This window comes from Ochlerotatus camptorhynchus, unplaced genomic scaffold (genome assembly GCF_037179485.1).
Source record: "Ochlerotatus camptorhynchus isolate MF236.1 unplaced genomic scaffold, CSIRO-AGI_Acam_v1.1 ptg000209l, whole genome shotgun sequence".
Classification (NCBI taxonomy): Eukaryota; Metazoa; Arthropoda; class Insecta; order Diptera; family Culicidae; genus Ochlerotatus; species Ochlerotatus camptorhynchus.
The window spans coordinates 96,832-673,547 of record NW_027040699.1 but is presented as its reverse complement, the minus strand read 5'-3'; the positions used below and the strand labels follow the sequence as shown (position 1 = coordinate 673,547).

The 576,716-nt window shown below is 41.6% G+C and overlaps 21 protein-coding genes and 2 pseudogenes across 31 annotated transcripts; 11 read left to right on the top strand and 12 right to left on the bottom strand.

The window, feature by feature from the left end:
* The first annotated feature begins 98,406 nt into the window (after window positions 1-98,406).
* On the top strand, window positions 98,407-404,446 carry LOC135703178 (G1/S-specific cyclin-D2-like). Of its 2 annotated transcripts, XR_010517732.1 has the most exons (5): window positions 98,407-99,031; window positions 99,099-99,314; window positions 101,901-102,057; window positions 133,769-135,602; window positions 404,435-404,446. XR_010517732.1 is itself a non-coding variant. In XM_065224300.1 (4 exons), the coding sequence occupies exons 1-4, from the start codon at window positions 98,813-98,815 to the stop codon at window positions 134,125-134,127; spliced, it is 951 nt and encodes a 316-aa protein (XP_065080372.1). In that variant the 5' UTR covers window positions 98,407-98,812; the 3' UTR covers window positions 134,128-135,684. The 2 variants fall into 2 exon arrangements, 1 of the variants encoding a protein (XP_065080372.1); XM_065224300.1 differs by lacking the exon at window positions 404,435-404,446 and having other exon boundaries at window positions 133,769-135,684.
* On the top strand, window positions 155,120-181,687 carry mus301 (mutagen-sensitive 301). Of its 2 annotated transcripts, XM_065224172.1 has the most exons (8): window positions 155,120-155,179; window positions 155,246-155,616; window positions 155,680-156,720; window positions 156,781-158,555; window positions 158,625-158,720; window positions 158,785-159,072; window positions 159,149-159,283; window positions 181,493-181,687. In XM_065224172.1, exons 2-8 carry the CDS (start codon window positions 155,274-155,276, stop codon window positions 181,577-181,579), a joined length of 3,765 nt encoding a protein of 1,254 aa, XP_065080244.1. In that variant the 5' UTR covers window positions 155,120-155,179; window positions 155,246-155,273; the 3' UTR covers window positions 181,580-181,687. The 2 variants fall into 2 exon arrangements, with proteins under 2 accessions (XP_065080244.1, XP_065080243.1); XM_065224171.1 differs by lacking the exon at window positions 155,120-155,179 and having other exon boundaries at window positions 155,198-155,616.
* On the top strand, window positions 190,275-417,034 carry bdg (bedraggled). The gene is made up of 9 exons (XM_065224250.1): window positions 190,275-191,692; window positions 250,951-252,141; window positions 291,819-291,860; window positions 387,861-388,719; window positions 399,152-400,356; window positions 414,782-415,285; window positions 415,346-415,629; window positions 415,690-415,946; window positions 416,008-417,034. The coding sequence occupies exons 2-9, from the start codon at window positions 251,091-251,093 to the stop codon at window positions 416,603-416,605; spliced, it is 4,800 nt and encodes a 1,599-aa protein (XP_065080322.1). The 5' UTR covers window positions 190,275-191,692; window positions 250,951-251,090; the 3' UTR covers window positions 416,606-417,034.
* LOC135703165 (cytochrome P450 9e2-like) lies at window positions 225,736-280,077 on the top strand. 2 transcript variants are annotated; one of them, XM_065224276.1, is made up of 2 exons: window positions 225,736-225,741; window positions 278,663-280,077. In XM_065224276.1, the coding sequence occupies exon 2, from the start codon at window positions 278,683-278,685 to the stop codon at window positions 280,060-280,062; it is 1,380 nt and encodes a 459-aa protein (XP_065080348.1). In that variant the 5' UTR covers window positions 225,736-225,741; window positions 278,663-278,682; the 3' UTR covers window positions 280,063-280,077. The 2 variants fall into 2 exon arrangements, with proteins under 2 accessions (XP_065080348.1, XP_065080347.1); XM_065224275.1 differs by lacking the exon at window positions 225,736-225,741 and adding an exon at window positions 278,353-278,606 and having other exon boundaries at window positions 278,661-280,077.
* LOC135703133 (probable cytochrome P450 9f2) lies at window positions 273,262-274,989 on the top strand. Its single transcript, XM_065224236.1, has 2 exons — window positions 273,262-273,488; window positions 273,549-274,989. Exons 1-2 carry the CDS (start codon window positions 273,277-273,279, stop codon window positions 274,945-274,947), a joined length of 1,611 nt encoding a protein of 536 aa, XP_065080308.1. The 5' UTR covers window positions 273,262-273,276; the 3' UTR covers window positions 274,948-274,989.
* On the top strand, window positions 280,857-282,634 carry LOC135703155 (probable cytochrome P450 9f2). Its single transcript, XM_065224262.1, has 2 exons — window positions 280,857-281,123; window positions 281,184-282,634. The coding sequence occupies exons 1-2, from the start codon at window positions 280,912-280,914 to the stop codon at window positions 282,583-282,585; spliced, it is 1,614 nt and encodes a 537-aa protein (XP_065080334.1). The 5' UTR covers window positions 280,857-280,911; the 3' UTR covers window positions 282,586-282,634.
* Window positions 285,719-287,459, bottom strand: LOC135703163 (cytochrome P450 9e2-like). The gene is made up of 2 exons (XM_065224272.1): window positions 287,205-287,459; window positions 285,719-287,138 (listed from the first exon to the last, which is right to left on the bottom strand). Exons 1-2 carry the CDS (start codon window positions 287,414-287,416, stop codon window positions 285,731-285,733), a joined length of 1,620 nt encoding a protein of 539 aa, XP_065080344.1. The 5' UTR covers window positions 287,417-287,459; the 3' UTR covers window positions 285,719-285,730.
* Window positions 291,771-293,965, bottom strand: LOC135703167 (cytochrome P450 9e2-like). Its single transcript, XM_065224277.1, has 2 exons — window positions 293,316-293,965; window positions 291,771-293,251 (listed from the first exon to the last, which is right to left on the bottom strand). Exons 1-2 carry the CDS (start codon window positions 293,525-293,527, stop codon window positions 291,895-291,897), a joined length of 1,569 nt encoding a protein of 522 aa, XP_065080349.1. The 5' UTR covers window positions 293,528-293,965; the 3' UTR covers window positions 291,771-291,894.
* On the top strand, window positions 299,401-303,557 carry LOC135703132 (probable cytochrome P450 9f2). Of its 3 annotated transcripts, none has more exons than XM_065224232.1 (2): window positions 299,401-299,670; window positions 302,118-303,557. In XM_065224232.1, the coding sequence occupies exons 1-2, from the start codon at window positions 299,459-299,461 to the stop codon at window positions 303,511-303,513; spliced, it is 1,608 nt and encodes a 535-aa protein (XP_065080304.1). In that variant the 5' UTR covers window positions 299,401-299,458; the 3' UTR covers window positions 303,514-303,557. The 3 variants fall into 3 exon arrangements, with proteins under 3 accessions (XP_065080304.1, XP_065080307.1, XP_065080305.1); XM_065224235.1 differs by lacking the exon at window positions 302,118-303,557 and adding an exon at window positions 299,734-301,147 and having other exon boundaries at window positions 299,405-299,670; XM_065224233.1 differs by lacking the exon at window positions 299,401-299,670 and adding an exon at window positions 301,925-302,063.
* On the bottom strand, window positions 305,950-320,512 carry LOC135703091 (uncharacterized). Its single transcript, XM_065224201.1, has 4 exons — window positions 320,286-320,512; window positions 318,842-320,228; window positions 307,415-307,698; window positions 305,950-307,350 (listed from the first exon to the last, which is right to left on the bottom strand). Exons 1-4 carry the CDS (start codon window positions 320,495-320,497, stop codon window positions 305,952-305,954), a joined length of 3,282 nt encoding a protein of 1,093 aa, XP_065080273.1. The 5' UTR covers window positions 320,498-320,512; the 3' UTR covers window positions 305,950-305,951.
* LOC135703195 (uncharacterized) lies at window positions 321,018-324,931 on the bottom strand. Its single transcript, XM_065224320.1, has 4 exons — window positions 324,699-324,931; window positions 323,248-324,633; window positions 322,587-322,859; window positions 321,018-322,522 (listed from the first exon to the last, which is right to left on the bottom strand). Exons 1-4 carry the CDS (start codon window positions 324,917-324,919, stop codon window positions 321,124-321,126), a joined length of 3,279 nt encoding a protein of 1,092 aa, XP_065080392.1. The 5' UTR covers window positions 324,920-324,931; the 3' UTR covers window positions 321,018-321,123.
* On the top strand, window positions 341,243-342,955 carry LOC135703062 (probable cytochrome P450 9f2). Its single transcript, XM_065224170.1, has 2 exons — window positions 341,243-341,459; window positions 341,524-342,955. The coding sequence occupies exons 1-2, from the start codon at window positions 341,260-341,262 to the stop codon at window positions 342,926-342,928; spliced, it is 1,605 nt and encodes a 534-aa protein (XP_065080242.1). The 5' UTR covers window positions 341,243-341,259; the 3' UTR covers window positions 342,929-342,955.
* LOC135703162 (probable cytochrome P450 9f2) lies at window positions 343,364-360,605 on the bottom strand. 3 transcript variants are annotated; one of them, XM_065224270.1, is made up of 2 exons: window positions 360,210-360,444; window positions 343,364-344,773 (listed from the first exon to the last, which is right to left on the bottom strand). In XM_065224270.1, the coding sequence occupies exons 1-2, from the start codon at window positions 360,416-360,418 to the stop codon at window positions 343,369-343,371; spliced, it is 1,614 nt and encodes a 537-aa protein (XP_065080342.1). In that variant the 5' UTR covers window positions 360,419-360,444; the 3' UTR covers window positions 343,364-343,368. The 3 variants fall into 3 exon arrangements, with proteins under 3 accessions (XP_065080342.1, XP_065080341.1, XP_065080340.1); XM_065224269.1 differs by lacking the exon at window positions 360,210-360,444 and adding an exon at window positions 344,837-345,120; XM_065224268.1 differs by lacking the exon at window positions 343,364-344,773 and adding an exon at window positions 358,462-360,144 and having other exon boundaries at window positions 360,210-360,605.
* LOC135703161 (probable cytochrome P450 9f2) lies at window positions 345,430-347,355 on the bottom strand. The gene is made up of 2 exons (XM_065224267.1): window positions 347,058-347,355; window positions 345,430-347,002 (listed from the first exon to the last, which is right to left on the bottom strand). Exons 1-2 carry the CDS (start codon window positions 347,267-347,269, stop codon window positions 345,592-345,594), a joined length of 1,623 nt encoding a protein of 540 aa, XP_065080339.1. The 5' UTR covers window positions 347,270-347,355; the 3' UTR covers window positions 345,430-345,591.
* Window positions 347,478-349,353, bottom strand: LOC135703159 (probable cytochrome P450 9f2; annotated as a pseudogene).
* On the bottom strand, window positions 349,509-351,283 carry LOC135703160 (probable cytochrome P450 9f2). Its single transcript, XM_065224265.1, has 2 exons — window positions 351,015-351,283; window positions 349,509-350,943 (listed from the first exon to the last, which is right to left on the bottom strand). Exons 1-2 carry the CDS (start codon window positions 351,227-351,229, stop codon window positions 349,533-349,535), a joined length of 1,626 nt encoding a protein of 541 aa, XP_065080337.1. The 5' UTR covers window positions 351,230-351,283; the 3' UTR covers window positions 349,509-349,532.
* LOC135703131 (probable cytochrome P450 9f2) lies at window positions 370,027-372,076 on the bottom strand. Its single transcript, XM_065224231.1, has 2 exons — window positions 371,739-372,076; window positions 370,027-371,670 (listed from the first exon to the last, which is right to left on the bottom strand). Exons 1-2 carry the CDS (start codon window positions 371,951-371,953, stop codon window positions 370,266-370,268), a joined length of 1,620 nt encoding a protein of 539 aa, XP_065080303.1. The 5' UTR covers window positions 371,954-372,076; the 3' UTR covers window positions 370,027-370,265.
* LOC135703130 (cytochrome P450 9e2-like) lies at window positions 376,521-387,502 on the bottom strand (annotated as a pseudogene).
* Window positions 417,035-421,084: 4,050 nt separating the features above from the next.
* On the bottom strand, window positions 421,085-449,535 carry Dcr-2 (Endoribonuclease Dcr-2). 4 transcript variants are annotated; one of them, XM_065224246.1, is made up of 11 exons: window positions 449,035-449,409; window positions 448,828-448,869; window positions 448,002-448,053; window positions 447,774-447,928; window positions 439,379-439,556; window positions 438,665-439,316; window positions 438,274-438,596; window positions 437,944-438,198; window positions 437,431-437,878; window positions 436,701-437,373; window positions 421,085-424,426 (listed from the first exon to the last, which is right to left on the bottom strand). In XM_065224246.1, exons 3-11 carry the CDS (start codon window positions 448,014-448,016, stop codon window positions 422,137-422,139), a joined length of 4,989 nt encoding a protein of 1,662 aa, XP_065080318.1. In that variant the 5' UTR covers window positions 448,017-448,053; window positions 448,828-448,869; window positions 449,035-449,409; the 3' UTR covers window positions 421,085-422,136. The 4 variants fall into 4 exon arrangements, with proteins under 4 accessions (XP_065080318.1, XP_065080321.1, XP_065080320.1 ...); XM_065224249.1 differs by lacking the exons at window positions 448,828-448,869; window positions 449,035-449,409 and adding an exon at window positions 449,519-449,535; XM_065224248.1 differs by lacking the exon at window positions 448,828-448,869.
* Window positions 449,536-484,694: 35,159 nt separating this feature from the next.
* Vang (Strabismus domain-containing protein Vang) lies at window positions 484,695-487,894 on the top strand. Its single transcript, XM_065224230.1, has one exon. It carries the CDS (start codon window positions 485,537-485,539, stop codon window positions 487,220-487,222), a length of 1,686 nt encoding a protein of 561 aa, XP_065080302.1. The 5' UTR covers window positions 484,695-485,536; the 3' UTR covers window positions 487,223-487,894.
* Window positions 487,895-533,238: 45,344 nt separating this feature from the next.
* On the top strand, window positions 533,239-536,796 carry Adck1 (aarF domain containing kinase 1). Its single transcript, XM_065224169.1, has 3 exons — window positions 533,239-533,404; window positions 535,091-536,354; window positions 536,424-536,796. The coding sequence occupies exons 2-3, from the start codon at window positions 535,140-535,142 to the stop codon at window positions 536,763-536,765; spliced, it is 1,557 nt and encodes a 518-aa protein (XP_065080241.1). The 5' UTR covers window positions 533,239-533,404; window positions 535,091-535,139; the 3' UTR covers window positions 536,766-536,796.
* Window positions 536,797-548,515: 11,719 nt separating this feature from the next.
* Window positions 548,516-569,435, bottom strand: LOC135703146 (titin). Its single transcript, XM_065224252.1, has 6 exons — window positions 568,840-569,435; window positions 566,336-568,728; window positions 550,566-551,203; window positions 550,225-550,503; window positions 549,681-550,160; window positions 548,516-549,548 (listed from the first exon to the last, which is right to left on the bottom strand). The coding sequence occupies exons 1-6, from the start codon at window positions 569,186-569,188 to the stop codon at window positions 549,458-549,460; spliced, it is 4,230 nt and encodes a 1,409-aa protein (XP_065080324.1). The 5' UTR covers window positions 569,189-569,435; the 3' UTR covers window positions 548,516-549,457.
* Window positions 569,436-574,416: 4,981 nt separating this feature from the next.
* LOC135703127 (large ribosomal subunit protein eL20-like) lies at window positions 574,417-575,633 on the top strand. The gene is made up of 3 exons (XM_065224229.1): window positions 574,417-574,516; window positions 574,971-575,327; window positions 575,391-575,633. The coding sequence occupies exons 1-3, from the start codon at window positions 574,499-574,501 to the stop codon at window positions 575,547-575,549; spliced, it is 534 nt and encodes a 177-aa protein (XP_065080301.1). The 5' UTR covers window positions 574,417-574,498; the 3' UTR covers window positions 575,550-575,633.
* The last annotated feature ends 1,083 nt before the right edge of the window (window positions 575,634-576,716 follow it).

Here is a 576,716-nt window from a genome sequence, read left to right as displayed (position 1 = left end):
TATAAGACTCACAAGATTTCCAAGGTTCGAAGTGTACATTTTTAAAACTCAAAGTTTTAAATGCAAATTTCAATCACAGTATCTCAAATAACTCTCAATATTAAACTTTCTAAGAAGGGTATTTTGAATAGATAGTAAATTTTCTTACATCATTCAACATTACAGTAAAATCAATGAAAACCAAATTACAAAGAACGAGCAGCGTTCGAAGAAGGAAAAATAGTATAAAACCATGTTTTACTTTTGAGAATTTGTTTGAAGTCATAACAAATCAGTTTCAGAATGTTTACATCAGCTTTTGGCCTTTCAACGTTTTGTCCTTTCGACCTTTTGTCATTTCGGCCTTTTGCTTCTTTCGACCTTCTGTCCCTTTCGAACTTTTATCTTTCGACATTTTGTCTTCCAACCTTTTGTGCTTTCGACCTTCTGTCTTTCGACTTATTGTCTCTAAACCGTTGAATGGATAAAAGGTGCAATGGACCAATGGTCGAATGAAACTAAAAGGGCAAAAGGTTGAATGAACAAACGGTCTATGGAACAAAAAAGGACGAAATAACTGCTCATGGTTTATAGAATGAAATTTAGAAATTCTTTCCAGTTGACTTTTATCCTCGTTACTTTCATATGATCTTTTGTGCATTCAACCTTTGCTTCTTTTTGACTTTTTGTCGCTCTAATTTTCATTCGATCTTTTGTACTTTTAACCTTTTATCTATTCGACCTTTATTCTTTTGACCTTTAATCTTTCGACCTTCTGTTTTTCGACAATTTGTCTTTTGACCTTTGTCTTTCGACCTCTTTTCTTTCGGCCTCTTCTCTTTCGACCTTTTGTCTTTCGATATTTTGTCTTTCAACCTTTTATCTTTTGACCTTTTGTCTTTCGATATTTTGTGTTCCGACCTTTTGTCTTTCGACCTTTTGTCTTTCGACCTTTTGTCTTTCGACATTTTGTCTTTTGACCTTTTATCTTTCGACCTTCTGTTTTTCGACAATTTGTCTTTTGATCTTTTGTCTTTCGACCTCTTTTTTTTCGACCTCTTCTCTTTCAACCTTTTTTCTTTCCATATTTTGTCTTTCGATATTTTGTCTTTCGACCTTTTGTTTTTCGATCTTTTGTCATTCGGCCCGTTGTCTTTCGTCTTTTGGTTTTTCGACCTTTTGTCTTTCCACTTTTTGTCTTTCGACCTTTTGTCTTTCAACCTTTTGTCTTCGATCTTTTGTCTTTCAACCTTTTGTCTCTCGACCTTTTGTCTTTCGACATTTTTTCTTTTGCATTTTATCTTTCGACCTTCTGTTTTTCGACAATTTGTCTTTTGATCTTTTGTCTTTCAACCTCTTTTCTTTCGACCTCTTCTCTTTCAACCTTTTGTCTTTCAATATTTTGTCTTTCGACCTTTTTTCTTTTGACATTTTATCTTTCGACCTTTTTTTTCGATCTTTTGTCATTCGACCTGTTGTCTTTCGTCTTTTGGTTTTTCAACCTTTTGTCTTTCCACTTTTTGTCTTTCGACCTTTTGTCCTTCGACCTTTTGTCTTTCAACCTTATATATTCGACCTTTTGTCTTCGACCTTTTGTCTTCGACCTTTTGTCTTCGACCTTTTGTCTTCGACCTTTTGTCTTCGACCTTTTGTCTTCGACCTTTTGTCTTTCAACCTTAGGTCTTTCGACCTTTTGTCTTTCGACCTTTTGTCTTTCGACCTTTTGTCTTTTGACCTTTTGTCTTTCGACTTTTTATTTCTGAATTGTTGAATAATCAAAAGGGACAAATGGTCGAATGAATAAAATTTTCATGGGACAAAAGGTCGAAATGGACAAAAAAATCGAAAGAACTGCTCTTGATTTAAATAATGGCCTTTTGTCTTTCGACCTTTTGTATTTCGACCTTTTGTCTTTTGACCTTTTGTCTCTCGACCTTTTGTCTTTCGACATTTTGTCTTTTGACCTTTTATCTTTCGACCTTCTGTTTTTCAACAATTTGTCTTTTGATCTTTTGTCTTTCAACCTCTTTTCTTTCGACCTCTTCTCTTTCGATCTTTTGTCTTTCTATATTTTGTCTTTCGACCTTTTGTCTTCGACCTTTTGTCTTTCAACCTTTTGTCTTCGACCTTCTGTCTTTCGACTCTTTGTCCCTAAATCGTTGAATAGTCAAAAGGGACAAATGGTCGAATGAATAAAAGTTCTATGGAACAAAAGGTCGAAATGGACAAAAAAAGTCGAAAGAACTGCTCATGATTTAAATAATGGCCTTTTGTCTGTCGACCTTTTGTCTTTCAATCTTTTATCTTTCGACATTTTGTCTTTCGACCTTTTGTCTTTCGACCTTTTGTCTTTCGACCTTTTGTCTTTCGACCTTTTGTCTTCCGACCTTTTGTCTTTCGACCTTTTGTCTTTCGACCTTTTGTCTTTCGACCTTTTGTCTTTCAACCTTTTGTCTTTCGACCTTTTGTCTTTCGACCTTTTGTCTTCGACATTTTGTCTTTCGACCTTTTGTCTTTCGACCTTTTGTCTTTCGACCTTTTGTCTTTCAATCTTTTGTCCCTAAATCGTTGAATAGTCAAAAGGGACAAATGGTCGAATGAATAAAAGTTCTATGGGACAAAAGGTCGAAATGGACAAAAAAAGTCGAAAGAACTGCTCATGATTTAAATAATGGTCTTTTGTCTGTCAACCTTTTGCCTTTCGACATTTTGTCTTCCGACCTTTGGTCTTTCGACCTTTTGTCTTTCGACCTTTTGTATTTCGACGTTTTGTATTTCGACCTTTTGTATTTCGACCTTTTGTCTTTCGACCTTTTGTCTTTCGACCTTTTGTCTTTCGACCTTTTGTCTTTCGACCTTTTGTCTTTCGACCTGTTGTCTTTCGACCTTTTGTCTTTCGACCTTTTGTCTTTCGACCTTTTGTCTTTCGACCTTTTGTCTTCCGACCTTTTGTCTTTCGACCTTTTGTCTTTCGACATTTTGTCTTCCGACCGCTTGTCTTTTGACCTCTTGTCTTTGGTCCTTTTTCCTTTTGACCCTTTGTCTTTCGACATTTAGTCTGTCGACCTTTTGTTTTTCGACCTTTTGTCTGTCGATCTTTTGTCTTTCAACCTTTTGTCTTCGAGCTTTTGTCTTTCAACCTTTTGTTTTCGACCTTTTGTCCTACAACCCCTTTATGGACCATGCATACAACTAGATTTGTTTCACTTCATCTCGCAATTCCCGCGAAGCATTCTACTGCAATCCTATGGAATTTACCTGCATACCTGATATTATCATCAGAATTCTCTTTGAATTATCTTCAAAATTCTCATCAGAATTGCCTTTGAATTATTCTTTAAAATTCATCAGGAATTCTCTTCACAATCCTTACAGAACTCTTTTGAGAATCATCATGGCATTTTACTAAGAACTCGTTTGGAATTTTCCTTGAAGTCACCATTACAACTTGCTTAAAAATCTTCTCTGAATCACTGCTGAATTTCTTTTGAATTACCTTAGAGTTCTCCTCAGAACTACCTTGCTGAGAATACTTTCTAAGCTAATTTCTTGAAAGTGGTTCTCAAAACTTCCTTCAAATTTATCTTTTTTTATATCAGCAGAACTCGATTCTCTTGCAATTTTTCTCAAACCTCTTTTCATGGTTCCCTTGGAGTGTTTCTCAGTATTCCACACATATTATCCATAAAATTCTTTTGGCCTGGAAATAATTTGAAAGCACATCAATAGTCTCTTGGAATTTTCTCTAAAACTACTCACCATGGATTTTCACTTCAAACCTTATTAGAATTAAAATTCTTGAAGTTCTATTCGCAATTCCTTGATTTCTCTGAATCTCCTTGAAATGCAAGTTAGAACCTCCTTTGGTTTATTTCCCAGAGCTCCATTGGAATCCACCAGTGTTTCATGGGAAAAGTCTTCAGAATTACCTTTGATTCGCTAAGATTGCTGAGTTTCTCGATTGTTCTTTAATGGCGGTAAGCTACAACTCGGATTAACTTTCAATACTGGCCATTATTCTCAGTTCTATTCAGAGTTATTATCAGATCTATATCCCTCTCACCCCGTAAGTATTCCCTAGGACTTATGCTCCGAATTCATTTTCTTCCACAATTTTCATGACATTACTTTTTCATGAACTTCACAGAAATACTGTCCCTCAGAAATTTCTATGAGTTTTCATGAAAATTTCTTGACATCCAATTCAAGGTTTTCTTTAAATTCTACTCAAATCTATCTCTAGCTCCACATGGCATCTAAACTTCCTCAGAACTACCTTGAAAGCAGATTGCACTTGATGTTCTTCCAAGGGGTGGTCACCAGTGTTGGCAAAATCAGAAATCAATTGATATTTTTCCGCTCTCATGCGCTCGAAATATCACGTGTGATATTGGAACAAAATATCATGCTTTATATTGATTTTACAAGCTCCTTTGATATTGCGAGACTATTCACAACGTGCAAAAATCAAGCTGAGAGTTGACTCGACACAACAATGATTCCATTGCACATCGTTTCCTTAGAAAGATAAAGCATAGTTTGCTATCTCTTTTTAATCTTCACCGATGGCAGACGCGAAGGGACTGCTGCAAGCCGTTATGGAAGTTTCGGCTGCATTCGGGTGTAAAGCAAAAATCATTAAACTCAATCTTACCACAGTTTGGTGAGATTTGAAGTTGGTGAGTATTGTTAGTTTGATATTCCGAGCTGCGATATCACAGTTTACAAAATCAACCGCAGTTGTTTGCTTGTTGATTTTTGTCTACGAAAATCAAGCGTGATCTTGGGCGTTGGTGAGATTTGATTTTTTGATATTTTCCCAACACTGGTGGTCACTCTACACACGCGTTTTGCGCCAAATTTTTTCTCAGTGTAGCTCAACTGTGCCGCAGCAGTGCCATGACATCGTGATGACTTTGTTTGTTTGTGAATAATGGTATGTTTGGCAAACCAGAATTTTGACAGCTCGATTGTTTTCATTTGTTTCAAATAAAATTCCCAGCCAGAATCGAAAATGGTTTTTAAGTTTTTACGCAGGCTGTGTTCCATTTGATGAATTTTCACTTAAATTTGACAGATGTAAAATTTTCAAATAAACCTGCTATTGTACCAGATTTATTTCTGCAGATGAGGAATCAATTTTGACAAACAACTTCTTGAAAATCGGTTGATCAACTATAGAGGGATTTTCGAACACTATAATTTATTTTCGAAATGTCAAACTTAAGTGAAAATTCAACGGGGGCAACAATCACGAATTTCGGCGGAGCTCACATCTCGCTTACATCAATGTTATGAATATACACGAAACGAAAATCAATTATTACATTTATGTGTTTCACTTATACATTTTTGCCGAAACATCAGCCTTATACATTCCATAAGACAAACACATAGGTCCTATAAGAATGCATAAAAGGTATGTGTAACCGCTTATACATTTCATTTGATACATGATTATCATTAACTTTTTGCAAGGCGTCTGCTTATTAGTTGACTTATACATTTTATGAATAATCAGCAATAGAAATTTGCCAAAAGGTATAAGGAGATTTCTATCCGTGTAGTGGGTGAGGATGACTGCAACGGACTAGTCTTTCTAGGATTCTGCACTGCGATGCAAGTGTTAAAGAGTAAGCTGGTTTTTGCTGTCATACCTCCGTCAGTTTTACCGCTGTCATTTTGCCCAAAAGTGTCAGATTGCTCAAAAATGTCAAAATCATGTGGGCTATGGTACATCTATATATGGTTGACAGGGATATAGTCCCCCTGGAAAATTCACCAAATGGAACACAGTCTTAGTATTCCTCCTCAAATTGCATAGTGCAAAGTCGCAACACGTGCAGTTTTGACGATTCTCACACCCATGCTGCCCTACACGGCGAATGAGAACGACCCAAATTTGAGTTTAGTTCACTCATAATCGCCAAAAGTGCAGGAACTCAGCGATGAGTAAATTTGCCTCATGTTTTCCCAGGTTTTTCCAGGATTTTCCAGGGAAAAATTCCCGAATTTGAGAAAAGTAAAGATTGGATTCACTCAGTCTATTGGTACAACTCCGAGACTGAATAAAATGTTCGTCAATTTCCTAATTTTCCGGCAGATTTTTTAGGTTTTCCACAGGAAACCATGAGACAAATTTTACTCATCGCTGAGTTCCTGCACTTTTGGCGATTATGAACTAAACTCAAATTTGGGTTGTTCTCATTCGCCGTGTATATTTTCGTTCCAGAGCCAACTGTGGGGGCCTGCACACTGAACTACGTTTGAACCGTTTCATTTTTTTAATCGGTCGGATCAATTCCAGAGGATAATCATTCTGCTAGGAATGGTCATGAAAACAGCAAAACATAACAAAAAATTGAGGTACTTTATTTGAAAATTTACTAATTTACATCTTGGATCTCCTAGTAATGGATCAATGAAAATGCTGAGGTTTAGACAAAACTGTGCTATGGCTACCACAGCGCCAAAAGCATGCTGTGGTGGTTTCAAAGCTTGACCATCTAAATTAATCAATTCTATATGTAACAGAGGGTATAAGCTGCTGAACGAACTGACGTTGAGATTAGCTGCTCATGCCTGCTAACCTGCAAGATACTCCCACTTAAAAGTAGTGTTAATCAATAATAAAAACGAACGTAAATCCTTTAAACGAAGTGAACGCGATTTGCAATCTTTTGCAAAAATGTGCATTTTCAAATCACTTACAACTTTGTAGAACATTGAAGTTATGGTAAAAAACGCTACAATCGTTTGTACTTCATTTGAACCCTATAACTTCGTTCAATTGACCGATAGGAAATGTTTGTCTTCGACAAAGTTTCTTAAAATGATTTCATCTACAATGTCTCCATCAAGGGGTAATCAACTCTGCACATCTCAATCTGTGCCGAGTATTTTATCTGTGCTGAAAGCTGTGCCCATCGTTGTGCCGAATGTGCCGAAGTGTGGCAATCAAGGTGTCGGTCTCAGTACCCCATGAGTTTGGCAACCCTGCAGTTATGACTTTTGAGATTATTTGTTTACCTTGTTAAGTTATCACGGATGATTGAATGAACTATTTGTTTGCATATTGCATAGTATATACCAGCGTTATCACTGTGGCTGTCCTGTTTATAAGTAAAACGAGCATCAATAAGACGCATGTGAGTTTTTTTTTTGTTGTAGAACATTCATTCCTCTTGGTTCAACGATTCAAAACGAATGAGAAGATTGACAAGCGCTGGATCGTCGGCCACTGCTGGAACTGTTAGCCAGTATACGCTGACCGTTGCCAACCTCTAAGTTCAGCACCTCCACGAGAAGAAGAATGGTGAATGACGGCAGAAGTTGTCCACTCATGAGAAGAAAGTTCTGTACCGGGTGTCATTCTGGTAGACATTCACCGAATTCTGTATCATAAGTACTCAACCGGCAAGTGAAAGATGTGCCTCTACATTATCATCTTGCTACTAGGACAATCAAGAAGGTTTCGACCTAAAATTTCCACCGGCAATAGTAGAAGTAGTAATAGACCTTCAGTAGCTTCCTAATGTCGGCAGTCGCTGTTGGGTACTGAATACGTCTAACTGAGTTATACAATTTTTGGTGAGATAGTCAAACGACTGCGATTTTCCATGACTCTGAACTTTTGGACATCGTAATAAATAAACAGGAGGCCCAAACCGCTGAGATGGTTCCTTAACGAATTTAAAATTTGATAGTATTGCACTTCTTAGTCTTACCCATAGCTCTCAACTTCTTACTTTTAATCCGTTCATCCACATCGTCCAAGCGACTAATATCCAACAGCATCCAAATGCTGGTCCAGGATCTTGATACTGGTTACCAACGTTTGATCCGCTTTGTCTCTGCTTGTTATTCATTCACATTTTTCATCCTTGCTTGGTCTTGCCGGAATTGCATATTTATAACTCTGAAACTGCTGGCGGTTCCGATTGCGTTTATTAATACTGCGGTTCAGTTTGGCTTCGTTACCTCCGGTGTGGTTACCTTCACACTTCTGCAAGCAGAATTCTTCTTAATGTTGCTAATACGGAATCCACTAACTCCACCAACCTCCACAGTCAATCGGAACTACGAGATGGTTCAGTTCATAGAATGAGCTGTACGGCTGACTGATTGGTAGACCATCAATTGTACCGAGTGATTCTCCGGGAGAAACTGCTGCGGTTGCAGACGCATCTACAGAATGGCAGGACCGTTCCACACCGGGTTCTTGTTGATACCATACATCAATGTTACAATTGGAACTGGATTCTGCAATTCTCTTTACCTATACAATTTGCATTCGGTCCGAAGCCTATGGCCATCTGGGGTAAGCAGGCTTATTCTACGCGGCATGGGGACTCTGACGAATAGGTTTGGGTTTCCCCCAAAACATAAATCCTTTCGAAACTATGGACATCCGTCAAATACCCTGTAGACTTTCTTTAGAGGTCCATCCCCAGTGTGACATGCGCAACTCACATGTCATCAATTTCCAAAAACCATTTCAGTTTTCAATTAGTAACAAGCATTTTCCCATGCCTCACTCGGACATCGAACTCCTTACACAGCAAGTGCATGGAGCAGTTCGATGAGTCTCATCAATTGTGCAATCTTTTATTATGATTTGGGAGAACCTCGCTGGAAAATCGACAAAAGTTAAACTGTAAAAGAAAACTTCCCCCTTACTTTGAAGTAAACCTTAGCAACGCTTGGCAAAATGTCAAAACAAAGCAGTGATGCTGTTTTATATTATACTAGCTGAGTGTGCCCGGTCTTGCTCGGGATTCAATATTAGCTTGAGTTTATTCGCCGATTTAAAAAAAAGCATGCTATATTGTACGTTGCCCCCCCCCCCCTATTATCTAAGGGGCTACCCCCTATGATTATCTCCTTATACCCCCACACTCGCCCCCACATGCCTAATTTGGTTCCATTTGCTTGATTAGTTCTCGAGTTATGCAGAAATTTCTGTTTCATTTGTATGGGAGCCCCCCCCCTTACAGAAGAGGGAGGGGTCTCGAACCATCATAAGAACCTTCCACGGCCCCAAAAACCCCTGTATACAAATTTTCACGCCAATCGGTTCAGTAGTTTCCGAGTCTATAAGGGTCAGACAGACAGACAGACAGACAGAAATTCATTTTTATATATATAGATTCTCAGTGTTCACTCGGCTGTCGACAAAAGCAGACCACTCTCGATGTGTGCCACGCGATCGTCTGTTTTCTCGGCAGCAACCATTGTGTGGTCCTCCTCATTGTTCTTCATCAGCAGTTCTTTCAGTCGATGCGTCGTCGACTTTGGAAAGCAATCGTTTTGTGATGAGTGTGTGAGTGCTGACCACGTTTTGCGTCCATTGCTGCAATGGACGCGCTCTGACCCTCGTTGGCGTACAACAATTTGCCATACAATGAAACCACTGGAAGCGACTCCAGTTCTGATGGAGGAGGCTTTTTGGATAGCGGAAGATAAAGTGTTTATCGTGTTGTACCTTTTGACTATAGTTTTAAGATGTATTGTATAGTGACCAAGAATCCTCGGCTCTGTAAAGTTAATTCGGTTGAGCCTTATCAAATAAATTAATAAACAAAAAAAAAAATATATAGATTCTGTGTCATACTTGTCATCGTGTGCCCTAACGTGCCGACCACAGTGTGCTACTATCTGTTTTGGCACAGTGTGCAAAGTTGATTACCCCTTGGTCTCCATAGATGTTCATCAATTTTTAGAAGAAATAAAAAACAATTTTATCGAAGTATTATAATAGCCTCCTTAAGCAAAAAATTTCACTACTGAAACAAAAAATTAAGAAACACTCTACAAGACATCAAAATGCTACACTCAATAGTTTCGTCGCAAATAGCCATGTCCCACTTTTTTTTATTTCAATCCACTGTGGGGCGTTGTAATCTTCGAACGAATTCATTCTTCTCCAACTCGGTATTTTCCTTTTGGTAATCTTCCTTTTGCAGTTTGAGCTTCTTCTGGTAGTCCTGATATTTCTGGCTCAGCTTGGCCTGATGCTGATCCTGTGAGACTTCCTCGTTGTAGAAATGTTGAATGATTCATTTATCACCTGTCACTTTTGAAACCAATTCAATAAATCATAGCCTTCTCCAACTGTGCCATAAAAATGATAAGCATTTAATTTTAAAGATGAATTACCACTCAGCGAAATAATGGCGCTGGATTGAATCAATTGCACTTTTCTTCGAGTTGCATATGTTTCAGTTTTGGAACACTTACATGACATGTTAATTTACGTTCCATAATTTTCGTCAAAGATGAATTACGTCTAGTGTAATAATAGGAGAAGCCGAAAGAAAGTAAGAAGACAAATAATCCCGGCCGATGCCAGACACTTTTGGGAAGAAATCGGGATAGTCTTACAGTCGAAATTGATCCAAAAATTAAAATCAAATGGAAAACCAGTTGTCTTTTCGGGTCTCAAATTTCCACATGAAATGACCATGAAATTGTAACTGCTTCCAAATTGCCATAAAACCCGAAACCGCGACCTCATAACATGATCCTCGAGAGAATTATTTCCACTTGGTATCGGAACCCTTTCAACAACGGTTAACGACCGCGGAAGACCACAAATCTCGCGTAATTCAACTGGACAGAGGTCAACTAGCCGAACGGAGCTTGGAAACCGACTTTCACTTTTCTAACGGTTATTCTCCGTGCGCGAAGCCATCCCTTGTAACGTTGCAACAACAGGGTGCATCGCCATTAACCCCCAGGGGACAAACGCAGGTAAAGCCACCACTCTCGCTCATTTCCATCCATCAAAGCGATCCCTGTGCGACTCACGGAGGAAGGGGCTAGTGTGTGATGAACGGCCCGTGATAACCTTTCGCGATCACGCGAAAGCAGCTTTCCCCGAGAGCCGAGAAAATCATGTTTGCCCATAACCGTCGAAATAATGCTGACCCGCCGTCGTTGTCGGTAGCTGCCATCACGGCCGAGTGTTCGTCATTAATTTTCCACGGCACGGCGGCGGTGACCTCCTCGAATTTGAATAAACGATTTCGGCTTCGCGGTTTCATCCCTTGCAGTAGATGCGACCGCGTGTGACCAATAATGGAGTGGACAGAATTTTTATTGTTTGTTATTAATTACGGCGGATGAGGAAACGGGTCGAGAGGGGACATTCCGTTGCAATTCGTCGTCCGTTCTGAGGGGATGAAGTGACGGAATCCTGGCGAAAGGCACTCATCATTCCCATATGTCACAGGCGGTGGTTGATAGCGAATCATCGTAATAGGCTACTACGACGAATGAAAGCGCACTTTTTGAGAAATTACCTTCTGTGATGATGACTGCTGCAATGCGGTGACAAGCGCGTTGGGTGGAGGAATGGGAATGGGTAAACACAACAAATGATGACTTTTATTGCGGCGAGTGGACAGATGACCGTTCAATTGTTGTTATTAATTTTATTAGTTTTAACGTTTCGGTCATTCGTCATTGGTGACGGTAACATTGTAGCCGAAGGTGTTGAAATTGTATGTAATTTATAGTCGAGGTACACCTTACGGAGAACTCATGGCAATTTCGGTGTGCTTAAACTGACATTATTGTTGATCTCTGAATGTGAAGGATTGGAATGTGTTTATTTTTAACCAAAAACTTTGAAAGTATGAGCGCCGTCATCCGTCTCCCATTCAAGAAACGTAACTCGTGCCTCTTCTGCCAGGTGACCATTTCTTCGAGCCTTTGATCAAAACATTCGCAGACGCATCGGAGCAACGAACAGCTGTCGTCCAGTAACAATAGCGTTTCAAGCAAAAAATGATCACCTTCCTATCCACCCTACAAAAGCAACTCAACAATAGGACCTTAACTAATCCAAACGACGACGACGTCGAGGACGCAGCAAGCCATGCGACAAAATTTTGTCAGTAAGTACCTTCCAATGAGATGCGGAAGGAGAGGATCACCAGAAAGTAGTGTCTTGAAGATTATGTTGAATCATAGAAACTTTCAAAAGCAAGGGGAAAGTGAGAAACATCAATGTGGCAGGCTTTGCTGAAAATATGGATTCTATTTGAGTGTTGGAAGTTGTTTTAATGTATGCTTGCATCAAATGTAATTATGCATTTCTTAAATTCTCTACATATGGTATGACTTTTATGGGACAAGATGACTTTTTGCAAATTTTGAAAACATTTCCAATATATTTTCGTGGATTTATCATGCAGCGTTGCCAGTTCAGACATTGAACTAGCAACGCTGCATGATACCCCATCTTACACTATGTCTTTTACGAGTATTGCATTGGTGTCCGGCCTTAGGCAGAATGGTTTTTAGGCCAAATGGTTTCCAGCTTATTCAGACTTAAATAAATGTTGATGAGCTTCCTTACACAGCTATGTTTGAAGATTTCCAACACTTTCAGACTATTCAAACGTGGATCTCGGAGTGCGATTTTTGGGTTGGCAAGCAATTTTTTTTAATGCCTTTTTTTCCAGGCTCGTTTGCCGTAGCTTTGCGGAGCCGGTATTCATTGTTTTGATCACAAAATTACTTAAAACTAACGTTAGTAAAGCGGGGGCCGATTACTCGCGGCTATCTCGAGGTTAGGGGAAACAAATTGTATCAAATGGATGGCAGGGTAGGGATTGAGAACACAAGCATGCTTGGCATACACAGTTGTACACACCAACTGCTCATTTGTTAATAACTTTTCACTCAGTTGTTGAAATTTGTTTTTCTTTAAAGTAATTAAAAAATATTAGGATTATAGCTTACTATAGATATGCAAAGAGTAGATAAATCTTAACATTTGAATCAATACCAATGAATTTTTACGCCTAAAGTCCGAGATGTGCAGCGAGCATTTCTCACTTGATTTTTACAACGCAAAAACAAATAAAGTTTATTACTAGAATTAAAATCTACTTTTTCTTACGTACCTATAACAAGCCCAAACTTTATTCCACCTACTGCTTCAAACAGAACTTTGTTTTGTCAACTGTGTGCAAAGTTATTAGCAAATGAGCAGTTCGTGAAGGAAACTGTGTATGCCAAGCATGAACACAAGGTTTGGAGAGCAATGTGCTCTTGTTCTCTAACTAAGCGACATACTAATTAAAAAGACAGATATGGGTGTACACTAGACTGATGCAAAATTTAAAATTTTCGCTCTACTGTGCTTAAACGGTTCCAAATAGGGTCCTCTTTGGCCTCCGAAAATTTGAACTACTTTAGTATGAAACTGACTTGGCACAAACCATTTCAAGTTTATATGGGAATTACTATGGGAAAACTTATTTTTTTGTTTACAACTATCTAACAATTCACCACATCACTATGCTTTTAAAAATGATGGCAGTGATTGTAGAAAATTTTCTCAGCTACAACTTTGTTGAAAACTACTTTTCAATCAAATGTAAGGAACAAAAGTTATTAATGATTCAAGTCACTGATGTCTTATGATTATGCTCATTCAACTGTTCAGCAGGCAACATTGGTGTTTCTGGTGAGAATAATAGAGTACAAATATCATGGCTACTATGTCACACTGCAGAATCCAGTGTTGCCCACAAAACAACTGCTTGATCATGCCATAAGACTATCAATTTCTTAAACAATTAATAACAATTTAATTTGACATTTGGTCGAAAAATGATTGTAGCTTTAGTTGTAGCTTAAGTTGTAGCTAAGAAAATTTCCCGTAAGAATAAGTATAGAAATTTTCGAAAAGCAATATGAAAAATGGGATGAAGACAATGAACAAAAAGTTTGGTTTTCCCATAGTAATTTCCATATAAACTTCGAATAGTTTGTGCCAGGTCAGTTTCTTATCAAATGAGTTTAAATTTTGGGAGGCTAATCAGGATCTGATTTGAAACCGTTTGAGCACTGTGGAGCGAAAATTTCAAATTTTGCATCAGTCTAGTGTACACCGATGGGGATAAAACAAGATGACACTAACGACTAAATCCTCAGATCTATCCGTTTTAAAAACACATAAATTAAATTCAAACAGTCGAGATCTCGGTTCGCCATGACATCTCTAACGGGTATTGCGGGTTTTTTTTTTCTCGGGCCCTGAGGAATGTAGATAACTCAGATCTGGCAACACGGTGTAAGGTACATGACCAAACAACATGCTCAATATCGTGATAACCACTGTCACATGCACATAAATTTCTGCCCGAGAGCCCAATTCGATATAAGTGCGAGGCTAACGAACAGTGATTGGGCATAAGCATTGACATAACGCGTATAAACTTGCGGCTCATATTCAACCCTTTGAACCATGGAGATCGAAGTAGGTCGCGCTGAAAAAGTGACGTGTTTGAATTTGGCTCCCGTGTTTAAAAAATTGTGAAGTTTCTTGCGAACATGTGTTTTTGTAAATTGGAATGTTTGAATCTGAGAGTGGAACAGTTAGAGCTGATCGGAACAGGGATCGTGAGCCAACATCTGGAGGTTCATCGACAATGCTGCAATGACGGTGCGTTTATTCCGATGCACTTCTTCCCGAGGCCAGAGCAAGGAGAAACTGATTTTGTTATTATAAGTATCAAGGAGATGGAGCTCCATTTGCGAGAACAATTGATCTTAAGAATCACGAAGAGGCGGGCTAGTTACAGATCATTAGAGTGAGATAATTCCTTTTTATTTAATTTGTTTACATTATAATTCTGTTAGTATTCATAAAAGCTTTACCAAATTATGTCCCAGGGTTTAGAATGGAGCATCACTTAACCTTTCTAGCTTTGATGCTTCCAACGACCAACCAATCATATAATTACCAACATCGGAACGTACGGTACGAGATGTCCACGTTTCATCCATTTATTGGATTCTGAAGCGTTTCGATTTAAACAGGCCCGATGTTTCTGAATCATCTTGCCCCTTAAATGCTGCACAGTAGGCCTGGCAGTTTTGATATGTGTGACGCATCTTTGATGTGAAACATTTATCAAATAGACAAGAAAAATGATGTAGATATATATATATATCATTTCCAGCATGCTTTCAAGAACTGGCTGTATTTGTGTTAGTTTAGATTTGATTAGATATTCAACCCTTTGAACCATGGTTGGTTTGACACCTGTTGCAGAATAGAATGTAATTCTTCCATTTTTGTTGCTGAGGACTTGCTGACGAGCAATTGAGAGAAATTCGTTGAAGGCGATTTGTCGCTCAAAAATAGAGTCCACCCTAGCCAACGCGTCCGCTTTATCATTACCCGGAATTGAGCAATGAGGTGGGACCCCAGCTAAGGTGATAGTATAGGAGCTGCTAGATGAAGCACTCAGTTTAGATCGTATTTCAGGCAGGAAATACGAGGAGTGCTTCATCGGCCTCATTGAACGAATTGCCTCCACGGAGCATGGTTTCTGCAGTTTATAGGAGGCGCTGTGAAAAACCTTTTATCGTTACTTAAATGGTGGTACTTGATTGTGGTAAGCAATTAAAACGCAATGTAATTAAGTATTTTTCCATCATTCAAACAAGAGTAGTAGAGATGTTATGATAATCATTCTTACCTTAAACTAAATTGGCAATACATTATATTCTGACTAAAATATACATTTACTAACTTTACGACGTTGATGATGCATATTTCATATTCCATATTTTGGAAAAGGAAATACAGCAATTTTTCAGAAAAATCCAGATCATTAAAACGATATCTTGAAGATAGATGATACATCTACAATGTCTCTCTCTTGGTCGAAACCTTCTGCGAAACAAAGTGTTCTATCACCGGACCCACAAGGATCACATTCAAATTAGAACGCTACCCTTTTCTGTACCCATGTAGCGGTTCTTACGTGATTGACATATTGAGCATGAGCATCCATGGTTGACCGCCCGTGGTTACTACTCCGTTATTGTAAAGATCACAAGGGGTAATCTACTCTGCACACTGTGCCGAAACACAGCATGGCACACTATTCGGCTCTTTAGGACAAACGTTGACAAGTAGGATACAATCGATATAATATAAAACGGCATCACTGTCGAGAGTTGGCATTTTGCCAATCGTTGCTAAAGTTGATTTCTGTATTTACTCCATTGGGCTTCACATTGGGTTCGGATTCCAAAGAAAAATGCTATGAGTATTGCCTGCAGCTGTCTGCACCATGAAACTAAGTTTATCTCATTCGATTCGTAGCGGAAATCCCAGCGGCTCGTGGTTTCGACCAGAATAGCTTCACGCCAACAGAGTTTTTCCACACCATGGTCGGTCGAGAGTGTCGATACGACAGTCAAGATGGCCAAAATGGGTTTCCTCCAGCAACGGTTGGTTAAATGCCTGTAAGATCGTCCAATACGACGGCACGGTGCGGAATGCGATTGGCGAACTGAATGGACAAAAATCCTCTGAACGACGACAATTTTGTGCCTGCTGCGGAGAATTTTTGCATTGTTTAACAATGTTGTTATGCAGAACGAACGATAAAGAAAAAACACCACATCATACGGGGGTGTGGTGTGATGGGTTTTGTATTTCGGCCAGTTTTGAATTCCGGTCTTGCCAAGGGTCTTCCGGGATGAAAATTTAAACGTTTTCTCCTACGTTTTTCCTTAGGAATCCTTGCCAGTCATTGGTCCCAGTACTTATTGGGGGATGTCGATACGTATTAACTCCAAATATTCCATCAGGTATGGACGATTGCCTTAGTAAAAGAGTATAGGATTTATAGGAACTGATCAATGCAATCAAAAATGCAATTACATTCTATACGCCTCAAATGGGTCCGATGGGTAGCCTACCAATCAATCAACTATAAGGCCTTGCTCAATATCAAAAGTGCCTGACGCAAGTAATTTGCTGTTCAGCAAGATCCCATGGGCGTGCAGATGAACAACAACAACCAAAGGGTATAGTTGAACTGCAGATGCGAAGTTTTTCTGGATCGTGCACCATTTCCGAGGTATGACAGATATGAAGTGGGGGGACATTTGATGGTTTTCACTGGTGGTACATTGGCCATTGGTTTTGATTGGTAATGGTAATACCTTGTGGAAAGTATCACATCTGCAAAGTATCGTGAACTTGATAGGCTTGAACGTGTGTAATTGGGTGATGGTAGGAGACATGACAATCTACGATACGATAGGCTTGGGTGATGTCTTCGAGGTTGCGTAGTTCCGAGTCGATCATAACTGTTTCGAGGATGTTGTTTCTAGGGTGGGAGTGAACTTTCGTCCGTTCGAGTTCTGGGTTTGATTTTGTAGGGAAGCATTTTACTGGCAACTGGTGATAATTTCGTCCACCGTCCGTTTCTTGTGGACGGATCGTATAGGTTGTATTGCTTCCAGTTTCTCTTCCGCTGCCCAATCCGCTTTCATTCTAATGAGAATGAAGCTTAATATTTGCCATGAACCATGTTTAAGAATTCGATAAATTGAAAATGAAAACACAATCACAAAAGTCTAACTTCAGGGTTGCCGAACTCATGAGTAATTGACACCTTAATTGATACACTTCGGCCTACTTTGGAATGATCGGCACAACGTTTGGCACAGTTTTCGGCACTGCCAAAACTCTTGGAGCAGATTAAGGTGTGCAGAGTTGAATACCCCTTGAAAGATCAGCTGTAATTAATTGCTCGGAAAAAAAATCCGTGACCTAAAAAACGGACCGTGACCTAAAATTCACGGCCAGCTATCCAGAACAAAATTTTCTCAAATATACACCGTGAACTATGGTTCACGAATATGGGAACTCTTTTTTTCCCGTGTGCACAGAGAACCAAAAGATGGCGCTTGGGAGTAGCGGTCATCTTCAATATGCAAATTCTGGTAATCTCATATATTTTGAGCGATATCGGCACCGGCCACGTCCTGATACATGTCAATTAGGGATTGGGAACGAAATTCATGGCGTGATGCTCGCTTTATTGGAAGCCGAGAAGTCCTCTGCACTTATCGAGCATCACAGACAGGGTGTGGATTCGTCTTGGTTTTCGATTTGTTAAATCATGCCAATTTAAAGGATATAAAGGAACTTGGGACTGAGCAATTTTCTGCCCAGTAATCCCAGTATGCAAAAACGGTTACCATGAGGCCACCGAGATCCGTCCCCGATCGAGTTGCGGTTGTCATTCAATCCCGGTATTTGTCTCATCGAAGACGATAACGAGTATTACAGCTCAGATATCACGCTTCAGATTTTCACTTCAATAACTTCATATCTATACCTGCTTGACAGCCAGTTGTAGAGTCAGAGTTTTGATATCCTCGGAAGTTTTTCACTCGATCAGTAGTCAAGTAGAGAAAAATAAGAACAGCCGATGCGGCTTCTTACGTGATTGTCATATTGAAAACAAAAACTTTGGCTGGGATATTTTCATCAAAACAGTGTTGGCAGATAAACTAATAAATCATGAATTGAAAAGTTATGTAGTTAAGTTATATAGAATAACATTTTTTCTATAAATCCTACAAAATGTGTTCAGAATGATACGAACGAAAATCCAAGGGGTGGTCACTCTACCCAAGTAACATAGCAAGCTTTATAGAGGTTTTATAGCATTCTACAAGTCCAAATCATGGTCTACAGAACCCTCATAAAACCAAAATTGTTACTTGGGTACACACTTATTTTGCGCCAACTTCAACAACATCAGACTGAATGTTTGTATAATGGTACGTTTGGCAATCCGGTTAATTTGACAGTGTGTTCACACGTTTTATTTTGAAGAAACAAAACAAGAAGCAGTGGAATCCTATCCCAGATCCTAACTGTCGTGACTTGGTTCGTTGCTCCCAAATTCTCTCGGAAAAAGGACTATACTGAACCTGATAAACAACGGCTTCGGCCACCGAATCGAAGCTTCGAGCGAGAACATTCTCCGGGGAGGCACTTCCAATTTCCGACAGGACAATAACTTCTACTGGGTTGGAGTATGATGTGGACTCGGATGAACCACAGGTAACGGTGGTAAGAAGTCGAAGCGAGCGTGTATCATCAGAGGAAACTGGTTCAGATGCTCTTCAGATTCTGATTAACGCTTCCGGGAGGAGTTACTCCCAAAAGCCATCGACTCAGTCACAGATGCGTCCCCGGTGTTCTAGTGGGAGTTTCAACCGAAATCAGTCTTCCCTGGTGGAGGTGCGGTTTAATATGTCTACACGGTCAGACAGTCCAACGATCGGACAAATGGAGAGAAGTATGATGTCTCTGGCAAAAAGCAGTGCCGGCCATAGAACACCTGTAAAAGCTGGGGCGCTGTCGATTATAGGAAAGCAAACGCCGGTGAAGATTCTACCTCCGAACATGGTCCGAGTGATCATCGATAAGGAACGAATCATGGAACTGAATGTCGGTTGGCTGATCAACGAAGTGGTGAAGCGTTACGGAATCAAACATGGTAAACGAACACTGATAAAACTACTACGGCAAGATGGTGACACCGATCCCCTTACGACCTTCTGTGTCTCGGATTTCATAATCAATTCGTACCTCATAGAGTTCTAAAAGCTGCGTTCGGACTTCTTCTCCGCCAAGCCTATAAATGTTTCATTTCCAGCGCTGGGTTACCAGGGTCTTGTCCGAGAGCTAAACCTATCCTTTAACCAACTCACCGATGTCAACTGTCAGGAGCTCACCTTCAAGCCCAACAACTGACCAATCAACATCTTACAATCCCACTTAACCTCGTTCGGCTGTGATTTCAGCTCCGTCACGAATCTCCCCTTCCCAAATCGATCCACCAGCGTCTTAAACCGTCCCATCATTTCCTCCTTCCGGGTCTCGCTCTCCCCACTAACCCACTTACTAATCACATTCCAAATCGGCATTATGACCAGTAGTAGTCCCCTCGTGGTCATCTTTTCAATCAGCACCCTTCCGAACTTTGACCAAACTGTTCTGAAACACCAAAACCTTCCGCACCAGATCCTTGAACAGTTCGATCGTCTCAAGCGGAGGTTCTCCGATCTCGAAGTCTTCCGGTAGCGACTCCAGCACCATCCGCAAGAATTCCAATACCACCCCCAGATTACAGTTGTACATGACAACGGTCATCGCCTTGATGACCTCGCTCATCCCGCAAGCATACCGCGTTGACTTTTGAACGGTTTTTAGCTAATGTTTTAAAAATATGTGCGCTGTGATGAATCCAAGGCAGAACTTCGCCGGAAATTCACGGTTGCAGTTAGGAAACCAAAAATTGGATTGTGTCAACAACAATGTTCAACATATTGACACATGCACAGAGCAGGCGCAGATATATTACAGTGTTGCCAGTAACTTTAAATATCATGAAAAGTTCTAACCATGGGTGCCAATATAGTGCCCAGGTGTGCCCATCTGTATTTTTGACACAATGTGCGGAGTGACCAACCCGTTGCGAAAATCGAAGTTAAGTTGTAACCAAATTCACTCAAATTATGGCAGGATTATTGGGACCCTAGAACTTGTATGAGGTTTCTTAAAATAAACCAAAGTTCTAATAGCTTGAACGAAGTTTCCAAAACATGTATAAGGATCTCAGTTCCGCACACAAAAAAATATTGCATCGTTTTAACGTTTTAGAGCTAATCCACGCCAACTAACGAATCGATCAAACTTTACCCTTTCTCAATTTCATGAATCTTCACTTAAGTGTTCGCTAGGCGCAATAAATCAAGTTTGTGCTGATATTCGGTCATTTTGACTCAAGCTTAATTTTTTAAAATGGCGTATTCGATATTTTCAAAAAATCCTAGCACGAAGACGTTGTAGGAAATTGGATTACCTTTAGCAGGAAAATAAATTCTGGTGGTTATTTTGTACCCCGTGTCAAAATGGCCGAACTCCAGCATAAATTTGAAATGATCCCCATAGCGAACTATTATGCAAATTTTCATGGAATTCTGACAGCTAAAATCTGAAATTAGTTTATTTTATCGCTACTTGGCGTGGATTTTCTTCCTTCCTTCACGAAAACAAAGAAAGCATTTCTAGCCAATATGTGAATCGCAATTGCGCAAACAAGCGTATCATTTCCTATTCCTATTGCTATTGTTTCGCTTTTCTACCTGAAGACAATCGTCCAAATGGGGTGACAAAGATTAATGTTCATCTTCCCGGTTTTCGCCAATCGGTGATTTATTCGAATATCGAATAAAAGCCCATATAGACAGGCAGTCGAGAAATAAATCTTCTGTGGGTTGACCTCCGTAGACCGGGTGCAGTTGCTGCTTCGGTTGTTCCGTGCAATCGGTACCTTGTAATTTTTAGGAAAAGTTTAGAACGGATGCCTTAAAGGAAGAGGGACCCAAAATAGGAAAGTTGATTCAAAGTATGAATCGAAGGCTGCGTGCAGCTGCCTGCGATGCGTAGAAAGGTCCTGTTAGATCCGTTAGCCACGTGGAAACGTGGATCCTATTCGAATGATCCTCTCTGTAGCCTCGTTGGAGACAAAGTCTTGTGTTCACATGGAGAAGCAAGCTAAAGGAGGACGATGCGGATAAATATTTAAATTCAGAACAAATTTATTCATGTGAATATGTTTGTTCGCTTCTCACGGATCTGTTGCACTGCATTTTGTTATGTGCAGCGATTCGAGGATTGTGGGAAAACTCACCCGGCAGGATTATGAATTGCACCGTTTGTTGCCTCCGTTTCTAAGATAAAAGCTAGGATTTGATGGTTTGATGAGAGTGTGGGAATCGGATTTGTGCAATCCAATCCAGATTTTAAAATCGTTCAAGGAAACAGTCTTGCAGCAGTTCAGCACTGGAAAACATATGCTATTGACCGCATTTGGCCAAGTGTAAAGTACAGTTGTGCCGTTTTTTAAAAGCCTTCTTCCTTTTGCAGCAAAACAATAAACAAGACAGAAGGAACCCTCATGTCGTCATTACGTTTCCTCCAGAAACCCGAAGCAAATAAATACAGGCAAAAGTACCTTCCTATCTGGCAGACAGTTTCTTCAACTCACCACCGAGCCAAAGGAAAAACAGTTGCACATGCGGTCATCAAGTAGGCATTGAAATGAAGAAGGAGATGCGCACATGTTGCCTACTATGACCAATCCACGCACGCAATGCGACGTCGTCGTCCTCGCTCAAGACTCAAGAGTCTGTTACTCTTTTTCTCTCCCCCTGTAGAAATTTAGTTAGAAACAGCAACATGGCATATCTACAAGGAAGTTTGTTACCTCTTGCACTTGTATTTGGTGGAGAATTGTGGCACGACGCTGCTGCTCAAGGAAGCAAGGGGTGACCCCAGCAGAGGGCTCCCGTCGTCCGTGAGGACATACACATTCGTTTTATGCAAATCGGCAGATGTGCTAGCCAGTCCGTCCGAAGGGAATCATATTAAATAGCTCCTTGCGGTACTTCTTTCTCTCTACCGACATCGAACGAAGAAGACTCATTGCCTATTTGTTTGGAAGCTACAAGACGTTGTTATTGTTGCTGTTTATTTGTTACGGCAACCCCTTTCCGGTTTCCTGCGAGAGCAATCAATGGGCAAATGAGGAAGAGATTTTGCCGTTGCTTGGATGATTTTTGACGGATCGTCTACAAATAAGAGCAACAACTTGTGAACATTAGCATATCTCTTGAGCTGGGTGTGGTGTCTGGGATGCTGACGAAAGGACACCAGTACGCGACACGGGAGCGACGAACTTCATGAAATAAGGGTGCTGGCATTCGTGTTCGCTCGATGGGTGGATTTTCCCATCAATCATTTACTTCCAATTGAAGGACTTTTGCCTATGGGTACCCTGGCGGTTGATGATTTAAATTCATGAAGGTTCTGAAGGTTACAGCTAACCAGAGTTGAAAAAAACCATGAAAAAATAACCAGCATTCACTATGAAATGAATTTTTCATCCATAGTGAACTTTGATGAATTTCAATGATTTTTTTCAGCCCTGCAGCTAACTGGTGAAATCTTGTAGCCATCGATGGAAGCAGCCATTTGTGAAATGAGAATTTAAGGAAATTGCATCAAAACCGAAAAATACAGGTAATTTTCCTAAAAATCAGTGCAGCTGAGTCGGTGAGAAATATTCTGACTTCGACTCAAACTCCTCAAAAAAATGTTTGTCGAATTTGACTGCAACCTTATATATGTAAGGAAAAAAGGATGATTATTTTTAATGATTTATTTGTGTCAGAATTAAAACAAATGCTTTAAATTATACGTTAGACGAAGAGCCAAACTCAGGATTTTTGTTCAGGTGCCGTATACTCAGTTTTGCGCCCCACCTCCCAGCTATTTAACTTTTACGAAGCCTTCATCCAGTGCTGCCAAACGGTGATATTCAAAATTCTGCTTTGGTCACTCATTTGAGCTAACAGTCATCGTCAAGGCAAACCATGCTAATTGTCAGTGACAGTGCTGTCAATGACGAACATGTGCAAATTTTGTTATTAGCTAAATTTGAAACGAAAATAAATGACTTGAGCAAAACAATTACATAAAGCCGTCAACGTTGAACAAGCATCTACGTCCTGAACTGCTTGGATAACAATAATTTGACTCAGAATGCACGAAAATACACGTTTTGTTGCCAGGTGAATCTTTGTCATTGAATGAGATTTTGACATCAAGTTTATCAGTGACTACGCGATAAACAATTTTGTCAATATCGCACGAAAGTCTGTCAATGGCAAATCTCAGCACTGCCCTCATAATATTCCATAAGGGTAGTCTTAAAGAGAAAGAGATATCACAAAAATTCTCACTATTCGTCACTGTTTACTCTGACATAAAGCGGGGATTATTCAGCCCAAGGATGCTAGGTGCATTTAGAAAAAAACAATTCAACGATATCGACAAGATGTGAAGCGTCACCGCTAGTTTTAAAATTTTCGGGCGGGAGAAGGTGTTCATGTTCAATATTTCAGATTTATAAAACAGAGTCTTCCACACCCTAATTTGTGCCGAAATATTGCCGCTGTGCCGAACGTGCCGAAGTAGCCCGAAGTGTCAATCCCATGAGTTTGACAACCATGAAGTTATAATGACTTTTGTGATTGTGTTTACAATTTCAATTTCATTGATGATTTATGGTAAACATCAAGATTCATTCTCATTTGAACGTGAACGAAGCGGGCAGTGGAAGAGGAACCTATACGATTTTCAAGCAAATTCTGCCACGCATTCGCATTCCTCCAGCTGCCTGTTAAATGCTCCCCGACAAATTCAAAACCAAAACTCGAATGGTCGAAAGTTCAATCCCATCCTAGAAACAACATCCTCGAACCAGTTCATCTGATCTACTCAAAAGTACGTGACCTTGAAGTCATCACCCAAGCCTAACGTATCGGTGATTATGATGTCTCCTAATGGCACACGTTTAAGCTTACCAAGTTCACGATCTAATGTAGTTGTAGTACCTTCCACAATGTATGACCAATGGCCAATGTACGACCGATGAAAACCATCAAATATCCCCCCCCCCCCCCCACACAAACTTTGGAAATGGTGTTCGATCCAGATAAGCTTTGCTTCTGCAGTTCTACTGCAAGCAGGATCCTGTGCGTGTTGTTGCTCATCTGCACGCCCATGGGCTCTTACCGAACAGCAAGTTGTTTAGTGTCGACATGCAGAAACCTGAATGGAATATAATTACATTAACCTTGACCTTCCTATAAATCCTATACTATTAGCTTTCTATGTACATCCTTATAAAGTACTGTGGATTTCCCATCGAAGTTCATAATCAATTGAAATCAATGAGCGGCAAGAATACCTGTGGTAAAACGCAAGGGAAAACGAGAAATTTTCCATCCTGGAACATCCTTGGCAAAACCGGGAATCGAAGTTGTACGACAAGCTAACTTCGTAGAAGCTCAATGAACTTCATAGAACTTCAGAGAATTTTGTAGAACATCAACAAGTTTTGTATAAGTTCAGATAACTTGGTAGAACTCTTCAAATATTGTTGAAAATAAGGGAAATCTGTGAAATTTCGTTGAGGATCAGGGGTTTTTCTTTAATTACATTAGATATCTTTAATTTCAAGAATTTTTTTGATATTCACAGAACATCAAATTTTCAGGAAATTTTATATAAATTCAGGGAATTTCGTAGAGAAAATTGAAAAAAATAAGGGTGCTTTGTAAAAAATCAGGAAAACTTTGCAGAACTGAGAGCCTTATACATGTTTGGAAACTTCGTTGAAGTTCTTCAGAGCCTTTTTGACGTAGGACTACGTCTGTGATTTCTATATGGAGGTACCCCATACTTTGTGAAAACCGAAAATGGAACATGCAACATGCTGCCCCTGGACCAATTTCAATGATTTTATCACCAATCGATCATAAATATTCCTGCGCAGCTATTCAATTTAAGACTTTTTCAATTTTCAAAAATTTCACTATTGAAAACAACACGAATGTGTAACTGTTGCTTGCCTGCGAAAAGCAATTTCCCTAACACAGATTTCAAAGTTGAATTCCATCCGGTCTCACCAAACAGTGTTTATTCAAACACCGCGTGGTGAGTGGTGGTGTTCTCCAGTACACAACGAAAGGCTCCCCGCAAGCAGCTAGCTATATCAAGGCTGCCATCAACCACTGATCGTCTGGTCTGGTCGTCGGCATCAGCAGTGCTTTCGGCGCGGGGCGTTCAATATTGTTCTCCAGTACACAACGAAAGGCTGCCTGTAAGCATCATGAGCAAAATGAGCATCCATAGAAGGAGGAAGAAGCCGCACCGCTATTGATCGGAATCAGTAGTTCTTCGTGAGTCACTGTGGGCCATCTAAGTCAAGCGCGTCATACAAAGAGTATACACAGTGAGAACCCTACACAAAACACAAGCTCCTGCTGCAGTTAACAAACAAGATTTATTATATAAGACCACGTAGTCCTACGTCACCCAATAGGGCTGTCCATTGTAGTTTTTAAAACTTAAAATAGCTTCATAAGACTTGTTACTGTTGAGATTACTTAACCTAAATTTTGTAACATATTAATCAAATGTTTGTTTGTTAGTTGGTTAGTAAAGTAAATAATTATAAATGTTAGTATACGTTAATGCTAAAAATTGATAAATACTCCGGAGTAGCTAATAATAAGGACATAATTTGTTAACACACTTCACACCACAACACACACTACACAACAGTATTAAGTGAGCCAAAAAAGGGAAAACAAGAGTTGCCACAGATACCGGGACTGGACACACAAAGGGAACATGAACAAAGGGTATGGAAAAAGGAGGATCAAGCTACCGGGTAATAACTTGATAAGCGTCTTTCTTATCCAGAGCTTCGAAGCGTTAAGTTTGCTATCCTCCAGATAAAAAAACAAAGATAAAGTTAAAGATAGAGAAGTTGATTTGAAATCACCGTTACCTAATTAGATTTGGAAGTGAAATAAGAATCAGGACCCATTATTATCCGCCTGAATTGTCCAGCAAGTAATCCGCCATTCCGGCCTGCGAATTCCTCTTGAATTCGGCGTAAGCATTACCCCGAGCGTCACGGTAAGGGCGATATTCCCGCATTTCGAGCTTGCATCCGGCCGCATCGTGAGACACTATCTACATACACACACACAGTAAGTCGAAATAATAAAAAAAACTAATTAACAAGAGAGAAAGTGCTTTCAATTCCTTGATCGACCAATCTCTATATATATATGCCTACCGCCGACCCTGAAGGATCCTCTTTTATGCTCGAGCTAACGCCACCACAAAAGAGGTTGTTGTAGAACCCACCCTCAGTGATCCCAGTTGGCTAGACCAGGGATCGAGGGCTTAGCAAAGTGGTCCGTCTGACAGCTTTTAACAGACTTCCTAACTTCTTAAGCCTTATAGTAGTTCAGGAGATTCCGTAGAAATTCAGGAAACTTTGATTAACTTCAGGGAACTTCGCAGAAAATCAATGCAATTCTAAAAAGATCAGGGTGCTTTGAAGGTGAGCAGCAAATTCAAAGGAATTCTGAAAAAAATTGTAGAAGTCAAGCGAATTACGTAACAATTCGAGGAGCTTCGTAAAACTTCTATTAAGCAGAGAGAAGTACGAAACACGTCTTGCCTCGTGAGTGAACGGTTCTAAAGTGATTTTTTTAATCTTACACTACCCAGGAAATCATAGGTTGCCTACTTCCCTGCGCTTTGGTCAGAGAGCGTATTGGGCGTCGTTTGTCGTGGCACATTTCGAGTATGAGAGAGTGATTGCAGTTAGATCAAAAGTACAAGTACTTTCGCGGATTACCCGAAGGTGCGATACTGAAGATATGATCACAGGCAAGCAGACAAAATACTCTTAAAATTTTCGGCGAAATAAATTTAAGTGTTTGCTAGTTGGAAGTTCCACCACATGTGGCGCTCATAATCAATTCCCTTGCGTTTCACGTTTACACACTACAGCCATCTGTTAAATGTTTTGCCCGTCACAGTGTATACGGCAGATGGCGGCAGTGTTTTAGCGACGATGTTTTACAATGAGAAATGTTCAATGTGTTGTGTTCTGTTTGTCTGTGATATAATATTGAGGTAACGGCCCTTATTACCGATGTCACTTTACGATGAAGTGACAACTTGTCACTCACGGTGAAGTGATTCCCATTTGATTTACACGGCAATCACTTCACCGTGAGTGACAACTGGTCACTTCACTTCGTTTGAGAATATAGCGCATCACATTCAGAAATACTTCACTTCGCAACCGATGAACCATTCTGACGGCCATCGTACCTGATAAAATTAGGTCTGATCCGGAAGAGGTTTATCTGACTGCTTCGAGTAGGTTAGGTTCATCAATTTCGTCTTCTTCAAGTATCGTAAGATTCTTTTCGCTATTATCCAATGCACCTTCTGGGTTCTGAGTAAACTGACTGACTACGTTGACTGCAAAACTAATATCTGGCCTGGTAGATTTTCTAGCATGTTCTTGTACCGACAAAAGTGAGTTGTTGCGCCAAAATCGCTCCGATCAAACGACTGCATAACATTGGTAACGAAGAAAGCTGCATTTCCTTTTTGGGTACCACACGTGTCCTTCATTTTCTCACTAATTTCTTTCTGCCATTCCGACGCAAAATGTCCAAACTTCTTACAACGGAAATACTTCACGCTGGCCTTTACGACTTGCTTCCTTGACGCATTCTGCTTGCTAAAGAACAAGGCTACTATAAAACAACAGTCATAAAACTCCGGTCAAGACAGCTTTGCCTTTATTACATTCACCAAAACCTCATTAAGACTAGAATTCGGTCTAGTTGGCCCACACGGAGGAAGGTTTTGCAGGGCATATTTTCGAGGCACTTCAAGATTGATTTGCTGCAATCGCAGTAGGCCTCGCTTAAAAGATGACGTATTTTTCTTTTGCTGCATTTTTTGCATTAAATTTGTTAATTTGTGTGCTGAAATTTAGTTATAGTGTTTTGCCTGTGTTTGCCTTGAGCGATCTTGAATTTAACCTCCAGAATCTACGACGCAGCTTCAATTCTATTGTTCGGTGTAGGTTTTCAATGCCTCCCGGTAGCCCAATTCTAATAGTTCGGATGGCACACTTTCGGCGTGTAGTTCTATTGAGAGATTCGTCACCGTGGACCCGGGAACGTACTGATAATATGTCCGTTGCGTGTTTTCGTGGTGATTCGGTGGCCGACGTTTCAGTGAATCAGCAAGTTTTCCGCTTGCAAAAGTGCTTGGTTGCTCATCTCTCGCCAGTTTCGGAAAATGCGAGCAATCCGAAAGATGCCTCGCTGGATACGTACAAGACTGATCGGGTGATAGCTGGTGGTCGCGAATGGTTCCTGACGAAAGCACTAGACGTGAACCTCCTCCCAGATGACCATGGCAATGCAAGAAAATTTATGTTCGTTGAAGGAAGTATTACGACAAAGGTGAATCACGAAATGCGATGCAAAGCGTAGAGAAAAACAAAGCTACGGAACCCATGGATTGGAGAATCAAATTAACATGGGAAGACCAGTCAAAATACTTTTTACATTAAAAAAAACATAAACTAAATACGTACCAAGATTCAAAAGAACATTTAGAACTGGAAGTGTATGTAACACTAATATCCAATTGATAGAGGTAATACAAACATTCGGGGCTTATTGTAAGTGAAAGTACCCTCGGAATGGGCGTGACTCTCCAGACATTCTGAAATGGGTTACTGGATCTGCAGTAGAGCTATCACCTTCTAACTCCCGGACTAAAGCTGTCTACAATGACCATAAATGCGACATTGTAGAGAGAGATCTTCCATAATAACACTGCCGGCAAGTGGGGGTTAGATTACACACACACACACACTTCAAGATTGATTTGCTGCTTAAAGGTTAAACGACGAAAGCATTGAGAACCATTTGAAATCCTTATTAAAACTACAATAAAAGCAATTTGGCATCAATACTTGTGCCATTTGCCTTCGACGCTAGCTAAGCGCACTAAAAATAAAGTTCCAATCAAGATAAAAAGGAATACATAAATATCATCCAATCCAATTTCCTCGTCATCAAAGTGAAAGAAGTACCAAAATTAATGACAGATTAAATATAATTGGGCATATTCTGCGCGGCGTGTAAGATGAGGTGGCAGTGAAGTTTTGGTGAAGTGACAATTGTCACCTCGGGTGAGGTGACTCTCCATTTGATTTACATGGAGATTCACATCACCCAAGGTGACAATTGTCACTTCACCATCACTTCACTGTCACCTCACCTCATACGCCGCGCAGAATAGGCCTAAATGTAAATTGTGCTTCGGAAGATCGAAAAAAAAATAAGTCCGCCGTCGGAAATCGTTAATTTTACCAATTATTTTTAATTTAGGAAAATAACACTTTGAATGTAACAAAGTATAGTTATATTTTATATTAATAATTGCGTCCAGCCGAAATAGCTTGATGATTTTTGTAATCTCTACTACTGCTAATTGATGAATTGATGAGATTAAAGTTATTTTCAAGGAAACACATCTTAAAACACGAAGATAGTAAAAAAAACAAATGGAATATTAGACATATGGCGGTGGCATAAAAATTGATTTTCCATTGGCCAATTGTGAAAAAGCTATTTTGCTTGCATGAAATCGCTAACAAATGCAAAACGATTTAATTCGGCTTAAATGGAGATAATTTGCAGGTTGAATTGTTTTTATCTAAGGTAATTTTGCTTGATCCTAAATATTCCGTTTAGTTTTAAGACGGCACTAATGGTGGCAAAGCTGCCTGAAAAAAGTTAAACGTCAAAATTTGTTTATCTTTCGATAGTTTTGTTGCATTGGGTCAACAAGTTGCATGGCATTCTCGATAAGGGCGATTATCATCCATTCGAAGCAGTTAATCAGGAAGTGTATCTACATAACTTGGAACAGGTGGAAGCTCAATCGTTCCCAAAAAGTTTGCCTTCTACCGGATGATTCGAGGAAGTTGATGTGCGCTTGCTTGGATTTTTTGGAACAGTTGACCCTTTCGCCGAATGAAACCGCTGCGAAGGCTGTTGTTTCCTGTCGGCAGCTTTCCGCAGTCCCAGTTTGGCACTGATGCATCATCATCATCGAACGCAATTTCTGTAAAAGTCTGGTTTGTTTTTATACAGAACGTGACACAAACGCCATTGACAATATTTTGGGTATTCCCATCAATCAATCATCTAGTTTGACGGCTTCCAGTGCTTCGTGAACCGCATTGACTTCACTCTTATCAGTCGGCTGTTCTGTCGTTGTTGACCGGTTCAGTTGGAGCTGTTGGGCCTCCTAGGAAGTTCTGGAATTGTATTCCTTTTCCCTTCCGTCGACAGCATCAGTAGAATTATTCCTCGTACTATCGCTAGTATTATTGCTTGGATCCATATTTTTAGTTTAATTTACAAACAGTAGAGAGTTTTATGATACACTTTATTGACACCATAATGCGCTTTTTGTTCCCGTTTGAATCCGAACTATTTTATAATTGCCTTTATAATGATAAAACACCTTTATGGAGTATTTTGACGTGACATCAATAAAAAAAATACCAAGCAGGTAACTGGTCCACTTTAAACAGGGATAGTCTAAGAATGCTACATTAAATTCATTTTTAAAACCAGACCCGTTTTACTTTATCGTCAGACTCTAAAAGGTTTCTAAAACAGCAAAATTTCTTATTGCCGTTATAAAACCACAATGAATCAGTGCGAAACCCAAAAGGCTGATAAATTGTTACTTGAGAATGCACCCTCGCTTTAAGATGGGTTTAAACCGTCCACCACCTTGACTTCCTGCATGATTTTTGCCTTAAACGTAACCGCTGTTAGAGCTATTCCGGAGAACTCCAGACCCATGATCATTGGATCGTAATTCTTCGGTAAACCCTTGGCATCATCCAGCTTGAAGCCAACCTCTGCCAGTTGGTTACATGTCAACAAGATTTAGTTTACGTACTCTTGAGGGTACTTGCAAAAGACACCATCGTCCCTCTCCGCTCGTACCAATCTATTGTCTGTCTACTTCCCTAGAAGACCAATCCTTCGAGTTGAACCACTGTCCTCGTGCGTTTTTCGCTAGTTGTCCCATGCTTCTTTAGCGGTTTTCGCATTCTGTACCAAGCCATAAATGCTCCGATCAATGTTCAGACAGATGGTTGCCAGAGCTTGTTCTGATAATTCTTCGCTTACTATCGATTCCTTCGAGGCATACCAGGTCCGCTCCTTGATGAGCACCATTTTGGTAGAAAACGCTCAGTAATTGTAATTTTCTGATCTACGAAGAAATTCTCTTGCTTGCATGCCTCCAGCGAATTTCGATCCGCCAGCGTGCGCTCCAGCATTTCTGCCAACACCAACATTCGGAAGGGACATCTTGTTTCCAGAACCTTTCCGTTTTTCAATATAAATTTTCTTCAAACAAAGCCGCTTACATGGCAACTATATCTGGGCCTATAACCTGATAACAGGAGGTCTGACTCGGAAGAGGTTTGGGTAACGAATGACAAAGGCTATTTCATTATTATCATGGCTTACTACCACAGACAAACAGACGTAACTCTTTGAAAAAGTTTTTCTTGAAAACATAGTATCTCAAAACATATGAGCTCAGTAACGACATCTCTCGGGCTTCTCGCGGAAAACAAGCTTGCTCGCTAGCTCGCAAAAAATATTGCATAAAAGTTCCATAGAATGTATAGAAACGTCAAAGTGATCCGACGCCAGCGCTGCGGCGAGTAGTTCGCGGAACTGATAATATTCAAATCAACCGTTAAATGCATGAACGAAGATACACAATGAAGTGTTGCGTCTGTTTGTCTGTGTTACTACTATCTGCAATAATTCAGTGATTAGGTACTCTAACAGTACCCCAGTAACCATATAGTCGCAATATAGCTTTGTAAATACTTACTTTGCTTGAGTATGGTTAGTTGGGGAATCCGATGAAACTATCACTTCTTGACACTAATCCCTTTCGTATTTCTTTCATTCTCGTTTCGCATTTTGCATAAAACACCATTCCTAGTGCTCGGTGGACCAGCGACTTTAGTCGCTAGGCTCTTCCCAGATGACCATGGCAATTCAATGACAGATGGTGGACATGAGATCGACCGCAGCCAGCGAGGAAGGAATCTACGCCGAACTAGGAACGGAAATTAGTGCAGATTTATCATCCCTCGGAAAACAACAATAAGACCAGAATCATCGCATCATAGCAACACATATTCCAAATAATCATTTTTCACTCATAGAAATCTTCAAACGTACTGACCCCACACATAAAAATAAGGATCGGTCAAGGTAGGCTTGAATTTCACACGGGCATACCCCGACTCTAAACCCACTGCACCAGTTGAAATAACAACATCGAATCGAATCCCAACGATCCATGTTTATTGTTTTAACGAGCTCATCATCCGCTGCTGATGGAAATTGGAGATTATATGCCTCGTTGGGCTCATCCATTTGGCCACGTTCGGAAAAAAAGTGGGTCATTTCCGATTCGAACCCACGCAGAGGATTAAGCTAGCGCACTTTCCTACCCATAGCTTTCTCCAATTGGCAAAAACCGCACCGCCAACTAGGATGTCGGAGTTTTAATTGTTTTATTGCTTTTTGAGTGAAAGAAGATAGCTTTTTTCTCCCTCCACTGCTCCGTGGTCAATGCGGGTCCAGTTGCTGTTTCTAATTTTCCAATACGAAGAGCAACAACGGGATGGTGCCGAAAATTATGTTGTCTTTATTGACAGTCCGGAATTGATTGAATTGCTTTCCGGGATTATTTACGACTTCACAGGTCCGATTTTGCTTACGATGGGAAAGACGAGTTTTCGGAAACAATGGAGGTACAAATTTTCGGTTTTCCGAAAATTTGACTTGAACACGAAAAACTACTATAAATGTGCACGCTTTGCAGGAAACGGATTGTGTTTCACATGGGAAATGTAGACGTGAGAAAAATCTTGCGTCAGACTCTCCTCGTCTTGTTGCTGTTGATATTAGCAGTGCAGCGACTTGAGAAAGGTTTTCCTCGGCAAAGCAGGCTCCCTTTAACGAGCTCGTTATTAAATCGAACACAATATGACCTTTTTCGGGCTTCCTCCGTCCGTGGTGGTTCACGGTTCACTTCTGTGTGACATGGAACCCTTTCATTTAGTCCGTTTGCAATTGAGAGTGATTATGGCCGGGCGGTAAGGGTAGTAATTTTCTAAATGCAGTGCGCCAGTCAGTTAGGAATCCCTCCCGTGGATCGGAAACTGGGCCGAGGTAAGGGTTACACGCTGGTGACAAAAGCGGGAGGAGAAAGTGTGTGCCCTTTGTGTTGTAATTTGTCGTTATGAACCGGGACCGTAATTTTCTAACGGTGCGAAACATTCCGAAGAATATTCTTCATTCGTTTGACGTTGTTTTATAAAGCTGTTATGAGAGACCCTAGAAAGGGTATCAGCTATTGATGAAACGTTGGAACATAGTAGGTCATTACTCTATTTGCAACCGTGTTTTACTATCCGTGTTTGTGTGTTGCTACTATGCTTCCAAATCACCAACTGATTTTTTTTTTTTCACCTTACGAGTATCAAATCGCTGTCAAAATCAGCAAAAACCAAGTGCCAATATTGATTACATGCGTCTAACATAATCGTTTTTGCGGCCAAAAGCATTATATGAGTCGCTGGACCTCCAACGACGCCCGGTGTCTTGCGGTTTTATGAATGACTGTAGAGCCCAAATAGCTCCTCATCCCTTTAAAAATATCGACGAAAGCACACATAAAAAAATCTGTCCCTTTAAAAAACCTGCTGCTCGCTTCTAATTACAAAAACCAAAAACCACTTGGAGTAAATCACAGCGGCTCCGCCCGGTCAGGCCGGATTCTTCAATGAAGCCCTACGCCCGCATGGTTAGAATTGCACTTGAAATTGCTGTCCCTATTTTGTCCCTTATTTCGTTCCACACATGCGTGTGCATCATCATCATGCCGAAATTTTCAGTTGACACAACTTTCCCTCTGCCATTTCCTCGCCTGTGCCCCAGCCTACTACTTTCAATGTTTACACTCGATCATCCTCCTATCCACCAACGGCGCACCGGCCTACTAACAGGACTTCGAGACTACAGAAATTCGATACTTTCCCGCAGTTGCAGAGTTTAACCTTTTTGCTCATCCTCGCACTCGAAACGTTAAAGTTCTCACACAAGCCATTAGAAGATTCTTGGCCGGCTGACTGGGCCAAGTGTGTATCATTGCCGCGATTTGACTCTTCGATAGTAACTTTTTGACGAGCGCTACCAACAGCGAAGCGATCGGGTGATCTTTACACGGAGATCATCTTCCCCGATGACAACCTCCTAACATGAACAAGATGCAGGTGCTTCGGTTCTGTTTTGACGTGAGAAGGTAGCTGCGAGATGATACCTGTGAACGGAAGGATTATCTCGGAGGGATTTTGCGATGCCTCTGGGTGTCATTGATCCTTGCTTGAAAATTTACCTACAGAAATTTCGAGTTGAAATCTTTTATGCTAAATACCTCAACACATGACGGTTTGGGCTGCAACTGAAAATACCCTCGCAGCTTGCTTGGTTCGTGGGAACGCTGGCGATCGCGATATCAAAGCAACCCTCGCTTGGCTCCTTATTGGTGAAGTGACAGTCTCATTCGTAATAGTCCAATGGCACGCTAGGATGTCCTGCTGGCTGGTTGAATGCTCGTGATAATTTCATTCGCCTTTGGTTAAATAGGTATTTGCCTTTAATGTACTAATAATAGCTGTTGGAACCCATAGAGTGCAACCCCCGGCCTGTGCTGATATCGCGTGTTGACTTTTACCCTCAACATTGAAACATACCCTTCATCGAAACGGGAATCAAGTTCGAGTGGGCTACAACACTTCCACCCTCGTGATGTAGCATTTGACCCTCGTTGAATTAATATTGCAATTTGTTTGATTTTTTTTTTTTTAGTTTATTTAAACACGTTGAATGATATTTAGTATTAGATTTATATTCATATTTATATTTATATTGATTTTTATTATCTTTATATTTACATTGAAAGTTCTTGCCATTTACTTGAAGTTAATGTATCTGTCCAGAGGTTAGGATTCCTTTTGCTCTTGGTGATTTCTTGAAGTTCTCCGCAATTCTCCTGCCCAAAAATTAATGAAACTATCTTAAAAATCTAAAGCACGGTATTACCAAGCCGGAGCGGCGGGTTCGATTCCCGGTCCAGTCGGTATAGAGTATCATTGTGCTTGCCACGCAATATAAAAATTCACGCATTGGTACCAGGCATCGACAGCTCTCAATTAATAACTGTGGAAGTGCATTTAGAACACTAAGTTGAGAGCACGCAATAAGCTAATATATATATGCGATAAGCAATAAGCTTGAAATGCGAAAAAGAAGAAGAAGAATATTAAAAATCTTAAAACCTCCCTTTAGCTCTCTATCTAGTCTTTTGTTAAATTCCAGACATATTTCTGAAGTTTTCTAAAATTCTCAAGTCACCCTTATAGGTCGTGGAACCATCCCAAAAGCCTGGAATTTTTTTAAGATCTGGAAACATCCCTGAAGTTAGCGAAACTGCCCTAAGGATCTGTAATCTTCCTGAAGATCTTGGAACTATTTGTTTATCTTCCCTTACGTGAGGTAAGTTCTCTGGACTTCATTGAAGTTGTCTGAACTTCCATTAAATTCTCCAGGTATCCCTGAAATTTTCAGAACTTCTTGAAAGTGTCTGCAACTTCTGAATTTTTCGAAACTTCTCTGAAGTTCCTGAAGTATTGCAAAAGTTTTCTGAACTTCCCAAATGTGATGAAAATTTTCCGATATTTGTGGAATATACTTTCAATCCTCGTAATTTCTATTAGATTCCTTAAATTTTCGTAAAGTTAATGGAACTGCTTTTTTCCTGAAGTTTTTGGTACCTCACATAAGTATTCACAATTCTCCTGACGATGTTCTTGAAACTGCCTTGAAATTAGTGGAATTGTGATAAAGATCCCTGAAATTCTGTGGACTTTCGTAAATTTTCCCGATTTTTTTAGACTTCCTTGGGATTTTTGAAGATTTCCACAATTTGTTTTTAAAATATTTTTATTGGGAATAGGTATTTACATCTATCGGTTAAAAATGTTTTATCAACAAATAGGTGCAGGCAGGTTTCTTCCATAAAAGCACTGCCGGTCAGTGAGAGATTAATTGTATCCAAACACACACACATGCACACACACACTCACACACGCACACACTAACACACGCACACACACACACACACACACACACACACACACACACACACACACACACACACACACACACACACACACACACACACACACACACTCACACACATACATACATACATACATACATACATACATGGGCTACAAATGGTGAGTTGACAACCTAGCTCTGGTTCTCACAAGTTCCTACCTCACGCCTCCCCGTGGTGTAGCCTGGGCAATGTTGTCCTTCTGACAATAGCAAAGTGAGGGGGTGCGACGCGAACACTGGCGCGGTAACCATAACACGGCGATAGAGGAATTGCTTCGTCAACCCACAGGAGTGCCAACCGGCACATTAGGATCGACGCCAGTAAGATCCTTATAACGGCATACTGGACACGGCATCGTACTATGGACACGACACGGTACAATGGATTGGATACCACGCTACAGGGCTGACAGTCGTGCTATTCTGCTCCCTAAGTAAAGAAGGGTGACACCTTCTTGAAATGGCGAGTGGGCTAATAGTGCGGCTGCCCCCGTCCCGGTAAAACCTTGGCAGGCCTCCGGATACGTTCAAAACTCGTCACCAATTGGTGATTGGTGAGTAGTAGGCTCAGATGTAACATTCCTGACTTACGCCGATCTGGCTCTGAACACGGCCCCCATGAAGGACCGTGTCAACCCTAGCATGGCCTCCCTGCTTGCATAGATAACCATGGGATCACGATAGGAGACTACATACAACGAGTGGAGATAGCGGCCCGAAGGGGGGACCCATCAGAATGGATAAAATTGGAGAAAAAAACAAAAATGAAGAAAAAGAAAATACCAAAAAAAATATGAAGAACGACGGCAAGACGCCAGACAGTGAAAACGGAGGAGCAAACGTGTTCGCAAGGAGTGGGATATTACAGAGATCACCAGTGTCGAACCTGGGGGTCACTGCAAATTCCAGCAGCAGCAGTAAGTTTCAAGAAGAGCAGCCAGGCGTTGGGCTAAGCCAGATATTCACACCAATATCCAGTAGTAGCAAATCCCAACAACTGCAGCTCGGGAGAACCAAAATGACGGAGGTCAGGAGGAAGATCGATGATCTCTATGTGTTCGTGAAGGATAAAAACAACGTACACAAAGAGATCAAGCAACTTGTGACCGGTATCAAATCCGGCATAACAGTGGCAGATCGGGAATGTCAAGAGTGGAGAAAAAGGGCCAAAAATGCCGAAAAGGCTCTGCTGGAGGCCAAGGAGAACATAAGACTGGCTCAAGCACATGAGACTCCGAAGGGACCCACAAATCCACGTCCTGAAAAGAGAGATAGGGACACGCCAGGAGAGGAGGAGGAGCCCAAAAAACGCAGGGACGACGAGGAAGGCATCAAGGAGATGGGAGAAAATGGTGCGTGGCGTAAAGTCGAGAACCAGAAGGAGAGGAAGAAAAAACAGAAGGAAGATGAAGTGAGGAAGAAGGAAGAGGAAGCGAGGAAGAAGGAAGAGAAGAAGAAGGAAGACAGGAAGAATAAGGAGAAGCCTAGGCCTCGTAGGGAGAGAAGCAAGGGTGACGCTCTGGTTGTTGAGGCAAAGGACAAAACGTCCTACGCAGCACTCCTCCGGAAAGTGAGAGAGGATCCGGAGTTGAAACAACTAGGCGAGAACGTGGTGAAAACCAGGCGAACCCAGAAAGGCGAGATGCTATTCGAGCTGAAAAGGGACCCTACGGTTAAGAGCGCAGCTTTTAAGGAGCTCGTCGAAAAATCTCTTGGCGAGACGGCGAACGTAAGAGCCTTATCCCAGGAGTCAGTGGTAGAGTGCAGGGATCTGGACGAGATCACAACAGAAGACGAGTTGAAAAGTGCGCTGAAGGTGCAATGCAACCTGGGAGACGTACCGATGGCAATTCGGTTGAGAAAGGCGTATGGTGGCACGCAGACGGCGTCGATACGACTTTCTTCGGACGCAGCTAACGAGCTGCTGAAGACTGGCCGAATCAAGGTTGGGTGGTCAGTGTGCCCGTTGAAAGCTATTCCTCGGGTATCTAAGAAAATAGAGAGATGCTACAAATGCATGGGCTTCGGTCACCAGGCGAGACACTGCAAAGGGCCTGACAGATCTGATCTGTGCAGGAAATGCGGAGAGAAGGGGCACGTTGCAAAAGACTGTACAAAGCAACCGAGGTGCATGCTCTGCAAAAAGGAGGACGGAAATGGCCATGTGACGGGAAGTTTCAGGTGCCCTGAGTTCAAGAAGGCGATGGTGGGCCAGCAATAATGAAGGTAACCCAAATAAATCTCAATCATTGTAACACAGCACAGCAACTGTTGTGGCAGTCAACAACGGAAACAAAGTGCGACGTTGCAATCATTGCAGAGCCATACCGAGTCCCTCTCGATAATGGTAACTGGGTGGCGGATAGAGCAGGAATGGCGGCCATACAAGTCATGGGCAGGTATCCCATACAACAAGTGGTGACAAGCTCATATGAAGGGTTCGTGATCTCCAAAATCAATGGAATCTATGTATGTAGTTGCTACGCACCCCCGAGATGGACAATTGAGCAGTTCCACCAGATGCTAGATGGGCTCACCGAAGAGCTCATTGGACGGAGACCAGTCGTCATCGCAGGAGACTTCAATGCTTGGGCAGTGGATTGGGGGAGCAGATGTACCAACGCAAGAGGGTATAGCCTGCTGGAAGCTCTGGCAAAGTTGAACGTCAGTCTGGCCTACGAAGGAACCATCAGCACCTTCCGCAAAGATGATAGGGAATCCATTATCGACGTCACTTTCTGCAGTACGTCGCTAATGGCAAATATGAACTGGACAGTGTGCGAGGAGTACACCCATAGTGACCATCAGGCGATCCGGTACAGTATCGGCGAACGGACACCGGTGGAAATGCGGAGGACGAAAGTAAGCGAGCGGAAGTGGAAGACGAAGGCATTCAATAAGGATCTCTTCATCGAAGCTCTAAGGGTAGACAACAGCGTCCCGGGCCTAAGCGCGAACGAGTTGACCGAATTATTAGCAAGGGCATGTGACACAACTATGCCGAGAAAACTGGAGCCAACGAACAGGTGGCGTCCAGCCTACTGGTGGAACGAGGAAATTAGCACCCTCCGTGCTACTTGTCTTCTAGCCAGAAGGCGTGCTCAGAGAGCAAGAACAGAAGCAGACAGAGAGGAGCGCAGGGTGGTGTTCCGAGAGGCCAGGGCTGCACTGAAACGAAAGATAAAGCTGAGCAAGTCAAATAGTTTCAAGGAGTTGTGCCGCGATGCCGATGCCAACCCCTGGGGCAACGCATACCGAGTTGCGATGGCGAAGATCAGAGGCCCAACGATGCCGGTTGAAATGTGTCACAACAAGCTGAAAGTCATCGTGGAGGGACTTTTCCCACAGCATGACCCAACGAACTGGCCACCTACACCATATGGCGAGGTAGATGAAGACAACGTTGAACAAGTCTCCAACGAGGAACTCATAGCAGCAGCGAAAGGGTTGAAAGCGAATAAAGCTCCCGGCCCGGATGGAATTCCCAACGTGGCGTTGAAGGCGGCGATCCAGACGTTCCCGGACATGTTCAGGATGGTGCTGCAGAAATGTCTGGACGATGGTCAGTTCCCTGATAGGTGGAAGGTACAAAAGCTTGTGCTGTTGCCGAAGCCCGGAAAACCGCCGGGGGATCCTGCATCGTATAGGCCAATATGCTTGCTGGATACTGTAGGAAAGCTCTTAGAGAGGATCATCCTCAACAGGCTGACGAAATGCACGGAGAGTGAACACGGATTGTCGGAGAGACAGTTTGGATTCCGGAAAGGGAGATCGACGGTGGATGCAATTCGGACAGTGATTGACAGAGCCGACAAAGCTTCCAAACAGAAGCGGAGAGGAAATCGATACTGCGCCGTGATTACGATCGATGTCAAGAATGCATTCAATAGCGCCAGCTGGGAGGCCATCGCCAAGGCGCTCCATAGAATGAGGGTTCCAGGCTACCTCTGCAGGATTCTAAGTAGTTATTTCCAGAACCGGGTCCTGGTCTACGTGACAGACACGGGGCAGAAATCGCTTAGAATCACGGCGGGGGTTCCCCAAGGCTCCATTCTAGGTCCCACGCTGTGGAACGGAATGTACAATGGCGTGCTGACGCTCAAGCTGCCCAAAGGAGTTGAGATCGTTGGCTTTGCGGACGATGTCGTCTTGACGGTAACCGGTGAGACGCTGGAAGAAGTGGAAATGTTGGCGGCCGAGGCGATAGATACGATTGGTAACTGGATGCAAGGAGCGAAGCTGCAGATAGCCCACCACAAAACAGAAATGATGTTGGTCAGTAACTGCAAAGCAGTGCAGCGGGCAGAAATTACCGTTGGAGAGCACACCATTGCTTCGAAGCGCATGCTTAAGTATCTGGGAGTGATGATCGATGACCGGCTAAACTTTAATAGCCACATCAAATATGCTTGCGAGAAGGCGTGAAGGTCATCAAGGCAATAGCCAGAATCATGCCGAACAATTCTGGTCCAAGCAGCAGCAAGAGACGTCTTCTGGCTAGTGTGTCCTCATCAATACTAAGGTATGGAGGTCCAGCCTGAATTGAAGCGCTGAAAACGAAGCAGAACCAAAGGAAATTGAGCAGTACGTTCCGGCTCATGGCCATGCGAGTCGTGAGTGCGTACAGAACCATTTCGATGGAGGCAGTATGCGTTATCGCCGGTATGATCCCAATCGGCATCACCTTGGCGGAGGACTACGAGTGCTATATGACGAAAGAAACCAGAGGAGTACGAAAAATGGTGAGAACGGAGTCGATGGCTAAGTGGCAGCAGGAGTGGGATGCAGCAGAGAACGGTAGATGGACACACAGGCTAATACCGACTCTTTCGACCTGGGTGAACAGGAAGCATGGAGAAGTCAACTTCCACTTGACACAGTTCCTGTCTGGTCATGGCTGCTTCAGGAAGTACCTGCATCGGTTCGGACACACAACGTCACCCTTCTGTCCGGAGTGTGGGAATGTGGAAGAATAACCAGAGCACGTGGTCTTCGAATGTCCTAGATTTGATGATGTGCGAGAGGATATGCCCGCCCTTAACACGGAGATTGTCGTCGAAGAAATGTGTCGAGAGAAGGGCACCTTTAACGCCGTCAGCACCTTTAACGCAGAACATGTCAGCGCTGCAGCGAAAATGGCGGGAAGACCAACTAGAAAGTAGTAATGTGCTCACACAAGTGCGAACTGAAAGCCGAAGCCGGGAGAACTCTCCGTCAGAGTAGGCTGTATCCACCACCAGGGATAACCGAGTAGAACGTGACGTGAGAGACAATCAGCGAACTGGAAGCGCCAATTAGCTGAGGTAAAGTGAGGTGCGTAATGCACGGCCCCCTCCGAAGTAATACGACAAGTGGTTCCGGGGGAAAAGGGCAAGGCGTCTAAGGAGGTTTTAGTGCGGTAAGAATCCCACACACCGTGTCACCGCGACTGTGCGCCCAGTCGTCAGCGGTGGCACGATGGCCTTTTTGAAGGTTTCCTCCTTGCCAAAAAAAAAAAAAAAAAACACACACACACACACACACATACATACACAGACACACACACACACACACACACACACACACACACACACACACACACACACACACACACACACACACACACACACACACACACACGCACACACACACACACACACACACAAACACACACACACACACACACACACACACACACGCACACACGCACACACACACACACACACACACACACACACACACACACACACACACACACACACACACATTTTGTAGCATCAGCGATTTTTGTAGCATCAAAATGGCACCCTTATCGAGTTCAGAACCACTTGTAACCATTCTAGGATGGTGCGTTGTCTTGTCCCGTGGGTGCAGAGAATGACAATAACGGGATCAGAATGCGTTTAGTATGCATTTTTGGAGTTCAACCGAAGTGAAAAAAAAATGCATTTTTGGCGATTTTTGTAGCATCAAAATGGCACCCTTAACGAGTTCAGAACCACTTGTAACCATTCTAGGATGGTGCATTGTCTTGTCCCGTGGGTGCAAAGAATGACAATAACGGGATCAGAATGCGTTTAGCATGCATTTTTGGGGTTCAACCGAAGTGAAAAAAATGCCTGGACGAGGGTCACTTCCCTGACAGGTGGAAGATACAGAAGCTAGTGTTGCTGCCAAAACCAGGAAAACCGCCGGGGGATCCAGCATCGTACAGGCCTATATGCCTGCTGGATACACTCGGAAAATTTTGGAGAGGATCATCCTAAACAGGCTGACGAAATACACGGAGAGTGAGCACGGATTGTCGGAGAGGCAGTTCGGATTCCGGAAAGGGAGATCGACGGTGGATGCAATTCGGACAGTGGTCGAGAGAGCTGAGAAGGCGTCCAAACAGAAGCGGAGAGGAGATCGATATTGCGCCGTGATAACGATCGACGTCAAGAATGCGTTCAACAGCGCCAGCTGGGAGGCCATCGCCGAAGCACTGCATAGAATGAGGGTCCCTGACTACCTGTGCAGGATCCTGAGGAGTTATTTCCTGAACCGGGTTCTGGTCTACGAGACAGACATGGGACCGAGATCGATTAGGATCACAGCGGGAGTTCCACAAGGCTCTATCCTTGGTCCAACGCTCTGGAACGGGATGTACAACCGCGTGCTAACGCTGAAACTGCCCAAAGGAGTTGAGATCGTTGGCTTTGCGGACGACGTCGTCTTGACAGTAACAGGCGAGACGCTGGAAGAGGTGGAAGGCGATCGAGGCGATCGACATAATTGGTAACTGGATTCAAGGAGCGAAGCTGCAGATAGCCCACCAAACAACGGAAGTGCTATTGGTCAGTAACTGTAAAGCGGTACAGCGGGCAGAAATCACCGTCGGGCACGCCATAGCCTCGAAGCGTATGTTGAAATAACTAGGAGTGATGATCGATGACCGGCTAAACTTCAACAGCCACGTCGAATATGCCTGTGAGAAGGCTTCGAAGGCCATCAACGCGATAGTTAAAATCATGCCGAACAACGCTGGTCCCAGCAGTAGCAAGAGGCGTCTTCTGGCCAGCGTGTCATCATCGATACTGAGATATGGAGGTCCAGCCTGGGTTCCAGCGCTGGAAACGAAGCAGAACCAAAGGAAACTGAGCAGTACGTTCCGGCTCATGGCCATGCGAGTCGTGAGTGCGTACAGAACCATCTCGTCGGAAGCAGTATGTGTTATCGCCGGTATGATCCCTATCGGCATCACCCTGGCGGAGGACAGCGAGTGCTACAGGCAGAGAGAAGCCGGAAGAGTACGGAAAGTTGTGATAGTGGAGTCATTGGCTAAGTGGCAACAGGAGTGGAACACGACGGAGAACGGTAGATGGACACATAGACTAATACCGATTCTTTCGACCTGGGTGAACAGAAAACACGGAGAAGTCAATTTCCACCTAACGCAGTTCCTGTCTGGCCACGGCTGCTTCAGGAAATACCTGCATCGGTTCGGACACGCAGCGTCACCCCTCTGTCCGGAGTGTGGCAACGTCGATGAAACGCCGGAGCATGTGGTCTTCGGCTGTCCAAGGTTCGAGGCAGTGCGAAGGGAGATGCCCGTCCTTAACGTGGAGAATGTCATCGTTGAAATGTGTCGAGTGGAGGGCACTTGGAATGCCGTCAACAGGGCAGTCACGCAGATCATGTCGAAGCTTCAGCTTAAATGGAGAGAAGAACAGCGATCTAGCAAAGCCAGCTAGCGCTGAGAGTACGACAAGTGCATGAGCACAGCCACCCCCCGGAGTAGTCACTTCACAGTGGTCCCGGGGGATCCAGGCAGTGGAGAGAGTAAGGTATGGGTTTTAGTGGAGCTGCACTAGACAACTAGTGGATACCACACCGTGCCAACTTCACTACAGGCCAGACTTCTTGAAGCTTTCCTAAACCTTATTATAAAAAAAATTAAAAAAAAAAAAACACACACACACACACACACACCCACACACACACACATACACACAAACACACACACACACACAAAGCATAAATCTATCACAACTCCAAAAGCCCATTTCAAGAATGCAAGCATTTCGAAGCACTAGCGGCGTTGGTGGTGTAGTGGTAAGCGTGATTACCTCTCAGCCAGGGATGGATCGCTCTTTTGGGACTTTTTCGTGACTTTTTAATATAGAATGCATCCGTTAAATTCAATTTAATTTCTATTAAACCCATCTTAAAGAAGATAGTTAAGTGATATTAATCTCCCTATCAAAATTCAAAATATCCGCACCATAGAGCCACACTCTGTGTTTTCACTGAAGGTACGCTTGAGAGCGCTCTCGAGTGTAGCTTCAGTGAAAACAAAGAGTGTGGCTCTACGGTGCGGATATTTTGTTTTTTTTTATAGCCCTGGAGATTAATAGCACTAAACTATCTATTTTAAGATGGGTTAACTGAAAACTCAATTGGATTTAACCATATTCCATTCCATATTAAAAAAAAATACAGAGACAGCCCTTTTGGGTTGTACGCAATGGTGACGTAGGACTACGTGGTCTTATATAATAAATCTTATTTGTTAACTGCAGCAGGAGCTTGTGTTTTGTGTAGGAATAGGAATATGAGCAGGGTTCTCTCTGTTTATACTCTTTGTATGACGCGCTTGACATAGATGGCCCACAGTGACTCACGAAGAACTACTGATTCCGATCAATAGTGGTGCGGCTTCTTCCTCCTTCTATGGATGCTCAAGTGGGCTGCAGCTCGCTGCTTGCAGGCAGCCTTTCGTTGTGTACTGGAGAACAATATTGAACGCCCCGCGCCGAAAGCACTGTTGATGCCGACGACCAGACACTACCACACACGGTGATTGGACTGAATCCGATCAGCGTTTGATGGCAGCCTTGATAGCTAGCTGCTTGCGGGAAGCCTTTCGTTGTGTACTGGAGAACACCACCACTCACCACTCACCACGATTGAATTCAACTTTGAAATTTGTGATAGGGAAATCGCTTTTCGCAGGCAATCGGTGATAATTTTAATTATCAAAGCAAAAGTTACACATTCGTGCAATTTTCAATAGTGACATTTTGAAGATTGATAAAGTCTTGAGTTAAACAAGTGTGCAGAAATATTTCTGATCGATTGGTGATAAAATTATTGAAATTGGTCCAGGGGCAGCTGAGTTATGAACGTTCAAAATCTTTCATAATTTTGTTACATGTTCCATTTTCGGTTTTCACAAAGTATAGGGTACCCCCATATAGAAATCACAGAAGTAGTCCTACGTCAAAAGTAATGAAAAAGTCGCAATAGAGCGATCCATCACTGCCTCTCACCCCAGTAGGCCCAGCAGGTGTGGGAGCTGCCTCCCTGGAGTCGGTAGCATTGATGTTCAGCACGGAAAACAAGATCGACGGAAATCAAATCAAGAAGAAAAAAAAGCCCCGCTCCCATACTTTTCAATGTGGGAATCATTAATAATGTACTGGAACTTTCAATCAAGCTGTATTGCTTGATTGACGCGTATTTAATAAGTTGGAAATGTTTGTAGTATCACTAGAACTAGTACTAGTACTCGGAAATTAAGTATGAAAATATTATAAAGGACAAAATGGGACGAACTCACCAAATCCGGCCAAGTGAACCCAATAAGCTGGCCTGATGTGTTAGAGGGGAAGTCGCAATTGCAGACGGTTCGCTTCACGGGGTAATCCGGATGGTGGTACAGCTTGCACGGAATGTCCCGAATGTACTCTTGAAACACCTCTTGGCCGTCGAACACAATCCGCACACTATGGAACTCGATTCAGTACATTCAAGTATCTGTTCGTCACCAATATCACTTCACTGTTAAAAAAAAAACCCGGAACAATGCAAAATCCAAAAATTTGACGGGAGGAAAATTTTTCGCTTCCATCTACAAGCACAGCACTCTTCGATCCAAGTAACTGCGGTCTCAGGAGGTGTGATTAAATGTTCTTCTTGATATAGCGATTGCTGCTTAAGCTCCATATTAACGGCAGTATGATCATAGAGGTAACTCTTAAAGTCAATTAATAATAATATTTCAATTTGGCATGTGAAATTTTCCTTAAAAACAATACTGTTTTACAAAGTTTATGATGAAAAAAAATATTGCATTTGATAAAAATTCTATTTTCATTTAGACGCACAATGAAAATAATAAGTTCCAACGGATCATAAATACAGGACAATTTGTTCATTTAAGAATGTGTCCTTTAACGTCAATCAAAGATTTTCTCACAGACCGGTGAATCGGCCTTTGATTAGCTCACATAAGACTGTTAAACTTCAAACATTATGCTTCATCATCATCCTCCCCTGGTTTTAGTTTTCTTCTTTTCAGTTAGAGAGAAAAAAAAATATATAGGAAGCAATTTGAAGTATATCACCTATAAACTAGATTTCCAAGCAAAACTAAATCGTTCAGTACTTTCCTATATGCAGTCAGAATCAAAATCCTGGGACCCCATAAGGAAGAAAATTAATTCCATCAAAATTTCTCTGCAATCCCCCTCTCCTGCGTTGGGCATATTTCACCACCCCACGAAACGAATGCAACCTCAATCTCCGAAGGGTGGTAGAGCTTTAAACTTTCTTCCTTCCACTTCCGAATTCCTGCATGTGCCAAGCCAGTCCTGGTGCTTGTTAATAAATTTCCCTCAGACTTACCGTTGGCATCCCGTGGCAATAGTCGGCCGTCATAACTTTTAACGAGTCAAAACGAGCGTGATCCTGAAAACGGCAGAAGAAAGGTTCATAAATGGTGCATAACTTTCATGGGACGATCTCTTTGCATCGCAGGATGGGTAAAATCGAAAGCAAATAAAAACATTTTCAAGAAAGGAGTCCCCTTCCCTAGCAAATCCAGGTGTGTCTATTTCTCTTTTTTTTCTATAGGTGAGCGAGCACCTTCCCATTTACGGTTGATCTAATTCTTGGGTTAGTTATGAGATGTTGTGCATTACCTACAATTTTTTTCCACTGTCCAAATGCCAAAAAAAAAATTCCTTTCCCTCTGAACTCTCTAATTAGAAAAGTATAGAGATTTAATATTTTTTATCCGCAGCTCGTTGCTCATGATCCTTCGACTTTTTCTGCAGGCTTCGAAATGAGAAAAAACGTCATTCAAGAAAATAAAAGGTCCCATTGCTTGTCATAGTTTTTTTTTTTAAGTCTGGCCTGCTCCCAGAAATGGTCGTTGATTTTGCCCGAGATTCAATTTTCCTTTTCTTTCTTTTATCGATGAATAAAAGCAAACAAACCTCAAGACGACGACGCTGCCGGCAGCTGCCGCAATTGCTCTGATTTTGCTCGGACCCAACGGCTGCCGTTGGAAAATCCAATTGCAACAATTGGAAAGCCGAACAAGGTGACGACGATTGCAGATGAGATGCAATCCTTCGCAAACACCTTGAGACGGGTGAGCCACGTGGTTCTGTGTTCGTAAGACATAAGTAGGACATGGACAGCTGCATGATGGGTGTTGTGAAGGAAGTTATTGCAGCATTAAAGCTGTTTTGCAAAGTTTGGTTGCCTTTGCTATGAAGAGATGAGCTGCTGGTTAAAGTCGATAAATCGTATTACAGTAATGACCCGATTTTGTCAGCCCCGCCACGCATCATTTTTCAATAATTTCACATAACCGCATTTTCAAATATTGTTTAAGGTATTGTTTGGTGTATTGAGACCACAGAAAAAGCGCATGGGTTTCATATAAGATTTTCGAAAAGATGAAATCATTTCAATTATGCATACATGAGAAGTTCAGGCTAGAGTTCATGTGTTGCATGGTTGACATATGAAATTGTTTTGGATTTGAAGACCAAGCACTTATTTTTTAAAAACTCACCCTTAGTTCCAACATTGTTTAATTATTTAACAAAACAAAAAAATACACTGAAGAAACTATTCAGCAAGTGCCAGAATCCTGAACAAATGTTCCAATTTCCACACCCAAGCCAAACGATGAATACATCATTCTTGAAACTGTGCAGAAGAATCTTTCATTTCCCAGTTCTAAGCAGGGATGCTAGATTTGAAGATATGTTTTCATTTGGAAGATATTTGAAATTTTTTTCCCGCAGACATTTTGAAGAAAATGCATGTTCTGTAAAGATTTTTGAAGACATTTTGAAATCTATCTATCGACCCATCACAACTCATGAACCAGGGACCAACGACATTACTTACCTTCCGAAGGAAGGCGTGATCAGAGATTTTATGCCTCCGAAAATTCCGACGATGCCAACTGGGATTGAACCCAGGCTCTTTGGAATGAGAGGCAGTCATTCTTACCACTACATAACCGGCGCCACTATCCTGAAGTCTTATCCAGAGGACTTAATTGACCTCTTCGATCAGCTGGAGATCTTTTAAATACTTCCTGACCAACTTAATGTTTTGGAAGAATATTTGAGATACAATATTTGAATTGTAAAACAAATGCAGATCTTGAGAATAATACTTGATCGAGGTACCTAAGAGCTTGAAAAATATGTAGAGGAATTTATTGTAACTGAGCAGTTCCACGCCAACTGACGAATCGATTTTATTTTACCCTCTCCAAGTCCCTTTGAATCTCGCAGGGGGTCACGGCAAGGTAATGGACTTTCGTGTCTCCTATTCAACATCGCGTTAGAAGGTGTGATCTCTTCAGGAAGTCTATCCAGCTTTCACGAGACGATTGTGATTCTGATCACTAATAGAACATCCATTCTGTCCGCATTTCCAGGGTGTCCATTCAAATCCAATTTTCCAATTCCCGGTTTTTTTCCCGGTTATTTAAAAACAAAAACAACCAAAAAATCACCGCTGCCTTAAACTAAAAAGACATTCAAAAATAAATGTTTATAGATAATCATATTTTTCAGCAGAATTGCTCTACAATACGTCAATTTTGCAGAAAAATATGAGATAAGATTTGCATTAATATGTTCTTGATCTAGATCTCCAAAATCTCATGTAAGCATGAATTCGTATAAAATCAAAGGGTTTCCTGCAAAAATTTAGCCTAAATGTTGTTTTGGTATGTTGAAAAAAAAGTATAAATCAATACGCAGTATTAAAAATTCAGGTCTTGAAGTTCTATATGCCTTAAAACATTTTGTGGGATACAAAGATGTGTTACCAAAATATTTAAATTGTATTGGAGATATTTTACTTATTCGATTTCCACTTTTGAGCATTTTGAGTTCCGTTCGAAATATAATTCAAGATTATGCGATTATTCGACTTAATGATAGAATGGATAAACCCTCGGGAAACCCCATAATATAATTTCCCAAGTAACAATTTTGGTTTTATCATGGTTTTGAACCACATTAATATCGGAAATGTTGCTTGTGTGGTTTGGAATATTAGGTTTTCCAAATTTCCTGGAGTTTAGATCTTTATTCTTTTTTTAATAATTTATATATTATATTATTATATATTATATTATTATATATTATATCATTTTATGTTATATTATTATATATTATATTATTATATATTATAATATATAAATTATGTCTCCTAAGGACTTCGGGGTGTTTTTAAAAAGAACTACTGCTCACGTCTACGACTAAAACTGGAATGATTTTTATTGCGTCAATTTGAATTTACTTTGAAATACAAAAGAGCTTCAATTCCTGCAAAAATGCTTACATCTAATTATTATCTATGTACTGTCTACTCTTGCTACCATGCGGTGTCTTGTTGCATCGATGTTGCTGTTGCCATGTGGTGATCGTCGTCGTCACTGTAGCTGCTGCTGAGTTGGCGTTCTTGGTGATATGCTGGTGCATGCTTTCGTGGTCATCGGGGTGCCGATGGGCTGAAGCATGTTACTGATGATGTTGCTATTGTTGTTGTTGTTGTTGTTGTTGTTGTTGTTGTTGTCGACGTCCCCATTCGTACTACGCTGAGACGTTGAGTTTGCCTGGAGATGATGGCCGCGCAATTGAATTCAATGCTAAGGCCACTTGCTGTTGGTTTCGTTGAATTGAGTCCAACCGATGGGTGATGTCTTCTGATGTTGGGATGGTTGCTGATGGGTGGTCCATAACTTATATAATAGCAACTTTAACAGTCATGGATCATTCGTGACTTATCCCGGTTAGATTCATGATCATGAAGTTCATGATAATGATGATTACCCCTAGGTTTGAGCTGGATGATTTATCTTTAAGATAATCAAGAACATTGACTTCAGCGTGAGAGGTATGGATTCAGATCTTTATATTTTACAGGCTGACCAAGGTATTCTACGATATCCTGACTAATCTTGTGTACCTGATTAGCACAAAGTGCAGAAATTATTTTTAATTTATCTCTGGACCAATCATCTCATGATTTTTTTAAGTTCGTTGATTGTGTACAGTGTCGAACATTTGCAGGCCAAGCATGATCGGGTATGCAAGGAGTTTGAGATCGGAGATTTTTTTAATTGGTATGAATTTGCTTCTCTACCTTCGCTTTGCTTCGTGACAAGATATGTCTCGGTTAAGCTTTATGTTAACACTACTTTAATCGGAAAACTGTAGCAAAATAATTCAAAAAATGTTCATCCAATGACAACTAAAAGAAATTCTAAAAAAATACGCTGTAAGCTATCTTGGTATGAGCAACGAGTGAAAGAAAAGAATAAATTTGTTTTGTAATTTTGAGGAATTTAATACTTTACCACAGTGAAAGCATAGGAAGCATAATATGAAAATTGTAAACAGAAGTTTAAACAAATGAATACAATTGCAAGTTTTATAAGGGTTTAAATGATTCTTGAAAACCAAATTATGGCCTACAAGACTATGATAAAACCATAATTGTTACTTAGGATAAGTATACATTATCTTTCCCAGTGCGATTTGGTTTTCCCGCATTTTTCCCGGTTTTTTCCCGGCAAATCCGAATTCCCGGTTTTTTCCCGGATTTCCCGGTTTTCCCGGTTGGATGGACACCCTGCATTTCTCCTTCCGTTCGATGCTCAGAGTTTTGTAGTAACGTTTAATCACACGACTCACCGTTGACTGCACGATTCCGAGTTGTTTTCCGATGTCCCGATGAGAGAGTTAGGGATTTTCCAGGTGCTTGCAGCAAAATCAATTCGCGACGTTCCTTTTCGGTTGATGCAATTTTTCCAACTTTCAAAAAACTGACAGCGATAAAAATATAGTGTAAACAATACACTCTAAACTACTGCTATCCAAAATTTCAAGAGAAAATACCCAATGAGTAATTTTCTGCAGCGTTTTTTCCGTGATGCAATTTGATGTGGGAAACCCTTTACGGTGGGCTAGGCGCATCGTACGAATGCCGTACGATGACACAGTTAAAATGGCTCTCGAAAGCGACCCAACAGGAACAAGAAGAGGCGCGCAGCGGGCAAGGTGGATCGACCAAGTAGAAGGCGACCTGCGGACCCTTCGCAGACTACGAGGCTGGCGAAGTGTGGCCATGGATCGAGTGGAGTGGAGACGACTTTTCGGACGGCAAAGGACAACAAGGCCTTAGCCTGATTGGAGGAGGAGGAGTTCCATGAAACTTCGCATAATTATTCACTAGGAGAAATGAACAAAGTTTGTGCCGGAATTCGGCCATTTTGACTCTCAGCTGATTTAACAAAGTGGCGTATTCGGTATTTTTTAATAAAACATAGCACGAAAACGGCTCATCTTATCCATTGGTGTCTGAGATAAAGTTGTAGAAAACTGGGTTGCCTTTTTAGAAAAATCAACACAAATTTTCTTCAAAAATAAAAAATAACCCTAATAAAATAGTTCGTTTTCAAAGCTTAGAGAAAAGTCTAACTTTTCTCAAATGGACAAAATTCACCAGAATCGTTTAACAACAACTGTTAGTATAAATTTTGAACTTTTTTCCACAAATATGTTTTTATGCAGAAAACATATTTTTTAGTCCAGAAAATCGGGAAAGGGGAAATGGCTCTAATGTTGGCCTATGGATTGGGCCCATCGCTAAATAGCTGCTATTTATCAATTTTATCTAGATGAACACGTCATTGGGACGGTAATAATGGATATTTTTAGACGCTATTGAAAATTTAGTCGATTGCTGAATTTATGTATGGGCTGAAATTAGGGTCACTGAGGCCGACATCAGATCCATTTCCCCTATATAAAAAAGCTAAAAAAATCAACTAAAAGCTTATGAAACAGCAAAAAAGGTTAAATTCCATTTAATTCCATGAATGATTAGCTAGAAAAACCATCAGCACCGTCAGCAGGATCAAGCTCGCGCGTGACGTATTTCATTCGCAATAATTGATGCATATTGTAAGATATCTTTTGGTATTTCAATTCGAAATATTTTGCGAAAATTACGTGAAAACGGATGCTATTCGGTATTGTCATCTATGATATATCTTGGTATTTTTAAAGATAATTTGATAATTCCTTGAACTTCGGCAGAACTTCTCTGAACTTCGGCAGGACTTCGCTAAACTTCAGCAGGAGTTCCCTGAACTTTGACAGGCGTTCCCTGAGCTAGGGCAGGACTTCCCTGAGGTTCGGCAGGCCTTCCCTGAACTTTGGCATGAGTTCCCTGAACTTCATCAGGACTTCCCTGATTTCAAAGAATTAAAATGAAAGGACTTCCCTGAACTTCAGCAGCCCTTCCACGAACTTCCCTGAACTTCGGCAGAACTTTTCTGAACTTCGGCAGGACTTCGCTGAACTTCAGCGAAGGAGGACCCAAGTAACAATTTCCAGTTGAAGAAACGCTTTCGTTTTGATTTTGTTCAGCTGCATGTTGAATAATAATTGCACAACCACAACTTTTATCAAACCCTTGTTTACACTGGTTTGGAGAACCTATACAACTGCAACACAAAGGTGTTGTCTAACGTATTCAGTAAAACGTTTACCCAAAATCAATTTCTTGTTGAAGAAACGCTTCCATTGTGATTTTATTCAACTGCATGCTGAATAATAACTGTACAATTTGTTTATTACAACTTCTGTAAAACTTTTGTTTACACTGGTTTGGAGAACCTGTTCAACTACAGCATTATATGCATACGCGGTATAGGAGTAGAAGCAACTTTTATACAACGTTTATAGATACATATTTAAACTCAAGCTTTATTATTTTGGTGAAAGCTCTTATACAACGTTTGTAGACACTTATTGACAGCTGCTTTGAAATTTAGTAGAGAGTAAACCTGAGAGGCGTTTGTAACACTCTTTTATGACTCCTAAATATTAATTGAACAGCAAGCGGTGAAAAGCGTTTATAACACTTTTCAATGACTCCTTAATAACCGGATAGAAGCAACTTTTATACAACGTTTATAGATACATATTTAAACTCAAGCTTTATTGTTTTGGTGAAAGCTCTAATACAACGTTTGTAGACACCTCCTAACAGCTGCTTCGAAATGTATTAGAGATTGAACCTGAGAGGCGTTTGTTACACTCTTTTATGACTCCTAAATAATCACTATACAGCAAGCGGTGAAAAGCGTTTATAGCCCCGTTTATGACTCCTTAATAACCGTTGTGTAAGTACTCACAATATTCACAGATTAAAATTAGTTTAACAATTTTCGTGGTACGCCAAAATAATTGCTTGTACAGTTTTTATTAATTTAATTTATTTGTGCACATTGAAAAAATATGTAATTATGCCATAATTCACATTCTGTGATCATGGAGGAAGTAGTGACAAGCATCTGTTTAATCTTTGATTGATGTTCTTTCAATTAATCTCTCTAATCATTAATTGAGAGAATTTATCTAGAAATGTTATCGTTGATTATATGATATATGTCTTAAAATAATGTTTGCATTTATTATTAACGCCTATATATAATTTACCTCTACTCCACCGAGGGTTTCTCGAAGCAAGATTCGAACTCATGATCCCGGATTGCCAGCCACTTCTGTTTCCATCTGCTCTATTCTTGAATACATATTTTGATCATATGAGAGAAGTATATGAAGCTCATCTTGAGTGACTTTTCTTGCAGTCGAATAATCATTGCCTAATGGTCATATAAACGTGCCTATCACTTGTGCTATTTTTAGCAACAGAATTGTGGTTGGTGGTTGGTCGAACGTAAACAATCATTTAAGAGTGCTCCAAGCAGCTTTTGAAGCTTTTATCCAAATGGCAATACAACTACATTCTTGTTCAACTCTGGAAGCTATTATTCAACGTTTGATCAACTCAGGTGTTCTATAAGAGCTTCCAATGGTTTGTTTTGATGCGTTTATTTCACGTTCTATATAGCTCTTGTCAATCAGTTTAACAAAGGTGCTTTAAAAGTTATCGTAGGTCTTATAAAGCATATAGTTAAACCGAACGTAAACAATCATTTAAGAGTGCTCCAAGTAGCTTTTGAAGCTTCTAACCAAAAAGGCAATACAACTACATTCTTGTTCATTTCTGGAAGCTATTATTCAACGTTTGATCAACTCAGGTGTTCTATAAGAGCTTCCAATGGTTTGTTTTGATGCGTTTATTCCACATCCTATATGGCTCCTGTCAAACAGTTTAACCGAACGTAAACAATCATTTAAGAGTGCTCCAAGCAGCTTTTGAAGCTTCTAACCAAAAAGGCAATACAACTACATTCTTCTTCAACTCTGGAAGCTATTATTCAACGTTTGATCAACTCAGGTGTTTTATAAGAGCTCCCAATTGTTTGTTTTGATGCGTTTATTCCACGTTCTGTATAGCTCTTGTAAATCAGTTTAACTAAAGTGCTATAAAAGTTATCGTAGGTCTTATAAAGCATATAGTTAAACCGAACGTAAACAATCATTTAAGAATGCTCCAACAGCTTTTAAAACTTTTAATCAATTGGCAATACAACTACATTCTTGTTCAACTCTGGAAGCTATTATTCAACGTTTGATCAACTCAGGTGTTTTATAAGAGCTCTCAATTGTTTGTTGGGGAGTTCCCTGAACTTCAGTAGAACTTCTCTGAACTTCGGCGTGAGTTCATTAAACTGCGGCAGCAGATTTCTTTTATATGGCTTTCTCAATCTAGGGTAATCCAAACAGTCAATTTTGCATTTCCCTGTTTGGATTACCCTAGACTGAGAAAGCCATATAAAAGAAATCTCCATACGTACCAGTCGAAAAATCTAATAAATCATTTCGGCAGGAGCTCCCTGAACTTCGGCAGGATTTTTCTGAACTTTGGCAAGACTTTCCTGAAGTTCAGCAGGCCTTCCCTGGTAGGACTTCCCTGAAGTTCGGCAAAACTTCCCTGGAGTTCAATAGAACTTCTCTGAATTTAGGCAGAACTTCCCTGAACTTCAGCAAGACTTCCCTGAACTTTGGAAGGACTTTTCTGAACTTCATCAGGACTTCACTGAAGTTTGGCAGGCCTTCCCATTAGTAGAACTTCTCTCAACATGGAATTTTTGAATCGAATCATCCTGAATCATTTCAGTAGTAGAATTATTATAATTATGCAAGAATATTGTGTTTATTGTTTTTATTGTAATATTGTTTTTAAATTCCTAATTTGCAATGCTAATTTGCAATGCTTTTTGGCATTGGTGAATTTTTAATTTGGGTGTGGTTCGAACGGGTGTGGATTCAGTGTCAACGGAAAAGCATTAACTTTCACCTTACTTAGTTGTTGCATCCATAACTTTTTGTATCAACAGAATTCGGCAAAATAATGTGTAGAGCTTTTGTAGTTTTTGTTATTAGCTGCAACTTTTGGAAACAACTCAAATCCGTATCTCTTATGCATGACGAACCAGACCAAATCAAAGTCACTACTGTTTTTTCGTGAATGTATTTTACATTCACTGAAAACAGTAACAAGTTCAGTAATTCGTGATGCATAAGAGATACAGATTTGAGTTACAGTCAAAAGTTGTAGCTAATAACAAATCCTACTAAAGCTCTATACATCATTTTGTGAAATACTGTTGATGAAGAAAGTTAGAGGCAAATGAATGTAAATGAATGCATGAAATGAATGTAAATGATTTTCCATGCCTGTCCATAACAGAAGCCTATGTCGACTACAATGTGCAGTAGACTGATGCAAAATTTGAAATTTTTTCTCCACAGTACACAAACGGTTTCAAATCAGGTCCTGATTGGCCTCCCAAAATTTAAACTCATTTGGCAAAAAACTGACTTGGCACAAACTATTCGAAGTCTATATGGAAATTACTATGGGAAAACCAAACTTTTTGTTTATTGTCTTCTTCCCATTTTCCATATTGCTTTTTTGAAAATTTCTATAACTATTCTTGCGGGAAATTTTCTAAGCTACAAATTTGCACACTATCGTTTTTCAGCCAAATGTCAAATTAAATTGTAATTATTTGTTTAAGAGATAGATAATCTTATGGCATGATCCAGCAGCTGTTCTGTGGGCAACACTGTATTCTGCAGTGTGACTTAGTAGCCATGATATTTGTGCTCTATTCTTCGCACCAGAAACACCAATGCACAGTGGTCCAGAATGCAGATTTAGGTGGAATGATATGTTTTGAGCCTGAAATTGAAACTTTAGACTAAAAGTCTCTTGTACAAAGTTGTTCCTTATAGTTAGGCCCTCATTTTTATGACAATGAATTCTAGGGTGGTTCCTATTACCATTAAAATCCAAAATTTAACTTTTTTGTTTGAATAAATTAAGGTATACATTCTTGGGCAAAGTTATAGCTGAGCTAATTTAAAGCAACTTTGTTGAATATAACTTTTTTGTATCTCTTAAATTGGCCGATTTAGAGCTATTTTCTTGAATTGAGTTAGGGTGGCTCTTAAAAAAGCAGTTGTTTTGCTCTAGTTTTCTTATTTCGAATTTCTTAGCAAAGGTGTCTTAAAATAACTTTTAGATCTTAAGAAGGTGCAAATTTTTGCTGCACAAAGCTTGTCAATATCTTTCGCCGATCAAGACAACAACAAATTTTACTATAAAACATTCGTCTTAAAGAGTTTTAAAAGTCTCTAGAAGATGACTTTCATGAGAAATTTCAAATAAAAAAGTTATTGGCAAAAGATGGATTTGATAGGACCACTCTAATGACAAATTTAAATAAAATGTGCTAGTACATTTGTTTCAATAGTTGGATATTTAGTGTCTTCGAAGAAGTTTTTTTTTCTTTAAAATTCCTTTCTTTTGGTGTTTGCAAACGTCAGGGTGGTACTCAAATTAAGGAATTTTTAAAACTAACTTTTTTGTTTTACAAAATAAAAACATGTGTTGTTTTAAAAAGTTGTAGCTCAGTTTATTGCGAACAACTTTGAAGAAGAATTTTTTTTTCTATCTCTTAACGTTCACATTTTAGAGTAATTTTTCGGAGTTGACCTAGGGTGATCCTGGGAAAAATAGTTTTTTAGCACTAACTTTTTTATTTGAAATTTCTCATGAAAGTCATCTTCTAGAGACTTTTAAAACTCTTTAAGACGAATGTTTTATAGCACTATTTGTTGTCTGTATCTCTTATAATAATAAAAATATACCCAAATATAGTAAAAAATATGAATAAATTCAAATTTATTTTATACGAGTTTAAAAAATTACATACCTCCAATTTTTTCATATTATTGAAAATAACATACGCCCTTTCAAATGCCGTAGAAAAACTTTTTTTTGTTTGCCCCAACCAGAGATATTAACATTTGAAAAGTGCATATTTTTAGTATAGAAACGCCAATAACTCTTGATCGGCGAAAGATATTGACAAGCTTAGTGCGGCAAAAATTTGCGCCTTTTTAAGTTCTAAAAGTTGTTTCAAGACACCTTTGCTGAGAAATTTGAAATAAGAAAACTAGAGCAAAACAACTGTTTTTTTAGAGCCACCCTAACTCAATTCAAGAAATAGCTCTAAATCGGCCAATTTAAGAGATTCAAAAAAGTTATATTCAACAAAGTTGCTTTAAATTAGCTCAGCTATAACTTTGCGCAAGAATGTATACCTTAATTTATTGAAACAAATAAGTTAGATTTTTGATTTTAATGATAATAGGAACCACCCTAGAATTCATTGTCATAAAAATAAGGGCATAACTATAAGGAACAACTTTGTAGAAGAGACTTTTAGTCTAAAGTTTCAATTTCAGGCTCAAAACATATCATACCACCTAAATCTGCATTCTGGACCACTGTGCAATGTTGCCTGCTGAACAGTTGAATGAGCATAATCATTAGACATTAGTGACTTGAATCATTAATAACTTTTGTTCCTTACATTTGATTGAAAAGTAGTTTTCAACCAAGTTGTAGCTGAGAAAATTTGCTACAATCACTGCTATCATTTTTAAAAGCATAGTGATGTGGTGAATTGCAGGACCCAATTTGAAACCGTTTAAGCACTGTGGAGTGAAAAATTAAAATTTTGCATCAGTCTAATGTGCAGTCTTCATCGGTGTCAATCTCACTAAAGACTTATCGAAATGTAAACCCCTTATGTAAACATGTCAAGATCACAGGTATAAAAATGAAACTACAACGAGCAGAATCGGAACCTACCTAACTAATAACCCGTGAATTAAGTAAAGTAAAGAAGGAAAATCTAAACAACTCTTTAAAATGTTAAATCCCCAAAGGCTCGAGGTCTGCAACTTTGTCTCAGGCGTCATTTCAATTAGATGAGCAGTTTCCGTGCTATATTCGAAAAATATTTTGAAATTTTTTTGCGAAAGTCAAAATGGCTGAATTCCGTCACAAACATTGTTCATTACGCTTAGTGAACAATTATGCGAAATTTTATAGAAGTCGGAGATGAAAAATCTAAAATTAGTTTATTTTTTCGCTATTTGGCCTATTTGGAAATCAATTCTCTAAAACCCTACAAAATTTACTGAAATTATAAGAAAACTCCTATGCTTCCACAAAGTTTCTTGAACTTAAACTCAGTTCCATGAACTCAAACTAAGCTCCCTGAACTTCTTTCTAATCTCTTTAGGATATCCGTAGTTTCCTGATTTTTAGATAGTTGCGCGAATTTCTGGAAAGTTCCGTCAACTTCTACGATTTATCCATGGCTCAGAAAGTTTTCTTAATTTCGAGAAAGTTCACTAAATTTCTACCAAGTCTGCTTAACGTGAATGCATTTCCTATAGGTAATACAATGTTACTTTAAGCATCCACAAAATTCCCTTAGATTTTAGAAAATTTCTTCAACTTCTTCAAAGTTCCCTAAACTTTTTCTAAGCTCGATAATTATTATTGTTCAAGCGCTTAAGATCCCAGACTGAATAAATTTCTATGAAGATTGCTGAGCTTCTACAAACTTTGCCGAACTTCTACTAGGGTCCCTGAAATTTTACCAAAAATCCGAGCAAATCTATGAAGTTTAAAGAAGTTCCTCGAAATGCTACGTCTCGTTGAATTTCTGCGAAGTTTCGCGAAGTTTTTTGAACTTGTACGAAATTCCCTGTGCTATTGCAAATCCATCAAACTTCAACAAAGAGCTCTGAAATTCAATGAAGATTCTTGAACCTTTATGAGGTTCTCTGTAATTAACTCTTCGAGTACCAATCCGAAATCACATGTTTCACTATTTTTATAATTTCTTCTGTAATTTTCAACAGATTTATGAGGTTTGTATCTTGTTGCAATATGGTGGGTAGTACAATTGTTAGATCAACTTTTTTGATACTCAATTCGACATAATTTACAAAATGTTCATTGGACTAAAGTGAACCTTATTACAAAAAAAAACACCACTTGAACTAAAATCAACGAGTCGAAAATTAGAACAATCCACATCTCTCAAGTACCGGATCGAGAACCCTTTTGTTAACCACATCGACACTGCTAGCTAGCCGAAGTCAACCAAATTAGATTTGCTTCAAGTGGGCTCACATTCGTCGTGTCCTGCCTGCCTACCTTCCTTCCTACCTATATGATGCATACGTACAACCAACATGTTGTAAGCCGTCATCATTTGGAACAATCAGCCATCACAGCAGCAACAGCAGCAGCAGCAGTGGTAGCACTTGGTAATTTGTCATGAGTCAGTGACTTGTGGGGGGTGCGCGATTCGAACCTGTAGAATACGAGCGTCATGTGTTCCTTCTTCCGAGCAACTTCCTGAGTCGTAAAATGTGGAGGAAAGGAGACTAACTCAAGACTTCCCCGCCGCAAAAGTCCTATAGGAACGAGCATAACTTTATTCTCGATCCGGAATAATGAAGAAGGTCCCTTTTGCTCGAAAATGGACCCAAGCAAAAGCGTTCCAAATAATACAATGAGTGAAGAAACGCCATCTCGGCTCGTATCGCAGTAGCCCTTTGCTCACTGCTGCTGCCAAGAAGGGAACGTGCCATCCGGTTGGGACTTGATCCAAAGTCTCACTGCAGCGGGGGAACGGGTGGATGGGAGCGAGGGATTTTGGTGACCCACGGCGACGCTGCGCGACGGTACAACCCAAAAGAATAGCGCTGCACATCGCTTTTACGATGGAAAATTGAGAGAGCGAGGAGAAGGTGGAAACGGATGGACGACGGACGGGTAATGAGACGTCTTTGTGCTATTACTTATGATCGCTGGAAAACACCTGGACTCATCGTAGCAAGCGACGAATATTATGGTCGAAAAAATTGTACACACGTAACATGAAGGAGAAGGTGAACCCTCATCTTCTACCTCGTACAGTTTAGCCGTGTGGAAGAAACCATCGGAAGCTCAGTCGCAGACGATGATGACGTCGTCGTCTACCTCAACAAACTGGACTCGGTAGAAGTGGATTTAATGGAGTCCTTGATGTGGATATCAGTATCACGGTACAGAGTTTTCAAGGAAATACTCTATTTTAGCATTGTTAATAAGGAAATCAAATCTTGATAGTTTGCAAAATTTTATTAGAATAAATCACGATAAAGCCACATCGTTCCTTCCAAAACTTCGCAAAAACATCGAAACACATCGTCGATCGTAGCAGCCTAATCTAACGAGTAAGACGTTGATTTTTTGCTCAAAGGAGCAAGGAACTGCACATCTCTGTAAATCCGCAACCAAAACAGAAGAGCATCATCTTCTTGCGCTTGTTTCACCAAATCCCATATCGCTGTCTCTACCTGAGTTCTACGAGATCCTTTTCCTGCTCTTCAAGCTTGTCTTGAAGCAGAGCCTGTTTTGGGTTTACTTTTGCTTTCTTTATTCTTACATTCAGCCAGGGAAAAAATACTACCTTGGAATTTGTGCAAACCCTAGAGGGAAAAGCACTCACATTTGAAAATGCGAATGATATAATGAAATAAGACAATTGCATTTATATTTGTGGCCCTCGGAAATTTGAAGCTTTGCATATAGCAACCTTCTATCTAGTCAAAATGTCAACTACAGTCAGTGAGACAGTGTTGGAAAAATATCAAAAAATCAAATCTTATCATGGTCAATATTACAATCTAACAAAAGTCACCAGCTACAATTCCAACCAAACCGTGGTGAGTTTGGTTTCCATGATTTTTACTTTACATCCGAAACTACCGTCACCTTTGGCAGCAGTAGCTTCGTGTCTGCCACCGGTGAAGAGTAAAGAGAGATAGCAAACTATTCTTTCTCTTTCTAAGAAAACGATGTGCAACGGAATCATGTTTGTATCGAGTCAACTCTCAGCTTGATTTCTGCATGTTGTGAATAGTCTCGCAATATCGAAGGAGCTTGTAAAATCAATATCAAGCATGATATTTTGTTCCAATATCCCGCTTGCTATTGAGAGCGTATGAGAGCTGAAAAATATCATTTGATTGATGATTTTGCCAACACTGTTCCGAGAATAATAACCTTCTATCTTGTCAAAATGGCAAATAAATGCATACAATTAGAAATTACATGGCACACTAACGCCACAAGGTGACTGAATTATGATTTGAATTGTTTACCACAGAATAGGTCTAGTCTATCTGGACAACGTACTTTCTAGTCGTGCTTTCAAGTATAAGCATACAGTTAGAAGTATCGTGGTACACCAGTGCCGCCTGATGAGTGAATTAAGAACTGAGCTGTCGATTATTCTATAAGTATTAAATCCAAACGCAATGTGAGCGGAAGCGGACCGGAATCAGAAAGATTCACAAATGACATCAATATGTCTAACCGAAGCCGATTTGGTTCTAACTAGTTTTAAATCCGACAAGTAGGCTTACTCAGATCGGGCTTTTCCGCTGCCGCTGCCACTGCCATTGCGTTCATAACTTAAATGGCACACTAGTGAGTGAATTGTGAACTGAACTGTTTATTATAAATTGCATAGGTCTAGTCCATCTGAACAACTTGGTGTGGTTTTGGTCTACATAGCGCGGAATAAATTACTGCTTACAGTAGGATTTGCGCTGTTAGGAAATCCAGCTCAATTTTGGAGAATAAAGCGAAAATTCTAGGTTGCGTTTCAAAATGCAAAAAAAAATGTCAGCAATAATGATTTGACACATGCGCTGCGCAAGGGCAGAGAAAGGTCAGTGTTGCCAGTACCTTTAAAAGATTATGAAAGTTTCTTACCATGGGTGCCAAACTGTGTCAATGAATGTACCCAGGTGTACCCAAATTTGGTTTTGACACGCTATGCGGAGTGACCAACCCCTTGATGTTCCACAGATTCAACGAGGTGTTTACCAAAGACACCAAACGTCTACATATTATAACAAAAGTTCTAGGATTACTTTTCTGCTAAATTCCCATCCTGGATCACTGTGCATTAGACTGATGCAAAATTTGAAATTTTCGCTCCACAGTGTTCAAAAGGTTCCATTTTGGTTCCAGATTACCCTTCCAAAATTTGAAGTCATTTTGTAAGAAACCGACTTGGCACAAACCATTTGAAGTTGATATGGAAATTACTATGGGAAAACCAAATGTTGCATTCATATATATCTAATAATTAACCCTTTTACTCTGCTGTAAAAATTGATAGCTGTACTTGTAGTAAATTTTTAACAGCTACAACTTTGTTCAAGATCATCTTTCGATAAAATGTAAGGATCAAAAGTTATTAATGATTCAAGTCACTATTGTCTTATGATTATGCTCAATCAACTGCTCAGCAGGCAACATTAGTGTTTTTGGTGCGTAGAATAGAGTACAAAAATCATGGCTACTATGTCACACTGCATAATACAGTGTTGCCCACAAAACAGTTGCTTGATCATGCCATAAGATTAACAATCTCTTAAACAATTAATAACTATTTAATTTGATGTTTGGCTGAAAATCAACACTGCGCAAAATTGTAGCTGAGAAATTTTTCCATAAGAATAGCTATAGAAATTTTTAACAGTGCAATATGTAAGAAGGATAGAAGACTACGAAGAAAAAGTTTAATTTCCCCATAGTGATTCCCATTAAAACTTCAAATGGTTTGTGCCCACTAACTTTCTTACCAAATCAGTTCAAACCTTGGGAGGCTAATAAAGACCCGATTTGGAACCGCTTGAGCACTGTGGAGCGAAAATGTCAAATTTTGCATCAATCTACTGTGCATTATATCATAATTTATAATCAAATTTTTTTAGAAAGAGCATTTAATATGAAATAACGTTCTTAATTTATATAGCAAAAATCACCGCTTGTCTTCCTAAAATTCAAAAAACCTTTGGAAGTCTCAATTTTTACATGTCTTAAAAAATCTCAAAACATGATTTTTTTTAAATATTTCCAAAATGTTTGCGAGTGAAAATGTCTTCACAGAATTACAAATATCTTTAAACTGAAGACATGTCTGCAAATCTGGCATCCCTGCTGGAAACATATTCTGAATCATGGGTACTGCGGGGTCAATCGATTTTATTTTACAAGCCAATGGAAAACGGCTTTAAAATTTTCTCCAGTATGAAATTGTTTTGCTCTTCGTCAATTGATTCCCGCTAAAAGCTGTGAGCCAGGAATGCTCGAGCCCCCATGACTCTAATATAGTTTGCTTACATATTATATCGCCAAAGTATGTTTTATCAACAATCAATACGAAACTAACGATTTTAAATTGGCTCACTACTTGACTAGCCTATTGGTCCCAAGCAAATCGATTACGTACCCCATTCAAGTCAAAATTCTAGTACTACACTATGTTTGTTTTGATTCGCTATGAAAGTTTGACAGATAAAATGAGGGGTTCGTGGATTTTCCTATGTTTCGAGGGGTGCATCGATTAGCTTGGGACCGAAGAGAGTACCAGAGCTGAGCCAAAAAGTTGAGTACGTTTTTTTTTGGAACCTTCTGGTCTTAGAGTTCACCTCTATGGTTTTATTGCAATTGAACACACTTATAAATTATTACCGACTTCGGTAATTTTTACCGAATTTTCAACTGTTGAAACGAAGCTGTGAGCAATCGAAGCAAGCCTTGACATTTATACTTAATTGTAAACGTCTTAAATAAAATTAGTTCTTCTCTAACCACTACCAAAGATAGACGTCTTTAGCTACTCTCTACAGGTTATGGGCCCAGCACGCTTCATCAAATTTTCGACACCAAGATAACCCATGCGTTTGTGCCAGAGATCGAGGCTTCCAGCAGCATTACACGACAAAACCTGTGTGTTATTCACCGCCTGGTCCAGCTTGAATTGATTGTTGAAGTGGCTCCCGGTTGCCACCAGCTCGTCGTTTGCGTTGTGCACTTTGCAGCCATCGTTGTTGAAAGTTACGGAATACCCCTTATGCACGATTCTGCTGACCAAGAGAAGATTCGCCGTCAACCCAGGAATAAGCTGCACTCACTGCATCGTTGTCTTGAGCATCCCTGCACACTGATCGAAGATTTGCCGTTCCGCAGGCAACGATATCCATCATGCCACCGTTAGCTGCAACAACCTTACCGTCTGCTTGACCCCGATTTGTGAGGAGCTCTCGATTGCTCGTCATATGTGCATACGCCGCAGAATCGAGAATCCAGTCTTTCGCATCCTTCTTGCCAAACGTAGATTGCAACCGTGCAAAATGTTTCACCTTTCCTTGAATCCTTGCAGTCCCTGGCGATGTGTCCGTACCGAGCACATTTTCTGCATTTCGGGCCCTTGGATGAAGTAGGCTGCTTCATTTGCTTCGAGGTTTTTTCATGCCGTTTTTGGTTGCGACGGCCTGGTTGTTTTTCTTGCTGCCTAGCAACGGTTGCTCTTGATTGGTCTTGACAAAATCGCCGGTTATGGCAACTCCAGAGTTTTCCAAGGCCATTATCATGTGTCGGTAATCGTCCGGGAGGCCAGCCAACAAAATCATGCCAATCCAGAGATCCGGAAGCTTGAATCCGATGCCGTTCAGCTGGTGCGCTGTCGAAATTACCTGGTTCACGTATTCGTCCATTGATCCACACGAATCCAGATCCGACTTGATGAGCTTGTGGAGCAAACCGATCTACCGAGAAAGTCCTTTGTCCTCGAATGCCGTTTCCAACTTGGTCCATGCAGCTTCGGCCGATTCCGCGTCCTCTTTGTGCACATAGATTAGCGGATCGAGAAGCAGAATCAGTTTCAACCGCGCTCGCAGATCCTTTTGCACATCCACCGGTTCGAATATTCCGTCTGGTTTCTGCTTCGGCTTCACTGCATCCCAGAGTCCTTCCAGCTGAAGAAAAGTTTTCGCTTAGCAAGGCAACGTTTGCCAGACTGGAAGTCGAGGAATCGTTCGAGACCGTATTCGAGCCGATCATTCCAATTGAACCGACCGAGCCTTGCGAATCGGATACAGAAGACGAGAACCATGAAGCAGATGATTCAAGCGGCGATAACGATACCAACACATCCACATTGACTGACCTTGTGCTCCCTCTGCGATAAACTTCAGAACCACCGCGGTCAAAGGTGTCAAAGCGCAGCGGACGGGAGCACGTGCTTCCAGGCAAGTATACGTTGATAGTACTGGCCTTCCTGGTATCTCACATTCACAGCCAATCTCCGATGAATCGAGCGACTTCCATGGTTTCTCCGTTGACGATAGCACTGGTGGACCGAGCGACAACGACGGTCTAGTGGCATTAGCATCTGGCATGGATGGCGAATTCGGAGACGACCCCGTTTCTCATCAAGAAGCATTGGCTCGGAACGATAGCAAGGCGTGGAAGCGTGCCATGCAAGAGGATTTCGACGCACTGGTGGACAATAACACCTGGACCCTCACCAAGCTACCGAAGGGAAGGAAGGCAATCAAGTGCACACAGGGTGTACAAAACGAAACGTGATGCTGCAAGAGGACGATGAAACGTATGCTCCCGTTGTTCGCTATAATTCGCTGCGATACCTTTTCGCCCTGGCTGTCAAGCACGACCTAAGGATCGACCAGATGGATGCAGTGACGGCTTTCCTGCAGGGTGACCTCGACGAGGAAATATACATGGAACAGTCCCCATGCTTCGTTGACGGAAGAAGTAAGACCGAGGTGTGCAAGCTGAACAAGGCGTTGTACGGCTTGAAGCAGTCCAGCCGAGTTTGGAACCACAAACTGGATGCGGCGATTTGGCCTGGTATGAACGCAATACGATCCTTGCGTCTACGTCTGCATTAAAAATGTCATAATTCTAATTGTTGCTATTTATGTAGACGATTTAATAATATTCAGCAACGACGAGATATGGAAAAATATGCTGAAGCAACAGCTAAGCAACACTTTCCGGATGAAAGATCTGGGACCTGCGAAACACTGTCTTGTGATCCGGATCGGCAGAACAACTGACAGGATAACGTTGGATCAAGAAGACTACATCGAAACGATTTTGAAGCGGTTCAACATGGATCGGTGCAAACCAGTGAAGGTACCGATGAACACTAGTGAGAAACTTCCCAAGGATGCGAGCCCGCAGGAAGACGAGGAATCTGCTGCTATCAAGGAGGTTCCGTATCAGGAATCTGCTGGATGTCTTATGTATTTGGTGCAAAGCACTCGACCGGACATACTGTTCGCCGTGAATACCCTCAGCCGGTTCAACAATAATCCAGGTATCAAGCACTGGAATGCGGTGAAGCATGTTCTGTGTTACTTACGTGGAACCTCAAACTTGAAGTTGGTCTACAACAAGCTTGCCGATTCAAGCATAGTCGGCTACTGCGACGTGGATTGGGGATCCGATCCGGACGAACGTAAGTCAACCAGCGGCAACGTTTTCATGGCTCAAGCCGGCGCTATTTCATGGTCATACAAGAAGCAACCTACGGTGGCGCTATCGACGTGTGAGACGGAATATATGTCCGTTTCGGCTGCGGTACAGGAAGCGTCCTAGTGGCGAGGACTTTCTGCGCTATTCAACGAAGAAGGAGAAATGGAAATCCGCTGCGACAATCAAAGCTGTATTGCAATCGCCAAGAGTGCTGGTTATAATCCTCGCATGAAGCATATCGACATACGCCACCACTACATCAGGGACGCTTTGGATCGTGGTGTGGTGAAACTGGTTTACGTTGGCACGGAGGAGCAGATCGCTGATGGATTAACCAAACCATTGCAGAGGACGAAGTTTGAAGAGAGCCGTACGATGGTGGGAATCTCTGCGGCTTAAGTAACCAAAAGTTCTGATAAAATGCTATTTGTGGCTTAAGCAGCTTGGTTGGTGGTGGCCTACAGAATTCTAAGCAGCCTCATTTTTAAGTCGTTATAAGAACTTGAAAGTTCCGGTTTCATAATTGAAGAGCATTCTAAGCAGCTTCTGGCGGAACTTGAACGGAACTTTTAGAAAATAAATTAAAAAAGGTTTTTGTCCTCTACACCATTCTATGTTTAGTTCGCACTGTTATGAAAGTTATTTCTAAAAGGCAGGTATTAATGTTCATTGATTTATCAGCATTAGTAGTAGAATTGGAGCTGTTTGAAGTATTAACCCAGTCCTTCTGCGTGAGAGCCCCAGCACAAACCCCTGCGTCATCTGAGATATATTAAAATGAGCTGTTGCCCCGTCTACTGTTGGAGTTTTCAGTGCCAGCTGACTGACTTGAATACGAAACACAACACCTTGATGAATTTTAAATCGGTATTTGCCCACATGGTATTCCAACACATTTGTGGCGCAGTGGTTAGCGTTCGTAGATCACATGGCGAATTACACAGGTTCGAGTCCAGGAAATTACTTTTTAATTATTTTTTTATGTTTAGATAGAATGTTGATGCACTGCAAAAATATAAGAATTATGATTTATTCGGGCCACTGATCATTTAATATTTACGTACTATTAATTTTGTTACTAATAAAGACTTGTGCGGATTGCTTCATGTGGCTTGAAAGTTCTGTGGGAACTTTATTTGAACTTTATGGAACTTGAAAGTTCTGAGGGAACTTTATTTGAACTTTATGGAACTTGAAAGTTCTGTTGGGACTTTATTCGAACTTTATGGAACTTGAAGGTTCGGTCGGAACTTTATTTGAACTTTACGGAACTTGAAAGTGATTTTAATCGTTTGATGCGGAATTTTTGGTTACTTGAGGAGTGTTGAAGCGAAGCTGTTAGCAATCGAAGCAAGCCTTGACATTTATACTTAATTGTAAACGTCTTAAATAAAATTAGTTCTTCTCTAACCACTACCAAAGATAGACGTCTTTAGCTACTCTCTACGTCAACAGCTGAACGTTCGGTAAAACATTGACCCTCATTTCAAAAGCTGTTGTACTTGATTGGCGCAGAGTCTTGTTTAAATCATAGCGTCTTGCCATTGTGGTGAAATTTTCCGCCTTAAAGTAATGAATTAAAATGCCTGATTTTTACAAAACAATTCAGTGAAAGTTCGGTAAAATGTATCGAAGTCGGTAATCATTTCTAATTGTGAAAACCCTGCTATGTCATCAAAACTGTACTGGTTTTTATGCTTTTATTACTAAGCCCACTGTCGGTTTTTGCAATTGTGCTTAAAATTATTGGTGTGTTAAGAAAAAGTATGGTTCAGTCCTATGAAATGAAAATACTTTACTATTGGTAAGAAGAATAACCACATTTGTGGCTTCTAAATGTTTGGCTCCCGTTTCACAGTTCGCACTGGCTCCCAGCTGACAAGCATATAGACGAATGCACGGGTGAACTTTTGTTCAGCTACTAAACAAAAATTGCCACAACAGCGGGGCCGTGTTTACTAAAAATGAACACGTGAATAATGCTCGCGTAACATTTGAAAAGGGCCTATCAACTTTTGTAAACAACTTGCTAGGTCCTTTTCACGAGAACCAAAGTACGCCCACCCAAACCAAGAACACTATCGGGAATTTCTCCTACCCGACGGTGTTGTTAGTTTGCGTGAGCATATTCAGTACGCGCGAAAAGGGCTTAACAAGTTTTGTATACAAAAGTTGATAGCCCCGTTTCAAATGTTGCGAGTATTATGCATGTATTCATTTTTAGTAAACAGGGCCCCGCTGTTGTGTCATTTTTTTGTCGAGTGAGTGAACTCAAATCCATCCGTGCACTCGTCTATTGAGTGAGTCCGCAGTACCCAGATTGAAACTATAGTTGTCACTTTTGAGTATGGCCCACTTAGTAATGGAACTACATCATTTGGGTCTATTTCGGATATGAATTAACAGATTGGAAAACGGTTTTAACTCAAGTGCACACTTGTCCATACATTTTAAGAAAAAAATACGAAACGAATTATTGGTCGCGGTTTTGAAGGAATATACTTTTCCCTGAATGCGATCCATCAAGCGATGCACAACGGTCTCGTCCACTGTTTTTGGTGATTTTATCGCACCAATTTTTCATCGGAGCTGCCGATTTGATGACTGTACCTTTTACCTTCAGTTTCCTGAACTGGGCACAATTGAGTGGACTGAGGGTTTTCGGAACAAACTGGACTCCGTTGCCATTGTACCATTGTTGTACTTCCCGGCTGTAATGACAACTCGCAAAAGCCGGCCAAAATGTCATCGGACCATCATGGGACAGTACTGTGACTTGCAGAATTCGCTTCTGGAGACATTCGGTTTTTCGGTTCAGTCTCGAGAAAATTGCCAGAATATATCAAGACGCCACTTTCAAAGATGCATAATTTTATGCGAAAAAAAGGCCTGGAAATAAGCATCTATCACCGGTAAGTGAATTAATCAAGTTTTTTTTTCCCAGATTGCTATGCACATCCAAAAAAACATCGGATACCCTTTCCGCTAGCTTATGCCAAATGCAGAAACAAACGGTCATCGCGTTTTAAAGATCCTCCCGTTCGTTCTTTCGGTCGTCTCGGAATTTTGTCTGGCGTTCGGAGCTCGCAGACGGCACACTCTGCGCAAAACAAGTCGAAAAACATGAGTCTACCCTTATGCTCCTACTGCCTATCCTTCGTAATTTCTCTCTCTCTCCATCTTTTTGGCTGGATGTGGCGCATTCGGTAAGATTTGAAAGAATGAACATCAACATAATGATAACCTTCTTGGTCCATTGGTCGGTCTTTTTCGAAGATTGGATTTTCCTAAGAAAAATGAGTCTTACCGAAATTTCGGCAAAAAGTTACACAACAGCTAGGGTTGTAGCAGAGTTGGGGGTCGCTAAAGGTAGAATCAATTGCGGTTATGTCAAATGTGAGCACAGCTCCCAACTATCTCCTATATTTCTAAACCATGAGCAAACAACCCGGGCTCCTGCGACCACTTTTCGGGAAGACACCCCTCATTACACCACACCAACCGACGCGACCGCAGGAAGACTGGCTGGAATGCTTTCAGACGCAGCAACCTGTTTCAAGGGATAAGTAGCGATCGAGAAAGCAAATACGACCTCTTCTAGGCCTACTACTGCGTCTACCGCCAGAAATTGCGCCAAAAATCAACCTCGGCGTGGAATGAAATGGAATTTTTCCCGCTCTGTTTGGCCTTCCGAAAACAACAATCACCAAATTCCCATTTTCTAACCCCGACGACCATTATTATGTATACACACATCTATTTACCCACGCATTTTATTTTTTACGGGGAATCCGGATCCCGGTCGAGGTCCTTTAATCGTGCACGGCTGAAAGTGAGTATCACGATTTTAAATTGACACCTTTTTCGAACCGAGCGAGCGAGGAGCCGACCAAAAAGCCATAAACGATGTTATTTACCACTTTTGAAGACCTGATTTAAGGCACCCAACGAAAGCCGGAATCGAAACAATCTCTTCAATGGAAGCAGGATGGATTGTTTTCTCAAGTAGGTACATAGGCACCTTTCTCACTAGGGGGGTGGCCCACTCAGGGAGCAGTCGGCCTGATCTGCCTCTGTCCAGGACATCTTACATAACGGGAGCGGGGTTGTTGGCAGAGACAGAGGAGGATGGCTTCCAGGAATTATGAATGGTCGGTTTGCTGCCTTGATGCATTCCGTGCTGCTGTGCGATCCTTTCAAGGATTAGAGGAGAAATTAAGACGAAACTCAAATGGGTCCGGGCGATCCTTCTCCTAATGGTTGTGTTGGCATTCGGCGCGAAGTGAAGTGGCGGAATTTCTCCGTGTGATTGTTCGCGCGCTGCCCTGGCCGGGATGTTCAAGATGAGAGTTGATTTATTCCACCATCATTAGCGTGTCGGTCGGTTGGCAGCGCGGCAAATGGTAAAGAACGCTATGCTGCTTTCGCTCAACAGGTTAATCAGAGGGGAAGAATGTGCGCCGTTGGTTGTGGTTTTCAAGATTCTGGTACATGCGGGGTAAGTTTGACGCAGGGAAAATATTTGTTCGGCAAATAGCACTTTGTTAGAACATTGTTAGCTTCAAACGAGGTGTGTGGGATCTAATGGAAATTAGGTTTGGAATTTTTGGGATGCTGAGATGAATGGGAGTTGAGTTTGATATTTTTTTCATATGTCGACGAGTAATGTTTTCTGGTATAGCTATCAGTTGTACAAATTGGTTGTAACAGCTAAACTTTCATTGTCACTCAAACTAAAGCCAGAGGTTTACTGGGCTGATCGAACCATTGGTAAACTGCCAAACAGCACTGATTATTTGTGTTGTATTTGTATTTGGAATTTCATTCCGACAACGCTCAATTGCTTACTGTGTACTAGAGATGGGCAATCCGGTTCTAATGAACTAGTTCTTCTAAATGAACGAATGAACGACCATTCTTTTAAAAGGAACGAATAAAGCAAAGGAGCAGTTCCACACCAAATGACTATTCGGAAAAACTCGACCATCTTCGATTTGCATAAAACTTTGCATAATTATCATTCACATATTTACAAAAATTCGGCCTTTTTGGATGTTGGGATTTTGTTTTTTTCAAAATTACGTCTTTGACATTTTTCAATAAATTGTAATTAGCATGAGCATGACTGACCACAGCTGTAATTACACAGAAAACCAATAGATGTTGCTTGGAACTAGCAACCATCCTCAATGTGTAAATGCTGGTGATCTAAAACTAGGCAATACCAGCGCCGGCCACGCCCGAATGCTAGTTAAGAATGGAATGGGTAGGAATATGATGACGTAATACTCGCTTGAATGAAAGCCTTTGCAATTTCACGAGAAATCAATGGGAAGTTGGATAAAAGGGTTGGGATTGCAGCAGGATTTGTTTTGATAAACAATATGCTGAATTGATGTCCTAATGATTCATTATCGCAAAGGAGCTTGGGTTAAATCACGGTTTTCTGCTTAGTAAGCTAGATCGGTCACCACTAAGCCACCGATCTCCTCATTTCATAAAAAAAATTACGATCAAATTACCGTTCAACTTGTTGGTACTAAGTTTCGATCTCGGCAGAGACTTCACCGACGACGACAACAACAACTGCTCTTGAGAATAATTTGATATGATATATGCCTCACATATAGGGTGTCCCAGAATGTCTATGAACGACTTTGGAACACGCCTACTTGTTTCAGATGACGTTTAAACAGCTGATTATCACGCTGAATCATTGTTGATATTTCGACCAACAGTTTCGTGTATCACAAGTGTCGGTTTTTGACAGTTCCGTGACAATGCGAAGCATTTCTCCGGAAAAGTACAAACAAATCGTTCACAAATGGTGTACTATCCCCAACATTTGTAACAGAAAACCTGCTAGAAAGTAGACGACCCAAACTCAAAGCGGTACAAACGGAACGATACGATACCCAAAATCGCCACTTTCAGGGGGAATATGTTACGTATGGCTTTAACGGATTCTGGTACTCAGAGATGAGACGGAATCAGGCTAGGTTGTAGTAGTTTATACCGAACCCTTTCTAACCCGGACCAACGTTGACCAAAAACCCTGAATCGAAATCAACAAATCCGCTTAAGCGCCAACACATACAAAAATGTGATGCGGAAATGCGTGTTTAAGTTTGCCAAGCTAGCTCACTCAGGGCGGGTCTAACGTACGCGATCAAACTCATGCAATCAACGTGTGTCAAAAAGAGATTAATTCACTAAAAGCATTCAATCAGGTTCATTTAACTATGTATATTTACGGGATCAAAGGTTGAGATTGAATTTGCAGGTTGGTTCTCGCTCACAAAGAGAAACTAAGTGTGGGCAAAGAATACAATTTTGGAAGCTACGTATTTCAGGTTGTTATTTGATACATGAGTTAAACTTAAAACTAAAGCGCTCTAACCTTTTCTTTCGATGGCAACCCGGGTTACTTGCTGCTGCTGATGCACGTGGAGGTGATCGAGGTCGGCGGAATGCCAACGCCGTTGTTGCCAATCGCCAATCGGAGTGACGATTCGTTCGCTGAAGCGGACGGCCGGAAGCCGCGTGGGTAGCGTTGTTCGACTGCGGGATCGCTACAGTTCGATCGACGGCCTATTGCTATCGGCCGGGGGCCACAGCGTGCTCTTCGGTGTGCTACGAAGTCACGGCGGTGTGAGTCGAGCCTCTCGCGGATCCCGTTGGCTACCCGTGCCGACGAGTGGTGCCGACAAAGGTTCGGAAACGTAGGCGGCGGAGCGTGAAACGATCACGGTTTACTAGCGGTCGAAGGCCGCGGCGTGGCTTGCGTAGTGCTGCAGAAAGCAGAGAGCACTTCTTCGGTGGGTGACCACCGAACGACTGAAAGCACTAGAGGGCGTGATCCGAAAACACACTGCTCACCGAGATACTTTGGTGTAAGATGGCTGCTGTGTGCTTGTGTCGACCACGAGGTGGAACGTCGATGACGCCGATAGTTTTCGGTCCCCACCGAGAACCTTCTTTCGAAGGATTGACCTTCGAAACGTTATTAACCTAATTAATTTCTTGCCACACACTTCACTGAATTAACTAATTACCTGGTATGATTCACCGAATCGATAATCTCGGTGATACACTAGCACTATAAATTTAACTATTTGTCTGATGGTGATATCTATCACCCAAAACACTACATTAGAATTTTTATTATTTAATTCGATTAGAAAATCACTTACTTTTCAAAGTACCGATCTCTCGCACTTGACAGTGCCTTAGCACTCACTGCTCGGTAACTTTATAATTTACGGTTTAGCTTTAAATCTTCTAACTGTCTAGCTCGATAGCCAACTTGCAGATGATCTCACCACGCGCAGAGTCGTGTTTATATCCCCTCTGCATTTTACACGCGGCCGATTCTGATTGGCTGCTTTTGTTGCATAATCTTTTCTTATCAATCTGTAGATTGCATGGTATGAGAGGGAGACAGCTGATGTCTCAATACATCAAGAACACGAACGCTTCGCGATGGGTTTGGTTGTTGTCCGCGCTAGAAATATCGATAATGGGGTGTTACGAATGATCGTAACGCCAATATCAATCTAGCCTCATTATGAAGCGTCTCCGCTATGCTGTCAGTCTGATGATAGCTAGCGGAGGCGTTACACATTTCTCTGAGTCAATTAGCGAAATTGGAAGGTGTAAGCATCGGAGCCGTTCGAAACGCAATTCGGAGTATGGTGATGAAGCAACTTTCCAGGACAAGCAAAAATCTGGACGTAAACCGAACCGAAATCTGGATCGAAAAATCGTGCACGCTTTCACTCGCAAGAAAAGTGTTTCGGTTCAAGACGTGGCGTAATAAAAATCGAATTTGCTGTAAACAGAGTTACGTTATCTTTTTTTTCAAATCGTGTTTAGACATACTGGGACACTCTATAGAATTAAATCCATCGACAAATAAATAAGTTATAGCCTTTCAAAGTAGCCTGGGGTTAAATTAACACAAAGGAACAGACAAATGGTTAAATTTTTGGGTACGTTGTAGAACTTTAAGAAACTTCGTAGATCTTTATGAAGTATTGTAGTAGTTCAAAAAACTTCTAAAAAGTGCAGCAAATTTTGTAGAAGTTCAGCTGACTTTGACTTCATAGATTTTTTTAAATATCAGTGAACTCCTTGAAAATTCAGAGCTTTATGTAGAAGTTCAGCATTTTTGAAGACGATCAGACAACTTTGTAAAACTTCATAAAACTTTATTAAAAATAGCAATCTTTATACAAGCTTAGCGAATTTCATAGGAATTTAGGTAAATCCATTGAAGTTCATGGATTTTTTCTTTAACTTCAAAGAACTTTGAAACTTCAGGGAATCTCAGATGTTCTGGGAACACCATAGTAATACAGTACATACTTGTAGAGTTTCGAAGAATTACGTATAAATTCGAAGAACTTTTTAAAAATGCAAAGAGCTTTATAAAAATTGGATAAAACTTCTTAGAAGCGGTCACTTTGTACAAGTTTGGGGATCTTCATAGAAATTAAGGCAACTTTGTTTAATTCCAGGGGACTTTAACTTCATGGTCCATCGTTAAAGTTTAATGGACTTGGAATAGGTTAGGAAAATCCGTAGAAGTTCAGGAAACTTCGCAGAAAATCAACTGACTTTTTAAAAGTACAGGGAACTTCGTAGAAGTTCAACGAACTTCATAGTAGTTCAGCAAACTTTGTAGACGTTCAACGAATTTTGTTTAAGTTTAAGTTAGAAGTTTGGTAAACTTTCCTGAAGCTCAGCAAATTTCGTATCAGTTCAGGCAATTACTTAGAAGCTCAGGGAATATCGTCGTGCCAAGTAACAGAAATAATTCATAGAATTATGTTGAGTAAACTGCAACTGCAACCAAAACCTAAAGGCTATATAAATTGTTCTAGAACATGTGTTATTCACCGCTGAACGCCAGTTAGATTTAAACTGCTGCTCGTTTTCCATGGGTTTATGAATTCTTTCTTTTTTTTTAGATTCCGTTTGACCAAGGCCCAATACCGTTCGATAGGACGGAGTTCTGGGCTGTTGGGAGGGTTTTGGTCTTTGGTACCACAACTACGTTGTTCGCATCGTACCACTTGATTGCTTTTTTCCATAGTGACAGCGCGCCAAGTCCGGCCAGAACAGCACAGGTCTATTATGTTGCTTTAGGAATGGTAGATGGTTCCCGTAGTAATGAAAATTCCGCTTGATACACACTTATCCAGTCAGTAATTTTAACCGAGTTTTTGAATTGCGGAACTGTTAGGTAAAATTTTAAAAATCTGTGAAAAATTCAAAGATGCGAAAATTTGTTACGAAAGTTTACAGACTTACTTCTGTTAACCCCGTTTAATGATGAAAAATAAAATATGTCGATTTTATCGAATCTTTACGAATAACGGTTATTTGAATTTTAACCGAGTTTGTCAGTAATTCAAAAACCCAGTAAAAAATACTGACTCCTGTAAAAAAATCTAAGTGTGTAGACCACACGTGCATATGGGACGAGATATTTATTCGGAAACTTCGATAGTTTGATGGTTTTGAAAATTTCAGCCACCTTCCCCTTTCCTGATGCGGTATAAAACTCCTGTCCCGGAAACTGCTTGAAATCCGCCTTCACATATGTTTCGTTGTCCATGACGACACAGTCGAAATTTGTGAGCAGATTCGTATACGACTTTCGGGACCGCTGCTTTGCCGACGTGTTTTGTTTGTAATCTCGGTTCGCCACTTTTACCTTCTTAAACGTCGACAACCCGGCTCGTTTCTTGGCCCGCTGCACAGTAGTATGGGAGACATTGAGCTTGCCAGCGACGTCCCGGATGGAGAGGTTAGGATTCCGCTTATATTTCACCGCCGCCTTCTTCGTCGTCGCTGCCACGTCCGGATTACGATTACCGCCGTCGGATTTTCTTGCTGCGCGAGCAAAATTTTGACACGCTGCTCCTCTTGTGGACGTCATTTTGAAAACTAGAGAGCAAACGATGAAAACTCATCATAGCAACCATTGTATATGCACTCAACTTCCAAATGCAGCATTTCAGGTTGTTTTTATGCATTTTTAACAGAAATACACCAACTTGAAGTTGACCAATTTTTTGCGCGTTCCAGACTTCATGTGTTTCAGCTAATTTGTATAAGTTCAGCAAACTTGGTAGAATTTCAGGGAACTTCCTAGAAGCTTAGGAAAATTTGTATAAGCTATGAAAAACGTTAAAGTTCTGAGAACTTCGTGGAAGTTTTTGGAACTGAGATCATGTTCAAGGAACCTTGTACAAAAACCTTCATAGAAGTTCAGGAAACTTCGTAGAATTTTTTTGATGATTTTCGATAATCAATCAATACATGGATCTGGATATGGATATTTTTCAATTATTATTATTCTGAAGATCTGCAAATGTTCAAAATTTCAAATGCCATCTTTCAAATATCTGATCGAAGATTTCAGTTCAGTTCTCTGTATATTTTTTGCAAGTCTTTAGGTTGATCTAGTAGATCTTATACTCTAAGAGGGATAAGCAGACTCGAAAAATATGGACGTCAAAAGGAGCCAGAATCAAGTTGTCACGAACCGTCATTGGGAGCCAAGCAGTTTGATGATGCTTTTCTTACAGTTGTCAGTCTTACAGTTGAGGGGCTGTCCATAAACTACGTAGACAGTTTAGGGGGGGGGGGGTTGACAATTATCCACAGCCCATACAAATTTTAAAAATTTTGTATGGACAATTGTCTACGCAGGGGGAGGGGGGGGGTCAAGAATCCCAAAAAAACTGTCTACGTAGTTTATGAACAGGCCCTGAACAAAAATACACAAGGCGGTATTGAAATCTTACGTGAAGTAATTTATGACAAACTGTCGTTTCCAGCTATCTTATTCAATGGGACATCGTTTTTTATTTTTTATTTAATTCATACGTTGAACATCAATATTAAAAGATACCATTAAAACAGAAAAGTACATTTTCTCACTGCACACTGGACAATCTGAAACAATCACTGCACGCTCAAAGCAAAACAGGTTATTTTCCTACGCTTATTTTGATTTGATTTCAATGGCACCAAGGAATCAAAAATATCTCTAAATGACAAAATGACAAGCGATCAGCGAACCGAATGATAACGCTATGGAAAGCAATAATGATGTAATCTTCTTCCCTATTTTTTCATGACAAGCAGCCCGTGCAGCCAAAAAGGCATTCCATGAGACAAGTTCGGTTTTGTTTACCGAGAAGTTTTAACAGTTCACAGTTGAACTTACAGATCTTTTCCATTGAAAAAAGGTTTGTTTATATTTATATCTTGCACCGGCGACACCTGATAACTCACACACTCACAGCTTTTTAGCTGTCAGGTTAACTGTGAAACGTCTCATGGACCTTCTTATTGAGCTGTCACATAAGTGTACCCAATCGAGCATCTTGAATAGAATTAGCACTATGGCTTGGTATGGAGATGAACCTATGAATATAAATTAAGAATCATCGTTAACATATGTTCAGTAACAGTGGCGCCGGTGGTGTAGTGGTAAGCGTGATTACCTCTCACCCCAGCAGGCCTGGGTTCTATCCCAGTCGGCGCCGCCGGGATGTTCTGAGGCATAAGGGAAGTAAAGTCGTTGGTCCCCAGTTCATAAGTTGATGAGTCGATAGGTAGGGTCCAGGTGTGGGAGCTGCCTCCCTGGCGTCGGTAGCATTGGTGCTCAGCAAGGGAAACAAGATCGATGGAAAACAAATCAAGGAAAAAAAATATGTTCATTAACGTTTGACCTCAAACATCAATGCCAACCAATGTTTTTTTTTTTACTTTATTAGAGAGATTTTTATCCGTTGGCTAGTTCATCTCTATAACCTACCTATAACAACAATACACAACGAAAGCGGAAAGTCATATAATGTGTGAACAACGTTCAGGGTTGCTAGTTCGTGTGACAAAATATCGGCATGTTGCCAGTTATTTTATTTGCTGCGCGTTTCACTTTCTTACAGGGTCTATGCAGAATGAACGCAATGCAAAGAACAGCGAGAGAGAATTTCTCAGGTCACTCACATTTGCACATTTTCACTCTCGTTCTAACTCCCATAGACGAGTGCACGGATGGATTTGAGTTCACTCACTCGATAAAAAGTGACACACCAGCGGGCCCTGTTTACTAAAAATGAACACTTTGTGTCATTTTTTGTCGAGTGATAGTGAGAGGACCTGTGTTCTGATTGTCACATGACGGCCGTGATATTTACCAGCTCTGGGCCATGGCTATAAAAAGAAAGAGTCGATACAGAGAATCGAGGAAAGGAAATCCCGCGTCACTTTTCAAATAGACCAATCTACATTGTTCGACTCTCTTCATCAACTCTCTCTTTCGTTAATAAGCCGGCTCAAAAAACATGATCAGCTGTTCTTATCATCCAATACGCTTAATAATACTTCCTTTTAGCTGACTATGTAGAAAAATTAGCCCTTAATATAAGTACAGCCAAGTTATTAACGAAAGAGAGAGTCGATGTAGAGAATCGATCAATGTAGATTGGTCTATTTGAAAAGTGACGAGAGAAATGAGACCTTTGAAGAATGCATCTAGAAATGCCCAACAAAATAGTAAATAATGTCATGCAAAAATCGTTCCTATTCCCTTTGGAGTAAGATAAGATATCAAGCGAAACAATGTATTAGGTCGCATTAGGTCCTAAGTAACATTCGCAGATGCTCTTCGTCGACTTTCTCTTTGCATCCTCACTTCGATGTTAAGACATTCCCAGCTATATTTCGATGAAAGAAGCTATTATCTAGGTTCAAATACGACAAACACGATAAGAAACAGTTCTGTACCCTAATAAAAATTGTATGGTTAATTTGCTTAACGACGTGTTCTGGGTATCATCCAAACCATTTGTGGAATAGTTCAATGATTTGGGTTATCGTTCGTTTATGGTTATTTTTTATTAGGGTACCCAAGTTAGTAACGAAAGAGAAAACCGATGAAGAGAATCGATCAATGTTACTTAGGACCTAATGCAATGTTCAGCTTTATATAGTTAAAGCACAGACAAACAGACATAACACATTCAATATTGCTCACTGTAAAACATCGTCGCTAAAACATTATCGCCATCTGTTTAGTACACTGTGGTGGGCACTACACTGAACAGATGGCGGTAGTGTGTAAACGTCAAACGCAAGAGAATTGACTATGCGCGCCACAGGTGGCGGTACTACTAAAATTGTCCGTTAAATGCTTGTTCGATGAGCAACTTTCTAGTGTTATGTCTGTTTGTCTGTGGTTAAAGTATTAAGTTTTAAGTTGACAATTAAGCTACTGAGCTTCGGCTGTGTGTCTTACGATCCAAAGTTGGAACTAAATTATTTTAGTTCGTCGTTACTGGAGTAGCTGAATCACCTGAGTAACAAAATCAATGTAAATTGATTTGAATTTGAAACAAAAAGTAAACAGAGTTAAAACCAAAGTTATTGTCCCTTCTGAATACTCCCCTGAATTGACAGTAATTTTCATAAATCCAAACATAAACATATATTGGAGCTTAACTCTTTTGCAGATCGACCATCTGACGTAATTCAACGTTCCTAACACACTCAACCACCTACCAATGTCATTTAAGCTTTGGATCGGTCTTATCTGCTTCCGGATAATCACACAAGCTTTGGTGTACTTCGAAGTCATCGTAACATATTGCAAGCAGATTTCATTCTTCCTCTCTCATTTTCTAATATGAACTACATACTTTTTTACTAGGGGTCATTAAGAAGTTCCAACAATTTGCTCCGTTCGACATATTTATTTTTTCCTGAGCTTAGGTTAGTTTAGAGGACAATCCGTGAAGTTGTCAAATTTTGACGCCATTCTGTTCTGAGAAAGAGAGCCGTGGCATTTTTGTCGGCATGTGGGATCGGAACAAAAGCAGAAGAAATCATGGTGTGCGAGGTTGCTTATTGTGTTAATTTTCAAGTACTTTTGCCTCTTTTGTTTTTCCACACTGAAGAAGAATGCGAAGGAAGGAAGGTAGGTACACTATTTGTTGGAATTTGGCACAGCAGCGCCTTGACCCGAAAGATTTTTGTAATGTTGTTCAAATTTGACGGGTGGTCGTCGGCCGATCTCGGTCGGTTGTAAAAGTGGGCCCTTTCCCGTGCAGAGAGGCTACGGAAAAGGACCGAAGGGGGATGGAAAAACAAAGCAAACACTGCGTCAGCAGAATGTAAATGAGAGAAAAATAGATTTTGAAATAACATCGCCCGTCGAAGGAGGCCTGGAAGTAAGTTGGCTTTTATGACTTTTCAGTTCTTGCTCCTTGATTTGCACGCATTTTTCCTTTGTTTCACGAACGACTCTGATTTAACGATTGTTCGGTAGGTAGGTACAGTCTCGCCGTTACTGTGGACAATGCTGGGAGGATTTCAAGTGGGCCGCAGAGTTGGTAATTTTTGACTAATAAGGAAGCATTGCAGGCACACCTTCGAACGTGTTCAAATACATCAGGTAGGTGAAGGTGTTTGATTTGAGGAGGCGTTGAAAATGGGTTAAATAATTACTCAGATTATGAAGGTAATTCTGTAGATTTTACCTGACACAAACTTGATGATGGCGATGGTGGTTTGAATTAAGACGGACAAAATATTTGCTTTTCAGTAACAGGTAAATCAATTCAGGCAGCAAACTTAATTCCAACATGTTATAATAAGTGGTACATTGTCTGAAATCGTAACGGCCTTTGAATGAATGTAAAATTTTGGATGGAATTGCTGGAGCAAAGGAGGAGTGTTTGCAAATTCGAGTGTTCTGTGAATGGAATTTCCCAATACTCAGGTGCTTCTAACCAGGTACTCAATTATATAAGTCGCATATCATTAAATCACTAGTGTTCTGGATTAATGGTGACTTAAGTTATAAAATCTTTAATTTAAATGGGCTTAAGTCTCGGGATCTTGGACATTCTAGAGTTTTGAAAAACAAATATTTTTTTTTTAAATATATAAGGAAGATTTTCCCCGAACGAGAGGCTAAATCTTATCAAAAACTGGTACATGGAAAGTATTTTATTGGATTATCCATGTTCCAAGCCACTGTTTTCCTTTTTTTTAAGAATTTCTATAAATGTATCCCAGGTTTTTTTTCAGATTTCTTTTAAGAATTCCACAGATTAATTTTTGGATTATCTAGTTAGGTAGGTTATCACTTTTTTTCAATTCAAACATTACACACTCCCAAAGGGTATTCTGTAGGCTAGTAGAAAAAGGTTAATACGTAAATTAGAATAACAAATTATAAAAAGATGAAGATTTCAGGCTCTTCAATCAAACGTTAAACGGCTACCCAACTAACATTTTCAGCTTTATAAGCCAACTTTTCCAGCGTTGTGCTGTAAAGTAGCTGAAAAATGCTGCATATACAGCTAGAAGCAGAAGCTAGCAAAATAGTTTTGGAGAGCGTTTACTCAACTTTTTCACAACCATTATTAAATTTGTCAGTCGCACTGAATAACAACAGCCAATAAACGCTAATATCACTTTTATACACATGCTAATCAACTTTCAACTTGTAGCTGCAAAACAAAGCTAATAAAGTGAATATGTTACTCATTTGATGGCTTCTACACAACCAACTACTCTTGCTGCATAACATAAACATCAAAAGTGTTTTTTTTTTACAACTAAACAACCTGTATTCAGCCAATAAACTGTGTTAGCGCTACTTTGGAAGCTATTTTACAGTCAACTAGGTTTATTTTTAGACTTGTGCAGTTTTAGAGCTTTTACTCCGCTTCTTTACAAAGCTGAAAAGTGATTCATGTGCACTATTATAAAGCCTCTACTTAGCGATCTTGTTGTACAAGGGCATGTAGGTATGTTGACATCAATTCAAAGTGTTGGCGTAGCTAAGTTTGTAGTGTTAAGGTTTGCCAATGCGGTCGTCTCGAGTTCGATCGCAGGTTCCGGTGCAGGGTTAATAATTTGGTGGTGTGCTTGTAACTAATTTCGATGAACTTGATTCACAGCAAAATAAACTCAATAAATTCCTCCATAAAAAATAGTGTACACAATATTTAACCCGGTTCCAAGAGAAAGCTGTGTAGTGATTATTGTATAACCGGGTGAAGGTTGAATAAGTGCCTTTCAAGTTCAAACAGAACTAAACAGCAGGATAACAGCTGTATAGAAGCGGAAATGGATATGCAATAAGAGCTTGTCCCAACCGTCCCAACAGCCATTAGTAGCTGACTAAGTTCGCCAGATTTGCTTGTAAAGAGGTTGAGTAAAGGTTTCCTCATATCATATAACGTTTGAATACAGCTTGAGGCTGTATAAATGAAATGAGAAAAGTGTTTACATTGTGAAAATTGTTAGTTGGGAATTTGGGGTGGTGTGCTTATAACTAATTTCGATTAATTTGATTCTCACAGCAAAATAAAATCAATCAATTCCTTCAACAAAAAAAGCGTAAATAATATTTAACCCGGCTTCAATAGAAAGCTGTGTAGTGATTATTGGATAACCAGGAAAAGGTTGAATAAGCGCCATTCAAGTTCCACATTCAACTAAAAAGCAGGATAACAGCTGTATATAAGCGTTAATGGATATGCAATAAAAGCTTGTCCCAACCGTCCCAACAGCCATAAGTAGCTGACTAAGTTCGCCAGATTTGCTTGTATAGAGGTTGAGTAAAGGTTTCCTCATATCGTAAAACGTTTGAATACAGCTTGAGGCTGTATAAATGAAATGAGTAAAGCGTTTACATTGTGAAAATTGAAACAAATTCAAACAAATTTCGTACAACTTCGATTCCCGGTCTTGCGAAAGGGTCTTCCAGGATGGAAAATTTCTCGTTTTCCCATGCGTTTTTCCACAGGTATTCTTGCCATTCATTGGTTTCAATTGAGTATGAACTTCGATGGGTCTCGGGAATGGTGGCCGTTGCTGCCGTCCCCCAAGACCAGCAGCGTACCGGGGAGAAAAGCCCTCCGCTGGTGGAATGAAGATACGAAGAAGGCAGTCAAAACCCGGACACCACGCCAGAGAGGAGGCCCTTTGTCACTACCGTGAACTACACAGCCAATGCCAACAAGAAATTCGCCAAGCGATCGAGCTGGATGAAGTTCCTGGAAGGGATGAACGCATCGCAATCCTCAGCCGATCTCTGGCAGCGAATCAACGCCCTTAGTGGGAAACGACGCACGACACCACTTCACGTCCAGGTTAATGGTTCCACGGTTTCCGATCCGGAAACGGTAGCTGATGAACTCGGTACCTACTTCGCCGAGCTAGCAAACAATGACAAGTATGACAACAAGTTCAAGCAGAAAACCAAGCCATCGACCGCATCCATCGCAGACTTCATAGTACCCCCCGACATCGCCAGTACCGGTATAAACCAACCTTTCTCTTGGCAAGAACTGCAGCATGCTCTTTGCTGCAGCAACGGGGAGTCGGCGGGACCCAACGAAATCGGATATCCTCAACTCAAGAGGCTACCGGTACCTGGACATCTACGGATACTAGACCTCTTCAACAAGCTCTGGCTCACTAACGCGTACCCAGCAGTATGGAAGGAAAGCTTGGTAATTCCCATCCCGAAAACCGATATTTGCAACCCATGTTGTATGGCCAAAGTCCTAGAGCGTATGCTTATTCGAAGACTGAAGCAACATCTCGAAGCTGAAAATTTCCTTGATCATCGACAGCACGCTTTCCGACAAGGTTTCGTAACGTTCACCTATTTCGCAACCCTAGGGGAAGTTCTCAAGAACGCCTACGACAGTGGTCTGCACACCGAGATAGTATCGCTCGACATATCGACGGCCTTCAATAGATTGTGGAAGCCTCACGTCCTTAAGCAACTAATCGACTGGGGTCTTGACGGACCCATCGTTCACTTCATCCAGAACTTCTTGTCCAACTGCTCATTCCGAGTTGCAGTCGGCAACACCAAATCCCGGCTTTTCCCCGAGGAAACGGGTGTCCCACAAGGATCGGTTATCGCCGTTACCCTGTTCCTCGTGGCGATGAACGGAGTCTTCCGTCAACTACCGAAAAACATATATGTGTTCGTCTACGCCGACGACATCCTCATCGTCACCACCGGACCCACGCCAGTACGTACAAGGATGAGAGCCCAAGCGGAAGTCTCCGCCGTCGCCAGGTGGGCCCACTCAGTAGGCTTTGGATTATCAGCCTCTAAAAGCATCAAGTGCCATGTCTGCCCCTCTCGACACAGAATTAGCGGACCACCGATCAAAATCGACGACCAGTCCATACCGCTCGAGTTCTGGGAGTTCTCGTTGACCGATTCCTCAACTTTGAACAGCATTTCAGTACAGTCAATTGCCGCACCTGAGTGAATCTCATCCGGACCATTTCCCGACAGAATAGACCGCAGCATCTGTTTTCACGTGGCGAGTGCAATTATCGACAGTTGCCTTCTATACGGGTTGGAGATGACCAGCATCGCAACGGATAAGCTTTTAGCTACGTTAGCACCAGTCTACAACACATACGTCCGGATTGTCTCTGGCCTGCTGCCATCCACGCCCGTTGAAGCTGCATGCATCGACGTATGCATCCTGCATTTCCGCTTCCGTATAACCGCAGCTATCGCAACCAAAGCCGCTGTTTTCATCTCGAAGACATCCGGAAATCAAGGGATCTTCCTCCTCGACAAAGGGAACAGACTCCTCCACACAGCTGCCAACGAAGATCTCCCCCCAGCGGCCAGGGTCCACTGGCATGGAGACAAATGCGCTGCGGAATACCAGGCAACTCTGAAGCTGACTTTCTGGCTGGAGCAGGACCATCTGCCCCTCGCTATACCAACGAAGTACCGTTACACGATTTCAAGCGCTGGATCGTGAGAAAAGTACGGGAAGCGTGGGATGCAGAGTGGGCTCAAAACCGCTCCCTCTTTATCAGACGAATCATAGGGAGGACGAGGAAATGGACAGAGCAGTTGAACCAGCGGGATCAGAAGATAGCGTCGCATTTGAGGACCGGTCACAGCAAGATCTCGCACAATTTCGGTGGATCGCCGTTCCACAGGACTTGCGTCGGTTGTAGAACCCCAGCCTCAATCGAGCACAGTATCGGAACCTGCGGGAACTCCACGGGCTACCAAATAGCATACGCGACATGTTGGGTGATGATTCCTCCACACTGGCAGCAGTAATGCGCTTTTTAAAGGATGCTGCATTGTATTTTAAAGTTCAGTCTTTTTTAATTCCTTTCGGCTGTTGGGACATCTCTGGCTGGTGAGGGCCCTCCCGGTTCCCCGGTGCCGAGCTCTGTCTTATTCAGATTTTAATGTTGTGTGAATGTACGATCGAGCCAGGAACCAATTTTCAGTTGAAGTAAACACTGTAAAAAACTACTCTGTTGGGGGTCCTCTTCCTGAGGTCCCACCTTTCATGGACGAGATGAACTAGCCTTTCAAAAATAAAGTTAAAAAAGGAACAGGTCAATGTAATTATATTCTATTCTGTGAGTCCAACATTACATCACATCCCCCGGACAAGTCACGAATGATCCATAAACGAAACAAACAAAAATATAGGTATGAAGTAACTATTGATTAAACCAGGACATTACACAGTGTTACGATTGAGATTCGAACTCGTGACTCTGGCATGAGAGGTTAACCACTACGCAGGTGTCGTCCCCAACTTTAGGATAATTTGAAGAACCTTGAGCATCTCATATATAGAGGAAATGGATGTAATGTCGGCCTAAATGCCCCTAATTTGGGCCCATACATAAATTAAGCACTCTACTAAATTTTGAATAGCGACCAAAAATATCCTTTAGTACCGTCCCAATGACGCGTTCATCTAGATAAAATTGATAAATAGCAGATTTTTAGCGATGCGCCCAATCTTAGATCCATAGGCCAACATTAGAACCATTTCCTCTACACAAAAACTTTATGAATTTGTTTAAACATGTGTCTAGGTATAACAGAGTAATTTTTTTAGAGATCATATCGATAAATAAAGATTGCGACCTTGATGTTGGATTAAGAGTTATTTTTATGTGAAGACGTTGAAAGTTTAGGTCTGTTCGATTTGGTCACTGAGGACTTCGTGTAGGCCTTGAGTAATCCAGTAGATCAAACAGTAAGGAAATTTTGAGAACCTAGAACAAGTTATGCAAATGAAATTGAAACGGTAGATCATTTGATCTGAACTCCAGTATAATTTGTAAAAGCTTGAGCATCTTATAAACATCAAGATAGATCGTAAGTGATGATATGGAACTACCACTCACTGTAGCAAGACAACTGTTGGTAGACTGTGAACTATCCTCGCTGTTTGACTTGACCAAGCTTAATAACCTCTAATTGTACTCAACCTGCCATTGTATGAAGGGCCAAAAACGGTTACGGTGAATCCGTGGGCAACATCGCCCACGTACATCAACGGGATAAATGAGAATCTCCTTCCAACAACAGGATCATATAACCGGTCAAAAAAGAGGCCATCCAACAGGAGGAGGTCCCAATGAGTGGGAAGAAGAGCCCGCTTTTTTTTACGATTTGCAGGGATTTGCAGTTCCACTCTCCCCATCCATTTCGCTTCAATCGGCAGCCCTGGTGGACTGTCCCATACCCAGTATATAATACTTCATCGAATGAAATTTAGGAGTAAAATAATGGAAACATCTCACCCGATATGTTGCAAAGGAATCCAAGACATCACGATGATTTCGAAGAGCTCCCATAGTTATACTGCTGTTACTTCTTCAACCGATGTTAAAAACAGCACTCTCGCCTTTCGTTCCTTACACAGCAGCGTAAACCTCCATTAACCACAAAACACACTCTAGCTGCACCAACTAGAGGGATCTCAGCAGAGAAAAAAAATATTGCGTCCACTTTCCATCACCAACCACTCACGACAGAACGGCATCAGTTCGCCAGTACACAGTCTGTAAGACAGAATCAACTGGTGACCAACGCAGAAATCAGAACCGACAACTCCAGCGACCGAAACAAACGCGTCTAATAGCGGCCACGGCACACTTCGATTGTCAAAATAGATTATAAGTAAGACTCGCAAAACTCTATGAACATATTTGGGCAGCTGTTGTCACTGAGGGAATCGTACAGGCCTTGGTTGATCCAGTAGATCAAGTAGTCTGAACTTCTTGACAATTTGGAGAACCTAGAATATCTTATATACATAGAATTGAAACGTTTGGACTTGTTTTGTTACTAAGGGTCTTGTATCAGTCATGGTTGATCTGGTAGATCATTTGATTTGAGCTCTAGGGTAGTTTGCGGATCCTTCAGCATCTTGTAGCATCTGTTGAAAATTACCTAGTTTACCGATCCTTTTAAAACTTTCTGACAATAAAATATAACCCATTAGTAAGTTTTTTGGCATATTTATTTCATTCAACTTCAATCCCTCCCCATGGACATGGAGGTTGACGGTACTGAAGCAAAGGGTTATGTTTAATTTCTTTATATTTGCAACGATGATGATTTCCTATAGTGACACATACCACCTTCTTAATGCTTCAGTATGCCTCAAACGATTAATTCTTGGTTGTTAATAGAACTTCCTTGATGAAATCGGCTGCTTCATGCAGACTGAGCAATTCTGATTAGAGTATCAGATTTGTTCTGTATACAGAGGAACTGGGAGGGCTTATTAAAAACTTCTCACCAATAAAGTAATGATCTTTTTGTAAATTTTGCATATAATGTTATTAATATTTTATTTTATTTAAGCATATTATTTTTGTTACAGTCAATTTGCATTAGCAAAGATACAAGAGATTTAATATTACTTGCTCGTTTTTACGTAAAATAATCAATATTTATTTTACTTGTAATTACCTTTGAAAGTTTTTTTTTTATGATCTGAAAAAGTACCCAGTTTGGTTAGAAGTTTCGAAGCTAACGCATGTCCACAGGCCTAATAGAAAGATAGGCAGAAAAAGTGTATCATGAAGAATGGTTGCATGCAGGGTTGCTTCCACTCACTTGCTATAGATGAGTGATTTTCGGAGTTTTGAATTCGTTAGATGTTGTAATGGAGATTTGTGCTGTTGGATGCGAAAGGAGATTGGAGGGCGGGTGTTTGACGCATAGAGCCTGTCAATTTTGCTTTCAGCGGTTTTATGATTCGTGAGCGCTCGCGATTCGTAGAATCGTTGATTGTGACTGCAAGTGGATTTGACGGGTTTTGTGTGTCGGACGCTTGCTTTTTGGCCTCTTCTTGTGTCTAACATGTGCAGAGTATCATTATAACGTCGAATGGTTTTGAGATTCCTGGTGGCGTGAAATATATTTGTGAGAATATCTTTTTGAGATTTTAGCAGTCACATTTTGTTTGTAGTTTATATTTTATTTATTTCATGTAATTATCGTAAATAATAGTTATTCAATAATAGATAGTTCATCCATATATTCGTACTTTGACGCGAAGCGCTGTGGATTATAAGATGCTCGATGACCCTCGAGGGATCGATTTTGCTTACTGAGCAGAAAATCATGGATTTAACCCCAAGCTCTTCCACAGCGCAATAAATCGCCACCATCATTTGTATATTTGATATTTAACATTAACCTCGGAAACTATTTGCATATCAAGCGAAAACTTAGTCCTGTATTGTCGCGAAGCGTTATGGTTCTGAGATGCTCGATGACCCTGGAGGGATCGTTTTTGCTTACTGAAAATCATGGGTTTAATCCCAAGCTCTCCGTCATGACTCTTAAAATTCATGATCACTAAACAAAATGAATATGTTCTTTCGATAGCCGGCTATCGAGAGATTAAATAAACAACAAATAAACAATACATACTTTTGGTTGCATCGCCAACTTGAGGTGAATCCTAACCGAATACCCTACCCAACCCTCCAACTCCGTAGCACTTATGAGGGTGTCGCTAAGTCGGTGGCCTCTCGTTAAGTAAGTACTACATCAACATTTCCTTCCTATCCCTAGTTATGGTAAAGATGGGCGTGGCCGGGAATAGCGACAGTCATGCTTCTGTTACTCTTGTTTAGATTGGAACCAATGTTTACTCCTCAGCATTATTCCTGAAAGTAGTCTAACTGAGAATTTCAGAAGAGACGTGAGTGTCGCTAGTATCCAATCTACGAAGTATATCATAACAACGCTAACGCTAACGCTAACGCTATTTATTTCATTCGACTTCAATACCATAACCATACGTTCGCACCTTACGCTTAACTCCACTTATTAGGTTCTGTACAACATCTGGCTGCAGCTTCTTCTGTACGGAAACCCACTTTTTCTTCATGTCTTCCTCCGATTTGACCTACTTGGAGTGCTTCTGTAGTGCCTGCTTCATAATAGCCCAGTATTTTTCGATGCGCCTTAGTTCCGGTAGGCTAGGAGGGTTCATGTCCTTGGGTACTAAAGTGACCCTGTTGGTTTCGTACCGCTCCAGGACAATATTTGAATAGTGGCACGAAGCTAGATCTGGCCAGAAGATCGTGGGGCCCTCGTGTTGCTTCAACAGAGGAAGCAGACGCTTCTGTAGACACTCCTTGAAGTAGATCTCCCCGTTTACAGTCCCGGTAGTCACAGGCGCACTCCGTTTGCCACATGAGCAGATCGCTTGCCAAATCATGTATTTCTTGGCAAGCTTTGAAAGTGTCTGCTTCCTTACTTCCTCCGAAACATCAAACTTGTGCTGAGCGGTGAAGAACAGTAGCCTTGGAAGCTGCCGGACGTCCGCCTTGACGTAAGTATCTTCATCTTAGTCACGTTTTGGAGCCTTCTGCACTTTGTACGTATGCAGTCCCTCGCGGTCCTTGGCTCTCTGAACGAAAGACTTGGACAGATTCAACTTTTTGGCCACATCCCTGACCGAAGCATTGGGATTCCACTTCAACGCTATCACGACACGCTTGTTATCCTGATCACTAATAGAACATCCATTCTGATCGTATTTCTCCTTCCGTTCGATGCTCAGAGTTTTGTAGTAACGTTTAATCACACGACTCACCGTTGACTGCACGATTTTGAGTTGCTTTCCGATGTCCCTATGAGTTGAGGATTATCCAGGTGCTTGCGCAAAATCAATTGACCACTTTGTCAAGCAGTTTTGGCGTGACTTTCTACCAGCGATTTCACAAAACTGGACAAACTAATTTCTATTTTTTTATGAAACGCGCAAATTTAGGCTACTTTTCTCGAGGTTCTAGAAGAAAAAATCTCAAAATAATGTTTTATTTCAAAGTTCGAGTGGTACTAAACGTCATTTTAACTGCTCGAATGAAGTGGTTAATTCGCGAAGTTGCTTTTCGTGTGACGCCATTTTTTCCAGCTTTCGAAAAACTGTCAGCGATAAAAATACAGTGTAAACAATACACTCCAAACTACTTCTACCCAAATTTTTAAGAGACAGTACCCAATGGGTAATTTTCTACAGCGTTCTTTCCGTGATGCAATTTGATGTGGGACACCCTTTATATGTGATGCGCAAAAACTTAATGAACATGTGTGGGTAGGTGTTTTCACTGAGGACATCGCGCAGGCCTTGGTTGATCCAGTAAATCAAAAAGTCTGAACTCCTTGACAAATTGGAGGAACTAGAACAACTACATATGGAATTGAACGTAAATAATGTCAGGCATAACATTTGATAACGGCACAAAAGCATTTGTAAACAAACTTTCTAAGGCCCTTTACACGCGAACCAAAGTACGCCCACGCAAACCAATACCACTATCGGAAAGGTGATAGTTGCCCCTATTCGATGATGTTGTTGGTTTGCGTGGGCGTACTTTGGTTCGCGTGTAAAGGGCCTTAGAAAGTTTGTTTACAAATGCTTTTGTGCCGTTTTCAAATGTTATGCCTGATGTGTATTAACCTGTACCATGCAATTGTTTCGTAACTAAGGGCATAGACCTTTTTGACGTTTGATAGTCTTTCTCTATCCAGCACACATGAATGAACGAACGGTTTGTTTTCCCACTAATCTGTTTCCCTCTTACTTGCACTCGTTCGATTTAAATGGTGCAGTAGTGTGCGCCGATTAAACGTCAAAAAGCTCTATTGTATCAGTCATTGTCAGCAAATCCAAACACATAAAGCAACCAATGATACAGACAAAACGGTTGCTACGACTACCATGACAAACTCGCTCTGCAACATTAGCTCGATCGGAGTGGTAGAAGCATAATGATATATTGCTTGTCTGCTTTGTTGCAATATACACAGATGAGTACAAAGTTTGATTTGAATCGAGAAAATACCTACATAACAAAAAAAAAATACCATTAACACGCGTGTATCATCTTCGGCTTTACTTCGTGAAGCAGTTTGCCAACAATTTGCTCGTTTCCTTCTACCGCCTCTAGTGAGCTGTGTCGCACAGGCTGCTTGTCATGAAAAAAGGAAGAAGATTATAGAAGATTATTGTTTGCTTTAAACTTCTGACATAGCGTTATCATTCAGCTCGTTGATCGCTTGTCATTTTGTCATTTGGAGATATTTTTTAATCCTTGGTCATTGTTGAGCTGGTAGATCATGTGATCTGAACTTCAGAATAACTTGGAGAACCTTGAGCATCTTATATACAGCACAATATATTTTAACATGTCAGTGCATGATCCGTTGCTATATCGTTGCAGTCCAAATTAAAGTTTGCGTTCGTTAACATAATAACTTCATAAGGTTTTAGAGATCTAGGCCTTTGCGTTTTGTTATAAACCGGTGCTTTCATATTTTTCCTGTATAGTTGACACCCACAGCTACAACTTTGCTGAAGAAAGTATGTAGCTCTCTATTGCTTTTGATTGTATGCAACCATATGCGTTGTCATATAGCACCAGTTGAGAATTGTGTTGCGCATTGCAATAATTAAATTCTCTTCTGAATGACGTAGAAATTATCGTTAGAACTTACATGTATTTATCCTCAAAATTCTCGAGGAGTTTTCTTCAGAACTATCTTGAAATTCTCCTTGCCACAATCTCTTTGAATTATTCCTCGACTTGTTTTGTAAACCTCCTCAAAATTCGTTTGGAATTCTTCTCGACATTCTTTAGAAGATTCTTCAAAGTATCAAATCCAAACGATTGTTTGTTTCAATGTGTGACACCGACACCTTTACCTAATATATCTGTAAGTCCCATTAACGGGAAAACAGCTTTATAAAATCCATGTCTCTGTCTTGATATTTTTAATCAGTCCCAGATTATGACTGCATTTTTTTCTATGTCGCAATTCGAAATATTTTTTCTTGTAATAATTTTTTTTTAATTTAAAAATTTCAAAAAATCTGTAGACCAATTCTTATTTTACAATATTTGGGTCTAATCCCCAACAGCCCCATAACGTTCGATCTATTGGCCTTCGAAAAACTTCATGTTTCTGCAACTCAAGCAAATTTCGAAGTTAGAAGACCCCACAAAAAAAGTTAATTGTGAGTGAGCCTTTGAGAATTGCAAGCTTGGATATATTTCAGCAATGTTGAACTTAAAAAAAACTTCAACGGACAGCTCTATGTGCTTGTACGCAATGGTGACGTAGGACTACGTGGTATTATAATAAATCTTATTTGTTAACTGCAGCAGGAGCTTGTGTTTTGTGTAGGAATAGGAATTTGAGCGGGGTTCTCTCTGTTTATACTTTTTAGTATTACGCGCTTGACATAGATGGCTCACTGTAACTCACGAAGAGCTACTAATTCCGATCAATAGCGGTGCGGCTTTTTCCTCCTTCTATGGATGCTCATGTGGGCTGCAGCTCGCTGCTTGCAGGGATCCTTTCGTTGTGTACTGGAGAACACCACCACTCACCACGCGGTGATTGAATAAACACCGTTCGGTGGGACCGGATGCAATTCAACTTTGAAATCTGTGTTAGGGAAATCGCTTTACACTGGCAATCGGTGATAATTTTAGTTATAAAAGCAACAGTTGCACATTCCACCACTGACCCCACTGGATCGTCCCGGCGACCCAGTGGTTCATCTGATAACTCATGAAGAGAAGGCTGCCGCAATAGGTCAACACTTCGTCAGCTCCCATAATCTCGCACAAAACATCGTCAGCCCTCATGAATCTGAGGTTGCTGAAAATGCAATCAATCTTCTTCAGATTCCTAACATTTTTCCAGAGGATTCTAAGATTACGGCTGACGAACTGTTGGCCTATATCAAATCATCTAAAAACATGAAGGCCCCAGATTTCGACAACATCCATGAATTCCAGATTCTACAACCATCTGGCACTGATTTTTAATCAGTGCCTCAGACTTGACTACTTCCCCTCGTGTTGGAAGTCAGCTAAAGTCATATCCATCCGGAAACCTGGGAAGGATCCGTCCTCTCCTTCAAGTTATCGACCAATCAGCCCTCTCTCAGGGTTATCAAAACTGTTCGAAAGAGCAGTGTACCACCGGCTCCTAACATCTACCGATGAAAACAACTTGTTACTCGAGGAACAGTTTGGTTTTCGGAAAGGTCGTTCGACCATCCACCAGCTGACTCGAGAAACAAACATTCTCAGACGGAACAAGTCTGTTTCGAAAACATCTGCCATGGCGTTGTTGGACGTTGAAAAAGCGTTCGACAATGTCTGGCATGATGGCCTGGTGTTCAAATTGCAGCAGTACGGTCTTCCAATCTTCCTAGTGAAGATAATAAACAACTATCTATCAGACAGGACGTTCCGAGTCTCTCTGAATGGCATCACATCGGTTGCTTTCAACATCGGTGCCGGGGTTCCACAAGGAAGCAATATTGGCCCCATCCTATTCAACCTGTTCACCTCCGATATGCCGGCTCTCCCTGATGGTGGATCGTTGTCTCTGTTCGCAGATGACACATCCATCGTCTACAAGGGTAGGGTCATCGGAGCTCTGACTGCCAAACTTCAGAGAGGCCTGGTCGTCCTGTCTGAATATTTCAACAGCTGGAAGATCCGTATCAACGCGGCAAAGACCCAGGTCATTATCTTTCCACACTCTAAATCTCCCAAGCTTGTTCCGTCGGAGAATAACAAGATCTGTCTGAACGGCACAGTGGTGGAAAGGTCCGAAGAGATCGTGTACCTCGGGCTAACACTAGAAAGCAAGCTTCTTTTCAGGGAGCACGTTGACAAAACGAAAACCAAGTGCAACATCTTGATAAGATCGTCAACCCTGTCCCTGAAAAATAAGCTTGCTGTCTACAAACAAATCATCCTTCCCATAATCGAGTACGGTATGCCAATCTGGGAGAGTTGCGCAAAATGCCATCACCTTAAACTCCAAAGGATCCAGAACAAGATCCTTAGGATGGTCCTAAACAGTCCCCCGCGGACTAGAAATTCTGAGATCCACCTCCTGGCTGGAATTCAGACATTAGAAGAACGGAGAGTATTCATCCTGGAAAGGTTCAGAGACACCTATCTGAGATCAAATCACCAGATCATACGTGATCTAGCACGTTAGGTTAAGTTTAACTCGTAGTTAGGTAGCCCGCATAAACGCGAACCATAACTTGACCTTACCGATAATAATTATAAATTGTTTATAATCCCTCCTAAACTTTAACTGAAATGATTATGGAACTTTACATGAACGTTTGTGTGATAAAGTTTTAACCTTATGTATTATTGTTTTTTGAAAGCGGACCTCACAAATAATGGGTTGTTAAGAACCATTACCATTCAAAATTCTTGTTTTCTCCATACATTTTCGAAAAGAGAACTATATTAGAACGTTTTTACTTATGGTTTGAGAACATTAATGGTTATGGTTATGGTAGTCAGTAAGGTCCATTAATGGTTTTGTATTATCGCTCAACTTTACGTGGAATGTATCGTGAATTGGTAATCAGTAATTTACAGGCAACCAATTTGCAATATATTCCACATAAAGTTGATCGATGTTACAAAACTATTCATGGACCTTACTGACTACCATAACTATAACCATTAATGTTCTCAAACCATAAGTTAAAAGGTTCTAATATAGTCCTCCTCCCGAAAATATATGGAGAAAACAAGAATTTTGAATGGTAATGGTTCTTAACAACTCATTATTTGTAAGGTCCGCTTCCAAAAAACCATAATACATAAGGTTAAAACTTTATCATTAAACGTTCTTGTAAAGTTCCATAACCATTTCAGTTGAAGTTTAGCAGGGATTATAAACAATTTTTAACCATTTTTGGTAAGGTCAATTTATGGTTCGCGTTTATGCGGGAGGTTATCACTTTTTTCAAATCAAATAAAACACATTCCCAAAGGGGTATTCTTTAAACTAGTTAAAAAACGCAAATATTAAATTAGAATATCAAATTAAACAAAGATGAAGAGTAAGGTAGGCTAATCAATTAAAATGATAAATCAATGTACTACCAACAATCAATTCAAAACTAACGATTTTAAATTGGCTCACTACTTGACTAGCCTATTGGTCCCAAGCGAACGATTAACGCACCCCATTCTAGGCGAAATTCTAGTACTACACAATGTTTGTTTTGATTCGCTATGAAAGTTTGACAGATAAAATGAACGGTTAGTGGATTTTCCTATGATTCGAGGGGTGAATCGATTAGCTTGGGACCGAAGATAGTACCAGATCTGAGCCAAAAAGTTGAGCACGTTATTTCGGGACCTTCTAGTCTTAGAGTTACCCCTATGGTACTACCATAATCAACAGAAATAAACATAATTTTACTACTACTTCGTGCAATTTTCATCAGTGAAATTTTGAAAAATGATAAAGTCCTAAATTTAACAGATGTGTAGAAATATATCTGATCGATTGGTGATAAAATTATTGAAATTGGTCCAAGGGCAGCTGAGTTATTAACGTTTAAAATCTTTCATAATTTTGTTACATGTTCCATTTTTGGTTTTCACAAAGTGTACCCCCATATAGAAATCGCAGACGTAGTCCTATGTCAAAAAAATTGGTGAGTTAGAGGGGGGGGGGGGCAGTCAACCACTTCCCTCACTTACCTCCCTGTACTATGTACTTGATTTAATAAGTGTTGTCAAATAAAACAATTGAAAACTCTAAACCTGATACACTACGAAGATTCACATCACTCCATTACCCTGAGCTGAGAAATTTCCACAGTGCTCGCCATTCATTCATTGCTTCTCTCGATTATGTTTTATGATCCTTGCGCTGCATCGGTGCTAACGGGCTGCACACATCTGCACCATGCCTTAACCTTTCCTTCGCATCCTCAATCTCAATCATATTTATGTGCTTTTTCTCGACTACCAAAGCTTGGTCCCTGTGCACACGTAGGCAGTGTAGTCAGTTATACGGATTTATCAGAATTTACGGATTTTTAGATTTACTACGGATAAAATTCTACGAAGAAATTCTATTGATTCTAAAAAAAAAAGGCTCATAGAACCACTGTTTGAAAAACGGACATTGAAGTTAGCAATAATTAACGCAGTGAAAGCAAATGAATGAAAATGAAAAGCGAACAACACTGCACGTAGGTATGCACGCAACATAAAATCAAAAGCTCATTCGCAGTGGTAAACAAACTTTCTCTCTCCCTCTCTCTCTCTCTCTCATCTCGCGACGATTTTGTTTGCGTTTTGCTCTCGCAGTTGGCCTTCTTGGATGGTATTCGAAACGCATGGCATGGCTCAGGAGCAGCAACAGAAAAGTTGTTCAACTGGTGTGTTTCGCTTTGCCGTCGTCCGTCGTCCGTTCCGTATAGGTATTTTTTAGAGAAAAGCTTGCAAGCTTACAGTCTGGATCCGTTGGAAGTATTGGTAGTTTATAGGAGAGCATGTGTGCAGTGTCTACCGTAGGAAGCAGGAAGAAAAGGGATCGCGACGAGGAGACGACTATCCGATCAGCCGGTTGTTTGGTATCAAAACGATCCCAGCAAGGACTCGAAACGGTCAGAAGCCTCTCGGACGGCGAACAGTGCGGTCGTTTGCTTATGTGACATTTGAGTCGAAAGGATATTGAAGTTGAATTTTTGAAGTGTGTTTAAACTGTTGGTTGATAGACTTTTTTTCTTGAGGAAGATTGCAGATGTTTGCCGAAGAAGAAAGACGGTGATGATTGCATAAGAAGTGCACAACGAAGAGACTGAACGGATTTCCAGGAATTTTGGCTGGTTCAGTGGAAGGGCAAAAAGTGCTTGGTTTTAGGGGTGGGAACAGATTGGATTTTTTGGACGGTTCTTTTCGAAGAAGGTGTCGCCAGCTAATACAAGGAAAAGCGGTGATAACGGTATTGTGTTGGTGTTGTTATTGAGTGCTCGATAACGGGACTTTCTAACTGTGCAAAACAATGGCTCACAAAGTGGATCTAGTGTGCAAGGAGATCATCTACGATGAAGTGGACAGTCAGTTTGCCGAACCGGACCCGACGATGGTCGCCGACGATCGGGTCATTCAGAACTTGATCGGCCTGGAGCGGTTGACGATACCGTCATGCAACTACTTCGGCTCGGTACAGCAAGATATCAAGCCGAACATGCGGAAGATCGTGACCACTTGGATGCTGGAGGTGAGTGTGATCGTGTGGGATTGTTTTAGCGAGAGGGATTCTAATCCGTTGACCTCCGTTTGGCCAGGTATGCGACGAACAAAAGTGCGAGGAGCAGACCTTCCCGTTGGCGGTTAACTTCTTCGATCGGTTTCTCTGCGCTTGCCCGATCGATCGCTACCACCTGCAACTGCTCGGATGCTGCGCTCTGCTGTTGGCCTCCAAAATCCGCCAGTGCCATCCGCTGACGGTGGACGTGCTGAGTGCCTACACCGACCATGCCGTCTCACCGGATCAGATCAGGGTAAGTGCGATCTTTTGTTCGATTTGAAATCAGGGAAAAAAGGGGTGGAGTTGAAGATGTCTCATTAAGAAAAATAGGTTCACGATCTTGAACTTGGTCCTGTCTTCCTGCTTTTATTCTGTTTTGATGAAAAAAAAAAAATAATGAGGGAGAGGAACGTCTAGAATTTTTTCTTGAGAACAGCAAAGGAGACGGACGCACGGAAGCGTGTAACCCTCCGCCAGGGCAATACGACTAATTTACTATCTACACATCTCTGTGTCGCACATGCGCCCATTGTCATTGTTTTTGAACACCCGGATCGCTTCCGGTTAAGTAAACTGGTACCTGTCAGGTAAAGTGGGGATCTTCCAAGTGGAAAACCACAAACCACATCTCCTTTGTTTTCCTCAGACCGCGCGTTCGGAAGGAAGCAATTATCGCTCAAAAGGGGTCAACGGGCCTATCTTTTGCTATCCGTAAAATCGCCCGCGCAGTAGGCTGCGCCACCCGCATACTGTCAATTCAGAGAATTGACATCTCCGTCAGTCTTTTCCAAAAAAAAAACCGCAATTTTCCCACAAATCACAATGCAGAAATAGCGCTTAATTGGTGCGGTCGTATTTTTGCCATCGCCGCACGGCCTAATCCATCATCTTGGAGTTTTTCGAGATCCCTCCCGCAAACGCAGGCAGCCCGTAATCCGATATCAATCAAATCCAATTAACTGCACAATTTCGCTACGGTGTGGACACGCAGCCATCAAACACAATTGACCCCCATGTAGGAAACACAGACAAAAAAAAAACAGCGAACCCGGTGACTGTCAGTCAGAAGCAAATCATTTCCACTACAAATTTTCATAATCAGCGAGCGACCTCTGTCGGCTTCCACCGTTGTTGTCGTCGTCGTCGTCGTCGCCTACTCTAATCCACTATCTCAGAAAGCTGAAATCCGATATCGGGATCGTCGCACTCTGCGTCGATGGTCATCTTTCGCACGGGACCACCATCAGCCTCGAAACAGGCCTTTTAAAAACCGTCCAAATACATCAGAAAATCCCTGGCAAACAAAATTTAAGAATGAAATCAAGAAAACACTCAAACCAAAATTCCATTCTTTTTCATCACATCTCAGTCGGTCGATTTCCAGGGAATTCTGATCCTGAAAAATAAGTTTACAACTTTTTCACACGTTTCGTTATTCAATCGTTGCCTGTGCAAGTGCTGTTGTTGTTTTTTTTTTGCATCTACAGCAATAAAAACCCAGAAACCCCTACGACGACGAAAGCATCATCAGCGAAGGACCTTTAATGGACCCGAAAGTTTCAAAACATTTCCACTCTCTTTCCCTCAATCACACGACGACGACGACGGTGCCCATTGTAGGAAAGTCTCGACCGACAAACCTTTTATGATTTCCGAGAAGTTTTCGCTTTTTTTTGGGTTTTCAAAAACGGAGCGAGAGAAAAATGCCATTCCTTTATTTTTTCCCTCGTCTCTGAGGTTCTAAATTTCTTGACCCTGACCAAGTCTGACGAAAGCGATCGCCGCGCAGCGCAGCGGGTTCGCCGCATCATCAATCAAAGCAGGCGGCGTTAACATTTTTACTTCGCGCGGTTTTAGCGCCTCAGCCCGAGTCAGTCGGATTCGGAGCTGTCAAACGGTGATCGTTTCGATTGCAAAATCATGCTTTTGATTTCAGGAAAGTATCGGTTTTCTCGCTTTCGCTGTGGGCAGGTATAAAATTTTATCTCTTGTTTTCCGCTTTTATGGGATCAAAACTGAAAACGGAGCAAATAAAGATGAGAAATGATGTTGGTTCCCACCGCTCGGTAGAATGATGGGTTACTTGAACTGTCAGTGAGGAGAGCAAAATGGCGTTCAGTATAAACTTTCCCGACTGGAAAGGTAAAACTCCGGAAGGGATGCCGTCATTGATTGCAATTTTATACAAATTAACATCCGGATCTAGTCGGAATTAAGGGATGAAATTGTTGCTCATCATGTCTTATGAATAATAAACAGGGATCCCTTTTAGGGTCCCGGGAGGGAAAAAAACAAGGTCAAGATTGAAAGCAAACATCTTCCAACCGAAATTTTGTCTCCGATCCGGTGCAAAGGCAGATGCATCCAGAAGGATCTCCTTCGTCATGGGACAACGGCGAAAAGATATTAATCACGAAAGAAGAAACTGGGACCTAACCTCAAATGCGAAGAGGGACGGAAGATGCATTTGCACACATCGCAATAATGACGTAATTTTGCGGTTGGTCACAAATTAATCGCATCCGTCCCTCGGCCGAATTCTACGCTTTGAGGCTACTGGTCGCTTCATTTTTACAACAAAATAGCATTGACATAACCTGGTCGCATTTGAACCGTCACGCACACGTCTGGGGGGTTGTAACTGTTTTAACGGTCCCGCCGAGGAACCGTTGGTCGTGTGGCGTCCCCATTAAGATCAAGATAATCGCGATCGTTTTTACGATCGCCCACCCGGCAAATTTATGCGCATTCAAATTTACGCCACGCGCCATCTATGAATCTCATTACCAATTATTAATCCTTCGTCGCCTTCTTTGTCGCACCCTTTCGCCTCTTACAGAGTTGGGAGCTACTGATGATCAGCAAGCTGGAGTGGAACATCACCGCCGTGACGGCCTTCGACTACGTCGACCAGATCCTGGAACGCGTCAACTGGGGATCGGACGACTCGCGGCTACGGGAACACGCGCACACCCTGATCCACGTTTGCAGTACCGGTAAGTTTCATAATCTATGTTGCTTTTATCGCCTTTTTTTTTTTGTTGTCTTTCGACTGGCTAAGACCACAGTTGGTCCATCTCGCCCTTTTATCACCTTCGTCCCAACTGTCACTGTCTCAAATTGCGTAATTGTCGGTCACGACCCGACCCATCTGTTCCGACAACCGCCGGGACGCGCCAAAAATTTTATTAACGATTTTACAACACTTCCCTCGGCAAATATTTACGATCCTCGATAAGACGATTAACGATCCCTTCGGCCATCTCTTTGAATTTATAGCTGCTGCCTGAAATTGAAACATCAGTTTTTGTCGTTCAATTTTCATCAACAGAAGCCATTAGGGGACAACTACCCCGAAATCGATGATTGGAGGTCACCTATTTGTACAGTTCTAGACCAACAATGCAGAAGGTCCTATCTGATTAGATCGATTCTCTGCATCGGCTTTCGCTTGCGGACTGATTTTAGATTTGGGCGTTTCCTTTTGACGTAGGACTACGTCTTTGATTTCTATATGGGGGTACACTTTGTGAAAACCGAAAATGGAACATGTAACAAATTAAGAAAGATTTTGAACGTTAATAACTCAGCTGCCCCTGGTCCAATTTCAATAACTTTATCACCAATCGATCAGTAATATGGCTACGCATTGATAAAAATGCTTCCGAATGTTAATTTTCAACAAGAAACTATTGAAAAACTGGTAAATGTTCAGCATTGTCCAAAAGCGTCGAATTAACTAACAAATCCACCAATTACCTACATGCATATGCTGCTTCCCCAGCACAGTCGTCAGAGAGTAGTAAGTAGACGAAACAAGTCGAAGTGGCATTCGCCTCCGATCCTCGGGCGCGTGCGAATAGGGAGCCATGTTCAGAACCAAACGCAAATTCTTCGAGATAACCACCATCCGTCGTCTGGCTCGCCGTGGCGGTGTCTGACGTATCTACGGTTTGATTTACGAGGTGTGCTGAAGGTGTTCCTGAAAAATGAGATCCGTGATGCTGTCACCTACACTAAACACGCCAAGCGTAAGCGGCCATGGATGTCATCTACGTTTTTGAAGTGACAGAGACGCACTCTGTTTGGTTTCGGAGGTAAATCATCACCAACATTGGAAACAAAACGGCTCTTTTCAGGGCCACCAATCTTATTACAGAAAAGAGTAGGAATAGAATTCATCTGCCTGTTTGTCCATATTCAGAACCACCGACCACACAAAATGCTCATGTTATCAACTGGAAGCAGGGATACAAATTATTTTGATCAACCTTGATTAACTTTGAATCGCCACGGCCGGATATTTTCGATGGAAGAAGCAACAATCTAGCATCTAATTTGACGAAGACGGCAGGAAACATTTCTGGATCAACAATAGAATAGGGCCCATCAGCATTTGTAAACAAACCGTTCCAAAGCCCTTTACTCACAAAGCGAAGGCCACCCACACAAACCAACACCAACATCTTGTAGGTAGAAGTTTCCCCTAAAGGGCTTTGGAACGGTTTGTTTACAAATGCTGATGGGCTCTTTTCTATTGTTGATCCACATTTGTGAAGCCGAATATTTACGAAAGAGAGTGTCGATGAAGAGAATCGATCAATGTAGATAGGACCTATTGAAAAGTGACGCGAGATTTGTTTTCCGTACTGAGCTCTAATGCTACCGACGCCAGGGAGGCAGCTCCCAGAGATGTTATGCCTTAGAACATGCCGGTGGCGCCGACTGAGATTGGACCCAGGCCTGCTGGGGTGAGAGGTAATCACGCTAACCACAGACGCCAATATCTATCACGGCGAATGAGAACGACCCAAATTTGAGTTTAGTTATCTCAGAAATAAGAAATAAAGTGCAGGAACTCAGCGATGAGTAAATTTGCCTCATGTTTTCGCAGGATTTTCCAGGGAAAAATTCCCGAATTTGAGAAAAGTAAAAATTGGATTCACTCAGTCTATTGGTACTACTCCGAGACTGAATAAAATTTTCGTCAATTTCCTCATTTTCTGGCAGATTTTTTAGGTTTTCCACACGAAATCATGAGACAAATTTACTCATCGCTGAGTTCCTACACTTTTGGCGATTATGAGTGAACTAAACTCAAATTTGGGTCGTTCTCATTCGCCGTGTACGCAAAAAGAAAATATCCAGTGTCGCTACTTGATAGCAAACTACTCATAATGGGAGGAGTCTTTGTAGCTTTTATACCACTTGGTTACACATTATTCTGCTTTAACCTAAAAAAATATAAAGCAACGCTGCTGTCTGATATCAGCTCATTTTCGCTTCGGACGGCGTGGTCAGCAATAGCAGCAGTAGGTCGTGGCAAAGGAGGTGCCAATCGTCATCGCAAATTCTTCGAGATAACCACCATCCGTCGTCCGGCTCGCCGTGGCAGTGTCTGACGTATCTCCGGTCTGATCTACGAGGTGTGCTGAAGGTGTTCGTGGAAAATGAGGTCCGTGATGCTGTCACCTACTCTAAACACGCCAAGCGTAAGTGGCCATGGATGTCCTCTTCAATAAAACGGCCCTTTTCAGGGCCATCAAGCTTACATCAGTAAAGAGTTGGAATAGAATTTATCTGTGCTTGTTTGTCCATATTCAGAACCACAAGCCCCCAACGACCACACAAACTTGGAAGCAGGGGTGCAATTGATTTGGATTGATTCTCGTAATCAACTTTCTTTTTGAAAAAGATTACTACAAATTTGGATTGCCTACAATTCAAAAACGGAAAGAGTTGAGATAATAGATATTTCAGGCATAACATTTGATAACGGCACAAAAGCATTTGTAAACAAACCTTCTAAGGCCCTTTACACGCGAACAAAAGTACGCCCACGCAAACCAACAACATCATTCGCGTGTAAAGGGCCTTAGAATGTTTGTTTACAAATGCTTTTGTGCCGTTATCAAATGTTATGCCTGATTTGATCAATTAAAAGAACTTAATGCTCTTCACATTTATTCCGTCCACTAGCGGTCCTACGTCAAGCTTCCGTTCGTGCCCCTAGGCACAGACCCTTCTACTTTTTTTTTAAACAATGGGGCCTATTCTTCACCGCGAGTGAGGTGAGATGACTCGCTGTGTCACTAGCGAGCATTGTTTACAAACACAGTTACGTCCAAATCTCAAATCAGTTCGGATTTGGCGTTCTGAAAGCTAGATGAGAACTTCTTTTATCAAACATCCATCAAAGCGCAGATAGGACCTTTTGAAGAATTCATCTAGAGTAGCTTCCTCGTCGTCTCGCGATCGGGTTTTGTTTATCGATTCGTCAAAAACAAAACAAGCCATGTGACTTGCTACATTTATCATGCGGTTATCTTTTCACTATAGCAATTTCGTCTTGCGCCCATGTTCGCCAGTGACGTGCGACGACTGCCCAAACAGGCAGATTGCCTCGATCCGTACGATCCCAGACGACGGCGGCTGCTCGTCTCCAAGGACAACTTTTTGCTCGCAGTCTGCCTGCTTCGATGATGTCTGTCTTTCGTTGTTTGTTTGTGTCATCTTCCGTTTGGCCGACGGACGATTCCGAACATGAAAATGGGTGGATGGCGATTCTGTTTTATCAGTGCTAATAACAATTTTTGAAATTTATGGTGAAAAAAAACCGGAGGGTGTAATTTTCAACGACTTCCTTTCGCTCTCGCACTATCGGAATTTGGTCTGTGTGTTGCTTATGAGATATTCCGCCAGACGTACGAGGATCAAGGTGCGAAGGAACGCACGACGCGGGGCATTTAAACGAACCCCTTATTGTCGGTTTGAAGGGGTTTTTCAAAACGACGTCGACGACGCAGCCGCGACTGCATGTACAATTGCGCGTTGTCGCGAGACGACGAGGGTTCTATTTCGTCATTGTGTACATGTGTACCGAAATTCAACCCCATCCAAATTCCCTATGAATTGCTTTATTTAAAAGGAACATTTGCGAATGCCAGCAAAAGCGGCTGAAGTTGTGACCCTGAACACGTTTTCGGTGCTGGTTTTATGCCACTCGAAGTTTCAAGTTCAATCCGGAATCAAACGGCTCTAAATCGAGTAGGCTGTGCTGGGTTTGGGTTTGACGTTTCCCGACTGTCGCAGTTGAAAGACATTTCTAGAAGAACATGCTAAAAGGGCCAATGTGACAATTATAAACAAACGGTAAACGTCGATTTCTCACGGATTAAGACTCATCTTGGCAAACCATCAATCGCACCTGGTAGAAGAAGTTTGCTCTATCAGGCGGTGTAGTTAGTTTGCATGGGCGTTTTGTGATCACTAGCCTAGGGTTGGAAAACAGCTATTTTTTTCAGTTGTTTTTGGGGCGGCCTTTGGGTCAGCTTTAATGGATACACACGAGTTTTATTAATCTAGAAGTAATCTACATCAAAGCATGCGGTAAATGTTGATATATCAACGATTTTAGTCATTGTTTACATTAGGCATATTGGCCTTTTTCACATCATCGTATTGTCTGCACTGAAAAAAAATTACATATCGTTTCTGTTAGGAACGCACATAGTATTTTCCCAATAACAAAATTAATTATTTTTATCTGAATATCACATAACATAATACCAATACATTCTATGTGATTTATCATATAAATTTCATTGGACATGTCATGAAAGACATGTGAAATTCACATGCATATTTTCCACTGATTGTGTGATTTATTTTATTAGTGTCGCTTTAAACTAAAATTTGTCAAGATGCACTCTTCACCGAAACACTTTAAAATTGAGTTACTTGTCAAAAGATCAATGGTTCAGAACCAGGAGAGTGGGATTTTGCTCCATCTTTTTTTTTGTAGGGTAAATACAAACACCGAAAACCAACAGGAAAACGATAAATCTTTGCCGATCCTTCCTGAGAATTTGCGAAGAAAGGAGCTGACCACCATCACCGCTGCGTGAGAAGCGAAATCTGTTCCCACAGAAGAACTAGAGTTACCTTCTTTCTACTGTCCACAAAACAGAAGCGTAGTAGGCGCATCGCACTGTAAACAACCGAAATCTTACGACAGGTCTCGACGAAGCAGCACTGCTGCACCCAAGCCGGGGCATCCTGCAAAACATCTGCCATCGTTTTGTTTTCCTGTGCGTGAGCGTTTTTCGGTGTTCCTACATCAGAACCTGCCTCAGTCTATATTGTCGATATCAAACAGCTGCCCTGCGCTCGTTATTTCTGCTGTTGTTGATTCGATGATGAGGAGAGTTGTTCGCATTTGAATCCTGTTGGAATATCCTGGACAGCTACAGGTTGCACCCGCACCGCCACCGTCAGGATCGGTTTTCAAATTTGTTTTAAAAACAGAGAAAAATGTTGTAAAATTAAGGCAGGTGCTTGAACTGTCCGCGAGCAACTGTTGCTTTTGATCGTTTTTATTCTATAACGTCATCCTAATTGACATTTGTGTTGCGGTACGAACGAGCAAGTGGGTGAATGAGTGAGTGAGTGGTGTAATTTCACCTCGCTATCGCAACACCTCGATCAAGAACGGACCTCTCCCGGACTCGGAAATTTATGTTAATTTCCGGTTTCACCCTCACGCGAGTTGAAGTCACTCTTGGTTGGTCTGTCACTCACTCCACTCGCCTCACACTTGTTGAACGGGGGTTGCTGCAACGCGCAATCGTAGTAGCACGCGACATGTGCTCGCGGAGCTTTCTGATTGGATGATTTCCGTTCTCGGCCTGCTTGGATGCAACGGGTGGCCGAGTCATAAATCAATATAAATATGTTCTGATATACGAATGAGCATGTGCACACGCGCGAGGGACCAACCAACGTCCAGGTGCAATCGAGTGACACCTTTCGGTCGTTACGTTCGTGTACACCTCGTGATGATGAAGGTGTCCGAGGCTTTGTTTACATTCCGATGGAGCGCGCACCGGTTGTCACCGTCTTAAAGTAAACAAACGTTAAGGTTAAGGCGATTATAAGGCTGATAACAAAAAGTCAAGTCCCCCATCTCACTGACGAAACGGGATAGCTTGCGTACTTTTCAGCATAGGGGCCATGCAAAACCTTGCTCAAACTCTTCCATCCAGCGACGAAAAAACATCTGCCTTCGTGGCAGTTCGTTTCCCTTTCCGCTGTCCTTCGTCTCCAGACGAATCCTATAAACTCCACAACCCAAGAAAATCGTTAAGGCATTGAAGGATATTCGCCTTGAGGCTGGCTGCGGTGTAGTGGATTTCGGATTCGTACAAATCCACAAAAGCACACGGAGCATTATTTCGCCTGCCTTTGTGTTGTGTATGCTCCGAAAGAAGAAAAATCTTCACGCTAAATTGTTCCCGAATCAGTGCGGTAGATCCTTGGAGAAAACGAGAAACCCTGCCGTGGGGAAGTACAGAAGCGGCGGCGACGGCAACAGCTGCCTGCCAAGCAGGCCGGCCAGCCACCCCTCGTCGTCTCGTTCGTCGTTTGTCGAAGGACAACTTCTCAGACGACGTCGGTTCAATGCTCCCTTGGCGAAACTAGTCCTTGAAGAAGACTATCAAAGCGATTTTTGCATGCTCATTTTCCATTGTTGCGCCGAGGAGCCGGTTTACCCTATAGACACTGCCAATGTGCCGCATTTTGTATCAAAAATGAACATTTTCCATTCCATTTAACAGTTTGTCTGGATACGTCCACTCTCATTGGCAGGTCTAATACTATGATAGTCTATCCAGCTTTCCACGATCGGTAATGGCGACCTGCACGGGTTTTGAAATGCATCGTTCACTGTAGTTTTTGGCACTAACTGGATGTTTGACTTTTCACTCCTCCTGTTTTCTTCTCCTACACGGCGAATGAGAACGACCCAAATTTGAGTTTAGTTCACTCATAATCGCCGAAAGGGCAGGAACTCAGCGATGAGTAAATTTTCCTCATGTTTTCCTGTGGAAAACCTCACAATTCTGCCGGAAAATGAGGAAAAAAATTACTCAGTCTAGGAGTAGTACCAATAGACTGAGTGAATCCAATCTTTACTTTTCTCATATTCGCGAAGTTTTTCCTGGACAAACCTGGAAAAAGCTGGGAAAACATGAGGCAAATTTACTCATCGCTGAGTTCTTGCACTTATTGCGATTTATGAGTAAACTAAACTTACATTTGGGTCGTTCTCATTGCCGTGCAGGAACAGAGGAAAATGAAATGATTCGCGACAGCCAGTTAGTGTGAAAACGTACAGTGAACGATGTGTTTTAAAACCCTCCATGAGCGTGAAAAGCTGAATAATTTTCCCAGATTCAATGTTCGTTCGAAGAGCGACAACCCCACTGGGCTGCACTGCTCCAAATCGTAGTTATTTTCTCCGATGTTTACCAAATCCGATCACATCAAACTACCGGAATCTGAAAGTGGCAGTTACTGGAAAAACCGGAAGAAGATTTATCACCCCACAGAGGAACCGGAGTGGGACACCGCACGATCAATAAATTAATTACTTCGATACACCTTGTTTTGGTTTTCGTTTGAAGGGACGCAAAGCGAAGCTTGTCAACCCCTTGCTCGCTCCTAAATCGTATCCTGCAGTGGGACAACGAGTTTCAATTAATAAATCTTGCACTAGGATTTCTGCGGTCCCAGCTCCTGCGACCGGAGAAACCAGTTCCCTGCCCAAGAGAACCCTCGTTGCTTGCTGTAATAATTAGAGACATCCACTTCATCATTTGGATTGTCTGCTTAATCCCTTCCTTTAGGTTTTGCTTTGAAGTTTGCAACCGCTCTTTCTGGAGAACAGTGAAAGAGCATAAATTTTGCACCAAAAAAGGATGCATTTCCCACAAAAGAAGAATGCAATCAATTTCGGTTGAGTTTACGACTTTTCAGAAGAGTCCTTTTTTTATTTTCGAAAATCTCTCTTTTTACGAGCTTTCCCCTTCTAAATAGCCTGCTTTGATGATGAGCGAAATCGAAACTAATAGCGTCTGAATCTCGTTTTTACGAGCGCTCGCTCCTTGCTCGTAAAGCAAACTAACTTGATGGCTCCTTGAAGAAGAAGCTGTATCATTATCCTTATTCCGGAGTTTTAAAAAACATGACATGTAACTATCTCCGGTTATTTTTTTTTAAATTTTACGACAAAGACGTCTTCGTCGCCGTCCCGTAGACGGAGACGGTTGGCATAAAGTTTAATGTTAGAAATCACACCTGGTTGATTTCTTCCCCTATCCCCTTTTATAGGGCTTTGATTTTGTCCTGTTTTCAGAAATCTTGAAATCGGATCATGATTGAGCCGAAACGACGACAACGACGGCAAAGGGTCCCTCTGTTTGACTTGGCATTGTGTTTGATTTTCTCGCTCTCGGCCCCGACGACGCGAAAATTACCGGGTGAGCCTCCGTCGTCGTTTCGCAACCTCACCGCCGCCTGCAACTGCTTAAGAAACAGCCTGTCAGAAAGATGTTGAGGAAATGAACGAAGGATAATAAAAAAAAGAGAAATGACGTAAAGTCGCGTGCAGCTTGCACAATTGCACCTTTTGCTCGCTTGCTTGGACCGGGATAGTTAATGGCAATTTTTATGATTACTGCGCGCGAGCGAGCGCCTTCTTCGATCTGACTCATTACGCACGTGCCCATTTTCGGACCCCGTGCCACTGTCGTTGCATCTGACGGCGTGGTCTCGTGCCCGTTTGCAGCGCCAGAACAGGATAATCGATGGAAAGATATACCAACCTACTTCGTAACTAAAAATAAAAACGAGTCAAAAAACTCGTTTCGCTGCTCGTCCGCTGTATATGCACATAATTAATTAGGACCCTCGCACCGTTGTCGCTGCTGCTCTTGTTTCGATCCTTGCGCAGGAATTTGACAGCGTTTTGTTTACAAAAATGAACAAAGAAACTCGCTTCCACGGCGCACATATGGCGTCCTTATTGTGGGTCTTTTGTTTCCTCCGACTGCGACTGCATCATGGAGTAAACAATTTTCTAAGAATACGACTCCTTCTTGCATGTTTATGCTAATTTGTAACAGCATCGGTTCGGCGAGCAATGAGCTCTGCTGGGCACATGCGCTCAGCAGTCGTTGGGCCTTGGGCTAGTTAGATGCCCTTCGTTTTTTTTTTTTTCGTTCATCTCAAGGAGCGGAAAATTCGAGGGTTGAAAATCCGATGCAGCATCTCGAATCCGTTCAATAGCAATATTTATAAATATTATAATTTCCACCGGCTGTCTGCCGGCACGGTTAATCGAGCTTTGCATTGATATTCAAATTGTGACCGTTATTATTAGCATAGGTTATGACTCGCAATAAATAAATATAACCCTTTCTTGGCGGTGTCAACCCGAATGCAAAAATCTTGGCACTTTTCCCAACCGAAGAATTCGCCCTTTTCCTACCTGAGACAGTCTCATCGTTTCTTGGAAGAGAGCTAACCGAATTTTGTGTTGCCTGCCTGCCACTTGAGGTGATGTGTGGCTAGGGCTTTCGTGCGTAACTAAGCACGGTTGACAGAAAAAAGGTACGAAAAACGAGTAATTTAAATCTTGTCCAACCCCTAATTTTGCATTAGGTACGTTTCGTTTGTTCCGTTTCTTCTCCTAATCCCTCGGATTGGCAAACGATTCTCCAAAGAGCATTTGCTTCAGTGCACAAACCCACTGGGCATGCCGCCTTTGACAGTACTTAGTTGATCGCGAAAATTCGTGGTTCTGATCCGAGGAAAAGGTATGTGATTTTCGTTGATTTTTGGCAAATATGATCATTTTCAACATCGGATTTCCACGGATCCTGTTGGATTCGTGCAACGGATTACCAAGAAGCAGCTGCCACCGTTGACGGCGTCCACCTTTCCAGCTAGAACGCCCGTAGCGTTCGATTTCCTATTGCACGTTGCGTGATAAGAATACCTTCGAAGACCGTCGTCGTCGTCGTCATCGTCAATGGGTCGTGTCGGAAGGATCCTTTTCCATTGTGCCACCCCATCGACGACGAAGCCAGGTGGTACAGCCGTTGCACCACTCGGGTCCCATTCTACCTATTCAATAAAATTAATCGAGCTGGAAAAACTCCTAATAAGAAAGGACCGTTGCTGCCGTCGTCGTCGTCTTCGTCCTTCTTTGCGCTCCTTGATCGGAACCGAGCGATAACTGTTGCCTTTGTTGAGAATGTAAAGAAATGCAACAGCAACGGCGGCGGCGATGGTGGCAACAGCAGGAAGGAAGAGGAGGTTCCCTGAATGGTGCAAATGACACCATGTAACGCGCGGGGTGGATCACCATCGTCGTCGTTGTTCACCCGTGCGGATCAAAGAAATAGCCTGTTATTTTACATTCAAACTGCAATTATTGTGGCATAAATGTAAAACCCGCGTTTCGGTGTCATCCGAGTTGCTTCCTTCCCAGCAGGAAAACGCCATATGCGCATTGGGGTTGCATTTTTTTTACAGTCTTATGATAATTACAATTCCATCTGACGAGTTTTACTTTTCAAACAACTGTCGTTCCCTTTCTTCCAAGATTAGTGAACCCTTGCTCGGGAACCGATCCTTCTCGGTAGGCCAGTGCAGAATTTAAACATCCACCTTCCTCTAACCTTGCGCATTTAAATTCTTCTAATCTCTTCTAACCGCACCATCTCGAAGTAGACCTTTAATTTTTTGCATTCCGCCCATTTCGCATTTCGCACTCAAAACCGAAAAAAAGGAAAATCCTAAACCCAAAGATGCAAGTCGCCTCTCGCTGTCCAAGTGTAGGTACAGCTTACTTCATGCTGCAAGCGTTCCAATCGCTTTCAGGATAATAACCAGTCCCTAACCTCAAAACCCCACGAAGAAGAAAAGAAAACCAACGACTCAGAAGCGATCGACAGGTGCTTTGCGCGCGGTTTTTGTTTTGAACCGATCTCCGTATCTTTACCCGCGTGTTGTGCAGCGATCGAGCGAGAGCGAGATCCTTGAGATATGCATTCGAATAGGTACAACGTCCAACCCGCATGCTTCGATTCAGAGAATGCACGAGAGAGAGAACCATTGAAAACGATCGAAGAGACGACGGACGGAACTGTACACCTTTCCGTCCGATCAAGGCAAGGTGCAACGTGATTGCGAATGTCTGTCTGGTAAACATCATTTTCATTGCTCTTTTCTTTTCTCGGAATTGTTTATAAACATCAAACCGCGGTGCTGCAGCAGCAGACCATGTGCTCGGTTTCCTTTGTTTGTGTTTTTTTTTTGCTGCTTCTGATGCAGGGTCGCAAGATGACGCAGCTTGGACCTTTAAATTTCGCGATCTGCGCAGCGAAATGTGGACCGGATGGTGAGGATTTCGCGCTCGCAGTGCACCTGGCTTCGTCCGTGTCCGCTGCAGCTTAACAAGGCATCAGGCAGGGACTGGCTTATTTTTATTTTTTTGAAAATGCAACTCAACTTCCTTGGGGATTAATCCTGAGACTGAATGGTTATGAACAGTGCTGGCTATCGCGGCTAACCATCACGAGATAAAACTAGCTATCATGAACTTTCTTGTCATTTTCCAATCAGCAGGCACTCGTGAGAATAATTGTCATAGGGGTTTGGCTGAATAGTGAGTGAATATATGTTAAAGATTTCTGCGGTGCAAGTAACTATAATATCAAAAAACTATCTAGTAATTGCAATGTTCACAAAACTGTCACGTTCTGTCATGACATAAAATAGATGAGATTTTGAAGAAAATCTCTATCGTCGTTTTCTCATCAGAAGTATCTCTGTAAAAATTGCGTGAGTTCTTTCATTGAAAATGACATTTGCCAGTTCTGGTTATGAAGCGTTCGAGTGAGAAAAAATGTTAGATGATATTAAGAATTTTCGACATGCTCTTACAATGTATATATAGCTTACATATGTAATACACGGTAACCGCAAAATACCCAATAATGACTACAAAGTAAGCACTGGCGTGCACAGGGTGGGGCAAGGTGTGGCAATTGCCCCCTCTTTTATAAAAAAGATTTTTATTTTCAAATTTTCAAAATGAGAATATAAAATAACTTGATTTTTTGATAACTTGATTTGAAGGTAAAATAACTTCATTTCATAATATAAGGGCACTGAAAACCTTTTATTGCGTCAATTCCTTTGAGATGGCCCTAATAAAAATTGTATGGTTAATTTGCTTAACGACGTGTTCTGGGTATCATCCAAACCATTTGTGGAATAGTTCAATGATTTGGGTTATCGTTCGGTTATGGTTATTTTTTATTAGGGGGTGCCTGAAAATTGCACCACAAAGGTGCGTGAAGGGACAAGTTTAAATTACATTTTTTGGTCAAAAAATTGCACCACAGTGGTGCATACAAAAAATCTTGGTGTAATTTTTTGGAGGGTTAAAAGAAGAGGGTAAATTTAAGGTTGAAAAAATTAACCTTCGTGGTGGTAAATCGAATCAAAAGCTTTTTACTGAATATTTCTGGTGTAAAAATATCATAAAGGTGGTGGTGCATGGAGGGACTAATCAAAATGAATAACTCTGGTGGAAAAAATTGAATCACGCTAAAAATTTGGAGGTGCACATTCGACTAAAAATTTCTGTGGTGAATTTAGAAGCAAAGTTTATTCATTTTTCTGGTACGTAATTTGCATGAATGCAAGCTTCATTGAAAATTTATGGTGGAAAACCTGCACCATTCTGGTGCATGAAGAGGCAAAGCCTGAAAATTACACCACAAAGGTGCATGATGATACAAACTTCACTGAAAATTTTTGGTGCACCAGGTGCAATGGTTTGGTGAATGGAGGACCATGATTTGAAATATTTGCATCGCTCTGATAAATGAAATGAACAGAAAATTTCTGGTGGAAAACTTGCACTGATATGGAAAATGAAGGTACAAGTTTTATTTAAAATGAAGCTATATTGAAAATTTCCGGTGGAAAATTTGCACAGTTCTGGTGAACGGATGGGCAAACTTTTCGTAAAAATTTTGGTCTTAAAATTGCATCAATTACAGTAACAAATTTTAATAATTATTTCTGGTGTAAAATTTACACCATTCGGATGATTACTGAAAATTTATGATGAAAAATCCAAAAATAGAGGCAAGCTTTATTTGGTGGAAAACCTTCAACATTCAGATGATGGGAGAAGCCAGCTTTATTGAAAATGTCTGATAGAAAATGGAAAAAGGAAATCTGCACGAATCAGAAGATTGGAGAAGCAATTTTTATTAACGGTGGAAAATTTACACCCTTCTGGTCAATTTAAATGTTCTGGTCTAAAATTACCTGGGGGCAAGTTTGTATTGAAAATTTCTGGTGTAAGATTTGCAACAATCTGCTGCATGGAGGGGCAAGCTTTATTGAACATTTCTGGCCGGAAAAAAATACAACGTTTTGGTGAATGGACGGGCAACTTAAACTTTACTTCCGAGAAGAACCTCAAAGGTATTGAATTTTGAGGACTGTTCCAAAAGAAAAGATTTCTGGGGATGATTCCATGTATATTCTGCGAATAATTTGTAGTGAATCCTGCAGATAGTGCCAAGATAATTCCGAAAAGAATACCGAGAAAATTAAATTTTGAGTGAAATTCCAAAGGGATATTGATGTAAATTTCAATCTCATTCTGGGAAGAATTTCTGGAGAATACAGAGGAAATTCTTCTGAAACTTTAGGAAAATTTCAGTTCCAAGGTGTTCTGAGAAAAAAAAGTTCAAAATATTCCAAGAAGAACCTCAAGGATATAGAATTCTTAGGACAGTTCTAAAATATTTCTTGGGAGTGTTCCAGATAATTAATTTCTAGTGAATCCTGCAGATAATTCCAAGATAATTTTGAAAAGAATACCAAGAAAATCAAATTTTGAGTGAAATTCCAAAGGGATTTTGATGAAAATTTCTAGTGAGTACTGATAATTTCTAGCTCATTCCGGAAATAATTTCTGGATAATACTGAGGAAATTCTTCTGACACTCTAAAGGAATTTCAGTTCTAAGGTGTTCTGAGTAAAAGTCAATAAGCATTCTAAAAATAATTCCAGAGGACTTCTGAGAAGAATTTCAATAGAGCTCATAGAGTTCTGAAAATTTCGAAAAGAACCTCAAGGAATTCTGAGGATGGACTTTTTCGCAACTGTATAAAATTTAAAGACAGCTCTTGGATTCCCTAATTGAAAAGTGGGTATTAGTTTACCATTGCACCTTGGTCTGTTGTTGTCTTACTAAGAATTCGTCTAAGAATCTTCTCTGAAAATTTCAAGTCATTTGTTAACGTGGTTAAAAAGTTACAGCTGTTTATGTGCGTTGCAATAAATTCGGGATTGTCCTTTGTATCATCTCTAAAACATGTTGAATGTTCGGCATCATTTCGTGTCACCCCAACTGGTGGTACTTTGGGCAGGGTTGACATGCTTAAGTCGTAATTCCGTTAACAATAATGTACTCGCTTTTGTTCCAAACATTACATATTTTTTTAAACCTTTTTAATGATCCTAAACCTATAGCCTTGGTTTAGGTCAAAAATTAAAAAAAAAATAGAGCTACAACTTTCGCTAAAAATGACCAATTTCTACGTACTCGCAACGGTAATAGTAAAGTGTAATTACAACAACATATAAGGGCAAACAAAACCTTGAAATACTCAAAAATAACTGTAACGATGCCTTCAAAATATACAAAAACGTACTGCACAAAATTTCAGAAAGGTAACTGAATAAAAGATGATCCCAGTACCTTGAAGAATATATTTCTTTTGGTTCATATTTTTAACCTGTAAAGAAGAGCATGACGCAAAACATTCCAAATTCTACAGGGTTCAGAAATTGGAAGAAAGCGACCGAGTTGCTGGGCAAACACAATCGCAGTGATACCCATGTTGGTAGTATGGAGGCGTGGAAAAATTTCAAAACCAGGAAAGGTATCCACGAAGAACTGGACCACCAAAAACAGCTATGATTGCAGCTAGGGGAGGCAAAGCGGCTACAAAATCGCTATATAATGGAACGTTTCATCAATATTGGGCGCATACTTTGCAAAGGTGACCGACCACTTCGTGGACATTCGGAAGGAGCGGAAAGTGTGCCATCCAGTTGGTGGCTAACTACGATCCATTCCATTGGCTGTCTGAAAGCAGTTTGCATTGAAGAAAAATATAAAAAATAAATAAAATTAGCTTAATTGAACGGTAGGGAAACAGTGGTGGGTAGACAGCACCATCCACCACGCACTTTGGAGTACTCCCCATCCCCAGATTGAATGCACCATAGAAAAAAATTGCCCCTCCTTTAAAAGATTCCTGTGCACGCTAGTGAAAGTAAGTATTTTCGAGGGACACTGGGACTACCCATTAAATGAGTAAAGTTTTACCCATTTATTAGTAATTACAACTACAAAAATAAGTAGTAAGTATTCATTTTTGAGTAATATGTTTACTCATTTAATGGGTAGTCCCAGTCTCCCTCGAAAATGCTTACTTTGTAGTCATTATTGGGTATTTTGCGGTTACCGTGTATGACAAAAAATACAAGAGAATTAAACATTGATTATTCTAATTCAGATGAAATAACTCACTGTCAGTAGTTAAGTGACAAAAATTACCTTGGGTTCGTGATTTGCCATTTCTAACCCTTACTCGAAATCCAGGGTGCCTCGAACACTTTTTCCAAACGAATTTCCAGTTTACGAATTCCTTTGAAGAACAATTTTCCATGATCAAAAATTTATTTTGACCAACAATCATCCTTCTGGTAGTTGCCATTTAATTTCACTACCTTATTGGCTTATCCTTGACAGATACGCGTACTTTGTCTACAATGTGCAGACTTCTTCAGTGTCGTGCTCTAATACTCGAGTCAGGGGGTAAGTCACTCTGCCACCTTGTGCCTGTGTTAATTGTGTTTCTTGTATGTTTTTGGGTGTCGAAAAGTGTTTATGCGTGTTTCTGTCGCCTAGCTCTCAAAACGTTGAGCGAAAATCGATGATTACTGGCAACCATTATCCGCATTTGTTCACAAACAGAATCCTTTTTTTTTGCTCTCGCCAAAAAATTACCAATTTAATAATGCACAGTGTAAGCATGGAATCCCAGTAAAAGACACACGTTAACGTAAACAACTTACAAGAATTCAAATTCTCATCCCTGATCGTCATCCGCATCACCTATCTGTATATGTCCGACTCCGATCTCAAAAAGTACTCCCTCAGCAGTCGAAATTCTTATGCTTGAGATCCTGGTTCAAACCAGTAAAGCCTTCTCGAATCCATCCCAAACAAATTCCAGTCGCAATCAAGCCCTGATAACCCAGCCGAGCATGTCCCTTTCTAAGAAATCTCTGGTTCTAAATTTCGCAAAGAATACGAACTTTTTTGTACGCCTCAGCTAGTAGGATGAATCTCTCTGATTTGGTATTGTGTGTATGGAAGGACTACCAAATTAGATAGAAATATCTCTGTTCAGCTATCAGTCAATAATTGACGAGATAATTATTATCCGCTCCTTCATTCATCCACAGTTGCAGATATTCTAGCTTGTTCTAGAGGCTAAATGGTCTATTTTTTTAATGTCCCAATTGCGGGAGTGAGTGCTACTTCCATGTCCCGATCAGTTTTCTGTGGAATCCTCGGTGGAATCCTACCAATTGCTGGAGGGAAATGTCTCCTTCAGAAAAAAATCAACTAAAACAAAAAGGGAACCTAACGAATGTAAACATTCTTGGCTCTAGGCAGTGCTGTAAGAAAAGATCAAAAAATTGCTTCTCATGGTGGTTGAAGGGTGTTTCAGTGTGTCTAAGAGTGGTTTTGATGTGTTTAACACAAGCTGGCAGAGTGACTTACCCCCTGACTCGAGTATTAGTACAAGTCACTGAAGAAGTTTGCACATTGTAAACGAAATGCGCGTATCTGTCATGGATAAGTAAATATGGTAGTGGAATTAAATGGAAATTACTAATCCTTCTCTCTTTCTGACAGGTCAGGAATCAATTTTGACAAACACTTTCTCGAAAATCGGACGATTAACAACAGAGTGATTTTGGAACATTACAATTTATTTTCGAAGTGACAAATTTAAGTGAAAATTCACCAAATCGAACACAGCCTCAATTACCATTATCCTCAATGGACAATTTGCGTTGAACAATTATTTGCTTCGATCAACAATCTGCCTTGATCAATAATTTCCCATGATGAACAATTTGCTTCAATCCATATTTTACTAAACAACGTCTTGTTCAATATATTTCCTTTGTCAACAGTTTGTCTTGATCACCAATTTGGTTTGATTAACAATCTGCCTGCATCAATAATCTGTCTTGATCAACTGCCTTCATCAATAATCTGGATTGATCAACAATTTTCTGTGATCAAATATCTGCATCGATCTACTATCACTGACGAACCAAGGCAATATACATTATACGTGGGTTCGTGTCGTTGCTCATGGCATGACGCTATCGGACGAGTAGATGCCGGTAGTGTTTAAGGTGATTCCCTGTAGCGTCCTTTCTCGTGTTACACTTCGCAATTTCACATGTAAAAATAAAAGATTTCTGTGAATGCACGTAGCTGAAACTAGTACTTGTTGTTTGCTGCAGAGAAGCAAGCAATGTCTGAAATTTTCAGATGTATAAACGTCGTAGATCCTGAGTTGTGTGCTCTTGAAATTGCGAGGTGTGATGGAAAAATGGACTCTACAAGGAAACACCTTAACGTATTTCAAATATGGTATCTTGGACACGAAATAGCTTGATGAGCTGTCACGTCGGTTCGTGGGTGCTACTATCTTGTTTGATCAACAGTTTTCCTTGATCAATATTTTCTTGGATGAAAAATTTTCCATGATCAACCAACTCTGCCACATTGTGTTAAACCGAAGACAACATATCAAGAAGACTGGCAACTCTTCCATTTTCTCAAACGACCGGTATGAGACAGGCACAATCGCGTCATCTGCCGCTCAAAGGTAAATGCTCCGAACGAAGCGGATAGCAAAGGTTCCATCCTCAGAAGAAAGGTTTATGTATTTGCTCATTTTTCTATGCGTTGCTTCCACCTTCGCTCGAGCGCAGCGCTACTGCGTCTGTCGCTTGGATTCAGTCAAAGTTGCCTGACTTTTTGATATGTTGTCTTCGGTTAAACACAGCAAAACACACTTTAAACACAATTCCTCCTTATGGAAAGCTAGCTTTCAACAATTCTGGCACCACTGCCATCCAGCTTTCCATGCTCGGTAATGGCGGCCTGTTTGTATGAATAAATGTATCCTTCACTGTGCTTTTTGAAACTATCTGGATGTTCGAATTTCAACCCCTTTCCTTTCCCTCTCCCAGGAACAGAAGAAAATGGAACAACATACGCCCTCCAGTTAGTGTCAAAAAGCACAGTGAAGGATACATTTATTCATACAAACAGGCCGCCATTACCGAGCATGGAAACCCGAGCAAAGCTGAACATCAAATTGAAATCAAAATTTGCTGTTATGATGTAACTTATTTTGAATACTCCAGTTGATCTCATTTTGGTTGACTTAACGGTTAACACAGCAAAAATGAGAGCAAAATTTTACACTGTTGAAGCAAACGGAAAACTAATCCTGCTTTCAATGAAATCAATTTGATTACTGATTTTGCATTCATAATGTTTAACTGAATATGGGCCTAGAGTAAATGGTTACCATTCATGTTTCTCAAGCTGAAAGACTTAGGCTCCAATCTCACCTCGGGCAAGTCACGAATGACCTAAAATTTGTTAAACAAATCAGATAAACGATAATCATTAGTTCAACGACAGATGAATTTCAATTAAATTTTAAACAAGACGTAAACAGCAGAACTTCAAGTTAAGTTGCTTTCATTTAAAACGTCTTGACTGCATAATGAAAGCACAATATGATATCAGACTTATGTCGCAACATTTGAAATCAAAATGAGTTTTCATTATGATAGGAACTGCACACTTTAATATCGATTTACTTTCATTTTGTTAACCGACTTTGCTCGGGAAGCTGGATTAATGTTTACATTTGATGTTCAATTTGATTGTTTTTTTTTTTATACCAAAGAAGAGAGAACCATGGCCGTTGGTTTATTGGACCGTATTCCGTGACCCGGAAAAACAAAACAAACCTAGTGGAGTCGGTGCCGTGCCGTGGTGCCTATTGGACTATAGATACTATAGATTCCATAGATAAGCGGAGGCAAAGTATAATGTAGCCAAACTTACTGTCAGTTAGTGTAGCCAAACAAGCATGACGTCATCATGGTGTTGTTTGAGGGAGAAGTATTGTAATATTATGAGCACAAAACGCTTTCCACACTCCACATTCCGATTTATTTCGCGGACAACGGAAGAACGAAAGATAAAGCAAACCATTCCTCGGTTCATTGTTGCAAAGATTTGCTTTGCACTTCATTTTGAACTTTTGCGCACGATACAAAACAAAACTGCCCAACGAAGAGCTCTAGACAGCGTTGCCAGAATGTTTTAAAGCTTATCGGTATCAAAGGTTTTAAAAAATCGGTATTTATCGGTTTTTACTATTTTAATTAATTTTATATTTTTGGCGTTTTTGAAAGCGAAAATTTTAACTTTTGGACTATGATCGGAAAATTCCGGAAGAAAACACCGGGGAATGTTTGAATTAGCCTCTGGAGGAAGCTGAAAACAAGAGCAAGAGAAAGAAGCTCTCCTGGAGGAAATTTGAGGAAGGTTCTGAGAGAAGTCGGAAAAACATCCACGAAACTTCCTAGACATAAATTGAGAAACTTCTGGCGAAAATTTAAAGAAACTCTAAAAAAAATCGGATTTCACATTCAAAGGAAGGCAGAAAAGTTTCGGAAACCGTAAATAAATTCCAGAAGTAGCCATTTCCAGGGGAAGCCAGAAGAAGTTCGGAAAAACCTTCCAAAAGAAGTAAAAAAAAAAACCAACTGGACAAAATTCCAGAACTAGACGAAAGAAATTTCTGGGAGAAGTTTAATTGAACTTCCTGGAGAAGACGGACCAAACTTCCTGGAGACGCTGGCAGAAACTTCCTAAGGTAGATTGGAAAAAAAATCTGGAGAAAGTCGGAAGCCAGAGCGCTTACGGAACAGTCGAAAGAAACAAGGACATAATTTCGGAAGAAAGAGCTCTTGGGGGATGTTCTAGTGATCCAGAAAATTTTCCAAATAGTCATAAAACATCCTTGAAGACCCCGAAATGCCCCTGAAATTTATGGAACATTCCTGAAATGTACTAAGGAATATTCCATATTTCCTCGGGCTGTTTTGGAGTACTCTGATCATCTTTAAAATACTTGGAACTTCCCTGATTATATTGGGAGTACCTGAATATCTCTAATCAACTTTGAAGGTTTCTAGACTTTCTTGAAGATTACGAAATGTTTTAAGCACTCTCACAATTTTCTTGAATTTATTGTAACATCAGCATTGAAGTTCTCTGATCTTCCCGATTTTTCTAATTTTTATAAGTTATCAACACTTCCATCAATAAGCACGGAACTTTTCACAATGTGCTAATGTTCGTGTAACTTCCCTTACGTTTCTTAAATTTGTATGAGCCCCTCGGAACATTCCTGAAGTTTTCGGCAATTGCCTGAGTTTCTCGGAACTCCTTTAAAATTTCAGCGATTTTCTTGAAATTTATTGATCAGATCTGATTGTCCTGATGTTCTCGGAGCTTCCTAATGTTCTCTAAATTCTTCTGAAACTAATGGAATTGTCCTGAAAACCAATAAATTTTCCAGAAGTTCTTTGGCCTTGTTAAGTATCCAAAATATTTATGATGTCTTGTTAAGTTCACTGGAGTTCGCTGGACCGGGTTTTAGAATTTTAACAGAAGTTACTTTCTTTAATTTATCGAAGCTTACTCAAAAGCCTGGACTTTTCTGAAGTTTCAGAACTTTTTTAAAAGTTCCTGCAGCTAGAGTCGATCCGCAATCAAAATCTAGAAACATCGCTGAAGTTCCGGGAAGAATCATTCGAGCGAAGGCTGAAGAAGCTTTCAAGAGAGATCGAAATAAGTTTCCGAGAGGAATCGTAAATAAATAATTTTAGGGGAAAGTTGGAAGAAAATCCAGGAAGTTAAATAATGTTTAAAAAATATTTCCCGATTCCCCCGGAATTACCAGAAAGAGCCATCGACTGTTTATCGATTCATGGGTAGCCAAAAACGGTGGGAAAATTGAAACATTAATCGAAAGAGTATCCATAAGACATTTTTGAAGATGATTTTATTTTTTAGAATTTTAAAGACTCAAAAAATTTTAGATATTCAAAAAGATACAAGTCTCACATAAAAAATTTGATTTTGATTATTTAAAAAATCGGTATAACACCTCAAAAATCGGTATTCTGAGGAACCTTATCTGTATATTGGTATCTAGTTCAGAAATCGGTATAAATACCGATAAATCGGTATATTTGGCAACGCTGGCTCTAGATGGCATGAACTTTTTTCACGGATGCCAGTAAGATTATTTGTTTTTCAGAGTTGCCAAAACAACTTTTTGTGCAACAATGGAACAACATACGCCCTCCAGTTAGTGTCAAAAAGCACAGTGAAGGATACATTTATTCATACAAACAGGCCGCCATTACCGAGCATGGAAAGCTGGAAAAGCTCACCCTTAGAGTTACCTCTATGGTATTAGCTCAGCCCCAAATCATCTTCGCATCGGTTGTGTTTATTAAATAGCATCAGCGAGAAGGAGTCGCAAAGAGATCTGTCATGGTTGCCAGCAAGCATGATTTTTCGATTGATGTTTTGACAGCTTGGTCTACATGAAGAAACGCCCTCCGGCACCCAAAAACACACAATCAGCACAGTCACAAGGTTGCAGAGTGACTCCACCCCTGTGATCAACTGTTTGTTTTGATCAGCAATTTATCTCGTTGAACAATCTACCTTGATCAACTATCTACTATTTGAAGATGCTAAGTTTCAAATAACAGACTTAAAGTGATATTTTTTTACGATCGATGAGGAGATGAAAGTATAGAGTTGATAGTTCCGTTAGAGTACGGCAGTGTGAAAATTGTATATAGAGAGTAAAAAGTAAGCAAGGACAACTTTGAGGAAAGTACGAATCGGGTTGATTATCTCTCTTTACCAAACTCCCCAGTTGGAGAGGGATGGTGAGAGGTATCCCCCCGTCACCACTGGCAAAAAGAGATGATCACCTATTTGCTCATGTATCTACGATGTGTTTGAAACCAGGCCAGTGACAATGCCTATACCAACAGCAGCGTTTGACAGTAGGCAGCATGTCCCGGGCTCAAATAATTTATTTTGCTGTGCTGGGCCCGCTGTCACGGTATAACATGTTGCCTACGCGCCTGCCACTGGGCTGTTTGAAACAGTTCTATCAATCGTACCGTTATCTGAAGGGAGGCATCTAGTCGTAGGTTTGGAAATTGCACCTATTGTTACCTCTACCACGGTATGTGCTCCTGTCATCGTCGACTTGACGATCTCAAGGAGACATGATCCACCCAATTCGTACCTTCCTCAAAGTTGTTCTTGCTCGCTTTCTACTCTGTATACAATTTTCACACTGCGGAACTATCAACTCTATACTGTCATCCTCATCTATCGTATAAAATCACCACTTTAAGTCTGTTATTTGAAACTAAGCATCTTCAACTATCTAAAATCGTTGACTTCACGCAGAAGTAATACAAACATAAATAGTTAAAGTATTTACTATTGCCGTAGACTCCCGTTAATTTGAGCGACACTTCGTGCATATTAACGGAGTTCATTTTTAATTTGAAGTACCCATATGAGTATCTAAAAAGCGAGTTTCTGGAGCCATATTTGTTGTTTTGTTACAATTTTGCGTTCCGTTTAGCATCGTTCCATTTTGCTTTACTCCATTCCATGTGCTAAATGACGTTTGAGCAATTTTCAGTTTGCACGGCGTGCAGTTCAACGGGATTGAAGTCAACAATCTATCTTCATCAACACTTTGCTTCGATTATCAATTCGCTTTCACCAAAAGTTTACTTTGAACAGCAATCTGCCTGGATGAATGATATGGTTGAATCATCAGTCTTCCTTCATTGACATTTTTGTTATCTCGATAATTCGTACCTCATTTGAGAGACATCCAAACGAGTCCGATTGGAGCTGACAAACGAACAATCTTGCCTCAATGGAGGTAGATGCCTAAGCAACGGACGAATTTCGATCCGAAATGCAACCATTTCACCTCAAAGCAGAGAGACGCTTATGCTTACCTTACCAATCAGGCAAAGGCCTTGTGGTCCTCTGCAGTCCGAAGAAGACGTCTCCACTCTACTTGATCCATGGCCTCGTAGTCTGCGAAAGGTCCGCAGGTCGTCTTGTACTTGGTCGATCCACCTTGCCCGCTGCGCGCCTCTTCTTCTTGTTCCTGTTGGGTCGCTTTCTAGAACCATTTTCACTGAGCCGTCGTGCGGCATTCTTACGTCATGCCCAACCCACCATAGTTGCCCAATTTTTGCAATGTGGACGATGGATGGTTCTCCCAGCAGCTGGTGCAATTCGGGATTCATTCGCCTCCTCCACGTTCCGTCATCCATCTGCACTCCACCGTAGATGGTACGCAACACCTTCCGTTCGAAAACACCAAGTGGTCCTTCACGAGCATAGTCCAGGTCTCGTGGCCGTAGAGGACCACCGGTCTAATCAGTGTCTTGTAGATTTGTCAATTTCGTGCGGCGAATTTTATTCGACCAGAGCGTCGTCCGGAGTCCAAAGTAGGCTCGATTCCCTGCCATAATGCGTTTTTGAATTTCTCTGCTGATATCATTTTAGACGGTCACCAATAATCCCAAATACACGAACTCGTCGACCACCTCGATTTCGTCACCGTCAATCTGAACTCGGGGTGGGAGGCTAACATTGCCATCCCTAGAACCTCTTCCTCTCATGTATTTCGTCTTCGATGCGTTGATGGCAAGTCCAATTCGCCTAGCTTCAGACTTCAGTCTGATGTACGTTTCCGCCATCGTCCCAAAGCTCCGTGCCTTGATTTTGAAGTCTGAAAATCGTGCCACTCGTGGACTCGTGTCTATCCCAGCTCTTCTTATTACACCTTCTAAAGCGATGTTAAATAGCAGACACGAAAGTCCATCACCTTGCCGTAGCCCTCTTCGAGATTCAAAGGGAGTCGAGAGAGACGCCTATGCGATGGACAAATCCTGATTGAAATGAAAAATCTCACCTCATATGAAAGAGACGCATAAACGACGGACAGAACCTGATCGGTGTTGGCCAATCAGAGGCCGCATTATGGAACCAAGTCGAAATGACTGCAAGCGTTTCAGCAATCTGACCTCATAAAACCATAGAGGTAACTCTAAGACTAGAAGGTCCCGTAGAAACGTGTTCAACTTTTTGGATCAGCTCTGGTACTATCTTCGGTCCCAAGCTAATCGATTCACCCCTCGAAACATAGGAAACTCCTCTAACCCCTCATTTTATCTGTCAAACTTTCATAGCGAATCAAAACAAACATAGTGTAGTACTGGTATTTAGACTAGAATGGGGTACGTTAATCGATTTGCGATTGGGAGACGTTTAGTGACAGACATAAGTAGCACGATCGGGGCGGCCAAATGAAAAATCTCGCCTCAAATGAGAGAGACACCTAACCAACAAAATGCTACAAAATGGTGAGTTGACAACCTGGAAGGAGCGGAATACCTAGCCCTGGTCCTCACAAGTTCCTACTTCACGCCTCCTCGAGTCATATGATAACAAAAGACTACCAGCTGAAACATGGACACAGCTGGTTGGCGTAGCCTGGGCAATGTTGCCAGTCCGGCAATAGCAAAGTGAAGAGGTGCGACGCGAACACTGGCGCGGTAACCATAGTACGGTGATAGAGGAAATGCTTCACCAAACCTGAGCGTCTGCTCACCATGGAGGTGCGGCTCAAAACGGCGTCTGTTCTCCATGTTAGGAGCGGATGATCACCGTCCTAGTGCCAGCGTGGGACTCTAAACAGAGCTGTGCACGATGGTCCCCCGGCGAGACAGGGGGTTGGGGCAGGCCCAACAAGCCGCCCTGGAAAAAAACAAAGTTGCAAATACCGAAGAAAGAAATACGGATCGGAACAATCGGCACGGACCTACGCGACGAAATAAGGACTACGATTGGAAACTCGGAACATGGAACTGCAAATCGCTCGGCTTCCCGGGTTGCGATAGGTTAATCTATGACGAACTTCAACCACGCAACTTTGAAGTCGTAGCACTGCAGGAACTTTGCTGGACGGGACAAAAGGTATGGAAAAGCGGGCATCGAGCGGCTACTTTCTACCAGAGCTGTGGCACCACCAACGAGCTGGGAACCGGCTTTGTAGTGCTGGGTAAGATGCGCCAACGCGTGATTGGTTGGCAGCCGATCAACGCGAGGATGTGCAAGTTGAGGATTAAGGGCCGTTTCTTCAACTACAGCATCATCAACGTGCACTGCCCACACGAAGGGAGACCCGACGACGAGAAAGAAGCGTTCTATGCGCAGCTGGAGCAGGTGTACGACGGCTGTTCGCAACGGGACGTCAAAATCGTCATCGGCGACATGAACGCTCAGGTAGGACGGGAGGCAATGTATAGACCGGCAATCGGGCCAAACAGCCTGCATGCCGTATCGAACGACAACGGCCAACGATGCGTGAACTTTGCAGCCTCCCGGGGTATGGTAGTTCGAAGTACCTTTTCCCCCCGCAAGGATATCCACAAAGCCACCTGGAGATCACCTGACCAACACACAGAAAACCAAATCGATCACGTTCTAATCGACGGGAAATTCTTCTCCGACATTATCAACGTCCGCACGTACCGCAGTGCGAACATAGATTCGGACCACTACCTAGTTGCAGTATGCATGCGCTCAAAACTCTCGACGGTGCATAACACACGTCGAAGTCGAACGCCACGACCCAACATTGAGCAACTACGGGACACCGGAGTTGCCCAGGACTACGCGCAGCAGCTGGAAGTTGCACTACCCACGGAAGAGCAGCTTGGCGCAGCTTCTCTTGAAGATGGCTGGAGGGACATCCGTTCAGCCATAGGTAGTACTGCTGTAGCGGCACTAGGTACTGCAATCCCGGACCGAAGAAATGACTGGTTTGACGGCGAATGCAAACTGTTAGTAGAGGAGAAGAATGCAGCACGGGCGAGAATGCTGCAACACCGCACGAGATTGAATGTGGAGCGATACAGACAAGCGCGGAACAGACAAAACTCGGTTTTCCGAAGGAAGAAGCGTCAGCAGGAAGATCGAGATCGCGAGGCGATGGAAAATCTGTACCGCGTAAACGACACACGGAAGTTCTACGAGAAGCTAAATAGTTCGCGCAAAGGCTACGTGCCGCAAGCCGATATGTGCAAGGACTTGGACGGTAACCTTCTCACGAACGAGTGTGAGGTGATTGAGAGGTGGAAGCAGTACTATGACGAGCACCTCAACGGTGAAGCAGCAGAAAACGAAGGTGGCACGGCAACAGACCTTGGAGCACGCGCAGAAGACGACAGGCTACCGGCCCCTGATCTTCAAGAAGTTGAGGAGGAGATCGGTCGGCTGAAGAACAACAAAGCAACTGGTGTAGATCAACTACCAAGTGAGCTATTCAAATACGGTGGTGAAGCACTGGCTAGAGCGCTGCACTGGGTAATTGCCAAGATTTGGGAGGAGGAGATATTACCGGAGGAGTGGATGGAAGGTGTCGTATGCCCAATCTACAAAAAGGGCGACAAGTTGGATTGCTGCAACTACCGCGCGATCACACTGCTGAGCGCCGCCTACAAGGTACTCTCCCAAATTCTATGCCGCCGTCTGTCACCATATGCAAGAGAGTTCGTGGGGCAATACCAGGCGGGATTCATGGGTGCCCGCGCTACCACGGACCAAATTTTCGCGATTCGGCAGGTTCTGCAGAAATGCCGCGAATACAACGTGCCCACACATCATTTGTTCATCGATTTCAAATCCGCATACGACACAATCGATCGAGATCAACTATGGCAGATTATGCACGAGTACGGATTTCCGGATAAACTGACGCGATTGGTCAAGGCGACGATGGATCGAGTGACGTGCGTTGTTCGAGTATCGGGGACACTCTCGAGTCCCTTTGAATCTCGAAGGGGGTTACGGCAGGGTGATGGACTTTCGTGTCTGCTGTTCAACATCGCGTTAGAAGGTGTGATCAGAAGAGCTGGGATAGACACGAGTGGCACGATATTCAGGAAGTCCATCCAGCTCCTTGGTTTCGCCGATGACATTGACATTATGGCACGGAACTTTGAGATGATGGCGGAAACGTACATCAGACTGAAGGCTGAAGCTAGACGGATTGGACTTGCCATCAACGCATCAAAGACAAAATATATGAAAGCAAGAGGTTCTAGGGAAGACAATGTTAGCCTCCCACCCCGAGTTCAGATTGACGGTGACGAAATCGAGGTGGTCGATGAGTTCGTGTATTTGGGCTCACTGGTGACCGCCGAAAATGATACCAGCAGAGAAATTCAAAGACGCATTATGGCAGGGAATCGTGCCTACTTTGGACTCCGGAGGACGCTCCGGTCGAATAAAATTCGCCGCCGCACGAAGTTGACTGTCTACAAGACGCTGATTAGACCGGTGGTCCTTTACGGCCACGAGACCTGGACTATGCTCGTGGAGGACCAACGCGCCCTTGGTGTTTTCGAACGGAAGGTGTTGCGTACCATCTACGGTGGAGTGCAGATGGATGACGGAACGTGGAGGAGGCGAATGAACCACGAATTGCACCAGCTGCTGGGAGAACCATCCATCGTCCACATTGCAAAAATTGGGCGACTACGGTGGGCTGGGCACGTCGTAAGAATGCCGCACGACGACCCAGTGAAAATGGTTCTAGAAAGCGACCCAACAGGAACAAGAAGAAGAGGCGCGCAGCGGGCAAGGTGGATCGACCAAGTAGAAGGTGACCTGCGGACCCTTCGCAGACTACGAGGCTGGCGAACTGTGGCCATGGATCGAGTAGAGTGGAGACGACTTCTTCGGACAGCAGAGGACAACAAGGCCTTAGCCTGATTGGTAAGGTAAGTAACCTAACCAACAGGCCATGCCCGATCAGGGCAGGCAATTGAAAAATCTCGCTTCAATGGAGGGACTCGCCTGAGTGACAAATCAAATTTAGATGGGAATGATATATCTTGCCTCAGATGAGGCAGACGGCTTACCGATGGACATAGCCCAATCGGGGCGGGTAAATGGATAATCTCGTCTCAAAGAAGCGAGAGTCCCAAGCAACGAACATATCAAGATGGGAATGAAACATCTGACCTCATTAGAGAGTTGCCTAAGCCAAGTCAGGTCAGCCAAACCACGATAACTTGGTAGAGATAAATTCGATCTACCTTGATTAGAAATATTCTTTGATCAACATTTTGTTTTGTCTACCTTCTGCCATGATGAACAATTTTCCTTGTTAAACGGTTTGTTTTGAATCTTGATCAACAATCCGCCTTGATCAACAATCTGTCTTGATCGACAATTTACCACCGACAAACCGACATGAAACTTAAACTTAACTCTTGATCGAGAATCCATAACGGCCGATTCAAATGTGCAGCGATCCCATCTGTCAAAACCATAGAAATGTGTTATCTAGATAAAAATAATTTGTCCGAAATAGATTAGACACGAACCAACTCATAAATTTTGTACGCGTGTTCGTGGCTAGGATAAATATTTTCCGCGAACACGGCGGCAGATGTCAGTTTTGTGCTTTGATCAAAAATTTCTTTGTAATTTGTATGATCATTCATGTCGGTTTGTCGGTGGATTTACTACGATCATGAATCTATCTTCATCAACACTGTTCCTTGATTAATAATTTGCCTTGATGAACAATTGTCTTTAAGCATCAATCTGCCTTGATCAACCTTATAACTTGATCATCAATATTCCTTCATTTCCAATCCAGCTTGATTATCAATCTGCCTTGATGAACAATCCACCTTGATCAACATCGTACTTTCAACAACAGTTCATGTCAGCAGAGATTGTTGAATACATTTGATAGTTGATCAAGAAAAATTGTTCATCGAGGAATATGCCGATCAAGGCAGATGGATGATCAAAGAAGATTTTTGATCAAGAAAAAATGTTGAAGGTAAATTATTGCTTAAAATAATGTTTTGATGAGCATCGATATTGATTTTGAAAAAAAGAAATATTGTTGATGTAGAATTTTCTGGATCAAAAAATACTGTTCATCAACAAATTATTGATGAAGATTAATTGATGATCAAGGCAAACTCAAGCTGAACATTGTATTAGGTCCTAAGTAATATTGACAGATTATATTTGTATAATGGCCATGTTAAGACATTCCGAGGTATTTTCAGCACACAGATTGATAAAAGAAGCTTTTATCTAGCATCTAATATGACAAACCCAGAACAATTTTGTCTTGATCAACTATCCAACGTGATCAAAATTTTTTTCTTGATCGATAATCTGCCTTGAACAACAATTTGTCTTGATCAACAGTTTACCTTGATCACAAATCTGCCATGCACTGCAATCTGCTTTGCTTACCAATCTGTCTTGTTCAACAATCTACTTGGATCACTGTCCTAGGGGAGAGACAAATTGGAAAAATAATTGTTGTTATTATCATTTTCTTGGAATTGGGTTGTTTAAGGGTATTGAGGTAAATGCATTTTCGTAATCTGCATTAAAAATGGAACCCAAACCCAAAATTTCATTAATTTTGGTACACTGGAACTATTTTACATAAGTAGGATTACATTTGCAAAAATCACCTTATTAGCGCCCCTTGGTGTCACTTTGTATGGGAGCGAGCTGTCAGTTTGTTAGGTTTGTGTCAAACAGTGAAGTTATTATTTTGCTTTAAATCTTGATTTAAAAATCGAGATAAAAATGTGTGGGTTCGAAAAAAATATCGCTGTGCTCAGAAAACGAAGCTCTTTCAGATGATGTATAAAAAACGATACATTTTCCAAAATTAAAGAACCCAATTGCCTTAAAGACAAACATATTCGTACATCAAACATTGCTCAGCACAAATAGCTCTACATGCTGGGCACTTGGCATACACAGTTTTGATCACGAACTGCTCATTTGCTAATAACTTTGCACACAGTTGACGAAACATAGTTCTGTTTGAAGCAGTAGATAGAATAAAGTTTAAACTTGTAATAAGTACGTACGAAAAGGTTCCAGCAATAAACTGTATTTGTTTTTGCGTTGCAAAAATCAAGTGAGAAATACTCGCTGCACATCACGGACTTAAAGTCTAAAAATTCATTGGTGTTGATCCAAATGTTAAGATTTACCTGCTCTTTGCATATCTGCAGTAAGCTATGATCCTAATCTATCAATTACTTTAAAGAAAAACAAATTTCAACAACTGAGTGAAAAGTTATTAACAAATGAGCAGTTGGTGTGTACAACTGTGCATGTCAAGCATGCAGTTCTATCTTTTACAGCTATCGAAAATGCTTTCATTATTTCGATGATGTTTTGAAATAATTGGTGATATTTGCAAATAAATCTTGTCTAGCCTGTCAGCAACATTCCTTTATCAATCCTTCCTTATGCTTAGTTTTCTGCTCTCGGCGCTTATTCTTCAAATCTTCAACGAAATTCATCATAAAAAAAACACACTCCCAACCGTTAAACCCAAAACTGACTACTGACCGCGGAAGTTGCCTAACCCGAGGCCGACGTTTCGAACATGATCCACTTTTCGAGGGATCAAATTTCCCTCCACCGCGCGCCACCTCGCTCCGTGCTCTGCACTGCGTCGAAACGTCAAACTGGTGCAAATTAAAGCCCTACAGTAAAAGTATGGATGTCTGTCAAAAGTTGTTCCAATCGAACCGTCAAAATGCACCGCTTTGCTCGATTGGAACAGCTTTTTTCAGTTTTGTGGTGACAGTCGTCCATACTTTTACTGTAGGGCTTTAGTGCAAATGCGCCGCCTGCTAATGCATGGACGGACCGCCATAAAAATCAACCGCCTGCCATAAATCTCCAATCTTTCAACGCAACGGGAAATTCGATATGCTTTCAGGGCTTCAGCTAAATAAACACGCACTTTTTACGATCGTCCCTAGTTTTTGCCGGTCCAAAAAATAAACTCGAAAAAAGCAAGTCCTTCTCATTTGCGCCCATTTGCTGTTTGTTATTGTTGGCTATAAAATTGTAAATTTGTTGCATTATCTCCCCGATACCGGAAGGAACCGTAAACAAACGACGAGAGCGAGTCAGTTTTCGGGTTTTGATTATTTAGATTGAAAAATCGAAGATTTGGCCCACTTTTTTCGGGCCTTTGTTTATGATGAATGTTCGTTTATTCTCGTGTTTATTATCCTTGTTCGATCCTTCAGCGATGCATCCTGGATTCGACTCGCAGTTGCGTTGCAATTTGTCTCGCCCGTCTCGTCTCGGTGCAAAACCCCTGGGCGATGCAGGGAAAGGAAGTTGCAATTATTCTTCCAAGATTTCCCTCCCTTTCACATTAATCAATTCTGTTTACCTGAAGCTCTGTACGCTTTCTGCAGGGCCTCAGAGAAAAAAAAAGAGGGAGGAAAATAATTACAATTTCTTCCACTTCCGTTTCCAACATTAATTGTCACACTCGCTTGAATTGTTCCTTTTTCTTCTGCTTAAAAAAATGTAGTTTAGGTAACGAAACTCGGTGACAGTTGTGCAAATTCTACCGATGAATAAAAAAAAAATATCGCTTTCAACACATTTCTTATCCCCCGTTTCTTCTCTCCCCTCAACAGAAACCATTTTCATGCAGCTCGAACCATCCCTCCTGGCGGCGGCTTGCATATCCTCGGCCAGCCGAGGGTTGAACGTTTCCACCAAGATGGCCACCGGGTACGATCTGTGCCGGCTTACGTCGCACGATCTCGTCAAAGTCGACTTTATCGTGAAAATCATCGAGGAAATCGTCGCCAAGGAGATTGCCGATAAACAACTCCAGCAGCAACAGCAGCAGATGGGCGCCAGCGGGGGCAGCTGCAAGGAACAGTACCAGCAAGTGCCCCAGAAAGTCAGCCCGGCAGGCGCCTCCGTCGAGCAGGCGTCGGTCCAACAGCAGCCCGAAACGCCTACTGATGTGCAGTTTATCTACTTCTGACTCGAGCAGATCGTGGTCGAGGGCGGATGGGCAGTTGTTGAGTATTCACTGCATTTATGCTGACGGAGGGGGAGCGATCTATTATTCTCTTGTTTTGAGATATTTATCTGCCAAATTTAAGCATGTTAATAAGAAAGCTAAAGATTTTTTCAAAGAAATGGGAATGCAGGCGCTATTCGTCATTTGTCGTTACGATATACGGGCGGTTGGGTTTTATTTTTTTGGTTTGGCTGTAATCATCCATCATACGCAGAAAGTACCCCTACTTCCCAATCCATTTCGCAGTGACGTCTTGTAAGTGTCATTTTTGACAAACCAAAATTTCATATACATTTTTTGTAAATATTTACATTGCAAAAAATCGCTAGTTAATTTTCTCAAACACAAAAAAAAAACTTTTTGATCAGTTCAAAAGCAAAAAAAAATATGGTGCGAAAATAGTTTATCTACTGTTTATACTGTTCTATTTTCCTTTTTTCTTAGTTTAAACATTCTTTTTCCATTGGATCTTGTAGATTCTATACTGTTTATTCTCTCTTTAAAAAAACAAGTGTTCACCTTTTCCGATTTTGGCAACGAGATTTAAACCTTAGCGTGTAATGTTTACCGTAAGCGTATGATTTACCCTTTATATACACCCTGAAAAGTTTGTTAAATTATTTATTTATATTTACCACCTAGAACGGTGCCCTCTCCTGCGAGCCAGGAGCCAGGGCCTTGCAAATTTTCCTCAAATTCCATTTTTTTTTTCCCCGTTGTACCTAAGATCAGTCGTTTAAGGTTAGTGTTCGAGCGTAGAAGTAAGAGAGTGTTAAACTGCCAAAGATTTATCTAGGAGAAAACCAACCAACGATCAACCACCGAAAAGCGAAATCAGCCTGCCATATAAGACTTTTTTGTTTTGCTCATCATTCACAACCTAAATTTAACATTCGAATATCGATCTCATTGAAGTTAGGACGGACGATTGTACAGGAGAGCGCGAGCGACATGCCAGTTCTATCATAAGTGCTATTCAGGGCCGAAAGATTAAGACTGTAAATATAGATTCGAAATTCCGAAACCGAAAGGAGAGAAACAGTTGCCTGCATTTTGAAACTTACAAGTGCTACTTAAAAAAATTAAGACGAATGCAAATTATACGAGGAAAAAAACGAGATTTGTTAAGGGAAGTTAGGGAAACGGATTTCCAAGACAGATTTCTATTCTTTTTTTTTTTCGTTGGCATTTGTTCTCTATTAATTGTTAATCTAGTCTTAATTAAGAGAAATTTATACTAATTTATACAAAGCCAGAAAACCAGATGAAAAGATGAGAGAAAATCGGTTGAAATTGAAATAAAGATTTTTTTTTTGCTGCCGGAAATGTTTGATTTTTGTTTTCGTAAGTTATATTGGAACGGTCGGTAGGACAAATTTCGATGTTGATCGCGAAGTTTCTCACTATATACTCATGTGAATGTACATATTTTTTGTGTCGTCGGAAGAATCGTTTGATGTTTTGTCAACGTTTTTATAGATTTAAATAAAAATCGTAAATAAAGAAAGCTAAAAATCAGTTGTAACCTGGTTGTGATACAGAGAAATTTCCCATTTGATTAATCGCGGCTGGTCCAAGGTTGTGAATACTTCTGCCACCATCTTGTCGGAAGATCAGTACTCCAATCTCCAAATGTATGACTCCCTGGGACCAGTGCTGAGATTTGTCATTGTCATTGACAGACTTTCGCGCGATATTGACAAAATTGTTCGTCACATAGTCACTGACAGACATGATCCTCAAAAAAACCTTCGTCAAAATCTCATTCATTTTTTCGTCAGTGACAAAGATTCACCTGGTAACAAAAAGTGTAATTTAGTACATTCTGTGTCACATTATTGTTATCCAAGTAGCTCAGGACGTGGATACTTGTTCACTAAAATGGATCCATGTAATTGTTTTGCTCAAGTCATTTAATTTTGTTACAAATTTAGCTAATAAACAAATCTGCACATGTTCGTCACTGACACCATTGTCATTGACAATTGACATGGTTTGCCTTGACTATGACTGTTAGCTAAAATGAGTGACCAAAGCAGAATTGTCAATATCACCGTGTACTGTCGAGATTTTGCAGCACTGCCTGGGACACTCAAATCCTGTCACATATGTTTGCTTCATTTCGTCTCAGAGACACAACTTCTAATTCAAAACAGAATCAGCAGTAACGATACCTCGCAGCCAGACAAATTTGCATACAAGATACATAAATTGTCAAAGAGCTATCACAAATTATCTGAGGTTTCAAATAAATATCGTTACCCAATATCCTGGCTTCACCGAAGCAAGCGCGCCGTGATTCGATCGTGCATGCTCGAAACGAAAGGTCTATCCGCTCCAGAGTTAGTGAAAATTTTGAAACATGTCGAAATCCACGGTGTGAGACGTTCTGAAACAGACTTGGCAAGCTTCCTTCCACTTCCTACTACCAAACAGTGGCGTCACAGTGGTTCCCAAGGATATGAATCTAAAACCAATTGAGGAATACTAGTCAATTCTAGATAAAGCTGGAATAAGGGCCAATGTCGAACCCATTTCAAAAACTGGAATATTTTTAATTATTTAATTATTGGTTAGCATTATTGTGAGGTAGTTAAAAATATTATTATTTGTATTTACAACTCGAAAAAAATGAAAATGTTTCATCCACCCTATTGATTTAGGTCGTTCGCAATGCTGAGTTCCAAACTACTCGTCAATTCTATAATTTGAAACTGTCAAAAATAAAACTGCAACACGATCAGCGCAACGCACAGTTCTAAAAGATGTTTGTAATCATCAAGTTCCATAAACTTTACTGTTCTCTATGAAGTTCTTCGTTTTTTGTTTGTGAAGCTCTTCGAAGCATCTTTAAACACATCCAAAGAAATTTGAAACAGAGTTCTATTATAGTCGCTATATTCATAGTTTGGCGGATAGAATTTCGATCTATCAAAAAGCGGAACCAATTCAATATATTTAAGACCAACAATTGAAAAGGTACTATCAACTTTTATTAACAAAACGTTGATTATTCTTTCGTCGCCAATCGGCCGTAAATTACCGGCATCATCGAACAGGGGAAACTTTCCCCAACCCAAAGATGGTGGTAGTTTTCGTAGGCGAGCCTTGATTCACGAGAAAAGGATTTCCGAAGTTTTGTTCGCAATAACTGATGTGCTCTTTTCTGTTGTTGGTCATGATTTGCTCGATTGGTTCCGCTATTTGACAGCTCAATTGGTTCCCGAGATTCTATCCGTCAGACTATGAATAAAGCGAATATAAGTTCCATTCGTGTTTCAAACTCGCTCAGAAATAAAACAGAATAGTCGAACAGTTGCAAATCTGGTGCAAAATAGTGCTCGAATAATCCCCCTTATTCTGCGAGTCACGTGACTCTCTCTCACCGGTGAGGTGACAATAGTCACCTCGTGTGAGGTGACTCTCCATTTGATTTGCATGGAGAGTCACCTCACACGAGGTGACAATTGTCACCTCACCGGTGAGAGAGAGTCACGTGACTCGCAGAATAAGGGGGAATGAAACTGCAACTCAGCATTGCGAGAGGTGCGTTTCTGTTCTAGTTTCAAATTGAAACAGTCCTTATAAAATACAACAGCATTGCGAACGGCCTAAATGATAAAATGAGGGGTTCGTGGATTTTCCTATGTTTCGAGGGGTGCATCGATTAGTGTTGGAGTAAATCGGTAACGCAGTGTGCTGATCACCTCCTTGGAGACCGAACGTCACCCCTAGCAACCTAAGTTTTCTTAAATAAACAACGGTGAAAAACTTTTCATTCCTGTTCAAGACTCCACTCAAGCTAGTCGTTAAATAAAATCCATTCTACTTTTAAACTTTGCTGTTCCGGTTCTTTCTAACAATCAAGAGGTTATGGGCGACTCACGCAAGGATTTGGTACACGGGATCCCGCAGTTCTCGGGCACCGGTTTCGACAATTGGCAATTTCGAGTGGAGAAGTATCTGAAGTCCGTGAAGCTGTTGGATATCATCAAGAAGGATCCTCTGATGGAAGCGGCCGAGCTCACGAAGTTCCAGGAAGATGACGGTAAGGCGGCGTTCCTGCTGACGTCATTTGTTCATGACGATTTGCTGCATTTGGTGCGGGACAAGGAGACGTCCAAGGAGATGTGGATGAGCCTTGAATCCGCCTACGCCAAGAAGTCCGTCTCGTCGCAGACATTCGTCAGGAAGCAACTTGCGAAGCTACGAATGATGGAAGGTTCGTCTGTGAAAGATCACCTGAAAACCTTCGAAGAGCTGATCCGACAACTGAAGCTGGCCGGAGCGAAGCTTGAAGAGAACGATATTGTGTCCCAGCTGTTTGCTACCCTTCCCGAGTCGTTCGATCCGTTGGTTACGGCACTGGAAAATCTAGGTGAGGAAAACCTAAAACTGGATGTTGTTCGCGAGCGCCTTCTTGCCGAGGAGCTCAAGAAAACCGACCGGGCAGCGGATTCCTGCCAAGAGAAACCTGCAGCATTCCAAGGATCGAAGCAGAAGCCTGGTAAGTTCACCGGTAAGTGTAACCGTTGCCAGAAGAAGGGGCACAAGGCCAAGGACTGTCGTGTGAAGTTGAAGACAGATGGGCGCGCTGAAGCTAACGCTGCTGCTGGAGGTAAGGCGGTGGCTTTTATGACCGGGAGATGCTCCCAAACAAAGGACGAGGGAGCAGTTTCCTTTAAGCTGGATTCCGGAGCCTCGGACCACCTTGTGAATGTGAAGCACTGTTTCGCCGACCTCACGAAGCTGAAGCACCCTGTCGTCATAAACGTGGCGAAGGATGATCAATCCCTGATTTCCCGGCACAGTGGCACGATCAACGGCGTCAACAAGGAAGGTAACTATATCAGCTTGAAGAACGTCCTCTTCGTACCAGATCTTCGAGCGAACTTGCTATCTGTGAAGAAGATGGCAAAAGCGGATCTTGATGTCACATTCACGAAAAAGGAAGCGATCATGAAGCAAGGTCGTGACCTGATTGCGAGATGTCCCATGCGGGGCGATTTTTACGAGCTCGATCTCCGTGCCGATACGGTGGCGGCCAACATGTGTGGAGCTGTGACTGGTAACCTGTGGCATCGTCGACTGGCTCATTTGGGGAGCAAGAGTTTGCAGACACTCGCGAAGCATGGCATGGTAACAGGTATTCCCGAGAAACCAGATAAATTGGATTTTTGTGATGTTTGTGTTCTCGGAAAGCAGTGCCGAGAACCATTCACGGGTACTAGAGTCCGTGCTACAAGACCTCTAGAACGAGTGCACTCCGATGTGTGCGGTCCAATTACACCAGCGGCTTGGGATGATTCTCGGTACTTCGTCACCTTTATTGATGATTACACGCACTTTGCAGTAGTATATCCCATCAAGAAGAAGTCCGAGGTGTTCCAGAAGTTTCGAGAGTACGAGGCCATGGCGAGTGCCGCTCTGGGACATTCGATTTCGAAGCTGACTGTCGACCAAGGGCGCGAGTATTGCTCCAATGACCAGCGTGATTGGTACGTTTCCAAGGGGATCCAAGTCGAGCCAACCGCAGCGTACACACCACAGCAGAATGGAGTGTCCGAACGGTTCAATCGGACAATCGTCGAAAAGGTGCGTGCGATGCTGATTGAAGCCCAAACTCCGAAGAATCTGTGGAATGAAGCGGTTCTAGCGGCGGTATACCCGACGAACAGAAGTCCAACCACCGCGGTATCTGATTGGAAGACTCCTGCGGAAATGTGGACTGGTCACAAGCCGGACGTTAGTAAACTACGTGTGTTCGGCTGTAAAGCATTTGCTTGGGAGTCCACGGCACAGAGGAAGAAACTGGATCCGAAAAGCAAGCCTGCTGTGATGATCGGCTATGCGCCGAACGCCTACCGCCTGTGGAACAAAGAGAAGAAGCAGTTATTCCTAGCCAGAGATGTCAAGTTCGATGAAAACAGTTTTCCGTTTGCCACCCAGATCCGTGACGAAACTCCTTTGGTTGTTGCTCCGTACGAGTTCGAGGATCAAGATGAGGAAAACGTGCAAACCCCTGAACAGTCCGTTCAACCCGATGAGCCGCTGGTGGCTCAACATGACGACATCCTGACTGATGATGAAGAAGGCGAGGTTGAAGACGACGGTGTTGAAGAAACCGGAGCGCTCCCTTCGCAACTAGACCGTGGTTCAAACCTCGAAATGGAAACCCCGAGGCGCAGCGAACGGGAGCGCAGACTCCCCGGTAAGTTGAAAGAATTTCTGGTTGGAAAAATTTTCACTGCCGCGCAATCCCATTCTGCAGATGTTCCCCATAACGTTTCCGATGTACTATTTGACGGTTCCGTTGGACGAGATGAGGCCGAGCGTTCGATCTTCGATGTCCCGGAGGCGTACAAGGAGATCGCTGGACGAGCCGACGAAGCTCTTTGGCAGCAAGCGGTCCGTGAGGAACTGGAGTCGCTAGCGGACAACCATGCTTGGCGATTGGTGAGATGCCCTGCTGGTGTGGTTCCGCTCAAATCGAAATGGGTCTTCCGAATCAAGCCGGACGAGCATGGCGAACCGATCCGTTACAAGGCGCGCTTGGTGGCAAAGGGATTCCAACAGAAGCCCGGAGTCGACTACAACGAAACATATTCCCCCGTAGCAAAGTTAGCCACGATACGAACCGTTCTTGCTGTAGCAACCCACCGAAGGATGCACGTTCACCAACTCGATGTGAAGACCGCATTCCTCTACGGTGAGCTTGAAGAAGACGTCTACATGGCCATACCCGAAGGAGTTGCAGCACCGCCGAACTTCGTTTGCAAGCTGGATCGATCGCTGTACGGACTCAAGCAAAGCCCCCGCTGTTGGAACAACAAGCTAAACGACCTTCTACTGGATTTCGGCTTTACCCGTTCCCGGCATGATTACTGTCTATATACCAGGATCGACGATCGAGGGGGGGTATACATAATCATCTACGTGGACGATTTGCTCATTGCTGGCGATCGACTGGACCTGGTAAAGGAGATCAAGCGTGCTCTTTCCAAGAAGCTCCAGATGACGGATTGCGGCGTGGTTAATCATTTCCTTGGAATGAAGATCCGATACGACCGCGCCACCGGATGCATGTACCTGGCGCAAGAAGCTGCTGTGGACCGTGTGCTGACGAAGTTCGGCATGCAAGACTGTAACCATGTCAAAACCCCAATGGAGAAAGGCTGTTTCCTGCCACCACAAGCTGCGAATCCTGTGTCGCATCCATACCGTCAATTGCTGGGCAGCCTGATGTATACGATGCTGTGTGTTCGACCGGACATATGCTACGCTGTTGGATACCTAGGGCGCTTCCAAGTTCAACCTGATGAGGCCCACTGGCAAGCCCTGAAGAGAGTGGTCCGTTACGTGAAGGGAACGAAGAACTTGAAGCTCCAGTACAAGCAAAACGACGACGCCGAGGCACTTGTCGGGTACGCAGACGCTGACTGGGCATCGGATGCTGAGGATAGGAAATCCGTTAGTGGCTTCGTCTTTAAGGTCTTTGGGAACACCGTGTCTTGGGCAAGCCGCAAGCAACAAACCGTTGCACTGTCGTCGTGTGAAGCCGAGTATGCAGCTTTAAGTGCCGCGGCCTCCGAAGGGCTGTGGCTGCACGGAATCCTTGAAGACCTGAAGCAAGTTCGACCGGACACGGCATTCAAGGTGTACGAAGACAACCGTGGGTGCATTGCAATGGCCACAAACACCGAAAGCAAGCGTGTCAAGCACATCGATGTAAAGCACCATTTTTTGCGCGACCATGTGGCACAAGGAAGACTTCAAATCGAAGCAATTGATACAGCAACCCAAATAGCGGACACGTTCACCAAGCCCCTGGAACCTGGACGTTTCCGCGAACTGAGGACCCTCCTAGGACTGACCGATTCAGGGGGGGTGTTGGAGTAAATCGGTAACGCAGTGTGCTGATCACCTCCTTGGAGACCGAACGTCACCCCTAGCAACCTAAGTTTTCTTAAATAAACAACGGTGAAAAACTTTTCATTCCTGTTCAAGACTCCACTCAAGCTAGTCGTTAAATAAAATCCATTCTACTTTTAAACTTTGCTGTTCCGGTTCATTCTAACCATCAAGAATTAGCTTGGGACCGAAGATAATCAGGGTTATTCTGCGTGGCGTATGAGGTGAGACGACAATTGTCACCTCGCAGTCACATGACTCTTCTCACTCTATTCCGACAGTCGACTCGGGTGAGGTGAGAGGTTCATTCTTAGGTGAGTTGCAAAGTGACTCGGTGTTCATTCGCCGAAATGTCAGTTTGCTTTGTTTTCCGAAGAGGGCCCATGCAGTTTTTGTAGGTTCATTTGTCAGTTTAATCGCAGATTTTTATTTTTTACTATGAACATGCGTTTCGAGTCGTATTTCATGTCAAACAAGGTAGATTAAATATTTTATTATTTTCTTAAACATAATCCGCGTTCACATGTTCGAAATCATGCATAAAAACATCATTTAAATGGATTGAAAATGTTCGGCCTGTGCTAGACCCTTTCAGTTTTGGCTGTTTGTTGTTTTCGATTGCGGACGAAGATTTTTTTTCCAATCGTGGTTTTTTTTTTAATTAGGTTCCAGGTTTCAGTGTATTCCTCCATTTACGAACCACACCGGCGGTTCGTAAATCGAAACAGACGTAAAAAAAAAAACATTATTTGAGATTTATTTCCAAAAAAGTTTTTGGAAAATTTTGTCGAATACCGCACAAAATGGGTATTTTTTGGTATCTGGGTGACGTACGGGGACCGGAAATCAATGCCTGACGTTATTTTTATTTCAATATGGCGGCTTCCGGTTAGAGAAAAGCTGGGAAGTACTGCAAAATTACCAACAACATGGGTATTTTTGGAATCTTGGTGACGTGTAGGGACTGGAAATCGATGTCTGAAGCCTTTTTGAAATTCAATATGGCTGCTTCCGGTGCGAGAAAAACTTGTAAATTCTGTCAAATATTCCTCAATATGGGTATTTTTGGAGTCAGGGTGATGTTTGAGGACCGGAAATCGATGTCTGACGGCATTTTGACATTCAAGATTGCGGCTTCTGGTTAAAGAAAAACTTGGAAATTCGGTGAAGTACCCCTCAATATGGGTATTTTTGGAATCCGGGTGACGTGTAGGGACCGGAAAACCATGTCTGACGTCCTTCTGAAACTCAACATGGCGGCTTCCGGTTAGTGAAAAACTGGGAAATACTGCCAAATTACCCACAATTTTGTTATTTTTGGAATCTTGGTGAAATGATGCACCGGATATCGATGTCTGACGGCATTTTGACATTCAAGATGGCGGCTTCTGGTTGGAAAAAAAAAAACTTGGAAATTCTGTCAAACAACCCACAATATTGGTATTTTTGGAGGGACCGGACATCGATGTACGAGGCCGTTTTGAAATTTAAGATGGTGGCTTCCGGTTAGAGAAAAACTTGGAAATACTGCAAAATACCTCACCATATTGGTATTTTTGGAGACGGGGTGCTGTGTACGGACCCTAAATCGATGTCTGAAGCCATTTTGAAATTCAATATGGCGGCTTCCAGTGCGAGAAAAACTTGGAAATTTTGTGTAATACCTCTCAATATGAGTATTCTTGGAGTCTTGATGACGTGTAGGGACCGGAAATCGATGTCTAACGCTTTTTTGAAATCCAATATGGCGGCTTCCGGTTAGAGAAAAATTGGGAAATACTGTAAAATTACTCACAATATTGGGTATTTTTGAAATCTTGGTGACGTGTAGGGACCAAAAAACCATGTCTGACGCCTTTTTGAAATTCAAGATGGCGGCTTACGGTTAGAGAAAAACTTAGAAATACTACCAAATTACCCACAATATGGGTATTTTGGGAATCGGGGTGACGTGTAGGGACCGGACATCGATGTCTGAGGCCGTTTTGAAATTCAAGATGGCTGCTTACGGCAAGAGAAAAACTTGTAAGTTCTCTCAAATACCTCACAATATTTGTATTTTTAGAGTCGGATTGACGTGTAAGGACCTAAAATCGATGTCTGCGGCCATTTTAAAATTAAAGATGGTGGCTTCCAGTTAGAGAAAAAATTGTAAATTCTGTCAAATTCCCCTTATCTAGGGGTATTTTTGGAATCGGGGTGACGACCAGAAATCCATGCCTGGTGCCATTTTGATATCCAAGATAACGGCTTCCGTTTAAATAAAACTGGGATATTGTCAAATACACCACATTATGAGTATTTTAGGAATCTTGGTGACGTGTAGGGACCGGAAACTAATGCCTTTTATTAAATTCAAGATGGTGTCTTCCAGTTACAGAAAAATTGAAAAATATTATGAAATACCCCTCAATATGGGTATTTTTGTAATCGTGGTGATGTGTAGAGCCCGGAAATGCATGACTGACGACATTTTGAATTCAATATGGTGGCTTTCCGTTAGCAAAAAACTTGGAAATTCTGTCCAATATGGGTATTTTTGGAATTGGAGTGACGTGTATGGATGGAAAACCCGCCTGTATTTTTCTATTTTTCTGTAACCGGAAGCCACCATATTTAATCTCAAAATAGCATCAGACATGGATTTATGGACCCTACATGTCACCCAATTCCAAAAATATTCATATTGTGGTGTATTTGACAGTGTTTCCAAGTTTGTCTTCTATCGGAAGCCACCAGATTGAATTCAAAATGGCCTCAGACATCGATTTTCGGTCGCTACGCGTCACCCCAATTCTTAAAATACCCATATTGAGGGGTATTTTACAGAATTTTCAAGTTTTTCTCCAACCGGAAGTCACCATCTTGAATTTCACAATGGCCCCAGCCATCTTTTTCCGAACCCTACAAGTCACCAAGATTCCAAAAATACTCATACTGTGGGTAATTCGGCAGTAATTCCCAGTTTTTCACGCACCGGATGCCACCAGATTGAATTAAAAATGGCCTCAGACATCGATTTCTAGTCCCTACGTCACCTCATTTCTAAAAATACCCATATTGAGGAAGCCGAAGAAACAAAAAAAAATTGATTGAAACAAATTTAGAAGTAATAAATTACCGAAAACCGCAACCATCGCTTATAGAACTCTAAGGTTTTCCTTCCAGTCGACTGCAGCGGAGGTTACGACTCTTGTCACTTAAAATCGTCACTTCAGTACGACTTTTGTCACCGAAATACGACTGTGAGAATAAGGTGAGAGTTCTCCGGGTTCATCCCAAGTGACTTCTCTCACCTCACTCGCCAGCTGGAATCGGGTGACACGAGTGACTCGAGTCGTCTCACCTCATTCGCCACGCAGAATAACCCTGAATACCAGAGTTGATCCAAACAGTTGAGCACTTTTCTTCGGCACCTTCTAGTCTTAGAGTTACCTCTATGATTGTACGAAGTCCACCATGTTTCACGCACAGTCTGACGTTTGATTATGGATTTTACCATAGGAGTAAAGAGCTACATAGTCGCCGTCAACGCCAATCCTGGGCCAACAGGCAGGCAGTAAAGAGACTGGATTGGGTAAAGAGGCGACCCCCCTAATTCTGCGAGTCACGTGACTCTCTGTCACCGGTGAGGTGACAATTGTCACCTCGTGTGAGGTGACTCTCCGTGCAAATCAAATGGCGAGTCACCTCACACGAGGTGACTATTGTCACCTCACCGGTGAGAGAGAGTCACGTGACTCGCAGAATAGGGGGGACATCTTATCCATTTGACTTGTCTTCTGCTCGATTGGAATAACTTTTCCTATGACTTTGACAGATAATCGATTGTTCCAATTTTGACATGTCGTCTCTTTATAAATTTAGCCTCTTTAGCAGGCGGCTATCTTACACAATTAAAATTTTTCGCCGAGATTCCAACAACCGAGTAGTTCTGCAATTTGTTTTGCTGAGATTCAGTAAATCAATTGCCGAGACTCAGCTAACAAATATCATTTTGCTGAGATATCAGCTAACAAACAGATAGTTTGCAAGATATATCAGCAAAAGTAAATGCCGAAGTAATCGGCTGTTGGAGATTTTACCCAGCTAGTATACGCACTTCAAATCGGCCAATCATGAGCTGGTTCGCGTTTGACCACATGGCAGCAAAGCCTATCACCTGCGAACCAGAGACGATGTTATATAAGAGACGCGCGGAGAGAATAAAAGTAAATCTGGCTGCACGGCCAACTAATTTATTTTTCTGCAAGGTTTGGCAACCCGCAATTTTGTGTTTACTTCAAGTGACTGTCGTCTGCTTCAGCATGACGGTAAAATGAATACTTTTTTTTTAACCATATCCATTTCATCTGTGAATCTTATGCTTTGAACCAAGCCTCAACACTATTAGGTTTTGCACCGTCGGGGTTAACCTCAATCTGATGACAGTTCTGTTTACGTGGACTTAGTCGTTTTTTTCTTGGGTAGATTTTCTCGATAATTTTTCAGACTGCAGTGAGATGTAAACCACACTTCTGCATTGTCCACGAGCAACATCCTTTCACCGCGCTGTTTCTCGACAATTTTCAAGTTAAAATTCGAGCAATTTTTTCGAAAAAACGACTAAGTGCTTGTAAACAGTACCACCAACAATCAATACGAAACTAACGATTTTAAATTGGTTCACCACTTTAGTAGCCTATTGGTCCCAAGCAAACGATTAACGTACCCTATTCTAGTCGAACTTCTAGAACTACGCAATGTTTGTTTTGATTCGCTATGAAAGTTTGACAGATAAAATGAGGGGTTATTGGTTTTTCCTATGTTTCGAGGGGTGATTCGACAAGCTTGGGACCGAAGATAGTACCAGAGGTGAGCCAAAAAGTTGAGCACGTTTCTTCGGGACCTACTTGTGTTAGAGTTACCTCTATGGTACCACTGAACTGTCAAAAAGTTTCAGCCTATTAACACTGAGTAAAGTTCAATTGTGACGTCACGCTGCAGAACCTAATTGGTTCGAATTGTGACACACTTGGCATCTATGTGCCTCACATGGTGATATCAATAGCTTTGCACATCGTAGTCCAATGTCCAATGTTCTACAATATTCTACTTTATCAACTTCTACTTTACCGACTCCAAATTGAATCAACAAATATATAAACAAAGCTGCCGGGGGCATAACTTGTGAGACCAGAGGCAGGTTACGAAGCGGAATCACGTCGTTCGGAGGAATAAAGCAACAAGAAAAACACGGAACAATCGGAGACGATTAAAAAGCACGCGGCGTCGTTGCGAATCGTTTATTGACATTAATAAAGTTCAGAGTATGAAAACAAGGTAGCATTTAGTAGTGCGCGATCTTGCGCTAGATACGGTGAATGATAGAGGGGTGCACCGTTGTATCGCCTAACACTCCTCCTCAACGTAATGCCCTCGGTCTGTCGCCAGTCCGATCATCTCAGCAAAGCAGTTGTGCTTCACCGCCCCAAGCGGCTTCGTGAGGATATCTGCCTTCATTAATTCAGTGGGGCAGTACTTCAGGTTTACTACACCACGATCAACCAAGTCACGGATGAAGCACTGTTTAGTCTCGATGTGTTTAGACCTCTTACTAATTCTCTCTGACTGCACAAAGCTCAAACACCCTTGATTGTCTTCGTGCACCAAGGTAGGGTTTGTCTGTTTTCGCCTAAATCCTGGAGTAGCTGCCTTGTCCACACCACATGTTGGCACGCCTCACCTAGGGCGACGTACTCAGCCTCCATCGATGATAGGCTAACACAGTCTTGTCGTCGGCTCGTCCATGTCACAGCTCCTCCTCCAAAGAACAACACGTATCCAGTCATGGACTTCCTGGTCCTGGGATCACCGGCCCAGTCGGAGTCGGAAAACACTTCCAACTTGCAAGCCGCCTCTCCCTCAAGTCGTAAACGCCAGTCCGCTGTCGTTTTTAAGTAGCGGACAACGCGTTTGGCCGCAGTCCAGTCGCCTTCCTTCGGGGTTTTGAAGCTTCGTCCCAATATAGAAGTACTTGTCGCGATATCGGGTCGAGCACAGGTAGCGATGTACATGAGAGCTCCTACAATGCTACGATATTTCGTATTGTTGATGAATTCTTCACCTTTCTCCTCCAGATTTAGGTAACCGGTATCCATTGGAGTCCGCGCAGATTTCGCATTCTCAAGTCCTAGACTCCGAATCAACTTCTGAATGTACTGCTGTACTCCCAAGCTGAACACTCCATCTGCATCTCTGATGGCGGTAAGCTCCAACTCGGATTAACTTTTAATACCGTCCCTGTTTGTATGATCTGAAAAATGTTTGCTCAGAATTATGTTGATTAACTCTGATGTCGACATCAAACCAGCCGGACATTCTTGATCGGGATTTAATCCGAGGATAATACCGGTTGGAGCTTACCACCATGAGAATCTCCAATCCCAACAAGATCTTCGGATCACCTAGCCAGTTCACCTCGAAGTGGTGCTTCAGCTCTTCGTACACCCGTGTAATCTCCTCCTCAACTGCGCATCCGATCAACAAATCGTCCACGTATACGAGGATGTACACCTTTCTTCCATTCCGGGTTGCGACGAACAAGCAGGGGTCGGTGGAACTAGCAGTGAAGCCTATTGCATTCAGTACACTGGTCAACTTCTTGTTCCAGCAGCGCGCTGACTGCTTAAGTCCGTAAATGCTTCTGTGCAAACGGCATACCTTCCTCTCCTGTCCTCGCACAGCGTAGCCGGGTGGCTGCCGCATATAAACTTCTTCCTCAATGTCGCCGTATAGATAAGCTGTTTTGATGTCAAGGTGTTTCAAAACCAGCCGATCTCGTCCAGCAATCACCAGTAAGGTACGTAATGTTGAATGACGAGTAACGGGCGCAAAGATCTCGTCATAATCGACGCCGAACTTCTGCACGTGACCTTGGGCCACCACACGAGCCTTGAAACGTGTCAGCTGTCCTGCTTCATTCTGCTTGGCCTTAAACACCCAGCGGCTTCCTACGACCTTCCGTCCCGCTGGCAGATCCTTAAGTTTTTTTCGTCATCCATCGCCTGCTTCCAGGAATCACGTTCCGCACACCTGACTACTTCGTCATAGGACACCGGTTCTTTCACCATTTGGGTGGCTGCACCATCAACAAAATCGGAGTACCGGTCGGGTATTTTTCCTCGATTCTTACGCTTTTCGCGCGTCTCACTCACTTGATTCTGATCACCATCGTCACTCATCAAACTGTCATTGTCATTGTCACTCATCGGTTCACTTTTTATTGCCAGGGGATCTTCTGCCGCCTCTGGCTCATCTTCCGGTTGCTCGTTCCCTTCCAGTTGCCGATGTAAACAGAATACCGTCCTGTTCTTCCACGCCTTCTTCTCCGCCAGCTCGACCATCCACTTCGTTCAACTCTAGAAACCGTGCGTCACGGCTGATGGTGACCTTCTGCGTTGCTAAATCCACGAACCGATGGGCCTTGTATTGGTCCGAATAGCCGATGAACACCAGCTTCTGGGCTTTACTGTCGAACTTTCCACGTTTTAAAGACGGGATGTGAACCCACGCACTGCTGCCGTATACCCGCAAGTGATCCAACTTGGGTTTTCTTCCATGCCACTTCTCGAATGGAGTAGCATCGACCGACCTCGACGACAGCCTGTTCTGCAGGTAGGCTGCTGTTAACACCGCCTCACCCCAGAACTGATGGTCCAGCTTCACATCGAGGAGCATCGCTGTGGCCATCTCTTGCAAGTACCTGTTGCGCCGCTCGACGACGTAATTCTGTTGGGGTGTGTAGGCCGTTGTAAATTGTGCCTTTATCCCCTCAGCAGCGAAAAATTTCTGCAACCGCTCATTGGCGTAACAATTCGTGGATTACTGCCAAACAAGTTTTCTACATACCGGACGTATTCCATCAGTCGGTCGGCTGCCTCAGACTTCTTGCTCAGCAGGTACACGACGGTGTACCGACTGTAATCGTCGATTACCGTCATCAAGAAACGCTTTCCACTCGGTTTTGCGGTGCTTGTTGGGCCACACAAGTCCGTGTGTACCAGATCAAGGACTTTTGTTGACTTTCTTTCGGCCGTCTTCGGAATGGCCGTTCGAGGCAACTTACCCTCAAGACATGCCTCGCACGTGAGGCGGATTCCACAGTCCTTGATGTTATAACTCTCCAGTCTGTACAGTGTTTAAGCAGAGGCACAATAATGTGGCAGATTGACTTACCCCCTGGCAATGAGATATATACAGGTGAGGAAATGATCGTAAAATGGTATTCGTGTAGTACAAAATATGTTATAGTGTTTGTGAAGTATACCTTCCGTGACGTCAAACTCCACTTTTTTTCATGTCAATTTTTAAGGAGTTCATCACCGATTGTTTACCTCTTTTTTGCCACTAAAACCAACAAATACACTGAAACAAATCGACATGTACCGTTTATTGGATCCATCTTATAACATAGCAATGTCAGGAGATTTATTCATTCTATGTGATGATTGATAGATTCCAATGGATTATCACTTAAAAACTATGACTGCGATATGGAATGATTTCTATCGTAATTTCACATACTTAGTACTTGATAATACGTGATAATACTTTGCTTCGAACGTGGTTAGCGGTAGGTAAGATGCACGGATAGAAATCTCCTTATACCTTTTGGCAAATTTCTATTGCTGATTATTCATAAAATGTATAAGTCAACTAATAAGCAGACGCCTTGCAAAAAGTTAATGATAATCATGTATCAAATGAAATGTATAAGTGGTCACACATACATTATTATTTCTTATAGGACCTATGTGGTTTGTCTTATGGAATGTATAAGGGTGATGTTTTGGCAAAAATGTATAAGTGAAACACATGAATAAAATAATTGATTTTCGTTTCGTGTGTATATGAATATTGTCTGATATATTTCATGGTGAAAAACTGTTGATATGTCATGGGTGGGAACAAGCATCTAGAAACTAATGGAAAATCATATAAGTTTGCACTATGAGCAAATCGAGTAAAATGTACCTGTTTTCATGATGAATATTTCTCACTAAAAGATATATCATATAAGATAATCATGTATATTTTATTGGAGTTGCTTTTAACGATTTTTGACGTTTGTTGATATGTCGCGTGTAAACAGACATGTAGAAACTATTGGACTGTCATTTAACTTTGCAGTATAGGAAAACATGTATATCTCATTGGAATAGCTTCCTTTGATTTTTGAGGTTTGAATATTGTAAAAAGATCTATCCCAATCATTAAATAGTCATATAGATTTGCCTTTTAAGAAATCCAACAGCAAACATCTGTTTTGGTATGTTTTTCTGTGATGAACATCGCTCCCAATAAAATACATCTTACATAATTGTTATTTATAAATTATTGAAACAATTTTCAACTATGTTATCGTACACTCATTAGAATGATTAGTCGAACTAAATATTGCTAACAACAATGATACTGTAATAAATAATCATTGTTTGTTATTGTTTCATAAGATAAGGGGTTCCGGAAAAGAATGTTTTGAGATTGAAAAAAAAATGATTCTACTGCAATATTTATTTGCTAAGATTCTAATTGTAATCCTTCTACACGGCTAATTCAGATTCCAGCACTAGTACTCGAACTTCATGAACCAGTTCCATGAACTCATATAATGTAGTCGTTGTTTTATTGCACACAGGAGCATTAATAATGATTTGAATACACGACACCACTGAAACGGAGCATATATTGGTCAGTGCTATTTTTCTTCACTCTAGCAAAACGAGCATAACGTTGCTCTATATTCCATGTTGGGAGAGCTGTTATTACTTCATGCTAATTGAACGAGCTCAATATTGAAGTCAGCCGTGGCCCAATGGAATCGAGCGCAGACACGAAAAGCATCACAGCTCAACAGTTCTGGATCGAATCCCAAATCAGCTACAATAAAAAAAACACAACTGTGAAAGCTCCCACTGCCTGGTGTTTATTTTTCGATTTATTTTTAGAAATCGATTAAATATATGTGTCAAAAGAATAAGTAAATTTCATGTGATTTTCACATAAACTTTACTTCGATTGATCTATGACACATATATTATATTGTGGTGAAAAGTAAAGCTTATGCTTATGGGTTTCAAATCCATTTCAGTTAATTATTATAATTTGACCGATTTTCATTTATCATATGGCGATCATATAAAAGTTTTCAAATTATCAGCATTGTCAATGTATCAGATATTCATATAGAATTTACCTGACACATTTTCAATCATATCATTTTCAATGGATTATCTTATAGCGCAAAATTATTAGACTTCCACATAACAGGAATATGTCAAATTGGTTCAGTGTACCCTCTTGTGCCACACCTGTATATACCTCATTGACCTCCTGGGTAGTACTAATCTGAATATACTCATAGACTGAGTAAAATTTTCGTCAATTTCCTTGTTTCCCAGCAGATTCTTGAGGTTTTTTTGAGTTCCTGAACTTTTTGCGATAGATAAGTAAACTGAACTCAAATTTGGGTCCATCTCTTCTGAATCCCATAATAAAACAGTTGAAATCGCGAGCTCGATCTCGGCGGAATAATTTAGGGCAGCTTTATTTTATGTTAAATCCGTGTTTCGTCGCACCGCCGAAATATTTCTGTGAAACATTTCCAACATTTCAAACTCTTCGATCCACAATTTTCAGTCACAGGGGCGGAAAGCAGCGTTGCCAGATATACCGATTTATCGGTACTTACACCGATTTCCAAACTAGATACCGATATACAGATAAGGTTCCTCAGAATACCGATTTTTAAGATTTTATACCGATTTATACCGTTTTTTTTAATAATCAAAATTATTATTGCCTGTCCGTGCTCGAATATCCGAGAATTTTTTTTGTGAGAGACTTGCATCTTTTTGAATACCTCATATTTTTTGAGCCTTAAAAATTATAAACAATCATCTCTAAAGATGTCTTATGCTTGATACTCTTTCGACTAATGTTTGCATTTCCTCACCGTTTTTGTCTACCATCAATCGAGAAATAGTCGATGGCTATTTCTGGTAATTCCTAGGGAATCGAGAAATATTTTTTAAACATAAACTTCCTGAAGTTTCATCCAAATTTCCCTGGAATTTTCTTCCACCTTACCTTGGAACCTTCTTCAGCCTTTGCCTCTTCTCCCGCCACTTTTTTCAACTTTCCCGGAACTTCAAGGATGCTATCAGATTTTTATTGCAGATCCACACTAGCTGCAGGCACATTTAACGAGTTCTGAAACTTCAGAAAAGTCCAGACTTTTGTGTAAGTTTCGATAAATTAAAGACAGTTTCATTTACTTCTGTTAAAATTCGAAAACCCGGGAATTTCATAAAAGTCCAGCAGACTCCAGTGAACTTAAGGAAACATCATAAATATTTTGGAAACTTCACAAGTCCAAAGAACTTCAGGGAAATTTAATGGTTTTCATGAACTTTAGTTAAGCTCAGAGAACATCAGGACAGATCAGTTAATTAATGAAATTGATGAAATTATAAAGGAGTTCCGAGAAACTCAGGCAATTTCCGAAAACTTCAGCAATGTCCTGAGGGGCTCATGCAAATTTAGGAAACGTAAGGGAAGTTACATGAACATTAGAACATTTTATGGGAAATTCTATGCTTTTTAATGGCAGTGTCGATAACTTTTAAAAATTAAAACAATCGGAAAGATCAGAGAACTTCGATGCTGATGTTATAATAAATTCAAGAAAATTGTGAGAGCACTTAGGAGATTTCGTAATCTTCAAGAAAATCCGGAGAAGATTATAGATATTTCGGTAGTCTTATTATAATCAGGGAAGTTCCGAGCACTTCGAGGATGACCAGAGAACTTCTAAGCAGTCCCCAATTTCAGGAAAATTACAAGGAATTTCGAGGAATTATGGAATATTCCCTAGTGCATTTCAGGAATATTCCAAAAACTTCAGGGATGTTGAGTGTTCAGGGATGAATATCAGGAAAATCTCTTTCTTCCGGAATTATGTCCTTGTTTCTTTCGACTGTTCCATAAGCGCTCTGGCTTTCGACTTTCTTCAGATGTTTCTTCCAATCTACCTTAGGAAGTTTCTGCCAGCGTCTCCAGGAAGTTTCTTTCGTCTTCTCCAGGAAGTTCAATTATTTCTCCCAGAAATTTCTTTTTCTTTTTGTTCCACTTCTATTGGAAGGTTTTTCCGAGCTTCTTCTAGCTTTCCCTGGAAATGACTACTTTTTAAAATTCACTTCCAGATTCCGAAACTTTTCTGGCTTACTTTAGATGTGACATCCGATTTTTTTTCGATAGTTTATTTAAATTTTCGCCACAAGTTTCTCAATTCGTGTCTTGGAAGTTTCCCGGATGTTTTTACAACTTTTCTTAGAACTTTCCTCGAACTTCATCCAGGAGAGCTTCTTTAGTCTTTCTCTGGATGTTTTTTCGGCTTCGTTCAGAAACTAATTCAAACATTCCCCGGAGTTTTCTTCCGGAATTTTTCCGATCATTGTACAAAAGCTAAAATTTTGCTTTGATTAACGGCTTTCTCAGCCTTAAAACATTGCAACGACTACGGTGTAATCTGCTCGACATTTCGGCCATGGGTTGTGGCCTTTTTCAAGTGAAAATACTGTTTGTCGTTATTGTCAATAGTTTAGTCGCTGTTGTGGCTGATTTTCCATATTTGGTTTCATTTAATGATATTTAATTAAAAAATTACTTTCTCACAATTTTGATCACCACTTGAGGACAACGATAATTTTAAAAATTAAATTAAAACAAATTAAATACTGTTTTAAGACTGAGAAAGCCGTTAAAAAAGCAAATCCCCTCAAGTCCCAGTCATCTCCATCGTTAAAATTTTCGCTTTCAAAAACGGCAAAAATATAACATTAATTGAATAGTAAATACCGATAAATACCGATTTTTTAATACCTTTGCTACCGATAAGCTATAAAACAATCTGGCAACGCTGGCGGAAAGCGCGCGCTCCTCGAAATCGAGACGAAAAGTAATCAAAACAAAAAATTAAAGTATCTGTTTTTTTTTGATAGTTTGCTGTTGTCTGATGACGGCAAGTAACTGTTGTTTGCGAGTCAGCTCAGGGTCAGTTGTGAGTAACGAGAATCTCTGGGCGGTAATGTTAAAAGTTTATTTCGATGTCGGCGTTTCGAAACAGCAACGAAACCGGTCAGAGTCGACCGCGGATGAGTGGTTTGTTCAAGATCCCGAAAGTGCCAGCCAACGCCGGTAGTGGCGGTGAAGGGGGACCGGCAGCGCCAGCAGCAGCCCGCCCTCGGGTCGGCATTTCTGGGCATGCTTTTTCCGGCCGAAGAGATGCCTTCGGTTCGACCCAGCGGTTCTACGCTCCGCAGTCGAAGCCGGTTGAACAATCAAAGAAGGTCGGCGGAGTTGTTGGCAATTCCACCCGAAACCTGATGGACATGGACGACACCCTGCTGAATGCGGTCGATTTGGATGGAATCGAGCAGCGTATGAGTGGTGCGGAAAGGGAGGAGGCAATTAATAGGAATAAGACCGTAATGAAAGGTTAGTGAGTTTGATAAGCTGCAGGGAGGGGAATCGATTATCTTAGGAAGTGCCGTGTTTCAGAAAAACGTCATAACATGTTGCCGCCGATTATGGAAGCTCCCAAGCGGAAGAAATCACGTCTTTCGAATATAACAGTGCTGCAAATGGACACAGTTCAGGAAGAGGGCCCCAGTAGTTCCAAGTCCAAACCGACCAGCGTAGGAAGGGACATATCCCGATTGGACCAAACCCGGACGATGTCCTCAATCTCTGCTCATGTTTCGAGTATACCGTGGTCAAGTTCGGTCGTAGTTCACGATCGGCGGCCGGTAATTTCTCCCGCCAGTACGACAATTCCTCCCGCTGGTACGAAAATTCCAAAAGAGGTGACGGTGGATCTGTTCGATTGGGAATCGCAAGCCTTCAGAGAAGAAGTCGAAAAGATCATCAAAGATAAGCTGCAAGTGACAGAGGAAGAAGATGAACCGATTCCCTGCTATCAGCAGTCAGATGTTGAACGGAAGAGAGTTGACTCAGATGGCAGTCTGGAGCCAGACGATGGAGAATTGATGAGTAGCAGTCAACTGTTCTTGGAAGAAGTCGACCGGATGAGAAACCGACCGCTGACCCAACGGAAAATGACAAATAGTCACACATGCTCGCAGTACATCCGGTTGGAGCGAACGATGGTGGAGGAAAACCAGATCAACTTGGCTGACGATCAGGTCGACAGCCAGTTGGCAAGGGAGTTTGACTGCAGCCAGCACTGGAGGGAAATGAACGATAATTACCAGATGTGCGAGCGGACACTGGTGGATGTTAGCAACATTGATCTACAGGGTGGTCGGGTAGAGGATCACGCAGTAATCGAAGCGCAGGTTGCCGCCGCGATCGATTGGGAAGAAGATGTGAGCATTGCCGATACGACGAGGAAGCCGCCCAAAGCAAGGCTGGATGATATTTTCGGGAAGTCCAGATTCACGGCGGATTCGCCGAAACGGGTAGCACAGAAGCCGGCTCCGCTGGTGTCGTCGCACTTCCAGGATAAGGGACCGTTCTTTGGGCTGCCGAGCAGGGTTCGGAGTCTGCTGGAGGAGTACCGAGGGATTAAAGAGATGTACGGTAAGTCAAGACTAGAATTTCGAGTTTATTCTTTCCCTCGTCTAACTCCCTTCCTTTCAGACTGGCAAAAGGAATGCCTCGGGTTGCCGGCAATCGTTGAGCGGAGAAACCTGATCTACGCGCTTCCAACCAGCGGTGGCAAAACACTAGTCGCCGAGATCCTTATGTTCCGGGAAATCCTGCTCCGGCGGAGGAACGTGATGTTCGTCGTACCATACGTATCGCTGGCCCAGGAAAAAATGACCGGCTTGTCCCCGTTTGCGGTGGCCATGGAGTTCCTGATAGAGGAGTACAGTGGCGGCAAGGGTGTCATTCCGCCCCGCAAACGACGCAAGAAGCAATCGATATTTGTCTGTACGATCGAGAAGGCATTGGTCCTGCTAGACAGTTTGATCGAGGCGGATCGGGCCAACGAGATCGGGCTGGTGGTGGTCGATGAGCTGCACATGATAGGTGAACCGAAGCGAGGGGTTAGCTTGGAGGTTTTACTGACCAAGATCCTTGCGATCAAGGCCGGTATTCAGATCGTGGGAATGAGTGCCACGATAGGAAATCTGAACGAGATTGCCAAGTTTATGACGGCGGATATCTACTGCCGGGACTTCCGACCGGTAGAGCTGAAGGAGTACGTGAAATGTGGTGTTGATTTGCTGCAAATCAACCACAAGGCGAAAACGTTGGAGGATGCATTCGTGAACAAACAGACGATCGATTTCGGTTATGCGGACGCGATGAGGCGTGTCGATCCGGATCATTTGATAGGCCTAGTACTGGATGTCATTCCGGCCGATTCGTGTTTGATTTTTTGTCCCACGAAGCGCCACTGTGAGCAGCTGTGTACGCTGCTGATACAGCATCTACCACAGGAATTGGCACAGTTCAAGGCTGACGAAAAGAAAGCGTTGATAGGCCTTCTGAAGAACGATGAATCGACGGCCAATCTACTGCCGGGTGCCTTTCGACTAGGAATCGCCTATCACCACTCCGGATTGACCTACGACGAACGGAAACTGATCGAGGACGCCTATCGAACGGGGGTCATCTCCCTCATCATCTGCACATCCACCCTGGCAGCCGGGGTAAATCTTCCGGCCAAGCGGGTCATAATCAGAACTCCCTTCATAGCCACCAACTTCCTGACGCTGAGTCGCTATAAACAGATGGTGGGTCGAGCCGGTCGTGCGGGGTACGGTGAATGCGGTGAAAGTATCATGATCTGCGCCCAGAAGGACATCACCGCCGTGTGCAATCTTCTCTGTTCGCCGATGGACGAGGCGAATTCTTCGCTTCACTCCGAGGATTACTTATACTTGAAGAACTTGATTCTCAGTGCGATTGGGCTCGGGATCTGCTCCACTCGGAACGACATTCAGAATTTCGTCGCCCTGACGCTGCTGGCCATTCAGGCGGAGAAGCTCGGGGTGAACTGGCGGGAGGCGACGGACATAGCGATCACTACTTTGTACAAGGAAAACGCGATCAAGGCCAAAAGTGACGGCTGTCTGAAGAATCCGGTCAATATGACGATCCGGTTCGATGAGAGTCAGTACGGTGAACCGACGACGATTCATGGTCTGAAGGTTTCCCGAGGGGCTGAAGGATCCTCTCAGGAGGGCAAACTGATTAAGACGTTGAACAAAAGCTCCCGGTTGGAGGTCAATCGATTAGGGAAGGCTACGATCCGAGCTGGGTTTACTATGGATAAAGCAATCCGATTCTACGACGAAATGATTCGGGTTGGCGAGCGATTAAACGTACAGAACGAACTTCATCTGTTGTATATAATCGTGCTGGAAGATGGAGGCGAGATTCGACCGAAGGATTATGTGAGCTTTGTAAGGATCCCTACTGAAACTCGGACAGCGATCAACTTTCCTAATGTTGCATTTATTTTTCTTTTAAAGTTCACCCAACTGACCCCGGAGGAGATGATCATAGCCAAGCGGTTCCATATAGGAGAATACACCATCGCCAAAATTCTTGGTAAAAAGTTTATTCCTGTATGATCGAAGGGTAATCGTTGCTTGCTTTGCCCCCTCATTTTCTTTACCTTTTTTCTTCCAGCTCGACCTCCTTCCGACGATCCGTCGCTTCTACCGCGTGCTGATCCTGCACGACCTGTGGAATTTGAAATCCCCCCAGCAGGTGGCGCTCAAATACAACGTGGACGCCGGATCGGTTCAAACTCTGATGAGCAATGCCGCCTCGACGGCATCCGGGCTGCATCGGCTGTGCGAAGAACTTCCCGAGCTGTGGGCGTTCAAGCTGCTGCTGTTGACGATGGTGCAACGCCTTTCGCACTGCTGCACGACGGAGTTGCTCCCTCTGATGGAACTGCCAGCAGTGAAAGTGGTAAGAGCCGTCGCTTTCCAGCATTTGAACGGACGAACATAATGATTAAAGAGCTATCATTCTCTAACTTTGACAGGGGCGTGCCAAACAGCTCTATCGAGCCGGATTCACTTCCTTGGCCTTGATAGCTAAGGCGAAGTCAAGAGATTTGGTGGAATCGGTCGAGCACATGAGCTACCGGACGGCGAATCAGCTTATTCTGAGCGCGAAGGTAAGTGGCAGAAGTTTACATGTCTCGGTCTTCTAACAGAAATTTTGAGGTTTACTAAGAGGTCTCACAGCGAAATGTTATCAAGATCTCTAGTTGAAGTCATTTTACCGCAGAGAAGTATGAACAGTTTCAGGAATGAGATGAAATAATCGTTATGGATGACTTCAATCTAGCTGGTGTTTCGTGGAAACCATGTCACAGAGAAGCAGCTCCTCTTTACCTTTTCCGATTCCCATGAAGGTATCGAAGGAACAGAAGAAAATGGAACAACATACGCCATCCAGTTAGTGTCATAAAGCATAGTGATAGCTGGATAGCGTGTGCCGAGTTTTGAGTATATACAACGCAGTATGCCTTGTTTTTAGAGCATAACTTCATTTTTCTTCTGTTCAAATTATACTACTGACAAATAAAGACGTTCCTTTCAATTGTAGTTCGAATAGTATTTCGAGTCCAGTCCGATTGTTCCCACTTCTGCCGATAAGTTATGGGCCCAGGCAGTGCAATCGGAACTGGTGAAGATAGAATTTGAATTCGTAACGAGATGGCGGACAAGCTGATGTCTTTTTCAAGGCTCAATGGATCCAATTACGATAACTGGAGTTTTCGGATGAAGCTGTTGTTGACCAAGGAAGGAAATTGGACGGCCATAGCGGACGCAAGGCCAGAAGCGGTTACAAGTGCGTGGAACACCAAGGATGATCAAGCGCTGGCATCGATTGGATTGGCCGTGGAGGATCCAATTAATCCACATAAAGAAGGCCAAATCGGCGGCGGAGACGTGGAATGCTCTAGAAAAATTCCATGTCAAGAAAACGTTAACGACAAAGGTCTCTGTGATGCGGAAAATTTGTAGTCAACGCCTGGAAAAACATGGAGATATGGAAGCGCACGTATCGAAGTTGTCGGAATTGTTCGAGAAGCTCAACAATTTACAGCCGGAAAAGATCCTTGATGACCAATGGTTGGTCGCAATTTTGTTCAGCAGTCTGCCGGAGGAGTACGAGACGTTGGTAAGCTCCCTTGAAGCTCGACCAGAGAATGATTTGACCCTGGATATGGTGAAGGGCAAGCTCATCGATGAATGGCAGAAAAAGAAGCAGCGCAACGATGATAGCGATAATCCTGAAGCTGTTCTCTATGCAAGTTCAAAGGCCGAAAAAGACCGGTGCTTCTTCTGCAAAAAGTTAGGTCACCAGAAGGCAAATTGCGAAAAGTTCAGAGTATGGAAGGCGGAGAAAGGAAACGGAGCTGTATCCAAGCACCGAAAGGCAGTATCCAAGCAACAGAAAGCCAACCACGTATCGCAGCAAGATGATGATGATAGCTTCGCGTTTCTCACTGGATGCAATAGTCAAGCGGAAGACCAATGGATTTTGGATTCCGGTGCAACCTGCCACATTGCAAATTACCGGAACTTCTTCGAGGATTTGGATGATGCAGCTATTGAGGGCGTTTGGGTCGCCAAAGGGACGAAGGTACGTTCGAAAGGCCGAGGTGCTGGGCGAATAAATGTGCTAGATGGTTCTGGTCGACTACGTGAAGTTCCAATAGAAAGCGCTTTGTATGTTCCTGAAATGAAGTCAAGTTTGCTATCCGTGAAGCGGCTGGTGGAGAAAGGATTCGTCGTCACATTCGACGCAACTGGAGCGAGAATCATGAAAGGTGAAAAGATATGTGCTATTGTGGAGTCCGTTGGTAACTTGTTCATAATTCGTCAATCAACCGAAAACGTATCCATGGTGATGACGTACGATACGTAGACGATTGGGACACAGAGACTGCGAAGCGGTGTTGAAATTGCAGACCTTGGTCAACGGCGTGAGGGTGAAGAGATGCAGCTGCACTGATGCATGTGAAGTGTGCATTGAAGGTAAGATGTACAGGACATCGTTTCCGAAGACGTCAGAAAGTGTGTCATCGGCGGTGATGGATTTGGTTCACACTTATATCTGTGGACCAATGAGGACGGCGACTCTGGGCGGAAGACGATATTTCATCACATTCATCGACGACTACAGTAAGTACACGGTCGTTTATTTGCTACGGAAGAAGTCTGAAGCGCTCCAGAAACTGAAGGAATATGTTGAGCTAGTCAAGACGCAGTTTGGAAGGAAGCTCAAAATTCTCCGCTCGGACAAGGGTGGTGAGTTTACTGGCAAGGCATTCAATGCATTCCTGAAGCAAAACGGTATCATCGGCCAGCTCACGGCACCATACACCCCACAGCAAAATGTGGTAGCAGAACGAATGAATCGTTACCTTGTCGAAATGGCCAGGTGCATGCTCATTGACGGACATCTGGACAAGCGTTTCTGGGGAGAAGCAGTGGTAACTACATACAGAACAGGCTGCCATCACGGTCGATCAGTGGCACACCATATGAGCGGTGGTTCGGGAAGAAGCCCAATCTCGGACACATACCGCCTGGTGGACGAGACGAATGGAAAGGTAACTGTTAGCCGTGTTGTTAAATTTCTTACTTGCGGGCCCATGCCAGGTTCGGTGGGAGAAAGTCTGGTTGTACCATCCATCTGTTTCGAACGAGTGGACCTAATGAGTGAGCCAGGATCAACTGAATCGGATGACGACGATGTCTGATGATGATCCAGATGAACAACCGGACGAAGCAACTCTCCGTGAAATTGAAGTGCAGTCCGATGCCGTACGTGTGGACGGGAGCATGTCCAGTGTAGATGTCGATCCACCTCGAAGATCAACAAGAGCTAATCTCGGAGCTATTCCAGAGCGGTATGCTTGTACAGCAGAAACTTCGGTTCAGGAGGAGCCAAAATCGTTGAAGCAAGCGTTATCCAGTCCAAACAGCGCCAAGTGGTGCACGGCTGTGAAGGAAGAGCTAGCATCCATCGAAGAAAACGACGTCTGGGATAAAGTCGACCTGCCGGCGGGTAGCCGCGCCATTGGATGCAAGTGGGTGTATAAACAGAAGCGAGACGAAAATGGCAATGTAGTTCGGTACAAAGCCAGGCTGGTAGCCCAGGGCTACACTCAACGTTTTGGGACGGACTACGATGAAGTTTTTGCGCCAGTCGTTCGACACGTTACGTTCCGTACCATGATGTCTGTGGCAGCCAAGAAGAAGATGATCGTCAAACAATTCGACGTAAAAACGGCGTTCCTCAACGGCAACCTTGAGGAGGAGATCTACATGAAGCAGCCTCCCGGGAATGTCGTCAGCGGTATGGAAAAAAAGTTTGTACGGGCTCAAGCAAGCGGCTCGTTTTAGGAACCAGCGACTGCATGAGGTGATGGAAGCGGATGGTTTTGAGCGATGTGACGCAGATCCCTGCCTGTACAGAAAGCGAGCTAGTAGCAAGTGGTGCTATGTTCTCGTGTATGTGGATGATCTAATCTTAGCGAGCGAGGATGAACGCATGATAGACGCATTGAAGCGAACGCTTGCAAGAAATTTCCACATCAGCTGCCTCGGTGATGTCAAGTTTTACCTCGGGATCGAAGTCGATCGAGACCATGCTGGAGATTTTCTTTTAACCACGCGTTAAATTTAACTCGCCCATTGCGACACAGCATTGGAAGTAAAATTAGGGCCATCCATAAATAACGTATATTTTTGACCAATTAACCCCCTTTCCCCCGGAGCGTGTTTTGCAATACACCTTACACATGGCCGGTCCCAACTTCTGAAACCCCTCTCCTCCCTCAACTACAACGTTATTTATGAAAGTTCCCTAATCATTGGGCAACACTGAAAGACAACAGCACACACCACACAAAATGGGTTGGACATTTATGCGAAATTTCGGTATTGATAGTCAATATTTCGCGATCAAAACATTTAGCTTGAAATCCCTCCATTTAATTATCGGTACATCTTTAATCTATTGATTGAATTAAATAAAATCTTAATATGGTTTTTTAAGATTTCATGCGTTTTGTGACCGCACATTCATTATTTTGCATAAGAAAACGGGAACGGGGTGTTTCTGTGGTGATAAGAAGGATTTTCCTACACAGATTGCAGTTTTCTGTTCCAAGCACTGAAATTATCAGACGGTACCTCTATTTATGCTTTTAGAGTAGCTATGAAAGTCCCTCCTATTATGCTATAGAACGGTTTATACTACCCCAGTTTTTTTTTTGCTGATGGAGGCGAGCCATAGCAAGCCGTTCGATTGCATAATGCTTCAAGTAGGAGGGACTTGCAATGCTTATCTCTTAGCATAAATAGAGGTACCGTCGAGTTTTTTTCAGTGCATCTGGTGAACATTCTTTGCTTGATTGTCAAGCAGTATAGTTCGGCTTTTGCTCGCTCTGACGAGTTGTTCGAAAAGTTCGTGGTTATAGTATTCGCGCTCTCTCTCTCTTTCGCGGTGTTTTTTGTGTGTGTGTGCCCCGATATGGGGAAGCATCGCTCGCGAAGCCCGGTGAAGGACAAAAACCCCGGTGAAGGAAGTTCGGGTGTACCTACATCCAACAGGTTTGCTGTTCTCCCCATGGATGGGAAAATCCAACCAGCTGTGACGGAAAAACGCAGCAAGAAGAGGAAGAAGAATCGGGGCCAGTCCGATGGCACAATTGGTCGCGAGGATGCCTCTGCGACAAACGAAGATTTCGGCGACGCTGCCGAAATAGAAAATGCTGCTGAAAGGTGCGCGGCAAGAGTGAAGCTACCTCCGCTGGTAGTGAAAAATGCCCATCTTAACGAGCTCATCGCGGATCTGGCGTCGCTGGGCGTCAAAGCCGAATTCAAGTTGGTTTCGCCGATGACATTGACATTATGGCTTGGAACTTTGAGATGATGGCGGAAACGTACATCAGACTGAAGGCTGAAGCTAGACGGATTGGACTTGCCATCAACGCATCAAAGACAAAATACATGAAAGCAAGAGGTTCTAGGGAAGACAATGTTAGCCTCCCACCCCGAGTTCAGATTGACGGTGACGAAATCGAGGTGGTTGATGAGTTCGTGTATTTGGGCTCACTGGTGACTACCGAAAATGATACCAGCAGAGAAATTCAAAGACGCATTATGGCAGGGAATCGTGCCTACTTTGGACTCCGGAGGACGCTCCGGACGAATAAAATTCGCCGCCGCACGAAGTTGACTGTCTACAAGACGCTGATTAGACCGGTGGTCCTCTACGACCACGAGACCTGGACTATGCTCGTGGAGGACCAACGCGCCCTTGGTGTTTTCGAACGGAAGGTGTTGCGTACCATCTACGGTGGAGTGCAGATGGATGACGGAACGTGGAGGAGGCGAATGAACCACGAATTGCACCAGCTGCTGGGAGAACCATCCATCGTCCACATTGCAAAAATTGGGAGACTACGGTGGGCTGGGCACGTCGTAAGAATGCCGCACGATGACCCAGTGAAAATGGTTCTAGAAAGCGACCCAACAGGAACAAGAAGAAGAGGCGCGCAGCGGGCAAGGTGGATCGACCAAGTAGAAGGTGACCTGCGGACCCTTCGCAGACTACGAGGCTGGCGAACTGTGGCCATGGATCGAGTAGAGTGGAGACGACTTCTTCGGACAGCAGAGGACAACAAGGCCTTAGCCTGATTGGTAAGGTAAGGTAAAATCGGCACCAAGGTGGTGCTCCGAACGAAAGCGGAGTATGACTTGGTCACCGCCCACCTGAGGACTTCCAAGGTGGAATTCTTCACCCATGACATTCCCGGTGAGAAACCATTCAAGGTCGTCATCAGGGGTCTACCGAACTTTGACCCGAAGTTGATCGAAGCGGAAATCAAGAACCGCTACAAGCTGGCCCGAACTGCCGTCTTCCGGATGACAAAGAGGGACGAGAACGTCAAGAAATATCCGGATTGCCTTTTCCTGGTGCATTTCCAGAAGGGAACGGTGACGCTCAATGCGTTGAAGGCCATCCGCTCCATCAACTCCATCATTGTTCAATGGGAGCCATACCGTGGCGGCCGTCACGACGTCACCCAATGTCAGCGTTGCCTGAATTTCGGGCACGGCACCCGAAACTGCTACATCAAGCCGCGCTGTGGTAAATGCGCCCAAAATCATGTCTCCTCCGAGTGCGTTGTCGACGAGTCAGAAACGTGCAAATGCGCCAACTGTGGTGGAGCTCATCAAGGGTCCGACAAACAGTGCCCCAAACGCGAGGATTTCAAGCGGATCCGAAAGCAGGCGTCCACAAGAAGTCAACCAGGACGGAAGAAGGAAAACATTCCGGCATTCAGGGTGGAGGACTTCCCGCCTCTTCGTGATACGCAACACGGTCAAGCAAATCCACGAGTGCAATCCGGCCCCCGTCAAGAAACGTCTGGTGCCTCAGCTGGACAAAGCTCTCCATCCCCCCTGGATTCTGGAGACAACCACCAGCACAAAACGCCAATCCCGATCTCTTCTCTGCGGATGAGCTGATGAAGATTTTCGTCGACATGACCGGTGCTCTTCGTCAGTGCCGCAGCAAGCCCGAACAGATCCAAGTGCTCGGTAAGTTTATTATTCAGTATGGTGTCTAAACCGATAACTGTCGTCACATGGAACACATGCTCTGTAAGAGCAAAAAGACTCGAGCTTGCTGACTTCCTCCGCAAGCAAAGTATCGACGTGGGCCTCCTAACAGAGACCCATCTTAAATCCGGTGACAGTTTTTGGCTGCCTAATCACCACATTATACGGCTTGATCGTATCGACTCCAGGGGGGTGGTGTTGCGATCATCATCAAGAAAGGAATCAAGTTCTGCACGCTGCCGCATATCCACACTTCTATCATCGAGGCCCTTAGTGTGGAGGTGGAATCACCAACTGGAAACGTCCGTTTCATCGCCGTATATTGCCCTCGTCAGTGTGCTGCCAGCAACGGACTAAGGATGAAATCCAAGAACGACCTCACCGCTATCACTCGCACAAGCTCACGATTCCTCATTGGGGGCGATCTAAATGCCCGCCACGAAGCATGGTGGAACTATCAACGGAATCAGCGTCTGCTCTTCGACCACTCGCAGCATGGGCTGTATACAGTGCAATTTCCGGATGAACCGACATTCATCTCTCCGGCGGGAAACCCTTCCACGCTGGACTTCTTCCTGACGAACTTCGGGCTATCCAAGCTGGTGGCAATCAACGACTTAAGCTCCGATCACCAACCGGTGGTGGCTGAGGTCGACATCAACATAGCTCCTGCTCCAATCCTACGAAAAGACTACCACCACGTAAACTGGGTCCAGTTTGGACGTGTGGTTGACCGGAACATCAACGAAAATCCGCCGATTGACACCGTAGAGGACATCGACCGGGCTCTGGAAGAACTCCACCAGGCCATATCCGTGGCTGACGAGACATGCGTTCGACAAGTTCCTGTGAGGGGTAAGTTTGTTGCTATTGATTCCCACACCCAGTTACTGATTCGCTTGAGAAATGTGCGTAGACGCCAGTTTCAGAGGACTGGAGACCTGGGCAAAAAACGTGATATGGCCGATCTGAACAGGCAGATTGCTTCCAGAATGGACTCACTCCGAAATGAAAGTTTTGGGCGTGCTGTCCAGAATCTGGACGACCGCTCCAGACCATTCTGGAAGGTAGCCAAGGTCCTGAAAACTCATCCCAAACCCGTTCCTCCTCTCAGAGTCGGAAATGATGACAATCGGCTCATTACCCCACAAGAGAAAGCAAATGCTATTGGCAATCATATTGCTACATCGCATTTGCTTGGCTCAACTATCCAAAGTCCGTTCGAAAATCAGGTGACGCAATGCGTACAAAACTTGGATGCCTCCGCTTGTGTCGTCCCTACGGCAGAAAATATTACAGTGGAGCAGATTTGCTCAGCGTTGAAAAACACCAAGAACATGAAGGCTCCCGGGTTTGACGGTATATTCAACTTGGTATTGAAGAAGCTGAGCACGAAAGTGTACTCGCTTTTGACTGCTATCTTCAACAGATGCTTGGAACTGCACTACTTTCCAAATATCTGGAAGATAGCAAAAATCATACCAATCCGCAAACCCGGTAAAGATCCATCACTACCTTCAGCTATAGACCAATCAGCCTCCTTTCAGCGCTGAGCAAATTGTTCGAGAAACTAATTCTCAATCGTTTACTCAAGTTTGTCGAGCAGAACAACATTCTCCTACCTGAACAATTTGGGTTTAGGAAGGGGCATTCCACAAATCACCAGCTAGTTCGGGTGATGAATAACATTCGAAGTAACAAAGCTGTATTCAAGTCCACAGCCATGGCATTGCTAGACGTTGAAAAGGCGTTTGACAATGTTTGGCATGACGGACTTGTGTACAAGCTTTGTAACATCAACTTTCCACCACATCTTGTAAAAATCACCCGTAACTACCTCCAGCAAAGGTCGTTTAAGGTATTGTTGAATGGTTGCAATTCAAACACCTTTTCCATCCCAGCAAGTGTTCCGCAAGGTAGTCTGTTGGGTCCTTTGCTATACAGCATCTACACTTCGGACATTCCTCCCTTGGGCAACGGTTGCGTGTTCTTCCTGTTCGCAGATGATACCGCTATAACCGTCAAGGAAAGGAGGCCTCGTGAAATAACAAACAAACTTCAACGATGCCTTGACGCCTTTGCTGATTATGCCAACACGTGGAAAATCAAAATCAATGCCTCCAAAACCCAATCAATAATGTTCCTCCATCGACAATCTCCCAAACTAAAACCGGCTCCCTCTTGTACTGTTATAATGGATGGCACAAGGGTTGAGTGGTCCACCGAAGTAACATATCTTGGTATGTTATTCGACGAGAAGCTCCTTTTCCGCTCGCACATAGATAGGGCAGTAGTTAAGTGTTCCAATCTAGATAGGTGCTTGTATCCGCTTATTTCTGACAGACAAGGAATCAATTTGACAGAGGCTTTCTCGAAAATCGGCCGATCTACAACAGAGGGGAACATCTTAATTTATTTTCGAAGTGTCAAATCTAAGTGAAAATTTTCCAAATGAAACACTGTTGCATCTCCTCTAGTGAGTCCGATGAATCGTTGGAAAGTCGTAACGCAAAATATTCTTGACGATCAACGCTATCGAATCCAAATAGTGCTTCATAACTTAATCAGTCTCATTGAGAAGATGAATGGACCAACCTGTGTTGACACCTGATACTTCAAAACTCTTTTGTCAGGTCGGCTAGCCACTTTGGGTCCATGAGGTGTGCTAGGTACCGAGGGACCAATACGGAGGCGAAGCACCCTTCACTCAAGAAAATTTGACTCAAAACTGTGGCGGTAATGCTCAATAATACTAGACCTATTTTCATAGTAAGCTTACATCTATTATCACATCTTCACTACTGATATCGGTGGGGGCCCCGTGAGATTGCTCTAGCTGCACTGCTACTGTCGATGTTGTCGTTAATTGTCGCGCGACATCCAGCGCCGTCGCGTTGGTCGCACTGATGCACCGTCCCGTCGTCTAGTGTTGCACAGAGGCACTTCTGCAACACTCTCGTTGCACCGAAGCTCGGCTGCGATCGTCTGTTGCTACAATACAACTAGTGCAGCCTTTCGCCGTGGCCTTCTCCGATAGATCGTGTCTCCCTGCACGTTTCGCCGCAATACCGCTCTGCTGTGGACGGTCACGTGCACTAGACCGCAAGATCGAGAATCTTCGGGATGCGTCTACTGGCATGCACTGGTTCGAGGGATCAGAGGTAGGAGAACGTTCTCGTCGTCGATGAAGGAAGTTGGTGGCTCAGCGTGGTTGGCTCTGGCTTGGCGGGTCCATCAGCACACTATCGCCGTGGAGCGGATCAATTGAGGGACCAGAACTGCCAATAAAAGGCCCTCTGATGAAGGCCTTTTGTTACTTCGTAGCTCTAGTGGTTCTCGCTCTCCCGCTACAAGTTACTCCGTGTTGATATCGAAGTCACGTTCTTTTGTCGTCCTATGGCGGCAATGGCCTCGTTCGTGCAGTCTCATACAATTAATTTTCACCACAAGCACTTTCTAGGCCGTCCACACGCTGGCTCTTCCAATATCACTGCGGGCATTTGTTCTCCGGTATTGCTGTGCGAGAAAGAGATCGATCTATTTTCTATCGATCAACTCGATCTGGCCGGGCGAGAGGATGATCATGTATGTTGCCTTGGATTATTGGTAGCGATTAACGGGATACACGTAGAGAAAATTTCTGGCGCATTTTGTCGACATCATCTCGAATTTTGTAACAACACAGCCTTCGTATTTTTTTTTATTTGTTCAATTTTTAGATAAAAGATGTACCGAGAACTTATTGGAGGGATTCATGGCTAATTGATATCATCTCGATCAACTATGAAATGTTGCATAACATTGATGCTAAATTGTGCACTCCGTTTTTGTGTGTGCATTTATTTTTAGCGTTTTGAAGTTGAATCGCTGAGGATAAATCTCATTACCATAGAAAAATTTCAAGAGTACAGATATCAGTTCTCACAAACCTTATAACAAAGAAACTGGAACTTCACGTTTGTTGCAGTCCAGTACACAAGGAGTTTCAATTTCATGAGTGATGTCACAACCGTCCAAGATTTGTGTCCTAGAAATCTTGAAGTGATAGGGAATATCAGCCATCATGACGGTCATTGTTGGACGCTTCAATGAATCACCTGAAGAAAGCCTTACTCATATCTGATTGCAATTTAGGAACCAAATGTAATAGAATATGTATTCACATTTTTATGAGGTCCTGAATTTAACCAAGTTTTACTAAGTAGGAAATCCAAAATATGTACATAGGACCGAAATCATATGTTACTTCTACTGTATTTTAAATCAATATCTAGAAAAAATGCACGAGAATTTTACTACACAGCTTAAAGTAGTCTACGTCAACCCTGCGGTCTAGATCCAGGGGGAACGACACTTCAGGATTATCCCATTTTTACCCAAACCTCTTCTTTCTATTCCCAACTTATCCCTTCTGCATGCACACAAATTGTCAAGCAAGCTATGCCGTTTTTCGAAGTTTTCAGGTAAACCGCGAAGCACTCTGCCATACTCACTGTCAGTTTTCAACAATCTCCACAACAAACACCACGTATGTCAGCTGGCCATGACGGACCACTCGTCTATAATCGGTCGCGGGGGTAAAAACATCAAGTGCATCACGGAGAAGACGGCAACGCACCAGGCCATCATGCCAGACATTGTCGAACGCTTTTTCAACGTCCAACAACGCCATGGCAGATGTTTTCGAAGCAGACTTGTTCCGTCTGAGAATGTTTGATACTCGAGTCAGCTGGTGGACGGTCGAACGACCTTTCCGAAAACCAAACTGTTCCTCGAGTAACAAGTTGTTTTCTTCGGCAGATGTTAGGAGCCGGCGGTAGACTGCTCTTTCGAACAGTTTTGATAACCCTGAGAGAAGGCTGATTGGTCGATAACTTGAAGAAGAGGACGGATCCTTCCCAGGTTTCCGGATGGGTATGACTTTAGCTGACTTCCAACACGAGGGGAAGTAGCCAAGTCTGAGGCACTGATTAAAAATCAGTGCCAGATGGTTATAGCATCTGGAACTCAAGTGTTGGAGTTCCAGATTCAGGATGTTGTCGAAACCTGGGGCCTTCATGTTTTTAGATGATTTGATAAAGGCCAACAGTTCGTCAGCCGTAATCTCAGATTCCTCAGGAAAAATGTTAGGTATCTGATGAAGATTGGTTGCATTTTCAGCAACCCCAGATTCATGAGGGCTGACGATGTTTTGTCCGAGATTATGGGAGCTAGTCAGGAGTTATCAGATGAACCACTGGGTCGCCGTTACGATCCAGTGGAGTCAGTGGTGGAATAGTTCTTGGCTTATTTTTAAGGATTTTCGTTAGTTTCCAGAAGGGCTTTGCACAATCTGGGAGAAAGCTAATCTTGTTAGCAAAATCTTGATTTCTGAGGTCCACCATCCTGGCTTGGATGGTTTTTGTAAGCCGATTGCAATGGGTCTTCAAGACATGTAAACCACAACGCTGGTATTGCCTTCGGATGGAGTTACGGAGTCTGATGAGATTTTTGGTAATTCTATCAAGGTTCAGAATATTGCTCACCTCACCTCACCTGCTGACACGATGGTAGTTGCGTCGGGAAGCTTGGATTCGGTTGACGGACGAGCCTACCTCGACCACCACCGGATAGTGGTCCGAACTCAGCTCCTGATGGGTCACAGGTAGCGAGATGTTGTCTCCCATGTTGCTGATGAAGATGTCTATCGTGGAGTGAACGCCAGACCGGCTTAACCGGGTGGGACAGTCCGGTGCTAATGGTGTGTAGCGAGCCTCTTGGAGGTCGTCGTTCAGGATGGTACCGTTTTGGTTGCGTCGACTGTTGCCCCAAGCCAGTGGCATTCAGGTCGCCAGCGATGATGTACTTTTCGCGCCGTCGAGTTAGTTTGATGATTATAGGGGCAGTAGGTCGCAATTATGGTGATAGGCCCTATCACCATCATTGCGACCTACTCGGCCCGACAAGAGTGGACACTTCTACCCCTAAAGCTTCGATGGTTTTCAGTTGGAAGCTCGGCAGAAGTCAACAGCAGATGTTTCTCCTTACAACAATGGACACTCCTCCTCCCCCGGAGCTGGATCAAGTCTTAGAACCCGGAAGTCAGGAAGGTAGATATTTACCTCCGGTTTCAGGTGGATTTCGGTGATAACGGCAACGTCGATGTTTTGTTTGTTGAGAAAGTCAACGAACTCGATGATCTTGCTCTTGAGCGAGCAAGCGTTCCAGTTGGCGATCTTGATGGTTTCACGGTCCATAACTGAGCATGAAGGTAGCCACAGCTTGAAGCTGGTCGGATTTGTTCTTGATGGTGTTGGCAATGTCGTGCATCTTGAGGAAGATGATCATTAGTTCTGCTGCGGTGAACCACGAACCATCGTTGATTTCTGGCTGCGGTAGGGGCGGTCCATCCTGACGCCAGTTTAGCCCAGGGGCTGTGGAGCAGCGGTCGTCTCTTGGCCTGAGTTTGCAGGGACTCTGGCAGTTTGAACTTGAGCGGTGGCAGCACTGTAATCGGTCGTCGAGGTATCGTTGGGAAGTTCTGGTCATTAATTTCCGGCACTTTCTTGCGGCCAGGCTGGTTTCTCGTCGATGCTTTCTTCCGGATCTCGATGTACTCGGTGTGCTTCGGGCAGGCCTTGCTTGTAGCTTTGAGATAAGCACCGCAGTTGGCTCAAATGGGATCGGCTTCATCGAGTCTTTCGCAGGCGTCGGTTTTGTGTTGTTTGCCACACTTGATGCAGCGGCTGACCATATGGCAATTCTTCGTTCCATGCCCGAACAGCAGGCAGTTCCAGCATTGGGTGACTCCACGGCTGACCGGCTTGTACCGCTCCCACTTCACCACAATGTTAAACAGAACGCGGATGCCCTGGAGGTCCATCATAGTTGTTGAGTTCTTCTCAAGGTGAACCAGGTAGAGCTGGTCGCGGTACTTGACGGCCTTGTTGTGGCGGGTCATCTTGTGAATTTGGACCGGCTTTACTCCATTTGCCACCAGCTCTTCCAAGAGGACGCCTGTGTCCATGTCGTATAGTCCTTGCAGGAGCACTCAAAACATGCCGTGCGACAGCTCTTTCTTCATGGTTTCTCTTCAATAGACTTTCGATAAACTTTAAATGCATCACATTGACCACTCTCCGAACATCCAGTATGCCCCCGGGGAACCTGGAGCAGAAGACAATTGCATTTTTACACCAAAACATGCCGTGCGACAGCTCATTCTTCATGGTTTTTCAAGAATAGGCTTTCCGTAAACTTCAAATGAATCATTGAGCACATTGGCCGCTCTTGGAATCACGGGATACCCCCGAGGGATCCTGTAGCAGGGGTCAATTGTGTTTTTACACCAATACATGCCGTGAGACAGCTTTTTCTGCAAGCTTTTTCATGAATAGGCTTTTAATAGAATTTAAATGGATTAGTGACCACATTGGCCGCTCTCGAGACCTCCGGTATGCCCCCGGGGGAACCTGGAGCAGAGGAGAATTGCATTTTTACACCAAAACATGCCGTGCGATAGCTCATTCTTCATGGTTTTTCATGAATAGGCATTCATTAAACTTCAAATGGATCAGTGACCACATTGGCAGCTCTTGGAATCACGGGATACCCCCGGTGGAACCTGTAGTAGGGGGCAATTGCGGTTTTACTAAAAAACATGCCGTGCGACAGCTCTTTCTTCATGGATTTTCATGAATTTTCTTTCTATAGACTTTAAGTGAACCATTTACCACATTGGCCGCTCTCGGGATCTCCGGTATGCCCCCGGGGGAACCTGGAGCAGAGGACAATTGCAATTTTACACCAAAACATGCCGTGCGACAGCTCATTCATATATCTCCGGTATCCGGTGACCAGAATTATTTTCGTGGCTACACCGTAGAACAATATTAGTTTTCCAGTCAAATGCTCTTGGAAGATTTAAAATCGGATCATATTTGACGAAGTTACAACACTCCAAAGTTGACCAAAAATTTGCCTATCCTAGTTATTTTGCATAACCCCTGTATTTTTTTCTATCTCTGCTCTATTTTCGTCAACACGACACACTCAAAAAAATCCCATCAATAATCCTGATGAATGTGGGCGTCTTAGTGGAATACCTGTATAATGAGAGAGAGAAGGATTAGTAATTTCCATTTAATTCCACTACCTTATTTGCTTATCCTTGACAGATACGCGTATTTCGTCGAGTATTAGTACAAGGCACTGAAGAGTTCTGCACATTGTAGACGAAATACGCGTATCTGTCAAGGATAAGCAAATAAGGTAGTGGAATTAAATGGAAATTACTAATCCTTCTCTCTCTCATTACCCATCAATAGTGTTTTTCCCCGAAAATCCCAAGTAATTACTAGACTGAAAAAATACACCCAAATGAGTGTCGTTCCTCCTGTCTAGATTAAAATAATATGTCCAGAATAGATCAGACACGAACCAATTCGTAACTTATGCATGTGGCTTCATGGCTTAGCTAAATATTTCCCGCGAACACGGAGCCAGATGTCAGTAGTGTGCTTTGGTCAGAAAATTTATTGTTTTTGCTATGGTCTTTCATATCGGTTTGTCGGTCGCTACTCGCTATCAAAGGGGACCTCCTTCGAATGGGTGATATCTGTTGATCAGTCATTAGGTCACATTAGAATGGCCTACAGCTTCGAATGTACGTATGCAACTTTAGTGGATGCGCTTAAAACTAAAGACATAACTCTTTATAAGGAAATTGCCGACTTCGTTAGAAACTGTAAACTGGAATTATGAACGTCAAATTAGAAGTTGGTAACGCATCGCAAAAGTAACAGGGCATATAGTCAAATTGACTAGTCCTCACCTTAGCTGTCAAACAGCTCGTTCCAGAGTTAAGAAGAAGAAGAAACAGAAGAAGAAGAAATTCAATCGCCGGTCGAGATCTAAGAGAAGAGTGGTGACAATACGGGGGCAAAAATAACCACTTTTCTGTCAAACGTTAAGCAGCTCGTGATTGACTGATTTGATGTGCGTAAGATAGAGATAGACATAGATAAAGATAGAGATAGAGATAGAAATTAAAGAGTAAGAAGCCAATTGTCACCTCTTCCTCTTAGGTCGAGATGAACTCCAAGAACTCGAACTGTGGTGTGGTAAGGTATTGGCATACTGTTGATTTTCACGGGCTTCTTGTCCTGCGTGGTGCCTCCGTTGCAGAAGTGCGAAAATTGGCTTTTGCTGGACGATAGCTCGAAGCCAACAGATAGTGCCCACAGGTCCACCGCAAGAGGCGACGTTTCCGGCGGATTATAGATGGGCGTTTACCCACTACCGCAAGGACGATGTCACCCGCGAACACAAATATGTGGATGTTCCTTGGTAAGAACCCAAAGACCCCGTCCATGGCTATCAGGAACAGACCCCAGATTCCTCTCTAAACGATCATGATCTTGTGTTTTCGACGCTCATTTGAAAGGTTCTGTTGCTAAGGAAGTTCTGGACGAAGAGGAGAATGTTACCAGAGACGTTCCATTTCACTAGCTGAGCCAAGATTTCCGGTGTCCAGGTTCGATTGCATGCTTTGGAGAGGTCCAACGCAGCCAAGTCTACGTGTTTGTTGTTCTCTACAGCATCGTTGAGTGTGGCGAAATAAGTGTTGGTGCAAAACTCTGACGAAAGACGTGCTGCCGGTCGTCTAGGAAATTGTTTGTACGAAGATATTCAGTCAGGCGTCGGTTCACCATTCTCTCCATTACCATCTAGATGCAGTTAGTTAGCGATATTGGCCGATATCCTTGTGGTCGGAGTTAAGTTTTTTGACGTAGACTACGTCTTACGGGAAGCTACTGGGGGTAAATCGAAAATCTAAAATTGCGACGTCACGAAAAGGTGGAAGGTTTTGAACGCTTATAACTTTGTCATTTATAGATGAAATTAAAATCCAAATACACCAATCGATAGGAAATAATTCTCACAATCTGCTACAATCGTTGAAAAATGTACAAATAAAAAGTGATAATTTTATCACTATTTCAATGAAATAAACGTTCTCCCCAAACCAAGTCGTCATAATAGAGTACCATTTGGTTGCGCATCGTTTTGCTTGAACCAAGGGGTGGTCACTCTACACACTTATTCTGCGCCAACATTTTTCTCAGTGTACCTCAGTGTGCCGCAGCTGTATCGGCAGTGCCATGAAGTAGAAGAAGTCATTGAACTGACTTTTGTTTGCTTGTGAATAATGCTTTGTTTGGCAACCCGGTATTTTAACAGCTCTTGTTTTTGTTTTGATTTTCAATGTTTTCAAAAACATCCATCTTCGGCGGAAGGCCGACTCCGCGCAACGAACGTCAATCATTAGTCAACCAGTCCTTCTGGGAGCCGGCGGAGGATTTGCACCGAATTTGTCACCGCCCGAGTATCATCCGTCGGAGAACTGGAAACCAACACCGGCTGGAACACATGTCGGATTGATGAAGGACGCACCGCTGACCCGAAACGGACCAGTCAACTTCATTCAACCCGCACAGCAACAGGGCGCAGTGATGATGGTCTACGGACTCGATAACAATACAGCCAACACTGATAAGTTGTTCAATCTGTCCTTCATGTATGAAAATGTTGTCTGAATAAAGTTCCTGAAGACCAAGGAGGGTGCCGCCATGATCTAGATGGGAACGAAATCGCAGTCGAACCAGTCGAACGTACACCCTGCCGCACAATTCGATCAGCTTCAAGGTCTACAACGCATCCAAGAACAATCACTTCCCAGGCCAGCAATTCTCCACTTCTTCAATACCCCACTCGTATGCCGTCCGAGGATCTGCTGCTGACTGCATTCACCACCAAGGACTGTCACCCGTCGCAAGTGCGAACGTTCCCGCTGATATCGGAAATTTCCTTCTCCGGATTGGTCGAGTTCCCGAGCGTAGCCCTGGCGGTGAACGCCATCATGAAGTGCTGGTGGTGTAGTAGCGGTGGCTATGGATGTATTCGAGCAGTTCTTATGGTCGGATGGTGTAGTTTTTGTTTGGTTGACTTTCCGATTAAAACTCAAGCACCGCTTGTCGTGACCGGCCCGAGATTTCCAGCCAGCGTCGGCCACACCTACACGAATTAGCGATTCAGCTCCCACGGCTGCGTCTGCTTCCTATGCTGCTTTTGCTTTAGTTGCTGCTGCTGCTGTTCCTTCTGCTGGTCCGTCTCCTCTAAAATTCATAAAAAAAAGACAGACCAGCAGAAGAATTGGAAGCAGCCGCAGCCGTGAGAGCTGCATCGCTAGTTCGTGTAGCCATGGCCGGAAACCTCGGTCAGTTCAAGATACCGCTGTCATCTGTTCTTCGTCTGGAAGGAAATGTGGATGCGACTGCCGTCACGGGTGTAACGATTTTGAGAATCCATGGCGAGACTTGGTGGAGATTCACGGTTGTTTTGAAAATAACTTGATTATATTGTGGCAACATCAATAACCAATTTTGACACATGCACACTGAAGCAGTGAAGCGCAGAAAAAGTTCAGTGTTGTCAGTAACTTTAAAAATTGTAACCATGGGTGCCAATGACGACGCCCGGGGGTGCCCAAGTTTGATTTTGGCACACTGTGTAGAGTAGAGTGATGCAAATTTTGAAATTTTTGCTCCACAATACTTAAACGATTCCAAATCGGATCCTGACTAACCTCTCAAAATTTGAACCTATTTGGTGAGAAATTGAGATGGCACAAACCATTTGAAGTTTGTATGGGAATTACTTTGGTAAAACCAAGATTTTTGTTCATGTCTATCTAATAATTCACCATATTAGTCTGCTTCAAAAATTTTCAACTGTACTTGTAGAAAATTTTTCCAGCTACAACTTTGTTGAAGACCACATTTTGATTAAATGCAAGGATCGAAAGTTATCAATGGTTCAATGCGCTGATGTCTTATGATCATGCTCAATCAACTGCTCAGCAGGCAACATTGGTGTTTCTGGGGCGTTGAATAGGACACAAAAATCATGGCTACTATGTCACACTGCAAAATACAGTGTTGCCTACAGAGCAGCTGCTTGATCATGTCATAAGTTTACCAACCTCTTAAATAATTAATAACTTTTGCCTGTCTCGTTTTACATAGAAACGATCTTCAGCAAAGTTGTAGCTGAAAAAATTGTTTATAAGAATGGCTATCGAACTGTTTCGTAGCTCAATATGGAAAAAGACTAGAAGGCAATGAACACAAAGTTGAGATTTCCCATAGTAATTTACATGTAAACTTCAAATGGCTTGTGCGAAGTCTGTTTCTAACCAAATGAGTTGTAACTTTGGGAGGCTAATCAGGACCCGATTTGAAACCATTTAAGCACTGTGGAGCGAAAAAGTCAAATTTTGCATCAGTCTAGTGTAGAGTGACCAACCCCTTGCGACAACCTTAAAAGAATTGATGTTAATTTTTTCACCCGCCAAAAGAGCCAAAAATTCAACTTGAGAGAAAATTTGCATGTCATGTATTCTGTACCTCTCACAGTCACAAAATAGTGTAAAACATGTCCGGTACATCTTTATATGCAATTAAAATAACATTTGATGTCCATCCTATTTTACATGCTCTGAACAAAAGATACTTCCTCTCACGCCACATTCATAAAAAAACGGCGGGAAATCCTACCAGGGGCGGGACTTAGAAAGTAGTTTTTGTGCAGAATATTTAAAAAAGGAGAGACTTCGGATGTTGTATACAAATTACATATGCATTACTGTAAGAACTGTCAAAATCAGACATCCAAGTCCAATTCCTAAAGTGTGTAATAAATTTAACTGCTATTTTGAATAGAAGTTTGAAACTAGCAATATCGTGGTGGCGCTAGTGTCGTTGCCCATCGACGTCGATGACCGGCAGACGTCATCTTAACATAAATGTCAAAATTGTTGTGAGCTAAGCAAATAAACAAGGTATTACCAAGCGAAAATCTTTTCACAAGCTTCCCTAAGGATGCTGAACAGCCCGAACTACAGAAGATTTTCTTCTCACGTGGAGTCCAAGCGCTTGCAATGGAAAATTATGTTCCGACCACTTCCCTCCGGAGGCTCTTCGAATTCCTGGAAGAACGAATGCAGGGTAAGCAGTGTTCAAATCTTACCACATTGACCACACAACTCGATTGATTTTCGTTGTTTTGTCTTGTTTGTTTCGAACTGATTTGACAGTTCATTTGAATACAATTTTTTGTTCAGTTTACTTATTAATCGCACAAAGTGATAACTCGAGTCGCAACATTCCGTATGGCGGCGATAGTGTTTCTAACGTATTTTAATTTGAATTTTTTTTTTCGAAAAATTTGTTTAAGCTAGTGTTCGTGAGATTCTGCTTGGCGAACTGAATTTTGATGATTTTGAGCCGTCTCTGTGTTGAAGTGGGATCCAGAAAAAAATCATTTACATCTTTAAGCAGAGCTTTACATTGTTGTTTGTTACAAAATTCATGCACCAAGTGGATTAGCGAGTTTCTGGGTGGTGCTGTGTTTAGTTCGGTCCAACAAAAATTAAAACTCTGGAAATGGATTGGAGCGTCTTTGTGTAAATGCAGGAATGGCAAAAAATTAAGAGATATATTTCTGAATACTTGTAGTTCTAGTTCCTCATTATGTGCTTAAGAAGCGGATAAATTCCTACGTTAAGCTATGAACATTGAGAATTATGATCCTGCTTGAATTTTTGAATGCTTGAAGTAGCAAATTATGATTAAATATTGAACACGGACCAAACTTTCTAATTTTGTGAAAGCACAACTCTGAATATCAAATTTTCGATTATGCTGATGGAAAGAAAGTGAGGGGGCAATCCCAAGTAACCAACAAGCCTGCTTAGTAATAATCCGACTAATAATGCGCCAAAGCCCTGTATTAGTCGTATGTTAGCTTTATATAACAATCCAAATTAGCGGGCTTATTGGTTACCTCCCAAGTAATAATTTGGGCTTTATGAGGGTACTGTAGACCATGATTTAGACTGGTAGAGTGCTTTAAAACCTCAATAAAACTTACAATGTTACTTGGGCTAGGATGCTTGTGAACCGGGTGGGTTTCCCACCGGAGGTATCCCACTGCGATCAAGCGTTTGGTTAAACGTGTTATCCATAACAAATGATCAACGGAGATGGGATGGGCATTGAAGTGTGCACGGGGAATATAATTTATAACGGAGGATTAAAGACAAGTGTTTCATATGCAGAAATATCCCTAACGGAAAGTCCAGAAACAGACAGACTAACTAACTAATAAGGGTGAGGAAATTGACATGTCAATGATAGGAAATGGAGTAAATTGAGGAAATAAGTTACTTCTACTGTTTTTTTTTAAATCAATACATAGAAAAACGCACTAGAAGCTCACTAAACATCTCAACGTAGTCTACGTCAACCATTCGGTCGTGTATTGTACACAACCCGAGGGGGCGACACATCTAAATCTCAATTCTAGATGCTCAACAAATCTCACACTAGCGAATCAATCTTCGAAAAATCTTCAATCATTTCTCGCATCTACTTGCATCGCACATCATCTTTTTGCAGGAAATCTTTAGAATCGTCATCAATCTTCTTTCTATCTACTCAGTGTGCGTGCAGCTAACCACAGCAAAACACAATTTTTCCTGCATCGTAGATAGAGTCGTCCCCCTCGACACAACCCCACTATTTTTTCTTGTTTATATTGATTTTTAGTCGTAGGACTAAACTATAGCCACTTTATATAGACCGGACAATGTGAAATCATGCAATCTGGTAGCCCTGATGAATGTCATTGATTTGAAAAATAAATCTGGCATCACTTGAATTTGTTCAAACTTTCAGGGAGCAGTCCAATAAGCCAAGAAAAAAAAAATTGTTTTTGTTTTTCCTTTGCTTTTGTTTTGATTCCATTTTCCTTTTTTTTTGATTCCATTCGTTTTTCAGTCGTCGTCTTTACCGTGCTCTACCGTACGTTTTTCAGTCGTCGTCGTACATCATCAGCTGGAAAATTGTGAAAGATGAAATAGAGGCTCATACTAATTTGAAATTATCGAGGAAATTATACCTGCCGTACTGTTGACACTCCCATAAATTGTTTGCTTCTGGCAGATGGACCTCATTTAGCCAGGTGGTTGGGAACGTTTCCCATGGGAATTGAAAAAAAAAACAATTCCAGAAACTTATTGATGAATCGAGAGCAGAGATTTAAATGCCAGTGGCCGGATGTTGTTTTAAAACATATAGATGGGTAGAGTAAACGCAAACCGTAGTTGAATTGTAATCCTGTTGAGAGAGAGGAACCTTTTCACTATCACAAATCCAGTCGCGTATAAATAATATGTTGGAAAAACTTACATTGAGAGAAACAAAATTTTACTAGGAGTTCGCCTCTTTGTTTATATTTTGCTTTTTGTCAAAACAACACTAGATCACAATACTTGCTCCTTTGAAGCAAACCAAAGGATGACAGTCCGTTTGGTTACACTTTTTGACAGTTCGTTTGGCTGCATAAGACAAACGTTGTCCAGTCTATATACAGTGTCTATAGACTAAACCGGACAAACCAAAATATGGGAAAAATTTTAACACAAATATATGTAGTCAAATCTTAGTAAGAATCTACCTACATTAAGGTTATCTGTTCTCAGCGTGTAGGCAACATAAAAATGTCGCATTACCTTCGACGCTTCCAACACTGACTCAGAGGTGGCACTCGCGTGTGTTTTACCACTGCATCTTGCTTACCCACTCACTATGCATCTTACGCCGTTTCCCCGCATCTGCTCTATATCTTTTCAGGCCAAGCTGATGGAAGAGGTGGAAGCACTCCGGGACCAAATGGAAGACTATATGCACCTGCTGATCGATCCTCCACGTTCCAACTAATCGTAAGCTCTGACGACACCTGTTGCAATTTCGCCGATCGAATGTGTAGATCTTTTACATTGTTAGTTTTAGTATAAACATTAACTCAAAGCTTAGAACCCTCGTGAATTAATTTATTTTTGTTTGCAATCGCTTAGATCTTTATCCTAGATGAAATAGATAAATTTGTTTCTTTTTTTAATATAAAAAAATGCCAAACTTGTTTTTTTTGCGGATGAATATCACTGTCTTGCTGAGTTTGTTCGTAGTTAAATATGAAGCAGAATGCTCACTAAGTTGAGATCAGAGTCGCCATAGTAAATGTTTAATCACATCGCCCGACCAGTTATGATAAGCACTCTATATTCCTATGTGTTCGTATGTACTGTAATACAATGCCCCTATCGGCATCAACGTAGCAAAGAGGTCATCCAATGAATAATTGCATAAATAATTACTACCCCAGCCCCGTACATTGTGTCCGCTAAGATCGTTTACTCACTATCAATCGAGGATGCTGCTGCACGATGAAGGCGCCTAAACTCAACCAACCAGCAGACTCCAGCGCAAAAGTGCAATGAGCCGGCCGGGCCACGTTGTAGTCGGCACTCAATAAGAACAGATAATGGGTTAGTTAGTTGTTTTTTTTTTTGCGCATTTCCCCTTTTATGTGGTGTGGCTCGTCTCGTAGTAGGTAGGTAGGTAGATAGAAGTATGGTGATGATGCGTAAAAGCGGCGATGAACGGTACTGTTCAGCGCTTATAGTGCGACCGCATGCATGCTTGCATCGCATACGTGTATTACTTATGTGCAATGATGTCGATGAACCTCCAGGGCGGCACACTGGAGCGGCTAGGCATGGATAGATACACCTTAATTGAGTTTAAACTGCTGCAGCAAGTTGATCGTGTGCATTTGTGGGGCTAGTGTCGGACGCGCACCCTAAATGGAGCTCTTTAGCTAAAGTACTTAATCTAATGAGCGAACGCTAAATACGTTCAGAAAGGAAGGGCTAGGAGATTGTTAAATGGACTGCTGCAACTCCTAGAACGAACGAATCTTGATCGATGAGCTCAGATAATATTTAAGTACAGCTACAGTTAGGTTGAATACATCTGATTAATAGGATTACCAGTACGTTTAAAAGTTGAGCCCTTAAGTTTCTGTTCCCAATTGTTGTTCATGTTGCCTTATCGATTATTTCTTGATGACACTAGTCAAATAACAACTTACTGATATGGATGGCAATCAGGGTTGCCATATAGGGGAAATGGCTCTAATGTTGGCCTATGGATCTAAGATTGGGCCCATCGCTAAAAATCTGCTATTTATCAATTTTATCTAGATGGACGCGTCATTGGGGACGGTACTAATGGATATTTTTGGTCACTATAGAAAATTTAGTCGATTGCTGAATTTATGTATGGGCCCAATTAGGGGCATTTAGGCCGATATTACATCCATTTCCCCTATACAGATTATTCTGTATTTTACAGATTTTCTGCATGATTTCAGAGCCAAGAATCTGTATATCTGTATATATCTAGATAGAGCTGGAATTAGGGCGTAACCGCTTTTGGAAACAATGACTTCTTTCGATGATTTCTATAATGTTAAGGCTCGCTAATGCAAATCAACAATAGCATCTGGTAGAGGAAGACTTCCCCTACCTGACGGTTGTGTTGGTTTGCGTTGGCGTGCCTTGAGTTCCTAAAAATCATCGATAGAAGTCATTGTTTTCAATCTGTTTCCAGGTACTGCATAAACTCGGGGCCGTTGAACCATCGTGCCTCTTAGGGCATGTCAGGAAGCCCTTTCCATTTCGTCCCATTATATGGGGAACGCATCTCAATTCACTCATTTCCGGACCCGGAACGCGACGAGCTGCGAGTAACGCCGGTGGTCAGAGTTGATCCAGCACAGTACGTCTTGCGAATCCGACCAGTAGTAGCGACGTGAGATCCGGATTGATAAGGCTTCCGAAACGGATCGAACTAGCATGGCGCCAATCAATGCTGCTTGAAGTTCCAATCTAGGTGTTGAGAGAAATTTCAACGGAGCAACTCTAATTTTAGCAGCCACTAAGCTGCATTCCACGACGTCATCTTGGGAGAAGCGCAGCTAACAGACCGCACCAACTCCATTGTCACCAGCGTCGACAAACGTGTGGAGCTGGATATATTCACAATTCGGTGTGTTGGACAGTAGCGAGCCTATCCAACCTGTAGGTAAAGGTATCCGAGTCAGCAGAGTGCAGAGGCAGCAGCGTTCCATACTATTCGGATCTTCCCTTGTTGATGTTAGTAACGGGTAATGTGGGCAAGTATCAGACTCGCTGGTATAGCTTCTTCAGTCCTTCTAGCGCATCCTTTCGTGACGAAGTCACTGATTTTCTGGTTCAGCGCTTCCGTGAGCTTAGGGTCCTTATCCATTCGCTTCTTGAGACATTGAAGTCTACGTAATGCCATTGAGCGGCTGCCTGATAGACGGATATTGTCATAGCGCCAAAGTAAGCCAGTTTCAAAGCGGTCTCCACACGGTGCAAGATTCCAGCAACGACTGAGCTCGTTCATCTGCTGTAGACAAAAGCGCTCTCTTCAGCTGCGCAACTCCCAAAATGTCGACAGCGAAATATTCCTTCATCGCCTTGTGTAGATCCTCGTCCGATGGTGATTCGCATGAGCACACATGCGGCGGAAGACTGAGTGCACTCGACTAGCGGCATCGTTTTGAGTCTCTCGAGGCCTCCTCCTCCTCAGGCCGACAACATAGTAGAAGTGATTCGATGCGTTGGCAATAAGCGAAGCGCTTGCGTGAAAGCTCCTCTATAGCGAACCCCACACGGTAAGAAATATTGTCAATACTTACAAGTATTGACAATAATATTGATGATGTGAATACAGAAATATTGTCAATACCGATGTATTGACGTCAATATAAAATGTATTGACAATACGATTATTGTCAATAAAAGCAATCGTGTACGGTCCACATATAAGCGTTCTATGGGAATCGCCCAAACCTATCATAGTGAAAGCGATGCGAAGAAGTGTGCAGCGTTCAGCAAAGCGACAGAGCTGTTCGTGTTGTGTTTTGGCGCCTTCGAACGCATGTGGACCGATAATCTTGTTTGTCCAAGGGGTAGGTCACTCCGCACACCAATCTTGGGTCATCCTTTTTGTCAGTGTGCCGCAAGTAAGCCGATTGTGCCGGTCACAGAGCAAGCTGTGATCGTTTGTAAAATACCCATCCCGGCAACCCGGTATTTCTGACAGCTTGAATGTTATGGTTTGAAAGCAAGGATAAATCAACGATGATGATGACGCGGGAAACGGCGAGTGTGCGAAATTTTGGTGTTTTGCGTTCATATGATAATAAAAGTCCTGTGTTTTAGAGTTTTATAATGCCATCAAAGGCAGAGCAGAAACCTAGCCTTTCGTGATGTAAAAAGCAACGGTCTATCAGCAGCTGAAAAGAGTTCGAACCGGTGGGGAACACTCGGGGGAACATTGTTGGAGACCGACTATGGAGGATGATGAATAGACTTCTGTAGTTTGTTTTGTGTGAGTTGTAGCATTATTTGAATTAAGGTTACTAATGGGGTCTAATTTACTGCCTCTTTCTCTTGAGCCCACTCTAGAACCTATATTTCGTATTAAGATCTATAATTGAATTGCTGGTCTGAGTTCCTTTGGTATATTCAATTGGAGGATGTTCCTGAACATGCAGTCAAACAGCACGTAATGTTGTGAACCACTTCAATGACAGCACTGCTGGACAGCTCCCATTTTATTCACCACAATCCAATGCCTATGAGATTGTGCCGAAGGTTTGCTGAAGCTGTGCCAAAGGTATCCCAAAGGTGTGCCGATGGATGTGCCCAAGCTGTGCCGAATGTAATTTCGGCACAATGTGCTGAGTGACTTAACCCTTGTGTTTGTCACTATATTCAAAATCAGATCGAATGTGTCCATATCCATTCTTGTGTAAGACCGAAACTTCTCTGGATATTTACGAAGATCTTCGTACAATCTGAAGAACTCCTCATCTTGCCTTCTATTTCGATTGATCGGGTGAACTACAAACTCTCTTTTGTTGTTCATTACGAAATTAATCGTGCTTGAGGAAGCGAAATATTCCTCACCGGATGAATCCATGCTGAATTGAAACAAATTTGAACAAATATTTTGCACTGCGCGAGCGACTGTAATGTTTTCAAAAACGCTTTCACTATGTCATAGGCTACTTTGCTTGCCGTTTCATTTCGTTTTGACAATTGCTATCGCATCGAATCGCTTCTACTATGTTGTCGGCCTCAGACTGTCCAGCCAGGCTGGTTTCTTATACCCACTCGACTTTTCAGGACTAAACTGAGGTGCTGTTCCTTCATGCCAATCAGGATTTTCGGCCGAACATACGAAGCGATAGGCAAATCATTATGGTGATGATACAGCTTGCAAAGTTCTTCTACGTTGAGCGTTTGTGACAGTAGTAGATGTTCGTCTACTATTCGCACGCCGTTCAAGGTATACTTCCTGGAAGGACTGTGAGCTGCCGCTACTTCCAAACTGACAGCTCTCGAACTGTTTTCTCGTCGTTGGGCTCCACCTGTCCATTGCAAACATAGAGGCTTTTTCTCTCCTACAAGCTTCAGCTCCTCCGCTAGATCATTATCCATCGTCCAGGTAGGCGAACGTCAGGATCGATCTGTGCTTTCCTTGAAGAACTACCGGTAAGTACCGGAAAAGTACGCGACTTGATGTAACCTGATGAGTATGGCACCCTTGTCCGGACGTACTCGTTCCTGGTTGAGCAGGGTCGTTGCGATTTGTTGACGAGGGTTTGTTTGTGTTATTGAGTGATTTGCTTGTAGATGACGGCGAGGCGTTCTTCTGGTCGTTGCTTGCTTTACTTGACATGCTCCGTTGTTCCGACGTCGGCATCTCCGACAACGGCCGAGGTCTCGTGCTGTAGCACAGCTTGAATCACGAGAGACTTCTATGAAGCTCTTGCATTTGGCGATCCACTTGCAGGTTCCCTTGCACACTGGACAGTTATCGTGAGCCGATTTTGCTTTGAATGATGCAGTGACGCGATGATCCGATGGAAGGAATTCCCTTTCTTGTTTCCACGAATTTCAGTCCGAACAGCGACATTGAGAATGATCACCGCGCTGGCGGCTTCCGCTAGAGAATAGAGCCAGTTGCTGAACCATGGGAAGTGATTGTTTGCACTGTGCACAATTCAACTTGATAGAAGGTGGCAGCTTGTTGACGAGTTGATGGAGAAAGGTCACGTTGTACAAGTACTCCTCCAATCCACATGGGTCCACTGTCGCACAGAAATTTTCTACGTTGACAGCAAGATCCACGAGCGTTTCCAGTCTATCCTCCTGTATGGGGTGCTTACACTTATGCTATTTCACTAGCGCTAATGAGCTAGCTGCTAGTCAAAAAGCTCACTAGCATAATGTAAACTGGGCAGCAGTACACTAGCGCTAGCAAATCCGCACAGATGTAAACACCCCATTAGCGCTATATGATTTGTATTATTGGGGTGTTTACATTTGTGCTATTTCACTAGCGCTAATGAGCCAGCTGCTAGCAAAAAAGCTCGCCAGCATAATGTAAACAGGGCACCAGCGTCTACCAGCATGAGATTTCAGGAGCAACTGAAATTCGTGCTAATTGACTAGTACACTAGCGCGCGTAAATCCGCACAGATGTAAACACCACATATGGAATGTATAAGGCTGATGAGACAAAAGGTCGAATGGTCCAAAGAGGGACTAAAGGTCGAATGATCAAAAGGTTGAATGGACAAAAGGTCGAACGGTTCAAAAAGGAACAAATAGTCGAATAGACTAATCGTTGAATGATGACAAAAGGTCGAATGATCCATTCTTCCTTATAACCTTTGGTCGAATCCTTCGGAACAGTATTCGTACTGCGTTGTTTTTACAAGCTAATGTTGAATCAATCGGTTTAAAATTTTAAGGCAAATTGCATCAACATCCGTAGTTAAAATGACCCTGAAAGCTAGGATTGCATTATTAATATTTCTCCTTTTCTGCATCACTGCTTGTAATCAAATCAATAATCGATATCAATGATCAATCATTTGATATTTAACGTATCGGTGTCTTAAGTCTGTCAAGTATTCTTTCAACTATTTGCCATCTGACCAGCTTCACAACCACCAATCGACCTTTTGTTCCTTTTTGAATCATTCGACCCTTCGTACATTCGGCCTCTTGTATCTTAGACCTTATGTTATTTAACGTTTTGTCAAGTCGACATTTCTAGATAGAGCAGGAATTAGGACGTAACAGCTTTTGTAAACAATGACTTCTATCGATGATTTCTAGGAATTCAAGGCAAGTCCCCGCAGACCAACCTAACCATGGATAGATGGTAGATTCCCTACCCGATGAGGATGTTGGTTTGCGTGGGCGAGCCTTAAATTTCTAGAAATCATCAAGAGAAGTCATTGTTTACAAAAGCTGTTAGGCCCTAAGTCCAGCTATATCTAGATTTTTATATTGTCCCTGTTTGAAAAGATCGACCTTTTATCCCTCCTTGAATCAGTCGATCTTTTGTCCCCCTTCTTATCATTAGACGTTTTGTGCGTTTGTTCTTTTGTACCTTTGGCCATTAGCAGCGATGCCAGATTGTTTTAAAGTTTATCGGTATCAAAGGAAAATCGGTTACTATTTTAATTTATTTTAACTTTTGGACTATGATCGGAAAATTCTGAAAAAAAAGTCAGAGGAATTTTTGAATTAGCTTCTGAAGAAACATTCAGAGAAAGAAGAAAGAAGCTTTTCTGGACGAAATTCGAGTAAAGTTCTAAGAAAAGTCGGAGAAACATCCGGGAACTACCAATACAAGAATTGAGAAACTTCTAGTGAATATTCAAAGAAACCATCGGAAAAAAAAAATCCGATGTCACATCCAAAGGAAGCCAGAAAAGTTTCGGAAAATGGAAATAAATTCCAGAAGTACCCAGTTCTAGGGGAAGCCAGAAGAAGTTCGGAAAAACCTTCCAATAAAAGTCGAAAACCTAGGGCTTATGGACACACTTCCAGAAGAAGACGGAAGAAACTTCCTGGAGACGCTGGCAGACACTTCCTAAGGTGGATTGCAAGAAACTTCTGGAGAAATTTGGAAGCCAGAGCGTCTACGGAACAGTCGAAAGAAGCAAGAACATAATTCCGGAAGAAAGAGATTTCTGGGGGATGTTCTAATGATCCAGCAAATTTTCCTGATATTCATAAAACATCCCTGAAGACCTCGCAATGCCCCTGAGGTTTTCGGAACATTTCTGAAATGCACTTAGGAATACTTCATAATTCAACGGAATTCCTTAAAAGTTCTTGTAATTTTCTTGAAGTTAATGGGCCTGTTTTTGAGTTCTCTGATCATCCTCCAAGTACTCGGAACTTCTCTGAATATCTATAATCATCTTTGAATGTATCTGGACTTTCTTGAATATTACGAAATTTCTTAAGTGCTCTCACAATTTTCTTGAATTTATTGTATCATTAGCATTGAAGATCTTTGATCTTCCCAATTTTTAAAATTTTAATTCTTGGCACTGCCATTAAAATGTTCTCACAATGTTCTAATGTTCATGTTACTCACCTCACGTTTCCAAAAATTTGTGGAACATTGCCTGAGTTTCTCGGAAATCCTTTAAAATATCAGCATTTCCTTGAAAATAATTGATCTGTCCTGATGTTCACGGAGCTTCCCTAAAGTTCTCTCAATTCTCTGAAACTTTCCTGAACTTGTGAAGTTTCCAAAATATTTCTGATGTTGCCCAGCGTTTCCTGAAACTTTCGGGTTTTGAAATTTGAACAGAAGTTAATGAAACTATCTTTAATTTATCGGAACTTACTCAAAAGTCTAGACTTTTCTGAAGTTTCAGAGATACAAGTCTCTCACAGTATTTTTTTTCCGAAATTCGAGCCCTGGTAGGCAATAATAATTTTCATAATTTAAAAAATTGGTATTAATCGGTATACAATTTGAAAAATCGAATAAAAAAAAACGCTAAAAAAATTCCAATGCATAATAATCCACTAGCAGTATTTACATTGCCTACTTTGTGATCCCTTTCGTTATCACTTGTGTAAAAACGAAGAGTAAACTGAACCGATTAAACAGTTCCTAGCGATCGCAGTAAACTGTGTAAGTACCCCGCCCGCCACCTACTATATGCCTACTGTGCCATTTGCGTTGTCTTGTTATCATCGAACCCATGCATTTGTCGCCTTAGCAACTCGCACTTAGTAACTGGCTCGCCTATAGGTAGGTGCCTAGTGTCAATGCGCGCGCGATCATCTGCGGCCAAATCCCCGGGACGCACTTAATCCACTTAATTAATTCGTTTCCTTTCTCTTCTTTCACTCGTCTGGTCGGAGCGCCGGTGCACACTGCTGCATAAAGCATAAAGCATAAGTCACCTCGTTGAGTGTGGACGATCCCTGTCGGAAAATGAGGGGCTGCCGCTGCTGCAACAACATTATGCTCATGCTCTCGCCCGGAGATGTAGCATAGCATGGAAAAGGGCGGCTTTAGGCGTATGCGTGTGTAATAAGCTCAGTACATTGCACATAAACTGCACACTGGTCGTTGTGATAGGGCCGTTTGCGATAATGCATCATGCTGCTGAGCTGAGCCCGTTTCGGCAGTCATTCATAGCCCAGCACATGATCGCCTCGCGATCCGTCGATCTGTTCGCCGTGGTGTTGGTGAATCGTGCTTCTCCCCAGTCAAGTTGGGTTGTTGGGCCTCCCAAATGTGAACGGTTGTCGTTGGCGACGGGGACGGTGGGACGGGTGTAGGTCGGTAGGTATCTCTGTAGTCGTGACGGTGGTGTGGGCTGCACAAAACGACACGAAACGAAGCAGACGGGCGAGAGAACAACGGAGTGAATGAAGAGGAAGCCGAAAAAACCAGTCCAGTCGGTCTCTCCTCTTCCAGCTAGGCAGTTCTATGGCTTAGGCTTGTATCTCGGGTTCGAACACACGGTTCTCTTTTCTTTTCGGAACGGTTCCTGTGTCGGTCGGATTTGTGAAATCATCATTACAACGCATTGACTCGTGGTTTTTGGAGGATTTTTCTCTAACTGACAGGAAAGATCGCTTCCCTCAGTAGGCGTCGTCGTCGTCGTCGTGCGTGTCGTTGATCGTTGTCATAGGCGACGTGTTCAAAACAAAGCGGTTGCAGTTTCCTATCGAAGGCTACTAGCATTTGGAAGTGTGACTTTCGCGGAAGAAGAAAACGAAAAAAAAGAACAACAGTGCTCGAAAACTTCAAGTGGTGAAGATCGCGCACGTAGACCTCAAGCTCACCACAACGATCGTCGGGAGAACCCCGTTTAAGAGTTGCCCAAGTGATCCGCTAAGTGTATTGGAGATTAATTTCTGAAATTGCGAGCATGCCTTCGTGAGTTAGCAGAAAAATTCGCGATTTACAGTGCCGTAGCAGCACACAAGCCGCTGTCATTGTTGGTGCTATTTACCACGGAACGTGATCTTCAGTAATAACAAAAAAAAAATCAAGTCTTACACCGATCGATCTTGCTGCTGGTGGCTGACTGCCATCGACGATCGAGCAGCTGGAATATCAACGACCTTTCTGTACGGCGAACAACAAGTCGTGTTGCGAAGTTGGTGCCTGCTTTGATTTGCGCCGAAGATCAGGTTTTTCCTGCTCTCCGCACGGGGACGGCCTGCTTCGACGAGTGGAGATCCCCAGAAAGCAAAAAGAATACGGTCAATCGGGATTGTTTGGTGTTCGATTCGAAACAAGTGCAAGAAAGTTGTGACAAAAGCGTTCCTTTGAATATACATGAGGAAGTGAGTGATTTCCCTTTGAAAGGCTGCTTCTAGCTGTGCTCGCAATTGCTGTAATCTCGAGGAGAAAGAAGATTAACATCGAGATTAAAAGCTTACATCCTCTGGTCTACCTTCCCCGCCTACTGTGCGCTGGGGAGGAAATGCGGCAGCTGATGGCGCTTTCGCGCAGATTTTCTTCGGCATTGAAGCACATCATCATCATCAACCACAACAACAACAACAACGGTAGTAGGCAAGTGGATTGCGGTCGTCCGGAGGAGTGAAAATCGTAAGTAATTATCCGTTTTTTCTTCTAACCCTAGCCTTAATTTCCGATTCGATTTCCTCTGATACGACATCAACGGTCACGGGGATTGACTTCCCGGCAGACATTTACGGTCGATTTATATGCATTTTGTAGTTTTAATGTACGGACGACGAGTCTGAGTTCGAGGAGATAAGGAGGTACGGGGATCAATCATTTCGGAGCGAAGATGGTTGATTCTATTAATAGGGAAGAGCTCTCTAAGCAGCGCAATGATTAGTACTAGGAAAGTATTTAGTGAACGATTTGGGAGTAAACAGTCTTGATTTGTTTAGAAATTTCGTGCAGTACATCAACTCCGGGCCGTCCTAATCAAGTGTCGGTGGAAAGTGGTTTTCAATGTTTGAAATAAACAAGGGACCTACCTATATCGCATATTTCCTTTCTGTCGAAGTTGGTGTGACCGCCAAAAAGGCATTTGGATTATTATCAGCTTTGCTCAAACAGCTTTTAGCACCTTTTGGTAGGGGATTCGTTCGATTATAATAGCATCTTAATTTGATCTGCTTTATGTCTTCTAAAATTTTAAATTGAAATGATACCTAGTTTGAGTAAATGACGGCTTTGGCAATACCTTTAGGGCATTCTTCGATGTAAACTTGGGATGCCATCGTCGAGGATTTGACGAATGGTGACCTTCTTCGCAAACTTGTCGGCAAACACGAACTTGAATAAATCTTTTGACCGGGAAGCTGCTTAAAATCGAGTTTGACGTATGTTTCATCATCGATCAAAGTGTAGCCCTTGTGTTTCGTTAAAACACGGTCATACAAGAGCCGCGTATTTCGTCGAGTTTTAGTACAATACACAGAAGAAGTCTGGACATTAAGGAAGTATTCCACTAAGACGCCCACATTCATCAGGAATAGAATATATTTATTAAAAAAAATAATATGAAATATTTTATAGTAGGTATGTACAACCAACTTTATCGTCCTCGTTAGTTCCTGTTACTCGTGGAACATACTAATTCTGGAGTGGATTTATTTTCAGTGGGAACATATATTCTTAGGCTGAAATTAATTTTTTTTTTTAATTCGGAACATGGCTAATTTTTGCAGATTTTAAACTTGGACTTTTTGTTTGAAATCTTGGACCTACTGAAATCAACCTTTTAAAGAGTCTGGAATGAACATAATTTTTCAAGACCACAGCCAAAGATCAAATACCAAGAACCCAGATTTCAAATAAATGTTGTGCCAAGCAAAGGTTGAAAGCTTGAGAACTTTAATGATTACATTTGATGAGAATTTCCAAGGATCTAATTTCAAAAGAAATCAGGGGAAAATATCAATAGAAAATTTTTTAGGAAAATGCAATCTGAGCATTCTTTTCAAATTAGTTCTAAGGAGCACCAGACTCCAGGTAAGTAGTTCTGAATAGAGTTACAAGTCTGTAATAGTCAAAGTAAATTTACAAGAGAATTCTGCGGAGGTAATTCCAAATAGATTTATTTCTAAAAATACAAAGTAACTTTGAGCAGACTTTTCTAAGAGATTTGCTAGGAAAACTGAAAGTGAATTCTAAGGAGAACTCCAAGGTACTTGTCGCGCACGGGCAGGACCTTTTCTTACGTTGTGTTATTTTATAAATCAAATGACGAACCATTGTCTGGCCGTCCTACCATGGCGGAGGCATACGAACTCAAGAGCAAATTTTCATTATGTCGTAAGTAACATTCGCACCAATCCGAGAAAAATAAGGTTTTGTTTTGATGACCGAAAAGTTATTCCTATGCTCAATTAAACTCGTATAATCTCATAGTGATAGCAATGTTTAAAATATATAGCAGGGTTCTAATCATACAAATGCAATTCGCTAGCTTTCATGTTAAAAAGTACTGGTTTTTAAGTCAAAAGTTATTATACGTCGTTTGGTGGCCCCTATTGTTACTTAAGTCAAAGTGTATTTACCAGGATATTCGGGAGAATTGTCAATTACGTCTCCTTACGTGCAGCCCATTCATCATTTTAGGACCACCGAAATCATCTTAGCAACAAGCAGTTCGATTTATTCACTTTAATAATGAGAAAGCGAAACGACGAACGTACACTTTTCACGGGTTTCTCAGCGCTGTTACTTAAGTCAAACGGCATCTCCATAGAAATCGGGTGACTTGAGTAACATCGAAAACTATTTTGATCGGAAGGTGATTACGTCAAAAAGCAATTTGACTGGTAAATAAATTTAAAAATGGGATGTGATCCTATATTCGGACAGTATATAGTGTAATAGCAGGAGTATCGATTGACACTGATAGCTCGACTTTGTTTACCTTTGTTACTTTCGACGTAATGAAAATTTGCTCTTGAACTATTGCTTTTATTGATAATGAAAATGGATACAATACACTGAAGACGATACATTTATTCCATTACTAGTGGCACCTGTTTGTGTAGTTTACATCAGTACGGCTGGAAGGGTAAGTACACACTTAATGGACAGTTGCACAAACAGTACTTGTTAGTAGAATTCCAAGCGAAGCATGAGAATCCAAAGGGAATTCGGAATAAAACTCAATGAAAATTCTGAGAATTTCAATTAGGATTATTTCAATGAAATTTGATGATGATAGTGTCAAGGAAATTTCCAACAAAGTTTTGAGGTAAATTTCAAAGGAATACTATGAAAAGTTTCAAGATTGGTCCTGTAATTATCTTTAGAGATCTCAAAGTAGAGTTTCTGGAGACTTCTGAGAACCATTTCATGGAATGATCGGAGCCACTCCAAAGGAATTCTAAGTGGAATACAGAGGTAATTCCGTAGATCATTGCATTGGAATTTTAGAAGAGTACTGAGGAGAGATATTTTCAGGAGAATTGTTTGAGGATTTCTAGGGTACTACAGCGAGAATTATTAAAAATTTTATGAGAATTGAGGTGTGAATCAAAGAGCGTTCTGTCGATAATTATGGATTAAGGAGCAAATGGTAATGGAATACCTGAGATGAACCCTCAGGAATTAAAAAAAAAAATCCGGTTTGAAGTTCCAAGTTGATTCAAATACAGAAACTTTGATGATTCATCTATCCAATCTATTTGAAGTTCCCTGAGCCTCTATGAAGTTCCCTGAACTTCTGGGAAGTTTCACGAACTCCTTGGAAGTTCCCTGTACTTCCAAGATTTTTCAATAGCTTATAAAAACTGCTATACTAATATCAACATGAAGCTTTAGAGCGATAATTTATTAGCTAGAGAAAGTTCTGAAAAAGATAGATTGATAATTCCGATAGATTGAAAATGCTTTCGACAACGGTAGGCTTTAGGTGGTGATGAACATCGCTAGACCTATCCCCCACCGCAGACAGTAAGGACTTTACTCGAAAAAAGTTAGAAACAGACGTAACTCATTGAATGGAATTATCTTCAAAACATAGTAGGGTAGAGCACTACTTCGTCGTAATCGCCCATTTCCGTTCTATCGATCAGAAAAGATTAATAATATCAATGATTTCACTGTGCACAAATCAATAATAGGTTTGTTCCGATGCGTTAGTTCATTAGCTACAACATAAATCCTGTTAGAGCGCATTGTATGACTAGTTACGTTCATTGTTTTCAAAACAAAAGAAGCGCTCCTAGCGAATCCCCTTTTTCTACGTTTATCCGTAGGACGAAGAAAATCTAATGGAGTTTCAATGCTTTAGGACGGAATTGAAACTCGTAGAACGAGTTTAGAATCAAGAAGCAGTATTGGATTTAAAACAATATCTCAACAATTTGTGACTCTTTATCAAATCTAACGGTACGTATGGAATGGTGAATAAATTTAAAAGTCATCGTTGACAGAAATATTCCATTTTTTGTTTAAACTCGTTCAGAAAAGAGAGGTAAAGCGCGGGTTGTGCTTAGTAGGACGGAAATTAGATCAAAAACCCTACCGCCAAACATAGGACTGCAGTAACGATTTCTTGCGGGCTTCTCGCGGAAAACAAGCTTTCTCGCTGATTCGCATACAATGTTGCATGCAATAAACACCGAATATATAGAAACGTCTAAGTGATCCGGTGCCAGTGCTGCGGCGAGTAGTTCGCGGAAACGATAACATTCAAACCAATCGTTAAATGCGCAAACGATGATCCAGAATGAAGAGTTACGCCTGTTTGTCTGTGCTTCAGCTTTCATGGTCATTGTCGGGTATATCAATATTGTCGAAAAAATAATAATAACGAAACTCTGTGATCAATTTCAGCTCGAAGTTCGACGATAAGTTTAGCAACTACCGATGCGATAGTCGAAAACATAAATATACAATCGTGATAGCAATAGCCGGTGCGTAAACTAGTTGTTATCTAAAATAGCAACGGCTAAAGTTGTCAAACTAGCAGCCCAAATAGCAACGCACCGGTGCGGGTGCTCTTAGTACAGTTCTAGTACACAAGCGCTAGCATACCAGAACAAGTGTAAACAGCACATTAAAGTTGAAAACAGTAGGTATATAGCAACCCCCTGCACTGCTATCCAGTTCTTGAAACTGCCAAAATTATCAGCAGCGCTGGTGATCCAGAACATCTTTAAGCTCCAACCATGTAACATAAAGTGCGGCAAGGTGGCAACAAATGTAATGTCTTCAAAACCATTCTTACTTTCCCGCAATGGACAATTAAAAAAAAAAATGATTTAGTTGTTTTTGAATTGACTAGCACAATTTGCAGGACAATTTGTTATAACGTTATCTAGAAAACTCTATCAAGGCGGCGCGACATGTACCAAGCTTAATCATAGAGGAAAAGGATGAGCTGTCAAATTAGCACCAGAGCACCAAGCAAGAAATTTGGCTTCCGGCCCATGTGTGTTTGAATGGGTGCGATATCCTACGGAGGTGTGGAAGCTGCTTTCCTGCACATTCGATTGCCGTCAATGGATGGCAATCGATGCCCGTCGGTGGTTGGCACTAGATTGCTTCACTCGAGTTATTCGCAGACGACAGGCGTTGCAGTCCTCTGATAGAATCTCGATATAATAGAATCGAGTTGTCAAATAGCGGAGCCAATCGAGCAAATCATGACCAACAACAGAAAAAAGCACATTAGCTATTGCGAACAAAACTTCGGAAACGCCTTTCTCGTGACTCAAGCCCTACGCAAACTAACACCATCTTTGGGTTGGGGAAAGGTTTCCCTATCCGATGATGGACGCAATTTGCGTTCGATTGGCGAGGAATCAATAATCAACGTTTTGTTTATAAAAGTTGATAGTTCCTTTTCAATTCTTCGTCCACAATATATTGAATTGGTTCCGCTTTTTGATAGATAGAAATTCTATCCGCCAGACTATGAATATAGCGACTATAGTAGGTACTGGTATGTAGGCAGTTGGCAATGTAGTGTTTCGGGATTCGTTAAAATCCGATGGGCCTGATGAGTACTTTCATGCGTGTGAATGAGAGTTCTTTTCTTTTTCGCAATGTAATCAATCTCAACTGTGGACGAGAAATGGATGGATGATCCTTGCGATTGAGTGGCCGTATTGTGGCCACTGTCGTATAATGTCTGCTGCTTGTCCGTAGTAAAAATGTGAACGTTTCCAGCAGGATTACGTTTAACCTAAGTGGAAGAGGTTACGCACTTCAAATCGACCAATCACGAGCTGGTTCGCGTTTGACAGAAAAGTGGTTCGTTTTCGCCCCCGTATTGTCTGCTCTTCCTATTAGCGTTTAACTAAAAATAATATAATTTCAAACAGTGAAAAAGCCTGTGTGGATCCGGCAGAATGCTCTGATGAATTCATTTTGTTAGGTTGGGAGTGTCACAGCAACTGTAAGGTGCTTAGAATTCGAGATCACTACCGGGTTCGGTCCATCTCGCGTCTGTTTGTAGTTGTTAATGGTAGTGTTCTGTTTATGTTGCCTTTTAGGGCTGAATTTGGCACCTCTTGATGAAGTTGTTTTAGTTCGCTTTCCACATTTTTTTCGAGTATCTGTGGGAGTGAAACTGATGTAGGACTACGTCTTTCGGGAAGGGTGTCAATCCAAAAAATGTAACGAAAATTGGTCAGACTTTAAATGCTAATAACTTAGCCAATAATCAATGGATTTTGATGATTTGTATGTCGATCGATTCGGTAGTTTTATAAGATTTGTGTGGTACGTCACACATTATAAATGGTAATAATATTCAAAATTAAGAGATATGGAAACATTCAAATTTCTCATACATTTTCTTCGACCGCAAGGTACTCACCCTAACACAGCCATCAGAAAGTTGGTCCCTAACAACACAAGCCGAAACCGCATAATCATTCAGCGTTGCACGTTGGACGGGTCGACCTCGACCTTGTTCGTTGCAGCGTGGACATAGTAGCATTTTTTTCAATTCATTCACCTACATCAGCTAAATACAGAAAAAAGGAGAGGCATAGAGCTATAATCCAAATGCTTAAGTAAGCGAAACGTAGAAAGTTTGACTGCAGTCATCGTTTGGCTGCCATGATTCTCTGCTTGACCGTAAAGCAGTTCAGTTCAGTTCGGATTCCCGCACGCCTTCTCGAATTGTTCGGTTTTAGTTTGTTTCGTTCTTCATTTCGCGCCGTGGAATTGCCGTCATCGTTTCGTTCAACTTGCCAAAAACGTACTAGCGCATCAGCAGTAGGAGCATAGAGGTAACTCTAAGACCACTGGGTCCCGAAGAAAATCATTATTATTTTTGGCTCACTCAGTACCAGAACAACGGTCCCAAGCAGTCCCAAGCTATTTCACTCACCCCTGCATGTTCTGCATGAATCCACACACCCCTGATGTTATCTGTCAAACTTTCATAGCGAATCAAAACAAACATAGTGTAGTAATAGAATTTCAACTAGAATAGGGTACGTTAATCGTTTGCTTGGGACCAATAGGCTACTAAAGTGGTGAGCCAATTTAAAATCGTTAGTTTCGTATTGATTGTTGGTAGGAGGCCCTACGAAGAAGGCCCAAACGCAGACCGGAGAGTCTATGAACGACACTGAATACTGTGTGCTACAAAGCAACCAGTTCTCAGTGCTCGAGGAAGACAACCCAAGTAACATTTCAAATTTTATTGTGATTTTAAAGCATGCTACAAGTCTAAATCATGGTCTACAGAACCTACATAAAACCAAAATTGTTACTTGGCAATGGAGGTGGTGGTGACGCTGTTGCCATCACAAAACAAGGAGTGGATTCCCCCACTCTTCACTTCAATGAAGGATTTCGACCAGCTTAGGACTGTGTTGACAGATCACAATCTACAGCCTCGGTTTAAGCTCTGCAGCGTTGGATCAAAAATTATGTGCTTCAGCCTGGAGGAGTACAAGGCTATCGGAAGTTTCATGAAGGACAACAAGGTGGATTTTTACACCCATGATTTGCCATCACTGAAGCCACTCAAGGTAGTTTTGTGAGGTTTGCCGTCATTCGAGGCGGCCATTGTAAAGGCTGAGCTGGAGCGGCTTACATCCAGAGGTAGTGTATCCGATGAATCGGCGACCCTTGCCGAACACCAGCTACCGGGAACAGGTCCACTTTATCAAGGGCTCCAGCACACTTGCCGGACTGAAGGATAACAGCCGGGATCTGTTCCAAGTCATCATCTCTTGGCAGTCGTACAGACCTCAACACCGTGATGTAATGCAGTGCATGAACTGCCTCTTTTATGGCCATGTGTGTGTGTGTATTAAATCTAACCCCCACTGGCCGGCAGTGGTATTATGGAAGAAATTTGCTTACCACAATCCTTGATGTTGAAGCAAGTTTAATCCGGGAGTTAGAAAGCGATAGCTCTACTGCAGATTTAGCAACCCTTGTCCCTTGTCCCTAAGTATGAACCGTGAAGTTATAAAGATTGTAAATTGGAACGCTTGTTCGCTGAAGTACAAGCATATCGAACTGCTTGACTTCCTTAACGCCAAGGAGATCGACATTGCCATCATCACCGAAACCCATCTAAGGCCGGAAGTCAACATCTACCTATCGGACTGTCGGCTTTTGAGACTCGACAGAACCAGTGTAAGAGGAGGGGGAGTATCCGTGGCTGTGAGGCGTAACATCAACTGCCACCTGCTGTCGTACTTTGAACTCAAAATTATCGAAGCCATCTGGGTTGAAGTTGGCACATTGCTTGGCCCCATCACCATCATTGCGGCGTGTTGCTCCAACAGTCGGCACAATCAAAACAGCACCATCCTGAACAACTATCTGTGCAGTACAACATCTTGAGTCCGACACTCCCACCCGGTTGAGTAGGTCCGGTGCTCACGCCACCATCGATATCTACATCAACAACATCTCGCAACCCATCGTGTATCAGGAACTCAGCTCGGACCACTATCCGGTGGTGGCTGAAGTGGGTTCCTCAATCAACAAGTCGCAGTTCCAACTGCGTTGACACCACCCGGAAACGACCCACGACATCGACCGGTGTCTGCACTCTATCGATGAAGCGATTTCCCGGGCCAGGGAGCAACATGTACTCTGAACCTTGACAGGCCCACTAACGACCTCATTAGACTCCACAACACGATTCGTAGGCAGTACCAGCGTACTGGGCTGCCTAAACTGAAGACCAATTGCAACCGTTTGAACAAAATCATCCAAGTCACGATGGTGGATCTCAGAAGTATCGATTTTGCAATCAAGATTCACTCTCTCGCAGATTGTGCTAAGCCATTCTGGAAAATGGCAATGATTTTAAAAAATAAGCCGATGCCCATCCCTCCCCTTTCCTCACCTAATCAGAATTGGGATCCATCCTTACTCATAACCCCAGTGGAAAAGGCCAATGCTCTTGTTCAACACCCGAGCAAAGTCGGTTAACAAAATGAAAGCAAATCGATACTAAAGTGTGCAGTTCCTATCATAATGAAAACTCATTTTGATTTCAAATGTTGCGACATAAGTCTGATATCATATTGTGCTTTCATTATGCAGTCAAGACGTTTTAAATGAAAGCAACTTAACTTGAAGTTTTGCTGTTTACGTCTTGTTTAAAATTTAATTGAAATTCATCTGTCGTTGAACTAATGATTATCGTTTATCGTTAAACAACACATTTTAGGTCCTTCGTGACTTGCCCGCGGTGAGATTGGAGCCTAAGTCTTTCAGCTTGAGAAACATGAATGGTAACCATTTACTCTAGGCCCGTATTCAGTTAAACATTATGAATGCAAAATCAGTAATCAAATTGATTTCATTGAAAGCAGGATTAGTTTTCCGTTTGCTTCAACAGTGTAAAATGTTGCTCTCATTTTTGCTGTGTTAACCGTTAAGTCAACCAAAATGAGATCAACTGGAGTATTCAAAATAAGTTACATCATAACAGCAAATTTTGATTTCAATTTGTTGTTCAGCTTTGCTCGGGCACTTTGTGAATTCACATAACCTTGGCCAAGCCATGGTGAGTCCCTACGAGCCTGCAGTATTGGAGGCAATGTCTAGAGCCGCTGCCACCCCCCGTAGTTGTCTCTGATGAAAGTAGGATATCGGCTGATGAGGTGATAGCAGCGATTAAATCAACCAAGAACATGAAGGCCGCTGGTGTCGATGGAGTGGTCAACCTCGAGTTGAAAAACTTGAGTGTTGACTTCTTCGAGCACCTTGCAGCGGTTTTCAATAAGTGTTTGGTGCTTGGGCACTAGAGTGATGCAAAATTTGAAATTTTCGCTCCACAATACTTAAACGATTCCAAATCGGATCCTGACTAACCTCTCAAAATTTGAACCCATTTGGTGAGAAACTGAGATCGCACAAACCATTTGAAGTTTGTATGGGAATTACTATGGTAAAACCAAGATTTTTGTTCATGTCTATCTAATAATTTACCATATCGGTCTGCTTCAAAAGCTTTCAACTATACTTGTAGGAAATTTTCCCAGCTACAACTTTGCTGAAGATCACTTTTTGATTAAATGCAAGGATCGAAAGTTATCAATGGGTCAATGCGCTGATGTCTTATGATCATGCTCAATCAACTGCTCAGCAGGCAACATTGGTGTTTCTGGGCCGTTGAATAGGACACAAAAATCACGGCTACTATGTCACACTGCAAAATACAGTGTTGCCTACAGAGCAGCTGCTTGATCATGTCATAAGTTTACCAATCTCTTAAATAATTAATAACTTTTTCCTGTCTCGTTTTACATAGAAACAATCTTCAGCAAAGTTGTAGCTGAGAAAATTTTCAGCTCAATATGGAAAAAGACTAGAAGGCAATGAACAAAAAGTTGAGATTTCCCATAGTAATTTACATGTAAACTTCAAATGGCTTGTGCGAAGTCTGTTTCTAACCAAATGAGTTGTAAGTTTGGGAGGCTTGTCAGGACCCGATTTGAAACCATTTAAGCACTGTGGAGCGAAAAAGTCAAATTTTGCATCAGTCTATTGCTGCATGCTGGAAGTTAGCCAAAGTCATTCCAATCCACAAGCCTGGCAAAGATCCTACCAGTGCCAAAAGCTATCGCCCCATCAGTCTCTTGTCCTCCATGTCGAAACTATTTGAAAAGTTGCTACTCAGTCCTGCTGGTGTTTTCAAATGATAATAACATCTTTCTCAAAGAGCAATTCGGGTTTAGGAAAGGCCACTCTACCATCCACCAACTCGCAGGGGTTACAAATATCATCAAGCGTGCTCTGACGAAAAAACTCCAATCAGGCCTGAATGTTCTGTCTGACTATCTCAAAAGCTGGAAGATTTGTATCAATGCAAATGACCATACTATTTTCACACTCCAATTCACATCGGGTTGTCCCGCCTAGTAACTTAAAAGTTCACCTTGATAATACTTCCATTGAATGGTCAAATGAAGTCATCTACCTTGGTCTCACCCTTGATAGCAACTTGCTGTTCCGTTCCCATGTGGACAAATCATCCACCAAGTGCAACATCTTGATAAGATCACTGGATCCACTTATCACCAGAAAGTCCACCTTTTCCATTAAAAACAAGCTTGCCGTCCACAAGCAAATCATTCGCCCCGCCATTGAGTACGGAACGCCAATATGGGAGAGCTGTGCTAAGTGCCATCACCTCAAACTCCAAAGGATCCAGAACACTTTGAATGATCTATATTTCTTGTATTTGTTTGGTTTACATGTATGAATTTTCAAGTGACACAGATGCGTCTTTTCAACTTTAATTATTTTGAAATTTTTAATTATTATTTACTGTTCCTAGTCCTATCAGGCCTGTTAAAGTATGACCACCTTAGTGGGATTGGTTTGTTTTGAATTGGAAAAAGGAGACTACTTAAAACTACTATTTCCAGCTACAACTAATCTACAACTACTATATACACCTAACCTACTATATACAAATTGCTTATCAAAGCATGTTCTGATGTATTGCATTTCTGTACAAATTTGTTCCTAGTTTCGTTAATTTGGAAATCTACTTTCGGGATGTTAGCCTCTTGATGGAGGTCGGAAATGCGGGTATCGAAAGGACGATCTAGGATCATCCTCAATACCCTGTTCTGCGCTACCTGTATTTTGTTCCTGTGAGTTTGTGCACATGATTCCCACACCGGAGCTGCGTAGAAGATCGCAGGCGCAATGATTTGTTTGTAGACAGCCAGTTTGTTCAGCCTAGAGAGACGAGATCTGCGGCAAATAAGTGGATACAAGCACCTAACTAGATTGGAACACTTAATTACTGCCCTATCTATGTGCGAGCGGAAAAGGAGCTTTTCGTCAAATAACATACCAAGATATGTTACTTCGGTGGACCACTCAATCCTTGTGCCATCCATGATTACAGTACAAGAGGGAGCCGGTTTTAGTTTGGGAGATTGTCGATGGAGGAACATTATTGATTGGGTTTTGGAGGCATTGATTTTGATTTTCCACGTGTTGGCATAATCAGCAAAGGCGTCAAGGCATCGTTGAAGTTTGTTTGTTATTTCACGAGGCCTCCTTCCCTTGACGGTTATAGCGGTATCATCTGCGAACAGGAAGAACACGCAACCGTTGCCCAAGGGAGGAATGTCGGAAGTGTAGATGCTGTATAGCAAAGGGCCCAACAGGCTGCCTTGCGGAACACCTGCTGGAATGGAAAAGGTGTTTGAATTGCAACCATTCAACGATACCTTAAACGACCTTTGCTGGAGGTAGTTACGGGTGATTTTTACAAGATGTGGTGGAAAGTTGAAGTTACAAAGCTTGTACACAAGTCCGTCATGCCAAACATTGTCAAACGCCTTTTCAACGTCTAGCAATGCCATGGCTGTGGACTTGGATACAGCTTTGTTACTTCGAATGTTATTCATCACCCGAACTAGCTGGTGATTTGTGGAATGCCCTTTCCTAAACCCAAACTGTTCAGGTAGGAGAATGTTGTTCTCCTCGACAAACTTGAGCAAACGATTGAGAATTAGTTTCTCGAACAATTTGCTCAGCGCTGAAAGGAGGCTGATTGGTCTATAGCTGGAAGGTAGTGATGGATCTTTACCGGGTTTGCGGATTGGTATGATTTTTGCTATCTTCCAGATACTTGGAAAGTAGTGCAGTTCCAAGCATCTGTTGAAGATAGCAGTCAAAAGCGAGTACACTTTCGTGCTCAGCTTCTTCAATACCAAGTTGAATATACCGTCAAACCCGGGAGCCTTCATGTTCTTGGTGTTTTTCAGCGCTGAGCAAATCTGCTCCACTGTAATATTTTCTGCCGGAGGGACGACACAAGCGGAGGCATCCAAGTTTTGTACGCATTGCGTCACCTGATTTTCGAGCGGACTTTGGATAGTTGAGCCAAGCAAATGCGATGCAGCAATATGATTGCCAATCGCATTTGCTTTCTCTTGTGGGGTAATGAGCCGATTGTCATCATTTCCGACTCTGAGAGGAGGAATGGGTTTGGGATGAGTTTTCAGCACCTTGGCTACCTTCCAGAATGGACGGGAGCGGTCATCCAGATTCTGGACAACACGCCCGAAACTTTCATTTCGGAGTGAGTCCATTCTGGAAGCAATCTGCCTGTTCAGATCGGCCATTTCATGTTTTTTGCTCAGATCTCCAGTCCTCTGAAACTGGCGTCTACGCACATTTCTCAAGCGAATCAGTAACTGGGTGTGGGAATCAATAGCAACAAACTTACCCCTCACAGGAACTTGTCGAACGCATGTCTCGTCAGCCACGGATATGGCCTGGTGGAGTCCTTCCAGAGCCCGGTCGATGTCCTCTACGGTGTCAAGCGGCGGATTTTCGTTGATGTTCAGGTCTACCACACGTCCAAACTGGACCCAGTTTACGTGGTGGTAGTCTTTTCGTAGGATTGGAGCAGGAGCTATGTTGATGCCGACCTCAGCCACCACCGGTTGGTGATCGGAGCTTAAGTCGTTAATTGCCACCGGCTTGGATAGCCCGAAGTTCGTCAGGAAGAAGTCCAGCGTGGAAGGGTTTCCCGCCGGAGAGATGAATGTCGGTTCATCCGGAAATTGCACTGTATACAGCCCATGCTGCGAGTGGTCGAAGAGCAGACGTCCATTCTGATTCCGCTGATAGTTCCGCCATGCTTCGTGGCGGGCATTTAGATCGCCCCCAATGACGAATCGTGAGCTCGTGCGAGTGATAGCGGTGAGGTCGTTCTTGAATTTCATCCTTAGTCCGTTGCTGGCAGCACACTGACGAGGGCAGTATACGGCGATGAACCGGACGTTTCCGGTTGGTGATTCCACCTCCACACTAAGGGCCTCGATGATATAAGTGCGGATATGCGGCAGCGTGCAGAACTTGATTCCTTTCTTGATGATGATCGCAACACCACCCCCCCTGGAGTCAATACGATCAAGCCGGATAATGTGGTGATCAGGCAACCAAAAGCTGTCACCGGATTTAAGATGGGTCTCTGTTAGGAGGCCCACGTCAATACTATGCTTGCGGAGGAAGTCAGCAAGCTCGAGTCTTTTTGCTCTTACAGAGCATGCGTTCCATGTGACGACAGTTATCGGTTTAGACACCATACTGAATAATAAACTTACCGAGCACTTGGATCTGTTCGGGCTTGCTGCGGCACTGACGAAGAGCACCGGTCATGTCGACGAAAATCTTCATCAGCTCATCCGCAGAAAAGAGATCAGGATTGGCGTTTTGTGCTGGTGGTTGTCTCCAGAATCCAGGGGGGGATGGAGAGCTTTGTCCAGCTGAGGCACCAGACGTTTCTTGACGGGGGCCGGATTGCACCCGTGGATTTGCTTGACCGTGTTGCGTATCACGAAGAGGCGGAAAGTCCTCCACCCTGAATGCCGGAATGTTTTCCTTCTTCCGTCCTGGTTGACTTCTTGTGGACGCCTGCTTTCGGATCCGCTTGAAATCCTCGCGTTTGGGGCACTGTTTGTCGGACCCTTGATGAGCTCCACCACAGTTGGCGCATTTGCACGTGTCCGACTCGTCGACAACGCACTCGGAGGAGACATGATTTTGGGCGCATTTGCCACAGCGCGGCTTGATATAGCAGTTTCGGGTGCCGTGCCCGAAATTCAGGCAACGCTGACACTGGGTGGCGTCGTGACGGCCGCCACGGTATGCCTCCCATCGGACAATGATGGAATTGATGGAGCGAATAGCCTTCAACGCATTAAGCGTCACCGTTCCCTTCTGGAAATGCACCAGGAAAAGGCAATCCGGATATTTATTGACGTTCTCGTCCCTCCTTGTCATCCGGAAGACGGCAGTTGGGGCCAGCTTGTAGCGGTTCTTGATTTCCGCTTCGATCAACTTCGGGTCAAAGTTCGGTAGACCCCTGATGACGACCTTGAATGGTTTCTCACCGGGAATGTCATGGGTGAAGAATTCCACCTTGGAAGTCCTCAGGTGGGCGATGACCAAGTCATACTCCGTTTTCGTACGGAGCACCACCTTGGTGCCGACTCTGCCCAACTTGAATTCGGCTTTGACGCCCAGCGACGCCAGATCCGCGATGAGCTCGTTAAGATGGGCATTTTTCACTACCAGCGGAGGTAGCTTCACTCTTGCCGTGCACCTTTCAGCAGCATTTTCTATTTCGGCAGCGTCACCGAAATCTTCGTTTGTCGCAGAGGCATCCTCGCGACCAATTGTGCCATCGGACTGGCCCCGATTCTTCTTCCTCTTCTTGCTGCGTTTTTCCGTCACAGCTGGTTGGGTATTCCCATCCATGGGGAGAACAGCAAACCTGTTGGATGTAGGTACACCCGAACTTCCTTCACCGGGGTTCTTGTCCTTCACCGGGCTTCGCGAGCGATGCTTCCCCATATCGGGGCACGCACACACACAAAAAACACCGCGAAAGAGAGAGAGCGCGAACACTTCACCACGAACTTTTTCGAACAACTCGTCAGAGCGAGCAAGAGCCGAACTATACTGCTTGACGATCAAGCAGAGAATGATGAGTGGATCCAGAACAAGATTCATAGGCCGACAACATAGTAGAAGCGATTCGATGCGATAGCAATTGACAAAGCGAAATTAAGCGGCAAGCAAAGCAACCTATGACATAGTGAAAGCTTTTTTGAAAACATTACAGTCGCGCGTGCAGTGCAAAATATTTGTTCAAATTTGTATCAATTAGCATGGATTCATCCGATGAGGAATATTTCGCTTCCTCAAGCACGATTAATTTCGTAATGAACAACAAAAGAGAGTTTGTAGTTCACCCGATCAATCGAAATAGAAGGCAAGATGAGGAGTTCTTCAGATTGTACGAAGATCTTCGTAAATATCCAGAGAAGTTTCGGTCTTACACAAGAATGGAAATGGACACATTCGATCTGAGCAATCAGATTTTCCGAATCGATATTGGTGTCCATTTTGTCTCAATCGAATTAGTCCATTTGCGTTCGCAAGCGTCAAAACACAACACGAATAGCTTTGTCGTTTTGTTGAACGCTGCACACCTCATAGCATCGCTTTCACTATGACAGGTTTGGGCGATTCCCATAGAACGCTCATAGAGGGAGCTTTCACGCAAGCGCTTTGCTTATTGCCAACTCATCGAATCGCTTCCACTATGTTGTCGGCCTTAGGATGATCCTCAAGAGTCCCCCGCGGACTCGAAATTCTGAGATCCACCGCCTGGCTGTTCTTCAGACACTGGAGTTTGCTCATCCTCAAAAGGTTCAGAGACGCCTGTCTGAGATCAAATCACGAGATCATGCGCGATCTTGCAAATTAGGTTAAACTATTCATAGTTTGGTAGGTTATCAAATTATTTTTTTCAATTCAACCAAAAATGAACCCCAATATTCTGTAGACTAGTTGAAAAACGTGAATACGTAAAACCATAAATAACAGAAATAAACATAATTTTACTATTACTAGTTTGGCTGCCGAGTGATAAACAGGGGTGTTCGTTGCGTTGCACACTGAAAATGAAACTAACTCAGAGAGTGAATAACTTTTACTCAGTTGTGAGTCACTTTTACTCATTCGTATGAACAATTTTCTTAAAGCGTAGGTTATTCAACGCATCAGTAACCTACGATTTAAAAAAAAATCTCCCACGAGTCAGTAAAAGAGACTCATTCTCTGAGCAATATTCGTTTTCAATGGATCTAGCTTGCCATCTTGGCTAGAAATTGGATACTGGATAGTCAAGCTCAGTGTGCAATTTGCATCAAATTGACAGCACGTCCAGAAAGCAGGTTTCTCTATTCAGTGAAGTTATTCGGATGGACAATACCTATCGCATGATTAGCCTCTTAGTTCAGAATTCTCTCACCATGCAGCGCTAGTAACATTTGATTCAGAAGGCTTGCTTAAGCAGTCTACATTCACTGAAAACGAATCTTATTCAGAGAGTGAGTCACATTTACGTAGGTTACTCATGCGCTGAGTGACCAACGCTTTTAGAAATGTATCCTTGCGAATGAGCAAAAGTTACTCACTCACACACAAGTTACACTAGGTGGTTCTGTGTGAAATTACATGACTTTAGTAAAGAGGATTAAAAGTTAATTTCTAATGAATATTCTAAATCAATTCCAAGAAGAATGTAAAGAGAGTTCTTATGAGAACTTCAAAGAAATTCCAAGAGTATTGAATTCTGAGGGAATCAGACAGATAATTTCAAGTGAATTCTAATGAAAGTTCCAAGGGACATCGGTGAAAAATATTAAAAGTTTCATAACCATTTATTTTGTCATTTATATATTATTGAATGGAACAGCAAAATAATATCGTAGTTCTACTTCAACAATGCGGTTGTGCTTTGGACACAACCCTCAACTTTTTTTTCGATAGGAAGTCTGCCAATTAGGGAGCACCCAACAAAAAGCACCTTAGCCGACGAGAAAATGATGACTGTGCAAACAACGTCTACTTATCTAGCCAAAAAATGCACTTTACTCATGGTAAACTGAAGCTGAATCATCTTCACCTTAAGAAAAACCCGTGGAGGATGTGAAAGTGAAAATATAACACAAGTAATTTACGATGAATCAGTTCCACACCTTCAGCAACGCGCGATGACGGTATTTATCATCCCGGATCACAAAGCACAAGAAAGCAGATAAAAGGGGATATGATGGTGGAAGAAGCGATTTCATAAGGCCGCGCGCGGTGCCCTCAGACTTCTTTTTTTGACGAATTGATTATTTTTCAATTTGGCTAACTATGCAATCAACAAACCGGCCACTTTCGCGGTCTTCAGCTGTCCAATTGTTGCGTGCAAGTTTTTACGGAACTCATAAAATTAGCTACCACTAAAAAGAGCTACAAAGGCCTGCTTGATTTTATGGAGGCCCCTTTGGTTCTCCTTGAACAGTAGATCTCATCAAAGTAGTCCATTGATTTGCAGATTCTCAGCCTCCAAAATCCATTTGGGTACGGAAAAACTTCCTTCCGCAACCGTTGCTTGTCGAATAAAATGTATTGTTAACTCAATGAAACCATAAGGTGGTCATTTCATAATTTGTGTTTCTTGTGCACATTCTTGCATTTTCAAGTTTATGCCGAAGTCACACCTGTTTCGTTCAAGTAAATACATAAAGCGACGCGTATAGCAATAATCCATCGTTATAGTTGAAACGCCAACGACGACGTCGACGACTAGCACACGGCAGTGACTTTGAAACCGAACACCACTTCAATTCAACGGAGTTGCATTAGTCTAGTCATGGGACAGACAGGGGCAGACCGGCCCGCGTCGCTACCAAACGGTTTGCTATGATTTGCTAAGCTGCGATTTCTAAACTGCCACACCTGCACTTGGAAGGCATCGCACCTTCGTTCTTTTAAAAGTGGCAAAGTAGGCATCGCCACCGATGTGCATATTTATGAATGAAATTCAAATGCGTTTACAAACGTCAAATGTGCCGAAGCCCTTTTTGGAATTAGCATTTTAGCCATCGCGTGAGTGGCATGCAAATTATTTTACAATCTACCCGTATGTTGATTTTGTGACGGTTTTACTACCGGTGTCACGTTTCTAGTTCCGATTCTGTAATTTCTTCGAAGCACTTGGAAACGGTGTTTCAAACAGTCTATTTCAAAACAACTTTTCTAAGCCGAACGGTGGCAGAAGATCGTATTCCAAAACGTTCCAAACATCATTACAATTAGTAGCGATGGCCAAATAGTAACGGTAGGAGACTCTTTTTCCTGTGATTTACAATCCTAACCTTACGTTGCACCTCTATCAACTTCATCGGTTTGCACGCTCCGGAAAACATCCCGAGAAAGTAGGTTTATTTCGCTATCTCTATGCGCGGCAACTTATCTTCCTTCCAAAAACCAAAGACCAAAGACGCTTCGTATTTTATGAATCAATTAAAAGCTGCTAGTTAGTCCAAATGCTATGGACAGTCCCTCGAAAAACTTCAAATAATAATAAAAAAAACTGTTAAAACCCATAAAACACAACAGCGAAACGAGGAGCATCCAAAAAGTGTAAATCACCTCCACATCGTTCCACACGCTTCCACACGTGAGAGCGGATCAGCAGGCATTGGCTTTCAAGAGGAGACCTGTCATGATCAGTGATGCCACATTTTTCGTCTGCATTTTCAGCTTCAAAAATCTGTTTAAATCTGTGTATTTGTATCGAAAATTGTTTAAAAATCTTTACCACTCCAGAAAACTCTCTATATGTGGCAACACTGACCATGATGGCTCCCCGGTGCGAAGACTGCGAAGACGACCCGCGCACCACATGTGAACTTGTTGTTTATCTTTTGAGGAAGTTTGGCGGCGGTAAAAGTTGAACTAATTCTTCACTGATAGTTTTCGACTGGCTTTTGACGCATTCCGCCCGTGGGGCCAAGCCAAGGCAGACCAGCGCACAGGCAGAATCATCGAAAACTCGAATGGGAACGAATGCGCGAGAAAGTTTGCGAGGTTATGTGTTTCACTTGTTTCCGCTGATTGTTACACATTTCGGCTGCCTTTTCGATATAAATTTGGATCATATCCGTATGAGCTGTTTGTTGTAGGTTAATAGCGAGGGAGGGAGGAACGGAGATCTGCCGCAGATCAAAGTTTGGAGGCTTGCTTCTGAAATGTATCGTGTTGCTGAGGATTGCTTTTTATCTATAAAAGTAAATTATAGACAACATCCAACTTTTACATTAGACTATAGACCACTACCATTACCAAGTCATATTATATTTTGTTCAAGCTCTGTATAAAGATCTGTTTAATAAAATCCCACTTGAACGAATGAATTCAATGATCTTTTTTTATATAAAAGGGCAAGTGCACATTTTCGAAGTTATTAAGCATTTTGGTCCAGTGTGCGACTTATGAAGAGAACTTCAAGCAGGATTCCTAGGTAATTCTGTGAATTTTAAGTATAATTACAAAACAGTTTTTTACAAGAATTCAAAAAGAATTATAAACATTATTTAAGAATAATTTCAAAATAAATAGACTCAGGAGTATTCCGGAAGAGAGTTTTGATTAACATTTTGAGAATATTTTCAAAGCAATTCAATTCTCAGGAGAATATGAAAGGAATTCATTTGATGATTCCGCAGCAGAACCCTGGTCCAAACGTCTTCTTGTTTCCTATCTCAAAACCGAGGCTCATAACCGTCAATAAGAAGATCCTAGGGCAATAGTTCGATGTGGTATATCTTATACCAGTAACGCACCACGATAGCTAGGATTTCACTTGTAAACTTTCTGCAAGGTTCTTGCAATTCGCGTTTCGGCAAAAATTTGCAATACAAATTAGCCATGATTGCGAGATTCCTCCAGTTCGGTGTCAATATTGTTTAATGGTAGAGCGCGAAGGTAAAAACTGGTGGGCTTAAGAGGGTTCTGTGGACCACGATTTAGACTTGTAGACAGGGCTGGTAAATGTCATTTTCAATGAAAGATCTCACGCGATATTTACAGAGATACTTCTGTCACCATCATCGAATGAGAAAACGATGATAGAGATTTTCTTCAAAATATCATTGAATATTTTGTCATGACAGCTCATTTATTGCTATTAAAGCTACTTTTACCGAGGAAATATTAAGAATATATTCACTCTACCGATTACATACGGTTGTTTGCTTAAATTCATCTAAATCAGTTAGAAATGGTGATGTCAAACCGCATATAAATTATTCTCATGAGTGTTTGATCATTGGAAAATGACAAGAAAGCAAATGATAGGTAGTTTCGTCTCGTGATAGTGAGAGGGCCTGTTTTCTCATTGTCACATGACGGCCGTGATATTTACCAGCTCTGCTTGTAGAATGCTTTAAAACCTCGATAAAAGTTGCAATGTTACTTGGACAAGAATGAAACGGCCAGAGTCGTCATGATGATGCGTCGACATGGAATGATCTTCGGCTTGCTGTTTTTCTGTAGAGTACATTCGTTCTTGTAAACTGACCATAGCTCTCCAGAATTGCCAGAGTTTCGTGATTTGTTCATCTAACTGCTCGTTGATTACTGGAAGCGGTTTGTGAGGGACAGTTCGGAAGGAAACACGAGTATTAATTCCAATTCTAATAAAACCACTTTATTACACCAAGTCTTTTCTCAGCCCAAAGTTCTACGTTTCGTCCGACTAACTAACTAGGTCTTACTCCCCGTCTCCTTCTTCTACCTCCTCTCTTCTACTTCTCTCTCTTCCCTTTACTAGTCGAGGAATAGGACACCCATTGTGCAAGGGATAGGACATAAGCTCTCTCTAGGTGTGTGACACAAGGGGGGGAGGTGGCTGTCAAATACGAACAATCGTCGCCTACGTCGCATGCCTCGCATAACTGGTTCCAAACGTAAACAAGCCATAAGAAACCTACAGCGATTGTTTACGTTTGGAGCCAGTTTCATACAAGAATGATCAGTAGGCTGATTTGACAGCACGTCCCCCCCAGGTGTGACACCTATCTAGACCCTACAACCCCTCCTTAGTTTTATTTGAAATACTCAGTGTTAGTGCGGGATATAGTCCAAAAACTTAATAGGTTCTGCTCGTACACGTTCTGAACTTTAGCTGTTCTTTTGATGACGCTGAATCAACTGAAACACGTTGGCGATGCACTTCCTTAAAATACAGCGATTCTGCACCCATGTGTTCATCCTACGCTGAATTTTGATTGTCTTCAGTTTCAATCTGCTTAGGGTCAGCAACATTCCGTCGATATTCTTTCCCAACTCAGTTTATTCTGCTTACGCATACGCTTCATTAAGACTCGATCTCCTACCCCAATCTCGCTGGTACGTGCCCAGTGCCTCGCATCGGCTGCTATACTTCCTTTTTCCTTCAGCAATTTATTGTTATCTCGCACGTCTTCATCCATATGAGAGCTGACCGGATTTTGTGGCAGCTTTGAGCGAATTTTTCGACCAAACTTTAATTCCGATGGCGATCGACCTGTTGTTGAATGCGGTGTAGCGTGATAGGATAGCATATATTGACATAGAACATGCCTCCAGTTCTAGCCAAGCTCCTGTGCAGTTCTCGTCCGTTTTAGTATGGAACGGTTTTGTCTTTCAACCTCCCCATTTTGTTGAGGCCAATAGGGAATAGTGTTGACTAATCGAATGCCAAACTCATCGCAGAAGTTTTTGAACTCTTCACAACTTCCGTTGAACTGTGGGCCGTTGTCAGCTCGTATGGTAACAGGTACACCAAAACTACTGAAGATTTTACTTAGCTCTTCGATTGTATGTTTTGCTGTGGTTTGTTGCATTTCACAGACCTTAACATATCGACTATAGTAGTCTACGACAACCAGTAATGTTTCTCCATTGGGTAGCGGCCCAAGATAGTCTATCGCGATATCTTCCCAAGGACCATTTGGTATCTCGTTCCTGACCATGGGCTGCGATGGGTCGGCAGTTGAAACCAGAAGACATCCTCGACACTTCTTCACAAATGCCTCCACCGCAATATCTATTTTTGACCACCACACCGCGGCTTGAAGGTGGGACTTCATGGTACGCATTCCCAAATGTCCTTCATGAGCGATCCTGACTAGGGTAGTGGGGTCACGCAACGAATTAGGTATGACAATTCTATTCGTGCATAGTAGTATATCCCCAAATGGCAATTACACGGAAAGATAGTGCCAATTGGTGAACACTTCCGTTATCGATACCTTCTAATACTTCTTGCAGTTCCAGATCTTCCTTAGTCGCTTCAACAATATCCTCCCAACGAAGGGCAGCGGATGTTGCAGCCGACAAAACAACTTGTTTAATAAAAAGTTCTTCTCTTGGATCGAATGGCACTGGTGTTAATGTACTCAACCTTGCAAGTACATCTGCCAAATTTTTCTCTCCGGACATATGAGTCACTAAATAATCGAAAGTTTGGAGTCGAAGAACCCATCGCTCTATTCTGGAACATGGGCGTGATCTTACAGTAAATAGATAGGTTAAAGCCTTACAATCTGTCAGAATATCAAATTGCCTGCCGTATAAGTATAGGGTAGGATGGTGCAAAACGCACCGTTTAAGCAAAATCGTCAATTGCTGGCGTATGGAAGCTAAAATCAAGAAGAAAGTAATGGTGTTTGGTTCATTACCATGTTTTCTACGAAGATCAAGTGATTTCGAACTATAGAACGATGCATTTTCATGATTTTCAAGGTATTTTATAAATTGGTTCCAATCTGATAGCGGGGCAAAACGCCTGATTCATGGTGATCTGACGCCTGATGATTATTCCTTTATGTTACATCAGAAATAAGGTCGCAAGAGTGTTAAGCTGTGATGCATTAAGTAAAACATCTAAAAAATATACGAAAAGTGAATTAGTTCAATTTTTTGCGATATATGCTGTTAAAAGCTTAATTTGAAGTCGACGATTTTAACAACTGTATCATATTTTGCACAAAATGCTATTTTCTAAGGGAATCAGTAGGTCAAAATATGATTTTATGATCAAGAATCAACTGTGAAACCTCTAGTTGAAAACAAACACAATCCGTTACCCGGAAAATGCATCTGAGGAAAAGTTATCGCTGTTTTTCTATAAGTGGGCATTTTACCCCAGGGGTGCATTATGGGCTGTTCTCCCTTACTTGAAATCGCTATACGCTCCAAACGATCGCTAGGGCTTCTTTCTCTGTTTGACAGTAGCGTTTCTCAGTGTCAGTAAGAGCTTTTGACGCACAAGTAACAACTCGACTGTGTCCTGCTGAATCAGTCTGTATCAATAATGCCCCTAGACCCGTGGGACTAGCATCTGCCATTATCGTCGTTCTGTGATGTTTATTAAAAAACCTCAACCTTAGAATATCAGTCAACGCCGCCTCAATACTGTCAAAGGAATTTTGATGTCGTGTAGACCATTCAAATTTTTCTTGGTTAACGTACGGAGTGGCTCATCCAGAGTAGCCAAGTCTGGTATAAATTTATTAATATAATTGGCTAAACCTAAGAAGCTTCGGACTTCTGCTTCGAAATGATCGGATGGCATCTACTTAGTAATCTGCCGGAGCAATTCCATCGGAGGTTATTTTGTGACCCAAGAATAGTATTTCTGTAACCCGAAATACGCATTTATCCCAATTCAGTTCGACTTTGCGCTCATCAAAACGTTTCAGAACCTCTTTCAACCGCTCATCATGTTCCTCGCGTGGGTTGCCTTCAACGATAACATCGTATAGGTACCAATACCTTCCTTCGCAACCTGCCAAAATTTGATCCATGACCTTTTGAAATAACTCGGGTGTGGTGACAAGGCCAAATGGAAGCCGTTTGAAACGGAATAACCCTTTGTTAGTAATGAACACAGTTACATCCTGTGACTCCTGTGCTAGCTCGACCTGTAAAAAGGCTTCCTTGATGTCCAGCTTACTACAGTATTTTCTCTTGCCTAGCCTTGCTAAATATTCGTATACGACCGGCATCGGGTGTCTCTCACTTCATTAACACGGCGCAGATCCAGGCAGATTCTAGGTGCACCATTGGTTTTTCCGACGACTACAAGTGGTGATACCCAAGATGCTGGTCCTTGTTTCACCTCGATAATATCCTTGATCAGTAGCTGCTCCAATTTCCGGTTAACTGCCTCTTCAAGCGGTATGGGAATTCGCCGAATGGGTTGAAATACCGGCTTCATAATCTTAGAGAATAGTTTAGTTTTGTTTGTAACCCAATATACATCCAATCCAACCTTGAGAAGACTGAAACTAATGTTCTGCCCGACAACAACTCAGCAGCACGAGACTCCTTGAACTGTGTCTCAGAGTCGGCGCACTACTCAAGCTTTCAATTAAACTGAAACACAACGCGGATCAATTTAAACACTGTATTTCTCCAATTACCGATAGTGTGGATTGTGTGGTGTTGTGTTCGATTTTCTTGGCACATACCCTTGATGACGATGGCGACTACGACGACTGCAGACCAGCGAGCGCTCGCTGTGGTTCCGGAAAGATCCTTAAAGGCCGATCTTGTCGGCAAGATGGCGGTACCACCGCTCGGTGAAATTCCGGTACAATTTCGACAATGGCGGACGAAGCGAGGCTGACCGAACGTCGGCTATAGTGCGATGGCGGGTTGGTTTTACCGGGGCTGGTATAGCGGTTTGTGGAGATGGCTCCGATGCACAGGCGCTTCCTTCTGACGAAGGGAAATTCTCCTTGGTGTTTAGGGCCTTCAGCCCGAGGACGATGTCCTTTACGGTTAGGTCAAGGTAACTAAATGTCACCTAGACCGTAGCGTGCAATGGCGGTCTTTGACTCGCCAACCAGAAAACCATTTGATTGGTTGAAAAGAAAGGTCCTGAATCAGCTGAATTGGTGATTTCCACTTCACCTTGATTCACTACTCGCACTGTATTCTGTTAAAATGTATTCCACAGACACTTCTGGTCTGCACGCTCGCCTGAGATCAAGTCAACGATGGCCGTTCTCTAAGCATCGCAGAACCCTTCAGCTCATCACCCGTGACTCCGTGTCACCATTTTACCGCGGCCATGCGCGCCTTATTCAGCAGTCGGCCGTTAAGCATGGCCGTATCGTCTGCCCAGTGGGTTTCACCGCAAGTGTTACACAAATTTATTTGAATGCTCGATCACATGGTGCATATTTAAAATATTGTATTGAACCTTTGTAACAGAACGGTTACAAGACCCAACTCTTAAGAAGTGCTATTACCGAGTAAATATCGCCACCCTCCTTTTACAACATAAAACTCTGCTTCAACTGAACTATTTCCAACAGTAACATCTGCTACAAATGTTCCTATGATGGGCAACGGTGAATCACTTCCGTAGCCTTTAAGGATTCAAGAGCTTCCCTTGGTGGTTAACCTTTCCCACACTGAATCTGGAATTAGATTGGCATCAGATCCAGAATCAACGAGAAGATCCAAATCGACTCCGCCAACATCACACTTAATAACATTGGTGTTATTTCTCGAATAGAACGTGTAGTAAGTTTTGTCAGTATCTTTTTGCGCCGAGAGTCCAGATACTGTTGTCTCCTCTTCTACCACACGAATTCGATTCTTCTCCCAGGGCGGTGGTTTCTTTGAACTTCGTAGATGAAGACACGACTCAAAAAGACCAGTAATTTTACATCCACGGCACACTCAGTAGAGATGTGGTCGTGACGTCTGTGGTGACCTCCAATATCCTTCGTTCTGCCCATCTTAAAAACTTCACGTCTGCTCGTGGCAAGTGTCGTCGAGTGAATCATTTCTATCATTGATAGATATCGCGAATACGTGTCAACGACCACTAAGAATGTGCCCGCTCCGGCACCTGGTATAGATAGGAAATCAATTTGGATAATCTCCCACGGCCCTTCGGGTAACACTCTGCTAGACAGCGGTAAGGGAGGTTTTTTGCGAGCTAGAACAGCACACGTTTCACAGCATTTCACAAATTGAACTACGTCCGTCGACATCCCAGGCCACCAGAAGAATCCACGCATGATCCGTTTCATTGCCGCTTCTCCTACATGCCCTCCATGTGCCGATGTCATTGCTTTCATCCGGAGTAGCCTGGGTAAGATCACTCTATCACCTTTAAATACAAGGCATCCCAGCACGCGTAGATTATTCTTTTGAGCTTCAAATTTACGCAGTGCTTCGGTCCACTCGTTGGTCTCTACTGCTAGCTTTACTCTCATTAGTTCGCTGTCATCTTCAGTTGCTTTCTCGATTTCGTCCCACGTAATCTCCATGCACCCGGAATCCAATGCATATAGAAAGTTATTCGAATCCTCCTCCTCAAATGGAAATGCACTTTGAGTCTCGTCAATCAGCCTTGACAACGCGTCGGCCACGTTTCGTGCTCCAGGTACTGTCTTGATCTGGAAATCATAACGCTGGAGCCTTAAGGCCCATGATTCCGCCCGAGTTACGGCCCTTTTACCGAGGCGATGATTTATACTGAAGATGAATTCGTTAGCTTCTGAGTCGGTGCGAATGACGAATGAGCGACCTAGAAGATAGTACGAAAAACGCTCAACCGCCCACACTACGGCTAGCGCTTCCTTTTGAGTTTGTGGGTATCGTTTCTCGGTGGCCGTCAACGATTTTGACGCGCAAGCAATAATTCTAGGATTACCATTGGCGTTGTATTGTACCACCACTGCACCCAAACCTGCTGGGGATGCATCTACAAATAACTCGACCATGTCCGTAGTACTGTAATATCCCAGTTTCCTTATCGTCTTCAACGCGTCATTCCGTAGGAAGTTGAATTCGTGCTCTTCTTCGTCAGTCCAGTAAAATTTGTCCGAATTGACTAGGGTACGGAGGCGCTCCGTTTTATCCGCTCGATTCACAATAAACTTATCTGTAAAAGTTACCAGACCTAAGAAGCTTTTAACTTCTGAGCAGCTGGCTGGTCTTCTGAACTTCTTTATCGCGTCGATCTTGTCAGCTTCAACCATCCAACCTTCCGCAGTTAGTATGAAGCCAAGAAACTTCACTGACTGGCTGCTGAAAACGCATTTCGATTTGTTGAGCTGAACATTGTGGTTACGAAGACGAGTTAGAACAACCGCAAGGTTAGCATCGTGTACCTCCTTGGACTTCCCATGGACCAAAATGTCGTCCAAGTAATTCTTGACACCCTTACACCCACTCAGAATATTGTTTTCCAACATTTCCTGGAATGTGTCCGGGGCATTGGATAAATCAAATGGGAGTCTGACACATCGGAAAACTCCGAATTCTGTGTAGAAATTCGTCAGGTGACGCGATTCATCATCCAGCTCGATGTGGTAGAAGGCATTCGACAAATCTATTGTCGAAAACCAGCGAGAACCATCTAGTTCAGCGAGGATCATTTCTAGCGTGGGCATTACGAAAGGAGTCCTATAGATGTATTGGTTTGGTCCTCTGAGATCGATCACCAGCCTGAAATCATCTTTACCCTTCAGAATGACAAGCATGGATGAGCAGAAAGACCGATCCATATTATTGGAAACAGGCTCGATAATCTCCGCCGAAATTAACTGATCGAGTCGCTGCCGGACCAGTGGTTTAATGGCCAAAGGAATATTTGTGAAGATGTTCCGGCAAGGAGCAACGTCCTTGTTATAGTTAATCTTCACTGGCGGAAGGTTGAATTTGGGGAATGGTACGTTTCCATTAACAAACGAAATTTCTATCGGCTGGAACTTCGAATCAAAAATCTCACAGGAAGATGTTACCGGAACCTTCAACCCAAGCATTAAGACGCTATATCGGGTTGCTGTTGGTCTGCTTAACAGGGAACGTCGCTCATTCACCACATAAAATTTCTCCATTAACACTGGCCTGTCTTCCGAGATGAACAGATTGGCTTCGAATGTAGCCATCACAAGAATTTCTCCCTTCGTGGCATAAGCTTTGAGGGATCTGTCCGCTCGTTCTTGCAAATTGTATACCGCCTCGGCGTAATTAGCATCACTCAACAGTAATCGAAATAGTGGTTCAGTGAAAGTGTTGACCTGAGCACCCGAGTCGATTAAAAACTCGCAGTCCATTCCTGCCACTTTCGCCGCAATAATTCCTTCGTCGTTGAGCGTATTCCTGGATGACACTACGTTGATATGCTGCCCGAGCTTGACCTGTGATAGTTTGATGTTTAATTATTAAACCAGTAAACTTATCTATTTTCAATACAAAATCGATAGTTGTCCATTTTTGCAATTGCACAAATATACCTTCTTTGCAAGTTACATCTAAACTATGTTCAAAGCTATTGGGTGGTTTCGTTAAACAAATCAAATAACTGCTTTTGATCCAAATTCATTTATTAAGTAAGTTAACAAACTGTTTCAAATTACATTCGAAATACATTTCAATAAAATCAACAAAAGCAATAATTGGAACCATATCATGTCGTATTATCAAATAGATCCATGTATTAATTAATTTTCCGAATCATCACTTACGTTCTCCATAGCCTTGGAATCCGGTTCCTGCTTTTCGACCGCAGCAATCCTTTGAATTTCCGTTTCTGTTGGTTCCGACTTGCAACCGCTTGAAACCGCTGATTGAATTGGAACACGGCAAACTCTCTGAAAGTGCTAGCCGTAGTGTGGGCGGTTGAGCGTTTTTCAGTTATAACAGTTATAACACCGGTAGATCTTTGGATAGGCTGATTTGTTAAACATTTTCGAATCATAATGCATTGCTTGTGGTCTGAAACTACGTGTCTGACAGATGCTTCGGGGATTTTATACGTCTGCTGTCCGACTGAGTTCTCTTTTGGCTTTCCGTTCAAATCTTTTACTTGAACTTCAACACTCTCCAATACTACACCAAAAGACTCTATCTCTGTGAGTAAACGGTCCTGTTGTAGGATCCGACGACGTAGTTCCATGGACGTGTAACCCTCGACTATTGAATCCGTTATGAAAATTTCTGTTAAAACATCTTTAACCTCGTTCAAATATTTTTCAAACCCGCAATCTGAGACCTGTTGCCGTAATCGTAGTATGAAATCAGAAATCTTTCCCCGTCCTTTTGCTTCATTTGCCTTAACTTGTGTCGTTCAAGGCAATCCTGCCGACAAGTTAAAAAAAAAACCCATCAAGTGCATTGATTGCCACATCATACCATTGCTTTTCCACCGAAACCAGTGGAAAGTTTTCACGAGCCGGAAGATTCTGGAAAACGCGTTGCAGTTGAGGGCCACCCAAATGTAAAAGTTTGGCTCGCTTTTTTCTTTGACCATCAAAATCATAAGCTTCGAAGTAACATTGCTTCCAGATCCATTCATTGCACAAACGATGTGTTTCAATATCATCACATCGAAACTGTTGAACTGGTAGGCTATCATCTATCTGTATTAAATTAGTTTGCATAAAATTGCAATAAATAACTTATTATAAACGAAATTATGGAGACAAATTCTTCCAATAGTAAAAATAACCACTTTGCTAATCATTCAACGAGGAATTCGTCAGTCTTTGCATATTGCTTTATTTATCACTGTACTAATCATTCCAGGACCAATAAATGTGACAAGTATCTCATGCGCGGCATCAAATATTAGACACATCAACAGACCCTCAACATATCTCACCAACTCATATAGCAACCACTATATACTCATTCCTTATCCACACCCGTGGACAAAAAGGTTACTACCTCCCATAGCAACTACTACGAGCACTTATCCGTTATATTCACAGTTATTATTCACAATGCCAAAATTTTCACAATAAATCAAATTCAACACGAGTATTAATTCCAATTCTAATAAAACCACTTTATTACACCAAGTCTTTTGTCAGCCAAAGTTCTACGTTTCGTCTGACTAACTAACTAGGTCTTACTCCCCGTCTCCTTCTTCTACCTCCTCTCTTCTCCTGCTCTCTCTTCCGTTTCCTATAGTCGAGAAATAGATCAGTGCACGGTCCCTAACCTCACTTTTTGCTCCTTATCATTTTGCTTCTGAGTAAAAGAGATAGCAACGAATGGGAGCCAAAACAAACCACCCAAAACTGTCAAAACTTACGGATGAGAGAAGAGTGCGGCAAATCTTCGTGAACTGATCAATAGGACACCCATTGTGCAAGGGATAGGACATTAGCTCTCTCTAGGGATGTGACACCTATCTAGACCCTACATTAGGGTGGGTTACCGTTATATGAAAAAAAAAACATTCTTGACCTCATGAAGCGAGAACAACCTTTTTTTGGTTCCTTTTGGGGTTCCAAACAACTGTGCAAAATTTGGTGACGATTGGTTATAACCCAGCTTTCCGCATTGCGTTTGAAATTTGTATGGGAAAACCTAGGTTTTTGCATTTGCATCTCTAAGGACCACAATTTTGCTTGAACCATGCACCTAATCATGTTCAAATATAGTCCAGAAAGTACCTTACAACTTTGCTGAAGCAAGTACGGAGCCAGAATGTATCTAAAAAAAATGCCAAAAATCACTTTTCCTGCCAACACTGCCGGTCAGATAATAATTTCGGAGTATCTCATCTCATCGACTTTGTATTTTCAGATGAATTATTAAATTATTCAAAAACAATCGATCTATCACATATGCAAAGTTGGCTCCCATCACTCATATCAATCGAAGTAAAGATGCAAACTGATATAACGTCGGAATTTCTTATCTTATTAACTCTTGAAATACACTGACCTTTTGATAGTTTCTCCACAAGTTGCAAGTAAAAAGCAACTTGGAGAACTTCCTTCACAGACGGAATCACGTTTTGACGTAAAATTGGTTTCATTGGTCCAATATATGGTACATCGAAATCAGATCGCAAAAACTTCAAATTGAGTCTCTTTTTCTTATCCATTTTGAAAAATAAATCTCTAATGTGCAGATAATTTTAGCTCTTTGAGCCCATAGCATAGTTCCATTTGGCACATCGAAAATGAATTATTATAATGTTCGATGATCTTTCTGTTGTTGATCATCCGATTTTCAAGGAGGTGTTTGTCAAAATTGATTCCCGTTCTGTCAGAAATAATTCTGGTAAAATAGCATGCTTATTTAGGTTCCATCTGTTAAACTTAAATGAAAATTCACCAACTGAAAAACCGCCTAATTAAAAGACTTTGGTTAGTTTGGCTGAGCTGACAAAGCATAAAATTTGTTGAGGAATACACCGATTGTTTATTATAATCAAAATCGTTTTAGAAACTATCCAAATTATTCATCCATGATCCCTTCGAAAAGGAATCAGCATTGTCAGAAATGAAGTTTTTTTTTTTGTTGCGAGGAGTTGAACCAATGGACGCAGTAAAATAAAAAAATAAATAAGTTTGACTTTGATTAAGGTGGGCTACAGTCCAACTAAAACGTAGCCTACTTAAAGATTGCCCAACGAGCGAAATTCGACTGTACCTACTATAGGGAGCTGCACCGTCAGGATAACCTCACCTCTGGAGGTGGTTTGTTTACATGGATTTATAAAAAAATTAAAATCTAAAACAACATGAGTTTTTTAAAGAACATAGTTGGATGGATAAGATCTTTGAGTAATTCTTTATCCAAAAGCTTAAATTAACTTGAATAAAAGGTAAACAAACCACCACTGAATGTCAAACTGATTAATGTAGGTTCATCGTGTTCCTTCGTGACGTCAGCGTGCAGTAAACTATGTTTTGTTTTGTTTATTAATTTATTTGATAAGGCTCAACCGAATTAACTTTACAGAGCCGAGGATTCTTGGTCACTATACAATACATCTTAACAATATAGTCAAAAGGTACAACACAATAAACACTTTATCTTCCGCTATCCAAAAAGCCTCCTCCATCAGAACTGGAGCCGCTTCCAGTAGTTTCATTGTATGGCAAATTGTTGTACGCCAATGAGGGTCAGAGCGCGTCCATTGCAGCAATGGACGCAAAACGTGGTCAGCACTCACACACTCATCACGAAACGGTTGCTTTCCAAAGTCGACGACGCATCGACCGAAAGAACTGCTGATGAAGAACAATGAGGAGGACCACACAATGGTTGCTGCCGAGAAAACAGACGATCGCGTAGCACACATCGAGAGTGGTCTGCTTTTGTCGACAGCCGAGTGAACACTGAGTAGTAAACTATGTATCTGATACGAAACTTGTTTTTTGTTAATTTATAATATAGCAGTTGAAGGAAATGCAGTTCCCTTCTAAACTACGCTTTTACGCAAATGTTTTTCAATAACCCATCCGAACATTATAACTCGGGAAGATGGGAATATCCGAAGTTATTTCAGTCTATAGTTAGACTTTCTTTGATATAAGTGAAGGGTAGACGCGATACAATAGCTCTCCTCCTACGCATATTAGAATGAGCATTTTTGAATAACACATCTGGGGGCAAGGGTAAAGTTAGAACCCCCGCCCTACGGTTTAGAGATTGGGAAATTTTTTTTCCTTGGATTTGTTTTCCGTGCACCAATGCTACCGACGTGCCAGGAAGGCAGCTCCCACACCTGGACCCTACCTATCGACAAATCAACTCATAAACCGTGGACAAATGGCTTTACTTGCCTTCCGAAAGAAGGCGTGATCAGAGATGTTATGTCTCAGAACAACCCGGCAGCCCGACTGGGATTGAACCCAGGCCTGCTGGGGCACTTAAGATTGAGCAATTGTTTTTAAATAATTCATCTGAAAGTAACAACACGATAAGATAAGAAACTCTGAAATTAGAAATTTGATTGAGTACTTCCATTGATATTTATGAGTGAAAGGGCGAGGGGGCGGGTAAACTCCCCCCCCCCCATCCTCTCCATGTACGCATATGAGATAAAACTATTGTTTTTAAATAATTCATCTGAACATACCAAATGGAAAAGATGTGAAACTCCGAAATTATTTCAGTTTGGAATCTGACTTCCCATGTTACACCGGCAGTGTTGGCAGGAAAAGTGATTTTTGGTATTTAATTCGAAACAACAATCTTTGAACGGCTATAACTTTTTTTAGAGACATTCTAGCACCGTACATCCTTTGGCAAAGTTGTTAGGTACTTCATGAACTATACTTTAACGTGATTAGTGGCACGGTTCAAGCCTGTGGTCCCTAGGAATGAAAATTCAAAAAAGTACGTTTTCGCAAACTAATTTCCATACAAATTTCAAACGCAATGCGGAAAGCCCTAGGGGAAGTACAACTTGATCTGACGTAATATTTGGTGTAAAAATTGATCAAATTGGTAGTTATTATATTTTTTAGTATAAATATCAACGATATTAACTGTCAACTGGCGGAAAGCTTTAAAGTAAAATAAAATCACAATATAACTTAAACGCATACACTCAATGACGTTTCACCGTTGTTGTTTATGTTTACTGCAGATTTATGTTTGCCATCATTTTTGCCTGGATTTTCGTTTCCGATAGCTCTGATCGATTTCGACTTCGGCTTTTCATGATAAAAACGGTACCGGACGTTCCCCCAGCAGCAAATCTCTCCAAGTTGCAGGCTCATTGCGAATCGAGCGTAATACGACCACGGAACCATCACTCTGGGACTCCGTTAACAGGGGTGGCGTAGTCAGTCGATTCCCGTTCCATCAGAGCACATTGGTTCGCTGACGATGAAGAATTCGTGGAAATTAATGACTGTCTCCTGGGAACGGAAGTGCGGCCGATTATGTGCACTGAGATCACCTACCAAATTATGCCGAATTTATGAGACCAAGGAGCAGATTTTGGTGGCGCTGGCCAGCAAAATCATCAAGGAATGACTCTCGTATGAAATCCATTTTTGATTAAACGAATGTCAAATGTACACTTAAAACCAAAAATAGTCGAAAACAAAAACAAAACAACTGTCAGACTAAGTATATGATTCACAAATATCACACATATAAAAATATTTAATATTTCCACCATCGGTATTGATGCCGATACTTGGAGATGTCCTTCCCCTTGGGAAAGCCGGGTTAAAAGCAATCATTCCCAAATTTGGCACAGTTTTTTGGGACCTCAAATGGAACCAAGAAAACATTTTTCTGAAAAAATGATCATGATGACCCACACGGTTATACACTCATAAAATAAATCACATAACCAGTGGAAAATATCCATGTGAATTTCACATAACTTTCAAGTGATCCCATAATTGGAAATTGCACCACTAAATCACATGAACGTTATGTGTCCAATGAAATCTATATGATTTCTCACATAGAATTTCTTATGCTATGTGATATTCAGATAACAATCATTATTATTGTTATTGGAAAAATATTATGTGCGTTCCTAATAGCTTAGCTTAGCTTAGCTTAGCTTAGTCTGACTGCACGTATCGATAGTTGCACTCCGTGATTGATCTGAACCAGTGAAATTGTACAAAGAATCAACTGAATGGGGCTTGGGAGTAACCTGCCATTCTCAGTGTACATGTTCCAGTGACTTCTACCTTTAAAGATCAATAACGTCACCGGCCACGTCCTTGCAATCAGGTGGGAGAGGGAAGGAATGTTAGTGTGTGACTTTTGTTGTTTTGGGACCGTGTTTACCTCTGCATCCCACAAAAGTCACAGGAAGGAGGTTTTGTTAGTGGGTTAGGTTCGTTGGATCAGGATTCACCTTGATAAGTGATGCGATCTTTTGTTTTGTGTAGTTATTTATAAGTGTTTTCGATTTATGCTCTAAACAGCCGGCTGTCTAGAGATGTAGATCATTATTAGATGTGTGTATACCGATTTAAACCAACAATAAGGATACTGTTGGGGCCCCTCACAAAGTGTGATGATGGTTTATTTTATTTTATCAATGACCAAAATAATTAATTATAAGCGGTTTGAACCGATTTAAACCAACAGCAAGGATGCTGTTGGGGCCACTCACAAAGTGTGATGGTGGTTTACTTGATTGAATATAAAATAATTATTAGAACCGATTTGACCCGATTTAGACCAACGGCAAGGATACTGTTGGGGCCACTCACAAAGTGTGATGGTGGTTTATTTAGTTCGGAAGAAAATGAATATGTATACTTCTTTTTTTTATATAATAGAACGAATTTGTACTGATTCAAACCAAAAGCAAGGGTTCTATTGGGGCAACTCACGAAGTGCGATGGTGGTTTATACTATAAGGGCATAAAACAAAATCAAGAGCCATTTCGGTTTCCATAGCTTCCTAGACACTCGGCCGCAAAATAATCTTGTCCGACGGAAACGTCTCGATCATCGCGCGATTTACCGTATTGATTCAAATTCCGAACAGTGCGTTAAAATCATCCTTTGAAAAACACCTTTTTTACCTAAAATATTGCTGATCCGCTCAGAATGTATTTAAACTCACGACTTATCGTAATATGGACATCCTAAAAGAAAATTTTTCAAAATCCGTCCCATACAAAAACACAAGTGCTCAGAATTTAAGCGTGTTCGTAATATGAATCAGAACGGTACAAACTGTAAAAATACCATTATACAATACATACTGGTATCACGTATGCCCCATTCACATTCACTCATGCATTTTGGGTTCATTCACACTCTTAGTCATAGAATAAAATTCACGTAAAGTTTCGAAGTGGTTCCGAGAATAAAGATGTCACAGCTCTTCACTTTAACCCGTAACGGTTCTCCCTTGAGGGGAAAAGCATTCCTACACTGTGCGCCGGCCGGCACTCACGCCGGTATGAAAGAAGCAACTACAGCAAGTTTACTCTCTCACACCATCGCAAAACACGCCCGACCAGGACAGCGCACAGTGCAGTTAGATGAGCTCTTCTACCACTACCACGAAACACAATTTCGGCGCTCACACTTTCCCACTCCAGCAAAGATCGACCGTTTCTAATAAGAATTTCCAGTTGGGAGAAAGGATAGTAAAAATCAAGCACACCAACAAAACAAAACATCACACACTCATAACGAATTTTGTATCTGCCTAATTCACAATATCACAGTATTAGCTACTCGAGAATTTTTGACAATATTTTAGTTTGAAACATGATACTTAGCTGATTCCTTTGCGATTATGTATTTAGTCCAAATACTCCGGGCAGACAACATTCCTCACAGCCAGAGCATAAGCTTCGTCTCACGGTAGAAGTGGCATCAGGAGATATTTTGCTGTCAATACACACACTCACACCCGTTATTATACTGCGATCCACGTATCCGAAGTATAGACAAAAAAAAATATGGCTGACTCAAACTTTCCCTTTCCAGAGCAACATAAATTAGGACTCCTGTCCATATTTAGACACCGTTTTCACTAAAACTCGTTGACCTGTACTGTATTTCACTTAATGCTAACACTTCCATCAAATTAAAATATTTAACACCGGCTTAAACTCACGAAATAGTTTCTTAATATCAGTCCTACAAAAAACAACGACCGAACGCCTATTATGTGCGTTCCTAATAGAAACTAAGTGAAAACTTTTTTCAGTGTACGATAAGGTAGTTGTTTCTGTCGACCGCATTACCACCAGTAACCCACCGGCAAATACGGTTTGACGAAAAGTTAGCCGACCATCGGAAAGTTTGTAACTCCGACTCAGCTGCATTTTGGCCCAATCCAGAGGTCAATTCACTACGGAATTTGCCAGTCGATCATGTAAGATAATGGTAAGATAAAATAAAAGCATTTTAAGATTTCACTCCTATTCCACTTTCTATTCTCCGCGAGGGCTAACTTTGATTCACCTATAGACATTACGTGATACTAATTTGAATAGCATTTTCACTTATCAGAAATGAAAAAAAGTTCAAGGAAAACAACAAAACGTCTGATCTGATTTCTCCATTTTCCTCCCTTCATACACAATGCATCTGTCAAGTGTAGCAAAACAAAGGCAAACGTGGTTGGTAGCAGCACAGCAATGGTAGCCGAGTGCGCCGTCCGCATCATGCACGGTTGACCTAATTTTGCGCCCCCCGAAGATGCATTTTAATATTTTCTTCTGCTTTGTTCAAGTTCTCACTTCTTTTGTGTTGCAAATACGCTGGCCTGTGCTTAGAGTAGCTGGGTGCATCACAAAACTTTTCACCATTCATCATGCAGACCGCTGTTGCCTTGATGGGTCGTTTACTTTTCTCATTCAAATGACAAACGTCAAACTGAGCTAGGCCGAGGGGTCCATGGATGGACCGCACGGGAACAAGTGGAACAGCAGCAGCGTCGACTTTCTTCAATCTTCTGTTCAATGCCAATGATAATGATGATGTTGAATATTAACACCGCTCATTGCCCGAAGAGTGAGGAGGAACACGGCCATTGTCCGACAAAGTGTGTTGAAAAGAGTTTATTTTCTTTCGTTTTTGCAGCGTTTTTTTCTTCCCGTTAACTGTGTTTCTTTCCATGCCCGAATCGAGTAGCCAATAAGGCAGAAGCACTGCTAATATCACAGTATTAGCGAGTTGCGGAGCGGTGACTCTCCGGGGGCAGGCAGGAAGCCACAAATGGTTTCGATTTTTGAAAGGCCCGAAAATTAAGTTTGCTCTGCACCTGACCGACATTTTTGAAATGGCATACTGTGATCGATTGAGTGACAGCCAAAAATCATGCCCAGCAGCCTATTTTGCATTTCAAATTTGAAAAGGCCTCCGTAAAGTCGTAAACTTGATTAAAGAGAGAAGGTTTTTGGGTGATAAAACGACAGAAAAAGTACAAAGACCCGCAGAACAGATTGTAAATTACGAGCGAATGACAGGAAAAAAAAAAAAACCAAGAATAAACAGAACGGTAAATAAAAGTAAATGAGCTTCACGGGCAGGTAGAAAGAAACCAGCAGACATGTGGACTTGAACCGGTATGACGCGCGACGCGGGGAGACCTTGAAAACGATGACAATTTTTGCGACCATTCATTTCTGTGAAGGAATCCGCTGATGAAGGCTTTCATGTAGGTTTCACAAAGAGGCTAATTAGTTTGAAAAAGGCCTTTGGATTTCGAGTTTTTTTTTAATGATTTTAGACATTATGTGATGAAACTAATTAGACTAATGGACCTATAACGGACGGGAGCCGGTGATGACAGTTATTTTCCGTTTTGGCTATCAACTTCCAAAGCCTACTGACTGCAGTCGGTTCGCGCTGGCAGTCACGTAAAGTGAAGGGGGATCAGTAATGGCGTGAAATCAAATTGCAAGCTTTTTCGACGCCTTGGCGATTGCAGAATATTGACCTCCAAAAATTAAAGTCGTAACTAGTGAAGGGTGACTTTTGCAAAACCTATAAATTCCAGCTGCTTTGGTTAGTATTGTTCTGTGCGAGCAAAGTGGCATCCTTTCCCACCATTATGTGTACCGAAAGTGATGGAAAAAATGTAAACACACAGTTTTTAACACACAAAAAAAAAGCAACACACGACAAGAATTTCACCGAAATTGAGAACACAACACCCAGAAGTGCTCCCGTCTGCAAAGCTTACAAACAGCAGCACCGCGGTTAAGTAACGTGTGACGTAGCTATTTACTAGTTTTTGTTTTGTTTTGCTTCTACTAAACACCTCGAGCCCGAGTAACCAAGCCAACAGGCGCCATCGCTCGCAGCCAAAAGCCAACTATGCAAATAAACGGCATGTCACAGTTTGATTCTGCTGCTAAGTAGTTGACGGCGATCGTAGTAAACAATGGAACACACTACACGAACCTGAGAGGGATATTTTGATACGGAGAAATCAGACCCTGGGAATAAATGGAAGGTTGCAAATTGTTCCACTTTTGAGCGACGGAACAATTTCAGCTTGAATTTGGACCAGTCGATTCTTTGCTTAGACCGCAAATTTCGAACGACATTCGCTTGGTTTTAAATTTGCCTTCGTAATTGGAAACGGCTGGTCGCCGGCAGGGCAGCCCTCCCTTGATACACGAAATTGCCATGGCATACCGGCAGACCGACAGCGTCGAGCGAAAGAGACCAAAAAATGGATCACTCGAAGAACGGGTGGGGGGGAGCGGTCAAACTGGAAAAGAGCACCAATAATGAAGCAATCTGCCAGAAAAGCGCCAACAATTTACAAACTCATTGAAGCGCAACCGAAAACCACGTCCAAGCTGAATCTACATTCATTCAGCTGTTATTTTGAAGGTTATGATGATTTTGGAAGCCGCATTCCGCTCTCCGCCGACTCACACGCGCGGTTTATTCCAACTAATCGGGGAGTACTGTTGGAAGTCAAGCGAGCGCGTGTCACTATATGATTCAGCAGGCGCTAAAGTGGGAACGGGTTTCTTTCGAAACTCAAAATCATCGTTCCATGACTGCCAGCTGCTGCTGCTCCTGCTGGTGGTCTGGTACTTTGAGAAGGTTCTTTGCTCCGGTAGACAACACACACATTAAACGTACATTGCTACCATCATCAGTTCATCACACCAGTTCTGGACAAGCACGTGCTTCGTTCCATAGACCACATCACACGTGAAACCAATAATGTTATAATGACGACAACATGCTGGTGAAAACGGTGAAAACACCCCCACGCCTTCGTCAAACGGATGTGGTTTGTACAGCAGCAGCTGAAAGTAAAAAAAAACGCAGTAGGCGCGACGCACGTTACGTTGTTATGTCGTCACGGTGTCATTTTGCAGTTGTGCTTCAATGGTTGCTTGGATATGGGCGAAAATCAATGGATTCTTGCCGCAAGCGACGAACTTTTTGTGACGATATTGTGCTCGACGTGAATCTCGAGTGCATCGTGGGAAAAAAACGGATGCAAGGAATTCGATTAGGTGGGCACAAATGGATGTTAATGATGTAAGATTTCGTTTGCATAATTCATCTTTTCCGATCCTATAGCGTGCGATATTTGCGGAAGCCTTTGGAAAACTGTAGGGGACGACGGGGGAAGATGGCCACCCTTTGGATTATTGAAACAATTGACTCTTGGAAAATATAAATGGGTAAATGCCGGCTCCGGCACCCGTTGACTGTTTTCGGCAACCAAAGTTTATACGGTAATTTCACTGCATTTTCTCACCAAAACAATTAGCTGAATTCATTCAAACGATTCCTTAGTCTTCCAGCTTCAATCTGATTAGGTTTTCACGATTGATTAAACGCATTTTGTCAGGTTTTTCTTGAAATGAAATTCATTACAAAATGTGGCTGATTTCGATTTGCCGATAATAGAACAGCAGATTGACACGCAGTTCAAATGGAAAGGTTGCCGAAGAAAAAGAGGCTACCGACAATAGTCACACTCACCTGCGTAGCTTGGGGCGTTGTAAACACGTTTTAAATCGGTTTGAACAATTCTATCGATTGGAATCAGAGCTCTACATTTTCGAAGCTCTAAAGTGAACTCGAGTTACATGAGTTGATTTTACCGACCGATGCAGATTATCAACAGAGCAGTCATGGTTATGATCCAGATCACACAAGGACACGAAACGCCATCAAATTGAACTCCAGATAGTGGCCACAAACAGAGAATGTTACTGAAAATGATTGTTCACCCTTGTGGATCCGGACGTGAGTCTTCAGGTTAAATAAATTGTGACGGCTGACTTCTTGCTCGTTTGGAAACGAACGCGAACTCAAATATTTAAACGAATCCTGGAATATGGGCGTGTTCATGTGGGTTTTCAGGTTATTCGATTTGGTGAACGTTTTCTGTCAGATCTGGCTTGTTATTATTGTGCTGCTTCACGTGATCTTCCATATCGTCCCCATTCATGAAGACTTTGATACATCCGGTACGGATGTTGAACTTCTGATCTGCACAGTAAATCTGGACGTGTTTGGCCAGTCCTGTTGGATGATGAAACTACGTTCGATAGACCTTGCAGACGAGAGAATAAGTTCGCATGTGGGTTGTTGGATTATTCTTCTCGTTGAAAAATAGTTTTCACAATTGTATGACTTCTGTCTTGAGGTTTCATGCAATGAAATGACCTTAAAGAACATCCACCGAATCAACATAAAAAGACAATTCCGGAGTCATTCTAGATTAGGGCGTAATTGCTTTTGTAAACAAACACATCATTTGACGATTTCTCGCAAATTAAAGCTCAATCTCAGAAACTAACAACACAAACAGGTATATGAATAATTCCTCTATCATTTGGTATAGTTTGTTCACGAGATGGTTCTTTTATTCGCGAGAAATCAGCGATTGACATGTTTGTTTACAAAAGCAATTACGCCCAAATCTCAAAGTTCTATAGGTAGGAATTCCGGAGATGGCTTTTCAGAGCTTTGTGGTGCACTGTTAGCTTTGCAGCTGTCTAGAACTTCTGGTATACAATGCAATTGACCAGTTTTCCATTTCCCTCCATCCGATGGTTCTGGATCCTTTACCGTAGCCGTCAGCTATTCTCACCTGGTACAGCGTTTTATTGTGAAACTCATTTTGAGAATTTCAATGAATATACCTATAGAGAATGGGCTAGGTGTTTTTAATAGACGTCCAATGAATTCTATTTTTATCTCACCTCGTCTCACCTCAGTCTCACGTGGTTTTCAGCGCTAATGTCCCACAAGCGGACATGACGATCCGTTCTACTCATTTCCCCCGTACTAGTTCCAAGTATTGAGGTTCAATATACAGAAGAAGTAGACTGTGGTGCTACCGGACGAATGTATTCAGATTCATCAACGGAAATAATACACTGCAAGTATACTGCCCAAGTAACAAATTTAGTTTTATGAGGGTTCTGTAGACCATGATTTAGACTTGTAGAATGCTTTAAAAATCTTGATAAAACTTGCAATGTTACTTGGGTAATAATCCAACATGAAGGCGAAGATCTGAATTATTCCATTAACATTTTTTTCTAATGTAATTTGATCACTTTTTTAACACCGCTAGCGATCAAAAACCGATATTTACTTATGTAACTACCGATTATAATAAGTACCAGCAAGATGTCGATCTCCTACTTATTGAATTGGATCATTAAATGTAACGCAGGGCTGGTAGCAGGTCACTTTTTAGTGACTTGGTCACTATTTTCAAGCCAGTCACTAAAAAGTCTCTTTTTTCATAAAAAGGTCACTAAAGTCACTATCAGTGTCTGTTTTTATCATTTACCATCACATGCAAGGAGTATCGCTTCAACCTAGTGTCGATGAATTGCGTTTGTTTTGAACATCTTCGTAGTTACGAAACGAGCGAAATGAACAAATGAGTTCATTATACATCAACGAATACGCGTTTGTTGATATTCACCAGTGCTCGATTATCAAACCCAAAATTGTCAAAATCAGAAGTGATCCTCAAAAGCAAAATAATCAACGACATTTTGGGCAAAATGATTATTTTGAATATTGTCGACCACACTGCCTAAATCATCGATATTATCATCAGTTCAGCTTGAGGCAATAATTTGCCGTCGACTTATGCTTAAAAACCACGTTCTTCAGCGCTATATTTGTTTAAAATGAAAATAATCATTTTGCATTTGATCCTCAATATCATCCCGACCAACATGAAGACGAATATCAATATTTACAAACAGAGGCGATAATGAGAATCCAGCCACGAATGAAGAAAAACAAATGTTATTTTTGATACTCAGAGGTTGCCTAGATCAAGGGAATTTGTTTATATCAAAATTCAAATTCATGCAGGTAGTTGGTCTATCTGTTAAGGTTTTCTTCATTTTCAGCTAAATTGAGTGTAGAAGAAAGGATTTTTATCAGCACTGGTCACTATTCCTTAAAATTTAGTCACTAAAGTCACTTTTTTACTACCAATGTTGAGAGTAAAAAAAAAATTACTTCAAAAACTCACATCAAATCACAGATTGATTTAGTAAAAAATGTGTGTTAGAAAGATTCATTAAAAATGCGTGTAAATTCTGACGGACAAGAAAAGTTGCGAACAAACGGAAATGTTAACTGTAAAATTGATGTTGACGAAATCACTAATATTTTTATTTGTTTGATCTCGAATTGGTTATAGACCTATCACAAATTGTAAGAGGTTTCGCCGGTTGTAATTTGGTTGTGTTAGAGATCTCGAATTTTTAGGCCCAAAAAATGGTCCAAAACCAAGGGGTAGGTCACTCCGCACACCAATCCTGGGTCATCTTTTTTCTCAGTGTGCCACAGGTGTGCCGATTGTGCCGGTCATAAAGCAAGCTGCGATTGTTTGTAAAATACCCATCCCGCCAACCCGGTATTCCTGACACCTTGAATGTTTTGTTTGAAATCGCAGGGGTAAATCGGATTGAGGATGACGCGGGAAGTGGCGGGTGTGCGAAATTTTGGTGTTTTGTGTTCATAGGATAATAAAAGTCCAGTGTTTTAGGGTTTTATAATGCCCTCAAAGGTAGAACAGAACCCTAGCCTATCATGATGTGAAAAGCAACGGTCTATTAGCGGCCGGAAAGAGTTGGAACCGGTGGGGAACATGGTTCAAGATCGACTATAGAGGATGATGAATAGACTTCTGTAGTTTGTTTGGTGTGAGTTGCAGCATTATTTGAATTAAGGGTATTAATGAGGTCTAATTAACTGCCTCTGTCTCTTGAGCCCACCCTAGAACCTACATTTCGTATTTAGATCTATATTTTAACTGCTGGTCTGAGTTCCTCTGGTATATTCAATTAGAGGATGTTACTGAATATACAGTTAAGGGGGTAGTACACTTTGAACGTCCAAAAAGTAAGGCATTTTCGTTAATTTTTTTAAGCAATAACACACTCAGGGAGGGCAAATATGTTATATCCCATTTATTAGTCATCCTTCGAACTACAATTTGTATTTTTTTGAACTCGATTGGCGTCTCCCCGTGGCCGGTGCACCAGGTCGCGCGGGCGTCCTCGCGCGGAAGTCGGAAAACGGCATGGGAAAATACTCCTTTCCATGTGATCCTGGAACATAAATCGAACAAAAATCCTGATTAGTAATGAAATTTGGGTTAGAAATACGTATTCCGATTTTTTTAAAATAATTTTTTTCAAAAGTTGTGGCCTTAGGAAAAAAAGTCCATTTTTTCACCCTAAAAATGCTTACAAAATCGTGGATTAAAAATCCATTTTTGACAAAATCTAAAATGTGGATACGTATTTCTAAGCAGAATTTAATTCTGAACAAGAAAACCTAGGCGATATCCAAATTTGATGATAACTGGTTAGAGTTATTTCCCACACCAGTTTTAAAAACCCCGTTTCGAGATAAACGCGTTTAAAGATAAAATTGCTCTCTCAGCGCGCCGGTACATGTTTTAGGAAATCACTTCGTAAAGCGGTAAGGAATATTCTGGCGGACTTGGAGTCTTTTCTAAATTGAAGTACAAGGATCATTTTAAGCCAAAAAAATGCATTTTTTTTTTTTGAAAAATCAAAGTGTACTCCCCCCTTAAACATCAAATAATGTTGTGAACAACTTCAATGACAGTTGTCTAGCAGTGCTTCCATTTTATTTAAAATGATCCAATGCCTACGAAATTGTGCCGAAGATGTGCCAATGGATGTGCCCAAGCTGTGCCGAATCTAGTTTTGGCACAATGTGCTGAGTGACTTACCCCTTTGTCCAAAAATCTAAAATGCATCCCTAAATCCCTAATTTTTCACGATCGAGATTTTTAGACCTAGACGCATTCAAATTTTGTTTTATGTCCGTAATCTTTCCATCTGGGATAATTTTCTTCGATCCACAGTAACGAGAGGTTTTTGAAAACTGCGATCTAGAAAAGTTGTCTATGTCCCACAGTTATGAATTTGTTTCCTTGTGTTACAGAAGATTCTCTTCTTGGAAGGAATGGAGACGACCAGTGCGTTATAGCGACTACAAATAGGAGAACGGTTTTTCTAATTAAAATACTAATCGCTTATCGCATCGCTTCATCAATATCCTAGATATTTAAAATTGACTGTCTTAATAAAATTGTCAAAATTTGTCTAAATCTTTGAATTTGAACATTTTTCTCTGTGACTCAATTTTGCGATCTAATCATCAATGTGTGCTTTCGATGCTATCAACTTAGTAAATAGTTTGTTTAAAAAAATGCTTATTTAATTCATATTAATTTTTTGAGGATAATGGGATCCATAAACCGTTTGTTTTATTTTTAAGAAACATGAAAAATGCGTTTATAAAATTTCTCGAAGTGGCAATCGAAATCAATGGCAGATTGAAACCATATATTTCTGACCAATAAATGTCACTATTGGTCACTTTTTTATTGTTTAAAAGTCACTATTTGGTCACTATTTTCGTTATTTTAGTCACTAAAGTCACTACTATTAAATCACATCCTCACTACCAGCCCTAACGAGAGAAATTATTTATAAACTTAGTATACATTTGAAATAAATTTTAATCAAATCAATATATAAAGATTGCTTAGACATAAAATGATTAAATTTAAATCGTTTGAGTGAACAAATTCAATGACATCTGTCCAGTAGTGCTCCCATTTCATTTAATGAACAATCCAATGTCTACGAGGTTGTGCCGATGAATGTGCCCCGAATTCATGATTCCATGAAATTTTTGAGATCTGGATCAACAACATGTTAATGCAAATCTCATCTCATTTTTTTTTCTACAAAGTAGACAATTGTTCTCAAACATTTATATGATTATCTCTAAACAGTTATTTTTGAACGCCTTTTTTGTTTAAGGCGACCACACTGTTTCCAAAGGTGCAAAAACGTGATCGAAATTGTTTTGACCTCTTAAACTTGATTTTTATGCTATAGTGTCTTCAGCAAAGTTTTTCTATGAAATATTTCACATATTATAGAGGTATCAGTTTGGTGATTAATCCCCCTAAAAGTGAAATGCAAATTTTCGTTTTCCTATTTTTGCATAAAAAAATTTGCTTTGTTCGGCAAAGTTGTAGGAAATATTATTAGAAAAAACTTTGCCAAAGACACCATACGTCTATCTGTTGAGTAGAATGGGTTTTTGTGGAGTTTTCTTTGAAACACCCCTAAAAACTAGTTTTTTCAAAATAACTTTTTCTGGTAATTTTGTACAATTTTCAAATGTTCTACAAATTTGTCACACTCAAAAATATACACAACTTTCACGGAAAAAGTGTATTTTTATCTCTCATACTCATTGAGTTATTGAAGATTTTAATCTAAAAAACGCATCTTTTTGGTATTGAAAATCTCTACAAGCCGCAAATTTCCGCAGATGAAACCATTTACATAAGAAACTATACAGTAATCACTATTGAATCCATGTATAACCGTTTGTCTCTCGCTGTCCCTTGCATGTAAAAACAAACACTCAAAAATCGACGAAATTGTACTGGTGAGAACGCCCAATTCTATGCTCGCAAGCTCTCGCGCGTCTCGTGCGTGGAAATTAAGTGTTGTCAGATAGACGATTTTGACTGTGAATACTTAAATGGTTTAGAAATGTAATAAATAGCTGTATACTCGTTGTGTTTCATGTTCTGAACATTTCACAGAATTTTTTTTTATTTACCGGAGATCGTAACTTTTTTTATCACTTTATTTGGCAACCATGATCTCATGCGTTGTTTACAATTAGAGACGTTGAAAGTAGCTTATTGCTTAGTGTGGTCGGAAGTCTAGTTTCAACTAAAATAAGGTTTAAAACATTACCGAAATATGGCGTCATCCTCAACAGGTAAGTTTGAAAGTTATTTCTGTAAAATGCAGACCAGATAACAGATAATAACAATCATCACTGCAGGTGAATTCAAGCACAGTGTTCTATTCCAACTGTGGAGATCAACTGAAGGTGATCAAAAGGTGAAAACTGATTTCCTGACTCAACATATAATGATTCGTTATGCCCTCGACGATGTTGGAAACATACGGTCAGAAATTCATAACCAGGTCTATAATTTGAGCAAATATTTCAAAAAGTTGTGGGAAAAATATAACCGGAAAGAAGATAGAGTTATTAAGCTTGATTATTTGAATAAGGATTATGTTTTGCCGCAATCTGCACTCATTCAGCTTCCGTCGACTTCTAGTGGAGAGAGGGGTAGAAAGAAGCATTCGTTTAGTGAAAGTTCAGACTGTGTAAAAAGGCGCAAAACTGCAGAACTTAGAACTGAACACACTGCAGATGAGCTTTCATTTGCATCGTCGATGAAGTTACGTGAAGAAGGCAGGAGAGCCGAAGCATCAATAGTTCAAATTGCCACTCAAACGACACCTACCCGAGCAACACGTATGCTGAAATCTTGGAGTAGTTCACCTCAAGCTGTTTGTGTTTCGTATTCTCCAGAAGAAGCATTGGCTTTGATTTGCGATGCTCATCTAAGTGTAGCACAGTATAATAAATTGTGAGAGGGAGCGAAAAGTCGCAATGCCAATTTGTATCCAGCGTACAAAAAAATTTTGGATGCAAATGTTGGTTGCTATCCGGAACAGCAGTCAATTTCTATAAGCGAAACCAACATGGAGATTAAATTGCAAGCACTTCTCGACCATACCGCTGAGCGCATTATTATGACCAAAGAGGAAATAATTGCAAATTTTTCTGATGAAGACTTACAGAATCTGGTCTTAACGGTTAAATACGGATTTGACGGCAGTGGCGATCATGCACAATATAAGCAAACATTTTCCGGACAGTCAAATTTTTGCGACATCTATTGTTCCAATTAAGATTGTCGCTAACGGAAAAATCTTATTTGAAAATCCTCGGCCTTCATCTACAAAATTTTGCAGACCATTACACTTGCAGTTTGCCAAAGAGACCCCAGCTCTTATTACCGCAGAAAAAGCCAAATTGGATAGCCAAATAGCAGAGCTACAGCCGGCAAAGATGCAGTACTTCGGTCGACAACTACTGGTCAAATACAAAATGCTGCTGACGATGGTTGATGGCAAAGTGTGCAGTGCTTTAACATCAACCTCTTCCCAATGTTGCTACATTTGTTCTACAGATGACCTTCATATGATCAGAGATCTCCAAAAAGTCCTCAAGGAATTTATCTGTTTTATCAAGAATCATTCTGAAGGTCTTCAACTGCCCAACTATTCATATCACATCTCCCAGGTATTCTCTCAAATGCTAGATTGCTAGAAATTATTCCAAACCCAGGTGATCATAGATCTCCATAAAGTTCTCAGGATATTTGTTCAAGACTTCAGCATCATCAGGCATCATTCTGAAGATCTTCAACTGTATAACAATTCACATGAATATCTTCAACAGCACGACACTTCAAATCATATATCCCAGCTATTTTTGATCATTGATCTCCAAAAAATCTTCAAGACATTTGTTTTTGATCAGGTATCAATCTGAACATCTTCAACTGTCCAACATTTCAACTAACATCTCCCAGACAGCGTCGGTTTTTATCATTTACCATCACATGCAATGAGTAGTGCTTCTACCCAGTGTAGATGAATTGCGTTTGTTTTGAAAATTTTCGCCGTCACGTACGAGCGAAATGAACAAATGTGTTAATTATACATCAACGAATACGCGTTTGTTGATATTCGTCAGTGCTTGATTATCCAACCGAAAATTGGTGACCTCAGAGCCTAATACCCCGTTCACATTACAGCCTACATCACGTAATATAGGCTGTCTTGCAATGAGCACTCATACATACACAGCAAAAAAATAATTTTGATATCACATCAAAGTGGATGCACTACAATCATGTCGAAAATTTCATGTAATTTTTATGACCACATAAATAAACAAATGCAGTAAAAGCAGCGTAATGTCAGTTCATGCATTGTATTAATGATAATTTTGTCCTTTTTAGCAAGTAATATTACACCATATTTTCGACATGATTGTAGTGCATCCACTTTGACGTGATATCAAAATTATTTTTTTGCTGTGTAGGATTTCCAGTGAAAACTAGATGTATGAGTGCTCATTGCAAGATATCGTATATCACGTTATATACGCTGTAATGTGAACGTAGTATAATACCCCGTTCACATTACAGCCTATATCACGTAATATAGTATATATAAAGCTTAAGACGAATATTAATATTGACAACAACACAACACGATAATGAACATACAGCCACGAATGAAGAAAAACAAATCTCGATTATTTTTTCGAAGGGAAGTGTCAGCTTTTTAAAACAATGCATTTGATCGTCGATTTGGCGCAACTGGTAGCTCACCCACGCATACTAACCCCACTATCAGGAAGGGTAAAATTTCCCCTATCTGATGATAGTGTTAACATGCGTGGGCGAGCTACCAGTTGCGCCAAATTGACATTCAAAGGCATTGTTTACAAAAGTTGATACGTCCCTTCGAAAAAGTTATCGAGAAATGTTGACTTCGGTACTCAGAGGTTGCCTTGATCAAGAGAATGTTGCTGTGTCAAAATTCAAATTTATACAGGTAGTTGGTCAATCTGTTAAGGTTGCCTTCATTTTCAGCTAAGTTGAGTGCAGAAGAATTGATTGCTATCAGTACTGCTCCCAGGCATTCTCTCAATACTAGATTGCTCAGAAATCGTTTCAAAGCCAGGTGATCATAGATCTTCAAAAAAAATCCTCAAGATATTCGTTCTAGACTTCAGCTTGATCTGGTCTCATTCTGAAGATCTCCAGTTGCCCAACAATTCAAATCACATCTCCCAGATAACCTCTCAAGATACCTACACGGATAGAAATCTCCTTATGCCTTTTAACAAATTTCTATTGCTGATTATTCATAAAATGTATAAGTCAACTAATAAGCAGACGCCTTGCAAAAAATTAATGAAGATCATGTGTCAACTGAAATGTATAAGCGGTCACACATACCTTTTATTCATTCTTATAGGACCTATGTGGTTTGTCTTAAGGAATGTATAAGGCTGATGTTTGGCAAAAATGTATAAGTCAAACACATGAAGAAAATAATTGATTTTCGTTTCGTGAAGTTGCTCTGAAATTATTCAAAAGACCTCCAGGTAATCGTAGATTTCCAAAAAATCTTCAAGATATCTGTTTAAGACCTCAACGTGATCAAGTATAATTCTGAAGATCGTCAACCATCCAAAAATTCCCTCCTCTTGGCTAGTTTTTGCACCTTGCTGTTGGTGGGCGGGCTTAATTTCATGCTTTATAGTGGAGTGTTGGAGACGGTAGGTTTATGGCCGGCGTTGCTGACTCATGCTGCGATAGAATGGCGCCATGGGCAGGCGATGGAGATTTCTAAGCTTCCCATCTCTGATGAACCACTGCATCAGAAAACCAAAGATCTAGTCCAGCAGTGATAGTATCACACTTGTTACTCCTTTGTTTGAGAGCCGCGTCGTAGTACGCTCACGTATAGGCACTGACGTTGGGTGTGATACTGGCGGGTTTTTCCGCAAATCACTCTTTATTTTATTTATTTTTACGCAGATAGATTTATTTGGGTTTGCAAGGGAAATATACTATTGAAATATTTCAGAAAGTGCCCATCGGTGCTCTTTCTATTTGCGTGACAAGCTTTCATTGTTGTTTTCATTGAAGTATTACTCAGGGAACAATGTTAAACATCATTCTTGTACATGGTTTTGTAACCAATCTTATATGTGCTTCATTTTGATTTGGGATAAATGTTTGAACTATGGCTCGGGATTTCCACTGTGGCGTGCTTCTATTGTGATATATCCAAACGTAATTTCGTGGGACGACGTGGAAACGTGTGAGCGTAGTTGGAGCATATACCCTATATAATTTAAAAATCAGCTAGGAAACTATCTTCGAAGTGAAGTATTTTAGTCATTTGAAGGTGTCACCTGGGTCGAACTAAGATATAATAAATACACACTTAGAAAAACCTAATTTTACACGTGACGGAATCCATCTTTGACACAAAGGATGAGACGTAAACAAACATGTCATGTAAAATTAAGTGCTCCGAGACTGAAAAGTTCGTTACTCGACGAAAAGTACGTTTGATTGAGCTGAATTTGACGTCTATTATGACTCAATTCTATGTCAAAATTGATGCTCGTATATGTCAGTCCTAGAGCACCTAAATGTACATGACTTTTTCTAAGTGTGTAGGTTAGGTCAAATTCAAAAGTACTTGAAACACGTTTAGTTTTAGATTACAAGGACAAGTGCAGGTACTTAATAAAGCATGGGTTATGATTGATTAGGTGAATTAGAGATTTCAATAATCATCAAATGAACTTAAATAAGAAACTTCAGAAAGTCTAATTTCATTATGTAGATTATCAAAAGAATTAGGATGCAGGGGGTCCGCTTAGCGAGGCAACCAACTAACCTTTAAAGTTGTAGAATAAATCTTCTTATTTAGTTTTGAACTTGAATAAGAAAACGCAAGCAGACCAATAGCATTAAGCAGATTAACAAAGAGAGGAATAGTTTAGGAAATAAGTAAAAGTAGAGGTATGTGACAATTAATAACTATTAAACTTTTGGAGGTATTGTATTCCCTTGAGTTTGTTGTACACGATTACTATATTATTCTTTCAATACGCGAAATCTCTTATATATGCGGTTAAAGCATTTGAGTTAACTTATTTCTTAATGTTCAAGTACTAACATTTGTAAACAGCAGTCAATGTTAATCTAGTGCGGTAAAATAACTAACGTGCGGTAAAATAACTGAATTGAAACAAAGCTAGAATAAGTAGAATATCTAGGGAGGAAACCAAAATTAATCAACTTGCCAACATAGGCTATCACATTTATTTTAGTGGCACATAATAAGCCTTTTTTCTCGCTTCGGTTGTCTCGCACGGCTTTTGGAATTCGCGCGGTTTTCGTAACTTACATAATTTAGATATATCGTTCGACACGGATTTACTTATTCAATCGGTTTACTACGCGGATGTATCTACGCGCACACGTCATAGCATTTTTTCTATAACTATCTTGAAACAATACATACGGAATCCAGTGTTCAAGCGGCCAACATAGGCTAGTCCTTCTGCTGTATTGTCAAAGATAGAAGCAAAATTTATTCAAATGGGTCAAGTCTTGAAAACGCAAGTCACGCAACTCCAGCTTGACAACCAATAAAAAAAAATAAAAAATTAAAAATAAATGGAACGAACTTACCAAGTTTAGCCAATTGATCCTGAAGGCTGCCTGACATGTGTTGATGTAGAAGTCCAAAGTGTAGACGTAGCTTGACGAAGATCAACATGAACTAGTCTGGTTTATGGTAGTTGCGCGGAATGTCTTCCTTCGATTTGAGATAAACAAATGTTCGGATGTATGTAGTCGATTTTTGATGTGCATTGGCAAGCTTTTTCCTAGCCAATAGTCAGGTTCAACGCTGCGACTCAACGAATGATAGGACGAAAGATGGGACGCCTCGTGGAGGCTCTACTTGGCTTTGGAACAGCTTCTCAGCGGCAAATAATAGGGATCTAGAATGAGGAACTAGAAATTGTCTTCTGGGTGTGGTTATCGGTGTTGACTGGTCTTCATCGGAGAATTCTTCAGAATCTTCAAGATTAGGCCGGGCAGGTAGAACCTGTGGATCCGCTTCTGTTGGACTGACGTCGAAATCTAAATTCACGAACGTTGGTTTCCTTTTCTTAAGTTGAATTGCTGTGACATCCTTAATCTCGAAACCACTTCGAATCTTTAAGTGCACAATACATGAGGTAGCAATTTCAGATGACATGGATCACATGGATTTGTGTAGTTGCAAATTCGAAGTGGAAGTGCATGTATGCCCTACGTGGCGGCCATTTGTGGACTCTACAAGGAATCACCTTAACTATTAGTTGCGCTTGAACCTTGAGAAAAACTACATCACGACTCTTGAAAACGTCGTTCCTTTCCTGATCATATAACCGGTAGGCTTTCCTCTGCTCATCAACCCCAACCAGAGTGCACTCCTTTGCTTTTGCGTTCCACTTCTTCCGCTTCTGCTTGGGAATGTGCGCCATTGCCATCGGGCCGAAAACCCGCACGTGAGATAGACTAGGTTTGCGTCCAGTCCATGCCTCATCTGGTGTTAACTCGTGACCTTTAGTATGGGTACGGTTGATTACGTATGTTGCAGCTGCTACCGCTTCCGCCCAGAACGACTTCGGTAGTTTCGCCTCGTACAACATGCATCTCGCTCGCTCAACGACGGTTTGGTTGACAAACTCGGGCAACCCGTTCTGCTCCGGTGTGTATTTGGTGGATTTTTGATGTATGATCCCGGCTTCGGCAAGGCGCTTTTGAAACGATTTATTGCAGTATTCTTTGCTATTATCGCTCCTGAGGACCTTCAGCTTGCATCCTGTCTGGTTCGACTCTAGGAAGTATATGAATTTGCGCCTCGTCCAGTCATCCACAAACGGCATGTAGTATCTGCTGCCACCCAGAGAACACATACATATGTCTGTATGAACTAGTTCCAACACGCCAGTAGCTCGTGAGGAGCTTCAGGCTGCAAACGATGTGATGACCCATTCTCCTGTGCCAGACGTCCAAGTTTACTGGTATTGATGCAAGCGACAGAGCGATCATCACGCTCCTCGAACCGGAATGATCCATTCGACACATCGTGCATTCCGAATGCAATGACATCACCGACTGGGTCGATTATCTTCACGACTTGATTGCTGAATCTCACCTCGTGGCCTCGTCGAACAATTTGACTCACCGACAGTAGATTGTTAGAATAAATTTGGAACAAACATCGATTGGTGGGGTGGGTTTTCCCTGGGACGGGACTTGACAATCCAGCTTCTCACTCTTCTTAATGTTTTTGATGAATGCCCGTCGAAAATTAGTGTATGGTGTTTGACGGAGTTGACCAATGATGCCAGGATTGAAAAATGATTTTTCTATTTTAATTTTAATTTGATTCGGACTTTCTACCGCAGCTTAACACCTTGTACATCATTTTTGTTTAACACAATAAAAACAACCATAAACAAACAAGAATATCCATCTCTTAAAGCACGCCCTGGACCCTATTTTCCAACTTTCCTTTCACAAATATAAACAATTAACAACGCCATTGACGTCAACAATGATTCCGGCATCACTGCCAGGCAGATTGATATGATCTCTATGTTCTTTTTATCAGACGATTGCTACTGTCAAATCGACCAATCAGCAACTGGCTCGGATTTGACAGCAAATTGGCTCGAAATCGCTACCCGATTGTCAAGTCCCGTCCCAGGGTTTTCCGGGTAACACTTTTGAAAAAGTTTTACGGTACCTGTCGCAGTTATCGTCATTACACCTTTATCGGCTGCCACTTGCTGGCCACTCAGTAGTTGACGATTCATGGTGAAGTGGTCCGATGCGCCTGAATCTAACATCAAACAAACGTTGCTAGGACTACAGTAACTGTTCGTTGCTAGTACCGTGCAGAAAGCTGACCCCTTCATCTTCTCGCTATTCTCTTGGTATTCTCTAGCAATGTGCCCATATCTATGGCAACGCTTGCGTTTCGGACCTTTTGGCTGTTCAGCTGACCTGCTATCGGCTACAACTTGCTTGGGTTTCCATGGAAACGTTTTTCTTCCAACGAATGCCGTTTTGTCCGATGAGAGCTGCACTTCCTGTGGTAGCTTCGTCTTGATGCTGTTACCGGTGATGTGGTGCCGGAATTCTCCAACGCCATCTCCATCTACTCCTCCGGAAGTCAATCCACATCTCGGAAATGTTGCGACCAACACCACGAAGTTGATGAGCGGTGGTAATGATTCCCGTTACATACGTTTCCACGCTTCCGCGCGACGATAGGGATGTCGTGATGAGCTTCCTGAGTAACACAACCCGGCGTGTCAGACCGGTGTCTTCGAATGCTGCCTCAAGCTTCGCCCAAACCTCACAAACCGTCTTCGAGAACGAGAACCTCACGAGAATAATCTTCACTCGTGCGCTTCTGCACTTCCTCACGTCAACCGCTGGCAGGGTTCCATCTTGATTCGCCGCTTCCCATAGCTCTTCTAGCTCGAGGTACGTCTCTACGCGCACCAGTTCTCACGACCATTTAACCGCTCGGTTGGTGCAAGGCTTGAAAGGTTGCTGCAGGATCGCTTGAGAATCTCATGCTCCGGTGAACATTTTCTTACTGCTTCGAGAAATCGCCTGGGCCCATAACCTCTTGGAATGAAAAAAAGTCCAAAATTTAACAGGTCCAATGTGAGCCTTAATGTATGGAAGAATCCGTTTTTTTTCAGGCACTCCTGCTTGTACATTTTGGAATACATAGTCTTGCTTGTCACGAAAACCTGGGTTTTTAGTCCGCAGCTGCAAATACCTTGCCAGATCATAAGCTTTCTAATTTGAACTTGCTAGGGACATCACCCTAGCTGGCTTTATAGAACTTTTGTCCGGGAAGCTTTCCATAATCCATCTTCACGTACGTTTCGTCGTCCATGAGGATGCATCCTTTGTACTTTGTAAGAACCTCATGGTACAACTTCCGGGCATGTCTTTTGGCCACTGGATTCTGCTTCAGTGTCCTGTTTGACCCGAAAAGACCGAAATCCTTCTCGCTGATGAATCCTTCTGACGGTGCTTTGGCTAGCATTGAATTTCTTGGCGATATCATAATCCGACAGCCCTGGGTTTGTCCTAACCGTTCTCAACACCTTCAAATGCAGCTATTGATTCTTAGTTCCATTACGTCGCTTGCTATGATCCTGCCGATCGATTGTATGCCACTCACGGAAACGCTTGAGAACACTGACCACGTCGGATTTTCCAAGTGGGCGTCCAAAATTAACTTTCGGTTCGCAGCTTTCATCAAGTATAACTTCTTTTAAACAAAATTAATCATGATAAACTTTTCAGCACTGAGAGAGGAAACATTTCAAAACAAACTGTTGTCAAAACATTCCCGGTTCGACCGCTAGGAGCACTGCTGTAAAATAAACAGTGCGTCCAGGTAATAAATGACTCATGCTTTAGGAAAATGCAGGAGCATTTCAAAGAAGTTTAGTAAGGTCCAAAAATAGGGGGAATTTCAGGGGTAGGTCATTAGTTTCATAAAATTAGCGAGAAATTTTAAAAAGTTCCCAGATTTTCAGAGAACTTTAGAGATGAGATTATTATAGTGTTCACAGTTCAGAAGTTCATGGAATCTTTAGGACAGTTCAATTATATTCAGGGCAGTACAATAAGCGTCATGAGCACTGCATAAACTTTGGAGAAATTTTGTGAACTTCAGGAAAGAACAGAGAATTACATATTTATTTAAAGAAGATCATCAGCGCATTCTTAAAATTTTAGAGAAGATAGTTAGAAAAAAAATGAGGCAGCTTTAGAAGTTTCTATATTATTCAGGGAAGTTTAACAATTGTATTAGAAGTATTGTGAGCATCAGGCCAGTTTATCATACTACAAAAGAACTTCAAGGCATTTTTATTAACTGCAGGAAAATGTTGAGCACTTTCAAGTAGTACCGAAGACCTCTGTATAGTCCATGATGTTCAAGGAAGATGTGCCGCAAGTGTGCCGATTGTGCCGGTCATAGAGCAAGCTGTGATTGTTTGTAAAATACCCATCCCGGCAACCCGGTATTTCTGACACCTTAAATGTTTTGGTTTGAAAGCGCAAGGATACGTCGGATTGAGGATGACACGGGAAGTGGTGGGTGTGTGAAATTTTGGTGTTTTGTGTTTGTGAGGTTTTTGACAGTGAAGTCACGTGTTGCATCATTTGACAACTTGAAGAAAGGAAACAAACGGCTCTCCACTCCACGCCTAGATCTGTCTGACCGATTCAACCGTCCAATGTTGGATTTATTCGTCACCGTTCAGATATATTGGAGGTATTGGAGATTCAGCATATTACCAAGAATGGCGCTTGGAACCAAGTAGCAGGATTGGACAATCCTGCAGACATAATTTCCCGTGGGATGATCCCAGCTCAGCTGCAATACGAATCGCTTTGGTTTAACGGTCCGTATTGGCTAAGTTCAGACGAACACAACTGGCCTTCAGCCCCACAAATCAGTGAAGAGGAATTCGATCCCACGGATCTCGAAGCCAAAAGTGTATCGGCAGCACTTCCAGTGACAGTCCCAAGTGACATATTCAGCCTTTGATCATCGTACATGAATCTCATACGCCTCACTGCATGGATGCTCAGATTTCGCTACAAAATACAACCAACGAATTGCAATTCCTCATAACGCTCTCGAACTTGATGAAGCTCAGAAGGTATTGGTACGAGAAAGTTTCTCGCACGAGCTTAAAGATCTGCAGAATGGCAGAGAAGTTCGAGAATCATCAAATATTCTGGCAGTCGTCTTCGTCACGCATCGATTGCGACCCGTCGCAAACACCCGAACATTCTCGACCAACATCATCCGTTCACACACATCGTCGTTGTCCACTACCATCGTAAGATGCTGGACAGCAGCTCATGATTTCGTCTATACGAGAACGATTCTGACCAACAAGCTTCCGGAAAGTCATCCACGAGTCCGTGCCCTGTCTTAGAGTGAAACCGAAAATTCCAGCAGGCTTTCGAGACCAAACAACTTGCCTTTGAGAGAACCCACAAGGTTACGCAATAAAGTAAAAATTCGCATGCACATTCAATCATTTATTGTTGCCTCTCGATAGCCACATGCAACAGACCACCTTGATAATAAACATGCACACTACTTCCCAATTATCCTGCGAATCCAGTATGTCTGCTGTCGCTCCTGGCTGCTTCGTTACCATTCCTGGCGCTTCGATCGTCGTAGAATTGCTCTCCTCGTCACCGTGAGTGATCGCGAACTGTTTCGCGATGGCACCGCGAAACGCACAATTAGACCGCCGAATAATGCACTGCAATGCGCCAATAATTTGCCTATTGCGTCAAAGCTTATTCACTTCATACACTGTGACACGCTTGACCGCAGAATATAGAGGATATTCCTGAATATACAGTCTAACAGCACGTAATGTTGTGAACAACTTCAATGACAGTTGTCCAGCAGTGCTCCCATTTTATTTACAACAATCCAATGCCTACGTGATTGTGCCGAAGGTGTGCCGAATCTAATTTTGGCACAATGTGCTGAGTGACTTACCCCTTGTCACCAGCATATACTTCTCGCAATTGCATTGAAATATTCCTCGTTGAAACTATCCTCCATTTTTTTATTTTCCTCAGAACTAACTTGAAATTCTTCTCAGTAAGAAACCCTTTGGAAAGATTTTCATAAATGTTATAGAATTCATTTCATATTTTCTTCTGAATTTCATTCCTTCCCTTGGAATTCTACTCACATTGAAAGCCTTCTAAGAATTAATTTGCATTTCTGCTCACTGGAAAACTCTCCTGGAATTCATTTCCGAATTCCTTGAAAGAACTTCTGAAGTTATTCTCAGAATTAATTGCAATCCTCCTTTCCTCATCCCCTCATCCCCAATATTTCGAAAGACTTATGCTCCTGATTAGTTTTCTCCCACAAACCTAATGAAATTATCCTCAAAATGCCATTGGAATTTTCTTCTGACGTTCACAGGAGTTTTGCTCGTCAGAAATTACTATGAGTTTTCATTAAAATTAACTTTGAATTCAATTCAGCGTTTTCTAGAAATTCTACTCAAAACTATCTCAGGTTGCACATAAAATCTAAAATTCCCCAGAACTACCTTGAAAGCAGATTGGCCTTGATGTTTTTCAAAACGCTTGTTTTTTTCTTGGTATTAGTTTTTTATAATAAAATTCCATGAACTTGACTCCAAATTCTTGAAAATGCTTGAAGCATTTAAGTTCAGAATTTCGAAAACTTGTTCAAATTTGTAGGAAGTATGCAAACTCCAGAACCAAAAAAAACCAGGCCCTTAATTTTTAAAATTTATTTGTAACTACAGTCAACTCTCCACAGCTCGATGTCCACTAACTCGATATCGAGTTATAGAACCATAGTAAAAATTAATTTCATGGCTACTGTGATAGCGATTTTGTATGAGATTGTTATTCTAGAACTAGATAATTCTATAACTCGATGGTCCCTTGAATATCGAGTTGTAGAGCTTTAAGTAAAGGTTTTAAATTTTGCTGAGTTATAAATAGACTTTTTTTTTGTTTTTAACTAGCCCAAATTAAAAATCATTTTAGTTATGACTAAAGAATCGTGCGAATAAACGTTTAGCACGACCGTTGCCATCATTCCGCTTCCAAAACAACCGCCTACCAAACATAATTAACACCATCTTCTTTGTTCTTAACCTGCCGTCCATTTCAGACCAGACTCGACGACACCAGCTCCGCGCAAGATGTTGCGACCTGCCACGATAACAGATCTGTTATTTTCCGCCAGGTGTCAAATCTTACACCTCCACTTCTAAGACACCCAGTCTTCAAAACACACCGACCATACCGAAAATGGGTACAATCGACGGCTCCGAAGGCGGTGGTGACCCACGTCACTATTGCACCCTTCGGAAAAGCAGAATCAATTTGAATGGGACCGCTAATAACGGCACGGCTGCTGACGATGATGATGATGATGATGATAACGATGGTCAAGGTAGCGTCAGTCCTCAATCCGAGGCCTCCCGGCTTGGTCAGTTTTGTACGCTACGAGGTCCTAAGAAGAGCACGATGGGCAATGCGGTCGGTGTTGATCGTGAGGCTACCGGGGGACGTGGGGCATTCTACTTCCGGGACAGCGAGGACGACCGGAGTGAGCTGAATAGAAATTTGCTGTACGAAGAAAATATGTGTACGTTTGAGAATTTTTGCGAGAAGAGCTTGGAGCAGCACCAGGGGGAAGAAGGGGATGCGGCGGAAGATGAAAGTGTGGGAAATTTCTGCACGCTTCGAAAGAAACGATCCGCGTCGCAGAAGGCGGTGGATCAAGTGAATGGTTGTGATCCCCATGGAAGCGGGGTGAGTGATGTGCGCGAAACGTCCCTCGTGGATCGCAGCGAGGTAGGAAACCCAATCGGGAGTTATTGCACCCTGAAGAAGAAAAAGTTGAAGCTGAATCAGAAGTTTGTGGATAGTTTCCTGGAAGATCCAAATGCCAAGCTGCACGATTATCTGTCCGAGTTGGATGCCTACTTGGATGAGATTGATGGGTTGGATTCCGAGGGGCAGTCGGACGAAGAAGTGGCCACTAGGGAAGAGCCGAAACAAGAAATCGTGAAAGAAAGTGTCGGTGACGAATCGAGTTCAATCAGTTACATCGATGTCAAAAATTTCTGCACCCTACCGAAGAAGAAACGGGTGCAGTTTTTGAATGCATTCCAAAGGGCAGGCCCTCTGAGGAGGACCTTTGGTGCTCCCAGCAGCAGCAGCAGCAGCAGTAACAAAGCAATCGACGACGGTGGTACCCTGGTTAAACGAGAATTGATCGCCGAAGTGGATGAGTCATCATCATCGTCGGCGGGGGCTGCCGCCATCGGTCGTGACTCAGTTGGCGCTGAAAATGGTAAGTGATATTTCTCTGGCTGCTATGTTTGCGGTTAGATCGATTTGTTGTTACCGCGACCTTTCGAGACACTACCAACTTTAGCTACCGCGTGTTTACTTTCACTATTTGCTGCTGCTAGTTGCGTCGTGCGGCGGCGTGGTGTGGTCTATCTGCTGGGAGGTGCGACTCGCCACCGCTTTGTTGCGCTAAACATGATTGGTTCGACGATCGCGCACTTCCCCCTGGCCTTGAATGTTGATTGGCGCTTTGTGGAACTGCAAGAAGAATGAGATGTGATTGGCAGGGGGACCAGCAAAACGGGAAGTAGCATGGAATTTGAAAAGTAACTTGGCACATCTCGATAAACTTTTAAAATTCTAGGATTAATCACTGTTTCACCAGTATTGACGGATATTTTCATTTGGAGTAAACAAACCTTAGCAACGGGTAAATCGATTAGAAAAACTTCAGTTCAAGTTTATATAATATTGTTCGTGTCATACAAATCAGCGTGTGCCTTAACGTGCCAAACAGTGTGTCATACTGTGTTTCGGCACAGTGTGCAGAGTTGATTCCCCCTTGGATCCAGAACATCCGTAAAAGTGGTCAGTTCGTAAAACTGATGCTAGAGCTCCGCGTTTTTTTTTTTTAGAAACCACTTATAAACATCTTATCAGAATGAATTCGGAATTGTGACAAGAAAATTGACGCAGGGGACCACGGGATAGTGCACCGGAAGATCCAGAACATCCGTAAAAGTTTGTCAATTCGTGAAACAGATCCTAGAGCTCAGTGGTTTCTTCGCAACTTCTTAAAGACGCCTTATCACAATCAATTCGGAGTAGTTATCGGAATATGAACGCACGGGACAACAGTATGGTACTCTGAATGATCTGGAACATCCGTAAAAGTGTAAATTCATGAAACTGATCATAGAGCTCCACGGTTTTCTTTTTGATACCTCTTAATCAGAATGAATTTGGAGTTGTAACCAGAATATGGACATAATGGTCTACCGAAAGATCCGGAACATCCGTGAAAGTATGAAATTCCTATAACTCCGCGGTTTTTTTTTCGAAACCACTCATAGACGTCTTATCAGAATGCATTAGGAGTTGTCACCGGAATATGTACTCTGGGGATTATGGACTGGCAAACCGAAAGATCCGCAACATCCGCAAAAGTGGTCAATACATGAAACTGATCCTAGAGCTCCACGGTTTTTTCGAAACCTCTTAAAGACATCTTATTAGAATTAATTTGAAGTTGTGACCAGAATATGGATCTTGGGGACCACGAGATGGTCCACTGGAAGATCCGAAACATCCGTAAAAGTGGTTAATTCATGAAACTGATCCTAGAGCTGCGTGGTTTTTTCAAAACCTCTTAAAGACGTCTTAGCAGAATAGAATCTTGATGGTTCACCGAAAGACCCGGAGCATCCGTAAAAGTAGTCAATTCATGGAACTGATCCTAGAGCTCAATTTTTTTTTTAAATCACTCATAGACGCCTTGTCAGAATGAATTCACAGTTTTGACCGGAATATAGCCGCAGAAGAACACGGATTGGTTCACCTGAATATACGGAACATAGGTAAAAGTGGCCTACGGGATGGTCCATCGGAAAATCCTGAATTTTGCGTAAAATTGGACAATTCATAAAACTGATCCTAGAGCTCAGTGGTGTCTTCGTAACCTCTTAAAGACGTCTTATCAAAATCAATTCGGAGTTGTGACCATGGGTGCTGGGATCCACGTAATGGTTCACCGAAAGATCCGGAACATCCGTAAACGTGGTCAATTCATGAAACTGATGCTAGAGCTCCGTGTTTTTTTTACGAAACCTCTTAAGGGGGTATTCCCAATCTTTTGCCTTTTTTCGGCCTGTTTTTCAATTAATTTTTTTTCAAGGAAAATGAATAGTAATGCGCCTAACTCTTTGGGATTCTTGTTTATTGAACATTAAAGCTTACAAATAAATTTTTTTCGACATAAAAAAAGACATTATTGACGTCACAAAATGGCGGCAAACAGACCCCTGTTCGCCGCAAACGCCTGGACGGGCGAAGACTTTTCTCTGGAACGGCTTCATCTGAAACAGATTTCGTGATGAAATTAATAATCTGATAAGATTCTCTGGAGCTTCTCCCGTTGGCAGCAAAAAATCTTGCAAATTAACAAAATGGCGGCCATATGAAAAAACAGGCGATTTTTAGCCCGCTTTTTTGCAGCTTTAAGGTGCTTCAAACAATGTTAAATGTTAATATTTTTGGCTGAAAGTGGGAGAAGCTCCAAAGAATTTAATAAGGAACAAAATGCGCAAAGATTCAAGTCAATATCTCTTATAGTTTCTGAGAAAAATCTTCGCCCGATAAAAAAATGTGGTTTCGAGAAAAACGCGTTTAAAGTTTTGACTTTAGTTAAAACCATTTGGGGGTTCTTACCATTAGTCAGCTATGCCTGGACACCGAATTCGCTGATCGGATAACGGCTTGGGTGGATGAAAGTATATAGTCTAAAGTACAAAAAAACGTGAAAAAAAAAAATTTGATTTTTTGAAAAAAAAGATCGGGAATACCCCCTTAAAGGCGTCTTATCAGAATTAATTTGGAGTTGTTACCGGAATATGGATCCTGGGGACCACGAGATGGTTCACTGGAAGATCCGGAACATCTGTAAAAGTGGTAAATTCATGAAAATGATTTTAGAGCTTCGTGTTTTTTTTTCAAAACGTCTTAAAGGCGTCTTATCAGAATGGAATCAGGATGGTACTCCAAATGATCCGGAACATTCGTAAAAGTGGTCAATTCAGGAAACTGATCCTAGAGCTCCACTTTTTTTTTAAATCACTCAGAGACGCCTTGTCAGCATGAATTCAGAGTTGTGACCGGAATATAGACTCTGAAGACCACGGAATGGTGCACCAGAAGATCCGAAACATCGGTAAAAGTGGTCAATTCATGAAACTAGAGCTCCGCGATTTTGTCGAAACCACTCATAGACATCTCATCAGAATGAATTTGAAGTTATGATCGGCATATGGACTCTGGAGACCATGGGATGGTCCATTAAAAAAGTCTGGAACATCCGTAAATATGATCAATTCATTAAACTGATCCTAGAGCTCCGCGGATTATTCGAAACCACTCTCAGACGTCTTATCATATTGAATGTGTTATGTACTCAATCTCTCTTGGGGTAGATTATTGCCCTTGTCACAACAGCACAGACGAAAACCTACCTTGTGATCGAGCCACCGACAGCTATGCACTTCATAGCCACCAGTGTATGGATCGAAGAGTCACCGTTGGCTGTACACGCTACAGCCACCAGCGACGGGATGCCTCTCTCAAACGAAGGACCACGACACAACTCGTGATCAAGCCACCGACAGCTGTGCACCTCACAGCCACCAGTAGTAGGACGATGAGCCACTGACAGCTGTGCACACCACAGCTACCAGCTACCAGCGAAGGGACGATGCACCGTTGGCTGCGCACACCACAGCGGACAGCGTAGGAACGATGGGTCGCTGATAACTCTTCAGCCACCAGTCGTTGAGCTGCCAACAACTGTAACCACTGCAGCCACCAGAGCAGTAAACCTCTCTCTCTCTCTCTCTCGAAGGACCACGGCAAAACTGCCGAACACAAGGCTCCGATGAGCAGGGAAACAGGAAAGTTCTAGACTAACATTTGAAAAGGGCGTAATTCCAAAATGACCATATCGAGAAAATCGCTTCTGAATTTTGATGACCTAAAAATTAATCCTATTTCACGACTTTCCATTTTCTGGGAGATTTTATAAGCTTGTCATATAGTTAATAGTGTAATCTATCATCATGCATCACTAAAAACTTAAAAAAAAGTTTTCTTTGTCGTGAAATCGAGAAGAAAACATCATACGCCCTGATAATTTCATACATGTTGTTACCCCCCGGATTTTCCACCCTTTGAACTGCCAACACTGGTGATATGCCGTGGAAGTACACCCTCCAGATTTTTTGTTTGTTGTTCCGCCTTGGTTCTTCGTTCGCAAATTTTGTGAGAGTGGAATTACGCCCGGAGATTTTTTGGTCTTCTTTTTGTTTGTTGTTTACACGTGAACTATCAATCGGATGCATTTCAAATGAAACGGGCGTGACTAGATACTACAGACTCAATACGTTTGGCATATTAAAACGATATAATTCGTAGTTCTGGTGCAAGGCATAACAACCAGATACCAGATGCAAGGCATAACAACCAGATGATTTGAAGTGATATTTTCTTCTGCTTTTTCGTGTTTATCGAGTAGTTTGTGAACTATTCTCTCTATATGTGGCAAAATATGGTTTGTTTACATTTTGGCTCTTGCGCCCCTTTCAAATGTTAGTCTAGAGTTCAACTCTTTTAAAAGTGTCCACTAGGTGGAACTTATGGAAGATGAATCGATCACCACATGCAACCAGTGGATGAACAAACAGGAACTGGACGAAGCACGAATGAATGCTCGGGAAATCTCCGTTCTCGGACGAAAAGAATCAGAATGAGACACTGTTCTCAATTCTACCTTTATTTATTCGCTGCTTCCTCTTCAATGGTTAAATGCAGGATACAGAATGAAACATGAATTTTTTTTTTTTTTTTTTTTTTTTTAAAGTTTAAATGATCTTTATTTTAGTTTAACTTGGACGATTACCATATAAATTTTTACTAAGTGATTTAATTGCTTTCTTCATCTTTAGATATGGGCAAAATTTAAAATTTGTTTTACAGGATTAGTCCTAGACTTAGTACACGGTCGACCACCTTGGTGGGATTGGTTTGTTTTGTTTTTAGAATTTGAAGAGAATCTACTTAATACTACTATTTACAGCTTAAGACTAACCTACTCTACTATATACACTTAACCTACTATGTACAAATTGCTTATTAAAGCATGTTCAGAAAGATTGCATTTTTGAATAAATTTAGTTGTCATATCATCAATTTCGGAATCTACTTTGGGAATTTCTGCCTCTTGATGGAGGTCTGCTATTCTTGTGTCGAATGGACGATCTAGGATCATCCTCAACACTCTATTCTGTGCAACCTGGATTTTGTTCCTGTGGGTCTGAGCGCACGATTCCCACACCGGGGCGGCATAGAAGATCGCGGGGGCTATGATCTGTTTGTAAACAGCCAGTTTGTTTTGCCTTGAGAGGCGGGATCTGCGGCAAATGAGCGGATACAAACACCTAACCAAGGCGGAGCACTTAACTAGGGTTTTCTCTATGTGCGAGCGGAACAGGAGCTTCTCATCGAACAACATCCCGAGATAAGTAACATCAGTGGACCACTCGACCCTTGTACCATCCATTATTACGGTACAGGAGGGAGACGGTTTAAGTTTTAATGATTGTCTGTGAAGGAACATGATCGCTTGGGTTTTCGAGGCGTTGATTTTGATTTTCCACGTGGTGGCATAATCAGTAAAGGTGTCAAGGCATCGTTGGAGCTTGTTCGTAATTTCACGAGGCATCCTACCCTTGACGGCTATTGCGAACAGGAAGAACACGCAACCGTCTCCTAGAGGAGGGATGTACGACGTGTAGATGCTGTAAAGCAGTGGTCCCAGCAGACTCCCTTGCGGAACACCTGCTGGGATCGGAAATTGTCCCGAAAGGGAACTATTCAACGACACCCTGAACGACCTTTGCTGGAGATAGTTACTGGTGTTTGCCAAGAACAGGTCCAGCGTCGATGGGTTGCCCGTCGGTGATGTGAAGGTTGGTTCGTCCGGAAACCAGACGGAATAGAGACCATGCTGGGAATGGTCGAATAGCAGGCGGCCGTTCTGGTTCTGCTGGTAGTTCCGCCAGGCCTCGTGCCGGGCGTTCAGGTCCCCTCCGATTACAAAGCGGGCATTGGTGCGGGTTATGATGGCAAGGTCGTTCTTGAACTGCTGTGCTGTACCATTGCTAACGGTACATTGCCGGGGGCAGTAGACAACGATGAACCGGACGTTTCCGGTCGATGTTTCCACCTCAACGCCGACGGCCTCGATGATGGAAGTGCGGTAGTGGGGTAGGGTGCAGTACTTGATGCCTTTCTTGATGATGACCGCGACACCGCCCCCCCTGGAGCTGGTGCGATCAAGCCGGACAATGCTGTGGTCGGGCAGCCAGAAGCTGTCACCGGTCTTGAGGTGGGTCTCGGTGAGAAGGCCCACGTCGATGTCGTGCTTGTGGAGGAAGTCTGCAAGCTCAATGTTTTTCGCCCCTACGGAGCGAGCGTTCCAGTTGGCGATCTTTATGGGTTCACGGTCCATAATTAGCGACGAAGGAGATGATAGCTTGGAGCTGTTGTGTTCTTGTTGCGCAGGTGCGCTTGATGATGATGGCCTGGGCCAACAGTGTGACGATCTCATCCGTTGACAGCGGAGAATCGTCTGTAGCTTCACCGGTTGTACCGGCCAATCCCGGAGCAGGGGGATCCGTCGATGGCCCGGAGGCTTGACCGGGTACTGCAGCGGCAGCCAACTGTTGGTTGAGCGGGAGCGGCGGCAACACTGGAATTGGCCGTGATTGGACCGGTGATAACGGAGGAAAGTTCTGCGCGTTGTTTTCTGGAACCTTCTTGCGACCGGGCTGGCTGTTGGACGAGGCCTTCTTCCGGATCTCGGCGTATTCGGCCCGCTTCGGGCAGGCCTTACTCGTGGCCTTGTGGGCGGCACCGCAGTTGGCGCATGTGGGAGTGGCTTCCTCGATGCTGTCGCAGTTGTCGATCTTGTGGTTTTTGCCGCATTTGATGCAGCGGCTGGCCATGCGGCAATTCCTGGTGCCGTGCCCGAACAATAGGCAGTTCGAGCACTGAGTGACGCCACGGTGGGTGGGTTTATACCGCTCCCACTTCACTACGATGTGGAACAGTGTGCGTGTCGTCTGGAGATCCTTCACGGTTGTGGAGTTCTTCTCCAGATGGACCAGGTAGAGCTGGTCACGATACTTGATGGCCTTGCTGCGGGTCATCTTGTGGATTTCGACCGGCATGAGGCCGTTCGCCTTAATCTCGTCCATTAAGGTGGTGGTGTCCATGTCGTGGAGCCCGCGCAGCACCACTTTCAGCGGCTTGGTGGCCTCGATGTCGTGGGAGAAGTACTCCAGCTTCATTCTGTCCAAGAGGGCCTGAACTGCGTTGAAGTGTTTTTCGGCCGGGACCATCAGTTTGTAGCCTTCCGTGCACCGTTGAATGGTGCAGCGAAGGCCCTGCTTAATGTAGAAATCCAGCTGCTCCCATAGCCCGGGAGGGAAGCCCTTCACATAGAAGGGTGGCAACTTAACTTTTTTCGGCACCGTCTCAGGGTCCGACTGCGGCTGGGCTCCGTTCTGCAGGGCGGAGAACGGATTGTTGCTCAGCAGCTTTTTTGCTGCTGATACGGTGGCGCTGCTGTCTTCAGGTCTGGGACGTTTAGTTCCGGGAGGCCCCGGCTGCGGGTCCGCAACGCCTGTCGGGATGGGCAATGGGGTTTTCTTCTGCTTCTTCTGGGCTGGCTCGGTGGTCGCGCCGTCTCCTGGGAGAGTCTGTTTTCCCGGTAAACCGGCACTCGCGTTACCGCGCGATTTCTTACCCATGGCTGGGTCAGCGAGAGCGTCACTACACAACGCGGAGCTAATTCGACTTGCGAACGAACGAACGAAACTAGAGAGAATTCAAATCGACTGAACTGCTCAACAGTCTGGCAGCGAATGAGTCATGAAACATGAAATGCAATGTTGTTTACTTTTATACTCTTTCATCGGCTGCGTCAGCCAATCAGGATGCGCCATTCGATGACGTCGTTCAATTTCCTATTGGAAGCGTTCATCGCGTACAGAATGCTTCATGTAGTTTTGCTACTGAAGATGTTTTTCCCGCAAAAAAAAAAAATTACTCGTGGTCACATTTTAAATAAACTATTGTTGTTTGCAGAATTTAAAATACCGGAAAAAATTATATACGGGCCGGAAAAAAAACGAGAAAACCCAGCAATTTTAAAATAAAAATTCACTGGCTGGTCGGACGGAGTGCTGTGTTCTTCCGCATTTCAGGGAAGCAATAGCGTAAATTGAAAAGTACTCGGCTTCTCACTATCGGAAAATTTAACAAATTGGGTCGCGATCAACGAAAGCTTGAGAACCGCTGGTCTAGAGGTTTTATAACTCTGAAACTCTAACCTATGGAGTTTACCGAAATCTCAACAGCTGAACGTTCGGTTGATTTTTCACAGATTTCCTGTCATTTTTTTTACGGATATTCTATATAATTTCATTGATCTGTTTACCGAACGTTCAGTTGTTGAGATTTCGGTAAAAATTCATAGCAATCTGTGAAATATTCTCAGTGTGCAGAGACTTCATAAAGGTCTTTAACGGCATGTCAGAGATAAATTGTCCTAAAGGTCCATTTAGACTATCTGATTTGTTGATCTGATTCGAGCTGACTGCTCGAAAATTAAGTCAGATGCAATGTTTGGTTGTGTTTCCACTTTTTCGACAATACGATTAGACTTGACGTTTGATTTGTCGAACGGGATAGGATTGTTTTTAATTTTCATTCGACTTGTTGAAACCGGGTTTTTAATTGATTTTGGGTTGAAAAGATTTTTAGATGAATATTACAAGGAATGGAGAAAAATAACAAGACGGTGCCCAGAAGCCAGGTTAATTGATTAATTATAATTACTCTTTTCGTTCTAATAGTCGATTTACTTTTTATATTCTAATACTTTAGCGTAACTGGCCGAAAAAACCAGGTGTGGTCGTCCAATGCGTGCTTATATAATACGAAGCACTTTTTGTACCAGAACAAGTAAACAGTAAATTTTCTCAGGAATCTGAGAAAAAAAACTGATTTTCTTGGATGTTTGATGATTTTTCTCAACATTTTTAGAAAAATAAAAACGTGCTGAATTTTTTTTTTTTATTTTGGGTACGGTAAGCTTTGAATTTACCAGAAGTTACCAGAACTTTCCAGAAATTATACGGATTTCCCAAAAGTTCTAGGAATTTACCAGAAGTTATTCGAAATTTTCAGCAGTCCTACGAATTTTACAGATATTCTACGAACTTCACAGAAGTTTTATGAATTTCACAGAAGTTCTACGAATTTTCCAGAAGTTCTACGATTTCACAGAAATTATAAGAATTTCCCAGAAGTGCTAAGATTTTATCAAAAGTTCTATCAGAAGATCTACGAATTTTTCAGAAGTTTAACGAATTTCCTTGAAGTTCTACGAATGTTACAGAAGTTCTACGAATTTCCCAAAAGCCCCACAAACGTCTCAGTTGTACTAAAATTTTCCAGAAGATCTAAGAATTTCCAAAAGTTCTACGAATTTGCCAGAAGGTCTACGAACTTCCCCGGAAGTTTTCTATTGAACTACCAACTTTTTGATAAGCTGTACGAATTTCCTAGAAGCTCTACGAACTTCCAAGAATTTTAACGGGCTTACTAGTAGTACTAAAATTTAAGTTCTATAAATTTTGCAGAATTCCTCTGAAATTCTACGATACGCATAGTTTTGCGAATTATGCATAAACTCTATGAATTCTGCAGATATTCTACGAATTTCCGAAAAGTTCTACGAATTTTCAGAAGTTCTATGATTTTTTTTTCCGAAAAGGTAAGAATTTCCAAGAATTTCTACAAATACGTCGTAAATGGGAATAAGGGTAATAGTGAACTGAATTCCATTGATCAAGAGATACGAATATCGAAATACGAAGATCACCTCTGATAAAAAGGTCTATGGGAAGGCATGGTCGCGAAGAAATTATAGAAAACGTGAACTGTTTACAGATTTCTGGAAATAACGATATGGTGATTGGGGGTTCACTCTTCCCTAATCACGCAGTAAGAGAAGCGTGAAATGCAAATCAACCACATCTGCACTAGCCGAAGAAGACAAATTCATCAACAAGAAGGACTTCATTTTGGGTTGAGTGATTCACTATGCAACTGAGGATGACTCGTTGTCACTTCACTTCATTTTTAGCGTGAAGTGACACCGGTAATAATTGCCGAAGAGTCAAGTGCGTAGTGATGTGGTGGTGGCGTGGCATCACTCAACATACGCCAGCTTCGAAGAAATTGTTAAACGTGTGAGGTAATGCCCCATCACCGCCACATCAGTGAGGTCTGGCCAACTTCTTTCTGGTTGCTGAGAACGGAAAGGCGGATACTAAATCTGCATCTATTTTTCTGACAGTGTGAACCAATCAAATGAGTAGGTCGTCAACTTGTTTTGAATTGATAAATAGGGAGTACGGTATCAGTCATCATGGAATTTTCGCAGTTAAAGTCTACGTTACGTACAGTCAAAACTTTTGGAAACTTCCGAAGTTAATTTTTATTTGTTTAAAAGTGTCCTCCTTAACTTGTTTCGATGGGAATAGCCTCTCTGAAAATCGTATCCTATTTTGCGATAAACGGGCGAACTTTTCTCGATAGTTTTTCAAACGATTATGGAGCATCCTGACAAAGTTTTGGAAGCCTCTTATGTTCTCTTTCGCATTCTATTTAAAATTATAAACGTAAATATTCCAACGGTGCAAATGCTAAATTTCGATAATTCATGTCATCCAGCAGGTATCGGGAACTTAAAAATGAATAATTTAAATTATTTACCGGAGAAACTACGAATTAGATTTAAATATATATTGTCTAATTTGATTTCGTTTAAAATTTTCAAATCCAAATCGCTTGACAGATTACCTTTTCGTCTTGTGCGAACAGTGTAAACACGGTCAGATAAAGGAATTCGATATGATTTGTAGAAAGGGAAATCGAGCAGATTTTTCATTATGGCAACATAAAAAGTCAAGCATACAAATCAAATAGTCTAAACGGACCTTAAGTAAAGTGAGTTCCAAGTCTTATTGAGTAAGTTCAGAAGAGTTGGTGTATGGCCCTAAGGTAATCCATAAAGCCTCTGAAGTTAGCTCAAAACCTGTTTAAGCAATGTTTTTATTTTTTCCGCCCTCTATTACGGAATCTTAAAATCAGTCATTAGATTACGCTGCCACCACACGTATGTCCACATTTATGCAAATTTCAGTCAACAATTAAAATTGAAATTTCCACACCTTCCGCTTGATCGGTTGGGCGGAGATTGGCGGCCATATAATATACCAATCAACCAAATGGTTGTCTCTAGCTTTATTCTAGCGTGCATGAACTCCAACAAACCATGCTGCCGCATGCAATAACAAACGATCGGTTTTCCGCCCAGTTACCCACCGCCGAGACAACAATGGCTTATTTCCCAACATGCTGATGTAGCCCTAAACGACGCGTGGTGGCAGTAGATTGGTACTGGAAGAAAAATATATGGCAGAAACTTTAGGCTAGTTAAACCTTTTACACCAGCATTCTTCTCTCATCAGCAATTGCACCGGTTCAGTAGGTCATGAATGAACGAAAATATTACGTCGCCTACTACCTACATATCACCCTATATGATAGAATTTGACGATTGAAGAAGCGTCGTCGTCGTCGTCGTCGTCGTCGTCGTCGTCGTCGTCGTCGGGCAGATCGAAATTAATGCCTTAGGAAGCGACTGTGTTACGCAAGAAGCTATAAAGGTATCTCTACTAATTCAATTGACCCACCGAAACCCATTAATTCAGTGGAGCATGAACTGCCATCAATTGCCATATGATTACTTTAAATGGAATTAATTTTTCATATGAAAATGGCGCAAGTAGGGTGCCAGCTCAACGCATCGTGCTTGACAGTTTGACCCCGTCGTCGTCGTCGTCATCGCAGTAGGCAGTGGCGAATTGTCAAGTGATGAGTCAATTCTTCAACTTTCCCACATAAAAATTAACCATTTGAATCCGGGGAGTAGCGCGAATTGGGCACCACATTCTCCGGTATCACAATTCAAATTAATTCGCCGGTGTTCACATCGTTTGACGTCTTGCCTTGCTCGAAAGCCAAAGAAGTGAAATTAAATTCCATTTCGGCAGTGGCGGTCCTCTAATTATGATTCATCATTGTGTCAGCCGTGGCAGTGGCACTCTGTCCATTGTTGCGCAATTGTGACAGTTGTAAATAGCCGGTATTGTAATTCGAGATGCTCCCCTAGGGCTCGTTTCCAATGCCGAAAAGTTCAAATAACGATGTTTGCCCTTAATGACGTTGTTGGTATGATTTTTCTTTGTTTACTGTGATGCGATCGGAATGAAACCTAGTTTCCGAATGGGAGTTTGTTTGCTTGTGCATTTATCTTACCTGGTGCCCCTTTTTATTCGATTGTAATAAAGTCGGCACTGCCTAAGCCGAGATATGCTGCGGGTAATTAGAGAGTTGTTGCACTCCACCTAGATCTGTGCTTTTTTTTATCTCAGCTGAATCAACAGATTGTTTGCACGTTTACGATATCTAAATTGGCCGCTCGTCGTCGGGTGTAACTTGCGCGTGGTGTGCTGCGATTGGAGGGCATTTTATACCCCATTATTGCTAGGTTTGTTATGAACTGCCTGCTACTGTCAACAACTTCCGCCTCATAGAAATCTGTTAAGAAAGTTGTTGTGGTACAAAATTTGAACGTGAAACTTTTTTTTTTTTGTAAATGTAATATTTTTTAACTGATAGTAGAATTAATGTACAAACCAACTAATTAGCATTGTTACTAACAGCTGATTGCAATATTAATAATACATACAAATAATGAGATGTGAAAAATGTTAAAATTTAAAAAAGTTCAAAGGGTAATCAACTCTGCAGCATGGCACACTATTCGGCTCTTTAGGACAAACGTTGACAAGTAGGATACAATCGATATAATATAAAATGGCATCACTGTCGAGAGTTGACGTTTTGCCAATCGTTGCTAATGTGAACTTCTTTGTTTACTCCATTGGGCTTCACATTTGGGTTCGGATTCCAAGGAAAAATGCTGTGAGCATTGCCTGCAGCTGTCTGCTCGTGGTTTCGTCCAGTCACGCCAACAGAGTTCTTCCGGTGCAATGGGTGACCTACCAATCAATCAATTATGCTGCCTTGCTCAATCTCGAAAGTGCATCTCGCATGACGACACAAAGTAATTTGCTGTTCGGCAAGATCCCAACAATGATGAACAACAACAACCACAGGGTACAGTCTAAGTCGATCAGAACTGTTTCGAGGATGTTGTTTCTAGGGTGGGAGTGAACTTTCATTTTACTGGCAGCTGGTGAAAATTTCGTCCTCCGTCCGTTTCTTGTGGACGGGTCGTATAGGTTGTATTGCTTCCAGTTCCTCTTCCACTGTCCAATCCGCTCTCATTCTAATGATAGTGAAGTCTAATATTTGCCATGAACCATGGTCATGAATTAGGTAAACGGAAAATGTAAACACAATCACAAAAATCTAACGTCAGGGTTGCCAAACTCATGGGATATTGACACCTTGATTGATACACTTCGACCTACTTCGGAATGATCGGCACAACGCTTGGCACAGCTTTCGGCACGTCTACCGTAAGTGCAGTCCTTTTTATTTAAGAAGAAGATAGTTTCTTAAAATATGACCGAATTACCAATGATTCATTCAGTGGCGTTGCGTCCACATGTGCAACCTGTGCACGACACAGGTGTAAATAATTTAAAAAATGCGTTTAGATTTTTATAGATTTGATGGTCACATTATAGCTGTTCTTTACACCAGACCACAAGTGACCATGAATACACTATCTTATAGTGTGGCTCAATTAAATCTTCGACCTTGATTTGCTTCAAAAAGGATTCAGTTCAGTTCGGATGGTCTACCTAATCCCTAATGCATTGATTTCTAAGCATGTCTATATCACTACCATGACAAAACGTTAAATAGTGCTCCTAAAAGCGAGCTTTTTTGGGTGGCGGGTGGCATGTTTGTGAATGGTTAAATGCCTGATGTAAGCCAAGCAGATCTTCTATCACCTCTTCATTGTGTAACTCTTCATTGTGTATCTTCGTTCATGCATTTAACGGTTGATTTGAATATTATCAGTTCCGCGAACTACTCGCCGCCACGCTGGCATCAGATCACTTTGACGTTTCTATACATTCTATAGAACTTTTATGCAATATTGTTTACGAGTTAGCGAGCAAGCTTGTTTTCCGCGAGAAGCCAGAGAGATGTCGTTACTGAGGTCCTATGTTTTGAGATACTATGTTTTCAAGAAAAACTTTTTCAATGAATTACGTCTGTTTGTCTGTGGTCTGAGTTTAAATTAGAGATTAAGTTAAAATTGAGTTTAAATTAGAAGAACATTTGTGATGTATGGGTGCCTAAAGCGTGCACGTAACGTGCGCGTAACATTTGAAAAGAGCCTATCAACTTTCGTAAATAATTTGCTAGGTCCTTTTCACGAGAACCGAAGTACGCCCCCGCAAACCAAGAGCACTATCGGGAAGGGGAGAATTTCCTCTGCCCGATGGTGTTGTTAGTTTGCGTGAGCGTATTCGGTTCGCGCGAAAAAGGCTTAACAAGTCTTGTGTACATAAGTTGATAGACCCGTTTCAAATGTTACGTGAGTATTATTCATGCGTTCATTTTTAGTAAACAGGGCCCCGCTATTGTGTCACTTTTTGTCGAGTGAGTGAACTCAAATCCATCCGTGCACTCGTCTATTACCGATGGTTGCGCCGGTGCGCCTGTCAAAACTAATGAGCTTTCCCTGGTTCATTCTGATAGTGTTGTTCTGATGAATGAAGAGTTGATTTATTTAAGTTTGCTACCCAGAGGACTTCATGAATTTTCTATAGATTTTGACACTATTTTGTATCAAAAAATGTTTTTGGAAGTCTTTGACGGATATTCTTCATTACACTTCAGTCGAAAGAGTTAGCCTTGTGATAAAAACGAGAATTTGTCAAGTATTGCAATTCCTCCTACTTCGGTTAGCGCGAAAAGGGCCATACAAGTTTTGTTGTAGTTAGGCCCTTTAAATGTAACGTTAGGTAGTGATTAATATAGTAATTGAGAATAAGTCCCTCGAATTCATGGAGTATTGAAAAAAAAACTCAAACTAATATGTGGTGGTAAACTATAACGAACAAAGTTTGGTGTACAGGTAAACAAATGAGACACGCGACGCCTCTGGATTCATTAAACGGATGGAGGCCACTTGAAAAGCTAAATTTTTACTTTAAGACGAGGACAAGTCAAAAATCAAAACCAAATCTACCTGCTCCAGAGGATAAATTCAGACGATTTCCTTCGAAGAAATTAAAGATTTCAATGATAATCGTGAGGACTACACCGGGGAAGAGTCGGGGTTTTATTTTCACCAGGGAAAACCGGGAAAAAGCTCGGTAGATCGTCGTCCCATTTGTATTTTGTGGTGTACGGAGCCCGTTGGCCTAGTGTTGACCGTTTTTGCTTATTGAGCTATTCTGATCAATAATAGGCTTCTTTTTTGACATCCTGGTTTGAACGCATTGGATAGCTTCATGTCTCCACTTCCCCTCTAAAAAGGTTACTACCAGTGGTAAATTAAGACCTTGCTACTCACTGATTTCTCATATATGCGCCCGACCATCTCAAATCCTTTCATTGTAATTTGGGAATTTACACAAAATTTAGCGGGAACTAAATATTCTTAAGGGCCACCCACAAAGTTCTATGATTTTTCCAAAAGCGGTAAGAATTTCCAAGAATTTCTACATGTACGCGTAAATGGGAATAAGGGTATTCGTGAACTGAATTTCGTTGATCAAGAGGTTCCAAAGGGTGGCAATAAGATCTACCCTGGCGACTTCAATACGAAGATCACCTCTGATAAAAAGGTATATGGGATGGCATGGTCGCGAAGAAATTATAGAAAACGTGAACTGTTTACAGATTTCTGGAAATGACGATATGGTGATTGAGGGTTCACTCTTTCCTAATCACGCAGTAAGAGAAGCACGTGAGTTTTGTGATATGCAAATCATCCACATCTGCACTAGCCGAAAAAGACGAATTCATCAAGACGAAGAACTTCATTTTGGGTTGAGTGATTCACTATGCAACTGAGGATGACTCGTTGTAATTTGGGAATCTACACAAATTTAGTTCGCGCTAACGAAAACTAGGGTAAGGGTAAAACTTATCTGCAATCAGCTCGCTTAAAAAATACAAATCTAAACGCTACGATGTTTTATTGACTGACGTTTCGGTCTTTCGACTTGCTCTTTCTCAGAGGACATAAAGTTATGCCGTCTTTCATTCAGCGCAAAAAGTTTTACGATCTTAATCTAAATCTAGCCCAGATGAAGATCTCTGGATTTGCCTGGAGGGTTCGTTCTTTCATGAAGTTCCATAAATTTTCAAGAAATTCTCGAAACTTCTCTTCCATTCCAACAATTTTTCTGCTGGCAAATAGAATTTTGTTGAACAATTCAGAATATTCTATAATTCCTCGGCTCTTCTTGAAACTTCCTGCAATTAATAAGCGGAGCTACTCGTAATACTCCGAACTTCCCTGAATTTGCGTTTCCTTTATTTGTTTTTCGTTGATCTTGTTTTCTGTACTGAGTACTACCATAAGGTAACTATAAGACCAAAAGGTCTCGAAGAAACGTGATCAACTTTTTGGCTCAGCTCTGGTACTATCTTCGGTCCCAAGATAATCGATGCAGTCCTCGACACATAGCAAAATCCACGAACCCCTCATTTTATCTGTCAAACTTTTCGAGTATAATGGGGCACGTTATTCGATTTGCTTGGGACCAATAGGCTAGTCAAGTAGTGAGTCAATTTAAAATCGTTAGTTTTCACCGGTTGGTACTACTGCTACCGACGCCAGGGAGGCAGCCGCCACACCTGGATCCTACCTATCGACCCATCAACTCATAGACCTAAGACCAACGGCTTTACTTCCATTCCGAAGGAAGGCGTGATCAGAGATTTTATGTCTCAGAAAATCCCGACGATGCAGACTAGAATTGAACCCAGGCCCTTTGGACTGAGAGGCAGTCACGTTTACCACTACACCACCGGCACTGCAGTTCTCTGGACAACGATGCCATATATACAGATTTCTGTATACGAAAAAAGTGGTCACCCTTTTTTTAATTTTGTCCAAAAAATATCAAATGAAGTATTTCGTGAAGCTACAATTAATGTAATAACTAGTTAATATATGTAACTATTTTTATATCTAATGAGATTAGAAAAATCTTTATTGCAATTAAAGTTACAAGGGTTAAAAAAAGATAGTGCCCACCTTTATCGTGTACAAAAGTCTGTATATGTATATCTGGCATCGTTCTGGACTTCTTTAAAATTCCCAAACCTTCTTATATAGAGTGTCCCAGAAAGTATAAGCACACTTTCAACTCACCGCCTTTTCTACCCGATGAAGTTTATCAGCAGTTCATCAATGTGTGTTTTTGTTTATTTATTGCTCAACAAGTTTGTGTGCGTCATCAAAATGCGAAGCATTTGCACTGTTCCCAACCTATCAGTAAGGAAGTTGGCGAAAAAGGAGGAAGTAAGTATCGGAGCAGTCCAAACCACCATCCGGAAGTTCGGTGAAGAAGCTACTCTCGAGGACACATCAAAATCTGGCCGTAAACCGGGACCGGTGGATCGAGAAGTGGACCGGAAGATCACCCAGCTTTCGTCAATAAGAAAAGTGCCTCTGTTCGAGAGTTGGCCAATAAACTGAGAGTCGAAGAGTAACGTCCAACGTGCTAACAATGGAAGAAACGGGCTGAAAACGTTCAAGAAGCAGAAGAAGTCGAAACGGAGTCAGAAACAAGCCGTATCCGTCAAACCGAGGGCTCGGAAGCTATATGATAGTCTGCTGTGTGGAAAATTTGCAATACCGGGAGACCAATACTACACAGTACGTGATGGTCAGGAAGTGGACGATGCCGATAAGTCAATTTTTACCGAAAAATTTGCTAAGAAGGCCATGGTTTGGCAAGCAATATGTGAGTGTGTCAAGTTTGTGACGAAGGAAACGATGAACACTGAAATTTACATTCGGGAGTGTTTGAATCGGCATCTGCGGCCCAAGATCATCCGTCAACATGATGGCCCAGTACTATTTTGGTCCGATTTGGTGTCAATGTACTACTCGAAAGAAACGGTAGCTTATACGTGCCAAAAGAGATGAATTCTCTGAATTGACCGGAGGCCCGGTCAATCGAAACTTTTTGGGCTCTTTCCAAGGGATATCTATGGAAACACTTTAAGGCAGTGAATTGAATCGAAGAATTTGAAAAAAATACTGGCAAAAGTGGCCAAAATTATCGCCAAAGAATCTGTGCTGAAGCTCATGGGCAGCGTCAGATCAAAAGTTTGCTTCTTGGCATGCGGTTAAAGGAACTGCAGATTATTTTCATCCAATTGAAGTAGAATACTATAGAGAACATATAGGGGGAATGGATGTAATGTCGGCCTAAATGCCCCTAAAATGCATAATGCATAAATTCAGCAATCGACAAAATTTTCAATAGTGATCGAAAATATGCATTAGTACCGTCGCAATGACGCGTTCATCTAGATAAAATTGATAAATATCAAATTTTTAGCGATGGGCCCAATCTTGGATCCATAGGCCAACATTAGAGCCATTTCCCCTATATATGAAATAAAAATTTGAGTTCATTAACATAACGTTGTTTTATTCCAAACTGTGCTTATACTTTCTGGGACACCCTATAGTTCTCCAAATTTTCCTGAAGCATATGGTGCTGTCCTGAATTTATAGAATTTAACAATTAACAGATCTTAGTACTACTACAGATCTTAAAACTTCTTCGAAAGTTTGAACTTATGATTTTAAGATCTCCGAGCTTCCCTGGAGATCTCGAGAGCTAGCTTTTTTGAAAGTTTCTACAAATCTCCTAAAGTTCTGTAGACTTTTCAGATGATTTTTTGACATCTCTAAAATTTTCTGCATATCCCTGAAGTTATAGAACTTCTTTAAAGTACTACAGAGACCCTGAAGCTAATAGACCCGTCTCAAAGTTGAAGCATGATATGCCTAACATTTGACAGAAGTTTTCTTACTATCCCAGAAGTTCCGAAGTCCTCGGTATTTTCTTTCATTCCTTGGAACTTCTTTCTACATTTTTAACCCTTTTGAAGTTCTTCAATCTTTCCTGAAGTTCTCGCTACTCTTCTGATGATGTTCCTGGAATTGCACTGAAATTAATAAAACATGTCCAAAAGATCATTAAACTTCCCTGATGTTCTCATTAATTTTTGAAACCACGTTCCCACTGGTTTCCTGAATTTAATGGAACTACCCTAAGGTTCTCTAAATTTAGCTCGGAACTTCCCTAAAAATTTCTGCAATTTTCCTGATAACCATGGTCTGAACTGCTTGGAAGTGATCGCAGTAGGCCGCGCTTTCTAAGCTGACGTGTTTTTCTTTTGCTGCGTATTTTTCGCCAGCGAATTAATTTAAATTGTTTGCTTTAAATTTGTTAATTTGTGTGCTGAAATGTTGTTTCAAGTGTTCATAAAGTTATCATTTAGTGATATATCGTGTTTTGCCTGTGTTTACTTTGAGTGACTCGGTTGACCTTGAATTTAACCTCCAATATATACGATGCAGCTTCAGTTCTATCGTTCGGCGTCGGTTTTCATTGCTTCCCGGGAGCCCGGTTCGTCGAGTTCGGATGCTACACTTTTGGCGTGAAGTTCTATTGAGAGATCAGTCCGGTTGGTGAATTAGCCCGGGAACGTGTTGATAATATGTTTTGGTGGTGATTCGGTGGCCGACGTTGCCGTGAATCAGCAAGTCTTTCGCTTGCAAAAGTGTTCGGCTGTTGGTCTCTCTCCGGTGTCGGAGATTGCGAGCAATATGAAAGATGCCTCGCTGGATACGCCCAAGACTGGACTGGTGGCAGTTGGTGGCCGCGAACTGTTCCTGGGGAAAGCACTAGACGCAAACCTCCTCCCAGATGACCATGGCAATGCAAGAAAATTTGTGTTCGTTGAAGGAAGTATTACGACAAAGGATCATCCATACCATTTTTGCATTAGTATAATTGTGTGACAAGTACAGCCACACTCTAAGTCCAGAGAAGTCGAGAAATTTTCCAGCCCGAAAAATTCTTAGACCGGACCGAGAGTTTAACCCAGCCACCTCCAGCATGGTCTTGCTTTGTAGTTGCGCTTTTACCGACTGAGCTAAGGGAGGCTTTTTTGCCTCTTTGATCTCCATTGAATTTCTAGAAATTTTCCGGAAATCTATCGAACTGCCCTGATGCTATCGGAACTTATCTGAAAGATCTTAAAACTTGCCCGACGCTCTTGACGTTTTCAGAACTACTCTCAAGTTTTCGAAGGTTCCTTTAAATTCTTAGAAATCCCAAGAAATTATCATTCTTGAATTTTGTTTTCTGAACTTAATTGAACGGTCCTTAAGCTATCGAATTTTTCCTGAAGTTTTCGCAGTTCCAAAGTTTCTGTAATCATACAGACTGAAATACATTCAGTTTTGGGCACAGTGTTTATGAAGTCTGTGCTCAGTCAGTTAGTGCTAGTGTGCTAGTTTTTTACTTAGATTCCTGAAAAAATTACAAGTAAACATATTTACTGGGACTTAACGCTGGCTAAGGAAAGCTTCAATGATTTCGACAGTTTCTGAATTTCACATTCGTTCAGCAAAATGTTTTTGAAAAATTTCAAAGACGCCATTTTGAAAATTTGACAAGACCCAAAATGGCCGAATCTGATCCTATCCTTAGACAATGTACCCTTCTAACCTCGATTAAGCCGCGAGTACTCGGCCCAACTTCTACTAGACATAGAATTAAGTGAATTTTTTACAAACAGTGAACAATTAATTATCGGCTCCGTAAAGCTAACGCGATTGATCCTTCCAAATAAACGAAATGGATAAAAAACAACAAACAATTATGCGAATGTTTCATGCAAATCGGAGAAGGTCGAGTTTGTTCGTTTCGTCATTTGACGTGGAACTGCTCTATTGTAGCTCCCGCGCTACAGCGCTTATCAGATGATTGTTAGCTCTCGAATTTGGCAGCAAACACATACGCTTGTTGATAATGGCTATCAATCTTTCTGATGGGATGCAAAAATTCATTTTATTGTTGTCTCCAGCGACTCACACACAACTCAACTTTCTAATCTACGAAATTCATTTATCAAAAATTTGAGCTACAACTGCGGCGGCGGCTTTCATTCCCGTTCAGTAGCGTAACAAACTTCAATCGAAATGGAAGTGGACCTCGTTCATCTGGCAGTGGTAGTGGCGATTTTCGGTTTCCTGTACCGCTGGATAACGCACAACAATGGCTACTTTCACGATAAGCCGATCCCTTCGATGGCGGTGCGACCTTTCTTGGGAGCTTCCGGTCCTCTCATGCTGAAGAAGGTCACTTTTGCCGAGTTCATCCAGTCGATCTACAACAAATACCCAGGGGTCAAGTAAGTAGCGTCGAATTCAAGCCTTCAATCCTGATGTAACACCTGTCATCATCTACGCAGAATCTTCGGGATGTTCGAAACGATCACGCCGTTCTTTGTGATCCGCGATCCGGAACTGATCAAGCAGATCGGCATCAAGGATTTTGATTACTTTGTGGACCATCGGCCTATTTTCGGTGTGGACGACGAGCATAGTGCGGATCATCCGAATGCTCTGTTCCGGAAGACTCTGGGATCGATGACCGGTCAGCGGTGGAAGGAGATGCGAGCGACGCTCAGCCCGGCCTTTACCGGAAGCAAGATGCGACAGATGTTTTCGCTCATGACTGAATGCTGCGATGGAATGATTCAGCATTACTTGGAGAAGTCGAAGGGCACCGGTCGAGTGGACGTCGAGATGAAGGACCTGTTCAGCCGGATCAGCATGAACGTGATCGCTTCGTGTGCCTTCGGGATCACAGTGGATTGCTTGAAGGAACAGGAACATGAATTTCTGTACCACGGAATAAAGATGATGGACTTCTCGAGGCCGATTGTGATCGCAAGGATGATGGCGATGCGCATTTTCCCGAAACTGTCCTCTCGGTTCGGGATCGATCTGCTGGATCGAGAACAGGCTGAATACTTCACGCAGGTCTTCCGCGAAACGATCAAGGCCCGCGAAAGCCAAAATATCGTCCGGCACGATATGATCGACCTACTGCTGCAAGCTCAAAAGGGTACGCTGAAGCATCAGAAGGAGAAGGATGATCAGGAAGGATTCGCCACCGTTCAGGAATCGGACGTGGGCAAAGTGGAGGTGACAAAGCGGTTGACAGAATCGGAAATGATCGCGCAGTGTTTGGTATTCTTCCTAGGTGGATTCGATACGGTGTCGACTTGTGCCATGTTCATGGCCTACGAGTTGGTTCGAAATCCGGATGTTCAGCAGAAGCTATACGAGGAAGTTCAGCAGACAGCTAAGGAACTCGAAGGAAAGCCGATCACCTACGACGTGCTGCAGACGATGAAGTACATGGACATGGTCATTTCGGAAACGTTGAGAATGTGGCCCTTGGCTCCGGCTACCGATCGCCTGTGCGTACGGGACTACACGATCGACGATGGCCAGGGTCTGAAGTTCACGATCGACAAGGGAACGTGCGTGTGGTTCCCGGCAGCTGGGCTGCACCACGACCCACAGTACTTCCCCAATCCGGAGAAGTTCGATCCGGAGCGATTCAACGACGAAAACAAACGGAACATCAACCTGGGAGCGTACCTGCCGTTCGGCATTGGTCCCCGGAACTGTATCGGGTCGAGATTCGCTCTGATGGAGGTCAAGGCCTTCATGTATTTCATTCTGCTGAAGTTTTCGTTCGAACGGGGGGAAAAGACACAAATTCCACTCCAGTTGAAGAAGGGCTTCACCAATGTGGGACCGTTGAACGGAATGCATGTGGAGATGCGGGTGCGGTAAAAAAATAGATAAGATTGTTCGAACTAAGTTTATCAGTAGGGGTTGTAAAGCAATGTTGTTCGTTTATAGATAGGGACCGAAATAAATATTGATTGGACAAAACCGGTTCGGTATCAGGTGTCGAAAGAAACATTCAGCTGTTCACAGCCAAAAGTAGCATCCGAAAGCGGGTCACGTAACTCGGCGAATCAACGAACTGGATTGCTTATTGGAAGATATTCAACTAACTATGCATTACGATTACAAGATAATCTAGTATGCTTTGGAAATCACTGCAGAAAGAGTTATAAAAAAGCCTGCATTTATCCACCTATGGTGCGATCTGACCTTTCTTACGTATTTGACGAATTTCATCCTAAAGCGTCTATAGAGTTGGCAGCATTCTGTCATATTTCATTGAATTCTAATGGTTTCAAATGTTTAGTAAACAACTTTGCATACTTGAACATGTTTTGACCTCCTCTCGAAAAAAAGCAAAACATTATTTTAACCTTTTTTTTATAAAAAAAAATGTAACTGAACAACAACGAAAAAAAAACATCGCTGATTTTTTGATATGTTGTGTAAAAAAGCCCAAATTTTCAATGAAAAATATAAAAACATATTGCGACCTCTGTATACAAACTATGAAATCCCTAAAAAATATACAATCAATGTTTTTCAATACAAAACAACTATTTTATAAATATCATCCAAAAAAATCGATCTTTTGGTCCACCCTAACATGGAAATGGTCACCCTAATATAAAAAAAAATATGGGTCTAATATTTTGCGATAAGGAACAAAACTACCAATTTTTACGAAATTCTGAAAACCACTATATCGTTTTGCTGAATTTATAAAATTGAAGATTCAATAGATAGATTACAATTGACGCACCCCTTGAATCGAAACCAGTCCGATGGCACGATTGATCACGACGATGTCACTGCGACGAACGTCAGTGATATTGAAGATTTCGGTGACGCTACCGACATAAGCGCGGCAAAAGTTAAGCTACCTCCGTTGGTAGTGAAAAATAGCCATCTTAACGAGCGTTAAGCCGAATTCAAGTTGGGCAGAGTCGGCACCAAGGTGGTGAACCTGAGGAGGTGCAATTCTTCATCCACGACATTCCCGGTGAGAAACCATTAAAGGTCGTCATCAAGGGCCTACCGAACTTCGATCCGAAGTTTATCGAAGCTGAAATCAGGGACCGGTACAAGTTGACCCCAAGTGCGTTAAGGCGTACCAGGATTGCCTTTGCACAGTGATGCTTAACGCGCTGAAAGCCATCCGCTCCATGATAATGAGAGATGAAATTTCTCCGAGAGGGTAGATGGCATTCCCCTGATAGGGTAGATAAAATTCCCCCTGAGAGGGTAGATGAAATTCCTCCGAAAGGGTAGATGAAAATCCCCCGAGAGGGTAGATGAAATTTCCCGGGGAGGGTATATGAAATTTCCCGGAGAGGGTAGATAAAATACCCCTTGATAGGGTAGATGAAATTCCTCCGAAAGGGTTGATGGAATTCCTCCATTGGGTAAATGAAATTTCCCCCGAGAGGGTACATGGAATTCACCCATTTGGTAAATGAAATTCCCCCCAAGAGGGTAGATGAAATTCCTCCAAGAAGATAGATGAAATTCCCCCCGAGAGAGTGTAGATGAAATTCCTCCGAAAGGGTAGATGAAATTTCCCTGATAGGGTAGATGAAATTTTCCCTAGAAGGCTTATGAAACTACTCCGAGAGGGTAGTTAAAATACCCCCTAAGAGGTTAGATGAAATTCCTCCGAAAGGGTAGATGAAACTCCCCCGAGAGGGTAGATGAAATTTCCCCGAGAGGGTACATGGAATTCACCCATTTGGTAAATGAAATTCCCCCCGAGAGGGTATATGAAATTGCCCCGAGAGGGTAGATGAAATTCATCAAAAAGAGTAGATGAAATTCCCCCGAGAGGGTACATGAAGTTTACCCGAGAGGGTAGATGAAATTTCCCCGAGGGGGTAGATAAAATACCCCCTGATAGGGTAGCTAAAATACCCCCAAGAGAGTAGATGAATTTGCCTCAAGAAGGTAGATGAAATTCCTCCAAGAAGATAGATTAAAGTCCCCCCGAGAGAGTAGATGAAATTTTCTCTATAGGGTTGATGAAATTGCCCCGAGAGGGTATATAAAATACCCTCTGATAGGGTAGATGAAATTCCTCCGAAGGGGTAGATGAAATTCCCCTGATAGGGTACATGAAATTTCCCCGAGAGGGTAGATGGAATTCCCCTATTGGGTAGATGAAATTCCCCCTGAGAGGGTAGATGAAATTCCCTAGAGAGAGTAGATGAAATTTCCCGGGAGGGTAGATGAATTTGCCCCAAGAGGGTAGATGAATTTGCCCACAGAGGGTAGATGAAATTGCTCCAAGAAGATTGATGAATTTCCCCCCCCCCCCCCCTCCCAGAAAGTAGATGAAATTTTTCCGAGAGGGTTGATGAAATTCTCCTGATAGGGTAGATGAAACTTTCCTTAGAAGGTTGATGAAATTGCCCGAGAGGGTTGATAAAATACCCCCTGAAAGGGTGGGTGAAATTCCTCCGAAATGGTAGATGAAATTTACCCGAGAGGGTAGATGAAATTTCTCCGAAAGGGTAGATGAAATTCCCCCGGGAGGGTAGATTAAATTTCTCCGCGGTGGTAGATGAAATTCCCTAGAAAGGGTAAATGAAATCCTCCCGAGAGGGTAGATGAAATTTCCCCAAAAGATAGGGTAGATGAAATTCCCCCAAGAGAGTAGATGAATTTGCCCCAAGAGGGTGGATGAAATTCTTCCATGAAGATAGATGAAATTCCCCCCGAGAGGGTAGATGAACTTTTCCGAGAGGGTAGATGGCCATATCTCCATTTGGTGATCCAATTCTGTCCAGTTATCTGTTGCCGAGAAACACAACTTTGTTCTACTAAACTGGTTTTTGCAAATCTTGTCTCGTCCATATCTCCGAAACGAGTTGACCGAATCCAAAAATATGCATTGTTCTATCGGAACATGAATCCTTTCATTATGTGGTTGTGGTGTATCATTTGGTTCAGTGGTTGCTGAGAAAGATGACTCAGCTCTCAAAATCCGTGTTTTTTTCCGGATCTTGTCCATATCTCCGGAACCAATTAACCGATTCCCAAAATATAATTATTAAAGAAATCGATTAGTATATGACATTCGGATCCAAACTTGGTTCTCTGAGCGATATGTATACCCTTCTTCGTAAAAGAAGCGTAACCAAAATACAGCCATTGAGTCAGCTAACACTGAAAGCAAACGGCAACAGGCCTTCCAATCTCCAAACACAACACTCTTATCACATGCCGCTTTCCATATATGGAACGCGCCACTTAGCCATGACTGCCAATTTAATCTAATAAAAGCAACCCACCTCACCCCGAAAATTGCGTTCAGTCGACAACGGCACGCGGAAGATGGAAGTCAATCTTCTCTATTTGAGCGCTTTCGTCGCGATTCTGGCCGCTCTCTATCATCTACTAACGAAAAACAATGGCTACTTCCACGAGAAACCGATCCCCTCGCTGGTCGTCAAACCTCTTCTCGGAAGTGTAGGCGACATGATATTTCAGCGAGTTCCGATCGGTGAGTTCGTCCAAACGATCTACAACAAGTTCCCGAATGTAAAGTAAGTCTCATCTCTAACAAAAACAAAAACGCTGTTTAACCGGTTCGATTTCAGAGTGTTCGGCATCTTCGATTTGATGACACCCGTGTATGTTATCCGCGATCCGGAGCTGATCAAGAAGCTCGGCGTGAAGGACTTTGATCATTTTGTAGATCATCTTCCGGTGTTTGGAAACTCGCAGTACGATCATCCGAATCTATTGAGTGGTAAGACGCTTTTCTCGCTGACGGGACAGCGCTGGAGGACGATGCGGGCTACACTGAGTCCGGCCTTCACTGGAAGCAAGATGCGACAGATGTTTGAACTGATCCTGGAGTGTTCGGAGCAATCAGTGCGGTACTACGAAGAAAACACACGATCGACGGGATCGCAGGTGTACGAAATGAAGGACGTGTTCTCAAGGTTCACGACCGATGTGATCGCAACGTGTGCGTTTGGAATTCAGGTTGATTCGTCCCGCGATCGGAACAATGAGTTCTTCGTCAACGCAAAGAAAATGATGGATTTCGGTAGGCCTTCTGCTATAATCAGGTTCATGGGACACAGATTGTGTCCGGCGTTGATGGCTTACTTGGGGTGTGACGTTCTTGATGAGGAGCAGAATACCTACTTCAAAAAGTTGATCTTGGGTGCGATCAAGGAACGGGAAAAGCTAGGAATCGTTCGGCCGGACATGGTGAACCTTTTGATGCAGGCAAGGAAAGGAACTCTGAAACATCAACAGGAGAAAGAACAACAACAGGAAGGATTCGCTACGGTTCAGGAGTCGGAAGTGGGTAAAGCACAAGGTGCTTCAACGATGACGGACGTAGAATTGGTCGCACAGTGCTTGATCTTCCTACTGGCTGGATTCGACACTGTATCGACAACGCTTCTCTATGCTTCATTCGAGCTGGCAGTCAACCCGGACGTACAGCAGAAGTTGTACGAAGAAATCCTAGAAACTCGATCCTCCTTAGACGGGAAGTCGCTAACGTACGATGCGATACAGAAGATGAATTACATGGACATGGTGATATCGGAAGTGCTTCGCATGTGGCCGCCAGCTCCCTCAATTGATCGCGAATGCATCAAGGACTACCAACTGGACGAAGGAAATGGACTGAAGTACACCGTGGAGAAGGGAACGGCCCTGTGGTTCCCGATCCATGCACTGCATCATGATCACAAGTACTTCCCGGAGCCGGAGAAGTTCGATCCGGAGCGATTCAGCGATGAACGCAAAGGAAGCATCAACACGGGCGCCTACATACCGTTCGGAATCGGTCCGAGGAACTGTATCGGATCGAGGTTCGCCCTAGCCGAGGTGAAAACCATTCTGTACTACATGTTGGGTAGTTTCTCGTTCGACAAGTGTAGCAAGACCGAAATGCCACCGTTTCCGACCAAGGCATTCGACATTATTCCGAAGAATGGAATGCATATCGAATTTAGACCTAGAGCGAATTTAGATTAGTAATAGAAATAGACGTTATGTTCGATTTATCATAAGACGCAGTAAGAATCTATGGAAAGAAACCCAATAACCCAATTTCCTTGACTTATTGCCTAATGCAGTGGTTCCCTATCTCTATGTTGCGAACCATGCGTAGATCTTCGGAAATCGCTAAATTTTCCTCAAAGTGCAATGTCTCTCTTTCAAAATTGGTGTGTCATCGCGAGAGAATCATGCTTAAGTCAGAGGTAAGTCTCACAATCAGAAAAGTTGAAATTGATTCCAAACCAAGTTGAAGCCCTAGCGGCGCCGGTGGTGTAGTGGTAAGCGTAATTGCCTCTCACCCCAAAGGGTCTGAGTTCAATGCTAGTCGGCGCCGCCGGGATTTTCTGTGGCATACAATCTCTGATCACGTTGGTCCCCGGTCCATGAGTTGATGGGTCGATAGGTAGAGTTCAGGTGTGGAAGCTGCCTTCCTGCCGTTGGTAGCATTGGTACTAGGTACGGAAAACAAAATTAACGGAAAACAAATCAAAGATAAAAATTGACGCCCAGAACGAGAATGTCTTCGATAAGCCAGTTTCAGATAGATTAGAAGAAGCGTTTCCATATATGCTTATCAGATAATTGTTTACTTGCGAACTTGACGACAGACACACACACGCTTTCTGACAATGACTATGAATTTTCATTATCACCTACCGTGAAGAACATTCAACGGGAATGGGTTGCAGAATTCCAATTTTCCTGTATCAGTTGCCTCAAGCGACTACACAACCCTATTTGGCAATCTACGATATGCATTTATCACAATTTAAATCAATTCGCGGTTATCATTCCCAGTCAGTTTCGTATCACATCTCAACCAGAATGGAAGTCAATATCCTTTATCTAGCAGTGGTAGTAGCGCTTCTTGGCTTTCTGTACCGCTGGATAACGCGCAATGATGACTACTTTCACGATAAGCCGATCCCTTCGATGGCAGTGCGGCCTTTCTTCGGAGCTTCTGCATCGCTCCTGTTCAGGAAGGTCAGCTTCCCGGACTTCATCCACTCGTTGTACAACAAATACCCAGGAGTCAAGTAAGTATCCTCGAATTCAAGCCTTCAATCCTGATGTAACACCTGTCATCATCTACGCAGAATCTTCGGAATGTTCGAAACGATCACGCCGTTCTTTGTGATCCGCGATCCGGAGCTGATCAAGCAGATCGGCATCAAGGACTTCGATTACTTTGTGGACCATCGGCCCACTTTCGGAGTGGACGATAAGCAGAGTGGCAATCATCCGAATGCTCTGTTCCGGAAGACCCTGTTTTCGATGACCGGCCAGCGATGGAAGGAGATGCGAGCGACGTTGAGCCCGGCCTTCACCGGAAGCAAGATGCGACAGATGTTCTCGCTCATGACTGAATGCTGCGGCGGAATGATGCAACACTTTTTGGAGAAGTCGAAGAGTACCGGCCGAGTGGAAGTCGAGATGAAGGACCTGTTCGGCCGGATCAGCATGAACGTGATCGCTTCGTGTGCCTTCGGGATAACAGTGGATTGCTTGAAGGAACAGGAACATGAATTCCTGTACCACGGAAGAAAGATGATGGACTTCTCGAGGCCGATTGTGATCGTAAGGATGATGGCGATGCGCATTTTTCCGAAACTGGCTTCCCGGTTCGGCATCGATCTGCTGGATCGAGAACAGGCTGAATACTTCTCACAGCTTTTCCGGGAGACGATCAAGGCCCGCGAAAGCCAAAAAATCGTCAGACACGATATGATCGACCTGCTGCTGCAAGCTCAAAAGGGTACGCTGAAACATCAGAAGGAGAAGGATGATCAGGAAGGATTCGCCACCGTTCAGGAATCGGACGTGGGCAAAGTGGAAATATCTAGTAAGATGACGGAATCGGAAATGATCGCGCAGTGTTTGATATTCTTCCTAGGTGGATTCGATACGGTGTCGACTTGTGCCATGTTCATGGCCTACGAGTTGGTTCGCAATCCAGAGGCTCAACAGAAACTATACGAGGAAGTTCAGCAGACAGCCAAGGAACTCGAAGGAAAGCCGATCACCTACGACGTGTTGCAGAGGATGAAGTACATGGATATGGTCGTTTCGGAAACCTTGAGAATGTGGCCCTTGGCTCCGGCTACCGATCGCCTGTGCGTACGGGACTACACGATCGACGATGGCCAGGGTCTGAAGTTCACGATCGACAAGGGAACGTGCGTGTGGTTCCCGGCAGCTGGTTTGCATTTCGATCCGCAATATTTCCCTAATCCGGAGAAGTTTGACCCGGAACGGTTCAATGACGAAAACAAACGGAACATCAACCTGGGAGCGTACCTTCCGTTCGGAATTGGTCCCCGGAACTGTATCGGATCGAGATTCGCTCTGATGGAGGTCAAGGCCTTCATGTATTTCATTCTGCTGAAGTTCTCGTTGGAACGGGGGGAAAAGACACAGATTCCGCTCCAGCTTAAGAAAGGCTTCACCAATTTGGGACCGTTGAACGGAATGCATGTGGTGTTGCGGGTGCGGCAATAATTAGATAAGATTGTTGAAACCAAGGTTATCAGTAGGTGTGTTTATCAATGTTGTTCAGTTATAGATTAGAACAATAACAATATTTTACACAAACCGGATTGGTCTCAGTTTTCGAAAGAAACGTCCAGTCATGCTTGAGTAGTTTATTTTACCTTAGTCATGCATGGCAACCGAAGCGGAGAACCAACGAGTCAACTAACTACGCAGCAACCAGAAAACCAGTTGTTTACTGAATTCGAGTACGAGTTGACGTTGAGGTTTGGCGGGCTACTATGTGGGAGAAGATCAAGTTTGTGGAGTACTGGAGCAGTACGGGAAGATCGGAGCGGATTGTGGCAAACTGGGTAAAAACCTGCTGAAGTTGGTGGGTAAGATCGAGTTGGTGGAGAGTGGCCATAGGCGAGCAACCGAGACTTACTAGAACCAAGTGTTGAATTGAAGCAAGCGCAAAAATAGTATTTATATAGTATTTAGATAACGCTTGTTTTCAAATTTGAGAGTGGGGAATCAATGCTCAAGGTTTCAAGTTCACAAAACTGAGTCTTTACTGAAGTTCAGGGAACTTGGATTAGTTTAAGTAATCCCGTAGATGTTCGGTGTTGAAGTCCTGTAGAAGTTCGGCGTTGAAGTCAGTAGTTGAGTATTACTTTATAAAAGTTAAGCGAAGTACATAGCAATTCGAGGAGCTTCGTGACATTTGAGGGAACTTCTAAAAAGTTCCGAAGTAATTTTTTAGAAGTTCTGAGGGAACTTTGTGGAAATTCCGGAGGAACTTTGTAGAAGTTCCGAGGAAACTTAGTAGAAGTTCCGGGGGAACTTAGAAGAAGTTCTGGGGGGAACTTTGTAGAAGTTCTGGGGGGAACTTTTTAGAAGTTCTGGGGGAACTTTTTAGAAGTTCCGGGGGATTTTTTTTTAGAACTTTCGAGAAATTTTAAAAAAATGCCGGGGGATTTTTTTTATAAATTTCGGAAGAATTTTTTTAGAAATTCCGGGGGAATTTTTTAGAAGTTCTGGGGGAACTTTTTAGAAGTTCCGGGGGATTTTTTTTTAGAAATTCCGAGGGTTTTATTTTAGAAGTTATTAGTTAATTCCGGGGGACCTTTGATATAAGTTCCAGGAGAACTTTTTTAGATATTCCGGGGGATCTGTTTTATAAGTTCCAGGGAACTTTTTTTTTAAGTTCCGGGGAACTTATTAGTAAATTCTGGCGGAACGTTTCAAGTAGTTCCAAGAAAACCTTTTTAGAAGTTCAAAAGAACTTTTTTAGAAGTTCCGGGAAGGTTTTTAGTTTCGGGGGAACATTTTAGAAATTCCGGGGGATCTTTTTAATAAGTTCCGGGGAACTTTTTTAGAAGTTCCAGGGAACTTTTTTAGAAGTTCTTGCGAACATTTTAGAAGTTCCTGGGGAACTTTTTTTAGGTATTCCGGGGGATCTGTTTTAGAAATTCTGGGAAACTTATTCATAAATTCCGGGGGACCGTTTTTAAACGTCAAGGGGATTTTTTTAGAAGTTCCGGGGAACTTTTTTAGTTTCGGGGGAACTTTGTAGAAGTTCAGGGGGTACATTTTTTGTTTCTGGGGAACTTTTTAGAAGTTCTGGGCGATCTTTGTAGGAGTTCCGGAGGGACTTTTTTAAGTTCCTGGGGAATTTTAGAAATTGTGGGGGATCTTTTTTGTAAGTTCCGGGGAATTTTTTTAGAAGTTCTGGAGAACTTTTTTAGAAGTTCTTGGACACATTTTAGAAGTTCCTGGAGAACTTTTTTAGATATTCCGCGGAATCTTTTTTAGAAGTTCTGGGGAAATTATTCATAAATTCCGGAAGACCGTTTTTAAACGTTCCAGGGGAATTTTTTTAGAAGTTCAAAAGAACTTTTTTAGAAGTTCCTGGGAAATCTTTTTAGAAGTACCGAGGAACTTTGTTGAAGTTCCGGTAGGACATTTTTGGTTTCGGGGGAACTTTGCAGAAGTTCTGGGCGATCTTTGTAGGAGTTCTGGGGGAACTTTTTCAAGTTCCTGGGGAATTTTAGAAATTCCTGGGGATCTTTTTAATAAGTTCCGGGGAAATTATTCATAAATTCCGGGGGACCGTTTTTAAACTTTCCAGCGGAATTTTTTCAGAAGTTCAAAAGAACTTTCTTAGAAGTTCCGGGGAACTTTTTTAGTTTCGGTGGAACTTTTTTAGGAAGTTCCTGGGGAACCTTTTTAAAAGTTCCGGGGGAACTTTGTAGAAGTCTCGGGCGAACTTTGTAGAAGTTCCGGGGGTACATTTTTGTTTGGGGGGAACATTGTAGAAGTTCTGGACGATCTTTGTAGGAGTTAAGTTCCTGTGGAATTTTAGAAATTCTGAGGGATCTTTTTAATAAGTTTCAGGGACCTTTTTTAGAAGTTCTGCGGAACTTATTCATAAATTCCGGGGGAATCTTTTTAGAAGTACCGGGGAACTTTGTAGAAGATCCGGTAGGACATTTTTGGTTTCGGGGGAACTTTGCAGAAGTTCTGGGCGATCTTTGTAGGAGTTGCGGATGAACTTTTTTAAAGTTTCGGGGAAACTTTTTTAGAAGTTCCTGGGGAACTATTTTCAAGCAGTTCCGGGGGAATTCTTTTAAAAGTTCCGTGGGGGCTTTTGTAGGAGTTCCGGGGCAGGTTTTTAGATGTTCATGGGCAGTTTTTTTAGATGTTCCGGGGGCATTTTTTAGAAGTTCCATGGGAACTTTGTGGATGTTCTGGGGGCACTTTTTAAGAAGTTCCACGAGCACTTTTTTAGTTTTTAGTTGAGAGGGAAAATGGATGTAATATCGGCCTAAATGCCCCTAATTTGGGCCCATATATAAGTTCAGCAATCGACTAAATTTTCAATAGTGACCATAAATATACATTATTACCGTCACAATGACGTGTTCATCTAGATGAAATTGATTAATAGCAGATTTTTAGCGATGGGCCCAATCTTAGATCCATAGGCCTACATTATAGCGATTCCCCCTAGCTCCGAGAATTTCGGAGTGAAATGCGATCACTTGGAATTCTTCAAAACCTTATTTTTTTTTCATTAAGTCAATTACTAATATCAACAGTTTACTTTTCTTTTAAAAAAATACCAGATCTTATAATACTTTTCAAAACAAACGCTGGATACCACATCAGTCTATACATTCCGCAGCCGCAACTCCACGTGCATTCCCTCGTCCGTGCCGACATTGTTCATACCCTTTCTGAGCTTCATTGGGATCTGCGTTTTCTCGCTGCGGTGGAACGAAAACTTCCGCAGCAAATGGTACATGATTGCCTTCAGTTCCATCAGTGCAAATCTGGATCCGATGCAGTTCCGCGGTCCAATTCCGAACGGCATGTACGTCCCCGTTTGGATGTTCATCTTGTTCTCCTCATTGAACCGCTCCGGATCGAACTGGTTCGGGTTCGGGAAGTACTGCGGATCATGGTGCAGACCGTGGATCGGAAACCACACGCATGTTCCCTTGTCGATGGTGAACTTGAGTCCTTGGCCATCGTCCAGGTTGTAGTCGCGAACGCACATACGATCCGAAACCGGTGACAACGGCCACTTTCGCAGCATTTCCGATACGACCATGTCCATGTACTTCATCCCTTGCAAAGCTTCGTAAGTCAGAGGCTTTCCGTTTAGCTCCTCGCAAGTCCTTCTGACTTCTTCGTACAACTTCTGCTGGATATCCGGATTCAGAATCAATTCGTAAATGATGAACATCGATGAGGTCGACACGGCTTCAAACCCGGCAATGAAGAAGATCAAACACTGCGCGATCATGTCTGTTTCCGATATCGCCTTCGTCACCTGCACCTTCCCCACTTCCGACTCCTGTACCGTAGCAAACCCTTCCGCAGCTTCCTCTCGTTCCTCCTCGTACTTCAACGTTCCCTTCCGAGCTTGCAGCAACAGATCGATCATATCGTGACGTACAATTCCCTTACTCTCGCGAGTCCGTATCGTGTCCTTGATCAGATTGGAGAAGTACACGGCCTGCTCCCGGTTCATCACATCCATTCCCAAGCGCTTCGCCACACTCGGAAACACCCGCATGAAGATCATCTTCGCTATGACGATAGGATTTCCCATTTGCAACATCCTCTGCCCGTGGTACATGAATTCATGATCTGCATCCTTGAAGCAATCCACCTCGATTCCGAAGGCACACGAAGCGATCACATTGATCCCGTAACGACTCAGCATATCCTTCACTTCAACCTCCATCCGACGACCCGTTCCGCTCATCAACGTTTCGTAGTGTTGCAACATTCGTTCGCTACAGTCCACCATTAGGGTGAACATTTGCCGCATTTTTCTACCGGTGAAAGCCGGACTCAGCGTCGCCCGCATGTTCCTCCAACGCTGACCGTTTAACGTGAATAGAATGCGCTTGATTAACGCATACGGATGCTCCTCGGTGTCATCGGATTCCCCAAAAAACGGCCGGTGATCTAGAAAGTGATCGAAGTCCTTGACTGCGATCTGCTTGATCAGCTCCGGATCGCGGATCACGAAGAAGGGCGTTAGGATTTCGAACATGCCGAGGACTCTGTTTGGGAGGTGGGGATTTTCTTGAAGGAATGTCATACTAAAGGACCGCACAGTGGATACTTACTTGACTCCGGGAAATTTGTTGTAGACGTAGATTACGAAATCCGAGAACGTAACCTGCTTCAACAGCAGCGACCAGGTCGAACCCAGCAGGGGTCGAGACCGGAGCGAAGGAATAGGCTTATCGTGAAAGTAATCCTGGTTCTGCGTTATCAGTCGGTAGAGATAGGCTACGAGTGATAACACCGCGGCCAAGTAGAGCAAATTGACTTCCATAGTGGTTGACTTCCAGTTGGCGACTAAATTGGGACCGGTGGCGATGGCAAGCGATGGACAAATTAATCGAGATTAAGTGAGCTGGAGGTGCGGTAGTGGGGATGCGCAATGGAATATGCGTAGCAGGGTGGGTTGGGTTCGAATTTATGACACCGAAGGTCAGTTTCAATTGGCAGAATTTCGTTTGGTTGTCTTTCATTGTTTTGGAATCGTTGATTTTCGAGTTACGTGTTATTTGCCTGCCAATCCGGTGGACCAAAAATTTTCTTACGTTTATCATTTGAAATCGTTAGCTAAATTGTCTATCCAGAAAAAATCTAATGGGATTTTCATGAATTTGTGAATGACCTGGATATCCAAAACCTCATGAAATTATGAACTTGTCTCATTTCAAAGAGGTTTCTTCACATGACGAGCCTAAAATTTATCTCTTTCAAATATTTTGGAACTATCCTAAGAATTCAATATCCTTGAGGTTCTTCTCGGAATATTTTAGAACTTTTTCGTCTTAGAAGACCTTGGAACTGAAATTCCCTTCAAGTTTCGGAAGAACTTCCTCTGTATTCTCCAGAAATTCTCCCCAGAATGAGCTTGAAATTATCCTCGGAATTCCAAGAAATTTTCCTCAAAATCCTTTGGAATTTGATTCAAAATTTGATTCTCTCGGTATTCTTTTCGAAATTATCTTGGAACCATCTGCAGGATTCACTAGAAATTATTCGCAGAATTTTCATGGAATCATTTCCAGAATTTTTTTTCTTTTGGATCTGTCCTCAGAATTCAATACCCTTGAGGTTCTTCTCGGGAGTCTGTCTGTCTTGTCTGTCTTGTCTGTCTTGTCTGTCTTGTCTGTCTTGTCTGTCTTGTCTGTCTTGTCTGTCTTGTCTGTCTTGTCTGTCTTGTCTGTCTTATCTGTCTTGTCTGTCTTGTCTGTCTTGTCTGTCTTGTCTGTCTTGTCTGTCTTGTCTGTCTTGTCTGTCTTGTCTGTCTTGTCTGTCTTGTCTGTCTTGTCTGTCTTGTCTGTCTTGTCTGTCTTGTCTGTCTTGTCTGTCTTGTCTGTCTTGTCTGTCTTGTCTGTCTTGTCTGTCTTGTCTGTCTTGTCTGTCTTGTCTGTCTTGTCTGTCTTGTCTGTCTTGTCTGTCTCTTGTCTGTCTTGTCTGTCTCTTGTCTGTCTTGTCTGTCTTGTCTGTCTTGTCTGTCTTGTCTGTCTTGTCTGTCTTGTCTGTCTTGTCTGTCTTGTCTGTCTTGTCTGTCTTGTCTGTCTTATCTGTCTTGTCTGTCTTGTCTGTCTTGTCTGTCTTGTCTGTCTTGTCTGCCTTGTCTGTCTTGTCTGTCTTGTCTGTCTTGTCTGTCTTGTCTGTCTTGTCTGTCTCTTGTCTGTCTTGTCTGTCTTGTCTGTCTTGTCTGTCTTGTCTGTCTCTTGTCTGTCTTGTCTGTCTTGTCTGTCTTGTCTGTCTGGTCTGTCTGGTCTGTCTTGTCTGTTTTGTCTGTCTTGTCTGTCTTGTCTGTCTTGTCTGTCTTGTCTGTCTTGTCTGTCTTGTCTGTCTTGTCTGTCTTGTCTGTCTTGTCTGTCTTGTCTGTCTTGTCTGTCTTGTCTGTCTTGTCTGTCTTGTCTGTCTTGTCTGTCTTGTCTGTCTTGTCTGTCTTGTCTGTCTTGTCTGTCTTGTCTGTCTTGTCTGTCTTGTCTGTCTTGTCTATCTTGTCTGTCTTGTCTGTCTTGTCTGTCTTGTCTGTCTTGTCTGTCTTGTCTGTCTTGTCTGTCTTGTTTGTCTCTTGTCTGTCTTGTCTGTCTTGTCTGTCTTGTCTGTCTTGTCTGTCTTGTCTGTCTCTTGTCTGTCTTGTCTGTCTCTTGTCTGTCTTGTCTGTCTTGTCTGTCTTGTCTGTCTTGTCTGTCTTGTCTGTCTTGTCTGTCTTGTCTGTCTTGTCTGTCTTGTCTGTCTTGTCTGTCTTGTCTGTCTTGTCTGTCTTGTCTGTCTTGTCTGTCTTGTCTGTCTTGTCTGTCTTGTCTGTCTTGTCTGTCTTATCTGTCTTGTCTGTCTTGTCTGTCTTGTCTGTCTCTTGTCTGTCTTGTCTGTCTCTTGTCTGTCTTGTCTGTCTTGTCTGTCTTGTCTGTCTTGTCTGTCTTGTCTGTCTTGTCTGTCTTGTCTGTCTTGTCTGTCTTATCTGTCTTGTCTGTCTTGTCTGTCTTGTCTGTCTTGTCTGCCTTGTCTGTCTTGTCTGTCTTGTCTGTCTTGTCTGTCTTGTCTGTCTTGTCTGTCTTGTCTGTCTCTTGTCTGTCTTGTCTGTCTTGTCTGTCTTGTCTGTCTTGTCTGTCTCTTGTCTGTCTTGTCTGTCTTGTCTGTCTTGTCTGTCTGGTCTGTCTTGTCTGTCTTGTCTGTCTTGTCTGTCTTGTCTGTCTTGTCTGTCTTGTCTGTCTTGTCTGTCTTGTCTGTCTTGTCTGTCTTGTCTGTCTTGTCTGTCTTGTCTGTCTTGTCTGTCTTGTCTGTCTTGTCTGTCTTGTCTGTCTTGTCTGTCTTGTCTGTCTTGTCTGTCTTGTCTGTCTTGTCTGTCTTGTTTATCTTGTCTGTCTTGTCTGTCTTGTCTGTCTTGTCTGTCTTGTCTGTCTTGTTTGTCTCTTGTCTGTCTTGTCTGTCTTGTCTGTCTTGTCTGTCTTGTCTGTCTCTTGTCTGTCTTGTCTGTCTTGTCTGTCTCTTGTCTGTCTTGTCTGTCTTGTCTGTCTTGTCTGTCTTGTCTGTCTTGTCTGTCTTGTCTGTCTCTTGTCTGTCTTGTCTGTGAAGCCTGGAAGTTCAGAGAACTTGAGGAAAATTGTGGAAACTTTAACGAAGATCCGAGAACTTCAGGGAAGATAGGTCTAGAGATTATCAGGGAAGCTCAGAGTTCTTAAGACTGTTACAATGACTTCTGGGACGTCCAGACTTTCGGGCAAGTTGAAAGATCTGTAAACGTTAGTTTCGAGGAATTCAGGGTAGCACCATGAACGTCAGACATATTTTGGGAAGCTTCAAGAAGTTCCAAGAATTTCAGGGAAGTCCAGAGAACTTCTAAAAGCTTCAGGAAACTTTTGACATATTTTGGTAATTTCACAGAAGTTCAGAGATGTTCAAGGAAGTTTAAAGATTTCTAGGACAATTCCATTTATTTAAAGTACCAATATCCTGATGAGACCACGAAACCTCATCCCCAAGCTCCTCCCCTGATCCTATTCTTTGACAATGTACCACACTAACCTCGGGTAAGTCGCGAGTAATCGGCCCAACTCCTACAAGACATAGAAATAAGTGAATTTTGTTAAAAACATTTAAATATCGGCTCCGCAAAGCTAACGCGATTGAGCCTGCCAAATAAACGAACTAGATCAAAAAGCGCCAAAGTCTTCAGGATGGCTTCGACAACCTCTCGTGGTTCAATTAACGTCAAGAAAATTGCAGGAACTCTACAGAAGTTCCAAGAAACTTAGGGAATTTCCGAAATCTTCGGCAAAGTTCCGAAATCTTCAGGAAAGATCGGAGAACTTTAGAGAAGTTTAAAAAATTTTAAGTAGTCATGTTCCGAGAATTTCAATGATGATCAGAAATTTTCAGAGCAGCTCCATTAATAAATTTCAGGAACTTTCAAGAAGAATTATGGAATATTCCAAAAATTTTAGGAATGTTCTGAAAAATTCAGTACAGCGAAGTTCCATAAATAAGTAAAAACATTCTTCAGCGAAGTTCCATGAATAAGTAATTTTTTTGCAACGTTTTAGAAAATCCGAGAACTATTTAAAAATTAGGAAACGTAAGAGAAAACTTCAGAATTTCATGAAAATTTAGGAAACTTCAGTGAAGTTTAGAGATTTTAAAGAAAGTTCCATGAGCTTCAAGGAAGTACTGAAATATGAGTAAAATTGTGGGAGCTTCACGAAACATGAAACATTTAAAAACCTCTGAAAAATTCAAGTCTAGATGTTCAGAGAACTTAAGAACAGTTCCGAAATCTCCTGAAAAGTCTAGACTTTCGGGTAACTTTAAAGATCTTGAAGAATAGGTCATTTTCATTCGCCTTGCAGTCTTCACGAAAAAGTTGTATCATCGTCAACGTTTCGATCCAGAAGTTGGGATCTTCATCTGGCCTAGTTTTAGTCGTAAAGATTTTCGAGCTGAACGAAAGACGATACAACTTTGTATCCCCTGAAGAAGGTAAAGTTCAAATACCGAAACGTCGGACATAAAATTTCCAAGCGCTTTGATTAGTTAAACTGAAAAGTCATTAGAGAGAACTAAATTATGAGTACATCCCGAAATTACAATATGCAAAATTAGTGAGTAGGCAGCTCCTAATTAACCATGACAGTGCTATTTATTTAACAATTGTTTTATTGTTGATTATCCTAAGCTAATTTCATGTCCCTTTTTCTTTTCAGGAACCTCGGAAGATTTCTTACGGCAGAATGCCAAACGCTCAGGTACGTTCCTTCGAATACACTTCCTGTACTCCTATTATCTCGGTCTAAACTCCAAATACACACCACATTCGGGCTTCAGTGTTGCGAATCCCTTCACAATCTCCAGCGGGACTTGAGTCCTACCGGTTTTCTGGAAACTAAAATCCATAACCATATGATACACGATCGCCTTCACCTCCATCAGGGCAAAACGCGATCCAATACAATTCCGTGGTCCGATTCCGAACGGTAGATAGGCCCCCAAGTTAATGCCAGCTTTGCTCTCTTCGCTGAACCGTTCCGGTATGAATCGCTCCGGACCCGGGTAGTACTTGGGATCGTGATGGATCGCGTAGATCGGGATCCAAATGCCACTACCGCGATCAATGGTGTACGTAAGTCCTGTTTCGTGGGTCAGTTCGTAGTCTTGAACACACAGTCTATCCACCGCTGCTATGGCAGGCCACTTCCGGAGCACTTCCGAAACTACCATATCCATGTACGGCATCTTCTGAAGAGTATCGTAATTTAGAGGCTGACCTTGCAGCGACTCATGAGTTTGGCTGATCTCTTCGTATAGCTGTTTTTGTACTTCTGGATTCAACGCCAGCTCGTAAGCTAAGAAAGCCAAAATGGTGGACACCGTATCGAATCCGGCCAAGAAGAACAACACACACTGAGCGATCATTTCCTGTTCGGTCATCGTGCCCGATTCTTCAACCGTTGCGAAGCCCTTGTACTGCTCACTTTCCACCGGATGCTTCAGCGTTCCTTTCTTTGCTTGCATCAACAGGTGTACCATATCCGGACGAATGATTCCTTTCACTTCCCGCGTTCTGACCGTATCCTTGACCAACGCCGAAAAGTAACTGTTCTGTTCCTGATCGTTGATGTCGATCCCCAGTCGACCCATCAAAGTAGGCGCAAACCTGTATCCGAGTATTCGTGCCACTACGCTCAGCCTACTGAGCTGCAGCATCTTACTGCCGTGGACGAAAAACTCATTATCCCGCTTCCGCAGCGAGTCCACCTTGATTCCGAAGGCACAGGTCGCGATCACATCGTTTGCAAACCTCGAAAAAACGTCCTTCATCTCGTACTCCTTTCCCGGGGATTCACCCCGATAGAACCGAACCATACTCTCGCTGCACTCCACGATCAGCTCGAACATCTGCCGCATCTTGGATCCGGTAAAGGCCGGACTCAGCGTCGCCCGCATGTTCCTCCACTTTTGACCCGTCAGGCCGATGAGGGACTTTTCGAACAGCAAATTCGGATGATCCGATTCGCTAGCCCCGAAAACCGGGCGATGATCCATGAAGTGATCGAAGTCCTTCACTGCGATTCGCTTGATCAGTTCCGGATCGCAGATCACGAACATCGGAATGTTGACATCGTACAGTCCGTAGACTCTAGGGTTCGAAGAAAGCATATTGGAAACTTGAAACTTAGACGAACTTATTTTGATTAACTTACCGAGCTCCTGAAAATTTCTTGTAGCTGGATTGTATGAATTCAGGAAAAGTGCACTGTTTGAGCAGAAGTGGCCCAGTGCTGCCCATGATGGGTCGCACGGCCATCGAAGGGATCGGTTTTTCGTGAAAGTAGTCCCGGTTTCCGGTTATCCAGCGATAGATCGCTCCAAGGATGACAGCGATTGAAAGGACCACGGTCAAATCGAGTTCCATTTTGATTGCTATCGTGGCGGCAATTGGACGAATACTGCGTTACACGCGTGTTTACCGGCGACTTTTTGTAGTGCACTTGATAGGATGATTTGATACTTTTTAACGGTAATTAAAGGGCGGAGTGGGTGAAAACAACGTGCAAATTTTACTGGCACGCGTCGCGCTACTTGATAATGACAATGACTTTCGAAATCGAGCCGATGTTGATCGGTTGATAGTATGACGCTGCAATGCAGATTTGCACGCCACCATGTTGCATGTTGAATCGTCCAGAGCAGTTGTTTTGAATAATTAAATTCATTTGGATGTTGTTTGCGAATCACGTTAATTTGCTTTGAATTGTACGTTCAATTTTCAATGTTGAATTATCGACGCTCGATTATTCAATTTTCAATTTTCAGTTGTGGATATTCTTTTTGCTCCGGGCTTAAAATAAAAGTGACCTAGTGAGTAAATGAAAATTTCAAAAATGGAAATCTCTGAGACATCTCCTCAGATTGAAGATTGTTTTCCTTTTATTATTTCGATCAAAACTACTAGAGATTTTTCCAATCTGAAGTGATGTCTAATAGATTTCCATTTTTGAAATTTTTATTTACTCACTAGGTCACTTCTAGATAGAGCTGGCATTAGGGTCTAACAGCTTTTGTAAACAATGACTTCTCTTGATGATTTCTAGAAATTCAAGGCTTGCCCACGCAAACCAACATCCTCATCGGGTTGGGAACGACTTCCCCTATCCGATGGTTAGGTTAGTCTGCGTGGACGTGCCTTGAATTCCTAGAAATCATCGATAGAAGTCATTGTTTACAAAAGCTGTTACGCCCTAATTCCAGCTCTATCTAAACTTTCACCTTTATGAGTCCGGGTTCAACATCTTCCATGGACTAGATTTTTAATGAAAAATTCTGAACCAATGGAATAGGCTTTTGAGGTTTTTTCAAAATTTTTGTGAGTTTCCAAAAGGGTTTGGAACTCGGGTCTAATTTCGAAATATTATTTTCAAAAGTTTTGTTCCTCAGGGCAGAGAATCGCTTTTTAATTTGTTTTTGCAAATCCCGCCAGATAACCTTCATGGCAGGATCGCGTGTTCTTTGATATTGTCTCCTACGGACATTTTTAAGGCGGATCAAGAGCTGAAGATCGTCGTCTATTATAATTGAATCGAATTTAACCTCGCATTTTGGTACTGAGACAGCTCTTGCTTCAACCAATAATCAATACAAAACTAACGATTTTAAATTGGCTCACTACTTGATTAGCCTATTGGTCCCAAGCAAACGATTAACGTACCCTATTGTAGTCAAAATTCTAGTACTGCACAATGTTTGTTTTGATTCGCTATGAAAGTTTGACAGATTAAATGAGGGGCTAGTGGATTTTTCTATGTTTCGAGGGGTGAATCGATTAGCTTGGGACCGATGATAGTACCAGAGCTGAGCCAAAAAGTAGAGCTCGTTTCTTCGGGACCTTCTGGTCTTAGAGTTATCTCTATGCTTCAACTATAGAAGTAGTCAGAGATTCAAGAGCATAATTAATTTCATCTTTGGTTTGCAACGGAATGTTTGGATCGAAGTTATATTCCATAAATGTTCGACATTGCTCCCAATCAGCTCTATGGTAATTGAAAGTAGAGCTGTTGGGATTACAAATTATTTCTTGGGATATTTCAAAAGTTACTGGAAGGTGATCAGAACCGAAGTCAGCATGGGTAACCAATTGGCTACAAAGTTGACATGAATCAGTTAAAACCAAATCAATAGTGGAGGGATTTCTTGCAGAAGAAAAGCATGTTGGGCTGTTTGGATATTGAATAGTGTAATAACCTGCAGAACAATCATCAAACAGAATATTACCATTGGAATTGCTTTGAGCATTATTCCATGAGCGGTGTTTTGCATTAAAATCACCAATAATGAAGAATTTAGACCTATGACGGGTAAGTTTCTGGAGGTCACCCTTGAGAAAATTCTTTTTCTGGCCTACGCATTGGAATGGCAAATAGGCAGCTATAAACGTAAGTTGTCCAAATTTTGTTTGAACAGAAACTCCCAAAGTTTCAAAAACTTTGGTTTCAAATGAAGAAAGAATTTTATGTTTGATTCGTCTATGAACAATGATGGCAACGCCCCCATAGGGGCCATCAAGACGATCATTTCTATAAATTAAATAATTTGAGTCCTTGTTAACCTTATGGTCAGGTTTAAGGAACGTTTCAGTTATAACGGCAATATGCACGTTATGAACTCTCAAAAAGTTAAATAGCTCGTCTTCATTATCTTTAAGAGATCGAGCATTCCAATTTACAATATTTAATGCTTTAAAATCCATTACTGAATTTTAAAGTCATGACAATATTATTTGCAAAATTTTACTCCAGTTTGAATAGCATCAAACATGGAGTTAGATTTAAGCATATCAGAAATCATGTCAATTAATGATTTCTGTAAAAGTTCCATTTTAGGAGCACTAATGCTTCCTAAGTAAAAATTTTCAAAATTCACGTTAGAACGTTGGTTAGTATTTTGATTTCCACCCGCTGCAATTGCAGCATAGGTAGCTCCATTAACTCGCTGAACATTGTTAGCAGCGAGGGGAGTAGGTACAGATGAAAAATTTGAAGCAGGGGTGATATTTGTACCTCCGGGTACGAATGTAGAATTTGTTCCTCGCTGACCGTTGTTAACAGCAGAGGAATTTGTACCTGGTCGGAAACGTTGAGCGTTTCCTACCTGTCGCTTAGAACGAGATTGTAGGATCGCTTTGCGAGTCTTACATTCCCAAAAATTGGATTTGTGGTTTTCACCACAATTTGAACATTTAAATTTCTTAGGATCTTCCTTCACAGGACAGTCGTCCTTTGCGTGAGAGGAATCACCACAATTCATGCATTTAGCTGGCATGTAGCAATTTTTAGTTCCGTGGCCCCAACCCTGGCACTTACGGCACTGAGTGAGGTTTTGGAAATTTCCTCCAGTCTTCCTGAAGTGTTCCCACTTCACTCGGACATGGAGCATAAGGCTAGCTTTTTCTAAGGCCTTAAGGTTGTTTAGTTCACTAGACTTGAAGTGAACTAAATAAAAATCATTAGAAATCCCGTTGCGCGAATCGCCAGGACGGGATTTCATTTTCATTTTGATTCCTTGGAGTGGCACAACTCCAAGTAATTTTGCCAGTTCATCTTTGATCTGATCCAGGGATTCACCACTGGGCAGTCCTTTCATGACAACCTTGAACACACGTTCAGTTTTGGTGTCGTAAGTAAAAAATGTGTGCTTCTTCTCAGTAAGATACTTGAGAAGACATTTAAATCCGTCCAAGGTTTCAGCCAATACACGGCATTCACCCCAACGTCCAATTTGTAGAGAAAACTTAACTTTCACGAAGTTCATGGAAATCGGAAGTGGTTATCACAATAGGGGGAATCTTTTCCTTCTTGGCATTAAGCCGGGAAAGTTTACTAGAATTTTTCTTGGATGATGGATCATTCTCATCATCCGTGAGCAAATCAAATTGATTACTCAAATTAATTTCTTCAGAAGGGGGGTCAAGAGTTTGCCCCTTTCTTTTGCGTTTAGGCGCCATGGCGGCAGTAAATTTTTATCCAAATCGACTTCCAAGCAGATTACTATAAGAATCTGAAGGATCGAAGAGGAATTTTCCAAATCGATATCCAAGAAGGATTACCTCGGGTAGGGTCCCAACAAGGATCGAAGAGGAATAAAGTTGAGCAAGGTAGAAATTTTACAGGTTGAGCACTGAAAAGTGCTGTTTAAATTTGTTGTAGCTTTAGGTAGTAGTAAGACTTCCTTCAGCAAAAAGCAAATAGATCCGCACGGCAAGAGAGCACGATGCGGACTGGGTCGTTGATACTCATTTCTTCGTGTTCAGTGCGAATATTAATCTTTTCTTTCTTTTGAAAAGCTTGATTTCAATCTGAGCATCAAACCTAAATCGTCTTTTTCACTAAATAAATAATCATTGTTTTAGCTTCGAGTGGACTTGGAATCTTTTGAGTGGACTTCTGATGTTCAAATGCTCTGATTTCTCGTTGGAAGAAATAGTAGTTTCCTTTTCTATTTGTGGAAGAGTCAACTGGGTAGGGGAAATGTCTCTAATGTTGGCCTATGGATCTAAGATTGGGACCACTGCTAAAAATCTGCTATTCATCAATTTTATCTAGATGAACGCGTTATTGGGACGTTACTAATTGATATTTTGGTTGCTATTGAAAATTTAGCCGATTGCTGAATTTATGTATGGGCCATAATTGGGGACACTTAGGCCGACATTACCTGCATTTCCCCTATATTAAAAGAAAGAATATTGCAAGGGGCAATCAAATCTGCACACTATGCTGAAACACAGCATGACACCACTGTTGAGTGTTGACATTTTGCCAATCGTTTCTAAAGCAAACCCCACACGTATCAATATATTGACGCGAAGGGGAATTATTGACATTAATATTGATGATGTGAATACAGAAATATTGTCAATACCGATGTATTGACGTCAATATTGACAGTATTGACAATACGATTATTGTCAATAAAAGCAATCGTGTACGGTCCACATAAGGTTTACTACTCGGGTCAATATCTGTTTACTCACAAACGAAACTAGTGAGAGAATGTCATACATAAAACTGGTGATACAAGGATTCAATCAAGAAGCTGTAAACGACAAACGGATACCCACCGGTGTTGGGGATCATTCGAAAAATTCTGTAAGTATTGTCAGACAATAATTGTCTGAATCGTGAATCTCTTCAAACCTAGCAAAACTAAATCCTTTGGTCTTGCCGATTATATTTGGGAAGGAAATTTTCACATTTTCTCCTGCGTTTTTCCTCGTATATTCTTGCCAATCATTAGTCTTAATTGGTGTGGTCTTTGATAGGACAACCACAGGACTTTAAAGCGATGTCCATAGAATATTGAAAGGTGTATCTGTAATGCTATATGCTCCTGAATCAAGAATCCCTCACGTTTGTCATCTGTGTGGAGCTGACTGGATTGGGCGGAATCTTCTCGAGTTCTATACAGATCTAAGCCGCCTGATAAAGCGCCTCCGCTGAAGTCTGCGGTGGCTGACAATCCTATTTTCAACGTATGACAGTTCTTCAGGAGAATGCATCATAATCAGCGATACGATAGACTTTGAGGACACAAAGCGTGGGATTGAACTATGCTTGAACACCGTATTGGTCTGATGGTTTGCAGTTCCTCTTCCACCTCCCGACCCGCTAACGATCTAATGAGAATGTAGGTGAATGTCTACCATGATCCATCAGAGAAATTGAGAATGCAAACAAAATTACACAAGTCATAACTTTCAGGGTTGCCAAACACCTTGATAAGCATACTTTAATTGTCCTTGATAGGTACGTTCGGCAGAGCGCTTGGCACAGCTTTTGACACAACTAATAACTCGGCACGCATTAAGGTGTGCAGAGTTGAACACCCCTTGGAATATTGCATAGTCCATAGTTTTCTAGACCTAGTATTCTTAAATATCTTTGCAAAATCTTATATAGTTCATCAAAATATGCCCCTTCAAGGGTATATTTTTACATAGACCACTCCTTCCGAGAGATACGCCCCTCCATAACAAAATTCTGATAATTTTAACCGAAAGTCCACTAAATGTACTTTGCAAATCATTTGAAATTTCAGAAATCCGTTGATATTCCGTTAAGAGAAAGCCAAAATTTCGAATCGTGAAGCGTTCTCAAGATAACGAACCCATATATGGAAGCCATCGTTGATAAGAATGTACGGAATTTCACCACGATAATCGAGCCACATGTGCTCGCTATTTCCAAATATGGCATACTGAAATTTGATAAGAGCATACTGCGAACAATATAAAAACCACGCATTCAATGCAACTATTCAACTGCCAGTTCCCGTTCGAATCGCAGCAACCATGGAAGTGAACCTACTCTACCCGCTCATCGTAGTAGCCATCTTGGTGGTAATCTACCGCCGAGTGACGAAATACTTCGAGTACTTTCATGACAAACCCATCCCCTCGATGGCCACCAATCCGATATACGGCAGTACCGGTCCGTTGTATAGGAAACAGTACTCGTTCAGCGATTTCATCAAGACGGTCTACGACAAATATTCGGGAGTCAAGTAAGTTACCGCCTACTGTGTAAATTTGATTCGAGAGGTGTCTAAGTTCATAACCGTTTGCAGAGTGTTTGGCCTATTCGACATGACCACAAAGCTATTCGTCATCCGGGATCCGGAGCTGATCAAGAAGGTTACGATTACGGATTTCGAGTACTTCGTAAACCGCCGCCAGATGGTTGCTACAAACACGAACGAAGACGATGGTTTACTGTTTAGCAAAACATTGCTTTCGTTGACTGATCAGAAGTGGCACGATATGAGAGCGGTTCTCAGCCCGGCATTTACCGGGAGCAAGATGCGTGTAATGTTCGAACTGATTGAGCAGTACAGTGCTCGAATGGTGCAGATTTTGAAGGAACAGGCTAACGGAACGGGCTACGTGGATTACGAGATGAAGGATTGCTTTTCGAGGGTGGCGAATGATATCATTGCTACGTGTGCATTTGGACTGCAGGTCGAATCGCTCAAGAGCCGAGAGAACGAATTCTTTGTGATGGGAAAAAAGATGCTTAACTTCAACAGCCTGACCGTTTTGCTACGAATTTTTGGTTTCAGGTTGGTCCCGGGATTGATGGCAAAGCTGAAAATTGATCTGCTTGATGCCAAACATGTTCAGTATTTTTCGAAGATCATTAAGGACGCCGTTCAGACTAGAGAGAATCACGGGATCGTACGACCAGACATGATCCATCTGCTGATGCAGGCTAGGAAGGGAATTTTGAAGCATCAAAAGGACGGAGCCGCAGCCAATGCAGGATTCGCTACGGTTGAAGAATCGGACGTCGGGAAGTCGACCACCAGTAAGACCATCACGGAGTCAGAGTTCATCGCTCAGTGTTTGGTCTTCTTCTTAGGGGGATTCGACACTGTTTCTTCCGAAATGATATTCATGGCGTATGAACTAGCCATGAACCGAGATGTTCAACAGAGACTGTACGAAGAAATTGCGGAAACAAACAGACAACTCGAAGGAAAACCACTGACGTATGATACGTTGCAGAAGATGAAATACATGGACATGGTGGTTTCGGAATCGCTCCGAATGTGGCCAGCTGCGGCATTCGATAGAACATGCGTCCGAGACTACGTGCTGGATGATGGCGCCGGGCTAAAGTTCACTATCGATCGAGGAACTTGCTTATGGATTCCGGTTCATGGCATCCACCGGGATCCGAAGTACTATCCCAATCCGGACAAGTTTGATCCGGAGCGATTCAGTGAGGAGAACAGAGCGAAGATCAACACGGCACTGTATTTGCCGTTTGGAAGCGGACCTCGGAACTGCATCGGATCGAGATTTGCCCTAATGGAGATGAAAGCAATCATGTACGCACTGGTGCTAAATTTTAGCTTCGAAAGGAACGAGAAGACACTGGTGCCGATGCGGCTTGCTAGGGGATTCGCTGGATTTACCGGTGAAGGGGGCGTTCATTTAAGACTGAAGCTGAGGCTTTAGGAATGTATGCTAATTTCGAATAATAAATTTAATATGCTATGATGTACGACGAAACAAAAGTGTAAACCATCCAATACATTCGTACTACAATTATAACGCTGCCGAAAATTTTCATCCATCTTATCGGAACGAGCTTAATTGCTATTAATTTAAAAAAAAACCTCACTGCTCGCCATCCAGTGGGCATTGACACATCATTCAACACCGTTCAGTCTTCGTACGAATCGCAGCAACCATGGAAGTGAACTTACTCTACCTGCTCATCGTAGTAGCCATGCTGGTGGAAATCTACCGCCGGATGACGAAATATTTTACATTCAAAGTGTTTTTTATGTTACTTCATACGCGAAGTTAACGATTTTCAGAGTTGGTTGGAAATGCTAACATGAAGCTTTTAGTGTGATGATTTATTAGCTAGAGAATGATCTTTTTTTTAGAAGAGTGTAGGTGGATAGTTCCGTTAGAGTACGGCAGTATGAAAATTGAATAGAAGTTGAAAATGAGCGAAGGGCCATTAAAGCGACAGTTTACAAGATAGACGCACATTTTTGCCTGTGGACTTGGAGACATACTTCAAGTCCCCGCGTACATCGTACGGGCTAGGCAAAAATGTGCGTCTATCTTGTAAACTGTCGCTTTAATGGCCCTTCGCTCATTTTCAACTTCTATTCAATTTTCATACTGCCGTACTCTAACGGAACTATCCACCTACACTCTTCTAAAAAAAAAGATCATTCTCTAGCTAATAAATCATCACACTAAAAGCTTCATGTTAGCATTTCCAACCAACTCCGAAATATTTTAATTATTTCCAAGATAAACCGATTCCTTCGATGGCCGCCTCTCCGCCGTTTGGAAGTACCGGTCAGATGTTGCGGAAAAAGTGCGCGTTCAGCGATTTTATCAAGATGATTTACGATAAATATTCGGGAGTCAAGTAAGTCACCGCCGCCTACTACAAACGAACCTTTCCTAAATGTGTATCTTGCAGAGTGTTCGGACTGTTCGACATGACGACGAAGATGTTCGTCATCCGGGATCCGGAGCTGATCAAGAAGATCACCGTGAAGGACTTCGAGTACTTCATCAATCGGCGGTCGTCGTTTGGCGAAAACAAGGACAATGATAATGGGATACTGCTAAGCAATACGTTGGTCATGCTGAATGATCAGAGGTGGCGTGACATGAGAGCGATTTTCAGTCCAGCGTTCACCGGGAGCAAGATGCGGGCTATGTTTGAGTTGATCGCGAAGTACAGCGATGTAATGGTACGAGTGTTGAAGGAACAAGCCAGCGAAACAGGCTATATGGACTACGACATGAAGGATTGTCTCTCGCGGGTGGCAAACGATATCGTTGCCACGTGTGCGTTTGGACTGCAGGTCGAATCGCTGGAAAGCCGTGAGAACGAGTTCTACATGATGGGGAAGCAACTGATGAACTTTAACAGAATAACCGTAATGATACGAATGATTGCCTTCGGCTTGCTCCCGGGATTGATGGCGAAGCTAGGTTTTGATATTATCGATGCTGAGCATAGTCGTTACTTCACGAAGATCATCATGGATGCTGTACGGACTAGAGAGATTCAAGGAATCGTTCGCCCGGACATGATCCATTTGCTGATGCAGGCGAGGAAGGGTGTTCTTAGGAATCAAAAGGAGACAGCCGAAGATAATGCCGGATTTGCAACCGTTGAAGAATCCGATGTAGGGAAGTCGGTAGTCAACAATAAGACCATCACGGAGACGGAGTTCGTTGCGCAGTGTTTGATTTTCTTCTTGGCTGGATTCGACAGCGTGTCTTCCGGAATGGTATTCATGGTGTACGAGCTAGCCATAAATCCCAACGTTCAACGGAGATTGTTCGAGGAAATCATGGAAACAAACCATCAGCTCGGAGGGAAGCCATTAACCTACGACACGCTGCAGCAGATGAAATATATGGACATGATGGTTTCGGAGTCGCTCCGAATGTGGCCAATACCGGCATTCGACCGAAAGTGCGTCCGAGACTACGTGGTTGATGATGGCGCCGGGCTGAAGTTCACCATCGATGCAGGAGACTGCATCTGGGTTCCGGTTCATGGCATCCACCGGGATCCGAAGTACTACCCCAACCCGGAGAAGTTCGACCCCGAGCGGTTCAGGGACGAAAACAAAGCAACCATTGACACGACAATGTACCTGCCATTTGGGATGGGACCGAGAAACTGTATCGGATCGAGGTTTGCCCTGATGGAGATGAAAGCAATCATGTATGCGTTGTTGCTGAATTTCAGCATCGAGAGGAACGAGAAGACACTGGTGCCGATGCGGCTTGCCAAAGGATTCGCCGGACTGAACGGCGAAGGAGGTATCCATTTGAGACTGCAACTGCGGCGGTAGGGACGGGTGTTACATTTTGAAAAATAAATATCGACAATTTTCAATAAAACCGTTATGGGTATGTTTTAGGTGACATTCCGAGGACATCAAAAGGGCTTCTATCATTTCCGGGAAGATAATTTCACAAATCTCGAAGTGAGTCTAATAATGATATGCTTTAACGATAATTCAAGGATGCATTTTTAAATAGACGTAACTGCTGTTGTAGACAAAGATTCGAACGTCAATTTGTTGAAACTCTTAGCTCGCTCACGCTAACCATTGCCTGGATAACTAGCTGCTTGCGGGCAGCCTTTCCTTTCGTACTGGAGAACGATGTTCAATGCCACGCGCCAAAAGCACTGCTGCTGCTGCTGATGATGACGACCGACCGGACATCACCACACACGGTGATTGAATAAGCACCTTTCGGCGAGACCAAATGGAATTTGATTTTGAAATCTGTGTTAGGGAAAGCGCTTTTTGCAGGCAATCGGTTTGCAACAGTTGGACATGACCTATTGAAAATTGATAAAGTGCTGCAGCAGATTCGTAGAAAAATTTCCAATCGATTGGTTTGTTTAGAATAAAAATCCATCCGTTATTGACCGTGTTATAAGTGGTCAAAACCTGAACACTTTTCGTAACGCGGCAATTTTGGTTTTTTTGAATTGCACCCCCAATATGTTGCCGAAAGACGTAATCCTACGTCAAAAGCAAATACGGGAACAGACCTATTGATATCGCTAAGCTATAGCAATGCAATAATGAGACGTTCTGTTGACGGGTAGTAAATTGCGTTACTACATGGTAAAGTGGGAATTAACTTTTCAAACTAACGCTCTTCTTGTTCTAATGCCCCACGTGATTGAATTAGTAAAGGGTGTCCACGATGAAATTGCCACACTATGAAATTGCTCTAACTTTTTAACCGTTGGGTAGAATTTAATGAAAATTTGGGTGGATTTAGTTCATAGTGCATTATTTACATCCTGCAAGTTTTAAAGTCCTGTGATCAAAACTCGCGGAAATGGAGTCGAAAGAACAGCTCGTGCGTGATAAAATCTTGCGCATTCATCACGAGAACAAGGATCTCTCGCATCGTTCCATCGCTAAAACGTTGGGAATCGCGAATTCCACGGTGTCGCGAGTGATTAAGCGGTTCGAGGAACGGTTGACCACCGATAGGAAGCCCAGAAGTGAAGGAAAAATTATTCCGTACAACACCAAAAATCACAACCGCGTAGTTGGGGCCTTCAACCGAAATCTGAACGCCTCCGTTAGGGATGTGGCTAAGAAGCTGCACCTAAGCCGAAGTTTTGTCCAGAAGGCCAAAACTAAGGCTGGGCTTCGAACGTTCAAGGTACAAAAGGCCCCTAATCGCGACGAGAAGCAGAACAAGTCCGCCAAAACCCGTGCCAGGAAGTTGTACCTCAACATGCTGACGAAAGTTGAATGCTGCATCATGGACGACGAAACATATGTGAAGGCCGACTTCAAACAGATCCCCGGCAACCTGTTTTTCACGACCAAGGATAAGTTCAGCGTTCCGGAGCATGTCCGCACTCAGAAGATGTCCAAATTTGCGAAGAAATTCCTGGTTTGGCAAGCCATCTGCACGTGCGGGAAGCGGAGTGCACCTTTCGTGACCCAGGACACGATGAACGGACAGGTGTACATAAAAGAGTGCCTCCAGAAGCGGCTGCTTCCTCTCCTGAAGGCCCACAACGTCCCAACAAACTTCTGGCCGGATTTGGCCTCATGCCACTACTCCAAGGACGTGCTGAAGTGGTATGCGGACAATAAGGTCAATTTCGTGCCGAAAATGTTCAACCCTCCCAACACTCCGGAGCTCCGCCCCATCGAGAAGTACTGAGCGATTATGAAGCAGCACCTTCTTAAACGACCTAAGGTAGTGAAGACAGTCGAGGAACTGATGAAAGTATGGGTTTACATGCAAAAAACGGTTGATTCACAGGTTGTGCAGAATCTTATGGCCGGGGTTAAGGCCAAGGTGCGGGCATTTGCGTATGGACTGTAAATAAAATACGAGTTAAATGGTAAAATGAAGTTTAATAGTTATTTCTCAATCCCTGAAAATTTGATGGCAATCGGATGAAAACTCGAATTTTGCGAATCAATTTTGTGTGTGGCAATTTCATCGTGGACACCCTTTATAAACAATGTTATCAATGTTTGGCCAAACGATTTTCTACATCAAGTATGTTTACAGTTTCGGTTGATTTACGGTATCTCTGCAACCAATCTGCTGAACATCTATTTATATTTGGAAATTGTTTTATCTTATCTATTCAGCGGAAAGACTGTGCCTTGAATATCTTGCTCAACAAATTACGTAGAGAACAATATGGAAGTGATTCTGATATAACATTAATTTTAAACACAGAAGTTTTTATTAGACTACAATACTAAAAGCTACAACCTTAAACCATGAACTTCTACTTCCTCAACTTGAACCTCAAATTCAGTCCATTTTCCACGCCCAATCCGGTGAACCCCTTCACAAGCTTCAACGGCACCTGAGTCTTCTCGTTCCTCTCGATGCTGAAGTTCAGCAACAACGCATACATGATTGCTTTAATCTCCATCAGGGCAAACCTCGAACCGATGCAATTTCTCGGCCCAATACCAAACGGCAGGTACATCGTCATGTCAATGTTTGCTCGGTTTTCGTCGCTGAACCGCTCCGGGTCGAACTTCTCCGGATTGGGGTAGTACTTCGGGTCCCGGTGGATGCCATGAACCGGAATCCAGATGCAGGCTCCCTCATCGATGGTGAACTTCAGCCCCGCACCATCATCCACCACGTAGTCTCGGACGCATTTTCGGTCAAAAGCCGCAACTGGCCACATTCGCAAGGCCTCCGAGACTACCATGTCCATGTATTTCATCTTTTGCAGTGTATCATAGGTCAGCGGCTTCCCACCGAGTTGTTTGTTCGATTCCGCAATTTCTTCGTACAGTTTGTGTTGAACATCGAGGTTCAAGGCGAGTTCATACGCCATGAATACCATTCCGGTGGATACGGTGTCGAATCCTGCCAGGAAGAAGATCAAACACTGTGCGATGAACTCCGGTTCGGTCATAATTGTACTGATAACTGTCTTGCCAACGTCTGACTCCTCAACCGTTGCAAACCCGGCACTGGCTTCGGAAGTCTCCTGTTGATGCTTCAGAACACCCTTCCGCGCCTGCATCAACAGATGAATCATGTCTGGTCGTACGATCCCGTGAGTCTCCCTAGCCTTCACAGCTTCCTTGATGATCTTTGAGAAGTACTGGGCCTGCTCCCTGTCTACGATATCAACACCCATCTTCACCATCAAGCTCGGGAAGATTCTTATCCCAATGATCCGAAACAGTACGGTCAACCTGTTGAAGTTCATCATCTTCTTGCCAGTCACGAAGAACTCGTTCTCACGACTCTTGAGCGACTCGACTTGCAGACCAAAGGCGCACGTTGCAATGATATCGTTCGCCATCCTCGAGAAGCAATCTTTCATCTCGTAATCCACGTAACCGGTGTCCCGTGATTGTTCCTTCAATATGTTCACCATTCGCCCACTGTACTCTTCGATAAGTCCGAACATCGCACGCATCTTGCTTCCAGTAAACGCCGGACTGAGGATCGCTCGCATATCGCGCCACCGCTGATTGTTCAACCCAACCAAAGTTTTACTAAACAGGATATTCTCGTTGCCGTCGTCCTTATCGCTGTCTCCGAACAATGGCCGTCGGTTTACAAAGTGCTCGAAATCCTTCACGGTAATCTTCTTGATCAGCTCCGGGTCCCGCAGGACGAACATCTTCGACGACATGTCGAACATTCCAAAAACTCTGCAAAAAATGTAAACCATGAATATAGCATGAACGGCAGTAACAGTAGTAGGCTGTGACTTACTTCGCATTGGGGTACTTGTTGTAGACCTTTCCGATGAAATCGTTGAAGGAGAGCTTCTTCAGCATCAGTGGGCCAGTGCTTCCGAACAGCGGATTGGTGGCCATCGAGGGGATCGGTTTGTCGTGGAAATAGTCAAAATACTTCGTCACCCGGCGATAGATTACCACCAGGATGGCTACCACGATGAGCAGATAGAGTAGATTCACTTCCATGGTTGCTGTGATTCCAATGGCGACAGGCACTGAACTGAACCAAGATACGGACCGTGCTGAGAGGTATCCAACAATTGATAACGGTCAAGGTGCTAATTGACGTTGATAAATATTTGTTTGTTTCGCTTTGGGATCGCCTTTTATGGAAAGCGATGCGGTGGTATGTGAGCACTGATTTGTTTAGAGGCTTGCATTTCACAATAAAGATTAGTTTGCAGTTTTGTGTGGCAATTTATACGAGAATTAGATACTGACGTGAGTCTTCACGCGAGAATTTGATTTGTCACCAATGAGTGGAATTTTTAGTATTGCTGACGCCTACCTCAACTAATCTTGAATTTCCACAGTTCCACTTTGCTGTGAAATTTCGAATTGCGTCAAAACTAGTAGACCATTCGGGCCAAGCTTCAAACGTAAACTAAAAGTCAGTGTATCCGGCAAAAAAAACTTGTTCTCGGTGATGATGATTGGGCAATAAAAAACACAATCATCATTCTTCTCAAACTTGTTTGAAGATTTCTCTCCTTGCATTTGACTCTATTTGAGTCTGTTGCTCAAAATCCTCACAAAGTGTTCAGCCCCGTTTTGCCATCGTAGTGCCACTTCATGAGGCTCAAAAGTTGAACCAGGCGTGTTGCGTTGCTGAAATGTGTAGCTCTTGACATGAAAGAAGATAGCATCGTTCACAATGATCTCGAATAATTTTGAAGCTGCAGATAGACTTGTTATGCCACGATAATTTGTCACGTCACGTTTGTCGCCCTTCTTATGGACAGGGAACATTAAGGAATGTCTCCATATTTCGGGGAAAACTCCTTGGTACAACGAAGCGGTAAAGATGCGAGCTAGGGGATCAGCTAAAACAGCAACACAGCGGCAAAAAATGATTGCAGGTACACCATCAGGACCCGGTGAAACAGATTTCTTCAACTTCCTAACAGCTTTAACGACATAAATATTGCTAACCACAAATGTACGCAAATCGATGAGACCCTCAGGAACATTGCAAGCCGCTCTTTCTACTTCATCTGCGTTGGCGGCTGAATCCGAAAAAACAGAACTGAAGTGGCGGGAAAATAGATCACACGATTCGAGCATAGAAGTAGACTCCAAATCGCCAAAAAATACGGATGAAGGAATATTCGACGATTTTCGCTTGGAGTTCACAAACTTCCAGAAGCTCTTGGGATTTCTACGTTAATTGGTCTGGACACGCAAGACATATGACTTGTATAGGGTTGAATTAAGCTTACGATAGGCGTTGCAAGCGCGATGAAAGTTGCGTTTCGTTTCAGAAGTTCGATGTCGGCGAAGTTTACGCTGCCAGGAATTTTTATCGCGTTTCAAAAGCCGCAGGAGAGGAGAACTCCAAGCAGGAGATATAGGAGGTTTTCGTCTTGGAGTGTTATCGGTGAGCCAATTGCAAATTATGTTGCAAAATTGTGCTGCCATATCGTTGACGTCATTTGTTGCCAGAATACTGCTCCAATCACAGCTCATAAGGAACTCTTTGAGCATGACGAAGTCGATTTTTGAGTAGTCGAGCGTATGTTCACCAGCATCAAGGGATTCCACACGGTCAACACAATCGGATTGAGTTGGTAAGGAGAATAAAATCGGTGGATGATGCAAATCAATAGCCAGCAATGGGGACACCGCTTCGTTAACTACAATGTTGCAATCGGAATCACAGAAAACCAAATCTAGGATGCGCCCCAGGTGATTGCGAATAGAGTTGTATTGCCGGATATTCAGGAAGCTCGTTCCATCCATCAGAGCAGCACTGGCAGCAGACGTCGTGGAAGGATCAAGGTTTAAGATTCCATCATCAAGACAATCCCATGCTATGTGTGGTTGATTGTAGTCACCACAAGCAAGCAAAAGGTCACCATCTGGAGTTGCATCACGTAATTCACGAAGAGTAGCTAAATGGGCATCGATAACACCTACGTCCCGACTACGATCTGGAGAAATATATACAGCGCAAAGCACGAACCGCTTTCCGCGAATACAGGCAGACACACTTACTTGTTCCAGGTTACTACCATTAAAAGCCTTTATCTCAACAGACTTGTAAACGCTGGCCACGGCAATAAGCACTCCTCCAAACTTCGCTTTCTGGCTATTACGAGCACTGCGATCGCAGCGAAATACATTAAAGTCAGTACCAAAAAGTTGCAGTGAGTTGATGCTGTCGTCAAGGCCCGTTTCTATCAATATGATGACATCGTAATTGCAATCACATACCGCTACAACCAGGTCGTCAATTTTGGTTCTTAGACCACGTACGTTTTGGAAGTAAAGTCAAACATCGTTGTCACCAGCAATTCCACATAGGTAGGGGACGTTCAAGGCGATGTCCATGTTGGCTGGAGGTACTCCCGGCAGAACAAGTTGGTGATCTGAGGAGGGAATCATCATCAGGCAGGAAATTATGAAAATTATGTTGATACTTGCCTAGACAAGCAAGCTGGAAGACCTCTTCTCGCACATCAGACACAGGGCCGGGACGACTTCGACTGCATTCACCATTTATCGGCGCGACTGTGCTGAGTGGATAAGAGGCTTCCAAAATGCTTATTTTTGCGCGTCCCGGGGTCCATCCATCGGTTGATTTGCTGCAAACGTCGTCTGCGGTGTCACTGGCGTGGGTGTTAGATTCACACCAGATGGTCTCCGAAATTTTTGAGCCGAGTGATCTTCGAATTCACGGAATAGAACTCCTTCGGGCCAAGATGACGGATCCAAAGCTCTCTTCTTCAAAGCTGGGTCTAGACCGACTTTGAATGAAATAAAGGTCATGTTACTGGTGTCGGTTCCTTTGGCGACCAATTTCACAACATCAGGTTCATTTTCGAGTTCCAGGTTGGCTTTCACCATTTCAGAGATTGCTTCGTTGCTCACATCACGTTGGATACGGGACAACAGTTCTGACCCAACAGTTTTGAACCAGACTGACACTCAGATGTTTTAGGCACCACAGAGTCGGATCCACGAAATCGTTTTGATGGTCGAGTTGCTTCAAGTGTTGGCCAACGGTTGACAGCAGGTGGCAGAATTGACGGGACAGGCTTTGATGACAACTGTTTAATTTCCCTGATGAATGTGGGCGTCTTAGTGGAATACCTGTATAATGAGAGAGAGAAGGATTAGTATTTTCCATTTAATTCCACTACTTTATTTGCTTATCCTTGACAGATACGCGTATTTCGTCTACAATGTGCAGACTTCTTCAGTGTCTTGTACTAATACTCGACTCGAGTCGAGTATTAGTACAAGACACTGAAGAAGTCTGCACATTGTAGACGAAATACGCGTATCTGTCAAGGATAAGCAAATAAAGTAGTGGAATTAAATGGAAAATACTAATCCTTCTCTCTCTCATTATATGTTTAATTTCCGTCTGCAAATTCGTGATAGCTTCCGTGAGAGAAAGCAGCGGTGATTTTTCAACTGCCAAATTGGTGATGGATCGGAGGTGCGAATTCTCAAAAAGTTCCGCACATTTATCGCACATCCAAAAGAGGTTTTTCCGATGGGATGTGAAGTAACCAGACAGGGCACGAGACACTCCGGAACACGTCATGTGAAACACACTGCCACAGTATCCTCGGCAGGTCACATACTCAATGCCAGTAATTTCCAACGAGCACTTGGCACAATTTGTCTCCATGCTGGCAGTTGAACGGTCAAACGCCTTTAATTAGACTTCTTGCAGGAACAAAAGTTGGCGGTAGGACGGTGATGACAAACAAGCTCAGGATGATTGAGTGCTGTTTCAACAATAGCACGTAGGTGAAGAATGAACAAAAACAACTCTATAGCACAGCACAGCGCGGACTAAAAACAGTTAAATTGTACTTCGAATAACTACTTTACGAGCACAATTTTTTAACAATAATGTCCGGATGATTAAAACGAAAAACTTGGTCAATATTTGGAAATATTTTTGACTAGATAAGACACGAAAAATAACGAATAAAACTGCGACTTGAAATAGCACAAGTAGCAAAGCCACACGATATTGAAAAACTGGGAATACAATTCGCTTCATGCACTATTAATCAACTATATATTCAGCCTGATGTTAATCTGCTTTGTACACCCCTAGTCAACCAATAATCAGCTTCTGTTCTCACTGTTCAGCTTGCATTGTTACTTGGGCTGTTTTCGTCGGTCGCGGTTAATTTGTTTGTTTGTTTTTTGCTTCTGTCATTTTTTGTAAAAAAAATTTACAAATGACTATGACAATACAAAAGAAAATTGTCTGTTTCGAATGGACCGTTTTAATGAAAATCCAGGATCAACTAGTATGGAAGATTGTGAAAATTAGTTGCTATAAAAGAAGCATCTATGAGCAAGAGGAGAAGGATGATGGCGACTTGAATGCCATGAGACAGAATCAATCGTAGCAGAATTTGGTGTGACCTGTCCATATTATTTTATTTTATAATTAAATATAAATAACAAATATCTTGGGAATTAGGAGCGACCATCAGGGTACCCAACTGAAGCAATTAGGATGGGGAGATTGAAATTTTCAACTCCTTGTTGTTAACATTTCGTGGATAAAGGGCGGGCTCTTCTCCACACTCGTTGTGGCATCCTTCTGTTTGACGGCTTGTTTTTTTTACCAATTGATCATGCTGCTGAAAGGAGATTCTTTACTTTCCCGTGGATGCGTATAGGTGACTTTGCCAATCAATCCACCCAACCCGTTGTTGGTCCTTCATACAGGGACATGTTGAGGACAGTCAGAGGATAAAATCAAATAGTGAGGAGAGCCCACTGCTATCGGACCTAGTTTTAGTGCTACAATGAGTCGAAGACAATTATCATCATTTTATGAAGAATTTCAAAAGAATTTTGAAAAGAACTCCTAGGGCATTTGGACTAGAATTCAAAGTTAAATATGAGAATAATTCTAATCCAAATGAATTGAATGAAATCCTAGAATGTTCTAAAGATAATTCCAAGGAAATTTTGAGTAGAATTCCAGGATAATTCTGATGATTACTCGATGGAAATGTTGAGGATAATTTCAGAAAAATTCTAAGGAGTATTCCAAAGCAATTAAAAAGAAAAGTTCTAATAAACAGTGTTGGGAAAATATCAACAAGTAAAATCTCACCAATGTGCATAATCTCATTTGATTATCGTAAACGAAAATCAACAAGCAAATAACAGCCGATGGTATTACAAGCAGGGTTATGCATTTTCGAAACAAAGAAAAGAAAATGAACTCTCCGCAGAATCGCTTCATTTCGAGCAATATCATTTTCGTGAAAGTCATTGTGTTTCTTGTTATCGAGTCACGATGAACATTCCTCTTTTCAAACATGACTGGACCATCACTTGTTTCGTGCTTTAGTTCATTTCATTTGAAGCAAAGACTTGTTTCAATTGGCGCAATAAAGGGTGATACGGTCAAAATTTGGTCAAGGGAAAACGCGTGTAAATCGGTGAAATCGTTTATTTAAAAAATCAAATTAAATTTCTTTTTCAAGTTCAATTAGTATAAAATTCAGTAAAAATATTCAGTTAGGCTTCCGCTTTTCCAAATCCGAATTGCCGGGCCTTACGCTTGACCCCTGCCATCAGATTTTGTACAGCCACCTTGTCCACCTTCTTCGCCGCAGAAAGCCAGTTTGCCTTGAACTGCTGCTCGCCCTTAGCAGTTTTTTTGGTCTTCTTCAGGTTCCGCTTGACAATAGCCCAGTATTTCTCAATTGGGCGGAGCTCTGGCGTGTTGGGAGGGTTCTTGTCCTTGGGAACCACCTGCACGTTGTTGGCGGCGTACCACTACATGGCCTTTTTACCGTAATGGCAAGATGCCAAATCCGGCCAAAACAGTACGGAACAACCGTGTTTCTTCAGGAAAGGCAGCAGACGTTTATTCAAACACTCTTTCACGTAAATTTCTTGGTTGACAGTCCCGGAAGCTATGAAAATGCTGCTTTTCAAGCCACAGGTACAGATGGCTTGCCAAACCAGATATTTCTTTGCGAACTTTGACAGTTTCATGTGCTTGAAAACATCTGCTACCTTTCCCCTTCCTTTTGCCGTATAAAACTCCTGTCCCGGAAGCTGCTTGTAGTCGGCTTTGACGTAGGTTTCGTCGTCCATTACCACGCAGTCAAACTTCGTCAGCATCGTCGTGTACAGCCTCCGGGATCGCGCTTTGGCCGTCGTATTTTGTTTATCATCGCGATTTGGAGTCACTACCTTCTTGTAAGTCGATAGTCCGGCTCGTTTTTTGGCTCGATGCACGGTTGTAGACGATACACCCAGCTTATTTGCGGCATCTCGGAGAGAGGTTAGGGTTTCGCTTGAAACTACCGGCAACTCTCTTTGTCGTCTCAGCGGCTTCCGGTTTTCGATTTCCCCCCGATCCAGACTTCCTGGCTGTCGACAAACGTTCCCCAAACACTTTAATTACATTTGTAACGGTTGATTTGGCAACTTTTAGCGATTTTGCCAACTTTGCGTGCGAGTAGCTCGGATTTTCGCGATGCGCGAGCAAAATTTTGATACGCTGCTCTTCTTGCTTGGACGGCATTTTGACAACTGAAGAGTGAATTCCAAAATCAAAATAGGAGCAACATTTACACACACACACCTTCAAAATGAGGGGTGTTCAGGTTTTTTAAATGCAAAATTGAAAGAAATACGTCAAGTTGATATTGACCAAATTTTGACCGTATCACCCTTTAGGTACTCGAAAACTGCTTCCTTCGTTTTTTTTCCACTTTCACTTCAATTCGGGGCTCATTCGACTTGTCACGACGCAGGCATCAAAATATAGTATCCGCACAATATCGGTTGCCGACAGGGATGGCATCCGGATTATATGTAGTAATAATATATTATTTTATATTAAATGAAAATTAAATTAACAAGGCCATTCTGAAGTCCAAGATGGCAGCCATCGGGGTCAGGGAAAGTCTCAAATACCTTACAACACGGGTATTTTCGGAACGGGGAAATCGATATTCAACGTTATTTTGGAATCCAATATGGCGGCCATCAGGATTCAGAAAGTATCAACTTCCCTACAATATGGGTATTTTCGGAACGGAGATGCCGACAATCGATATTCGACGCCATTTTGGAATCCAAGATGGTGGCCATAGGGTTTTAAAAAAAGTGTCAAATACCCTACAATATGGTTATTTTTGGAACAGGGACAACGCGTAGATGCCAGAAATCGATATCAGATACCACTTCGGAATCCAATATGGTGGCCATCAGGGTTCAGAAAGTGTCAAATACCCTACAATATAGGTATTTTCGGAATGGGGACAACGTGTGAATGCCGAAAATCGATATCCGATGCCATTTTGGAATCCAATTTGGCGGCCATCGGGTTTCACAAAAAGTGTCAAATACCCTCAGATCTGGTTATTTAGAAACGAGGACGATGCGTAGATGCTGAAAATCGATATTCGATGCCATTTGTAGGCTATTTTACACTTATTCTGAAATCGGAAGCCACCATCTTGAATTTCAAGATGGCGTTGGACATCGATTTCTTTCTTCTATATGTCAGCCCGATTCCAAAAAACTCACATTGATCGGTATTTGACAGTATTTCACAGTTTTTTTTTCTGAGCCAAAGCCGCCATCTTGCATTTAAAGACGGCAAAACAAAATGGCGTCGGATATCGATTTCCGGCTTCTAGACGTTACCTTGATTCTAAAAAAAAAACCGTTTGATAGAATTTACAACTTTTTCTCAAACCCGAAGCCGCCATCATGGATTTCAAAATGGAGCCGGATGTTGATTTCCAATCTCCAGACGTCACACCGATTCCAAAAATACCCATATTGATAGGACGGCATCAGCAGTTCCCATTTTTTTCTGAAATAGGAAGCCGCCGTATGGGATTTAAATATAGCGTTGGATATCGATTTCCTGCCTCTAGACGCCATCCCGTTAATCTATGACGAACTACAACCACGCAACTACGTTCCGCAAGCCGATATGTGCAAGGACTTGGACGGTAACCTTCTCACGAACGAGTGTGAGGTGATTGAGAGGTGGAAGCAGTACTATGACGAGCACCTCAACGGTGAAGCAGCAGAAAACGAAGGTGGCACGGCATGGCAACAGACCTTGGAACACGCTCAGAAGACGACAGGCTACCGGCCCCCGATCTTCAAGAAGTTGAGGAGGAGATCGGTCGGCTGAAGAACAACAAAGCAACTGGTGTAGATCAACTACCAAGTGAGCTATTAAAATACGGTGGTGAAGCTCTGGTTAGAGCGCTGCACTGGATAATTGCCAGGATTTGGGAGGAGGAGATATTACCGGAGAAGTGGATGGAAGGTGTCGTATGCCCAATCTACAAAAAGGGCGACAAGTTGGATTGCTGCAACTACTGCGCGATCACACTGCTGAGCGCCGCCTACAAGGTACTCTCCCAAAATTCTATGCCGCCGTCTGTCACCAGGAGGGATTCGGCAGATTCTGCAGAAATGCCGCGAATACAGCGTGCCCACAAATCATTTGTTCATCGATTTCAAATCCGCATACGACACAATCGATCGAGATCAGCTATGGCAGATTATGCACGAGTACGGATTTCCGGACAAACTGACGCGATTGGACAAGGTGACGATGGATCGAGTGATGTGCGTTGTTGGAGTATCGGGGACACTCTCGAGTCCCTTTGAATCTCAAAGGGGGTTACGGCAAGGTGATGGACTTTCGTGTCTGCTATTCAACATCGCGTTAGAAGGTGTGATCAGAAGAGCTGGGATAGACACGAGTGGCACGATCTTCAGGAAGTCCATCCAGTGGCACGGAACTTTGAGATGATGGCGGAAACGTACATCAGACTGAAGGCTGAAGCTAGGCGGATTGGACTTGCCATCAACGCATCAAAAACAAAATACATGAAAGGAAGAGGTTCTAGGGAAGACAATGTTAGCCTCCCACCCCGAGTTAAGATTGACGGTGACGAAATCGAGGTGGTCGATTAGTTCGTGTATTTGGGCTCTGTGGTGACCGTCGAAAATTATACCAGCAGAGAAATTCAATTAACGCATTATGGCAGGGAATCGTGCCTACTTTGGACGAAGTTGACTGTCTACAAGACGCTGATTAGACCGGTGGTCCTCTACGACCACGAGACCTGGACTATGCTCGTGGAGGACCAACGCGCCCTTGGTGTTTTCGAACGGAAGGTGTTGCGTACCATCTACGGTGGAGTGCAGATGGATGACGGAACGTGGAGGAGGCGAATGAACCATGAATTGCACCAGCTGCTGGGAGAAACATCCATCGTCCACATTGCAAAAATTGGGCAACTACGTTGGGCTGAGCACGTCGTAAGAATGCCGCACGACGACCCAATGAAATTTTTTCTAGAAAGCGACCCAACAGGAACAAGAAGAAGAGGCGCGCAGCGGGCAAGGTGGATCGACCAAGTAGAAGGTGACCTGCGGACCCTCCGCAGACTACGAGGCTGGCGAAGTGTGGCCATGGATCGAGTAGAGTGGAGACGACTTTTTGGGAAAGCTTGTCCTCTGATTGGTAAGGTAAGGTAAGACGCCATCCCGATTCCCAAAATACCTTTATTGATAAGTATTTGACAGCATTTCCCACTTTTTCTTAAATTGGAAGCCACCATCTTGGATTTCAAAATGGCGTCGCATATCAATTTTCCATCTCTAGGCGTCACCCCGATTCAAACAATACCCATATTGATGGGTAAACAAACCACCAGACAATGATAAATTTGGCATCCACGTGCACAGATCTATGCGCATACGCTTAAATGAACCGAGTGAACAAGCAACAAAAGCTTCAATGCCAAAGTAAGTTCATTTGAACAAATGAACACGAGTCAAGCCAAAACAAACAGCATGAAAACTGATCGAAAGTGGTTCTGTTGATGTTGACGGGGATCTGCTCGAAGAGAAGACAGAATGACTTTCACCAGCTACAATTCTCACCAAACTGAGGTAAGTTTGAGCTTCAAGATTTTTGCTGTACACCCGAACACGAACCGAAACTTCCTTCACTGTTGGCAGCAGTAACTTCGTGTCTGCCATCTATGAACAGTAGATAGAGAGAGAGAGGTAGCAAACTATGCTTTCTCTTTCTAAGAAAACGATGTGCAACGGAATCATTTTTGAGTTTAGTCATCTCGTAGCTACAATTTCACATGTTGTTATATTGGGAGCCTTACGGCAATTTCCCACAGAGATTGCGCTGTTCCGCTGGTAGGAAGTGTTAAAAATCCCCATATATAATTGGAGAGAAGTGGGAATAATTCGCTTTCGGTGCATATTCAGGTCAAAAAAAGTGAACGACAACCTAAAGAAATTATTCAGCGACTTTGACGTTCAGTTTTTTTCCCGGAAATTATTGTTAAACAACCTGCTTTACTACCAGTCCCCAGAGAGCCAAAAAATTCAAATTTGAGAGAGAAAATTTGCTCTCACTAGATCAATTTCTCAACAAGCCATGTCTTTTGATGACACTCTATTTGTGATTTCCCTCTCACAGACTACGAAATAGAGTACCTGACAGTGGAAAACATGTCTAGTACCTCTATATATGCATTTTGATTAACATCAGATGTCCCTCCTTTTTTATATATTCTGCGCAAAAGATACTTTCTGCCCCGCCCCATTAAATGAAATCGATGGGAAATCCTGTGAAGGGTGAGCTATTTTGTGTGCAGAATGTGTAAAAAAGGATCGACTTCGGATGTTAATCTAAATGCATATTTAGAGGTACCAGACATCTGTCCTCTGTAAACAATTAACGGAAAACAGATTATGTGTAGTTTCCGATAGATGTCACCGCCAACAACATCAGTGACAACTGATGGAAAATGAACGCAGAAGCTTGACTATTGCTTTTTTAACAAGAACTCGTGTGTGTTGTTCCCGCGCATCCATCACTTTGCATAAGAATACGGGGCCTTTCTGTTGTGGGAAAATAGTGATTTCCCTTTCACAGACCTCAGAATTCAGTACCTAGAACTGAACAATCGGACGGTACCAGTACCTTTATTTATGCATTTAGATTAAAATTGTGAGTCACTTCATGCTTTTTTTTCTAGCGTCCTGAAGAAAGCCCTACCATAATTGAAAAAAAAGTGAATCTGAAATTACTCCTACATTTAATATGTTAATCGAATAAAGTAATGTATTTAATATTTTTCAATGTTCAAATAGTCGCATGAGTCTACTTCCTCACCTTCAGCCTCAAATGCAGCCCATTGTCCACTCTCAAACCGACGAATCCTTTCGAAAGTTTCAACGGCACCTGAGTTTTCTCGTTCCTCTCGATGCTGAAGTTCAACAACAGCGCAAACATGATTGCTTTCATCTCCATCAAGGCAAACCTCGAACCGATACAGTTTCTCGGACCGCTTCCAAACGGCAAGTACATCGCCATGTCAATGTTTGCCTTGTTTTCGTCGCTGAATCGCTCCGGGTCGAACTTCTCCGGATTGGGGTAGTACTTCGGATCGTGATGAATACCGTGCACCGGAATCCAGATGCCAGCTCCTGCATTGATGGTGAACTTCAGCCCGGCACCATCATCCAGCACGTAGTCTTGCTCACACTTCCGATCGAATGCTGGTGCTGGCCACATTCGGAGGGATTCCGAAACCACCATGTCCATGTATTTCATCTGCTGCAGCGTATCATAGGTCAGTGGCTTCCCACCGAGTTGCCTGTTCGTTTCCGTGATTTCTTCGTACAGCTTCTGCTGTACATCGGGGTTCATGGCGAGTTCGTACGCCATGAAAACCATTCCGTTCGATATTGTTTCGAATCCAGCCAGGAAGAAGATCAAACACTGAGCGATGAACTCCGGTTCGGTCATCGCCCTACTGCTAACGGTCTTGCCAACGTCCGACTCCTCAACCGTCGCAAACCCGGCACTGGCTTCGGCTGTCTCCTGTTGATGCTTCAGAATACCTTTCCTCGCCTGCATCAACAGATGAATCATGTCCGGGCGTACGATCCCGTGAGTCTCCCTAGCCTTCACAGCTTCCTTGATGATCTTCGAGAAGTACTGACTCTGCTCTTTATCAACAATATCCATACCCATCTTCGTCATCAATCTCGGGAAGAATCTGAACCCTATCATCCGGAACAATACAGTCAACCTGTTGAAGTTCATCATCTTCTTTCCCATCACGTAGAACTCGTTCTCACGACTCTTCAGCGACTCGACTTGCAATCCAAAGGCGCACGTTGCAATGATATCATTCGCCATCCTCGAGAAACAGTCCTTCATGTCGTAGTCCACGCAACCCGTATCCTGTGATTGTTCCTTCAATATCTTCACCATCCGGTTATTATACTCAACGATCAACTCAAACATCGCACGCATCTTGCTTCCCGTAAACGCCGGACTGAGGATCGCTCGCATGTTGCGCCACCTTTCATCGGTCATTCCCACCAACGTTTTAGTAAACAGTATCTTCTCGTTGTCGTAACCGTTCTTGCTGTCGCCAAACAATGGCCGTCGATTGATAAAGTGCTCGAAATCCTTCACGGTGACCTTCTTGATCAGCTCCGGATCTCGGATGACGAACATCTTCATCGACATGTCGAACAGTCCAAACACTCTGCAATTGATTAGGAGATTTTTAGCGGTTTCTAGTGAACAATAGGATGTGACTTACTTCGCGTTCGGGTACTTGTTGTAGATCTTATTGATGAAATCGTTGAAGGAGATCTTCTTCAGTACCAGTGGAGCAGTGCTGCCAATAAGTGGATAGCTAGCCATCGAAGGGATCGGTTTGTCGTGGAAATAGTTCAAGTGCTTCGTCACCCGGCGGTAGATTACCACCAGGATGGCTACCACGGTAAGCAAGTAAAGTAGATTGACTTCCATGATGGTTGCAATTTAACCGGCGATGGACAGTACACTGAATACAGTGGACCATTTATTTGAGGTGTATAACAATTGATAACAGACAAGGTGGTAATTGAAAATGATAAAGGTGAGGTTTTCTTATCGCATTACGATTGTCTTTTTTGGAAAGTGACAATCATGCGAGCTTGTCGATTGTCTGGAAGCTGGGAATTTCAAGATATATGTCGTTGGAAAAATTAAGCATGTCATCCGAGAATTTGAGACTGTAATAGCATAACAGTTTTCTTAAAATGTAAAGTCTTACTAAACAATACAAATCATGGTTTCAGAGGTTACCTAAGGCACTGCAAATTCAACTGAGCTTACCAGGAGTTTACTAAGCCTCTCTTAAGTATCCCGATTCCTGGATATTCTAAATTCCTCCTAAGTACTCGTCGGCTTTTCTAAAATTTAATTGATCTAAACTGAAGTTTTTGGGAAATTGAGATATGAATGAGATATGAGTAACTATAGTATTTAAAACCAGTGAAGCCATACATTTATTCAATGAAACCCCTTAGTTCATATTGTACAATCGATTGGTTCGTCGAGCTCAAACTCTAACAAGTATAACAGCAAACAAGTTTCCTTTATCCACCCAAAGTCTACTTCCTTAGCTTCAGCCTCAAATGCAGCCCATTTTCCACACCCAACGCCATAAATCCCTTGACAAGTTTCAATGGCACCTCAGTTTTCTCGTTCCTCTCGATGCTGAAATTCAGCAACAACGCATACATGATTGCTTTAATCTCCATCAGGGCAAACCTCGATCCGATACAGTTTCTCGGTCCACTTCCAAACGGCATGTACATCGTCATGTCAATGTTTGCTCGGTTTTCCTCGCTGAAGCGCTCCGGGTCGAACTTCTCCGGATTGGGGTAGTACTTCGGGTCCCGATGGATGCCATGAACCGGAACCCAGATGCAAGCTCCTGCATCGATGGTGAACTTCAGCCCGGCATCATCATCCACCACATAGTCTCGGACGCATTTTCTATCAAAAACCGGAACTGGCCACTTTCGGAGCGACTCCGAAACCACCATGTCCATGTATTTCATCTTCTGCAGCGTATCATAGGTTAGCGGCTTCCGCGCAAGTTGCTTGTTCGCTTCCGCAATTTCTTCAGACAGCTTCTGTTGTACATCGGGGTTCATGGCGAGCTCGTACGCCATGAATACCATCGCAGTGGATACGGTGTCCAGTCCTGCTAGGAAGAAAATCAAGCACTGAGCGATGAACTCCGGTTCGGTCATCGCCCTACTTATAACGGTCTTGCCAACATCCGATTCCTCAACCGTTGCAAACCCGGCACTGGCTTCGGCTGTCTCCTGTTGATGCTTCAGAACACCCTTCCGCGCCTGCATCAACAGATGAATCATGTCCGGCCGAACGATCCCGTGGCTGTCCCTATTTCGCACAGCTTCCTTGATGATCTTCGAGAAGTACTGAGCGTGCTGCCTTTCTACAATATCCACACCCATCTTCACCATCAATTTTGGGAAGAATCTTATCCCAAGAATCCGCGGCAACATGGTCAACCTGCTGAAGTTCATCATCGTCTTTCCAGCCACGAAGAACTCGTTCTCACGACTCTTCAGCGACTCGACTTGCAGTCCAAAGGCGCACGTTGCAATGATGTCATTGGCCATCCTCGAAAAACAATCCTTCATTTCGTAATCCACGTACCCAGTGTCCCGGGATTGTTCCTTCAAAATATCCACCATTTGGACACTGTACTCCTCGATAAGCTCGAACATCGCTCGCATCTTGCTTCCGGTAAACGCCGGACTGAGGATCGCTCGCATATCACGCCACCGCTCATCATTCAAGGAAACCAACGCTTTATTAAACAGGATATTCTCGTTGCCGTCGTCCTTATCGCTGTCTCCAAACAGTGACCGTCGGTTGATAAAATGATCGAAATCTTTCACCGTAATCTTCTTGATCAGCTCCGGATCCCGAAGGACGAACATCTTCGACGACATGTCGAACATTCCAAAAACTCTGCAAAAAATGTAAACCATGAATATAGCATGAACGGCAGCCACAGTAGTAGGCTGTGACTTACTTCGCATTCGGGTACTTGTTGTAGACCTTTTCGATGAAATCGTTGAAGGAAAGCTTCTTCCGCATCAGTGGGCCAGTGCTGCCGAACAGCGGATTGCTGGCCATCGAGGGGATCGGTTTGTCGTGAAAGTAGTGGAAGTGTTTCGTCACCCGGCGGTAAATTACCACCAGGCTGGCTACTACGATGAGCAGAAAGAGTAGATTCACATCCATGGTTGCTGCGATTCCAGTGACGACGGACACTGAATTGAATGCGCTCGAGTGAATGTTCAATTAGCTGATAACAGTCGAGAGCTAGTTGTTCTGGATGTTTAGTATGCTGATAGGGACTTTATCGCTTTGTGCTTGCCTTTTAAGGAACGCATCTGGAAGGCACATGTGAGCTTTATTTGCTTGTCTGATTACAATTTTTTATTGAATTCATGAGTTGATGGGTTGATATGTAGCGTCCAGGTGTGGGAGCTGCAAGATCGATGGAAATCAAATCAAAAGATTTATATTGGAAAAAAGAGAATGTAATCTTCTTAATTGATGTCAATTTGTAGTGGCTGTGAATGTGACAAAAGTGAAACAAATTCTTGAATCTAGTAAATGCATATGTGTATTTTAGAACATCAATCGTGATCGTGGAAATTTCACCTTAAATCTTCGCATTCTTCTGCCTTAGCCTTAACCGCAAATGCAGTCCCTTCGCCGCACCCAGTGCGGTAAATCCTTTGGCCAGTTTCAGTGGCACGGGCGTTTTCTCGGTCCGCTCGAGGCAAAAGTTCAGCAACAGCGCATAGACAACGGCCTTCATCTCCATCAGTGCGAACCGCGATCCGATACAGTTCCGCGGTCCGGCACCAAACGGCAAGTACATCGTCATATTGACGTTGCCCCGGTTCTCTTCGCTGAATCGCTCCGGGTCGAACTTGTCCGGATCCGGGTAGTACTTCGGATCCCGATGGATCGCGTAGGTTGGAATCGACAAGCACGTTCCCTTATCGATGGTGAACTTCAGTCCGCAGCCATCGTCTAGCACGTAGTCTCGAACGCACTTTCGATCGGTAGCCGGACCGGACCACATTCGCAGGGTTTCCGCAGTCACCATGTCCATGTACTTCATCTTCTGCAATGTGTCGTAGGTCAGTGGTTTTCCAGCGAGCTCTGTGTTCGTTTCGACAATTTCTTCGTACAGCTTTTGTTGAGCTTCGGGGTTTACGGCGAGCTCATAGCACATGAAGGACATTTCAGTAGAAATGCTCTCGAATCCTGCTACGAAGAATATTAAACACTGCGCTATGAACTCTGGATCCGACATCGTCATGCCGGTTGTCGACTTGCCAACCTCCGATTCCTCAACCGTAGCGAATCCCGCACTCACCTCCGCAGTTTCCTGTTGATGCTTCAGAGTACCCTTCTTTGCCTGCATCAACAGATGGATCATGTCCGGTCGAACAATCCCACGACTGTCCCTTGTCTTCACCGTTTGCTTGATTATCTCCGTAAAATATTTAATCTGTTCTCCGTCGAACAAATCCACTCCCAACTTGCTCATCAATCCCGGGAAGAAACTGTACGCCAACACCCGCAGCACAATCTTCACGCTACCAAAGTTCATCATCTTCTTTCCCGTCATGTAGAAGTCGTTCTCACGGTTCGCCAACGATTCCACCTCCAGCCCATAGGCACACGTCGCTATAATATCCGACGCTATCCTCGAGCAACACTCCTTCATTTCGTAGTCCACAGAACCCTCCCCGCCGGCCTGATCCTTCAATATCCGAACCATACCATCGCTGTACGTCACGATCAGTTCGAACATCGCCCGCATCTTGCTTCCGGTGAATGCCGGACTTAGGGTAGCCCTCATATCCCTCCACTTCTGCCCGGTCAACAGCAGCAACGTTTTGGTGATTAGAATACTTTCCGAATTTATCGCATCATCGCCAAACAGCGATCGCCGATCGATGAAGTACTCAAAGTCCTTCACCAAAACCTTCTTGATCAGCTCCGGATCGCGAATCGTGAATAACGGCGTGAACATGTCAAACATGCCGAACACTCTGAAACGGTTAAGTTTGAGGATTACTCTACCCAAGTGGATTAAATGATCGCTCTTGGAGCTTACTTTGCGTCCGGGAACTTGTTGTACGTCATTTGGACGTACTCGGGGAAGGAGTACTTCTTCAGAAACAATGGAGCCGCGCTGCCAAACGGAAACACGGGAGCTAGCGACGGGATCGGTTTGCTGTGAAAGTAGCTGTAGTGCTTCGATACCCGTCGGTAGATCAGGGCCAGGATGGCCAACGCAACCAACGGTAGCCAGTAGAGCAGGTTCACTTCCATCATCGATCGTCGCGTTGGGATTCTTCGTGGAAAATTATACAGAGGTTAATTGACTCTTGGGAATAGTGATTGTTATTTATGATCGCGACACGCAACGACCGGCGCCATCCGAGTTGCTCGGAGATGTGAATGAGCCAGTCGTTAACGACGCGCGACCTACGGTTCAGAGCAATTATTTAATAATGACATCTGGTTGAGTGTGCCGGGCCGTTACCGATAAAGACGTTAAGACCTGCTGTACGAAGTTCATATATTGTATTGTATGGACCTTATGACGTGACTCTAAAAATAAATTGTTCCATTAAACGAATATTCAATTAAGGACGCTAGGTAAGCTGAGCCGGCTGCTTCCAATAATTCCGGATTAAGGGACGGGTACGGAAATTGAATAGAGGTAGGTGTTAAACAGTTTGTTATTAAGTGTAATTATTTTTAAAAATTGATCCGCTGGAGGAATCTGACTTAGTTAAGCATCCTTACTGATGCAACGCATCAATAAGGATGTTTAACTCATCCGGATTCCTCCAGCGGATCAATTTTGATGTATTTTTTTTCCAAAAATTGATCCGCTGGAGGAATCCGGCGGATTTAATTGACTGATGCAAAGCATCAACAAGGATGATTAACTCATCCGGATTCCTCCAACGGATCAATTTTGATGTAACTATTTTCCAAAATTGATCCGCAGGAGGAATCCGGCTGAGTTGAGCATCCTTACTGATGCAACGCATTCCGATGCCGGATCCCGATGTTTATGTTTAAGTTAAAGTTTTATTATAGTTAAGTAAAATTTAAAGTTAAGTTAAATTAAGTATGTAACAACTAAATTTAAGTTAAAATTATGTTAAAATAAAAGTTATGTTGATGGTAAGATAAACTTATGTTAAAGTAAAAGTTAAAATTTAGTTAAAGTTACGTTAAAGGTAAGTTAGAGTTAAGTTAAGGTTATGTTTAAGTTAAGTTAAAGTTATGTTTAAGTTAAGATAAAGTAAAGTTAAAGTTATGTGTAAGATAAAGTTAAGTTAAAGTTATGTTGAAGTTAAGTTAACGTTAAGTTAAAGTTAAGTAAAATTTAAGTTAATGTTAAGTTAACGGTAAGTTAAAATTATGTTTAGTAGAATTTTATTCAAATTTAGGTATAAGTTATGTTAACGTTAAATTTAAATTAAATTTATGTTAAAGTTAAGTTAAAGTTATGATAACGTTAAGTTATCATTAATTTAAAATTAAAGTTGTGTTAAAGTTAAAGTTATGTTCAAGTTAAGTTAAAGTTAAGTTAAAGTTAAGTTAAAGTTAAGTTATGTTAACGTTATGTTAAAGTTATCTTAAAGATAAGTTAAAGTTAATTTAAAGTTATGTTATGTTAAAGTTAATGTTAAGTTTAAGCTATGTGAATGCGAAGTTAAAATTAAGTTATGTTAAAATTAAGTTAGAGTTATGTTTATGCTTAAGTTAAGTTAAGCTTCAGTTAATGTTAGGTTAAAGTTATGTTAAATTTAAGTTAAAATTACGTTGAGGTTATGTTAAAGTTTAGTTAGAGCTAAAGTTAAGTTAAAGATATGTTAAGTATATGTTAGGTTAAAGTTAAGTTAAATTTATGTTAAATTTAAGTTAAAATTTCAAGTTTAGTAAAGATTAAGTTAAGGTTATGTTGCAGTTTAGTTAAAGTTAAGTTAAAGTTAGGTTAAAGTTATGTTAAATTTAAAGTTATGATAATGTTAAGTTATAATTAATTTAAAATTAAAGTAACGTTCAAGTTAAGTTAAAATTGAGTTAAAGTTAAGCACAATTTAAGTTCATGTTTAGTTCAATTATGTTAAGTTAAGGTTTATTCAAACTAAAGTATAAGTTATGTTAAAATTAAAGTTATTATAAAGTTAAAGTTAAGTTGATTTTATGATAATGTTAAGTTTTTTTGAATCATTCATTAAGTATAAAAGTGATGTTAAAGTAAAAGTTATTTTGAAGTTAAAGTTAAAGTAATTTTAAAGTTAAAGTTATGTTAAAGTAAAAGTTATGTTAAAGTTAAGCTAAAATTAAATGAGAGCTAAAATTAAGATAAGAGTTTGTTAAAATAAAGTTCAAGTTATGTTAAAGTTAAAGTTAAGTTATAATTAAGTTTAACTTATGTTAAGGTAGAGTTAAAGTTAAGTTAAAGTTTTGTGAAATTTATGTTAAAGTAAGTTTAAAGTTAAGTTAAAGTTATGTAAGAGAAAAAGTTATGTTATAGTTATTTTAAAGGAAAGATAAAGTCAGTGCTAACATTTGAAAACGGCACAGGGGCCATTTGTAAACAAATGGTTTGTGGGCCCTTTACTCACTACTTGAAGTGCACCCGTGCGACACAACAGCAACATCGGGTAGGGGAAATTTTCCTCTTCCTGACGATGCTGTTGGTTTGCGTGGGCGTTCTTCGGGTAGCGAGTAAGGGGCCCACAAACCATTTGTTTACAAATGGCTTTTGCGCCGTTTTCAAGTGTTAGCACTGAAGTTATGTTAAACTTAAGTTAAAGTTATGTTAAAGTTAATTTAAAGGTAATTTAAAGGTAAGTGAAAGTTTTGTTAGAGGTATGTTAAAGTTATGTTAAAGGTAAGTTAAAGCTAAGTTAAAGTAATTTTGAAGTTAAAGTTATGTTAAACTTAAGTTAAAGTTGTGTTATACGTAAGTTAATGCTATCTTAAAGTTAAAGTTATGCTAAAAATAAATTAAATTTATGTTAAATTTGGTAAAATTTAGGTTTTGCTAAAATTATGTTCAAGTAAAGTTAACGTTAAGTTTAAGTTAATTTAAAGTTAAACTAAAGTTTAAGTTATTTTTAAGTTAAAGTTAAGTTTAGATTATTTTAGAGTTAAAGTTAAGTTTAAGTTATTTTAAAGTTTAAGTTAAGTTAAAGTTATGCTGAAGGTAAGTTAAAGTTAAGTTGAAGTTATGTTAAAGGTATGTTAAAGTAATTTTAAAGTTAAAGTTATGTTAAAATTAAGTTAAAGTTGTGTTATAGGTAAGTTAAAGCTATCTTAAAATTAAAGTTATGCTAAAAAGAAATTAAATTTATGTTAGATTTGGTAAAATTTAGGTTAAAGTTTTGCTAAAGTTAGGTTCAAGTAAAGTTTAGGTTAAGTTAAAGTTATTTTAAAGTTAAAGTTAAGTTTTAGTTATTTTAAATTTAAAGTTAAGTTCAAGTTATTTTATAGTAAAGTTAAGTTAAATTAATGTTAAAGATAAGTTAAAGTTATGTTAAAGTTGTGTCAAAGTTAAGTTAAAGTAATTTTAAAGTTAAAGTTATGTTAAAGCTTAGTTAATGTTATGTTAAACTTTATTTAAAGTTATCCCGCATAAACAATAACCATTAGAGGAGCCTAACCACCAATTCGGGATATCATCTCAACTTTATGTGGTATGGTCGTACCATCTATGAAATTGTTAGTGTATGGTACCCGTTTATTAGGGATGTTATAAGTAAGGTAAAGTTAAGCAAAAAATAAATTAAATTTATATTATATTTGATTAAATTTAAGTTAAAGTTTTGCTAATATTATGTTAAAGTAAAGTTAAAGTTAAGTTTAAGTTATTGTTAAGTTAAAGTTATTTTAAAGTTAAAGTTAAGTTTAAGTTATTTTAAAGTTAATTTTTTGTTAAAGTTAAGTTTAAGTTATTTTAAAGTTAAAGTTATGTTAAACTAAAGTTAAAGTTCTGTGATAGGTAAGTTAAAGTTATGTTATGTTATGTTAAGTATAAGTTAACTTAAAGTTAAGTTTAAGTTAAAGTTAAAGTTAAAATAATTTTGAAGTTAACGTAATGTTCAAGGTAAAGTTAGGTGAAAGCTAAGTTAAAATTAAGTTAAAGTTATGTCAAAATTAAATTAGAGTTATGTTTATGCTTAAGTTAAGTTAAAGTTCAGTTAATGTTAGGATAAAGATATGTTGAATTTAAGTTAAAATTACGTAAATGTTATGTTAAAGTTTAATTAAAGTTAAGTTAGAGATATGTTAAGTTTATGTTAGGTTAAGTTCAAGTTATGTTAATGTTAAAGTTATTTTAAATTTAAGATTAAATTTAAAGTTAAGTTATAGTTCAGTTAATGTTAGGTTAAAGTTATGTTAAATTTAAGTCAAAATTAATTTAAGGTTTTGTTAAACTTTAGTTCAAGTTAAGTTAAAGTTATGTTAATGATAAGTTAAAGTTATTATAAAGTTTAAGTTAAGTTAAAGATCTGTTTAGTTCATGTTAGGTTATAGTTAAGTTCAAGTTATGTTAATGGTAAACTTATTTTAAATTTAAGATAAAATTTAAAGTTAATTAAAGTTAAGTTAATGTTAGGTTAAAGTTCTGTTAAATTTAAGTTAAAATTAATTTAAGGTTATGTTAAAGTTTAGTTCAAGTTAAGTTAAAGTTATGTTAAAGTTAAGTTAAAGTTATTATAAAGTTAAAGTCAAGTTAAAGATGTGTTAAGTTAATATTACATTAAAGTTAAATTAAAGTTATGTTAAATTTAAGTTAAAATTTAGTTAAGGTTGTGTTAAAGTTAAGTTATAATTTGGTTAAAGTTATGTTAAAGTTAAAAATAAGTTAAAGTTTGTTAAAGTTAAGTTAAAGTAAAGTTAAAATTACGTTAGAGTGAAGTTAAAATTAAAATGATTTTAAAATTAAAGTAATGTTCAAGGTTAAGCTATGCGAAAGCTAAGTTAAAATTAAGTTAAAGTTATGTCAAAATTATGTGAGAGTTATATTAATGCTAAAGTTAATTTAAAGTTAAGTTAATGTTAGGTTAAAGTTATGTTAAAGTTAAGTTAAAATTAAATTAATGTTATGTTAAAGTTAAGTAAAAAAAAAGGTTAAGTTTAGTTAAAGAGAAGTTAAAGTTAAGTTAAAGATGAGTTAAAGTTAAGGTTAAGTTATGATAAAGTTAAATTAAAGTTAAGTTAAGATTAAGTTAAAGATAAGTTAAAGTTAAGTTAACGCTAAGTTAAAGTTAAGTTAAAGTTAATGCTAAGTTAAGTTAAGTTAACGTTAACGTTATCTTAAAGTTATGTTACAGATAAGTTAAAGTTATGTTATGTTATGCTCAAGTTAAGTTAAAGTTGAAGTAATGTTCAAGGTAAAGTTATGTGAAAGCTAAGTTAAAATTAAGTTAAAGTTATGTTAAAATTAATTTAGAGTTATGGGGGGAGGTAGCTCATCGATTCTTCCGGTTCGCCTCCTAGCATCGTGCTATAAGGTACCAGGCGATAACCAGGGTAGTTGATCGATAGCTCGATGACGTCATTTCGTTGGCGTCTGCTATGGGAAATTCTCGTTGTCGAGTTGTTGAATAGCAACTATCGTGCTAACTCACCGATTACCTGTCGATCTGCCAAATTTGGAAAGACGTCTGCATTGAATTGTCTCATATAATAATATTCCGCCCACTATATCACACGAAATTGCGAGTAGTTGAGTGGAATGGAGATAAGTTAAGCATTGGGTACAGGACCAAGTCTCCCCTGGGTGGTGCCAGAAGATGAGCGCAATAGAATCATCAAGTTGCCATAAGGCACGGAATGAGACTATTGCATGGCTGGGTAGTCAAAGTCTTCCATTCGTTAGTCATTTCAGGTGGATTAGAACAGGTTTAGGTTTAGGGTGGGCGTTGGCCAGATTTGGATTTTTCAGATATAATCCTAAATAGGACCTAGATTATTTAATACACTAGTAACCTCAACTTCTGTCACAATGTTTCATTGTGACTAATCAACACTCAATGGGTAAAATATCAAATTTGCGGTAAATTTGAAAAAAAAAGCTAACTTGGAGTGTAGAGCGTATTGCCCACTGGACGATTCTGAAACCTGACCAAGTGAGTGGGTTACGGGTTTATTTAATTGTACGTCATTTCCAAGTTATATATAGATACATTCATACCATTGGCATTTTGTATTTGAGATAAGACAGAGACAGGATGCGGAGGGCCCGCTTAGGGGGAGCGTAACCCATGTTATGGCTTCCATTTATTAAATAGTTCAGATAGGCTGGAAATGATAGGTTCATGGTGAGAAAATGTACCATATGGTGCCCGTTCACTGATCAAAATTAGATTCAAATCGTCAGGCCCTGCCCTGGAATAAGGGAATTGACGATGATTTGTCAAGTTTCATTTTGCATTTGCATATAATTGTAAGTTTAGGTTTGCTTTTGTAATTGTAAGATAGATAGTTTGCCTCAATTGAAACATTGAGTTAAACATGACGAATCATACCTCTAAAATAGTAGTAGTTACAGTGCCGCATTATCTAACTTTTGTTTTGTTTGTTTACATATAACTAATACTAATACCTCCTTGTTTTCTCTCTAATTTGTCTACTATGTCCCACCATCACGATGAGAGATGAGCTACCGTACATGGTACACGCTCATATACACTCCCAAAATAGTATGCCGCAAGTAAGTATATCACAGAGGCAACTAAAGATCCAGAAACAAAAACCGATAACGCTGAACGGCAGATTGGTTTACAGTGGTCGACCAGGGTGTGTGCGGATAAATTACAAAATTACAATTAGGGTAGATGTACCAGTTATGGCTGTGCGTTCCTGTTGTGGTGTGTTCCAATCATGGCCTATGGAAATCCTATATGCCATGATTGGAACACATCATAATAGGAGCGTATAGCCATGACTGGTACATCTACCGTACATCATTATTCCATACATCAGCTTGAATTACGTTGATCGATATTACATTTTTTTTGCTGTGCACTACACCACCGGAGCCAACAAAGTTCAACAATCCCTCGTTGCTTATGCCTTTGTTGTCGTTTGGAACCAGTTTTGCGAGGTAGGTGACGATTGTGCGTATTTCTCGCGTAAATTTTGAAAAGGGCCTAGCCTGTACAATACGTAAAGAGCAAATTGAAACATTGTACGTCGCGTGAATGTGGAACTTAATGAAGGCCTAAGTACTTTTTCGTAGTTTTTAGTTTTCGGATTTGAAAGATCGTCGGTTACAGTGGCCTGCCTACTGAGCAGAAAAACGCGGTCCCAGGTCCTTACATATCAAAGAGATTTATAGTAAAATCGCTTGTGCATCGTGTATTTTGCGAAACTCGTTGTTGTCGTTGGTTCCGGGTTTGAATGGATACACAAATTTGAGCAACGGTATTATGTGATATGAGGGGCTCGGTGGCCTTAGAGCAACCGTTTTTGCTTACTGAGCAGAACATCATGAGTCTAATCTCAGGCCCATCCACAATCAAGATTCGTCAATCGTTTTATTTGTTAATATGACTACATGGTAATAACAGCAACTCGGTGATTAAAAAGGTGCTCGTCTGCCTAGTGGCAAACGTTTTTGCTTACTGAGCAGAAGACCGTGGGTTTAGTCCCAAGCTCCTTCGCGTTATATGATCGTTAGGACATTAATTCAGCTTATCGTTTACCAAAACGAACCCTGCTGCAAACCCAACCCTCTTATCCAACATCCCAGTGATTCCTCGTGGAAGTGCAGAGGTGTTCTCGGCTTCCATCAAAGCGAGTGTCATGTCAACACAATCCTTCCCATTCCTTTCTTGACCTGTGTTCGGGCGCGGCCGGCGCTGGTATTGCCTAATTCAAGATCACCAGTTTTTACACATTGAGGATGATTGCTAGTCCCAAGCATCGTCTATTGGTTCTCTGTGTAATTACAGCTGATCTGGCAATAACAGAGTAGCAACCGTGGGCGGTCAATCAAGCTCAAGCTCAAGCTCAAGCAAGCTCAAGACAGCCGTTTTTAAAATTTTTGATTCTGCGCTAAATGTAGCTTACCTATACCAACAAAGCAACCACGAGAGAGAAGAAACAACAAATAACAAAGAAACCGGTCGACTGAATGTCGCGGAGGCAACTGAACTGGTTTCTTGCGGATCATTTTCTGATCCGGACAATCAACGTGACGTAATTACTAATCATATATATATATATATATCTAGAGTAACATTTGAAATGGGCCTATGTCCTAAACGTAAACAAACTAGAAAATGAATTTTTAATTTTTCCGCCACTATTCAATTTATATTTAACAAAGTTGAAGTATTTTCGGCATTTATATTGAATCGATAACAATTTTATTTCATATATTAATAAGCCTTTCTGTGAATCTTTCAATGGATATGCCCTTTTTGTTAAGCCGTTGTGCTTGTCATCAGAAATAGTACGCCCTTTGCTAAACCTTTTCGCAACGTCAAATAAATTCAAAACAAATCATCGGCCCTGCCTCAAGCGTTAGGACCTAGCTTTGGTTTGAAAATTTTCAATCATCAGCCCTTCTACGTCACTAGGCCTATCAATGAAATGAAATAAATGAATGGTTGGCCGTTTTAGTGTGCGGGCCTATTAATGTATTGAAAAATTTCGTTGGCCGGCCGTTTCAAAAATCGAGTTATTTTTAATGATTTTTCTCGATTATTCGGAACTCTCCTACACGATTAGTAGCTATCAAGCGATACTAAAGAATGGTATCAAAGCCCGTTTATTTCACGTTTTGGACATAGGCCCATTTCAAATGTTACTCGAGATATGTTCCACGTACACACGCATTCTAACACCGGCATCAACTCGGCGTCGTCGTCGTCGTCGTCGTCGGCGTTCGGAGTTTGTTTGTTTTCATGCTGCGCCCCTTCCGCACTGCGAACGCGAACGGTCATCATCACCATGGTGATGGCGATGAGGTGCTGAGGTAGTTGGTGGGTATAAATAACAGCGATTACTTGGATTGAGAAACCGGTAATTTCACCTGTTGTTTGTGCGTTAGATTTGTCTTGTTGAAGTGCTGTTCTAAAAAGTAGACTTTGTCTGACTTTTGTGATTGAATTCCTATTAAAATTCATCTCATAATTTGAAAACTTTGTTATGATTCTTGTCAACTGATAATTTGGTACATAAGCTTGTAGTTTATTTTATTTTTTAATAATTCTAAAATTGTTGGTTGTAACCGTTTGTTATAAAACATGTACCGTCACGTCTCTTAAAGTTATTTGGTGTTGGATTAGTAGGGTTAGTAGTCGTTGTAAAAAAACGTTAATTTGTTAGTAGGATTAATTGTTTTTAAATTTGAAAATTGTATAAAACCGTACAACAGTACAGTGGGTATGAGAATTCTATCAGTGGGTACAACAACATTCGGGCGAAACTATGCGAAACTATAAAATGGGTGGAAAATAACGTCTCACGAGAAGAGCAATGGGAGGGGAAAAGCGCGAAGGAAAACCGCCATTCCTGAATCAGTATCTGGCGTTCGTGTGCTTCGGATCGTTAAAACCAAGTGTCCTTAAAGTAATAAAAGTGAGTGGGGAATCGCGGGAATACCTATCTGTTCAAACAGGACCTTTTTGTGGTACCATTCGGTACAGCGCCATTTGCTGAAGTGCTTTTAATGAAGAACAATCCCCAGTTTAGTTTTCGTGAAGTGAATTTTAGTCTGAAATGTTAGTTTCTGCTAAATTGGAACGCCTTTGGATACGGTTGTTTGTTCTCTGTTTTGTGGTGCGTTCATAGTTTTCGGCTGCATTTGCCGGATTAGCGCTGGCGCTCTGCCTCCCGGACGTTTATACGTGTGTGATTGGTAGTTTTCTCGCTTTCCAGGAAGCTTTAGAATAGAGAAAGAAAACGTGATTCAACATGTTTGCAAGCATCAGAAGAGATGTCGCAATCTGCGTTGTTTGATTTTCTCCCGGATCAGAAATTAGTGGCATCGCGAGTGATAAATTTTAATTTCAGTTTAGTTACGCGCTGCAAGGTGCGTGAAAGAGCTCGGTAAATACAATCGGTGTTGATGTTGGCTCGCTTGCAACTTTTATTGTGTTTTCCAAAGAAATTGATCGAAAGTTTACCAAAAGTGCTTCTGAACGTGTTTCGCAGTTGGGAGTGGTGAAGTTCGTAAATTCACGGTTTATGTTCAGTGAAAATTCCGTATCACAAAATTGCTCAACGAGTTCCCTTTTTTTTGCCGTTTGACGACGACGGGCATGCGAGAGAAAAATAAGCATCGGGAATGTGCTCCCGGATGTATTGATTTGGTGAGTTCGTTCCAGTTGAAGATTGTTCTTATACATATCTCGATTGCATTTTCGAGGGGACGTCCGGAGAGCCTTGAGATTTAGGCGTTGTTGCTTTTGCGGGCAGACGAGTTGGTCGCCGGTAAGGTCCAGTAAGTGCTGCCAGCAGATGAATCAAAAGGTATTCGAAACAAAATTGGTAAGAAATGTCCATTCAAATCGTTTTATTACAGTTAAACAAATTTCAAAACTATATACGTGCCAGATTTGGAAATAATATTTTTTGAATCTGGAAGTGTGTTTATGATACCATTATCCATTTGATAAAGGTAGAGTGAACATGCGGGGCTTATTGTAAGTAAAAGTGAACTCGGAGTGGTCGTGAATTACCAGGCATTCTGAAATGGGTCACTGGAGCTGCAATAGAGCTAACACCTTCTAACTCCCGGACTAAACCTGCTTTAATTTAAGGGTAATAAAAAGCAGTTTTCTTCCATAATAACACTGCCGGACAGTGGGGGTTAGATTGTACACACACACACACACACACACACACACACACACCATTCGGTACAGCGCCATTTTGTGAACCAACCGACTAAGTCAGGAAGCACACGAGTCGGATTATTGGTCCTTAGTGGCTATTAATCCTAACAGTAAAGGACATCATTTCGATTTGGCATTGCAAGGTCAAAATCGCCGCATTCCGCGGGCCAAGGCGGCTCTAAGCGCAAAAGAGGACCCCTCTCAGCAAAGTCACTCCGGCCTTACCTGGACTCTGGTAATTCTCGTCAACGAGGGTAGACGCCAGGAGACCGCAGATCGCCATCAAGTTAAGTCGATCTGTTGTACCAACATCACCACCCTGTCAGGCTTGATTCGCCCGACGTCAAGCTCGTCGTACGTAGGATCATCGGCGAGCGCTCGTACATCGGCAGAGTAGTCTTCGGCGGAGCAGAATCAACGGCAGCAGTTCAGTACCGGTACGTCAAACCCCCATAGAAAAAAACCCACTGTACACCCATAAAATTCAATAGAACTACTATTAGAAATCCAATCCACACCTGCTATAGCTTTTATTAATAAATAATTAGTATATACACCCTTTGATTACTGTGTCTCTTAAACTTTCCATAGCTTTTAAATAGTCAGGTGACAGTACTGCACATTAAAATCGCGAAGCCCCTCCAGATTACCCAGTAGTAAGCCGACCTTGAGACACAGCTCGAGAGGTTTCTTGCTACTGAGCGTTTTTACCGGGATACAGACAGAAGAGTTACATGGTAAATACAAAATCTAATAAATTGTATATGATTATTTTGCTTAATGACATATTATGGATATCATCCAAACCATTTGTGGATTAGTTTTACCATTTGGGTTATCGTTCGGGTATGGATTTTTTTTTATTATGGAAGCCTCTCAAAGGAAAGCTGTCATTGAAAATGCACGGGTACACTTGGAATTTGAGCCAGGGATGCCAGTAGTTTTAAAAAAGGGGGCATGTCTTCCAAGGGGTAGGTCACTCCGCACACCAATCTTGGGTCAACATTTTTCTAAGTGTGCCGTAAGTGAACCGCTGGTTTGTCGATTGTGCCATTGGGCATAAGCTGTGATTTTTCAAAAAATAGTATGGTATATTTGGCAACGCAGTATTTCTGACAGCTGGAGGTTTACAATCGCAACGGCCCCAAAAATGTCGAATATCGTGCTCGATAAGGATTTCTTTTACCGACGAATAAAACCCCTCTGCGCCAGCTGGAAGGAACAGAGTTTTCCCATGATGATTCGCTGCAGAAGGTGGATTGCATTCTGACGGTGGTCGGCGTAGACGAGGAAACCATATACAGCAAATCAACCTCGTTGAAGACCTGGCTGCTGGGATACGAGCTGATCGATACGACTACGGTTCTGTGCGAAAAGTCAATCTTTTTCCTGACCAGCAAGAAGAAGGCCGATTTCCTGAAGCAGATCGAGAAGGACGGTGAGGAGGGCATTCCGCCGGTGAAGCTGTTGGTTCGGGAAAAGAACGACAAAGACAAGGCCAATTTTGAAAAGCTACTGGAGGTGATTAAGGGATCCAAGGAAAACTTTCCGGGTGGCGAGTCTTCATCAGGGACAAGAGTTTCGACACGGTGCTCATCAGCGAACCAATCGCGTACATCATGCCCTCCAAGGAGGACACCAAGGTTATCACCATCAAACGGTAGATGTATTCAACAAGTACCTCAAGGATCACGTCATGGAGATTATGGATGCTGATAAGTAAAATATGCCAAACTGTCGGAGGGTGTCGAGCAGGCTCTGACGGACAAAAGGTACGTCTCTGGTGTGGATACCAACTAGTTGGACATGTGCTAGCTGGCGATTATCCAGTCGGGTGGCAATTACACCTTGAAGTTCAGTGCATTCAGCGACAAGAACTATCTGCACTTTGGATCTATCATTTGTGCTCTGGGTGCGTGTTACAAGTCCAACTACTCAAATGTCGTCCGAACGTTGCTGGTCAATCGAATGGAAACGATTCAGAAGCACTACGTTTTACTGCTCAATCTGGAAGAGGAACTGCTGAAGGTGATGATTCCGCGCAAGAAGACGTTTGATTTTACCATTGGGTTGGAGTTCCGGGAGAATTTGATCGTAGTACCTGAACAAGTGAAATTCAGTTTAAAAATGTGTAAGTTAATTAGGTCGAGTTGCAGCAATAAACATTCCGCGTGATTGTGCCGTGAAAATTAGTTCGGTATTGTTCAAATGAGTTTGGTTTGGCAGCCGACCAATTGACCGACTACTTTTCACGGCACAATCACACGGAATTTTTATTGCTTCCAGTTAACCTAATTAAGTTTTATTTTTATTACAAAAATCGAAAACCATTTATTTCATCTCATATAAGATGACACGTATCCGAAAATAAAACTACTCAAATTTAAACCGAAATCTCACTTCAAATTTACATACGTCGCATCGGTGGTAAGGGCACAGTTGTTACCCTTCACCGCCATCTAAGCATAACCATCGTTTCCCCAGTAATTGGACCAGGAGTTCTTAATAAGCCAGGAATCTTCTTCTGTTTTCCGTATCCAACCGCCACCATTGCATGATTCAATCCATCAATATTGCTCTTGCATTCCGGTTCCTAGTACACTCCATATGCGTAGTAGCTGAAAGACTTGCGACCGGCATCGATAGCAATTGACAACCCTTGGAAGCCTACATTTCAAATTTAAATGTGAACCGAGAAGTGAATTGCTAATCTGAGTTTCTCTAGAAAATTCAATTACAGTATGTTTCTGAAATACACAGTCAAACAGCACGTAATGTTGTGAACAACTTCAATAACAGCAGTCTAGCAGTGCTCCCATTTTTATTTAATGAACAATCCAATGCCTACGAGATTGTGCCGAAGGAATGCCGATGGATGTGCCCAAGCTGTGCCGAATCTTCTTTTGGGACACTGTGCTGAGTGACTTACCCCTTGATGTCTTCACTGCCATTTTTTAACGTGGTGAGTGGGGAGGCCGATTTTTTTTCAATTGATAGCATTAATTGAAGTTTGATTTTGCAGCAAATTTTTATATGAGAAGAACTGGGCAATTATGCTGATAATCCAATATCTATTAAAACGTTTTTTCTCTGTATTTTAATAGCAAATTTATATTTAAATTTGAAGCTATTGATAATTTAATACCGAAAAACCCCGTTAGTTCGAATAGCTTAAATGACAATTAAACGGCGCTCATTTTGAATTTGTGCAACTGGTAGCCCTACACAGGTGCGTACTTGTGTAGGGGTACCAGATAGACAAATTCTAAATGAGCACCGTGTAATTGTCCTTTTAGCTATTCAAACTAATGGGGTTTGACGGTATTTTCATTTTCATTTAACATTGTTCCTCCAACCCACAATCACAGGATACTTAGAATATAGATTTTTTTCGGAAACATCTTGATGAATATTTTGAACAACCTAGGAATAAAGATAATGTCATTAGGTTTAATGTTTCGTTACCCAAAAATTTCCATTTCATTCCGCTGTAGTTATCAAAGAGAAAACAATCTCTAACAGCAGAAACGCTGACTACTTTGCCTGTCTTGACCATGAAAATAATCCGAAAATATTGCAAGTCCATTTGACAGTTAATTTTTACTGGTTTCCAGTTATAAATCTGATATTCAACAATACCTCAATTATTTAAAAAAAATAAGAAGATAAGAGGTTGTATCCAAGACACGTACGTAGGATTACGTGCTCGGTATTAATATTCGATAACTGTGTTAGGAAAACCACTTTACTTTTGATCACCATTGCAACAGTTTTTTTTTTTTTTTTCCTTTGGTTTGTTTTTTCCGTCGATCTTGTTTTCCGTGCTGATGCTACCGACGTGCCAGGAAGGCAGCTTCCACACCTGGACCCTACCTATCAACCCATCAACTCATGAACCGGGGACCAACGGCTTTACTTCCCATTCGAAGGAAGGCGTGATCAGAGATGTTATGCCTCAGAACATCCCGGCGGCGCCGACTGGGATTGAACCCAGGCCTTCTGGGGTGAGAGGTAATCACGCTTACCACTACACCACCGGCGCCGTTCATTGCAACAGTTGGACATTTGTGTAATTTTCAATAGTGACCTATTGAAAATTGATACAGTGCTTATTTTAGCAGATTCGTAGAAAAATTTCCCATCGATTGGCTTATTTAGAATTAAAATCCATCCGTTATTGACAGAGTTATAAGTGGTCAAAACCTGACCACTTTTCGTAGCGCGGACGATTTTAGTTTTTTGAAATTAGACCCCCAATATGCTGCCGAAAGACGTAATCCGACGTGGTAGTAAATGGGATTTTCACGATTTTGATGACCTTGATCTCCAAAACCCCATGAAATAATAAAGGTGCATACATTTGAAGACATTTCTTCAAATACCGAGCCTATGTGTATCAGTATTAGTGTTGGGAAAATATGAACCAAAGAACAAGACCACGCCTGATTTTTGTAGACTAAAATCAACAAGCAAACGCTGTGATATCGCAGCTCGGAATATCAAGGTAACAAATCTCAACACACTGTGGTGAGATTGAGTTTCATGATTTTTGCTTTACACCCGAACGCAACCGAACCTTCCATAACGACTGGCAGCAGTCGCTTCGTGTTTGCCATCAATGAAGAGAAAAAAGAGATAGCATTATTATACCATCTTTTCCTAAGAAAACGAGGTGCAACGGAATCATTTTTGCGTCGATTCAACTCTCAGCTTCAACTTTACTCGTTGTGAATAGTCTCGCAATATCAAAGGAGCTCGTAAAATAATATCAAGCATGATATTTTGCTCCAATATCACGCGTGATGTTGAGAGCGGACAAATATCAATTTGCGAATGATTATCCCATCAATATTGATTAGTATATAACTCGTAGATTAACGATGGATTCTTCAGTGGTGTTGAGTACTTGGCACTGATGAAGTCTGCAAGTAGTAGACGAAATACGCGTATCTGTCAAGCAATTATAACGGAATTTAAAGGAAATAAACCAACCCACTCAAAGCTCTTCATAAAGGGATTCCGTTAAGAGGTTCGACAAATTTAAAGGATTAGATAACAATAGTTATTTCACAATAGTTTTCTCTGAAATTTGAGCGCGGGCAGGCAATAATCATTTTGATTATTAAAAAATTCTCAATAATCGGTATTCTGAGGAACCTTATCTGTATATCAGTATCAAGTTCAAAAATCGGTACAAATACCGATAAATCGGTATATCTGGCAACGCTGGCTGTCACTTTTTCCATTTCCTCCTTCTCATTATTCTCCTCCTTGGATTTCTATTTCTTTGTCCTCCGTCCACGCACAAGAAGCACCTATTTTCCAGTCCACCGTAGAATATTTGCCCACGTTCGTTCCATTCGTTCGAAAAAAAACTACGGTACAGATCGATATCCAATCACTACCCCATCCGTATCTCCAACGATCGACGCAGAGTAAACATAAATAATCCTAGCTGCAAGTAGGAGCGGCATCACGCAAACGAGTGCTACAGTACAGTCACCACCAACCACGGGCTTCACCCATAAATCGCATGAATCACCTTTCCTGTATCCCATAATAGAAATGTGTCAAAATCGTTATCATTGATTCATAACACCGAATCATTTCTGCAACTGACAACCCCGTATATCAGAAGCTTATCGACGACCTCACACACTTATCAATCCAGAGATAGCCAAATACAGAACCGCGTTATCAGCGGCGCAACAATCGGATATAACCAGTCTTATTTCAGCAACTGCCAGCTATTCTCACTTCACCATCCATCCCAATCGAAGTACATTTGCAATGTTCGCGTTAGCCGTCCTCGCAGGAATCATCCTGCTGTGGTACTTTCGAATCAACCAAAAGTACCAATACTTCAAAACCCGTGGCATTCCCTTCGTGAAGCCTACGTTCCTGCTGGGAAGTGGCGCACCGCTTCTGCTCAAGAAGAAGGACATACTCCAGCACGTTAGGGATATATACCAAACACACCCGACAGCAAAGTAAGTGACCGCCGATAGCTTGGTTGCCGTATTCCTGTTGTTGAACTCAGTTTTCCCCTTACAGAATCATCGGCCTGTTCGACTTCACGTCGCCGGTTTGGATGGTGCGCGATCCGGACGCGATCAAGCAGATGGGAGTGAAGGACTTCGATCACTTCAGTGATCATACGCCGATCTACACGCGAGGGGACGTGGAGGACATAGGAACGGAAAGTCTGTTCGGGAACTCGCTGCTACTGCTACGGGGACAGAAGTGGCGCGATATGCGGGCAACGCTGAGTCCGGCCTTCACCGGGAGTAAGCTGCGGCACATGTTCGAGCTGATATCGGAGTGCTCCCAATCGATGGTGGAGTTCTTCCGCGAGGAGGCGAAGGCCGGGAAGCGTTTGGAGTACGAGATGAAGGATGTGTTTTCCCGATTCAGTAACGACGTGATCGCTTCGGTGGCGTTTGGGATCAAGGTGGATTCGCTGCGGGAGCGAGAGAACGAGTTCTTCGTGAAGGGAAAGGAGCTGATGAATTTCCAGAACATGAAGACGGTGGTGAAGGTATTGTTGATGAGGATGTCACCAAGGTTGATGATCAAGTTGAAGATGGACATATCCAGTGCGGAGATGAATGCATATTTCAGGGGCATGATCATGGATAACATGAAGCAGCGACAGCAGCACGGAATTGTGCGAAACGACATGATCAACATTCTGATGCAGGTGAGACGGGGAGAAATTGAGCATCAGAAGGAGGAACAGGCGAGCACGGAGGCTGGGTTCGCAGTGGTTGGAGAGTCCAGTATTGGCAAAAGTTCTCACAACCGCGTTTGGTCTGACAATGAACTGGCAGCGCAGTGTTTCCTGTTCTTCATTGCCGGATCGGATACCGTTTCGACGTGCCTTACATTCGTTAGCTACGAGCTTCTCATCAACCCGGATATTCAGGACAAACTGTACCAGGAGATCGTGGCGGTTGATCGATCGCTGGATGGTAAACCGGTTAGCTACGAAGCACTTCAGAAGATGCAATACATGGACATGGTAGTTTCCGAGTCTCTTCGCCTATGGCCTCCGGCTCCGTTCGTTGATCGGTTCTGCGTTAAGGATTATCTGTACAATGATGAACAAGGCACACGGGTACAGATCCATAAAAATCAACTCGTGTGGTTCCCAACGACTGCCCTTCACCATGATCCTAAATACTATCCGGATCCGTTCAAATTCGATCCTGAACGATTTAGCGAGGAAAATCGAGACAAGATTCGACCGGGGACTTATCTACCGTTCGGCGTGGGTCCTCGGGCCTGCATCGGATCCCGGTTTGCACTGTTGGAGGTGAAAGTGATCTTGTACAATCTGCTGCGGCACTTTACCCTGGTGAGAAGCGAGCAAACGAAGGTTCCTCTGAAGCTGGAAAGCAAAATGATTGGAATTAAGATTGCCGGAGGAGTCTGGCTGGAATTTAAACCTAGGGAGTAACATATCGAATAAGCTTTACTGGTAAGATCTTTACTAATATAGGAGCTGAGATGAATCGGTAATCGGTCCCCGCTTTACTAACGTTAGTTTTAAGTAATTTTGTTATCTAAACAATGAATATCGGCTCCGCAAAGCTACAGAAAATGAGCCTGGAAAAATAAACGCATTATTAAAAAAAAAATGATTAAATTAATGAGAAATCGGTCCCTGATTTGAAAAATCCTTATCATAACCCGTTCTGCAATGAACCATAAAATTAAGCAGGCTTAGCGCTGCCGTGCACTCCGTTATCACCATGGCAACAACGTGATGAATTTACCGCAATTTCTTTGATCACCGCTGTACGTTCGCTCTAGATTTGCCGTATTGAAGTCAGGTCAGGTTCGAAAAATTTAAAACATCCAACTAGATTATCCAAACTTTATTAATCCAACTCCCCGTCAAGCCCGTGGCTTAAATTCCAACCACATACCACCTTCCGCTGCCATGCCGATGAAACTCTTCACCAACTGCAGCGGAATCTTCGACTTCTGGCTCCGTTCCAAGGTGAAGTTCTTCACCAGATGATATACGACCGCCTTGACCTCCATCAGGGCGAACCGCGAGCCAATGCAGTTTCTCGGTCCAACTCCAAACGGAATATAGGTCGCCGGGTTGATCTTACCACGATTCTGCTCGCTGAATCTCTCCGGATCGAACTTGTCCGGGTTCGGGAAGTATTTAGGATCGTGGTGCAGAGCCGTAATCGGGAACCAAATGAGTTGACCCTTGTTAATCGAGATTCTCGTTCCCTGACCGTCGTCGTACACGTAGTCCTTGACGCAGTAGCGATCGGTGAACGGAGCCGGAGGCCATAAGCGTAGCGTCTCCGATACGACCATGTCTAGGTATTGCATCTTCTGAAGAACTTCGTAGGAAAGAGGTTTTCCGTTCAGCGAGTCCTCAACGGCCATAATCTCTTCGTACAGTTTCTGCTGAATGTCTGGATTGACCAGCAGTTCGTAACTCAAAAAAGTCAAGCAAGTTGACATGGTGTCAAAGCCAGCTAGGAAAAACAGGAAGCACTGCGCTACGAGTTCGTTCTCAGACCAAACGTGACTGTGAATAGACTTTCCAACGCTCGACTCCTCAACAGTGGCAAAACCTGCGTCTTTCGCATCCTGTTCGTCCTTCTGGTGCTTCAGAGCGCCCTCCTGAACCTGCATCAAGATGTTGATCATGTCGTTACGCACTATGCCGTGCACCTTCCTTTGCTTCATGTTATCCAAAATCATGCCCTTGAAGTACGCGTTCATCTTGGAACTCGAGATGTCCACCTTCAACCGATTCATCAAACTCGGCGCTACCCGTAGTAAGATGATCTTCACCAGCGTTCTCAAATTCTGAAAATTCAGCATCGCCTTTCCCTTCACAAAGAAATCGTTATCCTGCTCCCGCAGGGAATCCACCTTGATACCGAATGCTACCGAGCCGATTACGTCCGTACTGAACCGTGAAAACAAGTCCTTCATCTCGTATTCCATCGTCCGACCGGCCTTGGCTTCTTCGCGGAAGAATTCCGTCGTAGATTGGGCACAATCCAGCACCAGCTCGAACATGTAACGCATCTTGCTTCCGGTGAAGGCCGGACTCAGCGTGGCCCGCATGTCCCGCCACTTCTGTCCTCGCAGGGCAACCAGTGAGTTCCCGAACAGACTTTCCGTGCCCACATCGTCACGGTCCGCTTGCGTAAACAGTGGCGCATGATCGATAAAGTGATCGAAATCTTTGACTCCGATCTGCTTGATCGCATCCGGATCGCGGATCATCATGGTCGGTTTGACGAAATCGAACAGTCCAATGATCCTGCAAAGAAAGAAGGAGTAATACTGCTATATTGGCGTAGACTACGCCCCGTGGTCAGCTTACTTGGCATTCGGGTGACTGTTGTACATCTTCTGCATATTCTGCATAATGTTTTCCCTTTTCAGCAGTACCGAGGCACCATTGCCGAGTAGGAACGTGGGCTTCACGTACGGTATGCCACGCTCCGCGAAGAATTGATACTTGCGGTTGATGAACTGGTAGAAGAGGAAGAAGATCCCGGCGATGAGTGCCGCCAGCACGAACGGATCGAACATTATGCTTGCTTTGTTTGTCAACGGTGTTCTGACGAATGTCAATGATCTGGGTAAACTGTGGGCTTTAAATTCCCATCGCCTGGAAAGATATGGAACCGGTTATCGGAGGGAAACTCGTAATCTCGTTGTCTACTGTACAGCAGGTCGATGTGCCAAACTGATAAGAACAATCTAGGCGCGGTACGTTGTCTCACACGATGGAAGTACGCCAGGAGATTTGGACAGTGTTAAGTGGAATATGATTCCTAGGTAGAGGGGGCAGCGCATTTTGGGGGATTTAATAGAAAATAAATACACTTTGTTCGTTGAAAATAAGCCAAATTTATTGAAACAATAATCCTGACTAACTGTTAACTTTGGGGTGATTTTTAGCCACTTCTAGGCTAGTTCGTCAGAATTATAAATCAAATCGAATAAATCTCATTAATGTTATATTTTCCATTCCTTCCATTACAGGTAAGCAGTAAAGCAACTATGACTACGATTACGGCTACACCCGACCCTTCCAAGGTATGTTGAACAGCTAAACTAACTCGCCAGCACCTACAAGTTCCTCGGTTTGAACTCCACCCAAGCACCGTTCTCGGTCCGCACATCGACGGCTTTCTTGGTAAGCATTATCGGCACGTCCGTCTTCTCGGTGGGCTCGAAGCTGAAATCCTTCAGCAGATAGTATACCACCAGTTTCACCTCCATCAGTGCCAATCGCGATCCAATGCAGTTCCTAGGGCCCGCTCCGAACGGCAGATAGGACCCCGGAACGATCTTCGATCGATTCTCCTCGCTGAATCGCTCCGGATCAAACCGCTCGGGATTGGGGAAATATTTGGGATCGTTGTGGATCGCCAGGATCGGAATGTTGATTTGTAGGCCATTTTCGATGACGAACTGCAACCCAGCTCCATCGTCGAGCAGGTAGTCTCGGTTGGCGTAACGATCGGTATCCACGGTCGGAGTCCACTTGCGGAGAGTTTCCGAAACCACCATATCCAGGTACTTCATCTTCTGGAGTGTTTCGTAGCTCGGAGCTTTTCCGCCGAGGGATCGTTCCGTGTCCGCCACTTCTTCATACAGCTGATTCTGGATATCCGGATTGAGCGTAAGCTCGTAGGCCAAGAAAGTCAAACAGGACGATACGGTGTCGAATCCAGCCAGGAAAAATAGGAAGCACTGCGACGTCAGTTCGTTCTCCGTCCAAACCCTTGCATGCGTTGACTTTCCAACCTGGGACTCTTTGACCGTTGCAAAGCCTGCATCGTTCAATTCTTGATCGTCTTTGCCATGCTTCAGAGTACCCTTCCGAACATCCATCAGCATTTGAATCATATCGTTGCGCACGATTCCATGGACTTCCCGCTGTTTCATGTTGTCCTTTATGATCTTCTTGAAGAACACGGCCAAATCGGCATCTACGAAGTCCACTTTCAGCTTCCGCATCAGCCAGGGCATAGTAGCAAAAAGTAGAAACTTGATAACAATCGTAAATGACTGGAAGTCCAGCATCTGTTTTCCTTTCACGTAGAATTCATTTGAGGGATCGCGTAGCGAATCGACCTTGATACCGAACGCCACAGTAGCGATCACGTCATTACCGAACCGCGAGAAGACATCCTTCATCTCACACTCCAACCTCTTGCCAGCCTTCGCTTCTGAGCGGAAGTGTTCCACCATAGATTGGCTACATTCGACCACCAGGTCGAACATGACCCGCATCTTACTGCCGGTAAACGCCGGACTCAACGTCGATCGCATGTCTTTCCACTTTTGCCCACGCAGAGCAAACAACGAGTTGGCGAACAGGCCTGTGGCACTGTCGTCGTCTTCCGTGCGATTGCCACTAAACGTCGGTGTATGATCCATGAAGTAGTCAAAGTCCCTGACGGTTATCTGCTTGATCACGTCTGGATCACGGATCATGAATACCGGCTTCGTCAGCTCGTAGAATCCGACCACCCTGAGAAGAAATCAATTATTGCAAACATCATCGGGAACTTTGAACGGCAACTCACTTGGAATTTGGGAAGGCGTAGTACAGTTCGTCGGTTTGCTGCCGGACATCCTTGGTTCGGAAAATGGCCGCACCGCGGTTACCCACCAGGAAGGTTGGCTTCACGCATGGTATCGGCTTCGATAGGAAGTACTGATATTTGTTGGCTACGTAATGATAGATCAGCAGAATCAAAACACCGACGGCCACGGCTGTGAGCAGATCCACTTCCATCGTGATAATGTTGTTGTCACTTGATAAGAGCGCGGAGATAACTACGACGATGCAATTATTGGATTCGTACTTTTATACCGTCTACCGGTGTGACAGATAAGAAGAAGATAAGGCGGCAACAATGATGAAATTTTAAGAATGACATGTGTAAGCATTTTTATTCCATTGATTTAGGATACAGAATGCTGGGATTTGGGTCTTCACCGTCGAAGCTAAGCTGAACACGAAACGGTTTCCAAATGTTTACGGATTAAATTTCGGGTGTAAGGTCCTATCGCAAATGAAAGCTGACACAGTGCGATTAGATCACTGAAACGATCGCTTGATAAAAGTTTGACAAACGTTTCGGGACGTGATAAAATTGACTTTACAAGATATTTAAAAATTGCTCCTTTATTCAAACTCTAGTGATGTCTCGCTTTCAGCTGAATCCAACAGCCCTTTTCCGGTTGCAAGGTAAACGAGGCCCGTGCAAGCTGTATCGGTATCTGGGTCTTCTCCGTCGGTACCAGGCTAAAGTCCTTCAACAAGTTGTAGACAATGCATTTGACCTCCATCAGGGCCAGCCTCGATCCGATACAGTTCCGTGGACCTATCCCGAACGGTAGATAGGCTCCCGTATTGATCTGCGATCGCTTTGCTTCGCCAAAACGCTCCGGATCATACTTTTCCGGACTCGGAAAGTACTTGGGATCGCGATGAATGCCATAGGTAGGGATCAAAATTACTTGACCTTTCTCGATGACGAAGCGCGTTCCACAATCATCGTCGTAGAGGTAGTCCTTGTTACATAATCGATCGGAAACGACTGCGGGAGGCCACTTTCGCAGCGCTTCCGATACGACCATATCCATGTACTCCATCTGCTGCAGCGTTTCGTAGGTCAAGGGTTTCCCATTCAGGGATTTCTCCGTCCCCAGCACTTCCTCGTGAAGACGCTCCTGAATATCCGGATTGATCATTAGCTCGTATGTTAAGAACGTCAAACAGGTCGATACGGTGTCGAACCCGGCCAAGAAGAATAGGAAGCATTGTGCGATCAGCTCATTCTCCGTCCACACCCTGGAGTTCGTTGATTTACCCACTTGTGATTCCTCTACCGTCGCAAAACCAGCATCCTTCGTATCTTTCTCATCCTTCTGATGCTTCAGAGTTCCCTTTCGGACATCCATCAGCATCTGAATCATGTCGTTCCGAATGATACCATGATCCTGCCGCTGCTTCATGTTATCCACAATCACCCGCTTGAAGTACTCCGCTGATTGTGCGTTTACAAAGTCTGCCTTCAACAACCGCATCACCCTGGGCATGAATCGAAAACATAGGAACTTCACGAGCGTAATCAGCGACTGAAAGTTCATCATCTTCTTTCCTTTTACGTAGAACTCATTGTCAGGATCACGAAGCGAGTCGACCTTAATCCCAAACGCCACCGTCGCAATCACATCGCTCCCGAATCTCCCGAAAGTGTCCTTCATTTCGTACTCCAGCTTTTTCCCGGTCATCGCTTCCGCTTTGAAGAATTCAACCATCGACCTTCCGCATTCGGCTACCAGTTCGAACATGTGTCGCACCTTGCTCCCGGTAAAAGCCGGACTCAGCGTCGCCCGCATGTCCCGCCACTTCTGACCTTTGAGAGCAAACAGTGAGTTGCCGAACAAAGTGACTCCATCGTTCGAGTCTTCTTTGGTGTCCTTACCCAAATCCGCTTGCGAATGATCTGAGAAGTAATCGAAATCCTTGACAGCCAACTTTTTGATCATGTCTGGATCTCGTAGTAGGTACAATGGTGTCGTAAAGTCGTAGAAACCGGGGGAATTGACGGCAGCTGACGGTTAGGCCATCTATTTAATACGTACGGAAACTCACTTGGCATACGGGTAGGCATCATACAGGGCCAGGAAGTGCGATGCCTCGTCCGTCTTGCGGAATAGGGTTGGCCCATTGCAACCCAGCAGGAAGGTCGGCTTGATGCATGGTATCGGCTTCGGAAGGAAGTACTCATACTTTTTCATTACGTAGTGATACAGCAAGAGGACTACGGCAACGACGGCCGCAGCCGAAAACAGGTCCACTTGTTACATTTTCAGTGGAGAGCTTGCGGTAGACTGAATCGATGTCTGTTCCCAGCCCGTAAATGAAAATAAGCTGACTCAGATTAGATAACGGCAGTTGTAAATTATAGGGGTTGAAGAAAGTGATAAAATTATGATAACGAGATGTTCAGACAAAGATAAAGGTATGTATTCAAATAAAACAATGCTTAATGCTTCCTAGGTTTAAAATTAAGCCAAACTCCATTCTCCGCCTGCAGCGCGAAGAAGTTCTTGGACATCTTCAACGGAATCTCGGTTTTCTCCGACGGTTCGAAGCTGAAGTCCTTCAGCAGGTTGTAGATGATCGCTTTCACCTCCATCAGTGCCAATCGTGATCCGATACAGTTCCGTGGACCCACTCCGAACGGCAAGTAAGCTCCAGTGTTGATCTTCGAGCGATTCTCCTCATTGAATCGCTCCGGGTCGAACTTATCCGGGTTCTCGTAGTACTTTGGATCGTTGTGAAGGGCGATCGTTGGGATCCAGACCGTTTGACCCTTTTCGATTACAAAGCGCGTCCCATTTCCGTCGTCATACTGGTAGTTCTTGACGCAGAAGCGATCGGAAACTACAGCCGGAGGCCACTTGCGTAGAGCTTCCGATACGACCATATCCATGTATTGCATCTTCTGCAGCACTTCATAGGTCAACGGCTTTCCATCAAGTGACTGCTTCGTTGCCTCCACCTCCTCGTGCAGACGATTCTGAATATCAGGATTGAGCGCTAACTCGTACATCAGGAAAGTCATGCAGGTCGACACTGTGTCAAATCCGGCTAGGAAAAACAAGAAACACTGTGAAATCAGTTCGTTCTCCGTCCAAACCCTGGAAATCGTTGATTTTCCCACATTGGACTCTTCTACCGTTGCAAAACCAGCATCTTTCGTGTCCAGTTCGTCTTTCTGATGGTTCAAAGAACCCTTACGGACCTCCATCAGCATCTGAATCATATCGTTTCGCATGATTTTATGCGTTTCCCGCTGTTTCATATTATCCACGATCATCTGCTTGAAGTACTCCGTCAAAGTAGAATCCACAAAGTCCACCCCAAGCTTCTGCATCAACGAAGGCGCAGCACGTAACATCAGGAACTTCACCAGTGTCATTAATGACTGGAAGTTGAGCATGGCCTTTCCCTTCATATAAAACTCATTCTCCCGATCGCGCAGCGAATCGACCTTAATACCGAATGCCACCGTAGCAATCACATCGTTCCCGAACCTCGAAAACGTATCCTTCATCTCGTACTCCAGGTTCTTCCCGGCCTTAGCTTCCGATTTGAAAAACGCCGCCATCGACTGGGCACAGTCCGCCACCAGTTCGAACATGTGCCGCATCTTGCTTCCGGTAAATGCCGGACTCAGCGTTGACCTCATGTCTCGCCATTTTTGTCCACGAAGTGCAAACAGCGAGTTACCGAACAGACTGTCTCCACCCACCTCGCCTTCCTCTTTACCGTTAGTCATCGACGGCGTATGATCGGTGAAGAAGTCAAAGTCCTTCACCGCAATCTGCTTGATCACTTCCGGATCGCGGAGCATATAGATCGGCTTCATCAGATCGTAGAATCCGGTCACCCTGCGAAGGAACAATTCAGCATTCATTACACATCCAGACACACACACACACACTCACCAAAACAAACTCACTTAAAGTCCGGAAACGTATTGTACAGAATTTTCACGTGGGACGACACATCGCGCCGGCGGAACATCATCGGACCGGTATTTCCGAGCAAAAATGTCGGCTTCATGGCCGGTATCGGCTTCGGCAGGAAGTACTCATACTTCTTCGCCGCGTAGTGATACAGCAATAGGATTATGGCACCGAGGGCGGCTGCCAAGTACAGATCCACTTCTACCATCTTGTCCAAGCGCACGTTCAAAACCGACTGGCACGGAAATTGCTCGTTCTAAATCTATTTATCAAACAAACGGAACTCAATCAGTAGGCTCTGCGAAGATTAGATTGTGCTATCATGGTAGGCCGTGCCCGCACGGCGACGTAGATTTACTTATATGGTCAAAACAAACACCGTTGGGAAAGGTTTGGAATGAAACAATATCTCCCTGATAAAGTTAAGAACGATGCCCTCAAAATGAATCAGACTTCTAATCGAGAGTAGCTATAATTTTGAAAACTTACCGATTTCACTGCCACCTCCAGCAAGTTCAGCGAATGACTGACGAGACATTATCTAAATAACTAGTTTGAACTACCCTGCCGCACCACCAACACCAGCATCGTTGATTAATGAGCAAACAAGTGAACTCGCAACTCGCGATTCATATTTATTTTCTGTCAAGTCAAGGTCAAAATCTCTCTGCGGCGGGCGGCGGGCGGCGATCTGTGGCGGTGTGTGATCTCCCATCCAGAATTATATAGCTCTGGAAATGTGCACTGTAATGATGGACGCTTGCCGATTCACATCGGTTTGGGTGAGGGTAAATTTGAGGTGTGGTTTTTTTTTTCGTCGGACTAGGGAACAACACACAGATACCTACTCCGTGATGTGCGGAATCGAAGCAGGCTGTGGATGTGATGGAATGTGTGCTTGGTTGCCATCGTTGCCGTTCTGCAATTTGCTCGGTGCTTATTTGATGCATGTCCATATTATACATTAATCTCTGGAAAAGCTACATCACGTTTATTGACAAATCAAAGTTGGCTCACGTGGATTATAGAAGAACTATTAAAGTGATGTTGATGTAAAATTCTTAATGCTTTTATTTTGCAGATGGAGCATTTGTTCAAAATCTGGTTGAAGCAGCACAGTGGTAGTAAATCTAAAATCTATGTATACAACTTTTCTATATTACATGTCTATTAAGTAGCCCTTAAGATTTCTACTAACGTAGCATTAACCAGAATTTATTTAAATAATTTGTTCGCAAAATAAATGCATTTTAATATTGCACTCGTATACCTCACCGGGCAAAATTTTAAAACTATCATCACTTTCATAGTTCTTCTATTCTCCACGGAGGCCAACTTTGATTTGCCATTTATTTTTATTTTTTATTTTTTGACTATTAATTTATTTGATAAGGCTCAACCGAATTAACTTTACAGAGCCGAGGATTCTTGTTCACTATACAATACATCTTAAAACTATATTCAAAAGGCACAAAACAATAAACAGTTTATCTTCCGCTATCCAATAAGCCTCCTCCACCAGAATGGTTTCATTGTATGGCAGATTCACCAATGGGGGTCGGAGCGCTTCCATTGTAGCAATGGACGCAAAACGTGGTCATCACGAAACGGTTGCTTTCCAAAGTCGACGACGCATCGACTGAAAGAACTGCTGATGAATAACAATGAGGAGGACCACACAGTGGTTGCTGCCGAGTAAACAGACGATCGCGGGACACAGAGTGGTCTGCTTCTATCGACAGCCGATGCAGAAAACATTTTTCTATGCTGTTGTGAGATGCATGTACGATTATTAGATGCAAAGAAGATTTCCTGTGAAAAGGTGGACATCGATGCGAGTAGATGGATTAAGGTGCAAGCGTGAGATTTTTCGACCATCTAAAATTGAGATTTAGAAGTGTTGCACCTCAAGTGTAAATTTCAGTTCCATGAGTATTAGAGATGAACTAGCCTAAGGCTAAAAATCTCTTTAATAAAGAATTAAAAAAAAAAAAGTTCCATGAGTAAGCTTCTTGCTATACAGTAACCCCACCGTATATGCGGCGGGTGATACCGTCAACCCATCGCTGTTTCTCGGCATTCCTTCAAGGTGTTTCGTGACAACCATAAACTAGTTGGTTGAAGGACAGCCGAAAAACAGCGGTGGGCTGACGGTACCACCCGCCGCATATACGGTGGGGTTACTGTATAGCAAGAAGCTTACTCATGGAACATGGAACTGGAACTGTTTTGTCGTAATGGTTGTGTAATGCTGAGCTATTAGGGTGTTCAACACGGATGAAGCTGACGAGCTGAATGTTGTTTGGAATGAAGATGACGCGCTGAATCCGATCAGCGGTTGAGGGCAGCCTTGATAGCTAGCTGCTTGCGGGGAACCTTTCGTTGTATACTGGAGAACACAACCGCTCACCGCACGCGGTGATTGAATTAACAGCGTTCGGAGAGACCGGATGGAATTCAATTTTGAAATCTGTGTTAGGAAAAGTGCTTTTTGCAGGCAATCGGTGATCATTTCAATTATCATAGCAACCGTTGCACATTCATGCAATTTCAATAGTGACATTTTGAAAAATGATAAATCTTTAATTTTAACAGATTCGTAGAAAAATTTCTTATCGATTTGTGTATTAAGAATTAAAATCCATCTTCTCTGGATCTAAATCAGACCACATTCATGTCGCGAACGACTTTGGTTTTTGAAGTTGCACCCCCAATGTTGCCTTAAAGATACATGGTATGTTAGATTTAAACATATAGGAACTGACATCCGATTGATGACCTTGACAAATGTCCAAAAAATCCTCTTTAACAAATTTTTGGTGGTCCGGAAAAGGACCGTTGTAATGCTGAGCTATTAGCGTGTTCAACATGGACGAGGCTGGCGAACTGTATGTTGTTTTGAACGAGAATGACGCATTTGGCAAAGATGGCACACATCGACTCACGAAGATGGATCCCGATCAGTAGTGGTGAGGCTACTTCCTCCTTCTTCGGTGAATGAACGCTTATGTGGGCTGCAGCTCGCTGCTTGCGGGCAGCCTTTCGTTGTGTACAATGTTCAACGCTACGCGCCGAAAGCACTGCTGCAGCTGACGACCGATCGGACACCAACCACACACGGTGATTGAATAAGCACCGTTCAGGGAGACAGGATTGAATTCGATTTTGAAATCTGTGTTAGGGAATACGCTGTTTGCAGGCAATCGATGATAATTTTGATCACTATTGCAACAGTTGTGTTGTGTTGTTTTTCGTAATGCGGCCAATTTTGGTTTTTTGCCTTATGTTGTATGTTGCCGAATGACGTAATCCTGCGTCAAAACTTCTTCTGGTACAGTCCTTAAAATCCCCCAAAATGTGTTTCTGGTCCAAAGTGTCTTCCGACTGTTTCCAATAGTTCATCCAGGCTTCAGGGCTGGTAGCGAGTCACTTTTTAGTGACTTGGTCACTTTTTTCATGCAACTCACTAAAAAGTTCCCTTTTTAAGGCCAAGTCACTAAAGTCACGTTTTCTTGTAATCAGTCACTATTTTAAACTTTTTGAAACGTGAATTTATTTCAAGATTGACCATTCTTCTTGCAATGTGTAGGATAGTCCTATATTTTGTCGAAGACATCATATCAAGAAGATCTTCTTGATATGTTGTCTTCGATTTTGTTCTAATTTTTGAACAATTCGAAGTTGACGGCCTTGTATAGAGATTTTTGACGTTTAATCTTATTTCTCTATCTACAGGGTGTCCACTCACTGGGCTAAATAAAGTTCCCTGAGTTATTCCAGGTTTTTCCACAACTTTGGAATTTCCAGGTTTATAATAAAAAAGCCATTTATGAAATGCGTTAAAAGTATGATTTTTTTTTTTGTAAAACAACAACAACAATAATTAACGCAACCGATTTGAAGACATGGCAATCAGTTTTAAAGAAACAGCTTTACTTCATTTTAGTAACTCTAAGATCACAACATTTTTAATGGATTGAAGTTTCGCACTTGCAGAATTGTGGAAATTTTTAAGAAGTTCTATATATCTCAGAAAAACTCGATCTAGAAATCTTTGGGGAATTCCAGAGACCTTAAGCGGAAGTCTCCGAAATTTAAGTCCAGACTATTGGTTTGGTTTAAAAATCTAAAAGCGTGAGTTTAGACAGATTCAGGAGAATTCCATGATGTGCTGAAATAAAATCGAGAACCCTTAAGATGTTGCGAGAGATGCAGTACAGAGACCTTCAGAAAATGTATGAAAAGTTCAGAAATATTTCAGGAACTTCACATAAATCTAGAGAATTCCAGGAAAGTTTAAAGGTATTCATGAGAGTTCCATTTATTTTTAAAGCAGAACCGAGATCTTCATTAGAATTGATAGCTTCAGCGAAGATCCGAGAACATCAAGACATCAACGAAGTTCCATTAATTAAAAAAATGCGAGAACTTTTAGCAAGCACCGATATTTTCAAAAAATTCCAGGGAACTTCTGAGGAATTCAGATATTTTTCGATTGTTTCATTATATTCAGTGAAGTTCCGAGTACTTCGAGAACGATCAGACAACATCACAAAAATCCTATTAACTTAAGGAAATTTGCAGCGACTAACAAGATGTTCCTTGAAATTATGGGATATTCCTAGAATTCTATGATTGGTCTGAAAACTTTAGAAGATTCAGGGGATTATAAATATATATATATCAGAAAATTTACCGGAACATTTGATCAATTTAGAGAAATTAAGGTAACCATAGAAAACTTCAGGGCTGGACTTTCCAAGGAAAATTAGTGATTTAAGTAAAATTCTAGAAGGCAATTCAGTCAATTCCAGTAAAATTGTGGGTTCTTTAAAAAAAATACTACGATATTCAGGGCAGTCTAGAGAATTTAAGGAAATTGAGAAATATTTTGGGAAGTTTTAAAAAACGTCAGGAAACTATAGACTTTGAAGAAGCTATAAATTAGTTTCAAAAATAGACAAATCTTGAGCTATATTAATTATTTCGTTGCGGGAGCTTAAAGAAGTTCCTGAAATTTCAGAATAACTTCGAAAACTTCACAGAAGTTTAGTAAAGCTCCAAAAACAAGGGGAATTTCAGGGGAGTTCAGTTCTATTAGTTTCACTAAATTAGCGGAAAATTTCAAGAAGTTCCAAGATTTTCTGAGAACTTTTAGAGATGTTAAGAAAATTATTGAGGTTTCCAAATAAGTCCAGAAGTTCACGGGAGCATATTTTTTTTTAGAATTAAGCTCAATTAAATTCAGGGTAGTACAACAAGCTTCATGAGAACTGCAAACACTTTAGAGAACTTTCGAGAACTTCAAGAAAGATATTTATCCAAGATGGCGGCTTTCAATATCTGAAAAAGTGGGAAATACTGTCAAATACCTCGTCAAATACCCATCAACACGGGGTTTTTTAGTGTCGGGGTAACGTCTGGAAGCCGGAAATCGATGTCCGACGCCATTTTGAAATCCAAGACGGTGGCTTCCGAGTTTCAAATACCCTACAATATGGGTATTTTCGGAACGGGATGACACGTAGATGCCGAAAATCGATGTTCGACGCCATCTTGGTATTTAAGATTCTAAGGTTTCAGAAAAAGTGAGAAATATTGTCAAATACCCATCAATAAGGGTATTTTCGAAAAGACGTCACTGTCTAGAGGACACAAACCGATATCTGATGCCATTTTAAAATCAAAGATGGTGGCTTCAATACAGAAAAAGTGTGAAAGGATTTCAAGTACTTATCAATGAAGATCTTTTGGAAATCGGTTTGACATCTAGAGGCCGGAAAGCTATGTCCGACGCCATCTTCAAATTAACTCTCATAAAGTGAAATTGTCAGGTTTTATGTAAGATACACAAACTATACAAACTCTTCTGGCTACTGACAAATACAAAATATCATCATAATCATAATATCTCAAGGGGTGGTCACTCTACACACGTATTTTCCGCCAACGTTTTTCTCAGTGTGCCTCACGTGTGCCGGCAGTGCCGTGAGTGTCATTTTGTTTGTGTAATGGTATGTTTGGTAACCCGGTGAATTTGACAGTTCACATGTTTTGTTTTGAAGAAACAAAACAACAAGCAGTGGAATCCGTGACTCTCGGTTCGTTGCTCCCAAATTCTATCGGAAAAGGAATACACTGAACCTAATAAGCAACGGCTTCAGCCATCGAATCGAAGCTGATAACGTTCTCCGGGGAGGCACTTCCAATTTCCGAAAGGTACAATAACTTCTACTGGATTGGAGTATGATGAGGACTTGGATTAACCACAGGTGACGGTGGTAAGTAGACGACCTTACGACCTTCTGTGCGGATCGGATTCCATAATCCATTCGTTCCTCATAGAGTTCGAAAGGCTACGTTCGGATCAGATCTACGAGGATGATTGCAAACATCGCGATGTTGAAATGCTTACCGAACTGCTCCAATCGTTGGGCACTATGGAAAACACCGGTCACTTTACACTTCGCTGGGACTTCTTCTCCGCCAAGCCTAAATATTATATTTCAAGCCACAAGGGTCGTGCCTAATTTTATACAGCCCAGGGCTGAACCGTCTCCGGTAAGGTCGTTTCTAAGGGCTAAACCTATCCTTCAACCAACTCACCGATGTTAACTTTCAGGAGCTCACCCTTAAGCCCAACAACTGACCAATCGACATTTTACAATTCCACACACCTCCTTCGGCTGTGATTTTAGCTCCGTGACGAATCTCCCCGCCACAAATCAATCTACCAACATCTTCAACCTTCCTTTCACTTCCTCCTTCAGGGTTTCGCTCTCCCTACTAACCAACTCACTAATCACATTCTGCATCGGCATTATGACCAGTAGCAGTCCCTTCATGGTCATCTTTCCAATCAGCTTCCGGAACGATGCCACCCCCTTCCCAACTTCGATCAAACTGTTCTGAAACACCAAATAGAACCGTGAGGAAATTCACGGTTGTAGTGATTATCGCTGATTATCATCTTAAAACATCTACAGAGCAGGCACAGATATAGTACAGTGTTGCCAGTAGCTTTAAATATCATGACAATTTCTAACCATGGGTACCAATGAAAGTGCCCAGGTGTGCCCGTGTGTATTTTTGGCACACTGTGCGGAGTGACCAACCTCTTGTAATATGATTCCATTATTCTATAAAACAATTTCAATGCTCAAAAATATCATTATTTGGCTTCTATGAAGATCGAACACATCGATCGGAAAGATCGATTTTTACGATTTTTTAATAAACAAAGATTCGATCCTAAAAATCTGCAATCGAGATCCAAGATCGCGCAATCCTAACGGCAACGCAGCAAGCCATGCGCATTGAATTGATTGGAATTTCGAGACAACGCCTGCTATCTAATGTGATGAATGCGTGGAATGATAAATATTTGCACAAAAACGACGGATAGACGGCAGAGGGTAAAGATAATATTTGTTATTCTCACACAAATGTAATGTTATCAGGTTTCATGAATACATTCAAGTACAACTACACACTTAGAAATAAGTAATTCCACACGGCATTAAGTGCTCAGAGACTGAAAAGTTCTTTGATTGGCGTTTGATTAAGCTGAACTTCGCATCTGCTCTGAATCAATTGCATAACAAAATTGACGCTCGTATGTGTCAGTCTCTGAGCATCTGTAGTGCCTAAAACTCAAACTAATGAGTGTGCCCGAATTGAGTTACATGAAGCTAGTGTGTTATAGACTAGCTCTACTTTCGTGACGTCAGCTCCAACCAAACGCCTTTCTCTGGTTGCAGCGTGAACGCACTCTTGGACAGTTGCAGAGGAATCTGCGTCCGATCCGAAGGCTCCAGGCGGAAGTCTTGCAACAGATAGTACATGGCCATCTTGATCTCCATCAGTGCCAACCTCGGTCCGATGCAGTTGCGTGGTCCCGCTCCGAACGGTAGATACGTTCCCGGAGTAATCCGGGACCTATTCTCTTCACTGAACCGCTCCGGGTCGAACCGTTCCGGACACGGGTAGTATTTCGGATCGTGATGAATCGCCAGGATCGGGATCCAAAGGGTGTTACCTTTCTCGATGACAAATTTGATCCCTGCTTCGTCGTCAAACACGTAGTCCTCATTGCTGTGGCGATCTGTTAGGGTTGCCGTTGGCCACTTGCGCAGAGTTTCCGATACGACCATATCCATGAACTTCATCTTCTGAAGAGCATCGTACGTCAACGGTTTACCACCAAGTGACGCTTCGGTTTGTTCGATTTCTTCGTAAAGGCGCTTTTGAATTTCCTGATCCACCGTAAGTTCGTACGATAGGAAGGTCAAAATACTGGATATGTTGTCAAATGCGGCAAAGAAGAACAGGAAACACTGCGCGACCAGTTCGTTCTCCGTCCAAATCCTGGAGTGCGTAGACTTTCCAACGTTGGATTCTTCGACCGTCGCAAAACCATCTGCTTCCTTTGCTTCTTGTTCGTCCTTCTCGTGCTTCAGTGCACCCGTCTGAGCCCCCATCAGCATGTTCACCATATCGTTGCGAACGATCCCTCGAGCTCTGCGTTGTTCCATATTGTCCAGTATCGTCTTCTTGAAGTATTCCGCAAGGTCAGCATCGACCAGATCAACTCTCACTACCTTCTGCAAAAAGGGCAGCAATCTTATCGCGAAAGACAACACAATGGCTTTGAATGTGTGCACGTTCTGTGTTTGCTTGCCCTTAATGTAGAATTCGTTTTCCGGATCGCGGAACGAGTCCACCTCGATCCCGAAAGCAACCGTAGCGATCGCATTGCTTACGAACCGCGAAAAAGTGTCCTTCATTTCGAGCTCCAGCTTCCGGCGACCGGAGCTTGCTTCCAAATGGAAAAAGTCCATCATGCTGATCGCACGATCGGACACCAGCTCGAACATCTGTCTGATGCGACTACCGGTGAAGGCTGGACTTAGCGTCGATCGCATGTCGCGCCACTTTTGTCCACGAAGTGAAAACAAAGAATTGAAGAATAGACTATCTTCGGTGGTTGATTCGCCGTATGCAGAGGGCAACACCGGGGATCGATCGGTGAAGTGATCAAAATCTTTTATGGTGATCTTCTTGATCATCTCCGGATCGCGAACCATGTACGTGGGCTCCATGACAGTGTAGTATCCGATTATCCTAGCAAGATGGGAAAAGGTCTGGTGATCATGTTTTACTCTAATCGTACCCTAGGGTGTACTCACTTGGCATCTGGGAAGCTGTTGTAGAGCACTTTCGAGCCAAACACCAACTTAACTTTTTTGAAGAACACTTGATCGTAAATGCCCAGCAGAAACGTGGGCTTGATGCACGGAATTGGCTTGGTCAGAAAGTACTGGTACTTCTTGGCCACGTAATGGTACAACAGTAGGACGATGACTCCTACGGCAACCGCTGCGAATAGATTCACCATTTCGTCCAAGTTGGCATTTGCCAGTCGATTTACTTTGTAATCTTAGTAGGCCGCAAGTGAACCCCACTTTAAACGATTCCGAATGGATGCAGTTAGAAATTTTGTTTGCGAAGCAAACTGAAGAACCGGATGCAACCGATGCTAAGGTAAACGCTCCTATAGTTGTGGTACGTTTGAAGCGTTATGTTCCTACAGTATGGATACTCCATACACAACTACAGGAACCTAGCGCTTCTAACGTATCGCAACAGTAGGAGCGTTCACCCTAGCGGTATTAGAGAATAGTATAAATAAACTTGAAACTCGCATCGCGTCACGTCGTCTGAAAACGGCGTTCGTGTGAAAGCTGACTCACGCAGTGCACCTTCTACGCCGTTCATAATACGATACGATGAGTATGTATGGTGGCGCATGCAACGTTGCCACTTGTTTTTTTTTTTTTAATCTGTATTTTCACTGTTATTTTTTTTTTAATCTGTCTCTAACTGAGAAAAATCTGAATCTGCATAATTTCTATAGAATGGTCTAAGTTCTACAAATTTGGATTTATTTAAAGTTCAGTACGAGTTTGTTCAATGTCGGAATCTTGACAAATTATTGAAGTTTGATGTCATCTCGAAACCCAGAATTTTGATTTTTTTTAAATATTTGTATCTTTTCTACAAGCCTAAAAATACAAAAAAATAATTCCCAGTAGCATAATGTCATAAACATGGCCCGGATGGCCGTCGGACCGTCCTCCGGAACATCCGGAACATCCGTAAAAGTGTTCAATCTATGAAACTGATCCTAGAACTCCACGGTTTTTTTTTCGAAAGCATTAGGAACTGTTATATAAGAAAGAATTTGGGGTCGTACCATAAACATGAACCTGGATGACCATGAAACCGTCTTCCAGAAGATCCGTAAAAGGTGTTCATCGATGATACTTATTCTAGAACTTCACGGTTTTCTCGAGAATACTTCAAACTGTGAAGTTTTCGAAAAAAATCACGGCTTTTTCATGTATGAAACACTTTTACAGATGTTCCGGATCTTCCGAATGACGGTCCAATGGCTATCCAGGTTCATGTTTATGTCATGACTCCAAATTCATTCTTATAACACAGTTCCTAATATTTTTTGAAATAAACTGCGGGGCTCTAGGAACAGTTTCATGGATTTACCACTTTGAAGGATGTTCCAGATCTTCCAGAAGACGGCCTCATGCCCATCCAGGTCTAGGTTTACGTCCCGACCTATTTTTTTTAATTATATCACAGTTCCAAGAGATTAAAAAAAACAGCTGAGCTCTAGAATCAGTTTCATGGATAAATCAATTTTACCGATGCTCCGAATCTTTAGAAGGACGGTTCCATAGCCATCCGGGTTTTCGAAAAAAAACTTCGGAGCTCTAAAATCAGTTTCATGGGTGGACCACTTTTATGGATGTTTCGGATTTACCGGAGGACGGTCCTATGGCCATCCAGGTACAGGTTTATGTCATGATCCCAATTTTTTTGTGATATAACAGTTCCTAATGTTTTTAAAAAACCGCGGAGCTCTAGGACCAGTTTCATGGATGGACCACTTTTAAGGATCTTTCGGATCTTCCGGAGCACAATGTCATGACCATCCGGCACCATGTTTATTTCACGACCCTAAATTATTTCTTATATCACAGTTGCTAGTGTTTTCGAAAAAAAACCGCGGAACTCTAGAATCAGTTTAATAGAAGAATCACTTTTACGGATGTTCCGGATCTTTCAGAGGATGATCCTATGGCCATCCGGGTTTATTTTATATCACGACCCAAAATTCTTTCTTATATCACAGTTCCACGTGTTTTCGAACAAAATCATGGAGCTATAGGATCAGTTTCATGAATGGACCACTTTTACGGATGTTTTGGATTTTCCGGAGGACGGCCCCATAGCTATCCGGGTCCGTGTTTATGTCATGAACCCAAATTCTTTCTTATATCACAGTTCCTGATGTTTAAAAAAAAATCGCTTCCGGAGGACCGTTCCGTTGTCTCCAGGATCCATATATAGGAACCATGACTGTATTCGGGCTAATTATGAACATTTGTGCCCATTAATCTCATTTATGGATCTTAGGCCACTTGCAAAACCCATAAACACTCCTTTAAATGAAAACGTGTAACGACTCTTTTCGCTTTTCAATCAATAAGACGACCCTATTTTTAATAATCTACAGACTCTGGGAATTCTAGAAGTACCACAATTTTTGAAATTCATCAAGAAATGGCTAAGTTATGCTATTGCAAACGTGCCGTTACACGTTTTTCGGAGGCATCATATTCGGAGTGTTAATAAAGTGACAACCACATTTCCCTACTATTTGATTTTATTTAAGTTCGAGATTACGGAAATCTTTTATTTTCATTTGGTTTTATCAACTGCTTTATTCTTCACTAGCTGAGTGTGCCCGGTCTTGCTCGGGATTCAATATTAGCTTGAGTTTATGCGCCGATTTAAAAATAAAGCATGCTATTTTGTACGTAGCTCCCCCCCCCCCTATTATCTAAGGGGCTACCCCCTATGATTATCTCCTTATACCCCCACATGCGAGCCCCACATGCCTAATTTGGTTCCATTTGCTTGATTAGTTCTCGAGTTATGCAGAAATTTCTGTTTCATTTGTATGGGAGCCCCCCCTTACAGAAGGGGGAGGGGTCTCTAACCATCATAAGAACCTTCCACGGCCCCAAAAACCCCTGTATACAAATTTTCACGCCAATCGGTTCAGTAGTTTCCGAGTCTACACGGGAAAAAATGCGATCTCCGAAATAAGAAAAATGACTCATGATTTCATGAACACAGCGTATTTTCATGTTATGAAAATACACCATGAATAATATTCATGATATCATGAGCAACTTTTGCGTAACGCAGCAACCATTCCCAAAATCATGAATCATCATAGTTGAAATCATGAGCTAAATTCATGGGTTTAACTTTTAACCAAAAAATGTAAAAAGAATAAAATAAAGCACCAGACTGGATTAGAACCAAGAACCTTGAGATCATTTAACCCATACTTTGACCACTAGACTATCAGTACTTGAATAAGATGGAAGACAAAATGCGTATAAGAGATACCTATGTAGTGCGGTTTATGAACACGGTTAGCAAAGTACGTGTAACGCTTGTAGCGGTCTTGATTTAACTGCATTATGAAATCATGAATTTCCAAGACAAAAACATGAATCATTGTTACGATTTCATGGGATGGAAAGTTTTTTCATTTCATGATTTTTTATTCATGAAAATGAAATCTGATTTGTTTCCGTGTATAAGGGTCAGACAGACAGACAGACAGAAATTCATTTTTATATATATAGATAGAAGATAGATTAAGCTTCTATGTTTGATTTTAAATTTTCTATTTTTTTCTAATTAAATCCAATTTCAACATTAGATAAGATTCAGGATGGCAAATGAACCAGGAAAACCGGGAAAAGGGGATTTTATTTTCCCCAGTTAAACAGTTGAGTTAAAGTTCTTAAGAAAAGTTATAGCTTAGAACAGTTCCATGAAGATAAGGAAAATTGCAGGAACCATAGAACTTTAGAGCAAATTCCATTAAATTCAGGAAAATAGCGAGGAAAGTTCCAAGAACTTCAGGAAAGATTGGCGAACTTTAGGAAGGTCCGCAAAAAAAAAACAAGGTAGAAGTTCCGAGGATTACAGGAAATACCCAGGATTTTGAGAAAACTCCATGAACAAACCGGGGGATAGTAATGGAAGTTCCGGAAATTTCGGGAACTTCAAGGAAGCTTCGAGAACTTTAAGGTAGTTCCATCAACTTCAGTGAAATAGCAGAAACTTTTAAGAAGTTCTATGTACTTTAGAGAGCTTCATGGAAGTCAAGAAACCTTCAGAGAAGTTTCAAGAGCCTCAGAGATGCTAGGAAGCTCAGGCAGTGATTAGACTTAAGGAAAGCCCAAATTTTCGGGGAAGTAAAAAGATCTGTAAAGATTAGTTTCGATAAATTCAACTTAAGGAAAATTTTGATTAACTTTAAGAAATTCCAAAAATTTCATGGTAGTCCAGAAAATTCCTGAGCAGTTTAGAAAACTTTAGGCATATAATCGAAACTTTATAGAAGTCCAGAGATGTTCAGGAAAGTTTTAATAGTTTTTGGGACAGTGCCATTTTTGACCATGGACTTGAGGAGAACTTCTTTAGGGGTGATGACCAGTTAGTACTTGAAGGAAGATCTAAGAACTTCATACCAGTTGCGTAAATTAATTGCAGGATCTTTCAAAAAATTTGTGATAACTCATGGAAAATTCCAAGAATTTCAGGAATTTTCCCGAAATTTTAGGAAAATAACAGGGTCTTCAGGGATGTTCCATGAATACCAGGAAAATTGCTGGAACGTTAGAGATGTTCTGAGAACAATAAGGGAACTTCATGAAGGAACGGAATCTTCAGGAAAATGGCGGGAACTGTCAAAAAGTTCTGAGCAGTTCACGGAAGTCTAGAGAACTTTGCTGATGTTCAGAGATCATAAGGGCAGTTCAAATAAATTCACCGAATACTGGAAGAGTTCGTCTGGACACTCGGGGAAGCTTAAAGGCTATTCATTCTTCAAAAAAAAGTACTGATTACATCTCCAACGTTTCGGTCCAAGGGGTTGGAATCTTCATTAGGGCTGGATTAAGTTTTGTAAAGTATATTTTTGCACTTAACCAAAGGGGGCACATCTTTATATCCCCTGACGATGTCCAAGTCCAAAGACCGGTAGGTTGGACATGAAGCATCGTAGCGTTTTGATCAACCGTTAACCTGATAATCCAATACATGAATCATTCGCAGGGGGTAAGTCACTCTGTCACCTTGTGTCTGTGCTTATTGTGTTTCATGTGTGTTTTTGGGTGTCGGAAGATGTTGCTGGGTGTTTCGTCATCTTGACCGAGCTGTCAAAATTTCAACCGGGCTCCTTTGTAGTTAGTCGTTCTGTGACCATACCACAGACAGTTTTCGCAGAGATCCACTGTCCTCATGAAAGGAAGAATCCTTGTTGGACAGCAAAACAGCTTAACGCGATCTGGCAGTTGATTTGTGCGGAACGTTACGCTAACTCGCGCTAACGGGATCCGATCGTTGTTTGCAAAGTGATGCAGCCTCCTAACTCGCGTAATCAGGAACTGCGACTCTAGGCCGGCCTCAATTTCGGTTTCTGTCATGTTAACTGGAACTCCAGCGATCACACCTGTGATGGATACCAAGTGACTTGGTACATGCGCTCTGTAGACTTCACTTTGTGCGTTAATCTTTTCCAACAGCAGGTTGGCTTTGATGAAGTTGTTAACAACCACCATCACCTTGAAGCGACCCACATACTTCATGTCAATAATGTGACCTCGAATGCCTTCAATCTGCGTAAGAGCAGACCCAAGAGAAAACTTGTTGATCTTCGTGTTCTTGTCTTGAGATCGTAGTTCGACGTAGATTCGGTACGGAGCAGTGTCCGAGAATGTGAATATGATATTCTCCCATCCTTGGTCATTCTTCTTCTGCGTGCTTGTACCCGGAATAACCAACGGGGCTGCATTTTGATCCATGTCCTTGTTCCTTTGAAGGGAGCCTCCAGCGGCCCCTTCTTCGGAACCTTAAGGTTCCATACTGTATCAGTTAACCTCACTTCAGTGCTGATTTATTTTTTCATCTCTAATAACAAAATGGCTGCCTTAGTGCAGCGGCGTCCTTCCCCCGTTCTTTTAATTTCAAATGCTTCTGTATTCTTTAACTTTTCCTTCACTTTATTTCTTATATTCAGTCACATTTTTTTTTTTTCTTAGAAGCACTCTTAACTGCAACTTTTCGCAGGGATATAAAAATACACGTGGTAAACAAAACTCGTGTCCTATACACGGTACTACCGAAACGAGAATGCCGATAATCCTCGTACTCAATCGTACCAATCTGGGGTCGAAGCGTTGCAACTGTAAACAAAAACAACAACAACAACAACAATAACAATTGAATGTAAACATTATTTGCAGTGGTGCCAGAATTGATTAAAACATTTGCTTATCATGGGGCGGCAGGGTGTTTGTGGGTGTTTGAAGTGTGTCGACGTGTGTTTCTCTGGGTGTTAGCACAATGTGGTGTAGTGTGACTCACCCCCTGATCATGCAGCCTACTGGCTGATCAGAAGGGAAAATGGGTTTAAGGTTATGCAGAGCACGGGTCGCTTATTTAATAGCACTGTTACGCAACTTTCAACACTGATCACTTACCTTGGCAGGAACCAATCTATTTCAATCAACAGTTACGAAGGAAAGAAGGACTACCAACCAGTTCTATAAACAAGGTGAAGATGATTCTTTAAAACGGACAATCAAGAGCGAGGTCTGGATACCCCTTTTTGGGCACGAAATCCGAAATTGAAGAAAGGAAACTTTTGGGGAATGTGTCTTGAAGTAACATCAACAAAATCTTCTTACATGCTTGACAATTTATTTGGCCCAGGCGGGGCAGTTGATTACGATAGAGAGAGACATTTTAGTGGTTTTACTTTTTCTGCTGGTGGTTGCGGTGAACGGCGGCTACGGTGGCTAGCTTTTGATGGTGGTGGTTGAACGGTGGGAGGGCCCTCCGACGACGATCCTTTGAACTTTCACCGGATCTCGACCGGTCGAAGAAGGTATGCTTTGGCGGTATGCTCGACAGACGAGTGGGCAACAGTAGCACACCGGCCTCCGGTTACGAAACTTTGCTTGCCAACTCCGAAGTCGGCTCGTGGATCGATGTGTCCTGTACTTGAACTGGAACGTTTGCCACGGTTCCGAACCAGCTGCTTGCCAAGTTCCCAATTGTTGGTGTCACTTTTCTGTCCGATATTACTCCCAAGATGGCGTCCTGCTCGGTACCCAACGAACGAGGTTCCAAGATGGCGTATTTGGTCCAGTACCCACCAACCGAGGTTTTGGGGTGACTCCGAAATACTGTAGCGTTTACCACAATCGGTCGTAGATTTCGCTGGGGATGAAATAAAAATCCTCTGGGATTGAACCCCGAGGCCGGAAAAAGAAAAGACCCGGGTGCGGACCTGATCCGGAATATTAGCGCACTAGTTGTAACTGGTAACTGTTTGTAGGTTAATGAGAGATAGGATAGTGTCTCGGCTCAAACCGCCGTCAATAAACGATCCGTGTGCGTAACTTTACCAGTGCTCTGTAAATAATTCGACCACCGTGCGCATTTAAAACGACAGCTAAGGATTCAAAAGGCGTTAGGTTCTCACTGGCAAAAATCAATTATTTTATTTATGTGTTTCGCTTGTACATTTTTGCCAAAACATCAGCCTTACAAATTCTATAAGACCACATAGGTCCTATAAGAATGCATAAAAGGTATGTGTGACCGCTTATACATTTCATTTGACACATGATGTTCATTAATTTTTTGCAAGGCGTCTTCTTATTAGTTGACTTATACATTTTATGAATAATCAGCAATAGAAATTTGCCAAAAGGTATAAGGAGATTTCTATCCGTGTAGACATTGGGATGTTTGTGGAGGAGCCAACAAACTACAATTCTGGGACCAACGGTTACAATCATTAGTAGGTATTTTAAAGAAAAAGATGAGCTGCTTGCACACAGTTATGGGCGGTCTTTAAAGGAAATGTATCGATTTGAAGGGGGTGGGGGCGCACATATTAGAAATCAGTGAGTAACCACACCCAACTCAGCAAAATTCGTAGAATTTCAGGGAAGTATAACAAGCTAAAAAAACGCTTAAGTCCAGAAAGCTTCTTAGAACTTCAGGGATCTTCGTATTTAAGGAGCTTTAAAGCTGTTTGTCACAGATCTTGCTTAAAAAACTTAATGAACTTTCTAGATGTTTTGGGAGCTACACTTAATTTCTGAAAACTGCCCAGATGTTTAGAAATATTTGTAGAAAAGTTTGAGGGTGTTTTCTGAAGTTCGGAGAAGTACATAGCTGTTCTGAGATCATTTTTGAATTAAGAGAGCTTAAAAAAAAGTATGGAACTTGAAAGACATTCAGGAAATTTCGTAGAAGTTTAATTTTTTTTCTAGAAGTTAAGGAAATTTCGTAGATGTTCAGGAAACATTGTATGAGTTATAGAAAACTCGTACACGTTCATAAAATTTGGTAAAAATCCAGTGTACTGCCTAGAAGTTTGGGAAACTTTATATGAGCTATGGAAAAATCGTAGAAGTTCAGAGAGCTTCGCAGAAGTTGGTGGAACTTCCAATAAGTTCAGGGAACGTCATAGAGGCTAAGGAAAATTCGGATAAGAAACCATTGTAGAAATTCGGAAACTACGGAAAATTCGTAAATTCGCAATTTCAGAAACTATCTCAGACATTCGTCCAAGACAGATGGTTGATCAGAAAGTATTCAAAACATCTCCAGATTATCAATGATTTCAGTTAAGTCCTCTTTCAAGACTTCAAGGTTGTTCAAGTATTATTCTGAAGATCTCCATCTGTTCAGGGAAAAAAAATGTAATTGCATCTCTCAAATTCTTTCCCAAAATTGCTGGTTGATCATGTTGAGAATTGTTCAAAAGATATTTTTTAAATGGCATCTCGCAGAGTTGGCCGGTTGCTCGAAAATTATTCAAAAGATCTCGAAGATTTCATTACAGTCCTTTAGATTTTTGTTTTGCTCAAGCCTTCTGGTTGATCAAGAATTCCTTTAATTTATCAACGTTTTCATAAGGAGACCTTGTTATATGCCGTCATAATATTAATTTGTATAACAAAAATTATCACTTGACTGCCGAAAACTCGAAAAAGCCTTTAATTTCAACATATCTTCAAAAAGAAGACATGGCTTCAAATCTGGCACCCCTGGTATCCATTCACAACCACAAAGCAGGCCTTACCGCCTCCTGCGCCAAACGCACTTGGCCTGCTGTGTTCTTGTGTACCGCTACGTGAAGAGCAGTTTTGAATTCGAAGTGATTTGATTACAAACAACACCCGGCGACTGCCAGCTAGTTGTTTGCTTCGTCAATTTCACTGGTCACTTTAAATCTAGAAACTATGCCTATTATCATCATCAGAGCTTTCAAACAGTAATTGCTTTACGAGTACATTGAAGATTGTGAATGGAAACAGATGCTGTTGCAAAAGTCAATTTGCATTCAGTAGTCTGACCTGCCACGCCCCATTGATGATCTCATCGTCATATCAACTCTTTTCGTAATTAGAAGGTTCACATGGACACGCGACGCAATACGATGTATGAGCGTTTTTAGTCAACCTGAGGACAAGATGGATAGAGGCCACAAATGGCCGCTGTCATGGCTGATTTTACAGGGCAAAGGTTATTTGTGGGTTCTAACAACCTTGGCGTTAATAATATCAAATTACCGTTCCACTCAATAGTACCCTTTGCTGACACCTGAACAATCGGAGTTACACTCAGCTCTTAATCAAACTCATGTTTGTGAGAGCTCTGTACAAATGATGAACTGATTCCCCAAATACGCCTATTCTGCCCTATGTGACATAACAGTCCCAATTGGAATCGACAGGCAGGTACTATCAAATTACAATGTACACGAAAAGTTTTCAACTTAGTTCAGAAAATGTCGCGAAAAACAGCAAAACTGTGTTGTCCCATCCATAAGAGTCCATGGAGGAAAAAAACCTTCAACAGCGTTTCTCTCAGCATGCTGTTTTAACGAACTATGCTGAAAAGAGCAGTAGGTATAGGGACTGTCTGTTTTCGCGTGAATAAGTTATAAACGCAATGCATTGCTTTCATTTATTGCATTGAATACCGATTGTCCTAAACATTACAATTCAATTTCTCTTCATCCGAGTAACCAATGATTTTCCGTTTCCACCACGTCATGGCACCCTTGGTTTGAACTCCAACCAAACTCCCTTCTCACCCTGCAGGATGAATCCATTCTTGCTCAACCGCAGCGGAATCTGCGTCTTCTCCGTCGGTTCGAAGCTGAAATCCATCAGCAGATAGTACACGATCGATTTGATCTCCATCAGCGCTAGCCGCGATCCGATGCAATTTCTCGGACCGGAACCGAACGGTATATACGATGCCGGATTGATCTTCGATTTGTTCTGCTCGCTGAACCGCTCCGGATCGAACCGGTCCGGATTGGGATAGTACTGCGGATCGTTGTGGATGGCGATCGCGGGAATCCAAATGCTTCTACCCTTCTCGATCACAAAGCTCGTACCGGCACCGTCGTCGAACCGGTAGTCCTTCGTGCAGTAGCGATCGGAAACCACACCCGGTGGCCACTTGCGTAGGCTTTCCGACACGACCATATCCATGTACTGCATCTTCTGAAGCACCTCGTACGTCAGCGGCTTTCCATCCAGGGACTTTTCCGTTTCCATCACTTCTTCGTACAGACGCTTCTGGATCTCCGGATTAATCGTTAGCTCATACGTCAAAAACGTCAACCCCGTGGACAACGTATCGAACCCAGCTAGGAAGAAGATGAAACACTGCGCGACCAGCTCATTGTCCTTCCAAACTCTCGAGTGCACCGATTTTCCCACTTGCGATTCCTCCACCGTCGCAAATCCAGCATCCTTCGTTTCCTGCTCGTCTTTCTCGTGCTTCAACGCACCCTTTCGAACTTCCATCAGCATGTGGATCATATCGTTCCTCACGATCCCGTGTGCCTGTCTCTGTTTCATATTTTCCATGATCATCCCTCTGAAGTACTTCGACGCCTGCGCATCGACAAAGTCCGTCCCCAGTTTCTCCATCAAAGCAGGCATTGCTCGCATTAGCAAAAACTTGACCATCACTGACCACCGTTGAAAATTGAGCAACTGCTTACCCTGCATGTAGAAATCGTTCTCCCGATCGCGCAGCGAATCCACCTTGATCCCGAACGCCACCGTGGCGATCACATCGTTTCCAAACCGCGCAAAAGTGTCCTTCATTTCGAACTCCAACCGCTTCCCGGCCTCAGCTTCCGAGCGCAAAAATTCCGCCATAGACCTACCGCACTCGACTACCAGTTCGAACATGTGACGCATCTTACTGCCGGTAAAGGCCGGACTCAACGTTGCCCTCATGTCGCGCCACTTCTGCCCCCGCAGTGCAAACAGCGAGTTGGAAAACAGGGCACCATCGTCGATATCCTCACTCGTTCCCGTCATCGTCGGCGTATGGTCGGTGAAGTGATCGAAATCCTTCACCGTAATCTTCTTCACCATTTCCGGATCACGGATCATAAAGATCGGCTTGGTCAGATCGTAGAAGCCCATGATTCTGAAAGATCAAACTTCTTAAGGCCATTTGATTGCGAAACGTTTGTGAACGTTTGGAACGAAACTTACTTGGCATCCGGAAAGGAGTCGTACAGCATTCGAACGTGACTCACCATGTCCCGTCGCCGTGTAATCATGGGACCGGTGTTGCCCAGCAGAAACGACGGTTCGACACATGGTATCGGTTTCGTCAGAAAGTAGGTGTACCGTTTCGATATGTAGTGATATGCCGCCAAGATAAGTCCTCCGACGGCAATCGCCACGAATAAATTTACTTCCATCATTTTGCTTGATTGATGCAATGTTGCACTTGAACTAAACGATCACAGTAGGCCACTGTGGCTTGCTTGAAGTGTGAAAGCATACAGACTGAAAGCGCTGGCCGTCGTCGTATCGTAGTTGGCGACTGGGGGTGTGTTCAAATAGTCGGTGTTATTTACGTCGAAGCGGTTGATCGAAGCAAGCTGTGTGCTGTGTCACGCTGGTGCATGTAAGTGTGCAGCAAGCTTGAGATAATTCAACTCTCACGTAAAAATGCGCGTGGTTGTGAAATTTAGCTGTGGTGAGATTACTAATGGAATATGGGAAAGATTAGAACACATATTTACATATCTATCAAATGAGTCTACAAAGCTGAGTAAGAAGAGCATTCGATCGATCGAAAAAGAATACATTTTGAACAAAGGGCCTTCATAGCGCTTTCGGATTTGACATTTTCCATGAACTTGGTCTTAAAACATTTTCAGGACTGATGTGATGATTTGAAAAATATTTAGACCTGTGTTAATACATGGTTTCTCCATAGTTCAGGATGGTCTCTCAAATCGAATGAACCGGGAATTGACCGGGAAATAATCGCGAATTTGTTTGATCGCATTTATTTTTTTCATTAAATATTCAAAGTTCGATATCGCTTATAATCTTGAATCTAGTCGCATGACCTTGAACAGTTTTCTAATAACAGTATCTTGAAATTTTTGCTTAACCACAGTTTCTGAATATAGACAATGAATGTTAATCCTGGATCTGAAACATAATAAATTCTTTCTTTGGAACTTATCCCAGTTTGTTTCGCAAGAATTTTCTTAGGATAATTTCAAAATGTCATCAGAACTACTTTTATTTTCAGGGTTCCTTCCAATACCGGGAATACATCATATAACCATATATCCATAAAAGTCTTGGAATTCTGTGCGAAACAGGAATTCCTTCCAGATAAAATCTTGAAATTCACTCTACATCATTGCATTCTTAAAAATTGTCGCAAGAATGTGCTTTAGTTTCTCTTCATTTTATTCTTCAGAATTCACTTCACTTCAAAAATCGCTAGATTTCCTTTAAATCCCTCTTTCATTACATGGAATTCTCTTGAAACTCCTGTAAGATTTTTACTTTAAATTTCCTCAGAATCACCTGGAACACTACTCAGAGTTTCGTAAATTCGTGAAGGATAAGAAAGAAGCAAAATTAATAAATTTTTGATAAAAAAGTATAAAGGTCTGTGTCTAGGGGCACGAACGGAGGCTTGACGTAGGACCGTTAGTGGACGGAACTCGGGACGGAACAAATATTTAGTTCTTAATTCGATCCGTTTTTGAATTGGTGGCTCTGAAAAGGGCCGGTGGTTTTTCAAATGGTGGCCACACCAGTGCAAAATTCGGATGACGGCGGCCTAGTCATGCTTCCTATTGCGGGAAGCCTTTTCTCCGGTCGATTTGGGTGCTTTCGTCGTCGTCGATTGGTGCGATGCGTACTGTTCCAGTCATACGTCGTGTCCGACGCTTATCCGTCCGTTGTTCGAAAAAAAAAATGACGAAGAACGATTTGGCAAGCGTTTTTATTATCGCTGCTTTTCTCCTCCCTTCCTTTCATTGGTGAAATGGTGAGCGATCAACCGAGCATTGAGCTCGCTCCTGTGAACATGCGTAATGCGTCGTTTGTTCGATTTGCGCTTTATCGTTGCGTCCGTGTTTGGGATTTTTCGTTACATGTCTGAATTTTGATTTTTTGTTATGTGACCCCCAGAAATTAAAGACGTAGTCCTACGTAAAAAAAAGTTTATAAGTCATACATCAATTTGAAAACCTACAAGGGACAGCCCTATGGGGTTGTACGCAATGGTGACGTGGTCTTATATAATAAATCTTATTTGTTAATTACAGCAGGAGCTGGTGTTTTGTGTATGAATAGGAATTCGAGCGGGTTTCTCTCTATTTATACTCTTTAGGCTGTGAACCATTTGCCGAGTTAAATTCAACTCGTGGTTAAAAGCGACATTTTGAAAGTTATTTTCTATGTTCGAAAATCCCCGTGCTGTCGATCGATCGGTTTTTGAACCACAGTTGTCAAAATTTAACTTTTTGTCTGTCAGAAATAATAATGCTCGGATAGCAGGGTTATTTGATAACTTTCCATCTTTAAAATTTTAACCAAAAATTAAAAAAAAAATCGCCAAATTGTTCAGAGCCTTAGTATGATGCGCTTGACATGGCCCACAGCTACTCACGAAGAGCTACTGATTCCGATCAATAGCGGTGCGGCTTCTCCTTCCTCTATGGATGGTCATGTGTGCTGCAGCTCGCTGCTTGCTGGCAGCCTGTCGTTGTGTACTGGAGAACACCACCACTCACCACGCGGTGATTGAATAAACACCGTTTGGTGAGACTGGATGGAATTCAACTTTGAAATCCGTGCTAGGGAAATCGCTTTTCGCAGACAATCTGTGATAATTTTAATTATCCGAGCAACAGTTGCAAATTCGTGCAATTTTCAATAGTGACATTTTGAAAAATGATAAAGTTTCAATTTTAACAGATACGTAGAAAAAAAAATCCTATCGATTGGCGTATTAAGAATTAAAATCCGTCATCTTTGGATCAAAATCAGACCACTTTCATGCCACGACCGACTTTGGTTTTTGAAATGGTACCCCCAATGTTACCTTAAAGTACATGGTATGTTAGATTTAACATATCAAGATAGATTTGAGCATGAGCATCCATAGAAGGAGGAAGTACCTAGCCTACCAGTAGCTCTTCGTGAGTCGCTGTCGGCCATCTATGCCAAGCGCGTCACCCTCATTCCAAACAACATACAGCTCACCAGTCTCATCTGAGTTTAACATCCAAATAGCTCAGCATTACTCAATCATCACGACAAAACCGGTCCTTTTCAGTACCACCACAAATTTGCAAAAGAGTATTTTTTAGACATTTGTCAAGGTCATCAATCGGATGTCAGTTCTCATATCAAGATAAAGCTATTACGCCCTAATTCCAGCTCTATCTTGATATGAGAACTGACATCCGATTGATTACCTCGACAAATGTCTAAAAAATACTCTTTTAAAAATGTATGGTGGTACTGAAACGGACCGGTTTTCTCGTGATGATTGAGTAATGCTGAGCTATTAGGATCAAGGTTGCAAAGACTCATTTAAGCTAAAATAATGTTTTTCGGAATAATAAAACCAAAAGATGGTATGATGGCATGTTTTACTTGTAACTTACAAGAAGAGGTTACAAAGTATGCGTTGGAAACATAAAACCTGTAAATTTTGCTTTCTATGAGTCACAATCAGCGATTTGCTGATCGCTGAGTGAGTGAGTGAGTTTGTGAAAAATCGCTGATTGTGACTCTCATGAAGTGAAATATACAGGTTTAATATGTCAAACACATTCTTTGCAACCTCTTCTTGTATCCTACCAATTCAAAATTTGATCATGGCATCTAATTATTTCATAATTTATAAAAACATTGTTTTAGCTGAAATGAGTCTTTGCAACCTTGATTAGGATGTTAAACTCAGATGAGGCTGGTGAGCTGTATGTTGTTTGTAATGAGGGTGACGCGCGTGGCATAGATGGCCCACAGCAACTCACGAAGAGCTACTGGTAGCCTAAGTAACAATTTTGGTTTTATGAAGGTTCTGTAGGCCATGATTTAGACTTGTAGCATGCTTCAAAACCACTATAAAACTTGAAATGTTACTGGGGAGGCTAGATACTTCCTCCTTCTATGGATTCTCATGTGGGCTGCAGCTCGCTGCTTGCAGGTAGCCTTTCGTTGTGTAGTGTCGAACAATGTTCAACGCCACGCGCCGAAAGCACTGCACTGAATCCGATCAGTGGTTGAGGGCAGCCTTCATAGCTATCTGCTTGCTGGGAGCCTTCCGTTGTTAACTGAAGAACACCACCTTGACCACGCGGTTATTGAATTAACCGTGAGACCGGATGGACTTCAACTTTGAAATCTGTGTTAGGGAAATTGCTTTTCGCAGCCAATCGGTGATAATTTTAATTATAATAGCAACAGTTGCACATTCGTGCAATTTTCAAAAGTGACAATTTGAAAAAATGATAAAGTATTAATTTGAACAGAGGCGTAGAAATATTTCTAATCGATTAGTGATAAAATTATAGAAATTGGTTAAGGGACAGCTGAGTTATTGAAGTTCAAAATCTTTCATAATTGTGTTACATGTTCCATTTTCGGTTTTCACAAAGTGTACCCCCATATAGAAATCACAGACGTAGTCAAAAAATGTGGCCACTATGAATAAAATGATTTGAGATAAGCTTGAACATTTTTAAAATTAATGGACTGCAATAGGGAGAGTAAAAAATTGGTTTGACTTTGGGATCCGTCTTCGCTTCACCCAGGCTTTGACCGTTTTGACATAACAAGCTAACATTTATTTCAAATTAATCACAATATTGGTGACCTTATCCTATGTTACTTCCCAAGTAACATTGCAGGTTTTATCGCGGTTTAATAGCACTCTACAAGTCTAAATCAGAACCCTCATAAAACCAAAATTGTTACTTGGGTTGTATGTATCGTATTATATAATTTTTTAAAGATTATGATTTTTACGAAGTCATCCACTCGCCACTCTCGGTTTCAACCCGACCCAGATGCCTTTCTCGGTCACAATTCTCGTTGGCGACTTTTGCAACTTGAGTGGAATTTGTGTTTTCTCGTGCACTTCGAAGCTGAAATTCAGCAGCAAGTAGTACACGATGGCTTTCATCTCCATCAGGGCAAAGCGAGAACCTACGAAAAAAAAAGAAAACTTAATCAACAATGACTGCCTAACTAAATTCCTGCTCTTTAACAAACCGATGCAATTCCTGGGTCCGATCCCGAACGGAAGGTACGTATCCAAATTGATGTTGCGACGGTTTTCCACACTGAATCGCTCCGGATCGAACCGCTCCGGTTCCGGGTAGTACTTCGGATCGTGGTGGAATCCAATCACACTCGCCATCACCGATTTTCCCTTCTCAATCGTAAACCGACATCCCCGGCCGTCATCGTAGACGTAGTCCTTGACGCACATCCTCTCGACGATCGCTCCGACCGGCCACATCCGCATGGTTTCCGACACCACCATATCCATGTACTGCATCGCTTGCAGAGCCTCGTAGGACAACGGTTTCCCGTCGAGGGCACGTTCCGTATCCCGGATTTCCTCGTACAACCGCTCCTGAACGTCGACATTCCTCGTCAACTCGTACGCCATGAACGACAAAGTGGACGAAACCGTTTCAAAACCGGCCGCGAAGAAGATCAACGCTTGAGCGATCAGTTCATCGTCGGTCCAAACGCGATCGTGACTTCGCGTACCAACCTGAGACTCCTGAACTGCAGCAAAAGCCTCATCCGTTAGCTTTTCGGCCGTATGCTTCAAACTGCCTTTCTTGGCCTGGATCAACAGTTCGATCATATCCGGTCGGAAGATGTTCTTTTCCCGCCGAAGGCGCATCGTTTCCAGAACCGTCCCTCGGAAAAAGGCGTCATGTTCCTTGCTCAAAAAGTCTAGCTTCATTTTGATCATCAACTTCGGAGCTAACGTATATCCGATTACTTTCAATGTATTGAGGAACCCCGTCGGTTGCATCACTGCCTTGCCCAGTGCGAAGAATGCGTTATCTTCTTCTTTGAACGAATCCACCTTGATGCCGAACGCCGTCGTTGCTATGACGTCATTGGTGAACCTCGAGAACATCTCCTTCACCTCGACCACCTGCAGCTCTTGATCGTCCGCCGCACGGCACTTTCCTCCGTAGAACTCCACCATTGTCTGTCCGCATTCGGCGATCAAGGCAAACATTTGCCTCATTTTGCTCCCGGTGAAGGCGGGACTGAGCGTCGCCCGCATGTCACGCCACTTGTTGCCGCGCAACGACACAAGCGTATTCATGATCAACATGTGCGTTACTGTCATTGTTTGCACCCAATCCGGTGTGGTCGACAAAGTGATCGAAATCCTTCACGGCGATCCGCTTCAGCATCTCCGGGTCACGGATCATGTACAGCGGGTCCGACATGTTGTAGAAGCCGAACACTCTGTGGGGGGAGAGCGAAAATAATATGTCATTGTATTTTGGGAACGAGTCTGGCAAGGTTATAGAATGCTCCAGGGAATTTCAATGGAAAGGCCAGCGTGCTTTGAGCACAAACCTAGTTTATTTCAAATATAAGACGATAAAATTTCTAGAGGATCGAAGCATGCTTTGCCTAACAGCACATTTCAATAGTGATCGTGCTCCGTGGAAATCACTATGTCGTAGCACTGAACCTGATACCTAATTGTCCACAAAAAAAGGCCCGTCAAGCAAACATCATGCACCTGAATAATCGACTACATCCCAGGCCGAGAGGGACTTCATTCAAGTGTTTTATGGTTTATCAAATTCCAGTAGCATACAACCGACAAAATGTCAAATGGAAGATATGAATTTGGTAAACATTGGAGATATAGGTTGAGATCTTTCCATTTTAATTTGGTCAATATGTGATGTACCTACCATCAATTACATTATATATTATTAATACATTTACTTTTACATAACTTAGAGTGTGTCCACGCATTCTACCACCACTGTAGATTCACAAAATACTTCGCTGGTTGAATATGGCTATTTAAACTCAAATCATTCCACAGCATCATATTTGTGGCAACTACAACGCAGTAGGCCTGGCCATTTTGTGTCAGATATGCTGCAAACACCTATATTGTGAAGAACAATGATTAGGTGTTATCTAACCTAATTATTTTCCAGGATACTTTCTCGTACTGACTGCGTTTGTATTAGATTAGATTAGATTATAAGACCATGCAATTTCTAGGACTACATATTCTGGTTGGTTTTTAGATTGCTCCAGGGGCTTGAGATAGAATTTTTCGTGTTCATACACACGCCTCTAGTTCAGGGATGTAGAGCTCTTAGGCCAAATGGGTCACTAGGTCGAAAGGCATTAAGTCGAATGGGTCATTGGGCCGAATTTAGAAAGATCAAAGTTTGAACTTTGACTATTCTTTGAAACAAATTTAAACACTCAGGGGCTTTGAAATTTTGAACGAGCATCTCTATCTGAGACGTAACAAATTCTTGAACTATGAAAAATTATCAGGATCTCATTTAAGAAAAAATGGATCACTAACTCAGTCTTATTTTTTAAGATCTTCGGCTTGTAAAACTTTCCAAGATTATGGAACTTAGATAAATTTAAAGATCATGAAAATTCAGTTCTAAGAATTGTAATTTTTGTCGGAATTTTTTTGAGATCTCGCATATCGAAATATTTTTGACTGAGGAATTTTCAGCCTATGATTTTACTTTAGAAGGTTTCTCCTTCTGCGCAACATGAGCAATTCTGTAGAGATCTACACACCACCAGAAAATTCTGTACTTATATAAGCACAACACCTTACGACTTTGAGAAATAATTTTCTCAAGTTTCCTCGGAAATTCTTTCAAGTTGCCTTGCAACTTCTCTAAAGCTCCCACGAAACATCACTGAAATTCACTCGGAACTTTGCTGTATTTCCCTCGGAACTTTGCCGAAGACCTCTTAGAATTTCCCTGTAGCTCCCTTGAAACTTTCCGGAGACGAACCAACCTTGGGCTGAAAGTCTCCTTAATAAAGAACCATCATCAACAACAACGAGCCCTGAAGATCCCTCGGAACTTCCCTGTAGATCCCTCGGAACTTCCCTGTAGATCCCTCGGAACTTCCCTAAAGTTTCTCCAGAAATCGACTGCCCAGAACACCAGATCCACCTTAAAACAAAGTTTTAGAAAACTTCACTGAAGTTCTTTTTTTTAATCTTTATTTGAGAGATTTTTAGCCAAAGGCTAGTTCATCTCTTATCACTGGAGTTCTATTTCTATAGCAGATTCAGCAGAGCAGAGCTTCATATTAGCTCGAGAATCTTCATAGAATTCTGGGTACCTTATTTCAAAGTCAAATTTCTACAAAGCTAAGGTTCATGGAACTTCATAAGAACTCAGGGACTTTCTTAGAAGTTCAGGTAACTTAAGAGATTATTAAACAATTTAAGAAAAAAAAACATGTATTTTCAAAGAAACTCATCAAACTTCGAAGAAAATCACGAAACTTTAAACAAGTTTACGGAGCTTCAGAGAACTCCTAACAATATCAGAATAGTTCACAGAACTTCCGAGAGGTACACACTTCTTGGAAGTTCACGGAACTAACAAGAAGGTCAAGTTCACGGAATTTTAGAAAAAAAAGCCTCCGACTAGTTCACGAAAATGTTGAGAAGGTTTCAGAATTTTAGTCAAGATAGTGGAATTATCGAAAATTTTATGGAATATCCTATAACTTCATGAAACTTCCGACAAACTCACGAAACTTGCAACTATTTCATGGAGTTTCTGACGTACTCACGGAACTTCTGTCTAGATCGTGGAACTGCAACTCTCGGTAATGGTTATTTTAGACAAGTCAACGGAACTTCCGATAAGTTCACGGAACTTCCGACAAGTTCATGAAACAACCGACAAGCTCTCGGAACTTTCAACAAGTTAATCGAGCTTCTGGCAGGTTCAGGGAGCTTTCGGCAAATTCAGGGAGCTTCCGGCAAGCTCAGGGAACTTCCGATTAGTTTACGGATATTCCGACAAGTTCAGGAGACTTCTGACAAATTCACGAAATTTTTGACATGTTCACGAATCTTCCGACCAGTTCACGGTTCTTCGGACAACTTCATGGAACTCCCAACAATCTCAGGAAATTTCTGGCAAGTTCACGGAAATTCCGACAAGTTCACAGAACTTCCGACTTCCGGATCTTCTGACAAGTTCAAGGAACTTTTGACATTTTTACGGAATTTCTGACCATTTTACGAAAACTTCAACATGTTCATGGAACTTTCGACTTGTTCACGGAACTTCCGACTAGTTCACGGATCTTGCGCCTAGTTTACGGAAACCTACAAGCTCTCACGAACCTTCCAACAAGTTCATGGAACTCCTGGCAAGCTCAGAGAACTTCCGACTAGTTCATGGATCTTCCGACAAGTTCAGGAAACTTCTGAAAAGTTCACGGAATTTCTGACAAGCTCACAAAACTTCTGACTGGTTCACAAAACTTTCGACTAGTTCACGGTTCTTCTGACAAGTTCTTGGAACTTCCAACAAGTTCTGGTATCTTCCGGCAAGTTCACGGAACTTCCGACAGATTCATGGCACTTCTGGCAAGTTCATAGAACTTCCGATTAGTTTATGCATATTCCGACACGTTCAGGAAACTTATGACAAATTCACGAAATGTTTGACTAGCTCAAAAAACTTTCGACTTGTTCACGAATCTTCCGACTTGTTCACGAATCTTCCGACTAGTTCACGGTTCTTTGGACAACGTCATGGAACTTCCAACAAGCTCAGGGAATTTCTGGCAAGTTCACAGAAATTCCGACAAGTTCATAGAACTTCCGACTTCCGGATCTTCTTACAAGTTCAAGGAACTTTTGACATTTTTACGGAATTTCTGACCATTTCACGAAAGTTTCAACATGTTCATGGAACTTTCGAGAAGTTCACGGAACTTCCGACTAGTTCACGGATCTTGCGACTAGTTTATGGAAACCGAAAAGCTCTCACGGACCTTCCAACAAGTTCGTGGAACTCCTGGTAAGCTTAGGGAACTTCCGACTAGTTCATGGATCTTCCGACAAGTTCAGGAATCTTCTGACAAGTTCACGGAATTTATGACAAGCTCAAAAAACTTCCAACTGGTTCACAAAACTTTCGACTAGTTCACGGTTCTTCCGACAAGGTCCTGGAACTTCCAACAAGTTCTGGGATCTTCTGGTAAGTTCACAGAACTTCCGGCAAATTCACGGCGCACTTCTGGCAAGTTCAGGGAACTTCCGATTAGTTTATGCATATTCCGACACGTTCAGGAAACTTCTGATAAATTCACGAAATGTTTGACTAGCTCAAAAAACTTTCGAGTTGTTCACGAGTCTTCCGACTAGTTCACGATTCTTCGAACAACTTCATGGAACTTCCAACAAGCTCAGGGAATTTCTGGCAAGTTCACGGAAATTCCGACAAGTTCATAGAACTTGCGACTTCCGGATCTTCTGACGAGTTCAAGGAGCTTTTGACATTTTTACGGAATTTCTGACCATTTCACGAAAGTTTCAACATGTTCTTGGAGCTTTCGAGAAGTTCACGGAACTTCCGACTAGTTCACGGATCTTGCGACTAGTTTATGGAAACCAAAAAGCTCTCACGGACCTTCCAACAAGTTCGTGGAACTCCTGGTAAGCTTAGGGAACTTCCGACTAGTTCATGGATCTTCCGACAAGTTCAGGAATCTTCTGACAAGTTCACGGAATTTATGACAAGCTCAAAAAACTTCCGACTGGTTCACAAAAATTTTGACTAGTTCACGGTTCTTCCGACAAGGTCCTGGAACTTCCAACAAGTTCTGGAATCTTCTGGTAAGTTCACGGAACTTTCGGCAAATTCACGGCACTTCTGGCAAGTTCAGGGAACTTCCGATTAGTTTATGCATATTCCGACACGTTCAGGAAACTTCTGATAAATTCACGAAATGTTTGACTAGCTCAAAAAACTTTCGAGTTACTCACGAATCTTCCGACTAGTTCACGATTCTTCGGATAACTTCATGGAACTTCCAACAAGCTCAGGGAATTTCTGGCAAGGTCACGGAAATTCCGACAAGTTCATAGAACTTCCGACTTCTGGATCTTCTGACGAGTTTTTCTTCTTCTTGACCAGAACTTTTGACATTTTCCACGGAATTTCTGACCATTTCACGAAAGTTTCAACATGTTCATGGAACTTTCGAGAAGTTCACAGAAATTTCTACTAGTCCACGGATCTGGCGACTAGTTTACGGAAACCCAAAAGCTCTCACGTACCTTCCAACAAGTCCGTGGAACTCCTGCCAAGCTCAGGGCACTTTCTACTAGTTCATGGATCTTCCGACAAGTTCAGGAAACTTCTGACAAGTTTACGGAATTAATGACAAGCTCACAAAACTTCGAACTGGTTCACAAAATTTTCGACTAGTTCACGGTTCTTCCGACAAGTTCCTGGAACTTCCAATAAGTTCTGGGATCTTCTGGTAAGTTCACGGAACTTCCGGCAAATTCACGGCACTTCTGGCAAGTTCAGGGAACTTCCGATTAGTTTATGCATATTCCGACACGTTCAGGAAAATTCTGATAAATTCACGAAATGTTTGACTAGCTCAAAAAACTTTCGAGTTGTTCACGAATCTTCCGACTAGTTCACGATTCTTCGAACAACTTCATGGAACTTCCAACAAGCTCAGGGAATTTCTGGCAAGTTCACGGAAATTCCAACCAGTTCATAGAACTTGCGACTTCCGGATCTTCTGACGAGTTCAAATGATTAAGGAATTTCTGACCATTTCACGAAAGTTTCAACATGTTCATGGAACTTTCGAGAAGTTCACAGAAATTTCTACTAGTTCACGGATCTGGCGACTAGTTTACGGAAACCCAAAAGCTCTCACGGACCTTCGAACAAGTCCGTGGAACTCCTGGCAAGCTCAGGGAACTTTCGACTAGTTCATGGATCTTCCGACAAGTTCAGGAAACTTCTGACAAGTTCACGGAATTTATGACAAGCTCACAAAACTTCCGACTGGTTAACAAAACTTTCGACTAGTTCACGGTCCTTCCGACAAGTTCCTGGAAATTACAACAAGTTCTGGGATCTTCTGGCAAGTTCACGGAAATTCCGACAAGTTTACAGAACTTCCGACTAGCTCACGGATCTTCTGACAAGTTCAAGGAACTTTTGACATTTTCACGGAATTTCTGACCAGTTCACGAAACTTTCAACAAGTTCATGAAACTTCCGAGAAGTTCCCGGAACTTCCAACAAGATCATGGAACTTCTGGCAAGTTCATTGAAATTCCGACTAGTTCTCGGATCTTGCGACTGGTCCACACTTCCGATGTAGTTTAAAGTATTCGACAAGCTAACGGAACTTCATACAAGTTCACGGAACTTCTGGCAAGTTCAGATAACTTGTGGAAAGTTCAGAGATATTTCGACAAGTTCAAGAAAATTCTGACAAGTTCATGGAATTTCTGGTAAGTTCACAAAACTTCCGACTGGTTCACGGTTCTTCCGACAAGCTTATGGAACTTTTAGTTCACAAAACTTCCGACTTCCGGTTTTTCGGATAAGTTCATGGAAATCCCAACAATTTCAGGAAATTTCTGGCAAGTTCACAGAGCTTCCGACTAGTTCATGGATCTTCGGACAAGCTCAAGGAACTTTTGACATATTCATGGAATATCTGATTATTTCACGAAAGTTTCAACATGTTCATGGAACTTCTGGCAAGTCCATTGAACTTCCGACTAGTTCACGGAACTTCCGAGTGGTTTACGGAAATCGACAAGCTCCTGGAACTTCCAACAAGTTCAGGGAACTTCTGGCAAGCTCAGGGAACTTCCGACTAGCTCATGAATCTTCCGACATGTTCAAGAAACTTCTAACAAGTTCACAGAATTTCTGACAAGCTCACAAAACTTCCGACTGGTTCATAAAACTTTTGACTAGTTCACCAATCTTGTAACAAGTTCACGGAACTTCCGAGTAGTTTACGGAAACCGACAAGCTCAAGGACCTTCCAACAAGTTCGTGGAAATTCTGGCAAGTTCCAGGAATTTCTGAAAAGATCTTGGCCAAGTTCAGGGAACTTCTGCCTACACACTTCGAAAAATTAATGTAAATTTAGGTGCTTTGAGACTGACATACAATACGAGCATCAATTTTGACATAAAGTTGTGTCATAATAGACGCGAAATTTAGCTCAATCAAACGTAATTTTCGTTGAGTACCGAACTTTTCAGTCTCGGAGTACTTAATTTTACATGACATGTTTGTTTACGTCTCATCAAACATATTATATTAACAATATGATCCACTCTTTCGCTTAGCTGGCGAACCAAATTTTTAGCGATGAAAGCACCTCTGTGGCCAAAAAGACTGCCAACGTATTTGTTTATCGTCACGAGGGGTTAACCAAATGAAAATTTGTTTAATATTTTAAATGAATGTATTTCAGCATATTATTTTATTTGATGACAACAGTGACATGTCAGACAAATTTTAAAGTAATATACACAATGTAATTAATGGAAATAATGTGACTCTTACTTTTGTAATAAGTGCTATATTCGCACCCCTCGATTGTAATTGAATGATTGTTGCTGACCTTTTTCAACGCTAGATGGTGCGTGAAGCAATATTTTGCGGGTCGCCGTTGCAATATTTGGAAAAGGCATGAATGGATCATTTTGTTAATATGATATATTTGGTCTCATCCTTTATGTCAAAGATGGATTCCGTCACGTGTAAGATTAGGTATTTCTATGTGTGTAGCTCACAAAACATCCGATGAGTTCACAAAACTTCCAAGTAGTTCACGGTTCTTCCGACAAGTTCTGGAAACTTCTGGCAAGTTCACGGAAATCCCGGATTTTTTTTTTTCTATGGTCAATCATTCACATTTGGCTAAAATTCGGCCATTTTAAATCTAACAAAAAATCAAAATGACGTTTTCGATATTTTTTAACAAATCATAACTCTAAAACGTTACTTCCAATCGAGATGACGTCTGAGTCAAAGTTGCAGGAAAACATAATTCCTTTCTATGACAAAAAATATCACTTTAAAAAAAAATATGTAAATTTGGGTAAAACATCCAAAAAGTATTATAATCTTAAATTATAAAACAAAAATACCTTCTTTAGTAATGTTTTCAATTAAAAAGTTACGCACTAATCCTGGCCTGTTTGGTAGTATTTTGGAACTGTTTGGTAATAGTTTCAAAATCAGTGATAAATTAAAAAAATAGAAAATTTACTCCGAACTTTTACAGGCTGTGTTGATCCCATTTGATGATAAAAGTTAAAATTTGTTCAGCTGTGCAAAAACCCTGTAAAATTTTACAGGTTTAGGTGATTCAGTGAGTACATTTTCAGTTTCGCTCCTAAATTTGCCACCCTATCGGAATCCGAATGTGGTCCAATGTATCCACCGGACCTTGCAAGAATGAAGAAATGATTCTGTATGAATAATCAAGAAGGTACAAAGGCACATTTAGGACTGAAAGTGATCCCATCCCAAAATTAAGCACCCTCATACACTGAAAAAAGTTTTCATTTATTTTCTATAAGGAACGCACAGAATATTTTTAAAATAATAAAATTCTTGATTTTTATCTGATTATCACATAACATAATACATTATATGTGAGTAATCATATAGAATTCATTGGCCACATAAGATGCATGTGATTTAGTGGAGCGATTTCCAAATATGGGATTATTTGAAACTTATGTGAAATTCTCATGGATATTTTCCACTGGTTTTCAAACATTTTTTTTTTCAACTCAACCTTAAAATTCTTTCCTCATAAATACACATAAATTGCTGTCCCTCAGTTGTTTTAATCGACCTGCTCACACCATTTTTGATAACTTTTATAAAACAGAAACAACACGCAAACGAAAATCAATTTCATTAGTGTGTTTCATTTAATGATTTTTTTGCCAACACATCAACTTAATAGTTTGTATTTGGAAACCACATACATCCCAATCTAATATAATCTAACACCAACACAGCCAGTTCATGAGAGCATCCTGGAAAATGATAGAGATAGCTCCATAATTTTTCTTGTCTATTTGGTTTATGTTGCACATCAGAGAAACGCAAAATATATCAAAAAGACCAGGACAACTGTGCAGCATTTAAGGGGCAAGATGATTCAGAAACATCGGGCCTGTTTAGATCAAATATTTATGTAAGGGCAATGAATAAATTTTAATACAGTTTATTTGACACATGATCATCATTAACTTGCTTGCATGGTTTCTGCTTATTAGTTGACTATTATGAATAAAAACCAATAGAAATGTTCCAAGTACAATTTTAAAATGCATAACCACATACAGAATAAGTAAAACTAATATTGACACTGATCGAACTGCTGCACATTTTTTTTTTTTCATCGAAATCCAAATAAATTGCTGGTAAAAAAAACTTCGGGCAAAACGTAAATTGTATCCATCCAGTCCAGCCAAACTATGTTGGCATCACTGCTCTCATCGAACATCGTCATATCTCAATCTCTGCTGTCGATAACACCCCACGCTCAAAACGATTACTTACTTGGCATCGGGAAAACAGTTGTACAGCCATTTGAAATGCTCCAATATGTCACGCTTCTTCGCCAGCAGCGGTCCCAAATTCCCTATCAAAAGCACCGGTTTCAGGAAGGGCACACCCTTCTCGGCAAAGTAGAAATAATTTCTCGTCAAGTAGCGATAGATGAGCCCGAACGCGATCGCCGCCACCACCCCCACCATCGACACCGTCAGAAGGCTGAGTTCCATCATTTCGATGTTTGCTTTCGTTGTTTACTTATCTTGCGGGTTGAATTCTGTGAGCTGCTCAATTTTAACTGCGGGATCGTCCCTCTTCACACCACTGATATAATACACTGAGTGACGAGGGCAGACGAGCTCGTAACTGATTTTATAAGTGAATGTTCCCAGCGACACGGAGGGAATAAATGGGCATTTTTTTAATTTTATTTAATTACTTGTGCTTTCTTCGTGCTTCTCGTGATTGATACTCCTTTTTTTAATATTTTACATTATATATTTTGAAAATTGCAGCAGTAATTTTCTGTGTACACGACTGATACCATGAATTGTTTTGATTCTTTCGCATTTAGGCACCTGATAGCTACAAAAATGGTCATAGCAAGTTTATCGTTCATGACTCATTTCCTTTGAGCACAACCGTATCAATGTTTCATCATACTAACATTCAAATTTTCTCCCTCTTCCAGAACCTACCTCAACGGCAACCCTCGATCGCCGACCGGGCCCGCGACGCACATCCACATGGCTACGGAACTCGATGCGCAAGACGCGCCCCATCACCCTGCCGGATCACATTGCCGACGCCCCAAAGTCTATCGATTCCCATGGCACTGGCGAGTTCATCGACGATAGTATTAACGCATCACTCAGCACGATCTGCACTGACCTCACCAGCATGCCCCATTCTTCTTTCGAGGAATCCGAATCCCACCAATCGCTACCGCTCGAAGATCACAACGAACTCAATTCCATCACGACGCTTCCCGCTTCCGAGCTGGAAATTTCGTCGGAAGAACCCGAACCCACCGTTCGCGAATCCTATCAACAGACTGACCCTGCTAACGCGCTAACACCAGCCCCCAGTGCACCCATCACCGAGGAGGACCTGATACCCTACCTCGTATCGGCCTCGCTTTGCGAACGCGAACCAGCCCCACTGGAAACGAACCTGGACAGTCCCACTCAAACGAACCGTCCCCGACAAACTGGACGACGCTCCGAGGTACGACCCCGTGTGGTGTCGATCACAGCCGAACGGGATGCCTCTACCAACCAACTGATCATTCGGACCAACACTGTTCCGGCCGGTGGCGCTGCTGGCCAGAGCAGCAGCAGCAGTCCCAACCCCCGAATCAGTATGCCAGCGACGACTTCGTCGGCCTTTGACACTCATCAAAATCACCATCGTCATCACCATCACCATCATCGCTACGGCGGGATGGGATCGGAAACCAGTTCAATCGGGTCGTCACGGAATCCCAGTCCGGTGTCGCTGCTGTCGACGACCACGTTCAGTTCGATCGCGTCCGGAGTGGACACCGAGAGGTAATTTGATGATTTGAGTTTAGTTTCCAATGCGGAAGCTTTGCGGTGCCGAAATTCTTTCTTAGCATTAGATTTAGTACAAGAGGTGTCCGAATACTTGCGGCTTACTCGAGGTTTCGGGCTACAATCTATTAACAGGTAGGGAAGGGATCAAGGAAAAGGTACACAAGGATGCGATTGATATATTTATCTTCACCGCCGTTGAATGGCTGTTTTTCGACGATTGACCATGCAGTACGGGGACTGGAAAGTGCTCTTGATCTCTCTCGAGATAACTGATGGTTGTTTACAACTCAAGACCAACAATTGAAATGCCCTTAACTCCATTTTGTAAACAAACCTTGTAAGGCCATTTTCTCGCGAACCGAAACCTTCATTCTTAAACCTAAACCACATTCGGGTAGAGGAGAATTTCCTCTACCTGTTCATTATGTCACTCTCAAACGTTAGTAATTTTAAACGTCAAAGTTGATGATCGATGAAAGCAATGGCCATTTAGGCTCTGAACCATTTGGTGGATTATTTTAATTTTTATTTAAAATTTGACAGATGAAAAGTTATCGATTAACCCTGCTATCCGAGCATGGTTATTTCTGACAGACAAGAAGTTAAAGTTTGACAACCGTGGCTCGAAAACCGGTCGATCGACAGCACGGGGATTTTCGAACATAGAAAATAACTTTCGAAATGTCACTTTTAACCACGAGTTAAATTTAACTCGGCAAATGGTTCACAGCCTTAGTCTGTGAACCATTTGCCGAGTTAAATTTAACTCGTGGTTAAAAGTGACATTTCGAAAGTTATTTTCTACATCCGTGCTGTCGATCGACCGGTTTTCGACCCACGGTTGTCAAAATTTAACTTCTTGTCTGTCAGAAATAACCATGCTCGGATAGTTAGGCTGTGAACCATTTGCCGAGTTAAATTTAACTCGTGGTTAAAAGTGACATTTCGAAAGTTATTTTCTATGTTCGAAAATCCCTGTGCTGTCGATCGACCGGTTTTCGAGCAGAACTTAGCCAAGGTTGTCAAAATTTAACTTCTTGTCTGTCAGAAGTAACCACGCTCGGATAGCAGGGTTAATCGATAACTTTCCATCTGTCAAATTTTAACCAAAAGTTAAAATAATCCACCAAATGGTTCAGAGCCTTAGGCTGTGAACCATTTGCCGAGTTAAATTTAACTCGTGGTTAAAAATGACATTTCGAAAGTTATATCTTATGTTCGAAAATTCCCGTGCTGTTGATCGACCGGTTTTTGAGCCACGGTCGTCAAAATTTAACTTCTTGTCTGTCAGAAATAACCATGCTCGGATAGCAGGGTTAATCGATAACTTTCCATCTGTCAAATTTTAACCAAGAGTTAAAAAAAAAATCGCCAAATGGTTCAGAGCCTTAGGGTCTTCATCAATAACCTTCCATCTGTCAAATTTTAACCAAAAATTAAAAAAAAAAATCGCCAAATGGTTCAGAGCTTTAGAAATTAGCTAGGGGAAGGATAGGTCCAAGTATCAGCATCAATATCGATGGTGGAAATATTAAATATTTTAATATGTGTAATATTTGCGAATCTTATACTTAGTCTGACAGTTGTTTTGTTTTGTTTTTGACTATTTTTGGTTTGAAGTGTACATTTTACATTCTTTTAATAAAAAATGGATTTCATTAATTTCCACGACTTCTTCATCGTCTGCGAACCAATGTGCTGTCCTCCGATGGAACGGGAATCAACTGACTAAGCCTCCCCTGTAAACGGAGTCCCAGAGTGATGGTTCCGTGGTCGTATTACACTCGATTTGCCATGAGCCTGCAACTGGCAAAATTTGCTGCTGGGGGAACGTCCAGTACCGTTTTTATCATGAAAAGTCGAAGTCGAAATCGATCAGACTGATCAGAGCTATTGAAAACGAAAATCTAGGCAAAAATGAAAGCTGCAGTAAATATAAACAACAACGGTGAAACGTCATTGAGTGTATGCGTTAAAGTTACACTGTTATTTTTTTTTACTTTGCAGCTGTCCGCTTGACAGTTAATATCATTAATATTTATACTTAAAATTAATTACCAATTTGAGTAATTTTTATACCAAATATTACCATAGAGGTAACTCTAAGACCACTGGGTCCCGAAGAAAATCATTATTATTTTTGGCTCACTCAGTACCAGAACAACGATCCCAAGCAGTCCCAAGCTATTTCACTCACCCCTGCATGTTCTGCATGAATCCACACACCCCTGATGTTATCTGTCAAACTTTCATAGCGAATCAAAACAAACATAGTGTAGTAATAGAATTTCAACTAGAATAGGGTACGTTAATCGTTTGCTTGGGACCAATAGGCTACTAAAGTGGTGAGCCAATATAAAATCGTTAGTTTCGTATTGATTGTTGATATTACTGCAGATCAAGTTGTACTTCCCCTAGGAAATTAGTTACTTCAAAAGAGTTTTTAACATTGGAATCATCAAAACAATAGAGATTGCTAAAGTATGATTGAGTCAGTGATTTGTTTTCATCGGGAAAATTTTCCGCTATGAAATTTTTTTTCCCGATGAAAACATTTTGCGTATGTATACGTGACCTAGTGTGTGTACTAGAGTGATGCAAAATTTGAAATTTTCGCTCCACAATACTTAAACGATTCCAAATAGGATCCTGACTTACCTCTTAAAATTTGAACCCATTTGGTGAGAAACTGAGATGGCACAAACCATTTGAAGTTTGTATGGGAATTACTATGGTAAAACCAAGATTTTTGTTCATGTCTATCTTCTAATTTACCATATCGGTCTGCTTCAAAAACATTCACCTGTACTTGTAGGAAATTTTCCCACCTACAACTTTGCTCAAGACCACTTTTTGATCAAATGCAAGGATCGAAAGTTATCAATGGTTCAATGCGCTGATGTCTTATGATCATGCTCAATCAACTGCTCAGCAGGCAACATTGGTATTTCGGGGGCGTTGAATAGGACACAAAAATCATGGCTACATCACCGACGAACCGACATGACTCTTGGAACAAAAATCAACAGAATTACTGTCTCATTATTTCAAATTAAAATACGTTAAAACACTAGCGACATCTGCTTAACGGTTCGCGTGCGTCTGAAATTGACGGCAAGATTGACAAAGCGTGTTGTCATTTGGGATCGATGTAAATCATACAAGGTGAAATTTTTAGTGGTGTTCGTATTTCATGGCAATGTTTATTTTTTTATACGAAACAGCTATTTTCTGTGACGTCACGTCTGTTGTCCGCAGTATGGAATGTTGTGCTGACGTGACGTCATCATTCGCTTGCACAGAAATGTTTACAACATTTTCGTATCTAACACCAGCAAGCTCTGCCTGTTGTTACAAACCTTCTATGATTGACATTAATTTGGGTTGTCATGGAAGAAAAATTATCAAAATAAAACAGGCCAACATTTCGAAGGTGTTTGATTTTTTGCCGTGAAACGCAGGATTATTGTCCACATATATAGGATAAATTTCTGTATTTTTTGCAGCCGGTAACAGATGAATTTTGTGGTAAGCATTAACTGTGATACGCCCTATAAATTAGTGTTTTCCACATATTGATAATCTTCTATATTAATAGAAAAAAACGTCATCCGATTGACTTCTGCACCTGGTTCCAGCACATCAGTTTAAACTGCTGTTGCAGCACTGATGTAGTTAGTGATAAGACGCACAAATTAAAGTGGATGCTAGTGTGACACAGGACTAGAGTTGTAAGGTGTCATGTTAATGTTATGTTAATCAAAAGAATCACCCATATTCTCGTTTTCGTTCTAACCGTATTTTCCATACAAAAAAAAGTTTTATTGTATGGAAAATACGGTTCGAACGAAAAAAGAATATGAGTGAATAATTGCATGTGCTTGGTTTCAGTGTTTTCATCCAGTGTATTTTTGATAATATATTCTCGGCAAGTGATTCTATCACTGATAAATGTTCATTTTTGTTTACCGTCGAGAAATTCGAGAAGAACAAAATAGAAAACCATATTCTCTACATATTCCAGCGGCAAACACATTCGTCCTGCTTTACGATTGCGCTTGTATCGCTTAACTTTATCTTCTGTTGATTGCTTTGCTTTTACTGATTTTAGAAACCCTTGTATCAAAGTATTGTAAATCTTGTCGATCAGGAGCAAAAAACATGTTTTGCAAATACAATCATCGAAAAGTTCATAGTCGACATACTGCTTAAGCTTAGTTTTCACTCCCACCTTATTTTGAAACATAAAATTCGAGAACTTTTGATTGAAGGCTGCAAAACAAATAACTCCGATTTCATAAAGTTTTGTGTTAGGCAAATTCAGTACATTGGATGTTGAAAGTTGCTTAAGTTTGATAAAATTGTAGGCCTCATCCATCACGTCATCTTGCCTCTCTTGTACTAAATTTTTAACACATTTCTTGTGAGGCAATTTTCTAACAGCTGCACCAACAATGATATACATATCAAACCATTGAGTTCCCTCATAGTGATTTCCAATGGTTTGGAAGTATCCAACGGTGGCAATTCCAATGAAGCAGTTAAGATGTTGTGTTGGTTTCTGTTCGAATTTCCAATCATAAAATCTCCCAAGTCCTTATTAGTGATAAGTGGTCGTGCGTCATCAGCTTCACAATTTTCACCATTAAATGCCTTACGGTTAGCTTCAATCGCCGCATATTTGAAAGCTGTTCCAAATTGTAGGGAATCAGGGGCGTCATTGCTTCCACATCGTCGTCGAACTTCGGCAAACAAATTTTCCAGAAAATCTTGACACAGATGGTTTGTGCACAAATGGTCAGCGTTGTACTCATTTTGGAGAACTCGCCATAACTGTTTGAGAGCATTTATATTGCTGATAAAACCACGAATGTAGTTAGGATGACGTTGTGTTATGGTCAGATCTTTCGATTCACTTGCTGCCTATTAAATTAAAAATATGGATGAGTTACTGTTCTAATTTCACAGAGATTAAATGAAAAATACCTGCGAAAACTCCAAGCAGGACTTTTTCGTGTAGAACATTTTACTCAGTACCGTTTGAATCTCTTCCAAAAATTTCCAGTGACATGAATTTTGCTGTAACGCTGCTTTCAAAGCCTAAGGAAATAAATAGCATGAGTTTGATTTTAAAACTATTAGTTATTTCCGTTGGTTTACCTTGGCATAACAGATTCGCCTTTTGCTATTGAATAGATCAAAAAGCTTATCGTGTATTTCGATAAAAGAAGCCGTTTGCACTGCACGTTCTGGAAGTTCCTCTGTTTCGACGTAGTATCTTATTCCAGATCCTACAGACTGGCTCAGTGTCCTTGTTGCTAATGATACGTTCATAGGTGAAAACGGAGGAACTCTCACGTGTTTCTCAGATAATTTTGGAACAAGTCGAGGATTTGATAGTGAATCAATGTTGTAGAGCTGTTCAATGTTGTCAAAACTGGCAACAAGCTGGTTAAATGCAGCGTTGTGCTTCTTCAACATGTTTCTTGCACTTTTCGTTAAATGGGGTGGATCCCACAGGATATACACAGGTTTCCCATCTACTAAGAAGTAAGGATTCTCAGTAGTGGCACCTGCTTCTTTTGCCATTTTGGTGTTCGTAGCATACTGATCCATTGTTAATATCAGTGGATTAAATCCAACATCTCTGATAGCACGAATGGTACTTTTCACCAGTTTCAATTGATCTTCGCTTCCGAGAGTATTGTGTGTTAGAAAGTAGCCCAATCCCTGGAAAATTGAGAATTTTTATCATGTATGTGCTAATGAATGAAATGCAAAACCAAAGGGTACATACCTGCTTAAAAGGTTTGTAAACGCCTCGCACCATTACTGCTACGGCTTCCGTTGCTAATATGGAACATTTATTTTTCTCGGTGTCCTTTTTCGATCCGTCGTTCGGAAAGCCGTGGAATACATCTGTTTTCGCTGAGTAAGTTAGATTGGATTTAATTTTCATGCCATCTATAGCCAGTACCACTACTCGTTCTAGGTCACTGAATTTCCGAGTTAATGTTTTAATCCTTTTGAGGATAGCGCTGTTCAAACCTGGTTCAAATCGGACGTCATTGGTCCACCGTTTAATGGTGCGTTTCGCCGGCAAACACAGAACATTTGACCTTCGAACCATCCGATACACACGTGGGCCACAAAGGTAAAGTGACACGGAAAACTTCTTCATTTCCTGGTTATATCGTCTGGCTTTTGCTACTCCTGTGGAGTTTCGCAGGCTGTTATATAGCACTGGATTCTTGGCCAGATCATCAAGTAGTTTTTTATCTTTTGCATGTAATTTTCGGATTAGCTCAAGCTGATCGTTTTGATGCTTGAGTTTATAAGCATCCTGTTTCCTGGACCAAAATCTTCTTCTGCTCGTCCTTTCACTGTTCCTTAGTCTGTTTTTAAGTTTATTTACTGTACCTCGTAATATCGATTGTTTATTCAAACTAATCCGATGATGTGCATCCAAAAGCTTCTTTGAGCTCTGATCGATTGGAAGGATCAATCCCGTGTCTAGGATTGTGTTGCAACCACTTCCTTCGGGTGATTTGAAACCTGTAACCATCGGTGCTTCAACATCCTTAGTAGTAGTGCTGTTATTTTGATCGTCGAAGACGTTATCATTGTTCTCAATAGTTTCTCCCTCATCTAGGTACTCAACATCATAAAAAAACCAGATCTTCGAGAAAAATATCGTCTGTCTTGTTAAGGTCTTCATCGCTTGTATTTACCCGAGATAGATCATAACAAATCGTGTCCTCGATTGAGTTTACACAAGTTGTTATAATAGGTGATTTTGTTGCTAATTGCTTAGTCTCATGCTCAACCCACACGAATTCAACGGATGGAACAGCTCCTATCTTGAGGCTGAAAAATCACTTTTTTTAAGATTTCACACTAAGGAATTAATCTATTGATAATTTACCCTTTATCACTCCTGTTTGAGTCTTTCAACGCTTCAAATGTGAAATGATCCGAACATACTCTTTTCTTCCTAAGGGCTTGTGGTCCGCCAGAATAAAACTCGCCCTCTAGCTCCTCGGATTGGCAATATTCTATCCATTTTAGACAACTGAAAAGTTAACAAACAACAGTTAATTTCAATGATAACTTTCAGGACGACAATAAAGCTACCTTCCGACGCTCTGAGGAAATCTATAAAACGATTTTCCGATGTTTTTCCCGTCATTATTATAACAAAAATTTGCCTCACATTTTCTTCCCATGTTTCGGTTTGGTTGTTGACGTTGTTGTTATATTTTTTTGAAAGGCAAGCCAACATACGCAATAAACATGGCGGACATACTCAATTTTGACAGATGTGGTCGCCCTGATTTGAATGTGTCGTTAAAATAATTCGGGCAAAGCTGAAAAACGGCTGGCATGTCGGTTCGTTGGTGGTTGTACTACATTTTTTATTTATTTTTCCCAGAAAGACACCCGGACAATCAGAAGTCGTATAGCAATGTGCAGACAGTATCGTAAATTGCTATAGTTTAAGGTTTAAGTCAAAATCGCATATAAGAATAGCATGCATCGTATTATGTTTAAGTTAAATCGTATAGAATGCAAATTTCCGACCTATATGCGATGACTTATTTTTCGGTCGTACTGTATCACAAATCAAATCGGATTACATCGTAAGACTTTTCAAAGCGAATTTGGTATTACAGATTAAATCATATATGATGTTAAATCAACTCTTTTAAAATTAAATTAAAATTTGCACGTACATGGCCTCCAATTTTGTACGTAAAAGCTATTTATTTGCATTCTATACGATTTGCTTGTTTGTATATATGTTTGTGTACGCAGCTAGCCACCGCAAAACACAATCTTTCCTGCAACTTAGATAGAGTCGTCCCCCTCGAAGAAAATCGCACGGTTTGCCAAAGTCAAGCCTATATGTAAGTTGACCTTGTTGTACCTGTTCCGTTGCCGGGACAACCAAATCAACGTTAATGCTGGGAAACCGCAACGATATTTCACGCTTGCTTTGCCACACGACATCGAGCAACGTAAGGCATTCCTATGTACAAGCAAACCAAATAGCATGGACATCAAATGTAAGCGTGGATTTCTTGTTTTCTTACAGCAAATGTAACGACAGATCTTACGATGGACTGTAGCGTAAAAGCCAGTTTTAGCCGAATGAATATTTTCATATAGAGCCATCACGAGATGATTTTCTAGCCGCAGTGCATTCGAGGGAACAAATTCTGTTGGAAAATTTGGTAAACATAAAATTTGCAAACATTACAGAATCTGTTCATGCGGTGAATCATTGCAAATTATGTATATTTGTTATATAAATGTGTAAAAGAATCTTACATTTCACAGTTGGGTGTATGGATGCATAGGAAGGTACTTACTTCTACGGTCATTATAACCGACAACCGTTGTAGAACTCCGATCGATAATACGTAGTGTCAGCTAAGCTGGTTGTTGTTTCTATTTTTTGTCCTCTATAATTCAAATTGTTTTGAATGTTTATTTCACGTCAGATTTTATCATTGTATTGTTTCCAAACTGAGTTGTATGAGTTTGTTTTAATCGGTCCGGAAGAAAAGCACGGGATATGAAAGTAAACTCTTTTTATTCAAGTTTGTAAAAGTTTTCAACCAACTTCCACACGGTCGATTAAACCAACTCAAATTTGAGATTCATTTACTCAAATTCGCAAAAATGTAGGTTACTCACATGGGTTGAAATATTGTCAATACTCCACGGGGGTAATCAACTCTGTACACTGTGCCGAAACACAGCATGGCACACTGTTCGGCACGATAGGTTTCACTTTGACAAGTAGGACACAAACAATATAATATAAAATGGCATCACTGTTGAGTGTTGACGTTTCGCAAATTGTTACTAAGGTTGACTACTCGACTTAATACTTTGTTTACTCAAAAGTTAAGCTAGTGAGAGAATTTGTTGTCATACATAAAACTGGTAAAAAACACGATTCAATCAAGAATTTTAAAAACGACAAACCGGTTTCGAGGATCGTTCGAAAAACATCGGTAAGTATTCCCTGAACCACGAAACTCTTTAAATCTAGCAAAACTCAGTTCCCAGTGGCTCGTGATTTCATCCAGAACAGCTTCTATTCGGGCTTGACTTCAGTCAAGTTCATCCACACCATGGCCGGTCGAGAGGGTCTTGTCGATACGGCAGTCAAGATGGCTGAAATGGGTTACCTACAGCAACCGACGGTCAGTCAAACGCTACCTATAGTGCAAACTGGTTGGATGTCGTGATCATGAAAATTAAAAACAAACCTGGAGACATTGAACGTCAGTGTATGCACGTTCGCAGTACATTGGGACGCAAATCAAAAGTAGGCCGCCTTCGGAGAAAATTTTGAACTAGTCTGTTATTGTATCATCGAGGAATTGAGAAGGGGAATGCTATGAAAAACTATAAGCTGGTCAAACTGGGTCTTGCGGACCGATACGTTTTCGATTGAAGATAGAATCATTTTGAGAAATGCCCGCTGGTTGCCTTATACGGAAGGGCACGTTAACAATCTCATAAATATCATGCAAAAGGAATCCAACTATATGCCGGGGATGAAACTCGATGAACCCCCTCACATTCTCACCCACTTGCTTTCACCAAAGGTCACCCACTGGAGGATTGATTCCAGAATATGCTTCTTATTTTTGGACTAAATATGTTGTACTGTCGTGGGCAGTCTTGTAGGCAGTAACCGTAGTCGACTCATTTTCTGGATAATCGACTGCCTTTGCTTCCGATACTTGCAAAACACGCTATCAAATTACAGCACCAAACTAAAATGTCATATGACAGGCTCTCCATATTGGACTGATATGCAATTATAGCCAGAATGCATCGCTATTGATGATATTTCTGTATTCACATCTTCAATATTAGTGTCAATAATTCCCCTTCGCGTTAATATATTGATACGTGTGGGGTTCGCATATGAGTTACCTACGTTTATGCGATTTTGAGTGAAACCCCACTAGATTTTGAGTCGATCTCATCGGTCGTGCAATTGCATCTGATTTCCTCCAGTCGAAACTTTTCTCATTTTTGAACTACCGTTGACGTCAACACGCTGTTTGTCGGTAACCATGGGAAACCAATATTGCGCCTCACAAACAAACTAGGCACCTACCTAACTAGAATGCCACGCGCAGCATTTTCAATTTTCATTCACATCCTTCACACGGATCCAAGTGCACATTGTTTCTTCATCGTTTCGATATTGAACTTGACTCATGGCCTTCTGTGCCACGCCACCGTCATCAGCATGGCACTCTTCAGCTACAACATGTTTGTGATCTCGTCCAAGGACTTCCCTTCCCTGTTCGAGTGAGGGCTCCTTTAAATCGATCCATCCCAAAAACGGCAGGAAAGTAATCACGCTTTGTTTTTCCCTTCTTTTCTTTCCCCGCAGGTCACGTTCAAGGCCAGACGAAGACGACTCGAGGCGTGATGTAACCAGTTTGGCCGTCGGTGCAGAATCGACGACGACGGGGGTCACCAATGGCAGCAGCAGCAGCACAAATGCGGCCACCACCCGGAACGGATCGCTCCACTCGACGACGATTGCGATGGGAAGCCACGGAGAGGACGATTCCGACTCGTCGGATGATGAATCCGTACCGGAAACGGATCGAAACGGACGACCGAAACCGAAGTGGCCGCACGTGGTCTCCCGAGCGATGGCGTGCAGCTTCTGCACGCTGGGACTGTTCAACATATCCCGCTTTGCCATCTTCAGTATTCACTTCGGGGCGAATTTCATCGTTCAGTTTTTGATATTCTCGTTCCTGTTCGGGATTCCGATGCTCTGGCTGCAGATGGTGCTCGGATCGAGAGTGCGTGGTGGACCAGTGACAATGTGGCGTATCAGTCCCATCTGCAAGGGGATCGGAATCGCGCTGATTCTGGCACAAGGATTAATCACGCTCTACTCGGCCGTCTCGCTCAGTTGGGTGCTAGTCTACTTCCGGGATTCGTTCGTATCCCGAAGCGAAAAATATCGATGGCAGGAGGTTTTCGAAATGTACCGAGGACCTGGGAACCAGTCGTTCCGACTCTCGGACACGGTTGCCGACTACTTCAACGGCGTCGTTCTTCAGCGACACCAGCTCGGGCCGGGAGTGCGAGGCATGAACGGAATCGGAGCCGTCCGCTTCCAGCTGGCCTTCAATCTAGCCATCCTGTGGACGATTGTGTTTGTGGTCCTGTGCAAAGGAATACGGTCGTTCGGGAAAATCGTGATTGGGTTGTTTAGCTTTGCCTTCGTTGGCCTCATTGCCATCACGTCCAAGTTCCTGTCGATGGTGAACTACGATAGTATAAAGAACGTTTTTCCCGCGACGGATTGGGCGGATTTCTTCATCAACTCCAAGAGCTGGATGAGTGCGGCGCAGGAAACGTTCCTGACGTGGGGTCTGCTGGGCGTTTCGGTTTATTCGATCAGCTGTCGGACCAACCGGAAGAATGGTTCGGGGAGGACCAAACGCGAACTACGGCGGGATGCCCTGCTGGTGGTGGTTATTACGCTTACGGGTTTGATGCTGGCGGCGGCTTTCGGAAGTGCCTGTGTGCAGATTCTCAACAACAGAGGGTACTACTACTTTCCGGGATCGTACGGTGAGTATTTGGAAGGAAATGTGTTGTGCAGACGAGTGACGGAATCCTCTTTCCGTGTAATTTGTCAGGGCACACATCTGAGTGTTTGCTGTAGAGATGCAAGCACCACTTTAAATGTTTAGATCTGCAGGATTCCTGGACTGCCCATAAAAGCAAGGAAAAACAGCAAGCCGAGAAAAACGCTGTTGAAAATTTATTTGGTCGTAGTCTCTTATAGTAGTTACGACAACCTAATTTTGGTATTTTTCACGATACTGCCTGAACAAAACAAGTAAATTTTAGTGCACAGAGTTAAATGCCGGTAGTTAACAAACGATTCTAATGGATAACTAATTTCTGACAAAAACCCTTATGGCACTGTTATGCTGTTGTGAGCGGTAGATGTTAAGATTGCTGCCTCTGAAAACGCGAAGTGGAAGGATTCCGCTAATCTTTTTGTTAAGGTAGTGTACAACCGTGCGTCTCCATTAGATTTTAGAGTTGGTACATTTTGGAATGAGCCGAAGAAAACAATTAAGGTGTCAGAAGTGCCAAACGGAAACGGAAAATAATATGCTGCAGCAAGAACGGGAAACTAGGGGAAATTTATGTAATGTCGGCCTAAGTGTCCCTAATTTAGGCCCATATATAAATTTAGCTATCGACTAAATTTTCAATAGCAATCAAAAATATCCATTAGTATCGTCCGCGTTCATCTAGATACAATTGATAAATAGCAGATTTTTAGCGATGGGCCCAATCTTAGATCCATAGGCCAACATTAGAGCCATTTCCCATACTTTTGCTTTTTGCTGTACAGAATCTTACTGAAAAGCAAATACGGGAACAAACCTAATGTTAGCCGAGCACGATTACTAACATCTCAATTTCCCTCTTGAAGTCTACGTTCCTATATAAAATCATCGTAATGATGCAGATTTGAAAATTATGCACAGCGAGGTATTGGAATGAAATCTTTAAAAGCTTCTATTTATCAAACAAAGCTTTTCTTAATTTTTTTCTCGTTTATCTAAGGGTGAAAAAAAATTAAGGGTTGTGTCTTAGAAACGACCGCAGTATGACGTAGAACTACGCAAAATTGATGCATGTAATGCATTCTTGACTATTATACTTTATCTTAAATTTTTAAAGTATTTCAATTTTCCGTTCAAAACTCGTGACAATTCATGTTAGCATAATCAGACCACCGTTCATCTTACGTATGAGATATTCAAATTTAATGTAATGACAGAATTTACAATGGGTTGATTAATGTTGAGCTATTTTGCTGTTTGGGGGAAAGTTTTTGGCGTGGTTCGGACTAGCGATTTCTCGATGGTTGAAAAGAACTAAAATTGAACGCATCTGCTCGGTAAAAGATTTATTTTACTAATAATTCAACTGACAAGGTTTTTCATTTAACAGGTAACGCAAATACAACATTGTATGTGTTATGTGTACACACTGAAATAAGTGGACTGTATTCTTCTTACTGAGCAATCATACACCCCCCGTTGGATCGTTAGAGTCAACATCCGGAAACAGACAGATCTTAGTCACTGCCCGTTTAAACTCGCTACTCGCCGTCCTGACGGTGACCACTCTCACCACCCTGTCCTCACCTGGATGTGTAGCAGTGATGCGGCCCAATTTCCACTGCTGTGGTGGAACGTTCTCCTCTCGCAGTAGCACCAAAGCACCTATTTTGATGTCCAGAACATCGCCCTTACATTTCTGCCGTGTCTGCAGCGTGTGCAGGTAGTCAGCAGACCATCGCTTCCAAAAATGTTTTCTCATGTACTGCACATGTTGCCACCTTGACAGCCTGCCAATCTTCAATTGGTCGTACGACGGTTCGGGAATTGCTTGACCTGTGCGTCCAATCAGGAAATGCGAAGGGGTCAAAGCCTGGAAATCGTTGGGATCGTCCGATAAGGGGCACATAGGACGAGAATTCATAATCACTTCCGCTTCGGCCAGGAACGTCGTCATTTCTTCGAATGTTAACCTCGTTTCTCCCACAACGCGTTTGAGTAGGTACTTCATTGCCTTTACTCCAGCCTCCCAAACTCCGCCGAAGTGAGGACTTCGCGGCGGGATGAAATGCCAGGTAATACCCTTTGTGGCACAGAACTCGGTCAGCCTATCCTTGTGCAACTGACTTTGGAATAGTTCTCGTAGTTCAGCAAGTTCATTGGAAGCCCCGATAAATGTTGTGGCATTGTCCGAATGAATGTTTGAAGGAATGTCACGTCGACTGGTGAATCTTTGCAATGCTGCCAAGAAAGTCTCTGAGCGCAGATCTGTGCATAGCTCCAAATATACTGCCTTCACTGCCATACACACAAATACAGCAACGTATGCTTTCAGAAACTTCGGTTTTTTACCACTTTCCCTGATTATGAATGGTCCAGCAAAATCTACACCAGTCGAAGCAAACACTGGTGCAGGTGTGACATAAACTGATTCAACTGTGGTGGTTTGTGCTTGAAACACCTGAAACATCGACCGATAATCCGTTTGACGGTTGTCTTCACTTTAATCGGCCAATACTGCTGACGAATTATCGAAATCAATGCGTTCTGTCCTACGTGCAGGTTCTTCTCATGTAGGTGGCGTACTAGCAACTCGACCACTGGATGCCTTTCTGGAAGCAGTAATTGGTGCTTGCCTTCGTAGGGAATGTTTGAATATTTTAGTCGACCACCGACTCTGATGAAGCCTTCGCCGTCCACGAAAGGCGCCAAGCTGGACAGATTGTTCCGCTTCTTGTCCCCGGACTGCAACTGCTTGAGCTGCTCCTTAAACTCCTCCTGTTGAATGACCTTGAAGATGGTTTGAGTCGCCCTAGACAATTCGCTGGCTGATAACGGATTGCTGACAGGATTTCTCTTCTTCGTGTGGGTTATTTCAACAAACCGCCACACATACGCCCAAGCACGTTGCAGACGGTTGAAGTTGCTAACCCGTTTCCAGTTACTGCATGATTTTTCCACGGTTACAGCAAGAATGGTTTTTGTACTCCGAAGCTCCGGAAGTTCTTCATCTGCCAACACAGGAACTAATTGATCTTCTGCTTCACAACGTTGTCGCTGCTCTGGTGCGGCTCTCCACCAAAGTTCATCCTCGATCAGCTGCTCTGGAAATAATCCTCGCGAAAGCACATCAGAGGGATTATTCTCGGACTTGACATAGCCCCATGCGTAGTTCTGCGTTAGTTCTATTATGGTGGCTACTCGGTTGCACACGAACTCGTTCAAGACCGCTGGGGACTTCTTCAGCCAACTCAAACAAATCATCGAGTCGGAGTACAACTTGACGCTGTCGAACTTCACCTTCAAAGATTTAATCGCCTTCTGAACCAGTTGTGCCAGTACTAGTGCACCGCACAGTTCAAGCCTAGGTATGGTCGTCGGCTTCAGTGGGGCTACTCGGGATTTACTGCACACTAGTTGAATGTTTATTGTACCATCGCTGAGCTCGCTCCGAGCGTACAGGACAGCACCATATGCCCGTTTGGATGCATCGCAGTAACCAAGTAGCTCGATCTTCGTAGCATCGCCTGGAATGACGCATCTCTTCTTCTTGATATTCCGTACTGCAACCAGTTGTTTACGGAACATTAACCACATCTGCATCTGCTCGTCGGGCAACTCATCGTCCCAACCCAGCTTCAAACGCCATAGCTCTTGCATTATCAGTTTTGCGGTGGTCACCACCGGTCCTAGAAAACCCAGTGGGTCGAAAAGCTTGCTAATTTCCGATAGAACCATCTTTTTCGTGATTCTGCCTCCATTCAGCTCCAGGTGTGATACGTTGAAAACGAAGTAGTCGTAATTAGGATTCCATATTAGCCCCAAAGTCCGAAGTCTACCTGCTTTTCCTGCAACTCGACTGGGATGGACTGAAGAACTTCAGCGCTATTGAAGCAAAATTTATGCACACCGAAGCCACCTCGGCTCAGCAGGGCCTTTAACTGTTTGTAGATTTCCACGACGGCTGCAGCTGTTTTGCCTCCAGTGAGAAAATCATCTATGTAGCTATCCTCCTTGACAACGCCAGCTGCTATTGAAAAGTTTTCTGCTTCGTCCATAGCTAGCTGTGTCATCGCCCTTGTGACAAGATAAGGGGCACTCGAACAGCCGTATGTGACCGTTGTTAATTCAAAGGTAGCCATTTCGTTCGCGTCGTTGAACCACACAATTCTCTGATACTTTCGATCGTCCGGGTGTACTAGTACCTGCCGGTACATCTTAGGTACATCCGCTGTTAGCACTACCTGATGCGTACAGAAACGTAGCATGATAGTGACCAAGTCGCTTTACACTGTTGGTCCTACCAGCTGAGTGTCGTTGAGAGATATGCCTGTCGTTGACGCCGCCGAGGCATCAAAAACCACTCGAACTTTTGTAGTCGAGCTGGTGGCCTTGTAAATTGCGTGGTGCGGTAAGAAGTAGCCTTCCTCCGGGTTGTGGCTTACCTCTTGCATATGGCCCAGAGTCGCATATTCTGTCATGAATTGCGTGTAGGCTTCTCGCTTGGATGGGTTTTTGGTAAGACTGACCATCAGCCTTCCAAGTCGGTGCTTCGCATTCTCATAAGAGTCGCCCAGTTGACCCTTGAGATTATTGAATGGCAATCTAACAACGTACCGCCCCTCATTGTTTCGGCTGTGCGATTCATCGAAATGTTGTTCTACAGCACGCTCTGCTGCGGTCATCTTGCTGGTGTGATACCCTGCCTCCAGTTCCCAGAATCTGGAAAGAGTACGGTTGACATCTTCATACGTGGTTGCTAGCTGACAGACTCGTCTTTGGACAGCCGATTGCTTGGTCTCCGCAGAACCGCTGACGACCCACCCGAACACAGTTTCAGCCAGTGTCGGGAAGTCACTTCCTATCTTCACACGTCCCTTCATAAGAATGTCGTAGAATATTTCAGCGCCGATAATCACATCGACGACATCCGGATTATCAAACGCTGGGTCTGCTAGCTCGATGCCAGCAGGGAGTGGCCAGTTTTTGATTTCTACCTTACCTGTCGGTAGCTCGGTGATTGATGGCGTCACTATAAAATCAAGAACAGCAGAAAACTCGCCATCTCGAGACGACACCTTCGTATGGACAACCTTGTTGGCCGTTGTCTTCATCCCGTTCAGTCCGCAGATCGTAATCGGCGGATTCATTACTAACAACTGCATGTTGAGTTTCTTCGCCAACCTCTCCGTGATGATGTTGGACTCAGAGCAGCAGTCCAGCAACGCTCTACATGTCGTAGTTGCATTACCGGAACCGAACACCACGATCTTCGCTGTTGACAGAAATATTTGCTTCGATATTGGTTGCGTTTGTGTGCAGCAGCTGACTGTGCGCTGCTCAGGTGCAGCTGGTGGTTCTTCTTTCTTTTCAGCTTCCACTGAATTCTTCGGTTGGTTGATCTCAGCTTGCTTCCTGGAATCTTCTGAGCGCTTATTGTGGAGGAAGCTGTGGTGATGCTTAGCACAGATTTTACAATGCTGGTCCGATGTGCAATCCACTGTACGATGTCCTGGCCGCAGACAGTTAAAACATAGACCTGCCTTCTTGACCTTGTCGAAGCGCTCGACACCAGGTAGCTTTTTCAAATCGGTGCACTTATATATATAGAGTGGGAATTGGAACAGCACGGGCACGACTCCTTGTTTGTTTGAACGAACATTTTCGTTTGTTTGGGCTTTATCGCTGCCTGCTGCTGTCCGAATTTTGCTGCTACCTGCGGGTGCTTGATGTGGGTGTAGTTCGTCAACTTCTGAAGGACACGGCTTCGTTCTTTAAGGAAATCAATCAGATCCTCGAATGATGGGAGTTCGCCGCGATTCAATGACGACTCCCACAACTTTCTACTTTCTCTGTCCATCCGCTTGCTGATCAGGTTGATAAGAATCATCTCCGACAGACCTTCCACCGGGAGCTCCCGGGTTTTCAAAGCATCTACATGCTTTGTGCATGTCTCCACCAACTTTCGCATCTCATCGCCGTTTTCTCTGGTCAACTTAGGCAGATCTAGCAACGCATCGATGTGAGTATCGATGATCAATCGCTCATCCTCATATGCATCTTCCAACAATCGCCATGCCGACTCATAGTCGTTGTTATTAATTACCTCTTGATCAATTTTGTCTGCTGCGTTGCCAATCGCTGGCGACTCATTTGGATACCGACCCATCACGGTTTGAAACATACATTTAAATGAGTGCCAGTTTTCCAACTTTCCATCAAATGTAGGCAATGGCACTTGTAAGTGAGGGACGTTGTGTATCACCTGTGTTCTCGGAACGGATTCCGACGCATTGGCGTTTTGTGCCAAAGCTCGACTTGAATCATCGCGCTTCAAGTCAGCTATCTTTGTCTGCACTTTCACATATAAGTCGGCATGGAGTGTTTCGAAATCAAGGTAAATGGTTTTCCATTCACCTTTTCTATCCCAGGCGACGAGACCGACTGCTTCGTTGTAAACGGAATCGAATTCCTCGTAGGACTTCTGGATTGTTTGCTGCTGGAGAGTCAGGTAGTGTATGTTGTTCGCTTCATCCTTGTTTATCGCCTTTTTAATGCGATGCATTTTCTCCATGATGAGATCCAGACGTTCGCTCAGGTTTTCCAATGTTTGCTCCATTTTCTGACGCAATTTCTTCACCCGGTCTAATTCTTTCTGTTGGGCAACACTGAACTCCAGAGGCGACTTCGAGCACTGAGCAGTTTCTTCATCCGTATCAGTGGATTCCTCCTGAACTCTTGATTCCGTCAAAGCCGCCAACAGGTTTTTTCTCGATACACTTCTCGTTACTCTGGGAGTATCACTAATTTTCTTCTATGATTTTCTTTTATGTTCACCCATTAATCTTCTTTTGCATTTTGTTCACAAAAAGTTTCACTTTTTTCTCTTCTCACTTTTGTTTTCGCAAGCCTTGTGCTTTCGTCGTTCTTCGCTGCCGCAATGGCTGATTACGGCGCTTTTTCACATAACCACTTTCTTGTACTAAAAGCTTTTCAGTCGTTCGAAAGCTTCGCGCTTTCGCTCTTCTTTGCAACCGCCCTGAATGGGTGCGGAGCTTTGCACTTAACCACACTTTTAATCTGGAAGCTTCGCGCTTCGCTTGCTTTTGCCAGCACGCCCTGTACGTGCCGCAATCCAACTTAAACTTCGGCAAACTGTGCCGCTGCTCATCCGGTGGCGGAACGCCAGACCAGATAATCCACTTAAAGACCGTTTGACGATCTTTCGCACTTATGGTAGCTCAAACCACTTTTCCACGTAATCACGCAACACGTTCTTGCATGCACGCCGTCGCCAATAATGGCGCCGTCAAAGATTTTGATGTAAATCCAATTTCTTCTTGCACTCGCGATCAAAAAAGATTCCGCGAACCATCCAGGAATCGCAAAAACTGTCCAAATCCGGATCCCGATAGGACCAAAATGTTTGGGGGAAAGTTTTTGGCGTGGTTCGGACTAGCGATGTCTCGATGGTTGAAAAGAACTAAAATTGAACGCATCTGCTCGGTACAAGATTTATTTAACTAATAATTCAACTGACAAGGTTTTTCATTTAACAGGTAACGCAAATACAACATTGTATGTGTATACACTGAAATAAGTGGACTGTATTCATCTTACTGAGCAATCATTTGCTGTGAACAATGTGCACTAAATTCGACACCGACATCGACTACAATAGAAACTGACACTGTCACACGATGCGACCGACACATTTTTTTTTAGTTCTTTATTAAGGATATTTTTAGGCTATGGCTAGTTCATTTCCGGACCGACCGACACAACTCACGACGTGAATAAACGCTCAGTACACCTGCGAACGTTTGGAACAAACTGGAAACTTATCGAACAACTCGACAGAGCGAGCAAAGACCGAACTGAACTGCTTGACGGACAAGCAGAGAATTCATGAGCAGAAGCATATTTTTTTGACTTTAAATGATCTTTATTTCTTGAATTTGTGTGGTTTACATGTATGACTTATCAAGTGACACAGGTGCCTCTTTTCAACTTTAGTTCTTTCGAATTTCAATTATTATTAATTACAGTTCCTATTCCTATCAGGCCTGTTTTAAGAATGACCACCTTGGTGGGGTTGGTTTGTTTTAAATTTGAAAAAGGAGACTACCTATAACTACTATTTACAACTACAACTAACCTACAACTACTATATACACCTAATCTACTATATACAAATTGCTTATCAAAGCATGTTCTGATAGAATATATTTTTGTGCAAATTTAGTGTTAATTTCGTTAATTCTGGAATCTATTTTGGAAATGCCTGCCTCTTCGTGTAAATTTGTTATTCAAGTGTCGAAAGGACGATCAAGTACCATCCTCAGCACTCTATTCTGAGCGACCTGGATTTTATTCCTGTGAGTCTGTGCACATGATTCCCACACCGGAGCTGCGTAGAGGATCGCAAGTGCTATTATTTGTTTGTAGATAGCCAGTTTGTTTACCCTTGAGAGGCGGGATCTGCGGCAGATCAGCGGATACAGACACCTAACCAAGGTAGAACACTAGACTACAGTTTTCTCTACATGCGAACGAAAGAGGAGCTTTTCATCGAACAACATCCCGAGATAGGTTACTTCGGCAGACCACTCAACCCTTGTGCCATCCATGATGATTACAGTACAAGATGGAGCCGGTTTCAGTTTGGACGATTGCCGATGGAGGAACATGATCGCTTGTGTTTTGGAGGCATTGATTTTGATTTTCCACGTGGTGGCATAATCAGCAAAGGCGTTAAGGCATCGTTGAAGTTTGTTCGTTATTTCGCGAGGCATCCTTCCTTTGACGGCTATTGCGGTATCATCGGCGAACAGGAAAATACACGCAACCGTCACCGAGGGGAGGAATGTCGGAAGTGTAAATGCTGTAAAGCAAGGGGCCCAGCAGACTGCCTTGCGGGACTCCAGCTGGGATGGAAAACGTGTCTGAAAGGCAACCATTCAACGATACCTTTGCTAGAGGTAGTTACGGGTGATTTTAACCAGATGTAAGGGGAAGTTGAAGTTACAAAGCTTGTATACAAGTCCGTCATGCCAAACATTGTCAAACACCTTTTCAACGTCTAACAAGGCCATGGCTGTGGACTTGGATACAGCTTTGTTACTTCGGATGTTATTCATCACCCGCACTAGCTGGTGATTGGTGGAGTGCCCCTTTCTGAACCCAAACTGTTCCGGAAGGAGAATGTTATTTTCCTCGACAAACTTGAGCAAACGATTGAGAATGAGTTTCTCGAACAATTTGCTCAGCGCTGAAAGGAGGCTGATTGGTCTGTAGCTTGAAGACAATGTTGGATCCTTACCGGGTTTGCGGATCGTTATGATTTTTGCTACTTTCCAGATGCTTGGAAAGCAGTGCAGTTCCAAGCATCTGTTGAAGATAGCGGTTAGAAGAGACTGCACTTTCATGCTGAGTCTCTTCAAGATCAAGTTGAATATCCCGTCAAACCCGGAAGCCTTCATGTTCTTGGTGCATTTCAGCACTGAGCAAATTTGTTGTACTGTAATCATATCCGCCGGAGGCACGACACAAGGGGAGGTTTTGAACGCATTGCGCAACCTGATCTTCGAGCGGACTTTGGATATTGCGATGAAGCGACATGCTCGCCGATCACATTTGCTTTCTCCTGTGGAGTGATTAGAAGCCGATCGTCATCATTTTCGACTCTGAGAGGTGGAATGGGTTTGGGATGAGCTTTCAGGACCTTGGCTACCTTCCAGAATGGTCTAGAGCGGTCGTCCAGATTCTGGACAACACGCCCGAGTCCATTCTGGAAGCAATCTGCCTGTTCAGCAGATCGGCCATTTCACGTTTCCTCGCTAGATCTCCAGTCCTCTGAAACTGGCGTCTACGAACATTTCTCGAGCGAATCAAGAGTTGGATGTGGTAATCAATAGCAATAAACTTACCCCTCACAGGAACTCGTCGGACGCACGCCTCGTCAGCCACGGTTATGGCTTGGTGGAGTGCCTCCAACGCTCGGTCGATGTCCTCCATGGTGTCAAGCGGCGGGTTGTCTATGATGTGCCTGTCTACCACGCGTCCAAACTGAGTCCAGTTTACGCGGCGGTAGTCCTTCTGCAGACTTGGAGCAGGGCCCACGTTGTAGCTCAGTTCAGCCACCACCGGTTGGTGGTCGGAGCTGAGTTCGTTCAAGGCTACCGGCTTGTACAAGCCGGTATTTGTCAGGAACAGGTCTAGCGTCGATGGGTTGCCCGCCGGTGAGATGAATGTTGGCTCATTAGAAAACCAAACAGAGTACAGCCCATGCTGTGAGTGGTCGAACAGAAGACGACCGTTCTGGTTCTGCCGGTAGTTCCGCCAGGCCTCATGGCGAGCATTCAGATCTCCTCCAACTACGAAGCGGAAACTGCTGGCGGCACACTGTCAAGGGCAGTAGACGGCGATGAACTGGACGTATCCAGTCGACGACTCCACCTCCACACCAAGGGCCTCGATGATAGAGGTGCGGATATAAGACAGAGTGTGGTATTTTATTCCTTTCTTGACGACGACCGCAACACCACCCCCCCTGGAGCTGGTGCGATCAAGCCGGATAATGTTGTGGTCAGGCAACCGGAAGCTGTCGCCGGACTTTAGATGGGTCTCGGTTAGAAGGCCCACGTCGATGCTGTGCTTGCGGAGGAAGTCGGCAAGCTCAATCTCTTTTGCTCTTACAGAGCAAGCATTCCAGGTGACGATAGTTAGCGGTTTAGACGCCATACTGGATGATGAACTTACCGAGCACTTGGATCTGTTCGGGTGTATTGCGGCACTTGCGAAGAGCACCGGACATGTTGACGAAAATATCCATCAGTTCGTCCGCTGAGAACAGATCGGGGTTGTTGTTTTGCGCTGTTGTCTCCAGGTTGTCTCCAGAATCCAGGGGGGATGGAGAGCTTTGGCCAGCAGAATCATCGGAAGCTTTTTGAGGGGGGCGGGTTGCACCCGCGAATTCCCTTGCCTTTGCTGGGGAGCACGAAGAGGCGGAAAATCCTCCGTCCTGAATGCTGGGTTTTTGTCCTTCTTGCGTCCTGGTTGATTGTGGGGGCTTCTCATCGGGGATGTCGTGCGTGAAGAATTCCGCCTTGTTATCCTTCAGATATTTCACGGCCACTTCGTACTCCGCTTTCGGTCGGAGCATCACCTTGGTGCCGATCCTGCCGAACTTAAACTCAGCTGCAACGCCCAGCGATGAGAGATCGCCAATCAGCGTGTTGAGTGGTACTTGCTTCACCACCAGTGGAGGAAGCTTCATTTTTGCTGCACTTGGGCTGGCAGCAGTTTCGTTGTCGACGGCGTCGGCAAAATCACCAATGACGCTGACGTTCGTCGCGGTGGCATCGTCCATCCACTAGGTACACTCAAGCTATCCTCACCGCTGTTCTTCTTCTCCGTTTTCTCTCGGAGCCTGCTCCGGAAGCACTGTCTTCCCATTACACGAAGCGACCGACACTACTGACGACGCGATTAAACTGCGAATGTTTGGAACAAACTAGAAACTTTAGAACAACTCGACAGAGCGAGCAAAGACCGAACTGTACTGCTTGACGTTGGACGTCAGAGAATCGCAAAGAATCCTTTCTCTATGATGCACGGTATATGCATTTACAGTGCAGATTAATATTGTCTATATGGATAATGATTAATTATTTCCACGTGTGGAATTTATAATTCCACTCTGGGGGAATCGTCCAACGCAGGAGCTTCACACTGCACGACCTACTCCGGCGACGGTCGACCTACGAAAGAGGAAGAGTGAAGCAGTAGCAAGCTGTGATTGCCTCTGCCGAATGTTGAAGTCGAATGAATGCATGATGTTCATCCATTTGAAACTTAACCGAGGGATAAGACATCAAGGGTATCCGGCTTCGTTAGGGTGTACTCCACACCACGTATGCCAGATGATCTAGGTTCTCCAAATCGTCCTGCAGTTCAGATGATTTGTTTTACTAGATCAACAAAGACTAGGATAATATCTGTAGTATCGAAATATCGATTTGGAAATCCTAGAACATTTGGCATACACGAAAATAGATTGCCATGATCCACATAGACACTTTGAATCTGTTTGGACATATTTCGATACTACAGACATTATTGCAGTCTTGGTTGATATAGTAGAACTAATCAACTGAACTGCAGGACGATTTGAAGAACCTAGAATATCCGGTATACATGGCAATAACTTGCATATATACGATTCGTTTATGATTTGACCACGAAAAATGCTATGTTCATATTGGAAAAAAAAGGAAAATGTCTCAGATTGGAAATACCTCAGGGAATTTCCGTGTAAATCCGGTGTGACTTATGGAATTGAGATAATTTCTCAATTATTTGCAGGGTGTTTGGTTTGAACCGGTAAAAAAATTGTAACAGCCCTGCATTTAGGTTAACATCTGACGCCCCTCCTTCTTTACATATTCTGCACAAAACATACTCGCTAAGTCCCACCCCTGACATGATTTCCGCCTTTTTTGTTTTATTAATGTTGAGGAACATACACTGATAAATTAAACTATTCCCATTTTGCTTGAACTTTAAACAATTTGACATTAAACTCAGTTTAATCAAATCGAATGATTAAAAATTAATACTCTCTTTCTCAAAAATAAGCATCTGATATTAGTCCCAGTTTCATCATGGTTGATTAGATTGAAGATTATCTTTTTTGAATAAATCTCAATCAAATGATTATATTTAAAAAAAAATATTGAATTCTAATCTTTTTTGATTATATATCAGTATTGAAAAAGAATAAAATTAAATACTGGAAAGATTATTTCAAATTTAATCATGACTCGGACTCAATACGGTGAAGTGGGAATCTGCATACTTTTTAAGCTTATTTGATTTAATTTATCTTTGAGTGTATATGTTGGACTTGAATAATATTTGGATTTGTTGCCTAGTTCCACTCTGGAATCCTGCAACAAACTGCATACAGTACTTGTTCGCTAAGTGGGCTGAAAGCGCAGCCCAGTTAACGAATTCCACTAGCTAACTGGGCTGGCTTGTCAAACGTCAAAAAACATTGAGGGGAACACCAATGGATTGTTTGATCGACGATAACAAAAATTCACGTGCATTGAATTGAAACAGTGTAAAGTTTGTTATTGTTATTTTCACAGCATTCAAACTCGTGAATTTAGAAAGGCTTAACCCTTTCATCTTAAAACGGCTTTCAAGTCTTGGTTTCAGTGTGAAATGAAAATAATTTCAAATTTATTTATATTAACACTTAACATTCCATTCGAATGCCCCTCACCAATTATGACAATGAATAATCAAACTAAATGAGACGTCCATTTTTGACGTATAACTGCTTTTTAACTGGGCTACAGCAAACAAGTGCTGTACATGAAAACTCACTAAAAAAATGTTTGATTTTCGAAAAAAAAAAAATTTCATTACAATTTCCAATAATTTGTTCCAATAAATATAAGAGGTAGAAAAATAACTGAAATAAATTAAACCCTTCGCTCACAAAGCTTGGCTGCCCATGCAAACTAACAGTATCATCAGGTACACGGATAGAAATCTCCTTATACCTTTTGGCAAATTTCTATTGCTGATTATTCATAAAATGTATAAGTCAACTAATAAACAGACGCCTTGCAAAAAGTTAATAAAGATCATGTGTCAAATGAAATGTATAAGCGGTCACACATACCTTTTATGCATTCTAATAGGACCTATGTGGTTTGTCTTATGGAATGTATAAGGCTGATGCTTTGGCAAAAATGTATAAGTGAAACACATGAATTAAATAATTGATTTTCGTTTCGTGTAGGAGAAAGTTTCCAAACTTACATACCTTTTGATTAGCAATGCTGATGGGCCCTTTTCTATTGTTGCTCCAGAAGTTATGATTTGAAACATTCTTTTGTAAAGCCAAGCCTACTTTGCAGAGAAAATACATGTCAGTTCAAACAATAATCTCAAATATTCGAATTTCTGTTCACTGATTCATTCAAAATGATTTATCAGCTCTCATGAACGCAAAACTGTTCATTATCAATTATTCATTAACATTTAAATGTTCATTTTTAGTAAATATTGCCCCGTTCTCCTGTCAAATTTTGATCAGTGCATGAACTCAAATTCATCGGTGCATTCGTACATTAGCAAATTAAGTGTGTGAGAGCAGTCTCCCTGGCGTCGATAGCAAAAAGGACTCACGCCTAATTTTTCAAAACTTCCATATAACGTCGATTAGCATGTAACTGCTCAAGAGGTGAACATTGATGGAGACGCTTGATGCATAATGTATTCGTCGAAACGCTATCGAAGGTTTGTCACTTCTACGCCGTTCAAGTCGCCACCACAATTTGGTTAACACGAAATCTGCTCTCCAAATAACTAATAAATCCTTCCCATCTTCCCAGAGAACATCGGCACCGACATCTTCCTGCTCCCGGCCGATCAGCCCCTACCGCCTCAGCACGCCAACATGCCCACCAAGTGGCTCATCCGGTACTCGATGGTCCTGGGAGAAAGCTTCAAGCGTCCCTACGCCAACCCGCACCAGGAAAGCGGCTACCAAGTGCTGCGTCTCGTGACAGAACTGTTCCCCTCGACACTAGCGGCGGCCACCCAGGAACGCATCGCACCCATCTGGAGCCTGATCGGATTCCTAACGCTGTTGCTGTTCGGACTGGGTCAACTGTGCGCCATGTGGAAGCCAGTAGCCGGAGCGATTGGCGATTCGCCCTCCTCGATCGTGCTCAGCTGCGTGACGGGACTGTTCATGGGAATCCCGCTGGCCACCGAGAGTGGAATCACCATCATTCACTACCTGGACATGGTGCTGGGAGGTGCCTGGTGGCTGCTGCTCCTCTGGATCGGTCATATTTTGGCGATATTCCTGGTGAGAGGGCGACCGTTGACCAGTAAGTGTTTAGAAACTTTTGAGTTGAATGTGACTTATTACATGAATGCTTTCGCCATAGGTGACATACTGGTGAACGACCTGCGGCTTGGTCAGACGCTGTCGGCGTTTATTGCCTTCGCGTGGAACTTCTTGCTGCCGATCGGGATGATTTTCCTGTGCATCATGGAGTATCGGGTTTCCAATTCGAATTCGCTCTTCAACTGGAAGCACGGTGGATACTGGCCACTTTGGGCTCGTCAGATCGGTGGATTCATTCAGGTAGCCTTCCTGTTGCTGGTTCCCGTCGTGACGGTCGTACAAATCTATCGTTATCTCAGCAAGGGTCCGCCGGATATTCTGGATGTAAGTTTGATCTCGTTAGCTTTCGAGTTTGGTTGGATACATTTACGGTGCCTTTTTCAGCGATTCGATCAATTGCTACGCCCCACGATGGGGTCACAGGGCACCACCAACAGCAGCAGATTACAGTACACCCGAAGACCTGCACCCCCGCTTCCGGTGCGCACGATCAACTCCGGATCTACGGTGATTTCACTCGAATCGAGACCACCCCAGGACGATGCACCTCCCAAGTACACCCCACCGCCATCCTACACTACGGCCACCGGGGCCAGGATCGCCAAAATGCTAAGGAACAGCATCCGGCGAAGCGTTCGAAGGTAAGATAAGCAAGGTTTAGCGTTGCTCATACTCGCTTCAATCAACACACATTTTTTTCAGAATCATGGGTGAATCGAGCGGCAACCGTCAGCGGGGAGCCATCTCCATTCAGAGTGCCACCAATCCTGCCGGTGATGAGCTGCCTCCTCCGGACTACTCCACAATTCTGACAAACATTCCGCTTCAACCGGGCAACACCGTCTCCCTGCCGGCAGCCGGACTCGAAATGGGTCCCCGGGTTTTGTACAATAGCGAAACCCTCAGCGGTCGCCGTCGCCACAGATCTATGACAAATCCCAACGGATCCCAACAGCAGCAGCAGCAGCAGCAACAGCAACAGCAGAACCTCACCGCCAACGATGTACTGCAGATCCTTCGACCGGTCACCAGTGCCCAGACCTCAGCCGGGGAATCAGCCCTGAATCGGGTACCTTCGTTCGCCGCCGCTGCATCAGCATCGGCCATCGGGTACGGCAACGTGGACTTGGTGGTGCGGAACACTCTCACCCGGAGGCACTCGGTTGGGGGATCGGTGGAAAATTTGGTCCTCGGAGCAGCACCCATCGGCGATTCCAGCATCATCACACTCGCCGTCGAAGAGAACGACGATCGAAGTGACGCGGAACGACGCCGGAATGGTAACGATTCTGTGATATAGATTTTGAAAACATACACACTCACACAAACGGGGAGCTTGAATTCATACGATGAAGCTGTGTTACACTACTGTTAAGAGACCAGAGCGCGCTTCGGTATTGAAAGTTTTTTTTTTCTCCTATTGACAATGCATACTTTGCGTAGCAGCCACGGCTATGACATGCACGCAATTCTATCCTATCTATTTTAAGACGTCTCACACTATTATTAATATCTTTAAATACCACACTATTAGATGAGGATTTCCTACTCTCTCGAGCCTCTAAATTAGGTTAGGATGAAATGATAAATGACTAGGAATAGTGTAAATTTTTGCGCAGCGGAAACCGTTGACTTTAGCGAGCTGAATGAGATTTGTATTTTGACGCCGTCCGGTAGGCAAAGATTTTCGTTTTTTTTTTTTGTAATATGAGCACAATAATGATGAAAAGCTACGTTGGTTTTTTTTTTAGGTCGAAAGAAATTCCATGCTTCTATCATCCATCATCTGTGCAAAGCTTTTAAAGTGGACTTGAGTAATTCCCATTCTTATTCCGTTGATTGTTGGTTGGAGTTGTGAAAATGTGAGACACTTATAATCGGTTCTATCAATAAGCAACTTTTTCAGTTATTTCCAATATTCAGAAGAACCGTCCCGTAGCTCCCCACAAGATTTTTTTTTACAGTATGCTGTAATGTTTTACCGAATATGGATTTATTTTAAATATACAATTCGTTCAGTACATTTTATCTAGCCTTTGAGCTGTCAAAATTTATTGATTTGCGCTGTAAATTTCACTGAACGGTTGGTAAAGTTTACAATATCGTTCGGTAACGCTTTTACCGAAACATCTGTATATTATTCTCGTAATTAAATCATTGAATGTTTATTATTATGTGCTATACTTTTCTTTTTGTGTTCTTTAAATGTAATAATGTAATACCAATAGTTTATTTTACACGTATAAAACTGTTAAGTATATTTTACGCCATGTCCTAAAAAACAAATAAAACCACGGATAATTTGTACAGTTTATGACTCGGCTGATCATTAGGCCGCTTAACGTCTCTGGTTGGCTGAAATCTCTTGGAAAATAGTCAAATTCAATCAAATGAATTATCCGTTCGACGTAGATAGTTGAGGAACTTCGTAATGAAAAGTTCAGAAGATCGTGCATTTTTGAAACAAAAAATCATGCATTTTTGGAAAAGTTCAGGATTCTTCATACACTAAGGCTGCTGCCATGCTGAGGGAGGTGCATTTAGCGTTATATACAAAAGAAGAATTGATAAGGATAAGGAATAACATTCGATTTCACGCTTCGCGCGCCTCTTCGCTACCAAGATGGCAGCAGCCTAAGAAAAAATTAAACATTGTTTTCATGTGTCCCACAAATAGAGCTAATAAACTATAGAGGAAGAATAGCGCTGCCGTCGCTGTCGAAACATCTTTTCCTTGCATCTAATAGGAACACAACTGTCAAAGCGAGAAAAAACTATGCAGTTTTGTTTGACAGTTCTGTACCCGGTATTATCAACAATCAATACGAAACTAACGATTTAAAATTGGCTCACTACTTGACTAGCCTATTGGTCCCAAGCAAACGATTAACGTACCCCATTCTAGTCGAAATTCTAGTACTACGCAATGTTTGTTTTGATTCGCTATGAAAGTTTGACAGATAAAATGAGGGGTTATTGGTTTTTCTTATGTTGAGGGGTGAATCGATTAGCTTGGGACCGAAGCGAGTACCAGAGCTGAGCCAAAAAGTCGAGCACGTTATTTCTAGTCTTAGAGTTACCTCTATGGTATTATCAACAGTATTATCAACAATCAATACGAAACTAACGATTTTAAATTGGCTCACCACTTTAGTAGCCTATTGGTCCCAAGCAAACGATTAACGTACCCTATTCTAGCTGAAATTCTATTACTACACTATGTTTGTTTTGATTGGCTATGAAAGTTTGACAGATAACATCAGGGGTGTGTGGATTCATGCAGAACATGCAGGGGTGACTGAAATAGCTTGGGACTGCTTGGGACCGTTGTTCTGGTACTGAGTGAGCCAAAAATAATAATGATTTTCTTCGGGACCCAGTGGTCTTAGAGTACCCTCTATGATATAAATGCCACGCTGCTGCATCTGCTGACTAAAGTCGTCCTTGTTGTTGCTCAAAAAGCACTTGGAAAAGTACCCCGCCGATTGGGCAAACTGTGCCACGCAGCTCCGATGGAACCAGACATTCTGACAACACGGGGCACGAATCGATTCCAGCTTCCTGTACGGTCCCATCTCATCGTAGCAAATCCCTCAGGCTTCGGTCTCGGAGTATTTCACCTTACCCACCAGCGCTACGTGCTTATCGCACAACGACTGGAACGTATCCACGTAATGCGACAGGCACTCATTCTGCATCCCACAAAGCGTATGAAATGAACGGAAGCACTTCTTCACGCAACACAAAACGTTTGCATACCGTTTCTTGCAGATGTAACACTTTTGTCTTCGCATACGAGCTTCCTCATTTCTGAAGTCCTCCTCCATGTATCCGAAGATTCCAGCCACAAACGAAGTGACAGACGACTTACTGGCAAAGAAATCCATTTAAATAATGTGGTTCACTGTAATAGAATTTTCTTGGAAGCTTGTGCCATCATCCACCAGATGGGTTAGTTTTATTGTTTTGATTTGAACAAAGTTGATTTTGTGTACAATGATTCTTTGACAGTGTGCAAAGAGTGTATCATTTTGTCATTTTTTTATGCATTTCAGTTTTGAGTAGAGTGAAAGAGATAGAACCAAAACATTCTAGTACATTTGGTGAAAATGCTAGTTCAATCTAGTAGTAGTGTTGCCATGTGGTACAATCCAGTAGTAGTGGTGTTGCCATGTGGTACACTGTAAAATTGCAATAGACCTTTTTGACGTTTAATCGTCTTTCTCTATCTAGCACACATGGATGAATGAACGGTTTGTTTTCCCACTAATCTGTTTCCCTCTTGCTCGCACTCGTTCGATTTAAATGGTGCAGTAGTGTGCGCCGATTAAACGTAAAAAAGCTCTATAGCAGGTTAGTCACCAAAGTTTTCGAGCCGCTCCGTCTGTCACTTCGTTTGTGCTTTGCACACTGTCAAAGAATCATTGTACACAAAATCAACTTTGTTCAAATCATAACAAAAAAACTAACCCATCTGGTGGATGATGGCACAAGTTTCCAAGAAAATTCTATTACAGTGAACCACATTATTGCTGATTGCATCTGAAACTGGACTGTCCCAAAAATGCAAAAAGTGTGATAAAAGTGCACGTTTCCGTCAAATCGTATTGATGTCTTCGGAGCACTTATTGCTTGCATCATAAGGAATAAGTGCATCGAAGACACCAAGACGATTAGACGTAAACTTGCAGTTTTATCACACTTTTTTAATAAGTGAAAACGCACATATTAGTACAATTTGGTGTGAAACGCGCAATATTTAAATGGATTTCTTTGCCAGTTAGTCGTCTGTCACTTCGTTTGTGGTCAAACTGATGAATGCGGGTTTATCGCGTTCATGCGTGACGTCAGCGTGCAGCATCCTACTGAAACAAAATTGACACAGCAGCGGGGCCCTGATGTTTACTAAAAATGAACACACACGGCGAATGAGAACGACCCAAATTTGAGTTTAGTTAACTCATAATCGCCAAAAGTGCAGAAACTCAGCGATGAGTCAAATTTGTCTCATGGTTTCCTGTGGAAAACCTCAAAAATCTGCCGGAAAATGAGGAAATTGACGAAAAATTTATTCAGTCTCGGAATAGTACCAAAAGACTGAGTGAATCCAATCTTTACTTTTCTCAATTTCGGGAATTTTTCCCTGGAAAATCCTGGAAAACCTGGGAAAACATGAGGCAAATTTACTCATCGCTTAGTTCCTGCACTTTTGGCGATTATGAGTGAACTAAACTCAAATTTGGGTCGTTCTCATTCACCGTCTAGGGATTCACCAGGAAACGGACAAGAAGGAGACACTTTAAAAGAACGTCAGAATGACCACCAATATCTAGGCAGCGCACTTAAATGTAAAAAAAAAACACTCACTTAACAACAACTCTATGCCAGAAAGATCCATTTTGGCGTGGTACGGGATTTAGAAATTCTTCAAATGATTTGTTTTGTTGCTGTGTCACTTCGACGACTGTGTAGATTTCTTCGAACTCTTTTTACTAATAACAATTGTCAATAACAATGAAAGAAGACCACATAGGGCGTTCGTTAAATATATGTTCCATAGTTGATTCAAATTTCAAACCTTGTTTTTCATAAACTCGTTGGAAAAGCATATTGTATAATCGGTAATCGGTTCGAGGAAAACATCGAAATGCTTATTTTTGCGACTTACGTCCTTTTGACAAGTTCTGCCTGAAATCACGACTAGCAAAATAGGCCTGCTTGGTTTGTTAAAATAGTTTGTCCGGACCAACATGAATATTCGGATATTTTTCAAATTAAAAACAAGTAAATCTGTCGTAAGTTAAAGTTAAATATGTATCTGAAAATCATCTTAAACAAAACTACTATGTTGATAACTTCAAATAAACTTATCCTAGTTGAACGCTGATGTTTTCTCTAATGGTGATTGCTGAATATGGAAGCTACCGATTTGCCTTTGGTTTGTTTTTTTCCGTCGATCTTGTTTTCCGTGCTGAGCACCAATGCTACCGACGTGCCAGGAAGGCAGCTCCCACACCTGGACCCTACCTATCGACCCATCAACTCATGAACCGGGGACCAACGGCTTTACTTCCCATCCGATGGAAGGCGTGATCAGAGATGTTATGCCTCAGAACATCCCGGCGGCGCCGACTGGGATTGAACCCAGGCCTGCTGGGGTGAGAGGTAATCACGCTTACCACTACACCACCGGCGCCGTTAGCAACCGATTTGGAAATCAGCAATTCTCTCTAAATGTGTGGACTAAGCTTACTAGCCTAAAAAAACAAAAAAACCTTCCTACGACAAATGTCAGATTCCGAGAATATTATCAGCTCAATCGAATATGTAACGGTTTCAGCTAACAACCAATTTCTTAGTCTTCAATTCTCCTCTATCACACAAGAGAGTAGTACTCTTTTATGCCTATCAGCACTAAGTCTATTCTATGTTTGATCTTTGATTATTATTTTTGTTTTGTTTTTAAATCTCGCATTCTTCTAGCAATAAGGAAAACGTGGAAATGGCATGGGATGTACACATTTAAATTGAAACGACTCACACATTTATAACGTCATGCTAAATGCTCTTTACGGTTTAAACGCCAGGTTTTGTAACATATTTTTCAATATCAGGAATCACGCATTTTCGTTATTTTTTAAACAAACAAAGAACAATGAACTATCGACTCCGTAATTCTTAAAATGCCAAAATCAAGAACGAAATTTGGGAAAAATTTTCTCAAGACACTGACACTGGCCTCATGGAAGCAGGCATCGGACTCAGAATACAATTTAAACTAATTCAACAAAACAACACTCAATGGACCACCTACTTAATAGCTAATCAATTTTACTTATTCGAACGAAACTGCCGCCGTAGTTCCTGCAGTGCCACCTTGGCCGCTGCCCGCTTAGCGTCGTCCTTGTTTTGGCCAAATCCGAATGCCTCGTGCTGCTGATTACGAATTCGGTACCGCAACTTCACCAGAACCGTATCCTCATCCTGAATGGCCCGGCTGAAGCACGGCGAACACGGCGGCTTGAACTCGTACAACTGTCGTACGATCTGGATCGGCGTATTCTCCGTAAAGTTCAATATTTCGTGGTGCATCAGTCCGTAGATAACCCTCCACGTCACAGCCATATCGTTTCCGGAATCCAGGAATACCGCTCCCACCAAGCTCTCGAATACGTCGCCGAGTGCCTTCGGGACGTCGACGTAGTCGGCCATTTTGCGGTCGGTTTCCTCCATGAGCAAATTGACCTGGTCGGTAATTTCGTGCTCGTGTTGCTCCTGGAAGGCTACGAACTTGTTCACCGTATCGGAGAAGGAGGCCGATTCCGCCAGGATGTACAGGTGCAGCCCATGGCGAACGAGTAGACACGCCAATGTTACGTTGTTAACCAATGCCGAGCGTAGATCCGTCAATTGACCGGGACTCATGGTTGGATTCTGTTCATAAATATACGAAGAAATGAGGAAATCCAGTACGGCATCTCCGAGGAATTCCAGCTGCTGATAAGATCCGGTGATCCGATTGGTTGGATAGGATGCGTGAGTCAGGGCCTGCAACAGATAGGTTCGATCTTTGAAACTGTACCCGAGGATGCTCTCGATGCGGGTGTGATTCTTCAGGAAACAATCGATTTCCTGGATCTGAACATCGGTCTTCATTCTTTGATTTTCGATCTTCTCGTCCAGAAGTTTCAGGATATCGTGAGTTTCCGGTAGCATACCGAAGTGGGTTAGCAGTCTGAAAGATCGCTTGATGCCTACCGCACTGACGCAAACACCCAGCAAAGCTTCCATGGCATCGGCAGGAGTTTTGTCACCCATGGTCTGGTGTACGAGGTAATTTTGCATCGGAGACGTATCCGGCTGGTTACCTTTGAGATCCAGCTGGGTTATGAAATCTTCGCCGTTGTTCGATTCCACCGTGCCAGCCTTAACCTCCTCTTCGGACAAATTCAATCTGTACAACACTCTTGCGGAATGGTTCACCTTGATCATTGCTTCTTTGATTTTCAAGGGAACCGTTGCCAGCGGTGGTTGCCAGTCGTTCTTTGGATCGAACTTATGGATCTTCATCATGCCGGGCAAACCATATCGCATCGCGCAGTAGATCAAGTTGCGATTACTCACGATTTGGCCCTTGACTGCCGTGAGGAAACCTTCATGCCATTCCTTGTGGTATTTCACCAAATAGAGCGAAATGGAAAACTTCAAGAACGCATCGCCCAACAGCTCAAACCGTTCCAAATCGAATACATCGGCCGAAGACTTTGTGGTCAGCGCTTTGATGATGTGTTTCTGCTGCAAATTTACGTGCGCCGTATTTTGCAGGTTTAAATAAAGCAACTTAATCTCGAACTTCTCATCCAACGGAACGTTCATAATCGCCGCCCTCAATTCCCTTCTGGGACTGCCCAGCGTTCGTCTGTGCAGTGCCGACGTGTATGATGTACTTATTTTCTCCGCGGTTAACTCCCGAACGTTCAGTGCGGAAAACTTATTCACAAACGTGTTGTAATAGTCCAAATCCAATTTAGACAGCTTATCCCAGCTCCGTTCGATATCGACCGGCTCTTCGTCGTCCTGCCAAGGCATGGGAACATCTCCCGTGAACGAATTCAACTGATTACGAGCCAATTGACCCAAGTCCTCTGCACCCGTCAAATACTTCTGGGCTTCCTCCAGGTCAATCTCGTCATCCTCGTCTTCTTCATCTTCGAAGACCAATTCTTCAATTGCTTCTTCCAGCTGCTGTTTTCCCTTGCGTTCCTTGTACTCAACTTCGACGTCTTCGATCACCCGGTTCTCCAGGCAGCCTACATTCACAGCGGTGGCCAAATCCACCCGAATATTTTCCGCCAACAGCAGATAGTTGATCCGATGAAGTGCACTGGGCAGAATCGTAGCCTTCAGCCAATAATCGGCTGGGAATTGGTAGTTGTGGCACAGCTCCGGAATCAGTACCTCTTGGAAGCGCCAGTGCTTGGAGCGGGTGCTCTTACCGTCATCTTCCACTCCCGGGTTCAACCGATTGAGGTAACTCGTGATGCCTTTCACTTCGACGAGGAATTGATTCTTCTTTACCACGGCTAGATGGTATGCCCGGCAGAAGTAATCAGCGTAAGATCTGGAAACAAAGGAAAGAGTAATGAAATGGATGTTTGAGAGTAGCAAGCTTTCAATATTGTTCTATTTCGCCTTTCTGCTCCAGGGAAGGTTGTTAATCGATAAATGATGGTTTTCGGCGATAACGGTAACTTGTAGGTAGTGAACGAACGATAATTTTGACAAACCCTTCATTGAAGACCGTATCGGAAGCTATGCCTTAGCTTACCTTTCCAGGTCCTGCGTACTTCTACGTCTTGTACTGGCCGGATTCGAGGCAAATAACATTTTGGCGGGAGTGCTGTAGTTACACAAGTAACCAACAAGTCCGCTACTTTGCTTTCTGCTAAATAAGCAAGGGATCAAAAATATCTCATAATGACAACATGACAAGCGATCAACGCCGAATGATTTCCTGCCTTTGCAATATAGTTTGCATTCCTTTGCATTTGGATATTCCCCACCATCCCTCTCCAAATGGGGAGTTTGGTAAAGAGAGATGATCAACCCGATTCGTACCTTCATCAAAGTTGTCCTTACTCTCTCTCTACTCTCTATGTACAATTCTCACAATGCCGTATTCTAACGGAACTATCAACACCGACGAACCGACATGCCACTGGAGCATTTCATTTGTCCGCTATTCGATTTGTCAAATGAGCGGTTCAATCTATCAAACGGGCGATCAGATATGTCAAACGAGGTGAGACGCAAACCAAGTCAATATAAACTTTACGTGTGTACGTGTCCTTGCTTACGATATGTCGCGATCGGATGAGTGGATGGCGGTAGTGTTTAACGTATTTTAAATATGGCGTCTTGGGCAAGAATTTGAATGTGGCTTCTGTTATGTACTCACTCTCTCTTGGGGTAGATCATTGCCCTTACCACAACAGCACAGACGAAAACCTACCTTGTGATCGAGCCACCGACAGCTATGCACTTCACAGCCACCAGCATATGGATCGAATAGTCACCGTTGGCTGTACACGCTACAGCCAACGGTGACTATTCGATCCATATGCTGGTGGCTGTGAAGTGCATAGCTGTCGGTGGCTCGATCACAAGGTAGGTTTTCGTCTGTGCTGTTGTGGTAAGGGCAATGATCTACCCCAAGAGAGAGTGAGTACATAACATTTGGTCCTTCGAGCCGGATATCAACCGGTGTGATACGTCCATCCGCGAATATTCGTGACCCTTCCTTCCAACGAGTTTGTGCCCGAATGAGTAAAAAGTGTTTGAAACCTACGATCGTAGTACAGTAGTACCCTTCAAAACTGTGAGTGTTGAGAGTGAACTGTAGTGAAAAGTGTAATCATGACGAAATTGAAGCAATTAATTCATCAACGAGGACAAGTAAAGGCGCGAGTGACAATGATCGTCCAGAAGCTAAACGAAGCTATGGATGAACCTGAAACAGCGAGCCTTTCCCAGTTGAAGGCTTATGAGAAGAAATTGGAACTACATTATTCGGAGTATGCGGTGAAGCATGACTTGATCGTGGCTCAGTGTACTAGTGAAAACATGGAGGATCAGGACAATAAGTTGGACCAGTTCGACGAGCTGCACACGGAGGCGTTAGTGGAGCTGAATCAACTGTTGGAGTTACTTCGTGCTGATCCACAACCTAATAATGGAGTTCCCCAAGTGATTGTGACTCAGCAACCTCTGAAGACGCCGATCCCAACCTTCGATGGGAAGTACGAAGGTTGGCCAAAAATTCAAAGCTCTCTTCAATGACTTGATCCGAAAGTGTGGCGACTCCGATGCAACTAAACTGCAATACCTGGACAAGGCGCTGATCGGTGAAGCTTCTGGTATCCTTAATGCCAGAATTATCAACGACAACAACTATCAGCAAGCATGGGGAGTTGTTAGAGGAGCGCTTTGAAAATCCGAGAGTGATTATTGACACCCATATTTCCGGTTTATTGTCGATGAAACCGATAGCCAAACAAAGCTTCAAGGAGCTAAGAAACCTTATCGATACATGCAATCGCCACGTTGAAGGATTGCGGTTCATGGAGCAGGAGGTTGTTGGAACAGCCGGTCTAATCGTGGTGAAGCTACTTACAATGTGCCTTGATGGAGAAACGCGGAAGCAGTGGGAACTCACCATGGAGCACGGAGAACTTCCTGACCTCGAAGGAATCCATGAAGTTCCTAAGAATTTATTGCCAGGTACTTGAGAGATGTGAAGTAGACAAGGCGTCCTCAGCTAAGGCAGCTGTTAAGCCTCCTATGATGGGGAAAACCAGCTCATCGCAAAGAACCTCCAATCCAGCAACATCCAGTTCACCGGAGAATGTGTGTGAAATATGCGCGGGTCAACACTGCAATTACAAGTGTCCTTCTTTCTTGAGCATGAGTGTTGATCAGCGTGTTACCAAGGTGACGCAAATCGGACTATGTTTCAACTGCCTTAGGAAAGGCCATCAAATCAGGGCTTGTCCATCAGATAAGTCATGCGCGAGGTGTTCCAAAAAGCATCATACCATGTTGCACTTCGAGCAGGTATCCCAAGCTGAGCCGAAGCAGAAAATTCCAGGTGGAACATCCAAGCCGCAGGAGATGCAGACAGCAGCAGCTGTTCCTGAGGATCCTGTGTCTACAGCCTGTTCCAGTGTGCAACAACGAGCGAAACAAGTGTTTTTGATGACCGCATTGGTGAATGTTACGTCAAAGAGTGGAAGGAACTTCAAGTTGCGTGCTCTCTCCGATTCCGGGTCTCAGATCAACCTGGTTTCTGAATCTGCTGTAAAACTGCTAGCGCTTCCGAAGTATCCTGCCAATGTGCCAGTCGTAGGAGTGGGTGGCGCCAGATCTCAAATTTGTCATCGTGTGATCCTGAAGTGTTTCTCCGACTACACCGATTTCCAAAGTGACATGGTCTGTTTGGTGACAGCTAGAGTGACAGGAAAGATTCCATCTGTTCCAGTTGACATCTCGGAGTGGAAGTTCCCGAGTGGTATTGTGTTGGCCGATCCAAGCTTCAACGAACCGAAAGAAGTGGACCTACTGATCGGTGCCGAGCTGTTTTTCAAAACCCTGAAACAAGCTCAGCTGAAACTCTCTGATAATCTACCCGTACTGTACGAGCCTCAGTTCGGATGGGTTATTGCCGGTGCTTTAGAAGAGTCCGAGGAGGAAGTCGTCAACGTGCTGTGCGCCACAAATGAGGATCTGTTGCTGAAGAGCATTCAGAGGTTTTTCGAGCAAGAAGAACTTCCAGAAGAAAAAGTCCTGACGAATGAAGAGCAAGCGATAGAAGATCACTTCTGCAAAACTTATCGACGAGAGGAGGATGGCCGATTCGTGGTTCAACTACCGTTCCGTGAGTCCATCAATTAACTAGGAAACTCCCGATCATTAGCGTTGAAGAGGTTCCTGTCAATTGAGAAACATCTAACCAATAAACCCGAGATGAAAGAGATGTACCAAGAGTTTATGCAGGAGTACAAGGACCTTGGTCATTGCCACGAGATCCGTGAGGAAGACGATCCGCCTGGCCAACAGAGCTACTATTTGCCACATCATGCTGTACTTAAACCTACAAGTACCAGCACAAAGTTACGTGTTGTATTTGACGCCAAGGTGAAGTCTAACGGATTATCCCTCAACGAAGTTCTGATGATCGGCCCGAAGATTCAGAACGATCTGTTTACAATCCAATTACGTTTCCGGATGCACATATATGCATTTTCTGGAGACGTTGAGAAAATGTTTAGACAAGTGAAACTTGATCCAAGACAGACACATTACCACAGAACTTTCTGGCGTGACCAACCGATGGACCCGATAAAAGTGATGGAGTTGTTAACGGTGACCTACGGGACGTCTCCTGCATCGTTTTTGGCAGTGAGGTCCATGGTTCAACTAGCGAGAGAGGAAAGAGCCAACTTTCCTGCAGCTGCAGAGGCGATATTAGAGGACTGCTACATGGACGATATATTGAGTGGTGCCCCAACACTTGCATCCGCGAAGCAACTGCGAAGTGATATCGAGGAGCTTATGATGAAAGGAAAATTTCCTATCCGAAAATGGTGTACCAACGACGACAAAATTCTTGAAGGTGTTCCGGATCAAGACCGTGAAAAGCTAGTTCGAATAGGAGATTCTGGTACCAACGAAGCGATTCAAGCTTTAGGTGTTCTGTGGGACCCAAGATGTGATCAGTTCCTGTTTTGGAGAAGCCCGGAAGTGATGCAACCGGATGTGAAAGTGACTAAAAAGTATGTTCTCTCTCAAATCGCCAAACTGTTTGATCCCCTTGGTCTCATATCACCTGTGATCGTTTTGGCTAAGTCCATCATGCAGCAATTGTGGGCTGATGGTCTGGGATGGGACGAGACCCTAGAGGGCGAGTTGTTGAGTAGATGGATGACCTTACATCAGTCATTGGTACAACTAAACGAGATACGAATACCGAGATGTGTTATGGTTCCTGGAGCTCAACGTATTGAGATTCACGGCTTCTCTGATGCGTCGTGTACTGCTTATGGTGCATGCGTTTATTTGCGTTGTGTTCATGAGGACGGGGCAGTGTCAGTTAGGCTGCTTTGCAGTAAGTCAAGGATTGCCCCTCTGCGTCGTCTCACAATACCTAGATTAGAGCTGTGTGCCGCTGTGGTATTGGCCAAACTGGTTAGTGTAGTGATCCCTATTCTGAAAACCGAATTCCACGATATCAAGCTGTGGTCTGATAGCCAAATTGTGAATCCGGATCAACTTCAAGTCTACGTCAGAAACCGAGTTTTGGATATGAACAAACTGACTAGTGCCTACGAGTGGAAGTACGTCAGATCCGAGAATAATCCTGCGGATTTGGTGTCCAGAGGGTGTTACCCTGGTGTGTTGCATCGTTCTGATATGTGGTGGAATGGTCCACTATTTCTGCAAGATGTTAACTACGAAATCCAGGAGACTCCGGTGATTCAAGATGAAGAGTTACCAGAAATGCGACAAGTTCAAGTGTGTAACCTAGCGGTCGATGTTGAAGACGATCCGGTATTCGAGCGGTGCGGATCGTTTTCCAAGCTGCAACGTGTATTGGCGCAGGTGGTGAGATTCACTCGACTGATACGAATGAAACATGAAATACAATGTTGTTTACTTTTATACTTTTTCATCGGCTGCGTCAGCCAATCAGGATGCGCCATTCGATGACGTCGTTCGTTTTCCTATTGGAAGCGTTCATCGCGTACAGCTTCTATGAGCTGTCACGTCGGTTCGTCGCTATCAACTCTATACTTTCATCCCCTCATCTATCGTATAAAAATTACCACTTTAGTCTGTTATTTGACGTTTAGCAATACAAACAAAATAGTTAAAGTATTTAGACATGTTTCTCGGCAACCACTAAACCGAATTTGACGCAACTGCCGCCAAATTTTGTTTTAATTTGGTTTATTGTTGTTTTACATCAAAAGGCTGGATGAAGCCCCAATGATGTTAACCTTATCAACTAGTAGAAAAAATACATTCAAGCATGGTCATAACATAAAAAAAGGTAGAAGGGTCTGTGCCTAGGGTCACGAACGGAAGCTTGACGTAGGGCCGCTAGTGGACGGAATAAATGTGAAGAGCATTTAGTTCTTTTAATTGATCAATTATCTATTATCTCAACTCTTTCCGTTTTTGAATTGTAGGCGTACCAAATTTGTAGTATTTTTTTTTAAAGAGAAAGTTGATTAAGAGAATCAATCAAAATCACTCGCACCCCTGCTTCCAAGTTTGGTTACAAGATTACAACTCTGGAGAGCATTTTGTGTGGTCGTTGAGGGCTTGTGGTTCTGAATATGGACAAATAAGCACCGATAAATTCTATTCCAACTCTTTACTGATGTAAGCTTGATGGCCCTGAAAAGAGCCGTTTTATTGAAGACGGCATCCATGGCCACTTACGATTGGCGTGTTTAGTGTAGGTGACAGCACAACGGACCTCATTTTCCAGGAACACCTTCAACACACCTCGTAGATCAGACCGGAGATACGTTTGACACCGCCACGGCGAGCCAGACGACGGATGGTGGTTATCTTGAAGAACTTTGCGATGACGCTTGGCACCTTCTTTACCAGACCTTTTCCTCCTTTGCCACGACCAGTCAATTGTTGCTTGTTGGGTGTGAAGAGGTCTACTAGCCACCACCTTCCTACTGCTGCTATTGCTGCTCACCACGCCGTCCGAAGCGAAAATGAGCTAATGCCATTTGCCATTTAAATGATCTTTATTTCTTGTGATTGTGTGGTTTACATGTATGAATTTTTTGTGACACAGATGCGTCTTTTCAACTTTAGTACATTTGAGATTTTAATTATTATTTACAGTTCCTAGTCCTATCAGGCCTATTTTAAAGTATGACCACCTTGGTGGGATTGGTTTGATTTGAATTGGAAAAAGGAGTCTACTTATAACTACTATTTACAACTACAACTAACCTCCAACTACTATGTACACCTAACCTACTATATACAAATTGCTTATCAAAGCATGTTCTGATAAATTACAGTTTTGTGCAAATTTAGTCTTAATTTCGTTAATTTTGGAATCTATTTTGGCAATGCCTGCCTCTTCATGTAAATTTGTTATTCTAGTGTCGAAAGGACGCTCAAGAACCATCCTCAGCACTCTATTCTGAGCGACCTGGATTTTGTTCCTGTGAGTCTGTGCACATGATTCCCACACCGGAGCTGCGTAGAGGATCGCAGGTGCTATGATTTGTTTGTAGACGGCCAGTTTGTTCACCCTTGAGAGGCGGGATCTGCGGCAAATCAGCGGATACAGACTCCTAACCAAGGCGGAACACTTGACTACGGTTTTCTCCACATGCGAGCGGAATAGGAGCTTTTCGTCAAACAACATCCCGAGATAGGTTACTTCGGCGGACCACTCAACCCTTGTGCCATCCATGATAACAGTACAAGAGGGAGCCGGTTTTAGTTTGGGTGATTGTCGATGATTGTTTGTGTTTTGGAAGCATTGATTTTGATTTTCCACGTGGTGGCATAATCAGCAAAGGCGTTAAGGCATCGTTGAAGTTTGTTCGTTATTTCGCGAGGCATCCTTCCTTTGACGGCTATTGCGGTATCATCTGCGAACAGGAAAAACACGCAACCGTCTCCAAGGGGAGGAATGTCGGAAGTGTAAATGCTGTAAAGCAAGGGGCCCAGCAGACTGCCTTGCGGACTCCTGCTGGGATGGAAAACGTGTCGGAAAGACAACCATTCAACGATACCTTAAACGACCTTTGCTGGAGGTAGCTACGGGTGATTTTAACCAGATGTAATGGAAAGTTGAAGTTACAGAGCTTGTATACAAGCCCATTGTGCCAAACTGTTCCGGAAGGAGAATGTTATTTTCCTCGACAAACTTGAGCAAACGATTGAGAATGAGTTTCTCGAACAATTTGCTCAGCGCTGAAAGGAGGCTGATTGGTCTGTAGCTTGAAGCTAGCGTTGGGTCCTTCCCGGGTTTGCGGATAGGTATGATTTTCGCTGTCTTCCAGATACTTGGAAAGTAGTGCAGTTCCAAGCATCTGTTGAAGACAGCAGCCAGCAGAGAGTGAACCTTCATGCTGAGATTTTTCAACACTAGGTTGAATATTCCGTCAAACCCGGGGGCCTTCATGTTTTTGGTGCATTTCAGCGCTGAGCAAATCTGTTCCACTGTGATTCTATCCTCCGGAGGGATGGCACAAGGGGAGGAATCAAGGTTGAGTACACATTGCTCAACCTGAACTTCGAGCGAACTTTGGATGTTGGAGCCAAGCAAGTGCGATTTGGCAATATGCTCACCAATCGCATTTACTTTCTCCTGAGGGGTGATTATGAGCCGATCGTCATCATTTTCATCTTTTAGTGGCGGAATGGGTTTAGGGTGCGTCTTTAAGACCTTGGCAACTTTCCAGAATGATCTGGAGTGGTCGTCCAGATTCTGGACAAGCCGCCCGAAACTTTCGTTCCGGAGTGAGACCATTCTGGAAGCAATCTCTTTGTTCAGATCGGCCATTTCACGTTTCATCGCTTGATCTCCAGTCCTCTGAAACTGGCGTCTACGAACATTTCTCAGGCGAATTAAGAGTTGGGTGTGGGAATCAATAGCAATAAACTTACCCCTCACAGGAACTCGTCGGACGCACGCCTCGTCAGCCACGGTTATGGCTTGGTGGAGTCCCTCCAACGCTCGGTCGATGTCCTGCACGGTGTGAAGCGGCGGGTTGTCGATGATGTGTCTGTCTACCACGCGTCCAAACTGGGCCCAGTTCACGCGATGATAGTCCTTGCGCAGGCTTGAAGCAGGAGCCGAACTGAGTTCGTTCAAGGCTACCGGCTTGGACAAGCCGATATTTGTCAGGAACAGGTCTAGCGTCGATGGGTTGCCCGCCGGTGAGATAAATGTTGGCTCATCCGAAAACCAAACGGAGTACAGCCCATGCTACGAGTGGTCGAACAGCAGACGACCGTTCTGGTTCTGCCTGTAGTTAAGCCAGGCCTCATGGCGAGCGTTTAGACCTCCTCCTACTACGAAGCGGGAACCGTTACGGGTGATGGTGGAAAGGTCCTTCTTGAATTTAGCCGCTAGTCCACTGCTGGCGGCACACTGTCGAGGGCAGTAGACGGCGATGAACTGGACGTATCCAGTCGAAGACTCCACCTCCACACCAAGGGCCTCGATGATAGCGTTGCGGATATGGGACAGAGTGTGGCATTTTATTCCTTTCTTGACGACGACCGTAACACCACCCCCCCTGGAGCTGGTGCGATCAAGCCGGATAATGTTGTGGTCAGACAACCAGAAGCTGTCGCCGGACTTTAGATGGGTCTCGGTTAGAAGGCCCACGTCGATGCTGTGCTTGCGGAGGAAGTCGGCAAACTCAATCTCTTTTGCTCTTACAGAGCAAGCATTCCAGGTGACGATACTTAGCGGTTTAGACACCATACTGGATGATGAACTTACCGAGCACTTGGATCTGTTCGGGTTTATTGCGGCACTTACGAAGAGCACCGGACATGTTGCCGAAAATTTCCATCAGTTCATCCGCTGAGAACAGATCGGGGTTGTTGTTTTGCGCTGGTGGTTGTCTCCAGAATCCAGGGGGGATCGAGAACTTTGGCCAGCAGAATCACCAGAAGTTGCTTGAGCGGAATGCACCCGCGAATTCACTTGCCTTTGCTGAGGAGCACGAAGGGGCGGAAAATCCTCCGTCCGAAATGCCGGGATTTTGTCCTTCTTGCGTCTTGGTTGGTTGTTAGTTGCCGCCTGTTTTCGGATACGTTTGAAGTCCTCGCGTTTGGAGCACTGTCTGTCGGAACCTTGATGAGCACCACCACAGTTGGCGCATTTTAACGCCACGGCTCCATCCGCAGGGCAGTTGGAAGTGGCGTGTTCTTGAGCGCAGTTGCTACAGCGTGGCTTGATGTTGCAGTTGCGAGTGCCGTGTCCAAAGTTCAGACATCGTTGGCACTGGGTCACATCGCGATGGCCTCCACGGTACGGCTCCCATCGTACGATTATGGAGTAGATTGAGCGGATAGCCTGCAGCGCATTCAGCGTCACCGTCCCCTTCTGGAAGTGTACCAGGAAAAGGCTATCCGGATACGCCTTCACATTTTCGTCCTTCCTTGTCATCCGATAGACGGCACTTGGGGCCAGCTTGTACCGGTCTCTGATTTCAGCTTCGATAAACTTCGGGTCGAAGTTTGGTAGGCCCCTAATGACGACCTTGAATGGCTTCTCACCGGGAATGTCGTAGGTGAAGAATTCCACCTTGGAAGTCCTCAGGTGGGCGACGACCAAGTCATACTCCGCTTTGGTACGGAGCACCACCTTGGTGCCGACTCTGCCCAACTTGTATTCGGCTTTAACGCCCAGCGTCGCTAGATCTGCGATGAGCTCATTAAGATGGTCATTTTTCACTACCAATGGAGGTAGCTTCACTTTTGCCACACTCGGGCCGGCAGAATTTTCGTTGCCGAACGAGTTGATTCGACATCATATACGATTTAATCTGTTATAACAAATTCAACTTGAAAAGTCTTACGATGTACTCCGATTTAATGTGTGGTAAAGGTACGATGGAAAAATGATTCATCGCATATAAGTTGCAAATTTTGCATTCTATACGATTTAACTTAAACACAATGCGATGTATGTCATACTTATATGCGATGTTGTCTTAAACTGTCACTATTAACGATACTGTCTGTACATTGTTATACGACTTTTGGTTGTCTGGGATTCCCATCCATGGGGAGAACAGCAAACCTGTTCGAGGTAGGCATACCGGAGCTTCCTTCACCAGGGTTCTGGACCTTCGCCGGGCTTCGCGACCGATGCTTCCCCATTTCGGGGCATACACACACGCACGACAAACCGCGAAAGAGAGAGCGCGAACACTATCGCCACGAACTTTTCAAACAACTCGAGAGACCGAGCTAACACCGAACTGAACTGCTTGACGTTCAAGCAGAGAATGATGAGCTAATGCCATACAGCAGGGCTCTTTTATATCTTTTCAGGTTAAAGCAGAATGATGTGCAACCAAGTGGTATAAAAGCTGCAAAGACTCCTCCCATTATGAGTAGTTTGCTATCAAGTAACGACACTGGTTCTTTTCCTTTTGCGTACACGGCGAATGAGAACGACCCAAATTTGAGTTTAGTTCACTCACAATAGCCAAAAGTGCAGGAACTCAGCGATGAGTAAATTTGGCGTGTTTAGTGTAATTGACAGCATCACGGATCTCAGGAACACCTTCAGCACACCTCGTATCTCAAAGAATTTGCGTTTGGTTCTGAATATGGCGATGAGTGTGCAAAATATTACGCAATTCCATCCTCCCTATTCGCACGCGCCCGAGGATTGGAGGCGAATGCCACTTTGACTTGTTTCGACTACTTACTACTCTCTGACGACTGTGCTAGAGAAGCAGCATATGCATGTAGGTAATTGGTGGATTTGTTAGTTAATTCGACGCTTTTGGACAATTCTGGACATTTACCAGTTTTTCAATAGTTTCTTGTTGAAATCAACATTCGGACGCATTGTTATCGATGCGTAGCCATATTTTTGATCGATTGGTGATAAAATTATGGAAATTGGACCAGGGGCAGCTGAGTAATTACCGTTCAAAATCTTTCTTAATTTGTTACATGTTTCATTTTCGGTTTTCACAAAGTGTACCCCCATATAGAAATCAAAGACGTAGATATAAGGAATAGCCAAGATCCCGCCGGCCAGGGAAGTCGCCACTTTTAGACTTGGATCAAAATCCATCATGCGATGCCTCAAATAACATAAGAATTTCATCTATTTCCTCTATGCCCTAAGTTTAAGAAAGTTGTTACTATGAAAGTAAACAGAAAATTATGTTTTAAGTAGCGACGAGATAACATCGATTCAAATCTGCTGCGTGCGAAGGAATTTGTAAGCAAAGCGAAGCAAACATTCATAAAAGTGGACTATTTTTAAAAACATAATAAAACCGAAATTATTTGAAAAAATCTTTTTCTTTATAGTTATGAGCTTTTAGCAGAAGTTTCTTAGAACACATGGACTAAATTGGCGATTCATTTTTGGGTAGTTCCAACCAAAATTCATTACCCTATTCTTATTATTTCGCAGCAACTTACGATTTCCGACGTTTGAAGGCGAGGCACACTGATTATGTTAGAACCACAATGCAAAGTTTAACGTTTTTTACTTGTCCAATGGCCAGACACAATAAACAGAGTGTAAACAACAAACGGTCCCCCGACAGACGTTGATCTTCTTCTTCTTCTTATTCGCATTTCAAGCTTATTGCTTAGTGCATATTAGCTTATTGCGTGCTCTCAACTTAGTGTTCTAAATGTACTTCCTCAGTTATTAATTGAGAGCTTTCGATGCCAATTACCAATGCATGAATTTGTATATTGTGTGACAAGCACAATGATACTCTATACCCAGGGAAGTCGGGAAAATTTCCAACCCGAAAGATTCCCTCGACCGGACCGGGAATCAAACCCGACAGACGTTGATATTTATGCTTATTGAGTTACTAATCATCAAAAACCGTAAATCCACACAAGTGTTGCAAGTCTCCCTTCAGTTGCAATTGGGCGACCAGGGTGGGTCGGACGACAGCGCACTGAAAATGGTTCTCGAACAAGACGAAGAGGCCCGCAGTGAGCAATAATGGAACATGACCTGCGATGCCTTCGCAGACAGCCATGGATCGAGTGAAATGGAGACAACTGTACAGCAAACCAGCCTAAATTTACCGATTAACAAGCTCTAAGAGCACCACAGCACTTACTTGTACTCTGGATTCGGGAACGGGCTATCCGGTGTCAGATACTCATGCACCGCGGTAACGACGTACGGTTGTTCTTTGTTGTTTTTGTACCACGGCAAAACTACCCGATGCCGATAGCGGTGGGCCTCGAAGTTCATCCTCTCACGAGCCATCGTTGATACCTCGGACGGCGGATCGCTCAAGTACTGGAATTCCTTCACCAGTTCCCAATCGATGTGCTTCGACTCTTTCAACGGCACCATTAGGAAACTGTTTTCTTTGTTGGAGTAATCGTACACTAGGAATTGCTTCCACAACTTCAGCACGTCACGGAAAACCGTCACATGGAACTGCCTCAGCAGGGCCAGCTCTACTTCGGAACCAGCGTTTGGCAGCATGATGGGAGTCTCATCCAAGTGCACATTGATCAATCCTAAGGTCACGAAGAACTTCATCTTCGCAAGGACCGGCAGCGGTTTCGTAGTCATTATACCAAAGTTGTTCTCACTATTGTAGAGCGAACGGAAAATGTTGATGTTTTCATTGGAGGAATCAACGGCGAAGCCTGCTGAAATGCGCAGAATGTAGATGTAGCAGGCTTGACCCGGTTCAGGGAAGCATCCACTCGTCTGCGGGGGATACCGTATCGCATGCGATCGGAGGCATTTCTGAGTGCCAGCTAGTTTGCCGGAATCTGAAAGCAGAAAAATGCATTTTACCATCACCATTATCAAATTTTAAGAGTACGAACCTTCATTGAAATCTTGCCAATGCTTGAAATAAACATTTTCCAGATGATTCAGTTGATACTTGGAATCGATCGGAATCAAATGCTCGTTTAATTCTCCATTTTCGTAGAGCTTCTTGCATGCATTGAACGCTGCCGAGCGTTTGGCCAGTTTTATATTATGCATTGGGTTTCCGGAGATTTTCTCCCGGATCGTTGATTGCAATGGGAGCAGTACTTCCACTACTATTTTTCCATCCTTCAGGTCGATGCGCTCCCACATAACGTTCGTGTTTGTGAACGCATCCCGTGGCATTCCCATGCAATAGCGGTTGAGCAGCTGAATGCCCGATAGCGCATCCAGTTTAGCGCCTTTCGAGGTGAAATATGGCGGAATGACTTCGTTGTACAGTTCTTTGCGCACTGCCGACTCGAGCGGTTCCGGGCGGTTGATCGTTTTTCCGATTAGGCACTACGGCAAGCAGAAGAATTACGATTAAGAACAATCACTAACATTAACCCATTTCTAACACCTACCTTCTTTAGCTCCTCCTCAATCGCCTTATAAAGGCGGTACTTCTTCAAAAAATCTTCTCTTTTGTTCTGATCCAGCATCACCAGATAGCGACTGTCCTTCATTCTAGCCCGGCCCTTCGATTGTTCATAAGACGCAAACGTCTCAGGATGATCGTATTTGATAACCGTGTTGCACATCTGCAGATCAATGCCCTCCTCCAGAACGTTGGTAGTCACTATGACGTTCGTTTCGTTCTTCTTGAAACGTTCCAGAACCTTAATGGAATTAGAAAAAGAAAGACAATAACCCAACCCGTCAATCGTATATAAACCTAACTAGGTGGTCATTACCCTGCGGTCCTTCTTGGCGCTCAATATCTGCTCGATAGATTCTGGCATTGATCCATTGTTGCCAACCATAAAGTCCGGAAGGATCAGAGCCGCATCGTCCGTCTGGGAGAAATAGATCTTCAGCAAGTGGTATAGCACTTTTGCTGAAAAACGCCGCTGCACAAAGACCAACGTCTTGGTACGTTTATCGTGGTTTGCTTCGTACATCGTCTCTAGTTGATGGATCAGTTGACGGACTTTTTTGGATGAGAACCTTACCAATTTATCCTTCACATCCAAGCCACTCATTAGCTTTTCCAACTGATGCCGTAGACTTTCGCAAACTTTAATATATAGATTCGAGTAGTTAGTTGAGATAAATCGACAACAAAATTCCAAAGCGTAATCTTACATGTGATGCATGATCGATAAACCAACCGGAGGGTTGAACTATCGGACTCTCGCTTGTCCAGCTCAAACTGTACAATTAACCCTAGGACGGCAACTGATCCCCCATATAAACCAAGATCTTTGATTTGGTACACCAAATCTCTGAAACCCCGTTGTATCAACTTCAGTGGTTTGGGACAATCCCGCTGGAGAGCTTTATTCTGATTGATGTACTTGGGTAGATCGAAATCGCCTATCGTAGTTATAAAATTATCAATGCTCCGTATAATGTCTAAGACGATGGGAGCCGGGTGAGTCACGTCATAGCTGACGAGCAATTCTTTGGGATCTGTGGAAAACCTGCATACCTCTGTGTAGGAGTCATAGCTTCCGACGGTGGCAATGGTAGCATAAAACGTGTTTTCCAGTCTGTCCAGTTCCGTAGCGACTAGGTCAGCCGATTTGATCTGCTTGTAAAGCAGCATACCGGAAAGCCCGATCACTCGTGGATGCTGGGATTTCGGTACTCGCAGAAATTGTTCCATAATGCCATGCATGGGGTGTTCTCCTACTCCGTGGTGACATTCGTCGAAAATGAGTAAATTTATGTGTTTTATGGAGAGATAGCCATGCTTTAGCACATCCAGCAGAATTTGGCATGTGCAGACCACAATCTGAGAAAAGTGTTCCGTCCATTAGAAAACAAATGTCTAACATTGAAACGAACATTGCTTACCTGATACTTGGCAAACTCCTCCAACCACTTATCGTGCTTCCAGGTGTCCACGTTGCGATCGCTGGTATAGATAGAGGTGTCATAAGGCACGCTACGGCTAAGGAACTCGGCCTGTTGTTTGGCGAGAGCCACCGTGTTCACCACGAAAAAAGTACGCTTACCACCTTCGTTCAGCGGTCTGCAGACGGGGAAAGAAAGGGACAAGTTAAATAGAAACTAAAGTTTGTGAGAGTGTGTCCTCTGCTATGCATTCAGCTATTTTTAAATGTTTTATATCATCAAATTTATATTACAAAAAACTAATGTCAACATAGAAGGCCGCTGCGAATATAATATCAATTGTGAACCTGACTTCAGTCGGTAAAGGCGCAGCTACAAAGCAAGACTATGCTGATGGAGATGGCTGGGTTCGGTCCAGAAATTGCCACACAATTATACTAAAGCAAAAGTGGTACAGGCATCGAAAGCTCTCAATTCATAACTGTGGAAGTGCATCTAGAGCATTAAGATGAAGAATATTGGGAGAAGCCGTCGCACGGAGGGGTATTTGTTCTACGCTAGCTGGCCAAAAGTCGATTTCTCAAAATAAGCCAAAACAGATTCTGAATGCATGCATTGTTTACTTCAGAGATAGGGTAACATTGCCGTGTATTCATTATTTCTTTTTCTAAACTGACCGCGTTGTGGCATCAGTTCAAACTTGCCTGTTGTTGAATCGTGTTGATTTGTTAGAAACAATCGATCCGCTGTTCCATTGTTTTCGTGTCTCTACTTGTTGTTGGGATAATCACATTAATTTGCTATTGTGATCGTAGCAACCTAGTAATTCGCGTCGCTATATGCACTTGTTATTAGTTGCTAAGTTTCTGAATAAAATTTTCATTCCACTGTTCAACGTCAACCGATAAAGACGTGTTTCAATTACTCTCTACAATTGGTTCTGGGCCCAGAATACCTAACCGGAAGACTCTAAAATTTCAAGACCAGAAGATGTATGTCCACAGGCGGAAGTTTAGGATCCGGACAGCAAGGTCAAGGAGATGGAGGCGCCAACGGAAACGGCAGGACTGAAGCTGGAAGCGTTCGAGTCACCAGAAGTTCCGTGGCACTGCCAGCCATTGACAAGCTAAGAGGCCGGGAGAACTACACGACGTGGGCATTTGCGATGCGGATGATCCTAATCCGTGAAGGAAGCTGGTCTGCCATCGACGGAGACGGAGAAGGTGTTCCTGAGGATTTGAAGTTGCAGGCTCTGGCTACGATTTGCTTAAGCCTCGAGAGCTACAATTACAGTCTGGTGCAGGATGCGGTTACAGCAAAGGAAGCCTGGACGAAGCTGCAATCTGCATTCCAGGACAGTGGACTAACCAGGAAGATTGGACTGCTCAGAAAATTTACGTCGGTACGGCTGATCAACTGTGCTAGCGTTGAGGCGTACGTGGACGAATTAATGAGCACAAGCCACAAGCTTGCATCCGCGGGCTTTAAGGTGGACGATTCCTGGCTCGCGGCGATGTTGCTGATGGGTCTTCCTGATCAGTACGAGCCCATGATAATGGGACTCGAAGCCTCTGGAGCGGCTTTGACAGCGGATGCAGTGAAATCCCAAATTCTACAGGACGTTAAGCTGGATCGTGGTCCGGTCAGCAGCGGCGCGGAAGGTGCCCTGTACAGTAAAGCGAATGCAAGGACGGTAGCAAAGGCGAAAAGTTATGTTACACCTGCAAGAAGCCGGGTCATTGTGCTGCCAAGTGTCCGGAGAAGCAGCAGCAAGCGAAGGCGAGCAAACACAAGGGTCTCTGTTCCATTTTTGCCATGGGAGACGTCAGCACCAGTGAATGGTATTTCGATTCGGGTGCCACTTGCCACATGGCACGGCCGGATCAGAAATTTCTCGATGAAGTCAAGATGGACCACAACGTCGGAACGGCGAACAATGCCACTATGAAGGTCGTAGCGAAGGGTTCAGTCGTGTTGGACAGCAACGATGGTCGAATCGATGTCAGCGGTGTTCTGAAGATTCCCGACCTAGCCACCAACTTGTTATCCGTAAGTACGATCTGCAAAAAGGGCAAAACTGTTATTTTCACCAAAGACAGATGCGAAGTTCGGAACGAAGACGGTGATCTGGTTGTCACCGGCGTCGAGGAAGGTGGCCTCTACAGAGTCAATTGGCCAGAGAAGTCGTTTTTGGCAAGCGGCATGGAGTTCTGGCATCGACGTCAGGGGCATCTTCACGAAGGTGGTTTGAAGAAGCTCAAGCGAATCGCCAACGGAATAGATTTCCAAGATGGGTCGTTAGAAGGATGTGTTGCCTGTCTGGAGGGCAAGCATACGAGGCGTTCATTCCCAAGCAGCGAGTCAAGAGCTGAAGAACTGTTGGAGTTGGTACACTCCGACCTCTGCGGACCAGTGGAGATTTCGTCGTTGGGTGGAAGCCGTTATTTCATGACGTTCCTGGACGATGCAAGCAAGCGGGTGGTGGTTTACTTCTTGAAGCAGAAAAATCAAGCACTCGAAGCGTTCAAGGCCAAAGCGGAAAGACAGACGGGCAAGAAGCTAAAAATCTTGCGTTCAGACAACGGAAAGGAGTACGTGAATGCAGATTTCCGGAAGGTGTTGGAGTCCGATGGGATTCGACATCAAACCACGTGCCCGTATACGCCTGAGCAGAACGGGGCGGCAGAACGCATGAACCGCACGCTGGTTGAAAAGGCGCGGTGCATGCTCAACGATGTGAAGCTGGGAAAAGAGTTTTGGGCAGAAGCTATTTCGACCGCGGCTCACGTGGTGAATCGATGTCCTACTCGTTCCCTGGAAGAGAAAACGCCGGAAGAGGCGTGGACCGGAAAGAAGCCGAATTTGAAGCACCTCAAGATTTTTGGCTCGAGCGTGATGACTCTGGTACCGAAAGCGAAAAGGAAGAAGTTTGATCCCAAATCTGAGAAAGGCATTTTCGTCGGCTATTGTGAAGACACGAAAGGTTACCGGGTGTATGATCCAGAGAATGACCGTTTCCACGTTAGCCGAGATGTCATGGTACTGGAAGAAGGCGTCGCTATCTGTATGGCAGAACAACGAGTGCAGCCGGTGGAGTTCATGGAGCTTTGTTCGGATGAAATCCATGATCGTCCTGAGTCCGGTGCAGCTGATACTCCTGAAGATGGTCAACACGCTGTGCTTCCTCTAGGCGAACAACCGAATGGCATCGTCGTACCTGGTGCAGCCGGGCCTGCTGTTGTTATCGATCAACCGGTTGGCAATCCTGGTGAAACCGAAACAACGGAGGAAGACATCGTCGTTGTCGAGGATGCCTGTGCCGATTTTGCGCTCCCACCGCAACTGATTAGACCAGCTGAGTTGCAGCAAGGGTTAAGGCGCAGCGGTCGGGAGCGCCGTAATCCAGGAAAGTATAATGATTTTATTAGTTACGGTTCCTTTTCTGGTGGTGTTCATTACCCTCAGTTATCCTTCAACACGACGAGCGACGATGATACGATGGATGATTCGACGAGCTACGATGAGGCTCTGCGGCGGCCGGACCGAGATCATTGGATTGCGGCTATGCGTGAGGAAATTGCATCCCTCAGCGAGAATAGCACGTGGGTGCTCACCGATCTGCCTGAAGGGCGGAAAGCGATTCGGAACAAGTGGGTGTACCGAACGAAGCGAGGTCTCGACGGAACCATCCAGAGGTACAAGGCCCGCCTCGTGGTGAAGGGCTGCTCTCAACGACCTGGTCTGGACTACGACGAGGTGTACTCCCCGGTCGTGCGGTACGCGACCGTCCGGTATCTGATGGCACTGGCGGTGCGGCACAACTTGGATATTGACCAAATGGACGCGGTCACTGCATTCCTGCAGAGCGAGCTGAAGGACGAGGAGATCTACATGCTCCAGCCAGAAGGGTTCGATGCGTCGAACGGAAAGGTGTGCAGACTGAAGAAGGCCCTCTACGGTCTCAAGCAGTCCAGCCGCGTATGGAACGCGCAGTTGGATGTGGTGCTGCAGGAGTTCGGACTGAAACGGTCGAGCGTGGATCCCTGTTTGTACTGGTGCATCCGTGGAGGAAAGATGATGTTTGTGACTATCTACGTCGACGATCTCTTGATTTTCACAAACGATCGGAAGCAAAAGAAGAAGCTGAAGGCCCATCTGCACAAGCGGTTCCAAATGAAAGACCTCGGGGAGGCGCAACAATGTCTTGGCATCAGAATTATGAGGAAGCGTGAAGAAGGCAAGCTGTGGTTGGATCCACAAGCCTACATCGAAGACATCGTCTATCGCTTCGGTATGGCCGATGCCCACCCAGTTGCAACACCAGCAGATCCAAGCATCAAGTTGGACAAGTCGATGGCACCGAAGACGAAATCTGAAATGGAAGAAATGAAGTCAGTGCCATACAAGGAAGCAGTCTGGTGTTTGTCGTTTGCAGCTCAAGTCACCCGACCGGATATTGCTTTTGCCGTCAACGTTGTGAGCCAGTACAGTGCCAACCCTGGCCGTCCTCACTGGGAAGCGGTGAAGAGGATAATCCGGTACCTGAAAGGTACAATAACCAAGAAGCTAGAGTACTCGACAAGCGGTCCAGCGGACATAGTTGGGTACAGCGATGCCGATTGGGGAGGAGATGCGGACGACCGGAAATCCACAACCGGTTATGTGTTCATGATGCAGGGAGGTGCGATCTCGTGGAACGTCAAGAAGCAGCCTACCGTAGCCCTTTCGTCCTGTGAAGCGGAATACATGGCCATGTCTCGCACGATCCAGGAAGCTATGTGGTGGAGTAATCTGCAGTCGCAGTTTTGCGAGGCCAAACCGATTTCCGTGTGCTGCGATAATCAATCGGCAATCAGCATCGCCAACAACGGTTCGTATAACCCCCGGACCAAGCACGTCAGTATACGGTACCATTTCGTGCATGATAGCCTGTAGCATGGTGTCGTCCAACTGAGCTACACGTCGACAACGGAACAACCAGCCGATGGGTTCACGAAGCCGATGACCGTTCAGAAGCAGCAGAAGTTTCGGAAGCTAACTGGCGTCGCGGATTACGGAAGAGTATTGTGATCGTAGCAACCTAGTAATTCGCGTCGCTATATGCACTTGTTATTAGTTGCTAAGTTTCTGAATAAAATTTTCATTCCACTGTTCAACGTCAACCGATAAAGACGTGTTTCAATTACTCTCTACAATTTTTGCAAAAATAGATAGTGATCAAGCAGGTATTGAAATATGTATTCCACATGACATCAGCTGATTTCACTTAGTTTTGACTTCGTAGAAGCAGTTTAAGAAAATCTTGTCTTAAAGTGCTATTTAAACTATAAAATAAATGTATCGTGATAAAAAAGTTGACTTGTCCTGTAATATCCTGTAAAGCCGTATATGAGGCATTATATGTACATATGTATAGAAGATTATAGCAAAAAATCAGCTGCGATAATTTGCGATCTTTCGAGAATTGGAAAATGAAGATGGCGTGTCCATATGGGTGAATTTATCAAAAAAGTACACAAATGCAGGTATTGACATTTTTATTCATTATATGGTGGTCAAGGCGGCAACCTAGGCGGTCAAGGCCTTGTTTTGAGAGGGGGAAGGAGGGGGGGGGGTTGCCTTACAGGTATATTTTTCTTGTTTCATAATTCCATCAGATGCGTGTGGATATGAATTCTGATACGAGTGTGTTCCACAGTTGAGAATAGTTTGTGGATCCAATGCAAACATAGTTTGGCAAAACCCAACTTCATCTTCACCTCGCTACTGTCGCCCAATCCACATTAGGTTTATCAAAGAATCATCTGAGGTAATTAATGAAGCGATCAGATATATTAAAAATGCAATTAATTCGCTACGGTCAACAAAAGTTACATTAAATGGCAAGCAGTTCACTATTAGACATACTTTGATGCTCACTATGGTTGATGGGAAAGTGTGAAATGCAGCAGCTGAAACGACATCAACGATGAAATATTATGTATGTAGCGTAAGTTCAAAGGAATTCAATAATCTTGGTGTTAAAAAGGAAATTAACACAGATTCTCTTAAATTCGGATTGTCCATTTTTCATGCCAGGATTCGTATTTTCGAGACAATTTTACATCTTTCTTACAAGTTGCCGATCAAAAAATGGCGCTTAACTGGCAATGAAAAGCAAATCGTCAAAGAAAGAAAAGAACACATTCAAGAAAACCGGGCTTTGGAAATTCGGATGGCAACACTAGTCGAAGATTCTTTGCTGATCCGGAAACCGCTGCTCAAATAACAGGTTTGATTTTAATTTGATCTACCAGCTTAAAGTTATTATTGGAGACACTAGCTAGTGGTTTTAAAATTTATACGGAAAGGTTTGAAACATTTACTCAAGAAACAGCGGAGACAAACGTTCGACTGTATCCATGGTGTCCGATGTTATACATATACAGTTATAGAACATGCACTGCTACCAATAAGGCAGTTGTCAGAAGAAGCTATACAACATGGATGTACTGAAAGACAATAAATATTCTTTTAGGATTAATGAAAATCCCTCGAAAAAAGTCAAGGGTTTTGACGACATAAACATTTCAAATGTTACTCTCAGAGGACTTTATGCAAGAAAGCGAAGATCGGCTGGAAAAATTAGAGATGGAAGAAACATATGAAAAAAATGTTTCTAATGAACAAGAAAATGTCTTCTCAAATTCGGAATAAGGTTTCGATTAATTTCATTTGTTTTTTTACATGTTGTTTTGTTTTTGTTTTTGAATTGTTAAATATGTTGTTGCTGTGTAATACTCGGTGTAATATAATTATTTTCCAAAGGTGAAAGTACATGAAATCCACAAATGGCCGCTATTTTGTTTATTTTGCCTTACCACTTCGAATTTTTGGCACCTCGAATCTCAGAAACTACAAAGTTTCCGTGTATGAAATTGTAATTACATGTATGCTGCAGTGCAGCAAAAGAGTGATTATAACTTGGCACACGAAATCCTTTTAGTTTCTGAGATCTGTGCCGTCAAAAATTCGAAGTGGCAAAGCAAAATAAACAAAATAGCAGCCATTTGTAGATTCCATCAACTTTTACCTTAAATCTCAAATCTAAACATAAATATCTTGTTCTTTTTCAGCTGAACTTATTTGAATGACAATGACTGATTGTAAAACGTAAAAAAAAACTTCAATATTTTATTTTCTTATAAATTTTTACACCTGCTGCCAAAAAATAGTATCATAGGCGGATTTTCATGTGAATTATCCAGCTTTTAAGTAATTTGTTATATTCAGTTAAGCTTATATTGTTATGCAGAACCAAACTATGGTGAATTTTGCGTGTACGAAAATAAGGATCTTGAAATATTTCGAATATCAAAAATTATTGTCAACATTTATAACCATATCACCAATTTTTCCATGAGTTTCAAAAAGTTTGGCCGCAGATGTATATGTATTTATATATTTTTTATTTAAAGTATTGTTAGTTCCCTACATTTCATCCTTTTGCGGTAACTAAATCCGAAGAATACTTAACGACTTACAAGTTTTCAAAAAAACATCATTATAACATGACCCCCCCCCCCCCCCTCCAAAACATGACTCCACCCTTTTTTGACCAAACAATTTGATTATCCTTGAATAATAAGATGTATGTGACAAGTTAGAGTGATTAAATATTTTTGGACAGCTAGAATTAATAAATACCCCACTGTGCGTCGAAGCCATCGAAGCTAGGGAGAATATCAAGTCAAACTGAGATCGAGTACGGAGGAGTCAACTGAATTGTTAGAAGCATTTTTTAACATCGCGTTGTTCTAAAGTCGTGCTGCACATGCTTACGTGTTGCTATGCGGACCCTCTGCGTCCTATTTTCGATTTCTAGACTGGTAAACCCTTGTATCCCAAAATTTAGGGTTGAAAGCTTGAAATAATATAATCCCGACATACACTACTCGTCATAAGTATGGAATCGCATGAAAAAAATATTACAACAATCGTATTGAATATTGCATCACCTTGAAAAGTTTGGCAAGAGAATGTGAATACGTGAATTCAATGAGTGTTGCAATACTTTTTCAAACGATATGACGGGTAGTGTAAGTTCTAAAGTACCCTGAAATTGAAACCCATCTGAACACGAATGAACGTGCTTACTCTGCATAAACATTATTGAACTCAGCAAGAAGAAAATATACAAAGTACCTAACATTTACATATACATTCCCGTCCCGGCTCCCCCAACACTTGCATTGAACTTGACTCATTACTCTCCAGACGCGTTATCGCGTTATTTCGAGTATAAAGAAACACTTGTTTTCATATTCCTTCTGTGCAGCACTCAATGGTGTGCTATGCTTTGCAGCTAGCAAAGAAAATATCTAGTATAGGTATTGAAAAGTAAAACCGTACTCACTTAATCAAATCATTTCCCATCTCTTTGATCGCCATTAGTGCGATATGGGTTTTCCCGGCTCCCGTTGGCAGATATATTAAGGTGTTTTTCTGCAAGCATATTTTCTTCAATTGGTTCTGATAGTCCCGAGGAACAAAATCGTCTTCCTGTGCGACCTGCAAAAATAAAATTAGAAACACAATGGTGATGTACAATACCGGATCTCGATAGTTCTCGAATGATTCTTACCATGGCGGTATCCATCCTTCTTTCTTATTTGTTTGTTGCCTTCGATTATTAGCTGTTATAATAAAAAGGCAAACAGTTAGCTAAAATGCTATGACAGCTTCAACAGTTACTGATAGCACACTGCAAGTAGTACAACAATATCACTCTGCGATAGTCAACACAAGACTGCTGCTGATGCAATCCACACTAGAAATCGGCAAACAGCTTCAGAACCAGAACTCCCTAATAATCGAATCGGGTAGATGCATATTTTCTCAAAATGCTTTAATAGTGTGGTTCATAGCTGCAGTTGAACTAAGGCAAACAAACATCTGTGACAGGCAAATCAGATAGGCTGTGTTTACCTCCAAAAGTTACGGAGGTGTGTGTGAGGGATCAGTGGACACGTCAATGAATTGAACTGCATGGAGGAAGTAAATAAACTTGGTCGTTGCTGATTGGCCTAAAGAATGTACCGGACCCCGATGTCAATCATACAAGGTCTAGAGCAACAGGCAGCTTGCTGGTGTTAGAAGCAAAAATGTTGTAAACATTGCTGAGCAAGCGAATGACGATGTCACGGCAGCACAACATTCCATACTGCGAATGGCAGACGTGTCGTCACAGAAAACAGCTGTTTCGTGTAAAAAGATAAACATTGTGATGGAATACGAACACCACTAAACTTTTCCACATTTCACTAATACCAATAAGCCGGTTGGGTCAGACCTTGTATAATTGACATCGCCCTTGCCATGCTGTCTTCAGACTTCAGGCATGAGCGTGTATGATTGACATCGGTGTGGAGCGACATTTGCGGTAGTATGAGACAAACAAGTATACATACCACCTCACTCAAATCCCGCCCGTTCGTCTGTTACAGAATGTGCTGTTCGGGAACAGAATTAATGAATGAAGGAATTTTAGTTGATCATCTCTTTCTAACAAATGGATTGAACACAGAAAGCAATTAAAAAACAATCCTTTCATCAAAATGAAGGAAGTGCTCAAATTGTTTAGCAATACGGAATGGAATAATTGTATTTATACATACCAAATTTCTCGAACGGGTGTAAAGATGAATGATTGTAATAATAATAATATTGTAATTTAATATTATAACCTAATCCTGATTGAAAAAACTTTCTTCATGAAAGCCGGTAAACGAAAAGAAAAGGCAAGGCAGCTCTGATCGTCTGATCTAGGTATATAGGAATCGTTATCGTCTCGTCACTTTTGGGAACCATACAACAGCAACATATCATTGTATCATGCCGTCGTATCCGAGAATTTTGTCGCATATCATCATGCGACATCTTATCTTGAGATTAACTGCTAAGACCTGCAATCTGCAAGAATTATAAAAACGGCCGTAAGTCCTTTAAACGAAGAGATAGCGATTTTTTTTTCCATCAACGAAACTGTGCATTTTTAAAACATTGAAAAAATTAACCACTTTATTCGAGCACTTAAAATGACGTTTACTACCACTCGAACTTTGAAATAAAACATTATTTTGAGATTTTTTCTTCTAGAACCTCAAGAATAGTAGCCAACATTAAATTTTGTGCGTTTTATAAAAAAATAGAAATTATTCGGTCCAGTTTTGTGAAATAGCTGGTAGAAAGTCACGCTAAAACTATGCTTGACAAAGTGGTCAATTGGCGTTGACGAGAGCTCTGTAACTCTTTACTCCTATGGAGAAATCTCATATGTATCTGTCAGTCTATGTGTGAAACATGGCGGACTTTTTCTTATTCTCTCACTCCAACGCAAAACCCCATAATGAACTGTCAAAATGTGTGTGAAGAAACGTCACTTCGGGACTAAAGCCCTACAGTAAAAGTATGGATGTCTGTCAAAAGTTGTTCCAATCGAACCGTCAAAATGCACCGCTTTGCTCGATTGGAACAGCTTTTTTCAGTTTTGTGGTGACAGTCGTCCATACTTTTACTGTAGGGCTTTATTCGGGACTGGTGTTAAGGCGAATTGGAAGTCAAAAAAATGATAAAAAACCTAAGAGAAGAGGTGATAATACGGACAATACGGGGGAGAGATAGAGATCAGCGTTGCCAGATTGTTTTAAAGCTTATCGGTATCGAAGGTATTAAAAAATCGGTATTTATCGGTATACTATTTAATTAATTTTATATTTTTGCCGTTTTGGAAAACAAAATTTTTAACAATGGTGACAACTGGGACTTGAGGGTAATTGCTTTGTTTAACGGCTTTCTCAGTTTTTTTTTTTCCTCTGTTCGGGACCTAACACTACTGCGACCAGTAAATTGATCTATTGTAGTATATCCCGTGTCCTTAGTTTAGTGCATGTCGTATTACTCCATCACCATTGAGAAATGATGAAGTATTCGATTTTTTTACAGTTGCCACGCTTGCATTTATCGCAAGGATCCGAGTCTAATTGAAAGGTCCCGCTATTTATACCCTTCGGAGTGTTGAAACACCCTCCAAAGGCGCGCCCCTTTGTCAGTCAAAATTGGATTCCTTAGCAACAAAATTAAGGTATGACACCGATAATGACCATGCATCAGAACCCTAGTCTTAACCACTTCAAACTAGGGAACAACGAATAGAAGATTAGGAATCACATAGATGAAGACTAACTTACTCATTTTTCCCTTGTTTCAAGATCATCCTCGGTGGATAAAGCCGAGTCTTGTCACTATCAACAAGGTATAAAAAGTAACAAGGACTAAGATGTGTTCCTTGGATTACTGAAAAATCCTGTTCCCCTAGTTTGAAGTAGTCAGGACTAGGAATCGGTGGTAGATCTTACATCCCGTAACGTACCACGAAAAGGTCATCTACCCATGTTACGGGGTCTTAAAACAATCTTTAATTTTTTAATTTAATTTTTAAAATTATCGTTATCCTCAAATGGTGATCGAAATTGTGACCGAGTAGTTTTTTCAATTAAATATCATTTCATGAAGCCAAAATATGGAAAATCAGCCACAACAACGACTAAACTATTGACAATAATGACAAACAATATTTTCTCTTGAAAAAGTTCACGACCCATGGCCGAAATGTCGAGCAGATTACATCGTAGTCGTTGCAGTGTTTTAAAAGCCGTTAATCAAAACAACATTTTTGCTTTTGAACTATGATCGAAAAATTCCGGAAGAAAACTCCGGGGAATGTTTGAATTAGCTTCTAAACGAAGCTGAAAAAACCTCCAGAGAAAGACGAAAGAAGCTCTCCTGAATGGTTCTAGTAAAGTTCTAAGAGAAGTTAGAAAAACATCCGGGAAACTTCCAAGACACGTATTGAGAAACTTGTGGCGAAAATTTAAATAAGCTATCGGAAAAAATCGGATGTCACATCCAAAGGAAGCCAGTTTCGGAAATCAGAAGTAAATTTTCAGAAGTAGTCAATTCCAGGAAAAGCCAGAAGAAGCTCGAAAAACCCTTCCAAAAGAAGTCGAAAAACCTTATGGTCAAACTTCCAGAAGAAATTTCTTAAAGAATTAATTGAACTTCCTGGAGAAGACGAAAGAAACTTCCTAGAGACGCTGGCAGAAACTTCCTAAGGTATATTGGAAGAAACATCTGAAGAAAGTCAAAAGCCAGAGCGCTTACGGAACAGTCGAAAGAAACAAGTACATAATTCATAAACATCCCTGCTTCACTAAAGTTCCTACCTTAAATTTCCCCGAAGTTCTTTGCACTTGTGAAGTTTTCAAAATATTAATGATGTTTCCTTAAATTCACTGGAGTTCGCTGAACTATTCTGAAATTTCCGGGTTTTTGAATTGTAACAAAAGTTTTTGAAACTGTCTTTAATTTATCGAAACTTACACAAAAGTCTGGACTTTTCTGAAGTTTCAGAACTTCTTAAATGTTTCTGCAGCTAGTGTGGTTTCGCAATAAAAAAATCTGATAGCATCCTTGAAATTCCGGAAAAGTTGAAAAAACTGGCGGGAGAATATGAAAGAATCATTCGAGCGAAGGCTGAAGAAGCTTCCAAAGTAAGGTGGAAGAAAATTCCAGGGAAAGTTGGATGAAACTTCAGGAAGTTAAAAAATTAATAAAAACTTCCGGAAGATAAAAAACGTTTAAAAAATATTTCTCGATTCCCTAGGAATTACCTGAACTATTTCTCGATTGATGGGTAGCCAATCAAAAGGAGGAAATGCAAACATTAGTCAACAGAGTATCAAACAAAAGGCATCTTTAGAGATGGTTTTTTTTTAGAATTTTGAAGGCTAAAAACTACGAGGTATTGAAAAAGATACAAGTCTCTCACAAAAAATTTCTCCGAAATTCGAGCGGGAGCAGGCAATAATATTTTTGATTATTTAAAAAAAAAAATCGGTATAAATCGGTATAAAATCTTTAATATCAGTATTCTGAGGAACCTTATCTGTATATCGGTATCTAGTTTGGAAATCGGTATAAATACCGAAAAATCGGTATATCTGGCAACGCTTGATAGAGATAGAAATTACCCGACCAACCATTCGTGAAACTTTTTCTAAGTTCTTTACACAAAAATAAAGATTAATGTCGGTAATTCTTTACTTTCAAGTTTCTTTGATTGCGATGAATATATTTAAAAACCTTTATTGATCGACACTTACATTTAAGATAATTTCTTTATTGGTCGCATGATATGTAACTTAATATCATTTAGTAGAAAAAGAACAACTTCAAACATTTCAATTGCATTAGGAAATCAAACTGTAGACAAATGTGAAAGAGTTAGGGATTTAGGAATTATCTTAGACTCTAAGCTAACTTTCATAGACCATTACAATACAATTATTCACAGGGCAAATAACATGCTAGGCTTTATCAAGCGCTTTTGCTATAACTTTCAGGACCCTTACACAATTAAAACACTATATATTGCCTATGTGAGGTCAATACTGGAATATTGCAGCATTGTATGGTCTTCATTTTCAATCACGCACGAAGAAAGATTAGAATCAGTACAAAACCAATTTCTATTATACGCTCTTCGTAAATTAGGTTGGACTTCATTTCCTCTTCCATCATATGAAGCACGCTGCATGCTTATAAACATACAAACATTAAAAGAGCGTCGTGAATATGCAATGCTTTCATTTGTAAATGAAACTTACAAGTTTCGTAGCGTTTCGCAGCGAATTGACTCAACAGAACTTTTATCAAAAGTAAATTTCCATGCACCCACTCGGCAACTCCGAAATCGAAATTTATTTGCCATAAAACATCATCGCACAAATTATGCAAAATATGGGCCATTAAACCGCATGATGGCCTCTTACAATAAACACTGCGAAACCATTGACTTTACAATGTCCCGGCATAAACTAAAGCAATATTTTTATTCCATAAGAAATAACAACTCATAAAAGAAAAGACAAGAAAGCTGACACTACTTTTTTTATATAAATATATATTTAAGAAAACAAAACTGTATTAGTTGTACTAGTCTACGTTGGTTGACGAAATAAATAAATAAATAGATAGTAATCTATAAAGATTGCATACTAAATTTCTTCTAATTTCGATGCGTCACAAGGACTATACACACTAAAAAAAATCTGAATTTTACTGGTGATGTAAACATCCATGCATGCAAACATTCATGCATGTAAACTTCTGTTGTAATCAATGGCCAAGTTTCGGATTGGTGGCAGAGTAAAATAAACCGTGTAACTTGTTCGGTTGTTCGTACAAAAGTGATGTTTATTTCTCTAGCGTTTCTCACCTGATTGTCAATGACATTTTAGAGTTATAGACCGGTATGCTTGCCGGTATGTAAATGCAAGTTAGGTAAATTAGGGTAAATCATAACATCTCTTCCCCCCTTAAAGAGAAATAGTACCCTAACAAATGTTTAATACGATAATCGTGGTTAGTATTGTTAGAAATTATATCAAATCAAAGATCAAGCCTTTTTGGGGGATTTCTGACCCTAGTGGATCGCCCGATGTATCTACTGAAATGTGAGTAGGTATGTTGATTACCTTATCTCCTGACCCTAACCTTGACTGGCCTTTCTCTTTGCTAGCTACCCTTGACTCGATAGTATCCTGAGTAACAGAAACGGTACCTGAAATTGTCGGAATAGTCGGAGTTGTCTGGTTGTTTTGAACGACAGCTGCAAGGTCTGTCTGTTTAGTCGGCAGCTGTCGTGTTGGTGAAGCTATAGGATTTTCACAGCGGTTACGGTTGTAAATATCGACGTTAACAGAATAAGGATCTGCTTCAAAAACTCGCTCTACAGGACCGGACCTCAGCTGATCAATATGTCTCTTCCAAATGCGTCCATCATCTAGTTCTACCATATAATGTAACTTTCCGAGCCTTTCGGTGACGATACCGAATTTCCACTTCGAAGAACTCAGAAAATCACGTGCAGCTACTCTGTCATTTACCGCGAAGCACCGTACATCACCCTCTTCCCCACGCTTAACCTTTTCCTCTTCGTTCTTAGGAACAATCAGATCGAGCCGTGACTTAATTTGTCGACCAAAAACCAACATTGAAGGAGACTTACCCGTTGCGGGATGTACTGTCCGTCTATATGCCATAAGAATCTTATAAAGCTCAAATTGAACATCCATTCGGTTGCATTTTAACGTTTTTAGTTTATCCTTAAAAGTCTGAACGAATCTTTCCGCTAGTCCATTTGTGGCCGGGTGATATGGTGCACCCATTTTGTGAGTAACACCGTTTTTGTTTAGAAAGGATTGGAATTGGTCTGAAGTAAATTGAACGCCTCTATCGCTAACGACTACTGAAGCAACACCGTAGGTCACGATATATTCACGCAGCTTATCGATCGTCGTGTCTGTAGTCATGTCGGGTATTATCTTCACTTCCGGCCATTTTGTGAACGAGTCTACGATAACGAGAAAGTTTAATCCACACGGTTAGAAAAAAGTACCCAAAATTAAGTTCTTTTCACTCATCTCGGCACTATAGTGCAGGAACCCAAAAGTAGGTAAAGCGGGTCAAAGTAATTTTGATTTACTTGTGTGCAGTTCGTATGGAATTTTCCACTAGCTTTTTAACCAAAAGTAAGTTAGTTGTACCCAACAGTAGGTAAATATGATTATACCCAACGTTGGGTTCCCACACTTTACTACCCCTGTTGGGTGGTTTTGCTCCTTCTTTTTTGACAACATTAGAAGGAGAAAATGAGACAAACTAGTCAAAAGTAGGTAAAAGTGAACTGGCCGTTGGGTACTTTTTTCTTACCGTGCAAGAAACGGACCTGCGAAGTCTATATGGATACGTTGAAACGGTTCCGTAGGCCTTTCCCAACAGTGGGTAGTTACTTTTGGAGGATTTTTCCTCACCCTTGCGCACTCGCTACAATCACGCGACAAATCTTCGATATCACGATCTACGCACTCCCACCAACAATAGGACCGTGCTAATGACTTCATCCGCGAAACGCCAAAATGACCCGTATGAAGCTCATCTAAGACTCGTTTACGCAAATTCGGTGGAATATATACCCGGATTCCTTTCATTATACAACCTTTCTGAATTGAAAACTCATTCTGATCTACTCCGAATCTATCGCGACCATCTACCATTCTACCGACTTTCAAACCTTCTAGTAATTTACGCACATTCGGGTCCTCTTTCGTAAATTTCGCCAATTCATCCGCGGTTACCGGTAGCGTCTCAATTAGGTTTATTTCAATCACATCGACCTCTTCTATACGATTTTTGTTGTTCACATCATCAATTGGAAGTCTTGACATTGCGTCCGCGTTCGCGTTTTCTTTAGATGACCGGTAACGAATATCATAATCAAAAGACTCAAGAAAAACAGCATAATGCTGCATTCTTAACGCTGAGAGAGTCGGAAGTCCCTTATCTGGAGCCAAAATTTGAGACACCGGTTTGTTATCGGTAACGAGTGTAAATTTCCGCCCGAAAAGATACTGATAAAATTTCTTAACACCAAATATTATCGCGTATGCTTCTTTATCGACTTGCATATAGTTCTGTTGAGTCTTGTTTAATGTTTGTGAGGCGTATTGTATCGGTTTATCGGAACCATCAGGATACACATGACTCAATACCGCGCCGACGCCATAAGGCGATGCATCCGTTGCGAGCACGAGAGGCAATTTAGGATCATAATGCACGAGTATCTTATCCGATTGCATTTCTTTCTTAATCCAATGGAAAGCCTTTTTACACACTGATCGTTCCAGTCGAACGGTACGTTATCTTTTAGTAAGTTATTTATCGGGTAAATATTTGTGCTAAGATTGCTCATGAATCGTCCGTAATAATTAATAAGACCGACAAACGCGCGAACTTGCTCTCGATTACGTGGCCTAGGCATCTCTTGAATAGCATCAACCTTCTTCTTCATTTTTCTTATTCCTTCGCGATCGATTACGAACCCGCAATACTCTATACGATCGGCGAAAAAGTCGCACTTCGACACATTTACACGCATACCGTATTTGTCAAGCCTTTGCAGAACCATTTCCAACCTTTTCAAGTGGGTTTCCTCGTCAGGTCCTGTAATTTTTATGTCGTCTAAAAAGACCGACACGCCTGGAATATTTCCTAGTACCTGAGTGATTTCACGTTGAAAAATAGCTGGTGCTGACGCTATACCATACATCAGCCGCGACGGTTGGTATAACCCGAGATGTGTGTTCAACGTAAGAACTTCGCGATCTTCTGGGCGTACTTCCATTTGAAGATACGCCTGAGCTAGGTCTAACTTCGAAAAATTTTGTCCACCGGCCATATTCGCGAATAACTCGTCAATTGTCGGAAGAGGATGTTCGTCAATGTTCAGATGTTTGTTAACCGTAACTTTATAATCGCCACACAGACGAACACGACCCGAATAGAAATTTTAATGTAGGAAACATCAGCAGACATCTTCAATACATTAAATTTTAACGTGTATTGCTGTAACCTTAATGTATTCAGACTTCAGTGTGACGTCCAAGTACATAAAAATACATTAGCCTCAAACGTTACATCAGAATCAAACGTCTTGATGATGTAAAATTTGACATCAGAATACATCCAATGACAACAGAACCTAACGTTACATTAGAATCAAACATCATCACGATGTAATTTGTTGCACGCATAAAACATCAGAATACATCCAATGACAACAGAACCAAACGTTACATTAGAATCAAAGTTCATCACGATGTAAATTGTTGTCCCTCGGTCTCTCGCCGCATGCAAAGTTTGTTTTGTCCTGAGTCAGCACTACACGGCGAATGAGAACGACCCTAATTTGAGGTTAGTTCACTCATAAATCGCAAAAAGTGCAGGAACTCAGTTTTGAATTAATTTCCCTCATGTTCCGAATATGAGAAAAGCAAAGATTGGATTCTCTGGATTCTCGTAAATTTTCCTTATTTTAGGGCAGATTTTTGAGGTTTTCCACAGGAAAACATGCGGCAAATTTACTCATCCTGAACTTTTTTCGATATTGAGTACACTGTACTCAAATTTGCGTTGATCTCATTGGCCGTGTACAGTTTTTTTTTCGCAGTGGGAAAAGTTTGATTTGTTTACGAATTAGCCCGGGAAAGTGCCGTTAATGTGTCCGTCGATAGTTTTGGTGGCGATGCAATGTTTTTCTGGTAAGTAAATGTGAATTTATTAATTTAATGGGCCGTATGAATAAAAAGAGTTTACTTTACTTTCCCGTGCTTTTCCTACGGGGAAAGTAAAGTAAACGCTTTTATTCATACGACCTAATGTAATGTAATTATGTTTTTTTTAGGAAAGTGCCGAATCCCGGTAGGGAGTCCGAAGCTGGATCCCGGGCGGGGAGTTTGCAGCCAGATCTCTTTGCAGGTTAGTCAGTGTATTTACTAAAAGCTACAAGCCCGATGACGGGTTCCGTAAACGGAGCCCGATGGGGATTCCGTAGACGGATCCCGATGGGAAAACCGAATACGGATCCCAATGGGGAAACCGAATACGGATCCCGATGGGGATTCCGTAGACGGATCCCGACGGGGAAACCGAATACGGATCCCGATGGGGAAACCGAATACGGATCCCGATGGGAAAACCGAATACGGATCCAAAATGGGAAAACCAAATACGGGTCCAAATGGGGAAACCGAATACGGATCCCGATGGGAAAACCGAATACGCCTCTCAATGGGGAAACCGAATACGGATCCCGATGGGGATTCCGTAGACGGATCCCGACGGGGAAACCGAATACGGATCCCAATGGGGAAACCGAATACGGATCCCGATGGGAAAACCGAATACGGATCCCAATGGGAAAACCAAATACGGGTCCCAATGGGGAAACCGAATACGGATCCCGATGGGGATTCCGTAGACGGATCCCGACGGGGAAACCGAATACGGATCCCGATGGGAAAACCGAATACGGATCCCAATGGGAAAACCAAATACGGGTTTCAATGGGGAAACCGAATACGGATCCCGATGGGGAAACCGAATACGGATCCCGATGGGAAAACCGAATACGGAACCCAATGGGAAAACCAAATACGGATCCCGATGGGGAAACCGAATACGGATCTCGATGGGAAAACCGAATACGGGTCCAAATGGGGAAACCGAATACGGATCCCGATGGGGATTCCGTAGACGGATCCCGACGGGGAAACCGAATACGGATCCCAATGGGAAAACTAAATACGGGTTCCAATGGGGAAACCGAATACGGATCCCGATGGGGATTCCGTAGACGGATCCCGACGGGGAAACCGAATACGGATCCCGATGGGGAAACCGAATACGGATCCCGATGGGAAAACCGAATACGGAACCCAATGGGAAAACCAAATACGGATCCCGATGGGGAAACCGAATACGGATCCCGATGGGGAAACCGAATACGAATCCCGATTGGAAAACCGAATACGGGTCCCAATGGGGAAATCGAATACGGATCCCGATGGGGAAACCGAATACGGATCCCGATGGGAAAACCGAATACGGGTCCCAATGGGGAAACCGAATACGGATCCCGATGGGGATTCCGTAGACGGATCCCGACGGGGAAACCGAATACGGATCCCGATGGGGAAACCGAATACGGATCCCGATGGGAAAACCGAATACGGAACCCAATGGGAAAACCAAATACGGATCCCGATGGGGAAACCGAATACGGATCCCGATGGGGAAACCGAATACGAATCCCGATGGGAAAACCGAATACGGGTCCCAATGGGGAAACCGAATACGGATCCCGATGGGGATTCCGTAGACGGATCCCGACGGGGAAACCGAATACGGATCCCGATGGGGAAACCGAATACGGATCCCGATGGGAAAACCGAATACGGGTCCCAATGGGGAAACCGAATACGGATCCCGATGGGGAAACCGAATACGGGTCCCAATGGGGAAACCTAATACGTATCCTGAGATTTAAGAATTCTAATGTAAATTTTTCATAAATAATGCCAATTTAGAATTCTGTACTATCTAATAACTATTCTTCGAACTTTTAGGCAGTTTGGATAACAATTTAGCCAACGTATAAGATACTTACCACAGACAAACAGACATAACACATTGAATATTTCTCACTGTAAAACATCGTCGTTAAAACATTACCGCCCTCTGTTGAGTACACTGTGGTGGGTAGTACGCTGAACAGATGGCGGTAGTGTGGAAACGTCAAACGCAAGGGAATTGACTATGCGCGCCACAGGTGGCGGTACTACCAACTAAGATACTTTTAAATTGACCGATAAATGCTTGTTCGATGAACATCTTGCGAGTGTTATGTCTGTTTGTCTGTATACTTACTTTACTTTTGCTGATCCGACGTCCCTCGGAACCTAACCTGTATAACAACCCGAATAGAAATTTACATTAGCCCAACGTTTGATTTTGATGTCTACATCAGCATCGAAATCAAATGTATGCCTGATGTCAAACATTAGGAAACATTATGATTTAGTTGTATTTAAGCAACGTAACATGGTGTATACATCAGAAATTTTGGAACAAAATTTTGCCATTCTAATGTCGGTCTGACGTCAAAAATTTCAATCTATTAACATTAGAACCAAACGTTTTAAGGATGTTTTCAGATGTACAAAACGTTAGAACTAAACGTTGTTCGGATGTTTTTAAATGTAAACGTTTTCTGATGTTTTCTAATGTAGATGTTTCCTGATGTTAGAAACAAACGTTTTTGGATGTTTTCAGATGTAAAAAAACGTTAGAACTAAACGTTTTTCGGATGTTTTTATATGTAAACGTTTTCTGATGTTTTCTAATGTAGAGGTTTCCTGATGTTAGAATCAAACGTTTTTCGGTTGTTTTCGGATGTAAAAAACGTTAGAACTAAACGTTGTTCGGATGTTTTTATATGTAAATGTATTCTGATGTTTTCTAACGTAGATGCCTCCCGATGCTGGAACCAAACTTTTTTTGGGTGTTTTCGGATGTACACAACGTTAGAACTAAACGTTGTTCGGATGTTTTCAATTGTACTTCGTGTTTGATGTTCTCTGATGTTTTCAGATGTACAAAACGTTTAAAGTAAACGTTGTTTGAATGTTTTCAAATGTAGATGTTTACTAATGTTTTTAGATATACAAAACACTAGAATCTTACTTTTCAAATGCTTTCAATTATATTTACAACACATTAGAATTAGAAACATGATCGTGTAAACACTACACACGATTGTTGTTAGATTACATCATAAAAATGCGTACATAACAGTCAATGCTGAAGCTCCCGTTTCCCACCAGTCAGTTAACTGACCTTAGCTAACCTAATATCATTGCGGCAACTCTCTATGCGGCAGGGGAACTATGCCATTAGCGCGCTAAGAGTTGTTAGACCACTGACATAGGCGCCAATTTGTAGGTGACGAGGCACTTGGTGACATTACAGCGAGCTTGACGATTTTTGCAGCATTTTTTTTTAGCAAACTACCAGTTAAGGTGTGTAGTGTTTACAAGATCTTGTTTCTAGCTCTAATGCTTTGTACAATTGAAAGTATTGAAAAAGTTAATTCTCATGTTTTGCACAACCGAAACCATCAGAAAACATAAAATTGTACAAAAAAAAGTCATCCATTCTGGTAGACTACACACTAATGGAGTCAGTACGGTTTTACTGAGTTTTTGAATTGCGGAACTGTTCGGTAAAAGTTTAAAAATCTGTAGAAAATTTATTAATGAGAAAGTTTGTTCTGAACTTGTACATACTTAGTTCTGTTAACCCCATTTAACGATAGAAAATAAAGTTGGTCGTTTTCATTGATTCCTTACGGATAACGGTCATTTGAATTTTTTCCGACTTTTTCAGCAATTCAAAAACCCAGTAAAAAAATACTGACTCCTGTAAAAAAATCTTAGTGTGTATCTCTTAAATGCATAAAGAATAGCCATTGCTTAAGCTCCCGTTTCCCACCAGTCAGTTAACTGACCTTAGCTAACCTAATATCATTGTGGCAACTCTCTATGCGGCAGGGGAACTATGCCATTAGCGCGCTAAGAGTTGTTAGACCACTGACATAGACGCCTATTCGTGGGTGACGAGGCACTTGGTGACATTACAGCGAGCTTGGCGATTGTTATAGCATTTTTGAGTGAACTACCAGACAATCATGACAATGTGATCGCTGCGCCTCCAGATCTCCCTTTAAATCGACCCACTGTGCCAATTTGTCAATAATGCATGACATTTTGGACGGGGTTGCTGGCTTGTTTGGTCCACTGTTCGGATATACAAGTGGCAAGCCTTCCCCTTCACGGATCGCTCCAAAAATTGCTGCAAACGAACTGCAAATATATAATAAACAAAATTATTGTGCATGAAAAATATGACAATGGACAATGCTCGAGGAGCACTGGGAGTTTTCGAACGACGCGTGCTTAGGACCATCTTTGGCAGAGGGTATATGAGCTGGAATTAGGGCGTAACAGCCTTTGTAAACAATGACTTCTCTTGTTGATTTCTCGGAATTCAAAACTCGCCTACACAAACCAACATATCCATCGGGTAGTAGAAGTCTTTCTCTAATCGATGGTGATGTCGATTCGCCTGGGAGAGCCATGACTTCCGCGAAATCATCGAGAGAAGTCATTGATTACAAAAGCTGTTACGCCCTAGTTCCAGCTCTATTTAGGAATGAACCACGAACTGGCGTAACTTTATGGCGAACCCAATATCCAGAAAGTCGCTAAGATTGGAAGGGTACAATGGGCGGGACACGTTGTAATAATACCGGACAACAATCCCGCAAAAATGGTGTTTTCCTCAAATCCGGCTGGTACAAGACGCAGAAAAGCACAGCGCGCTATGTGGTTAGACCAAGTGGAGTAAGATGTAGGAAGTGTGGGACGCTCGAAAAATTGGAGACAAGCAGCCAGGGACCGAGTTAGTTGGCGCAACTTGTTATACAGGTTAGGTTCCGAGGGACGTCGGATCAGCAAAAGTAAAGTAAGTATACAGACAAACAGACATAACACTCGCAAGATGTTCATCGAACAAGCATTTATCGGTCAATTTAAAAGTATCTTAGTTGGTAGTACCGCCACCTGTGGCGCGCATAGTCAATTCCCTTGCGTTTGACGTTTCCACACTACCGCCATCTGTTCAGCGTACTACCATAGAGGTAACTCTAAGACCACTGGGTCCCGAAGAAAATCATTATTATTTTTGGCTCACTCAGTACCAGAACAACGGTCCCAAGCAGTCCCAAGCTATTTCACTCACCCCTGCATGTTCTGCATGAATCCACACACCCCTGATGTTATCTGTCAAACTTTCATAGCGAATCAAAACAAACATAGTGTAGTAATAGAATTTCAACTAGAATAGGGTACGTTAATCGTTTGCTTGGGACCAATAGGCTACTAAAGTGGTGAGCCAATTTAAAATCGTTAGTTTCGTATTGATTGTTGGTACTACCCACCACAGTGTACTCAACAGAGGGCGGTAATGTTTTAACGACGATGTTTTACAGTGAGAAATATTCAATGTGTTATGTCTGTTTGTCTGTGGTAAGTATCTTATACGTTGGCTAAATTGTTATCCAAACTGCCTAAAAGTTCGAAGAATAGTTATTAGATAGTACAGAATTCTAAATTGGCATCATTTATGAAAAATTTACATTAGAATTCTTAAATCTCAGTCTTTCCCTGATTGCGAACCACACTTTAAATTTTATATAAACTTGCGACCCATCTTGTGTACCATCATAAGGCTTGATGAAACTTATTCTGCCCGGAAACATGTTTTTTCGGAATTATGAAGTCATTATAGGGTTAACTACCCTATTTTCGGCCTATTAAGCACAACTCGCACTTAGTCCTTCTTTATCTAGCGTAGTTTAGCACCAAACGGAATGTTATTATTACTGATGGCTTCCAAATTTATTTACCTTTCCGTATGTACCGTAAGATTTGATAAAGAGAAACCAATCGTTGAGATATTGTCAAAAGTCTAACACTGCTTCTTGACACCAAACTCGGCCTACGGATTCTAAACTCGTCCTAGCGCATTGAAACGCCATTGAAACGCCAATGAATTCACTTCGGCCTATCGGATGAAGATTAAACATTGTAATAATCATTGTATGTAGTCTACACTGGCTTGACGAAATGGAAATAAAGAATAAAGAATGAAGATAAAAATTGATTCGGTCGGAGCGCTTCTTTTGTTTTTGGGAATAATGGGTGCAAACCTTCATATCACGTGTTCTCATTGACTTCGTTCCGTAGCTTATTAACTAAAGTATCGTACCAAATGCATAATTGAATTGACGAACTCTGAAATAATGGATTTCTATTGAAGTTTTCTGCTCGATAGGCCCAAAACGGGTGATTAGGCCGAAGTAGTTCTCTACCCTACGTTATTATGACATTTTGTATTTTTAAGTTACAAGAGACGTTGCAAAGGATGAGTTTGACGTATGAAACCTGTGCATTTAGTTTTCAGAGAGTCGCAATCAGCGAATTATTCATTAAATCACTTATGGCTGTAAGCTCCAATCGGTATTATCCTCGGATTATATCCCGATCAAGAATGTCCGGCTGCTTTGATGTCGACATAAGAGTTATTCAACACGATGCTATGCAAACAATTCGCAGATCATCCAAACAGGGACGGTATTAAAAGTTAATCCGAGTTGGAGCTTACCGCCATTATTGCGGCTCTCTGAATCCAATATTAATAGGTTGAAAAAATGGTTTAAAAATGGAACCTAAATCCAAAATTTCATAAATTTTGGTTCACATGAACTATGATAAATCAGTGTTATTACATTTGCAAACATCACCATTTTAGCGGCCCTCGCCATAGAGCGAACTGTCATTCAAAAGGATATTAATGTCATCTAATGCAATTTATCGACAATTTAAATCTTGGTTTACAAATCGAGATGAATGTCTATGGGAACGATAAAAATATATTTGTGCTCAGAAAACGAAGCTCGTTCAGATGATGTATAAAAATTTGTTTGTTTTTCGAAATTATACAACCCAATTCCAGGGTTTCCACACGAAACGATAACTAATGGATACGTATTCGGTTTCCCCATAGGGATACGTATTCGGTTTCCCCATCAGGATACGTATTCGGTTTCCCCATCAGGATTCGTATTCGGTTTCCCCATCGGGATCCGTATTCGGTTTCCCCATCGGGATCCGTCTACGGAATCCCCATCGGGATCCGTCTACGGAATCCCCATCGGGATCCGTATTCGGTTTCCCCATTGGGACCCGTATTCGGTTTTCCCATCGGGATCCGTATTCGATTTTCCCATCGGGATCCGTATTCGGTTTCCCCATCGGGATCCGTATTCGGTTTTCCCATCGGGATCCGTATTCGGTTTCCCCATCGGGATCCGTCTACGGAATCCCCATCGGGATCCGTATTCGGTTTCCCCATTGGGACCCGTATTCGGTTTTCCCATCGGGATCCGTATTCAGTTTCCCCGTCGGGACCCGTATTCGGTTTTCCCATCGGGATCCGTATTCGGTTTCCCCATTGGGACCCGTATTCGGTTTTCCCATCGGGATCCGTATTCGGTTTCCCCATTGGGACCCGTATTCGGTTTTCCCATCGGGATCCGTATTCGGTTTCCCCATTGGGACCCGTATTCGGTTTTCCCATCGGGATCCGTATTCGGTTTCCCCATCGGGATCCGTATTCGGTTTTCCCATCGGGATCCGTATTCGGTTTCCCCATCGGGATCCGTCTATGGAATCCCCATCGGGATCCGTATTCGGTTTCCCCATTGGGACCCGTATTCGGTTTTCCCATCGGGATCCGTATTCGGTTTCCCCATCGGGATCCGTCTACGGAATCCCCATCGGGATCCGTATTCGGTTTCCCCATTGGGACCCGTATTCGGTTTTCCCATCGGGATCCGTATTCAGTTTCCCCGTCGGGATCCGTATTCGGTTTCCCCATTGGGACCCGTATTCGGTTTTCCCATCGGGATCCGTATTCGGTTTCCCCATTGGGATCCGTCTATGGAATCCCCAACGGGATCCGTCTATGGAATCCCCATCGGGATCCGTATTTGGTTTCCCCATTGGGACCCGTATTCGGTTTTCCCATCGGGATCCGTATTCAGTTTCCCCGTCGGGATCCGTATTCGGTTTCCCCATCGGGAGCCGTATTCGGTTTTCCCATCGGGATCCGTATTCGGTTTCCCCATTGGGACCCGTATTCGGTTTTCCCATCGGGAGCCGTATTCGGTTTTCCCATCGGGACCCGTATTCGGTTTTCCCATCGGGATCCGTATTCGGTTTCCCCATCGGGATCCGTCTACGGAATCCCCATCGGGATCCGTATTCGGTTTCCCCATTGGGACCCGTATTCGGTTTTCCCATCGGGATCCGTATTCAGTTTCCCCGTCGGGATCCGTATTCGGTTTCCCCATCGGGAGCCGTATTCGGTCTTCCCATCGGGACCCGTATTCGGTTTTCCCATCGGGATCCGTATTCGGTTTCCCCATCGGGATCCGTCTACGGAATCCCCATCGGGATCCGTATTCGGTTTCCCCATTGGGACCCGTATTCGGTTTTCCCATCGGGATCCGTATTCAGTTTCCCCGTCGGGATCCGTATTCGGTTTCCCCATCGGGAGCCGTATTCGGTTTTCCCATCGGGACCCGTATTCGGTTTTCCCATCGGGATCCGTATTCGGTTTCCCCATCGGGATCCGTCTACGGAATCCCCATCGGGATCCGTATTCGGTTTCCCCATTGGGACCCGTATTCGGTTTTCCCATCGGGATCCGTATTCAGTTTCCCCGTCGGGATCCGTATTCGGTTTTCCCATCGGGATCCGTATTCGGTTTTCCCATCGGGATCCGTATTCAGTTTCCCCGTCGGGATCCGTATTCGGTTTCCCCATTGGGACCCGTATTCGGTTTTCCCATCGGGATCCGTATTCGGTTTCCCCATTGGGACCCGTATTCGGTTTTCCCATCGGGATCCGTATTCGGTTTCCCCATTGGGACCCGTATTCGGTTTTCCCATCGGGATCCGTATTCGGTTTCCCCATTGGGACCCGTATTCGGTTTTCCCATCGGGATCCGTATTCGGTTTCCCCATCGGGATCCGTCTACGGAATCCCCATCGGGCTCCGTTTACGGAATCCGTCATCGGGCTTGTAGCTTTTAGTAAATACATTGACTCACCTGCAAAGAGATCTGGCTGCAAACTCCCCGCCCGGGATCCAGCTTCGGATTCCCTACCGGGATTCGGCTGGGACTGGTACCGGTACACTTTCCTAAAAAAAACATAATTACATTACATTAAATTAATAAATTCACATTTACTTACCAGAAAAACATTGCATCGCCACCAAAACTCGCGACGGACACATTATTGGCACTTTCCCGGGCTAATTCGTAAACAAATCAAACTTTTCCCACTGCGAAAAAAAACTGTACACGGCCAATGAGATCAACGCAAATTTGAGTACAGTGTACTCAATATCGAAAAAAGTTCAGGATGAGTAAATTTGCCGCATGTTTTCCTGTGGAAAACCTCAAAAATCTGCCCTAAAATAAGGAAAATTTACGAGAATCCAGAGAATCCAATCTTTGCTTTTCTCATATTCGGAACATGAGGGAAATTAATTCAAAACTGAGTTCCTGCACTTTTTGCGATTTATGAGTGAACTAACCTCAAATTTGGGTCGTTCTCATTCGCCGTGTAGTGCTGACTCAGGACAAAACAAACTTTGCATGCGGCGAGAGACCGAGGGACAACAATTTACATCGTGATGAAGCTTGATTCTAATGTAACGTTAGGTTCTGTTGTCATTGGATGTATTCTGATGTTTTATGCGTGCAACAAATTACATCGTAATGATGTTTGATTCTAATGTAACGTTAGGTTCTGTTGTCATTGGATGTATTCTGATGTTTTATGCGTGCAACAAATTACATCGTGATGAAGTTTGATTCTAATGTAACGTTAGGTTCTGTTGTCATTGGATGTATTCTGATGTTTTATGCGTGCAACAAATTACATCGTAATGATGTTTGATTCTAATGTAACGTTAGGTTCTGTTGTCATTGGATGTATTCTGATGTTTTATGCGTGCAACAAATTACATCGTGATGAAGTTTGATTCTAATGTAACGTTAGGTTCTGTTGTCATTGGATGTATTCTGATGTTTTATGCGTGCAACAAATTACATCGTAATGATGTTTGATTCTAATGTAACGTTAGGTTCTGTTGTCATTGGATGTATTCTGATGTTTTATGCGTGCAACAAATTACATCGTAATGATGTTTGATTCTAATGTAACGTTAGGTTCTGTTGTCATTGGATGTATTCTGATGTTTTATGCGTGCAACAAATTACATCGTGATGAAGTTTGATTCTAATGTAACGTTAGGTTCTGTTGTCATTGGATGTATTCTGATGTTTTATGCGTGCAACAAATTACATCGTGATGAAGTTTGATTCTAATGTAACGTTAGGTTCTGTTGTCATTGGATGTATTCTGATGTTTTATGCGTGCAACAAATTACATCGTAATGATGTTTGATTCTAATGTAACGTTAGGTTCTGTTGTCATTGGATGTATTCTGATGTTTTATGCGTGCAACAAATTACATCGTGATGAAGTTTGATTCTAATGTAACGTTAGGTTCTGTTGTCATTGGATGTATTCTGATGTTTTATGCGTGCAACAAATTACATCGTAATGATGTTTGATTCTAATGTAACGTTAGGTTCTGTTGTCATTGGATGTATTCTGATGTTTTATGCGTGCAACAAATTACATCGTGATGAAGTTTGATTCTAATGTAACGTTAGGTTCTGTTGTCATTGGATGTATTCTGATGTTTTATGCGTGCAACAAATTACATCGTAATGATGTTTGATTCTAATGTAACGTTAGGTTCTGTTGTCATTGGATGTATTCTGATGTTTTATGCGTGCAACAAATTACATCGTAATGATGTTTGATTCTAATGTAACGTTAGGTTCTGTTGTCATTGGATGTATTCTGATGTTTTATGCGTGCAACAAATTACATCGTGATGAAGTTTGATTCTAATGTAACGTTAGGTTCTGTTGTCATTGGATGTATTCTGATGTTTTATGCGTGCAACAAATTACATCGTAATGATGTTTGATTCTAATGTAACGTTAGGTTCTGTTGTCATTGGATGTATTCTGATGTTTTATGCGTGCAACAAATTACATCGTGATGAAGTTTGATTCTAATGTAACGTTAGGTTCTGTTGTCATTGGATGTATTCTGATGTTTTATGCGTGCAACAAATTACATCGTGATGAAGTTTGATTCTAATGTAACGTTAGGTTCTGTTGTCATTGGATGTATTCTGATGTTTTATGCGTGCAACAAATTACATCGTAATGATGTTTGATTCTAATGTAACGTTAGGTTCTGTTGTCATTGGATGTATTCTGATGTTTTATGCGTGCAACAAATTACATCGTGATGAAGTTTGATTCTAATGTAACGTTAGGTTCTGTTGTCATTGGATGTATTCTGATGTTTTATGCGTGCAACAAATTACATCGTAATGATGTTTGATTCTAATGTAACGTTAGGTTCTGTTGTCATTGGATGTATTCTGATGTTTTATGCGTGCAACAAATTACATCGTGATGAAGTTTGATTCTAATGTAACGTTAGGTTCTGTTGTCATTGGATGTATTCTGATGTTTTATGCGTGCAACAAATTACATCGTGATGAAGTTTGATTCTAATGTAACGTTAGGTTCTGTTGTCATTGGATGTATTCTGATGTTTTATGCGTGCAACAAATTACATCGTAATGATGTTTGATTCTAATGTAACGTTAGGTTCTGTTGTCATTGGATGTATTCTGATGTTTTATGCGTGCAACAAATTACATCGTAATGATGTTTGATTCTAATGTAACGTTAGGTTCTGTTGTCATTGGATGTATTCTGATGTTTTATGCGTGCAACAAATTACATCGTAATGATGTTTGATTCTAATGTAACGTTAGGTTCTGTTGTCATTGGATGTATTCTGATGTTTTATGCGTGCAACAAATTACATCGTGATGAAGTTTGATTCTAATGTAACGTTAGGTTCTGTTGTCATTGGATGTATTCTGATGTTTTATGCGTGCAACAAATTACATCGTGATGAAGTTTGATTCTAATGTAACGTTAGGTTCTGTTGTCATTGGATGTATTCTGATGTTTTATGCGTGCAACAAATTACATCGTAATGATGTTTGATTCTAATGTAACGTTAGGTTCTGTTGTCATTGGATGTATTCTGATGTTTTATGCGTGCAACAAATTACATCGTGATGAAGTTTGATTCTAATGTAACGTTAGGTTCTGTTGTCATTGGATGTATTCTGATGTTTTATGCGTGCAACAAATTACATCGTAATGATGTTTGATTCTAATGTAACGTTAGGTTCTGTTGTCATTGGATGTATTCTGATGTTTTATGCGTGCAACAAATTACATCGTGATGAAGTTTGATTCTAATGTAACGTTAGGTTCTGTTGTCATTGGATGTATTCTGATGTTTTATGCGTGCAACAAATTACATCGTAATGATGTTTGATTCTAATGTAACGTTAGGTTCTGTTGTCATTGGATGTATTCTGATGTTTTATGCGTGCAACAAATTACATCGTAATGATGTTTGATTCTAATGTAACGTTAGGTTCTGTTGTCATTGGATGTATTCTGATGTTTTATGCGTGCAACAAATTACATCGTGATGAAGTTTGATTCTAATGTAACGTTAGGTTCTGTTGTCATTGGATGTATTCTGATGTTTTATGCGTGCAACAAATTACATCGTAATGATGTTTGATTCTAATGTAACGTTAGGTTCTGTTGTCATTGGATGTATTCTGATGTTTTATGCGTGCAACAAATTACATCGTGATGAAGTTTGATTCTAATGTAACGTTAGGTTCTGTTGTCATTGGATGTATTCTGATGTTTTATGCGTGCAACAAATTACATCGTAATGATGTTTGATTCTAATGTAACGTTAGGTTCTGTTGTCATTGGATGTATTCTGATGTTTTATGCGTGCAACAAATTACATCGTAATGATGTTTGATTCTAATGTAACGTTAGGTTCTGTTGTCATTGGATGTATTCTGATGTTTTATGCGTGCAACAAATTACATCGTGATGAAGTTTGATTCTAATGTAACGTTAGGTTCTGTTGTCATTGGATGTATTCTGATGTTTTATGCGTGCAACAAATTACATCGTAATGATGTTTGATTCTAATGTAACGTTAGGTTCTGTTGTCATTGGATGTATTCTGATGTTTTATGCGTGCAACAAATTACATCGTGATGAAGTTTGATTCTAATGTAACGTTAGGTTCTGTTGTCATTGGATGTATTCTGATGTTTTATGCGTGCAACAAATTACATCGTAATGATGTTTGATTCTAATGTAACGTTAGGTTCTGTTGTCATTGGATGTATTCTGATGTTTTATGCGTGCAACAAATTACATCGTAATGATGTTTGATTCTAATGTAACGTTAGGTTCTGTTGTCATTGGATGTATTCTGATGTTTTATGCGTGCAACAAATTACATCGTGATGAAGTTTGATTCTAATGTAACGTTAGGTTCTGTTGTCATTGGATGTATTCTGATGTTTTATGCGTGCAACAAATTACATCGTAATGATGTTTGATTCTAATGTAACGTTAGGTTCTGTTGTCATTGGATGTATTCTGATGTTTTATGCGTGCAACAAATTACATCGTGATGAAGTTTGATTCTAATGTAACGTTAGGTTCTGTTGTCATTGGATGTATTCTGATGTTTTATGCGTGCAACAAATTACATCGTGATGAAGTTTGATTCTAATGTAACGTTAGGTTCTGTTGTCATTGGATGTATTCTGATGTTTTATGCGTGCAACAAATTACATCGTAATGATGTTTGATTCTAATGTAACGTTAGGTTCTGTTGTCATTGGATGTATTCTGATGTTTTATGCGTGCAACAAATTACATCGTGATGAAGTTTGATTCTAATGTAACGTTAGGTTCTGTTGTCATTGGATGTATTCTGATGTTTTATGCGTGCAACAAATTACATCGTAATGATGTTTGATTCTAATGTAACGTTAGGTTCTGTTGTCATTGGATGTATTCTGATGTTTTATGCGTGCAACAAATTACATCGTGATGAAGTTTGATTCTAATGTAACGTTAGGTTCTGTTGTCATTGGATGTATTCTGATGTTTTATGCGTGCAACAAATTACATCGTAATGATGTTTGATTCTAATGTAACGTTAGGTTCTGTTGTCATTGGATGTATTCTGATGTTTTATGCGTGCAACAAATTACATCGTAATGATGTTTGATTCTAATGTAACGTTAGGTTCTGTTGTCATTGGATGTATTCTGATGTTTTATGCGTGCAACAAATTACATCGTGATGAAGTTTGATTCTAATGTAACGTTAGGTTCTGTTGTCATTGGATGTATTCTGATGTTTTATGCGTGCAACAAATTACATCGTAATGATGTTTGATTCTAATGTAACGTTAGGTTCTGTTGTCATTGGATGTATTCTGATGTTTTATGCGTGCAACAAATTACATCGTGATGAAGTTTGATTCTAATGTAACGTTAGGTTCTGTTGTCATTGGATGTATTCTGATGTTTTATGCGTGCAACAAATTACATCGTAATGATGTTTGATTCTAATGTAACGTTAGGTTCTGTTGTCATTGGATGTATTCTGATGTTTTATGCGTGCAACAAATTACATCGTGATGAAGTTTGATTCTAATGTAACGTTAGGTTCTGTTGTCATTGGATGTATTCTGATGTTTTATGCGTGCAACAAATTACATCGTAATGATGTTTGATTCTAATGTAACGTTAGGTTCTGTTGTCATTGGATGTATTCTGATGTTTTATGCGTGCAACAAATTACATCGTGATGAAGTTTGATTCTAATGTAACGTTAGGTTCTGTTGTCATTGGATGTATTCTGATGTTTTATGCGTGCAACAAATTACATCGTAATGATGTTTGATTCTAATGTAACGTTAGGTTCTGTTGTCATTGGATGTATTCTGATGTTTTATGCGTGCAACAAATTACATCGTAATGATGTTTGATTCTAATGTAACGTTAGGTTCTGTTGTCATTGGATGTATTCTGATGTTTTATGCGTGCAACAAATTACATCGTGATGAAGTTTGATTCTAATGTAACGTTAGGTTCTGTTGTCATTGGATGTATTCTGATGTTTTATGCGTGCAACAAATTACATCGTAATGATGTTTGATTCTAATGTAACGTTAGGTTCTGTTGTCATTGGATGTATTCTGATGTTTTATGCGTGCAACAAATTACATCGTAATGATGTTTGATTCTAATGTAACGTTAGGTTCTGTTGTCATTGGATGTATTCTGATGTCAAATTTTACATCGTCAAGACGTTTGATTCTGATGTAACGTTTGAGGCTAATGTATTTTTATGTACTTGGACGTCACACTGAAGTCTGAATACATTAAGGTTACAGCAATACACGTTAAAATTTAATGTATTGAAGATGTCTGCTGATGTTTCCTACATTACAATTTCTATTCGGGAAGTTGCGCCAACTAACTCGGTCCCTGGCACGCTGTACTTTTCTGCGTCTTGTACCGGCCGGATTTGAGGAAAACACCATTTTTGCGGAATTGTTGTCCGGCATTCTTACAACGTGTCCCACCCATTGTACCCTTCCAATTTTAGCGACTTTCTGGATATTGGGTTCGCCATAAAGTTACGCCAGTTCGTGGTTCATTCCTAAATAGAGCTGGAACTAGGGCGTAACAGCTTTTGTAATCAATGACTTCTCTCGATGATTTCGCGGAAGTCATGGCTCTACCAGGCGAATCGACATCACCATCGATTAGAGAAAGACTTCTACTACCCGATGGATATGTTGGTTTGTGTAGGCGTGTCTTGAATTCCGAGAAATCAACAAGAGAAGTCATTGTTTACAAAGGCTGTTACGCCCTAATTCCAGCTCTATCTAGATTCTTCTACTCCATTCACCATTTTCATATACCCTCTGCCAAAGATGGTCCTAAGCACGCGTCGTTCGAAAACTCCCAGTGCTCCTCGAGCATTGTCCATTGTCATATTTTTCATGCACAATAATTTTGTTTATTATATATTTGCAGTTCGTTTGCAGCAATTTTTGGAGCGATCCGTGAAGGGGAAGACTTGCCACTTGTATATCCGAACAGTGGACCAAACAAGCCAGCAACCCCGTCCAAAGTGTCATGCATTATTGACAAATTGGCACAGTGGGTCGATTTAAAGGGAGATCTGGAGGCGCAGCGATCACATTGTCATGATTGTCTGGTAGTTCACTCAAAAATGCTATAACAATCGCCAAGCTCGCTGTAATGTCACCAAGTGCCTCGTCACCCACGAATAGGCGCCTATGTCAGTGGTCTAACAACTCTTAGCGCGCTAATGGCATAGTTCCCCTGCCGCATAGAGAGTTGCCGCAATGATATTAAGTTAGCTAAGGTCAGTTAACTGACTGGTGGGAAACGGGAGCTTCAGCATTGACTGTTATGTACGCATTTTTATGATGTAATCTAACAACAATGGTGTGTAGTGTTTACACGATCATGTTTCTAATTCTAATGTGTTGTAAATATAATTGAAAGCATTTGAAAAGTAAGATTCTAGTGTTTTGTATATCTAAAAACATTATTAAACATCTACATCTGAAAACATCAGAGAACATCAAACACGAAGTACAATTGAAAACATCCGAACAACGTTTAGTTCTAACGTTGTGTACATCCGAAAACACCCAAAAAAAGTTTGGTTCCAGCATCGGGAGGCATCTACGTTAGAAAACATCAGAATACATTTACATATAAAAACATCCGAACAACGTTTAGTTCTAACGTTTTTTACATCCGAAAACAACCTAAAAACGTTTGATTCTAACATCAGGAAACCTCTACATTAGAAAACATCAGAAAACGTTTACATATAAAAACATCCAAAAAACGTTTAGTTCTAACGTTTTTTACATCTGAAAACATCCAAAAACGTTTGTTTCTAACATCAGGAAACATCTACATTAGAAAACATCAGAAAACGTTTACATTTAAAAACATCCGAACAACGTTTAGTTCTAACGTTTTGTACATCTGAAAACATCCTTAAAACGTTTGGTTCTAATGTTAATAGATTGAAATTTTTGACGTCAGACCGACATTAGAATGGCAAAATTTTGTTCCAAAATTTCTGATGTATACACCATGTTACGTTGCTTAAATACAACTAAATCATAATGTTTCCTAATGTTTGACATCAGGCATACATTTGATTTCGATGCTGATGTAGACATCAAAATCAAACGTTGGGCTAATGTAAATTTCTATTCGGGATCCACAGATTTCATTACGGGAACTACGGGAGTGGCCCATGCGCTATGATTGACCTTCATTAAAATTCCATTATTCACCATGCTCTCGATCTCTCGTTCCACTATGTTGCGGATGGAAAAGGGCAACGTACGTGCTTTTAGAAATACCGGATTAGAGTTGGGTTTAAGACTTAACGACGCCTGGATGTTTTCTATTGTACCAACTAAGTCCTCAAATACCTTAGGAAATTTTTCAAGCAGACCCCTAACCGCTCCCGACAGAGGTGTACGAACCGCGATAGTATTTACAGTAAAATCCGAATTACGAATAATTTTGTTCCAATCATAATGCAACTCACGCATCCACTCACGGCCTAACAGTGGATGTTTCTTCGTATTCACGACGAACAAACGCAAAATGCTTGAACGTCCTTTGTACTCAACCTCTGCATTTACGTAACCGCATACCTCAATTCTGTTTCCGCAATAGCTTACCAGTTCAACGTTGGTCTGTTCAATTGGTACGTTTTTCAGATACCTTTCCTTGTCAGTCAGGCTGACTACTGAGACAGGCGATCCACAATCTACCTCAAACTTAATCATGGCATTGTTCACTTTTAATGGAAAAATAATCTTCGAGAGGGATGTGGATTTATCATCATCTACTTTGCAAATCTCCAGAACACAAACATCGTCCACATCTGTCTCATCCTCACAACTACCTTCACACCTACTTTGATCGCTTTCCTCTTCGAGCATATTTGCATGCCATTTCTTTTTAGATTTGGACATTCTATCAGTTTTGAATACTTTTGCACCCGTTGAAGGTGTCCAACTTTTTTGCAAAAATTGCAAACCACATCCTTGTGTTTGCATGAACTTGCCAGATGGGCCCCACTTCCGCAGCGGTAGCACTTTCTGTTAGTATTATTAGTTACCTTTGTTCCGGATCCTCGATGCATCGTCGTTCGCTCTGTGTAATTAACCTCGTGTTTCTTCTCCAGTACCTCAGCGCCCTCGCCCGAGGCTTCCATGGAAACGGCGATTTCCTTAGCTTTGTCGAATGTCAAAATCTTCTCTTCGATGAGACGAGACCGAATTCGTTTCGATCTCATTCCAAACACCAACTGGTTCCTCAGCTCTTTCTCGAGGTATCCTTCGAATTTGCAAAATTTTGCATACCGTTGCAGTTCCGTGATGAACTCCATGATCGTTTCTCCTTCCTTTTGGTTGCGGGTCCGGAATTTCCACACCTCCACCATTTCGAGAGGTTCCGGATCGAAAAATGTACCCATAGTTGTTACCAACTCTTGGTAAGTTTTATCTTCTGGCTCAGCAGGAGTAACATGGTCACACAACAAATCGTAAGTTGGTGCCCCCATGTAGTGTAACAAATAATCCTTCCTTCTGTCGTCTTGAACATCAAACATCCGGAACGCTCCTTCGAGGCGCTTTACCCATCTGGCCCATTTAGTCTTATCTCTGTCAAATGGGTCGATGGTGAAACTCGGCGCCACAGCAGTTCTCGCAGCCGAAGTGCTTTCTCCAGGAACTGGAGTCGTCATTTTCCCTCGTCGTATCAATCACTACCTCGCAATACTGGCAGCAGCAATTTCGTTTCCCCTTTCGTAGCTCGTAAAATAACGACGTCAAAACAAGCAAGCAGCAGCAACTAACAGCAGTAAACAAAAGCAAAAAGCTAACCTCAATTGTGCGTGCAGCAGTAGCAAGGCACGCACACATTCGAACGTAGCAGTGGTGCGGCTAGTATAGAAGGAAACTTTTGTACGTGTAGTAGTATCTCCACTTTCGTCCGGAAGATCCCCAGAGCGTAGCACTGGTATCAACGGTACGATTCCTCCGTGCAGCAAAATCAACCTTCCTCCGCCGGGATCTTCCTCCCGGCAAAACAGTTTCACCGTATAGGTATCTCTTGTCGTAGATTCTTCCGGCTCGTCGCCAAAACTGTTGTAATCAATGGCCAAGTTTCGGATTGGTGGCAGAGTAAAATAAACCGTGTAACTTGTTCGGTTGTTCGTACAAAAGTGATGTTTATTTCTCTAGCGTTTCTCACCTGATTGTCAATGACATTTTAGAGTTATAGCTCATTGAGGTCGATAGATGCACCTTTATTCCGCCGTTTGCTCTGATATGACTAAATTACCTGTTAAAAGCTTTATAAACGTTTACTGTCTTCCTGATTCAGAACCAGAAGTTTGATCTAATAACAAACTGAATAAATGTAATTTGCACATACAATGTCGCTTTAATTCGACTGTTTTCAATTGCTTTAATAAAATGCTTTATTAGACGTCTTATAAATGTTTTCTAGCTCCATTATTAGATTTCATTGCATTGCTTTACAATATTGCTGAATAAAGGTGAATATAGTCAGCAAAATAGCTCTTATACCACTATGCGTCCATGTATTAATTGAATGCTTTGTTAATGCTTTATAAACGACGTATTAGATTCATTGTTCCACAACACTGCCCAAAAAACAATTCCATTGCATTGCTTAACAATATTGCTGAATGAAGGTGAATACAGTCAGCATAACAGCTCTTATACCACTATGCGTCCATGTTTTAATTTCATGCTTTATAAATGCTTTATAAACGGCGTATTGATTCATTATTGAACAGCACTGCTTCAGGCTAACAACAAAACGAAATTGGTAGCATAGTGGTTACCGTTTCCGCTTTCCAAGTAGAAGGTCACGAGTTCAATCCCAACTTCAATCCTTTTTTTTAAATTTATTTTCTACGCCTAATTAATTTAAATCGTAATCAGAGATCGTATCACTCATGACAATCAATTCATGGCATCCTTTCCATAGAAATAAGAGCGATGGAGAGGTAACATTGGTCTCATGTAAAACAACAATGAATGTTCAAAGTGTTTTTTATGTTACTTCATACGCGAAGTTAACGATTTTCAGAGTTGGTTGGAAATGCTAACATGAAGCTTTAGTGTGATGATTTATTAGCTAGAGAATGATCTGTAGAAGAGGGTAGGTGGATAGTTCCGTTAGAGTACGGCAGTATGAAAATTGAATAGAAGTTGAAAATGAGCGAAGGGCCATTAAAGCGACAGTTTTCAAGATGACGCACATTTTTGCCTAGCCCGTACGATGTACGCGGGGACAAAAATGTGCGTCATCTTGAAAACTGTCGCTTTAATGGCCCTTCGCTCATTTTCAACTTCTATTCAATTTTCATACTGCCGTACTCTAACGGAACTATCCACCTACCCTCTTCTACAGATCATTCTCTAGCTAATAAATCATCACACTAAAGCTTCATGTTAGCATTTCCAACCAACTCTGAAAATCGTTAACTTCGCGTATGAAGTAACATAAAAAACACTTTGAATGTAACAACTCAAGGCGGGAGTAGCCGTCAACAATGCTGATGATGGTACAGCACGCAACAACCACCCTACTGCTTCCTCTCTGAGATGATCACGTTGGTCATGACGAGAGGAGCAACACAATAGTTGGGTAAAGAAGAACTGCATTATAACACACCATCGACTGGAAATGCTCTCGCAAAACGTGGGGCTTTAGGTAGTGATGAAAAACGTCGCTAGAACTATTCCACAGCCGCAGTCAGTTTATGAGCAACAAGAGGCACGCACATTTTTGCCTGTGGACTTGGAGACATACTTCAAGTCCCCGCGTACATCGTACGGGCTAGGCAAAAATGTGCGTCATCTTGAAAACTGTCGCTTTAATGGCCCTTCGCTCATTTTCAACTTCTATTCAATTTTCATACTGCCGTACTCTAACGGAACTATCCACCTACCCTCTTCTACAGATCATTCTCTAGCTAATAAATCATCACACTAAAGCTTCATGTTAGCATTTCCAACCAACTCCGAACAATGAATGATTTAATCATTCTCACATCTCTTTGAATTAGCTAGAGTTACGGCAGGGAGTGCTGATAGGTATTCAGATTCAAGCTTTTATTGCTTATTTAGCTGCTCATATGATGTATTCTAGGATAGCTCAGATGGCAAGTCAAGCGGCTGGTGAATGGAAGGTCATGGTTCGAATCCCATCTAACGACATGTGTGTGTGTTATTATGTATGTATGTATGTAATAAATTTTCTAGGATCTTATATGTGCGAGGGGATGCGTGCCTCGACAGAAATAATGACACAACCTTTACTAACGAGAACAACCAACCATGCTCTGTCCCGTTCATATTTTCGGATTAATTATCCCGTAGTTGAATAATCGTTTAATAAATGTATAATAGTGTCTAATTAAACATTATTTCACATGGGAATTCAAGCGTCTATATACACCTTTATACCATAGCTGTTTAAGGAAGTAATGATGATGTCTAGTAAACGCTGAACAATCAAAAATTTGATCGAATAAGCTCTGTTACAACTTTTGTAAGTCGAATAAAAGCTTCTCGACATACCTTATTCAACACCAAATATTTCGATGTTATGGTTGAATAAATTCTCCAGATTTGTGTGAACAAAGCCTGAGCAGAAGTTATTATTAAAAATAGTACAAGTATTATTAAGCATACAGTTGAATAAAATCGTCAAGAAGTCGTTTCTTCAATAGGCAATTGTTTGTTGGAAAACAAACCTTCGAAACCCCTTTTCTGGTGACTCAAGACTCGCCTACGCAAATTAATACCAACGGGTGGCAACTAACTATTTTAAATTGGCTCACTACTTGACTAGCCTATTGGTCCTAAGCAAACGATTAACTTACCCCATTCTAGTCGAAATTCTAGTACTGCACTATGTTTGTTTTGATTTGCTATGAAAGTTTGGCAGACAAAATGAGGGGTTCGTGGATTTTCCTATGTTTCGAGGGGTGCATCGATTAGCTTGGGACCGAAGAGAGTACCAGAGCTGAGCCAAACAGTTGAGCACGATATTTCGGGACCTTCTAGTCTTAGAGTTACCTCTATGTTAATACCTGTTAATACCATGTTTGGGTTGGGGATAGTTTCCCCTATCCGAAGATGCTGATAATTTGCGTTCGATTGGTGAGGAGAGAATAGTCAACGTTTTGTTTATAAAAGTTCACTAATAGAATTCTACACATTTTTATTGACGAATTTCCAAGTAAAATTCCACATGATTTTCATGTGACCACACATAAACAGAATCCACCCAGAAGCACACATGAAATTTATGAGTAAAATAAATAGTATGTGTGGTTAAACATGGCTTTTATGTGTACACATATTAAGTACACTCAAAAAATTTCACACGTTTGTTCGAAGTGTTTAAACACTTGATTTTTTAAATGCAGAATCACATTTACTTTAAGTGTATTTAACCTTGGTTCAATGTGTTATACACGTTAATTTATAGTGTTTCAAACTTTGAAATGTTGAAATTTTTTCACTATCCATTCAAGTGTATTGCACATTGGATCACGCTACTGTTCAAAACAGATGGATTTAAAGTGTTTTGCACTTCAATACGATGTGAATTGCTTGCTCAGAAAGGTAAACATCCAAAACAAGAATTGTGACTTTTTCCTATCAACCCGCCTTATATATGAGAACAACCGTGGCCGAGACCGTGGCACAGTGAGATCGAACGAAGACTCTGGCAGCAGCACACCCCAACAGTTCATGATCGAATCCAAAATCAGACCCATTAAAAAGCTCTGGCCTCTGGCAGCTCTGATGTGAAAGCTCTGGCCTCTGGCAGTTTTGTTTATATAATTGTCGATTCATTTTTAGAGTCGGTAAAGTAGAAGTCGATAAAGTAGAATATTGTAGAATATTGAACTATGGTGTGCAAAGCTATTGATATCACCATATGAGGCACATAGAATCCAAGTGTGTCACAATTCAAATCCATAGTGTTCATAGCATAAGATTCACACATGAAATGGATGTGTTTCACAATAAGCGCAAAATTAAGTGTGAGACACATGATGATGGCGTGTGGAATTTTTTGAGTGTATGTGTCCAACACATAGATGTCATTTGTTGATCACATTGCAAAAATTCATGTGTGGGACACATAAAAACAATCTTTGAAATTTTATCAGTGTTGATAGTACCTTTTCAATTGTTGTTCTACAATATATTGAATTGGTTCCGCTTTTTGATAAATCGAAATTCTATCCACCAGACTATGAATATAGCGACTATTATGTTTAGGGGTATTCGTATTTTATTGCAATGTTTATCTTTTTACAAGAAAACGCTGTTGGCAGTGACGTATTTCTATCTGTTCTCAGTATGTTGGCAGTGTATTTCTATCTGTTCGCAGATTTTTAGCAATGTTTACAACATTTTTGCTTCTAACACCAGCAAGCTGCCTGTTGGCCCAGACCTCATATAAATGTCATTGCTGCTTTCCCAACTAACATTTTCAGCTTTGTAAGCCAACTTTTCCAGCGTTGTGCTGTAAAGTAGCTGAAAAGAAGCTGCAGATACAGCTACAAGCAGAAGCTAGCTAAATAGTTTTGGAGAGCGTTTACTCAACTTTCTCACAACCATTATTCAATTTGTCAGTCGCACTGAATAACATCAGCCAATAAACGCTAATGTCACTTCTTTACACACACTACCCAACTTTCAACTTGTAGCTGCAAAACAAAGCTAACAAAGTGATTATATTACTCATTTGATGGCTTCTACACAACCAACCACTCTTGCTGAATAACATAAACATCAAAAGTGCTTTTTCAACACACACAAAGAAAAATCGTTGCTAAAATTAAAAAAACCATTGGTAGAAATAAAAGTTTGCATTGGTTCTTTTTGGTAGAAAGCGGTTAGCTTTCAAAATGAAAGTCGATACATTATCAAATCAAAAGTTTCCCGATCACTAATTTTAAAAGTTTCAACTTTCAAACTGATGTCAAATGAAAAGTATGACAGTGTTAAAATTAAAACCGAATTATTTTCAACATTTTAAAATTAAATGCTGCATTATTATTGTTAAAAATAAACGTTTTCAGTTATAAAAAAACAGTGTTTTCAATTTAATAACATCGTTTTTCATTTCAAAATCTATTAAAATTTGATTGGCGAAGAAGTAAAAATATAAAATTTTAATAAAAAATGTATTTACTCGATATAACAATAAAAATAAATTCATTAGGTATGCCTTCTCTTCCCGATACCAAGATGAGCTGATGCTCAACTTGTTCACGCCATTTTTACTCTTCCGATCCACATGAGGGGAACACCGGAACAGACATTGAGGATGGTGTAACGGAATCGGTAACGGGCATTTGGTGTGACATCAATCGCAACAGCCTTAAGCGAGGAATACTGGGGTGAGTGCTGGTCATTTTCAGGAATGAGAAATGATCGGTTCCACTGAAAATTATAAACAGGTTTAAAACAAACTCTTGAAATAAATTAATGCATGATTACAAGATTCTGAATCCATTCCGATGCCCGATATCCATTAAACTCCGCTATATTTGTCAGCAAATCCATCGAGAGCTTCTAGGATGATCAGAACTGATGCGAACCGTCTTCGGAAGCAGCATTCTGCTTACGGTACTGCAAAAGTAAAACGAATGAAAACCATCATCGAACCATTTCCAAAACTCCTCACCTTGATGATTTTCTCCTGGATTGCTTGGATTGTTTCCCTCCATCTGCCGTGATAATTGCCTCCAATCCGAAACGCAATTCCGGGGGCTGGGAGAAACCGGTGAAAGTAAAGTGTGGGAATCTGCTTGTTTTTAGTCGAAAGTGGCGGTAAACAGAAGTCCAGTGCTGCCAAAAACTTTGCTCTGAAGAAGTATTTTTGAAAGTATGTAGTACTTTTATTTTTATTTTTTTTTTTTTTTTGGACCTTTTAACAGTTGTCATTCGGGTCCTTACTTTTATTTTAAAAAAATGCGTTTTTATAATTACAAGTCGAAATTGAAAGAAACACTTTTAAATCAAAAATCAATTTTTATTTTGAATATTTTCGCAGTTAAAACTACGAATTTTGCGAAACTTTTAAATTGAAATTGCATTATTTTTATAGCAACAATTTTTGTTCTTTGTGTGCAACTAAACAACCTGTACTCAGCTTATAAACTGTGTTAGAGCAACTTCGGAAGCATTTTCACAGTCAACTAGGTTTATTTTTAGACGTGTGCAGTTTTACCAACAATCAATACGAAACTAACGATTTTAAATTGGCTCACCACTTTAGTAGCCTATTGGTCCCAAGCAAACGATTAACGTACCCTATTCTAGTTGAAATTCTATTACTACACTATGTTTGTTTTGATTCGCTATGAAAGTTTGACAGATAACATCAGGGGTGTGTGGATTCATGCAGGTGAGTGAAATAGCTTGGGACCATTGTTCTGGTACTGAGTGAGCCAAAAATAATAATGATTTTCTTCGGGACCCAGTGGTCTTAGAGTTACCTCTATGGTTTTACAGCTTTTACTCTGTTCTTTTATAACTAGTCGAGAAAAGTGATTCATGTGTACTATTATAAAGCCTCTACTCAGCGAATTTGTTGTAGAAGGGAATGTTGATTTTTTACATAAGTTCAAAGTGGTGGCGTAGCACAGTCGGAAGTGTCAAGGTTTGCCAATGAGGTCGTCTCGAGTTCGATTCCAGGTTCCGGTGCAGGGTGATGATTTGTAACTAATTTCGATTAATTTGATTCACAGCAAAATAAACTCAATACATTCCTTCATAAAAAGCGTAAACAGTATTTAACCCAGCTTCAAGAGAAAGCTGTGTAGTGATTATTGGATAACCGGGAAAAGGTTGAATAAGCGCCTTTCAAGTTCACACACAGCTGAACAACAGGATAACAGCTGTATAGAAGCGTTAATGGATATGCAATAAGAGCTTCTCCCGACCGTTCCAACAGCCATAAGTAGCTGACTAAGTTCGCCAGATTTGCTTGTATAGAGGTTGAGTAAAGGTTTCCCCATATCGTATAACGTTTGAATACAGCTTGAGACTGTATAAATGAAATGAGTAAAGCGTTTACATTGTGAAAATTGTTAGTTGGGTTATTCAGGCAAAAATATGCTTCTTCAGCTAAACAATAGCTTATTCAGCTCTTAATCAGCACAAATTGTTTGTTGGGTTGCCTCCTGTTGTATATATATACTACCTAGGACTACCCTAATAAAATTGTTATGGTTATTTTGCTTAACGACGTGTTCTGGGTATCATCCAAACCGTTTATTCAATAGTTTTATCATTTGGGTTATTATTAGTGTATTGGGTTGTTTAACTTCAAAAAATATACCAATGTTTATACATCATCTAATAGAGCTTCGTTTTCTGAGAACAACGATATTTTTAAAGATCCCGTGGACATTCATCTCGATTTTTAAATCAAGATTTAAAGTTTTGATCGTTGACATTAAATCTATTCGTTGACAGCTCGTTTCCATACAAAGTCCCACCTAGGGGCGCTAAGACGGTGATTTTTGGTAATGTAATCGTACTTATTTAAAATAGTTCCAATTTAACGAATATGTATTTACCTCAATACCCCTAAACAACCCAATTGTAACTTTTTATCAGGGTAGTCATATTTCATTGAAAAAAAAAATCCAATTTCTAACCAAATGAGCGATTTGCAAAACGTGAACGAGAACTGGCGCATTAACGGTAGGTGTTTCGACAACTTAAAGTTCTGAAGGTCCAAAAATTAATTTTACTTCATATTCCTACCTTCTGTAACGAGCCGACAACTGACAACTAGTCGCGGATGCAAAATGCGAACAAAAACCTGTCCAAAGAGCAATCAACAGATAATCTGATGACGCGATGGTATTGGTTGGTAGCGGTCTGGTGATGGTGATGGACTTTCCTTCGGAGCCTTTGGCTTCATATACACTTGTCAGTGAACTCGGCATTCGCGTTCTTCGGTTGGTCGCCGCAGCACACACAACAGGAATCCCGCACAGTCGTCAGCGCCGCGTACGCGTTCGTTCACCGTTCGTTTCCAACCGAAAATGGAGTAAAACAAAGATGGTGGAAATTTTTCGCACCGACACGGGAAATGGCAAAATTTGGCACTGATTTTGTGATAGACGTTGCTACTTCAATCGAAATACTGTGAACTGAGATGTGTGCTATGATTTGCGGCAGGGTTTCGCTCGGGAGATGTCGTGTTTAAGTGAGAAATCAACTTTTCAACAGTGCCTGGTACCGCACCCGAAACGAAACGGTTGTTAAGAGCAAAGAGAAGAAGAGCCGGAAAAAAATCAGTCATGCAATTAAATGTAAACAATTTTCCAATGTGAATTACATAAGCAATGTGAAAATCTTCGAGCGTCAATTGATTGTAGCTAAAAATGTGATTTCTTTTGGAGAAAAAGACTGAAAATATGGTGTGCCTATTCGACGATGAATGTGAGTGGACCCGCCGATCGTAACAAGCGGTGGTGAAAAGAGCAAGTGAAAAAAGTAGTCTCAAAGACAAGAAGTAACTGTAAGGGCAGGTTTGGCTCGATCTCTTTCTTGCATACAGCGCGGTGCCAGTAGCAGTGGAATGAATCAATTTGTTCTAAACATACCGTGAGAGTTTACTGCGGATGGATATCAGTGAGGTGTAACGCGCGTATGACAACGAAATTCCAATTAGTCATTTTAAAAGGAGGCCGAGTGTTCCTGCGGGGGTAATTACTGGCATTGCTTGAACACTTGACCGTCGTCGTCTTCCAGCGCCAATGTTGACCAATGAAAGTGCGGATATACGGTTGTAAACAATGGAAACTGAATCGGTAAAGTCGGAACCGAGTATTAAAACAACGAGGCGTTCAAGAGGACATAACGGTGGAAACAGTAGTACACTAGGATCGCACAGGGATCGAACGAGACATTCGCATAGGAATAACCATTCGCGAAACAAACGACCCGATATGGCACCGTTTCAAACAAGTGTCAATATCGGAGACGACAGTCGTGATGGGCAGGAGTTGATAGAGGTGCAGATATTGCCACAAGATGAAACTTGGGGCGAGAATACGACGGCCATCACGGGTAACACTTCTGAGCAGAGCATTTCCATGGAAGATGTCAGTTACTGGCAAATGTCCGATGATACTGGAATCGGTTTTGCTTGCCAGCGATATCTGGAGCGCACGTTATCGGTGATGCTTTGCGCCGTTGCTTTCCTAAGTCCTCTTGTGATGGCAGTTCTACCAAAGCTGGGATTTTTCCCGTCAGCGTTCGATAACCTGGATCTGACACAGAACGACAGGTTACAGCTGCTAGCGTGCAATGCAGAATGCAAAGGAATGCTGGTGTCGTTAGCAGCCAGAATGCTCCTGCTGGCAATAGGTCTGTGGGCGGTTTTCATGCGGAAACCAGTTTCCATCATGCCCAGGATATTTTTCTTCCGAGCATCCGTGTTGCTGCTGGTTCTGATAACTTCTTTCGCATACTGGTTGTTCTACATTGTGCAGGTGACCGAGGGAACCAAGGCGATTGTTTCCGGCTCAGAAGCAGTGGATTATAAGACTCTAGTATCGTATGCTACCAATTTCACCGATACTCTTCTGTTCGTGCACTATGTGGCGGTTATATTGCTGGAAATACGACATCTACAGCCCATTTACTATATCAAAGTGATTCGCAGTCCGGATGGTGAATCGCACAGCTACAGTTTAGGACAACTCAGCATACAGCGGACGGCTGTTTGGGTACTGCAACGTTACTACACCGAATTCAGCGTCTACAATCCATATCTGGAGCGGTTGCCAGTATCGAAATCGCAACGCAAGGCACTGTCTTCTTTCAAGTATTACGACGTTGACGGTGCTAATCCAGCTCAACAGCATAGCCAATCAAGAGCTGTGTTGGCCGCTCACGCCCGACGACGGGACTCTTCGCACAATGAGCGGTTCTACGAAGAACACGAATACGACCGACGGGTCAAGAAACGGAGAGCTCGTTTGGTAACGGCAGCCGAAGAAGCTTTCACACATATCAAACGACTCCAGAATGACCAGCCGCAACCTCAAGCACCGGTTATTCCTCTGGATCCCCAAGAAGCCGCCCAGGCCATCTTTCCATCAATGGCCCGGGCTCTGCAAAAGTACCTTCGAGTGACCCGCCAGCAGCCACGCCACACCATCGAATCAATTCTGAAGCATCTTTCTCACTGTTTAAAGAACGATATGTCTCCAAGGGCCTTCCTAGAACCCTACCTCGTGGAAGCCCCGGTACTTCAAAACGACAAGGAGCGCCGAACGAACCACAATTGGGCCTTGATATGCGATGAACTGTTGTCGCGACCCATTTCCGATGGATGTACGTTCCAGTTGATACAGAACGACGTCTCGTTGACCGTGTCGATCAACAAAATTCCTCACTTTACGATCAGCGAAGAGGTTGTCGATCCGAAGTCGAACAAATTTGTCCTGAAGCTGAATTCGGAAACCAGCGTGTGACCTCCTCGTGCAGGACTAGCTAGCAGCAACGTGGTAGACCAAAGCGAGCGCCGGGAGATCCTGAAGCAGTTGAATCTTATGCTGGCCGGAAAAAAGCGCAATCGGAAGGTCCAGGATCGATTGGTTTAGGTCGGCGATGTGGCGACTACGGAAGTGAGCAATTATCAAGTGCTAGAGTGCCTCCGAGGGTGGGATTTTTCGTCAGGTTTTTGAGTTTTTATGAGTTTCCGCGGATGTGAGCGTGACAGAGTGAGTGAAACGACCGGTAAAGGGTCGTCATCAAAGAAACGGAGCGTCGTAGGAAGTGTATAATTATAGGGTAGTTTCTAAGACCTTTCGGTTGTGTGTAATTATGCCGGCGAAGAATGACCATGTCGTGCGCGGTTGTTTTCTAAACAGCAGAGGCGGCGAATGACTGAGAAAACAGTCACAGAAGAAATATCAAATGTACATATTCGGGGCACGTTCGACGACAGCTCTTGCTGGGCTACAGCGCCAATTGCTTCAAAGGAAATCGCTTCATTAAGCATTCTCCGGCAGTGACCCATAGGTAAAACAGGACAGCAGAAAAATTACTTGTACAACCAGCCCAAGAACACGGGCAAACATAATAGCAAATTATTAATTTAAATCATAATACGCTTCTGGGGATTTGCATATCATTACGAAATCAAATCAGCTACATACAGAGTCGCATATAAACCCCGTGAATGAAGAAGAAAAAAAAATATATCAGGTACATACTCTCTTCAAAAGAGAATGCGAAATGACCACTGCAACCGCCGTGATGATCACACAGAGGAGTCATTATTGATGAACAAAAGAAAGGGGGAGAAACACTGCCAAAGTAGTTAACATTTTTGGCACGGTGGGTCGTTGAAAATTACGTACGTGGTGAGCAAATGATTGGTTGCGATTTTCATCGGGAGAAAATGTGATTTTATTTAGCACACATAGCTTGACGACAGGTTTTGCTAAATTCCAGAAATGAAAAAAAAATGCGAGCCGCGATTTTTTTTCTGTTAAGAACTTATTAAGAAACTAATTGGCATTTGTTTCTGCATTGTATCTTATTAGTTTTTTTTTGCAAAAACCTATTTTTTAACCTAATTGGGTTGTTTAGGGGTATGCAGGTAAATACATATTTGTAATCTGCATTAAAAATGGAACCGAAATAAAAAATTTCATACACTGGAACTATTATTTTAAATAAGTGCGATTACATTAGAGAAAAAAAACTATGGGAGCGAGCTGTCAACTAATAGATTTAGCACAGACAAGCAGACGTAACACTCACTGCTTGTTGTTCATCGAACAAGCATTTAACGGTCAATTTAAAAGTATCTTAGTTGGTATTACCGTCACATGTGGCGCGCATAATCAATTTCTTTACGTTTGACGTTTACACACTTCCGCCATCTTTTCAGCGTACTGCCCACCACAGTATACTCAACAGATGGCGGTAATGTTTCAACGACGATGTTTTACAGCGATAATTATTCAATGTGTTATGTCTGTTTGTCTGTGGATTTAGTGTCAAAAGTTAAAAATTTAAATCTTGATTTGAAAATCAAGATAAACGTCAATCGAATCGATAAAAATATCGTTGCTCTCAGAAATACATCAAGAAATCATCTTTCAGGTGATGTTTAAAAATCGGTATGTTTTTCGAAAATAAACAATTGGGTTTCAATTACGTATCAAACATGTTTCATCGTCAGCAAACTAACTGAACTGTGTATTTACAACATCGACTCTTAGGGATGTTTGGTTTTGCCAAATAATCGATTATTATTTTTCATTGGTAATGAAGCGCCCAATCGTTGATCTTCATCTCCATGCGGCCGAATTAGTTTCAAGGCTATACAGTTGCGTGCATCACTGCTTTTCTTAAAGTCAACATGTTCATCCTTACTATCAGAGACGTTGAATAGAGACACGCATAGACTGAAGCAAGAATAACCAAACTAACTAGTCAAACGCTGAACTAAACGAGCAAAGAAAATAAACATTACTGTTCGCTCAATTCACCAGAAAGGAGTTTTGTTCTCAATTATGAAAAAAGTGTTTAATTATTTTCACGAAATATATTTGATATCTGTTATTTATTTACTTATTGTTGATTCAATTAAATACAACATTTTTTAGTGGTCGAATCGAACTCATCAAGGTCTCTGCTTACCATCAGCTATGAGAACGTCAAAACTCCACTCCCCGCTGATTCTTCCAGCTAAATACTCAGCAATAGCAGAGAACAGGGCTTTATCACCGGGTCTTTGTTGTAACAAGAATTGCTTCACAGTCCTCTGGCAGATCCTCTTACGCTCCTCAGGCTTGATGACTGCTGATGTTCCAACTATCACGCAAACAGCTGCAACATCTGATCTGGCTCCTGTCAAGTATGGTCCAGCATTGGATACACTTTTATTGATTGCATCAATAAGCTTGCACCTAACACCAAACACCTGCTTGATCGCTGGGTTTGTCATCATCTCGTCGATACTATCTCTTCTAAAAATAGCACCAGCTAGAGGCGTCAAAACGGTGATGTCACTCTGACATGAAACCTCAGTGTACCTATTCAAGATATACAAGCCAAGAATTGTGGCTTGTTTCACAGTGAGCAATAGGACATTACCTGCTACCAATGCTGGTTGAGCAATAGGGGCACTTCCATAATTATAGGTAGAAATGACGATCTCCCCTACCGTTTGGATTTTGTCATCTGTTGTTTTGTGCTGCTTCCAGAAGTTGATAATGCCGTTGCTAAGGGCTGTGTTCTTGGCTTCCTTAACATTTGCATCGGTTGCTGAGTCAGCTTGACCAACAAAATCAATCTCCTTGACTTTTGTCATCCGCTCATTGGTAACTTCTTCCCAGATGCGAATTCTCCATTTCTTGTCAGCGCCACGTCCCTTCTTGACTTTATTCGCTGCAGGCCCAATGAAATAGATTATCTTCTCCATCACCTGCAAGGCGTTGTATGATGAGTTCAATTCAAAGGTGTCCACCATGCTAGGAATGATCTTCGTTGCCTCAGCTAGCAGTTCTGGAACATTCAGCCTTGCACCACCAATTTGACCTGCCAAATCCTCAGTTGCAGTGCCAAATCCAGTTGCTGCTTGAGCTTCAACTAGCCGGTGAACTGCTTCCTTTGATGCATCTGGCATTGCTGCCAGGTCGAGGTCTTCAGGCCTCTTGTACTCCTTGACACCTTCCATCCTTCAGTGGCTCGTAAATTGTTTGTACCCAATTCACACAGATTGTAGATTCCGAGTGATTGTATCTGTTGGCAGGCGAGTAAAAATATGACTGATTAATAATTTATGGCGTTAATTCAGAATTCACAAGAAAAAATAATAATTGCTCATGCAATAATTCGTGCTTTATTGAGCAGTCAAACTAAATTTACTGTTCACTAATTTGTTAACTTGTTGAACATGAATTTTAGCTATAGTCCTCGCTATAGTCGCTATATTCTTAGTCTGGCGGATAGAATCTCAGGAACCAATTGAGCTGTCAATTAGCGGAACCAATCGAGCAAATCGCGACCAACAACAGAAAAGAGCATATCAGCTATTGCGAACAAAACTTCGGAACCCTTGTTCTCGTGACTCAAGACTCGCCTACGCAAATTAATACCATCTTTGGGTTGGGGAAAGTTTCCCCTATCCGATGATGCTGGTAATTTGCGTACGATTAGCGAGAAAAGAATAAGAATATAGCGACTATAATTTTAGCCAGTAGAAATTTGGCGTTTCTACACTACTTTATACTGTGGTTTGTTTCCGCTGTTACCAGATGAAGTGCCCAATCGTTGAGCGGAACTTTCTTCCCAACATTAAAAGTCTATGCTTTTTATAAGAAAATTACTCTCTCTAGATGATAGTTTATTCTAAGGTTGGAACTGTGCTCGTCCGCACCTGGCAAACCTCGAATTAAGTAGCTCATCAGAACAACTGTCCGATTATACGTTATTATACTAAATTCCAGTATGTATAAAGTGAGATAGGTAGATTTGATTTCTGTCGATCTTATTTTCCGTGCTGAGCACGAATGCTACCGACGCCAGGAAGGCAGCTCCCACACCTGGACGCTACCTATTGACCCATCAACTCATGAACCGAGGACCAACGGCTTTACTGTAAATAGGTAGATTAAGATGTTAAGATAGCATATAGACTTCTCTCATTGTTCTGAGGCATAACATCTCTGATCACGCCCTTTCTTCGGAAGGGAAGTAAAGCCGTTAGTCCCCGGTTCATGAGTTGATGGGTCGATAGGTAGGGTGCAGGTGTGGGAGCTGCCTCCCTGGCGTCGGTAGCATTGATGCTCAACACGGAAAACAAATCAAGGAAAAAAATAAGACTTCTATCATGGAAAGTCGGTGTCTACTTTTTACATGGATGATACTCCCCACCGTAGGAACGGTTATCTACGATGCTTTGTTTACATTGAGCTTTCGTGAAGCACCGAATGGATGAGTGCACCCTTGAATTTGAGTTCACTCACTCGAGAAAAAGTGACACAAGCTGCGGGCAATGTTTACTAATCATGAAAACTAAATGTTCATTATTCATGAACATTTAGTGTTCATGATTAGTAAACATTGCCAGCAGCTTGTGTCACTTTTTGTCGAGTGAGTGAACTCAAATCCAGAAAAATTTTCTCAACTACAACTTTGCTGAAGATCGTTTCTATGTAAAACGAGACGGGAAAAAGTTATTATTTATTTAAGAGATTGGTAAAGTTATGACATGATCAAGCAGCTGCTCTGTAGGCAACACTGTATTTTGCAGTGTGACATAGTAGCCATGATTTTTGTGTCCTATTCAACGCCCCAGAAACACCAATGTTGCCTGCTGAGCAGTTGATTGAGCATGATCATAAGACATCAGCGCATTGAACCATTGATAACTTTCGATCCTTGCATTAAATCAAAAAGTGGTCTTGGGCAAAGTTGTAGCTGGGAAAATTTCCTACAAGTACAGTTGAAAGCTTTTGAAGTAGGCTAATATGGTGAATTATAAGATAGACATGAACAAAAATCTTGGTTTTACCATAGTAATTCCCATACAAACTTCAAATGGTTTATGCCATCTCAGTTTCTCACCAAAGGGTTTCAAATTTTGAGAGGTTAGTCAGGATCCGATTTGGAATCGTTTAAGTATTGTGGAGCGAAAAAGTCAAATTTTGCATCAGTCTATTGACCATTAATCTGACTTTTCAAGCTAAATATTCTCAGACATTTATATACCTCTTCTGTAACGGAAACTTGTAAATATAATTGTGCTGAATACGGTATACCTTAATTATTAACAATTATTTTAATTTCGAGTTTCCTCAATTAAGGCATGTTATTCAACCAGATGAGAAGCCTGAAAATATTTTGTTTTCATGTGCTAAACAGAACCTTCTCATAACATTTGACCAAATTTCAAAATCCTTTGTCTTGATCAGGGCTGGCAAATGTCATTTTCAATGAAAGATCTCACGTGGTATTTACATATGTACTTCTGTCACTATCATCGGATGAGAAAACGATGATAGAGATTTTATTCAAAATCTCATCGAATTTTTCGTCATGGCAGAACGTGACAGTGTTGTGATCATCGTAATTACTAGCTCATTTATTGCTACACAGAAAAACAAAACTACCCACCGCTTGGGTTTTTTAAACTCAAATTTGAGTTATTTGACCGCAGCCCGTTTCATTTTCTCTCGCTATTGTTGTCAAAAATAGAACGAAAGATTCGACTCAACCGTCTAGTTCGGTACGAGAAGCCAAAATTGAGTAATATGCGATATACCCAAATTTGAGTTAATTGAACTTAATTTTGGGTAGAAAAAATTGAAAATAACTTAGCGATGGGTAATTTTTTTTGCCGTGCTTAAATGCAAACTACTTTGAGCCGGTTTACCCAAATTTGGCTTATTGTACGGAACATGGGAGATGAGTGAAAAGAACTTAATTTTGGGTTGTTTTGAATTTCTGTGTACTAATGTGACTAGTACGGAGGATATATAATATATTCACTCTACCGATTACATACGTTTGCTTGCTTAAATTAACCTAAATCAGTTAGAAATGTTGATGTCAAAACCGTATAAGAATTATAAGAATTATGAAACTATGGGATACTAAAATGATAATTTTTATTTGTAAGAAGCAAGAAGAGGTGGTAAAGTTTGTGTATGGCATATAAAATTTGTCAATTTTGCTTTCAGAAGGTCACCACTAGCTATGTTATGATCGCTGATTACTCGCTCATCGCGTTGCTCATCGTTACAGCTAATCGCTATTATGACCCTTTGAAAGCTAAATTGACAGGTCTTATGTGTCATACATACACTTTACCTTCTTTTCTTGCATCTTGTAAATAGTAATTATCATTGAAATATCTCATAGCTTCATAAATCCGAAAAATAGCATTTTAGCTGTAATGAGCATTTGCAAGCTTGATTCTAATGAATGCTTGATCATTGGAAAATGACAAGAAAAACAATGATAGGTACTGTGCTTCCATTTATTAACGTCCTTTTAAACGAACCACCTTGAAGAGGTGGAAAAAGTTCATTCAGGACGGCCAAGTCGCAACCAGCACCCAGCCGATTAGCATCCCCAGGTAGCGATAATCACGGGCTACTTAGAGTTGCCTATAACCTATTTGCTCTATCATCGTCATCACCGACACTAGCGACTTATAAGCAATAGTGCATTAGTGACAACAATGATCCCCCGTTCTTGTTCGCATTACTGACGGCAAATATCACCGCCAGCAACCCCACCGGGCACCGCGTGGAGGTAAGAATCGGAGTTCAGGTGCACAGAGGTCGCAAATCGCCGGTCAGGGCAGAAACCAACAACCATTGATAGGCATCCTTTGCATCATTGCTTTTCCCTCGTTCTGTCAACTCGTCAGCTGTGTTGAATAAAAACAAAACAGATGGAAGTCAGTGCTGTCGGTTCTACGGAATTTTCCGAAGATCTATAAAATTGATTGAATTCTGCAGAAATACGGATCCGTAGGAACAATTCTCAGAAGCTAAGACTTTTTTTAGGGATTTGTTTTGTTTGCTTAGTGTGCTTTTTCTTTTGCTGGAAACAAGTTTTTAAACAAGGTAATGCATCACTTATTTGTGCCCTTTCTCATCACTTCAATGTGTACACAGAAGAAAAAAATAATATGTATCAATCATGGTGAAGTATTGAACATCAATAACTGGTGAAAATTGATAGAATATTACAGTCATTAACATGATTTGTTCTCGAATTCTGTGTACATCGTACAACGTAATATAACGGAATGACTAATGTGCAGCAGTTTTGATGTTTTTTTTTTTTTTTTTTTTTTTTTATTATAGTCACTTTAACACTCTTGGGTCATTCGTGACTTGTCCGGGGGTGAGATTTGAACTCGTGACTTTGGCGTGAGAGGTATGGATGTTAGCCACTACGCCGGGGTCGCCCCCACAGTTTTGATGTAATATTCAACAACTTTTGACGTAGGACTACGTCTTTGATTTCTATATGGGGGTACACTTTGTGAAAACCGAAAATGGAACATGTAACAAATTAAGAAAGATTTTGAACGTTAATAACTCAGCTGGCCCTGGTTGATTTTTAACAAGAAACTATTGAAAAACTGGTGAATGTCTAGCATTGTCCAAAAGCGTCGAATTAACTAACAAATCCACCAATTACCTACATGCATATGCTGCTTCCCCAGCACAGTCGTCAGAGAGCACGATGGAAAATGAACAGGTGGGCAGGAACTCACAGTCTCCCAGTGTTGGTGAGTTCTTTGCCGTTAATGTTCACGAAAAGTTCACTATTTTGCTATACAGAAATTCAAAACAAAAATTTTATCTGCGGATTTGAACAGTTTTTGACCTGTTTCATACTACCGGAAGGTGTATGCTGGTCACAAATGCCGTGCCAAACTGATTTCCTACTCAATTAATCAATCTTTGATGTGAAATTCGCTAATAAACACGAGGCGCATTTCGTATAGCAAACATGCCATAACAAAATGGGCATGGTTCATTTAAGTAAACAAACTAACACTTCTTCCGACTGTTACACCTATGTATTAGCCGTCTCGGTCAGAGAGTACTAAGTAGACGAAACAAGTCGAAGTGGCATTCGCCTCCGATCCTCGGGCGCGTGCGAATAGGGCGGAAGGAATTGCGTAATATTTTGCACACTCATCGCCATATTCAGAACCAAACGCAAATTCTTCGAGATAACCACCATCCGTCGTCTGGCTCACCGTGGCGGTGTCTGACGTATCTCCGGTCTGATTTACGAGGTGTGCTGAAGGTGTTCCTGAAAAATGAGATCCGTGATGCTGTCACCTACACTAAACACGCCAAGCGTAAGCGGCCATGGATGCCATCTACGTTTTGAAGTGACAGAGACGCACTCTGTTTGGTTTCGGAGGTTAAATCATCACCAACTTTGGCAACAAAACGGCTCTTTTCAGGGCCACCAAGCTTATTACAGTAAAGAGTAGGAATAGAATCCATCTGCCTGTTTGTCCATATTCAGAACCAACGACCACAAAAAATGCTCATGTAATCAAACTGGAAGCAGGGGTACAAATTATTTTGATCAACCTTGATCAACTTTGAATCGCCACGGCCGGATATTTTCTATGGAAGAAGCAACAATCTAGCATCTAATTCGACGAAGACGGCAGGAAACATTTGTGAAGCCGAGTTATTTACGAAAGAGAGTGTCGATGAAGAGAATCGATCAATGTAGATAGGACCTATTGAAAAGTGACGCGAGATTTGTTTTCCGTACTGAGCTCCAATGCTACCGACACCAGGGAGGCAGCTCCCACACCTGGACCCTACATATCGACCCATCAACTCATGAACCGGGGACCAACGGCTTTATTTCCCGAAGCAAGGCGTGATCAGAGATGTTATGCCTTAAAACATGCCGGTGGCGCCGACTGAGATTGGACCCAGGCCTGCTGGGTGAGAGGTAATCACGCTAACCACCGGCGCCGATATCTTTCAAGGTTATATCACGTCGAATGAAAACGACCCAAATTTGAGTTTAGTTATCTCAGAAATAAGAAATAAAGTGCAGGAACTCAGCGATAAGTAAACTTGCCTCATGTTATCCCAGGGTTTTCCAGGATTTTCCAGGGAGAAATTCCCGAATTTGAGAAAAGTAAAGATTGGATTCACTCAGTCTATTGGTACTACTCTGAGACTGAATAAAATTTTCATTAATTTCCTCATTTTCTGGCAGATTTTTTAGGTTTTCCACAGGAAACCATGAGACAAATTTACTCATCGCTGAGTTCCTGCACTTTTGGCGATTATGAGTGAACTAAACTCAAATTTGGGTCATTCTCATGCGCCGTGTACGCAAAAGGAAAAGAGCCAGAGTCGCTACTTGATAGCAAACTACTCATAATGGGAGGAGTCTTTGTAGCTTTTATACCACTTGGTTGCACATCATTCTGCTTTAACCTGAAAAGAGATAAAAGAGCCCTGATGTATGACATTAGCTCATTTTCGCTTCGGACGGCGTGGTGAGCAGCAATAGCAGCAGTAGGAAGGTGGTGGCTAGTCCACTTCTTCACACCTAACAAGCAACAATTGACTGGTCGCGGCAATGGAGGAAACGGTCTGGTAAAGGAGGCGCCAAGCGTCATCGCAAAGTTCTTCAAGATAACCAGCATCCGTCATCTGGCTCGCCGTGGCGGTGTCAAACGTATCTCCAGTCTGATCTACGAGGTGTGCTGAAAATATGCCTGGAAAATGAGGTCCGTGATGCTGTCACCTACACTAAACACGCCAAGCGTAAGTGGCCATGGATGTCCTCTTCAATAAAACGGCCCTTTTCAGGGCCATCAAGCTTACATCAGTAAATAGTTGGAATAGAATTTATCTGTGCTCGTTTGTCCATATTAAGAACCACAAGCTCCCAACGACCACACAAAATGCTCTCCAGAGTTGTAATCTTGTAACCAAACTTATAAGCAGGGGTGCAAGTGATTTTGATTGATTCTCTTAATCAACTTTCTCTTTGAAAAAGATTACTCGTTTAGAAGTTACTATACTAGTACCGCTACACAGGTGTGTAACACCATTGGGCACCTGTGTAGATGTACCAGTTAAACAAATTCTAAAAGAGCGCCGTTTAATTGCCATTTTAGCTATTCAAACTAACGAGGTTCTACGGTATAATCGAATTTAAACAAGTCAAGCTGAACATTGCATTAGGTCCTAAGTAAAATTGAAAGATTATCTTTGTATTCCCACGGCCATGTATAGACATTCGCTGGTATTTTCAGCTCACAGATCGATAAAATAAGCTTTTATGTAGCATCTAATACGACAACCACAACAAGAAACGGCTATATGCTCAAGTCATTAACGAAAGAGAAATTCGACGAAGAGAATCGATCAATGTTACTTACACAGCAAAAAAAAAATGTAATATCGATCAACGTAATTCAAGCTGATGTATGAAATAATGATGTTAGCGTTAGCGTTAGCGTTAGCGTTGTTATGATATACTTCGTAGATTGGATACTAACGACACTCACGTCTCTTCTGAAATTCTCAGTTAGACTACTTTCAGGAATAATGCTGGGGAGTAAACATTGGTTCCAATCTAAACAAGAGTAACAGCCCAAGTAACAATTTCCAGTTGAAGAAACGCTTTCGTTTTGATTTTGTTCAGCTGCATGTTGAATAATAATTGCACAATGTGTTCACCACAACTTTTATAAAACCCTTGTTTACACTCGTTTGGAGAACCTATACAACTGCAACACAAAGGTGTTGTCTAACGTATTCAGTAAAACGTTTGCCCAAAATCAATTTCTTGTTGAAGAAACGCTTCCATTGTGATTTTATTCAACTGCATGCTGAATAATAACTGTACAATTTGTTTATTACAACTGCTGTAAAACTCTTGTTTACACTGGTTTGGAGAACCTGTTCAACTACAGCATTATATGTATACGCGGTATAGGAGTAGAAGCAACTTTTATACAACGTTTATAGATACATATTTAAACTCAAGCTTTATTATTTTGGTGAAAGCTCTTATACAACGTTTGTAGACACTTCTTGACAGCTGCGTTGAAATTTAGTAGAGAGTAAGCCTGAGAGGCGTTTGTTGCACTCTTTTATGACTCCTAAATAATCATTGTACAGCAAGCGGTGAAAAGCGTTTACAGCACTTTTCAATGACTCCTTAACAACCGGATAGAAGCAACTTTTATACAACGTTTATAGATACATATTTAAAATCAAGCTTTATTATTTTGGTGAAAGCTCGTATAGAACGTTTGTAGACACTTCTTGACAGCTGCTTTGAAATTTAGTAGAGAGTGAACCTGAGAGGCGTTTGTTGCACTCTTTTATGACTCCTAAATAATCATTGTACAGCAAGCGGTGAAAAGCGTTTATAGCACTTTTCAATGACTCCTTAACAACCGGATAGAAGCAACTTTTATACAACGTTTATAGATACATATTTAAACTCAAGCTTTATTATTTTGGTGAAAGCTCTTATACAACGTTTGTAGATACTTCTTGACAGCTGCTTTGAAATTTAGTAGAGAGTGAACCTGAGAGGCGTTTGTTGCACTCTTTTATGACTCCTAAATAATCATTGTACAGCAAGCGGTGAAAAGCGTTTATAGCACTTTTTAATGACTCCTTAATAACCGTTGTGTAAGTACTCACAATATTCACAGATTAAAATTAATTTAACAATTGTCGTGGTACGCCAAAATAATTGCTTGTACAGTTTTTATTAATTTAATTTATTTGAGCACATTGAAAAAATATGTAATTATGCCATAATTCACATTCTGTGATCATGGAGGAAGTAGTAACTAGCATCGGTTTTAATCTTTGATTGATATTCTTTCAATTAATCTCTCTAATAATTAGTTGAGAGAATTTATCTAGAAATGTTATCGTTGGATTATATGATATATGTCTTAAATTAATGTTTGCATTTATTAATAAACACCTTTATATATAATTTACCTCTACTCCACCGAGGGTTTCTCGAAGCAAGATTCGAACTCATGATCCCGGATTGCCAGCCGCTTCTGTTTCCATCTGCTCTATTCTTGAATACATATTTTGATCATATGAGAGAAGTATATGAAGCTCATCTTGAGTGACTTCTCTTGCAGTCGAATAATCATTGCCTTATGGTCATATAAACGTGGCTATCACTTGTGCTATTTTTAGCAACAAAATTGTGGTTGGTGGTTGGTCGAACGTAAACAATCATTTAAGCGTGCTCCAAGCAGCTTTTGAAGCGTTTAACCAAAAAGGCAATACAACTACATCCTTGTTCAACTCTGGAAGCTATTATTCAACGTTTGATCAACTCAGGTGTTTTATAAGAGCTCCCAATGGTTTGTTTTGATGCGTTTATTCCACATCCTATATGGCTCCTGTCAAACAGTTTAACCGTATGTAAACAATCATTTAAGAGTGCTCCAAGCAGTTTTTGAAGCTTTTAACCAAATGGCAATACAACTACATTCTTGTACAACTCTGGAAGCTATTATTCAACGTTTGATCAACTCAGGTGTTTTATAAGAGCTCCCAATGGTTTGTTTTGATGCGTTTATTCCACGTTCTATATGGCTCCTGTCAAACAGTTTAACCGAACGTAAACAATCATTTAAGAGTGCTCCAAGCAGTTTTTGAAGCTTTTAACCAAATGGCAATACAACTACATTCTTGTACAACTCTGGAAGCTATTATTCAACGTTTGATCAACTCAGGTGTTTTATAAGAGCTCCCAATGGTTTGTTTTGATGCGTTTATTCCACGTTCTAAATGGCTCCTGTCAAACAGTTTAACCGAACGAAAACAATCATTTAAGAGTGCTCCAAGCGGCTTTTGAAGCTTCTAACCAAAAAGGCAATACAACTACATTCTTGTTCAACTCTGGAAGCTATTATTCAACGTTTGATCAACTCAGGTGTTTTATAAGAGCTCCCAATGGTTTGTTTTGATGCGTTTATTCCACATCCTGTATGGCTCCTGTCAAACAGTTTAACCGAACGTAAACAATCATTTAAGAGTGCTCCAAGCAGCTTTTGAAGCGTTTAACCAAAAAGGCAATACAACTACATTCTTGTACAACTCTGGAAGCTATTATTCAACGTTTGATCAACTCAGGTGTTTTATAAGAGCTCCCAATGGTTTGTTTTGATGCGTTTATTCCACGTTCTATATGGCTCCTGTCAAACAGTTTAACCGAACGTAAACAATCATTTAAGAGTGCTCCAAGCAGTTTTTGAAGCTTTTAACCAAATGGCAATACAACTACATTCTTGTTCAACTCTGGAAGCTATTATTCAACGTTTGATCAACTCAGGTGTTTTATAAGAGCTCCCAATGGTTTGTTTTGATGCGTTTATTCCACATCCTGTATGGCTCCTGTCAAACAGTTTAACCGAACGTAAACAATCATTTAAGAGTGCTCCAAGCAGCTTTTGAAGCGTTTAACCAAAAAGGCAATACAACTACATTCTTGTACAACTCTGGAAGCTATTATTCAACGTTTGATCAACTCAGGTGTTTTATAAGAGCTCCCAATGGTTTGTTTTGATGCGTTTATTCCACGTTCTATATGGCTCCTGTCAAACAGTTTAACCGAACGTAAACAATCATTTAAGAGTGCTCCAAGCAGTTTTTGAAGCTTTTAACCAAATGGCAATACAACTACATTCTTGTTCAACTCTGGAAGCTATTATTCAACGTTTGATCAACTCAGGTGTTTTATAAGAGCTCCCAATGGTTTGTTTTGATGCGTTTATTCCACATCCTGTATGGCTCCTGTCAAACAGTTTAACCGAACGTAAACAATCATTTAAGAGTGCTCCAAGCAGCTTTTGAAGCGTTTAACCAAAAAGGCAATACAACTACATTCTTGTACAACTCTGGAAGCTATTATTCAACGTTTGATCAACTCAGGTGTTTTATAAGAGCTCCCAATGGTTTGTTTTGATGCGTTTATTCCACGTTCTATATGGCTCCTGTCAAACAGTTTAACCGAACGTAAACAATCATTTAAGAGTGCTCCAAGCAGTTTTTGAAGCTTTTAACCAAATGGCAATACAACTACATTCTTGTACAACTCTGGAAGCTATTATTCAACGTTTGATCAACTCAGGTGTTTTATAAGAGCTCCCAATGGTTTGTTTTGATGCGTTTATTCCACGTTCTAAATGGCTCCTGTCAAACAGTTTAACCGAACGTAAACAATCATTTAAGAGTGCTCCAAGCAGCTTTTGAAGCGTTTAACCAAAAAGGCAATACAACTACATTCTTGTTCAACTCTGGAAGCTATTATTCAACGTTTGATCAACTCCGGTGTTTTATAAAAGCTCCCAATGGTTTGTTTTGATGCGTTTATTCCACATCCTGTATGGCTCCTGTCAAACAGTTTAACCGAACGTAAACAATCATTTAAGAGTGCTCCAAGCAGCTTTTGAAGCTTCTAACCAAAAAGGCAATACAACTACATTCTTGTACAACTCTGGAAGCTATTATTCAACGTTTGATCAACTCAGGTGTTTTATAAGAGCTCTCAATGGTTTGTTTTGATGCGTTTATTCCACGTTCTGTATAGCTCTTGTGAATCAGTTTAACTAAGGTGCTATAAAAGTTATCGTAGGTCTTATAAAGCATATAGTTAAACCGAACGTAAACAATCATTTAAGAGTGCTCCAACAGCTTTTAAAACTTTTAATCAAATGGCAATACAACTACATTCTTGTTCAACTCTGGAAGCTATTATTCAACGTTTGATCAACTCAGGTGTTTTATAAGAGCTCTCAATTGTTTGTTGGGAGAAGCATGACTGTCGCTATTCCCGGCCACGCCCATCTTTACCATAACTAGGGATAGGGAAGGAAATGTTGATGTAGTACTTACTTAACGAGAGGCCACCGACTTAGCGACACCCTCATAAGTGCTACGGAGTTGGAGGGTTGGGTAGGGTATTCGGTTAGGATTCACCTCAAGTTGGCGCAAATTGTGCGCTCGACAAATTACAGCATGAACGTGGCTCTTCGAAAAGATGTCCAATACGAAATTGTAGAAAACTGATAGATGGTATCGAAACAAGTAAACCAAATGAACGATGGTTTGCACGTGAAGCCAATACTTGAAAAACTGTTGCATCTCTTAATTCTAGCTAAACATTTCATAACATTCCTTCGGATCTTCAAAGAAGCTCTTGCACCTGCTTCCAATCAGAATCATCGATTATGATAAACGAAAACACTTTGGAATGCATTTCCAACCGATCACTTTCACTTTCTTGCACTAAAATTAGAAAACGCCAAGAAAAAATAAAACCGTAAATTTGACACTCGGAAATTTTTCGCGTCCGTACAGAAGCAGAGCACACTTCGATTCCCCTTGGAATAGTCCGTTTCGATTACCCAGTTACGAAAGCCGTTGTCAACTTATCGACCTAGAACTTCTCCGGACTAGAAGAGACACAAGCAGAGCCCTAACCGTGGTCGATATCCTGCAAGGAAGGACAGATTGCGAGGCTATCCTGAGGCAAATTGACCTGAATGTTCAACCCCGACCGCTTCGTAATAACCTTATGTTAAGACTCGCTATGATGTATGAAATAATGATGTAATAGCAAAAAGCAGTTACAATATTACATCAATGGATGTAATTTTGTTCGCAAAATCGATGTACATCGTACAGCGTAATATTACACAACCGGCGGAATGACCTCTGTGCAGCTGTTTGGATGTAATATTCAACAACTTTTTTTACTGTGTAGGACCTAATGCAATATTCAGCTTGAAGTTTCGTCAAGCATATGGTTATTAGGGTAATCTTCTGTAGGATCACAGAAAGATTAAGGTTTTAGTCAAAATTGTGGAATTTTATTCGAGTTTTATTAGGCAGGCCATCTTGCCTTACTTTCCTCTAAGTTCATTGAGCATTATTTGTTCAAAAAGATCTGGAACAGAATGATCATTGCTGGTACTGGTTAGCATTTAAGAAAATATCTTTCAGTATGGACGAATTGAATACAGACCTTTCACTAAAACCGACGATACACGAAAATGGAACTACATAAAACATTCGATTCCACGCAGTCCCATAAAACAGTTTCACACGGTCAAACCTCTTTGGTGACCATTTGATACGGAGGGAATTTGATTCCGGTTCATGAACCGAAAATGACCCACGAAACTAAAAAGCCCATTCCTTTTATTGCCCGTTTCGTTTAAAATATTTTCGATAACACCCGTGCGGACGGACGCGACGTGAAATCCCGCGCTCGCGAAGGCTGGAATTTTTCCCCGATACAAACAAATTGAATCAAATTAGTAATATTAATTTCTTAATGCCAAGGTTAATTCCCCGATCCTTTATGGTTTTTCTCGATCTCCCTCTGGTTCGAAGCCTTCTTCTTACTCTCTTTCTCCCATTCCCATTATCTTCACGGTCAACGTTATTGACGGATGGAATAATCTAATCTGAATGCGCGGTAATAATTAGCATGAAAACGAACAAAATCGAAGCATATCGAGATGCGTATAAAAAAAAATAATGCAGACGACACGAAATCGAATCGACCATCTTCCCGTTACCATGGGTTTTGTCGCACCGCCGATGGTTCATCAAATGACGTTGGCGGAACGGTGCCCCGGTGAGACACTCAACGAAGGGATGTTCAATTATCCAATTAGGTAGGCATTTTTAATAATTCTGCAAACCTCACGGGAGAATTGTTTCGTACACTGAGAAATTCGCCTTTTGTTGTGCACAACAACATTCTCTTCCCTTTAATTCCCACCGGACACACGTTTGTTGGCCTGATGGTAACGAGCATTCAACCGTGCGCCACTTTTCAGAGGAAACCGAATGCTAAGAAGCAAGAGGGCGATAATCAATTTTACTGCGCATTTGATCAACTCTCTCATGCTTTTGGACATGGATCCGCACTTCCTTACCCTCCGCGTTGGTACATGTACAAGATTTTCTTCAAATTTAATTTGTGACCGCACAATTTACTGCACCTCGCCGTCATCTCCTGCCCGCGTGCGTCGGTTGTAATTTAATCTGCACTGTTGTGCGGTTTTCCTCCACACAGCGTATATGAATAGAGTCATCTACTCACTCGGATTCGGCTTGGACGACGAGTCCGAGTAACACATCTTTCGTAACGTTTGTACGCATAATGGCCGGAAATCAGAAATCAGAGTGCTTCACACACCCACCACCCCCCATTTCGATCGTGACTACTGTGGATTGACGACGACGACGACGGTCAGAGAACGTTCCCAGATCAGCATTTCCAGAACTGCCAGGAAACGAAGCTGGCTGATCACGTTTCGGTTGAGAAAAACGTTGGCACTGGACAGCAATTATCACCGTGATTTTTCGCCACATCACCTAGCCCCGAAATCGGGCGTGAAATTGCATAATTTTGGCATATTCATACACCACACCACGTAACATCCGCAGCCGTATACGAGCGGTTCCCATAACCGAAAGCACACAGTCGAAGAAAGAAAACTGTAGCGCCTCTAATTTCTAAGTCTGACATGATCGTCACTCTTTTTGCCTCGATCATCGTTGGCACTTTCAACAGATCCATCTTTTATCATCTTTGGAGTTCGTATTGGCCTTAACCGAAATACTGAACAAAGCGGACAGGTCGAACTGCGGTGTCGTTAATTGTTGCATCCTTTGTGTCTAATTATCCATTTCTATACCGATACCTGCCGCGCATTGTCGCGATACGATGGGATCAAGTAACACCATGCGGTGTTTGGCTGGGATGTTGTCTACCTGGGACTATAAAGATCGACCTGCGATCGACCGCCCAAACGACGACGATGATGAGAATATGTAGGGCTTCTGTTGATGTTTTTTTATTGAGGATCTTTGCCGACATTCTATGGCTAATCAATCGTCTCCCATCACGGCAATTTTTATGGTTCTTCGGTGATTCGTTTCTTGCAGAGGCTACCGGTTGCTATGAGAACTCACAAATCGATAAACGTGGATGTTTCGGGGAAACATTGTAGAATTATCAGGGAATGAAGTTTGGATTTCTCTTATATTCGTTTGAGGTTGTATTTCTTACGGCGCCGGTCACCATCAACTGACAAGAACGTTGCTTACATTTGAAAAAGACAAAAGAATGTTCAAATGTTCCAATTCCGACTCTCTCGGTAAAAATATCGAAATGGGGAATACAAAATATGCTCTTCACCCATCTTGAATAAGTCGTGTAATTCGACCTTTTGTCCATTCGGGGTTTTTGTGCGGGGACACCCGTTGAGATCCAGGGTGGCCAGTGAATTTTCATTTTAAAATTCCCGGTTCAAATCTTAAAAAATTCCCTGTTATTAATGTTCAACAAAAAACGATATTGAACGTATTTTGTAGGGTTAACTACCCCATTTCTGGCCTATTAAGCACAACCCGCACTTAGTCTTTCTTAATCTAGCGCACGGTTTATCCACAAACGAAGTGACAGACGGAGCGGCTCGAAAACTTTGGTGACTATCCTGCTATTGCAATTTTTCAGTGTACCACATGGCAACACCACTACTACTGGATTGTACCACATGGCAACACTACTACTAGATTGAACTAGCATTTTCACCAAATGTACTAGAATGTTTTGGTTCTATCTCTTTCACTCTACTCAAAACTGAAATGCATAAAAAAATGACAAAATGATACACTCTTAGCACACTGTCAAAGAATCATTGTACACAAAATCAACTTTGTGCAAAACCAAAACAAAAATACTATCCCATCTGGTGGATGATGGCACAAGCTTCTAAGAAAATTCTATTACAGCGAACCACATTATTTTAATTGATTTCTTCGCCAGTTAGTCGTCTGTCACTTCGTTTGTGGTTTAGCACCAAACGAAATGTTATTATTACTGATGGCTTCCAAATTTATTTACCTTTCCGTATGTACCGTAAGGTTTGATTAAGAGAAACAAATCGTTGAGATATTGTCAAAAGTCTAACACTGCTTCTTGACGCCAAACTCGGCCTACGGATTCTAAACTCGGCCTAACGCATTGCAACGCTATTGCAGGGCTGATAGCAGTGTTAACCAATAAAAATAGTGAATTTGTGAATAATTTTTTAAATTTATAATAATTTAAAAAGGTAATAATAATTTAAAAAGGGACTAAAAAGTGACCAAATTGTGACTTAAGGAGGTATTCCCAATCTTTTGCCTTTTTTCGGCCTGTTTTTCAATTATTTTTTTTCAAGGAAAATGAATAGTAATGCGCCTAACTCTTTGGGATTCTTGTTTATTGAACATTAAAGTTTACAAATAAATTTTTTTCGACATAAAAAAAGACATTATTGACGTCACAAAATGGCGGCAAACAGACCCCTGTTCGCCGCAAACGCCTGGACGGGCGAAGACTTTTCTCTGGAACGGCTTCATCTGAAACTGATTTCGTGATGAAATTAATAATCTGCATAAGATTCTCTGGAGCTTCTCCCGTTGGCAGCAAAAAATCTAGCAAATTAACAAAATGGCGGCCATATGAAAAAACAGGCGATTTTTAGCCCGCTTTTTTGCAGCTTTAAGGTGCTTCAAACAATGTTAAATGTTAATATTTTTGGCTGAAAGTGGAAGAAGCTCCAAAGAATTTAATAAGGAACAAAATGCGCAAAGATTCAAGTCAATATCTCTTATAGTTTCTGAGAAAAATCTTCGCCCGATAAAAAAAATGTGGTTTCGAGAAAAACGCGTTTAAAGTTTTGACTTTAGTTAAAACCATTTGGGGGTTCTTACCATTAGTCAGCTATGCCTGGACACCGAATTCGCTGATCGGAAAACGGCTTGGGGGGATGAAAGTATATAGTCTAAAGTACAAAAAAACGTGAAAAAAAAATTTGATTTTTTGAAAAAAAAGATCGGGAATACCCCCTTAAACATGATCAAAAAACTTTCAGAAATAGAATCATGCAAATTGATTTGTCAGTCATCCAAAAAAGGTAGGCATCGATTTTGTATCTGTACGCATTCGTCAAAAGTTTCTATTGTTAGATCTTGCACAACTAGATTAAAAACTAACAACACTGTGTAGCACGACATCAGACCACCTTCACTCTTTGGAATTTAAAGAGACAGATAACAGCGCCATACGGTTTGTGACGAGACAACATTGAACTGCAGCGTTGGAAGAAAACACTCACACCAACATCTAAACATGTACGAACCCACACAACTGAGCGGACAGTACAGCGCAAATCAAAACACGAAGCGGTGTCATCACTCATCGTCATCATTCAGCTTCGGCTACTTCCGTTTGCGTTTGCTTTCACCGGGGTTGACAAATACTTCCTACGTTATAAAATAGGAAAGTAATGATTATTCCAACGTAAAGAAGACGGCACATTTTATTACGTTTAGCAATGAATTCGATACGTTGCATTTCCAGTGGCTGGAAGTGGTTGGAATAATTCTTTAGAGAGAGTGAATGTTTTTTCCCATGTTTACTTCTATGCTTATTAAGATTATTTTGAGCATCAGCTCCGCAAATCATCAATTACTATTAGAAATTTGCATCTTACTGAGACCGGTGGTATATTGGAAACTCTTTCGCTCGAAAGCAAAACATATTACAAGCATGATGCGCGCTTGGATGTGTGATTGTTTTCTCAAGTGTTTCTGTTCCGTATAAAGTGGTAATGATTGACAATCGGAGCAATCACAAACAAGTAAGGCTCTGAACCATTTGGCGATTTTTTTTAACTTTTGGTTAAAATTTGACAGATGGAAAGTTATTGATTAACCCTGCTATCCGAGCATGGTTATTTCTGACAGACAAGAAGTTAAATTTTGACAACCGTGGCTCGAAAACCGGTCGATCGACAGCACGGGGATTTTCGAACATAGAAAATAACTTTCGAAATGTCACTTTTAACCACGAGTTAAATTTAATTCGGCAAATGGTTCACAGCCTAAGAATCTTGCTATCACAATACATATAATGATGATGACTTCAAGGATGATATCGTCCTCGGCTGATCATCAACGTCCGCGTTGACATCTATCATGCTGACACCTGTCAGTTATTGAGCCCTGGTGGTGAAGTTGGTACACTGAACGAATTTGACATATTCCTGTTATGTGGAAGTCTAATAAATTTGCGCTATAAGATAATCCATTGAAAATGATATGATTGAAAATGTGTCAGGTAAATTCTATATGAATATCTGATACATTTACAATGCTGATAATTTGGTAACTTTTATATGATTGTCATATGATAAATGAAAATCGATTAAATTATAATAATTAACTGAAATGGATTTGAAACCCATAAGCATAAGCTATACTTTTCACCACAATATAATATATGTGTCATAAATCAATCGAAGTAAAGTTTATGTGAAAATAACATGAAATTTACTTCTTCTTTTGACACATATATTTAATCGATTTCTAAAAATAAATTCGAAAAATAAACATCAGGCAGTGGGAGCTTTCACAGTTGTGCCTTTTTTTATTGTAGCTGATTTGGGATTCGATCAAGAACTGTTGAGGTGTGATGCTTTCGGTGTCTGTGCTCGATTCCACTGGGCCACGGCTGACTTCAAGATTGAGCTCGTTCAAATAGCATGAAGTAAGAACAGCTCTCCCGACATGGAATGTAGTGCAACTTTATGCTCGTTTTGCTAGAGTGAAGACAAATAGCACTGACAAATTTATGTTCCGTTTCGGTGGTGTGGTTTGTTCAAATCTTTCTTGCAATAAATCAACGACTAAACTATATGATTTGATAGAACTGGCTCATGAAGTTCGAGTACTACTTAGGGCTGGAATCTGAATTAGCCGTGTAGAAGGCTTACAATTAGAATCATAGCAAAGTAAATATTACAGTAGAATCATTTTTTTTTTTTCAATCTCAATACATTCTTTTCTGGAACCAATTATCATATGAATGAGTGTACGTTAACATCGTTGAAAATTGTTTCAATAATTTATAAAGAACAATCATGTAAGATGTATTTTTTTGGGAGCGATATTCATCCCAGAAAAACATGCAAAAACAAATGCTTGCTGTTGGATTTCTTAAAAGGCATTTCTATATGACTATTTAATGATTGGGATAGATCTGTTTACAATCTTTAAACGTCAAAAATCAAAGCAAGCTATTATAATGAGATATACATGTTTTCCTATACTGCAAAGTTAAATGACAGTCCAATAGTTTCTACATGTCTATTTACACGCGACATATCAACAAACGTCAAAAATGAGTAAAAGCAACTCCAATAAAATATACATGATTATCTTATAAGATATATATTTTAGTGAGCAATATTCATCATGAAAACAGGTATATTTTACTGAATTTTCTCATAGTGCAAACTTATATGATTTTCCATTAGTTTCTAGATGTCTGTTCCCACCCATGACATATCAACAGTTTTTCACCATGAAATATATCAGACAATATTCATATACTTCTTACCTTCGCTAACCACGTTCGAAGCAAAGTATTATCAAGTACTAAGTATGTGAAATTACGATAGAAATCATTCCATATCGCAGTCATAGTTTTTAAGTGATAATCCAATGGAATCTATCAATCATCACATAGAATGAATAAATCTGCTGACATTGCTATGTTATAAGATGGATCCAATAAACGGTACATGTCGATTTGTTTCAGTGTATGAAACTCCCAACTGTTTCAATGTGCACTCAACAGATGGCACTGCGATCACATGAGGGTAGTAATTATATGCCTTGTATGAAGAATTGATTAGTGCGATATCTTGTTAATTAGATATCTTTGACGACATTCAATAACAGAGGTATTTTACCATATTTGAAATTCTTGTGGTCTCCTGAATTAAAGTCTAGAATAAATCTATTCTCTAACACGTCACGCTTTTTAGATATGAGCTATGATGATCTTTATGCGATCTGCGAACTTGCATTACGAAGGTGCTCCGCGTTTGCTTAGTTACCTAATAAGAAGACGTTGCCTAATTATTAGAACTATTTCCGAAAAGAGGAATGAAACGTCGAGATAGCGTTTTAAAATATTAAATTATGTAGAGGAAATGTTGGCTTCGGCAATACATTAACCTATTCTCGTCAGAAGGGTAAACAAAGCCCTAGAGCACTCAAATTTGGCCAATACATGCTCTGAAACACAATGTATCCACATGTAAAAATTGACATTTTGACTTTTTTGAGGTTATGATGCTTTACGTTATAAATCAATACATATTTTTAAAATATAATATTAAAACATGCTGTTTATTCTAGAAAAATTAAAAAAAAAGTCGTTTTGGGTCGTTGGGTCGTTTTGTCCCATTGCAAAAATGGACGCATATCTGTCCCACTGCTCCAATTTTTAATATGTATAAGAAATTCTTCAAAAGTTATAGTCTGTAATCCAAATAATTCATCGTAAACATATTACAAGATCCAAATGATTACCCAAATGGTAAAATTAATCTTTGAATTATTTGGATGATACCTCGATAACGTCGTAAGCACATTAACACTTTTTTTTTTTTGAAAATTAAGGCTATCATTCTCAGTTCTGTTGCTATTTACAGACAAATAAATAATATAATGTTCTACTCAACTAGCAACGCCTTGCCCTATTTGTACCTTTTCGTGACAAATATGATAATTTGGTATTGAAAAACTATAAAGTAAAATGATGAGATTTTTTTTAAATTAAAAGAAATGCATACAACGGTAAATAACCATCATTCCGATGCATGTTGCTTGGTCGGAAGACCAACTAAAAATGATGTTTCGTCTTCTCCAATAACAGGTACGACAACTGCCAACAGAGAGGCCTTCCTATCTACTTCAATTCAACGAGGAGACCTTTACCAGAGTACGTTAGCTTCAGTAGAGAACGTATCGTTGGCGATCAGCTGGAGTTGTTTCTTGTTAAACAGTTTGCAAGTATTTAAGGTCCTCACTGTTAATGTTGCTTGCGTATCCTAGCTTATATCGTCCTTTTTGAGAAAAACAATTTTCTCATGATGTCCACGTACGGGCGAGACTTGAATAAGTTCAACGTGTACTGTACGTGTAACGTGTACATGCAGACACTGGAAATGATCGTGCGTATGCGCCAACAGGAGCAATTGTCTCGTTAAAGACTAATAGCTATCACTACTGTAGTGACCGAGCACGATTCCAAATAAATTACGTGAAGCCGTCGCAACAATAGCCAACAGAATGCCGGTCGGTGCAAAGGTGCAATCGTACTCCAACACATTCCAGACTAAACCCATCAGCCGATCTCCTTCGATCAATACCGCATGCTATCTTTATCTCTCCCACTTTATTTCCTATAAGTCATCGCACTCACATACGCTCATACGTCACACCCCACAAACGAGACGAATAACCCGAAACAAATACCTCTCTCGGGTTTCTATGTTCCGTTTTGCTTCGTATTTTCTACTACACGCTACACGAATTCTCTGTTGCAACTTGCATCGCATGCTCCCGTTTTTACTTAATAGAGCTGTGCGATCGTCGATAGAAATTGAACATGTACTGAACAACATTGTAACTTTATTTTCCCTTCATTAACTGTGTGATCGAGCACTCAGCGGCTCGATATGTTCATTAATATTCTGGATTGTGAACACCAATAAAACAAGCAATTTTTTAACGAGTTCATCCCATCTACTACAACTACCACTGGAACCACCGTACTGCTTTAAATTTTCTATAGCAAACGTTTCCGGCCCACATTCAAATCAATGTCAACATTTCAAAGGGGCGTAATTGCTTTTGTAAACATTGGCAATGCTAGCTGGTAGATGAAACATTCCTCTGCCTGTGTCTCTGTGGTGTCATTAACTTTCATGAGTGAGCTTTTTTTCATGAGAAATCGACGGCTAAATCCATTGTTTACAAATGTAATTACGCCCTTTTGAAATGTTGGCACTGAACTCAACAATTTTAAAGAAAAAACTCCAACTGTCACTCACGAAGTGTCAAACATAATAACAGCAGCAACTGAGAAGTCGTTCACAGAGGGACAGATTTGCGTACATTTTTCAACTCGTCAGAGAAATTCGCAGCATAAGTGACACAGAAGATTTTGTAATGGAAAAATTTCTTTTTATGCAAAATTTTGACAAACTTTCTATGGAATAGGTGTATTACGTCAGCTTTTCGAAGCACAACCAAGTTTTTCCGTGAAATTTTACAATAGCGCCAAAACGTCTGTTCAATCTTTAACTGCAGTTTTCTCATTTTTGTGTTTTGTAACATGGGACAGTTTTGCTTCCACCGGCAGTTTACCCCCCTGACAATAATACGTTAAGGTATTACCAACAATCAATACGAAACTAACGATTTTAAATTGGCTCACTGTTTGACTAGCCTATTGGTCCCAAGCAAACGATTAACGTACCCCATTCTAGTCGAAATTCTAGTACTACGCAATGTTTGTTTTGATTCGCTATGAAAGTTTGACAGATAAAATGAGGGGTTATTGGTTTTTCCTATGTTTCGAGGGGTGAATCGATTAGCTTGGGACCGAAGAGAGTACCAGAGCTGAGCCAAAAAGTTGAGCACGTTATTTCGGGACCTTCTAGTCTTAGAGTTACCTCTATGGTATTACCGAAGCCGTCATTTACCCTAGATACCCAGATCTAAAAAGCACCTTACCTAAAATGGTTAAAAATTGTTTATAATCCCTGCTAAACTTTAACTGAAATGGTTATGGAACTTTACATGAACGTTTAATGATAAAGTTTCAACCTTATGTATTATGTTTTTTTGGAACTGGACCTTACAAATAATGGGTTGTTGAGAACCATTACCGTTCCAAATTCTTGTTTTCTCCATACATTTTCGGAAAGAGAACTATATTAGAACCTTTTAACTTATGGTTTGAGAACTTTAATGGTAATGGTTATGGTAGTCAGAAAGGTCCACGAATGGTTTTGTAACATCGATCAACTTTATGTGGAATATAACGCGAATTGGTTGCCTGTAATTTACTGATTACCAATTCACGATATATTCCACGCAAAGTTGAGCGATAATACAAAACCATTAATGGACCTTACTGACTACCATAACCATTACCATTAATGTTCTCAAATCATAAGTAAAAACGTTCTTATATAGTTCTCTTTCTGAAAATGTATGGAGAAAACAAGAATTTGGAATGGTAATGGTTCTTAACAACCCATTATTTGTAAGGTCCAGTTCCAAAAAACCATTAAATTGGCTCACTACTTGACTAGCCTATTGGGCCCAAGCAAATCGATTAACGTATCCCATTCTAGTCGAAATTCTAGTACTACACAATGCTTGTCAAAATTCGCTATGAAAGTTTGACAGATAAAATGAGGGGTTCGTGGATTTTCCTATGTTTCGAGGGGCGCATCGATTAGCTTGGGACCGAAGATAGTACCAGAGCTGAGCCAAAAAGTTGAGCACGTTTCTTCGGAACCTACTAGTCTTAGAGTTACCTCTATGGTTCCACCCTTTTTCTTCAGTATTTGCTTCACTTTTGACCAGTATTCCTCAATTGACCTTAGTTCCGGATAGTTAGTATTGGCCGGATTCATCTCCTTGGGAACCACTGCGACGCCATTTTCGCTGTACCACTGTTTGGTGAAATTTGAGTAGTGGACGCTTGCCAAGTCCGGCCAGAATAGGAAATCTACCTCATGCTGCTCCAGAAAAGGCAGTATTATTTTCCGTAGGCACTCCTCCTGGTAAATTTGATGGTTCATGGTCCCAGTTTCGCTTTTACTCCCACAACTGCTGATTGCTTGCCAGACAAGAAACTTTTTGGGGAATTTTAATTTCTTTTTGATTTTATATTCACCCGGAGCACTCTTCCGGTCCACCGAGGTATGAAATTACTGCCCAGGAATTTGATCGAAAACTGCCAAGCGCGGATAGACCGAGATTTTCGCTTTGGGCGCGCAGGATCGAATCGCGACGTGCTTGTTCCGGTGAAGCCATGATGTAAACAAATGAAGTTATCCTGACAACCAATGCCTACTGTTACTGTAAAATAGAGTTTCACCCATTAGAGGACTTTCAATACCACGCATGGAATTACAAGCAGCATTACTGGGTACACGATTGACAAACACAATCATCAAAGAATTGCGGCTTAAAATATCGAAAGTTATCCTGTGGTCTGATGAAAATCAACGCCAAATGTCAACCATTTGTACAACACCGAATTGGAGAAATTCTGGACTCTACCACTATGGACCACAGTTGATAATAGAAGAGTTACGCAGACTGAAACCAAAATCTACCAATCGAACTGTCAAACCGGCTACCTATCGAGCATAGTAGACAAGCCTACTCTGTTGCATGGGAAGTTACATCTTCTCAGATACATTTTTAGATTCGATAGAATTGCAATGGATGAAGTAGGAACAATACAGCCTATAACTCGGACGAATAGCACTTTAAAATGGACATAAACGTTAAACTGCCATCGAACGGCTATTGTACTTGTATGGCTGATAGATTCGTAGTCGAAATGTTACAAAGCGATCAATTATCTTATTCCGAACATCGTGGCATTGTTCTTCAAAAATATCAGTCTTTACTGATTTCATGAACGTAATTAATGTTGATGCAATCTTGTCATTTCTCTGCACAAGACTAGCCACATTATCTCGATTCTCTCAGGGGCAACGAAAAATATATACGTGAGTTCTGTCACGTACAACAAAGCCTCCCCGGTGTAATCTTTAAGTATTGTATACTTTGTAAAATATTTCAATAATGGATATTCACTTACACAACGAGAAAAACAACTTTCACACATCGAATAATTCTTTGACACACTGTTGAGTATATATCCGGCAATGTGGTAGATCAAATTTCGTTCAGAATTGTCAAACACACTGTCAGTGAAAATTTCGTTCATGAATTCAAGTTCGATGAAATTAGTTTCCTGTATATAAAAAAATTAAATCATTTTTATTTGATCTCCAAATAGTGCAAATTTTTGGCTTACCATGACCGTCTCGTTTGATGCTAAGTCCGACCCTACTTTATCTGCAAACGTAGAACCCTTTTCATTTAGGCTCAACAACCATGTTCTGTCGTCTGTTTCATATGACGCCGTAGGTATATCAGTCATGAATTGAGATATTGTGATCAATTTCAAATTATCTTTAAATTGTAGGGCCGTTGGTCGCTTTTGCTTGAAACGCAGTAGTGAAAAAAATAAATTCAACGCAGTCCTGTGTGAATCGAGCAGTGAACAAATATGGGTACTGTGCATCAACCAAAATATATTTTTGCAGTCTTAAAATTGAATTTGTGCAAAGTACAGTGGATGCCTGCCAAGGTTTCCATCTTCTTTTTTCTCCAACTTGACATCCATATATAAATTTGCAGTATGATTTAAGGAAGGCTATTGTTTGATTATATACTTCGATATTGTGCAAACTAAGAGCTAAGTCAAACTTCCTTGATGTCATAGTTTTAAACCACCTCCAGACATATTCGATAAAAAAAAAAGCAGTCGACAGAAGCTCAGGTCGATCCAGTTCGGCACTTGTGAACCTTAAAAGCTGTGGCGACGTCGTGGTTTACCAGTTTATATGAATTTAAAACTTTCATTGCATCGAGCCGGTTTCCATTTGAAAAATTTACATCTCTGTAAGTCAGACGAGACACCAACCAATGCTTTCAAATGTAAAATACTCGCCACGTTGGAACTCAAGCCGTTTTCAGTTACTGTTTCTTCCGGGAGATAAATGAACGCAACTTTTGAAAACGTGAGTCGCATCAGGCATGATTTCAATTTTGTCACATGCACGGATTGGATGCATATTCAGCACTTCATCCTTCGAATGATTGACGCCAAAATGTTCCATATGCGGATGTTATTCGGTCCACAATCCGTAGTGACGAAATGGACCTTAAGCCTCATCTTTTCAGCACGGCGGATTACGTCGATTAATAAGGTCTTTTGAAAATCTTCTGGTATAGTGTTGCTGGTGAAATGATACGCCACTACCTGCTTCCATTGACTATATATTCCGACTAGTATCACAACCACCCCATGAGACGCTTTTTGATCTTGACTTGGAATCGTCGTATTCCCAAACATTTTTTTAATATTATTGCGGAACAAAAGGCTCTGATCAATCGACATTTTATCGAGGACTACACCGCAGTCACGTTCTGCAGATGACATACATTCAATTTTGTTTCGCAGCAACTCAAAAACCTCGTACAATATTCCGGTGTCCAAGTGCAAGTGTTGCAGATGTGCTTGCTGGGTCCGAATCGACGGCAAGGGGTAGTTTTTCTTATTTCGAAGAAAATTATAGCCTCTAGTTCCACACGCAAAGTGCATTTCAAAACTATCGAACATCGTCTCGTACGACCAATGTTTAACACGCTTAACATCACCGCGGAGCAACCTCATTTGTTCTGAATTGAATACGCTTAGTTCAGCGCGTCCGGTAAGGCCATAAACTTTCAAGTTGGAGCACCTTAGTTCTTGTCGAAGAAGTCTTATAGTTTTATCTTTTTGTACTTTCTGCTGTCGTAGTCGATCGATAGTTCGGATCAGCCTACAATTAGAAAAAAGTAAACATACCATTGATGAAATTTTAGTCAGACTTCGTGCCTAACGTGGATTTGCAGTTTTTGGTCGTGCTAGTGAGCTGGATTTCGCCGATTTCGGTTTATTGTATAAATTACAAGTCAATGTCGATTCAATAGACTCGTTGGAGCAACTGTCAATTGCAGATGGTTCTGGTGCAGCTGAAAGCATCGGTGTTTGGTCAGCTACAAAGTTGCCGTTGAAATCCTGTAATATGTTATGTCTAACTGTAAAACTGAAACTCATTCAAAACAGTAAATTCAGTATACTCACTGTAAAATCATCGTCGTTGCATGCACTTGAATTTAAGTTTGGCACTTCTTCGTAGATTGGAGCGGCTACTGGTAAAGTCTGCAGCCTTTCGCCCTCAGTAGAAAGATATATAGGCTTATTCTGCGCGGCGTGTGAGGTGAGGTGACAGTGAAGTGATGGTGAAGTGACAATTGTCACCTCGGGTAAGAGGTGACTCTCCATTTGATTTGCATGGAGACTCACCTCACCCTAGGTGACAATTGCCACTTCACCATCACTTCACTGTCACCTCACCTCACACGCTGCGCAGAATAGGCCTAATAGATCAGTCTCATAGTTGAAGTGTAACTGAAGTATTCAAAATTATATTTACGCATTTGTTATTCAATTTTTTTCATCTCAACTTACACTACAAATTCGACAATTCAGTGTCAACAATTCAAAGGGGCGTAATTGCTTTTGTAAACAATGGCTTCAGACGTCGATTTCTCGAAAATAAATGCTCACTCCTCCAAGTTAACAATGCTAGCTAGTAGAGGAAACATTCATTTACTTGTTGGTGTCATAAATTTTTATGAGTGAGCTTTTATTCGCGAGAAATCGATGTCTAAAGCCATTGTTTACAAATGCAATTACGCCCCTTTGAAATTTTGGCACTGAATTGTCAGTTACTTCCCAATCCGGTGGCAACTGGTAAAAAGAAATCCACTTTGCCCTGAGCTGTGGGCTACGCGGGAACCGAAAAAAGTTCAAACTTTTGAACGGATGCTTGTTTGTTTTTGCAGGACGAAACTAAACACTTCATTTTTACTTCGGAAAACAGAGGAAACTTTCACAACCCGGTGAAGTCATCCGAGGTATAAACAAAAACAAAGGTTGCCAAAACAAAAATAAAACGCCCATTAATAGAAATCAGTGTTGCAAGCTTCACTATGCGTAATTCTTCTATTATCAACTCTGCTATGGACTAATGGAGATGGGTACCCACACTGAACCAAAAAATCATCCTGGCATCGAATGATTTTTACCTCACTCAAGCCCTATAACTACTATCAGATGATTTTGAGAGGATCGTCATTCGATTTATCATCTGTTGGAATATGAACAAATCAAATGACATTCATCCAATCATTTTAGATCGATTTGCGAAAACCAAACTAGACATTTATCAAACAGAAATTCATAGGATAATCGTGTTATTTTCAACTAATTATTAAATTGAAATTATATGATCGATTTTTGAAAGAAAATCAGGTGCACAACATCAAGCCATTTTGCAATATATTTATGATTCTAGCTGGGTCATTGAGAGCCAAAAGATGATGGTGAGGTCTCGGGTGAGGGAGAGCCAACTGAGGGGCAAAGATGTTTGTATACAGTAGATTGTTGTTGGCTTCGTAGACCTCCCAGGAGTTGTCAACGATGTCATTACAGGAGCGATTGCTCTGGCTCTTGGAAAACGTATCCGTATGTTGCTATGGGACCTGGAAAATAATAAGAAAACTTCAATAGTCTCATCGTGCAAGTACATCTGGAAGGAAACTTGTTAGTAAAATTGGACGACCACGACGTTCTGGATGATCCAGTAGCGCTGACCGTTCCGAATGCTGACATTCTTGAACATTAAATGTATGTGGGTTAGCAAAATGATACGTATACTTACATTTGAGCATTTCAATTCTCTTAAGACCTTTGAAAATATATAACAACATTACACTCAAGCTTTCACATAACGTGTGTTGCCATTTTTCTTCGGTTATAAAAGATTTTATAGTTGAAATAAAATGATTTTAGCTATGGGACTATCTCAAATGATATTTCATTTATTTCCATACTGAATGTTTTTCATTATATCTAACAAATATATTGCTAACGAAATACATCCAAAACATGTCAATATTCATTCACCAATCAAAAGAGCATCACATGTTTCCAAATAGAAAATCATCCAACTGATTTTGTCATACGGTTTTCAGAAACATTGATATTGAATGCAACTGAATGATGTTTCATTCTATAAATGGAGGGTGATTTGGTTCAGTGCACAGAGAAAAATCCAGCTGACGAAGCAACAAAGGCAGTGACAAATAAAAATATATGGCTTAAAGGACCAGAATTCTTAAGAACTTCTGAATGTAATTGGCCTGCTAAATCCAATAAAGAGATTCACGAATGTACGTTTCTCCATTCTGATTATCACAAGTATGATTTCATCAGGGAAAGAGATTATTCAGGTTGGTGGAGGCTGGTAAAAAACACATGCATCTTAAAAAAAATACACCGAATCTGTTCAAGATAAAACCAATTTTGTAAAAGGTATTTCAAATGATACTCGAAAAGCAGCTGAAAACGCATTATACAAGAAGCCTCAATGGCAAGCATATCCAGAAGAAATGGAAGACCTACTTTTAAGCAAAGAGGTTAGTGCTAAAAGCAGCATAAGGAATTTAAATCCAATATTAGATGAATTTGGTGCCATGAGGTTAAACGACCGATTAGAAAATGCCAAGAATCTGCCTAAAAGTTTGAGACAGCCTATAATACTGCCACAAAAACATCATATTTCCAAATTGATCGTACGCTCAACGCATGAGAAGTTCTTACATCAAGATGAAAATAGCACCATTGCAGCTCTACAACAAGAAAATATTGGATTATCAATGTTCGGGCAGTTGTCAGGAACATAAAAAAATGCTGCCAGAAATGCATAGTTTCACATGCGACACCAGTGGCACACCAATGATGGCACCTTTGCCACATTTCAGAACGGAACCATATGTTCACCCTTTCACAAATAGCGGAATAGATTATTTTCGACCATTTGAAGTTCAAGTAAAAAGATCGACCGAAAAACGATGGGATGCAACCTTTACTTGCTGATCATCAAGAGCCGTTCACATCGAGATGGCCGAAAAATTAGACACAGATTCATTTCTTGTATGTCAAAGACATTTCCAAAATCTTCGTGGCAAGATATCGCATTTGTATAGCGATAATGGAACAAATTTCGTTGCAACAATGCAAACAACGAAATGAAGCTATTATTGACTCAAATCAACTGAGCCTTGGAGATTTCAATGTTTAGGTGTGACAGAAGTTACCCGATCGTTCATCACGGTAAGTTCAAAACCAGGATGCGTATATACTCCTGTTCCCGTTAGTCAGAAAACTTGTTTCTCCCTCTGTGTAAAGGTCGGCGCACAATGGATAAGTTTTCAGGTTTTTTTGACAGTTAGCCCATGCATTATCTGTCAAAAAACCCGGAAACTTATGCATTGTGCGCCAGCATTTAGTCGTCTTCCAGATTTTTCTTGTGATTGAGCAGTGGCACTCAAAACAGGTGTTCTTGGACGGCTCTGAGCCCTTCTTAAAATAGAGGAAGCATTTGAGATTGCAGAAGAGGTACTTGGCATTTCCTTTTCCTGAGTAGGTATGCGAAGAAAGAGGTCGCTAAATTGAATTAGCAGTCTGTAATTGCTTCTGAGCATCGTTAATCCCTTTGGCAGCAAAATTAACTTGATTAACAAACTCTGATATTTGATGTTCTCGACAACTCGAAAGCATCAGATTGACCCTGAGCGTTTGTGTTCATGTTATGTGTGTCTACAATGTCGCATTTATGGTCATTGTAGACAGCTTTAGTCCGGGAGTTAGAAGGTGATAGCTCTATTGCTGATCCAGCAACCCATTTCAGAATGTCTGGAGAGTTACGCCCATTCCGAGGTTACTTTCACTCACACTAAGCCCCGCATGTATGCATCACCGTTATCAAATGGATATTGGTTATATATACACACTAGACTGATGCAAATTTTGACATTTTCGCTCCACAGTGCTCAAACAGTTCCAAATCGGGTCCTTATTAGTCTCCCAACATTTGAACTCCGTTGATAAGAAACTGACTTGGCACAAACCATTTGAAGTTTATATGGAAATTACTATGGGAAATCCATACTTGTTATTCATTGTCTTCTTACCTTTTTCCATATTGCACTGTTCAAAAATTCAAATGCTATACTGATGGAAAATTTTCTCAGCTACAACTTAGCAGAATATAGTTGTTGAGCCAAACGTCAAATAAAATAGTTATTAATTGTTTAAGAGATTGATAATCTTATGGCATGATCAAGCAGCTGTTTTGTGAGCAACACTGTATCTTGCAGTGTGACATAGTAGCCATGATTTTTGTGTTCTATTCTAAGCGCTAGAAACACCAATGTTGCCTGCTGAACAGTTGATTGAGCATAATCATGAGACATTAGTGGTTTGAATTATTGATAACTTTTGATGCTTACATTATATTGAAAAGTGGTCTTGGACCAAGTTGTAGCTGAGAAAATTTGCTACGAGCACAGTTATCATTTTTCAAAGCAGAGCGATATGGTAAATTGTTAGATGGATATGAACAAAACATTTGGTTTTCCCATAGTAATTTCCATATAAACTTCAAATGGTTTGTGCGAAGTCAGTTTCTTATCGAATGAGTTCAAATTTTGGGAGGCTAATAAGGACCCGATTTGGAACTGTTTGAGCACTGTGGAGTGAAAATGTCAAAATTTGCATCAGTCTAATACACACTGCCAGGTTCGAAAATATTTTTTTCAAACCTGGCATGTATTTAGTTCATTCTGATATTTTTTTTAATAAATGGAAAGCTCTCACCATATTCTGCTCTTCCGCCGTCGTTAATTGCTTCTTTTGGAATCCCTTGGACCTTTTTCTCTAACGCTTCGTATTTCATTCCGTGCTTCACCGGCAATTTCATTCCGTAGATCGTCCTTGGTTGGTTGGTTCTAATATGATTCCGCATTTTTTGGTCGGTTTCTCACGCCCAAAGTCGCTGGTCCACCAAGCGCTCCGTGTGTGAAAAGAGCCCCCAGAGCGTTTGTGTTCATATTATCAACCAAAAGAGAAATATTTTTGACTCCATTATCCAGGTTTTCATTATAAGCCAGGGTCATCCCTTTTTCTAGAGAGATGATGGCAGTGTACAAAATGTCCACAGTCCCAGGTAGAAGTGACTTTAGGAAGATCGAGGTCTTGTAGGCATGGGAACTTAGCAGGTGTTTCAGGACCGGCTCTGCTTCACTCCAAACGCGTGCTTCCTTTGGGTCAACGTGTCTCAAGCCTAGCTCACAGAGACGAGAGATATACACAGCAGCAGACATTCGATCAACTTGAGAGGGACTCTCGCCCCCTAGTAGTTGGTAAAACTCAGCGGTTTCCTGTTCCACGATGTCGACTCGATGACAGCAACCAAAGGATGTATGATTTTCTGATATAGAATTCTCTGCCACCGTTAGTATTAGCAAAGAGGTAACTCTAAGACCAGAAGGTCCCGAAGAAACGAGCTCAACTTTTTGGCTCATCCCTGGTACTATCTTCGGTCCCAAGCTAATCGATCCACCCCTTGAAACATAGGAAAATCCACTAACCCCTCATTTTATCTGTCAAACTTTCATAGCTAATCAAAACAAACATTGTGTAGTACTAGAATTTCGACTAGAATGGGGCACGTTAATCGTTTGCTTGGGACCAATAGGCTAGTCAAGTAGTGAGCCAATTTAAAATCGTTAGTTTCGTATTGATTGTTGGTATTAGTGAACACGTTCACGAATACATGCGTTTTATTGGTTGAAAATAAAAACAAACCGCTGTCAAGTCGAACACATTGACAGCTGATTTCGTGGTTGAAAATAATAAACAAATCGATTTTACATGGCTACACTACACACTTAGTTTATTCTACCGAGCTCGGCTGTGCAAATCTCGGCAAAAAAAGTTTTACTGAGATCTCAGCAAACATTTAATTTGCTTGCTGAGATTCAGCTAAGTATTATCCTTGTCCTGTGGACCTCTTTGAACTCGTTACCTGACACTGAGCTACATTGTTGTATCATCATGTGCCAGGAAACATGTTCTTGAACTAGAATCACCTTCTCCGTTCATGCTAAAATCACCGAAGCAAACAAAGTTTGCACACGCACGGGGGTAAGTCCCTCAGCACATTGTGCCGAAATCAGATTCGGCACAACTTGAGCACATCCATCGGCACACCTTTGGCACAATCTCGCAGGCATTGGGTTCTGTTGTAAATATAATGGGAGCACTGCTGGACATCTGTCATTGAAGCTGTTCACAACATTACGTGCTGTTTGACTGTATATTCCGGAACATCATCTAATTTAATATACCAGAGGAACTCAGATCAGCAGTTCACTTCTCAGTTCGCTTATAGATTTAAATCCAAAATGTAGGTTCGAGCGTAGGCCCGAAAGAAAGAGGCATTTAATCAGACCCCATTAGTAACCTTAATTCAAATAATGCTGCAACTCACACATAACAAACTACAGAAGTCATATTCATCATCCTCTATGAATAGGTCTCCAACAATGTTCCCCACCGGTTCCATTCTTTTCGGCCGCTGGTAGACCGTTGCTTTTCACATCACGAAAGGCTAGGTTTCTGGTCTGCCTTTGAGGATATATGAGAGCGAGATAAATATGGAAAACCGCCAGTCGGATCCGGGTGATATCGTGTAGGGGCGGATAACTTAATCCACCTTTTATCGTTAACCTGCTGCTTGCCACGCCGTTCGCAGCAGCGCTGTTTTATAACTTTTAATGTTCAAGCAGAACGATGTACGACCAAGTGGTACTTGATTAAGACGACTGGGTTTGGGGAAAACGTTTATTTCATGAAAACCGTGGTAAAATTATCAGTAGTACATTTTTCAAAAGTTTTTTTGTGGAAAATTAGCAAAGTATTGATTTCATCAGATTTGTAGAGTTACTTCCTATCAATTGGCGTACTTGGATTTTAATTTCATCATTAAATGACAAAGTTACAAGCGTTCAAAACCTAACACTATTTTGTCACATTTTTTTTTATTTGCACCCCAGTAGAGTCAAGTTCTACGTCAAAACAAGAATCCATACAGCCAATACATGTGAATGAAATTTGTTATCAAGATTAAATTACGCAATAAAGGCTGTAGTGTCGTGAATGTGGTAAACATTCAATGTTAAGTCATCAACGGTATGTGCTGTGAAAGATGTCACGAAGTGATGTTAAATTAGTTTGATTACCTGCTCTGAATACTTCTTGGGTTAATTTTCAAGGGTTTGTGAGTTGATTTACGAAGATCAAAAAGGAATGCTATTTGCAAATACTGCTTTATTTATGTACAAGCAGTCCATACAAACAGCGATGCAAACAAGCTGACAAAGAAAGGTTTAAACAAAAATTTCAAATTATTTTCGTAATTTGAAGACCAACAACAATACCCAGTCAAATTATGCGAGAAAATTGCTCCACCCCATGTTATTCCATCTAAATGGCTCTAATCAAGATGGATTGCAACCCAGTGAACATCATCTTCATAGTCAAGCTCGACATGACATAATACGATTATAATTGATCGAGCCCAACCACATCAACAGCTATGTTTAATATACGACCCAGACGACGATTACTTACTGGGGGATGAAGCAAAGAAAGAATGTTGGTACCTACCTACAACAAGTAAAGTAATACGCCCGAAACGAATGATAATAACATTAGGCGTGAGGTAAAATCTCGCACTCATCACTTTGGCACGCTCGCTCAATGCCCCTGACGGACGGGCGGACGACGGCGGCAGTAGCCAACTTTGCAAGCAATGGTTAGAGAGAGGAACAGCAAAGTAAAACCATTCATAATTCCATCATATTTATCATCATTTCGCCATGCATTCTCATGCTAAGCCGAACGAAACAACCAGGCGAATCTGATCAACGTTATCGTCCGATCCGCGAGCAAGAAGCTCTCTCACGAAATGTTGGCGGCATCAGGCTTTGAGGCTTAAGATATGCATTTTTCTGACAGATGCCAGGAAAAATGCTGCCAAATATTCTAAAAGTTTACTGAAGTGAACTGATCGTTTTGATAAACACTTCATCAGACGAAATTGGAGTTGACGTCATGAACGTTATTTTTTCTCCTCGAAATCCTACTTCTCAATCGAAGTAGTCGTTGACTACCGCATGGATGATTTCAATTTAAAAATTGACGAAATCGCAAATCGTTGTTGACATTTCCGTTAAGTCACACTTCCCTGCCAAATCTCGTCAGAATGCTTCCACCCAAGCAGCAACCCATGTCCATATTTGTGTTTCTCAAGTTGTCGACAGATAATTAACTCTCCTCTCTTGAGCCGAAAACTATCACGCCCGTTAGGAGCTTACCACAGAAAAAAAACCCCCAGAAGCAGAAAAACTTAAAGAGATTTTGAAAAATTATCAACGATGGAGGTTACTCAATCGCCTCATCCAAGTAGGCGTTGCCACATTTCGGTAAAGACTCTAACATCGTTGTGGAGTCGACGAGCTTCCATAATTGGGTGAAAATTGAGGCAATCAAAAAGCTCACTGCGTTTCGGAGGACCCCTTCAACAGTTTAATTGAGATAATTTTTAGGTTAGGTTGTACAATAGACATTGATTGTTTGTCATTTCCACGAGAGAAATGTAATTTTCAAACGATTTAATTCATTCCACGAAAATGAGACACGTATTTGTTCCAATTTGTTATACAAACTGCACAAATATTTGGACATCGAAATTTGATGTGATGTCATGTGTTCGACGAAGACTGTTCAATAGCACAATTACTTCATTTCACAATAAATATAATTACTACCGTGTAAAACTCTATGACGAAGGCTGACTATACTAAACGCGAATCTCTCTTTACACTTTTTTACATTCTTATATCTAAACTATATCTTAAGGAATAGATTTTTCTACCATCTAATACTCGAAGAAACAATACTCACAATAGCAACTCTCTGGTATAAACAAACATACCGATGAACTCTGTCTCGAATGCCACGTGTTCGCCATTGTAAGTAAACAGAAGAAATTCCAAACCAAGCCAAACCGGGTAAACTTATGCTAATGAAATGCATAATAAACAAAACGGTTATGTTTAAACAAGAAGAAATCTCAGAAGCGGCAATAACCGCACTAGGAAATTGAAACGAAGCTGTAGGTCTGAAATCGGCTATTTGTATTGGCACGAGTTCTAGAATAAGAAGAAATGCGTCTCGCATCCCGAGAACAATGTAAACTACACGCATAAAAACATAGATTATGACCGTTTTATACAAAGTTTCCTTTTTCGAAACCGTACGTGCTTCTTGTTTTTAAGATATTCGATAATAAAAACCAGTGCAGCAGTAGTAGGCTATGCACGCACTTGAACACGCAAGTATTAATCGTAGCAACATTACCCATCGTAGCAACGTAATGAAACAAGATGAAAGAACATAGCAACAGCAACAACAACAACAAACGTGATCATAAGCATATAAGACTTTTTTGGCTTTAAATAAATTATTTCGCACAGAAGCTATTATATTGAGATGAGTGCAGTGAAAACAAGTGGACATTATTTACGAGGGACTGACATTTTGAGGTAACTCAATTCTCATACTATCATCATACTAGATGTAGAACAACAACAATAATGAGCAAGGTCCCGTTTTAGAAAGCTTTGGAAAAATGAGATTTTTTGCTTCATATTTACATTTGATGATAGTCAGGCAGGCAGCTGAATAAAACAATACAAGACGCAACGGTAATCCGGTTGCCATTGGAGAATCTCTTGCAGTGATGATATGCAGTAATCATATACAATACACATATGACAACACGCGGTAAAGTGCGTTTTTAAAACAAGAATGAGAGATTTTGATCATTAGCAAGTAAGTTTACCATCGGAGGACTTTTTTAAATTAATTTATGCTTAAACATGTGTAGCCTGTAAGTTGCACACATAAAGAATATTTATGTTATATTCCATTGAATGAAACTGATCTAGACTAAAGGTGAAAATAATCAAATCGTACTACATAAGGAATGATAAATAAATAAAACGTTTTTGAGAAGAGATTGTGAACTGTACGCTGGCTGTTTCATTGATAAAGTTGAAGAAATACTTCCCAACCCCAGAGACGTTGAATAGAGACACACATAGACTGATGCAAGAACCAAACGAACCGTCAAAAGTGCACCCCCACACGACAATTTTTATTGACAATAATCGTATTGTCAATACATTCTGTATTGACATGAATACATCGATATGGACGACAATATTTATGTATTCACATCATCAATAATATTGTATGTATTGACAATATTTCATACAGAGTGTGAACCCCACGCTGAACCAAACGAGCAAAGTAAATAAACATTATTCTTCGCTCAATTCACCAGAAAGGAGTATTGTTCTCAATGATGAAAAATGTGTTTAATTCGACAGTGAGTATGCATAAGGGCATAAACGCGTTGATCGATTCTCTTCGTCAATTTTCTCTTTTGTTAATAACTGTTGATTTTGATAGCCAATCAGTCTGATCGTAAAAACGTTTTCTTCTTCAATTCGAATGTTATATTGGATGGATTTTACGCAGGCTTGATGAAAATTATGATTTAATGCTAATTTTCACGAATTTTATATGCAGTCTGTCAACATTATCATCATCATGCACTGGCGACATCTGTGTTGAGCTTTTGCGGCAATCTTCCAATGAAAACATTTTGCGTATACGTATGTGACGTAGTACGATAAACGTCAGGAATCTCTATAGCGAATTCATTTATTTAATTAGCTTCTAGCAAGGGTTGCAAGGGCACCGACAAACCGACATGAATGACCATAGCAAAAATAATAAAATTTCTGACCAAAGCTCACTACACAGAAAAAAAAGTTGTTGAATATTACATCCAAACTGCTGCAACCAGGTCAATCCATCGGTTGTGTAATATAACGTTGTACGATGTACATCGATTTTGCGAACAAAATTACATCCATTGATGTAATATTGTATCTGCTTTTTGCTATTACATAATTATTTCATACATCAGCTTGAATTACATTGATCGATATTACATTTTTTTTTTTTGCTGTGTACTAACATCTGGTTCCGTTGTCGTGGGAAATAGCCATGAACCCGCATGCAAAAGTAATGAATTGGTTCGTGTTTGATCTATTCTGGACAAATTATTTTTATCTAGATCAAAAAGTCCTATGGTTTTGACAGTTCGGATCACTGCACATTTAAATCGGCCGTTTAAGATTTTCAGGCATAAGTCAGAATTAAGTGTCATGTCGGTTTGTCGTTGATTCAGGTACAAATTCCTGCTGCCGAATTGTATTTTGATTTCTCCACCTATCTCTCCCTCTGAGTATTTCTAGTTGGAAATGGTTCCAACCCCGATAAATTATCGAATAATAAACGAATTCGCTATTAGTTAGCTAGTTATCTTTACGCTGGTTCGTCTCCGGGATCGATATTTGAAAGAACGACCTTTTTCATCCCTATTTCGAATTTTTCGGATCGATTCTTTGTCCATGAAAAGATCGAAAAAATCGTTTTTTTTTCTTTCGATCTTTTAGATCTTCAAAAAAAAAGATGTTAACTTTTTTAAGTGTATACGAATACGAATACAGCAACATTTGAAAGGTTTGCGCTAAAGAACCTGAATCTGTAAAGAGACAAGTCAAAATTGGAACAATCGATTATCAGATTCTATTCAGATTCTGTTCATAGGAAAAGTTACTCTAATCGGGCAGAAGACCTGTCAAATGAATAAGGTGTTGCCTTTTTACCCAATTCTCGCGTCACTTTTCAAATAGACCAATGTAACAAATGTAAACAAATCTAGTTAAGCGATATAAACTATGGCTCTTCTATCATTGTATGTGATACAAAAACATCCATCCAAATTTACTTTCATTTATTTAAGATAATCGTAGGTAAAAAATTGTCCAATGTACAGTTTGAAATGATGGGTACATATTTGTTACTTCGGTCATTCGGACTGCCTAACATGATTGGTGCTCATTTTCTAAAGGTGGGGCCAATCTAAAGTTAGGTACTCTACTATGACATCTGTGAAAGGGAATCTAGTATCACAGACAAACAGACATAACACTCGCAAGTTGTTCATCGAACAAGCATTTAACGGTAAATTTAAAAGTATCGTAGTTGGTAGTACCGCCACCTATGGCGCGCGTAGTCAGTTCCCTTGCGTTTGACGTTTACACATTATCGCCATCTGTTCAGCCCACCACACCCACCACAGTGTACAAAACAGATGGCGGTAATGTTTTAGCGACGATGTTTTACAGTGAGAAATATTCAATGTGTTATGTCTTTTTGTCTGTGCTAGTATCATGTAGAACAAATCGTCCAATGTAACACTAATTGATTATGCCATTGAGCAAAATCGTCCAATGTAACATGTCCGATGTACAACTTGACTAGTCAAAACGTCCTATGTGGTTTTTGCTATATTGTAGCATACAATTCAAATCAAAATTGTGATTTTACCGTTTTTACTGAATTTTCAACGTTATTATTCGCTGACTACATTAAAAATAGTATTGCTAAGTGTATTGTTTCTAAACAGTTAAAATAATAATCTGTCGAACTTCAACTTCGATTTTCTCAAAATGGTTGATATGTTACATTAGTATATTTGAAAAGTGACGCAAGAATTCGGTCTTTTTAGTTTGTACTAGAGTCGGTGTATAATGAGTCACGCCAAGAGAAAAACAGTTGAACTCGCATCACGGTTTTCAAAAGATTCCCTTTCTTTTCACTTGGCAACAGAGGACTTCTACATAAACTTCAAATGACTTCTAGCGAGAAAAAAATAGCGGCTGTAGTAAATCATTATATCAGTGATTTAGTAAAATTATCTCAACCAAAAATAGTAGAAATTCTCATAAGTGATCATTACCAAACGTATCCCATGACAATTTATTGCTGACTGCGAGTTTATGATCATTTCTTCGATTATATTTTATATTTTATTGCAATACCTTTCGTGGACCTTTCATAGCATCGTAATGTTTGTTTACTCTGCACGATAGGTAGCCGGTTTGACAGCTCAATAGGTAGACTTGGCTTCACTCTTGGCGTGACTCATTATACACCGACTCTACACTGAATCAATATGACATATTCCTGTTATGTAGAAATCTTATAAATTTGCACTATAAGATAATCCATTGAAAATGATATGATTGAAAATGTGTCAGGTAAATTCTATATGAATATCTGATACATTTACAATGCTGATAATTTGGTAACTTTTATATGATCGTCATATCATAAATGAAAATCGGTCAAATTATAATAATTAACTGAAATGGATTTGAAACCCATAAGCATAAGCTTTACTTTTCACCACAGTATAATATATGTGTCATAAATCAATCGAAGTAAAGTTTATGTGAAAATCACATGAAATTTACTTCGTATTTTTACACGTATATTTAATCGATTTCTAAAAATAAATCGAAATATAAATATCAGGCACAGTTGTCTTTTTTTTTATAGTAGCTGATTTGGGATTCGATCCAGAACTGTTGAGGTGTGAATGCTTTCGGTGTCTGCGCTCGATTCCACTGGGCCCCGGCTGACTTCAAGATTGAGCTCGTTCAATAAGCATGAAGTAAGAACAGCTCTCCCGGCATGGCATGTAGTGCAACGTTATGCTAGCATGAAGAAAAATAACACTGACATATTTATGCTCCGTTTCGGTGGTGTCGTGTATTCAAATCTTGCTTAATGCTCCTGTGTGCAATAAAACAACGACTACATTATATGAGTTCATGGTTCGAGTACTAGTGCTGGAATCTGAATTAGCCGTGAGATTAGAATAAGGCTTACAATTAGAATCTTAGTAAAGTAAATATTGCAGTAGAATCATTTTTTTTTTTCAATCTCAATACATTCTTTTCCGGAACCCCTTATCTTATGGAACAATAACAAACAAAGATTATTCAATACAGTATCATTGTTGTTAGCAATATTTGGCTCGACTAATCATTTTAATGAGTGTAAGATAACATCGTTGAAAATTGTTTCAATAATTCATAAAGAACAATCATGTAAGATGTTTTTTATTGGGAGCGATATTCATCCCGGAAAACTATGCCAAAACAAATGTTTGCTGCTGGATTTCTTAAAAGGCAAATCTATATTACTATATAATGATTGGGATAGATCTGTTTACAATCTTTAAACCTCAAAAATCAAAGGAAGCTATTCCAATGAGATATACATGTTTTCCTATGCTGCAAAGTCATTTAGTCCAATAGTTTCTACATGTCTGTTTACACGCGGCATATCAACAAACGTCAAAAATCGTTAAAAGCAACTCCAATAAAATATACATGATTATCTTATAAGATATATATTTTAGTGAGCAATATTCATCATGAAAACAGGTATATTTTACTGAATTTTCTCATAATGCAAACTTATATGATTTTTAGATGTCTGTTCTCACCCATGACATATCAACAGTTTTTCACCATGAAATATATCAGACAATATTCAAATACGTCTTACCTATCGCTAACTACGTTCGAAGCAAAGTTGTATCAAGCACTAACTATGGGAAATTACGATAGAAATCATTCCATATCGCAGTCATAGTTTTTAAGTGATAATCCAATGGAATCTATCAATCATCACAAAGAATGAATAAATCTGCTGACATTGCTATGTTATAAGATGGATCCAATAAACGGTACATGTCGATTTGTTTCAGTGTAGTTTGTACTACTCCCTCCTGTGCTCGTTGCTCCTTGCCGACACATTTTGTCTACACGGAGAAACAGAATTATACATTTTGATTGATTAATCATTAATGATTCAAAACTACCCAAAGAGGTAAAAATTGATTACCGAACTGAATTGACACACACATTGACAGTAAGCAAGTGTGGCGTTCATTTCCTCTTTGTTTTTCGTTTGCTGATTGCTCTGCGCGCATTTTATTGAAAGAAAAAAAATCTAGCCAGTGATTTAATTGAATATTATAAAGGAAATAATTTCCAACGTTCCAACGGGTACCAACGAAAACAAGCGTATTAAAAAAAATCAAAAGATCTATCTATCAAAGATCGATTCTTTGGTACCGATTTAATCAGTGGATCGATTCTAGAGCCAAATATAAGATCGACCCATCAAGATCGATCTTTCTCTGAAAATCGCCCAATCCTGCGCGTCGCGGGGTGAGGAAATTTTCTGTAATAATGTTTTATCCTCCAGTCGCGCGACAGCAAGTCTTCGACAGCATGCAACACTTTCTCGGAACCCTACAATTCCAACTCAACTGACGTGACGTCGCCATAAATCAGAGGCTTGGAACGCTTGTAACTGATGCACGTCGAGAAACGTCTCGCTCAGGGTGGCCAGATCAACAGATTTATCGGTAGTCCTACAGATTTTCGACCCGCCTGTCGATTCACACTTAACAATATGGTTAATTTGCTTAACGACGTGTTCGGGGTATCACCCAAACCATTTTTGGAATAGTTCAATCATTTGGGTTATCGTTCGTGTATGGTAATTGTTATTAGGGTATTCAACAATAAATAAACCGAGAAATAAACCTACAATTAGAGACGAATCAATCAAAATTAACGTAATGTTGCACTTTTACCACTAATAATTGAGAAGTTGGTACAAATACCATGTTGATTTTTCAAGAATATATGAAGTAGCTTCGTTGAAAATTATTATGTCGAACCCTCATTCAAACACCCGTACTTCCATCCCCCACTGCTCACAATTATTGAAAAGTAGCGGTAATTGGGTTGTATGGGGATGTTTGACATATTCGTAACTATTCAAAAATTGAGATTGGATTGATAAATAAAATATCGTTCTGCTCAGAAAACGAAGTGCACTGCAGTCACTCACAAGTAACATAAGGCAGGTTAATATGGTTTAAAAAAGTGTTAGTGAATCTGTAAAGTAAAGTGACTGAACGTGTGTTGACGGTCAAGTAGCCGCCAATTTTGGATTTATCAACGGGAAAATACAAGAGACGCCTGCCGATAACTACCGATAAAGATTTTTTGATACTACCGATATTGAAGAAAATAATCTGGCCACCCTGGTCTCTCTCGCTCGCATCTGATTCGCTGTCTGTCTCGTGTGTGATACTCTCGCCGCACTGTGATTTTTTGTCGACGCCACGCGACGCACTCCTTCATTCATTCATCCATCAGCCACTGACGGTCGGGGTCGCGAAATCGTGCGTGCTCGTAGTCGTCGTATTGTTATTTTCATTCGCAGTCACACCATCTGGACTGTCAGAAAAGTGAAATTTCTTCCTTTTATCAGGGAAAAATGGATTAAAACCGACAAATTTTCATATCAGTCGGTAGTTTTAGAGGAGAAGAAGCCGAATCCATCAAAGTGCGGTGAAGGTACGTGCAGTTTACCACTCAAATTGAACAATTTTATTTACGTAAGTTCGTGTACCAATCCGTGATGGTCATTAAATTTTTTCCCTCGCGCTTTCAAAGGAATTTTTTTTTTGTTTGCGTTCCGCCCGGGTTGCGGAAGAACGAGAGGTGGTGCGGTGACTGAAACAAGTTTTTTTTTTATGAATAATCATACATTTTGTTTTCGAGAAAAAAGTGTTACTTGGCGCGGTGGTCTATTGATTAGCATATAGAGATTCACCACGCGCCAACGTGGTGCTTGTGTATCCTAGAGCGAGCGATTCCGGTTGATCTTGACTATTAAGTAGTGTCACACACCTGGAGAAGCGGATGATGCAACGCAAGGTCAATTATGTTGAATTAATCTGGACCAGCCACCGCTGGTGTTGTTTGTTTGATTGAATGAGTCAGTCATTGGCCCCTGCAACAGGTTAGCAAGCCTGAATCGAAGGGTTTTTTGGTGCTGTGGTGTTATACATTGCGCTTGCAGCAAGTGTGTATTACAAGCAGGGAGAGAGAAACTGCAAAGAAAGTTACAAAAACTTGCGAAATGTGTGTCACTGGTTGGACCGTTCGTGAGGGTGTTGCTTGAGCATTGAAACTGTGTAGAAAGTGGTGTTTGTTGTGTGCTTTAACACTAATTGGTTTCATTTCGACCAGGTATCCCGGAATCGACCTGTTTGACCCGAATAGTGATATAAACCGTGCTTAATTGGCGAATCAAAGTTAGACCCCATGGAGAGAAAAGGACTATGAAAGTGATGATTTCAAAATTGTCACGGGGAGGTACACGAGTACAATCTTAAAATGCACGTGGGCTAACTTTGCTTCGCCAATTTGGTTTTGTCCTTAAACCTTGTCAAAACTCCCCTATTATTATTTATAACAGGGTGTCGACTACCTGGACAATAAGGGGCTCTGGAAATGTCCTAGTCCTTACAATACAGGGAAATATTGGTTAATCCTTTCTGATTAAGCAGGGTACCTACTACCTGCTAAAACCTGAAAAACGCGGGAAACCTCGGGGAAGATTCAAAAGCTCTAATTAAGCAGAATTATAAGGTATTGAAGTACGAGAGATAATGTATTGAAGTTACTAATACGTCAAACAAGCATCTTGCTTAATTTTCAGCGCTCATAAACTTTGATGAATGAATTTTATGCGAATTTCAAGAAAATTCGGCGGAGAATTCCTTGGGAGTTGAGGAAGAATTGTAAGGAAAACTTTAAATCAAATCTAATAATTGCTTAGAAGGTAGTTCTGACAAACTTTAGTTTCCAGGTGAAACCTAAGCAGAATTCCAAGCGAATCCTGAACAGTATTGAAATGAAACTCATACAAAGTTTGGAGGTTAATTTCTAAGGAATTCCGAGGAGAAAAAGGAATCCCAAAGAGAACTCACAGGCAGGGTTGAAGTCAATTGTTTGTGACGAAATCACTAATAATTAGATTTGTTTGTTTATTTATTTATTTATAATCACAATCTTTGGCATTGGAGCCACACAGACTGAACTGTCGGGGATTATTTCTCTTCTTAAAAACTACTTTACTAATAAAGCACCTTTTTTGCTGTTTTATTTGAGCATTCCGCTAACAACCCTATACCATTACTTCAATAGTTTACTCACAGACAAACAGACATAACACATTCACCTCTCTATTTTTAGCTGCGGATAAATTTTCCTGAAACACCCATCAAACCTAGGCACTGAGGAAATGTGGCCTGCGAGACGCCTCGTGAAGTATGGTCTCGTGGGAGGTTCCCTGATGGGAACCGCCCTCAGTCTGCACGCCAACGACTACGACATCAACTCGATCGGTATCGTTCGGCTGGGCCGAGCGGGAATGACCGTATTCGACATTGCCACCACCTACAGGATGAACCTATACAAGCAGGAATGGCCCGACAAGAAAGATCCGGCCTACCTAAAGCTCAAAAGCGAAACCCATAAACTCGCGGCAGCCAAACTGCTGGAACTGTGTCGTACAAACAGGGGAGTCTACGTCAAGGTTGGGCAGCACATCGGCGCCTTGGAGTACCTTCTGCCCTACGAGTACGTCAACACGATGAAGATCCTGCACAGCAATGCCCCACAGAATCCCATCGAAGATCTGTACAAAGTGATACGGCAAGATCTGAAAGTAAATCCGGAAGACATTTTCTCCTCGTTCGATCCGGAACCCCTCGGAACGGCTTCCCTCGCCCAAGTCCACCGGGCAACTCTGAAAGATGGCACGGAAGTGGCCGTCAAAGTGCAACACCCCTACGTTCGGGGGAACTCCAGGGTCGACATTAAGACCATGGAAGTGCTAGTCAAATTAGTAACGTGGGCATTCCCGGACTTCAAGTTCCAATGGCTGGTGGATGAAACGAAGCGGAACCTCCCCGTCGAAATGGACTTTGAACACGAAGGTCACAACGCCGAAAAGGTTGCGGAAATGTTCAAGGACTACAAGTGGCTCAAGATTCCGAAAATCTACTGGCAATACACGACCTCCCGGGTGTTGATGATGGAATTTGTCAAGGGCGGACAAGTGAACGACATCGACTATATCAAGCAGGAAAAGCTTGACCCCTACGACATTGCCAACAAGATCGGTCAACTGTACGCGAATATGATCTTTCTGAAGGGGTTCGTTCATAGTGATCCCCATCCGGGTAACATACTGGTGAAGAAGTCGGACAAGGGAGGCACTGAGGTGATACTGCTCGACCATGGTCTGTACGCCAATCTGACGGAAAAGTTCCGCTACGAATACTCCAAACTGTGGCTTAGTATATTGAAAGTGGACCAGATGGGCATGAAGAAGCACGCGCAAGCTCTCGGCGTAGAGGGAAGTATGTGGGGATTATTCGCTTGCATGGTTACCGGTAGACCGTGGAACTCGGTGATCAGCGGTATCGACAAAGTCAAACAGGACGATGCAGAGGTTGGTATTCTCACAGGATCCTTCAAAGATCCTACCCCCTTCTAATGCTCTCCATCTTTACTTTTACAGAAAGAACTCATCCAAAAGGAAGGCAAACTGGTAATTCCGCACATCTCCGACGTGCTGGAAAAGGTCGACCGCCAGATGTTGCTGGTGCTGAAAACGAACGACCTCATCCGGGGGATCGAAACGACGCTCAAGACGCAGAACCGCATGACGGCCTTCTGGGTGATGAGCAAATGCTGCTACAAGAGCGTCGGCAACCGGGAATACATGGACGCACCGGATCCGTGGCGAAAGCTTTCGACCTGCCTGCGGGAGAATTGGGCTATTCTGAAACTCAATATGTATTACCTGTACCGGGGGTTGGTGACGTTGCACCTGCTGTCCGCTTTGAAGATGATTTTCTAGGGATAGTTATTTTCTAGCTCCAACAATAATTGAAATAGGTGGAACAAATGAACGTAAACGAGGGCTTTGAACGCATCAACACCAGCTTCTGATAGAGCAAATTTCCTTTATCGAATGGCATTGTTATTAGCGTTTATAGCCATTGCTTTACGTTTGGTTGTTCCGCCTATTTCAATTGTTGGTCTAGTTTTTTTATGTTGACCATTTAGCAGTTAGAATGTGGGCCTCTGAGGTGTTGGGTATAAGTTTAAGGTATAGAAAATGTGTACTTTGCTGAAAGTATCGCACGCACCATGTCGTTCCGTACTTCTTTACTGCCTCCGATAGTTTATTAGGATCAAAATATTACCAATCGCAACGAGATTTCCAACCGAAGGACAGGTATAGCTTTATTGACTTGTTGAATTTTAGGATTATGCTTAAAGTCTATTTTGAAATCAAAACGAGTTTTTTTCATACACAGAGAAATGTCCATTTTGAAAATTGTAGGTGCTATCTCTTACCGTTTTTTTGGGTATCTGAAATTTTCACCAGTGAAAGATAAACATTTTTCACATTCCTGTAAAATTAACCACCCCGAATTTTTGGATTTTTTTTTCGTTCATAAAATCAAAAAAAATAATAGGCCGATGAGATCAACCCAAATTTGAGTTTTGTTAACTCATAAATCTCAAAAAGTGCAGGAACTCAGCGATGAGTAAATTTGCCTCATGTTTTCCAGGGAGAAAATCCCGAATATGAGAAAATTAAAGATTGACTTCCCTCAGTCTATTGGTACTACTGCTAGACTGCGTAAAATTGGCGTCAATTTTCCTCATTTTCCGACACATTTTTGAGGTCTACCACAGGAAAACATGAGGCAAATTTACTATTCCTATTCGCTGAGCTCCTGCATTTTTTCCGATTATGACTAAACTGAACTCAAATTTGGATTGATCTCATTGGCTGTGGACAAAAAAAAAATCCTCGCGGGTACCACGTTTACTGAGCTTGACATATGTTACTATAGTTACGAATCAGTGAAGTTTCCAGGCAAGTGCTACAATTATTGGGCGAGTTTACCGTGCGGGACCGAAATCCGTACACCCTGTTGAATTTGTTTATTTATATGCATCATAACAATGTAAATATTATATATGAATACATATTCATGTTCATTCATGCATTAGCTTAATGTTTACGTCAACAATTAAGCAGCATGTCATGCAATTAAAATAAGAAAAATAAAAACCTTAACACGTGTCGGGCATTTCTGTCAATCGGTTGCGTTCTTAACGATTTTCTAAGAAAATCTCTCGGATTTACTTCAGTTTGTTAAGCGTATTTCAGTGATGGTTGCAAGTAGTTTTCTGAAGGTCGATCAAAAAGGTTAGTGTTTATCGTTTTATATCTCAATTCTAAGCAATGGATCGTTCATATGGTATTTATTTATCAAAATTAGTACTGTACGGATTTCGATCCATATATAACAGCTGATTCTAAATCCGTACACTTGCGCATCACTAATGACGATTCTACTTTATCCAATGTTTTTCAGCAGATCATGGAAACTAAATACACGCCGGAGGATTTGGAGAAGACTATGGCAATGATGCGTGCGGAGAAATCTTACTAAGAAGCATCCAGGGATTTTGCCGTTCAATTCACCACCATAAGAGATGCCGTATTGAATCGCTACTCTCTTATTTTATTCGTATTGTAAAGGTTATATTATTAATATCTTTTAATGAAGAGCGTCAAGAACCAGCCAAAAAGTAAAACAACGCAGCTCCCCTACAGGATATCACCAACACGCATATACAAATTAGGGACCATGCATAAATGACGTAGCATTTGAGGGAGGAGGTGAGGGTTTCAGAATTTGTGACCGGCCATGTATTGGATCGGAGGAAAACTCCAGTAAGAATATTTAACCCAAAGCACTGGTATAGAATAAAATTTGGAAGAAATTAATCCTTAAACATGATATTAGTTAGCATAAAAATCTAGAACAGTTACCTTCTTAAATAAAAAGAATTCAGTTACCTCTCCTTTGAATCGATTGGAGCATCAATTAATCTAACGTTGATATCATTAGTTAAAAAAGTAAAAGTAAAATAAATGAACTTGAACCTTTGACGAATGATTATTATGTAAAATCGTGCACTGAATTCAACAATGTAGTCGAAAAAAATGTCAGTAGGATAGTTTTTGAGATACAGCTAAAAATGAAAATTCACTTTAAACAAGTTTGATTACTATAATACAAATATCTCCGGTTGTAATGAGATTATATCAATTATTTTAACGCTAAATTAGAGGTAAGACATTTTTTCGTTCGATCAATTGAACATCAATTGTCAGTGAGATTGATGGTATTGTTGTTAGTTAATAGTTTGTTTTTTAAGTTTTCCTAAGAAAAATTGAATTTCTGCTAAGTTTTTAAGCAATGTAAATTAAAATGTTTATGGTGGTTCTACCATTACTCTCACGGAAAAATAGTGTTATAACGATCGAAATAAAATTTTATCACGTTTAATTTGCCGTTAAAATAATTAATATCACTTCATTGCAGAGATATTTGTGTTTTAGTTTTATTTAACGTGACATTTAATTTTTTAGCTAGGGGAAGGAGGGGCATAGTGAACAGGTGGGGCATAGTGAGCATCCCGTACTTTGGCTCTGGATCTCCAACTGCATGAAACAAATCAACTGGTAGTAGGATCAATATCATTAAGATATTGATCCTACAGCCAACAAATTTGATCTGAACGGCCGGAAGTCCAAGCTGGAGCACGCGCGATGCTCACTATGCCCCACCTGTTCACTATGCCTCTCTTACCCCTATATCTCCAAAACTATCCTACCGAGATTTTTTTGGACTGCATTTTTGGATCCAGTGCACGATTTTACATGGGAAATGACCATCAGCGTACAAAGTTCAAATATGCTGTAAACTAGTGTATTTAAACGAATATAGCTGTTTTGGACTCTTAGCCAAGCAACTACAAAAAAAATACTCTATTCAAGATAGCAACACGTTTTTTTTCATTGATTTGGATCGATTTACATTCATGTACGGATTTTGATTCATCCTCAACACAGTGTACGGATTTCGATTCAAAACTGTACGGATTTTGATTCAATCGTAAAACGCTGTACGGATTTTGATTCAAGATATGTGCAATTTAAATCCTTTTTTCTAATAATTAAAGGTAATTTTAAGACCTGGTGTTTGCAAATATTGGAAAAATAAAGATAAATGTAAAGGAAAAAGATGTGATACAGAGCATAATGTGATAGCATTATTTAGTATTGACCGTTAATGATTCTCTCGTGCTTAGGTGTACGGATTTCGGTCCCGCACGGTAGGCATAAGAAGTTTGATTTTCCAAAAGTGAAGGTTGGCGTTGGCCAGATTTGGATTTGTCAGATATAATCCTAAATAGGACCTAGATTATTTGATACTCTAGTAACCTCAAGTCCGTGCTCTGTAACAATGTTTCGTTGTGATTAATCAACACTCAAAGGGGTAAAATATCAAGTTTGGGGTGAATTTGAAAGAAAGGGAACTTGGAGTGTAGAGCGCACTTCCCACTCTGATCGATTCTGAAGCCTGCCCAAGTGAGTGGGGTATGGGTTTATTTGATTGAACGTCATTTCCAATTTATATATTGATACATTCAAATAAGACAGAGATAGGATGCGGAGGGCCCGCTTAGGGGGAGCGTAACCCATGTTATGGTTCCCATTTAGTAAATAGTTCAGATAGGCTAGAAATGACAGGTTCATAGTGAGAGAATGTACTATGTATATGGGCTATATGGTGCCCGTTCACTGATCATAATCAGATTCACATCGTCAGGCCCTGCCCAAGAATAAGGGGATTGACGATGATTTGTCAAGTTTTATTTTGCATTTGCATATAATTGTAATTTTAAGTTTGCTTTTGTAATTATAGGATAAATAGTTTATCTCAATTGAAAAAAACTTGACGAATCATACATCTAACATAGTAGTAGTTACAGTGTCGCATGATCTATCAACCACTGCCTGCAACTGATGTTGGAGGGGCCGGCAGGGCTGATTACGGATTAAAACTAACACAACTCTAACACTAAAATGATCCCGAAACTAACGCTCATTCCTTGCACTTTAAGTCATAAAGTAGTTTTATTTATTTTCGGTGGACATTGGCCAAAATTGGATTTTTTTTAAATAAATGTAATCCTAAAAAGGACCTAGATTATTTAATAGTCAGTAACCTCAAGTCCGCCCTCAGTCACAATTTGTATTGTGATTTTATTTAATCAACACTCAATGGGTAAAGTATGAAATTTGAGATGAATTTTTGAAACAAAGGGGTAACTTGGAGTGTAGAGTGCATTGCCCACCGGTTGATGCTGAAGTCTGGCCAAGTAAGTGGGTTAGGGTCTAATTATTTCTAAATGGACAATACAGTGCAGGTGGATATTTTATTTTATACTCTCTATAAAGGGCGAACACGAAATTATTGCGACACCGAAAATGTCATGCCAATTTTCTTAAAATGTTTAGAATCAAACCAAAATTTTAGGGTAGTTTTATACATATATTTACTTCAAAAATCAAAAGAAAAGTTAATCGATGGAGCCTTGAGTGTAAAATTGAACGCATTTTCGCTTGATGCCCTCCATCAAAGTCTTTACAGTGTCATCCGGTACCAGTTTCTCAGTTTTTTTCAATTTTCTTAACATGTCCTTCTCGTCTTTGACTGTCTTCTTGCTCTTCCGAAGTTCCCGCTTCATTATTGCCCAGTACTGCTCCACCGGGCGCAGCTCCGGACAGTTTGGCGGATTCATGTCCTTTGGAACAAAATGGACAGAATTGGCCTCATACCACTCCAGGACACTTTTAGAATAGTGGCATGATGCCAAAATAGCGGAGCTTCGTCGTGCTGCTGCAAGAACGGCAAAAGGCGCTTCTCGAGGCACTCAGATTTGTAGATCTCGCCATTTACTGTGCCCTTTGTCACGAAAGGCTCACTCCTCAGTCCGCAAGAGCAGATGGCCTGCCAAATGAGATATTTGGAGGCGAACTTCGACATTTTCTTCTGCTTAAATTTGTCGTCCACATCGAACTTGCTCTTGCCGGTGAAAAACTCCAACCCCGGAATTTGCTTAAAATCGGCTTTTATATACGTTTCGTCGTCCATCACACAGCAGCCATATTTTGTCAGCATCTTCTCGTAGAGCTTCCGTGCCCGAGTTTTAGCCGTCGATTGTTGCCGCTCATCGCGGTTTGGGAAGTTCTGTACCTTGTATGTGTGTGGGTGCAAAGAGCGCTCAATGCTTCTCTGTGCAGTGTGGTGAACATTCAGCACTATCGCAGGGACTCGTAGTAAGTCATGATGAGTGTTGTGAGGACAACGAACTGGACACTGCATTTTGCTCCCCCTCAATCATCAACCACCGTGGAGGTAAGACGTTCGTCGATATCGGGCAGATACCTTTCCGGCTGATGGTCAGTTATCCACAATGGCGATCCTGCCAGGAGTTGCAACAACCAACCTTTGCTGCAACGCAAAAATCAGAACCTCGATTAGAAACCGGAAAGGAATCTCCCAAAATTTTCAACGCAACACAATAATAAAAAAGACCTATATATTAAAATAAAGTGAGGTTAGATTGAGCGGATTAGAAACATCGCGCTTCGATTTTTTATTTATGCATAAAACGCAAATCTATTAAGATTGTGCATAAGATGAGCGGATCAGATAGATCGCGCATTGGGGAAGCGGACATAAAAAGTCGCGCAAGCGGTTCAAAACGTCGCGCATTTCAAAAGCGGATCGAAAAGGTCGCGCATTGTTGAAATGATGACAGGTTCTTAGCAGCGGATCTTACGATCGCGCATCGGACACATTGTGCATTAATAGAGCGGATTAAAAAAATCGCGCTGCGGATCTTATGATCGCGTGGACCCGAGAGCAGATCCTAGAAATATGACTGAGAGCAACCTAAGTATTATTAGCATCATCTCTTTTCTAGCGAAACACTCACGCTAATTTGAATGTTTGCGCTTGTCATTACAGAATAATACAAGGTTCTTAAAACGAAAATAAAACGGCGAATGATGGCAGGTATGTTCGAGTGGTTGACGAACCAACCGGCTGCGTTGAGGAAGATGTTCAAATCGATAACCAAATCGACTCTGAGATGATTTCTAGTAGCGACAGCAGCAGCATCTCAGAGAGTGATGCTAGTGACTCCGATACCGATACACACGATGACAAAAAAAAAATTGGACTCGGATGGTACATCTGCTTATTCATCGAGATCGCCATCGGTTAGCCCATCTACCCCTGAAGCAATCCCCACCGAAAACGCAAGCCAGGACACAGTGGAACACACCAGTAACGCCGAACGTATCGACCGTATGGAGAAGATACTCGCGGGTATAAATGACGCCATGAGCCGTTTTCAGTCAAATTCTGGACCGACGATGACTGGAAATGCTGATAACAGCTGGAACCCTCGCTGGAACCTCTCTAGCGAAGTAAGAGCTTGTGCAAGTGTCGGTGGAAGTTCATCCTCCAGCATCCGCTGGGACCACATGAAACCATTCCCAAGTGGTATCGCCGCCAATAAAATGTGGGAGGAATGGAATCGTTACTTAGAAAACTTCGAGATAGGTGCTTCGATCGGTAACGTTAATAATCCAATTAAGAGGACTCAATTACTCTTCCTCTCCATGGGCGACGAACAGCAAGCAATCGTGAAAGCCGCAAAGCTTCGCCCAAGCTTGACAAATCCGGACTGCTACCGAGTCTTCGTTACGAACATCAAAACCTACCTACGGTCGATGACGGACACGGCAGTAGGGCACGATGCTTTTTCTAGAATGAAGCAGGAAAACGGTGAATCAGCGGTCGCGTTTCACGCTCGGTTGATGTGTAAAGTACGGTCGTGCAACTACAGCGTTCACGACGAGGACAGATTCATGCGTGCACAGTTATTAAGTGGACTAAGGAACAGAGACCAAGCCGGACGCGGCGGGTTCGATTCCCGGTCCGGTCGAGGGAATCTTTCGGATTGGAAATTTTCTCGACTCCCTGGGCACACAATATACAAATTCATGCATTGGTATTGGCATCGAAAGCTCTCAATTAATAACTGTGGAAGTGCATTTAGTAGAACACTAAGTTGAGAGCACGCAATAAGCTAATATGCCCTAAGCAATAAGCTTGAAATGCGAATAAGAAGAAGAAGAAGGAACAGAGAACTCGTGAAACAGGGAAGGATCTATGGCCATGAAACGAATTTTATCATACAATCCGCTACGAGGGATGAGGCTTTCGAATCCGAGATGCGTCAACAGGACTAGCCAAGTATTTTCGAAGTCAGGAGAGCATATCGGCCATCATCATCCTTGTACAACTCCAACGATCGCAAGCGTCCAAATATAGACAACCCCTTGCGCATCCGTACGGAGTGTGAAGTGTCGGCCTAGTAGGAAGTAGGAAAAATGCTCCACTGCCCATACTGCTCCCAATGATTCCCTTTGATTCTGCGCATATTTCTTCTCGGTGGTAGTGAGAGCTTTTGAGGCAAAACTGATTACTCTTGGTGCTTGATTTACACTTTCTTGTACCAGCACAGCACCCAGAGGAACAGGAGATGCGTCTGTGTATAGGATAGTTTTGTCGCTCTCAGAGAAGAAGCCCATTGAAATCGTGCAATCTATGATTTGCTGTTTGATGGCCTTAAAAGCTTCGCTTAGCTCTGGTCCCCATAACCATGACCTAGAGGTTGTTGCTGCCCACATTGGGTTAGACATAGTTGTAAAATTTGCAAGGTATGGGCTGAGAAACGATGTTAGACCAAAAAAAAACTTCGAAGCTCCGACAGGATTGTTGGTTCTCTAAAGTTGCGTACGCTGTTGACCTTTTCGTTATCGATGTGGAAACCGTCGACGTCAAGTTCATGACCAAGGAACTTTATCCTAGTCCTATCAAACTCGTACTTATCTATGTTGAGGGTCAAGTTGTTTGTTCTCAGGATTCGTAATACTGAAGCGACCGTTATCCGAAGTTCCTCCAAGGTTTTTGCAAAGATGAGTATATCGTCGATGTACACTATGATGTTACCGACGTCTTTAAGGATCCGGACCATCTCGCGCTGGAATATTTCTGGCGCACAATTTACGCCAAACATGAGTCTAGTGAATCTATACATGTCATCTTCGGACAGAAATGTGGTTAGGTCTCGTGATTCTTCAGATAACTCGAGGTGGTAGAAAGCATTACTCAAGTCAAGTTTTGAATAGTACTTTGAACCATGCAGCTTCGAGTTAAAAGTGACATTTGCTGTCGATCGACCGGTTTTCGAGCCACGGTTGTCAATTATTGAACAACTACATCTGATCATCTGAACGTAACCTTCAGTAAGGCTCATCAGCCATATACATATGAGACAATTGTGATTCAAAAAAAAAATCTGGGAAGCAGTACTACCATAGAGGTAACTCTAAGACAAGTAGGTCCCGAAGAAACGTGCTCAACTTTTTGGCTCACCTCTACTACTATCTTCGGTCCCAAGCTTGTCGAATCACCCCTCGAAACATAGGAAAAACCAATAACCCCTCATTTTATCTGTCAAACTTTCATAGCGAATCAAAACAAACATAGTGTAGTACTAGAATTTCGACTAGAATAGGGTACGTTAACCGTTTGCTTGGGACCAATAGGCTACTAAAGTGGTGAGCCAATTTAAAATCGTTAGTTTCGTATTGATTGTTGGTACTACCAACAATCAATACGAAACTAACGATTTTAAATTGGCTCACTACTTGACTAGCCTATTGGTCCCAAGCAAATGATTAACGTACCCCATTCTAGTCGAAATTCTAGTACTACGCAATGTTTGTTTTGATTCGCTATGAAAGTTTGACAGATAAAATTAGGGGTTATTGGTTTTTCCTATGTTTCGAGGGGTGCATCGATTAGCTTGGGACCGAAGAGAGTACCAGAGCTGAGCCAAAAAGTTGAGCACGTTAATTCGGGACCTTCTAGTCTTAGAGTTACCTCTATGGTCGTAGTGTGTGGCCGACCCACCTCCACTTCCGTTCACGAATTTCTGTCTCTATCGGCTTCTGATGGCACAAACGATGAAGCTCGGAATTTGAGATCCAATTGTGGGGCCGCAGGCATCGGTTGATAAATACCTGCAGCTTCTGAGTGTTCACCGCTGATACACACCATGTTTCACTGGCGTATAACAGCACAGACTTCACGTTCGAGTTAAAAATTTGGATTTTGGTGCGTCGACTGATCTGATTAGCTCTCCATACATTTCGCAAACTGGCAAAAGCAGCCCTTTCCTTCTTAATCCGTGCACCTATGTCGCTCTTGGTGCCGCCACCGACGCTATCTGGCTGCCAAGATATTGGAAGCTTTCGACTTTCTCCACTGCCTGCCCAGCTACCGTGAAATTGGAACGGTTTTCCGTGTTGACATCCAACGATTTGGTCTTGTTGACGTTGATGGTTAGACCTGCTTCAGAGGAGCGTTCCACAAGGTCGTCGAGCTTACTCTGCGTATCAGAGCGCCGTTGTGATAATAACGCAACATCATCAGCCAAATCGAAGTCGTTGAGATGCTCCATGGTAATAGGCTGCCACAGCAACCAACGTTTCGGTACACGGTCAACGGCTCCAACCATGATCTCGTCGATTACGATGAGGAACAGTAGCGGTGATAATATACATCCTTGCCTCACACCCGCGATTACCCGAATCGGGTCAGACAAAGCTCCGTTGTGCAAATACTCTGCATGAGAAAGCCTCGTACTGCGCTTCGATGAAGTTGACGATCTTATTAGGGACTCCCTTGCGTCTCAGAGCGCCCTACAAGTTTTCGTGGTTTAGTCGGTCGAAAGCTTTTTCGTAGTCAATGAATACCAAGTACAGGGACTCTTGAAACTCATTGACCTGCTCCAGGATGATGCGGAGCGTGACAATATGGTCCACACATCGCGTCGATCTTCTCCTGTATCCGATTGAGGATAACTTTACACAGAACTTTGAGAACAATACACAGTAACATGATGCCAAGCCAGTTGTCGCATACAGTTGGATCCCCCTTCTTGGGGACTTTTACCAGTCGGCCGGAAAAGTCGCGGTGTCACTTCGGATGGCTGCTTCTATCTCCTGCAATGATGGAGCTTCAGTGTTGACGCGAGTAACGCGCCTCACCCTTGGCGGATCATGCCGAGATATTGATGGTTGGTTGACCGTTGAAACTTCGAGAAGTTGTTCAAAGTGCTCAAACCAACGTTTCAACCAACCGGTGAACACTCGTGTTTATTTCAGTTACCATGGAGACGTAATTTGTGATTAGCCCCGGTCCCTTTCAAATTGTATCATTATTTATGAACGGCCTTATATTTGAAATGACGTTTCACATTCATCTAGTGATGTCCGATTTTCATTCGAATAATCGATTAACGAACCGAAAAGTAAACTATTTATAATCGGTTAGATCATGCCGATATAAGCATTAACATCTCCACAGGATCATCACCGATCGTTTCAAACATGTGCTGCACTCTCATTGGTGGAAAAATGGCAGCACAGCGAACAAAAAAATAATCGATTAGTTGTCAATCGAGTAATTAAAAAATGGGACATCTCTGATTTTGGTGTGATTGTTTTGATAAAAATGAGCGCAAAATTTCATCTCTTCCGAGGGGGCAGCAAAACCACAAAATTACCTTGAATACGGGGGGTTCTCCTTGGATGAAAGGGACCGTGAAAGAAGACACTAAAATAGAAAGTTTTTCTTCCGACAGTTTCATCTTAGTATTCATCTTTGGTTTCATCTTAGTATTCATCTTTGTTTCAACTGGTCAGAGGGGTCGGTGAGCAACTGTCCAGTCGCGTTTTCCACAGGCATCCCTGGGTTCATCCTTACCCCGCTCAGGCGTCGTGAAACATCATTGAGCAGGCGGATATCGCCAATTGCTGCGGCTTTCTCCCCTTCATCAGCTAGGGAGTCCACCCACACTCGCTTGTCCCGTATACAGGAACGCCTCTCTAGAGCCGAATACCGCTGACGGGCCTCGTTCTTGGCTCCTCGGGTCCTTGCTCGCTCTATCGCGGCTTTTGCTTCTCTCCACTCCTCGATCTTCCTCCAGGTTTCATCGGTGATCCACTCCTTCCTCTGAGTGCGCAGCTCACCCAGGTTGTTCTCGCTTGTTTCAATAAAGGCATTCTTGATGCTGGTCCACTGTTCTTCTACGCTGCCACCTTCCGGAATATTAGCTGCGCGAGCCTCGAGTTCTTCGACGAACGATCTCTTCACTGCTGGCTCTTCCAGTCGGCGTGTGTTGAATCGCCGCCCGAGTCTCTCCTCCCGCTGTTGAACCCGCGGATCTCACCGACCAGGAGATGATGGTCAGACGCGATGTCAGCGCTGCGTTTATTCCGAACATCAAGAAGGCTCCGGCTTCATTTTCGGCTGATGCAGATGTGGTCGGTTTGATTCGAGTTATGTTTTGTAGAGTGAACAAGAATCCTCGGCTCTGTAAAGTTAATTCAATTGAGCCTTATCAAATAATTTAATAAACAAAAGAAAAGGGTAAAATATAATAAAGAAACCTTGAAGTACTCTTCGTTGCTTAAATTCCTTAAAGCAGGGTGCTAAATTGGGAGTAAATAAGGAATTTCGAAAAAATAAGCAAACATCGGTATTTATCATTAGCATTTATTTTTATTTCATTCGTCTTTCTTTTCTACAAAATACATGTTTTTTCTTCTAATCTTCAACGAGTTTTAAATAACCGCTTTCCACTGCTTACATTCCCCGATTAGCGGTTATGTGTATGAGGTAATCGAACAACGAAATCTTGATAACCGTAATCACACTAACAAAGCAATCGTCTTTTCCAGCATGATGCAACACTGAATCAAATTCGCTTAAAACAACTAATAATATTTCATTGACAAAACTTATAATATAATAACATGTTTGATTGGTTTTTTGGTGAACTAATAAAAGGTAATAAAGCAAAACCCGAACATAAGTAAAACCATGGAAATCGAAATGGGATAATGAACAAACAAAAAAAAAACAAAACTAGAGAAACCCATATGGCAATCGGTTGAATCATCACTAAAGAGATCTTCCTCGACGTTGATAATATTCCTTTGGTCTCCTCGCACGGGACACCTTGCGTTGCGTTCCCGGGCAACATAATCACACTAGAAATGGTCATTCATTCAATATGGTCCGGCTGCGCTGCGGGACACATTCCACACACTGAGTAAAAAAAGCTCACTGATTTGATCACTTACTCCAGCAACTCTGTGCTTGGTCACACTTTCCTTCTTTTCTTTTTTTTTGGTTTTGTAACAACTGTTTGGTCACACTTTTCTTTTGCGTTCTTTTTTACGGGACCCGTGGTGTTATGAGACGTGTTTACAATGGTGACGGTGTGTGTTTGTGAAGAGAAAAGTTGAGTGTCTCAAAAGTAAAAGAACTACGGAAAGTTTGAAAATTGGGAGCAAACTGATAACCAGGGGACCGATGGGGATGTGGCGGTGAGCACTAAGCGGATCGTGTGGGGGGAATTGAAGGATGTAAGGACTGGGGTGGGTTGGATGTTAGAAACAGGGAACTACCGGGTTAGTGTGAGAGTGGTAGGGTGTGGGGCAAGTGTCACGCACATTCGCTACTATTTGAAATGATCGAATTTACAGTCTTGATCAATACACTCGCCACGCATCTGATAGGGACATATTACACCGTCCGGAATGTTTAGTGCACTATAAAAAAAGATAACCAACGAAAAAAAAAGAGAAAGAGTAAGGAGATTTATCATTTCAAAACAACAGTTTAGGTGTGAGATAGTGAGTGAGAGAAGTCAAAATGTACACGGCTGCTTTCTGGCCACTAACCTTTGATCTTTCAGGGACACCAACGGGGACGTGTACTGCTTAAATTGGGATTTGATTTCGCAAGCAAGTGCCGCCGGAGCTTCCTGCGTAACGCCATGCTGGTCTTGCTCCGTTACGACTAACGGGCTTACGCTTCTAGAGGTCGGTGCACTTTTGGCGTATTGCCTTGGTTCCACATCCAGCTCGGGGGCCGTTTGCTGCGGCACCACAGTCTCATTGGTGTTGTTTGGACATATATCATTCGTCGGGGGAGATTCCGCGACTGGTGGCCGCAACTGCTCATCGGGCTCCGGTGTAGCCGATTTGACCAGTTGTTCTTCGATTTCATGCTTCTGCCTTTCATGCTGCAGTCGCCTTTGGTCGGCTGTGAGCTGTTTGAACTCATCCAGCGAAAGCCTCTTCATTTCTTTGAGCCGTTTCGTCTCCGTGGTTAGCACCTTTAACTGCTCGTGAATCTCACTTCGTGCGCTGGATGGTGGACTGGAAAGACAGTAGTTTATCAGTCAATGTCGGGTCTACAACCCCAAACATATGTGTTACTCACCTGTAGTTTTGACCTTGGGTCTTTCGTCCGACCGCCAGGCAGATATTGTTCAGTTCGATCGATCGCTTGCGACTGGCCATCACTTTCGTGTGCGATTCATGCAGAGCAGGGAATATGTCGTCCAGTCTTTTCTTGTGCAAGGACAATGCTCGCTCCAGCACCATCAACTTTTCCTTCAAGAAGGCCACCTTATTCTCCAGGTCGTATTGCTTCTGCCGTTCCTGTTGTGCGTTTTCTACGGTACCGATCAATTCCTGAAGCTCCTGAGCGAACTTTTGGCTGGGCACAGTAAATACAAACAGATTCATTTCAATACCACAAAGGAAGTTCTATCTAATTACCTATGCTTCTCGAAGCGATGCTCCGCTATCGTCAGCACCTTCCGGCGATCCTCCTCCCTCAGTGCCGGTAACCGCTTGAGGGCTTCACGTAGTGAAGTAACCTCGAGATCCTGACTGACATTACCTTTACGATTCGTCAAACTACTGCTGCCTCTCACCGGTCTAGTTTCGGTGGCGTTATTCGTCGTACCTGATGTACTGGTGGGTGGCTGTTCATCATTGGTTATTATGGCTGGAGGAGCAACATCCTGGACGTTAGTCTCCCTTTCCGCTATCACGGTATTGTTAATCAACACCCGCTTGACAAGCGGTTCGGAAATGCGTTTCGATGGCTGTTGTACATTAGGACTGATCTTGCTCACCACATCTCGCCTATCACGATTGACGGTAACGACAAGATCAAGATTTTTGCTCACTTCAGTTGTCTCGCCAGGACCCGCATTGATTATGGTTTTCGTAAGAGGATGCGGAGGACCCAACAATGGTGGTGGTGTTGGTGGTGGTGGTGGAGTAGGAGGAGGAGGTCGCGTATGGGTTTGGACGGAAACCCGTTGCTGCTTTTGCTTCTCCAGAAGAGCCATTCGAGCTACCAGACGACGGTATTCCAGCTGGGCAGACTTTGGCAGATGACGGACGGCCTGTGGAGTAGATAAGCAGGATACTGGTTTCTTTTGCCCACTGCCCTGTCTGACTGTCCGATCGGCTGAGCGATGCGGAAAAGGTCATTTTTGGGAAGAATCGTTGTGATTATTGTTCGCATATGAGTTCTAAGCCTAATCAGCCGATTCCACAGACAGTAGACAGGTGCAACGTTGCATACAAGCCACATTCTTGAATTTAACTGAACTCAGGGAATTATTCTAGAAATATTACTATGAAACACTGTGAACTAATTTGATGGTTTTGAACTCCAACCGTGCAGCAATTTTCTCTACAGATTTCCATAATTTTCATTTGATGTATTCTATGCCAAATAAAGGTTTAGGAAATTTAGCCTTGCATTCAAACCTCATCCTTTTAGAAACCTATCGACGCACATTCCTTTTATAAATCTCCGCTATGAACTTGCCCTGAATGTTCTTCGAAATTCCCTCAAAAACCCTTCTAAACTTGTTCCACCTCCAAAGAAAGGAACCTTTTAGGTACAACGTTGAGGCTGATGGAACAACTTCAGTGGATCCCAGACCTTTCGGAGTTGCGTTCGTTGCGTTTGTGATGGGAAAATTAGAAAATTACACACTCCCCCCTATTCTGCGAGTCACGTGACAGAGAGTCACGTGACTCGCAGAATGCAGAATAAGGGCCCTGTCCCCGGGGACTGTCTTGTTCTTATTTTGGTTACCCACACTCTAAAAACCTGCAAGTCAATGTTGCGTGAAAAATCACGTAGCCCCTGAAACATTTACCTTCCATCAATATAAATTCAGATAACAATTACACGTAAATGGTAAATGATTTTCAAGTATGAAAAAATTAGTACGATTCAATAGGCCTTTTTAATAGAAACTAAACGATCGATTCAGTCTCTGGTCGTGAATAGGAGAACGTCAAAAAGAGTGTTGTGAGCAGAAATTTTTGCCTTGAGACATAGGAAGCGGAACACTTTTTTACTTTTCCTGATAAATTCAGTGCTAACATTTGAAAACGGCACAAAAGCCATTTGTAAACAAATGGTTGGTGGGCCCTTTACTCGCTACCCGAAGAACGCCCACGCAAACCAACAGCATCGTCAGGAAGGGGAAAATCTCCCCTACCCGATGTTGCTGTTGTGTCGCGTGGGTGTACTTCAAGTAGTGAGTAAAGGGCCCACAAACCATTTGTTTACAAATGGCTTTTGTGCCGTTTTCAAATGTTAGCACTGAATTGATTCATCTGAGATGCTCGAGAACTTAATCTACAGTTGAAAAATTTAATTTTGTAACGTTTTTGCAAAGATCCTGCTGGTGTTCAGGAATATTTTTGTTGAGAAAAATGGAAAATTAGAAAAGTGCCTTAGTGGTTATGATCTTCCGGATTTCTTGTGTGTGAATAGTTAAGGTACAAATCAGTTCAGATCTGTGGAAAATCGTACTATAAGACAATTACCGATAGAAATTGGCAAGATGTTGAATGAAAAATGCTTTAATTTGCGTTGTGAAAAACAATTATTCTGATGTAAACAAACGGTTTGGTTGACGTTTCTTCTCGAACTGGCGTGGCGCACTCTACGTTTGTGGTGCATTAAAATGGCGTATATGCCCATGTTGGCCCCTTTAGCAAAAACATGCAGCTGAGAAAAACGCAGTTGAACTCACCGCAGAGAAGTCATTGTTTACAAAAGCTGTTACGCCCTAATTCCAGCTCTATCTAGATTTTCTTTTTTATTGTCCTAATTTGATAGTGAAACTTGAAAAAATGCATTCTATTAGTTAAAATATTAATTAGTAAATACTTTTACACGCAATTCGTTCATTAAAGGATTAAAATAATGCCTAAAAGCTTGCGAAAATAGAAACGAGACTGACATGCGTTTATTTGCTCCTGAACGAGGCAGAATAAACGCTCAGCAGTATTGCAGCTTGCTATGATGCATTGGCGTTGACGGCGACTGCAACTCTTTGCTCCTGTGGTGTAATTCTATAAGCATCTGTCAGTCTGTGCATGAAATTTGGCAAACTGTGACTTATAGCGAATTCGTTTATTATCGGGGTTGGAACTGTTAGAAGTACAATTGATCACAGGAATCTATGAATATACGATTGTATAAATTTTAGAAAATAAAACATTAATTCCTTTGTCAACCACCAAACAGTAAAGGTGTATTTCTGATGAAATCAAATCTAGATAGAGCTGGAATAAGGGCGAATGTAGCAAGTGTAAACAAACTGAGGTTAATACATCACATACGTTTGTGGGGTGAGGCAGTATATGCAGCTGCATACCTAATCAACCGCAGCCCGACGGATACTGTGGATAACAATCGTACGCCCTTCGAAGTCTGGAATGGAACGAAGCCAAACGTCAGTAATCTTCGTATTTTCTGAGTGGAATGTTTTGTCCACGTCCCGAAGCAAAAGCGGAAGAAGTTGGATTCGAAGTCTGAAAAGGCGTTGATACGTTGATTGATGAAGCTGCTGGTTGAGATCGTGCTGAAAGTGAAGTACGCAAAATGTCTACCACCCTGTGTATGTGCACCCCCTGTCTGGCACAAAGACTACAACATATAGGCGTTTGCGTTAAATGCTGAGGAGTACCTTGACAACATCCCAAGAAATATAGCGGAGTTGAAGAAGCGCGATGACTGGCCGCTGTGGAAGGCAATCGAAGCCGAACTGTCATCTCTGGAGAAGAACAGTACGTGGACTTTGATCGAGCTACCTATTGGGAGACGACCGGTAGGCAATAAATGGGTGTTCACTATCAAGCGTGATGGCAAAGGTAAGGTCGGTAGATACAAAGCCCGACTTGTTGCCAAGTCGGTTGCCAAGGGTTTCACACAAACGAAAGGTTTCGACTATTCGGAAACATAGGGTAGAGAACTACCTCGGTCTAATCGCCCATTTTAGGCCTATCGAGCAGAAAACTTCAAATAAATCCATGATTTCAGAGTTAACAAGTCAATTATGCGTTTGGTACGATACTTTAGTTAATAAGCTACCGAACGAAGTTGCACCCATTATTCCCAAAAACAAAAGAAGCGCTCCGACCGAATCAATTTTTATCTTCATCCGATAGGCCGAAGTGAATTCATTGGCATTTCAATTGCGTTTCAATGCGTTAGGCCGAGTTTAGAATTAATTATATGATTTGAGTAGTAGCTATACTGAAGATCCGAGAGATGTCGCCCCTTCAGTGTTAGGAAAATCATTTTTGCAGTATGGAGAATATCAGAAAATCCACGATTTGTGACTAAACATGCTTTCACAGAAGGAAACAAATAAACGAGTGTTTACCTTATCACCATAGTAAAGGGTGATACGGTCAAAATTTGGTCAAGGGAAAACGCGTGTAAATCGGTGAAATCGTTTATTTAAAAAATCAAATTAAATTTATTTTTCAAGTTCAATTAGTATAAAATTCAGGAAAAATATTCAGTTAGGCTTCCGCTTTTCCAAATCCGAATTGCCGGGCCTTACGCTTGACCCCTGCCATCAGATTTTGTACAGCCACCTTGTCCACCTTCTTCGCCGCAGAAAGCCAGTTTGCCTTGAACTGCTGCTCGCCCTTAGCAGTTTTTTTGGTCTTCTTTAGGTTCCGCTTGACAATAGCCCAGTATTTCTCAATTGGGCGGAGCTCTGGCGTGTTGGGAGGGTTCTTGTCCTTGGGAACCACCTGCACGTTGTTGGCGGCGTACCACTCCATGGCCTTTTTACCGTAATGGCAAGATGCCAAATCCGGCCAAAACAGTACGGAACAACCGTGTTTCTTCAGGAAAGGCAGCAGACGTTTATTCAAACACTCTTTCACGTAAATTTCTTGGTTGACAGTCCCGGAAGCTATGAAAATGCTGCTTTTCAAGCAACAGGTACAGATGGCTTGCCAAACCAGATATTTCTTTGCGAACTTTGACAGTTTCATGTGCTTGAAAACATCTGCTACCTTTCCCCTTCCTTTTGCCGTATAAAACTCCTGTCCCAGAAGCTGCTTGTAGTCGGCTTTGACGTAGGTTTCGTCGTCCATTACCACGCAGTCAAACTTCGTCAGCATCGTCGTGTACAGCCTCCGGGATCGGGCTTTGGCCGTCGTATTTTGTTTATCATCGCGATTTGGAGTCACTACCTTCTTGTAAGTCGATAGTCCGGCTCGTTTTTTGGCTCGATGCACGGTTGTAGACGATACACCCAGCTTATTTGCGGCATCTCGGAGAGAGAGGTTAGGGTTTCGCTTGAAACTACCGGCAACTCTCTTTGTCGTCTCAGCGGCTTCCGGTTTTCGATTTCCCCCCGATCTAGACTTCCTGGCTGTCGACAAACGTTCCCTAAACACTTTAATTACATTTGTACACTGAACCAATTTGACATATTCCTGTTATGTGGAAATCTAATAAATTTGCGCTATAAGATAATCCATTGAAAATGATATGATTGAAAATGTGTCAGGTAAATTCTATATGAATATCTGATACATTTACAATGCTGATAATTTGGTAACTTTTATGTGATCGTCATATGATAAATGAAAATCAGTCAAATTATAATAATTATCTGAAATGGATTTGAAACCCATAAGCATAAGCTTTACGTTTCACCACAATATAATATATGTGTCATAAATCAATCGAAGTAAAGTTTATGTGAAAATCACATGAAATTTACTTCTTCTTTTGACACATATATTTAATCGATTTCTAAAAATAAATCGAAAAATAAACATCAGGCAGTGGGAGCTTTCACAGTTGTGTCTTTTTTTATTGTAGCTGATTTGGGATTCGATCAAGAACTGTTGAGGTGTGATGCTTTCGGTTTCTGCGCTCGATTCCACTGGACCACGGCTGACTTCAAGATTGAGCTCGTTCAATTAGCATGAAGTAAGAACAGCTCTCCCGACATGGAAAGTAGTGCAACTTTATGCTCGTTTTGCTAGAGTGAAGACAAATAGCACTGACAAGTTTATGTTCCGTTTCGGTGGTGTCGTTTGTTCAAATCTTTCTTAATGCGCCTGTGTGCAATAAAACAACGACTAAATTATATGAGTTGATGGAACTGGTTCATGAAGTTCGAGTACTAGAAGGCTTACAATTAGAATCAAAGCAAAGTAAATATTGCAGTAGAATCATTTTTTTTTCAATCTCAATACATTCTTTTCCGGAACCCCTTATCTTATGAAACAATAACAAACAAAGATTATTCAATACAGTATCATTGTTGTTAGCAATATTTACAATATCAACAATATCAACTAATCATTTTAATGAGTGTACGATAACATCGTTGAAAATTGTTTCAATAATTTATGAAGAGCAATCATGTAAGATGTATTTTATTTTGAGCGATATTCATCCCAAAAAAACATGCCAAAACAAATGTTTGCTGTTGGATTTCTTTAAAGGCAAATCTATATGACTAAATAATGATTGGGATAAATCTGTTTACAATCTTTAAACCTCAAACATCAAAGGAAGCTATTCCAATGAGATATGAGATATACATGTTTTCCTATACTGCAAAGTTAAATGACAGTCCAATAGTTTCTACATGTCTGTTTACACGCGACATATCAACAAACGTCAAAAATCGTTAAAAGCAACTTCAATAAAATATACATGATTATCTTATAAGATATATCTTTTAGTGAGCAATATTCATCATGAAAACAGGTATATTGTACTGAATTATCTAATAATGCAAACTTATATGATTTTCCATTACTTTCTAGATGTCTGTTCCCACATATATCAACATGACATATCAACAATTTTTCACCATGAAATATATCAGACAATATTCATATACTTTTTACCTATCGCTAACCACGTTCGAAGCAAAGTATTATCAAGTACAAAGTATGCGAAATTACGATAGAAATCATTCCATATCGCAGTCATAGTTTTAAAGTGATAATACAATGGAATCTATCAATCATCACATAGAATGAATAAATCTGCTGACATTGCTATGTTATAAGATGGATCCAGTAAACGGTACATGTCGATTTGTTTCAGTGTAACGGTTGATTTGGCAACTTTTAGCGATTTTGCCAACTTTGCGTGCGAGTAGCTCGGATTTTCGCGATGCGCGAGCAAAATTTTGATACGCTGCTCTTCTTGCTTGGACGGCATTTTGACAACTGAAGAGTGAATTCCAAAATCAAAATAGGAGCAACATTCTACACACACACCTTCAAAATGAGGGATGTTCAGGTTTTTTAAATGCAAAATTGAAAGAAATAAGTCAAGTTGATATTGACCCAATTTTGACCGTATCACCCTTTAATGTACTCGTGCAATTTTTGTGCGTCTAAAACTGCCCATAAAGACGATAATGAATAAAAACTGAAAATTTTCATGCATTTCCAAATGGTTTCCTACCATTCCCATACATTCGAAAGTGACTGGCCCTCTGGATGTGGATGATGTCAAAAACAACAAAACATGATTAATTCGTAGGCCGAGTTTGGCGTCAAGAAGCAGCGTTAAACTTTTGACAATATCTCAACGATTGGTTTCTCTTTATCAAATCTTACGGTACGTACGGAAAGGTAAATAAATTTGGAAGCCATCAGTAATAATAACATTCCGTTTGGTGCTAGACTGCGCTAGATTAAGAAAGAGTAAGTGCGGGTTGTGCTTAATAGGCCGGAAATGGGGTAGTTAACCCTATTCCCCTGTGGTGAAGATGACGACATTGCGAATTTTGCTGGCACTGGTGAACCAGCGAGACCTACACGTGCATCTGACTGACGAGCATTGGGCTCACCTGAAGCGGATTTTGATGTACCTGAGAGCTACCGTTGACTACAAGTTTGTTTTCCAGCGGTCAATGGCATCGGAAATACTTTCTGTGTATGCTGATGCGGATAAGGGCAACAATCCAAACGACCGGCGATCCGTTTCTGGGTACGTGGTTAAGCTACATGGAGCAACCAGGAAGCAGAAATCGGTGGCACTGTCAACAACTGAGGCGGAATTCGTGGCTCTTTGTCAAGCTAGCTGCGAGGCTATGTGGATGGTGAATCTATTGAAGATGCTTGATGTGGCAATTGCCTTACTTTATATGAGGACAACCAACCGTGTATTGCTATCTGCGAAGAACCGAGGAAGCATATTGACATTCATTACTTTTTCCTGCGAAACTTCATTCAACAAAAGCATATCAAGCTACAGTACCGTGGGTAGATCACCTTTTCGTGGTACGTTACGTGGTAGATCTACCACTGATCCCTAGTCCTGACTACTTCAAACTAGGGGAACAGGATTTTCCAGTAATCAAAGGGACACATCTTAGTCCTTGTTACTTTTTATACCTTGTTGATAGTGACAAGACTCGGCTTTATCCACCGAGGATGATCTTGAAACAAGGGAAAAATGAGTAAGTTAGTCTTCATCTATGTGATTCCTAATCTTCTATTCGTTGTTCCCTAGTTTGAAGTGGTTAAGACTAGGGTTCTGATGCATGGTAATTATCGGTGTCATTCCTTAATTTTGTTGCTAAGGAATCCAATTTTGACTGACAAAGGGGCGCGCCTTTGGAGGGTATTCCAACACTCCGAAGGGTATAAATAGCGGGACCTTTCAATTAGAGTCGGATCCTTGCGATAAATGCAAGAATGACAACTGTAAAAAATCGAATACTTCATTATTTCTCAATAGTGATGCAGTAATACGACATGCACTAAACTAAGGACACGGGATATACTATAATAGATCAAATTACTGGTCGCAGTGGAAACAGAGGAAAAACAACTACAGTACCAACCAACCGAGGATCAATTAGCAGACATAATGACAAAAGGCCTTCCTGCTCCTGGATTTGCAAAACTGCGGATAATGCTGGGATTAATCAATTGAGGCGGGATGTTAGAAGTACAATTAATCACAGCAATCTATGAATATACGATTGTATCAAGTCTAGAAAATAAAGCTTTTCATTCCTTTGTCAACCACCAAACAGTAAAGGTGTATTTAGTTTTCACTCTGTTAAAAGGAACCAGTTCCAACCCAGTGCGAAACCGAACTTTTTGTCAGTGCGAACCTCAACCTGAGCTAGGTTTTAAAAACAAACGAGCAAACTGACGTTTGTCAGAAAACAAGCGGACCCAATATTGATACCCGATCCATTCGATTGTTAAACGTGGTAGCGTGAAGTTAGATTTTGGCTTTGCTGCGTTTAATCGAGTTTTTTGAAAAGTTTTTGGAATACAAAACTAGTGACTTTTGTTGGAAGACTAGAGCAATAAAAACTATTTTTGATAAAGTCTAGATAGAGCTGGAATTAGGGCCTAACAGCTTTTGTAAACAATGGCTTCTCTTGGTGATTTCTAGAAATTCAAGGCTCGCCTACGCAAACCAACATCCTCATCGGGTAGGGAAAGATTTTCCCTATCCGGTGGTTAGGTTGGTCTGCGTGGACGTGCCTTGGATTCCTAGAAATCATCGATAGAAGTCATTGTTTACAAAAGCTGTTACGCCCTAATTCCAGCTCTATCTAGAAGTGTTGAGTTTTTGAGAAACAGTTGTGAAAAAATAGTGAAAACTTGAGTTTTGGCTGTAGCAAGATGGCGGAAGGTAGCGGAGGCAGTGTGCCTCCGGACATCGGAGTAGGAGTGAAAAAGAAAATGGCGATAAATGGCGCAGGAATTGCATCTCCAGTCATCGGAGCACAAGGAAAAGACAAAATGGACGTCGAGCTCGTAGAACGACAATCGTTTATCTATGAAAAGGGAGATTATGCACCGTATCGTGTCTATGTGGAATTGGCCGATAAGACGAACAAAATCAACAAGTTTTCACTTGGATCATGTTTGAGGAAGATGGACAAATACCGACAGAGTGTGACTGAAATGAAGTACTTAGGTAGAAACAAAATCATTGTGTTCATGAGTCACATGATTGCAGCAAATTCGATGATTATGGATGACAAACTGAAAGGAGCTGGTTACAAGGCATACGTGCCACGTCACTTGGTATGCATCTCGGGTGTACTAGCTGGTATTCCTGTGGACATTCCAACAGAGGAAATCAAGAATGAAATCCAGAGCCCAGTGCCGGTGACGAACGTTTTCCGTTTGTCACGTTATGTCAATGGAGAAAAACTGGCGAGTAACAGAGTAAGTGTTACGTTCCGGACTAAAGTACTTCCAGAAAAAATCAAATTATTCTGCACTTCATGCAAGGTGAATCCATTCTTCCGGAAGGTTGAATTTTGCGCCAATTGTCACAGATTCAACCATAAGGCAAGCAACTGCAAAGGTAGACAACGATGCGACAAATGTGGAAGTATCCATTCGTCGGATGAACCAAATTTCCTGAATTGCATCGAAGATGTTCAGAATTCGTATGATCTTCTATCAAACATGTCAGATTTTCCTTCAGTGCAAGAAAGTTATGCCAAAATGACGGCTGGCCGTTACGTCAAGAAGGGATCTGGAACAGTCAACAAAGTTGTTAATCATCCATTAAACGTGGGAAACAATGAAATTGAGAGCGTAGCAAACAAGAGGAAGAGAGCAGAAGTGAAAACAAATATAGGGGAGAATGGTATATAACGCACCCCCTGGGCAGAACGCACCAGCTGACTTTCATTTGTGTTTTTCATGGCTTTTACGTAGCTTTTTTGTTGTCTTATCAAGCAGCACTTCTAGCATAGCATCTGAACTCAAAATTCTGCATGATAAATCCTAGAATTGGATTAAAAATTCCAAGAAAAACTCAAAAGAAAATGAAAAAGTGCGTCTTACCCCGGGGGTGCGTTATGTACTGTTCTCCCCTACCTCGGTACGAGTCATCCGTTTATGAAACGTCAGCGACTGGAACTGGATTGAATAATTCATCTGCAGTGTCAGAAAAGGAGAAATGGGAATCTGCAATAACTGAAGCATCCAAGAAAGCAGAAGAAAACGCCAATCGGAATGCTAAGTCCTCAGCCATGAGTTTCTATTCAGCCCTAATGCAAATACCGGAAATAACAGATGTTGGTCGCGATAAAATTAAACAATGTTCGAAACAATTTTTGATACTTGATGATTTCATGATCTAAATGAACAGTTCAACTTTTACTAATTATTAATTTGTTTTTCTTTTCTTCTTATATTCACAGGAAACAACAAAATGCTCGAATTTTTGCAATGCAATATTCAAAGTGTTGCTAAGAATAAAGATGAACTGCAACGTGTTTTATCAGGCAAGAACTATGCTGCCGCGTTTTTATCAGAAACGTGGACTCATTTAACTGAAGAATCTAGCAATAAATACACCGTATCCAGGTACCATAAATTTTTAATGTCAAGAAATGATAATTATGGTGGTTGTGCCATTTATCTTCGTCAAGATTTAGATTATTTTAAATTATCTATTCCTCAATTGTCAGATTTAACACAAGTTGTGGTAATTAAATTAGTTTGTTTGGATTTGGTCATGATGTCTCTCTATATTGCTCCTCAAATTTCCAATAGTACATTGATTTCGGATTTGAATTTAATTTTTAATTTAGCTAAACAGTATTCTAAAGTTATTATTGCTGGTGATTTTAATGCGCATCATTTTGTTTGGGGTAATGATTATCAAGATGCTAAAGGCGATTTAATTTTAGATTATATAAACAATAGTAATTTGATCCTCTTAAATGATAATTCAAAAACATTTGTACCTATACAATGCAATAGGAAATCAACTGCAATAGACCTAACCTTATGTACATCCAATATTCATTCTTCGATAAAATGGGAAACCTTGAGCAATAGCATAGGTAGCCATCATTTATTAATAGAGTTTGCTTTTACGAGTCACTTGCAAATTACACGACCACAGTATTTTTATAACCATAAAAAAATCCGTGATGCATTATGTAATATAGATTCAGATGATTTTAATTCAATACAAGAATTACAGGAACTAGTAACAAAAACCTTTTCGAAAAATAGACAGGTCAATAAATATATCCCAAAATACTGGTGGTCAGAGAATGTGGAGACAGCTTGGAAAGAAAAGAATGAGGCGAGAGCTATTTTTAATAAGATTTCAAGTGTGGAAAATTTAATATTATTGAAAAAGAAGCAAGCCATATTCACAAAATTGAAAAATGAATCAAAAAAATTAAGTTTTAAAAATTTTGTTGAAGGAATTAATCCACAAATGAATTCATCAGAGCTATGGCAAAAAATTAATCGATTAACTGGAAAATGTAAACAATATCAGAATAATAATTTATTATACGAAAATGATGTAATGGCTGAAATTTTTGTAGAAAAACATTTCGGACCTAACAATCCAGAAAACTTAACAAACCTGCACTATTCTATTGATTATAATCTTTTAAATTTTGATAAATTTAATAACATTATAAATAAAAAAAAGAAAAAATCTAGTCCTGGGGAAGATAAAATTTCTTACGATGTACTAAAAAATCTAAAAATTGAAACTAAAATTAACATAGTGAATCAATTAAACTTAATTTGGAGAGATTGTTTTTTGCCATTGTCACTAAAAACAATTACAATAGTTGCAATTCCAAAACCGGGTAAAAACCAATGTACAATTGAAGGCAAACGGCCAATATCTTTAGTTCCTACTTTGACTAAAATAGCAAATACAGCAGTTTTAGAAAAAAATTCAAAATTTTATTAATGAGAAAAATATTATTCCTAGTACATCTTTTGGTTTTAGAAAAAATTCTTCTACAATAACATGTTCTAATTTTTTAATTAATACCATAAAAGAAAATAAAAGACAACATTTTGTAACTGCGTGTATCTTTCTAGATTTATCAAATGCTTTTAATGTAGTTAATACAGATAAATTAGTTGAAATTTTGCAAAATTATTATTTTCCTGCTGAAATTACTTCATGGATTTTACAACTTTTAAAAAATAGAAAGATTATTTTTAACACAAAAAATAGGAAAATTGAACGATTCGTAAGTAATGGTCTTCCCCAGGGGGATGTTCTTTCTCCCACTCTTTTTAATATTTATACATCTAAACTTCATAAAATTTTTGATTCTGAAGTAGTGCTTGTACAATATGCGGATGATTTTGGTATCGTAGTAAAAGCTAAAGATTTAGAAAGTTTAAATACTAAAATGCAAAATGTTGTCGATAATTTTATTCAAGAAACGAACAATTTAAATTTTACTATTAACCCCGATAAAACGAAAATAATTATTTTTCAAAATTCAAATAATGTACTTAATATACATATTAATAACACTTGTGTGGAAACAGTTAAATCTCACTTATACTTGGGTATAACATTAGATAAATTTTTAAGTTTTGGAATTCATATTAAAAATACAAAAACTAAAATTGTAGATCGATTAAATATGATTAAAGTTATTAACAGTCTAAAAATAGGAGCTCATCCGCAAACTATGATCACTATTTATAAATCAATTTTTAGAAGTATTATTGAATATGGCTCATCAATTTACAATAACAGTAAAAAAACTAATAGGAAAATAATTGAAATAGTAAATAATACATGTTTACGGAAAATAACCGGCTGTACCAAAACTACGCCTTTAAATACTTTAATGGCTATCAGTGCACAACAACCTCTTCAGCATAGACATGAGTTTATTGCTGCTAAAGATATAGCTAGAGCGATTAATCATAATAGTATTGTTTCAGATCAACTCAAGAGAATTCCTCCCGACATAGAATTAGAAAAATTAACTTACTTTGAAAGTATTTTTATGAAGTACAGAAACATTTTTGATTTAATTTCACCATGCATTTCATTGCCTTATTTGTTATGAATGGTAAATTTAGAAATAGACCAAGAATTTTTACTGATGCGTCTAAAGATCATGATAATTGTGGCATAGGTATTTATATTGAATTTACAAAGACTAAGTTTTCTTTCAAATTGAAATATGAAACTAGTATAGCTACTGCGGAACTAATTGCAATAAGTGAAGCACTAAAAATTATAGAACAGCAAGAATTAAATTTTGCAGTTATTTATATTGATTCCAAAACTTCATGTCAAATTTTGGAAGCTGCTTTAGGTTCTTTTTTTATTCCTCAATTACTAGCAGAAATTATATCAAGAGCAATAGAATGGAAAACCACAATTCAATGGATACCTAGTCATGTTCAAATTGTAGGAAACGAAATGGCGGATTTTTTGGCCAAAAAAGGTTTATCTAGCTCAATGATCAAGTCCAATCAAATACTTCTTAAGGATGCCTTTTTTAAATTTAAAAAAGTTTCAATTGACAATAGTAATCTATGGTACCACCAATACGCACAAGATAAAGGAAGATATTTTTATAAATTTCAAAATTCCCTAGACGCGGAAGCATGGTTTTTTTAAAAACAGCTAAATAATGAACAGACTAGACTTTTAAACAGGCTTTTGTCGGGTCATAATTTCTCTAACTATTGGAAAGCTAAAATGAAACTTGTGCAAGACGAAAATTGTGATCTATGTGATGAACCAGAAACTAGTGACCATATAATACTGCATTGCATAAAATTTGGACATATTAGAATGCAATACTCTTTTGATTGCAAGTTTAGAAATTTAATAGATTTATTTAATACTAGAAATATTGATTTATTTATAGAAGTTACCGATTTTCTTAAACATATAAAGGTTGAACTGTAAAAAATCGTGTACGGTCGATTAAGTACGAAAAGGTACAAATATGAATTTTTCTGTTTATTTTTGGACCCTGCATACGTTGCTTACGAAATGAAAAAAAAAACAACAGGGCATTATAGTCTCAGTAACTTCGCCCTTTTTTGTTGTAGCCACTGACATTGTGGCACCAGCAGAGTAAAAGAAGAAGAAGAAGATACCCGATCCAGGTTGGAACTGAATAATAAACGAATTAGCCAGTATTATTTTTTCACTTATCTATCAACAAACTGTCAATTTAGGCGTGAAGAAACGTTGGCTTACACTGCCGTTGTCAACGCCAAAGCTCGCGTCACTTTTTAAAAGGTCCTAAGTAACAAATGTAAAAAAAAAATTACACAAAACCCCCATCCAAATTTACTTTCATTTATTTATAATAATCATAGTTCAAAAATTGTCCAATGTACAGTTTGAAATGATCGGTACATGATTGTTACTTCGGTCATTTGGACTGCCTAACATGATTGGTGCTCATTTTCTAAAGGCGGGGGCAATCTAAAGTTAGGTACTCTACTCTGAATTCTGTGAAAGGGAATCTAGTATCATGTAGAACAAAACGTCCAATGTAACACTCATTGATTATGCCATTGAGAAAAATCGTCCAATGTAACATGTCCAATGTAACATGTCCGATGTACAACTTGACTAGTCAAAACGTGGTTTTTTTTCTATATTGTAGCATGAAATTCAAAGTAAAATTGTGATTTTACCCTTTCAGCGTTTGATTACCAGTGATGAATTAATTCAAAATAACGTATGCTCGGAAAATGAATTTCCTGATTTTGAGATAAACTACGAACATTCTCCGCGGCTAATAAATTTCATGGATCGTGGATGCACTTCATGAAATCTTTAGAAGACTCTGAGCAGAATACTGAATTGCGGAAGGAAGACCACAACCACAACCACAACCACAAGACGTCAGGAGTCAGGACCAGGCATGGAAAATCATTTACATTCATTTGGCTCTAACTTTTTTCATCATCAGCATTCTGCAAAATGATGTATAGAGCTTTAGTAGGTTTTGTTATTAGCTACAACTTTTGCCTATAACTCAAATCTGTATCTCTTATGCATCACGAATTAGAGCGGGCAGAACTTGTTACTGTTTTTCAGTGAATGTAAAATACATTAACTGAAAAACAGTAGTGGCTTCTGTTCGCTCTGGTTCGTCATACATAAAAGATACGAGTTCGAGTTGTTAACAAAGCTAACAAAGTAGCTCAAAAAAACAAAACCTACAAAAGCTCCATACACCATTTTGCGGAATTCTGTTGATGAAAAAAGTTAGGGGCAAATGAATGTAAATGAATACACGAAATGAATGCAAATGATTTTCCATGTCTGGTCAGGACGTCCAATGTCTACGATCCACACAAATACCTCTAAAAACCAGTCTACGTAGTTTATGAACAGCCCCTTATCTGCAACCGCATTGCAAATGTTATCCTATTTACTGGCACGACTTACTAGCCATTCAGAAAGCAATACTCACCGACGGTGTAATCGGCGCTGCCGGTGCCATGATTGGCTTCCTCGTTGCCTTCGCAGCCGTTCCCCAACCACTGGAACCGCTACCAGCCGTCGGATTGGGCGCCACTATCGTCCTCGCTTCTTTTTCGGCCTCGACGGCAGCAGCAACCGTACCGGCAGCGGCCTTACTCTGATCAATCTTGGTCCGCACCGTTCTTAGGAAATGATCCAACCGTTGCTCGAAGGCAACGTCGTTAGGACCAGCAACGACCGGAGCTTCCGGTAGCGAATCGTTGTTATCCATTTCGGCGACGCTGGTCGGTGTCAATGGCGCCGGCGAGTAGGTGGGACTCTCCAGCATAACACGTGACGGACTGGCATTGTCCATATCGCGGAGGAACGCCTCCCGAAGGTGCTGTTTGGCTTCGTGTTCAGTCGCCGGATCGGGTACAGGATCTGGGGCGGGGTAGTAGTCTGGATCGGAATCCGAATCAGAATTGCCCACCTGAATTACCATCCTGGCAACGGGTTTTTGCACGTAGTTCTCCAACAGGGTGGATCGTTCTTTAGGAGAGGGGATTTGAACGGGGTGAAGTGGTGCGTTCAGATTGATAAGTTTGTTGGGGTTGTTTACTAGCTTTTTGGTGGTAACCATTATTTTCTGAGGTGGCGGCAACGACTTTTGTACTGCTGGGGTATTGATTAGAGTCCGCGAAGGAAGTGGAACGGCAATCGCTAGGACCTGATTGTTTGTGGGAACCCGTTGTTGTACTTGTTGGAGAGTCATTTTGACGGCGGCGGCTGCGTTGGTTGTCGAATTGGACTTTTTCCGTTTCTTGCGGGTTATCTTTTGCTTACCGATTAGGGTTATTAGGTTGGGATGTGATTGTACTTTCGATTGATTTGTGGAAACCGCGAGGTTTAAGGCAGGTGATGGCATTTGGCTGTCTTCCGGCAGAACCGGAAGAGAAACATTGTTAATGCTAATGGTAAGAGGTTCCATGGCGCATGGAACTGCAACCGGACCGTTGTCCTGTTTACCGTTTGGAATGTCTGCTGTTTCAGTCTTCTCGGGAACTTCCGATGCGAGCGGCGTGGTGTTAACCGGCGAAACTTGCTTATTGGAAGATTTTTTATGCATCTTGGATAGGATAAGCTCACGTAGGGCATCTGCCTCTTCTTCACTACTGGAATCCGGGGTCATCGGACGGCTTCCGTTGGGAGCCGGAACTGGTTTTATGACAGCTGCAGAAAGTTTTGATAGTAATTGATTTCTAAGCGATTCTTCATCGTCTTCTGCGGGAAGCTTGCTTTGCAAATCTTCGCTTATGACAGGCGGTGGAGGAGGTTCCACTTCAGGGATATCATCTTTGGTTTCGGTTATTTGTTCATGACTAGCAGCAAGCAGCATAGGACTGCGAGATTCACCACTGGTGGCCAATTCCATATCAACCGCTTGGGTAATCTCCGGTGGATCGGGACATTGCGGCTCGGGACTTATTTCCATACGATTTTCTTCGTCCGAAGAGCTATCCGGAATTTCCACGGTTTCATTACGTATTTCAATGATTTGAACCTCATCATCATCCTCCTCTTCAATCGGAGAAGTAAACAAAAATAACTCATCACTTGGAGAGTAAGGCCTTTCTCCTTGTTTTTTCTTCTGTCTTATTTCATGCTTCTTGGTAAATGCCGATCTGAGAGCGATCATTCTCAGCTGTTGCTCCTCGGCCGCAGTCTCCGGCGTAATCGGATCGTCAAGCAGACTGATGACTCCTGACTCCTTGATTTCCGCCTTACTTTTCAAAGCTTGCAACCGCAGCTGCAGAACTTCCTCATCTTCTTCTTCCTCTTCATCATCCTCCTCGTCAACCACCAGCACCATAGGCTCATCCGCTATAATCTCTACCTCCTTACTCGTTTCGGATTGCTTTTTCTTTCGCTTTTGCATCGACAGTTTCAGCTTTTGCTTCAACGCATCCCAGTTCTCCTTATCAGTCTTCCGTTTCCCAGCATTTATGTTACAAGCGGCCTGCAAGCGCGCCCTATCCAGCGGAAAGTCCCCCTCCGACTCGGACGTGTCGACAATGTTCACCATGGAAGCATCGACATGCTGCTTCCGCCGTTTGTGCCTAGTTCGATGCAAACCACCACTTTTCCTAGCTGACGATTGCTCATGCTTACGCTTTTCTACCCTTCGCTTCGATTCCCCATGCCTCCGGCTGATGCTAGATGTCCCCAACGAACGTTGAGATCCGGCACGCAGTGGACGCAATTTTCTCCTTCGGACTGGTAACAGTTTCGGTTTGGGAATAGGCTCGTATCGCCGCAGATACAGCTCGACATCCTCCTCGTCCGAAATGCATTCGTACTCGGCATTCTTCCGAACGTCTATCACAGATGGCTTATCGTGCGCTAAACGAGATAAGAAGTTAATTTCATTCGCCGTGCTGATAGCAACGACGTGTCACCTTGCTATCATCCCACGGAAGCTCCCCCCACATCCCTAAAAAAAATAAACATTACCAAAATGCCCCATGTCCTCATTGCTGGCTCCGGTAATCTGGTTAATCTTCCTCAGCTCATCGTCCATCGCTTCGAGCTGGGCAATCCGTTCCCGAATGTTAACCTCTTCCTCGGAACTAATGTCCTCGTACTCGAGCACTCCCTCGTCCTCGTCGTCCTCAATTTCCCCTTCCTCATACTCATCGTCGATCGCGCTGCTATTGGTGACGAGGGAATTCAGGGAAGTCTGTACCGGGATTTCGATAACATCCTCTTCAGTCCCCGGGGGCGGTGGTTCTTTTTCGCTGAATGTTGTGGTACTTTTATTTTGTTGCTCATCCGTCGAATCCATATTTTCCACCACCGCCATGATGGTGTTCTTGAAAAAGATAAGAGCAGAAAAAGGAAAACACTGGAAGGGAACCGAATTTCACGGCCACTGCACTACAACACTATCTATTTCATCGGAATTGACTTTCACTGGAGGCACTTGCAATAGGAACACTGAATGCACTTGATTTTTTTCGGAAAAAGTACAACCAAATTAAGCAAAATTTAGAATTATTTTTCGCGTTTCCGTCATGCAGAAGTTCATGATTTTTTTTTTTTCGTTGTGGATTTTCTCCCTTTTTATGGCACAGACCTGTTGGTCCATATTAATTGTGGATTTTCGTTTCAGAACAATGACGAAGTCTGACATTGAGTTTGGTTTGACAGTTATTGATAGGGCTACCAGAAACCAAGATTTATAAAAAGCGTTTGCCAAACATCTGCGGGGATTTCAGGGGAAACATGTCAGAAGGGTCTAACTCGAAACGTTCCTCTGCCTTCCACCGCTGATTTTCTTTGCTGACAGCCTCGCTGACAGCTTTCTCCAGAATGTTGGTCAGCTCGTCGTTGGTAATGTTACGACAGTTATCTCAAACTCTTCGCCTGAAAAAGGAAATGTTCATAAAAGTATAAAAACCTACACACAAACAACGAACATTGTATTAATAAAAATAATGCATTTTCAAATTAAAAGTTTCTTAAAATTAGTAGTTTTAACAACAAACATATTAAAAATAAAAGTTAACTTTTTAAATTGAAAGTTTTTCTTTTACTTTTGACTCGTGGTTTTAAAAGTACAAATTTTTAAAACAAAAGTTGTACAACTGTCAAAAATATCCCTTCAGCGTTGTTTTACTGGCTGCACTGACGTCTCATATGCCGCCTTTTCTGCTAATCTGGCCGCTTTGAGCATGACATCCAAATCAGAAGTTGCAAAAAGAGTCATGATTATTTTGTGGGATACCAGAAACTGAACTTTTCTTCGTTGGATATTCCGACATTATTTGCTGCAACGTAGAGACCCACTTGGAATTGGCATTCCAAATCGAGTTCCAAATGGTAAGTACATTATTTTCATTGTTATTGTTATTGGATTTTTAGATTCTTTTTTATATCATACTATGAAATTAACCAGGACGACGTCGTGACAGTTTTCGGTATCGACCGTATCAAATTCCTGTCGGAGAAGGATCAAGCCCTACCGAGAGCCCTACAGCATAATAACGAGAATCCGTCACCAGTTGGTACATTCTGATGTTGCGGCATAGGATTTTATACGTCTGTAGCGCTCAGTGCTGGATTCATCGGATTACGAAATGTAAAACAATACCAAGCTTGTCTTGCCAGTGTCCGGATTATGTGTTCCTCGTATCGACCTTCACTTGCCGGAAAATCTATCTGTGTCGCTCCGTGAATCTCGTTGCAAAACCGCTTAATTAGTTGTAAAGAAAATTAGTAATAAACAAATATATTTTTTGAAGTTTTTACTAATTTTCAAAACGTCAAATTAAATATTATTTAGAATTTAAAATGAATACAAGATGTTATTACGGTGAAAATGCGTATTTTAAATTTTAAATTTTTATTTTTCCTATCCAAAATGTTACTTATCGTTTTAACTATATCATATTTTCAAATCAAAACTTTGTTTTGAATTGAAAAGAAACCAATTTTAATGCCATCACTGCCGTGCTTTTAATTTGACAGTAATACAATTTATTTTGAAAGTTTTAGCTTTTAAAAGTAGTGAGCGGACAACTTTTGATTTAACAGTTGGCTGACTTTTGGTTTGAAAGCTAACCGCTTTCTACCAAAAAGAACCAATGCAAACTTTTAATTCTACCAATGGATTTTTTAATTCTAGCAACGATTTTTCTTTCTGTGTAGGCGTGAACAGCTTTATACCAACAATCAATACGAAACTAACGATTTTAAATTGGCTCACCACTATAGTAGCCTATTGGTCCCAAGCAAACGATTAACGTACCCTATTCTAGTTGAAATTCTATTACTACACTATGTTTGTTTTGATTCGCTATGAAAGTTTGACAGATAACATCAGGGGTGTGTGGATTCATGCAGAACATGCAGGGGTGAGTGAAATAGCTTGGGACTGCTTGGGACCGTTGTTCTGGTACTGAGTGAGCCAAAAATAATAATGATTTTCTTCGGGACCTACTAGTCTTAGAGTTACCTCTATGTTTATACCCCGTACAGACTATGGCTTATATCATGTAATATAGGCTGTCTTGCAATGAGCACCCATACATCTAGTTTTCACTGGAAATTCTATGTATGAGTGCTCATTGCAAGACAGCTTATATTACATGATATAAGCTATAGTCTGTCCGGGGTATTAGGTGTCCCGGACCATTTTCTGTATATTCTTTTCACAATGTACACGCAGAAAAAAAACTATCGTCGTAACAAAAATATTTGAGGTAAATTTAAACGTAAACTCAGTTTGTTCTGGCCACAAACATAAATTAGGTTCATTTCAAACGTATTCCATGTTTGAATTCATGTGAAATCAATGTTTAAAATAAAAATAATGTTACGTTTATTTCAAAAATATTCGTGTTGAAAATAAACGTTTTTATTTTTGTTTGGTTTGACAGCTATGCGAACAATAATAAATATGTTTATTTTAAACATGCTTCTCATGTTTAAAATAAACATACATATTTTGGAATTATTTAAGTAGTTGAGTGCAGGGTAAAGCAAAATAAAACGGCTTGCAAAGAAATGAAAAAAAAAAACAAAGATTTTCGGGCAGGGCATCTTAATTCCTGCTCTTTTTCGGGTGCGATTAAGGGTGACCTGTGGGTATTGGGGTCCTGGTCCGGGATGCGAGGACCCGTCGGGGTGGGTGTCCGGGGGTTCCAGTTCAGTGGAACCGGTGCAAATTTGTGTTATAAGCGTCGTTTTGCCGTTTCTGCCACTGGTCCTCATACCGGTTTCTTTCCATGTTCGGTATCGGAGGAGGATCCGGAATGGATTCGGAATGGATGGCCGTTTTCTGTTGAGGTTGAGCAAAGCTGGGGCAACTTTTTCCGAATGTAACAAGAAGGAAATAAAAAGGCATGACACGCTAAAAACCGTTTACCCAAATCCTATATTGTTGAAATATACATGCTTTTGAATTTAGTTCAAACATAAATATTTTAGTTTTAAACATGCTTTCAATTTACTTTGAATAATTCATATGTTTAGAGTATAAACATTTATATTTTTGTTTTAAATGAACAAAATTCGTATCCGTGTACCAGAAAGAATTAATTCTGATAGGCATTGGAACCTTTTGTTGTTACTCGTTGGAGTTCCATCATTTGTATAACCAATCTAATAGTGAATTTTGTGTTGTTCTTTTTCCGCTCGGTTCTTGGCTGTGTGACTATGACAAGGGCTGATAAGAACATATTTGGATGTACAAAACCATGTGATCATACCAGGGTGATGGCCTATTTTTATTCGAATAATCGATTAATCGATTAATGAACCGAAAAGTAAAATATTTTTAATTGGTTATATTGTGCCAATATAAGGCTTAACTCATTAACATACATGTATGTATACATTAGGGGTTTTGTCCTGTTTTGTTGTTCGTTTCGGTTTCGCTCAAATACACACTCTTGGCTTGAGAAAATTATTCCAGAAGCTCCTCGATCAAGAACGCGGAAAAAATCCGTTCAAATTTTCGGTGGCAGCATTAGAAATCTCCACCAAAATCGTGCAGAGCATCCTCCACCGAAAACGCGAGAATAGTCCATCAAAGCTCACTGGAACATCCTTTGGTAGTACCGAAATCTCTCGGAATCCTCTTCGCCGTGAACATATGAAAACTCCTTCAAAACTCCCCTCGAAAATTCAGATGCTTCCAACGGAGGTTCCCAGAGGCTTTTGACGAAGTTTCCACGCATTATCGGTGAAAGTGGTTCTGCACGATACCAGTGAAGAAATTGAATGCTGCAGATGGAAGTTCCAGGGAAAATCGACGGCGTTTTCTCACGTTATCGATGGATGAGATTCCGCGTGATTTCGGTGATTTTGGAAGCTGCCAGCAGGAGTTTCTGGAAGTTCAAATGGATTTTTCCTGCCTTCTAGGGGAAGGAGGTTCTGCATGATTTCGAAGTCTGCCAACGAAGGCTCTAGGAACTTTGTCTTGTCCTGATAAAGGGTTCATCCACCAGGATTACGTTTGACTCGGTTTGACTACACACATTACATTGAGGCTACATTGAGTCTGTTGATGTTGACAAATAAATAAATTACAACTACAAAAAGTATGTCATTAAAAGATGCGGAATTTCGCTGCCGTTTTCTTACGATCTTGGTGAATGAGGTCCCATTCGGTTTCGGTGGAGATTTATGATGCTTCCAGTGAAGGTTTAAGGAAATTTTAACGGAGTTTTTTTTTCTGCACAATTTTGGTGGAGGTTTCTGATTCTGCCAGCGGATGTTCCAGATTCGTCGGAGTTTTCTCGCATTTTCGGTGCTGCCAACGGAAGTTTCAAGAAATCTGTACGGTATTTTTTCGGGTTTATTAAGTGGAGGAGCTTCCGCATGATTCTGGCGGAGATTTCCGATGCTGCCAACGGAGGTTCTACGGAATTTCGACGGAGTTGTCCCGCGTTCTCGGCGGAGCAGGTTTTTCGTAATTTTGATGTTGGCAGTGGACAGCTTCTGCACGATTTCGTTGGAGATTTTCTTTGCTGCCGGAGAACGTTGCTGGGAGATTTCCGTGAATTCTCTACTCCGAGTTTTACTTTGCTGTTGTGTTTGTTTATCTTCACCTCGATTCATGTATGTATGTATAATTATCACCGGAAAAGCGCATGCTTTGTTTTGATTTTTACATCCCTCTGAATGGTTGATGCAAACGATGGAAATTAAATGCATTTGATTTAAATTAAATGCATATTCAATGGGAATTCTAAAAGTGAGATTCCCCTAGGATCTGCCCCTAGATTTGGACTATCATTCATTAATGTTTTTTAATTAAGAATGCACTGGCGAAAGAACGTAAACCAACTTTATTAGAGTCATGGAGCTCGAGCACACCCGAGAGCACGCCTGACTCAGAGTATTTGGTGGGATTCAACCTCGGATTCAACTGAAGAAGTGCTAAACAATTTGATAGTTGAGAAACTGTTCAAGCAGTTTGACTGGCAAAATAAAATCGTAAAAATAACTTAAATTTTGAGTGGTTTCCTTTTGCTGTGCACTCAACCGCTGAAGCGCCGCTTCCATCCATCACACACCGCGCTGCTTCGACTGCGACGTCAATTTCAGTTCAACCAAGTGCTGTCAAAGTCCTTTTCCGTTTCCTCTTTCATGAAACGCAGTCAAAATGAAAGCTAAAGGAGTGGTAAAAATCCCAAATTTTATTGAATTTTCTGGTGCTACCGTTGCTAATAATTGATAAAAGTGAAGTGTTTTAGCGGTGTTTGGCGAGGATAATGGAATAGTTAGGAAATATCGCGGAATGTCCGTGAAAATCGCGAAATACTGACTGTTTTGGTGATGTGTTTTCAACCGATCCCGGCTGTCAGCTGAAAGCCAGTGGACCAATGTTAATTTTTAATTTCGTCTGAAGTATTAAATCTAGTCTAAATCATTAGAATATCCAACAGTAGCTGATACACTTGCTGCGTTACCGCTTAGAAAATGTTAAAATTCATAGAAGATATTACGGGGAGTCGGGCGAATTCGCGTAGGAATTGTAGCCATAGAAAAACACTTCGCTTTCAAGGAACTGTCATAGTTTTCCTACACATAACCTTTCCTTTAATCCTGTTGTCGTTTGTTCCTCCAATCCACAGCTGAAGGAATACCAGGTCATCGGGCGCAAGCTGCCCTCGGAGAAGGATCCGAATCCGCCGCTGTTCAAGATGCACATCTTCGCACCGGACCAGATCGTGGCCAAGTCCCGTTTCTGGTACTTCCTGCGGCAGCTGCGTAAGTTCAAGAAGGCCACCGGTGAGATTGTCTCGGTCAAGCGTATCCTGGAGAAAACTCCGCTGCGCGTGAAGAACTTCGGCATCTGGCTGCGCTACGATTCCCGTTCCGGTACCCACAACATGTACCGCGAGTATCGTGATCTGACCGTTGGCGGTGCTGTCACGCAGTGCTATAGCGATATGGCTTCGCGCCACCGTGCCCGTGCCCACTCCATTCAGGTGAGTTGCTTTTTGGTAGTATTGACCCGGAAAGAATCACTGATGCGAATGTTTTCCCAACAGATCATCAAGGTCGAATCGGTTGAGGCCTCCAAGACCCGTCGTGCTCACATCAAGCAGTTCCACGACTCGAAGATCCGCTTCCCGCTGGTGCAAAGATACCACCACAAGCGCTACAGGAAGCTGTTCTCTTTCCGCCGACCGGATACTTACTATCAGTAAACCAGGAGCCGCCGTTCATGTACTGTTAATTCCACTCTTTTTTAGGGAGTAAAAATGATGAAGATCCGTAAGAAACCATGTGAACATCCTTCGTGATTAGTTGAGAAAGAAAATCCGTGAGTGGAATAAAAGTGGATCCTACCGGCTGATTGGTTGGAGGAAGTTGGTTCAATGCTTCCCTTGAGAACAACACTATTTTGTGAAGGTGAATGAGCGATTTGATGCCGCATTCAATTTAGCAATGACGGACATTCGTAGTTGACTAATGCGATGTGAACATTTCAAAAGGACCTAATTGCTTTTGTAAACAATGGCTTTACACGTCGATTACTCGCGAATGAAAGCTCACAGCTGGTAAACTTTGGCCCATACTAAGCGTATAAGACCGGTAGTCGTACACCCCTATTCTCTCGAAACGAATTTCCCATACAACGGAATAGAGAAAGGGGTGGTAGACAAATTTAATTGTAATTTATGTAATCTACGATACCCTGCTGGTAGAACCTTTTATCAAGTCATGGAAAATACATCATACAATGCGTTAAGGTCCAGCGGTGCTCAGCTGAAGGCATATGGTGGGCCATATTGCAAGTTTCTACGTACAGTTGGGGCCGCATTCAATGCCATAGCAAGGCGAACAGCCAAGAAGTGGCATGCTAATTCGCCGCTTTATCTTTAGCTTAAAGAGTTTCTATTTAGCGACTTTCCACAGCATTCATTGCATCAATAACAAAATAAACACATATCTAGATAGAGCTGGAATTAGGGCGTAACAGCTTTTGTAAACAATTACTTTTGTCGATGATTTCTAGGAATTCAAGGCACGCCCACACAAACCAACATTACCATCAGGTAGGGGGAGTATTACCCTACCAGATGGTGATGTTGATTGGCGTGGGCGAGCCTTGACTTTGAAGACAAACATCGAAAGAAGTCATTGTTTACAAAAGCTGGTAAGCCCTAATTCCAGCTCTATCTAGAATTCAAAGGTTATTCCGAAGAGAATTCCTATGGAATTCTGGAAAGTATTAAGGAATTCCGAGGAGACTAGAATGTACCGCTGAAATGAAATTCAAAGGCTTTGTAAGGATAGCTTCAGGTAAATTCATTGGATAATTTAAAGGCAATTAATAAGTAGAATTACATGGTAATTCTGAAGAGAATTTC

Excerpts from the sequence above, each read along its gene's own strand:
- LOC135703133 (XM_065224236.1), top strand. The coding sequence starts at position 273,277 with ATGGAAGTGGACCTCGTTCATCTGGCAGTGGTAGTGGCGATTTTCGGT. Across the intron at positions 273,489-273,548 it reads AACAAATACCCAGGGGTCAA|AATCTTCGGGATGTTCGAAA; the intron begins GTAAGTAGCGTC and ends TCATCTACGCAG.
- LOC135703165 (XM_065224275.1), top strand. The coding sequence starts at position 278,395 with ATGGAAGTCAATCTTCTCTATTTGAGCGCTTTCGTCGCGATTCTGGCC. Across the intron at positions 278,607-278,660 it reads AACAAGTTCCCGAATGTAAA|AGTGTTCGGCATCTTCGATT; the intron begins GTAAGTCTCATC and ends GTTCGATTTCAG.
- LOC135703195 (XM_065224320.1), bottom strand. The coding sequence starts at position 324,919 with ATGATGGAAGTGAACCTGCTCTACTGGCTACCGTTGGTTGCGTTGGCC. Across the intron at positions 324,634-324,698 it reads AACAAGTTCCCGGACGCAAA|AGTGTTCGGCATGTTTGACA; the intron begins GTAAGCTCCAAG and ends TAACCGTTTCAG. Across the intron at positions 322,523-322,586 it reads AACAAGTACCCGAATGCGAA|AGTTTTTGGAATGTTCGACA; the intron begins GTAAGTCACAGC and ends CATTTTTTGCAG.
- mus301 (XM_065224171.1), top strand. The coding sequence starts at position 155,226 with ATGTCGGCGTTTCGAAACAGCAACGAAACCGGTCAGAGTCGACCGCGG. Across the intron at positions 155,617-155,679 it reads GAATAAGACCGTAATGAAAG|AAAAACGTCATAACATGTTG; the intron begins GTTAGTGAGTTT and ends GCCGTGTTTCAG. Across the intron at positions 159,073-159,148 it reads AACTGCCAGCAGTGAAAGTG|GGGCGTGCCAAACAGCTCTA; the intron begins GTAAGAGCCGTC and ends TAACTTTGACAG.
- LOC135703178 (XM_065224300.1), top strand. The coding sequence starts at position 98,813 with ATGGCTCACAAAGTGGATCTAGTGTGCAAGGAGATCATCTACGATGAA. Across the intron at positions 99,315-101,900 it reads TCTCACCGGATCAGATCAGG|AGTTGGGAGCTACTGATGAT; the intron begins GTAAGTGCGATC and ends CGCCTCTTACAG. Across the intron at positions 102,058-133,768 it reads GATCCACGTTTGCAGTACCG|AAACCATTTTCATGCAGCTC; the intron begins GTAAGTTTCATA and ends TCCCCTCAACAG.
- LOC135703146 (XM_065224252.1), bottom strand. The coding sequence starts at position 569,188 with ATGGCGGTGGTGGAAAATATGGATTCGACGGATGAGCAACAAAATAAA. Across the intron at positions 568,729-568,839 it reads TGAGGACATGGGGCATTTTG|CGCACGATAAGCCATCTGTG; the intron begins GTAATGTTTATT and ends TATCTCGTTTAG. Across the intron at positions 549,549-549,680 it reads GTGTCCCTGAAAGATCAAAG|TGCACTAAACATTCCGGACG; the intron begins GTTAGTGGCCAG and ends CTTTTTTTATAG.
- Dcr-2 (XM_065224249.1), bottom strand. Across the intron at positions 438,597-438,664 it reads TTATCGATCATGCATCACAT|TTTGCGAAAGTCTACGGCAT; the intron begins GTAAGATTACGC and ends TATATATTAAAG. Across the intron at positions 424,427-436,700 it reads TTCCCGAATCCAGAGTACAA|ATCTTACGCTGATTACTTCT; the intron begins GTAAGTGCTGTG and ends CTTTGTTTCCAG.
- LOC135703160 (XM_065224265.1), bottom strand. The coding sequence starts at position 351,229 with ATGGTAGAAGTGGATCTGTACTTGGCAGCCGCCCTCGGTGCCATAATC. Across the intron at positions 350,944-351,014 it reads AATACGTTTCCGGACTTTAA|GGTGACCGGATTCTACGATC; the intron begins GTGAGTTTGTTT and ends GTTCCTTCGCAG.
- LOC135703161 (XM_065224267.1), bottom strand. The coding sequence starts at position 347,269 with ATGGAAGTGGATCTGCTCACAGCCGTGGCCGTCGGTGTTTTGATTCTG. Across the intron at positions 347,003-347,057 it reads TACGCCTTCCCAAATTCCAA|GGTGGTCGGATTCTACGAGC; the intron begins GTGAGTTGCCGT and ends ATTTCTTCTCAG.
- LOC135703132 (XM_065224232.1), top strand. The coding sequence starts at position 299,459 with ATGGAAGTGAACCTACTCTACCCGCTCATCGTAGTAGCCATCTTGGTG. Across the intron at positions 299,671-302,117 it reads GACAAATATTCGGGAGTCAA|AGTGTTCGGACTGTTCGACA; the intron begins GTAAGTTACCGC and ends TGTATCTTGCAG.
- bdg (XM_065224250.1), top strand. The coding sequence starts at position 251,091 with ATGGGTACAATCGACGGCTCCGAAGGCGGTGGTGACCCACGTCACTAT. Across the intron at positions 388,720-399,151 it reads TCCGGAGTGGACACCGAGAG|GTCACGTTCAAGGCCAGACG; the intron begins GTAATTTGATGA and ends CTTTCCCCGCAG. Across the intron at positions 415,286-415,345 it reads GAGAGGGCGACCGTTGACCA|GTGACATACTGGTGAACGAC; the intron begins GTAAGTGTTTAG and ends CTTTCGCCATAG.
- LOC135703167 (XM_065224277.1), bottom strand. The coding sequence starts at position 293,527 with ATGGAACTCGATTTGACCGTGGTCCTTTCAATCGCTGTCATCCTTGGA. Across the intron at positions 293,252-293,315 it reads AAGAAATTTTCAGGAGCTCG|AGTCTACGGACTGTACGATG; the intron begins GTAAGTTAATCA and ends TTCGAACCCTAG.
- LOC135703163 (XM_065224272.1), bottom strand. The coding sequence starts at position 287,416 with ATGGAAGTCAATTTGCTCTACTTGGCCGCGGTGTTATCACTCGTAGCC. Across the intron at positions 287,139-287,204 it reads AACAAATTTCCCGGAGTCAA|AGTCCTCGGCATGTTCGAAA; the intron begins GTAAGTATCCAC and ends CCTCCCAAACAG.
- LOC135703131 (XM_065224231.1), bottom strand. The coding sequence starts at position 371,953 with ATGATGGAAGTAAATTTATTCGTGGCGATTGCCGTCGGAGGACTTATC. Across the intron at positions 371,671-371,738 it reads GACTCCTTTCCGGATGCCAA|AATCATGGGCTTCTACGATC; the intron begins GTAAGTTTCGTT and ends TTGATCTTTCAG.
- LOC135703162 (XM_065224268.1), bottom strand. The coding sequence starts at position 360,418 with ATGGTGAATCTATTCGCAGCGGTTGCCGTAGGAGTCATCGTCCTACTG. Across the intron at positions 360,145-360,209 it reads AACAGCTTCCCAGATGCCAA|GATAATCGGATACTACACTG; the intron begins GTGAGTACACCC and ends CCATCTTGCTAG.
- LOC135703091 (XM_065224201.1), bottom strand. The coding sequence starts at position 320,497 with ATGGAAGTCAATCTACTTTACTTGCTTACCGTGGTAGCCATCCTGGTG. Across the intron at positions 320,229-320,285 it reads AACAAGTACCCGAACGCGAA|AGTGTTTGGACTGTTCGACA; the intron begins GTAAGTCACATC and ends AATCAATTGCAG. Across the intron at positions 307,699-318,841 it reads GGCTGCATTTGAGGCTGAAG|GTTGGATACCTCTCAGCACG; the intron begins GTGAGGAAGTAG and ends CCGTTATCAATT.
- LOC135703062 (XM_065224170.1), top strand. The coding sequence starts at position 341,260 with ATGTTCGCGTTAGCCGTCCTCGCAGGAATCATCCTGCTGTGGTACTTT. Across the intron at positions 341,460-341,523 it reads CAAACACACCCGACAGCAAA|AATCATCGGCCTGTTCGACT; the intron begins GTAAGTGACCGC and ends TTCCCCTTACAG.
- Vang (XM_065224230.1), top strand. The coding sequence starts at position 485,537 with ATGGAAACTGAATCGGTAAAGTCGGAACCGAGTATTAAAACAACGAGG.
- Adck1 (XM_065224169.1), top strand. The coding sequence starts at position 535,140 with ATGTGGCCTGCGAGACGCCTCGTGAAGTATGGTCTCGTGGGAGGTTCC. Across the intron at positions 536,355-536,423 it reads TCAAACAGGACGATGCAGAG|AAAGAACTCATCCAAAAGGA; the intron begins GTTGGTATTCTC and ends TTACTTTTACAG.
- LOC135703127 (XM_065224229.1), top strand. Across the intron at positions 575,328-575,390 it reads CCCGTGCCCACTCCATTCAG|ATCATCAAGGTCGAATCGGT; the intron begins GTGAGTTGCTTT and ends TTTTCCCAACAG.
- LOC135703155 (XM_065224262.1), top strand. The coding sequence starts at position 280,912 with ATGGAAGTCAATATCCTTTATCTAGCAGTGGTAGTAGCGCTTCTTGGC. Across the intron at positions 281,124-281,183 it reads AACAAATACCCAGGAGTCAA|AATCTTCGGAATGTTCGAAA; the intron begins GTAAGTATCCTC and ends TCATCTACGCAG.